The sequence below is a fragment of the Homo sapiens genome, chromosome 17 (genome assembly GCF_000001405.40).
Source record: "Homo sapiens chromosome 17, GRCh38.p14 Primary Assembly".
Lineage (NCBI taxonomy): Eukaryota > Metazoa > Chordata > Mammalia > Primates > Hominidae > Homo > Homo sapiens.
Window position 1 is genome coordinate 27,997,176 of NC_000017.11, and position 426,886 is coordinate 28,424,061.

At 43.5% G+C, this 426,886-nt stretch overlaps 10 protein-coding genes, 8 long non-coding RNA genes, 2 other non-coding genes and 6 pseudogenes across 40 annotated transcripts, besides 42 other annotated features; 14 read left to right on the top strand and 12 right to left on the bottom strand.

The window, feature by feature from the left end:
• Positions 6,015–6,215: a silencer, noted in NCBI's record as "peak2774 fragment used in MPRA reporter construct". NCBI's record gives its function as "represses an SCP1 promoter by STARR-seq MPRAs in K562 erythroleukemia cells {active_cell/tissue: K562}" and the evidence as "EXISTENCE:reporter gene assay evidence [ECO:0000049][PMID:32103011]".
• LOC124900402 (uncharacterized) lies at positions 21,595–21,732 on the top strand (annotated as a pseudogene).
• Positions 21,733–25,154: 3,422 nt separating this feature from the next.
• LOC124900393 (small nucleolar RNA SNORA70) lies at positions 25,155–25,289 on the bottom strand. Its single transcript, XR_007065987.1, has one exon. It is a non-coding gene; the product is annotated as a small nucleolar RNA SNORA70 (small nucleolar RNA).
• Positions 36,440–37,639: an enhancer, noted in NCBI's record as "MED14-independent group 3 enhancer chr17:26360641-26361840 (GRCh37/hg19 assembly coordinates)". NCBI's record gives its function as "activates an origin of replication core promoter dependent on BRD2, BRD4, P300/CBP and CDK7 cofactors, and independent of MED14, by STARR-seq in HCT116 cells {active_cell/tissue: HCT116}" and the evidence as "EXISTENCE:reporter gene assay evidence [ECO:0000049][PMID:35650434]".
• Positions 36,965–44,545, bottom strand: LOC105371709 (uncharacterized). The gene is made up of 3 exons (XR_934637.4): positions 44,422–44,545; positions 44,051–44,229; positions 36,965–37,286 (listed from the first exon to the last, which is right to left on the bottom strand). It is a non-coding gene; the product is annotated as an uncharacterized LOC105371709 (long non-coding RNA).
• Positions 43,948–44,242: an enhancer, noted in NCBI's record as "tiled region #3957; HepG2 Activating DNase unmatched - State 4:PromP, and K562 Activating DNase matched - State 1:Tss". NCBI's record gives its function as "activates a minimal TATA promoter and a strong SV40 promoter by Sharpr-MPRA in HepG2 and K562 cells {active_cell/tissue: HepG2 | K562}" and the evidence as "EXISTENCE:reporter gene assay evidence [ECO:0000049][PMID:27701403]".
• Positions 44,410–44,639: a silencer, noted in NCBI's record as "silent region_8332". NCBI's record gives its function as "represses an Ori minimal core promoter by ATAC-STARR-seq in GM12878 lymphoblastoid cells {active_cell/tissue: GM12878}" and the evidence as "EXISTENCE:reporter gene assay evidence [ECO:0000049][PMID:35858748]".
• Positions 44,660–44,889: a silencer, noted in NCBI's record as "silent region_8333". NCBI's record gives its function as "represses an Ori minimal core promoter by ATAC-STARR-seq in GM12878 lymphoblastoid cells {active_cell/tissue: GM12878}" and the evidence as "EXISTENCE:reporter gene assay evidence [ECO:0000049][PMID:35858748]".
• NLK (nemo like kinase) lies at positions 45,502–208,899 on the top strand. Of its 4 annotated transcripts, XR_934482.2 has the most exons (12): positions 45,502–46,156; positions 125,428–125,557; positions 135,445–135,500; positions 163,985–164,091; positions 166,368–166,453; positions 171,273–171,482; positions 175,342–175,443; positions 188,004–188,090; positions 193,846–194,044; positions 194,945–195,038; positions 197,407–197,533; positions 207,705–208,899. XR_934482.2 is itself a non-coding variant. In NM_016231.5 (11 exons), exons 1-11 carry the CDS (start codon positions 45,699–45,701, stop codon positions 197,459–197,461), a joined length of 1,584 nt encoding a protein of 527 aa, NP_057315.3. In that variant the 5' UTR covers positions 45,502–45,698; the 3' UTR covers positions 197,462–199,206. The 4 variants fall into 4 exon arrangements, 2 of the variants coding, with proteins under 2 accessions (NP_057315.3, XP_005258045.1); NM_016231.5 differs by lacking the exon at positions 207,705–208,899 and having other exon boundaries at positions 197,407–199,206; XM_005257988.3 differs by lacking the exons at positions 188,004–188,090; positions 207,705–208,899 and having other exon boundaries at positions 197,407–199,206.
• Positions 46,163–51,751, top strand: LOC102724517 (uncharacterized). The gene is made up of 2 exons (XR_001752820.2): positions 46,163–49,656; positions 50,742–51,751. It is a non-coding gene; the product is annotated as an uncharacterized LOC102724517 (long non-coding RNA).
• Positions 61,011–61,060: an enhancer, noted in NCBI's record as "active region_11917". NCBI's record gives its function as "activates an Ori minimal core promoter by ATAC-STARR-seq in GM12878 lymphoblastoid cells {active_cell/tissue: GM12878}" and the evidence as "EXISTENCE:reporter gene assay evidence [ECO:0000049][PMID:35858748]".
• Positions 61,121–61,220: an enhancer, noted in NCBI's record as "active region_11918". NCBI's record gives its function as "activates an Ori minimal core promoter by ATAC-STARR-seq in GM12878 lymphoblastoid cells {active_cell/tissue: GM12878}" and the evidence as "EXISTENCE:reporter gene assay evidence [ECO:0000049][PMID:35858748]".
• Positions 116,439–116,940: an enhancer, noted in NCBI's record as "NANOG hESC enhancer chr17:26440640-26441141 (GRCh37/hg19 assembly coordinates)". NCBI's record gives its function as "activates a minimal SCP1, AML or CMV promoter by ChIP-STARR-seq in primed H9 embryonic stem cells {active_cell/tissue: H9 hESC(primed)}" and the evidence as "EXISTENCE:reporter gene assay evidence [ECO:0000049][PMID:30033119]".
• On the bottom strand, positions 119,064–119,231 carry RPS29P22 (ribosomal protein S29 pseudogene 22; annotated as a pseudogene).
• LOC105371711 (uncharacterized) lies at positions 146,117–155,116 on the top strand. Its single transcript, XR_007065686.1, has 2 exons — positions 146,117–146,241; positions 146,865–155,116. It is a non-coding gene; the product is annotated as an uncharacterized LOC105371711 (long non-coding RNA).
• Positions 196,075–196,284: an enhancer, noted in NCBI's record as "active region_11919". NCBI's record gives its function as "activates an Ori minimal core promoter by ATAC-STARR-seq in GM12878 lymphoblastoid cells {active_cell/tissue: GM12878}" and the evidence as "EXISTENCE:reporter gene assay evidence [ECO:0000049][PMID:35858748]".
• On the bottom strand, positions 207,599–230,665 carry LOC105371710 (uncharacterized). 3 transcript variants are annotated; one of them, XR_934638.2, is made up of 4 exons: positions 230,592–230,665; positions 213,057–213,199; positions 212,237–212,300; positions 207,599–207,910 (listed from the first exon to the last, which is right to left on the bottom strand). It is a non-coding gene; the product is annotated as an uncharacterized LOC105371710 (long non-coding RNA). The 3 variants fall into 3 exon arrangements; XR_007065685.1 differs by lacking the exon at positions 213,057–213,199; XR_007065684.1 differs by lacking the exon at positions 207,599–207,910 and having other exon boundaries at positions 211,424–212,300.
• Positions 228,997–229,647: an enhancer, noted in NCBI's record as "H3K4me1 hESC enhancer chr17:26553198-26553848 (GRCh37/hg19 assembly coordinates)". NCBI's record gives its function as "activates a minimal SCP1, AML or CMV promoter by ChIP-STARR-seq in naive H9 embryonic stem cells {active_cell/tissue: H9 hESC(naive)}" and the evidence as "EXISTENCE:reporter gene assay evidence [ECO:0000049][PMID:30033119]".
• Positions 229,388–230,885, top strand: PYY2 (peptide YY 2 (pseudogene); annotated as a pseudogene). Its single transcript, NR_003064.2, has 2 exons — positions 229,388–229,703; positions 230,131–230,885. The product of NR_003064.2 is annotated as a peptide YY 2 (pseudogene) (transcript).
• Positions 230,298–230,947: an enhancer, noted in NCBI's record as "H3K27ac-H3K4me1 hESC enhancer chr17:26554499-26555148 (GRCh37/hg19 assembly coordinates)". NCBI's record gives its function as "activates a minimal SCP1, AML or CMV promoter by ChIP-STARR-seq in naive H9 embryonic stem cells {active_cell/tissue: H9 hESC(naive)}" and the evidence as "EXISTENCE:reporter gene assay evidence [ECO:0000049][PMID:30033119]".
• Positions 230,948–231,597: an enhancer, noted in NCBI's record as "H3K27ac-H3K4me1 hESC enhancer chr17:26555149-26555798 (GRCh37/hg19 assembly coordinates)". NCBI's record gives its function as "activates a minimal SCP1, AML or CMV promoter by ChIP-STARR-seq in primed H9 embryonic stem cells {active_cell/tissue: H9 hESC(primed)}" and the evidence as "EXISTENCE:reporter gene assay evidence [ECO:0000049][PMID:30033119]".
• Positions 241,688–241,982: a silencer, noted in NCBI's record as "tiled region #13006; HepG2 Repressive non-DNase unmatched - State 13:Ctcf". NCBI's record gives its function as "represses a minimal TATA promoter and a strong SV40 promoter by Sharpr-MPRA in HepG2 cells {active_cell/tissue: HepG2}" and the evidence as "EXISTENCE:reporter gene assay evidence [ECO:0000049][PMID:27701403]".
• On the bottom strand, positions 249,279–253,650 carry LOC105371712 (uncharacterized). The gene is made up of 2 exons (XR_934641.2): positions 253,403–253,650; positions 249,279–251,643 (listed from the first exon to the last, which is right to left on the bottom strand). It is a non-coding gene; the product is annotated as an uncharacterized LOC105371712 (long non-coding RNA).
• On the top strand, positions 250,269–251,114 carry PPY2P (pancreatic polypeptide 2, pseudogene; annotated as a pseudogene). The gene is made up of 2 exons (NR_002181.1): positions 250,269–250,775; positions 250,965–251,114. The product of NR_002181.1 is annotated as a pancreatic polypeptide 2, pseudogene (transcript).
• Positions 254,200–254,249: a silencer, noted in NCBI's record as "silent region_8334". NCBI's record gives its function as "represses an Ori minimal core promoter by ATAC-STARR-seq in GM12878 lymphoblastoid cells {active_cell/tissue: GM12878}" and the evidence as "EXISTENCE:reporter gene assay evidence [ECO:0000049][PMID:35858748]".
• Positions 266,459–275,293, bottom strand: LOC101926984 (leucine-rich repeat-containing protein 37A3). The gene has a single exon (XR_001752821.1). It is a non-coding gene; the product is annotated as a leucine-rich repeat-containing protein 37A3 (long non-coding RNA).
• Positions 267,428–268,627: an enhancer, noted in NCBI's record as "CDK7 strongly-dependent group 2 enhancer chr17:26591629-26592828 (GRCh37/hg19 assembly coordinates)". NCBI's record gives its function as "activates an origin of replication core promoter dependent on BRD2, BRD4, P300/CBP, MED14 and CDK7 cofactors, with strong dependence on CDK7, by STARR-seq in HCT116 cells {active_cell/tissue: HCT116}" and the evidence as "EXISTENCE:reporter gene assay evidence [ECO:0000049][PMID:35650434]".
• Positions 270,023–271,222: an enhancer, noted in NCBI's record as "BRD4-independent group 4 enhancer chr17:26594224-26595423 (GRCh37/hg19 assembly coordinates)". NCBI's record gives its function as "activates an origin of replication core promoter dependent on BRD2, P300/CBP, MED14 and CDK7 cofactors, and independent of BRD4, by STARR-seq in HCT116 cells {active_cell/tissue: HCT116}" and the evidence as "EXISTENCE:reporter gene assay evidence [ECO:0000049][PMID:35650434]".
• A 3,517-nt stretch (positions 275,294–278,810) lies between the features above and the next one.
• Positions 278,811–310,207, bottom strand: KRT18P55 (keratin 18 pseudogene 55; annotated as a pseudogene). The gene is made up of 3 exons (NR_028334.1): positions 309,801–310,207; positions 308,919–309,035; positions 278,811–280,236 (listed from the first exon to the last, which is right to left on the bottom strand). The product of NR_028334.1 is annotated as a keratin 18 pseudogene 55 (transcript).
• Positions 284,912–286,111: an enhancer, noted in NCBI's record as "MED14-independent group 3 enhancer chr17:26609113-26610312 (GRCh37/hg19 assembly coordinates)". NCBI's record gives its function as "activates an origin of replication core promoter dependent on BRD2, BRD4, P300/CBP and CDK7 cofactors, and independent of MED14, by STARR-seq in HCT116 cells {active_cell/tissue: HCT116}" and the evidence as "EXISTENCE:reporter gene assay evidence [ECO:0000049][PMID:35650434]".
• Positions 320,304–321,129: an enhancer, noted in NCBI's record as "H3K27ac-H3K4me1 hESC enhancer chr17:26644505-26645330 (GRCh37/hg19 assembly coordinates)". NCBI's record gives its function as "activates a minimal SCP1, AML or CMV promoter by ChIP-STARR-seq in naive H9 embryonic stem cells {active_cell/tissue: H9 hESC(naive)}" and the evidence as "EXISTENCE:reporter gene assay evidence [ECO:0000049][PMID:30033119]".
• Positions 321,349–321,608: an enhancer, noted in NCBI's record as "active region_11920". NCBI's record gives its function as "activates an Ori minimal core promoter by ATAC-STARR-seq in GM12878 lymphoblastoid cells {active_cell/tissue: GM12878}" and the evidence as "EXISTENCE:reporter gene assay evidence [ECO:0000049][PMID:35858748]".
• Positions 322,025–331,510, top strand: TMEM97 (transmembrane protein 97). Its single transcript, NM_014573.3, has 3 exons — positions 322,025–322,190; positions 328,328–328,472; positions 329,359–331,510. The coding sequence occupies exons 1-3, from the start codon at positions 322,065–322,067 to the stop codon at positions 329,616–329,618; spliced, it is 531 nt and encodes a 176-aa protein (NP_055388.2). The 5' UTR covers positions 322,025–322,064; the 3' UTR covers positions 329,619–331,510.
• Positions 322,089–322,148: an enhancer, noted in NCBI's record as "active region_11921". NCBI's record gives its function as "activates an Ori minimal core promoter by ATAC-STARR-seq in GM12878 lymphoblastoid cells {active_cell/tissue: GM12878}" and the evidence as "EXISTENCE:reporter gene assay evidence [ECO:0000049][PMID:35858748]".
• Positions 329,994–330,043: an enhancer, noted in NCBI's record as "active region_11922". NCBI's record gives its function as "activates an Ori minimal core promoter by ATAC-STARR-seq in GM12878 lymphoblastoid cells {active_cell/tissue: GM12878}" and the evidence as "EXISTENCE:reporter gene assay evidence [ECO:0000049][PMID:35858748]".
• IFT20 (intraflagellar transport 20) lies at positions 331,151–338,297 on the bottom strand. Of its 6 annotated transcripts, none has more exons than NM_174887.4 (6): positions 338,165–338,297; positions 334,684–334,812; positions 333,268–333,353; positions 332,936–333,053; positions 331,998–332,101; positions 331,151–331,558 (listed from the first exon to the last, which is right to left on the bottom strand). In NM_174887.4, the coding sequence occupies exons 2-6, from the start codon at positions 334,808–334,810 to the stop codon at positions 331,547–331,549; spliced, it is 447 nt and encodes a 148-aa protein (NP_777547.1). In that variant the 5' UTR covers positions 334,811–334,812; positions 338,165–338,297; the 3' UTR covers positions 331,151–331,546. The 6 variants fall into 6 exon arrangements, with proteins under 6 accessions (NP_777547.1, NP_001254706.1, NP_001254704.1 ...); NM_001267777.2 differs by lacking the exon at positions 332,936–333,053 and adding an exon at positions 334,971–335,006 and having other exon boundaries at positions 331,151–331,482; NM_001267775.2 differs by lacking the exon at positions 332,936–333,053 and adding an exon at positions 334,971–335,006.
• Positions 337,994–338,185: a silencer, noted in NCBI's record as "fragment chr17:26662195-26662386 (GRCh37/hg19 assembly coordinates)". NCBI's record gives its function as "represses an EF-1alpha promoter that drives an FKBP-Casp9 reporter gene in an ReSE screen in K562 erythroleukemia cells {active_cell/tissue: K562}" and the evidence as "EXISTENCE:reporter gene assay evidence [ECO:0000049][PMID:32094911]".
• Positions 337,994–338,638: a biological region, named in NCBI's record as "ReSE screen-validated silencer GRCh37_chr17:26662195-26662386".
• Positions 338,109–338,638: an enhancer, noted in NCBI's record as "active region_11923". NCBI's record gives its function as "activates an Ori minimal core promoter by ATAC-STARR-seq in GM12878 lymphoblastoid cells {active_cell/tissue: GM12878}" and the evidence as "EXISTENCE:reporter gene assay evidence [ECO:0000049][PMID:35858748]".
• TNFAIP1 (TNF alpha induced protein 1) lies at positions 338,586–349,834 on the top strand. Of its 2 annotated transcripts, none has more exons than XM_017024993.3 (7): positions 338,586–338,681; positions 342,233–342,551; positions 343,134–343,303; positions 344,062–344,151; positions 344,229–344,281; positions 345,072–345,389; positions 347,189–349,834. In XM_017024993.3, exons 2-7 carry the CDS (start codon positions 342,347–342,349, stop codon positions 347,526–347,528), a joined length of 1,176 nt encoding a protein of 391 aa, XP_016880482.1. In that variant the 5' UTR covers positions 338,586–338,681; positions 342,233–342,346; the 3' UTR covers positions 347,529–349,834. The 2 variants fall into 2 exon arrangements, with proteins under 2 accessions (XP_016880482.1, NP_066960.1); NM_021137.5 differs by having other exon boundaries at positions 345,072–345,267.
• Positions 338,679–338,728: a silencer, noted in NCBI's record as "silent region_8335". NCBI's record gives its function as "represses an Ori minimal core promoter by ATAC-STARR-seq in GM12878 lymphoblastoid cells {active_cell/tissue: GM12878}" and the evidence as "EXISTENCE:reporter gene assay evidence [ECO:0000049][PMID:35858748]".
• Positions 347,013–347,516: an enhancer, noted in NCBI's record as "H3K4me1 hESC enhancer chr17:26671214-26671717 (GRCh37/hg19 assembly coordinates)". NCBI's record gives its function as "activates a minimal SCP1, AML or CMV promoter by ChIP-STARR-seq in naive H9 embryonic stem cells {active_cell/tissue: H9 hESC(naive)}" and the evidence as "EXISTENCE:reporter gene assay evidence [ECO:0000049][PMID:30033119]".
• Positions 348,020–348,523: an enhancer, noted in NCBI's record as "H3K4me1 hESC enhancer chr17:26672221-26672724 (GRCh37/hg19 assembly coordinates)". NCBI's record gives its function as "activates a minimal SCP1, AML or CMV promoter by ChIP-STARR-seq in primed H9 embryonic stem cells {active_cell/tissue: H9 hESC(primed)}" and the evidence as "EXISTENCE:reporter gene assay evidence [ECO:0000049][PMID:30033119]".
• On the bottom strand, positions 349,458–360,352 carry POLDIP2 (DNA polymerase delta interacting protein 2). Of its 2 annotated transcripts, none has more exons than NM_001290145.2 (11): positions 360,113–360,352; positions 358,620–358,701; positions 357,313–357,356; positions 356,520–356,616; positions 356,066–356,141; positions 355,737–355,844; positions 354,489–354,625; positions 353,591–353,617; positions 353,263–353,388; positions 351,908–351,987; positions 349,458–351,056 (listed from the first exon to the last, which is right to left on the bottom strand). In NM_001290145.2, the coding sequence occupies exons 1-11, from the start codon at positions 360,271–360,273 to the stop codon at positions 350,942–350,944; spliced, it is 1,053 nt and encodes a 350-aa protein (NP_001277074.1). In that variant the 5' UTR covers positions 360,274–360,352; the 3' UTR covers positions 349,458–350,941. The 2 variants fall into 2 exon arrangements, with proteins under 2 accessions (NP_001277074.1, NP_056399.1); NM_015584.5 differs by having other exon boundaries at positions 357,313–357,410.
• Positions 351,055–352,323, top strand: LOC124903963 (uncharacterized). The gene is made up of 2 exons (XR_007065687.1): positions 351,055–351,154; positions 351,858–352,323. It is a non-coding gene; the product is annotated as an uncharacterized LOC124903963 (long non-coding RNA).
• Positions 359,752–360,517: an enhancer, noted in NCBI's record as "H3K27ac hESC enhancer chr17:26683953-26684715 (GRCh37/hg19 assembly coordinates)". NCBI's record gives its function as "activates a minimal SCP1, AML or CMV promoter by ChIP-STARR-seq in naive H9 embryonic stem cells {active_cell/tissue: H9 hESC(naive)}" and the evidence as "EXISTENCE:reporter gene assay evidence [ECO:0000049][PMID:30033119]".
• Positions 360,050–360,439: a silencer, noted in NCBI's record as "silent region_8336". NCBI's record gives its function as "represses an Ori minimal core promoter by ATAC-STARR-seq in GM12878 lymphoblastoid cells {active_cell/tissue: GM12878}" and the evidence as "EXISTENCE:reporter gene assay evidence [ECO:0000049][PMID:35858748]".
• On the top strand, positions 360,472–366,508 carry VMA12 (vacuolar ATPase assembly factor VMA12). The gene is made up of 6 exons (NM_152464.3): positions 360,472–360,706; positions 361,741–361,814; positions 362,140–362,229; positions 363,354–363,396; positions 363,560–363,672; positions 363,982–366,508. The coding sequence occupies exons 1-6, from the start codon at positions 360,496–360,498 to the stop codon at positions 364,075–364,077; spliced, it is 627 nt and encodes a 208-aa protein (NP_689677.1). The 5' UTR covers positions 360,472–360,495; the 3' UTR covers positions 364,078–366,508.
• Positions 360,630–360,729: an enhancer, noted in NCBI's record as "active region_11924". NCBI's record gives its function as "activates an Ori minimal core promoter by ATAC-STARR-seq in GM12878 lymphoblastoid cells {active_cell/tissue: GM12878}" and the evidence as "EXISTENCE:reporter gene assay evidence [ECO:0000049][PMID:35858748]".
• On the top strand, positions 363,479–363,559 carry MIR4723 (microRNA 4723). Its single transcript, NR_039875.2, has one exon. It is a non-coding gene; the product is annotated as a microRNA 4723 (primary transcript).
• On the bottom strand, positions 366,331–368,024 carry SEBOX (SEBOX homeobox). The gene is made up of 3 exons (NM_001080837.4): positions 367,946–368,024; positions 367,620–367,780; positions 366,331–367,473 (listed from the first exon to the last, which is right to left on the bottom strand). Exons 1-3 carry the CDS (start codon positions 367,974–367,976, stop codon positions 367,093–367,095), a joined length of 573 nt encoding a protein of 190 aa, NP_001074306.3. The 5' UTR covers positions 367,977–368,024; the 3' UTR covers positions 366,331–367,092.
• Positions 370,109–373,132, bottom strand: VTN (vitronectin). Its single transcript, NM_000638.4, has 8 exons — positions 372,965–373,132; positions 372,752–372,871; positions 372,332–372,676; positions 372,114–372,253; positions 371,697–371,853; positions 371,346–371,498; positions 370,540–370,884; positions 370,109–370,306 (listed from the first exon to the last, which is right to left on the bottom strand). Exons 1-8 carry the CDS (start codon positions 373,026–373,028, stop codon positions 370,194–370,196), a joined length of 1,437 nt encoding a protein of 478 aa, NP_000629.3. The 5' UTR covers positions 373,029–373,132; the 3' UTR covers positions 370,109–370,193.
• Positions 374,252–374,581: a silencer, noted in NCBI's record as "silent region_8337". NCBI's record gives its function as "represses an Ori minimal core promoter by ATAC-STARR-seq in GM12878 lymphoblastoid cells {active_cell/tissue: GM12878}" and the evidence as "EXISTENCE:reporter gene assay evidence [ECO:0000049][PMID:35858748]".
• Positions 374,519–406,874, top strand: SARM1 (sterile alpha and TIR motif containing 1). The gene is made up of 9 exons (NM_015077.4): positions 374,519–375,327; positions 384,028–384,646; positions 387,182–387,394; positions 387,664–387,755; positions 387,865–388,100; positions 390,999–391,101; positions 391,175–391,364; positions 398,730–398,851; positions 398,982–406,874. The coding sequence occupies exons 1-9, from the start codon at positions 374,858–374,860 to the stop codon at positions 399,109–399,111; spliced, it is 2,175 nt and encodes a 724-aa protein (NP_055892.2). The 5' UTR covers positions 374,519–374,857; the 3' UTR covers positions 399,112–406,874.
• Positions 374,902–375,071: a silencer, noted in NCBI's record as "silent region_8338". NCBI's record gives its function as "represses an Ori minimal core promoter by ATAC-STARR-seq in GM12878 lymphoblastoid cells {active_cell/tissue: GM12878}" and the evidence as "EXISTENCE:reporter gene assay evidence [ECO:0000049][PMID:35858748]".
• Positions 382,881–383,081: a silencer, noted in NCBI's record as "peak2778 fragment used in MPRA reporter construct". NCBI's record gives its function as "represses an SCP1 promoter by STARR-seq MPRAs in K562 erythroleukemia cells {active_cell/tissue: K562}" and the evidence as "EXISTENCE:reporter gene assay evidence [ECO:0000049][PMID:32103011]".
• Positions 387,772–387,841: an enhancer, noted in NCBI's record as "active region_11925". NCBI's record gives its function as "activates an Ori minimal core promoter by ATAC-STARR-seq in GM12878 lymphoblastoid cells {active_cell/tissue: GM12878}" and the evidence as "EXISTENCE:reporter gene assay evidence [ECO:0000049][PMID:35858748]".
• Positions 397,467–409,417, bottom strand: SLC46A1 (solute carrier family 46 member 1). 6 transcript variants are annotated; one of them, XM_017024110.2, is made up of 6 exons: positions 409,282–409,417; positions 408,712–408,822; positions 407,441–408,293; positions 405,063–405,146; positions 403,435–403,591; positions 397,467–402,538 (listed from the first exon to the last, which is right to left on the bottom strand). In XM_017024110.2, the coding sequence occupies exons 2-6, from the start codon at positions 408,715–408,717 to the stop codon at positions 402,481–402,483; spliced, it is 1,158 nt and encodes a 385-aa protein (XP_016879599.1). In that variant the 5' UTR covers positions 408,718–408,822; positions 409,282–409,417; the 3' UTR covers positions 397,467–402,480. The 6 variants fall into 6 exon arrangements, with proteins under 6 accessions (XP_016879599.1, XP_047291235.1, NP_542400.2 ...); XM_047435279.1 differs by lacking the exon at positions 405,063–405,146; NM_080669.6 differs by lacking the exon at positions 409,282–409,417 and having other exon boundaries at positions 408,712–409,037.
• Positions 398,506–399,189: an enhancer, noted in NCBI's record as "H3K4me1 hESC enhancer chr17:26722700-26723383 (GRCh37/hg19 assembly coordinates)". NCBI's record gives its function as "activates a minimal SCP1, AML or CMV promoter by ChIP-STARR-seq in naive H9 embryonic stem cells {active_cell/tissue: H9 hESC(naive)}" and the evidence as "EXISTENCE:reporter gene assay evidence [ECO:0000049][PMID:30033119]".
• Positions 399,873–400,556: an enhancer, noted in NCBI's record as "H3K4me1 hESC enhancer chr17:26724067-26724750 (GRCh37/hg19 assembly coordinates)". NCBI's record gives its function as "activates a minimal SCP1, AML or CMV promoter by ChIP-STARR-seq in primed H9 embryonic stem cells {active_cell/tissue: H9 hESC(primed)}" and the evidence as "EXISTENCE:reporter gene assay evidence [ECO:0000049][PMID:30033119]".
• Positions 401,321–401,410: an enhancer, noted in NCBI's record as "active region_11926". NCBI's record gives its function as "activates an Ori minimal core promoter by ATAC-STARR-seq in GM12878 lymphoblastoid cells {active_cell/tissue: GM12878}" and the evidence as "EXISTENCE:reporter gene assay evidence [ECO:0000049][PMID:35858748]".
• Positions 404,954–405,696: an enhancer, noted in NCBI's record as "OCT4-NANOG hESC enhancer chr17:26729147-26729889 (GRCh37/hg19 assembly coordinates)". NCBI's record gives its function as "activates a minimal SCP1, AML or CMV promoter by ChIP-STARR-seq in naive and primed H9 embryonic stem cells {active_cell/tissue: H9 hESC(naive and primed)}" and the evidence as "EXISTENCE:reporter gene assay evidence [ECO:0000049][PMID:30033119]".
• Positions 407,326–408,051: an enhancer, noted in NCBI's record as "H3K27ac-H3K4me1 hESC enhancer chr17:26731519-26732244 (GRCh37/hg19 assembly coordinates)". NCBI's record gives its function as "activates a minimal SCP1, AML or CMV promoter by ChIP-STARR-seq in naive H9 embryonic stem cells {active_cell/tissue: H9 hESC(naive)}" and the evidence as "EXISTENCE:reporter gene assay evidence [ECO:0000049][PMID:30033119]".
• Positions 408,519–408,678: a silencer, noted in NCBI's record as "silent region_8339". NCBI's record gives its function as "represses an Ori minimal core promoter by ATAC-STARR-seq in GM12878 lymphoblastoid cells {active_cell/tissue: GM12878}" and the evidence as "EXISTENCE:reporter gene assay evidence [ECO:0000049][PMID:35858748]".
• Positions 408,879–409,218: a silencer, noted in NCBI's record as "silent region_8340". NCBI's record gives its function as "represses an Ori minimal core promoter by ATAC-STARR-seq in GM12878 lymphoblastoid cells {active_cell/tissue: GM12878}" and the evidence as "EXISTENCE:reporter gene assay evidence [ECO:0000049][PMID:35858748]".
• Positions 411,192–412,032: an enhancer, noted in NCBI's record as "H3K27ac hESC enhancer chr17:26735385-26736225 (GRCh37/hg19 assembly coordinates)". NCBI's record gives its function as "activates a minimal SCP1, AML or CMV promoter by ChIP-STARR-seq in primed H9 embryonic stem cells {active_cell/tissue: H9 hESC(primed)}" and the evidence as "EXISTENCE:reporter gene assay evidence [ECO:0000049][PMID:30033119]".
• On the top strand, positions 413,527–416,406 carry LOC124903964 (uncharacterized). The gene is made up of 2 exons (XR_007065688.1): positions 413,527–414,136; positions 414,250–416,406. It is a non-coding gene; the product is annotated as an uncharacterized LOC124903964 (long non-coding RNA).
• On the top strand, positions 419,736–420,314 carry H3P41 (H3 histone pseudogene 41; annotated as a pseudogene).

Consider the following 426,886-nt stretch of genomic DNA (forward strand, 5'->3'; position numbering starts at 1 on the left):
AAGCTGAGGCCCAGAGGATTTCAATAACTTGGTAAATGAGTTGTGGGGCTGGGACATGAATGGTTTCTCCTTCATCATTACTCAAGTCTTCTGTAGAAATATGATGAAATATATTGCAGAAAAACAACCTCTGGATCCCTACTGTTTGAATCCATTCCTGAGTTCACATACTAGTTCTGATATTTACTAATGGTGTGACCTTGGCCTCAGTCTTCTCAACTATATAACAGCGAGTCAAATGCCTCCCTAATTTTTTCAGTTGGGTCCTTTCGACTGTGAATTACAGAGTCGTTCAATCAAGTCACCTCATGAAAAGGGGAATTTATTGAAAAGATATATGCTGTACTAATATTTTTTTTAGAACTACAGTATTTGAGTGCAAGTAATAGAAAACCAACTCAAACCAGCTTAATCCTAAAAGGAGATTCCTTGGCTCACATAACTCAGAAGGATGAGATAAGGTGCAGGTGAGAGACAGCTTCAGGCCTCTCTGGATTTGGGGCTCAAATGACGTGCCTGAGCAACTTTGTTACTCTTTCCGCTTCTCAGTTCTGCTTCTCTCTCTGTATTGGCCTCATTCTTTGCTGCTATAGTTGGGCTTCCACTCTTGAGCCTGCAAAGATGACCACAAGCAATCCTAGCTTCCACGAGCCAGGAATAAGCAAGCAAAGAATCTAACCAAAGTCTTAGAGACAGTGCAGCCCTGCTGACACCTTAATTTTGAACTTCCAACCTCCAGAACTGTGAGATAATAAATGCCTGTTGTTTTAAGCCTCGCAGTCTGTGGTACTTTGTTATAGCAGCCCTGGGAAGCTAACACAGTCCCCTTCTCTTTCCTCACCTCGGGAGGTGAGAGCTGGCAGGTGATCCAGCTTCGCTGTGTTGAACTCCATGTATCCGACCATGGCCTCTGCTCTTTTTTATGCCTGGCCACCTCTGCACCCATAAACCTGTCACAGAGGGAGTCCTGAGACTCATGTCCACAGCATGGATGCAACTCAAATAATTCCTCAGCCTGGTATTCCTTAGCACAATTAAGTCCCAACAAGATACAGAAGATTGCAACCCCCACACCATGCTTGATTCTCAGTAGATAAGCAAGCTAAGTGTCCTCCCGGAGTGCAGTTCTGCCTTGCCCAGTCACAGATCTGCTATCAAACTTTGTTCCTCAGGAGTCTTAGGATTTTTGCATTAATGAGACTTTAATGGAGCAAAACACGTGGTGACATCTAATGGTGTCCAAGATAAACTGGGCCAGAAGACAAAAAAAAAAAGCTTGGTAATAACCATGTAAATTATTTTACAAAGCCCTGCTTTAGAAATTCTTAACCCCTTAAACTCTTCCTATGCCTTATTTTCCATATCCAAACAATTACCAAAACCTGGCAATTCTACTTTTCAACGAGGATTTCAACAAATAGTTGTTGAGTGCCCACCGTGTGCTGGAAATTGCTCTAGGAACTGGGGACAAAGAGGTTGAGCAGAACAGATAAAGCACTTGCTTACACAGGGCTTATATTTTAGTGGGGACCTGGCAGGAGAGAAAGTAAGCAAATAAACAAATAGATAAATACTTAATATGTCAGGTGGCTATATGCAATAAAGAAAAATAAAAGGAGATAAAAGGATAGTGAGGGATCAGGGGACTTTTTCACACAGGACAGTCAAGGAAGGACCATATGATGAGATGACATTTGAGCAGAGACCTGAACGAAGTGAGAGAGGGACAGCAAAGTACAAGACCATGCAGATATCTGGAGGAAGAGCATTCCAAGCAGAAGAAGTGTAAGAGCCCTGACGTGGAAACAGGCATGATGTGTTGGAATAATGGCAGGGAGGCCAGTGTGGCTTGAATTTGATGAATGAGGGGGAACGGTAGAGAATGAGATATGAGAGGTAGCTGGGGGCCAAATCATGTAGGGCCTTGGAGACCTCTGTAAGATGGGTCATCCTCTGCATGAGATGGGAAGCCACTGGAAGGTTTAGGCAGAGGAGAAACACGATGTAGCTTATCTTGTAAAGGATCCCTCTGGCTGTCATGCAGAGCAGTGGCAGGATCACAGTTCACTGGAGCCTCAAACTACCAGGCTCAAGCAATCCTCTCACCTCAGCCTCCTGAGTAGCTGGAACTACAGGCACACAACACCACATCTGTCTATTTTTAAAATTTTTTTGTAGAGATGGGGTCTTGCTATGTTGTCCAGGCTATTCTCAAACTCCTGGCCACAAATGATCCTGCCACCTCAGCCTCCCACAGTGCTGGTATTATAGGTGTGAGCCACCATACCCAGCCAGTTTTATCTATAACTTGAGGGGCAGGAAAGCCCCCTGGTTGACATCTGCCTGACATATAGAAAGTGTGCAGGCCAAGCATAATAATCATGCCTGTAATTCCAGTGCTTTGGGAGGCCGAAGCGGGAGGAGAGCTTGAGGCCAAGAATTTGAGACCAGCCTGGGCAACATAGCAAGCCCCTGTCTCTAACAGAAAAAAAAATGAATAAAAGAATTAGCTGGGTGTGGTGCATCCACCTGTGGTCCCAGCTACTAAGGAGACCAGGGCAGGAGGATCACTTGAGCCCTGGAGTTTGAGGATGCAATGAGCCCTAATTATACCATTGCACTCCAGCCTGGGTGACAGAGAGAGAGACTGTCAAAACAAAGCCCCACAAAACAAAAGTGCTCACAATGTTCATTATTAATATGATTCGTCGAATGCTTAAGTCCCTTCTTACAGAGTGCTGTTTAACTTTCAGCTCAACTCCAAAAAGCTGACTATGAGATTAGGTAGGGGCTCTTGACTCTTGGCCCAGGCTCTTCTTATCATCACCGACTGGGTCCTTTATGCAGACCACAATGGATTCACTACCAAGAGAACCCACTCCAGGCCGGCGCAGTGGCTCACTCCTGTAATCCCAACACCTTGCAGAGCTGAGGTGGGCAGATAACTTGAGTCCAAGAATTCGAGACAAGCCTGGGCAACATGGCAAAACTCCATCTCTACAAAAATTAGCTAGGTGTGGTGGTGCATGCCTGTGGTCCCAGCTACTCGGGAGGCTGAGGTGGAAGAATCACCTAAGCATGGGAGGTCAAGGCTACAGGGAGCTGTGGTCGCGCCTCTGCACTACTCCAGCCTGGGTGACAGAGTGAGACCCTGTCTCAAAAAAAAAAAAAAAAAAAAGAGAGAACCCACTCCTTGGATTAAACCATGCCCAGTTAAACCATGCCCAGGCTACTAACAATGACCATCAGGGTAATTTATAGGTTCAAGCAACAGTGAAGAAAGATGAGCAAGTGCTGTGGCAAAGGTAACAATAATTATAATGATCACTCCTAAAGCCTGTGGCTCTGAGCTCCCACAGTAAAATCCTAGGCTCCCTACCCCTTCTCCCTCATCCTAAGACCCTTCTTCTTCCTCTCTTCCTCCACCTTCCCCAGTCCCAGGAGAGTCCCTGAAGGGTTCACCAGCCTCTTCATTACAGAGATGAACATTACAGAGAGGAGTTACACAGAGGACACTGCCTGAGGGACCAAGATCAGAGACTGAGTCCAAGAGCAGGAGCTGGGGTGACCAGCCCACTGTCAGTCATTCTTTTCTTTTCATTGAATTGGTCTGTATTTTGAGCATCATGTAAAAAAAAGTCCTTTGCATTTCCAAAGTGCTTTTACATCCATTATTCCAAAAGATATGTAGAGTGTGTCTATTTTGCAGGTGAAGCAGCTGGGCTTTGAGAGGGTAAGGCATTGCCAGAAGGTCACCCAGCTAATTGCAAACGATCTAGGGCCAGAAGATGGTTTCCCCCACTCGGACCTGAGTCTCCTGTTGGCTGCCATCATCAATGCTTCACCAGCAAGAGTGACTCCCACTCTCTTGGTGGAGGATGGGGGAGCTCAGATTCAGAATATGGAGAATGTTCCAGATGTCAACATTTTAGCCTTAACAAATTTATTGAAAACACATTTCTTCAAAATAATTTATTCCTAAACAGTAAAGCAGTGGGGAAAGGCAGTTGTCAAAGAATGAATTGAACAGACAGGATAACAGACAGGTTAAGGGGAATAATTAGAGGCTTTTTCTCGTTGTTCAACAGCTTCTTTTTCAGGCCTGTCAATCACTGTTTATCACACTTGAACCAAAACAATGATTTTTTTTTCCCTCTCTGAGGCCAGGAGGACCTACTGGGGAGATAGTGACTAACGCTGAGGCAGGACCAGTGTGTCATACAGACTGAGACTAGAGTAGCTCAAAATTGTTTATGTCAGCACAGAAACCAGGAGTACCATGCCAATAGGAAGGGCCCATGCCAGTAGCTACTATTACATCTGGCAGAAGGAGGCGCAAATATTTTTCTGAGATCCTATTTTGTCAGGTATTCTTTATTTAAACTTCTCAACAAACTTGCCAGATGGACACTTTTACTCCCATTTCATAGATAGAGATACCAAAGCTCAAGGTTGTTAAAAAGCATGCACACACAAAAAGAAAATGTGCACAGCTCCAGTGCTAACAGAACAGCACCATTCCAGAAGAACTGTCCATGGACACAACTAGGATGGGTATTAGGATCCCGATAGCAGGCTGAGGTTCAGGCAAGTCCCTGTCTCACTGGGACCCTGGGTACTAAGAGCAATCAATCTGGCTCCAGATAAGGCATGAAGCAGAGGAAGAGCAAATGCTTAACTCAGGGGCACAGGGTTAGGGAGGGAGCTCACCCTTGGCAAAAGAGGTGCCTAAACTGGGTTAGTGGCACAGTCATGTTCCAAAGCCCATCAAATGAAGTTCTGAGACTTTGGATGAAGCTTACCCACCTTGGAAGAAGTAAACCTGACAGAGGGAAAGAATGCAGGGTTTTAAGTGGGTGCAGATGGAGGAGCTGACCCAGGAGGAATAAGAGAAGACTTCCTGGAGGAAGGGGTGGCCACATTGAGTGGTAGCCACGTATGTGAAAGTGGAGGAAAAGAGAAAAGAATTCCCAGCAGAGAAGACAAGAAACAAAGACATGCATGTGTCAAAACATCACAAAATGGGGAGAAAACTATAGTTGGATATAACTTGAGTGTTAAACTTGAAGCAAGAAGTGGCCATTAATAAGCCAATAGCTGATAATAGCTAACTTCTACTGAATGCCTAGCACATTCCAGATTTTCTCAGTTTTACATATAGTATTCATTCATTCATTTCACAAATAGATATTGAGCACTACAGGGATGGCTGCATGATGTGAGGGTGAAAAGTTTCAATGCACATTGAAAATGTGGGGCCTCTAGTTCAAAAGCAGGAAAAAGCTTTTTACCTCCTTCCACGGTCCCTCTCCACTAGTCATGGTATTTTTTATTTGCTATTTAATATTGTATTCCTGAAGCACAGGGATACTGGCAGGGCAAGTACAGACCCTCACAGGCACCCACTGCCCTGCCCTGAGACTTCGATCATAGGCCACACATATGCCCAACTCTGACCCTCCTCATGTCCATGCCCAAGTCCCCTCTGAGGCATAAGGTGGCAGTTGCTGAGAAGGAATGGAAGAGGAGGTAGGTGAGAACCCATCTGGAAGAGGTGAAGGACAACAGAGGCAAAATCACATGCGAATTGGAGCACGAAGCCCGTGAAGCATGCTCCAGTGTCCAGTCGGACTCACTTACAAAACACAGATGTAAAGATCAAATTATTAAGAATTTCAAGATGGCAACCACACAGCATTAAACTCCAAGTGCAGGGCCCCCTCTCTGAGCATGGGCCCCATGCACCTGCACTGGTTGCATGCCCTTGAACCTATCACTGGAGTACCGCCATGTGTTAAGTTCTGCTCTGGACTCTAAGGTACAGCAGTGAACAAGACAAAAACATCCTGCTGTCTTGCAGCTTACATTCAAGTGGGGAGAGAAAACCAACCAAATTAGCAAGGCAAATATATGGTATATTTAAGGGTCATAAGTAAAATGGATGAAAATGATGCAAGAAGAGAGTATAGTGGTACTGGAGAAGGTGCAGTTTTTAAGATAGATGTCTAGAATAGGCTCATTGAGAAGATGACTCTTGAACAAAGATTTGAAGGAAGTGAGAAAATAAGCCAAGAGCATAGGTGGGGAAGACTGTTCCAAGCAGATAAAAGAGCAAATGCGAAGGCCCTGAGTCAAGAGTGTGCTTGCCTTGTTCAAGGAAGGCGGTATAGATAGAATGGGACAAGTGAAGTGCAAGAGATGCAATCAGAGAAGAAGCAGAGGTACAGATCATGTAGGGCCCTAAAGGTCATTTTAGGGACTTGGGCATCTCTGAGTGAGATGAGAACCTGTGGAGAGTTTTAAGGGGGAAGTACTATAACTGGACATATTTTAAAAGAGTTACTCTGGCTGCTATGTGAAGAAGGGATGACTGAGCTGAGTGTCAAATTTTGAATGGTAGCAATGCAAGTGAAAGTGGAGGATGAGGACAGGAGAAATAGCATGCAACTGGAGAGTATTGCAATAATCCTGGTGAGAGATGATAGAGATTTAGACCAGAGTGGCATCAGTGGCAGATGTGAGAAGTGATCTGATCTTTGCATGTACTATATTTTGGGGGGGCCTTTTTTATTTTTGTTTGTTTGTTTTTGAGATGGAGTCTTGCTCTGTCACCCAGGCTGGAGTACAGTGGCATGATCTTGGCTCACTGTAACCTCTGCTGCCTGGCTTCAAGCAATTCTCCTGCCTTAGCCTCCCGAGTAGCTGGGATTACAGGTGTGCACCACCGCACACGGCTAATTTTTGTATTTTTAGTGGAGATGGAATTTCATCATGTTGGCCAGGCTGGTCTCAATCTCCTGACCTTAAGTGACCTCAGCCTCCCAAAGTGCTAGGATTACAGGCCTCAGCTACCACACCCAGCCCCATGTATTGTATTTTGAATCAATACATTTTCCCCAAAATTAGATATGGGATAAGAGAGGAAAAGAGGACTCAAAAGTTACTCCAGAAATTCTGGCCAGAGCAATTGGAAGAATGTTGTCATTAACTAAAATGACGAAGAATGTGGATGAAGCTGGTTTTAGGAGAAAACTGGGAATTAGATTTCAGACAGGTTGGGTTTGAAATGCCTGTTACACTCCAAACACAGATATAAAGTAGACAGTTGCATGTGAGTCTGAAGTTTGGAGGTGAGGCATAGACTGGAGATAGAAATATGTGAGTATTTAGTATAAAAATGGCATTTTTAAAACAATGAGACCGAATGAGATCTCCAAGGATCCAAGTGTATATACAGAGAAGAAGTTTAAAGACAGCCCTGGGGTACTCCAACATAAGAGTTTAAGATAAGGATGAACCAGCAAAGGAGACTGAAATGGTGAGGTCAATGAGATGAGAGAAAACCGAAAGGATGTGGTGTCTTCAAAGCCAAGTAAAGTCAGTGTTTCAAGAAGAGATTGATCCTCAGTGCTAAATGCTGCTGATGCATCATTATGAGGAATGAACCACAGTAGGTTCAGTGGTGTTGTGGGAGTGAAATCCTGGCTAAAGTAGATTTAAAAGAAAGTGAAACTGAACCAATTCATTATTTTGAAAATTAGCAAGTAAATGGGAAAAAAAAACTCCAAATATCTATCCTCTTTTTCCTCAAGGTAACCAGAGTTAATGAGGAGAAGTTTCATGTAGATGTATTCAGCCAGCAAATAATGAAGGAATGAGGGCCTACTGCAGTAGCTCATGCCTGTAATGTCAGCAGCTTGGAAGCCCAGGAATTCAAGACCAGCCTGGGCAACCTGGTGAAACCCCATCTCTACAAAAAATACAAAAATTAGCTGGCGATGGTGGTGCACCCATAGTCCCAGTTACTTAGGAGGCTGAGGTAGGAGGATCACCTGAGCCTAGGAGGGTAAGTCAGCCGTGAGCCATGTTCATGCCACTACACTCCAGCCTGGGCAACAAAGTGAGACCCTGTCTCAAAAAAAAAAAAAGAAGGAATAATAGAATATCATCATTTTTGCAACTCCTGATGAATGAATGGATCTTGACAATGCTCACCAATGGCACTATAAAAAGAAATATGTACTTCCAAATAACAAAGAGCCTGAATCTAATTAAGCCTCTAGTTCTATCAATTTATAAAAACCACAGGGAGAGAGGAACCCATTTAGCAACACCACAGGGATGCAACAGGAAAATCCAGTCTGGGGGAAAATCTACAGGAAAAAATGGTCTTGTTTCTTCAACAAAAACATGGCAAAAATGAAAAAAAGGGTGGAGAGAGAAACCTCTAAATTAAACGAGATTTAAAGGTAAATCAACAAATTACAATGAATGATTCTTATTTATAGCTTGATTCAAACAAACAACACTGAAAAAAATCCTGACATTTGAAATAATTGAAAATTTGGACAATGACTGGATTCTTGATTATATCAAAGAATTACTGAGGCTGGGCACAGTGCCTCCCACCTGTAATCCCAGTACTTTGTGAGACTGAAACAGGAAGATTACTTGAACCCAAGAGTTCGAGACCAGCCCAGGCAACATAGGGAGACCTCCATCTCTACAAAAAAAACATTTTAAAATTAACAGGGCCTGGTGGTGTGTGCCTGTAATCCCAGCTATTTGGGAGGTTGAGGTGGGAGGACTGCTTGAACCCAGGAAGTTAAGATTGCAGTAAGTCATGATCATACCACTGTACTCCAGACTAGGTGACAGAGTAAGATTCCATTACTACAAAAAATAGGGGAAAAAATTACTGTTATTTTTTGGATATGATACAGTGTGAGGTTTTTTTTGTAAAAGAGCTCCTATCTTTTAGAAGTACATATTGAAAATTCTACAGATGAAACTATATGCCTGAGATTTGTTGCAGAATAATCCAGGAGAAGAGGTGAGACATAAAACATTAGCCATAAACTGATAAGTACTGAAAATCTGGTGATGCGTACATGAGAATATACTAAGTCTTTTTCTCTTTGACATATGTTTTTTTGTTTGTTTTTGAGACAGTCTCACTCTGTCACCCAGGCTGGAGTGCAGTGGTGCGATCTCAGCTCACTGCAACCTCCGCCTTCTGAGTTTGAGCAATTCTCCTGCCTCCGCCTCCCAGGTAGCTGGTATTACAGGCACATGCCACCACACCTGACTAATTTTTGTATTTTTAGTAGAGATGGGGTTTCACCATGTTGGCCAGGCTGGTCTCAAACTCCTGACCTCAGATGATCTGCCCGCCTCAGCCTCCCAAAGTGCTGGGATTATAGGCATAAGCCACTGCGCCTGGCCTTCATGTATGTTTGAATCTTTCTATAATAAAAAGTTTTAAAAATCCTTTCAAAGAGTTTTGCTGTAAAGGAGATAAAAGAAATGAGGCAGTAGCTGGTACTATGTAATCCTCAAGAACAACTCTTTGAAGAAGGTATCATTACTATCATTCCCATTCTACAGTTATGAAGTCTAAGTTAAGTGACTTGTGCAGGGATGCACAGTAATGACAGAGCTGGGATAAAAAACCAGGTAGTTTGTCTTTGGAGCTCTCGCTCTTAACCACTGTACTATGCTCAGTACGTTAAATGTGGGGAAATAACATGGTCAGCTTTGCATTTGGGATCACTTTGAAAGACTTGCAGACGACAAAATTGGAGGCAAGGGGACCAGCGAGGAGTCTACTGCAATAGTCTAGGCAGGAGATGATGGTCACCTCCACCAGGGAAGTGGCAGTAGAAATGAGAAAAGTGGAAGAATTGCAAAGATATATGGAGGTAACACCGACGAGGAGAGCTTGGCAAGGCTAGAAGAACAAGAATGCGGAAAGGGTCAGTTATGGATGTCTGATTTACAGCTTGGGTCAGTGAAATAGCTGAGACAGATAGGACAAAAGGAAAACTAGAGTGAGGTAAGAAATGAGTTCATTTGGGACATATTCAGTGCTGCCTGTGCTCCCTATTGGGGAAAATATCAGAATTGAAGTCACCTCCATTTATTGGCAGAGTTAGCTTCACCTTGTTAGTAACTACAAATGATGGGTTCCTGGTTGAGGAAGAAGGTAAGCATGATTTTCACTGATGCCCCTCTCAGGCAGAGCAAAGGCCATGAAGTTAATGTTGTGCCTCCAGATTCTGGCCTAAATACCTCCTTCCTGAGTCGATTTCCTAGGGCCACCCTCCTTTCCAACAAATAGACATGGTTCTACCAAGGTCTTGGCTTCAGCCCTAGGAAAATTGCACATGGTAAAAGGAAAAAGCTTGTAAGTTAGACATATTTCATATACAGAGGTTGCAGTTTAAGGAGGATGATGACCACTTACTAGTTGTGGAACACTGGATAAATTTGCTTAACTTTTCTGAGTTTTGTTTCCCCTAATTATTTATTTATTTATTTATTTATTTGAGATAAGGTCTTGCTCTGTCACCCAGGCTGGAGTGCAGTGGTGCAAACATGGCTCACTGCAGCCTCAACCTCCTGGGCTCAAGTGATCATCCTGCCTCAGCCTCCTGAGTAGCTGGGACTACAGGTGCACACCACCATACCTGGCTAATTTTTAAAAATTTTGTAGAGATGGGAGTCTCACCATGTTGTTTGGCTGATCTCAAACTCCTGGATTCAAGCAGTTCTCCCGCTTCAGCTGCCTAAAGTGCTGGGATTACAGGTGTGAGCCACTGCACCTGGCCAGTTTCCCAGTTTAAGATGAGAATAGTGGCTGGGCACAGTGGCTCATTCCTGTAATTCCAGCACTTTGGGAGGCTGAGGCAGGCAGATCACTTGAGATCAGGAGTTCCAGACCAACCCGGCCAACATGGTGAAACCAAGTCTCTACTAAAAATACAAAAATTAGTTGGGCATGGTGACGGGTGGCTGTAATCCCAGCTGCTCAGTAGGCTAAGGCAGGAGAATCACTTGAACCCAGGAGGTGGAGGTTTCAGTGAGCCGGGATTGCACCACTGCACTCCAGCCTGGGTGACAAAGCAAGACTCATCTCAAAATAAATAAATAAATAAATAAATAAATAAATAAATAAATAAATAAATAAAATTGAGGATAGTGGACTGGGTTTGGTGGCTCATGCCTGTAATCTCAGCACTTTGAGAGGCTGAGGTGGGAGGATCGCTTGAGACCAGAAGTTCAAGGCCACAGTGAGCTATGCGCTCCAGCCTGAGTGGCAGAGTGAGAACCTGTCAAAAAAAAAAAAAGAAGAAGAAAAAGAAGAAGAAGAACCTGTATCTTAAAATTAAAATGAATTATTGGAAGTAAAGAGTCTAACACAGGCAGCTGGGTGCTCAGAAAATGCCAATTTTATACCTCATTCCCTCTGTGAGATTCTTGGGATGTGATATCTGCAATTCCTTGTGGTGTTTGTGAGTCATATTCTACGTCTGGGCAGAGCAAGGACAGCAGGCTTTGATGGCCTTACCTGATTCGAGTGCATTCCATCCTGATCTATGAATACCCTAAACCCCATTTGAAGTACATAAATTCACAAGGTAAGACTCTCCCAGGACTCCAAGATTGCTTGATGCACTGTTGCTCCCTGTAGCCTCACAGTGGCAACCTGCTGGGGTCATCAGCACCACGTGTATGGACAGCTCCTCCTCCAGGACTTCCTTAACTCTTAATTCCAGAACCTGGCCTCTGCCCATGGTTCTGATCAAGATTTCCCTTCCTTTCTTGCCCTTCTTGCCATAGCTTCAAGTACTCAGGCCAGAGTCCATAGGCTTGGCATACCAGAAGGTACCTGAAGGCATCTGATTCCAAAACAAATCAGGTTAGACAAGCCTGCTCAGGTAAATACATTTTCTAAACCTGTATCACCACTTTTTGGGAAAGGCTTCATTGTTATCTATTGAGGCTGGTTCTGACATAAAGCTTATGTTTTGAAAACAGTATAACTTTTTAAAGTTTTTTAATGAGCCCCTTCTGGGTTGAAATTAATGTCTTTTATAGTTGCATTCTCCCTGGCTTTATTTTCCATGTCTTAGGAAAATGCTTATGTAGCTGCCTCAGCTTTTCACAAATTATCAAGGGAATTAGGGCACATTTTGGGGAGCTTGTTCTTTGGCCTTATTTTGAGAACATGTCACTTAAATAATTCTCTCTCTTCTCCCCAAGACAGGCGTGGACTATGGGAGGAGTCCCATAACTGTTGCCATGGGGAGTAGCTTTTGCTTTATTTAAGAGAACTAAACTGAAGCATACTTACATTAGCAAATGGAGCAGATTCTCAAATTTTAACATAAAGCCAAAGTGTGTGTGTGTGTCTGTGTGTGTGTGTGTGTGTGTGTATGTATATACATATATATACATATATATAGAAAGAGAGAGAGAGAATGAGAGAGAGAGTGAGAGAGAGAGAGAGAGAGAGGATCTCACTCTGTCACCCAGGCTGGAGTGTAGTGATGCCATCTTGGCTCACTACAATCTCTGCTTCCCAGGTTCAAGTGATTCTCCTGCCTCAGCCTCCTGAGTAGCTGGGATTACAGGTGTGCACCACCATGCCCGGCTAATTTTTGTATTTTTTTTTTTTTTTTGGTAGAGACGTGGTTTCACCATGTTGGCCAGGCTGGTCTCAAACTCCTGACCTCAAGTGATCTGCCTGCCTCAGTCCCCCAAACTGCTGGCGTTACAGGCATGAGCCATGGTGCCGGGCCATACATTCTTAAATTGGGGTCTTTCTTCTCTAAATTGGGTTGTGGGCTGACATAGGTACTCTGGTATTAGGACACCTGGAGGAAAAGTCCCAATTAAGAGTTCCTGGCTGGGTGCTGTGGCTCACACCAGTAATCCCAGCACTTTGGGAGGCCAAGGCGGGTGGATCATGAGGTCAGGAGATCAAGACCATCCTGGCTAACACGGTGAAACCCCGTCTCTACTAAAAAAAATACAAAAAAATTAGCTGGGTGTGGTGGCGGGCACCTGTAGTCCCAGCTACTTGGGAGGCTGAGGCAGGAGAATGATGTGAACCTGGGAGGTAGAGCTTGCAGTGAGCCGAGATCGCGCCACTGCACTCCAGCCTGGGCAACAGAGTAAGACTCCGTCTCAAAAAAAAAAAAAAAAAAAAGAGTTCCTACGAGTACTGAACTGACCCTACTTCTGGAAGGCAAGAAAATGAGCCAGGATTTACCATATAACAATCATGTACACAAATCTCGAGTTGCAAATCTTTACACATGCTATCTCAAGGAGTTGTCACAGCAACTCTGGGAGGTAGGTGTTACTATCACTGTTTCACAGATGAGAAGCTGAAGTTTGAGGAGGGGTCACAACTTACTTAAGACCACTCAGTTTGCAAGTGGCAGAGGAAAGATTTATGCTCAGGTCAGTTTTGACACCAGACTATAGTGTTAAGCCACTGTCTGTGACATCAGAAACTCCAGTAGGACAAAAGGCTCTGATGGCATGATAGGGATTGAGTGTGGGGCATGAAGTTGCTGATTCCAGAATGAATGTGGGAGGTTCCAGAGAATCCTCCACATCTGTGAACCAATGCCTCTCTAAAGTTGTCTTAGAGGCACAGGCTGGTGCTAGGACAGCTGCATTAGAATCATCTGGTGGGCATGTGAAGAACGCAAAGAGCTGGATTCCATTCCCAAAGAGTATAATCCAGTAGCTGATATGTTTTGGATGTTTGTCCCCTCCTAGTCTCATGTTGAAACGTGATTCCCAATGTTCACAGGGCCTAGTGGGAGGTGATTGGATCATGGAGGCAGATCCCTCATAAATGAAGTATCATCCCCTTGGTGATAAGTGAGTTCTCGCTGAGTTCATGTGAGAGCTGGTTGTTTAAAAGAGTGTGACACCTCTTCCCTCTCTCTTTCTTGCTCCTGCTTTCGCCATGCGATGCACCTGCTTCCCCTTTTTCTTCCATCATAATTGGAAGTTTCCTGAGGCCCTCACCAGAAGCAGATTCTGGCAGTGTGCTTCCTGTAAAGCCTGCAGAACCATGAATCAATGAAACCTCTTTTCTTTATAAATTATCCAGCCTCAGATACTCCTTTATAGCTATACAAATGGACTAACACAGCAGGAGTGTAATCAAGCCCAGGAACATGAACATTAAAAAATGTCTAAGTGATTCTGATGCATAGATAGATTTAGGAACCACCACTGCCCTTGGCAACATTTATAATCCTCAGGGTTCCTCCTTCTCCCTTTAGTTGTAACATAATCCCCAGGGATTCAGAGCCAAGACATAGTTCTGAAGGAGGAGCTATAGTTACCATAGAAGTGATCACACATGCGCCATTGCACTCCAGCCTGGGCAACAAGAGTGAAACTCTGTCTCAAAGCAAAAAAAAAAAGTGATCACACAGACTCAGACTGGTTAGAACAGAGTGATTGTCAATCAGAAGCAGTGGTGGCATGTGTCAGTACCAAGGACACTTTCTCAACCTCAGTGCACTCACCTCAGTGGAGAACAACTGCATTAGGAGTGTTTGGTTATCCTAGAAATGAGCTTATTGGGGCATAAGAGATAACTGTTTGCTCAGGGATCAATGTTAATCACTTCTGCATTATTACAGAGAAGCCACTGCTTTCTTCATCATATGGCACATCTTCCAGGAGGACTATCTACAGGAATGTCTCATGTGTTTTGCCCATTACAACTAAAGGGAGTTTGCACTTGGGGGTTCTCGTTAGACTTTTCTGGTTAGACATCTGATGCTTCCTTCTTTGGGTTTTGAGTGGTCTGGGACATGTCAATAGCTTCCTGCACACCAAAGGAGGTCCGAGATCAAATGGCCTTGGGTATAAAAGTACATCCATGTGCTGTGTGGGTGGTGGGAACTATGGTGAACTGCCCAAGAGAGATGCTACTTCTCAGTTTCAGTCTATCCCTGCCATGCAGAAATGCAGGATCAGTATTACCAGAGCTTCCGATATGAGAGATAGAGAAGGAGACAAGGAGAGGGAGGTGGAGAGAGAGAGAGAGGCATAGACAGAGAAGAGAGAGCAGATACTGGGATTTCTAAATATTGGCTCAGATGAAAGTTAAAAAAATATGTGGGCCACACAAAATATTTCTGTAGGCCACATCTGGCTATGTCTGCCAAAGAAATAAGTTCCATTTTGGAAGCTGCAATTCCAAAGCACCATGCTTAGTCACCATGCTATGTTGATTTGGCCACCTCTCAGGGTGAACCTCTTAGTGTGGTCTTTGCTTTTAGGGAGAGAAACTGAGGGAGAAAGGTGGGACAGAACCATTTCTTACTGTCACCAACAGGCTCTGGTAGATTGCTCTAAAGCAACTTACTGACACACTGACAGATTTAAATTTCCACTGCTGAAAACCACTCATATCTTACTGTTGTCCAAACCCAAAGAATCAAATGGCCAACTCAATGCTGTTAGAATTTTAATAGTAATACTGGTTCCTCTTCCTCTTATCTTCCAAATCTCCCATGGAAAAATGATCATCTCCATTGACAAGCACCGCCATCTGCAATTGGAGTAATCTGAAGCTGGCATTGTACTCTGCTTATCTCATCAACCCAGATTCCAAGGAGTTGAGGGATTTGATCATTTATGAAGGGGATTCGACCTGCATTTCTACCCTCTACCACCACAAAGTAAATTGTGAAATCATTCACCCTTTTCTTCACTTCTAAATCCCTGTAGTGTCCATCTTTCCTGTTGCAAAGAAGTAGTAGAGGGGCAGAATCAGTCTGCAAGTGACAAATATTCTTTTTGCCTTGCAGCTCCTACTTCCACCAGTTCTCTTCTTTCCCACTCTCTGGTGGGTGAGAACTCTGGTGGGTAAATGTCTTTCCTGAGAAAGAAAGCCTCAACTAAGTGGGTGGTTCTGAAACAAAAATAGTGGCAAAGACTTGGCTGATGGAGAAGTATCCAAGGCAGTTTTGTGGGATCTTCCTGTCCCTTCAAAAGCAACTGGGCTCTGGATTCATATGTTAAAGGGACAGTTACCTTGGTAAGCATCTCTGTGTGTCAGATTCCTGCCCAGAGCCAGTAGCCCCTTTGAAGTATATGATAGTTATCACAAGGATGGAAATGGAGAAAGGTTTTCAGAATCACAGCAGAGATAATCTAAAATATTCATGCTTGTCCACTCCACCCACCCCAATCCTCTGGTCTGTCAGAATTAGCTTGGGGTAGGATTTTAATCATATAAAGTTCAGAAAATCTCCGTAGATGATTTTACTTCACTTGATTTAGTCCTAATTGAAAGCTACTGAACAGAGAATTATCCAGCCATTTGAGTTACTTTGGGAGTATTGTGGCTACATGGAGTCTATAAATGAGGTGCCCATTAAAAAACACACACACACACACACACCCCATGGGCCTTAAATAAGATGTGGATGGGATTAGACATATGCTTAGTCACCTGAAGGAGACGGGGCAGCTCCTAGGCATAACTGAAGATATTACCAAACCTAAAGAATGTGCCAAATTGAATGGATGGATAGTGCAGAGGAAAGAGAAGGTTGGTCAGTCAAGAGAACATAGACGAAGGGAAGCCACTGAAGCAAGGACTGGTAGTGCCCATCCCTGAGGGAGCCTCAGCAATTAGACCTTAAGTATCATGAACCATTGGCAAAACCATCACTATCACAAGAAGGATGAGTCAGGCCACCCGAGGCTGATGTCAGTAGGCATCAATCAACCTAATATCCCTGGTGCTAATTCCTTGCTTCTTCAAACAACCTTCTGGCCCCCTCTCTTAAAGGAAGAGAAAACACTCGTCTATATTTCTGGTCCCCAAGAAAGCAGTCTTTCATGGTGAATAGCTTTTGATTAATCATGATTTGGCATCCCATAAAGCTTGATTCCAAGTCCCTGCTTGATATGGCCTAAGCTTACTCTTCAACCTCATCTTAAACCACTAATGGTGAAATGATAGAATCTTCTTAAAAGGACTTTTTGTTTGTTTTGTTTTGTTTTGTATTTGTTTTTGTTTTTGTTTTTGAGAGGGAATCTCACTCTGTCTCCCAGGCTGGAGTGCAGTGGAGTAATCTTGGCTCATTGCAACCTCTGCCCCCTAAGCTCAACGGTTCCTCCTACCTCAGTCTCCAAAGTAGCTGGGACCACAGATGCACGCCACCATGCCCAGCTAAGTTTTTATATTTTTGGTAGAGACAAGGTTTCACCATGTTGCCCGGGCTGGTCTCAAACTTCCGAGCTCAAGCAATCCACCCACCTTGGCCTTCCAAAGGTTACAGGTGTGAGCCACCACCCCAGACCTTCAAGGGCTTTTTTTTTTTAAGGTGAAATTCTCATACATAAAATTAACCATTTTAAAGCGAACAATTTAGTGACATGTATCACATTCACAATGTGGGGCAACCACCACCTCTATCTTCCAAAACATTGTCATCACCCCAAAAGGAAATCCCTTAGCCATTAAGCAGTTGCTCCCTATTCTCTCCTGCCCCCAGCCTCTAGCAAACATCAATCTTCATTCTATCTCTTTGGATTTTCCTATTGTGAATATTTCATGTAAATGGAATCATGCAATAGATGACCTTTTGTGTCTGGCTCCTTTCATTTAGCACAATGTTTTCAAGGGTCATCCACATTGTAGTGTTTATCCGTACTTCATTTCTTTTCATGGCTGAATAACATTCCATTGTATGGATATGCCATAATTTGTTTATACATTCATCCATTGATGGATATTTGGGCTGTTTCCACCTTTCAGCCATTGTAAATAGTGTTGTTGTGAACATGGATGTACATGTCTTTGAGTAGCAGACAAATACAGTCCTCATTTATACACTTCTTGGAATTGCTGGGTCATATGATAATTCTGTATTTAACATTTTAAGGAACCAACAAACTGTTTTCCACCATGGCTGAACCATTTTACATTCCCACCAGCGATATAAGAGGGTTCCAATTACTTCACATCCTGATCAACACTTACTATTATCTATCTTTTCTTAATTATAGCCCTCTTAGTAGGTGTCATGCCCTAATAACTAATGATGCTTAGTATTTTTATGTGCTTGTTGGCCATTTGTACATTCTCTTTGGAGAAATGTCTATTCAAGTTTTTTCCCATTTAAAAAAAATAATTATTTATTCTTAGAGCCTGGATCTTGCAATATTACCTGGTCTACACTTGAACTCCTAGGCTGAAGCAATTCTTCTCCTGAGTAGCTGGGGCTACAAGCACATGCGACCCTGCCCTGCACTTTTTGCCAACTTTAAAGTTGGGTTGTTTGTCTTTTTATTGTTGAGTTGTAAGAGTTCTTTATAGTCCAGATAGTAGACCCTTACCAAATATATAATTTACAAATATTTTTGACCATTCTGTAAGTTGTCATTTTACTTTCTAAAACTATCCTTTGAGGCACAAAATTTATTTGTTTATTGCTCATACTTTTGGTGTTCTATGTAAGAATTCATTGCCAAATCCGAGATCATGAAGATTTATCTTTGTTTTCTTCTAAGAGTTCTGTGGTTTTAACTCTTGTATTTATGTCATTAATGCATTTTAAGGTAATTTTTGCTTATGGTATGAAGTAGGTATCCAACTTAATTTTTTTGTATGTGGTTATCCAATTGTCCCAGCACCATTTGTTGAAGAGATTATTCTTTCTATATTGCATGGACTTGGTGTCCTTGTCAAAAATCAGCACCATAAACGTGTGAGTTTATTTCTGGACTTTCAATTCTCTTCTATATCTCTATCCTTATGCCAGTACCATACAGTTTTAATTAGTGTACCTTTGTAGTAAGTTTTGAAATTGGGAAGTATAACTCTTCCAACATTGTTCTTTTCCTTCAATATCATTTTGACTATTTGAGGTCCTTTGCAATTACATTTTAATCTGAGGATTGGCTTTTCCATTTCTGCAAAAAAGTCTTTAAAATTATGATAGGGATTGCATTGAGTATGTAAATCACTTCGGGCTTTACTGCCATCTAAATAATATTAAGTCTCCAACCTATGAACAAGGAATGTCTTTCCGTTTCTATAGGTCTTCCTTAAATTTTTTCAGCAATGCTTTTATAGTTTTCAGTGTACAAGTCTTTCATCACCTTGGTTAAACTTATTCCTGGGCATTATATATCTGGGGAGAATGCTAAAAAGGATCATTCTTACTGGTGTGCAGAGAAGAGTCCTCACAGGAGAAAGGTTAAAAGCAGCAAGATGCATTGTATATTCCTGGTGAGAGATGATGATGCCTTGGGCAATAGGGTAGTCTCAGGAATGGCAAGAAGAGGTTGAATTCAGGATAACTTTGGAAGGTACAGCCAAAAGACAAGATTGACTGAGATATGGGAAAATTCTGAGTCAAGGATCACTTCAAGGTTTTTGACCTAAGTAATTGGTGAATGATGGTGTCATTTACTGAGATGGAGAACACTGGACAAGGCACAAGGGAAAAAAGAACTTAATTTGGACAAATCGAGTTTGAATTGTCTGTTAGAGATGGTTATTGTTTACCACAATTTATAATTGCATATCCATTTGTTTATTTGTTTATTGTTATTATTTATAGTTTCAATGGCTAGAAATGTTTACTTTATTAACTGTTGTGTCCCTCAGTAGACAGCAAACTCCATGAGGGTAAGAACCAAATCTGTCTATTAACTGTTGTATCCTCATGCCTAACACAATGCCTGGCACATAGTAAGTTATCACTAAATATTTTTTAACAAATCAAAATGCAAGGCCAGCCAGACATAGTGGGTGTGTCTGTAGTCCCAGCTACTCAGGAGGCTGAGATGGGAGGATCATCTGAGCCTGGGAGGTCAAGGCTGCCAAGATTATGCCACTGCAGTCCAGCCTGGGCAACAGAGTGAGAACCTGAAAAAAAAAAAAAAGCCAGGCCAGGTCCAGGTGGTTTTTCCTATATTCCTGATTTATAATATTACCTTCAGGTGTACATCCTTGTTCTTTACTTACTACTGCATTTCCAGTACTTTTTATTTTTGTAAGAAGTGAGGTTCCTTTATTCAAAATTTGACAAATCATGAAATGCCTCTCACCCCATCTCCTTACTCCTTACACTTTACCTTTCCATCCATGTAATCTCTGGCACAATGTCATGACTTAACAAATGCCAAGAAATGTAAGAAGAAAAGACCTAGTACTTCTCAATAACAATAGCTAATATGTATTGAGTGCCAATTATGTGTCAGGCACGGTGTAAAATGCTCTGTATCATCTCATCCAATGTTTCTAACAAATGTATCAGCACAAAGCCTGAAGCGTTGTTGCATCTTTTCAGTTTTAGGGTCATATTCTTTGGAATATGAGTTTGTCCGTGTAGCCAAAGGGAACAGTTGAGATGGGTACATTAATTTACCTAAGTGAGTATATATAAATGTCATTTTTTAAAAAGATGCTGGCTACGCCAGCATAAATAAAGCCTTGGAGAATCTTGCAACTGGGCAAATGAGTAAATTTAAGGTATTCATTTCAAAAAAAATCCATCAGGCACAGCCTGGGCAACATGGCGAAAACTGCCTCTACAAAAAATACAAAAATTAACCAGGTGTGGTGGTGCCCACCTGTGGTCCCAGCTATTCGAGAGGCTGAGGTGGGAGAATCAGCTGAGCCCAGAAAGCCAAGGCTGCAGTGAGCTCTGATTAATCACGCCACTGCACTCCAGCCTGGACAACACAGTGAGACTGTCTTAAGAAAAAAAAAATCTAAGCATGGTGGCTCACACCTACAATCCCAGCACTTTGGAAGTCGATATGAGAGAATCGCTTGAGCCCAGGAGTTGGAGGCTGCAGCGAGCTATGATTGCACCACTGCACTCCAGCCTGGGCAACAGAGTAAAACCCTGCCTCAAAAAAAAAAAAAAATCCCAAATTGAGAGACATTCTACAACATACCAGTACCACTTAAAATCTTTAAGGTCATCAAGGACAGGAAAAGTCTGGGAGTGTCACAGATCAGAGGAGGCTAAAGTGACATAACAACTAAATGTAATGTGATATCCTGCCTGGGATCCTGGAACCAAAAAGGGACACTTTTAAAAACAGTGAAATTGGATAGAGTGTGGAGTTTAGTTAATATTAATATACCAGGGTGCATTGGCTCGTGCCTGTAGTACCAGCTACTTGAGAGGTTGAGGCAGGAGAATCGCTTGAGTCCAGGAGTTTGAAGCCATCCTGGGCAACATAGCAAGACCCTGTTTCTGAAAAAAAAAGAAAAGAAAAGAAAAAAAATATATATATATATATATAACAATGTACCAATGTTGGTTCTTTAGTTGTGACAAAAGTACCTCAGTAATGTAAGATGTTAGCAATAGGGGAAACTTTGTAAGCGGTATATGGGAACTCCATACTGTCTTTACAACGTTTTTGTTAATCTAAAACCATTCTAAAATAAAAAGCTTATGAGTAAAAAAGGGTACAGAGATTGGGGTCAGAGCAGAGATGACACATTTCAGATCTGTCATCCCATGCAGTGCCCCCAGTCGGACTTATCTATGTGGCCTCCCTCCAAGTCTATTCATCCTTTAAAGAGGCATATCCAAGATGTTGCCCTCTGCACAGTGCTGCGTATCCAGGTCTCCATAACAGCTCTGGGGAACTTCACTGCTTCAGCGTCATCCCAAGGAGAAACCTTTGGGAGGGAAGCAGACATGGGTGTGATTTCAGACACAAACACTTGAAACCTGGAGTGGAAGTTCAGTCTCTTAGAATTTTTTATTGGCAAGGACCTTAGGTGTTTGTCTCATTTTTGTAGATCAGGACACTGGGAGGCTCCCTTTTCTCCTTAGCCATGGCTGGAGGCCAAGTCCAGCCCTCAAGGATCATTGTCAGGACCAACACAAGCTGGACAGCCTTGTTTTCCTACCTCAGATGGGAAAAAGAAAAGAAACTTGGACCCAGTAAAAATGAGTAATTTATTTAAAGGCCAGTTAGGGCCAGTCATGGTGACTCAAACCTGTAATCCCAGCACTTCGGGAAGCTGAGGTAAGAGGACTGCTTGAGCCCAGAAGTTCAAAACCAGCCTGGGCAACATAGTGAGACCCTGTCTCTACAAAAAATAAAAAATTAGCCAGGTGTGGTGGTACATGCCTGTACTCCTAGCTGCTCAGGAGGCTGAGGCTGGAGGATCGCTTGGAGCCCAAAAGGCCAAGGCTATAGTAAGCCATGGTCATACCACTGCACTCCAGCCTGGGCAGCAGAGTGAGAACCTGTCTCAAAATAAAATAAAACAGGCCAGTTAGTAGCTTCAGACATATTTCTCAACAATGTTAGTTTTTTTCAATGTTAATGAAATATCCTCCCCTGCCTTTTAATGGATTCTGACTCAAAACCCTAATACATAGAACAGATAGGAAGTGAGCTGTTCTGGCTAAGGAAAGAGGTGGGAGCCTCAGTTCTAGCTACATATTTACGTTTTACTACCTTCCAATAGGTTAGTGAAAGGATTCCATAGGGTTCCGAAGAGTTCTATAGGATTTCTATGGAACCCTTGGAAGCAGAGTTTAAAATCTGTATCACTTTAAGGCTGCATATTATTCCAGTATGGGGTTATTCTGTAATTTACATAACCAGTCCCCTATTGCTGGCCACTTTATTCAGTCAAACTTTCAATTTTATGAACATTCATCTCTGCACTTATTTCTATTTTATCATGATATGGAATTTTTGGGTCAAAGGTATTTTAATGCTTTTAAGACATATTAACAAATCACTCTCCAAAATGGCTATAAGAATTTACAGTCCCAGCCGCAGTATATTCATGAGTGGCTGATTTCCCTATAAAAAAATCAACACCGGATTTTAACAGTATTTTTCATTTGGCCAATCTGATACAGAAAAAATGGAATCTAAGTATTGTTCAAATTTGCATGTCTTTGATCACTACTACGGCTAAACTTTTGGGGTGAATTTTACTGGCTATTTAAATATTTTCATTTGTGTTCTTTGCCCATTTCTTTCTATTTGGATTTTTGTTGTTGTTATTGTTTTATAAAATTTCTTCAAAAATTAAGACTAAACCTTTTTATTGTTTGTTTTTTTTGAGACAGGATCTTGCTCTGTCACCCAGGCTGGAGTGTGGTGGTGTCATCATAGCTCACTGCAGCCTTGAACTCCTGGGCTCAAGCCATCCTCCAGCCTTAGCCTCCTTATTAGCTGGTACTACAGGTATGCACCACTACGCATGGCTATTTTTTTTTTTTTTTTAGACATACAGGGTCTCACTTTATTGTCCAGGCTGGTCTCAAACTGGGGCTAGGCTCAAGCGATCCTCCCACCTTGGCCTCCCAAAGTACTGGGGTTACAAGCATGAGCCATAGTGCCCAGCAACTCCTTATCTATAAGTAAAGATTTCTGAGTGTTAAATTTGCCTTTTGTTTATCATATAATTTTTAAATATTTATTTCAAATCTAGCAGTCTTTTTCTTTACAGTTTCTGCTGTAAGCTAATGTTTTTTAAATTATATTGAGAAATGTCTTCCCTACTCCAAACATTTTCTTTTAGTGGTAATTCCTCAGTTGTGTGAGTGTTAAGACTTCTTTAGTAAAAAATACCATAGTACACTGGTTAAGAGTAAAAGCTGTAGGATACAAAGTTTCAGTTAGACAAGAGGAAGGAGTTTTTGAGATCTATTGCACAGCATGGTGACTATAGTTAATAATACTGTGTTGCATGTTTCAAAATTGCTGAGAAAGTAAATTTCAAATGTTCTCACCCCAAAAAAATGATAAGTATATAAGGTGATGGATATGTTAATTAGCTTAATTTAATCATTCCACATCGAATACATATATCAAAACATCACATTGTACTCCATAAATATATATAATTATATTTTGTCAATTAAAAATAAATTTTTAAAAAGAATAAGCTACACCCACACACAAAAGTAAGTCACAGCTATTGGATTAGTTGGTCCTAGATTTGAGTACAAGTTCCCCTGACTTATTAGTCATGAGCCCTTGATCAACTTAAATTCTTTGAACCTGTTTACACATCTGAAAATAGAAATAAAATTAATAGTACCAACCTCATAGAATTGTCATGATGCTCAGATTAGTTAATGCTTATGACATACTTGGTATCAGGTCTGGCAAATAGTAAACAATAATATGAGTTATTACTTTTTTTTTTTTTTGAGATGGAGTCTTGCTCTGTCGCCAGGCTGGAGTGCAGTGGTGCCATCTCAGCTCACTGCAACCTCTGCCTCCCAGGTTCAAGCAATTCCCCTGCCTCAGCCTCCCGAGTAGCTGAGACTACAGGCTTGTGCCACCACGCCCAGCTAATTTTTTGTGTTTTAGTACAGACAGAGTTTCACCATGTTGGCCAGGATGGTCTCAATCTCCTGACCTCATGATCTGCCTGCCTCGGCCTCCCAAAGTGCTGGGATTACAGGCGTACTGAATTCATCTTTATTTATAATGGCATATGATATGATATAGGAATTTGAGTGTTCTTTTTTACCCCAGATCTTTAACCAATTTGTCTTAGCATTTTCTGAATAACTGGTCATTTCATAATTGATTAGAAAATGTCACTGTCATGAAATATACTTATATATACTTTTTTAAAAATAGGTGGACAGGAAGTAGGATTTACTGGTGGGCATCAGGAGGGGGCAGCACAGTGGAAGCCCTCACTAGAGCAGGGCCGGACACTTGTCCAGAGGACCACGACTGGGGATGTACTTGGCCCCACAGCCATGTAGGAGGAGCCACTTCTCAGCCACCGTATCTTCAAATTCATCCACCTTGGGCCCAGCGTGGTGGCTCACACCTGTAATCCCAGCACTTTGGGAGGCCAAGACGGACGGATTCCCTGAGCTCAGAAGTTCGAGACCAGACTGGGCAATATGGTGAAAACCCGTCTCTACTAAAATACAAAAAAAATTAGCTGGGGGTGGCGGCATACACCTGTAGTCCTAGCTATTTGGGAGGCTGAGGCAGGAGAATTGCTTGAACCTGGGAGGTGGAGGTTGCAGTGAGCTGAGATTGCGCCACTGCACTCCAGCCTGGGCAACAGAGCGAGCTCCATCTCAAAAAAAAAAATTAATCCACCTTGAATTTGGTAAAGCACCACTTCTTTGAGATGCGGATCTTCTGGCAGCCAAGTAACTTGAACTTGGCCCTGCATAGGTCCTCAATCACAAGCTGCTTGTTCTGCAGCTTGGTGCGCATGGACATGATGACTTGGCCTATGTGAACCCTGGCCACAGTGCCCTGGGGCTTTCCCAAGGAATCTGTTTGGAGCCTACACTGGGGGTAGTGCAAGGTCAGAGACATGAACATACATTTGAAAGGCCTGTCTCCAAGGTCCCTTAGAGCAACCCATCCAAGAAACAGTCTGCGTACCCTGACAAGGAAGCTGCTGTTTGCAGCCATGGCACACCAGGTCCCTGTGAGGAAAGAAACTCAGTTGGCTTAATTGGCTTCTACAAACTTTTATTTGTTATGGGATTTCTACTCTATTTCATTGATTTGCCTGTTTGCTTTTGCACATTTAGCACACTATTTTACTTTGTAGCATTGTATAGCGTTGTAACATGTTTTCCTACTTAGTTGTAAAAGTACTCCCCTGATATTACTTTTTATATTTTCATGATTGTATTTATTGAAACAACTTCTGTATGGAGCACTGTCATAGCTTAGTGAAGGGAGTACTGGAATTAGAGGACACAGTCACTACTGTGAGTGGGATGTATGTGTGTTTGTGTAGTGGAGCCGTGGGGGAGAGATCTTCCATTTCACCATTCATTCTCATATCAGGCATAGTGTTTGGTTTGGAAATATAGGCTGAATAAGACATGGACTCTGCTCTCAAGAAGTCTTCAGTGTAGGGCAGAGACAAATAAAACAGTGATTTTTAGCACTGGATGATTGTAGAGGGTGATATGGGAGCACAGAGGTGGGTCATCGCAATGAGGAAGTGACAGCTGATTTGAGTTTTGAAGGATACAATTGAGGTGGCAAAGCAGAAAGGAAGTGAAGGTAGAAGGGGGCACAGGAGAAAGGTCCTCTGGGAAGGGGAACAGAATGCGTGAAGGTATATCAATTTGTAGAAAACAACAACCTGTTCGGTGTGGTTGGAGAGGATGTGGGAGGTGGGGGGATGACTGGAGTGTAAAGGTACATACACCCAAAATAACTCCAGGACATCTAAAGGGCAGCTTCACTACCGGAGTTCTAGCTGATGCCCTTTCTTCTCCCTGAAGCTTTCAGCATACTCCATTGCATGAAGATTTGGTCAGTCCAGATTACTGAGGAAGAATCCTGTGATATTTTGTGACATCTTTTGTTCATTTTTATTTAATTTCCACTCCTGTTCCTTGAACGCAGCTTCTACAAATTTACTTGCCAGACACATCTCTAGATACTAGGATATAAAGTGAACAAAATGAAGACCCTGCCCTCATAGAGTTTATAGTTTGAGTAAAGGAAGACAGAAAATTAAAAAAACAAGGATGTAAATATGTAGTTTGCTAGTTGGCAATAAAGGATGCTTTGGAGAAAAATAAATCTGCATCAGAGGGATAAATATGCAGTACTTCCTACATTATGTTGTAACTCCTCCCCACTAGACTGAGTGCTTTTTGAGGTCCTAGATTTTATTTTATCAATTCCTGTAGTTGACTAGTCCAGTGCCTAGAAAAGAGTACATGTTTAATAAAAATAGAAAAGCAATATAGGTTACACCTGGGTGAGGCTGCCTTGGCCCAATTCAGTCTCTGCCACTAATTAATCATGACCTTGGATAAAGTACTCAGTTCTGTATGCCTCAGTTTCCTTATCTTAAAAATGAAGACTGGCCGGGTGCGGCGGCTCACACCTGTAATCTCAGCACTTTGGGAGGCCGAGGCAGGCGGATCACCTGAGGTCGGGAGTTCAAGACCAGCCTGACCAACATGGTGAAACCCCCATCTCTACTAAAAATACAAAATTAGCCAGGCATGGTGGCTCATGCCTGTAATCCCAGCTACTCGGGAGGCTGAGGCAGGAGAATCACTTGAACCTGGTGGGGGTGTAGGTTGCAGTGAGCTAGATTGTTCCATTGCACTCTAGCCTGGGCAACAAGAGTGAAACTCTGTCTCAAAAAAAAAAAAAAAAAAAAGACAAAGAAGGTACCATCCTCATAGGGTTGCTAAGAGAATTAAATAAGATAATATATTAAAACACTTAAAATTGTCCCTCTGCATAGGTAGCACTCAACAAATGACAACTGTTATTACTCAGTAATGGACTATAATCTGAGTGCATTCCAACAACATGGACCTTAGGGCAATGAAAATAATTTATTGTCAGTTGAAGATATTGCTAGTGCTAGAGTCTGCTTCTGAATTTACACCAGTATATCATGCAGCCCAAATGCTGTCTGAGATATTTACCCAGAACATGGCGGCATGAGCAACTGACACAGCTCCTGGCTGTCCTTTCATGTACTTCAGACCCGACTTTGCATCCCGCAGCCCGCTAGAATGGAGGCTCTCTGCCTCGTTACTAGGTTTGGGAATATGGCATTAAAAATAGGATTGTCGAGCCAGATGCAGTGGTTCACTCCTGTAATCCCAGCATTTCGGGGGCCGAGGCAGGCAGATCACCTGAGGTCAGGAGTTCAGGACCAGCCTGGCCAACATGGCAAAACCCCATCTCTACTAAAAATACAAAAATTAGCCAGGCATGGTGGTGCACACCTGTAGTCCCAGCTACTTGGGAGGCTGAGGCAGGAGAATCGCTTGAGCCTGGGAGGCAGAGGTTGCAGTGAACCGAGATCACGCCACTGTATTCCAGTCTGGGTGACAGAGTGAGACCCTGTCTCAAAAAAAAAAAAATAGAATTGTCCAGATTTATTTGGTGATAACATGTTCTGACAGTATTTAGCCTGCAGGCCATGTACATTTTCATCATCTCTTCTCAGTGAAGGGATTGCCTGGAGCGATGTCACGTGTCTAGAAATATTGCCTTCTAAATTGTCAACAAAGTAAAAGAGAGTCATTTCTTAAATTTGTCTGGGGATGCTGTAGTTTGCAAAGCACTCTCCTATCCATTATCATTCAATCTGCAAGCAAACACTCCAGAGAGGCAAGACAGGGTGATCATTTCCACTTAACGGCGATGAAAACGAGACTTATATGGTTAAGCCTCAGCCACGTTCTTCTCACTCATGATTCTGTCTCTGTGCCCTACATGAGGTTTCTCACAAATCCTGGGTTCCCTCAAACTAGTCAACATGTTGATATGGGCCCTTATCTTGGTATTTATCAATTTTTATATATTTTTCAGCATATCCAAAACTTCCCCATGTTTAGAGACACAAAATATATAACTATATATTTTTTTTTAGGTTAGGTGAAGCTGACCTCAATCCACTGGAGCAGCATGAATCTTCTGCACCCAGTACCTAACAGCTCTCTGTCATGGAGGCCAACAACCCCTGGTTGTAGGATGGAGGCTAGAATTCTGAAGTGACTCCAAACAAGTCCATAGTTTCCCTGAGTAATAATGATGATAGTTGATCTGTTACCATGGCACAAATCAAGGCATACTGGAAAATATACTCTGCTATATACTCAGGTCAGTAGCTTTTAAAAAATTGGTGATGTGTAGCATATTGAAATAAGTTTGCTAACTTATTATACCATGTAAGGATAGTAAATCATCATCATCATCATCATCATCAAATAACAATATAGGGGCATTTCGACACCAAGAAGGTAGGAGAAATAGAATCTCAGAAGAAGGGACAGTACATTTAGCTTTACGAAGAACTCACAAATCATCCTAATATTTCCTGTTCTAACAAGGTTTGTGCAAAACACTTCATCAGGCACTTGCTCTAGGGCTGGCATTTGAAATCACTGCTCTGGGAGTTATAACATCATTTCTACACTTTTTGGCCTGGTATCCTTAACTCCTGCTATGTTCAGAGCTGGAGAATTCCAGGCCTAAGAAGGTAAAATATGGACTAACAATACAGGTTCTCTGCACATCTGAGATGGCCCAAAGACTTGTGAATCATTCTTTCTGGATATGCTATTAAAAGCAGTGGGAGCTGGGCGTGGTGGCTCATGCCTGTAATCCCAGCACTTTGGGAGGCCAAGGCAGGAGGATCATGAGGTCAGGTGTTCGAGACCAGCCTGGCCAGCATGGTGAAACCCTGTCTGTACTAAAGATACAAAAAATTAGCCAGGCATGGTGGCACGCACCTGTAGTCCCAGCTACTTGGGAGGCTGAGGCAGGAGAATTGCTTGAACCCAGCAGGCAGAGGTTGCAGTGAGCCGAGATGGCGCCACTACACTCCAGCCTGGGTGACAGAGCAAGACTCTGTCTCAGAAAAAATAAAAAAATAAAAAAAAGCAGTGAACGTGATATAATTAAGTATCGTTTGGAACAGTACATTTGTTTTTGTAGTGGTTGGAACAACATGTTAATCCCAAGAAGTCTTAGCCTGGGAATAATTATGGAACCTGCAGTTAGCAGAGGGAAGTGCCTGATTGGATGCCACAAGTTATTGCAACCCATGGAGAAGCTGTCATTCATAGATGAGATCCTGACCTTCGTGTGTTACCAATACCCACATTAAAAAGCCCTATTGTGAACATTTGGGCAGACATTATTATTGTTATCATCATTTAGAGAAACAGGGTCTCACTCTGTTGCCCATGCTAGAGAGCAGTGGCATGATCATAGCTCACTGTAAGTTCAAACTTTTAGGCTTAAGTGATCCTCCCACCTTAGCCTTCTGAGTAGCTAGGACAACAGGTTCATGCCACCATGCATTGCTTACTTTTTGGTTTTATTTTTTGGTAGAGTTGGGGGTCTCTTTATGTTGCCCAGGCTGGTCTTGAACTCCTGGCCTCAAGTGATCCTCCCATTCAGCATTCCAAAGTGCTTGGATTACAGGCATGTGCTACTGCACCCAGTCCAGACATTATAAATGTCATTATAAAGTGAAAAGCGTATTACTAAAAAAAAGCAAGAGGAGAGAGAGAATATTTTTTGAGTGTCTAACATGTGTCAGACACATGCAAGCAAACCAAATATCATTCACAATAACCTTCAAAACTAGCTATCCTTATTTTATGAGTGAGGAAATTGATGTAGAAGATAGAGAACCAGAACAAGATCACATAGCTGGAAACTGACAGAGTTCAAGTCTATTTGAATCTGGAACCATGCTTTCTATATAACATCACTACGGAAAAGAGAACAAGACCTAGAGTCACACTGTCTTTTAGCATGGTGAAATATAAACCACTGGAACCAAAAGTACTTGCAGGTTAAAACTAAAGGGGGGCTTCTTAAAGTTGATAAATACCATCTATGAAAAACCTACCAATAACATTATTCTGAATGCTGAAAGACTGAACGGTAGAAGACTGTTTCCTAAGATTGGGAACAAGGCAAGGAAGTTTTGCTCTCATCACTTTTATTCAACTATTCATTGGAGGTCCTAGACAGTGTAATAAGTCAAGAAAAATAAATAAAAGGCCTAAATGTTGGAAAGGAAGACATAAAACTGTTTTTATTTATAGATTAATAAGATTAGAGAATCCTCAAGAACCTAGAAAAAAGCTACTAGAATAAATGGATTTAGCAAGCCTGCAAAAAAAATCAAGTGTGTTTCCATATACCAGCAATGAACTACTGGAAAATAAAATTTAAAAACCAATGCCAGCCTGGTGTGGTGGCTCACACCTATAAATCCAACACTTTGGGAGGCTGCAGCTGGAAGATCAATTGAGCCCAGGAGTTCGAGATCAGCCTGGGTAACATGGCAAGGGAGACCTCGTATCTATAAAGACAAACGAACAAAAAAGAATCCACAGCTCATGGAACTTAAAATATTTATTGGATTAAATTACAGCTCAATAAAGTTGATTTTAAAAATAAAAAATTTTGCATTGAAAATTTTTTAAATAAATTCCTAGTTGTGTCCTTGTACTAGCAACTGTAAAGAAAGACTTGCACAGACCCGGTCTCAGGTTGTGCACATGTGCTCTTTATTTGGAAATGATGGCCTACGCAGGTAAACAGAGGTAAAATGTCTGACCAAATAGAAGAAATGCATTGTTCCAAGATTTGATTTTTATTGCTAGACTACTGCTTAAAATCTGAACATATCAACAACAGGTTTTGAAGGCAGGAGACAAGAGTAAAGTCACAGGGATAGTCAATGGAGAGAATTAATGAGGCCATGAGAATCTCATATAGGGCAGTAGGAAAGTCATTAAATGCTCTCCTATCTTCTATCTTGAAAGGATTCCTGAAAGGGCAAGACTGAAGGCTTTAGCAAGAGAGGATATGCACACTCTGGCAGCCCAGAGTTCTGAGGTTACAGTAGGCATTTCCCAGTCCAGGAGAGTAAAATTAAACAGAAATATTGTGTAATGGATGGACCCATTGTAGGCATGTATCCTAAAGAAATACTGGGCCAGGCATGGTGGCTCATGCCTGCAATCTCAACACTTAGGAAGGCCAAGGCTGGAGGATTGCCTGAGCCCAGGAGTTCAAGACCAGCCTGGACAACACAGTGAGACTCTGTCTCTACAAAAAACTTTTAAAAATTTCCCAGGTGGGCCCAGCGTGATGGCTTATGCCTGTAATCCCAGCACTTTGGGAGGCCGAGGCGGGTGGATCACAAGGTCAGGAGATAGAGACCATCCTGGCTAACACAGTGAAACACCGTCTCTACTAAAAATACAAAAAATTAGCCAGACATGGTGGCATGCACCTGTAGTCCCAGCTACTCAGGAGGCTGAGGCAGGAGAATCACTTGAACCCAGGAGGCGGAGGTTTCAGTGAGCCGAGATCGTTCCACTGCACCCCAGCCTGGGCAACAGAGCGAGACTCCCTCTCAACAAGAAAAAATTACCCAGGTGTGGTGGCATGTGCCCAAAGTCCCAGCTGCTCAGGAGGCTGGGGCTGGAGGATTACTTGAGCCCAGGGAGTTGAGTCTATAGTGAGCAAGGATAGTGCCACTGCACCTCAGCCTGGGCCATAGAGCTAGAGCTGTCTCTTAAAAAAAAAAAAAAATTGTACCCCTGCATAAGGAAACATGGATGGGAATACTTATTGAAGAGTTGCTTGTAAAAAAAAAATGAGAAATGAGAAAGGATTTAATGAAGTAAGGCACAAAGTCACATCTGTTTTGGAGCGGATCCTATCAGTTCCCCACCCATATGACCTAGCACTTACCATGTCTGTGTGTGTCAACTGACTTCCAATTGATAGCACAAGCATCTCCTTGACTGAAGGCTTTTTCTGGCCACCAGAGCCCTCTCTGCCCAGATGCAAGGCAGGCCAAAAGTCCCTGAGTCAATGTGCCTCTGAAGTAGCCCTTGATCAATGGCAGATGGAAGTCAGTGGATAAATACTCCAGCTCTCTTTAGGTAGAAGTGTTGGACAGTTGTGTGCTACATTGGCTCCCAGTTTCCCCATGGAGTTGAGCTCTGGTTTTACATACAGTGATGACTTGCTTTGAAAAACACCCTTTATTGGCTTCCTTCCCTTCCCTGTCTCACTTCCCCATTACCCTATTTTCTGGGATCACCTCCCACATAAAGTAATCACACTTAAATCCTGTCTCAAGGTCACCTTTCAAATTCAGCATTATGAAAAGAACAAAGCACATTAATAAATAGATTATGAAAATATCCTCATAACATATTGTTAAGTGAAAAAGCATTTTATAGAACTATGTGTATAGTATAATAGCATGTATTTTGAAAACACAAAAAATAGAACCATGCTTTTTTTTTTCTTGAGACAGAGTCTTGCTCTGTCATCCAGGCTGGAGTGCAGTGGCATGATCTCAGCTCACTGCAACCTCCGCCTCCTGGGTTCAAGTGATTCTCGTGCCTCAGCCTCCCAAGTAGCTGGGACTACGGATGTGTGCCACCACACCCAGCTAATTTTTGTATTTTTTGTAGAGACAGGGTTTCATTATGTTGACCAGGCTGATATAGAATTCCTGAGCTCCAGCAATCTGCCCACCTCAGCCTCCCAAAGTGCTGGGATTACAGGTGCAAGCCACAGCACCCAGCCGAGAACCATACATTTTAAAATGTGCATGTGTGTGTGCAAATGCCAAGAATCTTTTCATGAATTACTTGTGATTTTATTTTATTTTATTTATTTTGAGACAGGGTCTTGCTCTGTCACACAGGCTGGAGGGCAGTGGTGCAATCACAGCTCACTGCAGCCTTGACCTCCTGGGCTCAAGCTATTCTCTTGCCTCAGCCTCCAGAGTAGCTGAGACTACAGGTGCCCACCACCATGCCCAGCTAATTTTGTTTTTATTATTATTTGTAGAGACGAGGTCTTGCCATGTTGCCTAGGCTGATCTCAAACTCCTGGGCTCAAGCAATCCTCCTGTCCCAAAGTACTGGGATTACAAGCATGAGCCACCTCACTCGGCCTACTTGTGTTTCTAAAAGTAAATTTAAAATACTTTATAATGGATGGAAGAGCTCAGTTTACGTCAGCTTAAACCAACACTGGGCACTGGGGACGCCTAGCAAAATAGGAGCCAAGTCTCTGCCCTTGGGGAGCTTGTAGAGCATTAAAGGCAACAGATGAGTAAACATTTGCAAGGCCAGGTGACAAGTACCATGACAGACAAAAGCAGAGTGACTGCAGTAACCCAGAGGTGGGGCCTGGCCAGCCATCTGCAGAAAAAATTCATTCCTCTCCTACCTGCCCTGCAGCCTTAGGTACACTTCAACCCAAATCACTAGAGCTCAGTCAGCAGAGCTAAAGGTATAACAATTAAGAATTAAGCAAATCAGGTACTTACCACCCAGTCAGAATACAGTTTTAATGGAAGGATAATGACATCCCTGGAGGAATGTCCTGGAGCAGAAATTTATCAGTGTTTCTAGCACCCCCAGGAATTTCTAGTGGACAATTACATTGACACATCGCCCCTAGCTTTTCAGATCTCTCACCAGCCTCCGGACCTCCCACCCCTGCCCCATGCTCTGAGACCAGCCCACTGAGCAACCTTCTGCTGAGGATTTAGCTTTCCATGGAGGCTTGCTAGGGGAAGAAAGTGTATTTGAGGAGGCAAGTGTTACAATCCAGCTGTCACTGGAAGGCAATCAACTGGCCGGTTTCTTGCCTCTGGGACCTTATTACAAGGCCCATTAGCCCAGTGGTTCCCAACTTTGCTGCATATTAGAATCTACTGGGGAGCTTTTAAAAATCCTGATGCCTAGGTCACACCTCATACCTACTAAGTTGTGTGGGAGGCGTGGGGGTGACCAGGCAGTGGTGTGCTAAAGCTGGCTGCTACCTGGTTCTGGAGAACCTATTGTGTACATCTCTTCCCCATTCTGTCTTCAATGATGTCATACTAGCAGCTTGAAATTAACCATGGCTGGACGCGGTGGCTCATGCCTGTAATCTCAGCACTTTGGGAGGCCAAGCTGGGTGGATCACCTGAGGTCAGGAGTTCGAGACCAGGCTAGCCAACAGGGTGAAACCCCGTCTCTACTTACAAAAAAAAAAAAAAATTAGCTGGGCGTGGTGGCACACACCTGTAATCCCAGCTACTTAGAAGGCTGAGGCAGGAGAATTGCTTCAACCCGAGAGGCAGAGGTTGCAGTGAGCCGAGATCGTGCCATTGCACTCCAGCCTAGGCAACAGAGTGTGACTCTGTCTCAAAAAAAAAAAGAAAGAAAGAAAGAAATTAACCATGATAGAAGTTTTTATGCCATGGATATAAATCAGGGCTTTCTTTTCTTTCTAAACAGCCAATTCTTAAAATATTTACCAGCATACCACTGAAACCAGGCATCAGTAGTTTTTGAATATCCTCAGGTGATTCCAATGTGAAGCACAGTCTGGAAACCACCACTGTCTTAGTCTTTTCCAAATAATGCTCATTGTAGTCTTGGATAATTTGGTTTCACCTGCTAACCCTAGCAATCAATATTTAAGGCTGTGGCTCTCTAATCTGGGACCACTGTCTCTGCGGACTTTCAGCGAGGACAACCTTTATTCTGCCATGGAGGCTGAGCTCTGTAACGTGGTATATTGGGGTGGATAGGTGGTAATTTTGTGTATGGTTCATTGCTGCCCTTTTGATGAAAAGTATCTTGTTGTATTTGGATTCTAAGCTGAAAATAGATCCACAGAATATTGTCTGTATAACATTATGAAACATTCCTCATTTTACTGCTGTGTCCAATGCATGTGAGTTATACTTTCATTTACTAAGGCTTAAGAAGCCAAAGTAATAAAGGGCACCTACAAATGTTAAGCATAACAATTTTGTAATCTATTTTAAAATTTTCTTTTTTAATAACTTTAAGATAAAATGTTCACCACTCATCTAGGAAGAAGGAAGTTTGGGACATCGTCTGACTCACATGGCCAAGGACATGGGTCAGGGCTGAGGTTTGGTCCTGGGGTTTGGAGCTGGGATAAATAACCCATCCAGGGACTGAAAAATGGAGAGGGGTAAGATGAGGCCAACATCCTGAGATACATGCAAAGGGAATTCTCCTGGGGCTCAGAGCCTGTGTTGTTAGGATGGGAAGAGGCCCAGTTGTAGGGGAAGAAGGACCAGGTGGTACGTGAACTTAGATTTGTCTGGCCTCACCCAGTCCCCAGCTTGTTGCCATGTCCTGTCTCTATCTTAGTTGCTATTGGCTCCCTGACTGATTCTTCCACTGTCTTGTCTGGCTTCTCTTGTTATACCTTCCAGTAGCTGATCCTGAACATGCACGTTGTCCTTCAGCAATACCAAATGCCTATGAGGTTTGTAGCCTTGCTCCCACTCTCTCTTATCGAGCCTCCACCTTTGCTTTGGCATTGATGACTTTATCCCCTGTCACGAAACTGATGGAGGGACTGTAGGGGCTCAGAAAAATGGATGAAGGAAGATGGGAGAAGCATTTTACAATTTACTAAGATTAAAGTATCACATCTCATCTCCCCAACCAACTCCCCAAACAGAAGAGCACTGGAAATAGAGATACCAGGAAAATAATGACAAGTAAGCAACACACAGAAGTGAGGAAAGAGGCCAGGTATTGTGGCTCATGGTTGTCATCCCAAGACTTTGGAAGGCTGAGGCAGGAGGATTGCTTCAGCACAGAAGTTTGAGAACAGCCTGGGCTGTTTCTCTAAAAAGAAAAAAAAAGTGAGGAAGGGAACTACCTATCCCAAGTGGCCACTCTGTGTCAGGCATTGTGCTAGATATTTCATATAGTAATATATGACCTTAGTTAATTTTCTCAATATTACCTTCTACTGCAAAATAGGTGTTATTATACCCATTGAACAGATGAGGAAGCATGCTCAAGTGTCTAGTGCCCAAGGTCAGACAGCTAGAAAGTTTTTCACGGCATCACATAAATAAGATTATATAAATAAGAGTGTATGTTTCAAATAAATATTGCAGACATTGAATGTCTAAATTCTTCAGGGGAGAGAGAGATCCAGAGGGACTTGTATCAGGAAAAATGCTTCATGAAAGTTCTGAGGCTACAGCCCAGTGCAGTGGCTCATGCCTGTAATCCTGGCACTTTAGGAGGCTGAGGCAGGCAGATTCTAATGAGCAACAAGGCAAAACCCCAGCTCTACAAAATACAAAAAAATTAGTCAGCTGTGGTGGCACATGCCTGTAGACCCAGCTACTCAGGAGGCTGAGGTGAGAGGATCACCTGAGCCCAGGGAGGTCGAGGTTCTCAAAAAAAAAAAAAAAGACAACAAAGAAGAAGATCTGAGGCTCCAAGAGCAAAGCCTTAAAAGTGAGTAGAACTTGGGTAGAAGAAGAGGTAGAAAGATAAGCCAGGCCCGAAGCATGGAGACAGAGAATGGACGTAGTGTGACCCAGAGGAATGTGTGTGCTAAAAGGTCGGAGGTGATCCTCTTGCCTTCTGCTAACAGTTTTGGGTAAGAAATGTTAAAAAAGTATCATGCACCCAGTGAGGGAGGCCCCTGGCTGCCAGGCTTGAAAGGGTAAGAATTCTCTGCCTGTCCTTCCTGGTACTCCATAGCATCACTTCTTTGCCCCTTCCCTCCAGCTGTGGGTTACAGTGGGAAGTGGGCCAGCCCCAGCTTTGTCACTCACGAGATGTGTGAGATTTGATAAGGTACCTTGACTTCCCGAGTCTGTTTCTTCATTTGCAAAATGGGACATATTGACGATTGATCACATGAGATAACAGGTGTTGAGCACCCAGCACTGTTGAATGTGAGTTGCTCCTTTTGTAGTCCTTTAATATTCCTGGGCCTGGCCCAAGTTCTGCAAAGTCTTTGCAGACAACTCATGGGGTGAGCCAGTTCTTGGAAGAAAGGGAAGATCACCTCCCACTTCCTGCACATTATATTCCTGCTTATGCATTCTGATGTCCTGCTTGCTTTTTTAGGCTCTAAGTGCTATCCTGCTGACTCACTTCCGACTTCTCGTTCTTCATGCTCAGCTCCTGAAAATGGAACAAAATGGAAAAGGCCGGAAATTGTACTGTCTGGTGATGTGTTTAAGGGGCCAGCCACTCCACGTGGATGGAATGCTGGGGACATGAACTGAGTGGTGCCCAAGATGATTTCTCCACTGGACACTTGGGACACTTTGCCTTCGATTGTAATACCTGTACTAATAATAACCATCCCACTTACTGCTAGCAAGCCCCAGGCTATGTGCTTTCCATGGATTGTCTCTTTGAATTATCACAACTGCATCTGTCAGGGAACCTCTCTATTTTACAGACAAGGAAATTTTTCACACTAAGATAGGTTAAGGAACTTGCCCAAGGTCACATAGCTGGTAAGGGACAGATTAAGGATTCAAACCCATGATCTAGATTTGGGCTGTCTAATATAGTAGCTACTAGCCACATGTGGCTAGTGAATTTTGTTTTCCTTTTTTTTTTTTTTTTTTTTTAGATAAGGTCTCACTCTGCTGCTCAGGCTAAAGTGCAGTGGCATGATCATGGCTCACTGCAGCCTCAACCTCCCTGGGTTCAGGTGATCCTTCCACTTCAGCCTCTTGAGTTGCAGGGACTACAGGCACATGCCACCATGCCTGGCTAATTTTTTTTTTTTTTTTTTGATAGAGATGAGGTTTCACTATGTTGCCCAGGCTGGTCTTGAACTTTGGGCTCAAGCGATCCTCCCACCTTGGCCTCCCAAATTGCTGGGATTACAGGTGTGAGCCATCACACCTGGCCTCTTTTAACTTTTTAGTGTGACTACTAGAACACAAAATTTCATATGTGGCTCTCACATTTCTCTAGGACAGCACTGATCTAAATCATGAACATTATTTTTTTTTATTATACTTTAAGTTTTAGGGTACATGTACACAATGTGCAGGTTAGTTACATATGTATACATGTGCCATGTTGGTGTGCTGCACCCAGTAACTCATCATTTAACATTAGGTATATCTCCAAATGCTATCCCTCCCCCCTCTCCCCACCCCACAACAGGCCCCTGTGTGTGATGTTCCCCTTCCTGCGTCCATGTGTTCTCATTGTTCAATTCCCACCTATGAGTGAGAACATGAGGTGTTTGGTTTTTTGTCCTTGTGATAGTTTGCTGAGAATGATGGTTTCCAGCTTCATCCATGTCCCTACAAAGGACATGAACTCATCATTTTTTACGGCTGCATAGTATTCCATGGTGTATATGTGCCACATTTTCTTAATCCAGTCTATCACTGTTGGACATCTGGGTTGGTTCCAAGTCTTTGCTATTGTGAATAGTGCCACAATAAACATATGTGTGCATGTGTCTTTATAGCAGCATGATTTATAATCCTTTGGGTATATACCGAGTAATAGGATTGCTGGGTCAAATGGTATTTCGAGTTCTAGATCCCTGAGGAATCGCCACACTGACTTCCACAATGGTTGAACTAGTTTACAGTCCCATCAACAGTGTAAAAGTGTTCCTATTTCCCCACAGCCTCTCCAGAACCTGTTGTTTCCTGACTTTTTAATGATCGCCATTCTAACTGGTGTGAGATGGTATCTCACTGTGGTTTTGATTTGCATTTCTCTGATGGCCAGTGATGATAAGCATTTTTTCATGTGTCTTTTGGCTACATAAATGTCTTCTTTTGAGAAGTGTCTGTTCATATCCTTTGCCCACTTTTTGATGGGGTTGTCTGTTTTTTTTCTTGTAAATTTGTTGGAGTTCATTGTAGAGTCTGGATATTAGCCTTTTGTCAGATGAGTAGATTGCAAAAATTTTCTCCCACTCTGTAGGTTACCTGTTCACGCTGATGGTAGTTTCTTTTGCTGTACAGAAGCTCTTTAGTTTATTTAGATCCCATTTGTCAATTTTGGCTTTTGTTGCCATTGCTTTTGGTGTTTTAGACATGAAGTCCAAAACCTCCTTAAGCTAATAGGCAACTTCAGCAAAGTCTCAGGATACAAAATCAGTGTGCAAAAATCACAAGCATTCTTATACACCAATAACAGACAAACAGAGAGCAAAATCATGAGTGAACTCCCATTCACAATTGCTTCAAAGAGAATAAAATACCTAGGAATCCAACTTACAAGCGACGTGAAGGACCTCTTCAAGGAGAACTACAAACCACTGCTCTATGAAATAAAAGAGGATACAAACAAATGGAAGAACATTCCATGCTCATGGGTAGGAAGAATCAATATCATGAAAATGGCCATACTGCCCAAGGTAATTTATAGATTCAATGCCACCCCCAACAAGCTACCAATGACTTTCTTCACAGAATTGGAAAAAACTATAAAGTTCATATGGAACCAAAAAAGAGCCTGCATTGCCAAGTCAATCCTAAGCCAAAAGAACAAAGCTGGAGGCATCACGCTACCTGACTTCAAACTATATTACAAGGCTACAGTAACCAAAACAGCATGGTATTGGTACCAAAACAGAGATATAGACCAGTGGAACAGAACAGAGCCCTCAGAAGTAATGCCGCATATCTACAACCATCTGATCTTTGACAAACCTGACAAAAACAAGCAATGGGGAAAGGATTCCCTATTTAATAAATGGTGCTGGGAAAACTGGCTAGCTATATGTAGAAAGCTGAAACTGGATCCTTCCTTACAGCTTATACAAAAATTAATTCAAGATGGATTAAAGACTTAAACATTAGACCTAAAACCATAAAAACCCTAGAAGAAAACCTAGGCAATACCATTCAGGACATAGGCATGGGCAAGGACTTCATGTCTAAAACCATGAACATTATTAAATGATCATCAGACCAATGATTTCCCAATGTTTTTGATAAATTTTTGAGCACAACTCCTCAATTGTGTATTCTTATTTATTCATAAATGTTATACATTTGTGCTACTCTGTAATATTATGTACATTATAAAACATTGACAAAATGGATATTTTTAAAAGATGAAATTTAAAAAATGAAATAGAAATTGTACTAATTTCTTCCAGGAGCCTAGTGGGTCACTTTGTGCACCCCCCACCATGGTGTGCACACACCATTTTGGAAATTCTTGCACCAGAGAGACTTAGAGCTCCTGGGGGCAGAGACTTTAATACAGATGATCCCTGACTTAGGATGGTTTGACTTATGATTTTTCTAGTTTACCATGATTTGAAAGTGATGCCCATTCAGTAGAAAGTGTACTTTGAGTCCCCTTTCAATCACTCTGCTTTTTTTTTTTTTTTTTTTTTTTGAGACAGAGTCTGGCTCAGTCGCCCAGGCTGAAGTGCAGTGACGTGATCTCGGCTCACTGCAAGCTCCGCGTCCTGGGTTCACGCCATTCTCCTGCCTCAGCCTCCCAGGCCGGCTAATGTTTTGAATTTTTAGTAGAGACGAGGTTTCACCACATTAGCCAGGATGGTCTCTATCTCCTGACCTCGTGATCTGCCTGCCTCAGCCTCCCAAAGTACTGGGATTACAGGTGTGAGCCACTGCACCCGGCCTCAACCATTCAGCCTTTCATTTTCACTACAGTATTCAATAAATTATGAGATATTCAACATTTTATTATAAAATAGACTGTGCTAGATGATCTTGCAGAACTGTAGGCTAATGTCAGTGTTCTGAGCACGTTAAGGTAGGTTAGGCTACGATGTTCAGTAGGTTAGGGTATTAAATGCATTTTCAACATACGATGGGCTTATCGGGACACAAACTCGGCCAGGCGCGGTAGCTCACGCCTGTAATCCCAGTACTTTGGGAGGTCGAGGCGGGCGGATCACAAGGTCAGGAAATCGAGACCATCCCGGCTAACATGGTGAAACCCCATCTCTACTAAAAATACAAAAAATTAGCTGGGCGTGGTGGCGGGCGCCTGTAGTCCCAGCTACTCAGGAGGCTGAGGCAGGAGAATGGCATGAACCTGGGAGGCGAAGCTTGCAGTGAGCCGAGATTGCGCCACTGCACTCCAGCCTGAGCGACAGAGCGAGACTCCGTCTCAAAAAGAAAAAAAGAAGGGACACAAACTCATCATGAGTCCAGAAGCATCTGTACATCTATCTCCTCTCCCCCACAGTTGAAGTTAGCACCATGCCTAGATATAATTGGTGCTTAATACATGTTTGTGGAAGGAATAAATAACTCTTAATGTACAATTGTTTTCTCGTGGATTAGATTAATTTATTTATTTCACATGTATCAAGCACTTTCTATGTATTATTATAGTACTATACTAAGCGCTGAAAAAGAAAGTTTACAAAGACTAAGCTCCTTTACTCTAGGCCTGTGCTTCTTAAGCTCTAGCGTTTGTAAGAATGACCTGGAGAGCTTGTTAAACAGATTCCTCCTCTCCTCCTCCAATTCTTATTCAGTAGGTCTGAGGTGAAACCAGATAATTTGCTGAACATCTAAGAAGCTTTTAGGAAACTACACTTTGGAGGAGAGTGCTGTGCATTGGAAAATTGGAAACATCTCAAATATTACATGAGGGTGAGTGTTGAAGAGAATTTATATTGCATTTTCACTATTTGCCAAGCACGTTTAAATACATCACCTCATTTAACCCTCATATAGACCTCATGAGTCATGTATTATTTCAGTTGAGGCAACTGAGATTGAGAAAGGTTAGTTAAGTTGCCTAAACTATAGAGTAAGTAAATGGCAGAGCTTGGGTTTGTACCCACTTCTGCACTCAGTAATTCAGGCAAATCTGTAGCAAGTGTCTTCTTTTTTTTCAGGCACTGTCCTAAGGAACTGGGCATACAACATTGAGTGAGACAGACAAGCTCTCTGTCCCCGGTCAAACTCAACAAGCACTTAAAATATCGATATGAGGGAGGCAGTGTCATGGAGATATACAACAGAAACGTATACTCTAGAACAGAGTTAGAACTTTCCAGGAAAAAAAGTAAAATTTACACGAAGACCTGAGGGATGAATTAGAGCAGTGAAGGATGAGCGGGAAATGTTTTGGGCTGAAGATATACATGAAGGCTTGAAAGCATTCAAGGAGCTGCAGGAAGTTCAGAATGTCTGAAGTGTGGAGTGGAAGGGAGAGATAAGACCCTTGAGGTAGGTAGGCAGGAACCAGATCATGCCAGGCTATTTAGGGGTACAGCCAGCCTTTTTTTTTTTTTGACAGGATCTCACTGTCACCCAGGCTGGAGTGCACTGGTGGGATCTCAGCTCACTACAGCATCTACCTCCCTGGCTCAAGCTATCCTCCCACCTCAGCCTCTTCAGTAGCTGGGTCTAGAGACATGTGTACCACTAATTTTTGTATTTTTTGTAGACACGGGGTTTTGCCACATTGCCCAGACTGATCTTCTGAACTCAAGGGATCCACGTACCTTGGCCTCACCAAGTGCTGGGATTACAGGTGTGAGCCACTGCCCCTGGTCTCAGATTTGTATTTTTAAAAATTTACTATGCCCCCAGAGGGGGATGGATCAAAGGAGAGCTAGCTTGCAGGCAGGGAAATGGTTAAAGATGTTAGTGGTGTAAATTTGGGTAAATGCTGTGTGACTGGGAAGTAGCAGAAGTGAGGGGGATTTAAAATTGTTTAAGACTTGATGATTCAGCCTGGGCAACATGGCAAAACCCCATCTCTACAAAAAAATACAAAAATTAGCCAGGTGTGGTGGCATGTGCCTGTAGTCCCACCTACTTGGGAGGCTGAGGTGGGAGGATCATCTGAGCCCAAGAGGTGGAGGCTGCAGTGGGCTGTAATCATGCCACTGCACTCCAGCCTGGGCAACAGAGACCATGTCTCAAAAAAAAAAAAAAAAAAAAGAAGACTTGATGACTGATAGATTGGAAGGGACAATGTGGACAGGCAAAGGAGGGATCGAAGATGACTTCCAAGTTTTTGAGTAAACTATACAGTTTCAGTAGGGATAAGGTTCTGTAAGCTTATTATTTCACATTTTAAAGGAAGGGTAAATTCAGATAAATGAAGTGATGGAAAGATGCTATTTTAGTAAGATTTCAATGACAGAAACTTACTTGATAGAAAATATGGGAGAGGCTGGAGGCGGTGGCTCACGCCTGTAATCTCAGCACTTTGGGAGGCCAAGGTGGGAGGTGGGAGGATCTCTTGAGCCTAGGAATTTGAGACCAACCTGGGCAACATATTAAGACCCTGTTTCTAAAAAATTAAAGAATCAGCCGGGCATGGTGATGCACATCTGTAATCCCAGCTACTCGGGAAGCTGAGGCGGGAAGATTGCTTGAGCCGGGAGTTGGAGGTTGCAGTGAGCTAGGACTGTGCCACTGCAGTCTAGCCTGGGTGACAGAATGTGACCCTGTTAAGAAAGAAAGATAGAGGAAAATTATTATTTTTGTGGTCAAGTTTACTTTTTTTGTTTTAATTTGCACCAACAGCTTTATCATTTGTCGACAGTGGAGTTCTGAATGCCAGAGATTCCTCCTCTTTTTGCCAAGATCAGGATTAACTATGGAGAGGACCGGCCGTAGACTACGAACTGTCAGTCTACTGAGTTTCTGTCAGTCTTTTGAGTTTCCTTTGTCTTCTTGTTGAGTGACCTTGGACCTTGAGTTTCTGAAGCTCAACATTCCCTTTTTCTTCCCCTATTTTTTACCCCACACTTTACATCTTAAGTGGGATATTGGACATCTCGGATCAGTGGACCAGTGATGATTTGGACTCCGCCTTCTTCGTCTAGGTCCCGCCCACTTTAAGACCCCACCCCTTCCCTAAGCCCCGCCCCTTGAAGAGGTTGTCTCGATATGACAGCAAATTCTCCACAATCCTGTCCTATAGGAGATCTAAAGGGTGGGACTTACATCAACCTTTTTTTTCCATTTGTTTTTTCAAGTGTCTATTTGGCCCAGGTTCCATCCCACTTCATTTTCAACCCAAGGATTGGTTACTCTGTTCTTTGTCTCTGGCTCATGATTGGTTCTTTCGTTCCGCCCCTCTCTTCCAGCTTTTGCAGGCGGGATTACCACGCAGCTTCCTGCTCCTGCCAAAAAAAAAAAAATAAATAATAAAAGAAGAAGAAGAAAAGAGGAGAGAGGCGAAAGAAAAATGTCACAAAGATCTTTGCTTTTTAATTGGCTTTAAGCCTTGTCGGTCAAGCCAAACTCTGCCTTTGATTGGTCTTTCTATCTGCCCATCCCGGATCGGGGGCGGGATTTCCCCGGAAGACCCACACCTTGTTGCCACTGGCCGAACAGTGCGCCTGTCTGAAGCTCCTGGCCCAGGATTGGAGGCGGTGGCGGACAGGTGGGCGTGGATTGGCTAGGGCAGCCGGTCCGTGCAAGGCGGGGGCGGGGCCTCGGCGGCTGGTTGCGCGTGTCCGACGCTGGCTCCGCTCTATCCGGCTTTGCTAGGGGAGGTGAGTCCGGCCGCGGCGGAACCGGCGGCTGAGGAGGCGGCGGCTGAGGAGAAGGCGGCCGCGGCGGCTGAGGAGAAAGCGGCCGCGGGGACGGAAGCCGGGTGGGGGGGAGGGGGGGAGACGGAGCAGCCTTGAGCCCTGCGGGGCCGTTGCGCGGGGGACCCACCCGCTCTCCCCCCCAACCCTCCTCAGCAGAAGCAGCCGGCGGCGGGGGCAGGAGTCAGCCCGCTTCCGACCGTACCCCGCCCGCCTCCCGGGGCTCCTGTTCTTTGGCCCCGGGACCCTAACCTTCTCCCGGGGCGGTTCCCTCCGTCTGGGCGTCCGAGCGCTGCCCACATCTTTCATTCCTCCCTGCACCTCCTTCCCTTCACTTTTGCCCCGGCTCTCTTTCTCCTCTCTGTCCTGCTGTCGCCTCCTCTCCTCACTCCAGCCTCCTTCCCTGGCTTATTCTGCCCAGGAAAGTTTGGAACCCCCGCCCCCCCTCCCCAATCAGGTCAACCTGACTAGGAGTAGGGGGAGATGTAGGAAGGCCTGAGAGTTCGGGGGGGGGGAAGCTGGAAGCTGGTTTCCCAGAAAATTTCCCCCCATCTTCTCCATTTAGGGTGGTGGGAATTTTTTTTAATCCTGTTTTTGAGGAGGTGGTAGGTGTTTAGAAAAGGATGTGGGAATGGAAGGGGTAGATGAGTCAACCCTCTTTCAAGATTCCAAGGGTGGTGTGTTACCTGATCCTTTTCGTGTGTGGAGTTCAGGGGGTCGGGAGGTTTGGCCTTTATTCCCACATTCAAAGTTGGAACCTCCCCCAAATTAAGAATGGAGTTTTAGTACCCACTTGTGGCAGGAATCCTGGGGGGAAGGGGTCCTTTTTTCCTTTTTCTTTTCTTTTTTCCCTTTTTTTTCCTTTTGGCAACCCACACCCTTCCACACACGCTCACCCCAAAATTAAACACCAAGATCCTCTAACTTGTTTGGATTGACTGATGAAGACATAAAGCTCTATGTTTTTTGAGGTGGAGTGAGTGGTTTTTCTTCATTTTTAAATGGCCAAATGACAGCTTGACCCAGTTTGCTTTCCAATCAAAGGGCATTTATTTTGAATGTCTCTTTGTGGCGCAAGAGCCAACGCAAAAATGATGGCGGCTTACAATGGCGGTACATCTGCAGCAGCAGCAGGTCACCACCACCACCATCACCACCACCTTCCACACCTCCCTCCTCCTCACCTGCACCACCACCACCACCCTCAACACCATCTTCATCCGGGGTCGGCTGCCGCTGTACACCCTGTACAGCAGCACACCTCTTCGGCAGCTGCGGCAGCCGCAGCAGCGGCTGCAGCTGCAGCCATGTTAAACCCTGGGCAACAACAGCCATATTTCCCATCACCGGCACCGGGGCAGGCTCCTGGACCAGCTGCAGCAGCCCCAGCTCAGGTACAGGCTGCCGCAGCTGCTACAGTTAAGGCGCACCATCATCAGCACTCGCATCATCCACAGCAGCAGCTGGATATTGAGCCGGATAGACCTATTGGATATGGAGCCTTTGGTGTTGTCTGGTGAGTATCCAAAGAAAAACACAACCTCTCATGGTTTCTTCTGTTGGTTGTCATTGGATGAGTCCATCTCTAATGGTTGTCTCCATGTTGACCAAGGTGCAGCAAGCTTCTCAACCCAACTGTAGGAAGCCACCCTCACTTATGTGGTAAAGAGGCCTAATGCATTGGCTGTCTAGGCTCATGGCAAGTTTTGGTGGAGCGCCTTCTCATGAGCAACACACATAAGTGTGCTGTCTACCAAACTTTTCTATTAGAACCTAAGCAAGCCACTGAACACAGGATCAGTAGATGAATGTATGCAATACTAATTCCTACGAAGACCTTGGTCATCTCGTGTGTTTGATTCAGTGGCCCTGTGGCATTAAGTGTTAGCACCTGATCCAGACTGAATTCCTTTATAATACTCTTGTCATTAGGATATACTTTGCATAACTACTTTCCTGTCCTTTCTGTCTTTTCACTTATTTTGTGATCTTGATCTCCAGAAGAAAGATAGGATTCATAGTTGAACCAGTTAAGATCATTGCTTGAGTGGTTTATTTTAAACCATAAAGCTACAGTTGAGAAGTATGTAGCTGTAGCCTTTTGATAAGAATGCATTAAATATAGCATCACACATGAGTACCACAAATGAGGTTAGTAGACTAGCTATGCAGTGGCCCACATTCAGTGTAATGTTTTAGTGTCATTTAGTGCCTCTTAAGTTGCTGTTATCTGTTGGTCAGTTGCTGTAGTAGGAAATAATACTTTTTTAACAAATGACCCTACCTTTGCTAGTGCTAGGATATTTGTAAAAGCCTAAGGGCTTCTTAAATATAACATTTTGGTCTATTTGGTCTAACCTTAGAAAGATTAGTAGTTTATAATAAAATATGTTTGTTCCTATCAAAACTAGAATGAACTGGGTTTTCTCCCAAGGACTAATGATTCCACTTTGGATAGATGAATTGATATTTTCAGTGCATTCAAAAATTGTTACTCCCGAGAAAAGCGCCCATTACCACAGGAAAATGAACTCTTTGGAACTAGCCCGGTAAATATCTCCTTTCGTCATTGTTTTTGAGGCTAAAATTGATGGGTGCATTGTTTATGCATTTTAACTGGCCATCTTATTTATATTTCAGATTTGATAATCTAGGCTGCTAAGTGATCTCATCCATTTTTTAAAAAAACTAGTAGAGTCCAGTGTTTTCTCAGCTAGTCCCCAAGGAAGTTTCTGCTGCAGCGTGGTCCTTTCTTCAAGGTGTGTGGGATTCAAGGTGGAAAAGAGTATAGCTGGTAATGGTGCCTTGGTCATTCTGCTCAGGGACCTGCCTGTTCCTGCCTTCCTCTCTTCCCTTCCACAGACTATCTCAGAGATTTAACTGTGAACTTATCCTTGCCTAACTCTTGAGGATTTCCAAGCTTTGGTTGGGGGATGGAACAGACAGGAAAACGGTTGTTCCTTGGTTTAAATTTTGTCATTGATTTACTAATAACTTTTAGCACTTGTTTGGATCTTCTTAGATCTGGATGCTTACTTTCTTTTTTAGTGCCTTACATACAATGCTAAAAACTAGGGATACTGAAAGGGAAATGGGTTGCAGCATTCTTGAATATATTCAAAAGGCATTTTTCACTTACATTTCTATCAAAAAGTGATGTGACTTGTAGCAGTTTTTATTTTATTTATTTATTTTTTTAAGGAAGGGGGCAATAAAGAACTGGAGTGCTGAAACATCTCACACAGCAAACGTTCTGCTAGTGGGTACTATGAATCTTTGATATCTGAAAGCCCACATATATTTGGTTTGAAGCCATTCTAGAGGTTTTTAATTGATTGACTGCTCTACCACCTATGGAGTTTGTCTCATGTACTTAAAGTACACCTCTGTGCACCATCTTACTTCAGGTTTGTCTTGTGTCACTGACTACATTCGTAAGCCCCTTGAGGGTAAGGATTGTCTACTGTAGTAATCCTTTTCTCCTCAGCGCCTAGCACAGTGCTTTGGCATCTTTGCTGCTTGGTTAATTGATCTAGTCAGGTCCTTCTTTGTTTTGGCTTAAACAACAGAAAATTATTTCTCACAGTTCTGGAGGCTAGAAATCCAATATCAAGGTACAGGTTTGGTTTCTTTTGAGGCCCCTCTGCTTGGCTTGTGGATGGCCGTCCTCCTGTGTTATCACGTGATTCGGGTCTTTGTTTTTTTAACCAAGTTTTTCTAGTTAACTGCATTGAGTGTTTTCATCAGCTGTTACAGGTGAAATACAATTTGGTATGAAAAAGGAAAGAGTTCCAGGTGTATGTTTTAGTATGCAAATGCTTTTCTATTTTTATATTTACATGTCAATGACTTGCTGTCTGAATTCCTTATTATATTTGAAATTTAACTGTTGTATGACCTAAGTAAGACTGTTTAGAGATTTGAAAACCAAACTACCGGGAATTGCACTAATATTCTGAAACCCAAGGTAAAGATATTAGTGAGGTTTTTTACTTTTTAACTGAAACAGAATGTATCTTTTTAATTTAGGAAGCACCTTATGAATTGGAAACAACTTTTTTCTAAAATGATTATAATGGAACATAAAAATGTTCTCCCAGTGATGCATCCTTTGATTGAAACCGCCATGTAACTAACTACCGGGGTATTATAAGATTCACTTAATTCAAACATATATTCATTTAATGCACTTTGCAAGTATTCTTCTGGAATAGCATATGACAAGAAACTGTATTTGCCCACATTTCCTTGGGGACATACACCCAGGGGTACTAACTGATGGCTAAAAAAGTGGCATGCAATTTTGAGAGAGATTGTTGTTTCTCCATGTAGACAAGGAGAGATATTTGTAGAAGTGATGCAGCATTTTACCAGATTTATCACTGAACAATTTAGTCTAGCTGACTTGATTTATCTTTCTGTTGAATTTAACTAGTGGAATAACTTATCAGTATTGGACAGTTGTGTAAAAGTAGTGAATTACTCATTAGCTTGCTGGTAAGGATGGTGCTGTGACAGTTCAATTAAGGTTTCATTAACAACTGTCTGCTGTATTTTATCTCAAAGTAAGAGTTCCAGTTTACCTGGTAATGTGATTGTGGGATAACCTGAGATAACATTTGTTGCCACTGATAGAATGTTGTTTATGGGTTATCAAGATATCATATACAATTTGACCTTCTTTTTGAGACATTACAGCCTCCAAACACCCACATGGACATTTTCATAATGCAAAAACAAAACACAAAGCAACCCACAAATAGTAACTTCAGTCATTTGGTGAGTAATATAAATCTACCTTTTTGTCTGCAGTTCACATTTGCCAGAGGAAAATGCTGTGGTTAAAGATGTAACAACTTTGGGACAAAGAGTTTCAGGGGCTCATAATTTTGAGAGATGGAGGAAGTTGACCGCATGAGAGTGGTTTGAGGATCGCTGTGCCTAGACCGTTTTTGACATTGGCAACTTAACATATCAGAGATGGAATTAATGGCACATATTGCCACCTTGGTAAAAGTGAGTCTGGGAAAAGACTTTTTTATAAAATTAGCATTTTGGTTTGTGACTTGCCTGATTAATTAAAAGATCAAAAATCCTGGGATTCACTTGCTCTGTTGCCTTTGTGTACTCCAAGTAATGTTGGAGGTCTTTGAATTTTATTATTCTAATAACTTCAGCAGGTTACTTTTATCTGTCTTTCAAAACTGTAGTGATAGTTACTAGCTCTGTGATCTCGATAAATTATTTGACTTCTCTGTTCCTCATCTATAAAATGGGGATAATAATAGTACTTATCTCAGGATTGATGTGAAGATTAAGTGAGGTAATTCTTGTAAACCAATGATTACACTGTCTAGCACACAGTAAGCATCAATAAATGTTAGTTGTTTTTATTGTAGTTATTGTTGGTAGAAAAATCAAGCTGTTGTGTTAATGTGCATGGAAGTGTCTTCATAGATTGTCAGATTTATCAGGTGAAATCAGCATGCAGACTATTTTTGGAGGCATGACTCTAAATAACGTAGCGTGTCCCCTCAGTTGTACTGTATGTCAGGGAGATTTGAAAATGGTTGAATTTAAAGCCAAGGGGAAAATACTCTGTGCTGTCCTGTCAACTAATTAAAAACAAATAAAAATAATACACATTTGTATGGACTTTGTAGGTGTTTTAGTCAGATCATCTGCACTGTTTTAGAAAGTATTATGGATTTATATACTGGGAAATTAATTTTTTCTTTTCAGAATGTAACAAATGAAAGACATCCTTATTGTCGAAGTAGAGATTCACTTTGCTTATGTTTGGATGAAAAAGTGTGAATTGCTAAAGATCCCAGTGAGGTGGGAGAAATATAGTGATTTAACAAAAAAATTACTCAGTATAAGCCCTTGTGCATGGTAGAGATTGTCTAGCTTGCTCATCTTGTGAACATGAGAGGCATCTTTTTTTCTTATGTTTTGTCTGGTCCTCTTACTCCACATAACAAACTAATTTGGAAAAATGCAGAATGCTTTTGGGATATGTTTGGGGAAAATCCTGGAGTAAGTTGCATCAGAAAGAGTAGTATACTAAAGGGTATTTTGTTATTAACTGTGTTTTACAGGTTGAGAATCTGTAGTACTGAGAAGTTTCTCCACTATCAGCCGAGATTAACAGCCACAGCTGGATTCTTTGGGGGCTCTGCTTTGTGAAAAGAGCTTTGAAGAAGCAGAGCCTGCACCATAAAAAGGAAACGGTTGCTCTTCTAGACATAACAAAGCATCCGTATGAAACTAGAAATGTGGAAATCTGTATTGTTAATTTTAACTACAAACGAACTTACTTTTGGAAATTACAGGTTCATGATCATAAAGTAGATAAAGAGTAGAGAATAAAAGTAACAATCTGATGATTCTGCACCCACTTCTTGGTGGTTGAAACTCCATAGCCTATAACGTTGCAAGTCATTTTGTACTTAGACTCCTGAAAAGATTATCCAAATTATGTTCAAAAAACCACAGCACAAAAAATAAACTTGTTTTATTCTTGGGGAGAAATTTCATGTTATACTGTCCAATATTAATTTAGAAAAAAAGACAGTTTTTTTTTTTAAGGCATTTCAGAAACATTGCCCTTTCAAGCAAGTTAGAACAATATCCCTCAACATTAAATACCATCTTTTTAGCCATCAGTACCACTGGGCATGTGTCATAAAAGAGAAATGGGGGCAGATATAGCTCCCTTTCATATGCTATACCAGAACAAAAATTTGTAAAATGCATAAGTGCATTAACTGAATATGTTTGAATTTAAATTCTGGGTTTTTACCTTCAAAGCACAGGCAGCTGTAGATACAAAAAGTCCTCTAATGGAGTACTGGAATGTTTCATTGTCTTCACAACTTGGAGTGTCAGAGTTTTCTCTGCCTTCTATATTGTAAAACTGAGTGACTATTCTTGGTCGTTTTTATTAGATTTATTGATGTCCAAGCAATACAAGAATTAACTGTTCATATACTGTATGTTTCCTTAACATGCTTATTTGGTTTCTTTGATGGAGATTGTCAAGGCCAAAGAAACTTTTTCATTTGTCATCCAACCAATAAATGGACAGAAGCTGTTAGAAGCTCTTTAATTATGCGTCTCTTTGGGTTTTAATTCTGAGTCCCTGTGCCTCTGTGCTACTCCAGTGAATTATTTGTTGATTGGGCCATCTAATACAGGTCAACAATAACTAAAATAGCTTGTCAGTGTGATCCTGATATTGCTTGGAAGTAACAGAGTGTCTGAGGCAACAGTTGTAACACTGTCAGTGAGCACATAACAAGTCATGATAGACATAGTCAGTAGTTGTAAGGTACCTAGTGCAGAAACAGAAAAAACTGGTACTCTGGCATTATGGAAAGATGACTTCTAAGTGAACTCTACTGAGATTGAACTTTAACTCTTAGTTGTAATGGTGTGAGTAGAGGGAGTATATATGGGGATGTCTGCCACTCATAATGATTGGTGCTCTTTACCTAAACCCAGTTTTGAAATAATTTGGCTAATTGAGTCATATCTACTATGAGGCAGTGAAAGTTTTTAACACCTTTGGAACTCACTAGTCTATATATTTTTATTGTCACTTCGCTGTGGACCAGCACTTTTGCAAGCACCAAATGGGGATATTTAGTCTTATAAATAATTTTGCGAACCTCTATTAAGCTGCTGCTGCTGTTGTCTGTATTGTGCTTAGTACTGAGGTATAGGGATGTTTAAGTCACCATATTGCTTTGGAGGAGTTGACAGTCAAGTAAACAATATGAACAATGAAACATGCCTACTCTCAGGGTGTCCTCAGCCTTGGTGGAGAGGTGAAACTAAATTTGAAACCATTAAATAAAAACTTAAGAATATATTATTTTCAGGCCAGGCATGGTGTCTCACGCCTGTAATCCCAGCACTTTGGGAGGCCGAGGAGCGGTTCACCTGAGGTCAGGAGTTCAAGACCCTCCTGACCAACATGGTGAAATCCCGTCTCTACTAAAAATGCAAAATTAGCTAGGTGTGGTGGCACATGCCTATAATCCCAGCTACTTGGGAGGCTGAGGCAGGATAATCACTTGAACGCAGGAGGCAGAGGTTGCAGTGAGCCAAGATCGTGCCGTTTCACTCCAGCCTGGACAACAAGAGTGAAACTGTGTCTCAAAAAATATATATATTATTTTCACTTGTTCTTACAATATTCAATTATTGTATGTTACTATTTGCCAGGCACTGTGCTGGAGATAAGGATTAAAGGTGATTATGACCTACTGGGTGAAATAGATTTGTAAATGGATTATTATAATTCATTGCCATAAATGCAGCAATAGAGATAGTCCCTGGACATTAAGGGCGTGTAGAGGAGGGATTTCTATGGAAGGTCAGGATGCTTCCTAAAATAGGTAATTCTTCAATGAGTTTTAAGAATGAGAGTCAACCAATGGGGAAGGGCAGTCTAGGTGGAAGGGCCTATATGCAGGAGACTACAGGGCTGGAGATGCTGAATGTGCAGTGCAGTGGGTGGTAGGAAGTGTAAGCTAGAGCTCAATCATGAAGAGGTTGGAATGTCATGCTTGAGGCACTAAAAACAGCTTTTTATTAATAAAGCATATGTGGACATATAGCACATAAACAGTTAAATAGCATATCTGTGGTATTAAGATTTTACGAGGGGATGATTAGGAAAATAGCCTAAAAAGGCTCCGTAGGCGGGCAATGATGAGAAAAGGTTAAAACTGCGAATGGCAACTACTGAAAGTTTTTAAGTAAGAGAGACTTCGTCAGATTTAATTTTTTTTTTTGGATATGTAAAATAGAAGAGTAGAGAGAACTGAGATCTGTCTGAGTCTTAGGGAATGTTCTCAGTTGTAGGTGGAAGAAGCTACTGGAAGCAGAACTAAAGGGCAGTTAGGAAAATGTGTTCACAATGATTGACAATCTAAGTATGGCAGAAGATTGTTAGGAAAATGGGAGTGATCTTTGGTGCTGATAAAAAGTCAAAGAAGGCCGGCCATGGTGGTTCACACCTGTAAACCCAGCACTTTGGGTAGCTGAGGTGGGCATATCACTTCAGCCCAAGAGTTCGAGACCAGCCTGGACAACATAGTGAAATCTCATCTCCACTAAAAGTACAGAAAAAAAAAATTAGCCTGGTGTGGTGGCACGCACCTGTAGTCCCAGCTACTCAGGAGTCTGAGGTTGCAGTGAGCTGATATCACACCACTGCACTCCAGCCCGGGCGACAGAGTCAGAACCTGTCTCAAAAAAAAAAAAAAAAAAGTCAGAAAATTAAGATGGAGAAAAGGCCAAAAGGCCATTGTATTTAGCCTGATAGTAAATAGATCATTGATGGCATTTGAGAGAGTGATTGTGTTTGATTGATTCTAAAGAATGTCTTAAGTATTCAGTATTACTTTTTACAATTTTTTAAAATTATTAATACAATTCTTCCAAATCTCATTTGTTTGTTTGTTTGTTTGTTTGTTTGTTTTTAGTTTAATAAACCAGAGAACTTGATGTTCAAGGTGCCATTTCCTTGGGAAGGATTTTTTTTTTTTTTTGAGACAGAGTCTTCCGCTGTCACCAGGCTGGAGTGCAGTGGCATGATCTTGGCTCATGCAGCCTCCACCTCCCAGGTTCAAGGGATTCTCCTGCCTCAGCCTCCCGAGTAGCTGGGATTACAGGCACGTGGCACCACACCCGCCTAATTTTTGTATTTTTAGTAGAGACGGGGTTTCACCATGTTGGCCAGGATGGTCTCGATCTCTTGACCTCGTGATCGGCCTGCCTCGGCCTCCCAAAGTGCTGGGATTACAGTTGTGAGCCACTGCGCCCGGCTTTTTTTTTTTTTTTAAACAATGGGGTAATAGATTACTAAACTAAACTTGTTAGGAGACAAGGTTCTGGTCCTAGCCTTGCTGCCAACAACCCTGTGACCTTGGTAAAGTTATTTAAACTTTCTGAGCCTTGGTTTTCTCATTTATAAAATCCTGTGTTTCCTAAGATTCTATTATAAAATGATATTAATATTTGTTGGAGTTTGCTGGTGACCACAAGACAACTTTCTCTCTTCAGGACTACAGTGTTGAATAGCTTCTAAAATTGTTTAAAGGAGGAATGAGATAAATGTCACCCTGTTCCAGAGTGGTGACTTTTATAGAGTTTTCTAATTTGGGATTAGATTTTAAATGTTCATTTTTTTTTCATCAAGAGACTTGTTTTCTTCTATTACTGAGTTATTGGTAAGGATTATACATGTAGTTCAGCTGTGGAGAAGAGCAGGCCTGTTTGCAAATGAGCAATTTCTTCTACATGTCCATTTGATACTACTATTTTCCTGATAATATTTACCTTTTTAGTGTTTTAGACTTTAAAAACTTGCTTAGTTTCTTATAAGTCTTACAATAGTTTTCTTACAATATTTTGAGTGATTTTTAAATTTTTAAATAAAATTTAATGTTCAGTATTTTGTCATCTTTTGTGTGTGAGTAATCAGGTAAGATGATTTGGGAGCCAGTGCTTACATTAATTTGCAAGTTTCTTTAAAACAAATTTCTTTCCAGGAGTCTCTTTTAAATTCTGAATTTGGATAAGAGAGTTACTAGTTTGCATGTGGGCCTCCCAGAAAATGAGCTTTGACACAGCTTTCAGGCTGTAGTAGTTTAGGGCTTACAGTGCCCAAAGAGGGAGAGTGACTTCCTAAAGCTCTTGTCCAAGAGGAAGGGAGCATTTTTGCAGACACCCTCAGCAAACCAGCAGTGCTATCCAGTAAATACATAGTGAAAGTATGCAATCTTAAATTTTCTAGTAGCCACAGTAAAAAACTGAAAAGAAACAGGTGACATTAATTTTAGTAATGTATTTTAACTCTATATCCAAAATATTGTCATTTCAACATGTATTCACTATAAAAATTATTAATGATCTATATTACTTTTTTTTCATACTGAGTCTGCAAAATCACTATGTATCTTCATGCTTAGAATATGTCTCAGTTTGGTCTAACCACATTTTAAGTGTTCTGTAGCCACACATGGCTACTGACCAGCACCAGCATATTGATCTCTGGTGTTTTTTTTTTTTTTTTTTTGAGACAGTCTTGCTCTGTCACCACACCTGGCTATTTTTTTTATTTTTTTGTGGAGATGGGGTCTCACTTTGTTGCCCAGGCTAGTCTCAAACTCCTGGGCTCAAGCAGTTTGCCCACCTTGACCTCCCAAAGTGCTGGGATTACAGGCCTGAGCCACCGCACCTGGCCTCTCTTTGGCTTTTGTTGGATTACATACTCATTTCTGAACCAGTCACTGTCAATGAAGGTAAGATTACTTTTGGAGCAATCAGATCCACTTCTGGACCTGGAGATGGAGTCAGTTTTAAATGGGAGGGATGAATACCAGCAGTAAATGCCAGGAATGCAGTCATTAATGACCAAGATACTGCATTTGTCTGACTTGTGTCAGACTCAGAAGAACTTGAGTGGGTATATTTATGGAACAAACTGGAATAATGATCTCTATAGAGAAGTCCTGTCTGTCCTGAGTTATTTGGAGGCATTTTTCCTTTTCTTTTCTGAAGCTTTGTTTGCCTAAAGTAGCAGAAGGTAAATTTGGTACCTGATCGTTGCCATGTTTGCTTTCCTTCCCAGTTAGAGCAGATATCTCCTATTGATTTCTCTTTTTATCCTCTCCGTATTGTGGTTTTGTTATCTGGATAAGGTTCTCAGTCTTGTTTTCAATTTAAGTAGTATAGAGCTCAGTAGTGTCAGGCAGCAGACTTCTTACAGGGGAATGGACAACACAGAAACTTTTTGTTTATCCATTCTTTGACCTAAAATTCTTGCTCTGAGCTACAGAAAAAAGGTGAAAAGAGACATTTGAACAAATAGATAAAATTAGTCATTTGACCCAGATTGCAGCTTTTCTTCCTGTCTGCATGGATAAAAATGATCCGTCAATTTACATAAGCAGGTGATTTTTCTTACATGCTAATTTTCTTAATGTACCATGGCAGAGAGTTGCAGATTTGCAAATTGTGTAAGTTAATTGAAATAAGCCAGGTGACTTTATTTCACTGTATTATCTTACCAGTACAAAAGTACCCAAAGGGTACAATTATCAGGTGATTGTCTCATTGCACATCTAAATTAACATGCAGCCTGGTGCAGAGGGTTTTTCCCCACTTTCTTCTCCACTTCCCTCTCTTTTCTAATTTTTTAAAATAGGAAACTTGATTTCTATATTTACTTCAATAGAGCTGGAAATTTAGTAATACAGATGCGGAGGAAATTTGAGCTTTATTAAAAGTAATCCAGAAGCTATAAAAATTGGCAAGTAATGTGGTTATTGTGCAGAAGAAGGGGCTTGGTTTGGGTTTGAATTGCCTCAGAGAATTATGTGAGCATCTTCAACCATGTTTAATTGATTGGCTTCCTCTGTGTTCATTTTCCCAGGTTCTGCAGGTTACAGTAATTGGGGTTATCCTGAAGTTAACTGGGTGTATACCATAGCCAGCGTTCAAAGTAAATATTGACAGGCATTCTTTTAAAAACACAAGCTAATTAATTATAACACTGTTTAAAACATTTTAATAAAATTGAAATTTTTGAAAGGTGCAACAGTTGGTTATAGGGATTCTTTGCAGAAGATTTATGAGGACAAATAATGTCGACCAACAAAGCACCTTTCTTTATTAAGACTTTCAATATTAAACTTAATAATTAATGTTACTTAATTTCTCAGATGTTATAATATTCACTTAGTGATATATACAGGGATTAAATTATACTCCTTATAGCTTTGAAATAATGATTTGGAAAAGAATCATAATTTTAAGCTAGTAAAAGTTGGGCCAGTCTTGTTTCAGTTTAAAGAAAAATAATTTACAGGAACTTTTAGAACAAAAGCAGTTAAAGAATGACCTGAGGAGAACATTTAACATTTAAAGGGATAGTATGATTTAGTAGTCAAGGCTGGGCGCATTGGCTCATGCCTGTTACTCCAGCATTTGGGAGGCTGAGACCAGAGGATTGCTTGAGCCCTGGGCTTTGTAGCAAGAGCTCATCTCTACAGAAAATAAAAAATAAAAATTAGCTGGGTGTAGTGGCACACACTTTCAGTCCCAGCTATTTAAGAGGATAACTCTCTTTAAATCCTAGCTCTGCCCCTCATTATCTGTGGGTAAATTATTTTATCTCTATGTACCTCATGGTCTTCATGTATACAGCGGAGATAGTAATAGTATTCCAGTAATTGTAGGGTTGTTGTGGGGATTTTTTTTTCTTTTTTTTTTTTTTTTGAGACGGATTCTCGCTCTGTCACCAGGCTGGAGTGCAGTGGCGTGATCTTGGCTCACTGCAGCCTCTGCCTCTCGGGTTCAAGCAATTCTTCTGCCTCATCTTCCCGAGTAGCTGGGACTACACGCACACGCCACCACTCCCAGCTAATTCTTATATTTTTAGTAGAGACGGAGTTTCACCATGTTGGCCAGGATGGTCTCAATCTCTTGACCTCATGATTTGCCCACCTCGGGCTCCCGAAGTGCTGGGATTACAGGCATGAGCCACCTTGCCAGGTTGGATTTTTTTTTTTTAGTATAGTGGTGCCTTGAACTCCTGGGCTCAAGTGATCCTCCCACCTCAGCCTCCTGAGTAGCTGGGACTGTAGGTGTAACCCACTACACCCAGCTGTTTTTTTATTTTTTAAGAGGTGGTGGTCCTGGGAGTCTTGCCATGTTGTCCAGGCTGGTCTCAAACTCTTGTCCTCAAGCAGTTCTCCCACCTCAGCCTCCCAAGTAGCTGGGATTATAGACATGAGCCACTGTGTCTGGCTGTTGTGAGGATTAAATGAATTATTATATATTTAAAGTCTTAGAGCTATGTTTGGCATTATGTAAATGTTAGCTATCACAATTATTATTACTGGTTTCAGTATGAGTGAAAAAAATAGTACCTCATGAAAACTTACTAATTTAGGGAAAATAAACAGCTTTTGTGTGATGGTTGACAGGTATCAGGTATGTGACTTCACTAGAGATTTTTTTCTGATTAACTCCAACTGTTTTTGAAAAATTCATTCAAATTCTAGAATGCTTTCCAAATGTAAAATTTTCTTTAGCACATAAAAGGAAGGTTTTTTTCTTTGTTTTTCACCCTCCTCCTTATTATCAGAGTAATAGTATGTTTATTGTAGGACCCTTGAAAAACGCAGAAGAGCTGAAAGGAAAAACAGTTGTTTGTAACCTACAACTCAGAGATAACCACTGATAGCATTTTGGTGTATTGTTTACAAGACTTTGACCTGGTATGCGTGGGTGTGTTTGTAGTATTATTTAGAGTTGGGATCATGATCACACTGTATTTACAATTTTGTATCCTGTTTGTTTCACTAACATTGCAGAATGAGATTTCAGTCATTTGTTTTGAGGGCTTTTTCATTCTCACAAGCCTAGAGCTCTGCCTCAAAGAAACTAGAGAGTTGGAAGATACTTTAGAATGCGTCTAGTCTAGCTGCCTCATTTTATAAGTGGGAAAATTGAGACCCAGAGAAGCTAAGAGATTTGTTCAACGTTGCACAGCTGGTTGGGGGCTGAGCCAGAGTTTTTGCTGTTTTGCTGCTTTACCAGTAATACCTGTCCAACTAAATGCCTATTGAAAATGGAGGAAGTGTTCTTACAAAAACAAAACAAATAAAAAATGAAAACTCTATATAAATGAAACCAGGAACGTGCATCTGAGAAAAACCATGGAATATTTAGATTAATCTGTTGGTTATTTTGTGTGGGCCAGTGACTCTGATTAAATGTTTTCTGATTAAATGTCACAGACTACAAGATTTTTGGTGAAGAACAACTCAGTCTTTTCATGTTATATGTAACTAAGTTGTATATCTATTTTGAGCATATCATTCTTCCACCTATTTTTTGAAAACTTTTAAACCTCAGGAAATTTGAAAGAATTGTATGATATATCCAATGTAACTAAGTTGTATATTTATTTTGAGCATATCATTCCCCTACCTATTTTTTGAAAAGTTTTAAACCTCAGGAAATTTGAAAGAATTGTATGATATATCCAGAAACTGCACTCCTAGATTTCTTCTCAATTAACATTTTGTGACTTCTGCATTACCTACCTTTTTTTTTTTTTTTTTTTTTTTTGAGATGAAGTTTTGCCCTTGTTGCCCAGGCTGGAGTGCAATGGCGCGATCTTGGCTCACTGCAACCTCCGCCTCCCGGGTTCAAGCGATTCTCCTGCCTCAGCCTCCTGAGTAGCTGGGATTACAGGCATGCACCACCACGCCCGGCTAATTTTTGTATTTTTAGTAGAGAGGGGGTTTCTCCATGTTGGTCAGCCTGGTCTCGAACTCCTGATGTCAGGTGATCCACCCGCCTCGGCCTCCCAAAGTGGTGGGATTACAGGCGTGAGCCACCACGCCCAACTGCATTACCTACTTTGAGGCTATTTCTACAGAATTTGCGGAGGTTGGGTTATGATTAATTTAAGACTTATACAGTGTTAAGAAATTTGTGGTCACTGCATCAACTCACTGTTCCATGTAATGAATTTTGTAAGCTCTCCAACTAGAGAAGGAACTCGAAGTTTTAAAGCTTGTGACTATTTTGGAATGCTATTCATTCTCTTAATAATTAAAACAAAATTCAGTGTAAATCAAATGTGTAAATCAAACATGTACCAGTCAAAACTGAGCTTCAGGCAGTATAGAAATATTCCATTCTACAAACTTTTTTTTGTTGTTGTGGTTTTTATCTCAGGTTGAGACTTAAGGGAACATTTTCAAAATAGTGTAAGATCTGGTTTCACAATTCTGTGACAGAGGACATGATTTTATTGTTGAAGTTAAATTTTAAGTTATTGTAGCTTTTTTTAAAGTAAATTACCCTAATGCAGTCATATGAGCTGATGATGCTATGATTTGTGTCACTGCTCTGTATTTTTCAGTACCAAATAATTCCTTTGTTAAACTCATTTTCAGTAAATGAGCCATTGTTTCCCCAAGGGTAATGATTATTTCCCCTATATATAGTACAAAGCCTTGAGAAATAGATTTTTAAATCTAAAATATGAGTTAATGATTGGAAAAGGCTGAAATCATCACTGTGTCAACTGTATGTGTGAAAAGGGCAACTGCTGTGTTTGCTGCCTAGGCTACAATATAAGATACTATGTTTACAAGAAATCCAATGACAGCAAGGCTTTAAAAGTGAGGTCTTTCAGTTTAGATGCAAAAAGGGTGGTTCTGTTGAGTCAACCCAGCTATTTCACTACATAGTTTCGTAATGTAAACACCTAGAATGAGGTAGCTGGAGTGCAAATCTAAATGGCTTGTGACAGTTAAGGAAGTACATAGGCAACAGTTACTGGTTTTCTTGATGCAGCTGATATCAGTATCTTCAAATAAATCACTGACTTAAAGTACCTCAGCAGGAAAGACATTAAATAGGGACACCGTAATGTTTAACTGGTATAGGTGCTGAAGGTCTAGTTATCAACATCTATCAGCTTGTCTCTGTAGGTGGGCAAACTTTAAATAACTAGTTTTTGTACCCTGATTTTCTTTTCCTCTTAAAGTAGATACTCATTCTTGAAGACAATCTGTTTCTTTCAATGCTAATGTAAGTGCTTATAACCACTTGTGACATGTTCTCTACCCACCGATCCACTAAAAATGATGAGAGTTTCGAAGATTCGGGTCATGTCTTAGTTGCTTCTTCAGAGCCTAGCCTGGTCCCATGATGGGTGCCTGTTGGTTGCTGAATTGAAAGCTTCTAGGCTGGGCATGGTGGCCCATGTGTGTATTCTCAGCTACTCAGCCTACTTAGGAGGCTATGGCAGGAGGCGCTTTTGAGCCCAGGTGTTTGGGATTTTAGTATGCAATGATTGCTCCTGTGAATAACCACTGCATCTAGCCTGGGTGACATAGCAAGACCCATCTCTATGTAAAAAAGGAAGAAAGTTTCCAATGCTGAGTTTGTATGTGATGGTGACTCTGAAAGAAGAGTACCGTCAGCAGCCAGGCGCCATGGCTTACACCTGTAATCCCAGCACTTTGGGAGGCCAAGGCAGGTGGATTGCTTGAGCTCACGAGATCAAGACCAGCCTGGGCAACATGACAAAACCCCGTCTCTACTGAAAATACAAAAATTAGCTGGACATGGTGGAGTGTGCCTGTAGTCCCAGCTACTTGGGAGGCTGAGGTGGGAGCATGGCTTGAGGCCAGGAGGCAGAGGTTGCAGTGAGCTGAGATTGTGCCACTGTACTCTAGCTTGGTCAACAGAGCCAGATCCTGTCTCAAAAAAAAAAAAATAAAGTACTATAGTTGGTTCTTGCCATTATGTATTAAAAGATCCCGATTTCTTCACACACTGGCGGAATTTTTATGAGAGGACACTTGTTATTATTTATTATTATTATTATTTAGACCCAACCCGATGGTATTGGTTTTGTTTTCTTATGTTTGGATTTTTTATTTTTTTTTAAGAGTGAGAGCTCTAATCTAAAAATAGTATATGGTAACCAACTATGTCCAGAAATAGTCCTTTATTTTGAAAAGAAATAGTCCTTTATTTATACTGTTTTCTATAATCTACATAAAGTTAAGAATGCTATTGAACTGTTTAGGGAAATACCCTTTTCTTTGCAGTACTGTGATCTATGTTAGAAAAATAGAGATCCAGTTAATAGAAACTGTGTCCAAAGTCTTATCTAATATATCAAAACATACCAAAGTAGTCTGCGATGCTAGAGTAGAAAAAAAAGTTCAATTCTAAGCTCTTTATTCTGTTTTATAAACGTATGAATAAATGGCAATTTAGTGTATACTAGAGATCCTTTTTCAAATTAGTGAACAAAGAATGGTTTATTCCAGTGGTATGGTGGCATATGTTTAACAACAGGCTCTCTGAAAAATAAAAAAGCTGTAGTTTAGGGTTTGCTGATCTCTGTGGTGTAAATACTATAATGGCCAATTTCAAACCACTAATGTGAAGTCACTAAATGCTGAATTGGAGAAAGATATGCACTAGCACGCCCTTATATGGTATTTTCATCATACAGATAAAATAGGTGTTAGATAACCTTAAGAGCATAAATCATAATAAAATAACTAGGGAGTGATGATTCCTAAGTATTTGTTACCTTTGTTTTAAATATGATTTATTTTATTCTAAGTTTATATAACATAGTTTTTTATGGTTATGTTTCACAGTCAGCTTACAAAATTCCAGAAAAATGTAACTGTCATGAGCAGCATGCACCAGTCCCAGCACACTGGTTTATTTTGTTGGGATACTTAGCAAGCAGTGGGGAAGAATAAAGTTTATATTCATTATATACAAAAATGAAGTCCAAGTGGATTAAAGATTTTAAGAAACAAAGCCAAAAAATAAGAAAATATAACTTTTTATAATCTTGGAGGGAAAGACACTATTGACTTTAAAGCAAGAAAAGAACATCAGATTTGTCTATGAAGACATCTAAGATGTGTATTTGGTAAAATATACCATAAAAAAATGCCTAAAAGAAAAAGCAAAATCTAGGGAGAGGATATTAGCAATATATGTGAAAAATAAAAGTTAATATCTTTAATATTAAAAGAGCTCTCTTTTTTACTTTTTAAAAATAGAGACAGGGTTTCACTATGTTGCCCAGACTGGTCTCTAACTCCTGAGCTCAGATGATCCTCCTGCCTCCGTCTTCCAAAGTGCCGGGATTACAAGCATGAGCCACCACACCCAGCCTAAAGAGCTCTTAAAATCAACAAGAAATACACTTGAAGAACCCAACAGAGAATGGGCAAAAGCTAGAGAATGGGCACATAGAAGAAATACAAATTGTTAAAAAACATTAAAGGATTTCACTTTCGTTAATAAACATGCAGAAATAGATAACACTTTTAAACTGCTAGATATTTTAAAGTAATAATCCTAGTTGTTGCAGATGTAGTGAAACACACACACACTCAAATTTTTTATGATAGCATGGATGGATGGAGTCTTGATTGGAGAGCAGTTTCGCAAAATTGAATGCACACGCTCTTTGGAGCAATCATTGACCTTAGATACAAAGATATATTTATAAGGATGTTCATTTACTGTTATTTATCATCCTCCCAGATTGAAAGCAACCTAAATGTCTATGAGTAGTAGAGTGGTCATCTTTGAAATATACCCACAATTTATTAAATGAAAATCTGTATCAGTGACCACTTAAGATGGGGTCTGGCTCTGACACCCAGGCTGGAGTTCAGTGGTGCAATCATAGCTCACTGCAGCCTTGAACTCAGGCTCAAGCGATCCTCCACAGCCTCCTGAGGGCCAGTTAGTTTTAAATAGACTCCTGTAGTAATCAAGTTGCTGAGAGTTGGAGGTTGATGTACGAGTTTATCCAGTTTCAGTGTTTTACCATTCTGTAATTCTATGAGCTATTTTTAAAAGGTGTCTATAACCTTAAAGTTAGAAGCAAATTGAAAAAAAGACATTAAAAGAAAAATGGTCTTGAACGAACCCAGAGATGATTTTTCTGCTGCCTTAGTTATGTATGATTCAACAGTGCTAGTGACAAAAGTAGCACCAGCTAATTTGTGTGATATTTCAATGTCACTTGAGTTTCTAACGTGAATTTGAGAGTAATATAAGTTATTACATGGTTTGTGGAGGCCTCAGCTGTAAGACACTTCATGGTATCTGGATGTCTTCTAAATACCACAGAATACGAAAGTGGCTAATGAGAGTCTGTTATTCCTTAAAACTAGAAATGCAATTTTATTTCCTTAGAAGTTTTATTTTGTAACTTGAAGATAGAGGAGACACAAAGAGGTCATTTTGTCTGGTATACTAGATTAATGCCCTAGTAATTGGTGATTTCTACCTCCAGTTTTTCTGTACAAATTTCTCAAATCATTATTTCATATATATATACATATATACACATATACATATATACATATACATATATAATATATACATATATACATATACATATATAATATATACATATATACATATACATATATATAATATATAATATATACATATACATATATATAATATATACATATATACATATACATACATATATACATATATATACATATATATATATATTTTTTTTTTTTTTAAGAAAACAGTGCCATCATGTCAGCTTTAGTTCAAGCAGTTGCTTCCTCTTGCTGGACTTTCCATCCATCTAATCCCTGAGCTGGGGTTCCAGACCTGGAGGTGCCTTCTGACACTTAAAAAAATGCCATGTACTTTAGTGGGGAAAGTTTCGGAAGTGTTGCCCGTTAAAACTGCATAAATAAGACTGGGATATTAAAGTGTCAGAAAGAGAGAGCGAGAGTTATAGATGGAGCAGCCTGTTGGCATTTTTCTGAGGATGTCTAGAATGGTGACTCCATAGTCCTCATTTAGTGGCTTAATTCAGACTTTTATTGCCCTCATGATCAAAAGAGTTCTGTGTCTAATACTAACTTTTTGACCATTTCCTATCATTTGGTTCTCTTTTTCTTAATGTAAATACCATTATTGAACTTCATATAACACTTAGGAAGCTGCTGAAGATGACTGAAGTTTCTTAAAATGACTGTATAGATTTTTAGTCCTTTTAAAAATCAAAACCTGGAATTGTACAGTGTTTTAAGAAAACATTTTTAAAATTTACTATAATGCATGCTGTTCAGATAATGATGAAAAGTTTAATATTAAAGCCATGTGTATTATAATCTGAGTCACACAACAAACCATAGGATAAATAACGTTTTTCTTTTTTGAGACAGTCTCATTCTATTGCCCAGGCTGTAGTACAGTGGTGCAGTCACAGCTCACTGCAACCTCTGCCTCCCGGGTTCAAGCGATTCTCCTGCCTCAGCCTCCTGCATAGCTGGGACTACAGGTGTGTGCCACCACATCCGGCTAATTTTTGTGTTTTTAGTAGAGATGGGGTTTCACCATGTTGGCCAGGCTGGTCTCAAACTCCTGACCTGAAGTGATCCACCCACCTCAGCCTCCCAAAGTGTTGCGATTACAGGCGTGAGCCACTGCACCCTGCCGGGATAAATAACTTTTATCAAAAATTATTAAATTAAGACAGATTGACGATATTTTTATTTTTTATTTTGGTTTTTGAGACAGCTCTGTCGCCCAGGTTGGAGTGCAGTGGCACGATCGTGGCTCACTGTAGCCTCAAGCTGCCCAGGCTCAGGTGATCTTCCCATCTCAGCCTCCCAAGTAGCTGGGACTATAGGCGTACACCACCATGTCTGGCTAATTTTTTTGTATTTTGTAGAGATGGGGTTTTGTTATGTTGTCCAGGCTGTTCTCAAACTCTTGGGATCAAGCTCTCCGCCCACTTTGGCCTCCCAAAGTGCTGGGATTACAGGCATAAGCCATGGCGACTGGCAACATTTTTAGTTTTAAGAAGTCATTTCTTATCTTTTTCTCTTTGTTACATTGTTAGTCTGATAACACAGTGAGAACATCTTAACCTCAAATAAACACTGTTGAGTACTCTCAATGTTGGATACTTCAGTTTATAGTTTAATATGGCATCCAAGAGGAAAAAGAATTTAAAATCGAGGATGATTTATATATATACACTTTTTTCATCAGTCTATTCATTTTCTCATCTCATTTCTCGGGGTTTGGGTTTAAAAAACAATCAATTTTTTGAACTGTTTTGTAAAAAGTATTCACTAAAATTTAGCTCTCCTGAGGGGAGGTAATTTTACCATCTGATAGTTCTTTTATGTTTTGTCTCTGTTTACATAAAGTTCCTAATTCCTGTTCTCCAAAGATACTGCTTATATAGTCAAACTTGTAGAAGTTTTATTCCCTCACCCTCATAAAAATTCAATTAGTAATATGGAACACCTTATTCCTCACTCTTTATTCTCTGGAGCTTTGCGACAAATAGGAGGTTAGCAGAAAAGAATTGTGACAAAATGAGAAAGGCTTAGAAGTGCATTTGGAAGCTAAGAATAATTAAACTGAACGAAATGAGACAAGAGTGTTGATTTACCTGTTGAAAAACTGCAAGCCTTGACAAAAGGTAAAATAATGTTTTATGGAAAACCTACCAAAGTAATGGGTCTGTTCTTTAGCCCTTTGAATAGTTTAAATAGCTGTGATTTCAGTTCAGTAGTTGGGTGAATGTTCAGGTTTGAGATGTCAAAATAATCTACTGAACATAAATATACGAGTTTGCAACACTTTTAGTGATAATTTTTCAGGAACATAGTAGGCTTATCAAATTTGCTGATCAGAGGAAGTCAAGAAGGATGGCTAACATAGTAGTTAACAGGTATTCAGAGAGCTGAATTTAGAGTCATCTTTAAGTTAGCAAACTTTTTTTTTTTTTTTTTTTTTTTTTAAAGAGACAAGGTCTCACTGTCTTGAACTCCTGGACTCAAGTAATCTTCCCATCTTGGTCTCATGAGTAACTAGGGCTATGGGCATGTAACACCAAGCCTGGCTAATTTTTTTATTTTAAAATATTTTGTGTAGAGACGAGATCTCTCTGTATTGCCCAGGCTGCTCTCAGACTTCTGGCCTCAAGTGATCCTCCTGCCTCTTTTCCCAAAGTGTTGGGATTATATAGGCTTGAGCCACTGCACCTGGTAGTTAGCAGACTATTTATTGAAGGCCTGTATACTAGGCTTTGAGTCCTGAGGGTAGACTGGGAACAAAATTAATATCATATGAAGCAGGTAAGACAGACATTTAACACATTATTTTTTAAAAAAAGTTTTTCAGGGATGGGGTCTCATTATGTTGCCTAGGCTGTCCTTGAACTCCTAGGCTCAAGCAGTCCTCTTGACTCAGCCTCCCAAGTAGCTGGGACTACAGGTATATGCCACTGGGCCTGGCTTAAACAAATCATTTTAAATGTGCAGTCTTTTAAGATAGTCTACCTAGATTCACATTCTGCTGTTTTTTATTGGCCATGTGCCTTTCGGCAAATTGCTTTACTGCTTTGTGTCTCAGCTTTCTCTTCTATAACATAGGGGTTATAATGGTACCTATCTTAGGTTCTTATGAAAATTAAATGTGATAATGTGTATAAAATGCTACAGTGGCTTGCCTGTAGTCAACACTCAATAAATATTAGCTGTTTTAATTGTTATCTCTTAGCACTTTCCATCTTTGTTTTATGGAGAAAAACAGTGATTAATTAGAAAATCCTAATTTAACCTAGTCCAAATTATAAGGTCAAGGAAGCTTCCTTGACATAATTCCTACCCGGGAGAAACTTATACTTGAATATTTATAAACAAATTGCAATAAAGATATATAAATACAGATAAGTACAGAATGGTTACTGTGGGAAGATATAGATGGGATACCAAGGGCCTCAGTTTGTACAATTCTGATGTGACAATGTTTACATTATGTTATGAATGGTACCCCCCTGCAGTTGGCAGTGTAGTTTTTTTCTAGGCAGTGTAGGCCTGATTAGGGGAGTGATATTTGAGTTAAATTTTGATGATGACAGGGGATGAGGGAGAAGGGCAGCTCAAGCAGAGGGAATTTCATGTACAAAGTCAGTGAATAAGAGATGGCAGTGTTTGGGGACCTGGAATTGGTTCATTATGGTTAGAATGTAGGATGAATGTGATCGCTAAGAGATGAGAACAAGAGGTTGGATTATGAAGGACCCTTTTTGCTTTATTAATACCTTGAGATTTTATCTGAATCTGGGAAGCTATTGAATGACTTAAATGATTAAAATGATCAGATTTATTTTTAGAAGGTGGCTCAGGCAATACTAAGAAGAATGGTTTGGAGTAGGAACAGGTCTAGAAGCTGGGAGAAGGTAGTTGTAGTAGTCTAGGTGAATGTTCCTCCTAGTGTGGACCCAAACTTTATTACAAATTGGCAGTGATAAATAAAAACATTTCTCCTTATCCCATAACTTGCTTGAGGCTCATTACTAGATATTTAGAAACTTTCATGGCAGTTTGACATGGTTCATGGTATATAACCTTTGTTGGGCCTTCAGTGTTCTCTAGCAAGTCTTAGACTTGTCTCAAGTCAGCTCATTTCTCCACTGCTCACACAGCTATTTCTAACCACTACCACTTTCCTCAAGTTCCTACTCCACCTCTTCCTCAGTTTCTACAGATGACTTCATTCCCCTATTTCACAGAGAAGATAAAGCCAAGGGATGCAGGAACTGGGTAACTTCCTGTTACACCCACAGACGAAGTTATGTCAACGTAGCTTTCCTTTACTTTTCAGTCTCCAGATCCTGTTCTCTTCCAGTTTTTCCAGAGGCTTTACTCCACTATTATCTTCTTTCAGGTGTTCAACCTCTGCCCCTCTCCCTTTCCTCTTACCCTGTAAACTTACTGAAACCTCATCCCTAAATTCAACCCTCATCCTCTAGATTACCAGTCTAACCTCTTTCTTTCCCTTCGCAGCCAAGGTCCTTGAAAATGTAGTTGTCCATCACTGTCTCTGCCTCTTCATCTTTCATTTATTCACAGTCCACTGTGCAGTCATTTCTACATATACCATATACCATACAGCCCAAACTGCTCTGACAAATACATGACCTGTTATTAACTAGCAGTTAAGTACCAAATCCAGTGGGCACATTTCAGTCCTTACGATTTATGTTGCATGTACTAATAGTTTGTTCTTGTTCATTGTATTAATATATCACAACTTTAAAACCCTCTTCACCTGTTGATGGACATTTAGGTTGTTTGCAGTTTTTGGTTATTACAAATAAAATTGGAATGAATATTCATTTACAATATTTCTGTGGACATAGGCTTTCATTTCTCTTGGGTAAATACCTAGGAGTGGAATGACTGGTTCAAATTATATGTTCAAGCTTAAAAGAAACTACCAAACTGTTTTCCAAAGCAATCGCAATTTGCATTCCCACCAACAAGGTATAAAAGTTCCAGTTGCTTGTGAGCATTTGGTGATATCCAATTTTTTCTTCCTAATTTTAGCCATTTTAATAGGTATGTAATACTGTTTATAGTGGTTTTGCATTTCCCTAATAACTCAAGATGTTGAGCATCTTTTCAAGTGCTTATTAGCTGTCTCTGTATCCTTTTTTGTAAAGTATCTATTCAAGCCTTTGCCCATATTTTAATTGGGTGGCTTTCTTAATAGTAGGTTTTGAATGATCTTTACATATTCCGGATATAAATCCTCTTTCAGATACGTGATTTGCAAATATTTTCTCCCAGTCTGTAGTTCCTTTTTAAAAAAATTCTCCTGAGTGTCTTTTGCAATACAAACATTTTAATTTTGGTGAAGTCCAGTTGATCCACTTTTTCTTTTCAGATCATAACTTTTGGTGTTAAATCTAGAAACTCTTTGCCTGACCCAGGTCATGAAGAATTCTGCGTTTTCTTCTAAAAGTTGTATAGTTTAATGGTTTACACTGAAGTCTGTATTTCATGTTTGGGTTAGTTTTTGTACTAGATGTGAAGTTTAGGTAGACCTTTATTTTTATTTTTATGTTTTTTACAAAAAGAACATCTATTCATTTATTGAAGTTTTAACAATTTTTATGTACATGGACAATGCTTGCACACAAAGTCAGCATTCTAATGCACTTTCATGGAGTCAAATTTGCAAAACATGCATAAAACAAATTAGAACTCTCTAACAGTCTCTATGCAATTTATATCTCCAGTATTGGAAATGATGTGAAGATTAAATACATGGCACAGAGAATTGTTTAAAAAAAAAAAAAGGCTGACAATTAAAAGTAGTGGAAAAAAATTTTTAAAAGAAAAAACTAAAAAAATTCAATATATAAAAAAACTGGCATTAGGGATAGATTTGGGCAGTTAGCATGGAGATAGTTCATAAGATCTGGTCAAACATGATGCAACTATCCTGTGATGGTGACTTTTGGGATCTTAGATGTTAGAGATTGAGACTTTGGGGATTTTGCTCTTTTGGGATTTCAACACTGAGGATTATGGCGTTCAAAATTGTGTCTCGGTATTGTGATCCAAACTGTAGGTAGACCTTCTTAAAATATATATATATATATATATGGTCTGGGCATGGTGGCTCACACCTATAATCCCAGCACTTTGGGAGGCCATGGCAGGTGAATCACCTGAGGTCAAGAGTTTGAGACCAGCCTGGCCAACATGGTGAAACCCCACCTCTACTAAAAATACAAAAATTAGCAGGGCATGGTGGTGCACGCCTGTAATCCCAGCTACTCAGGAGGCTGAGGTAGGAGAATTGCTTGAAGCCGAGAGGTGGAGGTTGCAGTAAGCCGAGAGGGAGCCACCACACTCCAGCCTGGGCCACAGAGCGAGACTCCGTCTCAAAAAAAAAAAAAAAAAAATATGGATGTTCGATTGTTCCAATACCATTTGTTGAAAAGTTTGTCCTTTCTCCATTGATTTGCCTTTATACTTTTCTCATAAAATTAATTGGCCATAGTTGTGTGTCTCATTTCTTCTTTAACCTATAGATTGCTTAGAAGTGTGTTTTTAATTTTCTTTTTTTCTTTTTAGTCAAGTGCAGTAGTCAGAAGGGGGAAAGAGTAAAATAAGGAGTTGTATTTGGAACTGACTGAACAATCAAGGGAACTTAATATCTTCAGATGATCCTGTTTTTAATTTTCAAAAATGATATTTGTTTTTAGGTTACTATCTTGTGATATAATTTTGTTGTGATTAGAATATGTGGTTTGCGTGATTGATACCATTTTGGGGGGGAATTTGTTGAGATTTACCTTGTGGCCTTGTATGTGATCACTATTTATAAATATCCTTTTGTTTTTAAAACGTATATTTATTCTGCAGTTGATTAATGTTTTGTATATGTCCACTAAAGTTTGCTAATTGTATTTTAATTTTTAAAATTTTTTCTATTTTTTAGAGACAAGATCTCTTTCTGTTGCCCAAGCTAGAATGCAATGGCATGATCATAGCTCACTGTAACCTCAAACTTGTGAGTTCAAGTGATCCCCTGCTGCAGCCTTCAGAGTAGCTGGGACTATAGGCATGTGCCACCACACCAGGCTAATTTTTAAAATTTTTATAGAGATGGGATCTCACTATGTTGCCCAAGCTGGTCTTGAACTCCTGGGCTCAAGCGATCCTCACGCCTCAGCCTCCCAATGTGCTGGAATTACAGGTGTAAGCCACACACCTAGCCTTTTTTGATGTGTTTCTACTATAGTAAGTACCACCCAATCAAGATACAGAACATTTTATCACCCCAGAAAGTTCACTCAAGTAAATTCTACCATGCATCCCCCTCCCCCTGCCCTAGGCAGCCACTTTTTTGGTTTCTGTCATCTTTGATTAGTTTTGCTTGTTCTTAGATTTTATATAGATAGAATCTTACAATATGTATGTACTCTTATGTGCGAGGCTTCTTTCACTCTACATAATGTTTTTGCAATTCATCTATGTTGCTTGCACATATCAGTGTTTTTTTCTCTTTATTACTGAATCATATGTCAGTGTATGAATATAGCACAGTTTGTTTATCCATCCTTCTGTTCCTTCCAGTTTTAGACTATTCTTACATAAGTCTTTTTATGGATATAAGTTTTTATTTCTCTAAGGATAAATATCTAGGGATGGAATTGCTGGGTTGTAGAGTACATATATATTTAACTTTATTAAGATTGCCAAAGCAGTTTTCCAAAGTGGCTTTACCAGTTTGTACTACTACCAGCAAAGATGAGAGTTCTAACCCACTTGCAAATCCTTGCAAAATTTGATGGTCTTTGAATGTAGCCATTTTAGTGGGTGTGAAGTAGTATCTCATTTTAGTTTTAATTTGCATTACCATGATGGCTAATGATGTTTGCCACATTTTCATGTATTTATTGGCTGTTGGCATGTCTTTTTTTTTCCTGAAAATTCTGTTGAAGTTTTCCACCCATTTAAATGATTGGTTTGTCATTATTATTATTATACTGTAGGAGTCTTATTTCTTTTTCTGAATACCAGCCTTTTGACAGATCAATCTATTGTATTTTCTCCTACTCTGTAACTTACCTTTTCATTTTGTAAATGATGTCTTTTGATGAACAGAAAATTCTATTTTGAGAAGTTAAGTTTATCAACTTTTTCTTTTATTATTAGTACATTTTTTGGTTCAGTATAAGAAATCTTTGTCTAGCTGGGCATGGTGTTTCGTGCCTGTAATCCTAGCATTCTGGGAGGCCGAGGCAGGCAGATCACCTGAGGTCAGGAGTTCGAGATCAGCCTGGCCAACATGGTGAAACCCTGTCTCTACTAAAATTAGAAAAATTAGTGAGGCATAGTGGCCTATGCCTGTAATCCCAGCTACTCAGGAGGCTGAGGCATGAGAATCATTTGAATCCAGGAGGCGGAGGTTGCAGTGAGCCAAGATCGCACCACCGCGCTCCAGCCTGGGCAACAGAGCAAGACTGTGTCTCAAAAAAAAAGAAGAAATCTTTGTCTAGTGCCAAGGTCATGAAACTATTCTCTTTTATTTTTTCTGGAAGTTTTAAGGTTTTAATTTTTATGTTTAGGTAAGTTTTCCATCTGAAATTAATTTTTTTTTTTTTTTTTTTGAGACGGAATCTCGCCCTGTTGCCAGGCTGGAGTGCAGTGGTGCGATCTCGGCTCACTGCAGCCTCCACCTTCCAGGTTCAAGGATTCTCCTACCTCAGCCTCCTGAGGAGCTGGGACTACAGGCACACACCACCATGCCCAGCTAATTTTTATATTTTTAGTAGAGACGGGTTTCACCATGTTGGCCAGGATGGTCTTGATCTCTTGACCTTGTGATCCTCCCACCTCGGCCTCCCAAAGTGCTGGGATTACAGGCATGAGCCACCGTGCCCAGCCTGAAATTAATTTTTGTATATGGACTAAGATAAGGGTTTGAGGCATTTTTGTTGTTTTGTTTTTTAAAATACTAATTTTAAAGTAAAATATTAATTTTAAAGTAAAATACTAATTTTAAAGTAAAACACTATTCTAAAATACTAATTTTACCTATTCTCACAACATCCTTCTTTAAGAAGATTTTTTCACCCTTATTGAATAGCCTTGCTCCACTGTGGAAAATCAATTGACTATATAAATATAGTGAAATTCTAAGCTTTTCTGTTTCATTAGTCTTTTGGTCTAGTCTTATGTTAATGCCACACTGTCTTTATATACTGTAGCTTTAGAGCAGGATTTTTCCATCTCAGCACTATTGACATTTTGGGCCTGATAGTTCTTTGCTGTGGGAGGGTCTCCTATGTATTATAGGATGTTCAGCATCATCCCTTGCCTCCACCACTAAATGCTAGTAGCCACTCAGTAGGTGTGATAATCAAAAAATGTCTACAGACAGTACCAAATGTCCCCTAGGGAACAAAGTCACCCTCAGTTGAGAAACACTATTTTAAAGTAACTCTTGAAGTCAGATAGCGTAAGTCTTCCAACTTACTTGTTTTAATTCAAGATTATTTTGGCTACTCTAGAAGCTTTGTGTTTTCATATCATTACAGAATTAGCTTGTCAGTTTCTTTAAAAATCTGTTGGGATATTTATTGGAAGATGTCAACTCTGTAGATCAAATAGAAGAGAATTTTTAAGAAAGTTGAGTGTTCCATTCCATGAACATGGTATAGCTCTCCACTTTTTTTTTTTTTTTTTTAACAGCCTTTGTCAACCACTCTGATCTCCATTTATTATAGTCTTTAATTTCTCTTGGCAGTGTTTGGGAGCTTGCATTTTAGAGGCCTTGCACATGTTTAGTTTATCACTAAGTATTTAATATTTTTCGATGCCATTGGAAATGGTATTTTTATTTTCAGTTTCACTGTCCAATGTCATTGACTAGTTGTAGGCACTCCTGTCCTGCCTTCAACCTTACATTCACTTAAGGCACCATGTTACTTGAGGGCGATCCCTCTCAGCAATCCTGCTGTATCCTACGTGAAGGCTTCATCAGAAAGAATTGGCAGAACAGGTCTGGAGAGCCTCAGGTTTTAATTAATTAAGTCAAATATCTTCAGCCAATGAAAGGTTGCTAAAAGATTATTTTGGTTTCTCTTGCCCTGCTTTCAGCATGCAGTTTACTCTTCTTTCCACTGTGACCCAGGGATGAAAAGGGCTTGGAGTGTTTTCTCTCTTAGCAAGGGCTTCTCTTTCTCTGGAGTTTAGTTCATTTACGTTCTTTGAGTTCTCAGCTTTCTTGTATACAACCACCCAACTAACCAACCAACCACCCAACAAAAAGTATGATTTCATTGCTTATCTAACCTTTTCTCCTTGTTATGCAAAGTGTCATATTTCTGTGTTCTAACTGGAAGTGGTTAACCAGTTTTCTTTGTTCTGTGTTTTGGTAGATGTTTTAACTTCTTTTTTATTTTTTTATTTTCAGCATTTCTGTTCTTATATTTTATATGTCTCTGATATACAGCATACATTTAAATTCAGCTTTTTAATCTAGTCTGACAATCTTTTAAGGGAAACACTTAATTCATTTCCATCAATTGTGCTTACTGATCTTCTTTCTTCTTCTTTTTCTTTTTTTTTTTTTTTTGAGACAGGGTTTTGCTTGGTCACCCAGGCTGGAGTGCAGATGTGCGGTTACGGCTCACTGCAGCCTCCACCTGCTGTGCTCAAGCAATCCTCCAACTTCAGCCTCCCAAGGGGCTGGGACCACAGTCACATGCCACCACGCCCAACTAATTTTTAAAAACTTTTTGTAGAGACAGGGTCTCACTGTGTTGCCCAGGCTGGTCTCAGACTGCCGAGATGAGTGCGCTGATCTTTTTAAATTTGTCCCTACCACCTTATTTATATATTTCTTATGTTCTGCTTTTCATATTTTTCTCTTTATTTGCCTTCTTTTGAATTGCTTGAGATTTTCCACCCCTTATTTGTAAGTTTCATACCTTATTTTGTTCTTTCAGTTGCCCTTGAAATTTTAGTATGCATGTTTAAATTCCATGGGTAATAAATATTGTTTATTTTCGAATCTGCCTGGTCCGTTTTAATAGTCTCCTATTCTGTCATACTTGTTCCCCCTTTTATATTTTTTCAAATACATTAAAAATATTTTATGTTTGCATCTGATAATACTCTTATCTGCTGTCTTTGTTGGTCTAATACATTGGCTCTTACTTGTAGGTGCTTGTTTCTTTGGTGATTTTGTAAAATTGTGAGCCCATGACATTAGAACTTTATTTTTTGTGATTTTTTTGAAGCAGGGTATTAGATTTTTTTTTTTCCAGAGATGATGTGAGTATCTAGTAGTACCACCTACTTTTAAGTAAATTTTTGACTTGAGTTTTTCAGGCCACACCACTAGTTTGAATTTTAGTCACAAAGGGTGCAGACTTACTAAGAATTCACAGTGGAGACATATTTCTGTTTTACTCTTCTACCAAGAACCAAAGCCAATAAAGACCCTTATTCTCATTATCGCCCTCTGCAGAATGAGCTTTTACCTATTTCACTTACTAAGGATGCAGACTTTTGGGAGGCTTCTAGCATATTTGTAAAGGTATAGTTAATCCAGTCTCCTGGGAAGGGCCCCAGGTGGCCTCCTGTCATCTCAGCAAGTAGCCCATTAAAACCTAGGCTTTTGTCCACCGAGGATTGGCCAGTAACTCCAGGGAAAACTGTCTATAATGTTACTCACCTTTGTGAATGTATATTTCTTTCTTGTTTCTGCTCTCCAGGAATTTCTTTGCTTCCCTCTCAAGGTTAACCATGTATTTTATCCAGCATCTTTAGATGCTTTTCCATCTAATTTACTTTTATTCTATACTCATATCTTTAGGAATTACCTCTAGCTCTTTTTGAAATGTGGCAAGGGGAAAAATAAAGTCCATAATCGGTCCTGTCTCCCAGTTTAGAATGTCTTTTCCTATTTCAACTGTGATAAATTCATCCTCCTCTTCACTCACTTCAGATGTTCTTCTCTTTAGGTATTCTCCCCATCTGGCTCAACTCCTACCCCTATATATACCCCCGGTAGAATGAATTACTCTTTTACGTTTGTTTCTATACTTCTTTATATATATATCTTTCTTAAAGGAGAGGTATCCCTGTAGACACAAAGATAGAGACTGAATTCTATTTATTTCTATGTTCCTAGCATGTAATATGCATTCACTAAAGTTTGTTGAATTGAGTTTTCAAAGTCTTTATAACCAACTCTTGAAATTTTAAGCTTCTAGCTAGGACTGTTATAACTTAATTTGCTAGTTTTAGAAAATAACTTTTAAAGCAATTAAAGCTTATTCAACACGTTGAAGATAAAATAATTTTATTTGGTATTTGGTAAATTCCTTGGGCTAGTCCTATTTAAGGATGGATTAAAATATGATAGAAGTGTTATCTTACAATCTCCAGATGGGCTGGGGTGATGTAATTTTGGAGCAAATGAACATTCACATCCCAATTCTAAATCTGAGCTCATTTTAAAATTATACACTTGCGGGATGATCTGTGCCACAAACCATGACACACATTTGCCTATGTAACAAACCTGCACATCCTGCACATGTACCCCTGAACTTAAAAGTTGGAGAAAAAAATTACGCACTTTGTATCTGTAACATCAAGGGGAATTTTTGCCTTTGGGTTACTATTTTTAAAAAATTTTTTTAAATGGATACAGTGATAGATTTTAGAGCATAACAGTTACAAATGGAGAGGTTTCCTAAATGACCTTGATTACTTTGTGTGTGTTGGGGTAGGGGGTTGAGGAGGTTGTTTTTCTCCTGTTGCCTGAATTTAAATGTTTTTTCTATGGTGAATTACATAATTATTTCGTGGCCATTATATATTTGTCCTGCAGTTTTTTATTATTTTTTTACGAAAAGAGATCTAAGGGCCTTTAGGTGTCCATTGGCAAAGCTGATTTTATAAATATGTGTTTCTTTTGCCTAGCATCTTTTCACATATTTGAAGATATATAGATGGGAAAAGAGCAGTAGGATGAAAAAGGGAGGTGAGAAGAATTCTTCGTAGAGAGCAAAAACAGGTGAGGAAAGCAACTAGTGTAGCGGTTGGGATGACTTAACAATAGAGGGAAGGCACAGGTCAGAGAAGAAGGCAAGAGGAGGTGCCAACACCCGAGGTTGGGAGGTGGACACCAAGCTGGCTCATGATGAAACAAGCTGGCGTATTTCACTTGTAAATGTTTTTATAATATGCACTTTTCATTTTAACATCTCCAAAATTAGGATGTTTCTTACAATTGTTTGCTTTTTATTTTTGTTAGTACATAAAATAATGGCACATTTACCATTAGTGGCATTTTACAGTTAATGAAATATGGTATAATTTTACATTGCTCACAAGGAGTATTGGCTGTGTTAGCCTGCTAGTTTACATTATGTGATCTGGCAGACAAATCAGTTTTTAAAAACATTCAGAAACAGACTCAGCATTCAGGTGATTTGGACAACTGATTGATGTTATTCCAAAAGAAACCTCTCTCTAAGGTGATTCGTGTGAAACTAGCAACTTCTTTTTGTAAAAGGTCTGCCACTGGATAGGCTGTGTTTGCAGTTGCCACAAATTCTGAATCAAAGGCAAGTAATCATTAGGTGGAAATCAAAGTAACCTTTCTCTACCCCTGTGATTTGAGGGGCTATTTCCCTGAAGCATGTGCAAATTATTTGTTAGGCAAGAACAACTTGTATGGCAACTTCTTAGCATTGCTTAGACAACATCTCTGTACAGTTTGTGCCTCAGGTTCATCTCTGTTTTGTATTCTTGAGTCTCTTTGGAATTTTGACACAGCAATTGAGCTCTCAGACTTACTTATTTTACAAAATTGGGCATTTGAGTAAAAAGTGCCTCAACTTAAAAACTGTTCTTAAGTTTTCTTCTTTTGCTTTGGCTACTATAAAGCCCAGAGTCAAATGTGCACCCTCCTCAGTTAAGGGATGTAGAGTTTCTTAGCTTATGTTTTGGGTACAGACCACTTTCTCGGTCCCTTCACCCCCACTTCATAAGCTTCCTACCCATTTTTTCCCCCTTCCTCAAACCCTTATTCCTCCTCTTCCCGCACCCTTTAATCTTACACTGTATGCTTCTGTCTTAGCTACCTCCCGTCTGTTTTGGAATGGGGTGGGATATAGATAAAAGCTAAAAACGTCAACAGATAAAATCTATCTTTAAAAAACATTTACCCATACAGTGAAAAAAGCACATTGAAATGGTGAAGTGAAAAGCCCAGTTTTGTTGTCCTTTTTTTGTATATGTCTTAAATGAGGTGAGTTGTTTTGAGGAAAGGCGAATTTTGCTTTGCCAACATTTGTGATGGCTTTAGTGTGTTGGAGCTAAAAAGGATTGTGAGCTCTTTCAAGTTACTTCTAATTTAGAGACACTAGATTTTTAAAGAAAAGGATAATTAAAAATTTGGATAACTTTAAAAGATGGAGTTACTGTCAAAATACCAAAGACTAGGTAGCTTATAAACAACAAAAGTTTATTTCTCACAATTCTGGAGACTAGGAAGTCCAAGATCAAAGCTTCTGCAGATTTGGTGGCTGGTGAGGGCCCATTTCCTGGTTCATAGATGATACATTCTCAATGTGTTCTCATCTGATGGAAAGCAGAAGGCAGGTCTTTGGGGCCTCTTTTATAAACGGCACTAATCCCATTCATGAGGGCTTCACCTTCATGATATAATCACCTCTCCCAAGGTCCCACTTCCTAATACCATCATATTGGTGATTAGGATTTCAACATACAAATTTTCAGGGGACTCACACATTCAGTCCAAAGCAGTTCCTGTTGATTAGCTGAAATAATGTGACAGAGCTGTACTGTTTTCCAACAGAAAAGGTACTTTTAACTTTTCTGTTAGAAATTTTGATATTTTTCCTGAGACTGGAGAAGGTAAAAGAGTATCCCCATTTTTGTGCATCTGTGTATTAAATTGGTATGTGAATAAAAGAGGACCTATGGTTTATAAAACAGTGAAAAACAAAGAAGTGGAGTAGAGAGGGTTAGTATCATTGGTTCATGCAGTTTTTTAAACATCTGTCCTAATCTAACCAAATTAAGTGCAATGTAGTAATTGGACTTTTGTATTACCATATTTTGCCTCTCTTCCTATTTCTTCTGCCTCTGAAGTAACATTGCAGCTTGTAAGATTGACAATTATATTCAGTCTGATATAAGTAAAATTTGCTAATTTAATGCTGTGTGTCATGCCATGGTTTTTTTAAATTGATGTTTTCTTTAGTTAGTACCCGTGTCCCTTTTACTTTTTCCCTTTCTTTGCTTTGTACTTCTCTTTCTTTCTTTTTTTTTTTTTTTTTTTTTTTTTGGCTTTGTACTTCTCTTTCTTAGACAAGGTACAAACCTCCTTTCCCTGCCTTCTTTCCTTCCCTTGTTTGCCACCTGTATTAGTCCGTTTTCACATTGCTGATAAAGACGTGCTTGAGACTGGGAAGAAAAAGAGGTTTAATTGGACTTGCAGTTCCATGTGGCTTGGAAGGCCTCAGAATCATGGTGGGAGGCGAAAGGCACCTCTTAACATGGTGGCGGCAAGAGAAAATGAGGAAGATAAAAAAGCAGAATCCCCTGATAAAACCATCAGATCTCATGAGACTTATTCACTACCACGAGAACAGTATGGGGGAAACTGCCCTCATGATTCAAATTACCTCCCACCGGGTCCCTCCCACAACATGTAGGAATTATGGGAGTAGAATTCAAGATGAGATTTGGGTGGGGACACAGCCAAACCATATCACCAGCCCTGGAGGATAAAAGTCATTCCTGAGAATTAATTGTCTTGGAATACTTAAATTATAAACAATTTCTAAGGCTATTAGGCATCTGATACTATCAGTTAATGCAAAACATTAATCTGGAGATAAAATTAGGCATCTTGATCAGTTTGATGCCGAGAATGCCATTATATTAAACTTTGCATTAATATGGAGGGAATTAATAAGAAAATGTTTGGAAACTTTAGCTTCTTTTGCCAGTGGTGTGTTATAATTCTTTCATACTGGAAATAATAAACTAACTATAGATTTTCATGTTTTTATAGTATTAACCTTATTTTAAATTCCTATCATAGGTCTCTCTCATAAGTTTCGAAGAAAGAGTAATTCTTTTTAACAAATATATAGATGCACAGAAAGTTCTGCTTCTTTCTCAAGCATGTTATAGTTATAGGAAAATATGAAACAATTCTTAAGAGGTTGTTCTTCCTTAAGGTATGCATTTGTTATTTCACCAATAAAAAGAATTCATAAAAAAAAAAGTGCTATCGATTGAAGCTTATAAATGCCTCTACTCATTCAATCAGCTAAAATTATGAAATGGTATACTGCTTTAATCCAGAAAGTACTGTACATTATTTTTTTCTCCCAGAAAACATATGTGATTATTTTCTGTAATGGCAGCTGAATGGGGGTTTAGATCATTGCATATCCAGTAGGAGGAAATTAAAATTTAATTATCAGAAGGTTTCCTGAAATAACATGCCTTTTTTCAAGCATTGAAGTAAAAATGACTATAAACCTCTTTTGATTATATGATAAATTAGATCTTTTACCATTAAAAAAAATTAACAGATTTTATTTTTTAAGTCAGTTTTAGGTTTACAGCAAAATTTGGGAAGTACGGAGTTCCTGCCTATCTCCCCTGTGCCACACACACAGTCTTCCTCTTGGTAGCAATATTGAACCTGGCCCAGGAAATTGTTGAAGACTTTGTCGGGGGTCATTCCATCTGTGGCACCAGTAAATTCTGTCATTGTTATCTCTTTCTGCCAGGATTACTACACGTGTTCTCATTGTAGTTAGTCACCTTATAGCCAGTTTCACCCACTTTCCATTTTACTTTGTGTTCATTTTCAGCCTTATTGGAAGATTAAATAAGATGATACATGTAGTGTGCCTAGTACAGTGCCAGACTCAGAGTAGTCAGTTTGGTTTATAGCACTCTCTCTGTAAACTACATGGTTTATAAACCATGGTTTATAGCACCCATTCTCTCAATTGTGAATAAAGTTCATCTGTAGTCCTAGCAAGGCATTAAAGGACCCTTAAAAAAAAGACCTTAGCCTCCCTTCTCAGATTTATTGTACTCTTATGGATTCTTTTTATTGTTAAAATAAAATTGACCATTGTAACCATTTAAAAATGTACAGTATAGTTGTGTTAACTATATGCACATTGTTGTGCAACAGATCTCTAGAACTTTTTCATCTTGCAAAACTGAAACTACCCATTGAATAACAACTTCCCATCCTCCCTATCAGCTCCTGGAAACCACAGTCTACTCTCTATTTATATTCATTTGACTACTTTAGATACCTAAATAAGTGGAATCATGCAGTATTTGTCTTTTTGTGACTAGAATATTTCACTTAGCATGACATGCTCAATGTTCATCTATGATGTAGCATATGACAGGATTTCCTTTTTTAAGGCTGAATAATATTTTGTTGTATGTATATACCGTATTTTCTTTATTTATCCATTGATAGACAGATGTTTCCATCTCTTGGCTTTTGTGAATCTTGCTGTAATGAACAGATATGCAAATATCTCTTTGAGATCCTGGCTTCAATTCTTTTGGATATATGTCAATAAGTAGGGTTGCTGAATTATATGGTAATCCTATTTTTAAGTTTTTGAAGAGCCTTCATACTGTTTTCCATAGCAACTGGACCATTTATATTCGCACCAGCAGTATACATGGGTTCCATTATTTTCACATTTTTGCCAGCACATGTTATTTTATTGTATTCTATTTTTGATAGTGGCCATCCTAGCAATACCTCATTGTGGTTTTCATTTGCATTTTCCTGATGATTAGTGAGGTTGAGCATCTTTTCATATGCTTGTTGGCCATTTGTGTATCTTCTCTTTTGCCCATTTTTAAAATCAGGTTATTTTGTTGTTGTTGAGTTGTCAGAGTTCCTTGTATATTCTAGGAAGTAAACATATATGATTTGCAAATATTTTTTCCCATTCTATAGGTTGCCTTATCACTCTGTTGATTGTTTCCTTTGCTGGGCAAAAGTTTTTGAGTCCTGTTCATCTGTTTTTGCTTTTGTTGTCTGTGCTTTTGGTATCATATCCAAGAAATAATTGCCAAATCCAATATCATGAAGCTTTTCCCCAATATTTTCTTCTAGGAACTTTATTGTTTCAGGTCTTATGTTTAGATCGTTAATCCATTTTGAGTTGATTTTTGTATGTGATATAAGCTAAGGATCCAACTTCATTCTTTTCCATGTGGCTATCTAGTTTCCCCAATATTATTATTAACCTGCAGGTCAGCGACTTCAGATCTACAAACTGCTGAAATTATGTGCAGTATTTTGTGCATGTTTGTGTGTGTGTATGTGTCTGTCATTTTTAAAGAAGAGCTTCCAGTCAGGCACCGTCGCTCATGTCTGTAATCCTGGCACTTTGGGAGGCCAAGGCAGGAAGATTGCTTGAGCCCAGGAGTTTGCGACCAGCCTTGGCAACATAGTGAGACCCTATCTCTACAAAAAATTAGGCCAGGCATAGTGGCTCATGCCTGTAATTCCAGCACTTTGGGAGGTTGAAACAGGAAGATTGCTTGAGCCCAGGAGTTCAAGACCAGCCTGGCAACATAGTGAGAACCCCATCTCTACCAAAAAAAAGAAAGATCATTAACTTTCATCAGATTCTGAAAGTGATTCCCAACCCTTACCCCCAAAGACTAGGACTATGACAATCTGAAACAGGTAATTACTTAAATTTACTGTAATGCCTGGCTAGGGGAAATTGTGGTTATTATTGGTACAGAGCACGCTTATGAATGAAGGGTAAGTTCATGCTGCTCATGAAGTGAGAAACAGGATGGGACCAATATCGCGTGTAGCATTTGGAGGCATTGGAGCATTTGGAGTTTGTTTGCAGTTTCTCATGGACAGGGTTAGCAGATCAGCTTAGTGCATAATCATGTCAAATATTTTGAAAATTTGTTGAAAACAGAAGACCAAACATCCAAAATGTTAGAACTAGCTGCTTCTAAAAGATTTATTCGGTGTAAGTTAATGTTTTTAATTGTGTGCCTTTTGTTCAAGGAGCTTAGTTCCTTGAAGTAATCAGTTTAGCTTTCAGATCTGATTGTGTTTTTTTTGAGACAGGGTGTTGCTCTGTCACCCAGGCTGGAGTGCAGTGGCCCATTCATGGCTCACTGCAGCATCAACCTCCTGGGCTCAATCGATCCACCCACTTCAGCCTCCTGAGCAGCTGAGACTACAGGCACATGCCACCACACCTGGCTTTTTTTTTTTTCTTTTGTAAGGACAGAGTTTCACCATGTTGCATAGGGTGGTCTTGAACTCCTGGGCTCAAGTGATCTACCTGCCTCAGGCTCCCAAAGTGCTCAGATTAGAGGCATGGGCCACCATGCCAGGCCTAGACCTGGTTTGTTTTTGTTGTTTTTGAGACAGGGTCTCACTTTGTTGCTTAGGCTGGAGTGCAGCGGCGTGCGTGATCACAGCTCACTTCAGCCTTGACCTTCCAGGCTCAAGTCTCCTGAGTAACTGGGACTACAGGTGTATGCCACATGCCCAGCTAATTTAAAAAAAAAAAATTTAATTTTTTTTAGAGATAGGGTCTCACTGTGTTGCCCAGACTCACTTTTTAATGAATAGGCGATAATGGTTGTATGTTTTTGGTAGGTGTTAGTAATTATAATACAACATTAAATAAATATTAGAAATGACAGTGTGTTCCATCTCCTGCCACCACTCTTTAGGAAAAAAAATAACAAATACAAATAAAAAGAACTGGAAGAAAGTCTCTTTCATTGTGGGGCAAGATTGACTAAAAGCTGACCTTTGAGCTTTATTACCTGAAGCCTCTGTTGTTAACCCTTCACATGGGCCAATGACGTGTACACTGGGGTAACAAAGGAAATCAGGTTTTGTGTTCGTTTTAATGTTACCTGTTACCAGGTTTGCATTTGATATTGACATCTCCAAGCAAATTCCCTGTCCCTAAGAAAATCAACCTGCAGGAGCATGTGTTAGGAATGCTTTTATACCCCTCATCACTGAACACTTGTCAGTTGCCCAAAGGGACACTTCTCCTCTCTGAAATTCATGGATTTTGTTTTGTTTTGTTTTGTTTCCTTTTGAGATAGAGTCTCTCTCTGCCACCCAGGCCAGAGTGCAGTGGAGCGATCTCGGATCACTGTAACCTCTACCTCCCAGGTTCAAGTGATTCTCTTGCCTCATCCTCCCGAGTAGCTCGGATTACAGGGGCCTACCATTATGTCTGGCTAATTTTTTTATTTTTAGTAGAGATGGGGTTTTGCTATGTTGGCCATGCTGGCCATGCTAGTCTCGAACTCCTGACCTCACATGATCCACCCTCCTCGGCCTCCCAAAGTGCTGGGATTACAGGCATGAGCCACTGCGCCCGGCCTGAAATTCACGTTGTTTTTTAAGTAACTCCTTAAATAGAAATGTTCCATCTGCAACTTATTAAGATTGGCTTCTTCTGACAGACCTGGCCAAAGAAAACAGCTTTCTGGGTAATCTTGTGTTTCAAAAACATTATTAGCTGTTAAAAGGGGGGAAAAGGGAGGGATGTGTGTGCTAGCATAACATAAAACTTTCATTTGAGTTACCTGAATTATAAGGAAATACTTTGGCAAAATGCATCTTTATATGTCCCAGCAGCCTGAATGTGAGTTTCTGCTAATATGTTCATCCCCTTTTTATCAGTTCCCTTTGTCTGAAATTGGGGTGCCTCCCTGCCCTTGTGAATAGGAAGCTGGGAAAAAGAGTAGGTGGGGTTAAAAGGGAAGCACAGTCCCCTGTGTTTCCCGCAGATTTTCTTATTGCAGGATCAGTTTGGATTGTGAGCTGAAACTGAAGAGCAGAATTTAATGTTGACCTCTAAAGTTGATGCCCAAAAGGGTTTGTCTTCACTAAAGCCTGTCTTTTTGAATTGAGTAGAGTGCTTTTGGCTGTAAAAGCTTTGAAATGTAAACACTGAGGAAATAACATGTTTGTAATGTCTACGTAATATAACATATGCAGGTGCACATCTTAGAATTTTCTCACTTATCCTAAAAGATACCTAAATAGAAATTTAGGAGGAAATTTTTAGCCTTAAGAATTGGCTATACTATGTAGTCTAATGCCAAGGTTTCCACTGTGGCCCTTCCTAAAAAGTATTTTGGTTGGTCATAAAAACTGTATGCAGAGGACTGTCTATTTGGAATAATAGTCACATGGTTTAGAAATAAGTAGAGTTTAAATTTACCTTTTCCCACACTGTTCTTATGATACCATTCCTTCTGCTGCTTGACATGTGGAAATCAGCTTGTGCATTTGTTTTCAGTTATGAGCACCTGTGAAGCAGCTTGATCTGTAGAATCTAATTTTATTTGTTTAATTATTAGATGAAAAATTCTGGGTATCAGGATGGGTGTCTGTCCCTTTTGTATCTGTGACAGTGCCTAACATAGCACCTTGTAGGTGATTGATAAATATTTGTTGAATGAATAAACATGTATCATCCTTCTTTGAAAAATACATGAATTTGTGGAGACTTTGATTACTTTTTAACCAAGTATGTTTTTGGAACAGAGAAGAGTATTATTTACATTATACTGATAAGATGTTGCTGTTATATCACATTCAGAAAGGCAAAGCTTCCTGTACTAGATTACATAGATTTAAAATATAGTGTCTGAGCCTTTGTAGTGAATGCTACCCAGGAGTTTATATCAGATGTCTAAGTTCCCAGCCCAGAACTCCTAAACCCAAGTCACAGCAGATAGAGACATCCATTTTTAAAAAGTTCTAACAGTAACTCTAATGGATTGAGGGTACATTTTATGATTTTTGTTGTTGTTGTTGGTTTATATGTTTGTTTTTAGTGTCAAAGAAACCATTCTTTGACATGGATTTATAAATATTTGACATTTTGAACATAAGTCTTGTGAACATTGTTTTAAATCTCTGGCCATTCAATAGATGCTGCTTTATTTTTCTTTCAGAGGTGGGATTTTCGTAGTCCCAGCTAACCATGAAAATTCTTTGTATGACCCTTAAATAATATATAGGTATGAAGACACTATACAGAAGTAGCCACAGAGGAGTGGTTTAAGTTATGTTGAGTAGTCCTCAAAATCTCACCCCACTCCCACTAGATAGCAGACTTCCATGAGAACTGCTTGTGCCTACCACAAAACAATTATGAAAGGAATGAGCCATATCATGATACAGCTGTGAGGGCTGTGTGGAAGACCCATTAGCCCAGTATTCAAGAAGACTAAGGCCCACTTGAGTTAAGTATAGTGGGTTTAACGCTGGACTCAGAGGTAGCAACCTAGCTTGCCTCCTAAATTCTGCATTTAATAGTTGCGTGACTATGAACACCTTCTTTTAACTACCTATGAGTATTGTTTCCTCATCTGCAAAGTGAAAGTAAAAGACCCTACGTTACATGGTTATTGTAAAGATTAAATGAGATAGCCTTTGGTGTAAAATGGTTTAACACATGGTAGGTAGTCAAAAAATGTTGCAGCACATACTTATTGATAACCTTCACTGGTTTATTAAGATGAAATAGGTTTCTTGAGTTAGGAAATACTGTTTTGTTAAGTGTCTAACTCAAAGTCTGAAAGCTAGTGAGTGATAGAATCAGGAACAGAAAGAACCCAGCCTCCTAAGTGCCAATCCAAAAAGAGGTGGTAATAGGAGTAAGTCTTCCAGGCTTCTGAATTGCCTGGGCTGTGACTTGTCAACGGGGCTGTACATTCTGTCCCACTACCTTTTCTTTTTTTTTTTCGAGATGGAGTCTTGCTCTGTCACCCAGGCTGGAGTGCGGTGGCGCAATCTCGGCTCACTGCAACCTCCACCTCCCAGGTTCAAGTGATTCTCCTGCCTCAGCCTCCCGAGTAGCTGAGATTTCAGGCACCTGCCACCATGCCCGGCTAATTTTTGTATTTTTAGTAGAGATGGGGTTTCACCACGTTGGCCAGGCTGGTCTTGAACTCCTAACCTCATGATCTGCCCGCTTTGGCCTTCCAAAGTGCTGGGATTACAGGCGTGAGCCACCGCACCCAGCCCCTGTCCCTACCTTTTCTATTTTTTGCAGTATTGTTCCATGCTGCGCAAAAGTTTGTGAAAAAACACAAATCAGTACATCAAGGTTCAGTATATGACTAATCTAATTTTAGCCATTAGAATCAGCTGTACAGTGTAGTCTAATGCCAAGGTTTCTATTGTGGCCCTTCCTAAAAAGTGTTTTGGTTGGTCATAAAAACTGTATGTAGAGGACTGTTTATTTGAAATAATAGTCACATGGTTTAGAAATAAGCAGATGGAACAGTCTATCTTTATTTCAAGTGCCCAAGATTTGTGATTCATCAGGTTAGGTAAAAATTATCACGTTTTATGCCTTTTGTCTCCCCACCCCAGCCCCTGGTGACACTATTCTGTTAGCACATGGAGTGAATAAAGTTTACATCAACCAGCAGAAAGGAAGTTTCCATTATCATCCCCCAACCCAGAGCATTTTTTGGAGCATTCTTCACAAATAAGTAATTAAATTTAAACTTAAACAAGCGAAGAAAGTACATACAGTCATGCACTGCATAATGATGTTTCAGTCAATGACGGACCACATACACAATAGTGATCCGTTAAAATTATAAGAGCTGAAGGCTGGGCATGGTGGCTCACGCTTGTAATCCCAGCACTTTGGGAGGCCGAGGTGGGTGCATCACTTGAGGCCAAGAGTTCAAGACAAGCCTGGCCAACGTGGTGAAACCCCATCTCTACTAAAAATACAAAAAGTAGCCAGGCGTAGTGGTGCGCAGCTGTAATCCCAGCTACTCGGAAAGGCTGAGACAGGAGAACCGCTTGAACCCAGGAGGCAGAGGCTGCAGTGAGCCAAGATGGTGCCACTGCACTCCAGCCTGGATGACAGAGCAAGACCCAGTCTCAAGAAAAAAAAGAAAAAAGTAGAGCTGAAAGATTCCTATTGCCCAGAGACATAGCCATCATAAAGTCATAGTGCAACACCATTACATTTTGGCTGTTTAGATCTGTTAGATACACAAATTTGTCACAGTAACATGCTGTACAGGTTTGTGGCCTAGGAGCAATAGGCTATACCGTATAGCCTAGGTGTGTAGTAGGCTATACCATCTAGGTTTGTGTAAGTACACTCTATGACATCTATGACATCATATGACAAAAATCACCTAATGACGCATTTCTCAGAACATATCCCTGTTGTTAAGTGACACATGATGACTGAAATTGCCACATTTTTCCCCCAAACCAGTAATACTTTTAAAAGGTAACTATAGTTTTTTTAAATCATGTATGTGTGTTTTAATAAATAAGACATTTACATAATTCAGAATTCAAAAGATACGAAAGGATTTACAAGTTTTTTGTTTCATCTATCTCCCAGTTACCAACTGTCACCCAGTTACCCCTCTCAGAGGCAAAGAAAAACAGGTTACTAGTTTCCTTTTAATGATCCTTGCTGGAAATCACATAACAATTCCTTTTATGTTCCATGGGCTAGAATTGAATAATATGGGCATAATAGCTGCAGAAGAAAAGGAAAATACTGTCTTTTAGTTGAATGCATTGCTACTTTGAAAAAAACTGAAGTTCTGTTTCTGAGGAAGCGTGAGAGAACATGCTACTAGATGGCATCTAGAAGTCTTTGCCTAAGATTAAGAGCTGATGTATACTCACCAATGATGTATGAAAATACAGTTTTATAGTATTATTGTTTTGTTATTTTTTAGCAAACCTACATAACTGAATTTTTATAAAGATTTTGTTTTTTGCCTTAACTTTATTTTTTAAAATATTTTTAAATTTTTTTTCAAGATCTCATGAGGTTGCATTTCCTTCACTTTAATATCTAACTCCAGCATAAGTCAGTATAAGTGACTCTGTGATGAGTCACATCTCATTTAAAATTGAGAGTTAAGGCTGAGAGTGGTGGCTCACGCCTATAATCCCAGCACTTTGAGAGGCAGTAGGATCACTTGAGACTAGAATTTCGAGACCAGCCTGGGCAACAAAACGAGACCTCATCTCTTAAAAAAAAATATATACATATATATATATTTTATATTTTAGCTGGTTGTGGTGGCGTGCACCTGTAGTCCCAGCTACTCTGGAGGCTGAGGTAAGAGGATCACTTGAGCTCAGGAGTTCAAGGCTGCAGTGAGCTAAGATCACATCACTGCACTCCAGCCTGGGTGACACCCCATGACCTTGTCGCTCTCAAAAAAAAAAAAAAGTTGATATTGAGTATATGGCAAACAAAATAATTTTTATAAGGATTATGAGTGAATCTTTTGCTGTTAGATGGACAAAATAAATGAGTTTTCAGAGATAGTAAAGTTAACCTTACATTTATGTGAAAATTACTACCACATTTCTAGCATGCTTAGAGTTTGTAATTTCAAATATTATCTGATTTAATTTTTTAACTTTTATATAGGCTGTCTATATGTGCCAAATTAGGGAAAATTTGGGAAATGTGGGTCAGAAATGAGTTAGAGCTATGTGTAGGTATTAACAAGTGGTATTTGAATTGGACTTGGTGAGAAAGATTTGGTTCTAGCTTGGTTCTTTTGAGTGTTTTATACTCAATCCTGAATATCAGAGATACTGTAGAAATGCTAATCATTCACCTTTATTGTATAGAGGGATGTAAATCAGAATAGAAGATCATTATCTCGCCAATGGGAATATTTCAGCTAATGGAAATAGTAGATGGGGCTATGGTATAGAAACAGATTAGGTAAGAGCATACGGGCATATTTGGGGAATAGCTATTGTCTAGTTTGTCAGTGGAGTAGAATATATGTAGAAGAGAAGGAAGATAAAACTAGAAACAGGGATTGGGCTTTGAATGTTAGGAAATTTGGATTTTATTTATTTTCTGTTCAAAATTTTGCTCCAAGTTTTTGAAAGTGACCTTGTTTGTATTGGATCAGTATGTTAGGTAGATGGTTAGCTTGGATGATTTCTAAGATTCCTTTTGGTCCTGTGAATCTGTAACCCATGATGAAGTTGGGCTTTAGACATGTCACCTCTTTGGTGTCATCATGAGAGATTTGATAATCAGTCACAAAGTTTATAGCTTAATATGGTGAATGAGGTCACCAAAGGAGGAAAGGCTAGAGAAATAAAAAGGTTGAACTTTGAGAATGTCAGCATCTAGGGAGTGGTTCCCTCTCTTATTTTTCCCCTTGGAATTTAATTTTGAGGAATTCAGGTGGCTTTGTCTTAGAGTTTATCACAATCTGTATGTTACTGGTTGCATCCATGTAGTATATAGCATGTTATTCTGCTCTCTTTTCTGTTCATTGGTAGTTTAATCTGGAGACTTGATCACATTCATGTTTCTGTTTATTTGCTTGTTTGTTTTTTGATGGGTGGCTATGACTACTTCATTAGATAGTACAAGTGATCTGTACTTAATCAGGAGGCACATAATATTGGATCATCTCTGCTTTTTCATATTATAGACATTGATGATTAATACCTAGATCCATTAATTTGTTAAGGTTTGCAAAATGGTAATAATCTAATTCTACCAGGTCTTCTGTATTTGTTAGCTGAAATAGTTCTATAAAGTGAAACTTCATTTTCTATTTGATTACTTGTTGGTAGGTACGGTTTCTATAAATGATGGGATAAATGCATAATTTGTTTGCTTTATTCATTTTCAAAATAATGAATTGATCCATTAGCATCCTCTAACAGTAACCAGTTAATTAACTTATGGATTTAAGTTATATTTCATATAGAAAAATATTTCTTAGTTTCAAATAGAAAAATATTTGATATTTTTATTTCACTGAAATCATTGTCTTTATTGGTATGCAAGTTGTTATTTTGGTCACTGGGCTCCTGAGTCCTTTTGACATAACCCTAGTTGTCTAGATTTGACAACATGTTCCAGGCTCATCTGTACATTTTCTAACCCAGATCTGGAATCAGCCATTTCTCCAAGGTTCCCTTGGCACTAGAGGTACTCATCGCTTGGGTTTGTCATTGTTTCTAGGCTTTTTTTAGTGGGCATATCTTTAAGATAAAATGATACCAGGAGTTCATACTGATACTTCAAATTCAAATGATTAAAATTCTGGTCTTGAATCTCCTTTTTCCCATACAAAGTATTGGTTCCCTTGGTTTTCAGTGGTGCCAGAAATGATAGAATTAGAACTTCACATAAGTATTCATTTGTTCACCTCACAGTGCATACACAGTACTCAGAATACCAGCACCAACAATATGATTAATGAAAACAGGTTTAGATGATGTAAAGAACTTTGTTAAAATCATATGGTTTGGTAAGTTTGATGTACGTATACACATGAAACTATTGCCTCAGTCAAGATTCTGAACATATTCATCACCACAAATTCCTCTACCCCTTTGTAATATTTTCTTTCCCCACCTTTCTCTTCCCACTGCCATCTGTAGGCTTTTTGTCACTATAGATTAGTTTTCATTTCCTAGATTTTTATGTAAATAGAATCATATAAAATGAACTCTTTTTCATCTGGCTTCTTTCACGCAGCTTATTTATTTTGAGATCTATCCATGTTGTTGCATGAATTAATAGTTCATTCCTTTTTTATTGCTTAGTAGTAATCTATTGTAGAGATATACTATAGTTTTGTTGTTTTTTTTTTTCATTCACTTACTGATGAACATTTGAGTTATTTCTAGTTTAGGGCTATTAGAAACAAAACTCCTTGGACATTCATATATAAGTCTTTGCATGGACATATGCCTTCATTTCACCTGGAATGAAATGGCTGGATAATAAGCTAGGTGTATGCATAATTTTTTTAAGTTAAATTGTTTTCCCAAATGGTTTTACCACCTCACATTTCCACCAATAGTGTGTGAGTTCCAGTACCTCCGTATCACTGCTGTTACTTAGTATGGTTAGTTTTTTAAATTTTAGATATTTTAATGTGTGTGTAGTGTTACTTGTGGTTATAATTTGCATTTTGCTAATGACTAGTGATCTGCCATCCTTATGTCTTCTTTGCTGAATTATCTGTTCAAATCTTCTCTCTACTTTTAAAAAAAATTGTGTGTGTATTTTTTTTATTGAGCTTTGAGGGTTTTCTAATGCTGAATACAAATCCTTTATCAGCAACATCATTTGCAAATAAGTACTCCCAGTTTGTGGCTTGTGTTTTTGTCTTTGTAACAGTGTCTTTTGAAGAGCAGAAGTTTCTAATTTTAATGACTTCCAGTTTATCAGAATTTTAAATGAATCATGCATGTTTATCTTTCTTGTTGGCTTTTTAGTTGTAACTGTTTGCTATATTATTTTAATGATTGGCTTTAAGTATATGGTATACATCTTTAACCTATCACAGTATACCTTCAATTGGTATTATACTATTTTATGCATAGCATAGTAGTCTATATCCATTTCTCACCTTCCAGCCTTTGGGCTACTGCTGTCATACATTTCACTCTTACATATGTTTTAAGCCCCACACTACATTGTTATTTTGCTTTAAACAGTTGTCTTTTAAGGAGATTTAAATAATACCAAAAGTCTTTATATTTACCTGTGTGGTTGTTGTTTCCTGTGCTTGTTATTATTTTCCATGCTCTTCATTTCTTTGTAGATACCCAGTTTTTCATCTGTTAGTCATTTTACTTCCTTTATGACTACTTATAGTGCAAGTCTGCTGGTGATAAATTATTTTAATTTTTTTTTAATGTCTGAAAAAGTCTTTATAGCATCTCCATTTTTGAAAGGTTTTTTTAGCCACGTGGTAGCTCACACCTGTAATCCCAACACTTTGGGAGGCCGAGAGGTGGGAGGATCGCTTGAGGCCAGGAATTTGAGATCTCCTGGTGGGAGCTTGTTAAAAACATAGCGGGAGCTTGTTAAAAAATAATAATAATAATGAAAGTTATTTTTGCTGGGTATGCAATTTTAGGGTGACTTCCTTTAAGTACTTCAAAGATGTTACTCTGTTATTTTCTGGGTTGTATTGTTTTCAATGAGAAATATGCTATAATCCTTATCTTTGTTCCTCTGTGTGTAATATGTCTTTTTTTCCTCTGGCAGCTTTAAAGATTTTTCTCTTTATCAGTGGTTTTGAGCAATTTGATTGTGATGTCTAAATGTAATTTTCTTCATGTTTCTTCTTGGGATTCAGTGAGTTTCTTGGATCTGTGGGCTTATATTCATATAGTGGAATACTATATATATGAAATAAATGTACTAGATCTAGATATATTAACATGGATCAATTTTATTTCATTTTATTTATTTACTCGTCACTGACTTGAAGCACATCAACATGGATAAATTGTAAAAACAAGGCTGATTTGGGAGAAAGCAAGTTATATATAAAAGCTTAGGCCAGTGTGAGCCATTTATGTAAATTTTAAAAACATAAAACAACCATATTTTTATGGCTACAGTCATATGTATCAAAAGTTAAAGTGTGAGTATCAAGGATTCATACCAGAGCCAGAATAATGGTAAACTGGGACAGATTCAGTTAAAGATGCAGTCTTTGGATGCATCTGTAGTAGCATTATGTCTTAATAAAATGTATCTGAAGCAGATGTGGTAAACACTTTTATCTGGGCAATGAGTACACAGCGTTTAATTTCTACATTTACACACATGTCTAAAATATATAATTATATTTATATATATATATATACACACACACATATATAAAATCATTGATATGAAAAAGGTCAATACAGTTCTTATAGCTTCTGTTGCTTCACTTTATTAGATATAAAATAACCCCCTTCCACATAGTTAACATTTCAGTAATCTACCAAATAAAAGTTATTCCCAGAGATGTAAGACCTGTTTCTTTAGAATGTCATGACCAGAATTTCCATAGTAATCTCTAAAACGACACTCCAGTGAGACAGTCTGATCTGTGGGTCATTTCCTTTCCTGTTAAGAGACCTTTGTTAATTCCATTTTGCAGTATCCCAGAAGAAACATTGCAGGTGTGCAACCAATCCAACTGAAACAGATAATACTGGGTAATGTTCCCTTCTTACTCTTCCTTTTTATTAATGCACTTATTACCCATCTTCCAAAATAAAAAGTCTTTGTCATACTGGCATCTGATTTTTTTTTCTTTTGACAACCAGCCTGTCTTCTGTCTCCTGAATTTTATTTTAACATCTTTTAATATGTTGCCAGGTAGGCACCCCTAGTTGAACAAGAAAGACCTGGAAATCATTAGAGCTAACAATATACAGGTTTTTCTTAAATGTGCTGCCAAAGGGCATAACCTCTTTGGATTGGTGACATGTAGCACTTGCACAGCAGCTTTTCTTCCCATTTCTAATGGTAAGAAGTAAAATAGCCTTCTGTCAGGACCAACTTTTCTTTGGACACATGCTTCTAATCTTAATGCATTAAGACTGGTGTGTTGCTCAGAGCTTTTTTTAAAGAAACCAAAGAAAAGGCGGGGGGGTGGGGGGAGAAGGAAAGGTAAGGAAAGCCTACTCAGCATTTTCATTTGTCTTCCAAAAAGAATTTACATTGAAATGTAACAGCAGTTTCAGAAAACTTGTGGATGTACACATTTCTTTACAGCAAATGGAAACAAATTTAGAACATTTACTTAATAGGTGGGAGCTCTTCCATTTTGGTGATACTTATTTTTCTCTTTGGAGGAAGCCATAGTTTGTGAGGGAATTTTTTTGTTCCCATTAACTATATAAATATTTTAGAATGGTCTTTTAGGATTTATCTTTCCTGTCTTAAAGCTGTTCCACCCTCAGGCTCAGTCAACTGTGTAACTGTTTGTTTTCTAACCAGAGTTAAGTTAGTAAAGCCCTCCCCTTCAACAGTCACCTATAGCGTAACAAGTTCGGGGAGATAATAGTCAAACAAAACAGACTGTATCCTGCCTCGAAGTAGAAAGAGCTAAGCAACTAAGTGGCTTGTTTTTATTTTATTTTATTTTATTTTATTTTATTTTATTTTATTTTATTTTATTTTATTTTATTTATTTATTGAGACAGAGTCTCACTTGCCCAGGCTGGAGTGCAGTGGCGCAATCTTGGCTCACTGCAACATCCGCCTCCCGGGTTCAAACAATGCTCCAGTCTCAGCCTCCCGAGTAGCTGGGACTACAGGCATGTGCCACCAAGCCCAGCTAATTTTTGTATTTTAGTAGAGACGGGGTTTCACCACATTAACCAGGATGGTCTCGATCTCCTGACCTCCTGATCCACCCACCTTGGCCCCCCAAAGTGCTGGGATTACAGGCGTGAACCACCGCACCCGGCCTAGTGGCTTGTTTTTTTGTTATATTTTTAAAGTTTTCCTAAACCAGTTTTCTGAGACTAAGAGTAACTTCATTAGTTGGGAGGGGAGTTGCAGGGAGGAGGGGATATGCATTAACAAAACAAAGGGCTTTCCTTTCTTTGAAATATTCTCATGACCAGATGCTGGAAAAATATACAATAGATTTCTTAAATATAATTCTAGCTCTGAAGTATATACATACTTAATGAAACCAAAATTGAATGCTCCTAAAGTAGGCTGATCTATATATAATAGCATTTCCAAAAGTAGACCTTTTGTGGGCGATCTCCATTAACTCTCCCTCGGTATCTTAACTACATATTCCCCTTACTCCATAGGCATTCCAAGAGGAGTAATTTATAATAAAAAAAATTCTGTGAAATGTGATGGTCATCAAAGGGTTCCTTGGAAGGTATGGTGGGAAAGCTTTGTAATTGCTGCTTCACAGAACTTGAGTTGAGGGAGAGCAGTCTGGTATAGTGAAAAGAACATACACTGTAGAGTCCAAAAGACTTTAATCCAATCCCAGTTCTGCCCCTTATTCTTAGGACGGAAGCAATCTGACATCAACTCTCAAACTACTTGGGAGTTGTACGTAACACGTGGCAAGTTCGTTAACTTCTCTGTGCATTAGTTTCCCTGTTTGAAAAATGAAGATAACAATTCTTCCCATGAAAATTGCACACCAAAGACTCACCATATATTTCATTTGTTCACCTCATTTATTTGTGTTTTACTGGACTAATGGTTTCTGCTATTGTTAATAATTAATGAACATTGTGTCAGGACTTATTCTGTTGTCAGACTGCCTTAGGATATGATCTGCATTATAACATTAGAATTTCAATCCAACATCTCTAGAAAGAGTATGACAAAAGATTGCAAAAAAATGACTATTATTTAATAGGGTAGCAGAAAGAAGCTGTAACATTTTTACTAGAATATGATTAATTCACAGATGCTGACAAAAGCCATTATATTCTCATCAGATGATACTTAATAACTTGTGGACAAATAAGATGACTTGTTTTTATTCATGAGAGATTATATTAAGCTCTCTAGAAAAGCTGTAATTCTTCAGAACGTCCTAGAATTTACTGTATAGGGAATGGTTAGATTCTTCAGGTTTCTGAGCAAAAACAACCCCCAAAACAAAACCAAATTACCCACGTAGTTTGAGAGATGATGTCAGATTGCTTTTGTCTTAAGAACCTACAAGCAAGAACACATTTCAATAAGGCTGCCTTTCTCTTTTACACCTTTGAAATTACTGCCATGGATATATTTACTAGTAGTGCATTATTAACCCAGCTATGGCCACTTGCCTTTTGCTGACCGAGTTCAAAGCTTATGTACCAGAGAGGAAGGTAGTATTGGGAGGGGAGTTCTTGACAAAGGAGCTACTGATTTGCATTTATGGTAATACGTAATGTAAAGTCAGTCATCAAAAGATTAAGTATCTGAAAAGGATTATTTCAAACATTGCCATCCCTAGGGGTTTGCTGTTGAGGCAAATTACATTATTTATAGTCTTTGAGGTGGGTGGGTGGTGGGGAGGAGAGACAAAAGCTAATATTTTTATACAGGTGAAAATAAGCATCTGGTAAAGGGAGGTATAAGAGTTGGAATTCTTGGATTACAAAAGTTCAACTTATATTAGCTAAAAAGTGGGTATGTTGCCTCACATAACCAGGCTTCAAGATGGATAGAGTAGAACTAGCCTTTGATAGTGCAAGACTTGAATATTGTCAAGACTCTTGTCTCCTTTCTCTGACTTTCTCTGCAAATTTGTGTTTATTTTTTAAATTGTTTTCTCCACAGGGCAGAGGTAGTTCTCAGTCCACATATTTGCAGCTCTTCTTTAACCAAAGAGGAAAGGGACCTGACCTAGCTCCAGTTTTCATGATATCTAAGTCTTTTTTGGTGGTGGAGAATGTAGTCTCCTTACCAGAATAAAATTAGAAGGAAAAATTGGGAAGATACAAATAATTGCCACCTCAAGTGGAAGTCATTACTGTGAGTGCTAGAAAAGGATTGTCCTCATGGGGAAAGAGACCATGAGTTATACATGGTGCTAGCAAATGTTACATGATACTATTGTTGCTGCCTTTCTGTGCTAGTCCTCCTGCTTTATCCCCATATTTCCCCTCTGTAGTGCAGTACCCCCTCAAGCTGGGAGGGTAGTCAACTTGGACAGCGGCCTGGACCCTAGGGAAGAGTTTGCTGAAAAGTCTACATGGCCATGTTATCAGATTCGTTCCATTCCTAATTCAGATTAACAGCTTCTACATGTGATGGAATTGTATTACTTTCTAAAAAAAATTTCAGACTGTAACTCAACATAGTTGTGGAAGAAATTCAGAGCTTGTGGGAAAAGATGCATCTCTCTATCCAAGTCTCACTTCTAGAGGCAAGGATTCTACTACTCAGGATTGTAGTATGATTGTACACTTTAATCTTCAAGGACTTTATTATAAAGCAAGGTGCCAATATTATTACTGATGCAGATTATCCTATGATTCCAGATTTCTGCAATTACAATATATATATTTGAAATGATTATTCCATTAAGCAACCCACTTGCCCCTTGCTGTGACCCTTGCTATGGTGTAACTTTTAATGTTTCTGGTTTTACAAAAGAAAATCTGCATCAATCCTTAAAGTTACATTTAAAATTTACATTAACAGTACAACCAGATGGCATTCTGACACTCACTGTAAGTATTCTAGGATTTTTCTAAAATAGCTGGCTCAAATAGAAAAGTCATCTTTTTCCCAAGTGTGTTCCTGTCCTTTTCTCTTGTTGTGTGTTCTAACTGTTGCACTTATATTAAAATCATAAAACCAGAATGGAGAATTTATTCCAAAAGTTCCCATGCATTTCTCCAATCTTACTTCCTGTTGCAAGGACCCACCATCACAAATGAAGTGTAATTGTACATTCATGATGACGTCTTGCTTATTAAATGGTGACATTCAAGAAATTGTCAGCACAGGCATTCTTTTATAGGTCAAGGATATACTTATTTTGAAAACGTTGAAAAATAATAGTAATTATTTAACTGATTTCAGAAGAATCTATTTCAGTGGCATCCTGGACTTTCTACTGACTCACTAAAAATAGGGATTTTTGAAGAGGATGACAAAATTCATAAGTCCTTGATTCTACTATGTAAAATTATAATTTTACACAAGAAAAAGTACAATGTGGTTTACTTTTAGCCTAGTTTACCATAGTTAAGCCAAGAAAATGTAAGCTAACCAAAAGCTTGCAGAATTGTCGTTATTGTGACTCAGTGGTATAGACTTGAGTTTTCAAAAATGAAGTGTTCTTGTAATTTTTTTTATCCTCCTACAATATAGTCTCAGATATCTAGTCCTAAGGGGCTATAATTGAAGGAATATTGAAGGAGGAGAAAATGTCTGTCAACAATTTGCATTTGGTTGGAGAAGATTATGGGAACTTTAATATTGGAATCCTGACACCTGGGCATCAAAAGGGAAACTTTCAATGGGTCATTGCTGTAAATTAATCAAAGCCCTTGTGCATATTGAAGACACTTCTCTAGTTTCCCACTCCCCCATCTATTTCCAAACAGCAGAGAGAACAGGAAAAAGAATTTTTCAACATCTTAATTTTCTTCAATAAATAAGTCCCTAATAAAAATCTACTGTTACAAATCACTGGTGTCAGAGAAACAGTTTAAGAAGAAATCCCTTACTACTGGCAGATAGAGAATTGCTTCCTTTCTGCTCGAAAATAAGAGGTGTATTCTTCTTCCAGTAGTTGCCTTGTAGCATGCATAAGTGGGACACTGAAGGGTCTAAACAGTGATAGGATGGAGCCTTTCCCTTGTTTTCATGCTTTGTGTTATCCAGCTGTGTCATTTATGTTACAGTACAACATCCCATCACCACCACCTCTAGCCAGACTTAATGAGAGTAAGTTTTATTCTTTTTCCATCTAATGAAACTTTGCTTGAGCCATTTGCTTATATTTCAGTTTTGTTTGGGATATAACTTAAAAATGAGACACCAAGGTACAAGATGCATATTATAAGTTATTTTTATTGTATAACCTCTGAAGGCAACATTAAAAAATGTTCAAATAACAAAATACTTACTTTTTGATTATAGAAATTTTTAAATTATACTAATGTTATTAAGAATTGGCCATGCTTCTAACTGTAATTGTTACTTTTATTAAGAAGGTTTAATAAATGAGTTTCATTTCTTGTGTGGATATCTGTATTTAACTTGGTTTCTTTGACTTGGCATTATACAAGTAAAATTCAAATTTCCTTTTTCTGCAGTCAAACTTACATATATTTATTCTCTTCTTTGAATTACATAATGCTGAGTTGCAGGAAAAATTGGTTAGGCATGGTCCTTGTGAACCCAAGTTGTATTTCAGTTTTATAAATAAATTATCCTTACTCAGTTTGAATATCTGAACCTAGTTGGATTGGGAAACGTTATTTTAAAGCAGGCACAATAAATTATTTACCCTAAATAATTTAAAGTATATTGCTTTTTTTCTGTTTGAAATTACCTATAGTTGTTATAGTAGTATAAGGCATCTTACCTACTGTTGATATGATTATAATGACAGATACTTGTACATTTTCAGTGTCTTCAATTAAGATGATTGACTCTAAGTTTTAGCAACTAGGAAACCATTGAGGATATATCACTTTTCAGTTGTGATTCCTGCCTTTGTTAGTCTCCTTGACAAATTGAATTTCCATTTTACGTTACAGTGTGGGTTTAAATTCACCAAGCTTTAATAAGGATCCTGTTCCTTTTCATTTTTTTCTTTAAGTGAATGTTTACAGGGTAACCTAGTTGACAAAAGTTTGTTTCTTGGCACTTTGCATTTGCCACTTCTGTAATTTTTTAAGGTGTCGACTGGTTATTAATAGATTAATCTTCCTTAGAACTACAAATAACCAGATCCAGCACTGTGCCCTTTTCTTTTTATAGATAAGGGAACTGAGACCCAGATAATATAAACCTACGAAGTGTACACTAGAACCTTCTGTTACTTCTTTATCTACCACAGGGCAAACTGTAAGTAAACAATTAAAATAACTGATTCAATTTGTGAATCAGCTCTCTTGAAATGATATAGTTGCTCATGTTAGATCTTTTGTGATAACAATGATTGAAGTCCAAAGGTAATTGTTTAAAAAATTGTCATAAGAATTAGGCAGAACGGGTAGCCTCATATACCCAAGGTGGAGTAAAAGAGAGTAGAAATTATGAATTATTTTTCTTCTAATAATAGAAATCTGTTATGATAGTTATTACTCACTTATTTGTACTATAACTCTTCCAAGTAGAAAGTAAACATTTTTGTCAAAGGTACCAGCATAAAATTCAGGAAAGGGGAAGAAAACTGACATTGAGTACGTCTTTATTCATCAATAAGGGTGCATGTATATTATTGGCCACATCATTTTAATTGGATGGATATTTCATTATTTAACCAATCACCTATTGTTGGGCATACAAGTTTTTTCCCAGTTATTTTTCACAACTATGAAAAGTTTTTCATTACCATTCTTTTTTTTTTTTTTTTTTTTTTTTGAGATGGATTTTTGCTCTTGTTGCCCAGGCTGGAGTGCAATGGCGCCATCTCGGCTCACCACACCCTCCGCCTCCCGGGTTCAAGTGATTTTCCTGCCTTAGCCTCCTGAGTAGCTGCGATTACAGACATGCGCCACGACGCTCGGCTAATTTTTTATTTTTAGTAGAGACGGGGTTTCTGCATGTTGGTCAGGCTGGTCTTGAACTCCCGACCTCAGGTGATTCACCTACCTCTGCTTCCCAAAGTGCTGGGATTACAGGTGTGAGCCACCGTGCCTGGCTTTCATTACCATTCTTGTACAGGCTTATTTTGTCTGATTGTTTCTGTAGTAAACATTTCCAGAAGTAGAATTTTGGGACAAAAAGGTCCACCCATTTTTTAAGGGTTTCGATAATACAACGCCAAAATACTCTCCAGAAATGTACTAATTAACACCTTTCATCACTAGTGTAATTCTTGCCAAGTCTATGAGAAAAAAATAATATCTCAGTTTCAATTTTGTTTCTTTTATTAGTGCAGTGGAGTACTATTTCTTTTGTTTTCTGATTTTGTGTTCCTTTTTTAAAATTAAGATTTTGTTTACATACAACAAAATTCACCTATCTGTGAATTTTGTACACAGTACAGTTTTATTTTGGTAATTATATACGATCACGGAACCCCCACCACAATCAGAACGTTGAACAGGTCTTTCACCCTAAAAAGTTTCTTCCTGTTTCTTTGCAACTGGTCCCCTCTCATCTGCAGCCCCAGGCAACCATTGGTCTAGTTTCTGTCACTATAGTTTTGTCTTGACAAAAGTCATTTTGTAGACATTTATATTTTCAAATAAATGGAGTCATATTGTAAATAGTCTTTTGTGTTTGACTTTTTTTTTTTTTTTTTTTTTGAGACGGAGTCTTGCTCTGTCGCCCAGGCCGGACTGCGGACTGCAGTGGCGCAATCTCGGCTCACTGCAAGCTCCGCTTCCCGGGTTCACGCCATTCTCCTGCCTCAGCCTCCCGAGTAGCTGGGACTACAGGCGCCCGCCACCGCGCCCGGCTAATTTTTTGTATTTTTAGTAGAGACGGGGTTTCACCTTGTTAGCCAGGATGGTCTCGATCTCCTGACCTCATGATCCACCCGCCTCGGCCTCCCAAAGTGCTGGGATTACAGGCGTGAGCCACCGCGCCCGGCCTTGACTTTTTTTTACTTAGCATAATGTTTTGAGATCCATCCATGTTTTATTAATATTTCATTTGTTTTATATTATTGAGTTGTGTTCTTTGCTATGGATGTACCAACATTTATTTGTGTGTTCATCACTTGATTAGCATCTGGATTGTGCCAAAGTTTTGGCTTTTATGAATCACACAATTGTGAACATTTGTGTGCAAGTTTTTACATAGCTCTTGGGTAAATACCTCTTTTTTACATTGCTCTTTTACATTGCTCATTTTAGATTTTACATTTTACATTACATAGCTCTTTTTACATTGCTCTTGGGTAAATACTTAGGAATGGAATTTCTAATTCACATGGTAAGTATATATTTAACTTTATAAGATACCACCATACTGCTTTCCAAAGTGTCTGTACACTTTGCATTCATACCAGCAAATGAGGATTTTCTCCAAATCCTCATGACCACTTATTATTTTCAGACTTTTTTAAAACCACGAGCTCATGTTTTATTGGAATAGAGAAACTTGGCCATAATTACAATATAGTATGATTAGTGCTAAATATGTCAGTCTTTTAAAACTTCAGCCATACCAGTGGCTGTGTAGTAGAATCTTACTGTGGTTTTAATTTGCATTTTTCTGACTAGTGATTGTTGAGCATACTTTTATGAGCTTATTAGCCATCTGCATAAAGTGTGGAGACCTTCCCTCAGTTTTAATTGGATTATTTATTCTGGATACAAGCCCTTTGTCATGTAGGTGTTTTAAAATAGTGTCTCCCATTTGGTGGCTTGCCTTTTCATTTTCTTAACAGTGTATTTTGAAGAGCAAAATGTTTTTATCTTATGAAGTTCATTTCATCTATTTTTTTACTTTCATAGTTTTTGCATCTTTGTGTTCTAGAAATCTTTACCTAACCCAAAGTCGCAAACATTTTATCCAAATGACTTTTTTCCCTGAAAGTTTAATCAGTTTTACCTTTTAAATTTAGTCCTGAAAGGGTAGCCTTATATGTCCAAGGTGGGGTAAAAGAGGGTAGAAACGATGAATTATTTTTCTTTTAATAATAGAAATCTGGCCAACGTTGAAGTTGTGTATAGTGTGAGAGTAAAGGTCATGAGTCATTTTTCTCCATGTGGATATCCTATTATTCCATCACCATTGGTTTAAAAAGCTATCTTTTGTTCTGTTGAATTACCTTGGCCTTTGTTGAAAATTACTTGACATATAAGCATAGGTCTGTTTTTGGACTTTGTGTTCTGTTTTATTGACCTCTATGTCTATCATTATGCCAGTACCACCACATATTGATTTCTGTAGCTTTATAATGTTGAAATCAAGTAGTATAAATCATTCAACATTGTTCTTCAAATTTGTTTTACCTATTCTAGGTCCTTTGTCTTTACATACAAATTTTTTAATCAGCTGTTGCTTTCTTCAAAAAAGCCTGCAGGATTTTGATTGGAATTGCATAGAATCTAAAGATAATTTTGGGAGGTTTGCCATTTGAACAGTAAGTCTTTTAAGCCATGAACATGAATCCATGGGCATGGTATATTTCTCTTTATTTAGGTTGTCACCAATTTCTCTTTGCAATGTTTTGTATTTCTCAGTGTACAAGTCTTGCACATCTTTCATTAAATTTATTTGTGAGTATTTTTTTTGTGTGTGCTTCTTTTGTAAACAGAGTTGGGGTTTTTATTCATCTTTATCTTCTAATTATTCAAAGCTAGTATGTAGAGATGCAGTTGAGTTTTGTAGATTGACCTCATACCCTGGAACTTTGCTGCTTTCATTTATTAGTTCTAGTAGCTCTTTGTATGTTTCTTAGGATTTACTGCATGTATGATTTTATCATCTGTCAGTCAGGACGTTTTGAGTTTTTCCTTTCTCATTCATATGCCATTTATTTATTTACTTGTTTACTTATTTTTTTCCCTATTGGCTAGGGACCCAGTGTACATGCACTTTTACAATTGCTATGTTTCCCTGATAAATTGTCCTTATATAGGTATAAAATGTCTCTATTTCTTGTATAAATTTTATCTTGAGATTTATTTTATCTGATTCTAATATAACCATTTTAGCTGCCTTATGCTTACATGCTATATTCTTTTTCATTTATTTACTTTTAACCTATCTGTATCTTTTGTTTAAAGTGTATCACTTATAGACAGCATATGATTGGGTATTGTTTCTTTGTCCATTATGATAGCCTCTGCCTTTTAATTGGAATTTTGGTTTATTAATCTTTAATGTAATTAGTGATGTATAGTGAGGTTTGGGTTTACCATTTTGTTGTTGTTGTTTTCTATTGTTGCCTGCATTTTGTTTTTATGTTCCTCTTTTCCAGCCCTCTCACTTTTGGATTATTTGAGGTATATTTTTATTAAGATAGAAAAGCTTATATTAACTAATCTTTTTAAGTGATCTGCTGACAGTAATTGCTTTAATCAAACATTTTTTGGATATTGTTGACTTATGTTAAAGTAGAAAAAAGTTTTTGGCCAGGTGCGGTGGCTCACACCTGTAATCCCAGCACTTCGGGAGGCTGAGGCAGGTGGATCATGAGGTCAGGAGATCGAGACTATCCTGGGCAACATGGTAAAACTCTGTCTCTACTAAAAATACAAAAATTAGCTGGACATGGTGGTGCATGCCTGTAGTCCCAGCTATGCGGGAGGCTGAGGCAGGAGAATCACTTGAACCCGGGAGGCAGATGTTGCAGTGAGCCGAGATCACACCACTGCACTTCCAGCCTGGCAACAGACTGAGACTCCATCTCAAAAAAAAAAAAAAAAAGTTTTTACCCCCCTCAGCTAGAAATATTTCATGGATTTGGGATATTCAGAGTTCTGAGGGATGTGATGAGGTTGCAAAAGAAATTTGGCAGACTTAGAAAGCCTAATGAATAAAAGTTCATTTATTATAGAGTCTGGCTTGCATTTTTTTCTTTGTAGTTTCTCCCATGGGACAGAAGTTTACTTCAGGGGGGCATCAGCTTTGTCTTATTCCTCTTTATATATGTAGTACCTAGTGATGGCTAGTTAGATGCCCAGTAAAGGTATATGGAAAGAGTAAATGGTTTGCAGGTGGCTCTTATGTCTGTCTTTCTGCTATAAAGCATTCATGTGGAGCAACTCTGCAATTTCTAACAACCTTTTAACAACCTTTTGGTAGTAATTATCCCTTCCTATATATTTCCTTTCATTCTTCTGAGGGAGAAAAATGGCAAAATAAATAAATAAATAAAAATAAAAAGTTGAGGAATGGTGGAGTGGAGGGAAGTTTTGTTATATGTGATTCCTAGTCTGTTTCTTGCAACTTTGTATAGCATAATATGCTATCTGAGAGTAACAAGAATGAGTCCTGTAGATTGTTCTCTGGAAGTATAGCAGAAGTTCCATAAGCCAGCCACCATTGATATTATGCATTACATGCATTTTTACCATGATTTAAAATCTTTTTGCACTCAAACTTTCTAAGATTGTGCTTTACCCTTTTTTCTGAACTTTGGAGCTTTTGCAGTGTGAAAGTTTTTGTTTGAAAGTTGTATTCATCCATATATATTTGTGTGTTTATATATAAATACATGCAAATTTACAAAGAGCTGCTTCACATAGTCAATACATATTTAAGGTCTTAAAGATTCAATTAAGGGAAGTTTTGTGTATGTGTATTTACAAGTGAGATAATGAATTTGGAAATATGCATAGATTTTAAACTTTTTGTAGTTATCACAGTGGTAGGAAATTAATGTGTTAGTGATCAACTTTTGAAGCCAAGTTCTGAATACTTTCAAAAATCTAGTGTCTTCTTAAACTTAGCAGGTGCACTCTCCCTGTCTATAGTAAGGTCTGATTAAGGTTTGTAATTTGAAAACGTAAGAGATAGTGCCCAGTTAGGTTAAAATACCAAGAGAAATAGTTTTAAGACTGATAAGTTCTTTGAAAAATGTATTCTGACCACTTAACCTGCTAATTTTTTGACTCATACATTTATCATTTTGTTGTATACACTCACTCTATTTCTGTTGTTGATTACCATTATTATTTAATAAATGAAACATTCCAGAATTCTTTTTCAACTTGAAAGAAATTTCCCATTGACCTTTGTCTAGTGATAAATGTGTTTATTGCCTGATATTCATTTTATTACATTATTCACTGAAATTCCTATATTCTTTAAGAACAGAGTAGGGATTTTGAGATGTGGTCTTGGAGTAGAAGTATGTAAAATGTTTTTCTAACCAGTTTCTCAACTAGATCTTGGCCATTTCTCACTCTCTAGTTTCTGGTGATTTGTAATCCAGTAAAAATTGCTATATATAAACAATCATTTTTGCTTTATCAAAGTGGGGCCTGGTCAGTGGAAGATAGGGACTGGACTTTAGTTTTGTTTTTGTTTTTTTGAGACCGAGTCTCGCTGTCGCCCAGGCTAGAGTGCAGTGGTGCAATCTCGGCTCACTGCAACATCCGCCTCCCGGGTTCAAGCGAATTCTCCTTCCTTAGCCTCCTGAGTAGCTGGGATTACAGGCACACGCCACTATGCCCAGCTAATTTTTGTTTTTTTAGTAGAGACGAGGTTTCACCATGTTGGTCAGGCTGGTCTCGAACTCCTGACCTCGTGATCTGTCCACCTTGGCCACCTAAAGTGCTGGGATTACAGGCGTGAGCCACTACACCCGGCCGGGTTTTAGTTATTTTTATTGGATGTTGTAAGTGGTAAATTCAGATAGACTTTTTTGGCAAGCACACAACGTTTTTTGCCCATATCACTTTGATGGTTAGTTTCATCCTTCTTACTGGGTGAGATGGACAAGCAGAGCAAGGCTCTCAAGAGATTAAAAAATGAGGATCCATGTGGAAGTAACTTTCAGTTATTTGGTAAAAGGGGATAATAATAGTATTGAAGTGTTCTTACATGGAATGCTGTAGATTCAGGGAAAATTCCCTTTTCACCCCTGGGGTGGTATTTTGGATATTATTAATAATAGCCAAAGAAAGAAACTAAGAACAAGTTGATGCTGTGCTGTCCTAGTTCTAAATCCATTTTATGGTTTTCTTATGGCCACCTTCCCCAAACTCCCACACTGAAACTGTTGCATTATTGAATCCCAGTTTTAGTTCTTTTTGACTCCCGTTTTAGTTTTATTTGACTTAGTAGCCTTCCATTATTTAGGTGGTTTTCTGTTAGATGTTCAATTCCTCAGTAAGATTCCAGGCTGCAGACTATTTTCCTGTTTTCAGCTACATTCTACATGACTGTCTCTGATTACTACCTTGAATCTTCACCTTGGTTCGAGGTTTCTGTCACAGCTAAAGGGAAAGGAAACAGGGACCTTTTTTCACCCAGCACTGTCTTTTAAATTTATGTCCCAAAGGAGGATTAAAAATCCTCCTAACCATGTAATATACACCTGAAATTCTAGCTATGGTATAACAGGTGACTTCTCTAACATGGCTAATGAACTGTAGCAGAAGAAAATGTATCCCTTTTTACCTGAGATTTCATAGTTTGTGTATATTTCTTAGTTTGTATACCAGTTTTTTTTCAATTGGTAGTATAAACTCTTAAAAATTGTTGTTTGATCCAAAGACTGGTATGCTTCAGATATAAACCTCTAAAGGTGTTTTCATCTCCTTCCTCCAGTTAACTGGCTTTTCAAATGGGAGAAAATATGGATTCTTTTTCAAAGGTTGCTGATGTCATTTGTTAGTAAAAAATTGATTTGGGAAAAAGTAAGTTTCATTCATCAGATAAACCCCTGTCAGGTGTTTGAACAGCCAGTTCTTTCCCCCACCCCTTCTTAAGTGAGCTATAAAGAAGACCTGGTGATTCACTCATAGGTTGGCCACAGAAGAAAGCCTTTGTTATCTCTTGCTAGCAGCTTTTGAGCCTACCTCCATTTCTCCAGCTGGATCTGGAGTAGACATTGTTAGCTAATGATGATCACTTTACTCACTTAGAGTCGTTCTCCTCCCTGCATCATGCCAACAGGCTTCAGTGCCCAAAGCCAAAGCCATAGCCCTGTGTCAGACTACCAACATATAAAGAAAATTTCTGTTTGCAATGTTTGATGTTCCTATTGTGGGTGATTTATTTAATTTCCATTATTGCTCTATTTACCATAATTAAAAATCAGGAGTAAATTGCAGTATTTTTCCCATTGCATTTTTTCCAAGTATGTTTCCCAAAAACTTACTCTGTATCTAAAGCATCCAGATTATGGTTGGAGAACCTAACATGAAATATATAGAATAATGATTTGAGTACCTCACTCTACATATTTTATTGAAAACATGCCTCAAGCAACATTAATTTCTTCTTTTTAGCTTTCAGAATAATTTTGCATATTCAGAACTTATCTTCAACTAAATAAATTCTTTTATACAGTGTGCTTTATTTTTATGAACACTATAGCATTTCAATTTATATTACCATTTTATAATAATTTCAATTCGTATATAATGAAAATACATAAAATAGCCTAGAACTTCTTTTGTAAAATTGAGGTATATCTTATATACTGCTTCTTATATGCTAACAGATGTATTCCTTATAACAGGAAGACAAGGAATGCACAAAAACCAATAAATGCAAGAGCTGTATACCAGAACACTTGAATAAGAGATAATATCTCACTATGAGAATTTCAGTTCAAATAAACAAAAATTTAATTGCCCTCAGTAATGTAATAAGATAAATTTTTAAGAGAATGAAATGGAAGTAGTAGGCCTGAGCACTTTGTTTTAAATGCACAGATTTGAATACACACCATTTCGTAGTAAATACTTTTGACGTAAATTTTACATACAGCATCCTCAGATTATGGTGCAATGAAATTGGAAATGAATAAGAAAACAACAGGTTTTCAACCAAATGAAAAAGAGAAACATACTACAATAAAACTATACTACTTGAAAGACATAAAAAATCCCCATCACCAATTATCCAGCTCATGAGGCTAGCATAGCTTAACTCATAATTTTGTTCAACTCTACATGCCAATTTCAACAAGAAAAAATAGAGCATATATAATGTACTGGTTAATCCCAAAAGGACCTAAAAAAGAACAGAGTAAGATAGACAAAATTAAGATGAAAACTACTGAAATGGATAATTAAAACTTTTTTTAACTTTAAAAACTAGATTACAAAAATTAAAAACACTACACAACTAAGTATTTTGAATACACTAGTTGCAATAGGAAGCACAAGAAAATTGGATGGAATCACTGGTGAATATTTTTCAGTACGTAATATATATATCATAGGAATAGCTACTAAGCCGGGCACAGTGGCTCACGCCTGTAATCCTAGCACTTTGGGAGGCTGAGGTGGGTGGATCACCTGAGGTCAGGAGTTCAAGACCAGCCTGGCCAACATGATGAGACCCCCGTCTCTACTAAAAATACAAAAATTAGCTGGGCGTGGTGGCAGGCGCCTGTAATCCCAGCTACTCGGGAGGCTGAGGCAGGAGAATCGCTTGAATCTGGGAGGCGGAGGTTGCAGTGAGCCAAGACCACACCATTGCACTCCAGCTGGGCAACGAGAGCGAAACTCTGTCTCAAAAAAAAAAAAGAAAAGAAATAAATACTAAACACTGAAGTAACTTGAAGGTTACCCAGAGGTTACCCAGTTTATTTTGTGAGGCAGACAGGTATGGTGCCTACTAAGGTCAGAACATAAGATTGAAGGCAGTCTTGTTGATGAATATAGATGAAAAAACTCTAAGAATAATGTAAATAGAACACATATTAAAAGGTATTCAACAATTAAAAATAATATTCACCATGACCAAGTGAGATTTAGTATAGAAATTCAGGATTGGTTCAGTGTAAGTCAAACTATTAATATAATCCATTTCATTACTGGGAAAAATAGTAAAATCAATTAAAACAATGTTCATTGATCTGGGATGGGATACTGTTTTAGGCACTGGAAGGATACAAAGAGACATATATCAGTAGAATCCTTGTGCTCTCAAGGGTTTATAACTTATTAAATTAAAAAAGAAAATTAGTGAAAATCATGGTGTGCCCCAAATATTTGAAAACATCCTAAAAATGTCTTATAAAAATTAACAGACTGGGTGCAGTGGCTCATGTCTGTAATCCCAGCACTTTGGGAGGCCAAGGTAGGTGGTTCACTTGAGGTCAGGAGTTTGAGCCCAGCCTGGCCAACATGGTGAAACCCCATCTCTACTAAAAATATAAAAATTAGCCAGGTGTGGTGGTGCGTGCATGTAGTCCCAGCTACTCAGGAGGCAGGAGAAACACTTGAATCCAGGAGGCAGAGGTTGTAGCCGAGATCACATCACTGTGCTCCAGCCTGGGCAGCAGAGGGATACTCTGTCTTAAAAAAAAATAATTAACATACATTCCTGACAATCCAAAAGTATAAAGGAAATGTAAGGGTTTTTCATATATATTTGTAACTAAGATTTAATGTTAGCCTAAAAGGAAAAGTAAAGGCATCTTCTGTTAAAAAATAATTAAAATAGTGCGGCCTCACATCAAATGTTAGCTATTATATAAAAATTAAAAAAAACAAGGTACAGATATATGCAAGGAGGAAATTAAACTATCAGAATTCAAATGATTGTTATATATCCAGAAAATCTGAAAAATTAAACAGCATAATAATTGAATTTAGGTTGCAAATTTTAAGTTAACAAAAGTAAAGCATGTTACTGTATTTTAACAATAGATGATATAGCAACAAATATATACCTGTTTACAGTGACACACATAAAATACTTTAACATAATGTTCTGTGTATATGTGAATAATAAAACTTTAATAGCAAGTATGAAATTAGTTTGAATAAATGGAAAGTTGTACCCTGGCTGGTGGGAAGGCCAGAAGTATTAAAATTACATGCTTACTATATTAATTACTAGATTTAATATTTAACCAAGATACCAATATAATATCTTTAGAAGCCTTGATTCCAGCATTACCTGAGAATCTCTATTCCCCATCCCAGACATAGGGAATCAATCTACATTTTAAGATTTTAGGCCGGGCGCAGTGGCTCACGCCTGTAATCCCAGCACTTTGGGAGGCTGAGGTGGGCGGATCATGAGGTCAGGAGATCCAGACAATCCTGGTTAACATGGTGAAACCCCATCTCTACTAAAAAAATACAAAAAAAGTAGCCGGGCATGGTGGTGGGCGCCTGTAGTCCCAGCTACTTGGGAGGCTGAGGCAGGAGAATGGCATGAACCTGGGAGGCGGAGCTTGCAGTGAGCCAAGATCGCACCACTGCACTCCAGCCTGGGCAACACAGCGAGACTTCGTCTCACAAAAGAAAAAAAAAAAAAAGATTTTTAAGATTTCCAGGTGATTCCTGTTTGTTTAAATAAGTGGTTAATATGTGACCTATTTGGATGAATGGAAAAACTATATCAAAGGGGATAGAAGGAAACTGTACAGAATAAAATCAGAATAGGGCCTACAATATTGTAAACAGTTGATATTCTATGGTGATGATTTTTGTTCTAACAACTTTATTGAGGCATAATTTATATACCATCAAATTTACCCATCATAAGTATGTAATTCAGTGACTTTTAGTTAATTTATGGTGTTATACAACCATCACTACCACTCAATTTTAGAATATTTTCATCACCCCAAAGACTTGCTCATTAATAGTAACCTACTCCCAACCCCAGGCAATCACTGAAATGTTCTGTCTCTACACATTTGTTTTTTCCAAGAATTTCTTATAAGTGATATATTATGTAGTCTTTTGTGTTTGGCTTCTTTCACTTAGCATAATGTTTTTGAGGTTTATCCATATGTTAATAAATAATAGTTTGTTCTGTTGTATAGATGTATCATAGTTTATGCATTCACTAGGTAATGGATTTGACACTTTCCAGTTTTTGACTATTATGAATAATGCTGCTATGAATATTTACATATGTCTTTGTGTGGACATAAGTTTTCATTTCCCCTGTGTAGACACCTAAAAGTGGAGTTGCAGGGTCATGGTAAGTTTATGTTTAACTTTTTAAGGTGCAGCCAAACTGTTTTCCAAGGTAGATGTGCCATTGTACAGTTTTACCAGTAATGTAAAAGGGTTCCAATTTTGATTGGGATTACATTGAATCTATAAGTCACTAAGAGGAGAATTGTCATCTTAACACCATTGAGTTTTCTAATCCACAAATATGAAGTGTTCCCTTATTTAAATCTTCTCTAATTTATCTCAGCAATGTTTTGTAGTTTGCATTCTATGTGTTACACTTCTTTTTAAAATTTATTCCGTAAGTATTTTATTCTTTATGATTCTGTTGTGAATGAAATTGTTTTCTTAAGTTCATCTTTAGATTATTTATTGCTTATATATATATATCTTGGAATATTTTCATTTGGACTTCATTTTTGAAGGATAGGATCTTCTTAGTCTGATATAGAATTTTTGCTTTCTCCACTAAAATATGGCATTCCACTGCCTTTGACTTCCATTTTTTCTGATGAGAAGTCAGTCATTTATCATATTGTTGTTTTTCTCTTGCTATTTTTAGAGTTTTTCTTTGACTTGAATTGATGTTTGACTATGAATTGTCTAGGCGTGGATCTCTTTGTGTCTATCCTACTTGGGTTTTTTGGGTTTTTTTTTTTTACAACTTTTTGGATCTGTAGATTATTTTTCATCAAATTTGGAAATATTTCAACCATTATTTCTTTTTCTTCAAATACTTGTTCTGCCTCTTTCTTGCTCCTTTCCTCCTGATATTCCCATTGCATGCATGTTGGTACCCTCAGTGTTACTGCATAGGTCTCTGAGGTTTTGTTCATTTTTTCAAACTTTTTTCTTCGTTTCTAATATGTACTTTTCTCTAGAATCTGATTTTGTTCTATTTTTGTAGTTTCTACGTCTGTGTTGATATTCCCTGTTGAGTCATTGTCACCATATTTTTCTTTAATTTGTTAAACAAGTCTCCTTTAATTCTTTTTTTTGTTTGTTTGTTTTTGTTTTTTTTTGAGACGGAGTCTCGCTCTGTCGCCCAGGCTGGAGTGCAGTGGCGGGATCTCGGCTCACTGCAAGCTCCGCCTCCCGGGTTCACGCCATTCTCCTGCCTCAGCCTCCCAAGTAGCTGGGACTACAGGCGCCCGCCACTACGCCCGGCTAATTTTTTGTATTTTTAGTAGAGACGGGGTTTCACCGTTTTAGCCAGGATGGTCTCGATCTCCTGACCTCGTGATCCGCCCGCTCCTTTAATTCTTTGAGCATATTTACGATAGCTAGTTTGGAAGTCTTTTTCTGAATAGGACATCTGGACCCACTCAGAAACAGTTTCTGTTTGTTCGTTTGTTTGTTCGTTTGAGACAGAGTCTCGATCTATTGCCCAGGCTGGAGTGCAGTGGCGCAATCTCAGCTCGCTGCAACCTCTGCCTCCCGGGTTCAAGTGATTCTCCTGCCTCAGCCTCCCAAGTAACTGGGATTACAGATGCATGCCACCATGCCTGGCTAATTTTTTTTTTTTTTTAGTAGACACAGGGTTTCACCATGTTGGCCAGGCTGACCTCAGGAGATCTGCCCACCTTGGCCTCCCAAAGTGCTGGGATTACAGGCATGAGCCATCATGCCTGTCCAGAAACAGTTTTTATTGACTGCTTTTTTCCCCGAGTATGGGCCACATTTTCCTGTTTCTTAACATGTTGTGGAATCTTTTTGCTAAAAACTGGACGTATTAGATAATACAGTGTAACAGCTCTGGTTCTGATTTTCCTCACCTCTGACGGTTGTCATTATTGTTGTTATGTATATTTGCTTATTCTTAAATGACACGTGCAGACTTAATGTGCAGAATCTGTCTCCCCACTGAGGTGTAGCCAACTCGGGTCTCTGCTCAATTTTGTTTTGTTTTTTTTAATTTTTAGCCTAGCTTTCTTGGAGTCCTGCTTGTGTCTGCATAGCTGAGTGGTTGGCTATTGGTTAAAGGTTGTGCTCAGGCATTTTGAGCTAATAAGGCTTATACCGTGTGTGTGTGTGTGTGTGTGTGTGTGTGTGTGTGGTGTGTGTGTGTGTGTGTGTGTGTGTGTGTGTGTGTGTGTGTGTGTGTGTATGTGTAGGGAGAGCATGTAGTTTTCAAATATGCCCAGCTTTTATTTTCTGCTGAGCCCTCAGTTTTTCCTCACATGCAGGAAGCCTCTCAGTCAGCAAGAGATCTATGGAGAGTTCAGGCTATCTCCAGTCTCCTCTGGGCATATATTCAGCCATCAGTTAGCCAGGACTGTGTGGGGGAGTTTAGCCCCCTCTGTGGCTCTCTCATTTCCAGAATCTCCTTGTTAAATTTCTAGATTTCTGATAGTCTGCCCTTCTTCTCAACCAGGACAGCAGCCTTTGAATAACAGAGCTATAGGCTTTCTCTGTTCTTTTCTAGTTGAGTTTAATGCTTTGACCCCACATTGCTACTGGGTGTGGGTTTTTTGCCCTCCCCTTCAAATCATGTTAGCTCCCTGTGACAACGAAGCTGCTGGGTTTTGTAGCCAGCCTTGCCCAGGAACTATTAGATGTACTGGTGCTTGGGTAGGGTGTGGCAGGGGTGGGGTAAGAAGCTGACCCAAGCTGTGACTCCCACTATTCTTACACAAATTTCAGCAGTTTTTTGTAAAAACACTTAAATTTGTCATTTGACTTTGGCCATTTTTCTGGAGTCCCAAAATGGCTGTTTTTGACACTTTTGTCTAGTTTTATAGTTGTTTTGAGGGGAAAGGATTTGCTGACCTCTTCAATTTGCCACAGCTGGAAGTCCTGCCTCCTGTTTTGTTTTGTTTTTGTAATATTTTTGGGTTTGTTTATTTTTAACAGGCTAATTGAAAACCTGAAGCACATCTATATATTGTAGCTGCTTCAGCATTGTGCTTCACAACGGAAGAAGTTAGGAGATTGTGATTAGATTAGGGGTGGGGCTGTAGTCCTAAATTTGCTGACAGCGCTTTCCTGTGGAATGCTTCCTAATAATGTATTCTTGTGTAATGATGAAGGAAATGTTTGTTTTTTTTTAAGCAAGCAGATTCCTTTGGAATTCTACAACATAAAAAAGACATTATAGTATACTCCTCTCTACAGAATGAATTTGGCACAGGGAGAGAAGTGACAAAGTTCTTTGGGCTGGTATAGATGTATATCTATATGAAAAATAATGGAAAGACTCATCCTTTTAAAAAGTTACTCATCCTTTTAAAAATTATACAGGTTTAAGCTAAAATTTTTTGTGTGCTAGAAAATTAAGCTGGGCAGTTTGCCTTTTTAAAAAACCTTTCTAATTATTTAGTAACACACATACACAAAATAAAATGTATAACTCAATGGTGTATCACAAAGTGCACACCTCTATGACCACCATTCAAGTGAGATACAGGACATCACCAGTACCCAGAAGTCCCCTGTGCCCTCTGGATCCATACCCCAAGAGAAGGTTCTTGGATCTCACACAAGAAAAAATTGGGGCAAGTCCATAGAGTAAAGTGAAAGCAAGTTTACTTAAGTAAAGGAATAAAAGAATGACTACTCCATAGGCAGAGCAGCCCTGAGGGCTGCTGGCTGCCCATTTTTATGATTATTTCTTGATTATATGCTAAACAAAGGATGGATTATTTATGCCTCCTCTTTTTAGGCCATATAGGGTAACTTCTTGGTGTTGCCATGGCATTTGTAAACTGTCATGGCACTAGTGGGAGTGTCTCTTAGCATGCTAATGCATTATAATTCCAGAGGTCACTCTCATCACCATCTTGGTTTTGGTGTATTTTAGCTGGCTGCTTTACTGCAACCTGTTTTACCAGCACGGTCTTTATGACCTGTATCTTGTGCTGACCTCCTATCTCATCCTGTGACTTAGAATGCCTTAACTTCCTGGGAATGCAGCCCAGTAGATCTCAGCCTCATTTTACCCAACCCCCATTCAAGATGGAGTTGCTCTAATTCAAACGCCTCTGACACTCTACCACCATTGTCCTCTCCTCCTGAGATAATCACTATCCTAACTTTTATGCTAACTACTTCCTTTCCCGACAGTTTCTATCTCCTAAGTGTGCATCCCTAAACATTATAGTTTAACTTTGCCTTTTTTTTTAATATTATGGAAATGGTATCTTGTAGTGTATATTTATTGTGCCTGGTTTCTTTTGTTCAAAATTATGTTTGTAAGATTTATCTATGTTGTTGCATATAGCAGTAGTTCATTTTAATTGCTGGAGAGTATTCCATTGTTTGAATATACTACAATTTGTATACTGTATATTATATATTGAACATTCTGTTTGTGGATATTTAAGCTATTTCCAGTTTTAAGGGTATTACAAATATTGCTGCTCTGAATACGCTTGCATGTGTCTTAATGTATAGATATGCATATTCCTTTTGGTTATATACCTAGGAGTCAAATTGCCAGGTCATAGTGTGTATATATTTTTGACTTAATAGATAATGTCAACTTGTTTTCCAAAGTGATTATAACAATTTACCCTCCTAAACTATAAGAATTTCCATTGCACTTCATCTCAACAAAACATTTGCTATTGTTAGACTTTTAAAAAATTGATTTGTAGGAGTTCTGTATACATCTGGATAAGAGCCCTTTGTTCCTTATAAGTGTTGCAAGCATCTTCTCCTATGTGACTTGCATTTTTGCCCTCTTAATGTAGATATGAAAAGACGTTCTTGATTTTAAGGTAGTCAAATATATCAATATTTTCCAGTGTAATTAGTGCTTTTTGTGTTCAATTGAAGAAATCTTTCCCTGCCTTAATATCATATTCTTCTATACGTTATCTTCTAAAAGCGATGTGATTTTGCTTTTCATGTTTATATCTACATCCTACCTGGAATTTGTTTTTGTGTATAGTGTGGAGTAGGTTTGGAGGTTCATCTTGTTTTTCCATGTGGATATTTCATGGTTCCAATAACATAGATTGAAAAGATATTGTATCTGGCAGGGTTTGATCAGGAGAAAGAAACCACACCAGTTATTTAAACAGAGTTTAATATGGAAAAAATGTTAATTAGGTATAAAGTTGTCAAGTAGATAACTAAAAATGCAAGAAGAAAACACTAAGATATCACAAAAGTAGCAGTTTCCACCCCACAGCAGGAAGAATAAAGGGAAGAGATTGGAATTATTCAAATTTAGAACCCCATGATGTCTGAGGAGAGGATACTGGCTCACTTGTGCTGGTATCTGGCATGGAAGATGCAGTGAGGCTAGTTCTGCAAGTTTTGGCAGAACTGTAAACTGGATTCAGCTACTGCTATAAGAAGGTACTACTGCTGGGAGTGAAGAAGTATTGCTTGGGTGTCACAGAAACAAGAAACAGACAGGAAGCCCATAGGAGGTGCAAGTCCCTTCTTCCTCCACCACCACCCTTGCAGTCTCTCTCTACAACATTCTGTTGGCAGAGCCTAACATGGAGCCAGTTGGCAAAACCAAAATGTGGTTTGTAGAGTTTAGCCCCAGCATGATAGAGCAGTGTTTAGGCGGATGGGTTTGAAGCTGAGAGACAATAGCTTAATAACTGATACAACCTTCCTGTCTCCACTGCTCTGCAGAGCCAACTTTTTGGTAAGTCAAGTGTTCATATAGGCGACAGTCTCTTTTTAGATTGATTATATTTCTGTTTCATCTGTCTTTGTACCAATATTACACTATGTAAATTACTGTAGCTTTATTATGTCTTCATACCTAGTAGAGCAATTTTTCAAAACCGACCTATCCTTCTTCAAGTGTTTTAGCTGTCCTTAGCACACTTAAATTTATAGAAAAACTTTAAAACTACTTCATCTATCCCCCCCATCAATTTGGGGGGAGTTGACAATTTTACAATGTTGAGTTTTCTAATCTGTGAATATGATACATCTTTCCATTTATTCTTTAATTTTGCTCTGTAATATTTTTTAAACATCTTGTATAGAAGTCTTGAGTAGCATCTGTTAGCTTTAATCCCAGATATTACATATTTTTAATATTATAAATAGTTTTTTATAAATTTCATTTTATTATTTTTATTTTGAAAATTTCAGACTTACATTATTTTCCTTTTGTATAATTAGACCCCATTATACCCACCACCTAGATTCAGTAATTAATAAGATTTGCTTCATTTGCTTCAACTATTTTTTATTGTTGTTGCTGAAGTATTTTAAAACAAATCCTAGATCTCATGTCATTTCACCTATTTATACTTATAAGTATGCATCTCTAGAAAATACGGACATTTTATTTATAACTAATTCTAAGCCATATTGACATTTCCTCATTTATATTTTTAAAATTTTTTATTTTATGTACAAAGAGCTAACATGGTTTCTATCATTGGGTGGATGCCTTGGATAATTCATTCAACAAAGATCATTTGGTCCAACTTAATGAAACCTATATCCTTCATGTACTGATGGAAACACTGGCAGCACCTATTGAGGCCATGTTTCAGGATCAGACCATGCTGGTTTGAGCAGACGCAGCAAGAGTGAGAACCCCGGCCGAATTTTCATGGGTGGCTCTAGTAGAGCTGCTGGTGACCCATCTTGCTTTCAGGAGTGCAACCAGGTGAAGGGCCTCTTTTATTTCAAAAATGTTTTTTACTGTTGATATGTTCAATTTACTTTTAACTTCAAGCATATTGTTCACATTTTGTATTAAGTAATTATTAAAATATTAGCTTAGCCATTAAAATATTAAAGTATGCTCTACGACAATTCAGAACAAAGTTTTCTTTTCTGATGTGAACTTTATTTCTAAATTCATTAAGATTTTTGACGTCTGCAAAGCCACACTGTCACAAACCTACCATGTGAATAAAACTGTCTTTTTCTTTCAAATGTTTTCTATCCTTATAAACCTAATGTGCAACAAAAATTGCCATTTGTTAAATATAAATTTTTTTCTAGTCCTCAATGTTCCTATTACTGAACACATATCTTTCAGGAAGTCACCAGTGGAATTAAAAATAAGTGCATTTTTGTGTGACATATTTTCAGTTTTACTTGCGCTTTGTGACCTCTTCTTGCCTAGACAAAGTTGTTAAAATGCAAGAGGGAGATGTAGTTGTGAATTGTTTTCCTTTGTGGATTTGCATAGAAACCTTTCCCTCATTCTTTCAACTGGTTTTCCTCCCCATGCAATATTCATAGGTCTGTTTCTAAGCAAGGACTGTGGCTAGTAGGCCATGAAAACTTCCTAGACTTGGCAGACTGGGCTGTATCATCTTCACCCTCTAACATGAGAAAATCCAGCATGGCAGTTTTCCTGCAGGCAGTTCAGATTCCTCGTAGACATATTTAACAGTGACTGAGGAGGAAGTCTCTGTATCTCCCCAGCATCTATAGTATAGATGGAACTAATTAATTCATGATCTAAAGAACAATTAAATATTCCCAAGACCACAAGAATTAGCATAAAATGATTTTCAGCTGCATTTTAACTTATCCAGTATTATTGGTGGGGACTGAAAGGGTCTTAAGAGTTAGGTTTCACTCACTAGTACTAAGTACTTGAAAATAAATATGACAGCCTGATACTGGATGGCTTACCTGTTGCTTAGCCTTCCTCCATTATCAGTACTTTCAGGTGTCTCACTACAGATTAGAATGGCCCAGTGCTGTCTTATCTGCTGAGATCTTTGCTATTTTTAGTTCATTAAACACAGAGTTAGAGGATGTTTAAGTTCTTATTTAACTCTTTCAGTCAAATATAGATATTTTGCTGCTCCTAAGGAATAATATTAGGAGGATATGAAGAAAAGAATGAACTGTTTCTCAGCCTTGGTTTAGCTATCATATAAGGCCTTTTTTCTTTGTAATACAAATTAGCAAATTTGGGAATCATTTTATATATCCTGACAAAATGGAAAAGGATCTCTTTCTTATGCATACAGCTAACCCGACAATTAACAAACTTGGATAAACAAATGAGAAAAGAACTCGGCTAATATAATACATTAAATATAGAAGATGAGAATCCGTTTTTTATTTATGTTTTGGATGGGGGAAAGGCCTAGAAAGATTTCTTCTAAATTGTATACAACTCTATAAATATGGTGGAGTGCACACAAATTATAGCCCTTTAAAATTGCAGTTAGAAAGACCAGTGAGAAATAAAAGTAAATTTCTTATTCCATAATTTGTTACATAAATTTCTTGTGTATCCTTGAATATATAACAAGGACCAAGGTAACAAATAGGATACATTTCCTAGACTTGTTTGTTGTCAAAAATTTTGCCTCAGTTTGCTATTGTTTTCTGAAACAGGCAATCTAAATACAAGTAAAAATAAGGAAATGAATTTCAAAATAAATGTGACGGCAATAATCTAAATATTTAGAGTTTAGTTAGGAGGTTCTGTTACTGAGATATGTACTCAGTATAGTTGACATAGTAATTGTAGTATGTATAGCAAGAAATGGAGGATTGCTGATTACAACTTTATGTGAATAGAATTACAAGAACCTGATTTTCTTAAACCAAGTTGAAGCACTCTTTTTATTATATTATGTATTTGCTTTGAATAGCTAAAAACATGTATCAGAAACATGAATTTTAAAACTGCTAACACATGGGGGATTCTTCACATAAAAATGAAAGAGAAACACAATTTCTTGGAGATTCTTGCTGACTAGTTTAAAGATGTTTTAAGTGACATTTTAGTGGCTGAGAAAGTATTCCCAATAATAAGTTTCACTTTTGTTTCATTACAACTTTTCTGCTTGTCAGTAATTTAAGCAGATTTGTGGCAGTGTTCCGTTTTCTGGGATTAAGAAAACTCAACAAAATGACCACAACAGATCTAAAATGCTTCCTGTTTTGTTATTGTACTCTTTTGATCAACTCTGTATCTCTCTGAAAAAGGACTTGTGGATTCTTCTGGCTTTTTAAAAAACAGTTGAATTTATGAGTATAAAGAAGTATTGATAAACTCTGGACAGGTGTAAGTGAGGATTCTTTCTCACGACTCTTAAACATGCTGCTTGAAGTATTAATTTAAAACTTAGGAAGTAAACTCCTGTAAGTAAAACTTCACTGTTTAAGAAGGGAATCAGATGAAATGACAGATGCACTGTCTTATTTAAGGCATCCAGTGTTTAGCAGAGAAAGTAACTGCCCTAGAATTGTAGGTATAAGGATGGCTCCTTTTTTTCTGAAATGAAGAAACTTGTACTAAATGTTGTTCATTATCTCTACAGCTGGAGCTTCATTAGCAAGTGCATTTAGAATAACCAGGGTATGGCAGCAGCAGAGAAACTAAGCGCCTCAAGCCTTTGAGTAACAAAAAATAAAAGAATTCCTGTATAACATGCTTCCACACTTATCTGTGTTCTGTGGTACTGTTTGTGCTGAACCAAAGCATCTGCTACCTCAAGTTAAGAGAGAACAAACTCAACATGGCGTGAAATTACTGCACTGCCATTCACATTCATTAGAGTTATATTGTTGCCAGCCACAGGCATGACTGGCTTTTGCATGAATAATAAAATGCTGCTTTGTGAATTTTACTTTAAAACATTACAAGACATAGTACTCACCTTGAGCCTGTGTCAAGTATTTTCAGGAGTGGGTTTATCTCCTTTATTATGGTGGCTTTTCTCACCATAATAGGGTAACCAGTAAGTAGTAGTCAGAAGTTAGGAAGAAGTATTGTATGAGGCCTTTGGAAAGGGCACTGTGTTAAATCAATTTATCTCATGTTTAAAAACTAATATTTATTGTGCCCGGCTAACTGTTAAAGATATTAAAATTATTGTCATTTGGCAACCATCGTAATAATTGATTCAGGCAAAAATCATGAGGGGATACTAAAGTTAATGGATCAAAGTTCAGTGAGGAATAGGATATTTACACAGTTACAAAGGGAAAAAAATAGTAACTTTATAGTGGAGAAGCCTGGCAGACACCTCATTCAAGTGATTAAAGTTATCAACAGTAATGGGACATACTGACATTATATGCCTCCTGAGATGATGCACTGAGAAGGCATCAGTTCTTTGTTGTTTCTGTCAAAAATGAATAATCTGAATCTAGTTATGAGAAAACAACAAACCCAAATTAAGGGCTAGTCTTCAAAGTAACTGGCCTGGTCTGTATATTTCACAAATGGCAGTCATGAAAGACATGCCAAATAACTTCTAGATTAGAGAATACCAAAGAGACGTGACAGTTGAATACAGTGTGTGATCTGAAGTTTTCCCTTTTTCGTATTTCATTGACATTTTTCTCTTCTAGTAGCTAGATACTGAAGTAGTATATTTAAACAGAAAAAAAGTACTTCTAACTAATAGTCTGAATACAGCAATATATCAATGTCCCCTCCTATTTTCTAGTTTATGTGGATTTTAATCAGTATTGCAGATTTGGCTTGGGGTGTGTGTGTGTGTGTGTGTGTGTGTGTGTGTGTGTGTATGTGTGTGTGTAAAATACAGACAGGGTCTCACTGTGTTGCCTAGACTGGTCTCAAACTCCTGGCCTCAAGTGATCCTCCTGTCTCAGCCTCCCAAAGTGCTGGGTTTAACAGGTGTGAGCCACTGCGCCCTGCCTGGGTTCATATTTTTTAAGCAACAGTCATGAATGTTAGGTCTCCTGGCCTACTTGAGTTACATATGAAGCTATTGAAAACTCAAAATTGCCTGTAGTCCCAGAAGGCTGAGGCAGGAAGACTGCTTGAGCCCAAGAGTTCCAAGCTGCAGTGATCTTTAATTGTGCCACTGCACTCCAGCCTGGGTGACAGTGAGATCCTGTCTCTAAAGAATAATAATAATAGATAATACTTGTTTTATCAAAATATTGGCCAATGGAAGAAAGTGAAGTCATCGTGTTGTTAAAAAATACTAGAATACTCAGTAGAGATAGCACCATGTTAAGGAAAAAAAATACTAGAATACATCATTTCAGAGTTTCATGAGCACTTAGAAAAGGAAGTAGTGATCACTAAAATGAATCCATAAAGAAGTTTGATATGGTTTTTAGACAGATATGTAGACAATAGGAATTTTTATTTTCAGGAAAGCAATTTGATGAGTGTCTGATTTCCTGAGTGATTGTAGTTCATTGAATGAGTAATTGAATATCCATACTCAAGGTTAATGATTGAATGTCAGTCTCGTTGATGATTTCTAGTATTGTATCTGTTGCAGAGATCTAGTCTCAGTCCTGTTCTAAACTTTAATTAATAACTTAGAAAGAGACATTAATGTCACATGGATCAATTCTTTTTTCTTTTTTTTGAATACAGGCAGAGTCTTGCTGTATTACCCAGGCTGGTCTCAAACTCCTGGTCTCAGGCAGTCCTCCTGCCTCAGCCTCCGAAAGTGCTGGGGACAGAGGCATGAGCCACTGAGCCTAGCCTCAAATTTTAAAATGACACAAATTTAGGAGGAATAAATACTCAGAGCATTGGATGATCAGAACAGGGGCTGAACGATAATAGCTGAGAATGTTAGGCAGGAATCTAGCTAAATAAATTGGACAGGAATAAATTCTACCAGAACAACCAATCTTAGTATGATAGGTAGAAGGGGGGAAAAAAAAAAAAAGCTCTAGGTTAATTCATGGAAAGTCAGTTTGCCAAATGACCAATTGGCCGTGTATACTCAATTTATTGGTATTTCTTTTTTCTTTCTTTTCTTTTTTTTTTTTTTTTTTTTTTTTTGAGACAGAGTCTCGTTCTGTTGCCCAGGCTGGAGTGCAGTCAAGAAATCTTGGCTAACTGCAACCTCCGCCTCCAGGTTCAAGCAATTCTTGTGCCTCAGCCTCCCAAGTAGCTGGGATTACAGACATGCACCACGCCCGGCTAAATTTTGTATTTTTGGTAGAGACGGGGTTTCACCATGTTGGCCAGGCTGGTCTCAAACTCCTGGCCTCAGGTGATCCAGTCACCTCGGCCTCCCAAAGTGCTGGGATTACAGGCATGAGCCACTGAGCCTGGCCTGACATTCTTTTACCTATTTAGTTAATATGTATCAACTGGGTTCAGTCAGAAAAACAGAAACCACACTCCTATTTCAAACATAGGGAAATATAATACAGGAAATTGGTTATATAGGTGTTGGAAGGCAAAAAGAGAAAAAAAAGGGAGTGGGGGGACACAGTTATTAAAAAGATAGTAACTGCAAGAAGCAACTACCACACTAAGAGCTGGGAAATAAAAGGGATGAGGTTATCATTACTCGGGAGCTACAGGGATCCCTAAGCTGGCACCCAGACTTCTAAGGAGGGGACAGTGTTCAACTGCTGCTTATATTGAAGTCCATATTACTAAAAGATGTTCATATACATAAGAAATCTAAATATTTAAATTGTGTTTGAACATGTCTTCCCTCTCAAATGTAGTTCTGAAAATAAAGCATAAAGCTAATTTGACTTTTATCAAATTAATGATCTATGCTGCTTCTGTATGTTTTTTCCCATCTTTAAAATGGCTTTACCACTAATACCTCTCCTACCTCAGATGTATAAAGTGACCTCTCTGAAAGAGTAAGTGTTTATAGAAATTTAGACAGGGATTTTTTTTTTTTTAAAGCATGGCAGATGAGTTGGGTGACCAAACATTCTCTTTAATTATAGATATGTACTCTTTTATCTTTCTCACTGACACCTTAAGCTTCATTAAGTGGACTTAATGTTGAGTGTTTTAAGATAAAGATATTGTCATGATCTGAAACATTGGAAAACAAGGTGTGGAACTGATTTCTCTGTCTTTTTTTTCCCCTTCCCCAAATATTGCTTCTTTAGGTCAGTAACAGATCCAAGAGATGGAAAGAGAGTAGCGCTCAAAAAGATGCCCAACGTCTTCCAGAATCTGGTCTCTTGCAAAAGGGTCTTCCGGGAATTGAAGATGTTGTGTTTTTTTAAGCATGATAATGTAAGTGAAATTGGTATTTGGGGGAAACTATTTCCTAAGCCTCCTGCATTGAATTAGTAAAGAGCAGATGAAAGTTTAAAAGGGCACCTATAAGTAAAATTTGGAAATTGGCTATAGTTTTATGCCAAATGTGAAAAGAAATAAGCGCACCAGTGAGGTTATGGGAGAATACCTATTGATAGGCTTTCAATTCATACATTCTTATTGAAAGAGATGCACACACACACACGTTTTCTAAGCTGTAGTCTTTCAGTGCTTTGCTTTCCTTTTATATATACTCTTTATGTCTCTCTATGACTGTCTTAAATTTTCACTATTGAGATTAGTGGTTTTCAACCTTAACATATTAGACTCACCTGGGGAGTCCATTTTATCAGCATTTTATTTGAAGGTTTGAAAATTACACTATGAATTGTATGACATGCACAAGCCCTAAACTCCAAATCAGGAAACGTTGAACCTATTGAGTTTCGCATTGGCTTCTGAAATGTGGTGTGCACTCTCATTTGTCAATCTGAATGTCTTTTTTAATTCTAAGAATACAAGCTATTAAATATGTTTAAAGCCCATAGAAAAGGAGCATATATTTGTAGGGAAATAGGTTATTAATAGAAACCACAACCAAGGTTTTTATTGAGGGGCTTGGAAACCTGAGACAAATTAGACCCTTTTTGTGACTGAACAATGAACAAGTGTAAGTGAATTCAAGTGAATTCTAAGATTGATTGATTGACAGGTAAATATTGATGCAAAGCAAATATTGATATTTAGCCGAGGAATAATACTAATATTCAACACAAAAATAGAGTGTAGTGATTTATATAGTGAGTGATTTAAGTGGAAATAATTGACCCTTGATTTTAAGTGCTTTATTTTTATCTCAATATTTTAAATCAGAGATTAAGTTAGAGATGTGGGAAACAGTTTCTCCTATAAAAACAGTACATCCCTTAAGGTAACATAGGCTACCTTATTTATGGCTATGTTTAGAGATGTGAAGACTTATAGACAAATAGACTCGTGTTTTGACAGAACTTTCCTTCAATTAATCCTGAGTTAAAAATTTGATACATGTAAAATTTACCTGGAGGTCGCCAGCATTAGAATATGTTTTCATTTTCATGTGAAAAGAAAAACTGCCTCAAATTCTTTATATAATACTCAACCTATGCTATTTTAATTGCCATAATAAAAACTTATCAGAAAAAAAATTATGATTTCTCATGAGTCTGAGTGCTTATTTGCACAAAAAACTCGAGAACTTTGGCCAAAGGTTTGGTCTCACTTTAAGAAGCAAATTTTGAAAAGTTTGAGGTATTTGTTAAAACTGGGAGTACTAAACTTACCATATGGTTCACTCGAAGCTCCTTGGTTTGACATATTTCATTTTAATGATTATTCCTCTTGAAATTCTCTTGCCTTAATTTTTTTAAAGGGCATTGCTGTGTTTTAGTCAATTGGAACTGCCTAGCAATATGCTTGTTTTAATACATTTCAAAATACCACTTGAAGCCAGGGACAATGGCTGCATCTGTAATCCTAGCTACTCAGAAGGCTGAAGTGGTAGGATCAGTTGAGTCCAGGAGTTCAAGACCAGCCTGGACAACATAACGAGACCTCATCTCTAAAGAAGAAAGTTTTTTAAATTAGCTGGGTGTGGTGGCACACATCTGTAGTCTCAGCTATTTGGGAGGCTGAGGTGGGAAGATCACTTGAGCCAGGAGTTCAAGGTTGCAGTGAGTTATGATCAACCACTGCACTTCAGTCTGGGTGCAGAGCAGGACTCCATCTCTAAAAAAAAACCACACACACAAAACAAAATACCACTTGAGTTACTATTTTACTACCAGTTCCTCAGATTTTAGAAATAATTTAGAATAATGTCTAGTTCTTTCTTAGTTATTTCTTGACCTTGCCTTAGTGTGTCACCTCAGCATCAAAGAGTGCAGACCTTCTTTCATTGTCAGAGACTCAAGTAAAGGTATCCATGACGAAAAAATATTTCAAGGGTGGCATCAGAAATTTGCTTACTCGGGGCCGGGCGCAGTAGCTCATGCTTGTAATCCCAGCACTTTGGGAGGCCAAGGCAGCTGGATCATTTGAGTCCAGGAGTTCAAGACCAGCTTGGGCAACGCTGCAAAACCCCATCTCTACAAAAAATAAAAAATTAGCTGGGTTTGGTGGCACATGCCTATAGTCCCAGCTACTCAGGAGGCTGAGGTGGGAGATCACTTGAGCCTGGGAGGCAGAGGTTGCAGTGAGCCAAGATCACGACACTGCACTCCAGCCTGGGCACAGAGCAAGATATCACCTCAAAAAAAAAAGACAAAAAAGAAATTTGCTTACTAATGATGTCAATGGCTTACTATATTCCAACCAATCTTGGCCTCTTCTATAAAGGAAGGGTGGTATAATAAGCTGCTGTTTGTCTAGTTGGTATTTTTGCTCATGACTCATTCCTAGTAACTAATTAAGTTACAAAGACAGTGTCAAAGGGAGTAGTGTAAGAAAAATAAACTGAATTTGTGAAAATCACACCAATTAAAACATAGAAGCAATTCTCATACAGTTTCTAAGAGCTGTGCTTTAAAGTCAGAACTAGGTTTGAATTGTGGTTCTACTATTTTGTACTGTTGTGTCTTGGACCTTAACTTCTCCAATCTTTAAGTTTTTTTCATTTTCGAAGCAGGCATGGTAAAAGCAGAAATAACTGTGTATGATTGTTGCAGAAATTAAATTTTTTTAATGCATATAAACCTGCTCAACACACAACCACTATTTGAAACTACTGAGCTCTATCATAGAAGAGTGCCTGTGACATCTGTGAAAGTGTTTAAAAGTGAGGCACATAGTTGAAGATGGCACAGCACCACTATTTTATATATAATAGATCTCTGCTATCTCTGAGATCTATTTCCAAAAGGATCTCAGGGCCAGCATAACTACTATGTGTGGAATGCCAGTCTAAGAGGCAACTGGTATTTGATCTAGTTAAGGCAGCAAATGTTTATTTATTGTGTCCTATGTAAGGAGTGCGGTGCTAGGTCATGTGGAGGATACAATAAAGGCTTAAAACACTTTCTTTTTGAAGGGGTATGTTTAATATTGCTCTGTGTCAGGAGATATGCTAGATACTTTACATATATTAATTAATTTACTCCTTAAAAATCGTGTCAGATAGGGCTTGTTAACCTTACTTTGTAGAGGAGGAACCAACGACTTGGAGTTACGTAACTTGCCCAAGGTTAAGGTGGCACAGATTGGACTGTAAATCTGTCTTGCTGTAGAGCCCATATTCATTAATTCAGTAAACTTTTATTATGCACATCCTGTATGCCTAAACTACATTAGCTCCTGTTGTCTTTACCTTCAAATAGTTGAAATAATTTTCAAAATGTGATAACTACTATGATAAAAGCACTGTGGGAGGGTTGCCTGCATGGTTAAACATTAAGCCAGGACAGCTGTGTGCATAGCAAAGAGCTGGACAACCAAAACCTAGAAATGTATTCAAAGATTCCCTGGAGAGGGGGACCTTAAAACACAGATTCATGGGTCTTACCTTGCACCTACTAAATTGTAATCTCTGGAGTTGAGGCCCAGGTATCTGATTTTTTAAAGCTTCTCAGGTGACAGGCAAGTACCATAATATTAAGAAAAGAGAAAAATTGTTGTGGACTTAGAAATTCAAAGATGCATCAAACACAGAGAAGGAAAATCTTAATATGAGCCTTTTGAGAACAAGATTTGATTGAAGAAGAAAGGAATGTCATGATAAAAATGGCATTTAGAAAGATCTTGGTCATTGTAGGAAGGTTGGATTTTAATTTGGATGGCTTTTTATGTGTCAAAGAATAGTAACAAAGCCTGGGAGGCTTTGGATTTTCTTTTGAAAGGAACCTTCAAAGTCACTGTATCAAATTCATTGATTTCAGGTGACCTGACTGAATTTTTACACACATACACACACACATCTGAGTACCTGCTTCACCATCTTAACACATTCACCTTGATGAAGTAACTTGGGGAAACAGAAATGGGTTTAGCTTTCTAAAAATTGGTGTTTAGGCTTATTACTAGTATCTATCTGAGCTTTTGTAAAATCTGGCAGAATCTTCTCTCTACCCATCTATGCATTTGTGCTTGTATGTATATACATGCATAGTTGTCATATGATCAGCAGGGAAAGTGATGATTTAGGTTTTTTGGATCTTTGAGATGAAAGCTATGAATCCTGTCAGAAAAATGCACATATATACAATTTTAATGTCATTTTAGGCTTTCACTTGTCCTCTAAAGCCCATTTAGAGCCCCCTTAGGGTCTATTGATTCCTGCCAAGAGCCCCTGTAACGCAAGTCTTGGACATTTTTCTTGTCTTTAGACAATAACACTAAGTACACAGTAGGCGGCGATTCTATTTGAAGAGTAAGTGAGTGAATGAAAGTGACAGAAAAAAAGAAATCTAAGGGCCTGGAGTGATAACTTCTGTGATCTCTCTCTTGGGGTTACTTTTTCTTGTCCTAGCTCTGGAGTGCTCCAGAGAGGGCTAGAATGAGACAAAGAAGCTTCATTCATTTTCCTTTGTATAGTCTGACCTAACTCATACAACACCCCTTTGGGTTCATAAGTAGGTTACAGAATCATACAGTATGGGAAAAACAGATATGGCCTATCTTTTAATACAGACATGCTGTTCAGACATTAGTAATACTAAGTGCTAACTAATACTAACTGTTGTGCCGCTAAGGAGTTGGAAAAAGCAAAGGATGATGTAGAGGTAGGTTACTTTTCAAGGAATTTGGTTTTGTTTGCTGTGTGCCTAAAGTTTATAGTTCTAGGCAGATTACTGTCACATTTAAAATAATACAGTCTCCCATGTTAATGGATTGGAAGACTCAATGTGATTGATAGGTCTTTTCTTCCCAAGTATTGCTATACATTTCAGTATAATCTTAATCACAGTCCCAGCAAGGTTTTATGTCTATATGCGTATGGAAATTCACAAACATCCTGAAACTTATGGAAATGCAAAAGATACAAAATAGCCCAGACAATCTTAAAGAAGTTAAATAAAGTTAGAAATTCATACTACCAAGTATTGAGACTGTTGTCCAATATTGAGACTGAATCCCAGGAGCAACAGAAGGTATAAAGCACAAGATATGGAGCCAGAACAAGGATAGACAGATAGATTAATGGAACAGAATAGAAAGTTTGTAAACTGGCATACTATATACATGTTCACCTGATTTGCAAGAGAGGTGCCACTATAATCCAGTCGGGAATGGATGACCATTTCAATAAACAGTTCTGAGTCCGTGAGATATCCATATTAAAAAAATTAACCTTAGCCATGTACCATATACATAAATTAATTCAAAATGGATCATAGACTTAAATGTGAAAGGTAAAATAATAAAACTCCTAGAATAAAACATAGGCAAGTATCTTCATGACTGAGATAAGCAAAGATGTCTTAACTGGACAGATAAAACACCCATAAAAAATTGTTTAATTGGACACTATTAATGTTAATTTCTATTAACATTAATGTTAAGAACTAAATGTTCAATTAAGAGAATGAAAAGACAGACCTCAAACATATATCCAATAAAATACTTGTTCCCATAAAATATTATGGGCTAGAACAATTTTTAAAATATTCAGTGTTTGAGGAAGACAATTAGAAATAAATGTTTTACTTGATATTTTTCAGACTGAGTTATATATCTAAATATCATATGTAAAGACCTTCTATAAATGAAGACGTTTTGCCCAAAGACTTAATGAAAAATTTCACGAAAGAGGATAACATATCAAAGTGTTCAAAGTCATTATTCATCAGAGAAATGTAAATTAAAACGACATTGAGTTAACACTATGTACCCAACAGATTGGCTGAAATTAAAAAGACTGACAATACCAACTGCTGGCAAGGACATAGATCAACTGAAACTCTAATCCATTGCTAGTGAGAGCATAAATTTGTAAAACTACTTCAGAAAACTGGCAATTTGTACTAAAGCTAAATATACACCTACCCAATGACCCAGCAATTCTATTTCGTATACACTCAAGAGAAATGAATGCATATATTTACTAAAAGAGTGTACAAGAATGTTCATAGCAGCATTACACATAATAGGTAGCAATTGGAAACAATATAAATGTCTGCCAACAGCACTCTGAATAAGTACTTTGTGATATAGTCCAGTTCAATAATAGCACAGTACACAACACCAAAAAGGATAAACCACTGATTCACACAGGAACATGAATGAATCTCACAGGCATAACAGTAAATGAAAGAATCTATACACAAAAGACTTCACTCTTTATTATGCAGTTTGTGTAAAGTTCAAGAACACACAAAATGAATCTTTGGTGACAGAAGTAAAAACAGTGCCAGGATGGGTTTTGACTGAAAAAAGGGTAAATGGGCTGGGTGCAGTGTCTCATGCCTGTAATCCCAGCACCTTGGGAGGCCAAGGTGGGTGGATCACGAGGTCAGGAGTTCGATACCAGCCTGGCCAACATGGTGAAACCCCGTCTCTACTAAAAATACAAAAGTTAGCCGGGCATGGTGGCGCATGCCCGTAGTCCCAGCTACTTGGGAGGCTGAGGCAGGAGAATCGCTTGAATCCAGGAGGCAGAGGTTGCAGTGAGCCAAGGTCATGTCACTGCCCTCCAGCCTGGGAGACAGAGCAAGGCTCCCGTCTCAAAAAAAAGCAAAGGGGCTAAAATGTCTAATTTCTTAACCTGGGTGGTATTTACATAGAAATATGTGTGTATATAAAAATGGATCAAGTTATACTCAGGATTTGTATACCTTATGCTACAACTCTATAAAAAAAAATAATAATGATATAGTCTCTACCGTAAAGAACTTAGAATCTATTATGGGGAGAGAGTGGGAAAAGAGTAGCTCCTTTGCTAAATGGGATTTAGCTGTGTTCCTTATATTCTTATTCTTATTCTTATTCTTGTCTTTGAGTCCTTGGCAGAGTAGAAACTCAGTAAATGTTGATTCTATGAATTAACAGATAAATTTCTTGTCTTTATAGTTAGGATTGAGATTATTCACAGGAATTATTTTATTGATAAAGGGCTGACTGAGACTAAGCTATTTTCTTATGTAACCAGTTTATAGTGAATCTTCTAACATCATGGAGGTTAAAATCCTAAAAAGCAGCTAACATAATGAGCTTTTGTGTTTCTTAAAAGATTTGTGACATATGCAGAGACACTGTTAAGAAATGTGTTTGGTAATGACTATCATTTAAAGACATAACTTTAATTCATTTTTTAATTAGACAAGTCTGCTTGTATTTTTTTGTATTTGAAATCCTTTGAAGAGTGTGGTATTTGAGGATACTTCAACTCTTTATAAGCCAAAGTCTTTACAAGCACGTATTTATATCTTAAGGCTAATCTCACATACTTTATTCCCTCAAATAATAGTGGGGCTTATAGAGAATCTCTAGCTATTTAAATGGGGTGTCAGGCATGAAGTCTGGAGTTTCGAACTCTGCCACTATACCTTCTCACTTACTCATTTACATTGCTTTTGAGATTCCTAGATCATTTCTACTGGTCTAAATACTGTTTTTACCACCTAGAAGCACTGTAGAATGCCATCCTCTGATAAACATTTTGGAGTAGAAAGAGCAGGAGGATAAAACAACAGGCGTTTAAAAAATTCCAGGCATAGTTTAAAATATTGTACCTTTTGAACTAACAATCACAGCTAAATGCTGTAGTGCAAATGTCTATCCCTGTTTTATATGGCTTTTTTACAAAAAGCCTCATCAAATATGGAGTAAGAAAGCCTCATTCTTCTCTATCAAGGTTTAATATGTATGGTTGTCACTTTCTTCTAGATAACCTCTAATTATAGCAGATAGATTTGAAGTGTAAAATAGCTTTGTATAATGGACGCTGTCACTCATTGCATTCTGTTTCCCCCTTAGACAGGATGTGTGTTGCTCAGATACAGAGTTGAGAGTCCGAAAGATGTCAAGTAAAACACTAATTTCTAACTGCCTTCCTCAGTTGTCAAATATTCATGTTAAAAATTGTTCTGGCACATAATGAGAAATTTGTGTGAATTTATTGGTTTAAAAAATATAGCTGGCTAATTATAGGTTTAAAAAATATATAGAAATGAAATAATGCATCTGTCATATGAAAAAAATTACTCTTCAAAGAAACTGGAAAATCTCTTATTTTCTGTTTATACCAAAATTCTAAATATAAACATTTTAATTCAAAAGGAAAGATAGATATTCCTTATAAAAACATCTAAACTATTTAAAAGCCTCCAACTGGCTTTAAAGTGAGTGAAGAATTTTTCATTACAGGAGGCTTTAATGCATAAAATAAATTTTTACTTAAAATTTATAGTGAGAAATGCTTGGCTGAAACAAGAATAACCTTTAAAATGAACCGGGTTTCTTCTACACATAAATTGCAAGAGGAAACGGAAAAGAGATGGTGGAGAAACCTTTAGATTATCAGTCATACTATGTAAATCTTATTTAGCTCCTGATTTAGACTAACAAACTTTTTTTTTAATATGAGAAAATAGAAAATTTGAGAACTGGATATTTGATGATATTTTTAAACACTTACATTTTAGATTTGATCATTGCAATTTTTAACCTTTTTTTCATTAGAGATACTGATTATGGCTGAAATAAGTTTGATATATGCTTGAGAATTATATAGGGAGAGTAAAGGGTAGAGATGAAATAAGAATGTTCATGTGTGTGAATAACTGAGGCCAGGTATTGATTACATGGGCATTCTCTATACTATTCTGCCCACTTTTATATGTTTGAAGTTCTCTGTAGTAAAAAAAAAAAAAAAAAAAAAAAAAAAATTTAAGCTACAGATCATAAAATTTGAACTAGTACCACACAATTTATTTCCTGTTAAGTAGTTTCTTCCATGTCCTTTGAGCTTGGTATTTCTCATTAGCTTAGCAAGACAGCTGGGAGGGGATTTGTTTGTTATGTTTTGATGGCGGAAGTTACACGGGTACTATGCTGCTTTTATAAAGGACTTGCGTCGTAAAGTCTTTTTTCCTCACCCTAGTGACTTCTTTTCTTACAAGAATCTTGGAATAAAATCAAAAATGCTTAGTATGATTTAAAGAGACTTTGTGTAGTGTATTTCATGTCTTCCTCTTCTACTTTATGTTAGTCTATTTTCTTCCTACCCTCTATATTCAATAAGCACTGGCTTTTCTGTCTCTAGAATCTGCCTCAGTGTCTTTACACTGCCTGCCCATCGATCAACCAACTGCCACTCAGCCTTCAAATTCTAGAGTAGTGTTACTTTAGGGAAGCTTTTTCTCTCTACCCTTCTTTACATTTTTCCTCCATAGTAATAGATGTTGTAATTACATATCTGTAACTGTTTAGTGCTTACCTCTTCTGTAGTCATGAGAGCAGGGATGATGCCTATTTTGTTCAACAGGATAACCTAAAAGCTTAGTGCTTGCCAGGTAGAATGCACATAGTAAAGATTTGTTGAACAGAGGAATAAAGGAATGAATGATAGATGTGGCTTCTCACGCTCTTAGAGTAACATTGATTGTTTAAAATAGGGTGTTTATTTCAAAAACTCTCTCCTGTGCAGGGATTTTGGTAGCGTGTGGTGTAACCCAATTGCCTCTCTCATTTTGTAAGTCTTTTGGATAGTAAGTGTACGAATCCATCTTAATGTTTAGTACTGTGTTTCTTGACAGACGAATTTAATTTTCAGTGGGCAATTGTAACTAAGCTTTAAAGCATTAAAGAGTTGTTAGTATTTACTTGCATTTATGTCGAATTTTGTTTCCTTTTTTGTTCTCTAAATTTGACTTTTTTTTTCCTTTTCTCAGGTACTCTCTGCCCTTGACATACTCCAACCTCCACACATTGACTATTTTGAAGAAATGTATCCTAACCAGGGAATGTGAAAGAAGGGGACAATTTTTAAAATTAATTTGTTCTTCTAGCACCTTTTGGGGTTCATGCCTTCAAGTATTTTAAATCTCATCCTTGCAGAAGTGATTGAGTACCTGGAACCAGGTAATTTTGAAATCCTGTGTGTCTGGCAGAGCTCAGTATTATCAACATATCCTGTGTGGTGATGCCACAGAACAGAACATCTGAACAGATATTTAATCCCCACACAGCCTTATGAGATAGATTATTACCATCCCCATTTTGCAGATGAAACCAGTGAGGCAGCTGTGTTGTAGTAGAACCCAGGAAAGTGCTTTTACCACTATACAACAGCTGCCTGTCGGTTAAGAGAGTAATACTGCCCTTTATTATAACACTTGGGGTAAGATAGAAATTGTAGAATTAATGTAAGTTAAGTTGTCTTATGTTCCTTAGAATGATGGTGGTGGTAGTGGTGATATTGACATAATAGCCATTACTTATATAGTTTTTATCAGATGCCGGGCACAATTCTAAGCTCTTTACACATGTTTATTTAATCCTACAAACATTCTCTGGGGAAGGTATTGTGATTATTCCCATGTTACAGAAGAGGAAATTGAGGCACAAAAGGTAAGAAAATTGACCAAGATCACAGAGCTAGTAAGTGTGGGGATGGAGATTTGGTTCCAGGTATTCTGACTATGTAGTCTTGCTTTCAGCCCTTACCTATGTGATTCTCAGGCTAGAGCCCTTAACGTTCTCCTGTTACTACTGTTGATGTTTAAAAATAGTATGTTAGACATTGTGAATAATAATGAACTATAAAATAATGTTAAAATAATGCCTGGTGATAGCTCCATGGTAATAATAAAATAATGCATGGTAGTAGCTCCTGGGACTGTGCATGAAAAAAATTGAGACATAAGTTAACCTCCCTGACATTCCTGGGCAAAGTGTCACCAGTTTCCATTCCACATTTAACTTGGTAAAGCTTTAAATAAAAGACAGGAAATCCTAAGTCATTGATTTTGGTAAGCTCATGATAGTGCAGTTTATTCAAACTCTAGGCTTTTTTATTAATACTTTAGGCCTATGACTCAGAATGGAAACCAATGTAATAGTGAGATACTTTTTCTGATTCACCAGTGAGGTAATGAAAATCTCATTCTTACACAGGGGGTTGGTAATTCCATATGAGATTGTTATCTTTGATAACTTCCTAGAAAATAGGAACAATTAAGAGCTTCCCAAGAGAACTAAGCTGGGTAAGGATTTGGGAAACCTTATATGGTAATAGAATTGTCACTGATCAACACTGCTGGGATGTTTTGATCTTTTAAACCAAAAGCTCTTGAATGCTAGTCAGCCCTCCATAGATGTGAAACTGCATCCATGGATGAAAAATATTTGAAAAAAAAATAAAAATAAAAAAATAAAAAGTATAGTGGGCACAGTGGCTCACACCTGTAATCCCAGCACTTTGGGAGGCTCAGGCAGGGTGGGCAGATCACTTGAGCCCAGGAGTTGAAGACCAGCCTGGGCAACATAGCAAGGCCTCGTCTCTACCAAAAATACAAAAAAAATTAGCTGGGTGTAGTGGCACATGCCTGTAGTCCCAGCCACTCAAGAGGCTGAGGCAGAAGGATCAGCTGAGCCCGGGAGGTCGAGGCTGTAGTGAGCTGTGATCACACCACTGCACTATAGCCTGGGCGACAGAGTGAGACCTCGCCCTCCCGCCAAAAAAAAGTGATACAAATTAAAAAGCAATATAATGACTACTTACATAGTATTTATATTTTATTAGGCATTATAAGTAATTTAGAAATGATTTAAAACATACAGAGGATTGGATACAGGCTATATGCAAATACCACACCATTTTATATAAGGGACTTGAGCATCCATAGATTTTGGTATCCTCCAAGGGTCCTGGAACCAATCCCCCTTGGATACTGAGGGGAAACTGTAATCTTTGGTGATATTTTAATCCACAGATCCTTTATGGAGTTAATCCTTTTGTGCAGTGAAGGGTTATTGGACTTGGGGTGCCCCAGCTCTGCACATTCCAAAGAAAAGACTGTCCCTTGACTGGTTCCTGGCTGACAAGAATGTCTTTGTATAGCTGAAACCTTGAACCTGGCCAGATGGTTCTGACAAACTCTTATTTTAAAAGTACAAAATTAACCTAAGGGTAGAAGGATTGAGAAAGTTCTTTTCTCCTCAACTGTAGGTCAGTAGTAGCAACTGAGGAGAAAGCATTAATGATTCCATTTCATAGACTTCCTGAAGATTACCTGGGTCTTCATTGAAGAAAAGGAGAGAGCTGGTGGGAATGGATCACCACTTGTTTCATTCAGCAGAAGTACCTTCTTATACCTGGCCAGGAGCTACCCCTCTTTATTCTTTTTAGTTGGTGGGAAAGAAATCCATATAGTAGCATTCCTATCAGTGTGTAGTACTGTTTCTGTCTCTTTGGAAATGAAGTTGCTGAAACCAAACCTTAAAATTAGAAGAAATTTCCTTTATTAAATATGAATTTTGCTATATTTTAGCATGTGTTGGGGGTTCCCAAGACCACCCTCAGGCTCAGTGATTCGCTAGAAGAACTCACAGGACCCAGAAAAGCTGTTATTCCCTTGGTGTTCAAGGTTTTTATTGTGGGTCAGTCACATAGGCATGGAGCACCCATGTGAGTGACCTTAGCTGCCGAGTCTCCAGCCCTCCTTTTTCCCTTCCCCTCCAGAGGTCAAACTAATATGGCGTAGCCCAAGGCCCCAGACAAAGACAGGTATTCACCGTATATCATATTGTTAGCATAAACTATCTGGCATGCCCAAAGCCCCAGGTATACTAAGATACTATTGTCAGGTGGATATTGCAGTGGCCCAGAGGTTATTTCCTAGAAGTCAGGGGCCAGTCTTGAAGACTTTCGGAATGTGCAGGGTTTGGACAGCCCAGGTCTGCTGAGTTAACCCTTTACTGCACATAGGCCATATGTGAAGAAAGAATGTTTCCATGTAAGATAATTGGTGAATGTGGATATATTGAATAAATGCCAAAGATATTTAGGTTCTCTTCATTGAACACTTAGTTAATTCATTATATCCATTTTCTACCTTATAGTTCAGGCACATATTGTTTATATCAGGCATTAATTTTGGTACTTGGTTTGAAAACTGTGTATGTGCTTCTGTAAGATAAGAGTTCTCAGTCACTTATTATTATTGGCCATAATTTAATTGAGTCTAGGAGATCTTTGATTCATCATTATTTCAAATACTTACAAAACAGAGGGAAAGTTAGCATAGTTATGGTTTAAAACCATGAGTGATATAGGTTAGTAGCTGTTGGTAGCAAATTTCAACCCGTTTCATCAGTTAGAATGTTTCTTTGAAATTTTCCTCCTCAAAATTGTTCGCAGATGTTTAAGTAAAGAGCCTTTGTCAAAAAATATTCATGGAACCCTCTGGTATACCATTTACTTAAATGTTTTATTTTATTTCATCCTATCATATCACTTAATTTTTTAGCTTCAGGTTAAAAAATTGACACATTACTCTCACAGTAATTAGCTGACTACAGATGGAAAAATCAAATCTTTCAAACCTAAACTTCAGTAGTCTTCTGTTTTCTGCCTTATAATTCTTAGCTACATGTAGAAGTATGCATAGAAAAAAGGTAAGCATTTTCCAATAGTGGTGTCAATTGGAAAAAACTGAATCCTTTTAACATAAAAAGGAATCATACCTATAGCAGCCACAGGATTATAAAGACTTTTTAGGAAGGAATGATTTAGCTTGGAGTACAAGATACTGAAAACTTGTATTATAGAACAACTATTAAATGAAAATGTAAGAAATACCTTAGTTACATATATGTTCTGCCTTCACTGCTGATTCTTTTAGTGTCCTAAATGGGAAGTTTTCCATGTCCTTTGTTTTGTTTTGTTTTGAGACAGAATTTCGCTCTTTTTTGCCCAGGCTGGAATACAATGGCATAATCTCGGCTTACTGCAACCTCCACCTCCTAGGTTCAAGAGATTCTCATGCCTCAGCCTCCCAAGTAGCTGGGATTACAGGTGCATGCCACCATGCCCGGCTAATTTTGTATTTTTAGTACAGACGAGGTTTCACCATGTTGACCACGCTGGTCTTGAACTCCTGACCACAGGTGATCTGCCGCTTTGTTGGCCTCCCACAGTACTGGGATTACAGGCATGAGCCACTGTGCCTGGCCATGTGTCCTGTGTTTTTGATACAAATAAATTTGTTGTAGCCAAAGCAAAAAAAAAAAAAAAAAAAATTCCTCAGTTTCCTCTTTTTTTCTCCTTGAAAAATAAAAAACCTATTACCTAAAACATAAAAATATTAAAGATTAATAGGACCTCAAGTTACTATATGAATTCAGCATACTATATTATCTATGTCAGCAGCTCCCTCTGTAGTGTCTCCGAAATATGGCGCACACATTACAAATGGCTTTAGATGTTTTTTAATTTGGAGGATTATTGTGTCTACAGATTTTACAGTAGATAATATTTTGAATTTTAAATAAGTGATCCTGGAATTATGCTTTTAAGAAACTATTTTTGAGGTCTGTATGAAGTGCTATTGTTTTAGGCAAGTTCTTAGTATATCGTTATACATCTAATGGGTTCTTTAATACTTAGTTGAATGGGTCAGTACATCGAGTCAAAAATATATATTTATATTACTTAAGTTGTGAGGGAAAATAAATAATCCTAAGTAATTATCCACTGTACATAAAGTACCACATCATTACACTTTTTCTAAGATTAGAAAAATTGGGATATATATCACATATTCAAGTTTTAATAGACAAACATTTTAAACCAGCAGGCGCTTTTAAACCTAATATAATAGTTAATATAATTTTAGAAAATTTGAGTTCTGTGTGCATTTTGATGTAATCAGATGTAAAGTAAGAGTATCGGTGTATAGTATCATGCAGTTAATCATGTATTTCCTAAAAGAGACTGAAACTGTAATAAAATTATTATGCCAGTGCTCACCAAAAATTTAGTGTGGGTTTTGAAACACCATGCATTTTTAGATAACTCCTTGAAGCAACAAAAAAAAAGTCAATATCTAGACTGTAAGTTTTTATAAATCTGCCTACAGGGTTCAACAGATGTAGGGCAAGTCAGATGTGAAAGGAGCAATAAATTCTATCATGACCTCTGTATCTTTTAACTTTTTGTCTTCATAGTTTTTAATCTATCTAGGAAATATATTATTTAATAATTTTAAAGATTATATATTTTTCTGAGCTGATGTTAGCTTTTAAAGGATTACATTTTTCATTTTGTACTTTGAGTTTCTATTTGGAAATCTGTATGCAAACAGTTTGGTACTTAATTACTTTGAGCCTACTGAAATTTAAATCAAGAGAAACCAGTTCTAATTGTTTATTAGAAAACGGAGTTTATTATGCTTCAGTCAGGATTCTGGATGCTCTACAATGCACATTAACAGGCCCCTTCCCAGAAAGCACTAGTTACCTACAGGGTTGGAAATAAAAATTTGGTCTGCTTTGGGAAAAGCTTATTTTTAACTTGAAGCATAACTTAGCATTCTATGAAGACGAACATGGGTGGTGTGAGTCTTCTATGCTAGAAGCAATTACATTCTAAACTCAGTGGAAATGAGAAGTCTAGTGGAGTGTCCGTACACGCTGGTTTGTTGGGACAGTCTTGGATTTTACTTGATGTTCTGGCGCAATTATTGTGAAGTTCTCACTCTCAGAAGTGTCACTGTTTGGATGATAGGTTTTGCTTGTGCAGGCAGTGTTTTAAATAGGAATCTCTTGTCATAAAGACAGTGAGGAAACCTGTGTGTCCATTTCAGCCAGTAAGAGTCTCTAGTGCTTTGAAGCAGCTCTGTAACCCTCAGGGAATCTTAGGAGTCATTAAAAAACTAAGAACAATGGAAACAAAATGCATATATGCTTATGTAAGTGTACTCTTTCTTCAATAATGGTACTACTAAGGACCAGAAATCTATATCCTGGGAGCTTTGAAGATTCCCATATTGTAAGAACTTCCTATTCATTTATTGCATAAACATAAGCATCAACTGTGTTTCCACATTCAGGAAATTCTGTTTTATTCATTGTTACACTGCCAGTACTTAGAACAGTACCTGACATAAAGTAGGTACAAAATAAATATTTGGTAAATGAACCAATAGATGATTTCTGGTCCAGGTTTATAATCTAGTAGAGGATACAATCACATAAATAATGACAATAGTATAGGTTGGAAAGTATACTGATAGAAAAGAACTGGCCAGGCACAGTGGCCCATGCCTGTAATCCCAGCACTTGGGGAGGCCGAGGTGGGTGGATCACCTGAGGTCAGGAGCTCGAGACCTGTCTGGCCAACATGGCGAAACCCCGTCTCTACTAAAAATACAAAAATTAGCCGGGTTTGGTGGCACGTGCCAGTAATCCCAGCTACTCAAGAGGCTGAGGCGGGAGAATCTCTTGAACCCAGGAGGTGAAGATTGCAGTGATCGTGCCACTGCACTTCAGCCTGGGTGACAGAGAGAGACTCCATCTCCCCACCAAAAAAAACAAAAGAACCAAGGTATCCTGAGAGCACTGAGGGGTTCTGATTTTTACTCTTTCCCATTTTAGTTTCCTACTGAATTACTAGAAAATTCATTTGATGATTTAAAACAAAAACAAAAACTTTCACTTACCCACTATCACTGATCCTTTCTCCTTATCTCTGAAGCCTAGAACAGAAATTTAAAGAAAGGAAAAACCAAAGAAAGGTTGATAGAACAATCCAGGAACAGATAAATTCCTGACTTAACCACCATTTTTGTCAGTATCTGGTTAGCCTTGCTTATTCATTCAGCCAAACCTTTAGCACTACTATGTATATGACATTGTACTAACCTCTGGGATGAATACAAAGATGCATTGTTCATTTATTTAATTTTTTTAAAAATGTAATATGTGAGACCCTATCCTAAATTACTTTATTCATATCTCCAATTTATAGATGAAGAAACTATAGCTCAGAGAGGTAAATAACTTGTCCAACGTCACTTAGAAATAACAGAGCTGTGATTTGAACCCATATTGTATAGTCCAATGGGCCAGGAGTGCTCTCAACCCACCATGCTCTGCTGCCTCTTAATGCTTTCCCTGAAGGAAGATACTACAATCAATGGGGCAGAGATGAGCTGTAAAGGGATAACTAACATGTGGTAGAATGTGCCAAAAGAATATAGTGAGGTAGTGTGGGACTTTAAAAGGAGAGATTACTTCAGGCAGAAAAAAACGATAAGGAAACTGTGTGGAGAAAAGACATTTCAGTTGAGCATTGATGGATGAGAAGGATTTGGACAGGTAGCATTGAAGAGGATAGATATTCCAGATGGTGAGAGTAAGTATCAGGAGCATAATTAGGGAATGGTAAATCATCTAGTTGGCCAGAGTTTGATATGCAGAAATAATGAGAAATTAAGCTAGGTGGGGCCAAGTCATGGGGGATTTTGAATGTTGAACTAAGGAAATTGGTCTTTATTCAGTTGACATTGGGCCCCAATGAAAGATTTTTATGATGAAGAATAACAGAATCAGAAATGTACTTTAAAATCTTAACAAGGAGTTTGTATTTGATAATGAAAAGGTTCTGGAAATGGATAGTGCTGATGGTTGCACAACATTGTGAATGTGCTTAATACCACTGAATTGCACACTGAAGCGTGATTAAATGATAAATTTTGTGTGTATTTTACCACAATTTTTAAAAAACACCATAACAAGGACCTGACTGTTGGAGCTGAGAGGCAGTGACTGTCGTGAAAGAAGAACAGAATGATGCTTGGCATTTTCCCAGATGGTTTTTCATGATGCTCAATGTTTGTTTTATGCCCTTTCTAACTTTACCCTCAGCAAAGATGTACCAGCAGGTAATACAAAATATGGTTGTTGCCATTACCTTTAAGGAGTTCATGGTTTAATAGAGATGATAGACAGTTTTCAAATAATTATAGTACCAGAATAATCAATTTTACAATAGAGACATTAACCAAATTGTCTTATGGATAAAAAAAAAAAACCTGCCCTGGACTCCTTCTCTACTCCCCTACCCCACCCCCCAAAAAAGAGCTGGGAAGACTTACCTGCAACTTAATAATTTTCATAGAATAAAACATGTTCAGTAGTCCTTCCTGTATCAATTCGTGTAAGAACAGTTACATATTAGTAGGATAAGTATATTTTCAATATCTCTAGTAACACTTTCATTTTTCCACAAAATTTTAATCCATGTCTAATTCCTGTTCATGGGTCCGTGTAACCCTTTTTGCATAGCTTTTCTAATTAAATAACAATATGAAACAGTGCTAATAGATGGCACAACTAAGTGCATAATAGAATATTCATTCTGTAAGAATTAGAAAGTGGGTACTGTGAACAAATGTATTAGGCACTATGTTGTATCATCTATCTAGACAGAGGAGGGAGATCCTTTTAAATGGACCACTATTTTATTTCATCTCTTTTCAACTCCCGTAAAAAGTACTCAGAAACAGACTCTTTGATATACTTTTCCTAAATTCTTCTTGTAGATTTTTGTTCTCTGTTTATTTTGAATCTTCTCTGTTCTTCAGAACTGTTTCTTTTAGTAACTTTGTCTTTTAGAATCTCCAACCACAAATGAGCTACACTGGTGATGGGTAACACTGAGTAGGTAAGGACTAGCATCTGTAGATTGATGTGTTTAGAGACTTGCCCTCCATTCAAAATGCTGTTGCGGTTGCTTGTAACACTGGTAGCAGTCTGCTCTCAGGTTTTAATGACATCATTTGTGCAGCTTTACAGTAGATCATACTGGAGTAAATGCTCTCAAATTCTATTGAGCAGAAGGACATTTGACACCAAATTGTCTAGATATGGAAGTAAGTTTTTCAGACGTGTTAAGGAAAGGTTACTTGGGTCTAATTTGAAAGCTCATTGTCTTTTGGAGAAAATGTTAATATTCATTGTATTGGCAGTAAGAAGGACGATGAAGTTTACATGACTGATATGTTCATCCCTTACCTTCTGAATGCATTAAGAGATCATCGAAGAATTTGCCCTTTCTCTTCATGAATGAAGAAATTGATACAGTAAAATGTTCCTAATCTATATAGAGGCTCCTCTTTCAAATTTGGTTTTTTATACTCCAAAAAACAGTGACTATTCCAGTCACTTTGGCTTCTGTTCCTCAGCTCTTAATCTCTGGGTTTATGTACATATGCATTTGCTTTGGAGGGTTATGACGGTGGAAGATTAATCACCAGTCTCTGCCATCTATGTTTGACAGACACAGAGCTTGCCTTGCCTTCTCCAGAGCACTTTGTAAAGGAGAGAGCTGAAGTTTAAAATAACATCATTTTCTCTAGAATGCTCTTCTTGTTTTATTACATACATGGTTATAGCCTTAGTGAAAAATACTCATCTGACAGACCTTATGGACTGTAACAATATGTAGAATGACAGCTTTCCCGCTTTTTTCTTTTTTTTCTGGTGATTGGATTGATTTTTTTTTAGTCAGTTTTAAATTACAACTGAGGTAGTTTTAATTTTTGACATTCTATACAACAAATTTGTTACTTTACAAAGAAAAAGAATCTGCCTTTGCCTGGGAAAGAGATTGTCGTATTCAAACGTTTTAACAACATGACCTTTTATTCCATTGATTTCTATAGAGAAGCACAGGCATGCTTCAGAAAAGGTCAGTGATTCTAATTGAAGCACACCGATTTTTTTCTAGTTGCAAAGGCTCCCATGCTTTTTGTTGCAAAGAAGATGATGAGATTTACGGCTGACCATTTGTTACAAGAGAACACAATGCTCTCTGTGACACATTGCTGTTTTTCTTTCATGTGGAAAGCATTGTTTGAAATCAACCATATCTGTAAACCAGATTGTCATTATCCACGCTATTCAATGCCCTCACTTTTATTTCAGATCAGCCAGTTTCATATCTGAGTACTAGGCTGAAACTTCCTTCCCCTGTGCACCTGATTTTGGAAGAAAAAAAAAACGAGCAGGAGATTTTATTAAGTCTCACACATTTATGGCTGTAGATTCTTTTTTCAGACAGGAATGGCAGGATTTCAGAATTTGTGCTTAAGGTGCCTAAGCATGTTAGTGTTTAAAGTGCTTAACTGTGTTATTGCTTAAGCATGTTTTAACTGTCATTCATATACTTGTCATAAGAGAATCTGTGGCTTGAGGGGGCCAGGCTTGGGCATCTATGTACTACAGTTTATTAAACCAAATTTACTATGTCTTTTGGAAAAGTCACCTGACTCATATTTGTTCCAATATATGTCACATTGAAGATGAAAACTTTTTTTTTTTTTTTTTTGAGACAGATTCTCACTCTGTCACCCAGGGAGAAGTACAATGGCATGATCTTGGCTCACTGCAACCTCCACCTCCTGGGTTCCAGCAATTCTCCTGCCTCAACCTCCTGAGTAACTGGGACTACAGGCACATGCCAGCACACCAGGCTAATTTTTGTATTTTTAATAGATACAGGATTTCACCATGTTGGCCAGGATGGTCTCGCTCTCCTGACCTCATGATCCGCCCGCCTCGGCCTCCCAAAGTGCTGGAATTACAGCCATGAGCCACCATGCCCAGCCAAAGATGAAAACTTTTAAAAAAGGATTGTAGAACCTTTGACCAATATGGGACCTACTTGATAAATATTTAATATTGTAAGATTTCTTTTTTTGTAATCTGGCTTAGCATTAGTTTCTGTCCATATTAAATGAAAAAAGAATGATTAAGTTTCCATTATCTGAAATAGTAAAGAGAGTTTAGGAATTAAAATAGGGTTTTCAAAGCTTTCTGTCCATATTCATTCTGTAGGAAATAATTTGATACAACATGTTGCCATTTTGTTTTCCCAACTCAGATAAACCAATTAAATATCTTTATTTTGCTATCTGAAAGTTTTTAACGCATCATTAGAACGTCATACAGCATCAGTAGCTCATTGCACTTGGAATATTAAATATGTTCTCAGACTTCAGTTGAGCAGGGAAGCCAGCCCACTATCTTTCTGAACTCTAGATGGCAAAAGCTTTTGACCTGATAGTTTTTTACATAAGACAGTATCACAACTTTTCACACATACGCACAACTTGAACTGTCCACAATGGTTAGCTGTCTGTTATTAAAAGCGTTTATTCAGCAGTGCCTTATTATGACATATTTATACAACACCTTGTCATCGGTAAGCATTTATTTGTAATACTTTGTAAATTCTCCCAGTTCTTATTGACTCTCTAAATGCTATGTAATGAATCAACTTTATTTTTCTTCTTTTTTTCTGAAGGGTGTGAAAAATGTAAGTCATAGACTATGTTGGCAGGCCTGAACATGGGAAGATAGAAAATTGACCGCCATCTACATACGACATAATTTTCTGCTTCAGCCTGAGATCCCAAGAACCACTCCCCTTCCTATGCCATGTAGTAAAACTCACATCACCTCTTTTAGTTCATTTAAAAGGCCTTCCTGTCTGCATAAAGATGATTTAGTGTGTAGCAAATCCTGAGATTGTTTTAAAGCACTGTTTAAAGTTCAAACTCAACAGCTGGATTTTTTTTCCCTCTGCTTTGAAGAGAGTCACTATAGTTGGAACAACTTATTCACGCTAGCTCTTTGAAACACCTGTGTTCCAGGTGAAGCCAAAAAAAAAAAAAAAAAAACTAAAGCTTGAATCTAGTCTTTTCACCTCTCCATTAAAAAATAAATATATCTCTAAAACTTCCCAGCTGGTGGGAATGAAATGCTGTCAGTGCTCCCAACTGTTAGAGGGTAATATTGAATAATAACAAAGCCACACTTAATTTGAGCTTCTGAAAAGCCTCATAACCTCATTATCATTCTCCTGAACTGCTTAACCTTCTGGTTAACCTTCTGATTATTAACCTCTTGACATACTTAATTCAGGTGTGAGAGTTTAGCGAAGCTCATGGGACTGTATTTATTTGATCTTTTTTGTCATGTCCCACTGTGTTGACTTTATTTTTTAAGATTGCTAGACACCAGGAGGCATGTGTTAGGTGGAGACCTAGAGGTTTCAGAAGCCACTAAATATATCAGACTTGCCATAATTGGAGGATATGGTGAATCAGTGGGGCTTTTAGGCACTTCATAGACCAGCTGAGTCTCCTGCTATCAACCCAATTTATTTGAGAGCAGTACCTCAGGAAACTTAATAGACCTGTAGCACACTAGCACAAATCTGGATTTTAGCCAGAGTACAGTTTATTTATGTGCTGCTTGTATTATTTTGCTCTCTGCATATTCTATGCCTGTCATTATTAAGTATTAATCAAAAATATTGAATTGTATCTTTGGCAGTGGGTTTAAAAATTACACGTTTAATTGATAGTTTACATCACTTAGAGGTGGCAAGAGAACCAGATGGTAGAAAATAGGATCAGGTTGAAGTGGCATTTTTTTTACCAAAGAAAATATGATTTGCATGAGTAAGCAAAGTTTTGGGGTTTTTAATGTGTGCTTTTGTTTTGGGGGGATATGGGGACTATTAATCAGTTATAGAATATTAATCCTTTTCTGTAATTAGGGTTAAATATGAAGAATACTAATCTGATAGGTAATATTTATCACTCTGAGCTCAAGACTAAGAAACGCTTCAGGTTATTAACCCTTTACCAAAACCAGGAGTTACCTTCTGTAGAGGTTCTCAGAGGTCTCACAGAAACTAGTACTTTTAATTGTTCCCTCAAGTTCCCATCTGTCAAAAATATGTCCTGTAGAAAACCTTTCTTGGTGTAAGTCAAGGGCTTTTTGTCCTTTGAGTGAATGAGTAAACTCTAAAGGAATGTGACTGTCACGGACATGTTTCTTTGATGCCAAAAACCCTGCATGAGACCACATTAATAAAAAGTGAATAAAGTTTTTCTCCTTCTTCATTGATGATATCCTTTTGAGATGGCCTAGTCTTTCCTTTTGAGATCACAGTGGCTTAAAGGAGCATTTTTTTTTTTTAAAGACAGTCTCACTCTGTCACCCAGGCTGGAGTGCAGTGGCATGATCTCAGCTCACTGCAGCCTCCACCTCCAGGGTTCAAGGGATTCTCCTGCCTCAGCCTCCTGAGTAACTGGGATTACAGGTGCCCGCAACCACACCTGGCTAATTTTTATATTTTTTAGTAGAGACAGTGTTTCACTGTGTTGGCCAGGCTGGTCTTGACTCCCGATCTCAGGTGATCCACCCACCTCAGCCTCCCAAAGTGCTGGGATTACAGGCATGAGCCACCGCACCCAGCCAAAAGGAGCTTTTTTGAGTGGTTGCCAGTTTCTTTGTTCCTTATATTCTTTTGCTTTTTTCCCTGGGGAGAATGTTGGAAAGAAATAGGGGCACATTCATACATTTTGAAAAAGGCCATGGACTTTGATATCAGGCAGCTCTGAGTTCAAATCCTGATTTTTTTTCCTCCACTTACTAGCTTTTTGACCTTCAAAAAGTTACTTGATACTCTTCCCTAAGCCTCAGTTTCCTCAATGATAATGGAGATGATATTCTTACTCACAGTTATTTTAAAGGAATAAATGAATTAATGTACGTTGAACATTTGGCATACCACCTAGCATGTATTGATGTTTTAAAAAAAACTCATTTCCCCTCCTCCCTCATATAACGATGTTGATGATGATGATGATGATGATGACGATGATGATGATGATGATAGCAGCTACCACCTAAATCGTTTTCTGTGTGCCAGGCATTTATATGTGATTCTAAATCCTAGCAGTAACTCTGTGTAGTAGGTGTTCCTGTACCTGTTTTATAAATGCAGGAACAGACTCAGAGAAGTTATTTAACTTGCCTAATGTTATCAAGCTACTAAGTGGCAGAGTCAAGATTCTAACCTTGGTCATTTTGATTCCAAAGCCTACAACAAACACACCGCCTCCCACTGCTGAACCTGTTAACTCCTTATTTTAAAAATCAATTTCCAGGCCTTCTCCCTCCTGAAGTAGAATTGTTTTGTTCTTACCTCTTTTTTTAGTTTTCTATTTTTGAAGTTTACTTTATCTTTTGAAGGACAGAGTACAAGAACGAGGGCTGTGATCTAGTGCCACGTCCGCTGCACACTAAGACCTTTGACTAATTTCTTTACCTCTCTAAACCTCTTTGCTCTGTATAATGGGAACCCATAATGGGACTTACTTCTTACAGTAATTAGGAGTAGGTGAGGCAAAATAAATTTAAAGCTGGATGCCTAACACATAGAAAATTGCAGTAAATTTCAGCTGTTTTCAGTCAGGCTTCTTTGTTCATTTACATTAAAATCTTTTTGCACCTTCTTGCCCTCTCTCCTTGATTTTTACATGTCAATGTCAGTCTTTTTCCAACCTCTTGGCTGTTGCCTTGCATTCATCCATCTTTTTTCTCAGTCTTGTCATTGAGTTAACATGTTCTCTACACCCACTTAGTACCCAGTCAGTGTTTATTGATGCTAATGATGATGGTTAAACAAAGATGCTGTTGGCACCAGTCCTGAAGGCTCTGAGACTCCCTGAGTAATCATGACTTCCTAAAAACAGAAAAGTACTCAATCATCTTATTTATAATTGAAGGTCAGAATTTGATGTCAGCATTTGTTTCTGTGGTGACTGTGTAGCTTTTTCTGAGGAATTACCTTTGACAGTTGGGGTAGTCAGTATTTCTGGTGTGAGGCTGATTATTATGCATTCTTAAATTACTTCCTAAAATAGATGCAGCATCGTATAGGTGGGTTAAACAAATATTGATCATGGTACAGATCTGCTTTAATTGGAGCAAGAGGTCAGGAGAGGCTTATCATTGAGGTGTAGATGGCTGCCAGGCTCTAGATTAGTTACCTGGTCTTCTTGCCCATAATCTTTTTTGCGTCAGAGAAAATTGTACAGGCCTATTTTTAATTCTAAGCAACCCTCTCTGTTCTCTCCCTTTTTGATATCTCTAATATGTTCCCACCTAATGTCCTTGATCTTCAGAAGATGTCTCATTTCTTGCTTTTTCTTGCCTCAAATTCTGTCCTCCATGATAACGTTTTCTTCCTCAGCAAATTTTGTGGGAATCTAGCAGGATGTGCTGCTTGTTATATTTGGGCACTGTCCACTAACAATTCAGCTGCTGACACTGGTTGCATTATTCTAAAGAATGTCATGTTGTTAAGGTTGAATTTAAAACCCATTAATGGTGAGAAGCTTCCATAATTTTAATATCCAGGTTTTTTAATAAAAGAAGGAAAGAAATGGAAAAATAAATTTTAAAGATAAACTTTTATGCAAATGAAAAGCAGATTGTAACCAAATGCAAATAAATACCTCAGTGTGGCATATTTCATTTAGTAGAAAGTAGAAATTGTTAATTTTTACTGTATCTAATGATTCCCAAACTTATATTTTTAACTTTGATCTCCCATCAAAGGCCTGTCCTGTATTTCCAGCAATCTCTCATTTAGACTTTAAAAAGAAATCTGTAAAGGGCTACTAGTCCAAGCCCTGTACCCTGCCCCCACCCCCCCACAAAAAGTAGCCAGGAGTTCCTTTTTTTATATACACATGCACATAAACATTTATACACATTTATACATACGTATGCACTAACTTTTTAGTTCTCATGCACTTAAAAAATATGAGGGGATATGAATCTATTTAAGCATATATGATTCATAAGTGCAGGGAAAATGTTTCTTGTATCGTCAAGATTATTTTTATAATTTGACTAAAGAAGGGTAAGAGGTAAAATACTTGAAGGAAGTGAATACTCAGGAGGTTAGAAAGAGACACTGAGACAAAGAGAATGAGGTAGCAAAATTTGCCTCTTGATTTTTTTAACCTTTTTATTTTTCAGTCATTGGCCAAAAGGGTATCATTATTTGTCAGACATTTCTTCACTAGCAGTTTAGACTTGTTACGTGGAAATAGCCACAAGTTGTTATGAGGATTAAATGAGGTGACCTATGTTAAAAGTGGCACATGGTAAGCTCAAAAATACTTTTCAGCAAACAGATAAATCCTCTGCAAATGTGGGATTATTTCTTATTTTGGTTGTGTTCTGCCAGTAACAGAACTAAGACTAAAATTCAGGTGCTGGAAGAAATGAATAAAAGTACTTGGGTGGATTGAGCAGTTACTTCAGGTGTCTTTGGATTCAATTTCTTCTGAAAGGAAAGACTAAACCTCAAAAAGAGAAAAATTAGTTATTTAGCATAACCTGCTACTTGTGTTGTGGGGATTCATGAAATAGTTCATATGAAGTACTTAAAGAAGTGTCTGGCACATAGTGAGCACTCAATAAATGTCCATTTTATTTTTATTACTTTTCATGTTGTTGTTAAAAAACGTTTTTTTGAGACAGGGTCTTGCTCTGTCGCCAACGCTGGAGTGCAGTGGCAATCAGAGCTCACTGCAGCCTCGAACTCCTGGGCTTAAACTTAAAATCCTTTCACTTTAGGCACAAGTAGCTGGGAATACAGGTGCGCACCACCACACCCAGCTAATTTTTAAATTTTTTTGTAGAGACGGGATCTCTTTATGTTGCCCAGGCTGGTCTTGAACTTCTGGCCGTAAGCAATCTTCCTGCCTCGGCCTCCCAAAGTGCCGGGTTTATAGGTGTGAGCCACTGTATCTGGCTTAAAGAAATTTGTTAAGGATGAACCATTTTAGGAAACCAAATATGAGTGTATGTGTTTTTCATACAGTATAGATAAATTGCCAATTAGTTTGCACATCTAATTCAGAAATTTGTAGGTGCTGAAGAAAGCTTTTTTGTTGATGGTTTCTCACTTGTTGAAATCTCTTTAGTTATTGGAAATTAGTAATTCTAATTTAGAGATTTATCTCTTTAGAAGAATATATCTTTGTTGTGCAACTTTGTTGCTCTTATTCCTGGTGGCTCTATGATGGCAAGTCTGGCTTATTCAATTGAAAATCAGAACCTAAGGAGCTTTATGAGATGAATAGCCATAACAGTGTTGTAATCTTTGAGTGAATTGCAGTTGCTTGTTTAATTGTCTGTCTCCCTTGTTAGGCTGTTGAGTTTCTCAGTGAAAGCAGTGGGCTGTCTTGTACACCACTGCATTTCTAGTACCTAGATTGGCATCTTGTACATGCTGCTATTCAAAATTTGTTGAAGATTGAAGACAGTGACTTCTCATTTGGAAAAAACATGGCAAGGGAAGGAATACTACATTATGTAATACAATACTGATTTTCTGATTTTGCTTGAAGCCTGGTTTTTGCAGCATTCGAGTAATGGCAGTCTCATGTATTTCATTTTCTCTTTTAATAGTAAACAAATTGAGGTAATAGAACTTCATGGAAAGGGTCAGACTTCAGAATCATTACAATCTAGATTTAAATGCAAACTCTGTGTGGAGCAGCGTAACCTCTCCCAGCCTCAGTGTGCTTATTTCTTAAATAGAAATACAGCAGCTATAAAGTAGGTGTTATGAGGATTAAATGAGATCATATATGAAGTGGCACATAGTAGCTTCAAGTAAACATTAATATCCTTTCTCCTTTTCTTCTCCTCATAGCCCATAATTAAGAATAATTCAACTATTTTTTGTTTCATAGAAACCTGCTTATGGTGGTGATATTTGGTTAAGAAATTGGATTAGCAGACCTATAAAGGCAAGTTTCCACGGGAAACAGCTTGGTGGGAGTGGAGAGAGCACTAGACTAGGAGTCAGGAAACCTGAGCTAGTCTTGGCTTTTTACTGACTGGGAATGTGACCTTAGGTAAAGAATATAACTTCTCTAGCCCAAGTTTGTGTTTAAGTGATGTTCTCCAGTGACTAACATGAGAAAGCAGTAAAAAAGCTTGTAATATTGTTTTTAAAAATTAACTCTTTAAAACAATACAGAGACATTGTTACTTCTCTTGGGCACCTGAGACATCAGAGCTACCTCCTTCCCCCGCCCCCACTAAAACACTTGCATCATTCAGGTTTTTTTGAAGCAAATCAGTACATTTGAAATCCATATTTCATGGAGCTACTTAACTAATTGCTGCAATCAGCAGCAATTTGTTTTATAGTAGGGCTGTTCAAATCACTTTGAGGTTGGCATACCATGCACAGTGTGTTTTTAACAATCATATTTTTAATGGCACGTTTAAATAGGAGAGATGGTTAATCTGCTCATATTCTTCTGAAAACCTTAACTTTGGTCCTATAGTTTATCTTCATCCAATGGTAACTTAAAGGGCCATAGCAAATTCATTGACCCAGTGGGTACACCAGCTGTTGGAGTGGCTGTCCCATTTAGAAAGACCAGGAGAGGGAAGGAGCACCCTGTTTTCACTCTTGTTTGGAGACCCTCATTAAATTTCTCAGAAACAATAATCAGATAGATGCTGTTCAAGTTAATGGCACCTCTGAGTCCCTGTCAAGAGAGCTTTATTTAATGTGCAACAGACCTGGAGTGATGCAGGTGTCTTTTCAGGCCCTCATTTAATTTAAGCTGCTTTAGTTGGCATGGCAACTAGTTGAGACATCTGGGAGACATTATGCTGGGGATTGAGACTTCAGAGGATTTCTGCTAGAGCAAAGCAAAAACCGTATCATAAGGTGGTGTGTATTGCTTCTGAATTTTTGAAGCTGTATTGTTAGAGCTTCAAATTCAGGAATTATTTTCCAAAGAAAATTTTAAAATGTTGGCCTGGTTGTCTCATTGTTTTCTATAAAGAAAAAAACTGCATTATTCATGGAGTGAAAAATGTTTTTCCCCTAAGAATTTACTTTGCTAAACTAAAGGTTGACAAAACGTATTCTCTGCAAAGTGGCTGTTTTAATCACTTTATAAAAATCCTATATTTAAAATTTTCCAGTCTTTTATGTTTAAAAGATACTAAAGAAAGGGAAAGCATTTCTGCACAAGGGTAAATGGAAAATGGTAGAGGTAGATAGGAGCTCTGTGTGTTTTGCCCTGAACTTTCCAGTTAATTAAAGTTAATTAACCTGTCCCTATTTTTTAACCCAACCTGTCATCTTCTCAAGAAGCAGAGATATAAAAGTAGCATTATTTTAAACTCTCCTTTCTTAAACATTATAATAGATAATAGAAGGTTGAATGAAAGGTTTTTGAAGTTCATGGATCCTGAAGATAGTGACATAAGTGATGTAGTCATTTGTGCTTAGGAGAGGGAATGCCTGCTAGTTTATATTTTGTGAGAAATTATGTACGTGTGTATGTGGTCTTAGTATGAAGGAATTGACTTACCATTTGAAATCATGCTTTATATTCATTTTGAATACCTTTTCAGTTTTTTGATATCTGGTAATACTTTGCTCTGTGTTAGTTGAATTATATGAAAGTGTTACTGTTGATCAAAAATAGTTCAGTTTGTCCATTCAAATCCCACAGGTATAGGGTGAGCAACACCCTGACCTGATAGGTTTCATAATGCTAGATGAAATGTCAGATTTCTTTTTCTGAAACGAGTACTTAGTTATAAAATATCTGCTTAGAACAGTACTCCCTCCAGTCACTTTTCCATTTTCTCCTTTCTTTGAAAATGTAGTCACTGTTAGAATAAAGCATATGACATTATTTCATACTTACTCTGTTTTTGGCTTTTGTATCAGTTTGTTTCGTTTATAAATTTATAAGTCAAAGCAAGATTTTCCAAGTGCCAGCACTATGATTTCAACCTGATAAACTTGAAAATTAAGATGTTTTCTCTCCGCTGCTTACGAGCTACCAACTGTCACTACTAACAGTAAGGATTCTGGCATCACAACTTGGCTGCCAATTTTGTAGATATGTGAAGCAGAATAGAATATAACCTGTTCTTCGCATCCATGCAAGAACTCTTCAATCCTGGCAAAAGCAAAAAAAAAGTCAGTAAACTCAGCAGATCTGGCTGACATCCCATACACATAAATGCTTTATACTTTTTTTTTTTTGAGATGGGGACTCAACTCTGTCACCCAGGTGGGAGTGCGGTGGTGCAATCATGGCTCACCACAGCCTCGACCTCCTGGGCTCAAGTGATCCTTCCACCTCAGCCTCCCTAGTAGCCGGGACTACAGGTGCAGGCCACCATGCCCAGCTAACTTTATTTTTTTTTGTAGAGACAGGGTGTCATTAAGATGCCCAGGCAGGTCTTGAACTGCTGAGCTCAAGTGATCCTCCTGCCTTGATCTCCCAAAATGTTGGGATTACAGGCATGAGCCACCATGCCTGGCCATTGGTACGTCAGGATTTTTTTATTTTTTATTTTTTATTTTTTTTTCCTGTATAAAAGCTCAAGTTTCGGCCAGGCACAGTGGCTCATGCCTGTAATCCCAGCACTTTGGGAGGCCAAGGCGGGCAGATCACCTGAGGTCGGGAGTTCAATACCAGCCTGACCAACATGGAGAAACCCTATCTCTACTAAAAATAGAAAGATTAGCCAGGCGTGGTAGCACATGCCTGTAATCCCAGCTACTCAAGAGGCCGAGGCAGGAGAATAGCTTGAACCTGAGAGGTGGAGGTTGTGGTGAGCCGAGATCATGCCATTGCACTCCAGGCTGTGCAACAAGAGCGAAATTCCCCCTCAAAAAAAAAAAAAAAGCTCAAGTTGACAACTGTCTTAGTCCATTCATTCTGCTATAACAAAATACCATAAACTGGGTGGTTTATAAACAACACTAATTTACTTCTGACAGTTCTGCAGGCTGGGAAGTCCAAAATCAAGACTTGGTGTCTGCCGAGGGCCCATTTCCTAGTTGACATTCTTTAACTATAACCTAACATTGTGGAAAGAACTAACAAACTCCATTAGGTCTCTTTTATAGAGAGGCTCTGACCTCATGACCTAATCACCTCCCAAAGGTCCCACCTCTTAATCACATCTATTTGGGGGTTAGCATTTCAACCTATGAACTTTGGGGAAGACACAGATGTTCAGAACATAACAAAACGCTTAATGCAGGGATGGCAATTGTGAAATTTTTATTTTTGTTTTGTTGTTTGGGTTTTTTCTGTGTAATGGTCCTTTGTTTCCTCTCCCTTGACAATTCTGGAACCAGTGCAACTCAAGAATATTGGGACTTCTGATTAAGACTTAAAGGTGCAAGTAGCAATTTTTTATGTCACCATCCTGTGATTTCCTAGTGGAAAAGAAATTTTTGGTACATACTAGCGGGTTAACATCCTTAATATGAGAAACAGTATTACAAAAAAATTGTCACCCTAGTAGAAAATTGAGCAAAGGACAGGAACAATTTGCTGTCAGTCTTGGTTTTCCTTTTTTTTTCTGTCTCTCATGGTCACACATATGTGTGGCCAATAAACATGTAAAGAGTTTTCAACCTTAAAACACAGTGGATAGAACATAAATCTTTACTACCATTCCTTCCTGTAGTCCCCTTAAATTTCACTAAAGGGTTAAAAATTCAGTCTAGAAAAGGCAGAAATCTAAGCTGGCAGTAATGAGAACCCAGAAACAGGTTGATTCTTGCTACAGAATGTCAGAAAGTCTCAGGAATTGGAGGCATCAAGTATCTCAGAAAGTGGGGATACATGTGGGCCTAAACATCGGATTGGTTGCAAGCCTGTTTAAGAAGTAGTACGATGCTCAGATCTTCTTCCCTCACCCTGCTGGAGACTAAAAGTTTATTCCCTGGACACCCACTAACATAGAATTCTGGCAGCCTGACCTATTCATCCTAAGAAGAAAGATTGGAGGACTCTTCTGAATAAATGATTAACCCAGGAAGGAGGATCTGTACATAATTGAGGGTTCCTCATGAAATAATACCTTAAAGCTCTAAGCACTCCCACAGAGCTACATTATAGTGAAACAATAATATTGTAAACATCCAGTGGCAGGAGATGACTTAACTCCTGACATATTATGTAAAATGGAGTACTATTTAAGCATTTGAAATGATATAAAAGAATATATATAATACCATGGAAAGAGTTTACAGTATTTTAAAACTTTTTTAAAGTATATGTAATATCCTCACATACACATAAAATTCTATATATAGGATGTTTATCTCAAGGTTATTTAAAATAGTTAAAAATAGGCCAGTCTCAGTGGCTCACACCTGTAATCCCATCACTTTGAGATACTGAGGTGGGCAGATCACTTGAGGTCAGGAGTTCAAGACCAGCCTGGCCAACATGGCGAAACCCCATCTACTAACAATACAAAAATTAGTCGGGCATGGTAGCATGTGCCTGTAAGCCTAGTTACTCAGGAGGCTGAGGCATGAGGATCGCTTGAACCTGGGAAATGGAGGTTGCAGAATTATGAGCCAAGATCACAGCACAGCACTCCAGCCTGGGTGACAGAGCAAGACTCCATCTCAAAAAATAAAATAGTAAAAAATAAAATTAGAAATAGCTTTTTAACAATGATCACTTGGTTAAATGAATTATAATATAGCCACACGTTAGAACACTATGCAGTCATTAAAATTCTGCATTATTAAACCATTGAATGGGATAAGCAAGGGATTCCCTTGCTTGTTTTGTTTTTAGAACCTTATATTTTATTAAAAGAACAGGCAACAGCAGAAAAGTTAAAAGGTCATTAAAAAGTCAGGAAACAACAAATGCTGTAGAGGATGTGGAGAAATAGGAACGCTTTTACACTGCTGGTGGGAGTATAAATTAGTTCAACCATTGTGGAAGACAGTGTGGCGATTCCTCAAGGATCTAGAACTAGAAATACCATTTGACCCAGCGATCCCATTACTGGTTATATACCCAAAGGATTATAAATCATGCAGCTATAAAGACATATGCACACGTATGTTTATTGTGGCCCTATTCACAATAGCAAAAGACTTGGAACCAACCCAATGTCCATCAGTGATAGACTGGATTAAGAAAATGTGGCACATATACACCATGGAATACTATGCAGCCATAAAAAAGGATGAGTTCATGTCCTTTGCAGGGCCATGGATGAAGCTGGAAACCATCATTCTCAGCAAACTATCACAAGGGCAGAAAACCAAACACCGCATGTTCTCACTCATAGGTGGGAATTGAACAATGAGAACACTTGAACATAGGGCAGGGAACATCACACATCAGGGCCTGTCGGGGGGTGGAGGGCTGGGGGTGGGATAGCATTAGAAGAAATACCTAATGTGAATGATGATTTGATGGGCGCAGCAAACCAACATGGCTCATGTATACCTATGTAACCTGCATGTTGTGCACATGTACCCTAGAACTTAAAGTATTAAAAGAACAATGTATATAATACCAGTTTTATTTTAAATATACATGTATGTACCCATGCACATTAGTTTCATCAAAATGTTCTAAATTCACCCAAAGAGGTAGAATTCTGGATATTTTTAATATTCTTGCATTTTTTTATAATTTCCATTTTCTACAATGAAGTTTAAGAAAACTATTAAGGAAATTTTCAAAATATACAAAAATATATACAAAATATGCAAAAATATATACAAAAATATAAGAGCCAGTAGTATATAAGTATATAACTTGCGTACCTCATGCTCAGCTTTAACAATATTAATCATTTTGCCAATCTCATTTCCTCTATTCTTTTTTATTGAGGGGAAGGGAAAGGAGGGCTGGAGTATTTTAAAGTAGATAACCAAACATCACATTATTCCACCTATAAATACTTAAATGTGAATTTCTAACAGATAAGTACCTTGAAAACAACAATTATGCCATTATCACACCTAATAAAATTAGCTAATTCCTTAATATCTGTTGTCTGATTGCCTCAAGAGTCACTTTTTGAATAAGGTTCTAAACAAAGTTCACACGTATGTATGGTTATTATGTCTCTTGAGTCTCTTATCCCAAACATTTCTGCCTGCCCTTCACCCCGCAACACACACTTTTTTTGTGGGAGGGGGAGGGGGATGGTCATTGATTTGTTAGATAAATTTTTCCTGAAGAATGATCCACGTTGTGTGTTTAGTAGATTGCTTCTTCATAATGTCTTGTTTTTTAATTCCACATATTTCTAGTTAACTGGTCATTAGAGCTAGATGATTGATTACATTCAAATTAAGTTTTTTGGGACATGAATAATTCTAGGCAGTGGTGTGCATATCACAAACATAATATTCTTGTTCCACATTAAATTATGCTAAGATTGAGTGGTGGATTGAAGTGATGTCAGTCTCACACTCATCCTTTTCAAGTGGTTTTACCAGCCATCGATGGTGCCTAGCTCCAGAGATTGCAAAACCGTGGTTTTTTTTCTAATTCTGTAATTGTTTCTGCATTTATTGGTTGAAATTATTCTATAAAGAACATAGTGAACATTTAGTCTATTTTGTGATAGTTGTGGGGGGTTTTGTTTGTTTTTGAGACAGGGTCTCACTCTGTCACCCAGGCTGGAGTGCAGTGGCAAGATCAGGGCTCACTGCAACCCCTGCCTCCCAGGCTCAAGTGATCCTCCCACCTCAGCCTCCTGAGTAGCTGGGACTACCAGCAAATGCCACAATGCTCACCTATTTCTTAAAAAAAAAATTTTTTTTTTTAAGACAAAGTCTTGCTCTGTCACCCAGGCTGGAGTGCAGTGGTGCGATCTCAGCTCACTGCAACCTCTGCCTCCTGTGTTAAAGTTGTTCTCCTGCCTCAGCCTCCAAGTAACTGGGACTATAGGCACATGCCACCACACCCAGCTAATTTTTGTATTTTTAGTAGAGATGGGGTTTCACCATGTTGGCCAGGCTCGTCTCAAACTTCTGACCTCAAGTGATCCACCTGCCTCTGCCTCCCAAAGTGTTGGGATTACAGATGTGAGCCACCGCACCCGGCCTATTTCTTAAACTTTTTATAGAGATGGGATTTCTCCATGTTGCCCAGGCTGGTCTCAAACTCCTGGGCTCAAGCAGTCCACCCTCCTGGGCCTCCCAAAGTGCTGGGGTTACAGGCATGAGCCACCACACCTGGCCTACTTTATTAGTTTTTAAAAATGTTACTTAAAAAAAAGAATAAGAAGATAAATCCAAAATTGCATAGAACCATTGAAGCAATTTTAGACATGATCAGATCTAAAATCTTCACTACTATGTAACCGTAGGTAGGTTGTCTTCTGTTAACGTCAATTTCTTTATCTAAATTTAGGGTACCACTACATACCTTGTAGAGTTACCATGAAAATTAGATGAGATTATCTATTTAAAATACTTAGTAGAGTACCTATACCTAGCAGGTGCTCAATATACATTCATTCATCAAATATTTATAGGGACCTACTATGTGCACTATATTCTAAGAGTTTAGGATAAATTTGTGAACAAAGCAGACAACCCTTGCCTTTATGGTGCAGGCTTGGCAATACAGACAGAGAATAAACATAAGGAAATTACAGGATAATAACTACTAAGGGAAGAAGAAAAAGTAAAGCTGTGCAAGGTGATAGCAAATGGATAGGGAGTACAGGTTGTTACACAAACCTAGATGGTATAGCCTATTACACACCTAAGCTGTATGGTATAACCTATTCCTCTTAGGCTACAAACCTGTACAACTGTACAACATGTTACCGTACTGAATACTGTAGGCAGCTTTAATACAATAATAAGTATTTGTATATCTAAACGTATCTGAACATAGAAAAGGTACAGTAAAAATATGATATAAAAGATAAAAATGGTACACCTGTATAGGGCACTTAACACGAATGGAGCTTGCAAGACTGGAAGTTGCTCTGGGTGTGTCAGTGAGTGGTGAGTGAATTTGAAAGCCTAGAACATTACTGTGCATTACTATAGACTTTATAAACTCTGTGCTCTTAAGCTACACTGTTTATTTTTTTAAAGTTTCTTTAATATAAATTAACCCTAGCTTACTGTAATTTTTTTACTTTCGAAACTTTTTAATTTTGTTAAATATTTTACTCTTTTGTAATAACACTTAGCGTAAAACACAAGGACATTGTACAGCTGTACAAAAATTTTTTTTTCTTATTTATTTATTTTTTCTCACTCTGTTGCCTAGGCTGGATTGCAGTGGTGCAATCATGGCTCACTGCAACCTTGACCTCCCAGGGTCAAGTAATCCTTCCACCTCAGTGTCCTCAATAACTGCTAGGACTACAGGCACAAGCCACCACACCTGGCTAAGTTTTTTGTAGAGTTGAGGTCTGAGTTGCTTTTTTACTTTTTAAAATAAGACACAAACATATACATTAGCCTAAGCCTACACAGGTTTAGTCACCAAGACACCCCTAGGCAATACAATAGGAATTTTCAGCACTGTTACAGTCTGTGGGACCACCTTTATACATGTGGTCCATCATCAACGAAACATCATTATATAATGTCTGACTGTAGTGTCAGAGTGGTTGAGGTAGGCCTCATTTGAAAGATAAAATTTGAGCAAAACCACAAAGGACGTGAAAGAGTTAACCAAATAGATGTCAGGAAGTACAGTCCATGCAGAGGGAATAGCTAAGGCCTAAGGTTGGAGTGTATCTAGCATGTTCAGAGAATATCCAGGAAGAAAGCAATAGAAGAGGTCAGAGAAGGAAGAAGGCCAAATGATTTATGGCCTGTGAGACCATTTTAAGGACTGGCTTTTACTCTTAAATGAAATGGAAAGCTTTTGCAGAAAAGTGACATAATTTGGCCTTCATCCTAAAAGATCATTCTGTGAAATGCATCCAGTTTTGGATGAATTGATGGATGGAAAGAGCAATGGATAGATGTGTGACAAAGCAAATATAGCAAAATATTCAGTGTAGATTCTAGGTGGTAAGTGTGTATATGGGTCATCTCTGCGTAATTTTCTGTGTTTGAAAAATAAGAAAAAGTTGAATAAAAACTATTAAAAACTATAACCCTGATGTCATTATTTAACTCTTCATCATTTTATAGAATAATTTTAACATGTCACTGAAAACTGTCCTGTAAGTGAATCCCACATGCCAAATATCATTTTCTCATTAACTTTCATTATGAAGTAGAATATATTTCTTTGGAAAGAATCTGAGTGATAAAACCTAAGATTAAAATATCTAAGAATGTAAAAGGCTTAAAAATTATATTTTCTATATAATAAAGTAAATGTCAGTATATAGGCAAAATAAAAAATATAACAGTAAAAAAAATTATCCTGGCTGCTGTTTTAGAAATCTAGCAGTCTTGGGCCAGAGTAGTAACAGTGGATATAAGAAGTGGCCTTAATTCTGACTAAATTTTGAAGGATTTCTGATGAATTGGAGGTATGGTGAAAGAGAAACGGGGAGTAAAGGATAACTCCTTGATGTGGTTTGTGGTGCAAGCAACTAAGAAAGATTTGGACAGTTTTGGACTTGTTAGTTTGAAATGTCAATTAGGTATCCAGGGGAAATAGGTAGGCAGTTTGATATACCAGTCTGCACTTAAGGAAAGATTAACTAGAGAGAGAAATTTGGCAGTCTGCAGCATGGATGTTATTTAAAGGCATGGCACTGGATCCGAGTATCCACGAGTGTGGATAGGGAAGAGGAGTGAGGACCAGCAGCCATGGGGCATTTCAACGTACAATGATTGAAGGAGACTAAAGCGATTTGGAAAAAATGTCTCGAGGAGGAGGGAGTTTGAAAACAATTGAAAAACAATTTTTAGTTGTTTTGTCAAAGGCTGTTATTATCAGTTCTCCTCCCTGTTCCCAAGTTATCCCCTTTCCTACTTGTTTTTGCTAAAACATTAAATTAGAAATTGCCTTAAGAAAACTTAATACTTAAATTATAAGATTTACCATACTTTTGCTTCCCTAATGTATCTAACACGTGCTTCACAAGAGTCTTGAATTGCATATCTCCATGGCTCCCCAGGCTCCAGCCTTTAATCATCGGCCATGTGTCCATTCAGCAAAACCCTAAACATACAACAGAGTACAACGTATAGGAAGCTCGCTCGAAATCTAGTGGTGATGGTGGGGAGGGGTGTTTCATAAATATATACAAAGTTAAATAATAAAGGAACTAAATTACTAAGATTGTGGAGAGACTTAACTAATTATTTTACATGTGTTTAGGAATACCATATTTTATAATGTAACAAGCCACAGCCCTTGGATAGGTTGTGATCTTTTCCATTGGTGTCATGGTGGCCTAAGATGAGATCACCAATCCCCATTTGTTTGGATTCAAAGGACATTCCTGTAATATGTCTAAGTAGAGCTTAAGACTGTTTGGTCGTCATACTTTTCCTGGCCTGGCTGTTATTTAAAATGTTTACCTTTGGTTTTCTCTTTGATAATGCTGATTATAAGGAAATCATTTGGTCGTTTACTTCTGCTGACTTTTAAACATGTAAGTTCTTTTGATTTTAGTAGTGTTTTGTGAGGGCTGGAATTCTCACCTCTGTCACGCTGTCTAGAAGCTTTCTTTCCCCACTTTTCCAGCCTTGAGAATGGAAGTTATTTTTTAGATCTGGTCACCACTTTGAGGGGGTAGGGGACTGAATTCGCCGAACTCTCCTTAACTTAAAACTTCAAGATATGTTGTCACAGAATTGATGCAGAGTGACCTACATAAAATTATCGTCTCTCCTCAACCACTCAGCTCAGATCATGTCAAAGTTTTTCTTTATCAGATTTTGCGAGGTAAGATTTCTTTATGAAGAAAAAGGTGCTGTCACACTGTAAATGAAATGTTTTGCTTCTCATTTAGACTTTAATCCGATCTTCCAAGGTTTTCTTCTTCTCTAAAGACTTTTTTCTTTTGACCAAAGCATATTTTATAATTTCTATATTTAATGTTAAAGAGGAAGCTTTTTAGGGTTGCCAAATAGTTCTTGTTTTCAGTGATGAAAGAGAAAGCCCTGTCAAATTCATTAGGCAGTTGAGTGGGCTAATCTAGGTGAATAAGCAGGATGGTTTGTCACAAGTTCACAAAACAGCCTTTAGTTTTCAACGGAATAGGAATATGTGGCATCAGACGACTAAAGTGAAAAGTGACTATATCCCCTATGGATGACGTCCATCCTGCAAGCCAACAGTAGGTGGGCCTGTCTGAGTATTGGCTGGCATACCTGAAGCCAACTCCAGAGAAACAAAATGACCCTTAAAACCAAAGTAGATTGGGAAGACCAATAAACAGAGCCAGCTAAATTCTAGACAGCTCATTAAAGAGCACAGACTTGACTGAGAAAGGATTTGGGCCAACATTATTGACACTTCTTCTGGCCATCAAGTATGTCCATGAGAATTTTGCCATTACAAGTAGAGAATTGCTTAAACCTGAAACAGCTTTCTTACCTAGTAAGCAAAATACTTTCCCCCTGCCCCAGAATTCATAGAATTAAGAGATTCTTTATAGAGATTGAAAAATAAATGCCAAAAGGATGAAAACACATAAGCAATTTTTTTTTCAGACAGAGTCTTGCTCTGTCGCCTAGGCTAGAGTGCAGTGGTGCGATCTCAGCTCACTGCAAGATTCGCCTCCCAGGTTCACGCCATTCTCCTGCCTCAGCCTCCCAAGTAGCTGGGACTACAGGTGCCCGCCACCACGCCCAGCTAATTTTTTGTATTTTTAGTAGAGGCAGGGTTTCACCGTATTAGCCAGGATGATCTTGATCTCCCGACCTTGTGATCCTCCTGCCTCGGCCTCCCAAAGTGCTGGGATTACAGGCGTGAGCCACTGCGCCCAGCCACATAAGCAATATTAAAACTAAAAAACTCACCTCCAGGCCAGGCATGGTGATTCATGCCTGTAATCCCAGCGCTTTGGGATGCTGAGGCGGGCAGATCATCTGAGGTCAGGAATTCAAGACCAGCCTGGCCAACATGGCAAAACTCCATCTCTACTTTAAAAAAATACAAAACTTAGCTGGGCATGGTGGCACTCGCCTGTAGTCTCAGCTACTTGGGAGGCTGAGGCAGGAGAATCGAGTGAACCCAGGAGGTGGAGGCTGCAGGGAGCCAAGATCGCGTCACTGCACTCCATCCTGGGCAACAGAGTGAGACTCCGTCTCAAAAAAAACAAAAACGTTCACCTCTAAGATTTGTTCATATTCTATGGTAGGGGAAAATGGGGAAGATATTGGCTCTTTTTGTACTTGTGAAAAATGTGATTTGCTACATTTTATCCAAAAAAGACTCAGCCCATTAGCCGGATATGGTGGTACATGCCCGTAGTTCCCACTTCTCAGGAGGCTGAGATGGGAGCATGGCTTGAGCCAGGAAGGTCGAGGCTTCAGTGAGCTGTGATCATACCACCACACTCCTGCCTAGGTTACAGAGCGAGACCCTGTCTCAAAAAAAAAAAAGAAAAGAAAAAAAGAAAAACGCACACAAAAAGGACTCAACCTTGAGGCTGGGACCTTTAGCAGTACTGAATGAAGACACTGGTCTTCTAAGATTTCACAAATATTTTTAAAGTGGTTCATTACCCTCTTGATTCTGAGCGGTAAAGAATACTACTGACAGTGTGGGCAAGTTCCTGAATTTTGTTCTATCAGTGAAACATCTGTCCTGGGAAAGGCTCCCTGTAGTAATGGAAACTGTTTTGTTGGAGCAGGCTCCGAGTTGCAGGTTAAGAGTATCAATAGCAGCAGTCCAATAGCCACACTGACTAGCAATCTAAGGTTATTAGTATGGTCTTAACTCGAGTGCCTAAGAAGCTTATCTGTATTTAAACCTACATAATTGTTTAAATTATAGACATTATCTCTAGACTTTGCAAACCTTTGGTGACATTTTATTTTACTGTAGCAAAATTACGGTATTTTGAGGTGGGACTAGCTTTTAATAATGTTCATTATGCAGTTATTTAGGGAACAATTTTAAATCCTCTACTGTTTTCTTCCAAGGTTTTTTTTAAATTATTGGTTGAGTAAAAGGAATTAAATATCTGCAATTAAATCTGTTTGTTATTTCAGGTTTGAAATATCTCCATTCAGCTGGCATTTTACATCGAGACATTAAGCCAGGGAATCTCCTTGTGAACAGCAACTGTGTTCTAAAGGTAGCTTTTCAGTTTATTTAAATACCTGGGAAAAATCAGAATGTCAGGGCAGGTTTAAGAACAACATATTTTTGTGAAAGAAAGAAGTTCATTTCCATTACTTTACCAAAAGTTAACCCAGTTTTCTCCATATCACTACTCATAGCCATGGTAATAATTTGTAGTCCTGCCTCATGTTCTTTTCATGATATTTGGCCTATGTTTTAGAAACACTGAAATTGGAATTGTAGTGTAACTAGAAAGAAGAATAGACAAGGTGACTCCTTTACAGCTTGTTCCATTATTAAAAGAAGTGCATATCAGAAGAAATATTAGAACAGCAAGCATCTGTTTATATAAGAGAATGAAGTGTGACTTTTAGGAAGACCATTTACATTTTTACACAGCTAACATATCTATATGCTGTTTGACCAAGGTAGCAAAGTAAGAAGTAGAAACATATTTAAAAGGGATAGTGCTGGCCAGACACGGTGGCTCATGCCTGTAATTCCAGCATTTTGGGAGGCTGAGGCGGGCAGATTGCTTGAGCCCAGGAGTTCAAGACCAGCCTGGGCAATGCAGCAAAACCCCATCTCAATAAAAAATTCAAAAATTAGCTAGGTGTGGTTGCACATGCCTGTAGTTCCAGCTACTCAGAAGGCTGAGATGGGAGGATCACCTGAGCCCAGAGCGTGAAGGCTGCAGTGAGCTGTGATCACACCACTGCACTTCCACCTAGGTGACAGAGTGAGACCCTGTCTCAAAAAAAAAAAAAAAAAAAGTGAAAATGCCAAACCAGAAAAGGGTAATATGCATCTATCCAATGTATTTCCATAATGTATAGTAGCCAATTCTTAATTATTCCTCTGAAGAGGAATTGATTACAGAATTATATTTAGTAGTTCCAAAATTTCAAGTCATCAGTTTCAGTTTTACTTCTCTTCCCTAGTACAGCCATTGTCTTTCATTTAAAAAGGGGCTTGCAAATAGCAAAGTCCACATATTTGTATTTCCCTACCTCTAATACAGATGTGTATTGGCAGAACTCTTGAATAGAGAGAGGTCCACTATATTTTTCCTCATAATAGAAATTGGAAATAAGGGCCTTTAACTGCTATATTTGAAAAGAAAAATAAATTTTTAAAATGTTACCCACTTTAAAAGTAATCAAGACTATCATTATTACTTAGGTTGCTGGCGGTTAAACTAAGTAATAAAACCAAGTGTATAAATAAAATTCATTTTTTATTTTAAATGATTTCTCTGAACTGTAGGTCAGTTCTCTTGAAAAGCTGGTGGATTATACTGCTTATGAATGAAAATTCTCCCTTCATTATAGCCTTGAAGAACCCTCACCCTTATTTTAACTCAAGAAAGATGAAAACCTATTTTTCATATTTTCCCTAAAAATAGCTGATGTTGTAATTCAGTCTTTTGTTTCCACAGAGAAGTTAATTGCCACCAAAATCTACTAAAGTATTCCTTCTATAGGTTATTGAGTTTTTCCTGCCACCTTTTCACTTTTTAAAGAGAACTTGCAACCTATCCCCATAATCGTTTTTTAATTAAAAAAAAAATTTAAACCTTATAGTTAGAAATTTTTTTGTCCTATTCATACCTAATCAATCTTACGACAGTTTAAGCCAATTTCTTCTTATTTTGGTTTTTGATTGGAAGACTTCACACAGGATTTTGTGCAGGACCTGTCATGTTTGATGCCATTAACTGCTTGAAGTTCATTTTCCAAATTGTCCGTTATGGTTTTATAACCTTGGACTGTATGAATGGGCAACTAAAGGAAAATGCCATTTGTGAATACACAACACACAAATCAGAACAAACAAATTTTGCTCCACTCCTTTGACTCATCTTATGGGCCTACTTTTAAAAAGCCAGAATAGAGTCTAGGCTATAGACACTAGTTCTTTCTTCTCAAACATACAAATTCATTGAAGATCATTATAACAAAACATTTTTTAAAAATCAGTATCCTTCCATATCGTGAATGTATTTTGTTTCCTATTAAGCACAAGATGGATAATTTTGCTGGAATTTTTTTAGTTATCTGATCATGTAAGCTTCCTATTTTGGACTCAGGTTGTCTTCCAAATAAGTTGCTAAAAATGACGAAATCATACTGATGTTTTTAATAAGGGATTTGCTTTATAACAGAAGGCCTTTTTTTGTTGGATGGGTGGTTGGTTGGTTTTTCTCATATAAATATGAGAAAAAAATTATGTTCTTTCCTTTTGTTGGTTTGGTTTTTAAAAATATCCTCAAGAGTCATGGCCAAGTAATAGAGTTTTTAAAATATTATATGTTATTTTGGCCGGGCGCAGTGGCTCACGCCTGTAATCCCAGCACTGGGAGGCTGAGGTGGGCAGATCACTTGAGGCCAGGAACTTGAGACCAGCCTGGCCAACATGGCAAAACCCTGTCTCTACTAAAAATACAAAAATTAGCCAGGCGTGGTGGCGCATGCCACTAGTCCCAGCTGCTCAGGAGGCAGAGACACGAGAATCACTTGAACCTGAGAGGCAGACGTTGCAGTGAGCCGACATCATGTCAGTGCACTTCAGTCTGGGTGACAGAGTGAGACTGTCTCAAAAAATATATATATATATATGTTATTTGAACATATTTGATGAACTCGGGCTTTTGTTGTTATGTTATATGGTTTATCTGTATAGTATGGAAAATTTTCCTGCTTTCTTAAGTTGTAAAGATGGTGGCTTCATACTGATTCATTCCCACATACACATCTGAATTCATTTGATGTAACCAGACATAGTAGATTCAAATCAGAAAGAGGGGATTGCCAAAAATTGGGGGATAAATTTTGTTTTCTTTAGAACGGGGTTTTCAGATTTTCTTTTTAAGCTGCCGGAACTCTTTTTCAAATAAAATCTTATTTGGGGACTTCAATTTAGAAAACAGATTTAAAATCATATTTTATCACTTGCAATATTGTGACTTGTAAAGTTAATCAGTGAGAACACTGGAGCTTAGATGGCCATTACTATCTGATCTCATCCTCAGTGCTCCTAGTTGTGTTTTGATTGCCCAATATCAAGAAAATTTTAATTCCTAAAGATAAGTAGTAGTTGCTGGTGGTGGCACGGCTGCTGTTTATTAATAGCTCACCTTGTAACCCTCAGCATACTTTTCAGTTGAGCAGAAATAGCAAGAAAAGATTTATTTCTAAGTTTGTATAGAAGTTAACCTGTCTTTATTATTTATTGCTGTATCTCCAGATTCTAACATACAGTCTGTAATATAACAAGTACTAACTTAAATATTTATGGCATGAAGAAATGAATGAACCCCATAGCATTAGTATTCTACCATATACTGCATTTTAACATATTTATACATTTGAGTATGAATTTGTATTTTAAATAGATAGGTACATGTGAAGTTTGGATATAATATTCATGGAATGCCTAAAGTCAGAAGTAGATTCAACTGGAGTCAGTTTGAAACCCATTGCTTTAAAGAAATTCACATATATTTCATAAAGACGACAGACACAGTCTCAGCTAAGGAGACCTTCAAGATACACCCCTTTATCTTATGATATCTTCCTCTCTAAACTAGTCTTGAAAGTAATTGGTTTTGTGGGGGTTTTTAAATTTTTTTTAAAGATAGGGTCTCAATCTCACTCTGTCTCCCAGGCTGGAGTGCAGTGGCACAGTAATAGCTCACTGTAGCCTCAAACTCCTGGGCTCAAGCAGTCCTCCCACCTCAGCCTCCAGAGTAGCCGGGACTACAGGTGCACACCACCACGCCCAGCTTTTTTTTTTTTTAATTGTTTGTAGAGTTGAGATCTTGTTATGTTGTCCAGCCTGGTCTTAAACTCCTGATCTCTCAAGCAGTCCTCTCAATCCCTGGGATTACGGGCATGAGCCACTGTGCCTGGCCAACAGTTGGTCTCTAAATCAAACCTACAAGTATGCATTTGGCCAGGTGCAGTAGCTCACGCCTGTTATCCCAGCACTTTGGGAGGCCAAGGCAAGCAGATTGCTTGAACCCAGGAGTTCAAGACCAGCCTGGGCAACATGGCAAAACCTCATCCCTACAAAAAAAAAAAAAAACCCACAAAAATTAGCCAGGTGTGGTAGCACATGCCTGTAGTCCCAGCTACTCAGGAGACTGAGGTGGGAGGAGCCTCAGATCGATCACGCCACTGCACTCCAGCCAGGGAGACAGAGTGAGACCCTGTCTAAAAAAATAAATAAAGTCGTTTACGTTCACCTAGTTTTTTTTGCTTCGATTATCAACTGAAAACAGACATGTTTTTATTGATAAAGATGAGAAGAATATTTTTAAGAAAATGATGTAAGTTTGAGACTTTTTTCCTCTCTTAACCAAATAAAACCAGATTGTATATTGACATAAATATACTATACCTATATCATTAAAAATGTTCCAGAGTGGCCGGGCGCAGTGGCTCACACCTGTAATCCCAGCACTTTGGGAGGCCAAGGCAGATGGATCACCTGAGGTCAGGAGTTTGAGACCAGCCTGGCCAATATGGTGAAACCCCTTCTCTACTAAATAATACAAAAAAAAAAAAAAATTAGCCAGGCGTGGTGGTAGGCACCTGTAGTCCCAGCTATTCGGGAGGCTGAGGCAGAAGAATCCCTTGAACCCAGGAAGCAGAGGTTGCAGTGAGCTGAGATTGTGCCACTGCACTCCAGCCTGGGTGACAGAGTGAGACTCCATCTCAAAAAAAAAAAAAAAAGTTTCAAAGTTCAGTGCCCTATCAAAATTTTGATGTTTTGTTTTACTCTTTCATTTGTATTTGCTTGATAATGTTTTGATTGCCTTTTCTGTCTAGATTTGTGATTTTGGATTGGCCAGAGTGGAAGAATTAGATGAATCCCGTCATATGACTCAGGAAGTTGTTACTCAGTATTATCGGGCTCCAGAAATCCTGATGGGCAGCCGTCATTACAGCAATGCTATTGACATCTGGTCTGTGGGATGTATCTTTGCAGAACTACTAGGACGAAGAATATTGTTTCAGGCACAGAGTCCCATTCAGCAGGTATGATTTCAATTTAAGGCTTTAGTTGCAATTCTATTGCAGATTTGAAGGAAAATCCATCTTGCACATGTGTCTTGGGCTTATTCATTATACTGTCTAATTTGCTTTTAGGAAATTCAGGTTCACTTAAAATTCAGAAAGTTATAAAGTTGAAGATTACAAAGAGATTCATTTTGTAACTTATGAGCCTTTAGAGGGAGTATTGAGTTTATTTATGTATTTATTTATTATTATTATTATTTTTTGAGACGGAGTTTTGCTCTTGTTGCCCAGGCTGGAGTGCAATGGTGCCATTTTGGCTCACTGCAACCTCCACCTGCCAGGTTCAAGCGATTCTCCTGCCTCAGCCTCCCAAGTAGCTGGGATTACAGGCACGCTCCACCACACCTGGCTAGTTTTTGTATTTTTAGTAGAGACAGGGTTTTGCTGTATTGGCCAGGCTGGTCTCGAACTCCTGACCTCAGGTGATCCACCTGCCTCAGCCTCCCAAAGTGCTGGGATTACAGGCATGAGCCACTGCACCCGGCCAGTTGACTTTATTATATGCACTGATGCATAGCTGTGAGCTCTGCTATGACAATTTGCACAGGTATAATCTTCAGTTGTTAGAAGGCCTCTCTTCCTTCTAAGTGAATGGCTCTGACTTGAAAATGTATTGGTGACTTAATGTACTTACACTTTGTGCTTAGAATATAAATTTTTAGTGTGTTGATTTCTTGAAATCTGAACATTTAGGAAAATTTCTAACCTTTATTATTGGACTAAAATATCTAAATATGGCAGAGAACATCAGGAGATGATTAAAATATAATTTCCTCAGAGAATCCTTTAGAAGCCATTCATGTTACTTGAATTGTCTTTAAAGCTAATTATTCACTAATACACATATTGACATAATTACTGGGTATTTTGTATTAATTTGCTTGCATGAAAATAATGTAGTAACTATGAGCTCAGGCTGTGAAATCAGATTGGTGGGTTCAAATCCTAGCTGCACCACTTATGTTAAATCTTGGGTAAGTTACTTAACCTCTGTGTTCCTTTTTTTTTGCTGCTTCTTCTTCTTTTTTTTTTTTTTTTTTGGCCCCTAAAACTGTTCTGAGGATTGTTGTACAATGAAGTAGGAAAGCTGAAAACGGGGCCTGGCACATAGTAAGCACTCTGTAAATGTTTGCAATTACGATGGTGGTAGTGTGCCAGGACTCTAGGGATACAGCAGTAAATAAGACAGCATTGTTCTTAACCTTTGTGAAACTTTTACATGAGACAAAAATAAATATGCAAATAAATATGATTCCAAGTAATGGAAGTTCCATAAAGAAAAATGTAGCCAGGTTAGGGACAGACAATGGTGGCAGAGCAGAGCAGGCACTAAAGGATTCTCTGAGGATATAACATTTCACCCACATAAAATAAGGCAGTAAGATGCTGGAGAAATGTTCCAAGAAGAGGGACAACCACCATAACAAAGCCCCTGAGGCAGGAACAAGCATGGCATGTTGGAGGGAAGGTATGTGATGGAAGACGCTGTAGGAAATGAGGTCAGAAAGTGAGAAAGAACCTGGCCATGGTGACATGATAAAGCCTTAAGATTTTATTCTAAGTGTGATAGAAAACTTAAATGAAGGTTTTGACCAAAGGAATACTAAGATTTGATTGATGACATTTTAAAAGATCACACTGACTACTGTGTCTTTGTAAATAATTAATGCACTTGACCAGACAGAATTATTTCTTTTATGCTTTTTCTACAAAGAATTTTTACCTAATATGTTAGAAACTATATCTGCTTTTATCAACATTTAAATTTTTCTATGCTATACGTTTTAACTGTCTTTTTTAAAGTTTACATCTTAAAAATTGATTCTGGTGTTAAAAAAATTATGTACATATAATACTTAATCTAATGTTGGGTACTTTTGACAATATTCACTTTTCAATTTCTTCAGAAAGTAAAGTTTAACAGACTTAACCTGTAAGACTATCATATCTGGACATAAGCTGTCATAAAATGGATGTGACTACTACCTTGCATACAGAAAAGCTTAAGTAAAAAATAATAAGGAAGTATTCAAATCCTATATATGGAACAAGAATCTTGAATTGCTGCTGCAAAAAATATGTGAGGGAAAGTGTGAAGCAACTGGACTGGAGTTCAGATATCCCTTTGCTAGAGAAATACATAGATCTTCAGTTTGGCAGTCTGACATAGCCACTGCAGGAGAATTCATGTCTGTCTAATTGTTGGTGTGTGTTGGGGTGAGAAATGAAGATCTAAAATAGGAAAAGGCTCTAACTTCTAATGGAAGTCATTATTTCCTGTTGTATTTTCTCTGTATCTTTGAGATTTAATTACCCTGGTACTAGCAGACATCATAAAAGTGTTTCTCATGTATGGATCTGACCCATTTTAGACAACTTTCTGAATGTTTCAGTTTGTTTTTATAAGCTAGTCATTTCCTTCTGCCTTTAGTGTGGTTGTTAGAGATCCAAAAGTATCACCTACACACTTTTCCCAAAAAGCTTTGTATAGAGATCTTTATTTCTGTGGAAAGCAAGCTTCTCAAGTATCTCCATTAACCTGTAGGGTGTTGATGCTGATGGCTACCCCATGGTTTAGATAAGTGCAGAAAATAGTGCTTTATATTCGGCAAGCCCAGAACCAGGAAAAGAAGTGTTCTCTAGGTAAGAATTTCCCATCCTGGAAGGATCCAAATGAAATGTTATTGCTAATTAGGTTATGAAGTTAGAACAATTGTGACACTACAGAAAATTGGTAAGATAGTTTGCTACCCAAAGACTTGTTTGCAAGAAGACTGTTTTATTGGTCTCTTTTATTGTGTCCAGCTAGCTAAATGTGGTCTTATGTGGTGTCATATTTTTCTAAGTGTCACAGTTTTCTGCCAGCGTAAGAGATTTCTAGCATGACTAGAATGTAAAGGATGTGTACTGGCCCAAGCATGGAGAGCTTAGCTTTCATTTCAGGTGTGAATATTTTCAGTATTTATTAAATCACAGGTGTCTGATTTGTGGATTAGCACCTTGGTGAGCCTGAATCCATTTGAAGCATCAGAATCCATTCATTAACTGTTTGGAAAGAATAGTCATTAGGCATCAACAGAAGAGGAGTTCAACTTTGCAAAGATCTTAGATGCTATGGTATCAAGAAAACAGGACAGACATGCAGACTCCCAAATTGCTATAGCCTTAGAATGTCATGCTTATCAAAACATATTTTCTATATTTCTATCATATAAATAGGAACTTTTAAATAAATAAGTAGGAACTTTTAAATAATAGGATAAATAGGAACTAAATAATAGAATAAATAGGAATAGGATAAATAGAAATAGGATAAATAGGAATGGAATATATAGGATAATCCTATATATAATAAATAATATGTTAAATAGGAATAGGATAGATAGGAACTTTTAAATAATAAATAGGAATAATAACAGGAATTTATTTAAATTCCTTTACATGAGGAATTTATTTAAATTCCTTTACATGAGGAATTTATTTAAATTCCTTTACATGAGGAATTTATTTAAATTCCTTTACATGAGGAATTTATTTAAATTCCTTTACATGAGGAATTTATTTATTTTAAATTCCTTTACATGAGGAATTTATTTATTTTAAATTCCTTTACATGAGGAATTTATTTATTATAAATTCCTAGAAATCTTTTTTAATAGGCCAGAAAGTGAAAGTAGGGGCTCCTGTCAGTTAATCTAGAGCTTGTCTTAAGGTTTTTTCCCCCAGATTTGGTCCACTTCTCTAAGGCTATGATTTAAGAGTAATGAAAAGTTATTTCCATGAGATTACTATCTATCTGTATTTTATTTCCTTGTAGTTGGATTTGATCACGGATCTGTTGGGCACACCATCACTGGAAGCAATGAGGACAGCTTGTGAAGGCGCTAAGGCACATATACTCAGGGGTCCTCATAAACAGGTGAGAGGAGGGGGGAATCTTTTTCTGGTAACCATCTGTTTGGGCAAGATTTCCCTTCCAATAGAGTAATCTATTAAGGATTTTTAAGCAAATGTATTATCTGTAGGATTTTTTTTTTTAACATCAAGGTCCTAAGTAAGAAAATGTTCAATATTTGTCAAACTGAATAAAATCTCATTCCTAATGCCGTAGGAGAAAGTGCGTGTTTGTGTAGCTCCTTTGCTAATAGATGACCCTTGGCTTTGTGTCTCCTGATTTATTGGTGTCTATGGGAAAAATTACTGGAGATGGAGCTTTGACCTCAATGCCATAACCTACTACATGTATATCAAGATGTCCTTTCCAAATACTGAGCCAAAATACCTCGTATTTCTTATTCCAGCCAGGACTGTGAAGCTGTTGCTATTGCACTCTTGCCACTAACACAGAATCAGATGTGAACGTTGTTAGAAAAGAAGTATGAAGATAGATTGCCAGATTTGCACTCATCAGTATTACTTGCAACTAGCCAAGTCACTGCTGAGAAAGACAAAATGGTTTTTTATCTCCACCTGTTGATTTAGCAACAGTTTTTACAAGCACTTCCTTATCTCCTTTGGACAGAACAGCTTAATGATGTGAAGAGTGAATAAGGGGAATACTTTTCCTAGGAGCAACAAATTAAAACAGAACAGATAAGACTTGAACAGGATGACCCAGCAACAAATTTTCCTGAGTTTTGGTTTCTTTTGAATTGGACGTTTAGATTATCTGATTGATGGTACCAAATGACAGAGTGAATTTGACACTCCTCCTCTCAAACTGTCAGCCAGACATTTGCAAAGGGAAGGTGGCAAAGGGAAGACCTCACCTTCCCTTTGCGGTTCTCTCTTTGTAATTCTAGTGTGACTCCAGAGCTTTTGTTGTCACAGGCATAAAGGGCAATGAGGTAAAGTGTGTTCTCTTCTAAAACCAGCCCAGGCTAGTAAATAGAGATGTATGCTTGTATGTTAAATAGCCCTCTGATGGTTACATGTTTCTGTTGCATTTGGTTTAGAACTGTAAAATAATATGAGGCCCTAACACCTTGAGAAGAGCACAGTAAGTCTTAACCTAGAGGAAAGTTCTATATTATAGAAGGAACTAACAAGATCTATTATGTTCCATTTATTGGCCAGCATCAGGAACATAAAACTAATTTACTAATGCCTCTTGGTAAATGTGTCCTTAGAAGTAGCAAAATAATTGTCCTCTTTCACTGACTTCATTAATTAGTAAATCTTGCCTGGTTCAAGGTAAACAATAATGAAGAGTGAAGAAGATCAGACACCCTTATGCTACCCTTCTGTCTCTAGAGGAGTTTTAACTGTTGTTAATGGTTGCTAGTTAATTAATCATCTGTGTCAAAGAGTTGCTAAACAGCAGCCTGAAGAACAAGGTTTCCTGAGGAGTTTCCTGTCTGCTGTCTAGATAGAACGGCTGGAAAATGTAACCTACTGCACCAAAAGTCACTGTGCACTGCTCTGAGCATTCCTGGCAATTGAGTACTTTTTCTGTGAAAATTTTAAAAATCTGTTAGTTGTAAAAACCTAAGACTTTCCATGAAATAAAAAAAGGGTAAATATATTATTTTGTAAAGCAAAAGAAGAGGAAAGGAAAATCCAAAGTTCCACTATTATTTAACTAGTTAAATAGGTTGAGATGTCTAAACAAATCATTTCTTATATATTTTGCTATTAATTGGCCTCTTAACAGTAATCCCTTTGCTTATCACTGAGTTTAGTGATGACCTTAAGGGAGCACTGTGGTAAAAGTTAGGGGCAGCCCTTTCCAGTCTTGGTGTCGGCATATTTTGATTTTGAAGAGAAGACTGGTGGAGTGAAAACTAGTTAGGAGGCCATTTCCGCTTAATGGCTAGATGCACTTTGCAGAGACTTTAAAGTCTTTAAACGGCTTTTATCCACTGCTTGAAGTGGTCTCCTTAGGCAGATGTTCATGGTCTTTTAGCACTAATCCAGCTAGATGTGTATAAAGTTATACCAACAATACATAATTGAATGTAAATAAACCTAGCATATTGCCTGCTTCCACTTTTCCTCCAGTATGGAAATTCAGTTTTTGATCTATGTTTGCTAGTTGATCTTTATCATCGCTACTCTCATGAGATGTCAACAGGTTCTTGAAGCTCTTTACTTAAGCCACCAATCAGATTCTACCTTTTCACTTCCCACTCCCTGCCCACTCACCAACCACATGATGCATATCCTGTGTGCCTCTTGTTGGCCTATTAGCAGCTGCTTGAAGGTATTGCCATTCATGTTATAGCTATTTACAGCTGAGGTTGGAAGACACCTACACACGATTATATTTGGTATGTAGCCACCTGGATTTTTTTTTTTTTTTTTTACTTTAAAAGATTAATTTGGTCTTTGGAATATACAATATAGCTTATGTTTTGGTACATCATGACTTTTCTGCAAAATGTATAGGGTTTAGCTTAGTGCTCTGCACAGGTTATGTACTCAATTTATAACCTCTGGACTGTAGTGATTAAGAGTGTAGTGTCAGCCGGGCGCGGCGGCTCACACCTGTAATCCCAGCACTTTGGGAGGCGGAGGCAGGCGGATCACGAGGTCAGGAGATCGAGATCATCCTGGCTAACATGGTGAAACCCCGTCTCTACTAAAAAAATACAAAAAAAAAAAATTTAGCCAGGCGTGGTGGCAGGCGCCTGTAGTCCCAGCTACTCGGGAGGCGGCAGGAGAATGGCATGAACCCAGGAGGCAGAGCTTGCAGTGAGCCGAGATCACGCCACTGCACTCCAGCCTGGGCGACACAGCAAGACTTCGTCTCAAAAAAAAAAAAAAATAGTGTAGTGTCAATCTCAGTTTCACCATGTTGCACGTGTTTTGAATGGTGAACTGGGAGTTGTACAATACGGTTTTCAGACAGATTGAGTATGAATCCTGGCTTTACTAGTACCTCCCTTTGTGACTTAGGCAGATTATTTAACCTCTGTGTATATCAGTTCATTCATCTGTAAAATGGTGATTAAAAATGGTTTTACCTCATTAAATTGTTACAGTGAGAAAAGAGCTAATGCATGTAAGGAGAACATAGAATAGTGCCTGGCACATACTAAACATTTAATAAATATTAACCATTAAAGTTATGACTCTAAAATAGCAGATAAAGCTTGTGACTTCTAAAAATTATACATTGTGATCAAGTGGGGTTTATCCCAGTAATGCAAGGGTGGTTCACCTACAGAAAATCTATTAATATTTTATAACAGAAAAATCTATTAATATTTTTAACACCTTAAGCAAGAAAAATCATGTTTATCTCAATTGATGCAGAAAAGGCATTTGATAAGCTTCAGTTTTTTTTATGCCTTAACATAAAGGATCTTTACGAAAATCCATAGAAAAATTTGGGGTGAATTTCTTTTAAGCTTACAAACAATACAGTGAACTGTATAACACTTTACATGAAATAAAAATGTGTGCACACAGAAGGAGCCTCTGGCTTTTAGAAAAGACTCCTAGTAATCCTCAGTGATGCTGCTTAGGCCAATTGGGAGGTCTTCATTTGGGGGTCTAACTGGGGCAAGTTCAATCTCACTGTATTTATTTTAAATTACTTAATATAGGAATATTAGATTGATGGTGTTTAAACTCATGAAGAATACTTCTAAAAATTCAATACAAGTTTTTGAGTTTGGACTGAGAAAAACTAAGCTTCTTTCAAGTAGTTTTCATTTAAGTAATTACTCAAAGTTAGACATAAATTATCATTTTTGTTCATAATTTCTAACAATAATTAGAACTTTGCTATGTGCTGAACACTTCTTATATACTAGCTCATTAAATTCTCACAATAACACTATAATGTACCATTACTATTCCTTTTTACAGATGGGAAATGGAAGATTAACAGAAGTTAAATAACATGCCTAATGTCATAAGCCAGATGTTAAAATTAGGTTTCTTTAACTCTAAAATCTATGTTCTTAGCTAGTATACACTGCCTGGCACTTACATATTCACAGCAGACTTATTAAAATTTCATTTGTATATCTGCAGGTAATCTGTGAGAACATATAAAATAAAATTAAAATTTTACAGCAAGTTAGTTATCTGCAACTACCACCCCCAATCCTAGTCTTGTCTGGATTAACTTGAGAATATCTTTCCGGATATATATTCACATATTTATATTCATTTATTTACATATATTTGTATAAATAGAATATGAGACTTTTAAAAACACACAAATACAATGGGCCCTTAAGCAATGCAGGGGCTGGGGTGCCAACTCCACCCCCCTAACCCCCTGCCTACAGTTGAAAATCCATGTATAAGTCGATTAACACATTTTGTATGTTTATATGTATTATATACTGTATTCTTAAAGTAAGCCAGAGAAAATAAAATGTTATTAAGAAAAATTATAAGGAAGAGAAAATAGACTGTTTGTAAGTGGATCATCATAAAGGTCTTCATCCTCATTGTCTTCATATTGAGTAGGCTGAGGAGGAAGAGAAAGGAGGGGTGGCAGAGGCGAAAGTGGTGGAGGAGGTGGAAGGAGAGGCAGGCACACTCAATATAATTTCTATTGAAAAAAATTCACATATAAGTGGACCCATGCAATTCAAACCTGTGTTGTTCAAGGGTCAACTGTATACATATACAGAAGGAGAACCTATTTGACTGTCATCTTAAAGTCACAGATTAATGTGTCAAATTAATGTATTTGTGTTGGTTAATATAAATGCTTCTATGTGGCATGTTTAGTCAAGACTCTTTCCAGTGAAACTTAGTTTAAACTGGCTTAAGCGAAAAAGGGAACTCTTAAAGGCTCATAACTGAAAAATCTTGAGCTACAGCTGACTTCAGGCCCTGTTGGAATTCAGGTTGTGAGATGATCTTCCATGCCAGGAATCTGACTCTCCTCTGCTCCGCTTTCCTGTGTTCTGCCTTCATTTTCAAACAGGATTTCCCCAAGTGTTTGCAAAGATGGAGCCAGCAGTCCAGGCCTACATTCTATTACCATAACAATCCTTCTGGAAAGAGCTTCCTAAATAGCTCCAGAAAAAATCTTTGAAAGACTTTTTATTAGGAATGTGTTTGGCTATAAGTAGTAGAAAATTATAGTGGTTTAAGAAATAAGATACATGTTTTCCTCATATCAAGAGGTTTCCTCCATAGTCTGGAGCAGATAGAGTAGCTTACTTGTGTCAAGGATCCAGCTTTTTCATTTTCTGCCCTGCCATCTTTAGAATGTTGCCTGCATACTATATGGTAACTTGTCACCATATGACTGTAGCTTGTCCAGAAATCACATCGATATTCAAAGCAAGAAAATGGAGGAAAGAAGGTGCATTAGCAGTATCTGTTCCCTTAATCGGGAAAGCAAAAGCTTTCCTAGAAGCCTGCTTAGCAAACTCCTGCTCATATGTCATCATCCAGAACTGTGTCATATGTGACCTCCTAGCTGCAAAACAGGCTAATAAAGTGAGTATTTAGCTTTTCTGTTCTATATAATAAAGTCAGATAAGGAAAAGAGGGTTGAGGGTATATATTGGGTTAGCCATCCCATTGTCTGTCCCTTGCCTATTTCAGACCATGTGTCCATCCTGGAGCTGGTCATGGTGCTCAGGAAGGGTATCATTTGATTGGCCAGGCCTGGGTCAGGTGCCCATCCTTAGGAGTTGGGAGATTGCAATCAAGCCTAATCAAACCACTTGGTTTGGGAGTGAAAGGGGGTGGTTCCCTAAAGGTCAGGGAATCCTGGGCAGAATAAAACACTGTGTGATGTTTCAAGTTTATTATCTCTTTTCTACAACTCAAAATCTTGAATGAAGGGAAGTATAGCTGCCACAGCCCACGTATCTATTAAAGAAGATAGTTCTTCAACTGACCTGTTGATAGGATTGAAAAGTCTATTGTCAGCTCTTAGTCCTCTTGTTCTTCTCTTATAATTAGGTTTAGGTCTTCAGTTTTCCTCAGTTTGTTCCCACCTAATTGTGTCAGAAATAGATAACAATATTTTTGCGAAGTGAAGATAGTCCTGTCTCCTGACAGGAACCATATCTTATATTTAACAGACTTTAAGGATCTTAGAGAGTTCATTCAGTTCAAACTTATTTTATAGGTGGGGATTTATGTCACCCCAGAGTGCTTACTATTGTGTACTCACTGTGCATGCTCACTTAATGTTACTGACTGATCATCACAGCTTCTTTACTGCCAGCTAAGGTCTAAAACTTACATGTAGTTGAATGAAAACTAATAGGAACGTCTGCTCGGGACACTTGCACGGTCTAGCTGACCCTGCTGTAGCAACCAGCATGCTGCAGTTAGCTTATGATGACTCTGGCATATCATTTAGGGCCACTCACCCAAGTCCAGAAGCTCATCTTTGCTTCATTTAATTAATCATAGTCATTAATAGAGAACTCTTTATACCCCTTCCTGTCCTCATGATTCAGCACTGGCACCCACTCACTCCCACATTGCTAAGTTACTTATAAACTTGCAGAACAAACAGAAAATGGAGCAGTTTATTTTAAAGGAGGAAATTTAACATGTGTGAATGTTAGGAGAATTGGCAAAAATATTTCCAAATGAGATGTTTAGGGCATATTTTTTTTTTCTTTTGAGACAGGGTCTCGCTCTGTCACCCAGACTAGAGTGCATAGCTCACTGCAGCCTCAATTTTCCAGGCTCAAGCAATCCTCCCACCTCAGCCTCTCGAATAACTGGGACTACAAGCACATACCACCCTGCCTAGCCTTTTTTATTTTATTTTATTTTTATTTTATTTTATTTTAAGAGAGAGGGTCTCCCGGCTGGGAATGGTGGCTCATGCCTGTAATTCCAGCACTTTGGGAGGCCAAGGCAGGCAAATCACTTGAGGTCAGGAATTCAAGACCAGCCTGGCCAACATGGTGAAAGCCTGTCTCTACTAAAAATACAAAGAAAGTTAGCCAGGCATGGTGGCAGACACCTGTAATCCCAGCTACTCGGGAGGCTGAGGCAGGAGAATTGCTTGAACCTGGGAGGCAGAGGTTGCAGTGAGCCAAGATCGCGCCTCTGCACTCTAGCCTGGGTGACAGAGTGAGACTCAAACAAAGAGACAGGATCTCTCTAAGTTGCCTAGTCTCAACTTCCTGGGCTCAAGCAGTTCTCCCACCTTGGCCTCCCAAAGGGTTATGATTACAGGCATGAGCCACCGTGCCCAGTTCTAGGGCATATTTCTAAGCATTCTTGGTTTTTTTTTTTTTTTTTTTTTTTTTGCTTATTCAGATTGATTCTATTGCACTTAAGAGAAATGTAAACTTCTTGTTTGTTGCTGATATCGTGGTCCAAATGGTTTTAACCTAATGGCTGGTGAGTTAGTGGGAAGAAAGTGAACTTAGAAATGCAGTATCTGTAGCACTTCGTCTTTCCTGTGGAGCCAATGCTAGAAACTAAAATTTTAATCGTTGTCTTTCTGAAGAACCATTGGCATGAATAAACTGACACAGAAAAGGAGAAAGTATGTAATATGGCTGTTCTAGGCTGAAATGATACTTTTATTTTTATTGTATTTGTTGAGGTGTCCTTCTATAAAGAAAGGTGAAATTTGGTGGAGGGAGAAAATTAAAATTTCAGGTAGCCTTAACATCACTCATTTTATTTTCTTCAGCCACTCATTCCATACCCAGTTGTCTTTAAAAATTCTGCCTTTTAATTTGTTCTCTGTCCTCATTCACTGGCATATAGAACTACTTATTTGCCTGTCTTCCTTGCCCACCAGAGAAGTCTTTTTCATCTTCATTACTTCAATAACTAACCCAGGCCCTGACATTGGGTGGTTGCTAAATGAGTAGCAATGATGTTAGGAGGCAGGGGTGTGTGTACTGGTGCAGTTTAACAGATGAGAAAGCCAAAGCTTGAGTGACTTACCTAAGTCTAGTAATGGCAAGGATAGGATTCAAACTCATGTCTTCTAGTACTTCTTCCAGTGTTCCCTTTGCTAAGCTATGACATATCTTCACCACAAAAATAGTTTGAGTAGTTTCACTTTGAGAGTGGAAGGGAAAGAACTGTTTATGGTGAGGCAATTCAATTGTACGAATTGTCTGGAATTTGGCTGCCAACCTGCACAGGCTAGTAAAAAAGAAGACAGCTATTCACAGTAAAAATTTTTCAGGAATATCAAATTACTTCACTTTACACAATAAAAAAAAATTCTTGTGTAAAACACATGTAAATTAAGTTATAAGTTAGAGCCTCTTCCCCATCACTCTCCACCTCTCCTTATTTTGACTAATACAGATAATTTCAGAGCTTTATAGACTCACACATTTTTAAACAAGAAATACTTAGGCTGGGCATGGTGGCTTACACTTGTAATCCTAGCACTTCGGGAGGCCAAGATGGGAGGATCACTTGAGACCAAGGGTTTGAGATCAGCCTGGGCAACACAGGGAGACCCTGTCTCTACAAAAAAATTTTTAAAAAAGTTAGTGAGGGTGGGTGCGGTGGCTCACACCTGTAATCCCAGCACTTGGGGAGTCCGAGGCAGGCAGATTGCCTGAGCTCGGGAGTTCGAAACCAGCCTGGGCAACATGGCAAAACCCCGCTCCACTAAAAATACAAAAAAATTAGCCACGCGTGTGGCAGGTGCCTGTAATCCCAGCTACTCTGGAGGCTGAGGCAGGAGAATCGCTTCAACCTGGGAGGTGGAGGTTGCAGTGAGCCGAGATCAGTCACACCACTGCACTCCAGCCTGGGAGACAGAGCAAGACTTTGCCTCAAAAAAGAAACAAAAAAAAAGCCAGCCGTGGTGGCACATGCCTGTAGTCCCAGCTACTCAGAAGGCTCAGGTAGGAGGATCACTTGAGGCTGGGAGTTCAAGGCTGCAGTGAGCTGTGATCGTGCCACTACACTTCAGCCTGGGCAATAGAGCAAGACTCTGTCTCTTAAAAAAAAAAAAAAAGGAAAAGAAAAATACTTCTCTTTTTATTACCAAGGAATAGCGAGTTGGTCTACAGATACTTGAATGCCAAATATACTGTATGGGTTCTGTGCATATATGTAACTTTTTTATCCAGAGTAATCTTATCAAGACTCACACAAGGCTGGGTGCAGTGGCTCACACCTGTACAAATCCCAGCACTTTGGGAGGCCGAGGAGGGCCAAAGGCTTGAGCTCAGGACTTTGAGATCAGCCTGGGCAATGTCACGAAACCGTGTCTCTAAAAAAATACAAAAATTAGCTGGGTGTGGTGGCGCACGTCTGTAGTCCCAACTACCTGGGAGGCCAAGGTAGCAAGATCGCTTGAGCCTAGTAGGTGGAGGCTGCGGTGAGCTGAGATCGCACCATTGCGCTCCAGCCTGGGGGACAGAGCAAGACCCTGTCTCAAAACAAACAAACAAAAAACAGACATACAATTTTAGAACTAAAGTAAACTTCAGAAATCAGATGGTCCAACCCCCTCATTTTATACTTAAAGATACCAAGGTTAAGACATGTTGGATTTATCTAATTAGTGACAAGACAGAGCTAGAACCTCACCTAATCTTATCTCTATTACTCTTTGATCCTGAAGAAAACTTATATATAATGAATAATTACCTCCTGATGATTCTGAGGTATCTTCTTGGTGTTGTTTTTGTTTGTTTGTTTGTTGTTTGTTTGGTTTTTTTGGATTTTCCTACATGGCTTTTGTTGGAAGGAAGATATATAAAATTCTTGATGTTAATAGTTGTCCTAGCAGGATTCTGAGGCTATGACCAAGGTCCAAGGAAACCTTTTAGTGTTCTGCTTCTCCTGTTTCTGGTGTTGTGGAGAGCTTGACCCACATGAGACCTGTTTATGTTGCTGTTCATGCTGCTGTTTCTGGCCTTCCAGTGCTGAAATGGCAGGAGCTTTCTGTGATATTTTGAATTTTCATCTACTGACAAACCAGAAAATACAAGGCAGACTACCCACAGGAAATTTATTTAAGAGTTTGCAAGTAAAACTTCCTTCCAGTTTGCCTTGAAAGTAATGTAGTGTTGCTGAGATGGTCAAATTCTCCCAAACATAAGCCAGACTGCCTTCCCCCACCACCCCACCCCTGTTTGGAGCTCTGTTCTCTTGTTAGTAGACCATTAATGATGTAGTAACAAAATGTAAATGCCCTGACCCTAAAGTGGTATGATGAAGCAGTGTCTGCAGAAGAGATCAGGACCAGATAAAGATACCACACGGTTCACAGATGGCTTTTTAAATTGTTTTTCAAATGAGAGAAACACATATGTTTTTTAAACTCTCTTTTAAGTTTTTCCCACAAATATAATCATAGTGAAGCAGGCTGGGCATTATATAAAACAAGAAGCCCAGGAACTATGAAAGGCTGCTCTAGTCTGAGATTATATCCTAAAAATTCAAAGTTTTATAGGGAACCCCTGAAGAAACAGAGGATGTAAAAAGGATTTAGAGAAGCTGGGCACAGTGGCGTGTGCCTTTGGTCTCGACTACTCGGGAGGCTGAGGTGGGAGGATCGCTTGAGCCCTGCCTGGGCAACATAGCAAGACTCCATTTCTTTAAGAAAAAGAAGAAGCAGCAGCACTTAGAGCTAATGGGAAGAGATCAGATCCAGATAAAATACAGTTTATGGCACTTGAGCCTCTTCACTTTCCAAAGCATAGTGAAGGTCAGGGGTCATTACTCCTACAGTTAGGTTTTCTTTAGGCTAGGCTTTGACTTTTTTTTGTTTTTAGAATCTCACTCTGTCACCCAGGCTAGAGTGCAGTGGCATAAGCACAGCTTACTACAGCCTGAACCTCCCAGGTTCAAGCAATCCTCTCACATCAGACTCCTGAGTAGCTGGGACTACTGGCATGTACCACCATGCCGGGCTAATTTTTAAGTTTTTTGTAGCAATGGCATCTCACAATGTTTCCCAGGCTGGTCTCAAACTCACAGGCTCAAGCAGTCCTTCTGCCTCGGCCTCCCAAAGTGCTGGGATTACAAACGTAAGCCACCGCACCCAGCCTTAGCCTGTGACTTTATTGTTATTTGAGTTGATTCTCATATGCTTTGACCTACCAAACTTTCTGACCACAGAAAGGTTATAAGTAGACGGCAGGTCTAAAACCCATTAGGAAAATCATTTACCCCACTAAGAGATTAGTTTTTTGTTTTTTTTTAAGTGGTATGAAAGTCAAGCCGATAATAATTTGGCCATAAGTCTAGAACTTTCAAAGCTTGAGGAAAAAATTCTCTGCTAAAGGTTGTATTAAGCATGGGAAGAAAAGGAGTCTCTAAACATTTTTTGTCACCTTCCTTAATTCTGCCTTTTTTATGTTAGAGATAAATAATTTACTTGTGTGAGAGACAGAGCAATGATGCCATTTACCTGCTCTGTCCCCTGACGCTTCTAGCAGTGAAATGGAAGCTTTATAAGCTCTATGGCTTCTCAGGTCATTAAAGCCACCTCCCTGCTTCACAGAAGTCAGATATGGCCATGTGGATATGCCTACCACTTATGAAGGCAATTCTTGAGTGAGAAATCAATGCTAAAGGCCATTCAGATTGAACCATCAAAACCAATGGTGTACTTTCTTACAGGTTCTGTAAGTTCTTGCATGTCCTTTGGCTCCTTTAGGACTAATATCTCAGCACCTTTATGGTAATGTCATAAGACATAGTTCACATTCTTATAGTTTACATGCTTTGCATGTGGCCCAGGTTTTAAAACCTTTCAATCTTTTCTCTCCCACCCCTAGGCATGTTTGATTATCATTCTTGCCAAAGCATTTAAGATGTAAGGCTAACTAAAACCCATTTTTGGCCATGCTCTGATCCCACATTGTTTCTATAAACTCAAGCTTCTGTACCTCATTGGGGGTTTGGGGCTTTATTTGGAAGCCTCCCGTGTACGCACGATAAATAAATGTGTATGCCTTTTCTCCTCTTTAAAAAAAAAGATGGCTAGCAGGAGTGCCATATTTGCAATTCGTTTTCATTTTTTTATAGACTCTTTTGTGCTTTCCCCTACAGTGGGTAATCATGCAATGTAAAAATCTACGGGGATGGACGTGGTGGCTCACGCCTGTAATCCCAGCACTTTGGGAGGCCGAGGCAGGCAGATCACTTGAGGTCAGGGGTTCGAGACCAGCCTGGCCAACATGGCAAAACCCCTTCTCTACTAAAAATACAAAATTACCCAAGCGTGATGGCACATGCCTGTAATCCCAGCTACTCGGGAGGATGACCACAGAAGAATCACTTGAACCTGGAAGGCGGAGGTTGCAGTGAACCAAGATGGCGCCACTGCACCCTAGCCTGGGTGAGAGAGCGAGAATCCATATCAAAAAATAAAAATAAAAATAAGTAAATAAATAAATAAATAAAAATGCTACGGGAAGTTAGTAACAATTGTTGCTTTTGAAGACTGGTTACTGAAGGGAAAACTCATTCTCCTTGAGTTTAGACACACATTGCCTTTTGAACTGAGTACTTACCTTATCATAAATTGGCTGTATTCCATAGCTGTTTACACAAAGACTCACTTAAATATTTGAATTTTTAATTTTTTCACAGCCATCTCTTCCTGTACTCTATACCCTGTCTAGCCAGGCTACACATGAAGCTGTTCATCTCCTTTGCAGGATGTTGGTCTTTGATCCAGTAAGTAGTGTTTTTTTTTATATATTTTTAATGAATTACAAATACATGTGTTCGAGAGAAACATTGTGGTTTTGAATAGATTGGCAATGTAAATAATTACTTTTCAGAATATAAACTTCAATCCCCAGTATCATGTGTATCATGCACGCTCATCACACAGAAGTTTGATTATTAACACATAAGAGTCTAAGGGAAGAGATAAGGAGCTGGATCTTATTTAACTCTTATTTCTTATTTATCTCATTATTTGTAAAAGGAGTTTGACACCAAGTTAAGTCAAGACAAAATGATTTTTTGTTTTGAGACAAGGTCTTGCTCTGTCACCCAGGCTGGAGTGCAGAGGTGTGATCTCAGCTCACTGTACCCTCAACCTCCCAGGCCCAAGCAATCCTCCTACCCGAGCCCCCTGAGTATCTGGGACTACAAGCATGCTCAGCTAATTTCTAAATATTTTGTAGAGAAGAGGTCTCACTATATTGCCCAGGCTGGTTTGAACTCCTGGAGTCAAGTGATCCTTTTGCCTCAGCCCCGCAAAGTGCTGGGATTACAGATGTGAGCCACCGCGCCCGGCCAGGACACAAAGTTTTTTAAGGTTATTTGAAAAAAAAATCTGACCATTATATTGCATAAGGAAATGTTTGCTCTGTGTTGTTGAGATGGAAGCTTTTCCCAATACCCTTTCTGGACTTGACTCTTCTGGAACATACTACAAATTATACTGTAAGTTCAGCTCTTCATTTATTCATTCATCCAAAGAATATTTATTATTCACATCTATGCCAATAACTATTGTCAAAGAAGACTTAAAAATGGAAGCATTTAGTAAAGAAAATTTAACTTGCCAAGAATACAAAGTCACCAAATACGAAAAATACCAGATATTTAAAAGATAAAACAACCACAAAATTACCAAAGTTATTAAGTTTACATTGGTCCATTTGTAGTGAGAAAGCTGCAACTTTCTCAGAAGATATCAAATTCACAAAGCTTCAGACATCAGCACAGCAAAGATTAGGGATAAAAATAATTCTGTTAAGGAGTTCAGGTTTGTGAGAAACAGTCAAGGTTTTTTTATTTGGGGGACCAGAACCAATTAGGGTGACCCAAATTATTTTTGTAATGTCTCAGGGTACAATTTAGATTGCTTATGTGTTTATTTTGGTGTTTTTTGCTGTTGTTTTCTTTTTTGTTTTTTTACTGTGGTGTATTAGTCTGTTTTTACACTGCTGATAAAGACATACCCAAGACTGGGCAATTTACAAAAGAAAGAGGTTTAATTGGACTTAAACCTTAAAGTTCCACATGGCTGGGGAAGCCTCACAATCATGGCGGGAGGTGAGGAGGAGCAAGTCATGTCTATATGGATGGCAGCAGGCAAAGAGAGAGAGCTTGTGCAGGGAAACACCCCTTTTTAATCTGGTCAGATCTCATGAGACTTATTCACTATCACGAGAACAGCACAGGAAAGACCTGCCCCCATCATTCAGTTACCTCCTAGGTCCCTCCCGTAGCATGTGGGAATTCAAGATGAGATTTGGGTGGGGACACAGCCAAACCATACCATGTGGTATGTGAAGTGCTTAGTGATACTATAAGCCTGACAAAGTGGCAGTTCTTGCTCCCACAGTCTCTCTTTGTGATCAAGTTCCCACTATTAAGGACAATTTCAATCATATAACTTGCTTTATTGAGCTAGTGATTTACTATCATTTGATATTTTGTGTTATTTGGTAAGTTTATCTACATAACTAACAGAAGATGTTGATCAATATGTTAAAAAACAAACTCCTTTTATATGGTTAACAAAACTAGAGCTGTGTGAAATTCAGGCTTCAGAGGTAATTTCTGTCTGACCATAGAGGATTTTATAAAGGGTCTAGGATTGAAATTTATGTGTTAGAAATATTTTATTCTCTATTTCTATTTAGATTTGGATCCAAGAACCATGTAACTCACCTCTACCAGGTGTGCATACACTGTTTAGAGCTGTAAGGCATCCTCTTTCTCTGAGATCCCATGTTTTGTTTGGTTTGGTTTGGTTTGGTTTGGTGTTTTTGAGACAGAGTCTCGCTCTGTTGCCCAGGCTGGAGTGCAGCAGCGCAATCTCAGCTCACTGCACCTCCACCTCCCGGGTTCAAGCGATTCTCCTGCCTCAGCCTCCTGAGTAGCTGGGATTACAGGCACGTGCCACCACACCCGGCTAATTTTATATTTTTAGTAGAGATGGGGTTTCACCATGTTGGTCAGGCTGGTCTCAAACTCCTGACCTCATGATCCACCTGCCTTGGCCTCCCAAAATGCTGGGATTACAGGCATGAGCCACCGCACCCAGCCTAGAGATCCCATGTTTATTAATGCTCCCGATCTGCCAGGAAGGTAGTGTTTACAGTCTTTAAGGCTGGAACTTCCTAAGCCATAGAGCAAGTAGTAAGCCCATTTTTCTGGGAGGTCTTTTGTACACAAGTTCTACATGTGACATGTAGTCCTTATTCCTTAACAGTGGGATTATCACACTTAATTAAATGAAATTTGTGGTGTAGTTGTAGTTATAAAGATTTATCTAAGGAGAAAGATTTATCTGGTAAGGAAGAGTATATATTCTTTTGGAACCTATGTAAGTAACTACATAGTCATTTAAAAATAAAGAAATTAGGCTGAGCATAGGGCACAGTGGCTCACACTTGTAATCCCAGCACTTTAGGAGGCTGAGGCAGGAGAATCTCCTGAGCCCAGGAGCTTAAGACCAGCCTGGGCAACTTAGGGATTACAAAATTAAAAATTTTTTAAATTAGCTGGGCGTGGTAGCACATGCCTGTAGTTCCAGCTACTCCAGAAGCTGAGGTGGGAGGATGGCTTGAACCCAGGAGGTTAAGGCCAAGGCCACAGTGAGCCATGAGCTCACCATTGTACTCCATCCTGGCAAGGGAGACAGAGGGAAACCCTGTCTCAAAAAGAAAGAAATTAATTTATTTAATGCACACTACATAATAATTAACCATTTTTATCACTGTGTTATAAACAAAGCCGACAAGTTTGTTACTTTGTTACAGAACTATTTTTAAATTAGCCTGATGCTTTATTAGCTTTTGATCTATATTAAGGATTTTTTTTATTTCCAGTTCTGAGAGTTCAATGAGAACAAGAAACCATTTAAAGAGAGGTTTGTTCTGATTTTAACCTGTTAAATTGAAAGTCAGCAATACATTAAGAAAGAAATGAGGTGTGTTTGTGTGTCAGGGTCTCACTGTGTGACCCAGGCTGGAATGCAGTGGCACGATCTCCGCTCACCACAACCTCCACCTCCTGGGTTCAAGAGATTCTCCTGCCTCAGCCTCCTGAATAGCTGGGATTACAGATGTGCGCCACCACACCCAGCTAATATATTTTTATATTTTTGGTAGAAACAGGATTTCACCGTGTTGACAAAGCTGGTCTCGAACTCCTGACCCACCTTGGCCTCCCAAAGTGCTGGGATTACAGGCGTGAGCCACTTTTTAAATATCCATGAAGAACAGACCATTGACCATAATTAAATCAGTGTATTTATTTAGTCCATTTAGTCTGAGGTAACTAGTTATTCTTGTTTTGTTGATCTTGGGTTAAGCAGTCTACTGCCATCACATGTCTGCTCCTGAACTGAAATGATGACTCAATTACTTGATTCAGTCTAAGAGCAGGTGTCTGTGGTGAGATACACATACACAGACAAACACAGACACACACACACACACACACACACACACACACGCTGAACATCCCTAATTTGGAACTTTGAGTGCCAACATGACACCACAAATGACCTGACCTCAGTGACAGGTCACCATCAAAAAGCAGGCATACAACACACAGTTTGTTCAGTATCCCCAAGGGAAAAAAGACCCCCAGCCTCCTTCAGCTGTGATTCTATCTTCCCCAAGCATATCCAGATTCCCCCATGCAAATGTGCCCACAAAGGGTAATAAAATGGCACATCTGCAGGCCAGATGCACCAATGACAGGTTCCCCACAATGTCCCACATGCTGCCAAGACCTATAGGCATTATTTACTGTATTTTTTGCCTATTCTGTGCTCTTTGGAGTAAAAATATTGTTGAAAATGTCAAAAAGTCCTGCAGATAACCCAGCAGGTAACTGATTTTTTTAAAAAGAGGAAGCATTTCTGTTTATAGCACAGAATGCCAAGCTATTGGAGAAACTGCACAGTGGTGTAAGTGTGAAGCATCTTACAGACAAGTATGTTGTTGGAATGATCACTGTATGTAACCTAAAGGAACAGAAGGATAAACCGTTGAAGTTCTGTCCTGAAACTCATGAACAGAAGTTAAAGAAAAATAGAAGGAAAGGGAAGCCAAGGGCTCAGAGAGGCCTGGGATCAGGCACATACACTGTCAGCCTACTTGTTCCTTTGGGTTCAAACAGTGGAACACTATCCCAGTGGAATCTCTAGGAATCGCTATCAAAGGACTCAGACTTTTTTAGAAAAAAAGAAAAGGAAAAAGTTTACTTGCTAAGAATGCAGGGAAGTCAGACTTCAAAAGAGCTAGATCACCAAATACAAAACATAAACTTATTGAAAGGAAAAAAAAACAAGGTTATCAAGTATACGTTTGCCTGTTCCTGGTAGATAAACACCCGCTTTCTTCTGTGATTATCTTATCTTGAAAGGTCATGACATGCCTTTTTACATCAGCATAGCAAAAATCAGTGATAAAAGTGTTTTTAGGGAATCCGGGCTTATGAGAAACATTTCATTATTATTTGGGAACGAGAACAGTTGTTTTTGGTTTATCTGAGAACAAAAGTGGTTTTCATTTTTAAATTGTGTAATGTGAAGAAGTGCTTGGTCATATTGGAATCAGGGCAAAGTGTGTGTTCTTGTTTTTGTTCTACTGTGTACTAGTGAGTTCATCCTTAAATCTTTAAAATTTACTTTCAGTAATACACGTATGTCTACTGAGCTAAAAGAAGGGACAATTTCTTTAATTTTTTCATGGAGTAATGTTAAAAGTTTAGATTTTCAGGCAAACTTAAAACTCATGCATTCAGTATTCTGATCTAAAGTGACAGAAAATGACTAGGTGCAGTAGCTCATGCCTGCAGTCCCAGCACTTCAGGAGGCCAAGACTGGAGGCCACAAATTCAAGAACACAGTGAGACCCCATCTCTACAAAAAATTTAAAAATAAAGTGCCAGAAAACAAAAAGCTAGACTAGACTTCTGATATTCAGACTGAGCTATATCTCAAAATATGGCAGTCAGACCACTGTCTGCTGCCTAACTCCAGCAGCTTTTGCCATCATCTGTTTGGTATTCTAAGAGAATAAAAATTTCAAGCAACTTTGAAAATTGCCACTGTGAACGCATCTTCAGGATGCTGACACATATTTAGAAAATATAGCCTGTTATTTAAAAGGTAAACGTAACCCCTTCAAAGCACTACATAGTTAAATGTCATGATATTTGTGATTTTTGACCCAGCATACATCTATTTCAATGTAGTAACTTCTTAGAATTTTAGAAGAAAGGCACTTCTAAGTACTTTGTGATGGTAGATAATAACAGTAGTTGTCCTAAATCATACACTCCCTCTGCTGCTATGTTACCCACCTCTAAATTCAATTATCCCTCTTTGGACGGGATGTACTATAAATTATATATATGCTATGTCAAGCAGTTAATGTGTCTTTTGAAAGATCCTATGTGGACAGTCATTTTATCTGTAGTGTTGATGTGCTGGTCTCTAATTTGATTTCAGTCCAAAAGAATATCCGCTAAGGATGCCTTAGCCCACCCCTACCTAGATGAAGGGCGACTACGATATCACACATGTATGTGTAAATGTTGCTTTTCCACCTCCACTGGAAGAGTTTATACCAGTGACTTTGAGCCTGTCACCAATCCCAAATTTGATGACACTTTCGAGAAGAACCTCAGTTCTGTCCGACAGGTTAAAGGTGAGTATCTGTTTTGGCCTTTGGCCAGGCAATATGCCTAGTAACATTTTCCATTAGGTGGCCATGAAGAGCTGAGATCTGGATGGTAACCAAAGCTCCCCTCTATGTTTATTTTACAACCTTGCGTATAGCTGTGTGTCCGGGGCATAACAAAGCATATTTAATATTATATCCAGGGGAAGGTCGGGGAGAGGAATGAATATTTTGTTCTTATTTTCAAAGTTTATTTAGTGAGTATGACTCAAAATATGTTTAATATGTATTCACTCAGTGTCATTTCATTGATTCAAACGTATTGAACTTTATATAACATACAAAGTTCCATAAAGGATAAACATTCACTGAGGGAATTATTCCTTGGACGATGACAAGAGAAGGGAATTTCTGATAGTGTACTCATAAAATTTTGTGGCAGGATCTCCTATTGGAATACAGTGGGAGTAATGACATCCAAAATTCTGAGTGATTTTAGTGTCTACTGTAGGACATTTTACAAGAGAGAGAGTAGTCCCCAAAGTAACCACCTGAAACTATACACCTAGATACCAACTGAGGTCTTTAAGTGATCTTCAAAAAGGCAATAATTGCCAGCAACTTAGAAGAGTTCACCCATAATGCCAAACCTGTGGAGTCTCTCTCAAATTTATAGGCCATTTTACTCTTCCCACTGATGGGGTTGCAGTCTGTGTAATGCCACCAGTAGGTTTCTTATATTTAGCAACAGCTGTCATTTTAGTTTTAGGAAGTTCAGCTGAATTCTGCTTGATAGATGATGTGTGTGTTTGATTTAACTAAACCAGTAGGCAGTGCTTTTCAGATGCTGGCTAGAGTTCGCTGAGAATTCACTGCTCCCGGGCTTGCAAATTGTCATGGATTGTATGATGTTTGTTTTCTCCACAGAAATTATTCATCAGTTCATTTTGGAACAGCAGAAAGGAAACAGAGTGCCTCTCTGCATCAACCCTCAGTCTGCTGCTTTTAAGAGCTTTATTAGGTAACTATATGTATGTAATTCAACATTCTTGTTAGAATTAAAAGGATGCCAGTGTTACTTCATTATTCAGCATATTTGTTTTTATTTAGATAACATAGATAAAAGGTGCAACAGAAAGTTTCTGTTATGAGGTTTGGCTTTAGTCAAAAGTGTATTAAAACTGTAAGCATCTGGGCTGGGCGCGGTAGCTCATGCCTGTAATCCCAGCACTTTGGGAAGCCAAGGCAGACAGATCACCTGAGGTCTGGAGTTCAAGACCAGCCTGACTAACATGGAGAAACCTTGTTTCTTCTAAAAATACAAAATTAGCCAGGCATGGTGGTGCATGCCTGTAACCCCAGCTACTTGGGAGGCTGAGGCAGGAGAATCACTTGAACCCGGGAGGCAGAGGTTGCGGTGAGCCGAGATCGCACCATTGCACTCCAGCCTAGGCAACAAGAGCGAAACTCCATCTCAAAAAAAAAAACAAAAAACTGTAAGCATCACATTTTACACTGGTGCCAGTTCACTGCGGTTGCTTTGGCAATTTTTTCCCCGGATGACCATTGTGCTGCCTCATCACATATATGGCAGTCCTGCTGCAGCATTAGTATGGTGGCCACCTGTCCTGGAGTTAGACGTGGTCATCTCAGTTCCCACTACCATTCTCACTCCCTAGTAATAACTGCAAGCAAGAAAATAATTTTTTTGTGTGTAGGTGGACTGCTGGTGTAGCCTATTTAGAGGAGAAGTCAAAAGGCATATGGTAGAGCTATGAACCTACATTGGAAGTTACCAGGCTTCATTCTCCTTGTCTGTCTGTCCTTTCCTTCTCTTGATTTCTTTTTCCTTAACTCCTTATATATTGATCAGGGTCTAATCGGGAGAAATAAACCACTTCCCTAGAATACAAACGGGGAAAATTCAGTAATAAGAACTGTTAACTAGGAAAGATGATCAACTGCTAAAAGGCATAAAAGAGGATTCTGAAGGCTGCTGAAGTAGCAAATGCAGAAAGCAGCCACTCCCTGTAGACTGAGGGAGAGTAAACAAGAAAGGAATTAAGAATTTAGAAGAGGTTCCTCATGTAAGGACCTCTTTGGAGAGGGTATGGCTGCCACAGGAACTGGAACACACAGCACGAGGGTGGTGCAGAAGAGGAAGTGTGCCAGAAGGTGTGGCCAGAACTGGTCCATCAAAGACTGCCTGCCAGGAGAGTTCGGGTGGACCAAAGCTGAGCCTTCCACATGACCAAAAACAGGCACAACAAACCAAGGAAGGGAGACTGCTTCCTGATGCTACAGCCTTGCAAATGCCCTTCCAGCACCCTCTGTTGACAAAAGCTAACATTAAGCTAGGTGGCAAAGGGGAACCATGAACAGGGTCTGGCTCCAGTATCACAAAGCAGGACAAAGGGTGGATTCGGATATGAGTGGTCACACAGTCTCTATCTTCCCCGCTGCCTTTCTCCTCTCCTTTTTCTCTCTTCCTGCTGCCCTTTCCCTTTAATCATATTAAAGTTGGTTGGATTTGTTGGACCACAGTCAAGATTTTATGCTTAAAATTTGCAAAATCAGGTGACTTTCATTTCTTCCATGTATTTTTCTATTGGAAGAAGGAATTAAGTTGCACTTTTACTTATCTGTGGTTTTAAATTACTTTGTTTTACTATTTTCCCCTAAGAGTCAGTGACCCAGTCAGTTAGGCAGTTTAGCAGCTTAGGTGCAAATGATCCTGGGCCTTGGGGAAACAAGGGGTTACACTTTTCCCTCTCAAGTTTATAATCTAATTAGCAATCTTAGACATAGGAAAAAGCCAATAACAGATCTAGATCACCAATGCTAAATGATTACCTATACTTCTCCATTAATACTTGATAAAAGAATGCTTATAAGGCCCATTCAAAATAGGCCACTGTATTTTGAGAGGCTACTTTTAAATGGATGATTCTACATCCCTTAAGGTTATTTTCCTGATTGATTATTGAAATTATTACTTGTAATACCTACATTTACTTTACACTTTGAAGTAGGCACTGTGGAAAATACTTCACATCTATTATCATTTATTCATCCCAGTATCCTATGAGGTAAACAGCATTATTTCTTTCCAAATGAGAAGAGATTAAGGCACTTGCTCAGGGCCATACAACTAGTAAATGACATGTGGTTTTCAAGCCTACATATTAGCCACTATACCAGATTGCCTCTCCATAGATAACAGGTCCATAAACAAGCAACTTAGAATAAATTCAACTTCAAAGAAACAAATAAAAATCCAGAAGTGGAATTAATTTTTTCAGAGGAAGAGAGGAAAACAGGAAGTAGTGAATTACCCTTTTGTCCATTGTGACATTACAACTAATTTCTCCATCTCTGTTTTCTTCCAGTTCCACTGTTGCTCAGCCATCTGAGATGCCCCCATCTCCTCTGGTGTGGGAGTGATGGTGGAAGATAATGTACTACTGAAGATGTAATGTAGCTTTCCACTGGAGTCTGGGATTTGCAATTCTGGAGGTTAATCATGCTTGTACTGTAATTTTACTAATGAAGTTTTAAATTAACAACCACTACTTGTATGATATGAATAATATTTAGAAATGTTACTAGACTTTTAATCTTGTAAAGTGGTTGTGCTTTTAGAAGAAAAATATTTTACCCAGAGTTGCACATGTTTTATGAATTTAGTGCAGCTGTTATGGCTCACCTCAGAACAAAAGAGAATTGAACCAAATTTGGGAGTTTGGGGTTTTATGTTTTGTTTTTCTTTTCTAAAATGAAGTGAGATTGTTCACACACACACACACACACACACACACACACAAACACAAAGGACAGTCATACATTTTGATATTTGAGCCATTCCTAAAGATTTGGGGTTTTCTAAAACTAAAGAATCTAGGAACCTTGCCTGCGACCAATCATGGAGCCACGTGAGCTGATCGTGGCTGCACCTGGGGGGAGGGTAGGGAGGAGGGGCATGCCACCTAATGATCAAGCCCTATAATTAGCTTCTCATTAGAGCCGTGATGGTGATGTGTGCTGTCTAAAATCCAATGTTGTGGGTAGAGAGAATGAGTTTGTGACTAGGAGAGACTAAACTTTTGTTTTCCTTACCCAGTATAAATATATATATATATATTTAATCTATTTTTATTAGAAGTTTTTCTGCTCTTTCTTACATAAAAGAACCCCAAGCATGCATCTTTCATGTGTGTAAATAATTCATTTCTGGGCTAATTTCAAAAGAATCCCAATATTGCTGTATAGAAAGAGAACTAGCTTGCACATTTTAGGTCTGTGAAATTTTGTGAGACTTTTCCTGCACTGGACAGTAAAAAAATAATAAAAGACAAAAACAAATTTAAAAAAAAATTTAAGCCACAAAAAAAGGCACATAGGGAATTATGTCAAATGTGTTTGTGTCCTTAGGCAAAGCTGTGGGAGTCTTGAAATGTCACAGTAGTAAATAACTTATTACTTTTTGACAAGTTCTTTTTTTCTGTTGGAACACTGAATTCTTCTGTGCATATGTACATATGAATACAAATCGAAGGCCTCTACCTCCTGGAGTTATACAACTTGGCTTGTTTACCTCCACATGCTGATGATGACTATTTTTTTTTTTTGAGTTCAGTGTGGAGACTTGAAACTTGAATGTCCCTTCCAACTTTTATATTAAAAATAAAAAGACAAGAAAATTGAAGATCATTTTTCACCTGTACAAGGAATACTAATGGATCGTCTTAAAATTGGTCTAGGAAAAAACCTTGGTGTGTGTTATGGACAATTAACTGTTAAAGTTATTGTAAGTTATCTGTATTTAGCAGAGTATTTTCAACTTGAGTGATCTGAGCTGAATTTGAAGACTATTAATAAGTTATGTTTGGAAGTTTTAACTTCAATGAAGTAATTATTTGCTGTGAAAGAAACAAACATTGAATTACTAAACAAAGATGGTGCAATATCTTTGTTTTTTTTTTATGAGGCTCCTGAGAATCAACCCAACTGAAGCATTTCAATTCACTTGAATGAGAAACGTGTTTAGTATCAAAAGAGCCCAAGAAGACACTGGTGTGAAAGGTACAATCTCAGAGGTTGGTCAATTACCGTGGCACACTTTCTGGTCACTTTGTACAATGTAGATTTGAAGTACAGTGGTGAAAACATTAAATGTGACATTTGAAAAAGATGTGTCATCTGTTTTATTTCAGTTTCTTTCCTTTGTTTTCTCTTCAGTACAGCTCGTATCCTGACTTTGCAAAGTTTTGAGACACTTCCTATTTATATTTCCACTTTGATCTTTGAGGAAATTGGTTGTTTTTAAAAATCTTCTCAAAAACTTTAGATTGACAAAAACATATTGAAAATTTAGTTAAATCAATATCAAAGATGTGATTTAAATATACACAATAGAGAAGTCTTTTTAGACCTTGGAGTCTCTAATCCAGTGGTTTTCAAACTTTTTTTTCTTTGAAGCAATATCTTGGAGTCCAATATATTAAATACATAAAAGTAGATTGCTCTGTATGAAGCAGACTGGTAAAGGGACTTGACACCTCCCTCCTCTTCACTTCTGCCTCCTGCCTCTAGCAGCCCAAAGGTACTTTCAGCTAAGGAAGAAGTCCCAGCCCAGTGGTGGTGTAATCAAGGCCTGAAACCAGACTGCCTGACTTCAAAATACTTTCCCTGAGGCTAGATAAAGCAACATTACTCTTGAGTTTGTAGGTGGCGTGTACTTCTCCCTATCTTTTTTATTTAGCAAAATGAATGGATTTTTTTTCCTGACATTGAGGCAGTTGACTATTCTAACTCATGTAAATTAATATAAATACATTTATTATTCATTCAACAAAATTTTGAATACTTACTAAGTATAAGAATTACTTGTCAAGAAGCCATATTAATATCACCAATGCTTAGATAAGGAAACCAGTTTTATCACTTACAAGAGAGCATTTTGAGTTAACACATATCATTTTGAAACTAAATTCTGACCGGGCATGGTGGCTTACACCTGTAATCTCAGCACTTTGGGAGGCTGAGGTGGGCAGATCACTTGAGGTCATGAGTTCAAGACCAGCCTGGCCAACATGGTGAAACCCCATCTCTACTAAAAATATAAAAATTAGCCAGGCATGGTGGCGGGCGCCTATAATCCCACCTACTCAGGAGACTACGGCAGGAAAATCGTTTGAACCCAGGAGGTGGAGGTTGCAGTGAGCTGAGATCGTGCCAGTGCACTCCAGACTGGGCAACAGAGTGAGATTCTGTCTCAAAAAAAAAAAAAAAACAGAAACTAAATTCCTTTACAGATAAGTATTTGAGAAAATATATTGACCTGCTCTTACTGGAACCTACTTAGAAAACCAAGGAGATTTGTTCCTTGTTGCTTTATTTTTGGGAATTGCAAAACTGTGGAGTCAGTGTGGACAGGTAAGTTAGGGCTATAATCACCTACAATTTGTGTGCAGTTTAAGAACATGTGGAAGATGCAGATTATCTCTTACGATGACTCATAAGGCTTAGAATTTTTGTTTTTTTTTGTCTCTCTATGGTATGTTATTTAAAATATTACTTTATATTAAAATAAGAATAGAATGCAAAATTTGAATTTTGAAATTAAGACAACTTTTAAGATATTTTCAGAAAACAAATTGAGTTTACTGTTAACAGAGCCTCACCAAAGGCAGTTCTAAAGGGGACTGACTTTACTTCAAGAAGATGACATACTTCAAGAGGAAGAAAAAGAATAACTAAAAGCAGATCTCCAAGAATGGTGAACAAAGAAATCAGTGAACACATGGGGGAAACTAAGCAAACACAGATTGCATATAATAATAATGTCTGGTTGTGGGGATGATAAATTACAGCAGCAATCTTTAAACTGGGGTACAGACACCCCTAAGGATAAATGAAGACTCCAGGAGGTACATGGCACATATGTTTGTTTGGGTCTTTTTGAGACAGAGTCTTGCTCTGTCACCCAGACTGGAGTGCAGTGGCTTGATCATAGCTCACTGCAGGCTCAACCTCCGAGGCTCAAGTGAGCCTCCCACCTCAGCCTCCCAAAATGCTGGGATTACAGATGTGAGCCATTCACCCAGCCGAGCACGTATACTTTTAAGAGAGTCAACTTCACTAACTTTTTTTTTGAGGCAGGTCTCTGTCACCCAGACTGGAGTGTAGTGGCGCAATCTCGGCTCACCACAATCTCCGCCTCCCAGGCTCAAGCGATTCTCCTGCCTCAGCCTCCCAAGTAGCTGGGATTACAGGCACATGCCACTACCACCCAGCTAATTTTTGTCTTTTTAGTAAAGATAGGGTTCCACCATGTTGGCCAGGCTGGTGTCGAACTCCTGACCTCAAATGATCCACCCACCTTGGCCTCCCAAAGTGCTGGGATTACAGGCGTGAGCCACCGTGCCTGGCCATCTTCACTATTTTTTTTTCCTCCATTCTCTTCCGGAGTTTTATTTTCACATCCCTCTTCACAGTTATTCTCCCACTTGAAAGACGAATTTCTTACACATCTTAGATATTAATGTGGTGCAATATACCTAAGTATAAAAACTTCCTGGGTTGCCAACTACAGGGACAATTTGAAACAGGTTTTGCTTATAGAGACCTCACCTCTTGCATCTCACCACTGTCAGGTAATCCATCAATCCTGAGAGAAAACCCCTGGAAAGTAAAGCAAAGAGGACACTAGGAAGAAATACTGGGACTGGTGGTATTTTATTTCATTCAGGCAGCAAATTCGTGGCACAGCTGTGTCTGTCTTAAAATTGAGAAGTCAGAAGGTTTTTGTGGAAACACATATAAAATGAATGTAGACCTTTCCCAATAGAAAGTAAATCGGTTTTGCCCATGTGGTTTGCCAGTTAGGACTTTCCAGTAGTTTATATGGTAGACGTTTTCCGCAATTAGAATGAGCCTGAATCTACAGCTACGAAGTTTTGGGGAAAATATATTTAAAGCAAAAGATTAAAAATTAACCAAAAATATTGTAGAAATACTGGCGAGGATGTGAAGAAATTGGAATCCTTGTGCATTGCTGCTGAGAACGTGAAATGGTGCAACAGCTGTGGAAAATGGTATGCCAGTTCCTCAAAAAAATTAGACACCAGGCACAGTGGTGTGTGCCTGTAATCCCAGCTATTTGGGAGGCTGAGGCAAGAGGATTGCCTGAGGCTGGGTGCAGTGGCTCACACCTATAATCCCAGAACTTTGGGAGGCCAAGGCATGCGGATCACCTGAGGTCAAGAGTTCGAGACCACCCTGGCCAAAATGGTGAAAACCCGTCTCTACTAAAAACACAAAAATTAGCCAGGCGTGGTGATGGGCGCCTATAGTTCCAGCTACTCAGAAGACTGCGGCAGGAGAATCACTTGAACCCAGGAGGTAGAGGTTGCAGTGATCCGAGGTGGTGCCACTGCACTCCAGCCTGGATGACAGAGTGAGACTCTGTCTCAAAAAAAAAAAAAAAAAAACAAAACAAAACAAAAAAAAAAAACAACTAGATAACCAGGAAATATAACAGCCACTAAAAAGAAAAAAAAGTTATTGAGTTCTACTTTGTGTTCAATATCTCTGTGCTGGCCATGGAGATTATCAAAACAATAAAATGTCAAGGAGCCTATGGTTCATGGGGATGGAAATACAAAGAAATCACAACATGATTTCAGCTCTGCTCTGAGACAGGGTTGACTGCCCTGGAGTACTCAGGGGTGGCAGCTAACCCAAAGCAGGTGAAGTGGTCAGGTAAGCTTCCCCGGAGAGCTGAATTGAGGATAAATTAGAGTTAGCCTGGCAAAGAGAGGTGATCCGATCTGTGCTTTCAGTTCTTTATATATTCTGAATACAGGTCTTTTGTTGAGTATGTGATTTGCAACTATTTTCTTTCTGTCTGTAGCTGGTTTTTTCATTTTCTTAACATTGTCTTTTATAGAACAAAAGTTTTTATTTATGATGAAGTCCAGTTTATCAATCGTTTTCTTTTGTAACTCATGGTTTTGGTGTCCAGCCTAAGAACTCTGCCTAAACTGAGGTCATGAAGATTTTCTCCTACTTTTCTCTAAAAGTTTTATCATTTTACATTTCTTTTAGATATATGATCCATTTTGAGCTAATTTTTGTATAAGTTGTGATGTTTAGGTTGAAGTTCTCTTTTTGTATATGAATGTCCACTATTCAGACACCATTGTTGGCTCTAGGAATCTATACATGTGTTAAAACTCATAAAGCTGTACACCAACGAAAGAGTCAATTTTACTTTATGTTACTTTATTATTATTAATTTTTTGTTTTGAGAGGGAGTCTCGTTCTATCACCCAGGCTGGAGTGTAGTGGCGCGATCTCAGCTCACTGCAACCTTCGCATCCCTGGTTCAAGCGATTCTCCTGCCTCAGCCTCCCAAGTAGCTGGGACTACAGGCGTGTGCCACCATGCCTGGATAATTTTTGTATTTTTTGTAAAGGCGGGGTTTCACCATGTTGGCCAGGCTGGCCTCGAACTCCTGACCACAGGTGATCCACCCGCCTTGGCCTCCCAAATTGTTGGGATTACAGGCAAGCCACCACGCCCGGCCAACTTTGTTACTTAAAAAAAATTTTTTTTTTTCAGTTACACTTTTATAACATGCACATCCGTTTTAACGCTTATACTGGCAAGGCTGTTGACCTTTCTCTTTGTGATTTCTTCCAGGGCTTTTACTCTTGTAAAGCTCTCTTTCCACAAGAGGTCTGATGATTCTAGGAATCCTTTCTCCATTCAGTTGCCTTTGCACTTTGGTCAAAAATCAATTTGCCATATTTGCATGGGTCTATTACTGTACTTTCTATTCTGTCCCATTGACCTAGCTGTCTGTAATTCTGTCATTTCACCTGTATCACACTTTGTTTTTTTAGACAGGGTCTCCCTCTGTCGCCCAGACTGGCATGCAGTGGGTGTGATCTTGGCTCACATCAGCCTCCACCTCCCAGGGTCAAGCAATTCTCATGCCTCAGCCTCCCGAGCAGCTGGGATTACAAACATGTGCCACCACACCCAGCTAATTTTTGTATTTTTTTAGTAGAGATGAGATTTTGCCATGTTGCCCAGGCTGGTCTTGAACTCCTGGCCTCAAGTAATACTCCAGCCTCAGCCTCCCAGAGTGCTGGCATTACAGGCATGAGCAACTGCACCTGGTCTTTTTTTTTTTTTTTTTTTAAAGAGACAGGATTGCATGCCTGTAATCACAGCTTCTCGGGAGGCTGAGGAAGAATAGCTTGAACCCAGGAGGTGGAGGTTGCAGTGAGCCAAGATTGCATCACCGCACTTCAGCCCAGGCGACAGTGAGATTCCATGTCAAAAAAAAAGAAAAGAAAAGAAAAAACAAACAAAAACAAAATACTAGCCAATTGAACTCAGGAATATGTATTTTAAAAAATGCTATAGTCAGGTGAGATTTATCCTGGCAATACAGGGCTGGTTCAGTATTCAAAAATCAATCATAGTAATTCACCATATTAACAGCCTAAAGAATTAAAAGCAAATGATCAGGCAGGGCACAGTGGCTCACACCTGTAATCCCAGCACTTTGGGAGGCCGAGGCGGGCAGATCACCTGAGATCAGGAGTTCTAGTCCAGCCTAGCCAACATGGCGAAACCCTATCTCTACTAAAAATACAAAAGTTAGCCGGCCGTGGTGGCTCATGCCTGTAGTCCCAGACACTTAGGAGGCTGAGGCAGGAGAATCACTTGAACCCAGGAGGCAGAAGTTGCAGTGAGCCAAGACTGCGCCACTGCACTCTGGCCTCGGTGACAGAGCGAGACTCTGTCTCAAAAGGAAAAAAAAAGCAAATGATGATATTGATTGATAGAGAAAAACTATGTGACAAAAATTCAAAATTCACTTACAATTTGAAAAATAATACTCTTAGGCCCGACTGGGCCACTCAGACCTGTAATCCCAACACTTTGAGAGGCTAAGGCAAGAGGTATTACTTGAAGCCAGGAGTTCAAGACCAGCCTGAGCAACGTAGTAAGACCCTGTCTCTAAAAAAATTTTTTTAAAAATTAGCTGGACATGGTAGTGCCTGTAGTTTCAGCTACTCAGGAGGCTGAGGTAGGGGAATTGCTTAAGCCCAGGAGTTTGAAGTTACTGTGAGCCATGATCACACCACTGTACTCCTGCCTGGGCGGTCTCAAACTCCTGACCCCAAGTGATCCACTCACCTCAGCCTCCCAAAGTGCTGCACTCACCTCAGCCTCCCAAAGTGCTGGGATTACAGGCATGAGCCACTGCGCCTGGCCAGCTAATATTTTGTTGAAGATTTTTACATCTGTGTTCATGAGAGATATTGATCTGTAGTTTTTTTCCTTAAAATACCTTTGTTTAGTTTTGGTCTCAGGGTAATGTTGACCTCATAAAATGAACTGGGGAGTATTTTCTCTTGTTCTATTTTCTGGAAGAGATTGTGTAAAATCAGTGTCATTTCTTTTTCTTTTTTTTCTTTTTTTTTTTTTTTGAGACAGGCGCGCACTGTCACCCAGGCTAGAGTGCAATGGTGCAATCTCAGCTCACTGCAACCTCTGCCTCCCAGGTTCAAGCGATTTTCCTGCCTCAGCCTCCCGAGTAGCTGGGATTACAGGCACTCACCACCACGCCCAGCTAATTTTTTGTATTTTTAGTAGAGATGGGGTTTCGCCATGTTGGCCAGGCTGGTCTCGAACTCCTGACCTCATAATCTGCCCACCTCAGCCTCCCAAAGTGCCAGGATTACAGGCATAAGCCACTGCGCCCGGCCATTTCTTCTTTAGTTATCCTGCTCTACTGCAGACTTCCTATGATTGTGTCCGTGTTCAGGGCCAGGCAGCAGGAAGACACAGAGAAAAGAAAGCTATGGGGGTTCTCCTTCTTGGGACTACAACTCTTTTGAAAAATAAACACGCAAACACGTATGTGTGTGTATGAATGTATATACATACATACACACACACACACACACACACACACACACACACACAGTCTCAGTCTGTTGTCCAGGCTGGTCTCCTGCTCCTGGCCACAAGTGATCCACCTTGGCCTCCCACAGTACTGGGATTACAGGCATGATCCACTGCCCCTGGCCCACAGCTCTCAATCAGAGGGGGAAAGATTTCCGTTCCTCAAAGTTTTGGGTGTCTGTGGACCCTGCAGCCACTAATGCTACCATCACCACTGTCACTCTCATGGAATTGTCTAGGGGCTGGAGCACGGGAGAATGAAGAAAAGAAAAATTGAGTTCCTCTTCTGTCTCAGTGCTAGACCTTCCCTTTCCACTCCTCGAGGCAGAGCCAGCACTTCCCCTGTTGATCTTTCTTTCTTTTTTTTATTTTTTGAGATGGAGTCTCACCATGTCGCTCAGGCTGGAGTGCAGTGGCACAATCTCGGCTCAATGCAACCTCCGCCTCCTGGGTTCAAGTGACTCTCCTACCTCACTCTCCCACATAGCTGGGACTACAGGCGCCTGCCACCACGCCTGGCTAATTTTTGTATTTTTAGTAGAGATAGGGTTTCGCCATGTTGGCCAGGCTGGTCTTGAACTTCTGACCTCAGGTGATCCACCTGCCTCAGCCTCCCAAAGTGTTGGGATTACAGGCATGAGCCACTGCGCCCGGCCCTGTTGATCTTTCTCGTCGCCCCAGTGCCCATTCTGGATTTGGGGCTGTCTTGTATCCAGGCTGGGGAATATCAGAGAGAAAATGAGAAACTTGCTTCAGCTCAGTGGAACGCTGACTTCTGGCTTTCTTCCCTCGTTTCCCCGCTGTTTTTAGTTTCACACTTCTCAGAGAGCTGCCCTGTGCATGTCTGTCCATGTTTCACAGCAGCATTCAGTGGAAGAGACAGGGTGGAGGGTGCTTACTCCATCTCATCTGGAACCTAATAGCTTTTTAAACTGTCACAATTATATGAAGTAGGTATTTCTTATATTTGACAGATGACAAAACTGAGGTTCCTAGAGGATAAGTAATTTTCCCAAGATCACACAGCTAGTCAGTGGCCAACCCAGTCATCCTAGCCCCAGAGTTTGTGGTCTGAGCCGCTAGTTCTGCAGCTTTAGAGGGAGCTGAACACAACAGTTCTGTGGGGTGAGGTATGGGGCTTATGTGTTGTGGACAGGGCCTGGTATCTCACTCCCTTTAACCTGCATGGTGTATGATGGAAGAGTGCGTAGTGTTTAGGGAACTGCTTTCTTCTTTGATGAAGATCTGGACTGTGGTGGGATAGGAATAGACTTCTGTCTTCAAGACATGTGCATGTGTGTGTATGTGTGTATACATGCTTATATATGCGCCTGTGTGTAAGCCATGCAGCCATTGAAAGTGAGGATGTGGATCCATTCATTCAGCAAGTATTACTTGAACCCCCACCATGTATCACACATTATTCTAGGCACTGGGGATACATCAGTGAAGAAACAGACAAAAACCTCTGCCCTCATGGAGCCCCCATTCTAGTAGACAGACAATAAACATACAAATAAATCAATTACATAGAGTGCTAGAAAGTGGTAAGTCCTAGGGAATAAACAGGGCAGATAAGGAGAATTGGGAGTGTTGGGGTTCAGGGCTGGATATATTTATTAACACGAAATGATGTCTGCCATATACTGTTGAATGCACTTCCTAAACTGTGATTTCATATGACTTCCTGGTATTCCAGGGGAAACTCATCCAGTAAAGTTCAGCCCTTTATGAAGAATTCCCCTGTGGTCACATTCCAATTCCTGGACCTGCTGCCACCCTCAGAGCTGCATGCTCCTTCTTCAGACTTTCTAAGAATGACTCAGGTCATTGGTGGAGTGAAGCCAAGATTTCCAACTCAGTCACCTGAAGAGATGGAGATACCATTCATGGAGCTGGAGATCCCTGAAGATATGGGAATTCAGAAAACAAGCTAAGATAAGGGTGAGCTACTACTTGACCTTTCTGTGTGTCAGTTTGATATCTGTAAAACTGGGCTAATGATGGCACATTATGTGTGGTGAAGACTAAGATAATATGTGAGACGTACCTGGAATAGTACTTGGCACAGTGTAGGCACTTGAGAAACCTTGATTTATTATTTTTGCTATTAGGCTGCATTAACTTTAAGCTGACTGAGAGATATCCATGGGGATATGTCTAGAAACAGTGGACAGTGTGGATCAGGAACTCAGCAGAGGAGCAATGACACAGATTTCAGGGGTGGTTAAAATCTTGGGGGTGGATGACAACTCCATGGTGAAAAAGAGAAACAAGAAGAAACAAGAAAAGAGAGCCAAAGATCTCATCTTGGGGAGCACCAATGTCAAAGGGAAGAAACAGGAAAAGCCAGTAAAAAATCACTTTGTGTTTTGTAGTTACAATGGCTAGAAAGAGAAAGAATTATTTTAGTTGTTTCTTGGTTGTTTTTTGTTTCTTGATGGATACTTTTGTTTAAAACTTTTTATGGTACTGTTGACCTCTATCTCCTCATTCTTCCCCACCATGCCCTGCCCCTGGTAACCACTGTTTTACACTCTGTTTCTTTATATTTAGCTTAAAAAAAAATCCATGTATAAATGAGATCATGCAGTGTTTTTCTCTCTGTGTCTGGCTTATTTCACTTAGCATAATGCCTCCTAGGTTCATCCATGCAAGTAAGTTTAGACATCTCAATGTACAGAGGACTACAGTTAGTAATGTTGTATTGCATGCTGGAAATTTGATAAGAGAGCATTTTAGGTGCTCTTTTAGATACACACACGCACAGAACTATGTGAGGTGATGGATATGTTAATTTGCCTGACCCTAGTAGTCATTTCTGTATGTATATGTATATCAAGATATCATGTTGTATACTTTAAATATATACAATAAAAACAAAACAACAAAAACCTCCATTTTTATTGTAAAACAAAACACTGATATAGAAAACCAGGTAAAACAGGTAGGGCACAATGGCTCATGCCTGTAATCGCATTTTGGGAGGCCGAGGTGGGTGGATCACCTGAGGTCAGGAGTTCGAGACTAGCCCGGCCAACATGGTGAAACCTCGTCTTTACTAAAAATACAAAAATTAACTGGGCATGGTGGCAAGCACCTGTAATCCCAGCTACTCAGGATGCTGAGGTGGGAGAATCACTTGAACCCAGGAGGTGGAGGTTGCAGGGAGCTGAGATCACCCCATTGCAGTCCAGCCTGGGCAACAGAGCAAGACTCTGTCTCAAAAAACAAAAAAAAAAAAGGAAAAAAAAAGAAAAGTATGATGAGGAAGCTGCATTGCTTCTTGTGCTCCTATCCCATTGGCCAGAACATAGTCATGTGGCCATCCCTAGCTAGAAGGCACTTGATCTCTGTTTTGCTCCATTTTCCCCAACCCTCATGTCACCCAGTCTCTGTCTTCTCTGCCTCCAGACTTACCTGTCCCTTACCACAAGCTTGATGAGTTACAAGATGAACACCCCAAACCCCTGGTCAAGAAATAGAACTTTGCCAGGCCCTCCCCACCCAGAAGTCCCTCTGTGTGCATCATCCCAATCACAGCCCCACCCCGGCCCCACTCCAAAAGTGACTGTTACTAACCTGACACTTTCAATAATCACTCCTTGTTTCTTTATGGTTTTATCTCCCATGTGCATTTCTATACACTATAGTTTAGTCTTGCTTATTTTAAAAATTCCGATACTTTTTTTTTTTTTGAGACGGAGCCTCACTCTGTTGCCCAGGCTGGAGTGCAGTGGCACAATCTCGGCTCACTGCAACCTCCACCTCCTGCATTCAAGCGATTCTCCTGCCTCAGCCTCCCGAGTAGCTGGGATTACAGGTGCACATCACCATGCCCGGCTAATCTTTGTATTTTTAGTAGAGATGGGGTTTCACCATGTTGGCCGGGTTGCTCTTGAACTCCTGACCTCAAGCGATCTGCCCACCTCAGTCTTCCAAAATGCTGGAATTACAGGCATGAGCCACCATGCCTGGCCAAAAATCTGATTCATTTTAAGGTTCTTCTTCTTCCTTATCCTTCTTGTCCTCCACCTCCTCCCAGTCCTCCTACTCCTCTTCTTCTCACCTCAACATCATTGGGTATAAGATTTCTTCTAATCTGAAGTTTCCTCTTCTGTCCCTTTCTTTTTCTTACAACTTATCTGTAGAAGAATCTGGGCTGTTTGACCTGTCAAGTTTCCCACAGTCCAGATTTGGATGACTGCATACTCATGATGCAGTTCAGTAAGTTCCTCTGTCCTCTATTTCCGCAAATTGGCAGCTGGATCCAGAGGCATGATCAAATTCAGGGTCAATCCGTTTGGCAAAACTATAGGTGCTGGTGTGTTAACCAGGAGACTCATAATGTCTGGCTGCCTCTCTTTTAATTAATTTATTTATTTATTTTTGGAGATGGAGTCTCATTCTGTTGCCCAGGCTGGAGTGCAGTGGTGCGATCTCAGCTCACTGCAACCTCTGCTTTCTGGGTTCAATCGATCCTCCCACCTCAGCCTCCTGAGTAGTTGAGATTGCAAGTGTGCCCCACAATGCCCAGCTAATTTTTTTGTATTTTTAGTGGAGATGAGATTTTGCCATGTTGGCCAGGCTGGTCTTAAACTTCTGGACTCAAGAAATCTGCCCGCCTCAGCCTCCCAAAGTGCTGGGATTACAGGTGTGAGCCACCGTGCCTGGCTCTCTTTTTATTTTTTATTTATTTTTATTTTCTTGTAGAGATGGGGATCTTGCTGTGTTGCCCAGGCTGGTCTCAAACTCATGGCCTCAAGTGATCCTCCCACCTCTGCCTCCCAAAGTGCTGGGATTACAGGTGTGAGCCACCATGCCCAGCCATCTCTTTCTTTTGATGACAACAGATATTGATACTCAATGAGTAGATCCATTAATATGCTGGGGAGGGCCAGTGGTGATAAATGGTGATGATTTTCTAATTCTATCCTTTATCTTTATTGATTGATGGAATAAGTTTATAAAGAATAACTTGCCCTCGGCCGGGCGCGGTGGCTCACGCCTGTAATCCCAGCACTTTGGGAGGCTGAGGCGGGCGGATCACGAGGTCAGCAGATCGAGACCATCCCGGCTAAAACGGTGAAACCCCGTCTCTACTAAAACTACAAAAAATAGCCGGGCGTAGTGGCGGGCGCCTGTAGTCCTAGCTACTTGGGAGGCTGAGGCAGGAGAATGGCGTGAACCCGGGAGGCGGAGCTTGCAGTGAGCCGAGATCCCGCCACTGCACTCCAGCCTGGGCGACAGAGCGAGACTCCGTCTCAAAAAAAAAAAAAAAAAAGAATAACTTGCCCTCATCTACTGTCTGGCTATCCAGTTCATATAGGACAGTCAAGATAAATGCTTGATTCCTTCTCCTTGTTTATCCAGTTTTCAAGATAATGAAAAATATTAAAATGAACTCAAGCATTTAAATGTGTTTGACAGGTTTCAACCCATTACATTTTATTTATTATTATTATTATTATTATTATTGAGTCAAAATCCTGCTCTCATGCCCAGGCTGGAGTACAGTGCTGCGATCATGGCTCACTGAAGCCTCAACCTCTCAAGCTCAAGCCATCCTCCCACCTCAGCCTCCTGAGTAGCTGGGAGCAGGAATGCACATCAAGCCAGTTCTTTTTTTTTTTTTTTTTTTTTTTTTTTTTGAGACGGAGTTTCACTCTTGTTGCACCCAGGCTGGAGTGCAGTGGCATGATCTCGGCTCACTGCAAACTCCACCTCCCAGGTTCATGCGATTCTCCTGCCTCAGCCTCCCGAGTAGCTGGGATTATAGGCATCCGCCACCATGCCCAGCTGATTTTTGTATTTTTAGTAAAAACGGGATTTCACCATTTTGGCCAGGCTGGTCTCCAACTCCTGACCTCAGGTGATCCACCTGCTTCGGCCTCCCGAAGCGCTGTGATTACAGACTTGAGCCACCACAGCCGGCCCAAGCCAGCTAAATTGTTAAGGTTTTTGTAGAGATGAGGTCTCACTATTTTGCCCAGGGTGGTCTCAAACTCCTGGGCTCAAGTGATCCTTCTGCCTTGCCTCCCAGAGTTCTAGGATTACAGGCATGAGCCACTGCACCTGGCCCTAATCCATTACAATTATTACCATGATGATGCTCATTAAGTCCATCTTTGGCCAGAGGGAGCTTATTCAGGTTGGTTCTTTAGTCCTTTGGACATGCCCACATGCCCGAAGCCTCTTGTTTTCTGATTTGACAACGTGTTCCAGCCTCACCTTGCGTATTTCCGGTTCCAGAGCTTGGCTCTACCACTTCTCCAAGAAATCCCAGTTCATTCAGCTATTAAAAAAAAAAAAAAAGAAGGAAATCCTGCCATTTGTGACAATATTGATGAACATGTTGCGTTTTAATGCTAATTAAAATAAGCCAGACACAGAAAGACAAATACAATTTGATCTCACTTATATGTGGAATATAAAAAAATCACAAACTCAGAAGCAAAGAGAGGAACAGTGGTTGTCAGGGGCTGGATGAGGACGGGGAGATGGGAAGATGTTTGTCAAAGAGTACAAACTTTCAGTTACAAGATGAATAGATTCTGGGAATCATGGTAAAGCATGGGAATTCTGGTAAAGTGTGGTGATTAGAGTTAATACTATTGTACTGTTTACTTGAAATTTGCTAAGAGAGCAGATCGGAAGTGTCCTCACCACACACATACACACAAATAAATGGTAACTTTGTGGTGAAGGATGTGTTCATTTGATTGTGGTAATCATTACATAATCATTAATCATTACATTAAATAATGTATACATTATTTAATATATGTATATTAAATAATAAATTTAATAATAAATTAATAATAATTAAATAATAAATATTCAACCCCCTTGAATATATACAATTTTTTTTGAGACAGAGTCTCGCTCTGTTGCCCAGGCTAGAGTGTGGTGGCACAATCTTGGCTCATTGCAACCTCCACCTCCAGGTTCAAGTGCTTCTCCTGCCTCAGCCTCCCGAGTAGCTGGGACTACAGGCATGCACCACCATGCCTGGCTAATTTTTTGTATTTTTATAGAGATTGAGTCTCACCGTGATGGCCAGGCTGGTCTCAAACTCCTGACCTCAAGCGATCTGCACACCTCAGCCTCCCAAAGTACTGGGATTACAGGTGTTAGCCACTGCACCCAGCTGAATATATGGAATTTTTATTTGTCCATTATTCCTGAATAAAGCTGGAAAAAAAAAAAGAGAAAAGGAAAGGAAAAAAAGACCAGTCTAGATGCTATGGATGTTCATTGCCATTGGTTTCAACATTGTTTCTAGGCCTTTTCAGTAAACAGAGATTTCCAAATCAAATTCAGGACTGATGGGTGTTTATTTAACCTCTTCTGTATTACATCTGTAACCCCTTTCTTCCACATTGTAAATTCTGGTTCTCAAGGACACAGGAGATGAAAGCATTAAATATCCCATTTATTTTAGAATATGCATTTGTTTGATCTATATTATGCAGAAGTCTCAGAAAAACAATACTGACTGCCACCACCAGTTATTACTGAAAACAGTTGTTGTTTTTTTTTCTTTTTTTTTTTGCATATGCTACCCCCTTGCTCCCCCTGCCCACTTTTCTCTGGTTTTACTATATATATTGTTAGAGTATATAACCATTACATAATACACTTTCTTCCTTTTAATCCTTATTTAGTATTAGTTCTATGAAACTAAACTTCATGCTCATCACCAGTCCTTATGACAATGTCTTTCTAGTCATTTTGGTTGTCGGAGGTTTATTCTCTAGTAGATTCCTCAGGAAGGGCTCATGGGCATAATATTCCCTGAGATCTTGCATGCTGATAAAGTTTGGTTATGCATTTGAAGATCAGTAGAGCTAGGTATAAAAATCTTTGGTTCACGTTTTCTTTCCTTGAGCATCTCAAATATACATTCCATTTCCTTCTTGTGTAGAGTATTGCTGTCAAAAAGTCTGATGAGGCTGGGCATGGGGGCTCACACCTTAATCCTACCACTTTAAGAAGTAGAGGTGAGAGGATTGCTTGAGCCCAAGAACTTGAGACCAGCCTGGGCAACATAGTGAGACTCTATCTCTGCAGAAATAAAAGAATAAAACAATATTGTCTGGATGCGGTGGCTCACGCCTGTAATCCCAGCACTTTGGGATGCCAAGGCAGGCGGATCGCCTGAGGTCAGAGTTGAAGACAAGCCTGGCCAACATGGCAAAACCCCATCTCTACTAAAAATAAAAAAAATTAGCTGGGCGCAGTGGCGGGTACCTGTAATTCCAGCTACTCAGGAGGCTGAGGCAGGAGAATCGCTTGATCCTGGGAGGCAGAGGTTGCAGTGAGGCAAGATCACCCTACTGCACTCTAGCCTGGGCAACAAAGTGAGACTCTGTCTCAAAAAATAAAATAAGGTCCCTTCCAAGATTGCCGGATTGAAACAGCTCCCAGTGAGATTGATGCAGAAGATGGGTGATTTCTGCATTTCAAACTGAGGTACCTGATTCATCTCATTGGGACTGGTTGGAGAGTGGGTGCAGCACATGGAAGGCAAGCCGAAGCAGGGTAGGGCATCGCCTCACCTGGGAAGTACAAGGGGTTGGGGGATTTCCCTTTTCTAGCCAAGGGAAGCCATGAGTGACTGTACCTGGAGGAATGGTACGCTTCTGCCCAAATACTGCACTTTTCCCACAGTCTTTGCAACCAGCAGACCAGGAGATTCCCTACCGTGCCTGACTTGGCAGGTCCCACACCCACGGAGCCTTGTTCGCTGCTAGCGCAGCAGTCTGAGATCGACTGGGATGCTGAAGCTTGGCAGGGGGAGGGGCATTCACCTTTGCTAAGGCTTAAGTAGGTGGTTCCATGCTCACAGTGTAAACAAAGGAGCAGGGAAGCTCGAACAGAGCAGAGCCTGCTGCCACTCAACAAGGCCTAATGCCTGTCTAGATTCCACATATGGGGGCAGGGCATATCTGAACAAAAGGCAGCAGACAGCTTCTGCAGACTTAAACATCCCTGCCTGACAGCTCTGAAGAAAGCAGTGGTTCTCCCAGCATGGCATTTGAGCTCCAATAATGGACAGACTGCCTCCTCAAGTGGGTCCCGGACCCCCATGTAGCCTGACTGGGAGACATTTCCCAGTAGGTGCTGACAGACACCCCATACAGGTGGGTGCCCCTCTGGGACAAAGCTTCCAGAGGAAGGATCAGGCAGCAATATGTGCTATTCTGCAGCCTCCGCTGCTGATACCCAGGCAAACAGGGTCTGGAGTGGACCTCCAGCAAACTCCAACAGATCTGCAGCTGAGGGGCCTGTCTGTTAGAAGGGAAACTAACAAACAGAAAGGAATAGCATCAACATCAACAAAAAAGACATCCACACCAAAACCCCATCCATAGGTCACCAACATCAAAGACCAAAGGTAGATAAAACCACAAAGATGGGGAGAAACAAGAGCAGAAAGGCTGAAAATTCCAAACACCAGAACACCTCTTCTCCTCCAAAGGAACACAACTCCTCGCCAGCAAGGGACCAAACTGGACGAAGAATGAGTTTGATGAACTCATTCTGTTTGATGAACAGAAGTAGGCTTCAGAAGGTCGGTAATAACAAACTTCTCTGAGCTAAAGGAGCATGTTCTAACCCATTGCAAGGAAGTAAAAACCTTGAGAAAAGGTTAGACGAAGGGCTAACTAGAATAACCAGTGTAGAGAAGAGCTTAAATGACCTGATGGAGCTGAAAACCACAGTACGAGAACTTCGTGAAGCATACACAAGCTTCAATAGCCAATTCAATCAAACAGAAGAAAGGATATCAGTGATTGAAGATCAAATTAATGAAATAAAGTGAGAAGACAAGTTAGAGAAAAAAGAGGGAAAAGAAACAAACAAAGCCTCCAAGAAATATGGGACAATGTGAAAAGACCAAATCTACATTTGATTGGCATACCTGAAAGTGACGGGGAGAATGGAACCAAATTAGAAAACACCCTTGAGGATATTATCCAGGAGAACTTCCCCAACCTAGCAAGGCAGGCCAACATTCAAATTCAGGAAATACAGAGACCACCACAAAGATACTCCTTGAGAAGAGCAACCCCAAGACACAGAATTGTCAGATTCACCAACGTTGAAATGAAGGAAAAAATGTTAAGGGCAGCCAGACAGAAAGGTCCAGCTACCCACAAAGGGAAGCCAATCAGGCTATCAGGGGATCTCTTGGCAGAAACCCTACAAGCCAGAAGATAGTGGGGGCCAATATTCAACATTCTTAAAGAAAAGAATTTTCAACCGAGAATTTCATATCCAGCCCAACTAAGCTTCATAAGTGAAGGAGAAATAAAATCCTTTACAGACAAGCAAATGCTGAGAGATACTGTCACCACCAGGCCTGCCTTATAAGAGCTCCTGAAGGAAGCACTAAATATGGAAAGGTACAGTCAGTATCAGCCACTGCAAAAACATGCCAAATTGTAAAGACCATCAACGCTATGAAGAAACTGCATCAATTAATGGGCGAAATAACCAGCTAGCATCATAATGACAGAATCAAATTCACACACAGCAATATTAACCTTAAATGTAAATGGGCTAAATGCCCCAATTAAAAGACACAGACTGGCAAATTGGATAAAGAGTAAAGACCCATCAGTGTGCTGTATTCAGGAGACCCATCTCATGTACAAAGACACACATAGGCTCAAAATAAAGGGATGGAGGAAGATCTACCAAGCAAATGGAAAGAAAAAAGAAAGCAGGGGTTGCAATCCTGGTCTCTGATAAAACAGACTTTAAACCAACAAAGATAAAAAGAGAGAAAGAAGGCCATTACATAATGGTAAAGGGATCAATTCAACAAGAAGAGCTAACTATCCTAAATATATATGCACCCAATACAGAAGCACTCAGATTCATAAAGCAAGTCCTTAGAGACCTACAAAGAGACTTAGACTCCCACACAATAATGGAAACTTTAACATCCCACTGTTAATATTAAACAGATCAACGAGACAGAAAATTAACAAGAATATCCAGGACTTGAACTCAGCTCTGGATCAAGCAGACCTAATAGACATCTACAGAACTCTCCACACCTAATCAACAGAATATACATTCTTCTCACCACCACATCGCACTTATTCTAAAACTGACCACATAATTGGAAGTAAAATTCTCCTCAGCAAATGTAAAAGAACAGAAATCACAACAAATGTCTCTCAGACCACAGTGCAATCAAATTAGAACTCAGGATTAAGAAACTCACTCAAAACCGCACAACTACATGGAAACCGAACAACCTGCTCCTGAATGACTACTGGATAAATAACGAAATGAAGGCAGAAATAAAAATGTTCTTTGAAACCAGTGAGAGCAAAGACACAACATACCAGAATCTCTGGGACACATTTAAAGCAGTGTGTAGAGGGAAATTTATAGCACTAAATGCTCACAAGAGAAAGCAGGAAAGATCTAAAATCGACACCCTAACAACACAGTTAAAAGAACTAGAGAAGCAAGAGCAAACAAATTCAAAAGCTAGCAGAAGACAAGAAATAACTAAGATCAGAGCAGAACTGAAGGAGACAGAGACACAAAAAACCCTTCAAAAAAATCAACGAATCCAGGAGCTGGTTTTTTGAAAAGATCAACAAAATACATAGACTGCTAGCAAGACTAATAAAGAAGAAAAGAGAGAAGACTCCAATAGACACAATAAAAAATGATAAAGGGGATGTCACCACAGATCCCACAGAAATACAAACTACCATCAGAGAATACTATAAACACCTCTACACAAATAAACTAGAAAATCTAGAAGAAATGGATAAATTTCTGGACACATACACCCTCCCAAGACTAAACCAGGAAAAAATTGAATCTCTGAATAGACCAATAACGAGTTGATGGGGGCAGCAAACCAACATGGCACATGTATACCTATGTAACAAACCTGCACGTTGTGCACATGTACCCTAGAACTTAAAGTATAATAATAATAATGATTTTTAGAAAACAAAAATAAATAAAACAATATTAAAATTAGCTGGATGTGGTGGTTTGCACCTGTAGTCCCGGCTACTCAGGATGTCCCTGTCCCCTCACACACACCCAAAAAAGAAAATACAGAAAGAAAAGTGATGGTAATATAACTTTCTTTGTAGAGACAGGGTTTCTCTCTGTTGCCAGGCTGGAGTGCAGAGGCACATTCACAGCTCACTGCAACCTTGATCTCCTCCACTCAAGCAATCCTCCCACCACAGCTTTCTGAGTAGTGGGACTACAGGTGCGTGCCATCACATTCAGCTATTTTTTGTATTTTTTTTTCTATTTTGACCATCCATGTCAGAATTTTTTTTTTTTTTTTTTTGTATTTTTGGTAGAAATAGGGTCTTTCTGTGTTGCCCAGGCTAGTTTTGAACTCCTGGGCTCAAGCGGTCCACCTGCCTCGGCCTCCCAAAGTGCTGAGATTACAGGCATAAGCCACTGCACCTGGCCAGGGCTATATTTCTAATAATAGTTTTGTATGGGATTTGATCTTAATACTTTTACTGTGCTGATTTTTACGTGAAATAAATTTTCCTGAATTTTCAGAAGGAGGCTTCATCAGAGAGTTTTTCTAACTTCACAGATCTCTTCCTTTTATTGTTTTCATGAAGTGTGAAAATGACAGTGGCTTTGGTTTGAGCTTTTTCTGGCTCTGTTCCTCTCTCCCCCTTTTATCTGGATCTCTCTCCCCCACTTTTCTTGTCTCTGTGCTGCTTAATTTTGATCCTGCTCTTAGTGGTTTATCCCCAGTGTGGGTTCAGTACCGTAAGGGAGTCCTGGCAGGTCAGTGCTGAGAGCTCAGGGGACAAGAACTTCTCCAGGCCCTTTAGACTTGAATAAGGGCATTGGTGCCCTTGCCCTCGCCTGCTATTGTGATGGCTGTTTCAGCAGCTGTGTGCCGCCCAAAAAATGCCCATCACACTTTCCAGGGAACACCTGTTGGCCACATCTCAAGTCATACAAATCAGAGGCAAACTGAAGTGTGTATACCCCCGCATTCATCAGTCATTGGTTAAAGGTGCCCCTGGGGAATGGGGAAGTCCCAGGCATTTCCAGAGTGATGCAGACAAATTGGTCCTGGCAGTCTGAGGGCACTCCTGTGACTAAAAGATTCCTTCATTCACATGGTCAAGAATGGCTCATTTTTTGTACAGCAGAGTGACTATATTTAATAATACTGTATTGCATACTTGAAATCTGCTTAGAGAGTAGATCTTAAGGGTTCTCACATGAGAAAAGGTAACAATGTGAGGTGATGGATGTGTTAATTTGATTGTAGTAATCATTTAACAATATGTATATATATCAAATCATCATATTGTACACTTTAAGTATATACAATTTTATTGGTTAATGATACCTCAGTAAAGCTCAAAAATGGCTCATTTTTACATTTCCATTTGGCATTGCATTCAGGGTCATGGAACCTGGAAAACAGAGGAGTGAGAGGGTACCCCCATTCCTTCCAGTAGCACATTTTGGGAGTGGCACACCACACTCTTGCTCACATCCGTTGGCCAGAACTTAGTCACAAGAAGCCACTCAGCTGCAAGGGAGATTGGGAAATGTAGTTTTTAGCTGGGAAGCTGCATGCTCAGCTAAATTCTATTATAAGGGAAGAAGGGGAAAATAGATACTGGGGAACAACTGGCAGTCTCTTTCACTAAGAGTGATGGGAAAGAGTGAAAGGAAAAGACTTGTGAGGTAGGGCAAAAGGCTCCCACTTCCAGGCAGGGGGTTGAGGAGGAGGAGGCTGTATGCTGAGGTGAAGCCATACAGCCTTCATTGTGGTAAGGGACAGGTAAGTCTGAAGGCAGAGAAGACAGAGACTGGGTGACATGAGGGTTGGGGAAAATGGAACAAAACAGAGGCCAGGTGCCTTCTAGCTATGGTTGGCCACATGACTACGTTCTGGCCAATGGGATAGGAGCACAAGAAGCAATGCAGCTTCCTCGACAAACTTGTCTTCTTCTTTTTTTTCTTTTTTTTTCTTCTTTTGAGATGGAGTCTCGCTCTGTCACCCAGGCTGCAGTACAGCAGTGCAATCTCGGCTCACTGCAACCTCCGCCTCCCTGGTTCAAGCAATTCTCCTGCCTCAGCCTCCTGAGTAGCTGGGATTACAGGTGTGCACCACCACGCCCGGCTAATTTTTGTATTTTTAGTAGAGACAGGCTTTCACCATGTTGGTCAGACTGGTCTCAAACTCCTGACCTCATGATCTGCCCACCTTGGCCTCCCAAAGTGCTGGAATTACAGGCATGAGTCACCGCACCTGGACTCCTTTTTTTTTTTTCTTTGATTTCCAATTTTTATGTTCAGGGGTACATGTACAGGATGTGCAGGTTTGTTACATGGGTAAATGTGTGCCTTGGTGGTCTGCTGCACAAATCATCCCATCATGTAGGTATTCAGCCCAGCATCCATTAGCTATTCTTCCTGATACGCTCCTTCCTCCCCCACTTCTTTGTTCTGTTTTGTTTTGTTCTGAGATGCGGTTTTGCTCTGTTGCCCAGGCTGGGTGCGGTGGGGCAATCCCAACTCACTGCAGCCCTGACCTCCCAGGCTCAGGTGATCCTCCCACCTCAGCCTCCCAAGTAGCTGTGACTACAGGCACACACCACCATACCAGGCTAATTTATTTTTTGTTTTGGTAGAAACAGGATCTTGCTAGGTTGCCCAGACTGGTCTCAAATTCCTGGGCCCAAGTGGTCCCCCCGTCTCAGCCTCCCAAAGTGCTGAGATTACAGATGTGGGCCAGGAACCTGACCTTCACCACACCACACTCTTAAATGGCAAAATGCTTGCCCTCTACTTCCTTATTTCTCATCTCTGTGGCCTGGAATATGAATGTGGGGTAATGAACATTCTTTTTTTTTTTTTTTTTTTTTTTTTTGAGACAGAGTCTCTCTCTGTCACCCAGGCTGGAGAGCAGTGGCATGAACTCAGCTCACTGCAAACTCCGCCTCCCGGGTTCAAGCGATTCTTCTGCCTCAGCCTCCTGAGTAGCTGGGACTACAGGCAAGCCTCACTCCGCTCGGCTAATTTTTGTATTTTTAGTAGAGACAGCATTTCACCATATTGGCCAGGCTGGTCTCAAACTCCTGACCTCGTGATCCACCCGCCTCAGCCTCCCAAAGTGCTGGGATTACAAGAGTGAGCCACCATGCCAGGCCCGGTAATGTACATTCTTAAACCATGTGGATGGGTGCACAATCTTGGAATAACAAGACAAGACGGTGCTTGGGCTCCTTGTAGATCAGAGGCACCCTACCCCCCAGCTGCCAGCTTGGACCCTTACATGAGAGAGAAATAAATATCTATAGTATTTAAGTTACTGTTATTTGGTCTCTATTAAGGCAGGTGCACCAATATTTTAACTAATATGTTCACTTGTTGACTGATCAATTCAATAACCTAAGAGCCACCATGTGCCAGCACCACATCAGATACCAGGAGCCACAAAGACACAAGTCCACAGGGGCCTGGTGAATCAGGGAGCTGACCGTGTCTGAACCAGGTCAGAACTGTTTCTCCCTGAATCCATGCTTCTTTCAGGACTTGAGCTTCTGCACCAGCAGCACAGGCCTCTTGAGACTGTTGGACCCTAGAAAAAGTTTTGGATTCAGACTGGGAACAGGGGCACTGGTGTGGAGGGGATGTGCACAGAGCTTCCCGGGACTGGAGCCCAGGGCCCCTCACAGTATTTTATTTAAGGCTTCACAACACACACCAGCATTTGGTTTATATTTGGTTTTTAAAAATTCTTTGGTTGTTCTTTAAGACATTAAATAGAAATACCCTGGCCGGGCGCGGTGGCTCACGCCTGTAATCCCAGCACTTTGGGAGGCCAAGGCGGGCAGATCTCCTGAGGTTGGGAGTTTGAGACCATCCTGACCAACATAGAGAAACCTCATCTCTACTAAATATACAAAATTAGCTGGGCGTGTTTGCACATGCCTGTAATCCCAGCTACTCAGGAGGCTGAGGCAGGAGAATCATTTGGGCCCTGGAGGCAGAGGTTGCGGTGAGCCAAGATGGCGCCATTGCACTCCAGCCTGGGCAGCAAGAGCAAAACTCTGTCTCAAAAAGAAAAAAGAAAGAAAGAAAACGAAATACCCCATAAAACATTCAAACTATATTGGAAATATATAAAATACCGGAGAAGCCCTTGTTTTGATATAAGTAGGTCTGAGTCATTGACCAGTCTTTTGGAAACGTCAGTTCAAGTGGGCAATCGTTAAAAACAGACACGTGTAGGTCCTGGTCACTTTGTTTTGACTTCAAACAAAATTCACACTCAGGCACTAGTTTTTCTTTGGGTATCTTGACTCAAATCCCTCTTTGACTTTCTTGCATAAATCACACCCACAATCCTATAATTCATCACCTATTATTTTCAATTTATTTAAACTTAAAGACAGTTGTGAAGCAATCTGATGTAGAACAGTTCTAGATTTTTAGGATTTTCCCTGAATAGTTTATCTTTCACATCTAATTCAACATGTCAGCAAATCTTTTTGTGTATTACTTCCAAAGCATTTAACGTCATTTGCAAGGAAACAATTCTTTATGCACTCACATTTCATCAGTTTATGTAATATTTAATTTAATTATATGATTACAATGACAGTACACCTGGCATAAACAGGCTAGGGACACACCCAATCAACTCTTGGTAAACCGACAACTCAACCCAGAGCAGAGGTAGCTGAGTTCTTGCTTTTCTAGACCAGGGGTCAGCAAACTATGGCCCTGTGGGCCTGTTTTTATACATCCTGTGGGTTAAAAATGCCTTTTAGGGGCTGGGTGTGGTGACTCACACCTGTAATCCGAGCACTTTGGGAAGCCAAGGCAGGCAGATCACTTGAGGTCAGGAGTTCGAGGCCAGCCTGGCCAACATGGTGAAACCCCATCTCCACAAAAAATACAAAAAGTAGCCGGGCATGGTGGCGGGCGCCCGTAGTCCCAGCTACTTAGGAGGTTGAGACAGGAGAATCCCTTGAACCCGGGAAGGGGGACTTGCAGTGAGCTGAGATCACACCACTGTACTCCAGCCTGGGTGACAGAGTGAGACTGTCTCAAAAAAAAAAAAAAAATGCCTTTTATGCCAGGCACAGTGGCTCATGGCTATAATCTCAGCATTTTAGGTGGCTGAGGCCAGAGGATCCCTTGAGCTCAATAATAATAAAAAGAATGGCTTTTTAAAGTGGTTGAATCTGTAAGTGGTTGAAAAAAACTTAAAAAAATATTTATTCCATGAAAATTATATGAAATTCAAACTTTAATGTCTGTAAGCAAAGATTTACTAAAGCACTACTACATCCATTCTTTTTTTTTTTTTTTTTTGGTGTATTCAGTGGCTGCTTTCAAGCTACCATGGCTAAGCCTAACAGTGTCAACAGAGACTGTCTGGAGCACAAAGCCTAAAATATTTACTATCTGGTCCTTTACAGAAAGAGTTTGCCTACCTCTGTTCTAGAGCGAAGCCTGAGCCTTGGGTGCTCACTATGCCACAGGTATCTGTTACTGTGGTTTGCAGAAGCTTCAGGTGAGAGGGAGAGCTTCTAGGAGAATGCCTACCACGAAAAGTGAAAATCCCTTCCTTCTTGGCATCACTGTTTCCCAAACCCACCTCCCACTCTTCCCAAGGTAGCTTCATGGTTTGCTTCGTCACTTCCTTCCTGGGCTCAAGTGAACCTCCCAACTTGGTCTACCAGAGCACTGGGATTACAGACATGAGCCACTATACCCAGCTCTGATTTTTCTCTATAGCACTTATCAGATATATTCCATGCTTATTTATTTATTTATTTTTAATTTGTTTGAGACAGAGTCTCACTTTGTCACCCAGGCTGGTGTGCAGTGGCACCATCTCAGCTCACTGCAACCTCCGCCCCCCAGGTTCAAGCAATTCTCCTGCCTCAGCCTCCCAAGTAGCTGGGATCACAGGCGTGTGCCACCACACTTGGCTAATTTTTGTACTTTTAATAGAGACGAGATTTCACCATGTTGGCCAGGCTGGTCTTGAACTCCTGACCTCAGGTGATCCACCTGCCTCAGCCTCCCAAAGTGCTGGGATTACAGGCATGAGCCACCACGCCCAGCCTCCATGCTTATTGATTTATTTTCTATTTCCTGTCACTAGAATGTGAGCTCTATGAGGGCAAGGGTTTTGCCTGTTTGTTCACTGCCCTATCCCAGTCCCTAGATGAGTGCCTGGCACACAGCAGGGACTTCATAAACGCTTGTTGAATGAGGATCGAATTACTCTTGCTGTATGACCATCTGCTGTCTGCAGGACCCTGGGCATGAGGAAATGCCTGCAGGCGGAAGGGCAGTGGGCCAGTGCTGCACAGTGCACGATGATCAAAGAGAGGGCTTATGTGTGGGGAGTGGGTACGGGCAGGTGGGTGATGGGGTGCAAAATTCTAGACCTCTAAGGATGAATGGCAGAGGCCACACCCCCTTGATGAGTGACCCTTGAGCCCACCGGACAAGGGGAATGGTTGGCTAGGGTCCAGGTCCATGGTCTCCCTGACTTAGGGTGGCCTTGCCCGGGGCTCTGAGAATGGGGCCAAGGAAGCCCTAGTGATTCTGTCCCCTACCCTTCAAGGACAAGTTGGAGGCAGGCCCTGGTCTCAAACATCTACAAAAACAATTGTGTCTGAACTTTCTGCCCTCACAGATGTCAGCCCCCCAACCCCCAGACATGTCTCATGACCACTGAGTCATGCATCAATGATGGGTGTGGGTGTGTGGATGGATGTAGCCAAGCCCATTGACCGAGGACTGAGACATACTCCCCACTAATCAACAAGTTAACAAGCTCTCTGATGAGGAGGCAGTGATTAATGAACCAATCGGCTTGCCCTGTAAGTGGGGAGTGAAATTGGAGGGTGGGAGTATGATGGATAGGGAGGGCTTGGAGGGATGTGTGAGGCTGGCTCCTGGTCCACACTGAGACTATCTGGGTGCCCATTTACTTTGGCTATAAATGAGGAAGTGACTTCTTCAGAGGTTGTAGCCCAAATTCAGGCCATCCCATACCCTTTAGCTTCTATAATGTCTCTCCTGTCTTCCCATCTGTCCTTGGACCCCATATTCCCCAAGACATGACGGGGTTCCAGGGATGTCAGATTCCCTGTGGACATCTCACAGGCTCCATCTCTCTGCCTGGAATCAGTGCACTAGAAACTCCCTATCCCCCCATGGTTAGTGCTGCAGGGTCAGAAGAGCAAACAGGCCCCTACTCTCTGGTATCCTTGCCCCCATTAGCCTGCAGGGTCCTTCTGTAGGCCCTGACCCCTGGGATCACAGATGTACTAACAGGCTCCCACTGCCCCCTCCATCCCAGGGTGAGCACCTGTCTTTTGTCTTTCCATGGAGGAGTGGAATTCTTTGATTTCTGCTGTCACCCCTCCAAACAGGACAACAGCTGTCTCTCTGTTTGTCTCTCTGTATCTGTGTTCTGAGAACGCCTCAGACTGAGGATCCCCCATGATACAGCCATGTCCTTTCTTTGAGACTGGAGTTCTTGAAGGACAGGGCCGTGCCTTGCCCCCTGGATGAGGGGTCCCTAAGAAGAATGATTTTTCTCCTTCCTTCAAAGGTAGGATCTATGTCCCCTTGTCCTGGTGTCCTCTTCCACCTCCATGCTCAGCAGGGCACCCTGGTGTTTCCTGGGATGTGTGGTCCCATGGGGCCTGACTGGCTGATAAGGAGCCATCTGCGGAGAATGCAGGTGATTGAACCCATAAAAGAGTGACTGAGAGTTTCCTGGGGCTGCTGTAACAAATGACCACAAAGGATTCTCACATGTTTAAGAGCTTGTTGCTCTCCCTCTCCCTCTCCCTCTCCCTCTCCCTCTCCGTCTCCCTCTCCGTCTCCCTCTCCGTCTCCCCACGGTCTCCCTCTCATGCGGGGCCGAAGCTGGACTGTACTGCTGCCATCTCGGCTCACTGCAACCTCCCTGCCTGATTCTCCTGCCTCAGCCTGCCGAGTGCCTGCGATTGCAGGCACGCGCCGCCACGCCTGACTGGTTTTGGTGGAGACGGGGTTTCGCTGTGTTGGCCGGGCCGGTCTCCAGCCCCTAACCGCGAGTGATCCGCCAACCTCGGCCTCCCGAGGTGCCGGGATTGCAGACGGAGTCTCGTTCACTCAGTGCTCAATGGTGCCCAGGCTGGAGTGCAGTGGCGTGATCTCGGCTCACTACAACCTACACCTCCCAGCCGCCTGCCTTGGCCTCCCAAAGTGCCGAGATTGCAGCCTCTGCCCGGCCGCCACCCCGTCTGGGAAGTGAGGAGTGTCTCTGCCTGGCCGCCCATCGTCTGGGATGTGAGGAGCCCCTCTGCCTGGCTGCCCAGTCTGGAAAGTGAGGAGCATCTCCGCCCGGCCGCCATCCCATCTAGGAAGTGAGGAGCGCCTCTTCCCAGCCGCCGTCACATCTAGGAAGTGAGGAGCGTCTCTGCCCCGCCGCCCATTGTCTGAGATGTGGGGAGCGCCTCTGCCCCGCCGCCCCATCTGGGATGTGAGGAGCGCCTCTGCCCGGCCGAGACCCCGTCTGGGAGGTGACGAGCGTCTCTGCCCGGCCGCCCCGTCTGAGAAGTGAGGAGACCCTCTGCCTGGCAACCACCCCGTCTGAGAAGTGAGGAGCCCCTCCGCCCGGCAGCTGCCCCGTCTGAGAAGTGAGGAGCCTCTCCGCCCGGCAGCCACCCCATCTGGGAAGTGAGGAGCGTCTCCGCCCAGCAGCCACCCCGTCCGGGAGGGAGGTGGGGGGGGGTCAGCCCCCCGCCCGGCCAGCCGCCCCGTCTGGGAGGTGAGGGGCGCCTCTGCCCGGCCGCCCCTACTGGGAAGTGAGGAGCCCCTCTGCCCGGCCAGCCGCCCCGTCCGGGAGGGAGGTGGGGGGGTCAGCCCCCCGCCCGGCCAGCCGCCCTGTCCGGGAGGGAGGTGGGGGGGTCAGCCCTCCGCCCGGCCAGCCGCCCCGTCTGGGAGGTGAGGGGCGCCTCTGCCCGGCTGCCCCTACTGGGAAGTGAGGAGCCCCTCTGCCCGGCCAGCCGCCCCATCCGGGAGGGAGGTGGGGGGGTCCGCCCCCCGCCCGGCCAGCCGCCCCTTCCGGGAGGGAGGTGGGGGGGTCGGCCCCCCGCCTGGCCAGCCGCCCCGCCCGGGAGGGAGGTGGGGGTGTCGGCCCCCCGCCCGGCCAGCCGCTCCGTCCAGGAGGGAGGTGGGGGGGTCAGCCCCCCGCCCGGCCAGCCGCCCCGTCCGGGAGGGAGTTGGGGGCGGTCAGCCCCCCTGCCCGGCCAGCCGCCCCGTCCGGGAGGTGAGGGGCGCCTCTGCCCGGCCGCCCCTACTGGGAAGTGAGGAGCCCCTCTGCCCGGCCAGCCGCCCCATCCGGGAGGGAGGTGGGGGCGTCAGCCCCCCGCCCGGCCAGCCGCCCCGTCCGGGAGGGAGGTGGGGGGGTCAGCCCCCCTGCCCGGCCAGCCGCCCCATCCGGGAGGTGAGGGGCGCCTCTGCCCGGCCGCCCCTACTGGGAAGTGAGGAGCCCCTCTGCCCGGCCACCACCCCGTCTGGGAGGTGTGCCCAACAGCTCATTGAGAACGGGCCAGGATGACAATGGCGGCTTTGTGGAATGGAAAGGCGGGAAAGGTGGGGAAAAGATTGAGAAATCGGATGGTTGCCCTGTCTGTGTAGAAAGAAGTAGACATGGGAGACTTTTCATTTTGTTCTGCACTAAGAAAAATTCCTCTGCCTTGGGATCCTGTTGATCTGTGACCTTACCCCCAACCCTGTGCTCTCTGAAACATGTGCTGTGTCCACTCAGGGTTAAAAGGATTAAGGGTGGTGCAAGATGTGCTTTGTTAAACAGATGCTTGAAGGCAGCATGCTCGTTAAGAGTCATCACCACTCCCTAATCTCAAGTAATCAGGGACACAAACACTGCGGAAGGCCGCAGGGTCCTCTGCCTAGGAAAACCAGAGACCTTTGTTCACTTGTTTATCTGCTGACCTTCCCTCCACTATTGTCCCATGACCCTGCCAAATCCCCCTCTGTGAGAAACACCCAAGAATTATCAATAAAAAAATAAATTTAAAAAAAAAAAAAAAAAAGAGTGACTGAGAGAGCCCTGAACTCTCCCTCTCAGGAGAGCTCTAAAAATAGCACCCACAGCCATCTGTCCTGGGGCTGGAGGGGCTGGCTCAGAACCAGCGGCCTGGACAAGTTGGCCCCTTCAGCCCCCATGGGTTGATGGGACATCTGGAAGTACTGGAGGTCTGGCCAGGCCAGGGAGAGGAAGCTGGAAGGGCTTTATGGAGAGACCTTCCCACAGCCCTCTCTCCTACTGGGCAGGTGGGTTTGAGGGGGTTGGCATTCTGGAGGCCCTTCCCCTACTCAGCCTCTCATAGTGGGTGGTGGGCCCCAGACTTAGGCTTCCGGTCCCTGCTCCCAGGCCTGCCTCCGGCACCACATGGCTACTCCAGGTGCTGAGGCTTTCTGCCCCTCACAATTGAGAGGTCCTCTTCCTGGGGTCTGCCTCACCCTCCTTTTCCTGTTTGAATCATGGGTGACTTTGGCTGCTTCATCAGGGCTTCAATTTCCTCATCTGGAAAATGGAGATAAACTCAGCTCATTGTTTTGTGATGTCCGAAATTATGTACTACCCGGTGCACAGTAGGTGCTTAATAAACATGAGTCCTTTCCTTCAAAGGATCTGGGCTTCAGAGCCCAGTGGAGACTGCCATGGGCTGGGGACAGTGGCATGTGCTTGGGAAGGCTTGGCATCACTCAGGCCCAGAAGACACCAGTGCCCTGATTGACACCTGCATAGGGGTGGGGACATTGCCTGGGGAGAGGGCTCTATGCCACACATGGCTGGACCAGGGTCTTTGTGTGCCAGGCTGGATACACAGGTAGCTGACTCAGCTGCTTCTGGTTGGGGGACTGGCTTCTGCCTCCTCCTGCCTCTTTTCCCAACTCTTTAATGGAGAGAGAACATAACGGAGTGTTCAGAGAGGCCTCTCCCCCAGGATATCATAAACTGCAGGCCAGGAGCCCAAGGTCAGGTGCTCCCACCCCTGCCTCCAGGAGAAAGACTTTCCCCCAGAGGTCCTGTCACTCCTCAGCCCTTCTCCAAGGTATTACTGAGCAGAGGCTGAAAAGAGTTGTGTTTTGGAAAGAGTGGTCACAGATCCCACAGGCTGGAAGAAATGTGTCTACCCTCCCACCCCCCACTCCCACCATGGACTGGCTAGGGAAGACAGAATCTCATTCCTGGTCCTAGGGGCTGCCCCAGGAGTCTAATCCAACCACTTCACTTCCTCAGGAGGCTGGACCTGCCCCTGCGGGGCTGTGGGCTGAACACAGGGTTCAGGCTAGGTACCCCATCCAGTGGGACCCCAAATCTGAGCATGGCAGCTGCCCCCTGAGCTCCTATGAGGTGGAGACGTCACACAGTGGCTGAGCGTAAGCTCAAGGATCTGGTGCGGGTGGAAGGAGGAAGAAGGGCGCACCCCCTGCTGGCTCCCCCTCCCCGTGGGACTCCCTTTCCTTTCCAGGCGGGGATATAAGCCCCGAAAGGAAAGCCCTGAGCAGAGGAGGCCTCAGCTTGACCTGTCCCAGTGCGCCCTTGAAACTTTCCTCGCCTTCCACCTCCTGCTCATCTGCTTCACAAGCTGTCGCTGTGAGTGGCTGGAGCTCAAGCATGGTCTGGTACTAGGAAATCCAGGCTGTTTTGTGGGGAAACTGAGGCTGGGATGGTGGAAGCTGGGGGTGAGTGGTGGGAAACTGGATTGGAGGGGGCCATTGGAGGTGGGAAGGAGGCCCGGGAGTCCCGTTGCCAGCACAACCCTCTTTAATCTACCTCTCTGGACAGCAGCGGGGGTGGGGGTGGGGTTACGTCAGGCAGGGCTTATGTCCCTCTGACAGATTAGGAAACTGAGGCAGGAGACGGTGCAGTGCCGGAGAACATATGGCAAGCTGGTGGCTGAACCTTGGTCCGCTACCAGCCCCAGGGAGAGCACCGGAGCACGGCCCCGACGGCAGCCGCAGCCTCCCGCCGTGGAGGGTCGAGGCTCGGAATGACCCACACCCCAATGTCGCCTTCCCAGGTGGTGTCGGTTCGCAGGTCGTGGCCTCTCATGGCCACGGTGCTTTTGGCCCTGCTCGTCTACCTGGGGGCGCTGGTCGACGCCTACCCCATCAAACCCGAGGCTCCCGGCGAAGACGCCTTCCTGGGGTAGCTGAGCCGCTGCTACGCCTATCCTCGCCACTACCTCATCCTGGTCACTCAGCCGTCGTGAGCGCAGGCGCGGGGCGGGCGGAGCGGGACCCCTGGGGCTCTCCCCCTGCGGCCCCGCTCCACCGGGGGCGTGGCTAGATCTGACCGCGCCCTTCCAGGCCCCGCCCTCAGGTATGGGAAACTAGGCCGCCCGGTCGCGCGCCTCTCCAAAACGTTCTTCCCAGACTGCGAGGACCGCCTCGGCAGGTGGCGGTAAAAGCGCCCCCATCAAGTCACATAACATCCTGCCTCCGAGAGCGCGGTCTGGCCCCACCCTGGTCCATCACTTACGACGTCTCCCAGGCTTGCCTCCCCGGATCGGATTCCTTTCCCTTCGATCCCGCAGGCCGGAGGCGCAGACCTGTGGTGAGGACACCCGAGGCCTCCTGGGAGACCTGCAGACCACGCCCACCTCATTTACATGTTCACTCCCGACCCTGGAAACCCGGATTTCGCCTCCGGACAGCGGCGTCTGGGCAGGGTTCGGGTACTGCAGTCCCGCGTCTGGATGCCCCCGCCCCCTGAGCTGCAGGGCTGTGTGTGGTCCTTCCCTGGTCCCAAAATAAAGAGCGAATTGCACAGAAACGGAATGTGTGCCTTTGTATTTTCTTTCCTTTCTCCTTCGTGGAGGTGGCGTCTCGTGGAAGTGGAGGGTGGAGGCGTGGGGGCCAGAGGAGAGAAAACCTACTCGGACAGAGGCGCTCCAGGACAAGGCTGGGGCGAGCGCGGGGGTTCCCTCTGCTCGGAGCCCAAGGAAAATTCGACCACCCAGCCTGGGGCTGGACAGCGCCCAGACCAGGGGCTGCTGTGGAAGGAACTCTAGTTGAGTGGGGGCAGGGGTGGATGGGTTTCTGGAAAAAGGGGCAGGGAGCGTGGACAGGAGCCGCGGGAGAGGCAGGTAATTTCTACCGTCCCCCTTTCCCCGAGCAGAGGAGCAATGGGGAGTGTGGAGGCTGCCCGATCGCTAAAAAACCGCCCTCTCTCATCTCGCTGAATCCACACTCAGTGGATAAGTCAGGAATTGTGCTTTCCTAGTGACAAGGCCATAGGGACACCCTCCCATGTACCCCCCTCCCCTGGACTAGATACTGAAGCCTAAGGGCGCTGTGGATGTTTAAACTCACCATTCTGCACCGATTCCAGAGCCTGCCTGTAGGGTGATCTCCCCTGACATGCACCCTTTCCTGCCCCTTTCCTCCAAGAAGCTTGCCTTGATTGCCTAATTGCACTCTTCCTGCCCTCTCTGGCTGCCCAGCTCTCAGGGCCTCTGCTCTATTCACTGAGACTTCTGTCTGTGTCTTTGTGTCTTGTCTCCCTCCTGGGGCCTCAGGAAGGAAAGGCCTATGTCTCCTTCCTCAGCCTCCTGTATCTATGGGATGTCTCCAGATGCAGCCTCCTGTATCTATGGGATGTCTCCTGGGCCTCTAGTTCAGCAAGACCTGCCCAAATCTTGCAGGGGGCTAGGAGATGAGGGGGAGAATCAGGGTTGAGGCCAAAGCCTTTGACCCAGAGAGGGTGAAAAGGACAGGAAGACTGCAGGCATCCCTGTGTGGATCAGGGTTTTGAAGTACTGTTTGCAGTTCCATGGCTCTGGAAGAAGAGAAGACTCTAAAGCTAACTCTGCCATAGCTGCAGAGGAGGTCCCTGCTTGGACACAGGTCCCCAGGGGGCCACAGGGCTCTGACACCCACCCTCCCCTGTGCTGCCCTCCAGCCTCCCTGGAGGTAGAGCTGAAAGGGTGAAGCTGAAGAGGCAGCTGTAGGTCACTGGCTATGTGGATTCTGATGCTCTGTGCCTTTGCCCAGGCCACTGTCCCTGCTTGCAGAGAGCCCTTTCCCTCTCTTCAGCCTGGAAGATACTCTCAGGATAGTGGTCACCTCCTCCCGGAAGCCTTGCCTGATTTCCTGGGGATGGAGTTAGTTTCTCTGGCTCCCTCTCCCCACTCATTATCTTAGACCCACTTTCCATCCCATTTTGCTGCCTGTCTTCTCTCCTGCGATAGGACAGGTGGGATGGGAGCATACAGTGGCTACCCGGAGCTTCAGCTCACTGTGTGGGTGGGGAGTGGGAGGATGTGTCTGTGCGCTGGTGTCTGTGATCCCTTATCTATTGGTCTGCCTGGGAGAGCTGTAGTCAGTTTAAGGTGGATGGAAGAGAGACCTGGTATGAATTAGGCATGACCACAGACAATTTTTGCCCAGCTTGTCATGTCTCATTGACCATCAGTGACATGGGTCCACCTCATGTTCATTTTGAAGAGTGTTGAGCAGTTTAGGGTAATAATATTATTAATAACTATTATTAGTATAATAATTAATATAATAGCAATAATTACCTTTTCCAAAAAGCACTTATTTATGTGCTAGACTCTGAGCTGTTCGTTTTACATATATGATATTACTAGGATATTGATTTGGCTTAAAAAAACAGATAGAATTAACAGTGACTTAAACAGAAAGGAAATTTATTTCTCTTACCTGAAATGCAAGTGACATCTGGGGAGCTGGCCTCTCTGCTCCACGAGGGCATCCAAAAGCCCAGGCTCCTCATTTGTGGCTTCCCCATGCCCTCATCTATGTCATTGACAGGACTGAAGACAGCCTGCCATGACCTCATCTGTGTTCCAGCCAGTGGCAAGTGGGGGAAGGGAGAGGGTAGGTGCTCTGGTTACTATGTTGTATAATAAGTTACCCTAAAACTTGGCAGCCTCAAACAACCATTGTATGTCACTCATGATGTTGTGGGTCAGGACCAGGAAGCGCTCACCTCAGCAGTTCTCGCTTTGAGTCTCACATGCGGATACCATCAGAGGCTGGCAGATCTGCAGTTATCTAAATGATCCACCGGGCTGATGCCTGAGGAGTCTCACTCCCATGCTGGTGCCGGCTGTTGAGTTCAGCCGGGGCTGTTGACTGTCGTACCTACAAATGGGCTCTCCAGCACGATATTCTTGGGGTAGTTGGACTTACATTGTAGCTGGCTTCCCGCTTATTTCCAGAGAATTGGATGAAGATGGCATTGCTATTTAGTTTGCTAGGGCTGCTGTAGCAGGACGAGTCGCAGACAAAACTCCTGAGACACCGGATTAAAGAAGGAAGAGGTTTTTTATTCGGCCGGGAGCATCAGCAGACTCGCATCTTAAGAGCCGAGCTCCCCGAAAAAGAAATTCCTAGCCCTTTGAAGGGCTTACAACTCTAAGGGGTCTACGTGAAAGAGTCATAATAGATCAAGTAAGTGTGAGGAATGTGACTGTGGGCTACCTACATCAGCTAACACTACAAAAAGTTTTACAGTGCTTTCTCACACAATGTCTGGAATTTACAGATAACACCAGTAGTTTTGGTCAGGGGTTAATATTATTATCATTTTAACCACCAGGGCCAGGTGGTGGCGCCAAGGTCGTCTAGCTATTTATCTTTCTTCTGTTTCTTTCCAACTTTTTGCTTTCTCCCTTTTCTCCTGTCTTATAAACTAGGGAAAAGGGGAGGTTGGGGAGAAACTGGGAAGGACAACAGGAGAAGTGGTGGTCTCGTACCATATTCCCCCCCTTTGAGAATTTTCACTTTTTAGTGGGAGTTCTCACTCTCATCCTCACTTTCTGAGTCTCTTTGCGAGATAGAGCGATAGTGATTCATATAATACACGTGTGCTGAAGTTTTTTGATGAACCAAAGTAGCAACAAAACATTTTATCATTTGAAAAAGCAAGGGTAATACACAGGGGAGCAGCAAGCAAGTTCCTATTACTAGCACTACACCTACAATGAGGGTTTTTAATCCTCCTGTAGCTGGAAACCATTTTCCAAAGAAAGACTCAGGATCAAACTCGTGCCAAACCTGTACAGACACATGTGCCACCTTTGTCATGTCCCTGACTATGTTTTCAACCACCTGTCCTTGATCATCTATTTGTAGGCAGCAACTGGTTAAGTTAAATTTTTCACAAACTCCTCCTTCAGCTGCTAGCAAGTAGTCCAAGGCCAGCCTATTCTGAGAGATAGCATTCCTCATTTGGGTTTCCTGCCAAGCTAAAACAGTCAAAGTTTCATTAGTAATTATTTCTAAGATGGCCTGCAACCATATGATCTGATTGAGCATGTAGATGGGGATTCAGTATCCCCATGAGCTGTCTTGTGCCCATGCGGCAGGCCCATAATACTGTATGATCCTTTCAGGGGGCCACTCATTATCTTTCCAGTTTCCTATAACTATGCCTCTCTTGGGAGGCATAGACAGGGAAACCTAGGAGCTCACCCGTTTTTATGGGTAATAAGAAAAAGGACGGCTTAATAGTGCCAATAACACAACTGCCTGCCCATTTATTAGGTAACCGAATGTAGGCTCCGTGCCCACATATCCAGTATAGTCCAGCGGGAGCTGCCCAGTCCTGATGAGATTCTGGATGAGCCCAGGCAGTTTTTAATTTAGAAAATTTACTAAATGGGTTCTTTTCAGTGTGGTTTAGGCCCCACCAAGTAATTGTCTTTGTTGTGCTGTTGTACAACTTCTGTCCTATACAATTAAGCTTTCTTACAGGGATGATAAAGACTTTCCCTTCTCTAGCTATACAGTATTGTCCAATAATTGAGGTTTTTAGGACCCAGAAGTTGCTAGCTTGGGCCTTCTGAACTGGAATTACATCAGGAGCTGGATCAGTAGGCACCAACTCTCGGGCTTCCCAAGGCCATCGGTCTCCGATAGTGGTTCCCCCGCATACATAACAAGAAGTAACATTAAGGGAATGAGCTACATTTTCTGCTGATTGGATAAACAAATTTTTTGTCTTTTTCGGAAGTTCTGGTGCTGGCAGATTCAGCTCCTCATAAAAGGTTTGAAATACTGGCTTGGGAGAGCGCTTGTGGACCTCCCCTCTAATTAAAATGGCAACTTGGGGGTTTAACCCCGTCCCATCGATCCCCAGGGTTACACGTTCTCCCTTTTTCTAATGGGGATCTAGGGGATTGGTAATTATTAGTTCTAGTGGGTTACAGTGACCGGCAGCACAGGAAGGGTTGGCTTCCCCCTTCTGAAGATGAACCGGGTCTTTTTTGTTCTTTTTCCAAGTAGCCCAAATAACACATGGCCAAAAGGCACAATTTTCACAATCCCCTGACTCATGACAAACATATTTATTTTCTACTCTGTAGCTCCTTTCCCAGTTAAGAGAACCACATTCTGTTCCTAGTTTGTTACTATTAATGGCTGCACAAGCATCAAATCTTAAAATTATTTGTTTGGGGATTCCTTTTTCTTCTGTTCTAGTTATTATTTTACTTGTGTCACCTAGGAAAAGGCTAGTTCTTAATCTTGTTTCAAAAATGGTGGTTGCAGGGGGCTCAGATGGGTTATAACACACATCAGGTGGGTCATTTCCCAGGCTACATACCTTGTACTGAGTGGCATTATACAAACAAGTTTCTTTTAACATTCCCATATATTCATAATAACTATAGAACAGAAAGATTGTTTTAATTTGCTGTCCTACCTCAGTGACCTGATGAATACACTGGGAACAGTCCCCAGTTTGAGTAAGGTCAGTTGAAGCCCTTACTGTGTAAGTCCAGAATTTAAGAAAAATGAATCCCACGATGAGCTTCCTCATGCTTCGGCCGTGCGTGGACCAGTCAGCTTCTGGGTGTGACTGGAGCAGGGCTTGTCGTCTTCCTCAGGGTCACTCTGCAAGGGTCGTCTGGGCTTGGTCTTGCCTCCCAGGTTTCAGGTGCTGCAGGTTTTACACGGCTGTGGTGGATCCAGGCTGGGATTCCCTCTACCTTCACAGCGGTGGGAGTGGTCAGGACGACAGACTACGGTCTTTCCACCGTGGGCACAAAGAAGTTACGTTCCAGTCCTTGATCCACACTCGATTACCTGGGGAGAAAGGGTGAACTGGGGAGAATAAGCTAACAGGGCATCTCTCATTTACCCAGGCTGAGATTGTTTGTGTAATTTTTCCTAAAGCCTGTAGTTGTCGCTGTAACTCAATTTCACCTAACTCTCGGGGAGTGCCTGGAAGTCCCTGCAATATGGGAGGGGGCCTATGATACAATATTTCATAAGGGGAATATCCTGTTCTTTTAGAAGGGGTACATCTAATTTTAAATAATACCATAGGGAGAGCCTGTATCCATTTTAATCCTGTTTCCTGACATACTTTCCCTAAGCTATTTTTGATAGTCCAATTCATCGACTCCACCTTTCTGGAACTCTGAGGCCGGTAGGCAGCATGCAGTTTCCATGTGTTCCCCAATACCTTTGCCCTCTTCTGTACCAAGTCAGCCACAAATGCTGGCCCATTATCTGAGCCGATCCGTAAGGGCAGTCCAAATCTAGGAATAGGATCTCGAAGAAGCACACAGGTTACTTCACGAGCTTTCTCAGTTTGTGCTGGATAAGCCTCCACCCACCAGAGTAGGTACACACAAGAACTAGTAAATACTTGTTACCTCCACACTTTGGCATCTCTGTGAAGTCCACCTGGACATCTTCAAAGGGGGCTGCTCCATAAGCTTGTATGACGGGCGGAACAGCTGGACCTTGCTTCGCATTATGCTTTGGGCAGGTAACACACCGCTGCGTCACCGTTTTGGCAAGGGCTGACAAATGCAAGATGTAGAAATACCGGACTAACAACTTTTCAAGTGACTCCTGGCCTAGATGGGTGGTTTTATGCACAGCCAGCACAACTGCGGCTCCTAGCAGCTGTGGCACAGCTTCTCTCCCATCTGGTAACCGAATCCATCCTTCCTCCATCACTTGTCCTCCCTCTGCCTGGAGAAAGTCCTTTTCTTCTTTAGAATAAGTAGGTAAAAGATCAGGCGCTTGAGGGAGCAGGGGTGCTGTGACTGATGCCCGGAAGGGGGCAGATGCTGCTTTTCGAGCCTCTAAGTCAGCGCGGGAATTCCGCAAACCCACCAAGGTGGAAGCTCGCTGGTGTCCTCTGCAATGCATAACGGCCACCTTGTGTGGTTTCCATACTGCTTCTAATAATTGCAAGATTTCTTGTTGATATTTTATGTCCTTTCCCCCAGAGTTCAATAGGCGCTTTTCTTTATATAATGCTCCATGCACTTGAAGGGTTAAAAAGGCATACCGAGAGTCAGTGTAAATGTTGACAGTCTTACCTTCACTGAGTTCTAAGGCCTGAATGAAAGCAATGAGTTCAGCTTTCTGGGCTGAAGTGCCCTGGGGCAACGATCTGGCTTCAACAACAGTGCCCAGGGTTACCACCGCACACCCTGCAAATCTCTCTCCTTGTGGGTTGATGAAGCTGCTCCAATCCACGTATAGTTCCCAGTCTACTGATGCCCAAGGCTGGTCCCAGAGGTCAGGTCTGCTAGAGTAAACTGAGTCCAATACTTCTACACAATCATGCTTGACAGGGCTCTCTGATACCGGGAGCAAGGTAGTGGGGTTCAGGGTGTTACAAACTTCAGTGGTTATACGGGGATTTTCACAGAGCAAACTTTGGTACTTAGTGAGTCTAGCATTCGCTAGCTAATGATGTCCTTTAGTATTCGTTAAAGTCACCACAGCATGGGGGGCCTTTATGTTCAGGTTTTGCCCAAGAGTCAGCTTATCTGCTTCTTGTACTAGCAGGGCAGTTGGTGCCAAGGCCCTCAAACATGGGGGCCATCCTTTAGCAACCCCGTCTAGTTGTTTAGAGAGATAGGCCACCGGCCTCAGCCAGGGCCCCACAGTTTGGGTTAAAACTCCAACTGCCATCTTTTCTCTCTCTGACACATACAATGTAAAAGGCTTTGTCAGATCGGATAGCCCCAGGGCTGGGGCTGACATAAGTTTTTCCTTTAACTCATGAAAGGCTTGCTGTTGCTGGGATCCCCATTCAAAAGGTCCCGGTCCCCCCCACTTTGTGACCTCACACAAAGGCTTAGCTAATACTGCAAAGTTTGGGATCCACAGTCTGCAAAACCCCGCAGCTCCTAAGAATTCTCTCACCTGCCTTCTGGTCTTAGGCTCTGGCAGATTGCAAATGACCTGCTTTCTTCCTGATCCCAGGCTGCGCTCCCCCTGTCGGATAGTAAATCCCAAGTAATGTACGTGCTGTTGGCAGATCTGAGCTTTTTTCTTGGACACCTTATACCCACAGTCCTCCAGGTGCCGGAGTAGTGTGTCTGTTCCCTTGGCGCACCCGACTGCCGTGGGGTGTCCCAGCAAAAGATCAACATACTGGAGCAACACACAGCCTAGGTCTCTGGTGGGAAACTTCTGGTGGTCTCGAGCCAACACCTCCCCAAAGATGGTGGGGGAGTTCTTGAACCCTTGGGGAACCCGGGTCCAAGTGTACTGAGTAGTGACACCTGACTCCGGATCTTCCCACTGAAAGGCAAATAGCTTCTGGCTCTCAGGGGCTAATCTGATGCTAAAGAAAGCGTCTTTCAGGTCCAAGCAGGTGAAGCAGCTGTCCTCAGCTGGCAGCAACCCCAACAATGTGTACGGGTTAGGTACTGTTGGATGTAAAGTCACTGTAGCTTGATTAACCAAGCGCAAATCCTGTACCGGCCTGTAGTCCTTGGTCCCAGGCTTGGGAACAGGCAGGAGGAGAGTGTTCCGTGGAGACTGACAAGGAACTTTAATTCCAAAGGTTCTTAGGCACTTGAGATGGACCTGGATACCTTCAAGAGCTTCTCTGGGGACCGGGTACTGTTTTTGCCTAACCAGCTGGTCCCCAGGCTTAACTTCTATAAGTATGGGGGCTTGGTTGACTGCCAACCCTGGAGGGTTGTCTTCAGGCCACACTCTTGGCCACCACTTAGCCAGAGCTGGTCTTATCTCTTGGCTCAACTCAGTTAAGAAAAGTCTCCATTCCTCCTCTCGGGGGACCGTAAGGGTCATAATGACTCCCGTTCTGGGTAACTTTAGCAGCAAAGAGCCATGCTCTGTAAAAGAGATAGTGGCTCTCAGCTTGCTAAGCAAGTCCCTTCCCAACAAGGGCAAGGGACAGTCAGGCATGTACAAAAACTGATGAATCACTTTATGTCCTCCTACAGTACAAGTCCGGGGCAAGCAGAAAGCTTGTTTTGCTGAAACTCCCGTGGCTCCGATTATGTCAATAGTCTTTTTGGATAAGGGGGCGACCGGGGCGGTTACTACCGAATGTTCAGCACCGGTATCTACAAGAAAATCAATGTCTTTACCCCCAACTGTCATCCTGACCATAGGCTCTTTGGGGGCCCTTGAGCCCAGTCCCCCTCAGTCCAATAACCCTTCTGCCAGGTTGAGCAGGGCCCCTTCCTCCTTGTCTGGTGCCTCCTGCTCCAAGTCACCTTGTTTTCCTTTTAGCTGAGAGCACTTGTTCTTCCAATGTCCTATTTCTTTACAATAAGCACACTGATTACGCTGCAAGCTCTGACAGCCAGGCTGAGTTTCTTTCCCGGGGCCCCCCTTCCCTTGCCTCTTTGGGGGGTCCCCTCTGATTGCTGCAGCTAACAGATCAGCGTTTCGCTGGGCCTGACGTTCATTCTCTTTCTGGTTTTCCTTACGGCTTACTGCATCCCTGTTTACAAACACCTGGTTAGCTATTTCTAATAACTGTGATGTGTTCATCCTTGCAAACCCAGCCTGTTTCTGCAGTTTTCTTCTAATGTCTTCTGTGCTTTGAATAACTAAAGCCATGTTAATCATGCACTGATTTTCAGGGCTATCGGGATCAAAGGGAGTATACATACGATAGGCCTCACACAGTCTCTCGTAGAATTGTGCTGGACTTTCTTCTTTTCTCTGAATGACCTCAGAGACCTTGTTAATGTTTGTGGCCTTCTGGGCTCCCCTCTTTAATCCTTCCAAGAGAGCTTCCCTGTATCGGTTTAGCCTTTGCATATCCTGTCTTTCATTTGGGTCCCACTGGGGGTAGGTTCCCAGTAACTGGGTCCTTACATCCTCTTGGGGGTTTTTGTAATCAGTCGGTGCATGTTCCTCTAGCCACTTAGTTGCTGCTTGGAGCACTCTCCGCCTTTCATCTGTGTTAAAGAGGAACATGAGCAACTGGTGGCAATCAGCCCTAGTGGGGTTATGGGTCTGGATAATAGTTTGGAGCAAATCAATTAGAGCTTGTGGCTTTTCAGTATAGGATGGGGTATTGCTTTTCCAGTTGAGAAGGTGGGCAGAGGTGAAGGGCTGGTACCCAAAAACACACCTCTCCACCACGTGACCATCCTCATCTATACCAGTATACTGCTGCTCTCTCAGGGGCATTTGTATCCCAGTTTTGTGTCTTAAACGAGCTGCCAAGGGAGGGGTTTCTCCCGAGGCTTCACCTCCTCTCTTGTCTACTGTGGGTGGCCTAAGGATATGTTTGTCTTGCGGAGGTACAAGCACTGTGGAATCAAAAGTGGGGAGCCCCTCTCCCTGGTAAGGGGAGGGCACCACTGGGATCACTGGTGCCATCTCCTGCAATGTATCTTCTGATGTTGGGTTGAACAGAACTTTAGGAGTTGGTTTCCCTCAGACGGTGGAGCGGGATCCTTCCTTGGCTATCTGTCCCTTTGCTACTAGCACTGCTGCTGCCTGCCCTCTTAGCCACTGTGGGGGCTCTAGCACCAGCTGTAACCAAGTGTCTATGCATGGGAACTGGTCTGAGTGTCCTGACTTACCAGTTACCTTGTGCCATACCTTAGAAACAAGGGACCTGTCCAGGCTTCCTTCTGATGGCCAACCCACTTCTAATGTTGGCCAATCTATTTCACACAAAGTTCTAAGTTTCCCTGGTGTCATAGTAACCCCATAGTGTCCATTAAATCCCTTCTTAAAATTTTTCAACACAGTTCCTAGCGGAGTAGGCTTACTTTGTGTCTGACCCGTGTTTCCTCAAGACAAAACACCAAGCTTACACCACACACACACCACAGAACAAAGAACAGGTAAAAAGGGCACACACACACTTTTTCAGTTTACACCAAACCAGAATCAAAACCAAAATCCGAGTATCCAGAAGTCCAAGCCAGGTCAAAACCAAAACCAAAATATCAAGCAATTCAAGTCAAGTCAAAAACAAAAACCAAAGTGCCGGTACAGGCACGCCATGGGTGATCAGGCCACGCTTCCACTCAGATGGAGTGGGCAAGTTCCAAAGACCAGTCTTACCAAGTTTCAAATGTCCGGACTCCAAGTGCCCATTCCTTCCCGGTGTTCAGCCACTGCGTTGATCCTCCACAGGGGCCTGCCACGCACTGCTCTGATGAGGCGTTCCACCGGGGCAATTGCCTACCCGGGAGTGGTCTCAGGATCTGCGTCACTCAAGCTGGCCAGAGTCCCCCACAGGGATGCTCCACAGGGCAGGCCTAAGCCACCTAAGGGGCTGCCTCGACCCTCCGTCCATCAATTACCTCGCTTCCCAGGCAGGGAACCAAGAAATGTAGCAGGATGAGTCGCAGACAAAACTCCTCAGACACTGGATTAAAGAAGGAAGAGGTTTTTATTCGGCCAGGAGCATCGGCAGAGTCGCATCTTAAGAGCCGAGCTCCCCGAAAAAGAAATTCCTAGCCCTTTGAAGGGCTTACAACTCTAAGGGGTCTACGTGAAAGAGTCATCACAGATCAAGTAAGTGTGAGGAACGTGACTGGGGGCTACCTACATCAGCTAACAGTACAAAAAGTTTTACAGTGCTTTCTCATATAATGTCTGGAATTTACAGATAACACCAGTAGTTTTGGTCAGGGGTTAATATTATTATCATTTTAACCACCAGGGCCAGGTGGTGGCGCCAAGGTCGTCTAGCTATTTATCTTACTTCTGTTTCTTTCCAACTTTTTGCTTTCTCCCTTTTCTCCTGTCTTATAAACTAGGGAAAAGGGGAGGTTGGGGAGAAACTGGGAAGGACAACAGGAGAAGTGGTGGTCTCCTACCATACTGCCATAGTAAAGAGTCACAGACTGGGTGTTTAAACGACAGTTCTGGAGGCTAGCAGTCTGAAATGAAGGTGTTGGCAGGGTTGATTCCTTCTGATCTGTTCCAGGCCTCTCTCCTTGCCTTGAAGATGGGTGTCTGAGCTGTGTTTCTTCACATCATCTTCCCTCTATGCATGTCTATTTCTGTGCCCAAATTACCCTTTTTATAAGACCAGTCCTACGGGATTAGGGTCTCACACACTGTAGTATGACCTAATCTTAACTAATTAGATCCACGATGATTCTCTTTCTAAATAAGGTCACATTCGGAGGCAGCAGGAATTAAGACTGCATCATATGAATTTGGTGGGGGGCGGGGACATGCAATTTAACTTATAACAATTGCTTTCCGTGACCCAGCCTCAGAAGTCACATGGCATCCTACCCCATACTCTGTTAGTCAAAGCAGTCACAAGTGCACACACATTCAAGAAGAGGGGACATAGACCCCACTGTAGAATCACACATGAGATAGGAGATATTTTTGTGGTCATCTTTGAAAAATATAATCTGCCACAGGCAGACACATCCATTCCTAAAAACAGAATGGCAAAAATCACTTTAACTCTCAGCCCACTGGTTAAAGCCTAGTCTCATGGCCCCACTTAGCTGCAAGGACAACCTATGAGACATCTTTAGCTGAGTGTCTGCGGGCCCATCGCAAGCTCTTTGTTTTTAAAAATATTTTTATTTATAAATGGATTTTTTTGTTGTTATATAACAAACCTACATATGTACCATCTCAAGCTCTTTGATGATGAAAGGAGAATGTGGATATTTGGGCACCTAGAATTATCTGCTAGAAACATGATATCCTTTGGATGTCATTTAGAAATCATTGGGTCCTATCTCTTCATTGAACCAATGGGAATCCCAAGGCCAAGAGGGAGAGAGGCTTGCAGGAACCCATAGAGTGAGGGACAGAGGTAAGAGTTCTCATCCCAAAGCAGTTCTGTTTCTACTAAACACGAAATCTAAACTATTTCCTGGAAACTCCAGGCATTTCATAACACCCCTTCCTCCTCCTCCTGCAATTCCTCAGTGTGTGCCCCTAAAGTGCTCAGCCCCACTGCCACAGCCCCACTTCTGTGAAATAGCATTTCCCCCTGCCCCAACCTTCAAGGCCACTTCAGGCCTCATTCCCTCCAGGAACCTTCCTGCCCTGCCCTCCCTGTTCACCTCCCCAACACTGTATTTTGTAGCTTGGTGTAGTCTCTATTTCAGCAAGAAAGAAGCCGTCCTCTTTGAGAACAATTTGGAGTGGCAATGATAGGATTTGCTGTTGCGGACACTGGAGACAGGAAAGGAGAAATATCTAACTCTCCCTGTGTGTCTTCAGGAGGCCCTGGAGGCACATGGAGTTTCCAGGGCAGAGAGAAGTGGAGGCAGAGCCCAGGCTCCAAATTAGTGGAGTGAGCCCCCACTGGGTCCTGAGTTGGCTCAGAGTGGGTGAGACAAGGTGCTCAAGGTATGCGTGTGGGTGTCACAGCTATCCCCAGAGCAAAGGTTTCTCTAGGGCATAGGTCCTGGCATCTGGGGACAGCTACCCCCCAATTTACCCCCGTCCTCTGCTGCTGCCATTCAATTTTGGAATAAGACATTGGCCTAAGGGCTGGGCCAGGCTCTGGCCAGTGGCAGAGGTCGGGGGCGGAAGGGTGGTGTCTGGAAACAGGGATAAAGCCAGGCTGGAACCATGCAGACCGGGGTTTAGTCTTGACGCTTCCTGACTCCCATGTGACCTTAGACAACCTCAGCTACCTCACTGGGCCTTGGTTTTCTCATCTGATAAGAGCAAAGAGTAATTCCTGCCTCCCTCACAAGGTAGCAAAGAGGCATTTGTAAAATGACCTGTGAGGAAGTTTCTGAAGTGCACCCTTAGGTGAGGGACGGCTGCCAGCTTGCTGGAGGGCCACAGCCAGCTTCTTCCCTTTCTGAACTTTCGTGTCCTTGCTTTCAAAAAAAGCCACCCTGGCCAGATGCAGTGGCTCACGGCTGTAATCCCAGCACTTTGGGAGGCCAAGGTGGGCAGATCACCTGAGGTCAGGAGTTCGAAACCAGCCTGGCCAAAATGGCAAAACCCTGTCTCTACTAAAAATACAAAAGTTAGCCAGGCATGGTGGCGGGCGCCTGTAATCCCAGGTACTCGGGAGGCTGAGACAGGAGAATCACTGGAACCCGGGAGGCAGAGTTTACAGTGAGCTGAGATTGTGCCACTGCACTCCAGCCTGGTTGACAGAGTGAGACTCTATCTCAAAAAAGAAAAAAATCCCAAAACAAAAAACCGTCTTGGCTGGGTGCAGTGGCTCCCTCTTGAATTCCAGCACTTTGGGATGCCGAGGCGGATGGATCACTTGAGCCCATCTCTACACAAAATTAAAAAAAAAATTTGGCTGGCTGTGGTGACACACACCTGTGGTCCCAGCTACTTGGGAAGCTGAGATGGGAGGATCCCTTGAGCCATGAGGCAGAGGCTATAGTGAACATGATCATGCCACTGCACTCCAGCCTGGGTGACAGAGTGAGAGCCTGTCTAAAAAAAAAAAAAGCAAGCCATCCCCCGGCTCCTCATACAGCTTGAACTTCCTTGCAGAACCTTTGCTTCTTCATCTCCTCCCGCTGCCCCCACCAGGCCCAGAACAGATGTGCAATAAATGACCACTCGTTGGTCATTCACTGAAAGCAGCAGAGATTGCAGTTAGACAGCTAAGACCGGGGCTGTGATGGAGGACACAGTGCAGGCCAAACTGCTGCCCTGGGGTCACGTATGTGGGGACCCCATTCCCTTTGCTCCTTTACCTGCCTCGTTCACTCTGTGACCTCAGGTGTTTCTGGGGTGTTCCTCTCCTAGTCTCATAGCACTTACTCCATCCCCATCACTGCCAGTGGCCATCCTCCTTGTGCCAGAGGGCATGGTGTTGGGCAGGGGAAGAGGCACCACTATCATCTTCATTTAGTGCATCTGCAGGCCGTGAATTGGTGATTTCAGATCAGGGCTCTGTGGCAAGCACTATGGGAGTTACTGAAAAGGGGTTCTGATTCAGACCCCAAAAGAGGGTTCTTAGAGCTCCTGCAAGAAAGAATTCAGAGTGAGTCCACAGAGTAGAGTGAAAGTAAGTTTATTAGAGAAGAAAGGAAACAAGGGCCAGGCGCGGTGGCTCATGCCAGTAATCCCAGCACCTTGGGAGGCCGAGGCAGGAGGATAGTTTGAGCCTGGGCAAAAAACTGAGCCCCCATCTCTACAAAATAAATAAATAAAAGGGAAGTAAAGAAACAGAAGAGGGCCGGGCACAGTGGCCCATGCCTATAATCCCAGCACTTTGGGAGGCCGAGGTGGGCGGATCAGCTGAGGTCAGGAGTTCAAAGCCAGCCTGACCAACATAGAGAAACCCCATCTCTACTATAAATACAAAATTAGCCGGGTGTGGTGGCACATGCCTGTAAACCCAGCTACTCGGGAGGCTGAGGCAGGAGAATTACTTGAATCCAGGAGGTAGAGGTTGCAGTCAGCCAGGATTGCACCACTGCATTCCAGCCTGGGCTGCAAGAGCGAAACTCCATCTCAAAAAAAAAAAGAAAGAAACAAAAGAATGGCTACTCCATAGGCAGAGCAGCCCCCATGGCTGCTGGTTGGCTATTTTTACGGTTATGCCTTGATCATATACTAATAAACAAGGGGTGGGTTACTCATGAGTTTTCCAGGAAAAGGGTGCGGATTTCCCAGAACTGAGGGTCCCGTCTCCTTTTAGACCATGTAAGGTAACTTCCAGATATTGCCATGATATTTGTAAACTGTCTGGCACTGGTGGGAGCATCTCTTAGCATGCTAATATATTATAATTAGCATATAATGATCAGTGAGTCCGGGCGTGCTCACACCTGTAATCCCAGAACTTTGGGAGGTCGAGGTGGGCAGATCACTTGAGGTCAGGAGTTCAAGACCAGCCTGGCCAACATGGTGAAACCCCATCTCTCCTAAAAAAAAAAAAAAAAAAAAAGAACAGCAAGGATGATCAGAGGTCACTTTCATCACCCTCTTGTTTTTTGCATGTTTGTACCAGCTTCTTTATCTCATTCTGTTTTATCAGCAGGGTCTTGTGACCTGTATCTTGTGCCAACCTCCTATCTCATCCTGTGACTAAAAATGCCTAACCTCCTGGGAATGCAGCCCAGCAGGTCTCAGCCTCATTTTACCCAGCCCCTGTTCAAGATGGACTCGCTCTGGTTCAAACGCCTCAGACAGGAATACATGAAGATGAGCGAGCATTGCTGTGTTCTAGACATGGTGACATGGTTAGGCTTTGTGTCCCCACCCAAATTTCATCTTGAATTGCAATTCCCATTGTCCCCATGTGTCAAGGGAGAGACCAGGTGGAGGTCATTGAATCATGGGGGCAGTTTTCCCCATGCTGTTCTCGTGATAGTGAGTGAGTTCTCATGAGATCTGATGATATTATAAGATGCTATTCCCCGCTTTGATCAGCACTTCTCCTTCCTGCCACCTTGTGAGGAGGGTGCCTTGCTTCCCCTACGCCTTCTGCGATGGCTGTACATTTCCGGAGGCCTCCGCAGCCATGCCAAACTGTGAGTCAATTAAACCTCTTTCCTTTATAAAATTACCCAAACTCAGGTAGTTCTTTTTGTTTTTCGTTTTGAGATGGAGGCCCAGGCTGGGGTGCAGTGGCACGCTGTCAGCTCACTGCAACCTTTGCCTCCCAGGTTCAAGCAATTCTCCTGCTTCAGCCACCCCAGTAGCTGGGACTACAGGTCCGAGCCACCACATCTGGCTAATTGTTGTATTTTTAGTAGAGATGGGGTTTCACCATGTTGGCCAGGCTGGTCTCAAACTCCTGACCTCAGGTGATCTGCCCACCTCAGCCTCCCAAAGTGCTGGGATTACAGGTGTGAGCCACCGCGCCCAGCCTCAGGCAGTTTTCTATAGCAGTATGAAAAACGGACTAATACACATGGACATGCAGTATAGAAAGCACATCCACTACCACTTCCTCCTAGATTGTCAACACATCTCTGAGAGGACCCAGAAGAGGAATCTGTTGTTTGCAAAGAAGAAAATGAAAGGTGCAGTTTGGCTGACATTTGTGGAGTACCTGTTATTTCTTAGACACTTAGGTTTATCTCTGCGACAGAACAGAACTATAAGTGGCCCAGGCATCTGAGTCAATCCCTAGACCCACGTCTGTCAGGTGGGGCTGGGTCCCGACACGAATAGCAGCCAGAACAGGTCCCTCCAGGCCATGGTCCTGTGGAAGCTTCAACCCTTTTAACTAGGGTTGGAGCCTGGTGCCCCATGATGGTGAGCTGCAGCCTCTACCCACCAAACCCAAGGCCAGCCTGAGACCAGCCACCAGTTCACACCTTGTTTTGCAAGTGGAAAACCTCAGTCCAGAGAAAGACCCAGGTTTGCTGAGACAGAACAACTTTCATATTTGCCTTGTGGAATGTAAGTTGTCTGGTGAAGCATTATTGCTCTTCTTGTTACCAGAAATCAAAATTGAGAGGATCGGCCGGGCACAGTGGCTCATGTCTGTAATCCCAGCACTTTGGGAGGCCGAGGCCGGCAGATCACTTGAGGTCAGGAGTTTGAGACCAGCCTGGCCAACATGGTGAAACCCCATCTCTACCAAAAATATAAAAAATTAGTCGGGTGTGGTGGCACGTGCCTGTAATCCCAGCTACTCAGGAGGCTGATTGGGAGAATTGCTCCAACCCAGGAGGCGGAGGTTGCAGTGAGCCAAGATCGTGCCACTGCACTCCAGCCTGGGTGAGAGTGAGACTTCATCTCAAAAAAAGAAAAGAAAAAAATTGAGAGGATCAAGGCAGAACACTGATGTTCGCTGAGCCTTCCTTTATTCTCCTTACCTTGAGATGGATGTGATGAGCTCATTTTACAGAGAGGAAAAGTGAAACTCAGGGAGGCTAAAGAAATTACTTTCCCAGGCTCATGCAACCAGCCAATGGCGGAGCCAGGATTTGGACCCAGGTCTATCTGACTCTAAGCTCACCCTGCCAGATCCATGGAGTTTCACCTCTGGCCCCCTCTTCCCCAACAGTACCCCCACCAACTTCTTGGTGTCCTGATCTGGGACAGCAGAACGTCAGCACTGAGAAGTCCTTTTCTCCCTACTTGGGTGTCACCGTGTCATTCAGACACAGTTACCACTCCTTGGCCTGAGCAGGGGAGGGAGACTTGGGGTTGGGAAGAGACACTGGGCAGGGGAAACCTGGGGGCTTCTGGTGGGGATGGGTTAGTGGGGTTGAGAATCTAAGCCAGAATTGGAGACCTAGGTAGCTATGAGATCTTGAACAAGCCTCTTTACCTCTGTGAGCCTCAGGTTTCTCAGCAAAAAATTGGGAAATTATACCAATACTTTGACAGTCCCACTTAGAAAAAAAAACAATCCAGGTTTGGAGTTAGACTTTGGAGTTAGATTTTGTTCCAAACCCCGGATCTCCCACTGACTAGCTGTGTGGTCTGGAGTCAGTTACTTGACATTTCTGTGCAGATTTTGGAACCTGAATCTGTAAAGTGGGTTGTTGTGGGGATTTAGTGAGGTGACTGAGCTGGGAGCACTTTGGAAAAGGTGAGGCTTTACAAATGATGCTGGTTTTTAGCACTCCGCTGGAATGGGGGCTCTAGGATGGCTACCAGAAACTGGTACCCCCTCAACCTTTCCCCTGAACCTAGGCACATTAGTTCTCATTCTGCATCCTATGCACCCACCAAACGGCTTTCTCCAAACCTGGCACCCCACTTCTTTCCACCTTGCCTGAGGACCTGAAGCCTCTTCCCTGTTCCCACCTTGTTCTAGTTCCAAACTGCAAAGGATGGCCTGAGTTTCCATTCTTCATCCTGGAGGCTCCAGCTGCAGCCTCAATCTTCTGCCCCGAGAGAATCCATTTGATTTGGTTTGATCCTTGGGAGATGGGAGGGCCAGCTCCAAGGCCTGTGACCAAAACCTTTCAGTCACCCTGAAGTCCCATAACCCCATCTTTCTTGAACCAAGCCTGCTCTGGTGCCCAAAAGGAAGGGGTCTCAGCAATGGGGGCCCACAGGAGACTTTTGCTGTGATCCAGTTTTATTGACTATGCTGCTAGTCTGGCACCCCCAGCACTCCCGTCCCCCTCCCATCTCTGGCCCAGTAGTGGCGTTGCGAGTACCAGGGAGACAGTGGGAGGAGGGAGTAAGGGCTGCGGAGTGGGAGAGGCTGACAGGAGACGGGGACTCTAGGGGACTGAGGACTGAAAAAGCGGCCCAGCTGAGGGCAGGGACACGTCCTTGCTTGGTCCAGTGACCGTTTACTCTGGACTCTGGGTAAGTGGGCTCAGCCTGCTTGGGGATCTGGAGAACTCCCCCAGGCTGGGGTCTGGGATGGAGGGAAGGAGTTCGTGCTTTGCAGGGCCAGGGGCCTTCAAAGCCCTAAGGTCCTGCTTGGGTATTGCTCTGCATCTGGACACACCTGTCACACTAGGAGAGCCATCAGATGACTGCAAGTGTGTGTGCACACTCGTGTGCATGGCTGTGAACTGGAATGTGTCCCTGTGTGAGTGGCTGTGCCGGTCTGTGCAGGATGTCTTCTCCAGAACCCATATCTGTCTCTACTGTTGGGTGGAGGGCCAGACCCACAAGACCATGGATTTCTGTCCTTTGCTTCCCCAGTTCATTCCATGTCCCACACCCTGTGGGTGACCTGGTGTGCCCTTATTTCCCACTAGCTACTGCTGCCTCAGAGCCATGAGGACCTGGATGTCATGAGACATGTGTCTCCAGGACTCATGTCTCCATTTTCTCTGCTACACTTCTCTAACTTGCGAGGCCCTGGCTGCTGGGCTGCTCACAGGACAGGCTGTCCGTGCCTCCAGCACACTGTCTAGGAGGTGGAGTGGTCAGCTCGGAGTGGCCCTTTTCTCTGCCCTCTCGTCCCCAGGCTTGGAGAAATGGATGATGGGCTAAACGGCTGGGTAGATGGGCCCTGCTTCCGGGGCATAGGAAAATCTTCAGCATGGGCTCTTCCACCTCCACCTCCACCTCCCCTCTGCTAGCTCCTCAGATGGCTGCCGCATGCCGCTGCCTCTCCCTCCTGCTCCTGTCCACCTGTGTGGCTCTGTTGCTGTAGCCACTGCTGGGTGCCCGGGGAGCCCCGTTGGAGCCATTGTACCCAGGGGACAATACCACACCGGAGCAGATGGCCCAGTACACAGCTGAGCTCCGTAGATACATCAACATGCTGACCAAGCCTAGGCATGTGCCATGGACAAGGAGAGAGATCCCAGCCCCTGGGACCCTGGGCCCACTCCACATTCCTGGCCACACCCTATCCCCAGCCCAAGCCCCATCTCCAGCCCCAGTCCCAGCCCCTTCCAGGCCACTCTTGGGGAAACAGAGCATCTGTGCTGACCAGGCCTGGGCCCATGTGCCCTGGGCAAGAGGGTGCCTACAGGCGGATATGAAACCGGTGGGCTGGCACCTGGGCACAGTGCTTCCAGGTATGGAGAAAGAGACAAAGAGGACACGCTGGCCTTCTCAGAGTGGGGTCTTCCCATGCTGCTGCCCCCAGGTGAGTTCGACTCCCTACCCTGTCTGTCCAGCTCCCTGGGGGTGAAATGGGGATGGTGGGACTGAATCAGGGTTTGAAAAGGTGTGGTGGGGGGTGGAAGAGGGAGAACAGGAGCCCAGGGCTGGCCTGAGGCCTCCTGACGCACGAGGCCTGCCCCCCACACTGCCATGTTCCACTCTGTCCTCACAGAGAGCTCAGCCCGCTGGACTTGTAACACTACCTCCCGCCCCCTACCACTCCACGGGCAGTGCCAGCCCAGCTCTCCCCTCCACACTGTTGGCTCTGGCCGAAGCTCACTCCCTGTTCCTGCACAGGCTCAATAAAGCAAGTCAAAGCACAGCTTATCTCTGTGTCTCTGTGGACCCCTGGTGGGGGGCAGCAGGAAGAGCCAAATGCATGGAAAGGGGAGGGCAGGGCGGACGCAACAGGGAAAGCAGGCTGTGCTTGTAAATCATCCAGAACGTCCATGAGGTCATCAGTCACTCAGCTCATCCTCTCCACAGAGGGACAAGTTGTGGCCAGAGGAAGGCAGGGACTCCTCTGTGGTCATTCGGCAATCGGTGAAGTGGCAGTCTTGAGCTTGAATCTTCCCAGTTCAGCACCTGTAGACCCTCCCAACCCAGCCCCATGACAACCCTGCCCCAAGTGCACCAGTGCGTTCCTGTGGCTGAGGCAGCAGGAGCACCAAAAGGTATACTAAAGCATCCTTGGCATGGGGGCAGGGGCATCAGCCCAGCATGGAGGCACAATTCTGGTGCTATGGCAGTCATGGCTGCATCCAGGGGCCTGAGCTGCCGTCCAGAAATTTGGAGAGAATGGGCTGTCCGGAGAGGTAGTGAAATCCTGGGCGCAGGAGGTATTCAAGCTGCTGTGGAAAGGGAGGAGGCTAGATTAGCTGAGAGTTCCAGCCACTGCCATGAATCCAATCTGTGGATTCCACACTCCAGCTCTGGGAGGGCAAAGACCTGGATCCTGCCCCAAGGAGGACTGCCCGGAGTCCCAGTGCACCTGTCTCTTCCTGGCCCTTCTCAGTCATCCTGAATAGGTGGGGACAGAGCGCGCATGTGTGCGTATGTGTAAAGGGGAGAAGTGAGGAAACTAGAATGTGTCTGGTTCCTAGAATGGCTTCTCCTGCCTCCCCCACATGCTTGGCCTGAAGGGATGGGGTTATGGGTTTGGAGGATGAGGGGTCCACTTTCCTGAGCTCAGCACCTTGCACAGACCCCATGGAAGTGACTCCACAATTGTGTTTCCCCTCAAGTCCTGACTCAATCTGGTGTGTGCAAATGACCTGGAAGTAGAACCAGGTCCTAAAAGGCAAAGAGCTTTAAGAGGGTGCAGCTGCTTGGCTCAGATTGATTTTTTGTTTTTGGAGACAGGTGTTGCTCTGTCACCCAGGCTGGAGTGCAGTGGCATGAGCACAGCTCACCGTAGCCTTGACCTCCTGGACTCAAGCGATCCTCCTGCCTCAGCCTCTGAAGTAGCTGAAACTACAGGCACATGCCACCATGTCCAGCTAATTTTTTTATTTTTGTACAGACAGGGTCTTGGTATGTTGCCCAGCCTGGTCTCAAACTCCTGAGCTCAAATAATCTGCTCACCTCAGCCTCCCAAAGTGCTCCGGATTACAGGTGTGAGCCACCATGCCCAACCTCAGGTTGATTCTTAAATCCAAGGGGTGTCTGGATAGAGAGATGGCTTCAGCAAGAGAACAGTTTGAGTCTGAATAAGGGAGCCTGAAGTCCCAGCATTTTATCTGGCAGCTTAAGGGGATGGGGTGAGAATGGGGAGAGGTGTGGATACTTCCTAGAGCCAGGAGTTCGCAACCTGGAGACATACCTGGGTCTGAGAGTAGGATCAGGGCAAGGGGCTCTGCCCCCACCAAGCCTCTCTCATGGCCAAGGGAGCCCCCAGAAGAGAGAGAGCCACCCTCACGCCCAGCTTCTCAGGGACAGGCCCTGGCCAGGTCCACCCCTTCCCCCGCTCTGCTCACCCTAGAAGAGCTTAGAAGTTCAGGAGGCAAAGGCGGCCCCCTATACTCTGCACGGTAAGGGGCAAAGGCACCTCTTTTTGTTGCTGTGCCAACTCTGACAGCCCAAGCTGGGCTGTTTGGTAGAAACTTGGGTGAGGTGGGACTGGGGGTGTGTCTAGCTGAAGCTCTCCTTTGAGGTTCCCACTTCTCTCACCTCTGCCCTCCCTCTGCGTTGGAGTCTCCCCTACGCTAGTGGTGGTGTGTGGGGTGAGGTGGGGGAAGGTTGCTGGGGGAGTGAGGGGAGGACCCTTCCACCCAGCAGCTGAGGTTTTTTCTCCCACAGCAGGAACTCCAGGGTTCCCCCTCCCCATCGAAGGACTGGTCCCTCCCCGGCCCACAGAAGTCACTGAATCAACAGAGATTTGTCTTTGTTGTTTTCGCTGAGGGGGATGAGGAAGGGTTGAGGCCCCTCTCAATATAAAAGGGTTGGTGGAGGGCCAGGCGTCTGGAGGCCAAGCCCCAGCCTGGAGAAGGAAGCCCCAGGGCGCCAGTATCTCCCCGCACGCCCACCCCCGAGGGCTTCCTCTCGCTCCCACCCAAGCTGCCCCCAGTCCCGAGGCCCTTAGTTCGGTGCCGACCGTACAGGCTGTCCTACCTGGGGCCCCAGGAGGTTGGTGGTCGGGGTTCCGAGGTGTTCAGCCACTGGGGTTTCGTGGTGGTCCATGGAGGGGGTTTCGTGGCTTTCGGTGGGGAGGTGTTCGTGGCGTTTGCAATTTTCTTGTGGTTTTTAGATTTCTTTGTGCTGAGAACACGTCTTTGCAGCGGTCATGAGGCTGCTCCCAGAGCCCAGCTTGGGCCGCGATGCGCGTGGGGGTGCCCGGCGGCGTCCGTGTCCCCCCGCACCCTCCGTCGTCCTCCCTCCCAACCTCGCGCCCTCCGCCGGATCACCTGCTGTTGAAGAGCCTCCCCACGTACTTCTTTTTTTTTTTTTTTTTTGAGACGGAGTCTCGCTCTGTCGCCCAGGCCGGACTGCGGACTGCAGTGGCGCAATCTCGGCTCACTGCAAGCTCCGCTTCCCGGGTTCACGCCATTCTCCTGCCTCAGCCTCCCGAGTAGCTGGGACTACAGGCGCCCGCCACCGCGCCCGGCTAATTTTTTGTATTTTTAGTAGAGACAGGGTTTCACCTTGTTAGCCAGGATGGTCTCGATCTCCTGACCTCATGATCCACCCGCCTCGGCCTCCTAAAGTGCTGGGATTACAGGCGTGAGCCACCGCGCCCGGCCCCCACGTACTTCTTGATCGAGCCTAAATTCAGCCAGCTGGCGGCCCTGGACTGCTGCGGCACCTGCAGCCCCTCGCCCAGGGCGCCCTCCGGCGGCAGCAGCACCCACACGAGGCCGGCCACGACCAGAGCGCATGAGCAGCGCAGAGCCCGCGTCTGGAGGGGGCAGGGCGGACAGAGCCGCGGGCGGTCACGTGACCCCACGGCTGGGGTCGGCGCGATCCCTGACGGTAGCTTGCGGGTGTTCCGCGCCGTGGGCAGCCTGGCGTGCAGGGGCGCTCAGCCGAGGGACGTGGCTATTTCTGGGACACACACCAGTGCACGGACGCCCTAAGGGACATCCTGGTGCCCAGGGGAATGGTGCACACCTGGACATGCCCGGTGATGCACGCAGAAAGCATCGAGGTAAAAATGAACGGGGAGACACCTCTAAGGTGTACGCACGAGGACGGCATAAAACCATTGGTCAGCTCCCTAATCTCACCGACCTCTCTCCCGCAAATTCCTTATCGCCCTCCTTTCTCCCTGCCCTTCCCTCAAAGTGTCAGTCAGGTTGTCCTCAGCCCAGAAGACTCTTCCTCCAGACATCCTCATGGCCGGCTCTGTCGCCCCCTGGAGGCATTAGCTCAAAATCCACCTTTTAAATGGGTCTTATCCTGACACCCCTGTTTAAAATTGCAACCCGGCAGCGTGCGGTAGATGACGCCTGTAATCCCAGCACTTTGGGAGGCCAAGGCGGGCGGATCACTTGAGCCCATGAGTTCGAGACCAGTGTGGGCAAAAGACAGAGAGCCCTGTCTCAACAATTTAAAAAATAAATTTAAAAAAATTGCAACTCAACCCTTCATCTTGCTTTTTCTTGCTCTATTTTTGCACTTTCTTTTTTCTTCTTCTTCTTTTTTTTTTTTTTTAGACAAGGTCTTGCTTTGTTGCCCAGGCTGCAGTATAGTGTAGGGATCATGGCTCACGGCAGCCTCAAACTCCTGGGCTCAGGCCATCCTCTTGCTTCAGCCTCCCAAGTAGCTAGGTCTACAGGTGCACACAACCATGCCCAGCTAAATTTTAATTTTTTGTAGAAATGGAGTCTTGCTAGGTGGCCCAGGCTGGTCTCAAACTCCTGGCCTCAAGCGATCTTCCTGCCTTGCCTCCCAAAGTGCTGGGATTACAGGTATGAGCTGCCACACCTGGCCTGCACTTTCTAACTTATATATTCTATATTTATTATATTTATGTCCGATCCCTTCCCAGCGGCATCTCCTCCCTCAGTGTAGGCGTCATTAATTGCAGCTGGGCTCTTTGCTTATTTTGTCTATTGATGGATCACAAGCACCTAGAACAGTGCCTGGCACTTAGCAGATACTCAATAATACATATTAAATGAATGACTAACAGTTACACACAGGAACGCCAGCCTGATGATTCACACACCCAATGCACAGAGAATTTTGTGCCTGCAACACACCATGATTCACAGACTACGATGCCCATAAACATGATGCACACCCCCAGAGCTCCTAAGCCCCTCAACCCTCTTTTAACCGGGAACTCCACTCATCCCCACCATCCCAAGCAGGGATAAGAAGCCTTAGTAGCTGTCCTGACCATCAGAATGGCAGACGAGGCTGCCCTGGCCTAACCCCTTCATGCCCTTAGTGAGCCTGAGGAGGGCCCTTGGTGTCAGCCCCCATCCCCAGGCTCCTAGAGAATACAGCTGATAGGGGGCCCAAACATTACCATGGTGCTGGGCAGGTGCAGAGGAGCACAGCAAAGCGTCTCTGGCCAGGACCTGAGTCCCTTTATATTCCTAAGGATCCATGCCCCCTTTCCCGCTAAAGTTCCACTTCCAGCGCAGCCTTCTTTTCCTCCCCCTGTGTCATGACCTGAAAGTCCGGAACAGAGAGAAGGTGGGGGTGGAAGCACATGGGCTACCAGCTGTTCTGACCAGGGCACAGTCCCTGCCAGGGGCCCAGAGGTGTGGGTGGCAGAGGCAGGGAGGCCTGGGGAATAGGGTAATGTTTTGCTCCAAGTATACAGATCCAAGGAGAAACTGGCTCTGGGGTTGAGAGGGGGCTGTGCTTTTCCCAGGGGCTACTGTCAGGGAGTTATGCTGAGACCAGATGCCCCTCCCCATCTGGCTAGATCCAAGGTGCCTCCTTTCCTTACAGGGCTGCTGTGGGGTCCCAGCACCCCTTATTCCCCTTCCCTAGGCCTGCTGCCATGGGGAAGGGGTGGGGTTATGGTTTCTGGTTTCAGGATTGCAGGCCCCACTGCACAGCTTGGAGATTTTCTCAGCCTGCCTGGCCATTTTGGAGCCCCTGAGGCATGACCTGCTAAGCCTTCTGGAGGGTGGTGGGTCTTGACTGCTTGGATGATGAACTTAGGCCTTGGCTGCCTCAGGCCACAGAGCCTCAGCTGTGTGGCCTGTCAGGTCGCCTCTACCCGTTCAATATTGCCACCTTTCTGGGGCAAGGTTGTGAAATGTGCGCCGATTCTTCGTGCCCACCCCAACCCCAGAAGGGGCACACTAGGAAGAGCAAGGGCTTCTGGGTAGGAATCCTAAATTCACTACCTCCTGGCTGTGTGACCTTGATTAAGGGACATCATCTCCCCTGAGCCTCCACATCCTCATCTGTGAAATGGAGCTGGTTAGGACTGTTGTGAAGATGGATTTGGATTATGTAGCTCAGCCTTTGGACAGCTCCTGGCACATGCTAGATGATTAACAGGCGTGAGCCCCTCCATTCATGAAAGAAACGCTTTCTCCCATCTCCACTTCTGAAAGTGTCTCATCTTCTGGCCTCTTCTCCTTATTAAAACCCGCTCCTGGCCAGGCATGGTGGCTCATGCCTGTAATGCCAGCACTTTGGGAGGCTGAGGTAGGAGGATTACTAGAACCCAGGAGTTTGAAACTAGCCTAAGCAACATAGAGAGACCTTGTCTCTACAAAAAATTTTTTAAAAGCTAGGTGTGGCCGGGCATGGTGGCTCACGCCTATAATCCCAGCACTTTGGGAGGCCGAGGTGGGCAGATCACCTGAGGTCAGGAGTTCGAGACCAGCCTGACCAACATGGAGAAACCCAGTCTTTATTAAAAATACAAAATTAGATGGGCGTGGTGGTGCATGCCTCTAATCCCAGCTACTCGGGAGGCTGAGGCAGGAAAATCTCTTGAACTCGGGAGGCAGAGGTTGCGGTGAGCCAAGATCGTGCCATTGCACTCCAGCTTGGGCAACAAGAGCAAAACTCCATCTCAAAAAAAAAAGCTATGTGTGGGTGGCACATGCCTGTAGTCCCAGGTACTGGGGAGGCTGAGGTAGGAGGATTGCTTGAGACTGGGAAATTGAGGCTGCAGTGAACCAGGATTGCGCCACTGCACTTCCAGCCTGGGTGACAGAGCAAGACTCTGTCTCAAAACAACAACAAAAACAAACAAACAAGAAAACCCTGCTTTTGGTGGGGGTGTGAGAAACTCAATGTCAATGTCACTGAAGTTTATGGGATGGCTCAGTAGCCAAGTGAGACCAAGACTGCATTTCTATGGAGCCAATAATCTCTAGAAAAAGAAATGAGATTACCATGAAAAAATTCCATAGTACAGGGTGGGAGGAGATATCTAGGGACCAGTGTACCCTAAATACCAGTAAACAGGCTATTCCTTATTCCCATTAGTCACAGCCCAGTGCTGAACATCCCCCCGCCCCTACAAGAGCTCAAACGATGTGTCCTTTTGCAGTCTCAGCTGTCCTAACAAACCCAGGCTCTTTTGCAGGCACTGAGGGCTCTCAGCCCCTCACTCTTCTGGACTCCCTTACTAATTCCGGGAACTGTGGAGGGTTATGGGGAGGGAGGAAAGGTGGAAGAAAGGAAAGGAGGACGCTCAGAGGCTGCCTGCCAACCTCTGAGGGCAGGAGGCAGTGGTGGCAGCGCTGTGATGGGCAGGACGAGGGAATGCGGCTTGAGGACACAGCTCCAGGTGGGTATCCCTGTCAATCACCCCTTAAACTCTGACTGAAAGCTGCCATTTAAATGGACCTTCCAAATTCACTGTGGAGTATGTGCCCAGGTTCCCAGAGAGCAGCAGGACAGGGGCTCCAAGTTGGTGTGTGACCATTTGGACCGGCCCATTTCCAGGGCCCCTGAGATAAGCCCCGTGGGCTTCCTGTGAGGCATGATGGTTCTCAAATATCATTCTCTGCTACCCACTGTGGAACAGACCCAGTAATAGTGATCTTGAGTCTCCTGGCTGACTTGCCCCAGACTGACCATCCAACCCACTCTGGGACCACCGCTACTCCTCTCTGCTGGGGGTGGCCCAAACCTGGCCTCCCAGGGGCTCACTCCTTCCTACCTGCCCTCCAGTGCATCTGGGGTGCTGGTGACATCCCGAGAGAGACAGAGAGAGAGGCCATTAGCTAGGCTGCAGACCGTGGAGAGCAGCTGGCCTAGGAGGGGCCTGGCTGCCCTGTACAGCATCACTGCATTTTTTTTTTAAAGTCCCATAGAAGCCCTTTCCCCTTGGTGAGGGAGTCTCATGGTGTCCTGTGTTCTGCCCTCTAGACTGCATGCTTCCTGAGGGCAGCTGGGGTCTTGTTCAGCTCTGAACTTTCAGCATCTGGCACAGTGCCCAGCTCACCGTGGGCCTCCTTGGATGCTTAGGGGGTGGGTGGAGGTGGGAGGGAGGCAGGAGGAAGGGAGGGAGGAGCAGAAGGGAAGGAGGGACTCATGGATCAATGGATGTGACCCACAAAGGGACAAAGGGACAGATGAATGAGCGAACAAATACATGGCCTGGCTCACCTCCTCGGGCCTGGAAGCAGCTGCCACCCATGCTCACGTGTCCATGTGCTTAGCTTCACATGTGGATGTGGAAGAGGCAGAGGGAGGAAACCGAGGGACCCCCCATCTCATCTGTGGGCTCCTCCAAAACGGGCTTGTGTCTCCTCCTCTCTTGGATCTTCCTTGCTCCTCTGCTCCCCCAAACCTGAGGCTGGGCCACACCTGGCCTTCAACTGCCCCTTATTACCTCCCAGGACTCTTCTCATCTGGGACTTGCTAGGGCAGGAAGGGCAGTGTGGCCTGGGCACAGGGGCCAGGGAAGAGGAAAAGGTGGCCTCTCCCAGCCTCCTCCTCCCCCCAGCGTTCTTCTCCCAGCCCTCCTCCTCCCTGGCCCTCCTCCCCACCTCTCCTGAGCGGGCCCATCCTGCCCTCTAGGCTACAGTTCCAGCGCTCACGACGGAGCTGGAACTCAGGATGGAACTCAGGATGGGACTGAAACTGGAGCAGGCCCAGGTGTGCAGCGTCCCGCAGGGTCTCAGCCAGGTAGGGGTCCCTCCAGCAGAGCTGCTTCTGCCGCTGGGAAAACTTCAGCATCAGCAGGTCACACTGCTTCAGGTTGGCCCCACCCCGTGTTGGGGCCACCGCAGCGCCCAATCCTGGGAATGGCGTCAAGACCTCCCACCCCGTCAGGCTGGAGAGGGCAAGAAGAGGGAGATGGGTGAGCCTTGGGGATGGTGGCGTGGGGCAGATGAAGGGAAGGGGGCCTTCTCGGGGGCTTCATTTACTGCCCTTCTGGGTGGCAGGCTGACCCCATGGGGGTCCCATCCCCATTTTACAGATTAGGAAACCAAAGTTCCTGGAACAAGGTTTGCTGCAGGACCTTAAACCCAAGTTTTCCAGATTCCGATCTCTGCTCTTCTTATCCACCCTGTTTCCCAAACTTGCCCAGTTAGAAAAATCATCTGGAGTGCTTATTAAAAATACACTTTCCCAGGATCCATGCTGGGCAATTCGGAGTCTACTGGTCTGGAATTGAGCCTGGAAATATGTATATTTACCACATTCCCCGGCTAGCTTTTGTGATCCAAGAAGTTTGGGAAATAGCGCACATAGTATTTGTCGCTGCCTGGCCAGGAGAGCCACATTCCTAAGAGGAGGCCGGCAGAGGGGATGTGCACATTGAGCGGACACCCAGCCAAGGTCCCCTGACATCCCTCTCTCCCTTACATAATGTTGCTGCCCAGGTAATCCCATACCAATCTAACATGTTTCCATACTTCCCAGATAGACCTTCAACCATCTGACCACTTGGTGCCTGCTACAAATAGATGCCTGGGGAGGGAAGGGGAGGAAAAGAAAGGAGGGAAGGGGAGGAAAGGAAAGAAGGGAAGGGAGGAAGGACTGATGGATGGTTGGATGAAGGTGAAGGAGCTGAATTCCCATCAGGCCATCAATCCCAGACTTCTTGTTCTCCTAGATCCAAAGTTCATCGATTCTGGAGCCAAGCTGCCAAATTCTAAGACTGACTTTATAGCTGTGCGGTTTCCTTGGTTTTTCTCTTCTGGAAATTGGGGAGAGTGATCTTCTCTACCTCCTAGGGTTGCTGGGAGGATTATATGAAATGGACTAACCACATGCAGGCCTACCTTCCTGCTAACTGGAGTTTCCGAAATTTCTCTCGTTTTGCAATATGCTTTACTCTCCAACTAAGCAGAGTCTCCCCTTTGTCCAGATATGGAAATGATGGTTTAATGAGGAGGCTGCAACTGGCTTGGTCATTCAACATATTGGCAGCAGGGTGGAAATTGGAATTAGAGCTTGCCTTCCTTCTTCCCAGAAACTGTGAGATAGCTCTGCTGCTTCAAAATGTTTGCTGTCCTATACCCTGGTGGCCCCCAGTGTGGGTGGAATATACATCATTCCAGGACTCCCCCCCACCGAAAGAAGTAACCCCATTCTGGGGCATCCTGACCTCATAGCCATGGTAAAAGAGCAAAAGTGGGTTGGGTGTGGTGGATCACGCCTGTAATCCCAGCACTTTGGGTGGCCAAGGCAGGTGAATTTCTTGAGTCCAGAAGTTTGAGACCATCCTGGGTGACATAATGAAACCCCATCTCTACTAAAAATACAAAAATTAGCAGTGCATGATGGCACAAGCCTGTAGTCCCAGCTACTTGGGAGGCTGAGATGGGAGGATAGCTTGAGCCTGAGAGGCAGAGGCTGCAGTGAGCTGAGATCGCGTCACTGCACTCCAGCCTGAGCAACAAAGTGAGACCCTGTATCCAAAAAAAAAAGAGCAAAGCAAAGGTGGAAGCAGGGGATAGCTCTTAGAGCTCCTGCTTGGATGTGGCACTTGCCACTGTTGCTCAGGTGCCACTGGCCAAGGCAAGTCCTGTGGTCAAGCCAGGAGTGGTTAGAGAGGCCCACATCCCTCTGAGCCAAGGGCACAGCTCTCCTGTTTGAAGCCACCTGCCTTAGCCAGGATGTCTGGCTGGATGCCACACCCTCTCTGTATGCCCCAGAAGTCAGAAGCCTCACCAGAGGTTATGCAGCCTGGCCAGGCCCCAGGTACCCTCAGAAATCACCCGTAGATTCCAGTCCCATCATGGAGCATATCTCCGAAACCCCCAAGCAGAGGTAGGTGCTATTGGGCTCCCCCTGGCCCAGCCTGGAGTTGGGCTCCTCTCCCAGACACGGTGAGGGTAGTAACCTGTTAATCATTAATCTGGGGGCAAATCGGTTCATTTCCAGTCCACCAGTTCTACACCCAAACCCCTCCCTGCAGCCTGGCAGGAAACCCTCAGAGCTTGACCCTTGGCAGGTCCAGAGCAGAACAGGATGTCAAGCCCAGCTGAGGAGGCCACGCCTTGACTGGTTTCCAGTGTGGAGGGCAGCTTGGGGGCTGCAGAGCTACCTCGCCTTCAAACGCCCTCCTCCTCACCCTTCTGCTCACACAGTTCCCGTGTTTCAGAAACTAGACCTCCCTGGTAGCAGCTGATTGACTGACAGAGGGGAGAACAAGCAGGGAGTGATGGAAATTTTGGCCAATGAGGCTGCATATCCTTCAAGACCTGCCTCAAATGCCATTTTAATAGCTATTATTGTCATTATAGCTACATTCATATCATATGACATATGATATATAACACATTATTATTATTTTACTTAAGTTCTGGGATACATGTGCAGAACATGCAGGTTTGTTATATAGGTACACATGTGCCATGATGGTTTGCTGCACCCATCAACCCGTGATCTAGGTTTTAAGCTAAGCTGCATGCATTAGGTATTTGTCCTACTGCTCTCCCTCCCCTTGTCCCCCACCTCCCGACAAGCCCCAGTGTGTGATGTTACCCTCCCTGTGTCCTTGTGTTCTCATTGTTCAACTCCCACTTATGAGAACATGTGGTGTTTGGTTTTCTGTTCTGGTGTTAGTTTGCTGAGAATGATGGTTTCCAGCTTCATCCATGTCCCTGCAAAGGACATGAACTCATTCTTTTTTGTGGCTGCATATTATTATTAATTATTATTATTATTATTATTTTTGAGACAGAGTCTTGCTGTGTGGTCCAGGCTGGAGTGCAGTGGCGTGACCTCAGCTCACTGCAACTTCCGCTTCCCAGGTTCAAGCAATTCTCCTGCCTCAGCCTCCCAAGTAGCTAGGACTACAGGTCCCTGCCACCATGCCCAGCTGATTTTTGTATTTTTAGTAGAGATGGGGTTTCACTTTGTTGGCCAGGCTGGTCTCAAACTCCTGACCTCAAGTGATCTGCCCACCTCGGCCTCCCAAAGTGCTGGGATTACAGGTGTGAGCCACTGTGCCCAGCCCAAGCTGTGTTCTTGTCTGGGACTCCCCTATAGTGTGGAGTGAAGGCTCAAAGTTGGTTTGTCTAACTAAAGGCGTCATCCTTGATTATGACCTCTGACATCTGGAGAGTGCCAGAATTCCCTAGGCTGCCCTTGGGGGGCTTAGGGAACCTCGTCTCTATAAAAAAAATGTAATAATTAACCGGGCGTGGTGGTGTGCACCTGTGATCTTCTTCCTTTGCAGTACAAACTCTTATCGCTGCCTACTGGCCAATTGGCCAGGAACATGCACCCTGGTGTTTCAATCTCCAAACATTAACATTTTGCCTAACAACCAAACTATTCAGGTTCCTTTAGTAGTCCCTGTTTCCTCCTTCTCCACACACACCAGGCGGGCTGTACACTTCATTCTCTTTAGCAGGGGCAAAACATCTCTGCTACACTCAGCACCAGGATAGCTGGTTGGCCCTTTCTTAGGACCCCAAATTTTCCTCCTCATAATACTAACAATTGGCCCATGTGTACTCACTTCCTATCCCACTTTCTCTTCCAAAGGCTGAACTCCCTTGTCCAGGCAACACCCAGAAACACATTAATACCATCATTCTCTTCTGCCAAGTCCAATATCAGTGCCTCAAGGAAAACAGCTCTGGGTAGGGTGTGCTGGCTCACGCCTGTAATCCCAGCACTTTGGGAGGCCAAGGTGGGCAGATCACCTGAGGTCAGGAGTTCAAGACCAGCCTGGCCAACATGGTGAAACCCTGTCTCTACTAAAAATACAAAAATTTGCCAGGCATGGTGGTAGGTGCCTACAGGCTGGAGGCTGGAGAATTGCTTGAACCCAGGAGGCGGATGTTGCAGTGAGCCGAGATTGTGTCATTACATTCCAGCCTGGGCAACAAGGGCAAGACTCCATCTAAAAAAAAAAAAAAAAAAAAAAAGAAAGAAAACAATTGTGAAGTCAAACACCCACTGCTTCAAAACACAAACCTGAGTACAGCGCCCTATTCAGCAAGAAGCAGCCAGACAGTCAACAATGCCCCTCTTCCTTTTAAAGTAAAAGGCAAGAATGTTAGTCCAAACTGCACCATGTTGTAAGCTCCCTGCTATTTTGCAGATCTTGGTCAAAGTGAAACATTTCACAGGGGTTTGTGCTGTGAGAAACATCTTGCCTAACCACCTGACCACAAGGTGGACAAAGGCCCAACTAAAGAAATATCCCTATCATGTCTTGCTGGACAAAGATCCAAGGAACACCATGATGACATCCTGCTGGAACAAGGGCCAGAACAGCCACATCGTGGGAACGAATATCTCATCAATATCCTGCCGGGCAGCAAGCCATACTGCCCAGGCCACTCCCACCCATACCTATAAATTGCCCCAGCCTGTAAGCAGTGTAGGCTCTGGCATTAGGCTGGTCTTTTGTAGGTTTTATGCTGGATGTAAAGCCTGCATTTGCTGTTAAGCTGCCCTCTTTCTGTGTCTTTCTTTAGCCCTCACCTTCCCTTCAAAACCTAACAGCAGTAACATATAGTACAGTTCGTAGCTTAGGAGCTGTAGGCCATACCACATAGCCTAGGTGTGCTGTGGGCTATACCACCTGGGTTTGTGTAAGTATACGCTATGATGTTAGCACAAGGTGACATCACCTAATGACACATTTCTCAAGCTCCTCCTCATATGGCAAGCAATGCATGACTGTATATGAAAGCTCTTAAATAGGGATTAAGTTTCTAAATCTCTAAAAGAAAAAAGTCATTATTTACTGCATATGGACATTTTTTTTTTGAGATGGAGTTTCACTCTTGTTGTCAAAGCTGGAGTGCAATGGCAGGATCTTGGCTCACTGCAACTTCTGCCTCCCGGGTTCAAGCAATTCTTCTGCCTCAGCCTCCCATAGCTGTGATTACAGGCACCTGCCACCATGCTTGTTGTGGGAAGTCAGGGACCCCCCGAATGGAGGGACCTGCTGAAGCCGTGACAGAAGAACATAAATTGTGAAGATTTCATGGACATTTATTAGTTCCCCAAATTAATACTTTTACAATTTCTTATGCCTGTCTTTACTACAGTCTCTGAACATAAATTGTGAAAACTTCATGGACATTTATCACTCCCCCAATCAATACTCTTGTGATTTCCTGTGCCTGTCTTTAATCTCTTAATCCCATCATCTTCATAAGTTGAGGATGCCTGTCGCCTCAGGACCCTGTGATGGTTTCGTTAACTGCATAAATTGTTCGTAAAGCATGTGCATTTAAACAATATGAAGTCTGAGTACCTTGAAGAAAGAACAGGATAACAGCGATGTTCAGGGAACAAGGGAGATAACCATTAGATCTGACTGCCTGGGAGCCAGGCGGAACAGAGTCATATTTCTCTTCTTACAAAAGCAAATAAGAGAAATATTGCTGAATTCTTTTTCTCAGCAAGGAACAGCCCTGAGAAAAGAGAATGCATTCCTAGGGGGAGGTCTCTAAAATGGCCGCTCTGGGAATGTCTGTCTTATACAGTTGTGATAAGGGATGAAATATGCCCCGGTCTCCCCTAGCACCCCCAGGCCTATTAGGATAAGGAAATTCCTGCCTACTAAATTTTAGTCAGACTAGTTGTCTGCTCTCAAACGCTGTCTCCTGATAAGATGTTATCAATGACAATGTGTGCCCAGTGGGACATGAAACTTCATTAGCAATTTTAATTTCACCCTGGTCCTGTGATCTTGCTCTGCCCCCATTTGCCTTGTGATATCTTATTGCCTTGTGAAGCATGTGATTTCTGTGACCCACACCCTATTCATACACTCCCTCCCTTTTGAAATCCATAATAAAAACTCGCTGGTTTTGCAGCTTGGGCGGCATCACAGAACCCGCCGACATGTGATGTCTCCCCCGGACATCCAGCTTTAAAATTTCTCTCTTTTGTACTCCTTCCCTTTATTTCTCAGACCGGCTGACACTTAGGGAAAATAGAAAAGAACCTACGTTGAAATATTGGGGGCTGGTTCCCGCAATATCCACCCAGCTAATTTTTTGTATTTTTAGTAGAAACGGGGTTTCATCATGTTAGCCAGGCTGGTCTCAAACTCCTGACCTCATGTGATCTGCCCACCTCAGTCTCCCAAAGTGCTAGGATTGCAGGAGTGAGCCACCATGCCCGGCCAGAATTTTTTTTAAAACATTCATTTCAGTGGGAACTTAATTTGGGGCTAGCATGTTTTATTTAACTTTCACCCCAAAGTTGCAAAGTGTTTCGAGGTTTTTCTCTGTAAAATAATTATTTTAATTCAATTTAAATAAAACCCATCAAGGAAACTTTAACCTTTAAGAAATCTAGCTTCCCATGAAATGTGAGAGGAAGTCAGCACTGATTTCAGAAATCTGATTATAACAGTAGATCTACCCCTTGATGAAGTGAGTCTTGGAATCCCTTCCATTTAAAACCATTAATCTGCAACATATGCCTATTCTAGGCACTGGAATAAGATGAAGCACCTGCTTGGCGTTCACATGCTATTGATTGTGCCAGACAATGAGCAATAAAATAGGTAAGAATGGCAGTGGGGGAAGTCAGCTGGGTTCTAGTTACAGCCGCATTTCAGGAAATTGTTTAATATGCTGACTTTAACAACCTAAACCTCTTGTCCATGTGTGCACACAGGGTAGACCTCTGAAGAGTGGCGCTGTAATTTCTATGGTAACGGCTGTGTTAAGTCAAGGCAGGAAGACAGTTCAGCCTCCTCGCAGGCTAGTAGTGCAAAGGGCTCTTCACTCGGATTAAAGCCTTCTCTCCCAGACTGAATTGCCCCCCCCACTGTGAACCCCCTAAACTTGAGACAGGTCTCAGTTAATTTAGAAAGTTTATTTTGCCAAGGTTGAGGATGCACCAATGACAGCCTCAGGGAAGTCTTGACAAAATATGTCCAAGGTTGTCAGGCACAGCTTGGTTTCATACATTTAGGGAGACATCATGAGACATCAGTCAATATATGTTAAGAAGTACATTGCTTCATCTGGAAAGACAGGACAACTTGAAGCAAAGGCAGGAAGACTGAAGTGGGAAGGAAGCTTCCAGGTCACAGATGGCTGTTACACAAATGGTTCCATTCTTTTGAGTTTCTGATCAGCCTTTCCAAAGGAGGCAAATCAGATAAGCATCTATCTGATTGGGCAAAGGAGTGACTTTGAATAGAATGGGAGGCAGGTTTGCCCTAAGCAGTTCCCGGCTTGAGTTTTCCTTCGTGATTTTGGGGACCACAGATATTTTCCTTTCACATTTCCCCCCTTTTCTTTTTAAAAATCTGTTGGAGAAAGCATTTTACAAGAAAATGAGTCTCTGGTCTCAGGTTTCATTTGATCTCTCATGGCGAGGACAGTTTATTCCTTGATGGGTAGGTCCCAAAAGCTCATTTTTAGCAGGTTGTTAAGTCTCATGTCCTGCGAAGAGAAAATAGTGGGAGGAAGAGAGAGAAAACAACAACAAACAAAAGAACAATCCGGGAAACATTTGATATAGGCCTCATTACTCTGAAGTCTATGCATCAGTAGGCAGGTATGAAAGTGGTTTATGTATGTAAATAGGTTGCTGTTATTTTCTTCTGAAGTTTAAGTTGTCTGGCTTCAGTTCACAGGATTTTAAGAAAGCACAGCTTAGTTTTCAGTGACTCCAAATTAGGAAAAATGGAAAAAAGAAGGAAAAAAAAATTTAAAAATTATTTTGGAGACTTGTAATAAAAAAAAATTAGAATTTGGTCCAAACTGTAGAAAGTAATCCAAATTGAAAAAAAATTAGGCAAGACTAGAATCTAACACAGATATATAATCATTTGGAAACATAAGTTTTTCTCCAGTTTCCCATTTTACTAAAGACAAATCATGGTAGGAATAGTAAACTTATTATATTGGTCTATATATTTGTATACATTGCATCAATAATAATAATTTTTTTTACATAGGCTTTTAAATTGGCTTTGATGTAACTTTGTTCCATAAGAGAAATCTTGGATAAGACACACCCACCTCTTCTGCCTCAGGAACTGACTGAGACTTTGATGAGACTTTGATTCCATTTGTAGGCACAGATTCAGCTGGAGACCTGCCCCTGGAGCCAGAGAAATCTTGGATAAGACACACCCATCTCTTCTGCCTCAGGAACTGAGACTTTGATGAGACTTTGTTTGCATTGGAGACCTGCCCCTGGAGCCAGAGAAATCTTGGATAAGACACACCCATCTCTTCTGCCTCAGGAACTGAGACTTTGATGAGACTTTGATTGCATTCGTAGGCACAGATTCAGCTGGAGACCTGCCCCTGGAGCCAGAGAAATCTTGGATAAGACACACCCATCTCTTCTGCCTCAGGAACTGACTGAGACTTTGATGAGACTTTGATTCCATTTGTAGGCACAGATTCAGCTGGAGACCTGCCCCTGGAGCCAGAGAAATCTTGGATAAGACACACCCATCTCTTCTGCCTCAGGAACTGACTGAGATTTTGATGAGACTTTGATTCCATTCGTAGGCACACATTCAGCTGGAGACCTGCCCCCGGAGCCAGAGCAATTTGCTGCTGCACATCAGGATCTGTATGACAAGCTGACTCAGCAAGAAACGTTCCTAGAAGTGGTTCCAATGCAAGACTAGGACCAGAACCAGGCCCTAGCTTAGCTTTTCACCTCAAAAGTAGGTTGAAAATGTAGACCAGGATCTGTATGACAAGCTGACTCAGCAAGAAACGTTCCTAGAAGTGGTTCCAATGCTAGACAGGGACCAGAACCAGGCCCTAGCTTAGCTTTTTGTTTGGACTCCGGTGAAGGCCCCAAGATGGCGACAGGCAACCATCTTGGCCACCCTGACTCAGCATTAGCGGGTTCATCTTCCCCCCGTTCCCGCCATCCCGGCAAGAACGTGAGCCCGCTAAGGCGTGTCACACTCAGGAAAATAAAACCTAACTAACTCCGCCCTTGCCCCACCCCGAATCCGCCCCTAACTCACCTAGTGTCCATATAAGCCTGCTGCACCTCCAACACAGTGCGACTTCCCCGGCCCTCCCCTGCGGACCAGTGAACCTCGTCCAAGAGCTTAATAAAGGAACTTTTGCATTCTTTGCCCTGCCTCTCGACCCTTTTTGTCTATGGAACCCTTCCATTGCCTTTCACTTTTCACCTCAAAAGCAAGGTTCTAAATGTAGACCAGAATCTGTATGACAAGCTGACTCAGCAAGAAACGTTCCTAGAAGTGGTTCCAATGCTAGACTGGGACCAGAGCCAGGACCTAGCTGAGCTTTTCACCTCAAAAGTAAGGTTCAAAATGTAGACCAGGATCTGTATGACAAGCTGACTCAGCAAGAAACGTTCCTAGAAGTGGTTCCAATGCTAGACTGGGAGCAGAACCAGGCCCTAGCTTAGCTTTTTGTTTGGACTCTGGTGAAGGCCCCAAGATGGCGACAGGCAACCATCTTGGCCACCCTGACTCAGCATTTCTGGGTTCATCTTCCCCCCGTTCCCACCATCCCGGCTAGCACGTGTGCCCACTAAGGCGCGTCACACTCAGGAAAAGGAAACCTAACTAACTCCGCCCTTGCCCCACCCCGACTCCGCCCTCACCTCACCTAGTGTCCATATAAGCGAGCTGCACCTCCAACACAGTGCGACTTCCCTGGCCCTACCCTGCGGACCAGTGAACCTCGCCCGAGAGCTTAATAAAGGAACTTTTGCCTTCTTTGCCCTGCCTCTCGACCCTTTTTGTCCGCGGCACCCTTCCATTGCCTTTCACTTTTCACCTCAAAAGTAAGGTTCAAAATGTGGACCAGGATCTGTATGACAAGCTGACTCAGCAAGAAACGTTCCTAGAAGTGGTTCCAACGCTAGACTGGGACCAGAACCAGGTCCTAGCTAAGCTTTTCACCTCAAAAGTAGGTTCAAAATGTAGATCAGGATCTGTATGACAAGCTGACTCAGCAAGAAACGTTCCTAGAAGTGGTTCCAATGCTAGAACGGGACCAGAACCAGGCCCTAGCTTAGGTTTTCCCCTCAAAAGTAAAGTTCAAAATGTAGACCAGGATCTGTATGACAAGCTGACTCAGCAAGAAACGTTCCTAGAAGTGGTTCCAAAGCTAGACTGGGAGCAGAACCAGGCCCTAGCTTAGCTTTTTGTTTGGACTCCGGTGAAGGCCCCAAGATGGCGACAGGCAACCATCTTGGCCACCCTGACTCAGCATTTCCGGGTTCATCTTCCCCCCATTCCCGCCATCCCGGCTAGCACGCGTGCCCACTAAGGCGCGTCACTCTCAGGAAAACGAAACCTAACTAACGCCGCCCTTGCCCCACCCCGACTCCGCCCCTACATCACCTAGTGTCCATATAAGCGTGCTGCAACTACAACACAGTGCGACTTCCCTGGCCCTCCCCTGCGGACAAGTGAACCTTGCCCGAGGGCTTAATAAAGGAAACTTTGCCTTCTTTGCCCTGCCTCTCGACCCTTTTTGTCCGAGGCACTCTTCCATTGCCTTTCACTTTTCACCTCAAAAGTAAGGTTCAAAATGTAGATCAGGATCTGTACGACAAGCTGACTCAGCAAGAAACATTCCTAGAAGTGGTTCCAATGCTAGACTGGGACCAGAGCCAGGCCCTACCTCAGCTTTTCACCTCAAAAGTAAGGTTCAAAATGTAGACCAGGATCTGTATGACAAGCTGACTCAGCAAGAAACGTTCCTAGAAGTGGTTCCAATGCTAGACTGGGAGCAGAACCAGGCCCTAGCTTAGCTTTTTGTTTGGACTCCGGTGAAGGCCCCAAGATGGCGACAGGCAACCATCTTGGCCACCCTGACTCAGCATTTCCGGGTTCATCTTCCCCCGGTTCCCGCCATCCGGGCTAGCATGTGTGCCCACTAAGGCGTGTCACACTCAGGAAAACGAAACCTAACTAATTCCGCCCTTGACCCACCCCGACTCTGCCCCTACCTCACCTAGTGTCCATATAAGCGTGCTGCACCTCCAACACAGTGCGACTTCTCTGGCCCTCCCCTGCGGACCAGTGAACCTCGCCCGAGAACTTAATAAAGGAACTTTTGCCTTCTTTGCCCTGCCTCTTGACGCTTTTTGTCCGCGGCACCCTTCCATTGCCTTTCACTTTTCACCTCAAAAGTAAGGTTCAAAATATAGACCAGGATTTGTATGACAGGCTGACTCAGGAAGAAACGTTCCTAGAAGTGGTTCCAATGCTAGACTGGGACCAGAACCATGCCCTAGCTTAGCTTTTCACCTCAAAAGTAGGTTCAAAATGTAGATCAAGATGTATATGACAAGCTGACTCAGCAAGAAACGTTCCTAGAAGTGGTTCTAATGCTAGACTGGGACCAGAACCAGGCCCTAGCTTAGTTTTTCACCTCAAAAGTAAGGTTCAAAATGTAGACCAGGATCTATATGACAAGCTGACTCAGCAAGAAACATTCCTAGAAGTGGTTCCAATGCTAGATTGGGACCAGAACCAGGCCCTAGCTTAGCTTTTTGTTTGGACTCCGTTGAAGGTCCCAAGATGGCGACAGGCAACCATCTAGGCCACCCTGACTCAGCATTTCCGGGTTCATCTTCCCCCGGTTCCTGCCATCCCGGCTAGCACACGTGCCCACTAAGGCGCGTCACACTCAGGAAAACGAAACCTAACTAACTCCTCCCTTGCCCCACCCCAACTCCGCCCCTACCTCACCTAGTGTCCAGATAAGCGTGCTGCACCTCCAACACAATGCGACTTCCCTGGCCCTCCCCTGCGGACCAGTGAACCTCGCCTGAGAGCTTAATAAAGGAACTTTTGCCTTCTTTGCACTGCCTCTCGACCGTTTTTGTCCGTGGCACCCTTCCATTGCCTTTCACTTTTCACCTCAAAAGTAAGGTTCAAAATGTAGACCAGGATCTGTATGACAAGCTGACTCAGCAAGAAACGTTCCTAGAAGTGTTTCCAATGCTAGACTGGGACCAGAACCAGGCCCTACCTGAGCTTTTCACCACAAAAGTAGGTTCAAAATGCAGATCATGATCTGTATGACAAGCTGACTCAGCAAGAAACGTTCCTAGAAGTGGTTCCAATGCTAGACTGGGACCAGAACCAGGCCCTAGCTTAGCTTTTCACCTCAAAAGTAAGGGTCAAAATGTAGATGAAGATCAGACTGCAGATCATCAGGCATATGAGGTCTCCTCCATGGTTGCAGACAGTTTAACCTCTAGTAGGCTCTGTAGTTATGGTAAGGGATGGAATTGTGAGTTGAGTCAGGCTTGAATGCTGAGCCTGACCTTTGTCTGGAGGTGGAAATGTCACCTCACGGCATTTTGGAGCTGGAGCTGTAGTCGTCAGGGCTGTAGAAGGTTCAACCTTTGTAGTGGATTCAGGCGTGATGGTAAGCCCCCGATCTAAAGGTTGAATTGTGAGTTGAGTCTGACCCTTGTCTGAAGGTAGAAGTCTCACCTCAGGATGTTTTGGAGAAGAAAATGTAGTCGTCAGAGCTGTAGAAGGTTCAACCTCTGTAGTGGATTCTGGAGTGATGGTAAGCCCCTGATCCAAAGGTTGAACTGTGGCTTGAGTCAGGTTTGAATGCTGAGTCTGAACATGGCCTGGATGTGGAAGTGTCACCTTAGGGTGGTTTGGAGGAACTATAGTCTTCTTCAAGGGTGTAGGATGTTCAACCTCTGTACTGGATTCTGGGCTTATGGTAACTCCCAGGTGCATAGGTTGAACTGTAATGCTGGGTGACATTGAATGCTGAGCTTGATCCTGACCTGGTGTTGCGGCTGTTACCTCTTGATATGCTGGAAGTTGGGGTACAACTTTCTTAGGAGGCTGAGTTGGGGTCTCCTGCATGGTTGGAGAAAGTTCAACGTCTGTCATGGATTCTGGAGTGATGGTAAGCCCCAGATCCAAAGGTTGAACTGTGAAACTGGCTAATATTGAGTGCTGAGCTTGATCCTGCCCTTGTGTTGGAACTGTCACCTCATAGTGAGCTGGATGTTGAGCTGCAACCTCCTTAAGTGGCTATGGAAGCTGAAGTGGGACCATCTGCTGGCTTGAAAGTTCTATGTCCTTAGGGGGCTCTGGAACCTGAACTGTGGCCTCCTGCTGGGTTGGAGAAGGTTCTGCCTCCATAGAGGGCTCTGGAATCTGAGCTGGAACCTCCTGCTGAGTTAGTTATGGTCCAACCTCCTGAGGGAACTCTGGAGGCAAAGATGGGGCTATCTGCTGGGTCAGAGAGGGTTCTGTCACCATAGGGGGCTCTGAAGACTGAGCAGGGCCTGCCTGCTAGACTGGAGAGGATTCTACCTCTTTAGTTGGCTCTAAAAGCTGAGTTGGGGGCTGCTGTAGGACTGGAGATGGTTCGACCTTCTTAGGTGGCTCTGATGGCTGAGCTGATATCTCCTGCTGCGGTGGAGGAGTGACCTCTTCAGTGGACTTTGGAGGATGACCTGAGGCTTCCTGCTGGGTTGCACATGGTTCAACCTCCTTAGGGGCCTCTGGTGACTCAGCTTGAACTCTTGCTGGACTGGAGAAGGTTCTACCTTCTTAGGGGTATCTGGAGTCTGAGCTGTGGCCTCTTACTGGACTGGAGGTTCAATCTTTTCAGGAGAATGCAGAGGTGGGGAAGGCAGATCAGGCTGGGCTAGAGAAAAGTCAGCCTGCTCAGTGGGAATAGGAGGGTTGTCTTGCTGGACTGGAGAAGGTTCAACCTCCATAGTGACTGCTGAAGGTATGGGAAGCTCCATATCCACATTTTTAACTGTGGTATTAGGCAAAGTTGAATTACTTCTGAATATTGAAGACAGATCTAGAGGTGAAAATATCATCCCATCATTCAATGAACTTTCAAAGTCTGAAGAGAGCTCGACTGGAAGCTGAGTTGTGGGCTCTTGATGGACTGGAGGAAGTTCATCATTTTCGGGATATTTAGCTGCTGAACTATAATCTCTTGCTGGTGTTTCAAATGTTGAAACTGCTCAGGGGACACTAAGGGCTGACCTGGGTCCCCCTGTTGGGTTAAAATTTCAACCTGATTAGTGAAATCTGGAGTCATGGTAACCATGTGATCCACAGGTTTAACAGTGACATTGTACAATGTTGGAGGCTGAACTTGATCATGACTTAGAGGAGAAACTGTTACCTCATGATGCTCTGGAGATTGAGCTACAACTTCATTAAGGAGCTCTGGAGTCTGAGCTGGGGCCTCCTGCTGGGTTAGAGAAGACTCAACCTCCTCAGGGGTCTGTGGATGCTCAGCCTCCTGCTGGGCTGCAGAGGGGTTCTGATCCTTAATAGGTTCTGGAGACTGAACTGAAGTCTCCTGTTGAACTGGTAAAGGCCCAGCCTCTTCCAATGACTCTGGAGGCAGAGGTGGGCCCCCATGCTGGGTGGCAGAAGGTTCTACATCATTAACTGGCCCTGAGAGCTGAGCTGTACCCTCTTGGTAGACTGGAGAAGTTCCCACCTCTGCAGTAGGCTCTGTTGCTATGGTGAGCTGCATATCTGGAGGCTTAACAGTGACATTGGGCAAACCGGAATGCTGAGCTTGATGGTGACCTGGAGGTGAAACTGTAACTTCATAATGTTCTGGAGGCTGAGCTGGGGTCTCCTTCTTGGCTGGAGAAGATTCAACCTCCCCAGAAGACTCAGAGGGCTAAGCTGGCTGTTCCTGCTCACTGCGGGAAGGGTCAGCCTCCACAGGAGGACCTGGAGGATCAGTTGTGGCCTCCTCTTGGGTTGCAGAAGTTTCCACCTCCTCTGGAGACTGGGTTGGGGCCTCCTGCTGGGCTGGAGAAGATTCAGTCTTCTTGGCAGACTCTGAAGTTATGGCAATATCCACATCCGCAGGTTTAACTGTAACATTGGGCAAGTTATAATGAGCTTGATCCTCGCCTGGAAGTTGGACTGTCACCTCATGATTCAGTGGAGTTTGAACTGCACCCTCCATAGACTCTGGAGCTGAGCTGGGGCCTCCTGCTGGGTCTGAGAAGGTTCAACTCCCCTAGGAAACTCACAAGGCTGAACTGGCTGCTCCTGCTCACTGGGGGAAGGTTCAACCTCCACAGGAGGACCTGGAGGCTCAGCTGGAGTCCCTTGCTGAGTTGCAGAAGGTTTCATCTCCTCAGGGAACTCTGTTGTCTGAGCTGGGGCCTTTAATTGGGCTGAGGAAGAGTTGACCTCCTTGGGGTGCTCTGGAGGCAGAGAGGCAGCCTGTTCCTGGCTTGACATTGGGCAAGTGTGAGTGCTGAGCTTCACTCCAACTTTTAAATGGGACATTTACCTCATGATGTATTGATGGCTGAGCTACAATTTCTTCAGAGGGAGGTAGCTGCTGTGCTGGGGACTCCTGCTCTGTTGAAGAAGAGCGACCCCCTCAAGGGACTGTGAAGGCAGAGCTGGGGACTCCTGCTGGGTTAAAGAAGGTTCTACCTCCTCAGGGAGCTGTGGAAGCTGTGCTGGGGCTTCTTGCTGGTGCTAAGAGGACTGGATCTCTTCAAGGGTCTCTGGGTTTTGAGTTTCAGGCTCTAGAAGGAATTGAGAAAGTCCAGCTTGCTCATCTGAGTTCATCTGGACTTCTGAAGGCAGGCTGCCCGGATACAGTTGATGACTAAGCTCTGATTTTTTATTTTGCCCAAATTCCTACCTAAGGGGTCTAGGGAGTCATGCCCTACAAACCATAAATTCTCACGAGATGGGTTTTATTTGACCCTATATATCATGACTTACTTTTCAATGTAATTCTGGCACAAGGAAAAAATATTTAACCCACAATATATTTCCTTGCCATACCTTGAAATTGCCCTGCCAAATCTCAAGTGGGAAAAATCCACATTCTATAGAGAATCAATCCCCTTTCCTCTTTGTTTTCCTTCCTTTTTTTCCAGATCCAGGAGAGAATAAACTATAAGCCAGGCACCCTTTTAGGTCCAATAAGAAACATTTTATAACCTACTTTCCCCCTGAACTCTGCTGAGAGATTCGTCTGCACAACAAAACATGGTCTCCACAATCCTTTATCTTAACCTGAACATTCCTTTCCATTGATCCCAGGTCTTCGGATAAACTCAACCAATTGTCAACCAGAAAATATTTAAATTTAACTATAGCCTGGAAGCCCCCACTTTGAGTTGTCCCGCCTTTCTGAACCAAACCATTGTATTTCTTCATGTATTCGATTGATGCCTCATGCCTCCCTGAAATATATAAAACCAAGCTGTACCCCAACCACCTTGGGCACTGTAAGGCTCTTGTGTTGGTTTGAACCCTGAGAGCACACCAACAAACATGCAGCTAATGCTCAGTGCATCAAAAGATGCTAGTGTTTGAAAGACTCAGAGACTTCTCTCAGGAATTTGCCAAGCACTTACAGAACTCCATTTATATACAAATCTTTCTTACCCTGCCATCTCAAAAGGTATGGCTGATGGTCCATTATCTCTCAGAAAAATGTATTATAGCTCCAGATGGTAGAATGACCAGGAAGAAATTTCATCTTGCAAGTCAGTGTTTATTAAGAACCCACTGTATGCCCAGCATCACACCAGGCTGGCAAGAAACAAAATAATCCTGAGTGATCATCCTTCACAGAAAAAAGACTTGAATCATAATTGTAACAATCTAAAATCCAAACATCATCTTTTAGTGTGTCTTATAGTTCATTAAATTTTTGAATTGTTAAACACTGTGACTTGGCCAGGCGTGGTGGCTCATGCCTGTAATCCCAGTACTTTGGGAGGGCGAGGCGAGCAGATCACCTGAGGTCAGAAGCTTGAGACCAGCCTTGCCAACATGGGGAAATGCTGTCTCTACTAAAAATACAAAAATTATCCGGGCCTGGTGGCAGGCACCTGTAATCCCAGCTACTAGGGAGGCTGAGGCAGGAGAATCACTTGAACCAAGGAGGCAGAGGTTGCAGTGAGCTGAGATCGCACCATTGCACTCCAGCCTGGGTGACAGAGCGAGACTCTGTCTCAAAAAACAAAAACAAACAAACAAAAAACCACTGTGACTTGATTTTTTACTCTGGAGAAGCAAAAACTACATAGGCACATTTTGAAACACTTGGGGAAATGTATTGCAAAGCAAGGATGAAGCACTGAGGATTAAACATCTGCAAAGTGGGAAATGATGTGAATTCTAACAACAGGCTTAGAAAGTTAACATCTCTGGAAAATAAACCTCTAAAAAAAAACACACAAAAAGCCAAAGCACACTACACTTGGTGGAATATATTATGCATGACACAGAAAAGGCCAATATGTTCTACAGCCACGTTCAGGAAATGGTCTGGTTAAGACTAAAAGACGGGGACAATGGGTTCTGAGAAATCAAATGTGGAAACCAACACACTTTCGGACACACTCAGGCAAGCAGTCCATCTAACCCTAAATATCTATTAACAAATTCCTTCAAATCGCTGCTCAGACTAGGGACAAAAACATTTTAATGCACCTGACACCGGAACCACACACAAACTCGGCACAATGGCAACTGCGCAGGCAGCTTTGAAATGCTGCCTTCTCTACAAATGGCCTAAATTCTAACCATCTGTCTCTATCTGATCAGAAAAACGTTTCCACCATGTGAATTTCCACCTTTCTGTCTCAGACCAGTCCAACCAGGTTATTTTCACTTCTGCCTATTCCCCTTCAATTTAACTGCTTCTTCTTCAGGTTTTTGTGTTAGAAAAAGAGATTCTTCTGTCTAGGTCTAGTCTCTGTGGCAATGCACAAAGTCCCTGTCATTTAGGGTTGGTTTCCTCCTCATCAATCTTTTTCAGATACCCCCTAAAAAAGATGACGCTCAGAGATCTGAACTCCAGCCCCCACAATCTGTCAAGTGCAGGCCGACCCCCACCGCAAGCCTGGCTTATGTTAGCAGTGAAGGTTCGAGACAGAAGCTCTTCTCGCTGTCTCTCCTGCTGCTCCCTTGCATAGCACTGGTGCTGGAAGTTTCTGAGAGCAGTCTGCAGTTGATAGACATCATACTTTAACTGCTCAACCTGACTGGAATTGATGGAAAGAGAGATTAAATTTAACTCAGGGCAGCAGAGTCTGAGGGGGCCAGATTTTGTACTGACAAAAGACAGCATTTCCTTACTTCTCCCTACACCACCCCCCCACTATCCCCCACCCACCATGAAATCTGATTTTGATCAGTGATGTTGAAAGTAAAGAAGTAGCCTGTGGTTAAGGTGAGATGGTAGCGCATGAGATTCTGGCAGCTTGACTTCAGAATCTGCTGCTCTCTGATTCTGAATGCATGACAGGGAACAGGGGACAGGAAGCAGGTTCACTGACCTCTTCATTCTCCTGGAGGAAGCCCAAGGGCATCTTTGAGGTAAAGCATCCACGAAGCTTCATAAAACTTTCGGAAACAGGCGCTGGGGGTGGAGGTGGCAAGGGCGGTTTCATTTTAATTTCATGGTGGAGTATCAAACATTAGATCAGTATTTCATTATAGATGGACTGATTGAAGTGATTTTTCTTTTCAATCCAAGAAGAACCCAGCAGCAACCAAAGAGCAGAACAAAGCTTCATGGCAGCATTAGGCTGCAGGTGGCCATGGGTCTTGTCAGAGAAACAGAACTGGAGGCAAAATTTCAAAACGACACAAAGAGGTATGGGGTCACAAGTCTTCTAAGCCACAAACCTCACAGGCTATTTATTTTGAGACGGCATCATCCAGATAGAATTGCACCCGTTGGGGGGAATTTTTCTTTGCATATAGTCTTAGTTTTTCAACAGAAAATTCAGAATATTCTATCACCTCCCCGCTGGGAGAAAAGGCTCTCTTAATGGGCCTGGGGTATCAGAGCCATGTCAGAGGTCAGCACTCAGTTTGGCATTCTGCCTTTTGTTAGGGGGCTTCTTGCTGGACAAAATCTCCAGACTTCCAGACAGCTGAATATCTTGCCGGTCTATGCTTGCTTGGATTTTGTTTTCTACTACTGCACAAAAGAGAAAAAAGAATAATTGCTGGAAAAGAGACAGTGAACTTAAATTACAATGATAAATCAAAGATTGTTTTCAATATCCAATAAACTAGAAAATACACATTTCAAAAGAAGAAAAATGTATATACTAATAAATAGAAAATTCAAGTTATGCTATAAATGTTGTTTTGAAAAAAGTACATATATATAGCTGTTAATGCCATAACAATGCCAATATTTTTTCTTTTTTTTTCTTTTTTTTTAACCTCTGAACTTTTTATTGGCCTCCTGCTCCCCAAAGGGTCCCCTGCTTCTGCTGGCTTAAGGTATCAGAACTTTGGCATCACTGGTCTCAGACACCACTTTGCCATCCAATATCCGGCAGGTGGTAGTCTTTTGGATGGTTTGCATGGAGTTGCTGCTGTCCAGGGCATCACCAAGATTGAAAGATTGAAGTCCTCACTGTCTTCCAGCAGGCGGTGGTAGGTGGCGATCTCAGCCTCCAGCTTGACCTTGATGTTCAGCAGGGCCTCATACTCCTGGGCCTAGTGCTGTCCCTCTGCCCGGGTCTGTGCCAGCTCTGACTCCAAGTGCAGCAGGATCCTGTTGAGCTGCTCCGTCCGCAGGGTGTAACAGGCCTCCACCTCCCTCAGGCTGTTCTCCAAGCTGGCCTTCAGATTGCTCATGGAGTCCAGGTCGATCTCCAAGGACTGGACTGTATGTCTCAGCTCCGTGAGCGTCATCTCAGCAGCTCCAACCTCGGCAGACTGCGTGGTGACAACTGCGGTGCTCTCCTCAATCTGCGGAGACCAGTACTTGCCCAGCTCCTCTAAGTTCTTCGGAGCCAGCTCGTCATATTGGGCCCAATGTCTGCCAAGATTTTGGCAAGGTCATGAGATTTGGGGGCATCTACCTCCACAGTCAACCCAGAGCTGGCAATCTGGGCTTATAGGCCCTTTACTTCCTCTTCATGGTTCTTCTTCATGAAGAGCAGCTTCTCCTTGAGAGCCTTGATCTCTGCTTCCAGCTGCAGCCAAGTGACATTGGTGTCATCAATGACCTTGTGGAGCCCATGGATGTCACTCTCCACAGACTGGCACATGGCCAGCTCTGTCTCATACTTGACCCTAAAGTCATCACCAGCAAGACAGGCATTGTCGATCTGCAGAACAATGTGGGCACTGTCCACAGTATTTGCAAAGATCTGAGCCCTCAGGTTCTCGATGGTCTTGAAGTCATGGCTCCAGTCTCTGACCTGGGGTCCCTTCTTCTCCAGGTGCTCCTGGCTCTCCAGCTTCCAGTTCTTGGTATCCAGGCTCCTAACTCTGTCCAGGTAGGAGGCCAGGTGGTCGTTGAGGCTTTGCATGGTTTCCTTCTCATTCTGGATGACTCCCATTCCTGCCAGACCCCCGGCCATCACTGCGGGCAGGCCCCTGGACCCCATGCTGCCCTGGAAGCTGGTGAAGCAGGACATGGAGATCCGGGAACCAGAGCCCCTGATGCCTGCATAGACACTGGCCACACTGCTGACCAGCTGGGCACATAGCTGGGTGCCTGGACAGTGCCCAGGGACTGGTAGTTGGTGGAGAGGGTGGAGCAAGTGGTGAAGTTCATGCTGTCCGGGGAGGAGAGCAAGAGGACAGGACTCAGGTTTTGACGGCCAATTTTTTGTTAAAGCTGAAGGTAAATCTGTAGAAATAAATGTTCTACCTTTAGAAAATAAACATTTAAAGGCTGTCCAAATAAATACCTTACGCTAAATTTTCTGATACAGTTCTCTTTTCCTTTGAGATTGTTCTCACACATGGATTATAAATACCTAGTAAGAAGACTGCAGATTAATTCCCTATAGTAATGAGGTTTGTTTGTTTGTTTGTTTAGAAACAACAATATAGGCTAGGCACGGTGGCTCACACCTGTAATCCCAGCACTTTGGGAGGCCAAGGTAAATGGATCATGAGGTCAGGAGTTTGAGACAAGCCTGTCCAATATGGTGAAACCCTGTCTCTACTGAAAAATACAAAAATTAGCAGGGCATGGTGGTGCATGCCTGTAGTCTCAGCTACTCAGAAGGTTGAGGCAGGAGAATTGCTTGAACCCGGGAGGCAGAGGTGGCAGTGAGCTGAGATTGTGCCACTGCACTCCAGCCTAAGCAACAGAGTGAGACTCCATCTCAAAAAAAAAAAAAAAAGGACTACAATAAATGCCAACAGCTCTGGTTGTTATCCATACGGCAAAAAGACACCTCAGGTAACACACAAAACAAACTCTAGCTCCCTTAAAACTTAAGTGGAAAAAGCAAAGATTTCAAACTTTCTGAAGAAAATACAGGCATGCAAAAATGACCTCAGGCTAAAGAAGGATAAAACCCAGACCAGGCGCAGTGGCTCACGCCTGTAATCCCAGCACTTTGGGAGGCCGAGGCGGGCGGATCACCTAAGGTCAGGAGTTTGAGGCCACCATGACTAACACGGTAAAATTCTGTCTCTACTCAAAATACAAAAATTAGCCAGGCATGGTGGTGCATGCCTATAATCCCAGCTACTTGGGAGGCTGAGGCAGGAGAATCACTTGAACCCGGGTGGCAGAGGTTGCAGTGAGCCAAGATGGTGCCACTGCACTCCAGCCTGGGCAACAGAGCAAGAATTTGTCTCAAAAAAAAAAAAAAAAAAGACAAAACCCAAAAACTACCCGCCCCCACAAAACCCACAAACCACAAAGGAAAAGACTGATACATCTGACTACATTTAAAAAAAAAAAAACTTCTGTACACCAAAGCCACAAAATAAACAAATAAATGAATAGCACAGACTGGAGGATCTCTGCAGCAGATAACAAAGGACTGATGTGCAGAAAATATATAAAGAATTGTTGCAAGTCAATAGGAATAGTCAAACAGGAAGTTTTTTTTTTTTGGTTTTTTGTTTTGTTTTGTTTTGTTTTGTTTTTAATGGAGAAAGGGCAAATGACAGAAAAGAAAACCCAAATGGTCAATCAATACACAAAATGACACTCAACCAGGAAAACAAATGAGAAGCAATGAGATCACATTTATCCTGTCAAACTGACATATATTTTAAAGTTTGAGGACATAGGGAAACTGAAACTCTCATACCCAGCTGGTGGGATTATAAATTGGTAAAACGGCCGGTCGTGGTGGCTTACGTCTGTAATCCCAGCACTTTGGGAGGCTGAGGTGGGCGGATCACGAGGTCAGGAGATCGAGACCACCCTGGCTAACACGGTGAAACCCCATCTCTACTAAAAATACAAAAAAATTAGCCGGGTGTGGTGGCAGGCGCCTGTAGTCCCATCTACTCTGGAGACTGAGACAGGAGAATGGCATGAACCCGGGAGGCGGAGCTTGCAGTGAGCCGAGATTGCGCCACTGCACTCCAGCCTGAGTGACAGAGTGAGACTCTGTCTCAAAAAAATAAATAAATAAATAAAAAATAAAAATAAATGGGTAAAACACTTTAAATGCTTTCTGCTTTTAAAGTTATTTCTACTAAATAGTAGAAATAACTATTCTACTAAATAGTAGAAATAACTATTCTACTAAATAGTAGAAATAACTATTCTACTAAATAGTAGAAATAACTATTCTACTAGTTATTTTTAAAATAACTAGTAGAATAAAGCATGTGTCCATTCTATGACCCAGTATTTTTAGTATTGAGGAGATGTACATGACATGGATGTTCATCAAAGCACTTTTGTACAGGCCCATAATCCACTGACTTTTCCCATCCAATCTCTATTTGCTTTGAACCAATTAGAGAAGATGTAGCCCATAATGCAATTCCAATCATTACATTTCATGCTATGAAAAGATAAATGTGAAACAACAAAGCAAGTATGAATGGCATGATAGGAACTACTAATATGCCAAGTGGAAAATCTGTTTCAAACTCAACTGGGAATTCCAACAACACAACATGCTGGAAGTCAATACGAAACAGTCGAGGCCAGGCGTGGTGGCTCATGGCTGTAATCCTAGCACGTTGGGAGGCTGAGGTGGGTGGATCATTTGAGGTCAGGAGTTCGAGACCATCCTAGCCAACATACAGTGAAACCCCATCTCGACTAAAAATACAAAATTAGCTGGGTGTGCTGGTGCAAGCCTGTAGTCCCAGCTACTTGGGAAGATGAGGCAGGAGAATCTCTTGAACCCGGGAGGCAAAGGTTGCAGTGAGCCTCGATCATGCCACTGTACTCCAGCCTGGGTGGCAGAGCGAGACTCCATCTCTCAAAAAAAGAAAAGAAAAAAAAAGAAACAGGTGATGCACAAGCATGACTTGTTAGGAGTGTGGCCATTAGAAAAAAGAAGTCTTGCCAGGCACAGTGGCTCATGCCTGTAATCCCAGCACTTTGGGAGGCCAAGGCAGGTGAATCACCTGAGGTCAGGAGTTCATAACCAGCCTGACCAACATGGTGAAACCCTGACTCCACTAAAAATATAAAAATTAGCCAGGCGTGGTGGCGTGTGCCTGTAATCCCAGCTACTTGGGAGGCTGAGGCAGGAGAATTGCTTGAACGCAAGAGACGGAGGTTGCAGTGAGCCGAGATCATGCTACTGCACTCCAGCCTGGGCAACAAGAGTGAGACTCCGTCTCAAAAATAAAAAAAGAAAGAAAAAGAAAAAAGAAGTCTTACCCTCTCTAGCATGGGATAGACTACCCTCTCTAGCATGGGTGGGTAGTCTTACCCACCCGTGGTGGGCTTGGGTGATAATATAACAAAGCAGAGAACTAGTAGCAAATAAGCCAGAGTCACTGTTGCTGTCTTAAAAAGGGTTTATAGAAGCTCTAGGAAGAATTTAAAAATGGAACTGCTTTTTAAAAGTTCATGAAACTATTCACCCCTCCTCAACCTGTAATACACATCAACTTTGCATCCAGGTTGCCTCTTACCACTATGAGCATGAAACAGGGTTTGGGAGTTAAGAGATCTGGGTTGAAGGTCCAGTTCTACAACAAACAAGCTGGGGGACACTGAGCAAGTCATTTAACTCCTTGGTACTTCCCTCTCTTCAACTACAAAATAGGGATATTAATAATAACAATTATTTAAAGGATTATAAAACTAAATGAAATATGAAAATGCTGTGTAACCTATACAGCATCACGTAAGTTTGTTCTTACTTTACTTAAAAGTAGTGGCAACAATCTAGTCATTTTCACTTCACCCACTTTGCCTCTACATTTAGCTCATCAAAGGGCAAAACCTGTATAGGAAAAAAATGTTCTTGAGATAAGGTTCTTAAGCCCAGCTGCTCATCAAAATTACCTGGAGGGCTTGTTAAATGTAGAGCTTCTTAAGACAGAGTCTCACTTTCTAGCCCAGGCTGCAGTGCAGTGGTGCAATCTTGCCTCACTGCAACCTCCACCTCCTGGATTCAAGCAATTCTCTTGCCTCAGCCTCCACCGTAGCTGGGATTACAGGTGCCCACCACCACACCCAGCTAACTTTTGTATTTTTAGTACAGACGGGGTTTCACTGTATTGGTCAGGCTGGTCTCGAACTCCTGACCTCAAATGATCTGCCCACCTTGGCCTCCCAAAGTGCTGGGATTATAGGCATGAGCCACTGAGCCCAGCCCTAAATGTAGAGCTTCTTGTGCCCCAGACATACTGAGGTTCTCTAGAGATAAGGTCCAGGACAGGGGACTGATTTTGGACTACATAGGGGACAAATGTGACCCCCTTTACCATTATGGAGATCTCAAAAATAGAAGCTTGGCTACTAGCTCCTCTATAAAGTTCATCTAAATGAAATATTTAAGTGTAAAATGTTTATTTTTTCATTTTTTTTCATTTATTCATTCATTGTTCAGGTAAGTTCAGAAATTTTCAAATAACCTTAAAATGTTACACTGAGACTATAATCCTAGGTGGCAATAATCAGTCCTCTCTAAACGTGGCACAACTCACACCACTTGCTATTGTCTCACACTCAGTCAATTTCAAATATGTATGCTACCACGAGGCCCCAGCTCCTACCTTCTTTGCTCCCTCCTTCTGAACCAAATGGGAGTTACAAGAAAATCCAGTGGGAGTTCTATCTACTGGTTTGAGAAGATTTAGTGAGAAAGGAAAAACTGGATTTTAAACTAATAAACTACATTTGAAAAGATATTACACTACATGAAAAGATATTACACTTTGTTCTCTTTTCCAGATGTTTAAGCACCATTACTTTGAATTTTGGTGGTAAATTTTAAATGAACTTTCTAAAGATTTTCTTTAATAAAATAGATTTCTTATAAAACACTTTTTACTTTGTATTCTTATTTTCAGGTTTCATCCCACTTTAAAATACCAATGCTTCTCATGGAAGAATAAAGTGATTCCACTAACTCACAGACACCTGTGCTCCACGTATCTATCAGCAAGTATAGCTGCATGTACAGAAAATAGTTGCTTGCTTCTTTATTCTCACAAGCTGAGACTTTTCACTTGTTAATCATTAAAAAAAAAATTGAAATTCTTTTTTTTGTTTTTTGAGATGGAGTTTCACTCTTCTTGCCCTGGATGGAGTGCAATTGCGCTATCTCGGCTCACTGCAACCTCCGCCTCCCATTCTCCTGCCTCAGCCTCCTGAGTAGCTGGGATTATAGGCATGCACCACCAGGCCCAGCTAATTTTGTACTGTAGAGACGGGGTGTCTCCATGTTGGTCAGGCTGGTTTCGAACTCCCGACCTCAGGTAATCCGCCTGCCTCAGCCTCCCAAAGTGCTGGGATTACAGGCATGAGCCAACGCACCTGGCCAACAAATTGAAATTCTAAGTTAAATTGCTCAGTTCTCTATTAAGCCTCCACTGTACCTTTAACTTCATAATTACAACAGTCATTATACTGTATTAAATTTGTTACATTTGTCTCCTTATTAGAAATAAGCCTCTGGAGAGCAGAAGGGCAGACGTTATATTTTACTCACTCTTAAAGACTTAGTACAGATCTGGCTTTTTTTTTTTTTTTTTTTTTGGAGACAGAGTCTCACACTGTTACCCAGATGGCTCACTGCAACCTCCACCTCCTGAGTTCAAGTGATTCTCATGACTCAGCTTTCAAGTAGCTGGGAATACAGGCATGCACCAACATGCCTGGCTAATTTTTGTATTTTTAGGAGAGACAGGATTTCGCCATGTTGGCCAGGCTGGTAATCCGCCCACCTCAGCCTCTCAAAGTGCTGGGATTACAGTCGTGAGCCACGACGCCCGACCCAGATCTGGCATATTCTAAGCATGCAATAAACAAATGCAGAATACAAAACAAGAAAAGCAACAATAGAGAATACATAAATGCACAGTAATTACTATCCTTTAGGAATTTACAGTCTACTGAGGGTAAAAGACACACATCAACAAAAATTATACAAGAGAGAACATTTAAAATGCCACAGGAGAGAAATATAAAGTATAAGAAGAAATCAGGGAGGAAATTACAGTATAAGATATAAGTTACAGTACTTTCTTTTTCCCTGGACACCAATTTCCATCCCTAAATATTTGGCAAAAGTTCTTACCACTCAATTTTAACCTCAGGTTTCTAGTGAATTTATACTCATCATGAAAAATATATATTACGACTTCAAGTGCCCTAAGAAAATATATCATATTCAGAATTATCTCCACTTTTTCCGGCCCAGTATATTTCAATTCTGTAGCACTGGTATTCCTTACCACTATCATATCTCCCCAGGATAGAGAAGTGAACTAGCACCTACAGTTTAGGTATGTTAAGGCATATTGGTTAAAAGCATAGGTTTCAGTACCATGATTCTACCACTTATTTGCTATAAGACCTTGGGCAAATTATTGCTCAGAATGTCAATTTCCTCACCTATAAAATGGGAATGTCTATCTCAAAGAGGATTTAAATTAGATAATTCATGTGCAAGCACTCAGTAAACAATAAATGATAGCTGTTATAAAGGATTAACAATAAATCTAGTGAACAGGGGCTTGCTAGTCAAACACGTGCATAAACTGACTATATACTGTGCTTCATAGTTCACGTGTTTTATCAACCTTCATAGTTATACCTCCCTTTCCATTTCCAGTGCTATTACTTTTTCAAGCCTTTATCTACACTCATACCCAGATAACTTTCTAAATGGTTTTCCATCTCCCTCCTCAGACATACATTGACCAGACTATTATTTTATTTCCACCACAAATGCCAGGCTGGGGTAATGGAAAGAGCTTTAGATTTCAAATAAAAGAATTTGGGTTTGGGTTTCAGCAGTATCACTAAAACATTGTAGAATGCTAAAAATAAATTTCTCAACTGTATAATGAGTTTTAGATTAAATTATCTTCAATCTCTCTTTGTTGTTGTTGTTGTTGTTTTTAAGAAAGGGTCTCTGTCACTCAGGCTGGAGTGCAGTGGCATTATCTCAACTCACTGCAGCCTTGACTTTCTGAACACAAGCGATCCTCCCACCTCAGTCCCCAAGGTAGCTGGGACTATAGGCATACGCCACCATGCCCAGCTAACTTTTTTTTTTTTTTTTGTACTTTTAGTAGAGACAGGGTTTTGCCATGTTGCCCAGGCTGTTCTCAAACTCCTGAGCTCAAACGATCCACCCACCTTGGCCTCCCAAAGTGCTACGATTACAGGCGTGAGCCACCATGTCCAGCCTTCAGTATCTCTTCTTGCTATAAGTCTATACCTCTCTTCTGATCAAAAATTGCCTTTGGCTTACAAAATACAATTCCGCATTGAAGGAGCATTAAAGCCTTCCACATTCAGTGTGGCATGAGTTTTGGAGGCAGAAGGCCTAAGATCTTAATCCTGATTCTATAGTTTACTGGTTGCTTATCCTTGAACTTATTAAACTTCTCTACACAAAAGAGAAGTTTCTTACACGAAATGGGAATAACAGTAATTCTCTCAGGGGCCTATTATAAGATTTTAATGAGATATTTGTTAAGTGCTTAGCACATAGTAAACAATAAATAAGTATGAGATTTGTGCCTATTCTAATATTTCCCATTTCTGCCTTCCAGTTATAAGGGTGTGTGTGTGTGTGTGTGTGTGTGTGTGTGTGTGTGTTGAGACATGGTCTCACTCTGTCACCCAGGCTGGAGCACACTGACATGGACAGGGCTCCCTGCAGCCTCAACTTCCTGGCCTCAAGTGATCCTCCCACCTAAGCTGCCCAAGTAGCTAGGAACAAGGGTGCACACCACCACACCAGGCTAATTTTTTTTTTTTTTTTTGTAAAGACAGGGTCTCACTATTGTAGCCCAGGCTGGTCTCAAACTCCTGAGATCAAGAGATCTTCCCACCTCAGCCTCCCAGTGTGTTGGGGATTATAGGCGTGAGCCACCGCGCCCAGCCTAGTTACAGTTTTTGTTTTTGTTTTTGTTTTAAGATAGTCTTGCTCTGTCGCCCAGGCTGGAGTGCAATGGCACAATCTTGGCTCACTGCAACTTCTGCCTCCAGAGTTCAAGCCATTCTCCTGCCTCAGTCTCCCAAGTAGCTGGGATTACAGGCATGCGCCACCATGCCCAGCTAATTTTTATATTTTTAGTAGAGATGGGGTTTCGCCATGTTGCCAGGCTGGTCTCAAACTCCTGACCTCATGATCCACCTGCCTCGGCCTCCCAAAGTGTTGGGATTACAGGCGTGAGCCACCGCACCCAGCCTATAGCTTTTAAACTGTTCCTGGAGACCTAGAACTCTGCTTCAATCAAAACAACTGAGTGGGCCGGGTGTGGTGGCTCACGCCTGTAATCCCAGCACTTTGGGAGGCTGAGGCGGGTGGATCACCTGAGGTCAGGAGTTCGAGACTAGCCTGGCCAACATGATGAAACCCTGTCTCTACTAAAAAATACAAAAATTAGCTAGGCGTGGTGGCTCATGCCTATAATCCCAGCTACTGGGGAGGCTGAGGCAGAAGAATCGCTTGAACCCAGGAGGCAGAGGTTGCAGTAAGCCAAGGTCACGCCATTGCACTCCAGCCTGGGTGACAAGAGCGAAGCTCCGTCTCAAAAACAAAAACAAAAACAAAAAAAACACTGTGTGGGCTTCCCTTCTCTTTCATATACTGAAGTTCAACATTAAAAAAAAATTTTGAGGTGGTTTCTTCTGTTAAAGAATGCATGAAATCCACTATGCCATAGACACAATCTGCTCCAATTAGCTATGCCTACTCTTTGTCAACTGCAATTACTGTGTATACATCAGTATCTCCTGTCTTTGGTAATACCTATTCCTCTCTCCTCAGGACTTCTTTCCGAAGTCATCCCTAGTCACTCTTCTTTTGAACCCTTATAGCATTTTATTTTTATTATTTAGAGACAAGGTCTTGCTCTGTTGCCCAGGCTGCAGTGCAGTGGCATAATCATAGCTCACGGTAACCTTCAAATCCTAGACACAAGCAATCTTTTTACCTCAGCCCCCCAAGTAGCTAGGACCATAGGTGTGCACTACCTTGCCTGGCTAATTTTTAGATGGGGTCTCACTATGTTGCCCAGGCTCAAACTCCCAGGCTCAACTGATCCTTCTGCTTTAACCTTTTGAGTAGCTAGGACTACAGGCACATGCCACTGGAACTGCAACTTCTTTTCTGATTATTATTTTTTCTTGACTTAACTCACATTTAAGGTCTTTTAATTTATCCTTTAAATGTGATGATCTCTGTACTAGGAAACAAGTAGTCCCTTTATATACAGCATGCAAGTTCCCCATTCTCATTCCCTCTCCTCTCCTGCAATCCCTTTCATCCTCATATTTATTTTAATTTTTGTAGAGACAGGCTCTCGCTATATTGCCTAGGCTACTCTTGAACTCCTGTCCTCAAGCAATCCTCCTGCTTTGGTCCCCCACAGTGCTGGGACTGCAGGTATGAGCCACCACGTCCGGCCCTTTCCTTTTCTATTTTATCCCTAAAACCTAACCTCTTACTGTTGACAGCCAATTCTGACTAATCTTGTTTATTATCTGGGCCTCTTTTCTATTGTTTATATTTATTCCATTAAAAAGGTCAAAGACTCTATAGAGCCCATACCTTATTAAATCTGGTTTGTAAATAACTAAAATTATGCTTGCCTTTGGCAACTGAATAAAGACTCCAAGGCCCATTTAATTAGCAAAAAAACAGAGATTACAGCTATATGCTCCTTCAGCTACGCCAGCTCTCTGTATAACTCAGCCTTTCTGACAATCCATACCTTGCTTTGTGATTTGGGGGAGCTGCATGTTTGCTATCCTACCACCTACCTATTCCTATTTTCAGTATCAGCTTTTCCTGAGAAGGGAAAAGGTATGAATATTGATTTCAAAGTCAGGCTTATGTTTGAATGGCAGAGACTCAGTAGCTGTATAAACTTTCCAAAACTTTCAATTTATAAAATGAGCATACTAATATCTATTTCATTAAATGAGACAATGCAAAACATCTAGACTCTAGATCAATATTTGGCACATAATAAATATTAAGCATTATTTCCTTTTTACAAAGGAAAATATGAATTGAAAAGGAAAAGTAAGGCCAGGCCCGGTGGCTCACGCCTGTAATCCCAGCACTTTGGGAGGCCAAGGCGGGCCAATCACTTGAGGTCAGGAGTTCAAGACCAGCCTGGCAACATGGTGAAACCCTATCTCTACCAAAAATATAATAAATTAGCTGAGTGTGCTGGTGTGTGCTTGTAATCCCAGCTACTTGGGAGACTGAGCCAGGAGAATCACTTGAATCTGGGAGGCAGAGGTTGCAGTGAGCCGAGATGATGCCACAGCACTCCAGCCTGGGCAACAAGAGTGAAACTCCATCTCATAAAAAAATAAAGAAAGAAAAGGAAAAGGAAGATACAAAGACAACTTAGCTTCTGCAAAGTCTATTCAGAAAAATGTATCTATGTCACTATAATATTAATAAAAATATTTTCTCAAAGAATGATGTTTCTTAAGAAATTAGTAAAATATTGATACTGATTGATTGAGACAGGTCTTGCATAATTTATTTATAGAGACAGGTCTAGCTCTGTTGCCCAGGCTGGAATGCAGGAAGTGCAGTGGCCCATCACAGCTCACTACAACCTCCAGTACCAGGGCTCAAACAATTCTCTCCCCTCAGCCTCCCAAGTAGCTAAGACTACAGGCATGTGCCATTGGGCTTGGCTAATTTTTCTATTTCTGTTGAGACAGGGTCTTGTTATGTTGTCCAGGCTGGTCTTGAATTCCAGGCCTCAAGTTACCCTCCTGCCTCAGCCTCCCAAAGTGCTGGGATTACAAGTGTGAGCCACCACACCAGGTCAGAAGTTAGTGCAATATTAATTAGCATTCTAATTTAACCATAAGGCCTAAATTGTAACATTACATGTTTCTATTCTATTGTATTGAATTCAAATCTAGTTTTCTGCCTGTAATCCTAGCACTTTGCAAGGCTGAGGTGGGAATATTGTGTGAGGCCAGGAGCCTGGGCAATATAGCAAGACCTCATTTCTAGTGGAAAAAAAAATCTAATTTTCATTTAGTCATAAAATGTAGACTAAATATTGTTGAGACTTACCTAATGCAGGCCTTACTCTACTGTAGTCACCATTTATTTCCTAACTGAAACAAGACTGGGAAGGAGGTATACATAAGCAAAACCGAAGAAATGCCCCAACCCTACTCTGCTTTCACTCTGCCCACTCTAGGTCTTTTCTAAAACAATTATATTTTTTGAATAGTAATACAAGTACATGATATCAAATTTTTTTTTTTTTTTTTTTTTTTTTTTTTTTTGAGACGGAGTCTCGCTCTGTCACCCAGGCTGGAGTGCAGTGGCGGGATCTCGGCTCACTGCAAGCTCCGCCTCCCGGGTTCACGCCATTCTCCTGCCTCAGCCTCCCAAGTAGCTGGGACTACAGGCGCCCGCCACTACGCCCGGCTAATTTTTTGTATTTTTAGTAGAGACGGGGTTTCACCGTTTTAGCCGGGATGGTCTCGATCTCCTGACCTCGTGATCCGCCCGCCTCGGCCTCCCAAAGTGCTGGGATTACAGGCGTGAGCCACCGCGCCCGGCCGATATCAAATTTTTTAAATACAGGAAAATGCAACTCAGTTTCCCTTCAGAGAGTCTATCGTTACACAAATTTTTATCTTCATCATCAAGCAAATACAAACATAAATTTACAGGCACACTCCTGTATACCCACAGAATGCACCATTTTAATATTTCACAATAAAATGCCTCAGTTTTACTACCCAAGCTGTAGAGAATGTTCATCTCTCTTAACACATTTTTTCAGCTAATGATTTTATAAAGTAAAATTTTTACATTTATTTATTTCAATCCCAAAACATAATACAATGTTCTTTAAAAGATGTGTGAGATGTCTGGAGATATATTCCAAATAAAACTAACAAAACTTTGAAAAATCTGCTTCAATATCAACAAAAGGAATGTACGTGTTATTACACAGGAAGCAACTGTGTGTTATATTAATTATTTAGTAACCAGGAAGAAATGCTTAAGAATTTTATATCCTAAAAATTTTGTTAATTGCATGAATATGGCCAGGCCAGTGGCTCACGCCTGTAATCACAGCACTTTGGGAGGCTGAGGCGGGCGGATCATGAGGTCAGCAGTTCAAGACCAGCCTGACCAACATGGTGAAACCCCGTCTCAACTAAAAATATAAACATTAGCCAGGCGTGGTGGTGGGTGCCTGTAGTCCCAGCTACTCAGGAGGCTGAGGCAGGAGAATTGCTTGAACCCGGGAGGCAGAGGTTGCTGTGAACCAAGATCGCGCCATTGTACTCCAGCCTGGGCGACAGAGCAAGACTCCATCTAAAAAAAAAAAAAAAAATTGCACGACTAGCCCAGGCATGGTGGATCACACCTGTAATCCCAGCACTGTGGGAATCCAAGGTGGGAGGATTGCGTGAGCCCACGAATTTGAGACCAGCCTGGGCAACATAGTGAAACCTTGTCTCTATAAAAAGTTTCTTAAAAATTAGCCAGGCATAGTGGTGTGCACCTGTAGTCCCCACTACTCAGGAGCCTAAGGCAGAAGGATCACTAGAGCCCAGGAGATCAAGGCTGCAGTGAGCTATGATTATGCTACTGCACTCCAGTCTGGGCAACAAAGCAACATGGTCTCAAAAAAAAAAAAAATTGCTGGATTCAAGAATACCTCCATTTTAATTTTTAAGTAATCTAAATTGTTCTCTGTAGTGGCTTTCACCAATTTCTATTCTCATGGCTATGGTGTAAGTACCTATTTTCCCATAATCTTACCAAGCTAACATTTCATAGTTTAATATGCACGTCTCTTACTATGAGAATGGTTGAGAATATTTTCATATATTTGAAGGCCATCTGTGGCCAGGCATGGTGGCTCACGCCTGTAATCCCAGTACTTTGGGAGGCCAAGGTGGGTGGATCACCTGAGGTCAGGAGTTCAAGACCAGCTTGGCCAACATGGTGAAACCCCGTCTCTACTAAAAATACAAAAAAATTAGCCAGGTGTGGTGGCTCTCTCCTGTAATCCCAGCTACTCACAAGGCTGAGGCAGGAGAATCACTTGAACCTGAGAACTGGAGGTTGCAGTGAGCCGAGATTGCACCATTGCACTCCAGCCTGGGCGACAGCGCAAGACTCCATCTCAAAAAAATAAATAATAAAAAGTAAAGGCCATCTATATTGCCTTTCTGTACACAGTGTTCATACCATTTCCCCTTTTCTATTATATTTAGGTCTTTCTTAAACTGATAAATCCCTGAAGCAAAGTTGTTCTTTGCCTATAATGAGATATTACAGATATTTTTCCCAGTCTATTTGTTTGTTGACTTTGTTATGATGAAATATAACCAAATTTATCCTTTCCTTTTTTGAGGCAGGCTTGCTGTGTTGCTCAGGCTGGAGTACAGTGGCGGGATCATAGCTCACTGCAACTTCAAACTCCTGGAGTCAAGCGATCCTCTCACCTCAGCCTTCCAAATAGCTAGGAATACAGGTGCATGCCACCATACCCGGCTAATCTGTTTTTTTTTTAATTTTTTGTAGAGACGAGGTCTTATTGTTGCCCAAGCTGGCCTTGAACTCATGGCCTCAAGTGATCCACCACCTTGGCTTCCCAAAGTCCTGGGATTACAAGTGTGAGCCACTGTGACTGGCCTTATACTTTTCTTAACCCATTTATGCCTGAGGTTGCAATTTTTTAAATTTTTGCAATCAGACCTTGGCAATGACCTTGAACAGTAGGACACGAATAACTCCCAGATGCTTAGCATTCCAATAATGGAATACTAGGCATATTTGTCCATGTCTTATGGCTTCTAAGTTTTGGGTTAAGCTTAGAAAAGTTTTTCTTATTCAAATATTATTTTTAAGATAATTCCACCATTGTTCATCCTAATAATTTTATGATTTCATTTTTTACATTTAAAGCTTTTATTCATCTGGAATCTATCTGGGGTAAGGAATGACAATGGGGATCCAGTTATTTAAATTCTGGGTTGTTATTCAGTTGTCCCAACACCACTACTGAGTAACTGAAGCTCTTTTTAGATGATTTTTTAGAAGTTAGACTCAGAAGTAGAGATGACTAGTGAGCTCAGAATTAGTGAAACCAACACCAAAATTAGGAATTTAGGGGTCCTAAAACACATATAACATTAAAAGCACAGATCCTGAAGTCCAACATCTATCACATACAAAGCATATTAACTAGTACTGTTGTTAGACTTGGAAGACCTAAGGATGGATTATCTCTAATTCAGTTAAAATAACTATGTACTATACAATAGGTATTAATAATAAGCATTTATATGGCACTTTTACAGTTTGTATAATGTGAGTTCACTTACTTTGTCTTCATAACTACTCTTTAAGAAGATGGGTAGAGATTTTAATTTCCATTTATTGCTGAGGAAAATAATTCAGTGGTGGTACCTTGTCCCTTTACTTATAGGAATTGGTAGTGCCAAACTCAAACCCAGATCTCATATTTCCAAATATTAGCACTCTGCTTTTATATCCTGCACCAAGTACTTTTATGCAAAAATTAATGAGACTTCCTACTCACAAGGAGGTTGAAACGATTTTTCAATTAAATATTCAGACCAATCACATACTTAATTCTAAGCATGAAAGGAGTACACAGAAGTAGAAAACATCCTTGGCTTTAAGGAAACTTCAAAGGTCTACAGCAGTTTAAACAAATAAGGCTTGGGAGACTGGAAAATAAACCTGAAGGTCAGGAACCATCTTATCTACTCTCTCCTTGTCATACAGTATTTACAGCTGGTATAACTAGAATGTAGTGTTAGGTCAGTAAATATTTGTTGGTTGTCTAAATGTACTGATCGAAACTTCTAGACAGGGTGAGATATGAAATAATATCAGATCCCACTTATTTTTCCCAGGGGCTAAACTTTTGTCTGTGACCAAAGACTCAGCCAAATCATCAAACAGTTCTTAGACAATGTAAGTCTACACCTACTGGGCTACACCTACTGACTAAATGTATTTCACAGAAAAATAAAAATGTTGAACTACATTTCATTTCAAAACTGCCAAAAGGTTATAAAACAATTTCCAGAACTGAATCTAGTCCAACTGCTACAAAATACAACTATCATTCACTCTTGCTTTACTCTGAATTAAACACATCTTCTGCTTCTACAATAAATAATTGTTCATAATATTTCTCATCAGTTGTGCTTTCTTTGTGTTGTTTCCTTCAGATATCTTGTCAACATATATTTTCTGCAGGTCTTTTATTTTTTAATACTAACAATCACTTATCTGCCACATATGATAATTTTTTTAAAACTTCTGAAATATTTTAGCAAATACTAAGGGAGAACAAAACATGAATATGAAAATAGAAGTACAAAAATAAACTCAGTTTACAAAGTTCAATTTGTATCCTGCCACAGATAACTTCACTTCAGAGTCTGCACGCCCTATTCTCCCATCTATCCAGTGACAAGATATTGGCATTGGAGCCTCAAGGACTGCAACTTTTGTTGGCAAAAGCCTTGCATGGGTCAAGATAATTTTTAAGCCTTTGATAAAGAAAGCCCAAAGAGACCAGGCTTAAAATTTTAGTGGATGGTTGCGTGTTAGATATGTTAGAGTCCTAAACTCAAATAAAAAGGCAAGTTGACAATAAACTAGTCAATGCAAAGAGCTTACAAAAGCATAAGCCCAGAAATTACATGCAATGCCTAGTCTATAAAATACCAAGAAGGCGGCTGGGTGCGGTGGCTCAAGCCTGCAATCCCAGCACTTTGGGAGGCCAAGATGGGCGGATCACGAGGTCAGGAGTTCGGGACCAGCCTGGCCAACATAGTGAAACTCCATCTCTACTAAAAATACAAAAATTAGCCGGATGTGTTAGCACGCCACCTATAGTCCTGGCTACTTGGGAGGCAGAGGTGGGAGAATCGCTTGAACCTGGGAGGCGGAGGCTGCAGTGAGCCGAGATCGCGTCATTGCACTCCAGTCTGGGTGACAGAGTGAGACTCCATCTCAAACAAAACAAACAAAAACAAAAACAAAAAAAACAAGAAGGCATGACTGTTTACACCAGAGTGACAGGGCTTTCTTGAGTGGTTATTTATAGCAAAGGTTTAGTACAGTTAAAGAAATCTGTCATAACTTGTTTCAATATGCCATAAATGTGGATATATTCTAGGTAAAATTATGTGGGTGCTACAGAAGGAGATACGTGAGAGAAACCAGCACAATGCCTGCACACTGTTGAATCTGACACTAGGAAATAAACAGCCAGTTATGAAACAAACTCAATTCTTAATGTTGGAAACAGAATAAGGCTCCATTCTTTTTGGAGAATAAAGACACTAACCATTTAAAACAGATGGACTTCACACCAACATGTGAATATACTTAACATACAGAACTGTACACTTAAAAATGGTTAAGATGGTAAATTTTATGCTATATGTTTTGGAAAGGGGGAATTCTTTTTTTTTTTTAAGCAGAGACAGGGTCTCGCTCTGTCACCCAGGCTGGAGTGCAATGGCCCAATCATAGCTCACTGCATCCCTCAACTCCTGGGCTCAAGTGATCCTCCCACCTCAACCTCCCTAGTAGCTGGGACTTCATGTGTGTGCCACCAAGCCCAGCCAATTTAATTTTTTTTGTAGAGATGGGGTCTTGCTATATTGCCCAGGCTGGTCTCAACTCCTGGCCTCAAGTAATCCTTCTGTCTCAGCTTCCCAAAGTGCTGGGATTACAGGTGCTAGCCACTGCACCTGGCTATGTTACGTATTTTTTAACAATTAAAAAGAAAAAAAAACTTCAAATGAGCTTTAAATTTCCCTTGTATTTTTAAATGAATAGATTTATGTGTTATTGAGTACTTACTATATATACCTGTTACCATGGAGATGGAGGTAAAATATAGAGAAAACCTATTCCTCTTTTCAAGAAGGTCAAAGCTTAAAGAGAACCAAAATTCTAAACTGTTCTTCTTTTTTATTTCCTTTTTTTTGAGACAGGGTCTCACTCTGTCACGCAGGCTGGAGCCCAGTGGTGCAATAATGGCTCACGGCAGCTTCGACCTTCCGGGCTCAAGCAATCCTCCCACCTCAAGCCTCCTGAGTAACTCGGACCACGGGCATGCACCACCATGCCCAACTAATTTTGGGGGGGGGCATAAGAGAAGACAGAGATGGGGTCTCACTATGTTGCCTAGGCTGGTCTCACTGAGCTCAGGTGATCCTCCTGCCTCAGCCTCCCAAAGTGCTGAGATTACAGGCATGAGCCACAGCACCCTGCCTAAAATCTCCTTAAAAACAAAAATTGATAATAATTTTGGATCACTCAAAGTAGATGAGTAGCCATTTACCTATGCTCTCTTAAATACATTATCTATCTCTTCCCCCTCCTTTCCTCTCTGCAGATTCTGATTGTACTTTAAAGTCTCTGATGCTTAAAATGAACATTCTGGGATTCAAACAGATTTGCTAGCTACTATGAAACGGCCCCACCTTGTGTGCCTGAACAAAGAGAGTAACAATCAACAATGCTCCTGGGTGTCCTGGAATAGAAGTGGTATTTCAAATTGGAGGGAAAAGCAAATCTAGTCTTCTGGTCTTCTTCTAAAGCAATCACTTCCATTCAGTTCAACCCAACACTTACAACTATGCAAACCAATGGGACAAATTCTATCAAAAAGCCAACTCTATTTCAGTCTTCATTATCTTCTCTCTCCTGGGCTCTTACAAAATCTGCGGTCTAGCCAGGTGCAGTGGCTCACGCCTATAATCCCACCACTTTGGGAGGCCGAGGCAGGAGGATCATGAGGTCAGGAGTTCGAGACCAGCCTGACCAACATGATGAAACCCCGTCTCTACTAAAAATACAAAAATTAGCCAGGCGTGGTGGCATGCGCCTGTAATCCCAGCTACTCAGGAGGCCGAGGCAGGAGAACTGTTTGAACTGGGAGGCAGAGGTTGCAGTGAGCTGAGATTGCGCCATTGCACTCCAGCCTGGGCAACAGAGTGAGACTCCATCTACAAACAAACAAACAAACAAACAAAAACCAATCTGTGGCCTATACCATACAAATTGCTCTTAATCAGAGTATTCTTTGTAGTGTTTGCAAAGAATTCTTGTGCCACTGGAAAACAAGTTTAAAGGTAATCGCACCTTTCGAACTCCCCAAAAGAATAGGTTAATGCTTAGTGATGAATATTCCATCAAAATATATTTATTGAGCATCTCCCATTTGTCACCACTGAATTTGCAGAAGTAGAATTTAAAAAGTAAAGGTTTTAATAACTGAAATGTCCTATATTTCAAGTCCTATCCTCTTGGTTTCTCTCTCTCTCTTTAATTAATTAATTAATTTTTTCTTTTTTAAAAAAATAGAGATGGGGTCTTGCTATGTCACCCAGGCTGGTCTTGAACACCTGGCCTCAAACAGTCCTCCTGCCTCAGCCTCCCAAATTGCTGGGATTACAGGCATGAGCCACTACACCTGTCCTTGTTCCTCTCAACACACTTGAATTGATCAGACTTCAGCATTCAAACTGTCAAAATCAATTTACAAAATTCAAAGAATTCGTCAACAGTAGCACACTTCTCCCCAAAGATGCTCTTATACAATAAGCTCCCCCATGACCAGATGTACAGGCACAATGATTCCCATAATTTCTGAGGCAGCATTCACATCACATCTGCAAAGAACAAACAGTAGCTCTTGAATCCGAGAGAGCTAAAAAGTGAATGCAGCTGCTTGGTTTCCAACTAGCAAGAACTCAGAAGCTGAAATAATCCAAATGACTGGTATAGTTAAACAGGGTAACAAATGCAATGGAAACTTTGAGCCATACATTTTCCAGACCTTGATAGGAACCTGAGAAATAACCTCTCTGCTTAGAGAGCCCTCAGAAACCCCTGCTTTCATTTTATGTTTCATGGGGGTTAATTTTTCTTTCTACCACTACACAGATCTCTTATTGCAGAGCAAAAGAGCCAGGGCAATCACCAGCTTCAGGGAGAATTTAAAAGGATAAAAATTAAACTCTGCTACTGGATGATTCTCTTTATAATACTGAAGCCACAATACATTACTAAATAGCACAAATAAAGCATACTCTGATATTCTGCATTCCTTTCACTCCACCCACCCATCACCTCCACCAAAAAAAAAAAAAAAATTAAAAACAGGTTGAGCCACACACAGTATATTTGACTTGAAAGTTTCGATGACACAGCAGCTTACTCTTGCAAATTACTGGCAAATTTAACAGTGACTTAAAATACAGTTATAGGAAAAATAGACTAATCTAAGGGTAGAAAGGCAGGGAGGCAGAAAAACCCAAGCACCTTTTTAGAAAGACAACAAATATATTCAGGTACAAGATCTGCATCAGAAACAGTTTTCTTTCTTTTTCTTTGGTAAATGTAAAGACTTATCCTGAAGAGATTTTCTCAATCCCTGGCCCAGCTTCCACCCATGTTTCTGGAGTAAGCAGTGTCCAATATTATCCTGACAGACAAAACATAGAGACAAACCAAAAATATTCCAATAGTATATTCTTCCCTGCCTAGTGACACTTAAACAGATGATGAGCAAGCGATAATTCTACATATATGCATGCAAAAAGGTGCTAATAATAGCGTAAATGTGTCCAATAAGAGGGACACTAATGTAAAAAGAAAAGCTGGCTAGTATTTTATATGGGAAGAACATATAGGATAAAGGTCCTTTCTGATGGTGTGCTGGGCAACTTTCGTACATAACATTTTAAAATGGAGAAAAAGGGGAAAGGGAAAAGGGGAAGAATACATTTATGAAGTTTTAAAGTAACATTAAAAAGCATAAAATAGGCCAGACGCGGTGGCTCACCCTATAATCTCAGCACCTTGGGAGGCCGAGGTGGGCAGATCACCTGAGGTCAGGAGTTCAAGACCAGCCTGACCAACATGGTGAAACTCTGTCTCTACAAAAATACAAAAATTAACCGAGCATGATGGCAGGTGCCTGTAATCCTAGCTACTCAGGAGGCTGAGGCACAAGAATTGCTGGAACCCCAGAGGCGGAGGTTGCAGTGAGCCGAGATCGTGCCATTGCACTCCAGTTTGGGGACAGAGCAAGACTCCGTCTCAAAAAAAACATAAAATCAAAGTACGTATACAGTCATATCTACCACCTAAACAGCACCACTTTAAGATTCTTTTTTAAAGATAATATACATTGTGTTTAGTTGTTTTATGTGTCAGGCTTTCATGATACAAAGTAAGTTGTAAATGTAAGACTGTCCCACCACTAGAAATGAAAAAAACAATCAGAGCAAAATCCAGGCTAGACTTGATTGGTTTTAGAAAAGTGTGTGTATATATATATATATACATATATATATATACACACACATACATATATATACACACACACATATATATACACACACACATATATAAAATATATATGTATATAATCCCAGCTACTTAGGAGGCTGAGGCAGGAGAATTGCTTGGCCCCAGGGGGCAGAGGTTGCAGTGAGGCAAGATGTCGCCACTGCACTCCAGCCTGGGCGACAAAGCGAGACTCCCTCTCAAAAAATAAATAAATAAATAAATAAAAAGAACCATTAGTGCACGTAGTGGGGAGAAACCAACATACATAATGTCTCATCTTCCCAGGAGCACACTGGAAAAGGTATTCCAATGTAAACTACATGAAAAAAAATGCTAAAAACAATGATTAAATGTCAGCTTTTGTTTAAGGGGTCAAGCTATCAGAAACATCTGCAGCTCTTTGTCCAGTTGTTTGCTTTTTACAGTTATTGTGAAGTACGAAGACAAGGCTAAAATAAGCACTAACCGTATCAGAAAAAATGGTGCTATACATTCAAAGGAAAAGATTGAAAAATTCTAAACACAAGGTATTCTATATGTATTAAAATGTAATTTATAGTATTAATCTAGAAAAGATTAAAAGTCTCAATATAAGTAATGTTACCAGAAAACAAAGGTAAACCATTTGAAAATAATCTCATATTTCCTGAAATCAATTTATAAAGCTGACTAAACCACAAATTTCTGCATTAAAACCAAATATTGCACATTAAATTGTTTGTCTTACATCTCCATATTCAATGATAAAATGTTCTTTGGAGTCATTGAGGAAAGAAAAACATTGTTCTACTGTTATCTTCTCTAACTAGAAGTCAGAAGAAAATTAAGCCTTCCAAATGCTCAGTTGTGTTTTGTTTTTAAAGGACAATTTCCTTCTTAAATTTATAATAGCATACAACCTACAAAACTGGGCTAAGCAGCTGATTATTTCTTTGATGGGGGAAAATCAGGACACTTTTTTTTTTTTTTTTGATACAGGTTATTGCTCTCTTGCCCAGGCTGGTGTACAGTGGTACAATTACAGCTAACTGCAGCCTTGACCTTCCGGGCTCAAGCAATCCTCCCACCTCAGCCTCACGAGTAGCTGGAATTACAGGCACACATGGCCTTGGCTGGCTACTTTTTACATTTTTGTAGAGACAAGGTTTCATTATGTTGCCCAGGATGATCTAGAACTCCTGAGCTCAAGTGATCCTCCCTCCTCAGCCTCCCAAAGTCCTGGGATTACAGGCATTAGCCCCGGATACTTCTTAAAAAACAAAAACTGGAGGCAAACTATAATGAAAAATTGTTTCTAAAACAAAACATATATTGTTTTAAATATACATACATATATATATATATATGGTATCATTATGGTACACAAAAGTTTGCTGCAAGTTATTTTTGCTACATATGAACTGAAAGAATTAGAAACACTACTGATGCCAAGTGCTGACTTCCACATTACTATACATCACGAAAACTTAATATAACACTACTGCTGCTGAGGCTTCTTCCCTTCTCCCCTCCCAAATGAACTGCCAGGAAAAGCATTCCCTTACCCAGTGCTCAGCATCTATTTATAACTTTCTTACCCCCCAAAAAAAAAAGATTAAAAGTCTCAATATAAGTAATGTTTGCAGAAAACAAAGGTAAACAGGCCCTTATTTTACTACTATGAAAACAAACTTACCTGTGCAGAAAATCCTTATTTCATATCATAATTCCTACAACTGAATAATTCTAGAAAGGGCAAGGATAGCAGAATGACTCTAAGAGTATATGGTTGATTATTGTTTAATCTCTCTCTCTCTCTCTTTTTTTTTTTTTTTGAGACTGAGTCTCACTCTATCGCCTAGGCTGGAGTGCAGTAACTCACTGCAACCTCCACCTCCTGGGTTCAAGGGACTCTTGTGCCTCAGCCTCCTGAGTAGCTGGGATTACAGGCGCCCACCACTATGCCCAGCTAATTTTTGTATTTTTAGTAGAGAAGACATTTCACCAAGTTGGCCAGGCTGGTCTCGAACTCCTGACCTCAACTGATCCGCCTGCCTCGGCCTCCCAAAGTGCTGGTATTACAGGTGTGAGCCACCTGCCCGGCCTTGTTTAATCTCTTAATAGACTCATGTTGTAACTATATTTGGCACCAAGATTTAGGTATTAAACAATGCTGACAAAAATTGTTCCTCCCTCCCATTTTGTTGTTGTCATTATTTTTTTTTAAAGGAAACTCAATCTTTGGCTAAGTGGAGATGAGACATTATGCTGACTGTGTTATATTATGAATGCACTAAAATAAACATGCAAATGAAGCAGTACACTATTTCCGAAAGCAGTCCAAGTGGAGTGAGAGCATTTCCATACAAACCTGGCTTTCAAAACTGGGCTGTCAAAAGAACAGTTAAATGTAACACAAAGTGGGCCGGGCGCGGTGGCTGACGCCTGTAATCCCAGCACTTTGGGAGGCCGAGGCAGGCAGATCACGAGGCCAGGAAATCGAGACCATCCTGACTAACACGGTGAAAACCCATCTCTACTAAAAATACAAAAAATTAGCCAGGCGCGGTGGCAGGCGCCTGTAGTCCCAGCTACTCAGGAGGCTGAGGCAGGAGAATGGTGTGAACCCGGGAGGCAGAGCTTGCAGTGAGCCGAGATCACGCCTGGGCGACAGAGCGAGACTCTGTCTCAAAATAAATAAATAAATAAATGTAACACAAAGTAAGAAACTGTCCAATCACAGTTGATTGATGGTCTTTTTTTTAAATCTTGTTTTCAATTCACTGCTTGCAAGTAATGTATGTATTAAAGAAGAGTGAAAGCATAAGTAAATTCACAAGTCAAGGCCAGCTGAGAGATTCAAGAGCAGCGTGTTGTGACTGACAACAGTGAAAGGAAAAGCAAATGTTAAAGGGAGAAGGAGAAAACCGAAAAAATTTAAGTTACACACATTAGCGCCATTTTTACAAAACCACTCAAGAGGATGCTGTCACCTTCTCAGAAAAAAAAATGGTAGTGGCATTTTTCTTCAAAAACTTTAGGTTAAAACTGTTATTTAATTAAATCTACTTTCTCAGGGACTATAATAAAATAGTGAATAGGCCACTCTAAGTCTTTCCAATCATAACAAAGGCAACAGAAACAATAGACACTTCTCCCAGTATCCCCTCCCCTCACCAACCTCCCAGGGCAAGTGAATGACCAACACAGAAAACCTGGAACTTTCCTATCATTTCAAACTACCTGCTTTGGGAGGAAAAGAGGCAGCCCTGTGACTCTGCAGGAAGGGCTAGTATTCAGTCTGGTCCCCTTTCCCACCAATAAAAGAAAAACGGTTCTATAAACACTTGTCAAAGTCCAATAGGCTTAGGGTAAGGTTTTATAAACATTCATCAAAAATCCAATAGGCTTAAGGATGATGGGTAACACAAGGAGGCACATCAAAATAACTTATAACAAAGTAAAAACAAACCAGACTTGTCTATCTCTGAAATGATCAAAACTTTCTCTGTGAAAGAACAAGAAATTCAATAACCAGTCTGTGAGAAACAAGCAATCTATTCTCTCTGTTTAGTACTGTGATTTTTTCAATTATTCCCATGGATGCTTTTTTTTTTTTTTTTTTTTGTGAGATTGAGTCTCACTGTCACCCAGGCTGGAGTGCACTGGCACGATCTCAGCTCACTGCAACTTCTGCCTCCTGGGTAGCTGTGACTAGAGGCACGTGCCATCATGCCTGGCCAATCGTTTTTTGTATTTTTAGTAGAGGAGGGTTTCCCCATGTTGGCCAGGCTGATCTTGAACTCCTGACCTCAAGTGATCCGCCCGCTCAGCCTCCCAGTGTTGGGATTACAGGCCTAAGCCACCGCGCCTGGTCCATGGATGCTACTTTTTAATTTTATTTAATTTTATTTTTTGAGACGGAGTCTTGCTCTGTTGCCCAGGCTGGAGTGCAGTGGTGTGATCTCGGCTCACTGCAACCTCTGCTTCCCTAGTTCAAGCGATTATCCTGCCTCAGCCTCCTGAGACCCTGGGATTACAGGCACGTGCCACCACGCCCAGCTAATTTTTGTATTTTTAGTAGAGACAGGGTTTCACCATGTTGGTCAGGCTGGTCTCAAACTCCTGACCTCATGATCTGCCTGCCTCAGCCTCCCAAAGTGCTGGGATTATATTACAGGCCTGAGCCACCACACCCGGCCCATGGATGCTATTTATAACACTAAGTTGGTACAACTAGCTTATGGCTCAAACATGTAATCTAGACAGAACAAGAGCAATGAATACTAAATTTCTTTCTTACCTTTTCTTTTTTTTTTTTTTGAGACAGGGTCTTGCTCTGTCACCCAGGCTGGGGTGCAGTGGCACAGTCACACAGCTCCTGCATCCTTGACCTGCCGGGCTCCCACGCCCAGCCAATTTATTTCTAAACTAGTAATTATTTTGAAAAATAATTTTTTAAAAAGTAACTCTTTACTTAGTTTCAGTTACTATAATAATGACTAAAAATCTTTTGGCTTTTTTTTAAAAAATATATATAATTTGGGGTTTAATTATAATCTCATAGAACCAAAAATAAATTATAGAAACTTTTTAAAAACTGTCGGCCGGGTGCGGTGGCTCACACCTGTAATCCCAGCACTTTGGGAGGCTGAGGTGGGCGGATCACCTGAGGTCAGGAGTTCGAGACCAGCCTGGCCAACATATAGCAAAACCCCGTCTCTACTAAAAATACAATAATGAGCTGGGCATAGTGGCGCACGCCTGTAGTCCCAGCTACTTGGGAAGCTGAGGCAGGAGAATCACTTGAACCCAGAAGAAAGAGGTTGCAGTGAGCTGAAATCATGCCACTGCACTGTAGCCTGGGTGACAGAGCAGGACTCCGTCTCTCAAAAGACACACACACACACACACACACACACACACACACACACACACACAACTGCGTGGTTTACAACAAACAAGCATGATACAAGTAGGCTGCTTATAATTTTTTTTTCTTCTCAAGAGTTAACTTGATATAATTTAAATGGACATGGAAGAATTGCAAAGGAATCCTAACTTTTAATTAATAAGGCAACTGAATTTTGACAAAGGGTAATAAGCAAAAAGCTGGTTTTCTACATAATTCAGAGTTCTCACAAACCACCTATTTGTTTTCTCTCTCTGCTCAAGACCCCAAAATGGTGGCTGTGTGGCCTGTTCTTTGGTTGGAAATTAAGTTCTTCTAATTGGGAGGCTGAGGCACGAGAATCGCTTGAACCTGGGAGGTGGAGGTTGCGGTGAGCTGAGATCGCACCACTGCACTCCAGCCTGGGCAATCGTTTGAGACTCTGGCTCAAGAAAAAAAAAAAAGTTAAAAAAAAAAGAAGAACACTTAAAATTTTACTCCCAAATGATCAGGCAACAGAAATAAGATTCCTCTTATCTTGTGTGTACTACTTCTTTTTCTCGTCTTACATATTTGTTTATTCTCCCATATCCTGTGTCCTACTTCTATCTAACACAATGTAGGCTACGAAGCTCCTCCTCCTCCTCCCTAAACTACCACATCACAAATAATACATATATTTATGTATTTCGGAAGTAAATTTTCATTAGAAGTATAATTATTAATATACATTTCTGAACATGCATTTATTTATTTAAAAAAATTAAATATCCAGCCTGAGTACTATGTACTATTTGCTATTTTAAGTAAAGAAGGTAGCACTATTTAATAAATAAGGCATATATCAATTCTACTCCTATTCATTGAGATTATTCAACAATGATTACTCAATTAGACTGCCTCTGATAGTGTTCTCCCTATGATGTGTGCTAGAAAAAATCCTGGACATTGTGAGAGGTAAAATAGCATCAGTCTCATGTGCCACAGGAATAAATTTTCCAAAAATCTTTTAAGACTTCAGCCTCCAAGAAGGCTTAAAAATGTTAAATATCATTTAATTTAGTGGTTTAAAAAAAATCTTTGTTGTGTGTAGTAATGATGAATACTAGGTTGCAAATTTCATTTAATTAAATTTCCTGCTACTGTTGAGTACCCACAGAATTATAGCTTGTGTAAGGATATTAACCAACCATGCACCTTGTAGAATATGGTACTGGGAGGTTGATTCTGATAGCTCTGATCTGAAACTTTGACCCCCCCCACCCCGAGTTTTAAAATTAAAATGGAAAAATTATTTTTCAAATACAAGATACTGATCTAGCCTACAGATTTCATTATTGTGATAATCCCCAAAATAATACAGAACAAGACACAAACCAGTGATTTTTAGCTTAGCAAAGTGAGCTTGGCATTTTATCCTTATGTCAAAACACAAGACTAGGCTTTCAGTGAAACAGCAGATGAGAATTCTCCCTCTGCAGTATTATCACATGCACCATCAATTACTGCCATGCCTAAGTCTAGCATCATGCCAGCACATTAAGATAGAAGGTACTCTATGCAGTTTTCACTGGACCAGAAGGACAGAAATAAGAAAGGGAGGTGGAGTCCAGGCGTGGTGGCTCATGCCTGTAATCCTGGCACTTTGGGAGGCCCAGGCAGGGGGATCACCCAAGGTCAAGAGTTCGAGACCAGCCTGGCCAACATGGTGAAACCTCATCTCTGTTAAAAATACAAAAATTAGCCGGGGCATGGTGGTGGGTGCCTGTAATCCCAGCTACTCAGGAGGCTGAGGCAGGAGAATCGCTTGAACCCAGGAGGCAGAGGTTGCAGTGAGCCAAGATTGCACCACTGGGTGACAGAGCAAAAGCTGTCTCAAAAACAACAACAACAACAACAACAACAACAACAACAAAAACGGGCGGGGAGCGAGGGAGATGGAGAGAAAGAAGAGAAGAAATTTTAAAAAGGCAGACTGTGCAAAACAAACCAGATCATGGCTGCTTAGCTAATATGGGCCAACTGCTATGGAAGAAAAATGTTGTACACCCCAAGTTGTGTAAGTTTCTATAAACATCTAAACACACACACAAACACACAAAACACCAACCTAATTAGGAACATTAATATATGTTGATCCTTTACTATGTTACAGTTTTGAAAATAAAAGCTAAAGTTAAACTATCTGCACTCTCTAAATTGCCTTATTTTCCTAAGAAGCTAGTGTTTCTTAAGAGGAAGAGGGCTTGTCATGATGGTTATAATGATTAAGATTCCCTCTTTGACCTTTTTTCCCCACTCAAGTTTTACCAATAACTCACTGAAACCCTTATTAAATATGTGCACTTAAGCACAAACAGTAAATGCCAATGATAATGACAATTTCATTTTAACAATGGATGTGTTATTTAAAAATAATGTTTTTCAAAATAAAAATAATGTTAAAAAATTTAGACTTTTTTTTTTTGAGATAGAGTTTCATTCTTGTTGCCCACGTTGGAGTGCAATGGTGTGGTGTCAGCTCACTGCAACCTCCAGCTCCTGGTTTCAAGGGATTCTCCTGCCTCGGCCTCCCAAGTAGCTGGGATTACAGGCGCCCGCCACCATGCTCGGTTAATTTTTTTGTATTTTTAGTAGAGACGGGGTTTCACCATGTTGGCCAGGTTGGTCTTGAACTCGTAACCTCAAGTGATCCACCCACCTCAGCCTCCCAAAGTGTTGGGATTACAGGTGTAAGCTACAGAACCCAGTCAAAGTTTTTTTTTGTTTTGTTTTTAAACTAAGAGCCAGGTAAATAAATCTCCTTGTTCTATTGCTTGATATCATCAGTGTCTAAAACTAAGCAGTGTGAAAAGATAGAAATAATCAACTTTTGACAAAAACTAGACATTTCTTAAGCCACAGAGCCCAAACTTGCCATGTTTCACAAGAGTCTGATAAATAAAACTTATTACTCCTTAACTGTTTCTTCTCTTTTTTTCTTTCTTTTTTTTTCTTTTGAGAGGGAGATTCATTCTGTTGCTCAGGCTGGAGTGCAGTGGAACAATTTCGACTAACTGCAACCTCCACCTCCTGGGTTCAAGCAATTCTCGTTCCTCAGCTTCCAGAGTAGCTAGGATTACAGGGGTGTGCCACCACGCCCAGCTAATTTTTATATTTTTGTAGAGATGGGGTTCACCACGTTGGCCAGGCTGCTCTCAAATTCCCGACCTCAGGTGATCCGCCCACCTCGACCCCCCAAAGTGCTGCAATACAGGCATGAGCCACTGCACCCAGCCCTTAACTGTTTCTAATGGAACTTAAAATTTTTTTTTCCATATTCTACTTATGTAGGAACATTTCATACATAATTATGTTGCTCAGGAAAGGTGAATCTATAAAGGATCAAAATACATTTTACTCCTTTATTCAATTCACAAAATGCTAAACTTTAACTTGTTACCTTCAACAAAATATTAGTATGGGCCAAAAAGATGTTTTTCCCCCATCAAAATTCTAATGTGTTTTTAGATTGTTTTGGACCGATTTCCCAACATATTAAATATTAGATTACATCCCAAACTCTATCTGGTTACTGTATGGCATGGAAGAAAACAACTCTAAACTGTATTGGTTATTAATAAGTTTAACTTCATTCACATTAAGTGTCACACAAACACTACCTACCTAACTGGCTAAGACCCGAAATTAAGCAATGATCCATCTTATGGATTCTGTAGGCTTGTCAAGTGATGCTTGTTCAGTTTCCAAGTGTCCTTCGTCATGTTGATCAAAGTGATTACCCTGAAAAAAGGATGATCACAGCTATTTTTCAAGAGCAATAAATGTCAAATTTATTAACAGCCTAACCAAACTAAGAGTTATTTTTAAGTTTGTTTTTTTGTTGTTGTTGTTTTTTTTTTTTTTTACCTAAAAGGAGACTGCAATCATTCTTTTTCAGTAGACAATCAAAACCACACCACAAATTCCAACTTTAAAAAATTTATAAAAACGTATTAGGGCTGGGCACAGTGGCTCACGCCTGTAATCCCAGCACTTTGGGAGGCCGAGGCAGGAAGATCACTCGAACCCAAGAGTTCAAAACCAGCCTGGGCAACACAGTGAAAACCTGTTTCTGGAAAAAAAAAATTAATTAGCCACACATGGTGGTGTGAGCCTGTAGCCCCAGCTATTCAGGAGGCTGAGGTGGGAGGATCACTTGAACCCAGGAGGTCGAGGCTGCAGTGAGCTGTCATCAAGCCACTGCACTCCAAGCCTGGGTGACAGAACGAGACCCTATTTCAAACAAAACAAAACACAATTTATTAGGAATCTAGGCCCAGTAATCTGAACTTTTCTTCTAACAAATGTTGAAATTGTAAACTAAAACACTATCAACCATTTGGGACACCAATTGTCTTAGACTGACTACATTAGGAAGACTATGGACTCTTATGAGCTGCGGCAGAGCGCGACCCGTTCCCCCAGGGCCCTCCAAGCTCCTCCTGCCCGGGCCGGCAGGTGAGCTGGAGGCTCCGGGACAGGCGGCGCCCTCCGCCCTGCACACACCTAGGGCCCTGCTGTGACTGCCCCCTGGCCAGACCCAGGCCTTGAAGCGTCCCCACCCCATCTCGGTGACTGACGGCGGCATCGGCCTCTCTCAGCCGGGACCCCGCCCGGCCGCTGGATCTCCTGGCCCAAGCCTGCCGGGCCTCGACGAAACTCCACCAAGCCGCCGGCACGCAGCGCCTTTGGGTGGCAGCGGGAGTGGCGGGCCGGGAAGCCTGGCGGCCGCCCGAACACCACCCAACGGAGGACCTGAGGGTGCAGAGGTCCCGGGAAGGCGGCCTCGGGACGCAGGCAGGCTCGGCTGCCTGGTTAGGCCTCGGAGCCGCGCAAACCCGGTCCCCGTGACCGCTCTGTCCCCATTGGCTGAGACCACCTAGTCCTGACCTCAACGGACAAAGGCCTTAACTGGCCTAGAAGGAGAACGGAGTTCCGAACGACGACCGGTAGAACAGTTAGCGGCCATCGGGCGGTTGGTCTTAGTGCTACTAGACCTTGCTGCTGGAAGAGAGAAATAGTAGAATGACAGGCCATGTTTGGCCCGTTGGAAATGCCCACCACCCTTTGGGAAGATTTACTGGCCGTTTATAGAAGGCCTGTGTATATAATATGAAAAAGCTTCTCTCAACTCCACCCCAACCTTTTAATAGAAAATATTTGCCATATTTAGCCCTTCTATAGATGGAAAAAGCCACGCTGTTTTACTTTTATAAGCAATATTGCATTAAATTTTTAATAATGAAGAAAATCCTTCCTGGGTCGAGTGGGGACTTAGAGAACTTTTCTGTCTTACAAGAGGTTTGTAAAATGCACTCCCAGGCTTTTCAAGAAATTAAAAACAATCTCTTGACAGTTTCCAAAGCAACTATTCATCAAGATGATCTGCCTAGAGAGATAAACATACCCATATAATACTGTATTTGATCATAAGCAAGTTGTCACTGCAACTAAAATAAGTAAAAACAGTTTCAACAAATGATAGTTGCAGACAACTAAGAAGTTCTCTCTAATCATAGTTTTCACAGATCTCCCTGCTTCATTAGGAAGGAATAGCTCATAATTTGGTTCTAAATCAAAATGTCAATTTTCTGGTTCCCTTCTTGCAATACAGTATAGGGCATGAGGATTTGTGAGTCCCACAATGACCTAAGTCAAAAGACTAAAGACTTCAGTCTTTTGGTCTAGCCTAAATGAATTCAGTGTGTGGAATGATACGATAACCGGAATATTAACAAAAAGTTACTTTGCTTTCTCAAGGTAAAATTAAAATTCTAATTGAGGAATTGCACATGTACCCCAGAACTTAAAGTATAATAAAAAAAAAAAGGAAAAAAACTGGACTTCCCTGGGGAAAAATCCATTTGATGATGTGGCTTCATCGAGTATTCCTTTGTGAATTCCTGGATGAAATTTTCAAGGCAAACAGGAAAAGCACTGAAATTGCTGAATGGGTGAGCATTGTATGCCTGATTCATTAAATATATGCATTGGTAAATATATAAAAAAATTCTAATTGAATAAATAAAATTCAGTGATGGGGAACTCTAGCATGTAATTTGCCACATTGTATCATAAATGTTAAGTTTCTCTCACTAGACTCTGAAGTCCTCGAGGACAAGAACTAAGTCTTGTTTATCCTTTACAAACCTAATACTTAATATGGCAGCCAAACACTAGGGAACAATTAGGTGCTAACATTAAGTGGCAATGATGAACAAGTTCTAGAACAAGATGGTGGTGGTGATGGTCATACAATATTGTTAATGTACTTAATGCCACTAAACTATATACTTTTGCTTTAAGAGAAGGGGGTCTCGCTATGTTGCCCAGGCTGTCTTCAAACTCCTGGGCTCAAGGATCCCAGGCTCAGCCTCCTGACTAGCCGGAACTACGGGCTCCACTACACGTGGCTTGAATTATATACTTTAAAACAGTTAAAGTGATAAATTTTATTACGTGTATTTTACCACATAAAAATAATAAAAATAAAATTGTATGGCAAAGTCTATCCAAATGAAGAAAGGGGGAAAAAAGGAGAAAAATGGAATAGCAAGGGACAGGAGTATGTTTTCCAAAGACCAAAAAAAAATAAAAATTAAAAATAAAAAAATAAAAAAGGACTTATGAGTAGTTATTTCAGGAATAAGAAAAAGCACTCATCAACAAATGATTTTTAAAAAATTTAAAATAGCTATTAATCCTGAAAGTCTGTCTTAAATTAACCTCAATATTTTGTCCAATGATTTTTTTTAAATAACACCTGCTTCTTGGCATTTTAATTTCTACTACATTTAAAATTTTAAGTTAATTTAAAGGTGTTAATTGCAAAGTACTTCTAAATTACTAAATAATAAATATTCAAATACTGAGATTAGCTCAAACCTTATTATATTATAGAACACCAATGTACAGCCGAATATCAATTCTTTCACTCTACAGGTCTATACAATTTAATGATAAAAGAATAGACGAGGCACAGTGGCTCACGCCTGTAATTCTAGCACTTTGGGAGGCCGAAGTGGGAGCATTCATTGCTGGAGGCCAGGAAGTTGGACTTCAGCTTGGGCAACATAGCGAGACCTTGTCTCTACAAAAAAATTAGCTGGGTGTGGTGGCATGTGCCTGTATTCCTAGTCCTATAGTCCTAGCTACTCGGGAGGCTGAGGCTCCTGCCTCACTTCAGCCCAGGGGTTCAAGACTGCAGTGAGCTGATGAAGCCACTGCACTCAGGCCTAGGTGGCAAACCAAGAGTCTGTCAAAAAAAAAAATCCATCCTAAAAACAATAATTGTGTACTACTTTTTAAAAAGTAATTAAACCTTTAGTTTGTTTAGAGACAGAGTCTCTCTCTGCTACCCAGGCTGGAGTGCAGTGGGGCCATCATAGCTTACTGTAACCTTGAACTCCTGGGCTCAAGCAATCCTTCCACCTCAGCTAGGACAACAGGAATGTACCACCATGCCTGGATATGTTCTTGATTTTTTTTTTTTTTTTTTTTTGAGATGGAGTCTTGCTCCATCACCCAGGCTGGAGTGCAGTGGCGCGATCTCGGCTCACTGCATCCTCCACCAACTGGGTTCAAGCAACTCTCCTGCCTCAGCCTCCTGAGTAACTGGGATCACAGGCATGCGCCACCACAGCCAACTACTTTTTTTTCTTTTCTCTTTTTTTTTTTTTTTTTTTTTGGCCAGGCTTGTCTCAAACTCTTGATCTCAGGTGATCCGCCCACCTCAGCCTCACAGAGTGCTGGGATTACAGGCCTGAGCCACCGCACCCGACCTGTTTTTGATTTTTGTAGAGCGGTCTCACTCTGTTGCCCAGATGGTCTCAAACTCCTGGGCTCAAGTGATCCTCCTGCCTCTGCCTCTCAAAATTCTGGGATTACAGATATAAGCCATCAAGTCTGGCCTAGAATATTTAACTTAGGACAACTACGTGATGGTTTTTAAACAAAAAGAGAACTGCCCCCAAATGTATCACTATCAAAGATGATATAAAGCACAAACAGATTATTAGAGAACTACCAAGTAATTCTACAAAAAAGAAAATGGGCATCTTCTAGGAAAAACCATTTCAGCTCATCCCTACTGCATGAAAAATCACACAAGTTTTTCCAAACAGATAATGAGTCATTAGCAAAATCTTCTTTTAATCTTAGGCTTAAAGTTATTTTAGAAAACCCTTCTGTAGATTACAAACTACTGTCAGCAAATGCCAGGTTCCAAATAAGACACTTAACAAACTTCTAAATTTGTTAGCTAATTAACTTTTCAAATCATTCTGGATCTGTCAGATGCAATACAAATCAGGATTAATAATATAGTTTTAGAGTTTTAGTCCAAAAAAAGACCCACACATCTATGATTAATCTTCAACAAAAGTACAAAGAGAATTCAACAGAGAAATGATAGTGTTTTCAATAAACGACACTAGAACTCGGTGTCCATATGCAAAACAAAAAAAGAGCCTCAATCCATACTTTGAATCATAATAAAAAATTAACTTAAAATGCGCTACAGACCTAAATGTAAAACTGAAAATGAAATATTCTAAAAGAAAAATACAGAAGAAAATCTTTGCGACCACAGGCTAGACAAATATTTTCTTAGAGACAGCCCAAAAGCACAATATATGAAATAAAAAATTCATAAGCTGGACTAGGAGAAAATATTTACAAAGCTTATTCCTTTAAAAAAAAATGTGTTGATTCCTGGCTAACACAGTAAAACCCCGTCTCTACTAAAAATACAAAAAATTAGCCGGGCGTGGTTGCAGGTGCCTGTAGTCCCAGCTACTCGGGAGGCTGAGGCAGGAGAATGGCCTGAACCCGGGAGACGGAGCTTGCAGTGAGCCTAGATTGCACCACTGCACTCCAGCCTGGGCGACAGAGCTAGACTCCATCTCAAAAAAAAAAAAAAAAAGTGTTGATTTAGAGTAACTAAGGCTCACCCAGGCTACAAGGCAGTGGCACAATCACAGCTCACTGCAGCTTCTACTTCCTGGGCTCAATTATTCTTCTGACTCAGCCTCCCAGGTAGCTGTGGGACTACAGGTGTGCACTAGCACATCTGGCTAATTTTTGTTCTTTTTGGTGTGTGCGTGTGTGGCTTTTTTTTGGGGGGGGGGGTGGGGTAGAAACAGGGTTTTGCCATGTTGCCTATGTAAATGAAATGAGAAGAGGCTGGTTCATACAAGACAATTTTTATTTTATTCAAGTTAACCACGGTAAAGACTGAGTTCTTTCACATCCTTGCTCTTGTCCACTCCTCTCTCTCCATTTTTTCCATTTCTTTTCTTTTCTTTTTTCTTTTTTTTTTTTTAACAGCGTGTGTTACCCAGGCTGTTTTCAAACTCTTGGGCCCAAGCAGTCCTGGTGCCTCAGCCTCCAGAGTAGCTGGGATTACAGGCCCACAGTCTTTTAAAGGTAATTAGCACTGTTAAAATTATGCCCATTAAGGACATTTTTTTGTAAGATGCTTTTCTTGAGACATTTTTGTTAGACTGAACACACAGGCAGAACTTAAAAAAAAATTTTTTTTTGTAAGAACTTTAATCTTACCTCTAGATACATTATCTAGTCTGACAGCCTGGTCACAGGTGAGGAAAGGTTGTGCTAGCAATGTCTTTAATTTTTTAGTACATTGTGGCCCCTTTTATTAAAATATACTATTAAACACAAATAATACAAATGTAAAACAGATGTTGTTAAAAGTTCACGCTACACTGTAACAAGTAAAAACTGAAAGAAAGCCCTCCTTTCTCCTCTGTTTCATTTCTTAGAGGTAACCATTGTTTTCAATTTGTTACCAGTTTTTTAGTAAAGTTTTAAAATTTTAAAATACACATGCTGTTTGGAAGATGTGCTTCAGAAATATTGCATATGAGTTTATTGTAATTATTAACTTTTGTTTTGTTTACTTTTATATAAATAGACTTTATTTTTTTCAAGTAGCTTTAGGTTCACAGCAAATTTGAGCTGAAAGTAAAGACATGGCCTCCTACACATTTGTTATAATACATTTGTTACAATAGATGAAAGGTCCACTTCTGGTGTAGTTCTATGCATTTTGGAAAATGTATAGTGACATTTATCTATCATTATAGTATCATAGAGAATAATTTCACTGCTCAAAAAATCCCCAGTGTCACCTGTTCATCCCTTTACTTTCTTCCCTTCAAATTCCTGGCAAGTACTGATCTTTTTACTGTTTCCGTAGTTTTGCCTTTTCTAGGATGCCATATATTTCCAATCGTTATGTAGCCTTTTCAGATTGGCTTCTTTCACATACTGCTGAATATGTATCCAAGATTCCTCCATGTCTCTCCTGGCTTGATAGCTCATTTCTTTTTAGCCATAAATAATACTCCACTGTCTGGCATATCACAGTTTGCTTATCTATTCACCTACCAAAGGACACCTGAATTGCTGCCAAGTTTTGGCAATTATGAATAAAGAATGCTATAAATATTGGTGTTTTGGTTTTTGGGTAGACATAAATTTTCAGCTCCTTTAGTTAAATACTAAGGAGTGTGATTGCTGGATTGAACGGTAAAAATAGGTTTAACTTCGTAAGAAACTGCCAAAGTGTCTTGTCTTCCCTTTGACAGTGTCTTTTGCAGAGTAGAAGTTTTAAATTTTAATAAAGTCTAACTTACCAATTCCTTCTTTCATGGGTGTGCCTTTGGTTTTCCAATTAAAAAGTCATCACTAACCCCAGTGACACCTAGTATTTTGTTTGCTTTTACTTGGTGTTCGTGTCATTGTGATGAGACTACATTTATTTTAGCAGTAGGAGGAAAAAGTTTTGTGCTTCACTACCAGGGATTACTATGATTGTTGTGATACTGTGATTGTTTACTTTTGTGGGAGTTGATGGTGTTTATGTTTTTGCATTAACGTTAAAGAAATCAATTAGCCTTTTTAATAGGGTAACTTTAATTCAGCTTAAATCTGCAAATTTGTGGGATTTTAGACCAAGAAATGGCCTGAAAGAGTGTCTAGTTCAAGTTCATTTTACAAATGAAGGTACAAAGAATGAGGAATATGACATGATTTGCATGAGGTCATACAGTGAATTATTAATGAAGACAGGACTTAGAATTGCTGATAACCATTTTAAAGAACTGAAAGATGTATTGATAATTTTTCTTGTATAATAAATAATTTTGATGATGTGTTTATTTCTTATTCTTTTTGACTTGGTGTTGTGGCTCCTAATTTTTAAAAGGGTAAGTTTTAAAACAGTGAAAAATATAAACAGTTTTTATACTTTTCAAGGAATCTACGATCTAGTGGGAAATATGTCCAGAGACATGGGCTCCAATCAGTGTTGCTCAGTGGAAAGGGACAAACTTTCGGAAACAGGTTCAGAGGATGTAACAGTGCCACCAAATAGAGGCAATTGGGGGCGGGGGTAGGGTGGCCTTCAGCCAAATAGTAAAATACATAGAGATGGGGGAGGTAAGCAGGGGTGGGGTGAGAAGGGTGGGTGCATTTTAAGTAGACAGAAAAGTGAAGCAAAAGTTGAGAGGTGAAGAAAGAGCTTTGTACAGTTGCTGCCAAAGAGGCAAGTGGCCAATTTGGCATGGCCTGCTCCAAGTACCTTTCAGCTGGGGTTACAATGCTAGAATTCGCTTTCTGCCATCATTGGGTCCACTGTTAGGCTAATGGTGTTTGTCTTGTCACAATATAAATACTTTTTTAAAGGCACTAAACATTGTTCTCATAAGGACAGGGTCATTCTTTCCACACTGTTGTCTTCCTCAGTTGACCTCTCTTAGAGCCATTTGCATTCTAAGACTTATCTGACCTCATCAAATTAAGAGCTATGGTCCCCTACTAAAGAAATTTCAAACAGCTGGACAGAATGTTTTTGGACAGAGGAACCATCCACTGAAAGTGCTTGGCCTTGAAAATCTTTATAGGTAACAAATTTGGCTAGGTGACATTTGGGGTTTTTTGTTTTGAGGCAGGGTCTCACTCTGTTACCCAGGCAGGAGTGTAGTAGTGTGATCACTCCTGGGTTCAAACCATCCTCCCACCTCAGCCTCTTGAGTAGCTGGGACTATAGGTGCGTACCACCACATCGGCTAATTTTTGTTATAGAAATGGGGGTCTCACTATGTTGCCAGGGCTGGATGAGATGTTTTCTGAGAAACTGTCACATTGACACCTGTACTTACCACATTTCCTGGACAAATCCTAGCCCACACTCCTCCGGCCCCATTGCCCTCCAGCAAGCAGTTATAATTAAGTTCTACAGGGAACTTAATTATAACTTCCTAAGGGAAGGGGAAGCTGGGTGGAGCGCAGAGCACACACCTAACCCACCCCAAGGTAAATTAAAAGGATATGGTACCACCATATCCTTAAAGCCATAATGGATGGAGGGTGGGAGCAGTGCTGCCAGGCCTCTCCAGCTGTGTAGTGTGCCAACCTAGCCAGACCTCTCCTGGGCCCTGGGTTTGGTCTGAAGACCCTGTGCGGGAAGGCACTGCTCTGCCCTAGGGATAGAAGACTTGGCCTGGGGCTGGGCGTTAGGATACCAGGGTTCCAGTCCCTGCCTTGTCACTCACTTTGTGACCTCGGACAAACACCTCTCTGAGTCTCAGTTTCCTCATGAGGTGTTAGGCCCTAGATATCTACAAAGGCCCTCCCAGCTCTTCATGTTCCATTTTTTTTTTTTTTTTTTTGAGACGGAGTCTCACTCTGTCACTCAGGCTAGAGTGCAGTGGTGCGATCCTGGCTCATTGCAACCTCCACCTCCCAGGTTCAAGTGATTCTCCTGCCTCAGCTTCCCATGTAGCTAGGACTACAGGTGCACGCCACTATGCCTGGCTAATTTTTGTATTTTTAGTAGAGATGGATTTTCACCATGTTGGCCAGGCCAGTCTTGAACTCCTGACCTCAGGTGATCCACCCACCTCAGCCTCCTAAAGTGCTGGGATTACAGTCCTGAGTCACCATGCCCAGCCTTTTTTTTTTTTCTGAGACAGAGTTTTGTTCTGTCGCCCAGGCTGGAGTGCAATGGTGCTATCATGACTCTGCAACCTCTGCCTCCTAGGTTCAAGTGATTCTCCTGCCTCAGTCTCCTGAGTAGCGGGGACTGTAGGTGTGCACCACCATGCCTGGCTAACTTTTGTACTTTTAGTAGAGTTTGGGTTTCACCATGTTGGTGAGGCTGGTCTGGAACTCCTGACCTCAGGTAATCCACCTGCCTTGGCCTCTGCTGGGATTACACGTGTGAACCATTGCGCCCAGCCTTCATGTTCTCATTCAAGTGAATGGTTTGGAGAAGTGAGAGAGGAGCTGTATACAAAAGTCCCCCTTATCCGTGGGGGAACATGTTCCAAGACCCCCAGTGGAGGCCTGAAACCATAGGTAGTACTGAACCATATTGTTTTTTCCTATACATACAAACCTATGATAAAGTTTAATTTATAAATCAAGCACAGTAAGACATTAACAATAAAATAGAACAAGTATAACAATATACTGTAATAAATAGTATGTGAATGTGCTCTCTCTCAAAATATCTTACTGTTCTCTAGATCTTAGCAACCTCAGCATTATTTCCTAAATCAAAAATCTTCACCTTTTCACATAAAGGAACTTTATGGTTTCTCATTGGCATATCCGAATTGTCACATCGCTACCATTGCACTTTAGGGCCTTTGAGAGGGGTCTCACTGTTGTGGAGGCTGGAGTGCAGTGAGGTGATCACAGCTCACTGCTGCCTCAAACTCCTGGGCTCAAGAGATCCTCCCACCTCAGCCTCCTAAGTAGCTGGGACTACAGGCAAGCCACCATGCCCAGCTAATTTTTTTTTAAGAGATGGGGTCTTGCTATGTTGCCCAGGCTGGTCTTAAACTCCTGGCCTCAAGGGGTCCTCCTGCCTCGGCCTCCCAAAGTGATTACAGGTATGAGCCACCACACCTGGCCCACTATTAAATAACATAAGGCTTACTTGAACACAAGCACCGTGATAACTCAATGGTCAATTTGATAACCAAGATGGCTACTAAGTGACTAACAGGAGTAGTTAGTCTGGGAACAGAGTGGAGTCTGAGAAAGAGCAAACTGCCTTTAAAGATTTATGGTGTGAACAAAATGGGCTCTCTCCTCAGGTGACCTAAGGTTTCCCAGGCATTGACTTTTTTTTTTTTTCCTGGAAAAAAAGCAGCAGCTAATTCTGAGTCCTCCCTCCTGAGCCCCTGGTAGAGTGTTCTCTCCATGGAGCCCGGCTCCCCCCTCGGAGCAGGACAAACAGCCCTGAACACCCCTGCCTCCCTGTGGCTGCCGGCTCTGTGGTCCTGGGCAAGGCTGACCTGAGACTTGGGGGACGCCAGAACTGTGTGCCCTCACGATGCTCAGCCACCCATGCTGTTCATCCCCTGCTCCCCACCCAAAGACCTCCACATTTCTCCTACTGTCTCCTTCCAACCTGCTCCTCCTCCTCTCCAGCCAAACCCCTCCACTGTTACCTCCCCCAGTAACTGGCACTTGGCTGAGGACTCAGCTTCCCCACAGCCCTCTCCAGCGCAGGCTATTCACCTTCTCGCACCCTTCAAGGTCAGGATAAGCGGCCTCCTCCCTCCGCAAGGCCATGTCCACACAGTTTCCCCTCCACTCTCATCCCATGCTCACCTTCCTTCTGGTTACTCCCCCGTGTGCAGTGGCATTTTCGCCACCACCACCCTGGGTGGCCTTCCCTTGACCTCATCTCCAAAGACCTTCCCCTCCACTCCATTTCAGCCGCACACTCCCACGGGCAGAACCTCTTCCTGACCCCAGGAATTCAGGTATTGCACGCCCTCCTCATAAGCTCCCACCCTTCCGGCCCAGTGACTCCCATCACGCTGGCACGTGTTCCTCAGCAGGCCTCCACTGTCTCCCTGTCTTACAGCCCCCTTTGGCCTCACCTCTCCCTCTCCCCCTACCTAGCTTGAACTGCAACCTTCTGCACCTCAATCACTCTTCTTCAGCTCTTCAAAGCCACCTTTCGCTTTTCTGAACCCAAACTCTGTAGGGGTCCAACAGCCTTCTTCTGGGTAGACCCCGCACTAGAGAAATGCAAAGCACACAGCCTAAGAGATTGGGGCCTCCGGGTCAGCGGCCCCCCACCTCAGCTGGGCCTTCAACACTGCCATAATCCCTCTGTCCTAGCCCACAGCGCCCCAAGGGAAGGGGAAGCTGGGCGGAGCGCAGTGCACCCACCTAACCCACCCCAATCCTTCCATTCCCTCCGCCTCCTCCAGGGCTTTGAGCCGCATTTCCTGCTCTTCTCGAGTAGGGGTAACCTCTCCCACTGTCAAAACTAAACTAGCTCAAGTCTTTCTCACCTGCAAAATAAACTCTCGAGTGCATCTCTCTCCAGCTACTGCCCCATGTCTTCTCCCCTTCGTGACCAGCTGTCTACACTTCCTGCCTCCATTTCCCCACTTTCTTACTCCCTGGCTCCTGCCCCCACGACACAACTGTTCCCCACAGGGCCACAGGCGGGCATCACTCAGTGTTGACAGGCTGCCCCTCCCTGTGACATAGCCCCCTGCTAGTACGCTCCTATCTCAGTCCCCTCCTCCCATGACCTGAGGCTGGAGCTCCCCCAGGATCTCTCCCAGGCCCTCTGCTCGCCATCAAAGGCGGATGCCTCACAAGCTTACGACTCCAGACAGGCTCACCCAACTGCCTCCTCCACCCAACGCTGCAGCCCACTCAAGGTCCACGTAGTCCAAGCTGCATTCCTTCCTCGCACTCCCTTGCCCTGTGTCCCCTCTTAGCAAATGGCAGCCTCGGCGATCCTGCCCCGAGACAGGCCTGCGCCCAGCGTGGAGATGAACATCAGTATTTGCTGAACGTGTAAACGAATCCTTGACCTTCCCTCATGCTCCACAGCCGGTGAGGATTCCTGTCCATTTTACTGCCTCCTACGTCCCTCGAGTCCTCCCCTCTGCTTCTTTGTTCACCGCGGCCAGCTGCCTCCCCAGACCCGCAACCCCGGCTGGGCCGGGAACCTGCACCGCGGCGCTCGTGCCCCGCTCTGCGACCCCTGCTCCGTGACGGCCGCACTGCACCGGGGTACCGCGGCCCAGCACAGGCGCTGGTCACTAGTACACGAACTAGCTAGGACTACAGGTGCACACCACCACACCTGGCTAATTTTTTATTTTTTGTAGAGATAATGTCTTACTAAGTTACCCAGGCTGGTCTTCTGGGCTCAAGCCATCCTCCTGCCTCGGGCTCCCAAAGTGCAGACATTACAGGCATGACCCACCGTGCACAGCGTCAGCTTTATTTTTTTAATGCTGACTTACTGCAGAAGGCCCAAGGGCCAGTGCAGTTTTCATACTGCTGTTGTAGTGGCGAACGGAGCCACGAGGGAAGGGAGCGCCGCCGGCAGCTGCCGGGACACCAGGATACCACGCGGCCAGCACCGAAACGCTAGGCTCGCGCTCACAACCGCAATCTACACTGAGTAGCCGCGCGCCGAACGGCGTGACTAAGCCCCGCCCACACGGCGCTCCTGGCGGCCAATGGAAATGGCTTACGAGACGCCTTCTCCACGCGCTATACTTATACGGACCAATGGGTGCGCCCTGTGGGGAGTGCCGCCCCCTGTCCACGAGCCTCCTCTTCTCGCCAGCCAATGGAAGCGGTCTGCCTAGCCCTCGCGGGGGCAAGGCGGCGACCGAGGCGCGTGGGTCTGGGAAGGCGCGCGGATTTGGCCCCTCTTCTCACATCAGCGGGTCCAGGCCCAACCGACAGACTATGGGGGCTCCGGCAACCAGGCGCTGCGTGGAGTGGCTGCTGGGCCTCTACTTCCTCAGCCACATCCCCATCACCCTGTTCATGGACCTGCAGGCGGTGCTGCCGCGCGAGCTCTACCCAGTCGAGGTGAGGGGCGCCCCTCTTATCCCGGCCCGCTGAGGCTCTCCCGGCGCTGCGTCCACAGGGCCTTCACCTCCTCCGCGCTCGCGCACTCTGGGTTCCAGTTGCCTCTCTCGGGTCCTGCCCATGCCTCCCCCGCTCCTAACCCAACTTTAGTTCGGTGTTTTCCTCGGGCTTTGTCTCTATCCCAGCCCCTTCTCCCAAGCGGCGGGGGCGAACGCTTTGTTTCCTTTAAAGTCACTTCTTCCCTGGGTTTAAGGTTTCCCGCGATTCCACCTCTGGCCGGTTGTCAGTGTCTGAGGGAAGTAGTCTGGATGAAGTGGTGTCCAAAGTCACATGTTAGGTTTGCTTTAAGCTTCTGGTTTTTTGTTTGTTTGTTTGGAAGGGCTTTAAAATACCAGTCTGATCCCAAAGAAAAAATCCGAGTAGAAATAGACCTGTCTGAAGGTTTAGCACCTTGGTTGGTGCAGCTGGGGCGTTCACAGATCGTCACTGCTTCGAGATCAGGTTCCAGCAACTTCCAGAGCTCAGGAGTAAATTGCCATCTTTTCAGATTGGCTCTTCAATATTGGGTTCGAGTAACAATGATCTCCTGAGTAAAAATAAAGGTGAAAATCCCGATTTCCTGGTTGTTGGAGAGCATTCTTTCAACCCCAAACTCTGCTTTAATGCTTTGTTTTTTTCTTCAAAGCTATAGTTTTAGTTTCCCGGTTCGTTGAGGTTTTTTTCTCGTATCTGGACCCTGTGACCTTCTTCCATGGAATTCCTGTCCTCAGTTTTGTTTCTCCATCTTATCTATAACTGTAGGCAGGACTGACTTGTCTACCCGAAGATTTTATTTTGCGTCTGTTTTTCCTTAAATGCTTTTTATCTGCCGAGGAGGGGTTCTTTACCTGAGGGTCATGAACTCCCAAAAATGGGTGCAAGTGTGTGTGCCTTTTGTTTCCTGCAAGGAGAATATAGCTTCCATCGACTTTTCAAGGGGCCTAACTCTCCCAAAAAGGCCACGGCTCAAGAATGTTCTACCACTCCCATAAGTCACTCTTTTTTGTTTGCTTCTAGAACCAAACACAACTGGAAGACCTCTGACCTCCTTTTGCATGGGAAAAGCGTAGGTAGCGTGTAGCAAGTTGCAGTCTGGGGACTTGGTTCTTCCAAGAACTGGAGGTGACTTGGGCAGGTCAGGGCTCTATATCCTCCTCAACTGTTGAGAGAGTTGAGTTAAATTATAAGCTCAAACATATACAGGGTGGGTTAGTTTTCATATTGCTGTTGTAGTTACCACAAATGTAGTGATTTAACAGATTTATTTGTTTACAGTTCTGGAGGCCAGAAGTTCACAATGAAATCTTACAGTGCTCAAATCAAGGCAGGGCTCACTCCTTCTGAGGGCTCCAGGGGAGAATCTGGTTCTTGCCTCTTCCATTTTCTGGTGGCTGCCAATGTTCCTTGGCTTGTGTTCACGTCACTTCAATCTCTGCTTCGGGTCATCACATTGCCTCCCTTTCTGTAGTCAGAGTTCCCTCTGCTTCGCTTTTATAAAGACACTTGTCATACATTCAGGGCCCACCAGATAACCCAGAAAATCTCCCATTTCAAAATCCTTAATTACATCTGCAAAGTCCCTTTTGCCAAATAAAGTAATAGTCACAGGTTCCAGGGATTAGGATGTGGTTATCTTTGGGGGCCATTATTCAGCCTACTACAGGGCCAGAGAGTACAGACTCTTCCCAAAGACCGAAGAGGTCATCGCAGCTCTGCAGTAACCATTAATTGCCCTGAAGAAAGGAAAATCTACTACAGTGTTGGCCTATCTGTGGTTTTTGAAACCTGTGTGGCCAGCAATACTCAGACAGGCTGCCTGTTTACAATCTCTGGTGTTATAGGACCTTTTAATACTTGGTAATTAGCCTGCTACTCCATGTAGCCATTCCAGACTTCACAGCTGTTGTCTTCTTTATCCTTCCTGGATGTGCCATTCTCACAAGCCCGTCTTGCTCACCCCTAACAAAATACACTTAAAAGGTGCTCAGCATCATATCATAAAGATCCCATTTAAATGTTTACATTTGATAAAATTTTCTCAGTCTTTTTTTTAGAAACAGGGTCCTTTGTCACCCAGGCTTGGCGTGCTGTGATGCAGTCATGGCTTACCACAGCCTTGAACCTGAGCACAAGAGATCCTCCCACCTGTCTCCTGAGTAGCTAGGACTATAGGTGCACACCACCACACCTGGCTAATTTTTTATTTTTTGTAGAGATGATGTCTTACTGTGTTACCCAGGCTGGTCTTCTGGGCTCAAGCCATCCTCCTGCCTCGGGCTCCCAAAGTGCTGAGATTACAGGTGTGACCCACCGTGCCCAGCGTCAGCTTTATTTTTTTAATGCTGACTTACTGCAGAAGGCCCAAGGGCCAGTGCAGGCAGCATCTGGCCAGAACCTGTGTGTGTGTGTGTGTGTGTGTGTGTGTGTGTGTGTGTGTGTTTGTGTGAGATTTAGGCATTAGCACGGGCATCCTGGGTGTGTGTGTATCTGTGTGTGTGATGATGTTTGAAGGCATTAGCTCGGTGGCATCCTGGCATGGAAGGTCTGTGCCTCCATTCTTGTTGCTTTGGTGTAGGAAATGCTGATTTTGTTGCTTCTCTATGGGGCAAATAATAATAAACGCCTTGAGTTATTCTCATATTCTCTTTGAAAAATGCCAAAATTTAACATCTGTCATTTTCTTCCTGAAATAGAAGGAATGTTTCCCTAGAGTTAAAAAACCTGTAGGAGATCACCTAGTGGTTGGGCTGAAACATGCACAATAAATTTTTTTTCTTGGATTGCACCAAATCACTGCTTGGAAAAACTCATTTTTTTATTTACTTTTTGTTTTTCTTTCTTTTTTTTTTTTGATTTTGTTTTTGAGACAGTCTCTTGTCGCCCAGGCTGTAGTGCAGTGGTGCAATCTCGGCTCACTGCAACCTCTGCCTCTCGGGTTCAAGCAATTCTCCTGCCTCAGCATCCCAAATAGCTGGGATTACAGGTGCTTGCCACAACGCCTGGCTAATTTTTATATTTTGTTATAGATGGTGTTTCACCATGTTGGCCAGGCTGGTCTCAAACTCCTGACCTCAAGCGATCTGCATGCCTCAGCCTCCCAAAGTGCTGGGATTACAGGTGTGAACCACCACGCCTGGCCTGGAAAAACTCTTATTTTATTATGAAACAGTAAGAATTTAGTTTGGATAAGAACATGGTAAGGAGAGGATGGGAAGCATTTTGTAGTATCATTTGCAGCTGGGTAACATTGCTTCTGGTAAAAATAAGGAAAAACAAGTGAGCATCTGGCTCTGAAATCAGTCTGTGTTCCCATTCTAAATTATAGAAGTACAAGATTGGTGAGTAGCAACCACTGGTTTAGAGATCGTGCGTGCAGGCCAGGTGAATCTTTTATGTATAACAAGGGTGGGTTGAGTCAAATAGAGTCAGGTATAAGTGGAAACAGTTTCATTACCTTTGGTAGGGAGGCCATAACTAATAATTTTTAATGACCAGTCGTGAGCTGCGATTTTAATGGGATTAAACTTGAATATCTCCAAATATGTATTAATTACATTCAATTAATCATTATGTGCTAGCCATTATTTTAAAGACTACATGTATTAAGTCACTCTCTTACCAATAGTGAAGTAGGCACTATTACTGGCTCTATTTTATTGATGGGGACACAAGTGTAGGGAGATTAAAGGCCTTGCCTAAAGCCAGGCACTCTACCCCAGGTCCTACACGCCTCACCCATCTGCCAGGTGCCTGGGCTTTCTACTCTCCTACTCACAATTAGTCCCAGCCTCATTCTGGCATCAGGTGGCAGGTATATGACTGTGGGCAGATGGTTGGTTACGATTATGATAATTCATTATTACGACATCTGGGTGATTGTTTTTTAAATTTTGCTGATCTCATCTTGTAGGCCTTAGAAATTAAAGTGCTGTACAAGTCTGCCTCAGTTTATGAAATAGTTGGATCAGAGAGGTTGTAAACAAATTGAATAGAAAGTGAAGTTCAAATGGCCAGAATGCCTTTTTTTTTTTTTAATTTTTTTTTGAGATGGAGTCTCGCTCTGTCACCCAGGCCGGAGTGCAGTGGCTCGATCTCGGCTCACTGCAACCTCAGCCTCCAGAGTTGCTAGGATTACAGGCGTGAGCCACCACACCCAGCTAATTTTTGTATTTTTAGTAGAGACGAGGTTTCACCATGTTGGCCAGGCTGGTCTCAAACTCCTGACCTCAGGTGATCCACCCGCCTTGACCTCCCAAAGTGCTGGGATTATAGGCATGAGCCACCGGGCCTGGCCCAGAATGCCTCTTAAATTTTGCAGTCAGGCCGGGTGCAGTGGCTCACACCTGTAATCCCAGCACTTTGGGAGGCTGAAGCGAGGATCGCTTGTGCCCAGGAGTTCGAAACCAGCCTGGGCAATGTGGCAAAACCCCGTCTCTACAGAAAATTAGCTGGGCTTGGTGGCGCATACCTGTAGTCCCAGCTACTGGGGAAGCTGAGGTGACAGAATCATCTGAGCCCGGGATGTTGAGGCTGCAGTGGGCCGAGATCAAATCACCACACTCCACCAGCCTGGGCAACAGAGACTGTCTCAAAAAAAATAATAATAATTTTATAGTCAATCTTTTAAAGCAGGTAGTGTCATCCAGTATTTTTAAAAATCTAAAAAGCAAAAAAGGGATCTTAAGAAAACATCTAGTCCAAGTTGCTCATTTTACAGATGAGGAAGTAGAACCCTGGAGAGGGACAGTGACTTAGCCTTTGTGTTTCTTATCAATTCAATCCTATTCAAACCACATTCCCATCCAGAAAAGTGCTTAGAAGGAAGCGAAGGGCATTGCTATGAATTTCAATTTCAAATTAAGTACAAATTTGGATATCCTTTGGTCAATAAATTGGTTATCTAGCCAAAGCCTTTCTGAAATTAATAATATGCTAACAGGATATTTGTTTCTGGATGTTTGCTTAAAGTGCTCTTGCAGCAGTGGGGCTTCTATTTCACAATAGCGAGGCTTTATCTTTTGATTAAAAATTAACAGGAAAAATATTCTTGGATTTTCCATTGTAAGTAAGATAAATTCTTACCCTGGAGTTGCCTTTATTAATCATAATATCAAGACTTATTTGTCTTTGAAGGCCTGTGTGTCAGGGCAGCGCCACATCTAGGAGGTTAAATGTGACAAACGTTTAGTAGTCCACATAGAGCCAAGAGCACTAGGCTTTGGGCTCCTATAAAAGCCCAAGATGGGAAGCCTTAAACTCTGCTTCTTTTCTCTGCCTGTAGCCAGGTCAGCATGGATCCGCATCCTTTTTATTTGACAAGGTAATTACAAGCGTGGGGCCCAAGCTAGAACTGAGACGCTAAAACCCTGCATAACCAAGAAGCTACTAGGTAGTTTGTAGTTTGGGGCAGAGTTTGTTCTTCCACTAAAATCCTGTCTCCTAAAATAAACCAAAAATTAGAATTAGGGGAGTTAAGGAACTTGTTTGTCATATTGGAATTAAAGTGTCCAAAATTACATCGCCACAGAGGTTAGATTTACTTCCCCTTTCACTCCCACCCCCACCCCGCAAAAAGAAGAGGGAAATTCAATTCATTTCTGCATTTGAGGGAATCTGGCCTTTGGAGGAGTTTGGTGTGTAGTTGCCATTACAAAAGGGAAAGTGTCAGGATGGTTTTCATGTGTATTTGTTTTTTTAAACAAAGAATGATATTGTTGACAGAAATGTCACATTTGTTCATTCAGCGAACACCCTGAGTGCCTACCAAGTGCCAGATACTTATTGTTGCTCCTGACAGTGGCCAACACACCTGGATGTGTTATCTTGGAATTATGAACAGATTCTGGGTAACACAAAGAAGGGGCTGGAAGAGTTGAGAAAATTTCAGAGAAGGGAACATTTGAGTTAGGGATAGTAAGTTTTTATTAAATGACCACCTAGGCTGTGTCACAAAAGCCAGCTGGACATGCCATCTGCTGCCGGGGTAGTGGGGGGTGGCTAATTAATGACAGGCTCCTCCAGTGTATTTTCAAATGAGCTAGCGCCGAGCCTGTTGAGGGCAAGTGGCTGTAATTCATCATGATCGTTTTCTTTTTCAGTTTAGAAACCTGCTGAAGTGGTATGCTAAGGAGTTCAAAGACCCACTGCTACAGGAGCCCCCAGCCTGGTTTAAGTCCTTTCTGTTTTGCGAGCTTGTGTTTCAGCTGCCTTTCTTTCCCATTGCAACGTATGCCTTCCTCAAAGGTTGGTAAATGGTGGGAAAATCCCATTTTTACTCAGAAATCAGGTCCCAGAAATCTTTTGGGAAAGTATCTCCAAAGGGAAGGGGATGGTCCCCATAGTTTGTGGGAGAATGCTACAGGATCTGGGGTAAATAGCCAGGGTAGATCTTGTAAAGGGACATTAGTGTGGCTCAGGCTCATGTCTGTGGTCAGCAGGCCTGCACGGCTGCCTCAGTCGTCTGGAAATCCCTTGCATACACATGAAGCCTGAGACCACTTAAACAATGAGCTTGTTCCCTTTTGTTTTGTTCCCCAACAGAATTAATTTCTCTTTTTGTTGGCTTTTATTTCTCTGCGTTGGATAGTATCATACTGACTTATAAGCTGTAGCATCAGGCTAATCCCTAATGTGCTTCTCATTTTAAAATTATTCTTAGTGTTCTCATATAATCAATGCTTTTTTAAAAAGGTGACCATACACGTGTACTTGATAAGCTAAAACCACTGAAAATGCTCGTTTCCCATTGGCACCCCCTGGGGTCACTGAATCTGCCTTCTGATCCTCTCACCTATATATAATTACTGAACAAACAGATGCCATGGGGCAGGGATTTCCCTCCCCTTGGATTTTGTACCACACAGGTTTAACCGGTAATGGCAGTTTTATTGCCCTAGAGCTTTTCCGAGTTATGTTCTGACCCCCATTCTTGGTTCTTTGGCGAGCTGTCGGTGAGCTGTCACGTAAGTCTGCATGTTGGGCAGTGTGGCACATCCAGGTTTCCAGTTCCGAGTTTCCACTTGGAGAAGGGAGTAGAAGAAAGCAGGCAGGCAGAGACAGTGGGAAGGTCATGGACACCTTTGAGTCATGAACAGACCTAACCATTTTTCTTTTCCCCTGACTACCTCAGGAAGCTGCAAGTGGATTCGAACTCCTGCAATCATCTACTCTGTTCACACCATGACAACCTTAATTCCGATACTCTCCACATTTCTGTTTGAGGATTTCTCCAAAGCCAGTGGTTTCAAGGGACAAAGACCTGAGACTTTGCATGAACGGTTAACCCTTGTGTCTGTCTATGCCCCCTACTTACTCATCCCATTCATACTTTTAATTTTCATGTTGCGGAGCCCCTACTACAAGTATGAAGAGAAAAGAAAAAAAAAATGAAGGAAACAACCACTGGCCCAGGGTAGAGATGCCTACAGGGTGGTTGCTTGTTGGATACAATACAAGGAACACTGCTCAGAACCCACGTCTTCAGCAGCATTTGAAACACTGGCAGCAATGCACAAGAGCAAGATGGTGTCAGGAACCATGTCAAACCCTCACCTTCTTCCATTTTTTTTTTTTTTTTAAGACAGTCTCACTCTGTTGCCCAGGCTGGAGTAAAGGGCAGTGGCATGATCTCGGCTCACTGCAACCTCCGCCTCCTGGGCTCAAGCCATCTTCCTTAGCCTCCCAAGTAGCTAGAACTACAGGTGTGTACCAACACGTATGGCTAATTTGTTTTGTTTTTTTTGTGTGTGTGGAGACAGGGTTTTGCCATGTTGCCCAGGTTGGTCTCGAACGCCTAGGCTCAAGTGATCTGCCCACCTCAGTCTCCCTAAGTGCTGGGATTACAGACGTGAACCACTGGGCCCAGCCCAAACCTTCACCTTCTAAGGGCACTGGGATGAACAGACCGATCGGCTTGAGGGTGGGCAAAGGGGTGTGGGCTAGGTTATAAGGAAGTGGTACCAAATAACTGTGTGCCTGAGTTCCACCGCAAGATTACTAAAAGCAGGACCAGACCAGAAACTGCTAAAGAACATGGCCTGTTTGACATGTTCATGAGTCACCTGACCCACAGCATATATGCTTATGACTAAACCCTCCACTCCTGATTCTCAAGAGTGTATCACCTGTCAGCAAAATGAATAGTGGGATATTTTGGGCCATTTTAAATGTGAAATTTTGCCTCTTTAATGTTAATTCAAAACTATATCAATGTTTTCTTGTTCCCACCTCTAACCCAAGGAAAAAAGAGAAAACATACTATGCAAAGGAAGTTTAAACTTAAGTTTTCCTTAAGGGTCAGCCCAACAATGACTTTCAGTCAAATGGATTAAACTGGAAAATGTTTTTGTTTCTGTTGTAAACAGATCATCCTAGGCGAAAGTTTTTTTTGTTTGTTTGCTTTTAAATTAGTTTATTTCTAAATCTTAGTCTTCCACATTTCTAGAGGCCACCTGACACAAGTCCCTGTATCTGAAGTCTAGCATCTCAAGGCTGATCTGGAAGTGTGCTAGTATGCTCCCTAGTGGATAACTTAATCTTTTAATACAGTTCCGTCATTCCCATCTTGTTTTCAGAAGAGAAGGTGGCTACAGCCAGGCATAACATATCCACTGTGTGCATAGAGGGTCTCTTCACGTTGATGCTTGGCATTCCATCAGCTTTCTCTAAGTCTTTGCTCAAGTTCAACCTTAAAATGATGTTAGACAACAGGTCCCAGTCAGTTCCCTCTATTTTCACCCATTTTGCTCACAAGCCATATTGGCCCGATTAGTGGTACTGTCTGACTCACGTGTGTGATCCAAATAAAGGTAGCTGCTGACCACTGCCTGGTTTGTTTTGTGGACTAGGGGATAGAGAATCCAGGGTTCTCTCATGAGGAGTTAAACATATTTCAAGAGCAACAGGAAAAAAGGTACATCAAGCCATTTGAAAACAAAAATTTATTGCTTCTCCTTCCAAAGCTTTGTGAATTTACAAAAAAAAGGATGAAAGTTTACAAACTGCTTAGTTCCAACTAAGCATAAGAGGTGAGAACGTACACTGCAGGGCCACCAGCAGCAGCTGTGCACTGATGTTAAAACTGGCTCCCCCAGACTTGTAGTGCTGTCTTCAGGGGGCTGCATTCCTTACACGCCACCTCTTGTGACATAGGTCATTGGTCAAGCCGCTGGAATGCTACAGAGGTTTTTTTGGTTTTGAGAGGCTTTTTTTTGTTTTGCCTTCCTACTATAAAAGCGAAATTTTCAGTTCATTTCTGAAAAATAAATTGGTCAATAAATTCATTTTGTTCTGCTTCTACTTTACACAAAGCTTCATATTCAACCCGATACCTGAAAAACAAAATTGTTAGAGGCCCTGAAAAAAAGATGAAGTAAACCACAGACCTAATTCTTCTAGAGAAGGATATAGAGGTTTAAATGATTTCAAGAAATGGTGTGAGTTCAGAATGAAGAAAGAAAGAGGCAAAGCCCTACCCAGAGCCACCCATGAGAAATCTCCAGCCCTAGGAAAGTCTTCTTTCAGAGAGCCAGCCAACTTCGTGGACCCTTTCATGCTCAAACTACTAGAGGTGGTTTGATATTAACAAGTTTTCTATTTCCTTCCCATCAAATGTAATTTTATTTTTTAAAATCTTCAAATCAGGATGACAAGTGAGATGCTATTCCTGGGAAAACAATGATGAAGAATAAGGACAAGAAGTGATCATTCCAGAAGGAAGAGTGGAAATTCAGCTGTGTAAAGAACTTGCTTTACATCATGACTTCTTACCTTTCTAGCTGCATTTTCTTTTCTGCTATTAGGGCTTGAAGTTGCTGCTGTTGAGCTTCTCTCTGCTTTGCTATAGATTTGAGCAAGTTCCGAGCACCGATGGCCTACAGTATTGCCAGAGAAGGCCATGGCTTCATTAAAACCATCTACAGCATCAAGTCCTCAAAGTGGGGAGGGGTTATCTGGGAGCTGTGTCAGTCTTCAGAGAGGAAAAGAAAGTGGAGCCCCAAAGCTTTTGGGTTAAGTCAGAAGGATTAACCTACTGATCACAAAGTGCCTCAAGAACTAGACGGCAGCTTTGAGGCAGGTCTAGGAGTATTCCTAGAGCCAGGGACACAGGCACAATAGCACATTTGGTGGTGCCATTCAGCCTTGTGCCTTTCACCAATCATACTATGTAAGCCTTCATTTCTTCATTTATAAAATGAGGATAAGACCATCTACATCAGTGCTGATATGAAGATGAAACGAGGCCAGGTGTGGTGGCTCACACCTGCAATCCCAGCACTTTGGGAGGCCAAGGTAGGCAGTTCACTTGAGGCCAGGAGTTTGCAACCAGCCTGGCCAACATGGTGAAACCCCATCTTTACTAAAAATACAAAAAAATGGCCGGGCGCAGTCACTCACGCCTTAATCCCAGCACTTTGGGAGGCTGAGGCGGGCGGATCACCTAAGGTTGGGAGTTTGAGACCAGCCTGACCAACATGGAGAAACCCTGTCTCTACTAAAAATACAAAATTAGCCAGGCATGGTGGCACATGCCTGTAATCCCAGCTACTCGGGAGGCTGAGGCAGGAGAATCGCTTGAACCCAGGAGGCGGAGGTTGCAGTGAGCCAAGATCGCACCATTGCACTCCAGCCTGGGCAACGAGAGAAAACTCCGTCTCAAAAAAAAAAAAAAAAATACAAAAACCTCAGCTGGGTGTGGTGGCACACACCTGTAGTCCCACCTACTCGGGAGGGTGAGGTGGGAGAATCGCTTGAATCTGAGAGGCAGAGCTTGCAGTGAGCCGAGATTGCACCAGTGCACTCCAGCCTGGGTGACACAGCAAGACTCTGTCTCAAAAAAAAAAAAAAAATAAAGATTAAAGGAAATAAAGATTGGCAAAAGTTCAGTAGGTTAAGTGGACCAGAAGTTATTAAAATCTTAAATAAAAATTCACCCACCCAGCCCTCTACCCCTCTAAATAAATCAAGAGGGAAGAGGGATGAGAGGGTAGTGAACTAGGGTCCCAGGCCAAGATGTAGGCGGAAGACATGCTGATCTTACCTTCATCTTTTCATTTTCTGCTTCTTTTGCAAGTTGATCAACAAGCTCAATTAAACCACCAACTATTTTCTGAAACTGGCCAATTTCTTTTAGGAAAAGAACAAAAAATAAAATATTTCCTTAGTATCATCACTCCCCTTCGGTAGAGTGCTAAGGCAGTGAGAGGGCAGAGCGGACTGCCCCTTCTAATTTGTGTTAAAATAGTTCGGTGTGGGCCAGGCGTGGTGGAGAGCAACTGTAGTCCCAGCTACTCAGGGGGCTGAGGTGGGAGGATCACTTGAACCCAGGAGTTAGAGGATGTGTGATCATGCCTGTGAACTGCCACTGCATTCCAGCCTGGGGAACATAGCAAGACCCTGTCGCTTAAACACTTTGGTGCCTGTTGGCCTGTCTCCTACCCTTGGTCTGAACCTAGAGAAGGGTGGCCAGCTGGACCAGGGCATACTCGGACCTTGCATCCCCACTGAGCCAGCCAGCCGCTATGACCTCCGGCTATGAAAGCACTAGGCCCTTGCTGGGCTCATTCTCCAGACAGACCCCAACCCTGCTTCCCCAGGAGTGACAGGAAGCACTGTTGTTCACAAAAGGGCAGCCTCAGGACACAAGCGCTGCCTCTGGACTAGCTACAGGTATGACACCAGATTTCAATTAACAGTGGGGATGGGGGCTTCCCACTTGTAACCACAAAAAAGCAAGCTCACAGCATTAAGTGCCTAATCTCCCACTCACTTTCTCCAATGTCCTGGATGTGACAATTTACTGAGGGGAAACTAAGGCCCAGAGAGGTGTGTGCATGGCACAGCAATCACAGGTTAGTGACAGAACCCAAGCTACCTTTCACTAACCAAGCTCTCTCCACAACCTAGGAAACCCCCCAGAAAGCTCAGAAGTCCCTTGTTCTAGCTAGATCTGGCTCTGTACGGGCATTGGGCTTGCTTGGCTGCTGGGACAGGAGGCTTCCTGAAGATTTCCAGCCAAAAGATGACTTCAGTAAGTCTGTTGAGCTGCTTCTAGAAACTTCACCTATCACTTCTAACTCCAAATAACAGAGAACCTGCCCCTGAGAAGACTTTCTCTGAAGAAATCAAATCATGAGTACATAATTCTATTTCCCACACCCAAGCCATGGTTGTGTTCCCAGAAAGTTTAAGGTTTCTAAGAGCAAGAAATGAAAGATGGCATATCTAAAGACACCCTCCCCTCCCCATCCCGGTGTTTGGTTTGACTGGTGCCCTGTTGGGGACACATGAGAGCACAAGAGGGCAGACAGAAAAGGGTGGCACGTGGGAACTCACAGACGCCAGATTCAACCTCCAGGGAGCCAGCAGCTCCACTGTGGCAGGGCCAAGATGAGCCTGGGGTACAGTTGAAATGGCAGCTCAAAGCTGAGTGGCACTGTATCTCCCCAATACTCACTGTCCACAAAGTCTTTGCACTCTTCCTTCAGCTCTATGGTCTGCTGGGTAACCTCTGGGTCCAACACCCTCAGCTTGTTCAGTTCATCAAAGTGTAGCCCTGCTTCACCCAGGATGTCCTTGGCCATGGCTGTAAAGAAACAGGCCCAATTCCTCATCACTTCCCAGCCACCCAAGGAAATGCCTGCTGCCAAGCCAGCCCCACTCCTGCCCTTGGACACCAATGCCAAAAACCCAGGTGTTCCAAAGGATCCCCGTTCCCTCTGCCACCACCTCTCTGAGCCTCACCTGTTTCCCATCCAGGTTCCCTAGAGGAGTTCTGCTCTGAAGGAGTGACAGTGGCAGTCAGGAGGAGGTGTGTCATAGGAGCAAGGGTCAGGAAAGAATAAAGTCCGCTTGCTTGTCACAGGCATCGTTCATTCAACACACATTTCTTGAGTGCCTACTACATGCCAACACTGCTAGATGCTGGGGGTACAAAGATGAATGCAACACGGTGCCCGCCCTGAAGAGCACATAGTTCAGCTGGAAGAAGACAGACACGGAAACTGAAAAACCACACTGCGTTAAATGCTTGTTTAGAAACATCAGTAAAGAGCCAGAGGAGGACAGAGCCATTAATGAAGGAGTGACATGTGAACTAAGTTGTAAGCCATCAGTGTATTTACTTTATATATCACCAGTTATGTACTGAAAAGCACATGAAAAGGCTTCTCAAATACATATACTGGAACAACACAAAAACCAAATAAAGGAAATCCGAGTAAATTAAAAATTATGGTTAAAAAATAAAAAGTCAGGAGTAAGAATATTACTCAAAACGTATGCTTGCCTGAATTGGGAATCAAAGTTGGGTCATTCTCTTCCTAGCAGAAAACACAAAAAGGAATGAAGTATCAGCAAGAACATATCAAGGCAGGAGAACAGGGATAGGTATTCCAAGCAGAGAAAACAGCATGGACAAAGGCCTGAAGTCACTGAAAGGACCTATCTCACCTAAGGACGAGAGGAAAAAGAATGGAGCTGGAAAGGTGAGCTGGAGCCAGACCAGGAAGACCCTGCATGCCAAGCTAAGGAGTTTGGATTTTTTCTGTAGGCAACAGAGAACTAACAGAGATATCTTCTCCCTTACCAAGCCACCTTGCATTCCTGTTCCAAAGGATGCCTCAATTCTAGGAAGGAAATACTGAAAACTCACTCTTGTTCTGGCTCAAAACACACACACACACACACACACACACACACACACAATTAAACATAGACATCTTTATGACCTGTTTAAAAAGGGAGGCAATGCTACTTACATCTAGCAATTGGCTGCTATGCCAATTCTAAAACCCAGGTGCTCCAAAGTCTACCATCACCTGGACTTGCACCAGCCCCTTCCCTCTGCCCCCACTGCCCCCAGCCTCAGCTGTTTCCCTTCTGGCTTCCTTAGAGAAGTCCTGTTCTGAATGGGGTGATTCTGGGGTTGGCTGTCCAGGGCAGGTGTGCCAAGGAGGAGCAATGGCTGGAAAATAATCAAGTCTCACTGTTTCCAGAACTTCTGGTTTTTAAGATGACCAGAAATCCAGTACCTCAATGTTGGTATGTAATCCAAAAATTTTAAGTAAGGGGGAAAACCCACATCCAACACTGCATGGGCCAACTAATACATGTCTATGAGCTGTCTGTAGACGACTCTGGCCTTTGGCCTCACTGGAATCCACTGATGTAAGTGAGCTAGCATCATCCTTTTGAAGCATTTTGTTCATCTGTAGCTTCCTTAAAATAGGGCTTTTTAAAAAGATCTGGCCAGTGCAGTAGCTCATGCCTGTAATCCCAGCACTTTGGGAGACTGAGGTGGGAGGATCACTTGGGCACAGGAGTCTGAAACCAGCCTGGGCAATGTGGCAAAATACCGTCTCTACAAAAGATTTCTAAGATAGCCAGACCTGGTGACAGGTGCCTGTAGTCCCAGCTACTTGGGAGGGTAAGCTGGGAGGATCGCTTAAGCCCAGGAGGTGGAGGCTGCAGTGAGCCGTGTTCACACCACTGCACTCCAGCCTGGGCAACAGAGTGAGACCCTGTCTCAAAAAAAAAACCAAAAAATCTGTCTTTCGCAGCTACAGGTCATTAATCTGACCAGCTGCTCCAGAAAGATTGAAGTAACATGAGGGAGCAAATATCTGCTTCAACTTCCACCCCCTTCCCTGAGAGCATGCATTTATTCAGAAACATCCACTCAGTCCCTGCTCTGGGGACAGACTAGTGAAAACAATGCCTCTGGACAGATGGTAAAGAAATAATCACAAATCGTGATATTACTATAAGGAAAAGTACATGGTGCTGTGTGAAGTGCTGCAGGAGGACACAGTTCATGGGGGGCGGACTTGGAGGGGAGGGCCAACAGAGGCCTTCTGAAAAAAATGACACTTAAACAGACCTAAAGACTGTCCAAAAGTATGTCAAGTGAAAGGGGAAGCAAGGCATTGCAGGCAGAAGGAAACACGTATGTGAAGATCCTGAGGCAACAGGAAATTTGATGCATTCCGAGAACAGAGACTGAGCAAGAGAAGGGAACAGAATGAGGCTAGACAGGGAGACAACAGCTGGATCACCGAAGGCTCTGAAAGACGCAGTCATGAGCTTGGATTTTATCAGAAGGGTAATGGGACAGCCAGCGGGTTCTCAGCAGACCAACAAAATCAGACTTAGAAAGATCACTCTTGCTCAGCCTGAGAGAACCGATTGGAGGGAACAAGAGAGGGCAAAGCCCCAAGTACCTTCTTGTTCATCACTCTAACCCTAGCACCTAGCATGGTGCCCACACATAACTGGCACTCAGTAAATGTTTGTGGAATGAATGACCGTGGAAACAGGAGACTATTGCAGTAACCAAGGCTGGCAGCCGAACACAAGTGTTCCGAGTTGAGATGTTTTGTAAGTCGAGGTGATGGGGCTTAGCAATGGACTGACTGAATGTGGGGGTTTGGGGATAAGAGAAAAACAAGTCAGGCATGACTCCCATGAATCTGGCTTGGCCCACCTATCTGATTGGAAGGGCTGGCTTAAAGAGATAGGTAAGATGGAAGAAGAGGTGCAGGGAAAGAGTTCACAGATTATCTACCAACTCCCATCACACGCGTGTCTGAGCATCTGAGCAACACCTGGCCCAAGAGCTGGGACTAAGCTCCCTGAGCATGAGGCGGTGGCATACTTTCTGCGCCCCGGCTCTCCCAGATGCATGCGAGGCACTGCGAGCCGACTCTTTACTATGTAAACTCCCCGAACTTATCCGAGCCGCAGTTTCCTCGTAAGATCGTGGCAAGCATCAACGCATCAAACTCCAGGCCTAAGCTGGGTGTGAAAGCGCCCCCCTGAGAGTGGGGCGGAATTCCCACGTCTCTCCCCGCCCGGTACTGCCTTTCCTCAGGACGCGGGCCTGTCAGGCTCCTCTCGCCCCTGGTCCGCCCGCGTCCCCCGACCCGAGGTCAGCCTACCTGCCGGCCCCGCGGCGGCAGCGCGCTGCAGCCCAGGCTGATGTAGACAGGCAGCTTCTCCTGGGTCAGCGACAGCCGGTACCCAGCCAGCCTGCCACGGCCGCTGCCACGGATACAGAGCCTGTTTACCTATGACGTCACTACCTTCCTGACTCCGGAAGCACTTACAGCCCCCATTCCACAGAGCCTGCTGGGAAACAGAGGCCCGAGGGGAGGCCCGGCCTACAAGACCCAGAAGCCTTAGCGCCGGCAAGGCGGCCAGAAGTAGCTCTGCTCTCTCCGCGAAGACCCTCGGGGGATTCCGCCTCCACCCTTTCCCGGATAGAGCGCTATGCATGCAGGGACTTGTAGTCTCAGGCTCCCCAGCCGGCTGGGCTGGGCAGCACTCCGGGCGGAGTCGACGAGCGCAGGATGTGAGCTCACAGCTTGGGACTGCTGAGGGGCAGGCGGCTGCAGGCTAGGGGCGGCTCGGAGTCCGCTGGCCACCCAGCTGAGAGGAGAGGCGCCCCCGGGGACGGTGAGAGCCGGGCCCGCCGATGCCCTCGGGGAAGGGATGGACGGCCCCTGCTGGAGTAGAGCGAGCCCGGCCGGGTCCTGGGGGAAAAGGCGCGGGCGGCGTAGGGGAGATGGAGAGCTCCGATCTCCCACGGAGGGTGGGCGTGAGAACCGGTGTGGGTTTCTCGGTAGTGAGGAGTGGTCCGGGCTAGAGAAGAGCCCACACCGGCCACATTTCCCAGGACTTTTTGGGTGACGCTTAACCTTTACACCTAGGGTTTCTGCTAGATCCGCCACTCTAGCCCTCAGCTTTCCTCCCGCCGTCCTCCGTGTCTGACGGATTTCTGGGTCCTTCTTCCTTTTAGACCCCTCCTCTTTCCACCTCCGCGGCTGTTTGCCCTTTGTTGTGCTTGGGTTCCCATTAGCTTCGTTGCGTGAGCCACGGATCCGCCCTTAGCCCCGGGCATCCCCAAATATCCACACACAAAGTGCGGAAGGAAGAGCACTGTGGCTATCAGTGGAAACTTCATTCTCACTGGAATTACTTTCTGGGGCGTCACCTGCCACAGAATTCCTGGAACCCATTGGTCTGGGCGGAATGTGATTGACGTCATCCAGGGGCTCAAAGCAATTGCTTTGTAGGAAAGGAAGAGATTAGCTCTGGATCCGCCGACCTCTCTTGGCAGGCCTATCCTTTGAGCTCCTTTGCATTGGCAGAACATGTATGTGTGCTTTCTCTGATCCTGGGAAAACTAGGACTAGACACAAAATACACAGGGAACTTGCTAATACCTGTTAGAGAGGTGGATTTATTCCTTTGAGGTGGGCGGGAAAAGGGAAGGTGATCTCATACCATTCTAGTGTTTCTTAGTCATTGGCAACCTCCTGGTGAGGGCTCACCTCCCATACCCAACCCCTGTGGCAAATGAAAGAGTCTCCCAGACAAGCCGCCAAAGGAATTCACTGCTTCACACAGCACCCACGCTGGCTGTCCACTTCCTTGGACATTCTTCCCAGGGACTTACCTAAATCTTTTCAGGGACAATTTCAGTCTAACAAACTGACGTATGTTAAATACTTAAAATGTGCATGGCATTGTGCTGAGCACCATTAGGGGAACACAGCGGTAAACTTGGGAAACCAGTGCCCTGCTTCTGGGTTGCACTTACAAGGCATGAGCAACTGTAAACTCCTGCATGTGATGAGCATTCGGTGAAATCATTCCACTTTTTTTCTGTCTCCATTATTACCAATGTGGTCCAGGCTGCCATCATCTCTTCTTGCCTAGACTACTGCTTCCTCTGGTCTTCCCACTTTCTCTCTTGCACCTTTACAATTCATTCTCTACCCAGCAGCAAGTTATCTTTTCAAAATACACTACAAGCAAGTCAGATCATATCACTCCCCTGCTTGCAACCCTCCAATTGATTCATATACTATATAGCAATTAGTATGAAATCCACCTTTGTTATCATCTAACGCCTGCCTTCCCTGACTTGACATCAAACCAACTTCCCCCTACTGTCTGTGCACCAGCCATTATGACCGTATTTCTGATCCTCAAACTTGTTTTAATTTTGTCATTGTTGAGATGAGATTTCCCTATGTCACCCAGGCTGACTTTCCCAGGCTCAAGCAGTCATCCCACCTCAGCCTCCCGAGCAGCTGGGACCACAGGCATGAGCCACCATATCTGGCTAATTTTTTTTTATTTGTAGAAACAAACTCTCACTATGTTGCCCAGACTGGTCTTGAACTCCTGGGCTCAAGCAATCCACCCACTTCGGCCTCCTAAAGTGCTAGGATTACAGGTGTGAGCCACCACACCCGCCCCCTAAAACTTGTTTCTAACAGGAACTTTGCACTTACTCTTCCATCTGTCTACAATGCTCTCTTCAAACCTCAGCTGAAATGTCACCATCCCAAAGATGCTTTTCCTGTCCCTTTGTCTAAATTAGTGCCTCTCCCTAATCACTCTCATATCACTGTTTTATTATCTTTATTGCATTTATCAGGTTCTGGAATTATCTGCTTATTTATTTAAGTCCTTGTTGCTAGTCTGTTTCCTTCCACTAGAATGTAAGCTCCATGTGGACATGACTTTCTATATGTGTTCTCTTCTGAGTACCCAATGCCTGGCACGTAGGGGTACAATAAATGCTAGCTTTCTCTCTTTTTAAAAATTCCTGTTATGATGCTTCTTTGAACTGTTTGAAGGCAAAGACAATATTTTTTCATTGTTCCCTACTGCTTAACATAGTAGGCACTCAGTAGTTTAATTGCTGAATGAGTTAAATGAGCTAGTACATATTAAATGCCAAGAGATGGGGTCTTGCTATGTTGCCAAGGCTGGTCTTGACTCCTGGGCTCAAGAGATCCTCCCACCTCGGCCTACTGAGTAGCCAGGAGTACAGGCAGGTGGCAGCACACATCTCACCTCATTGTTTTTAGATTTATCCTCTGATCTTTTCTAGTCCTTTCTTCTCCCATTCTTATTGGGAGGGAAGAGGAGAGTAGGGCTGGGCTCCCTCTCAGGAAAAAGAAAGGAAAACAGCCATCCTATAGCTGTTCTTCCCTGAAAAATGGTGACAATTTCAGGAACTTGGGACAAGGCTGGTGCCAAGAAAGGGGAAGGTCAGGAAGCCCCAGCCGAAGCCCAGGTAACCTGCACCAAGAACACTGGCCGGCACCCCCGACCCTGGCTTACTGCATTCTCTCCTGAAGCTGCTTTTACTTTCCTTCCTGAAGCCAGACTCTCGGTGGTGCTCAAAATAAACACTGGCACAGACTGCTCTGGAGGCTGGAATCTTTAGAAAGGAAGTGCATCCTGTCCCTCTGGCTCCTGGGAAACTCCTAGACTGGCTGGATTCCCAGTAGGTTTGGTTGGAAGTCTGGGATCCTGGGAACCTTGACAAGAAAGTAACTGGAATCTGACTGGTAGATCTCTAGGGTGATCTGTTCCTCTGGCCCTCTCTAACTGGTTCCATGGGTTTGCTTGTCTTCCTCGCTGCCCTGAGTGGAGCTGAGTCTCAGGGAGGCTGATGAGGTGACCAGGGCAGGAGTCTGGGAGACTGCCTCCAGCCCTGGTTCCTGCTATAGTAAAAATGGCAGGGAGGCCAGACGCGGTGATTCATACTTATAATCCCAGCACTTTGGGAGACTGAGGTGGGCGGATCGCCTGCGCTCAGGAATTCGAGACCAGCCTGGGCAGCATGGTAAAACCCTGTCTCTACCAAAAAAAAAAAAAAAAAAAATTAGCTGGGTGTGGTGGTGTGCACCTGTGGTCCCAGCTACTCAGGAGGCTGAGGTGGGAGGATCACTTGAGCCTGGGAGGCAAAGGCTGCAGTGAGCCGAGATGGCACCACTGCACTCCAGCCTGGGTGACAGAGTGAGACCCTGTCTCTAAGAAAAAAAAAAAAAAAAAAGAAAGCAAAATGGCAGGGACTTAGCCTCTGCCAGGGAGCAGTGCTTGGGCTTGTCAGGGAGAGAATGAGTACGGTCGTGTTTCTGCTATTGTCTCCTCCTGGGCTGTCTCAGCTGGTTCGTGTCTTCTCTTCCCTCTCCCATGTACAGCACTGAGATTATGAGGCTCTGGCCTCCACTGGCCACTCACTCGTGACCCTTTCCACCACGGCGGAGCCTTCCAAGCCTACCTCCTGCCGTGTGGTGATCTACCTGCAGCGGGAGATGTCGGGGGACACCTGCCTGTGCCCAGCCTCAGGGGCCAAGCCCAAGCTCAGTGGCTTCAAGGGAGGAGGGTTGGGCAACAAGTATGTCCAGCTCAACGTGGGCGGCTCTCTGTACTACACCACTGTGCGGGCCCTGACCCGCCACGACACCATGCTCAAGGCCATGTTCAGTGGGCGCATGGAGGTGCTGACCGACAAAGAAGGTGAGGCACTGGGGCTGCCGCTCGGGGTGGGGAGGGCAGGAGGAGTTCCCAAGGAAATGACCAGATCTAGAATTCAGTCACTTTTCCTCTTCACTTTATGTAGGGTGTCTTCACCTGGAGTCCCTAGTAGAGCTTCAGAATTCTGTGAAATTGTATATGGAATGCTGTGTTTATGCATTTTCCAGGAAGAAGAGCCATACTTTTAAAATATTTAAATAGGACAAGATTCTCATAGGAGCCGTCACCTTAAGACTGGGCAGCGGGCAGAAGGCCGGCAGTGGCTGGTGGTTTCTGTGTTGGGCTGGGCCTGGTACCCTGAGCCTAGGCCCCTGTGGCTTCTACAGCCTGGAGGGCTGTATCCCCCGTGGGATGTGCCAGTTCTGGGTTTCAGAGAGGAAGGGTGAAGAGCAGCCATGGGCCTGAGTGCTAGAACCTCCATCCCCGCCTCTGTCACCCTGCGTAAGGGCTTTGTGCTCGTGGACCCCCTTCCCTGCCACCTGCCGCCAGCTTGTCAGGTGGCCTTTGCCTGCCTCGGAGGTACCTGGCGGCAAACTAACCCTGTAGGGCCTTCTGCACCCCTAGGCTGGATCCTCATAGACCGTTGTGGAAAGCACTTTGGCACCATTTTGAATTACCTCCGAGATGACACCATCACCCTCCCTCAGAACCGGCAAGAAATCAAGGAATTGATGGCTGAAGCAAAGTATTACCTCATCCAGGGGCTGGTGAATATGTGCCAGAGTGCCCTGCAGGTACATGGGTGGGGCGGAGCAGGGCGGGCAGATGAGGTCAGGAGTTGCCCCCTTCTTGTGGGATGGAGGACTCTGGTTCCTGGCAGGTTGTGTGGGAGGCGTGGTTGATGAGTGCAAACCTAATGAGACAAGTGAGATGCCACCCAGGCCCACCAACCTGGCAGCCAGGTGTTCACACTTGGCAGCGTGAGTAGGCCCTGCTTCTGGTTTCTATGCTTTGCTACCCGGATTTTAGGGGGTTTTTCTGTTTTTGCTTTTGTTTCTGTTTTTGTTTTTGTTTTTTGAGACAGGGTTTCACTCCTGTCACCCAGGCTGGAGTGCAGTGGTGCGATGTCAGCTCACTGCAACTTCTGCCTCCTGGGTTCAAGTGATTCTCGTGATTTGGCCTTCAGAGTAGCTGGGAATGCCAGCATGCGCCATGGCACCCAGCTAATCTTTGTATTTTTTGTAGAGATGAGGTTTCACCATGTTTTCCAGGCTAGTCTCGAACTGCTGGGCTCAAGTGATCTGCCTGCCTCAGCCTCCCAAAGTGCTGGGATTGCAGGTGTGAGCTACCGCACCCGGCCTGGATCTTGGGTTTTCTAACTGGGGGTCTGCTTTCCAGCTGGCAGTTTCTATTGTCAGGGGCCTCATGATCTGTATCTGACACTTCCTCACCAAGCAGCGGGTGGCCATGGCAGAGGGGCTCCAGAGGTATACCTCGATAAGCCTGGGAAGCAGAAGATCCTAAAGAGGGTTCTCTGTTCTGTGTCGCACAGGACAAGAAGGACTCCTACCAGCCTGTGTGCAACATCCCCATCATCACATCCCTAAAGGAGGAGGAGCGGCTCATCGAATCCTCCACCAAGGTACCAGGACCTCTGAGGGGTGCGGGCCGGGGATGCCAGTCCCCTGGCCTGGCCCCTCACTCTGAACTCCTTCACAGCCCGTGGTGAAGCTGCTGTACAACAGAAGCAACAACAAGTATTCCTACACCAGGTAGGGTGCGTCACAGGGCTCAACAGACACTGGGCAGCAGACCCAAGGAGTACTGCCTGTACTCCCAGCACGGTCGGCGTGGGTCTGGGCCTGGGTCTTGGAACTGGCTGTGCCAAGTTGGGGAAAAACAGAAAGTAGAAGGGAAATTGGGACAGAGGCCTTTGGAACTCAGCAGGGTGCCCTGGCTGGGATATAAATGATTGAAGGTGAAATGCGCCCTCAACGTGTATCACGAAGGCAGCATGGCAGGTGTTTTCACACGTGTCATCCTACCGGGTGGAGGGGATGCTAGGAGGCCGGTGAGCTGGGAGTCCCCCAAGCCAGCCTGTGCAGTTCACACTGGGCCGATTCCCTCCCCACACCCTCCAGGCCATGTCCTCTCCATAGGCCACAGTTAGGTAGACGCAGGTGGCTGCAGGTTCAGAGTCCCAAACCCTCCCTATGATTCCCTGTGGCCAGGCATATTGCCACTGTCACCCCCACAGTAAGGGAAGGAATGCCTCCCACTGACATAGCAGCCTTGTCTCCTTCCTTCCAGGGTTAGTGAGGGGAGACCTCCTTCCTCAGCTGTCCCTACTTTGACTTAAAACCAACTGAGTTCCTTTTCCTCACAGGCCCCCCAACCCAGAGGGTACCCTATGATCCTTTCTCTCCTGGCCCCCTGGCATCTTGCTTTCATTTCGGCAGGACAGGATGGGGGAAGGGAGGGAGGGGAGGGCCCCACTTGTCTAGCACCCTCCCTTGGACTGGAACCTCACTCCCAGCCGCTTGGCCCTCATGTTTTTTTCAGCAACTCTGACGACCACCTGCTGAAAAACATCGAGCTGTTTGACAAGCTCTCCCTGCGCTTCAACGGCCGCGTGCTCTTCATCAAGGATGTCATTGGTGACGAGATCTGCTGCTGGTCCTTTTATGGCCAGGGCCGTAAGCTGGCAGAGGTGTGCTGTACCTCCATCGTGTATGCCACGGAGAAGAAGCAGACCAAGGTGTGGGGGATTGCCCCTGCCTGGGTAGGGGAGGACACACACCCACTGTGCGGGGGACGTGGTCGGGCTGTGACCAGCACGGAGCAAAAGGGGCATGGACTTGGCTCTTTTTTCCAAACACGGTAATGGTGCTGGGCAAGGACAAGGCCAGAACAAGGGGTGTGGGGAATGGACGGGAACTGCTTTGTTCCTGACAGCGCAGGGCAGGGGCCGTTGACCACCAGGAAGTAGCCTAGTACAGTGGGAAGGACTGGGTCTTTGAAGTTGGCCCAATTCAGGTTTGAACGCTGGCTCACACCACTTGCCAGTTTTCTGACTTTGGATAAGCCACTTAAGCCATCTGGGCCTCAGGTTCCTCATTTGCAGACATGGGGATGATAGTATGAATTTAACGAGATATGAAAATGATACAACTCTTTGGAGCAGCAGTGTGGTGTAGAAACAGCTTGGGCTTTCGTGTTAGAATGCTGTTCAGATCTCCTGTCTGAGCCAGGGACACAGGTGGGCACAGCACTTGAGCCCAGGAGTTCAAGACCACCCTGGACAACATGGTGAAACCCCGTCTTTACAAAAAATAGAAAAATTAGCCAGGCATCGTGGCACATGCCTGTAGTCCCAAGTACTCAGGAGGCTGCTGTGGGAAGATCCCTTGAGCCCAGGAGTTTGAGGCCAGCCTAAGCAAAATAGCAAGATTCCACTTCCAAACACTTTTAATAATAATAAAATAAAATCTCCTTACTGGCCCCAACCAGCTGGGGGTTTCTGGCTAATCAACTTAGTGCCAGGTACACAGGAGGCATTTGATAGGTGACAGTCATCACAAACTCAGGTGGCCCCTCTCCCCCAGGCTGCAGTCAGTTACCCCAGAGAGTAGCTGCCTCCTGTGAGTGCAGGTCCTGGAGATGATACGCTGGGGTGGATGGCAGGTCATCCAGGAAGGGCCATGTGGGTGTGAAGAGCTCAAAGTAGCCAGACTTGCCAAGCAACTTGTCGACCCCCAAACTACTCCAGGTGCCTCCAGCTGGGAGATCTGCAGAGGGTTTGGGGAAGGCCAACTTACAGGTGGCCCTGCTTCCTTCTGCGGTTTTTGGTGTAGGGGTGGGAGGGAGGGCGACAGGTGGTTCCTGACCCTATCGGTGGTGAAAGGGTTCAGGGGCAGGTCTCCAGTGGCTGGTGATGCTGCGACGGAAGTGGCAGCGCACCTGGCATCTTCTTAAGTGTGTTGTCTTTCATGAACTCGTGTGACCCCTCACAACATGCCTGTGAGACACGCAGGGCTAGAGCCACTCTCCCCATGTGACAGATGAGTGAACAGAAGCTCAGTCCAACAGAGCAGGTCTGGCTAGAATTCAGGTGCTTGACTGCCTTCCCTTTCTCCTTCCTCCAGGCAGGTCATGCCGGTGACACACTGCGTCAGGCAGGCAGAGAAAGGCAGCATAACCACTCAGCATAGCAGCTGCTCTGTGTATGCCTCTGCTTGGTGGTTTGCTGTGTGCCAATCTTCTGCTAAGCAATCACATCTTTCCCGTAATGTTGACAGCAACTCTCAGGGGTTGAGCTGAACCAACCTTTTGTACATATGGGAGCTGCAGCCCAGAAGGGTTCAGCCCAAGGCTCCACAGCTAGCAAGTGGTAGAGCTGTGTTGGGACCTAGCTCTGGCCCACCCTCTATGCCCACTAGTCCCTTGGTCTCAGGCTGGGGCAGGGGTGTGGAGGATGTTGGTCTTCCCTGTCCTCATGTCTGTAGAGTACATCCCCTCACCCCGCCTTCGGAGGGAGGCTGGCTTTCCCTGGAGACGGACCGCCACCTGTTTTATGAGAGGTAGCGGAGGCCTTATGGAGCCTCAGGGCCAGCCGCTCTGACGCATGGCTTCCTCTTGAAGATGAAACCTTGCTCCACCTTCTTCCTCCCTAACCCCAGGTGGAATTCCCAGAGGCCCGAATCTATGAGGAGACACTCAACGTCCTACTCTATGAGACTCCCCGCGTCCCCGACAACTCCTTGTTGGAGGCCACAAGCCGTAGCCGCAGCCAGGCTTCCCCCAGTGAAGATGAGGAGACCTTTGAACTGCGGGACCGTGTCCGCCGCATCCACGTCAAGCGCTACAGCACTTACGATGACCGGCAGCTCGGCCACCAGTCTACCCATCGCGACTGACCAGACCCTCAGGGAGTCAGGGCACGGGAGGCCCTATCTCCCATCCTGTGGAACCCGCCCCATTGGCCACCCCATGCTGCTGCTGCCTGGGTCTCTGCTCTAGCACCCAGAGGCATGACAGGCCCTGCTCAGAGGTCAGAGGGTCTGGGCAGAGGAGGGACCACATTCCCCTGCCTTGCCCCTGAGCACTTCTGGAGACTGCGTCCTGTCCTATCTGCTCACCATCACCCTTCCTGCCCGACGGAGCTGCTTCTGCTCCCTGGGGCATATGGACTGACCCACCTCCTGCTGAGAACCTTCCCCTAGGCCCTGTGCAGAAGGCTACTGCCCCTTAGGCCTCAGCTGGGGGAAAGGCAGTTCTGGTGCTGTAGAGGCCCTGGTGCAGAAAGTGGGACGTCTTTTTTCCTAAGGTGTTTAAGCACAGGCTTGATAAGTTTGGTTTTTAAAAAATAATCTAGGAAATGAATAATTCTAAATCTAGTAATGAGGAAACTGAGCATTTCTTTTGCCCTCCAGGGTGCCAAGACCCTACATATGACAGAACCCTTGGCCCTTCTCCATGCCTGTGGGATCTGTTTCTTTAAAGCACTTTGTACTGTTATTCAGGAGGTTGATAATCTCCTTGACCCATGTCTTTCTACCCTAATCCCCACTTCCCTGCAGAATCAATCTGAGGGAGGGGATAAAGAGGAAGCAATAAAAAAAAAACATCCGACAGAGCAGCTCTGGCTTTGCAGCCTGGCCAGCAGCTCAGAGTGCACCGAGGAGGGAAGGATGGCTAAGCTGGGACCGGCAGTCCTCACAGGGTGCCTGTGAGAAAGGACATTTTACCCCCACATCATAGTCACATCACTGACTCCTAGGTCTAGCACGACTGCTCTTTGTGATTCTCTTGAGTACCCTTGGCTTCCAGCCATGCTGTCCTCACATACGGTAAAGCCAAAGAGCTGTCACATGGGCCAGAAACATGAGCCACGGCAGGAAGACCGTGGAGCCCGTGGGCACTGCATGGTGTTGGCTGGCATGCCCATCAGCTGAGGACAGCAAACTCCCAGCAGCCCCTACAGAGGTGGCACATGCTTGGCCACACATCTACTCCCTGCCCACACCATCTATGCTCTTGGTTGGTGCTGGCTGGGATGGCGGTTCTGCCCAGTGGTGTCTCTGAGCGCGGGATGACAGGAGCAACCGAAGCACCCTGAAGGCCTTCACTCCTTGTTGGGTAACTCAGCCATGGAGATGCCAAGCACTAGCCAGGAGGTGAGTTCCTCTTTAGGGCTTTGGTTTTCATTCCTTTTTGTTTGGCTTGGCCAAACCAGAATTCAGCTTATCTGAATTATTTTCCAAAGGAATGCTGTCAGGGAGGGACTGTTCTGCCAGCCTAACAAAGCAACGTAGCCACGTATAGTACCCACTTTCTGCTCTTTGGAGAGAACACAGGTTATCAAGTTCATCTCTCTTGACTACTCTTATGATAGCTGATGCCACAGAGCCTATGGGCAAATGCCAGACCCAGGGTTAGACACAAGGACCTGAAGTGACATGACGGCGGGACAGGGGAAATGTGACTTTCTAATTAGGCATTTTATGTTAGTCACAGTCTTGAATGTATAAACAGCACTAAGACTCTCAGGTCAGGTACCTTGGTGATCAGCTACTAGTTCTTCCAGCCCTCATTGAGGTAACAAGATAAAGACAAATCCACTTCTTTGGCCAAATTCAGGCTTTGGCTTTATGACTTTCCCACAGAGACTGGAATGCGTCAGCCTGAGACCACTGGCCTATTTTCTCAGCTGCCCTCTTGAGGTCCTTTAACACTCAAATTCCCAGCTCCCCACTGAGGTGTTGTGATGCTTGCCTTTTGACCTCCCCATCCCCTTTAGTCCCTGCTTACTACTTTGACATTCACATCCTCAGTGTCTCAGTCTTTTTTGCCGAGAAAGCACAGTAGTCTGGGACTGGGCATTTATCTTCTCTGACTGAAAATCTCTCCTTGGTCTTAAGGAAAATACTAACATTGAACTCACTGACATGATCTTAGCTTCTTTAATCAGACTTTGTGACTTAAAAGTTTGGGGGTTTTCTTTGAAAGTTTCCAGCCCTATTCAGAAAGCAACTCTTGGCTGTGTGCATTTTTCAACTCCAAGCAGCCCAGGGGTAAGTAAACAAAGTATGGATGAAGGTCAGATTTTCTTGTCAGTTTCTGAGAAACCTGGCAGCCTGCTGTTAACAACACAGGCCAGTATTGGGTTTTATTGAATTTGGTATGTGACCAAGGTCGGCCTAAAGGATGGCGCAGGTCCTGGGCAGGAAAGAATTTTTCCTTTATCACATAACTGTAATATTTGGTTGCTCAGCATAAGTGATGGAAGCAAACACTAATTTCTAATAAAATTGTGTTAAACTCAATGGTACAGAGCCATGTTTACAGTGAGCAGGCCTTGACCAGCTTGCGGCCATGGGCTGAGTTCCTGTGCTTCTGTTTATCATCTGACCTTGTGTTCTAGCCAGGTCGTAAGCGCGACTGTACTGTTGCCCTGCAACCCCAGCTCCCCCTGGAGGACTAAGGACAAGAATAACAAGGGCTGGAACTGTGATTTAATATTAATTCAAGAAAACTACCTCTAACAATCACTGCAGTGGCGGAGGAAAAGAAATCCTAAGAATTGGGGCAAGATGCAGCACAATTCATCTCTGGCTCTTGGAAATCTGAGAGAAGCTCAGGAAGTAGCTTGACTTAGTCATCAATCCATACCTAAAGCTGCTCCTCAGCCAAATTCCTGCATTTGTGGTCTGGATGCTTGGCAGAGTCATGCTGAGGGCTGGCACACCCATTGCTCCAGGAAACCCGACTGGCTTGCCTCCCTCCTCTCCTGGGCCTAGCGAGGCCAGAAATGGCAATGGTCGGTCAGTGCTAAGAGCCAGGCCACTCCGACCCTGACACTGGCCTCCCTCTCTGCATTTGGCAGAAGGTAAAGTGAACAAGAGTCCAGTCCAGCACCCCCGCCAACTAGCTGAGAGGCACAGTGACCCTAGGAGATGTCCAGCCAGCCTCCAGGCTGAGAGGGAAACAGGCACATGCCCTACCAGGGGGGCAGCTCCCTGGAAGGGCAGCAAAGAAAGCAGTCAAGGGCGCACACTGGGTCAGAAGGGGAGCCTGAGACTCTGGGAGCAGAAATGGCAAGGGTGGCCAAGCGTGCACTGGTTTACTGATCAAACCTCACGTGACAGGCCAGGAAACTCCTCCAGGCCTGTGGCAGCTGAACACAGTTCCTTGGTGGAGAGGTTTACTGGAACATGGTGTAGGCAGGGCTTATGAGGAGGCCAGCCTTGGAGGTGTCCCACATGGGTCTTCTGAAGAAAAGTTATACCACCCCTCCCCACAAAAAGAACCCCACAATCAAATTAAGAGACCCACTGTGGCCCATGATGGGGAGAGAAGAGTTCTGCAGCAATTGTGGGATGAGAGTTGTTCTTCCCGGTGACCAAGCCTGGGCACTTGGGGCCTCAGCTGGCCTACCAGTGAAGGCCTGAGGGTGGTGTCTTCTCATCTTTATTGCTTTCCAGGGAGAAGGGAGGAATCCGAACATCAAAGTGGGAGCCATCAGGTCTTTCAAAGCGGAACGTGCCCCTACAGTCAGAAAGAAGCTGGTTTAGAAGGAGCCAGGGCTGAGGCCTCCTAAGGATCTGGATGGCCCCATGCCCTCAGCTGCCAGCCACAGAGGACATGTGAGCCTGAGCTCTCTTCTATCTCTAGCTCATGACAGGATGACTGGTCCAGAGACCCAAGAGCCCCTCATGGTTATCCATGAAAAGAAAAACACAGCTGCAGTGGCTCACGCCTGAAATCCCAGCATTTTGGGAGGCTGATGCCAGCAGATCACCTGAGGTCACCTGAGGTGGGGAGTTTGAGACCAGCCTGACCAACATGGAGAAACCCCGTCTCCACTAAAAATACAAAATTAGCCGGGCGTGGTGGCGCATGCCTGTAATCCCAGCTACTCGGGAGGCTGAGGCAAGAGAATGGCTTGAACCTGGGAGGCGGAGGTTGCAGTGAGCCAAGATTGTGCCATTGCACTCCAGCCTGGGCAATAAGTGAAACTCCATCTCACAAAAGAAAAAAGGAAAACACAGCTGTCCAGATTCTGGCCTTTAGATACATACTGCATAAGCTAGCCAACTGCATTTTCAGGTAAAGGAGTGAAACACCAAGGGAAAAAACCCAACTATACAAGCAATTCTGCAGCATCAAATCACCAGACCTCTTTAGCCTAAGTCCTCAGTCCACAAATCACAGGGTACTGGGAAACAGGCGGTAATAGAAAATCAGACAAGTCCCACACAACAATATAGCAGATAAGGCTCCCTCTAAGAATGTAACTTGGCCCAGAGTTAATGGCAAGCTCTAAGCTCTCACTTTTCTGACCTACAGCTTCTGTTTGTGGAGCTGGGTGGCCCCTACTGCTGTGCACACTCACTCACCACATGTGCCCACTGGAAGCCTGCAGCGAGACGTGGCTGCTATACTGGAACGCAGGCTGCTCCTTGGATAACACTGGTTCCTGTAAAGGTTTAGGCAAAATGGGTCAGGCCAAGCCCCAGGGACATGTTTCCTGCACCCCAGGGTTACATGCTGACTGCCAGTTCATCAAGACTGGATGTCCCCTACCCAGCCACCACCACAGCAGGCACTCCCATAGCATGATACACTTCCTGCCAGTACCTCCTCCCATAGATGGCCATTTGGCTGGGCCTTTTATGCTGGCTCTGGGAAAGATAATCTCAGACTGAATGTCCGAAGGCACTGGGCAAAGGACCTCCTCTGCAGCCCGGGGAACACAGTGAGACCCCATCTCCACAAAAAAAAAAAAAAAAAAAAAAAAAATTTAAACTAACCAGGCATAGTGGTGTGTGCCTGTAGTCCTGCTACTCAGAAAGCTGAGGCGGAGGATTGCTTGAGCCCAGAAAAGTAAACTATGGTCGCACCACTGCACTCCAGCCTGGGTGACACAGCGAGACCCTGTCTCTAAAAACAAAGGACCTCCTGTGGAGATATCCCCTCCAGTGTCCATTCACACATGCTGGCGGGGACCACGGCAGGTACTCTGCAAACCTCTGCTGCTTTAATTCTCCTAATGATCATAAGATAACTGGTGTGATCCACATTTTAGGAGTAAGGAACTAAGATTTTGGTTAAATAACTTGCCGAAAGTTATGCTAATATATAACTCAGCTGGAATTTGAAGTGACTACCTAAATCCAAAGCCTTGTTCTTATTCACTTGCCCAACTGCCTCCCCAGTCCTCGCTGACTTTGATAAATGCTTGTTGAATGTGGCCCCTGACACCAGTACTGCTTGTGACTTTATTTCTCAGGAGACAGGGTTGGGTAGGCAGGGATTATAAAATCAGATCTCTTCAAGGACCAGCAGAGGATGTAAACATGTAAAGGGGCAAAGAGGCAAGACCACAGGGATTGGTGGGGGTGTGTGCCCCACCTAACGACATTCAAATTTTAGTTTTTAAAAGACACTATACCAGTTTTAAAAACTACACAAGTTTTGACTTCAGACTCACTTGGGTTTAAATTGAGGCCCTGCCACTACTAGCTATGGGACCATGGGCTGGTTATTTAACTTCTCAGTCTCACTCTTTTCATCTATGAAATGGGTTTCAAGAAACATATCTCATGTAGTTGTTTTAAGATTTCTAACCCAAAACAACACAATGTATTCACAAAGTGAGCCTCTGTCTATAACAACAAAGGAGAAGGAAGCCATGCGCTAAGCCCCCAGGCTTGCCACACAGGACCAGAATTACTAGACCAAGGATGCTCACCCTGCCCACTACCCCTCGGCCTCGCACTGTCTCCAAGGTGCCAGAGAGACTGAATATCCTCCAGTGCCGCTCCCGGAGCTGTACCACATCACTGTCAAGGTTCTCCAAACGGATACAGTAGCGCCACTGAGGTGGGTGTGGGAGAGAGAGTTTAAAAAAAATAAAATTTGGGTAACCCTCCTCAGAATTCTGTGCAAAGCAAAAGTCAACAAAGCTGACACATGCACTGCACAGGTTCCGCTCTCGTCAGAAGGTGGGCTCCCCCACCTCCACCCTGACCCCCAGGCACACCCCACAAGCTCCCCTTCTCCCAGACAGTGACACTCACCCAGTACACGTGGGAATTCTGGGCTTCCTAGGGAGAAAACAAAAAGAATTTAAGTCCCACAGGGCAAGACCAAGTGTGTTCCAATCAACATCTCTCCAGTGCAGTTGATGTATTCCAGGAAGGTTGCAGACAGACCAAGCTGAGAGTATCTGTGGGATAAGGGTGATAGCTGAACCATGGCCTACACACCCACAGGGAGGCAACATCCCTGTATCCACTCCTGGCCTCCCCACTCCTCATCCCTTCAAGATCACCAACAGAGCTGGATGCCAACAGAAATCAGTTACAGGGCTCTTACCTTTTTCACTGCCCTCCTCACCAGCCCTGCCCCCTATCCTTGCTGCCCTGAGCCCCTGTCCTCCTCCTGTCTCCCATTACTGTCCCTTGCTATAATACTTTAAGTTGGCCTCCTCCACTACTATAAGGTCCTGGAAGACAGGGACGGTGTTTCATTTATATTTGTATCCAAGCATGCACTGACTATACGTACTTTTCTGACCTATAGCTTCTGTCTGTGGAGTTGGGCGGCCCCTACCACTGCACATGCTTACAGCCAGGCGATGTGTAAGTGTCTATAATGTGTAAAAAGTGTTATGCCTACACTGCTTTAAATAATTATGTGTATATTCTTCATAAACATGGCTCCCTTTGAGCAAGAGGGAAGAGACAGGATAAAGGATTCCTTCCTGGGACCTATGAGTTTTCCTGCCCGCTCTAGGTCTTGGTGTCAGCCACTGTCTAGAGGCTACTCAACCCCACCCAACACATGCCACCACTTGGAAGCAGAACCACAGGGACATGGTTTATATTTAGACTCCCTTCCCCCGGCAGTCACCTTAAGGACACCATACACCTTGGGGCCTACCCCTGCTAGAAGGGGTCCAGGCTGGCCACATACCCTCATGCCCATGTAGAAGGGGATGACAGTGACACGTATGTTCTCAGTTGTTTCCCGATGAACATCGGAGAGCTCCAGCCAGGGGTGATTCTTCTCTTGCCAGGCCCTTAGCGTCTCCCGAGCCACAAAAGGAGGTGCTGGGGCAAGATACAATTGGTTAGTCCAATTGTGTGTTGTGGATACAATTGTATCTAGTCCAATCACACAATAGTCCAGTGCGATTGCCCCTCCTAGAAAACCCTCCCTAGTGGTGGCCCAGGCAAACAAGGTGCTCATACATGAAGCAAAAGTTCAGGCTGGAAGAAGGCACAGGACTGCTACCAAGAATAAGCCCTGAGGAGCTAGTGTGATACAATGGGAAAACAATCGGACTGGCAGTTAAGAGCCCTGGTTTTCAGCCCTCACTCTGCTACTAGCAACCTTGAGTCCCTTGTCATCATCCCTGATCCTCAGTTTCCATATCTGTAAGGAAATAACTGCCATCTGTCATCTGTCAGGTATGACACCTATGAGGCATGACAGCTCTAACAGGAGGTTGAAAAGGGTTGTGGAAATAGAGCGTTGGAATTATTTCTTTTTTTTTTTTTTTTTTGGAGACGGAGTCTTGATCTGTTGCCGGGATGGAGTGCGGTGGCATGATCTCAGCTCACTACAACCTGTGCCTCCCGGGTTCAAGCAATTCTTCAGCCTCAGCCTCCCAAGTAGCTGAGACTACAGGTGCACGCCACCACACCCAGCTAATTTTTATATTTTTAGTAGAAACAGGGTTTCACCACATTGGCCACGATGGTCTTGATCTCTTGACCTAGTGATCTGCCCGTGTCAGCCTCCCAAAGTGCTGGAGTTATAGGCGTGAGCCACAAGCACCCGGGCCTTTTTTTTTTTTTTTCCTGAGATGGAGTCTCGCTCTGTTGCCCAGGCTGGAATGCAATGGTGCAATCTCGGCTCACTGCAACCTCCACCCTCCTGGGTTCAAGTGATTCTCCTGCCTCAGCCTCCCAGGTAGCTGGGATTACAGGCGCCCACCACCACGCCCAGCTAATTTTTGTATTTTTAGTAGAGACAGGGTTTCACCAGGTTGGCCAGGCCAGTCTTGAACTCCTGACCTCAGATGATCCACCTGCCTGGGCCTCCCAAAGTGCTGGGATTACAGGCGTGAGCCACCGTGCCCGGCCCTGGAATTATTTCTATGATATTCTTTGATGAAAAGGCCCTCCCATTCCACCTCCCCTTCTTGAGAGAGATTACCTTTTGTCTGGTCATACAGAAGAAATCTTTCAAAGAGTTCATGTTGGATGGGAACCTGATCAGTGGAGGTGTAGGGGAGGATGTCTTCATGGCTGACATAGTCCAAGCCTGGCACAGAGATGCAAAAGACAGTGGTGAAACTCACAGGAGAGGAGAGAGATGGGGTTGAGAAGAAACATTAACTGGCCTTGTTCCAGTATGGGATAACCCTGATATCATACCTCTCAGCATCATAATCCCTCCCAGTGGATGACAGGACATCAGAATCCTCTCCCTGAGACACACCAGACTCCTTCTTGACGGGCACCATTCAAATGCTAACTACTCACCTGGGATGGCATAGAGGGCCCGACTGTCATCATGGTTAGCCAAGAAGGTCACAGCTTCTGTCTGAGATCTCTGAGACTAAGGCAAGAAGTGAATCAGTGGTGAAACCATGTCTCTGCTAAAAAGTACAAAAATTAGGCTGGTGTGGTGGCAGATGCCTGTAATCCCAGCTACTCGGGTGGCTGAGGCAGGAGAATCACTTGAACCCGGGAGGCAGAGGTTGCAGTGAGCTGAGATCTCACCACTGCACTCCAGCCTGGCGACAGAGTGAGACTCCATATCAAAAAAAAAAAAAAAGACGTGAATCAGGGCTTTGTTGGCCACTGTGCAGTCCAAGGCCTTGGGGACCAAGACTGACCTGGGCTCTGTTTGACCCCCTTCCCTCCCTTTGTCCCCATTGGGATGCAGGACTTTCCATGGAGAGGACCCCCAAGCCCAGCCATCTTGCTTACTTACTATATGTGGGCAGTCACGAGCATCAATCAGCACCTGATAGTAAGTGTGAGTTTTGCCTTTCACCTCCTTGGAGCCATGGCCAGCAGGGTTCTCTGCTCTATGGGGTGGGAGAAGGAGGCCAAGATCACCCCAGGAGAAATGGAAGCTGTGGCTGACTCAGCTCCCTACTCCTCCTCACCTAAACAGGCTGGTCTCTGATCTAAAGGGGCTTTAGCACCAGCTGGACACCTGCTCTGCAGCACCTCAGCTCAGCTGCTCCTCAGTTGGGGCAAATAATAGAGCATGGAAGACCATGGTATGGAGCCATCATCTGACCGTGTGGATACCTCTTAAAAGAAGGGGGCCATGTTGAGAAAATCAAATTGCCACCTCAGTCCCCAGGGCCCAGAGTACTCTTGTCTTCTTATATCCCAGGGACTGTCTGTGATCACTTAATGGGGCTGAACCTTTTCTGTTTTAATGTATTCTAGGGATGATGTGAGATTGAGGGAAAGACTCCAGCTGAACATCAAGAAATCAAGAAGACTTGTCCCCCAAATGCCCTCTGGGATACTCATAATGAAAATTAGGAATGGCTTAGGAAAGCATTCTGAGGAGGCCTAAAGGGACTCTCTGACTTAGACTATCCCTGGCACTCAGCACTTTTGTCTCCATGGGTCTTAGTCCCAGAGAAGTACTCTGGGGATGTTTCCAAGGCCTAGGAGGACGCTGTCTTCACCCCTAGTACCCCAATTACATATGTCTGCCATCTCCTCCTGAGGATACTGTGAGGCACAACCACAGGGAAACTTACTTTTCTGGAGCTGCAGAAGCCACATCCCGGTCATACAGTCTGGCCTGCCAGGGAAACAGGACGACACCTCGGTAGCCAAAAATGCTATGAAGGAAAAGCTGGAAGGAAAGAGGGGCCTCAGTGAGTCTGCAGTCCAGCAAATCCATCCAGGTGGGCCCCAGACCACAAAGCAACACAGGTGGAGGCAACTCCAGCACAAGGTCTTGCTACCTCTTCCCTTGAAGTCTGTGATCAACCAGACCAATGCTGGAACACTCTTATTTCTTCTTTACCTGGCTGACTCTACTCATCCTTTAGGTAAAAGCTTAGGCCTCCAGGAAGCCTTCCCTGACCTCCCTTCCACTTAGCACAATGTACAGCTATTGGCCATTTGCAAATCGTTCTTTTCTAGACTAGAAACTCCACAATAGCAGGAATCATGTCTACTTTGCTTTCTGATTTAACCCTAATGCACAATGCCTAGTCCATTGTAGGCACACAGAAAAATAAAATGTTGAACAAACAAAAAGTCTTCCTTACCTACAATATCCTAGAAGGGCCTAAATCTATCCCAGTGGACCCAGAACAAAGCTGATATAGAAAAAGAACCACACATCCAGAGTTTACCACACTGAAGTCAATTTTATTACGGCAAAGCATCAAAGGTATACTTTTCTGAAAGCTCCCTCCACGGCTTCCCACCATCCACTATGTTAGAGAAATCTTCAGCAACTTGGCTAAACCTCACTATAGTCCACACCATCCCTGTCCACATTAACTTGGAAAGAGAACCCACTGACACATTAAGTGCATTCAAATCCAGGAGAACAGAAACCCTATCTATAAAAATTTGATTCTGGGCTGGGTGCGGTGGCTCACGCCAGTAATCCCAGGACTTTGGGAGGCCAAGGCAGGTGGATCACCTGAGGTCGGGAGCTCGAGACCAGCCTGACCAACATGGAGAAACCGCATCTCCACTAAAAGTACAAAATTAGCCAAGTGTGGTGGCGCATGCTTGTAATCCCAGCTACTAGGGAGGCTGAGGTAGGAGAACTGCTTAAACCCAGGAGGTGGAGCTTGCAGTGAGCCGAGACCATGCCATTGCACTCCAGCCTGGGCAACAAGACTGAAACTCCGTCTCACAAAAAATAAATAAATAAAATAAATAAATAAAATAAAAAATGAATACAAATTTGATTCTGGAATGGCACCAAACATCAAGGTGGAATGAATGGAACACCATACCATGCAGGCCTGTGACCTAATCTGACTTTTTTCAGAAGCAGAGCACTCTATGAAAATGAAAGATGACCCAGCCCAATACTCACCTGCCCGGTCTCATATTTTCCATTCTGTTTTGGCACCTCAAACACACCAACTGTCTCCAACACTTTGCCCTCTGGTCGGTTTCTGAGTAGGAAGGAAAAGAACAAGCAACAGAAAAGCTGAGAAGGTAATGGTAGTTATCCATAAGAAAAAGCTCCTAGGATACTGAGGGGCCAGGGCGATGACAGCAGAGAAGGGTTTGGGGTAGTGGGACCAGCTGGAGCAGGAAAGGCTTTCCTCCTCCTTGGTGAAAACCTCCACAGTCTCCCAGTGTTAGATGTGACCGCTCCCATACTACTGTCTTCTCTCTTCACTGGGCATTCTTCATATCATGCCCTCACACTCTGCTCAAATGTACCCCTGCCCTTGTTTCTTCCCTAACCCACCCTCCTGACCTCCCACAGCACTTTAACTGTCTTGCTCACTTTTTCAATTTTTTTAGAAGGGGAGTATCTTTTTTTCTTCTTTTCTTACATTTTCTATATCACAAGTCATCAAACAATATCCTGCTCCCTTTACATTTCAGTTGTGTCCATGTCTTATCTTTATTAAATACTGTAAATTCCCTGGGAGCAATGCCTGAGTCTGATTAGCTGGTACTGCCCCCTCAGAGCCTAGTGTACAAGAGGTGCTCAAAAAATATTTGTCCTGTATTATAATTCCATGTCCATCTCCCCCTCTAACCTGTAGCCCTTACATTGCCCTTGAAAAGCTTAAACATCTCTAGATTTCCTACGGCACATCGCTCTCTCAATACCGTTTTTGTTCATATTCTCACAGGGGTCTTAAATTGCAAATAGCTATCATCTCTCCCCAATGTTCAGTGTCTAATATCAGCCACTAAAATGTCAGTCACCACTCTGAACAGGGCTGCTCTTTCTAGGGGCCCTTCAAATAAAGGCTGTTTTTACTGTTTTGAAGATGTGAACTTTATGCTTCCTCCCACTGATCCACCAGCCCATTTGATCCGCCTGTCCCATCCGTGGAAACAGTTTCCACACCATCCCCATGGCCTCAAACCCCCTTCCCCAAGTCACAGATAGAAAATCGATCTCCCCAAAGTCACTTGGAAACCTGGGGCCTACGAGGGTCCACACCCAAGAGTCTCGTTTCCCACCTCTAGCATCTTTCTGAGGCAGACCTTCACCAAATCCAAAGGCTGAGGGTTCAAGCCAATGCCCTAGGGCTGAATTAAAAAGCTTCCCTCTGACATCGGTGCTGGGGACCCCAGCCGGGGAAGTAGGATTCACTTGGGGAGGGTAACCTGTTCCCCCCCAGGGCCAGCCCTGTACAACCAGGGCTCTGGGCCGCGCTGGCTTCCCTGCTCCTGGCACATGTCCCAGACAGCGCAGGTCGGCTCCCTGCTCGGGACCCTCTCCCGGGTCAAACTCCAGTCACCCTCAGCAGGCCCGGGCCCCTGGCCTCCGCACTGGCTAGGAACACGCTCTCTGGGCTCCAGGCCCAGTTCCTCGCGCCCCCTGGCTCCGTCCCTCACCGGGACGAGAGGTGCCTCCGCGTCGTCGTGGTCGACGCTGGCGAGAAGGCTCCAGCTCCGGCCGCCGCACAGAGCGGCCTTGGCCACCGGGCCCCAGTCAGCGACCGGGACCACCAGCGGCTGCCCACGGCCAGGGCCCGCCGGGCTGTACAGGCTGCCATGTCCCGCCCGAGCGCCCGCCCGGCTGCTGACACAGAGCCCGACCCGCGGCCGGGCGGCGTTCCGCCCCAGTCCCACACTGCCCCGCGCGGCGTCCCGGCCCTCTTGGCCCGCCTGGTCCCACCCCGGAGCTCAGAGCAACTTCCGGTGCGCTTAGCGTTACTTCCGGCGCGCGGCGGGCGGAAGTCCGGGTTGGGGTCACCTGACCGGAGAGCCGGCTAGATATGGCGTCCTCTTTGCTTGCGGGCGAGCGATTGGTGCGTGCTTTGGGCCCCGGCGGGGAGCTGGAGCCAGAGCGGCTACCCCGAAAGCTGCGGGCCGAGCTTGAGGCCGCGCTGGGGAAGAAGCACAAGGGCGGTGATAGCTCCAGTGGCCCCCAACGCTTGGTTTCTTTCCGTCTCATCCGGGATCTGCACCAGCATCTGAGAGAAAGGGGTGAGCCCCAGTCTCCAGTCCGGGGTCCCCTCCTTGTGTCCAGATCGATTCCCTCCTGAGGTCTTTTCCCATCATTCCCCTTCTTCTACGGAGCACTCATCTAGACAAGTCAAGAGTCACTCCATAAATCCCAGGGCCACCCACTTTCTTAACTCCCATGGGAATTTCTCGTGGATGACAAATTTGCTTGTGCAGTTTCTGCTCTTTTGAGAGCCCCCTCTTCACTTCCAGGCACACCTAGGCCCAATTCACCCTTGAGAAAGTCTAGGTTTTTACCAAATACAAATATCACAGGTTTTGTCTCTTCTTTTTCTCCACTTTAGGAATCAGCTTAGCATAGTGAGCTTGTAGGAATCCGGATTTCTTTCCACCTCAAAAGCAAGAGTGGTGAAATCTGATACTTTGTTTTGTTTGTTTGTTTTTTTAATATAGGATGGCAAAAGCTGTGTTGAAAGATCTGGCCTGAGAGTAGCATGTGAGTTCCAGTCCTAGCTCTGTCACTAATCCTTTGAAGGAGTCATTTCTCCTCGCTGGGCCTCAGTTCCCTTATGTGTAAAGGGAAGGAACAGGACAAACTAGCACATAAGGTATTTTGCCAGAAGTAACATAGACCAGCCAGAAGTGCAAAGGGTAGACTGCTCAATTATTAGAACTAGAAAGGACCTTAGAAAGAGATTGCCTAGTATTAGTGTCCTCTGAGCATTTAGCATCACTATGACCTAAACTTATTTAGGGAAGAGCTGTTGTGGCCACAGAACTGATCTAACCCAAAGGCACAAGTAAATGGCTTACTTGTTAGTTATAACACTGGCAGGATAATTGAGAGCTGACAGCTAAAGTCACCTGCGCAGCACTGGGAGATACCTACATGGAATTATCCAAAATTCTTTTCAATTGAAAATGATCCTGGAAATGGATTAATGTAGAGATGGCCCTGTTTTATTTTGGTAGAAAGAAGGGCTACACCCCTCTTGATCTTAACCCTTCAACCTCAGCTCGTGGATCATTGTGTTTGTGAAACCTTTTCTTCTCAGATTCCAAACTATACCTCCATGAGCTCCTAGAAGGCAGTGAAATCTATCTCCCAGAGGTTGTGAAGCCTCCACGGGTATGTAAGGGATATGTTTGTGAGAGTGGTTATTGACTGAGTTGGGCTTATCCATGATACACTGAACTTATAAATCAACTTTTAGGCTTGAAAAATTGTTTTTGAAATCTTTGGGATCTGGGGGAGCCAGATATTGTCCTCCCCATCAGCTGTTTGGAAAATTGAGATCAAAAAAAAAAAAAACAGTTTCAAAGCACTGGAGTTACGACTAGTATGTGGGTCTCCTGATACCTTTAGCAGTGCTTTACCCCTGGAACCAATGATTGTGATGTGCTTTCTAACAAGCTGGGAATATCATTCTTCTCATTTGATTTTTCTGCTTCAGAACCCAGAACTAGTTGCCCGGCTGGAGAAGATTAAGATACAGCTGGCCAATGAGGAATATAAACGGATCACCCGCAACGTCACTTGTCAGGTAAGGACATGCTCTTCAGTACGTGGTCTAGGTAGCCCCTCAGAGTAGGGCCCTGCAGTGGAAGAAGATACAGAGTTTAGAAAAAACATGGAAACTTGGTTTCTATACTGTTCAGGGACCATAGGAAGTCTGCATACAAACAACACAGTTCCCATCTCATTCACTGAGACTCTGGGCTGAGATGGTGACCAAGTTTTAAACGTCATAGAAGTGGGAGTTAGCCGGGCACGGCGCTCATGCCTGTAATCCTAGCACTTTGGGAGGCTGAGGTAGGTGGATCACTTGAGGTCGGGAGTTCGTGACCAGCCTGGCCAACATGGTGAAACCCCGTCTTTACAAAAAATACAAAACTTAGCCTGGCGTGGTGGCGGGCACCTGTAATCCCAGCTACTCGAGAGGCTGAGGCAGGAGAATCACTTGAACCCAGGAGGCGGAGGCAGAGGCTGCTGTGAGCCAACACTGCACCATTGCACTCCAGCCTGAGCAACAAGAGCAAGACTCCATCTCAAAATAAATAAATAAATAAATAAATAAGTGGGAATGAATCTTGGAGGCTTTTTTTCTTCTTCTTTTTTTTTTTTGAGATGGAGTCTCACTCTGTCACCCAGGCTGGAGGGCAGTGGCAGGATCTCTGCTCACTGCGGCCTCCGCCTTCCAGGTTTAAGTGATTCTTATGCCTCAGCCTCCCAAGTAGCTGGGATTACAGGCATGCACCACCACGCCAGGCTAATTTTTTGTATTTTTAGTAGAGACCACGTTGGCCAGGCTGGTCTTGAACTCCCAGCCTCAAGGTGATCCTCCTGCCTCGGCCTCCCAAAGTGCTGGGATTACAAGGTGAGCCACTGTGCCCAGCCATTCGAGCATTTCTTCTGACAGGGCTCCCTACTACTCTATGGCATGCTCCTACCCTGGAACAGGAGAGTAGATGGGTACTGGCAGCCTATGTCCTCTCTCCGAAATGCCTGCTCTGTAGTCCAGAAAAGAGTCAAAATGGTTCCAGACAAAAGAATCCATGGGGAGGGCAGAGTTAATATGTTGGGGAATAGAGAGGGCTGAGCCAGACTGTCAATGGATGCTCTCTGAGCTGCTTCTATTCTGAATCATCTTCTTTTTCTTTTTCCCAGGATACAAGACATGGTGGGACTCTCAGCGACCTGGGAAAGCAAGGTGAGGTACTAGGAGATCAGGCTTCTAAAACCTTTTCCTGAGATGGGTCATGACACTCAGGCTTGTTGTTTGACTGAAACCCAGTTGGTGGGGGAGCCATGAGATAAGAGCACCTCCTAGAGAATGTTGAACTAAAGGTGCCCTCTCTGGCTCCTCCCCAAAGTGAGATCATTGAAGGCTCTGGTCATCACCATCTTCAATTTCATTGTCACGGTGGTTGCTGCCTTCGTCTGCACTTACCTTGGAAGCCAATATATCTTCACAGAAATGGCCTCGGTGAGTAGGCACTGGGCAGGGCAGGGTGCCCCTGGTGGGGGTGTTAGTGGGTAAGGGAGGACGTATGTGAAAGTGCCTTGCACAGGTTAGGTATTGAACAGATATTTATGCCATTAATAAGGGGAGCATTAGAGCTTTCCAGCAGTCACGGGAGGTTAGGTAATAACCCCAGGAGAAGCCACATTCTCTTTTCTTCCCCTCCCCCAACTTAGAGGGTGGTTGGGGGGCTCTCCATCCTCATTAAAGTTGCTGGGGTACAGAGCTGGTTGTTGGCCTGCATCCCTTAAGCCTGGTTCTCCCCATCTCCAGCGGGTGCTAGCTGCATTGATCGTCGCCTCTGTGGTGGGTCTGGCCGAGCTGTATGTCATGGTGCGGGCAATGGAAGGCGAGCTGGGAGAACTGTAACTGGTGCTTCATCATCAAGTCTAGAGAAGACTTTGGGGGCTTCAGGCTCCAATTGGCAGTCACCGACTCAGTCAACCCATCAGACTTTTTGTATTCAGCTCCAGTTAGTCAGAAGACCAGCCCAGGCCAGCTGCTGTTTCTGTGGGGAGCCCTAATCTTCTGTGAATTTCCAAAGGGAGCATTGGAGGAGATTGAGATAACACATCTTTAAAACAGAAAGAACTGGTCTTGGTCTATCAGTACCTCTTCCTGAATCTGGTACCCATCTGCCTTCTCCAGTTCATTCTAAACACTGCTGGGACTAGGGTTTTTCCATCAGGAGCAAATGGAATCCAGGCCTTCCCAGAAGTAGACCATACTGCCTTGAACTTGTCCATATGTACAAACTGATCACCAGCTTTCTCCATACATTTTTAATGCAGACCTGTAATTGAGTTCAGAAGCCTCCAAGAAAACAGAAAGGATCCCCTTTCTCCAGTTTGTGCTGGAAGAGGAGCTGATCAGAGACATCAAATAAGAGAAAGATGGGTTGCTAGAGGATGGTAGAACTGGAAGCAAGGCAGCTACCTTTTTGCAAAAGGAAATGGTGTTAGGCCCCTTTTCCAGAAGATAAGACAGACTCATAGAGATTAAATGATCACTATGGTCCTTCTTCTGTTAAATGGAGCCAAAGACGCCTATGTTGTTCTGAAGTCTTGTAATGTTTAACTTCTGAGAACTTAGATTAGTGGTGTGATGATAGAGTCTGTATAACGCATTGAAAAGGGTATCAGGCTTAGTTATTTATCCAATAAATATTTATTGTATGCAGGGTATTCCTATTTTAACTCCTGTGACAACACAAAGCATAGCGATTTCCATAGTTCTAACTGTTCAGGGTCTGCTCCTCCTGGTACACTCTTTTTGGTTCACTGTATGTACTCCTGTTGTCTTTTTTTTTTTTTCCAAAGCACTTTTCTGTTTTCATAAATTATATACTCATTCACTCAGTGGACACTTCCTCTACAATGTTTGCCAGTTTCTGTTAGTTGGGAGAAGTGTCAGCTGTGAAAAGAAAAAGTAGGTGGCATTTTACAGTGTTTCCAGTAACCTGAGCTATATAAAATTTGTGTTAAAAAGCTACACTGGGCCAGGTGAGGTGGCTCACACCTGTAATCGTAGCATTTTGGGAGGCTGAGGCAGGCGGATCACTTGAGGTTGGGAGTTTAAGACCAGCATGGCCAATATAGCGAAACCCCATCTTTACTAAAAATACAAAAAAATTAGCCAGGCGTGGTGGTACATGCCTGTAATCCCAGCACTTTGGGAGACCAAGGTGGGAGGATGCTTGAGTTCAGGAGTTTGAGACCAGCCTGGGCAACATGGCAAAAGCCCATCTCTACAAAAAAACGCAGAAATTAGCTGACATGGTAGCGCACGCCTGTAGTCCCAGCTACTCAGGAGGCTAAGGTGGGAGGATCACTTGAGCCTGGGAGGCAGAGGTTGCAGTAAGCTGAGTAAGCCAAGATCATGCTATTGCACTCTAGCCTGGATGACAGAGTGAGACCTTGTCTCAATGAAAAAGCAGGGGGCACTGGGAGGGGAGAACCAAATGCCCTATCCTCCAGTTCTCAGCATATAGAAGGGAGCTCTCTCATCTGCTAGCCACTCCTGCCTCACTGTGCCATGCTTTCTGTAATGCACTCTGGGTCCAGGGACTGCTTGGCAGGAGGTGGGAAGAACAAGAAGTTTAGGGCCTTCCCAGTTTCTTAGGGCCTGTCTGGAGAGGGAACTAGCGTTTACTGAGTTTTTACGATGTGTTACACACCATGTAAAGCCCTTTACCTACATTATTTCTTATACCCCAAACAGAGAGCAAATAAGTATCCCCATTTTTTAGTCACATAGAGTTCCAGAGTTGCCACAGTTACATCGCAAAGTCAGGATTTGAATCCAGTGCAGACCGCAAACACCATGGTTTTCTCTCCAAAGCAGAGCAGCTCCAGAGGTGGAGGTGACTGGAATGTCCTAGATTCAGTGGGACCAGGAGCTGGGGGTGCTAGCAGAGGCTCTCATCTCCCCAGGGTCTTGTCAGTCAGAGTCCTAAACCCTTCAATTAACTATCCCTCTAATCCCAGCTGAAGCCTGGGTAATACCTCCCACCAAGAGGTATCTGTGTGGAACCTGGCCCTATTTAGGGATTAGGTGATGGAGATAAATTTCCATGGCAAACGGCCCTCGTCCCCGTTCGTTTGCAGAGCACAACAATCCAGATTAAGGTACAGAGTTTGGGTTTTATTTGGAGATTAGTTGGTATTACAGGTGATGGTGATACCAAAACCCAATGCTGCTATACCTGCCTCCATCCCAGATCTGTCAGGTTGTCTCCACAGCCCCACATCAGAGGGCATCCAATCTGATCTTTGTGAAAATTAAATCAACATAAGCCCCAGCTTCCTATCTTTGCTTCATTACTTTAATGCCACTCCCTCTTCACATCCGTAGTTCTGATTAATTTGTCCAGGTGGTCGATGGTCAAGAGAGGGGGCCCTGACCCATAAAGAAGTTGGCTCTCCAGCAGTCTAGATGAGGAGCAGCACTCTCCTCTCCTACCTCACTTAGCAGTTAGCAAGGTAATGGCCTGGAGAGACCTCAGGAGACAGGAGCCTGCCCCTTCAGAAGGAGGAGGCCATCAGCTGGTGAGAACTGGGGACCAGGCCTGGCAAGAGTGGAGGAAAACATGACCCTCATCTCATCCTTCTGAAGGTACCACCTGCCACAACAATGAGCATATGCCCCAAAGGGGTCAGGGTGTGGGGTGGCAGGAGCCAGGCCCCAGTCTGCTTAGGACCTGCATCTAGGCTGGCCTGGAGGCCAGTGGAAGGGAGGGATGCCTGAGCTAAACTCCTTTCCCGTAGGGAATCCCTTTGCATAAAAAGTGGGGCCAGGGAATCCACTTCTGATGTGTTCAATCCCAGGAGGGGCAGGGTGGGCCACAGGAGTCAGAGGAGGGGCCTTGCAAGTTCTGGACAAAGACTAGGAGTGGTCCACATTGACGACAATGGCCAAGGCATAGATGAGGTCAGACAGGCTGCCTAGTGAAGTCTGGGGAGTAGCTCGCTCTAAAGAAGGGTGGACCTCTGAAGCCCCAGCTGATCCCCATGGGGCTACAGCTTTAGCCCCTTCCCAGCCCTGCCGTGGACTCAAGCCAGGAGCTGGACAGGAGCTATGTCGACACACTGAGGTGCGCTGAGGTGTGCCGCTGGAGGGTGGAGGTTGGCCTGGCATTTGGGGATCCCAGGGCTGCTGGAGGGTGTCTGGAAGAGAACAGGAGCTCTGGGGGCACTCAGACCCAGGGCTTAGAATTCCTGACTTCCTGTTCTTGATTATTTTGGCCCAGCGCTTCTGGAACCACACCTGCTAGGAAAGAAGAAGGGGTCTGTTCTGGCCCCAGCATCCCCTCCACCCAGGGACAGGGGAAACAACCTGAAGGCAGGCTACCCAGCGAAGGGGCTGTGGGCCAAGCCTAGATGTTGGCTGTGTGAGAAGGGGTCACAGCTCACCTGTACCTTGGCCTCAGGAAGGCAAGTGACCCAGGCCAGGTGCTCATGGGTGCTGATGTTGGGGTAGGGCCATGCTGCAAACGCCCTCTCCAGCTCCAGTAGCTGCCCTTTGCTGAAGGTGGTCCGCTTTCTCCGGTGGGAACCCAACCCGCTGCCACCGTCTGCAGGCCATGGTGGGGGTCAAGCTGGGACTCCCTGCAAGAGCCTCCACCCAGCCTCAAAGCCCTCAATCAACCCCGAAGTCCCTACTCCCACCCCTCTCCAACCGTCCTCATCCTACCATGGCCTGCGTTCTCACCCTGCCCACACTTCCCCCATCAGATCACCTGCTGAGGATGCATCCACAGGGCTGGGCATGGAGCTGGCAAAGGGTAAGGTGCCAGAGGGCCGTGCCAGAGGGCCATGCCAGGGCTGTGCCCACACCAGACCCCCCCATTTGGGTTTTATCATGCTCAGGGTGGCTGGCCCCGCCTTCAGGAGTGGAGAGGTTTAGAGTCCAGCTCAAGCAAGGCAGAGAAGTCTCGGTGGGGAAGAAGGGAGGCTGGAGGCCGGGTTGGGCTTATGAGGGTATGGGTGGGGCAAATTGTATACCCCCTGCCCCTCCAAGGCCTCGCAAAGGAAGCTGGACCCAGCATCCCTTCTCAAACCTCAAACTGGCAGTCTGTGCCTGAAATCCTATACTTCATGAAAATCCTCCCAGGGGTCCTTCCAGGCAGCCAAAGAAAACCATCTCTCCAGTGCTCCCAGGCACTGGCTGCCCCTTCTGGAGCCCTTAGTGCTCTGAACCTGGCTACCTTCAGGGGAGAGGGAGTGGAGTCCTCTCCCACAACTGGGGACTGGGCTGGTGAAGTGGGACAGGATGAGAAGGATGGTAGGGTGTCAACGGGATGAATGGGAGCCAGCCGCTGTCAGCAGGACTGGGGAACAGATGTCACCACCAGATTGCCCTCAGGTCTGCTTTAGAGCTTTGCCTCATCTAACCCTTTCTCTCTCTGGCCCCTCAAGAGCCAGATGGACTTCCTGGGGTTCGGAACCTGGAACCAGAGGAGGTTCCACAGGTGCAGTTGAGGGGTTCTAAGAAAGATGATAAAGATGTTTATGTGTACAGTATTCTCTTCCTTGGATATATTCTGAGCCACTTTTTCTTAAATTTTGAAAATTTTTTTCTTTTTTCTTTTTTTTTCAAGATGGAGTCTTGCTTTGTCACCCAGGCTGGAGTGCAGTGGCGTGATCTTGGCTCACTGCAACCTCCACCTCCCGAGTTCAAGCAACTCCACCTCCTGCCTCTTCCTCCGGAGTAGCTGGGGTTACAGGCGCCTGCCACCACACCCGGCTAATTTTTTGTATTTTTAGTAGAGACGGGGTTTCACCATGTTGGCCAGGCTGGTCTCGAACTCCTAACCTCATGATCCACGGGCCTTGGTTTCCCAAAGTGCTGGGACCACAGGCATGAACCACCGTGCCTGGCCTAAATTTTCTTTTTCTCACTCTGTTGCCCAGGCTGGAGTACAGTGGTGTGATTTCTGCTCACTGCAGCCTCAACCTCCCAAGCTCAAGCAATCCTCCCACCTCAGCCTCCTAAATAGCTGGGACTACAGGCACACACCACCCATAAGTTGCCCAGCTAACTTATTTATTTTTGTAGAGATGGTGTCTTGCTATATTGCCTAGGCTGGTCTCAAACTTCGGGATTCCAGCAATCCTCCCACCTTGGCTTCCCAAAGTGCTGGAATTACAGGCATGAGCCACCATGCCCAGACAAAAATTCCCCCCCTTTTTTATTTTGTTCTGTTTTTAGAGATAGAGTCTCACTCTATTCCCCAGGTTGGAGTGCAGTGGTACAATAATAGCTCACTGCAGCTTCAAACTCCTGGGCTCCTGGGCCACTTTTCCACAAGAAGTGTGTGCTTTTGAATTTCCTTTCAGTTTCTGCCCTTCACTATCTCTCCTGGTCTTGCTGCTCCCCATCCTAGACCCTAGACAGAGACCTCAAGAAAGGCTCACCCTAGGGGTGGGTTTGGGGAAGCACAGTGACTGGTTCCCCAAGTGCTCAGGAGTCAGAGCTACTAGGATTTCAGATCAGGATGGACAAAAAAGCTGAGCCAGAACCCCACCAACTCTTGCCCCTTCTCTCTCCTCCAAGACCCTAGTCAACTCCAAGGGGCAAAGCAAGCCTCACCCACGGAGGCTGGCCTGGTAACTTTGTCATCATCAGAGGAGTTCAAGTGTCTGCTTAGCTGCTGGTGGGTTGCTGGGGGCTGCTTAGCTCAAGAGGAAGGGTAGCTCTCAGGAGGCCTTCCCCAGCCCCAAACCGGTTCACAGAGAGGTCCTGAGCACAGAGAGGTCCTGAGCCCAACATGGGTTGGACACGGCGAGGCCCTTCTCTGTCCCTTCTCTGTCCCCCTCACCAACCCATTCTGACAGTCCAGCTTCCTCTCCTTTACCCAGACAGGGATGTGTCTACCCCAGTCAGAACAATAATTTTAAACTCGGGGCTAAGGGACCTTTATTGGGCTGGGGGAAGGAGATGGGAGGAGGGAGCTACAGAGGGCCCGGCCATGTGGGCTCTGACTCCTACAGATGGCCAGGAGCTGGGCAGCCCAGCCAGTACTGAGCGATGGAGCGTGGGTAGGGAGGGTCCACAGTGTCCACTCGCCGTGTGCGAAGATTGACTCGGTAGTACTTGTCTGGAAGAGAGGAAAGCAGAGGATGCGTGAGGCCCAGCCTGGCCCTGCCCACTCTTCCCTTGAGAAGTCTAGGGTCTCTCCCAGAAGGGAAAGTGAACATCCATGATGCAGCTAAGGACTTCTGGCCTGGCTTTCTGTGGTCACTACTTGCAGGCTGCGTTCAGCCCTTGTGCACCAGGGACAGCAAGGAAAACCCAAGCTAGACCAGCTTCAGGGGTGGCAGCGGCTCCTACCTCCAGAGAAGAAGAAGACACTCTGGATGGGTTCACAGGTGGCAGGCACAAGCCAGTCCATCCTGTAGTCATCATAGTTGTTGGCTCCCAAGTTGCTCTCCTCACTGGAGAACAAGGACAGCCACGTGGCGCGGGATGGCCGGCGGGAGTTCTGGTTGCGGCCACGGCTGTGGCCTCGTTGTGAACGGTAGCCTTTGCGGTTGCGATGCCTAAACCTTTGTTTCTTGGCCAAGGAGGGGCGGGGTGCCATGCCTGAGATGTAGATGCGGCCAGCCATGGCTGCGTCCACTTGCCCTGGCACACCGTGCCAGTCCCGGCTAATGAACTGGGGCTGTCTGGTACCAGCTGTGGCAGGGAAGGGGTGAATGAGAGGTCTTGGGGGTCCGAATCTTGCCCCTTCCAGCGGGGCCATTAGAGTTCATCTGCTGCACCTTGCCCAAAGACACACAGCAGCGAATGGCAGAGCCAGGCCTTTGACTCTCAGTCCAATTCCCTTCCCCCTGTGCTTTCCCTCCACCATATCACTGGTGTCTCGACCCCACCCCCCCAGGCCCCCTAAACTCCTCAGCCACAGCCCCTCCCTCTGCTGGCTGTGCTCTCAGCTGTGCTAGGCAAAGTCCAAGGTGTGGGGTCCAGGTAGAGCTGAGCTTTCCCCAAAAGGTCAACAGAAGCAAAGTCTGGCCTGAGCAAACAGACTTTGATCGATAGCTCCACAACCACAGCCCCCTCCAGCCGGCCTGGCTCTACCAATACCAAGGGGTTTCAGCCCTTTTGAGGGAGAAGCAAGACTTGCCCTCTCTCCATACCAGAGGTTCTGCCCCAGAAGAGAAGCTCGAAGATGTCCTCCCAGCTGTCCCGCTGCATCATGGCAAAGTGTTCAAACACAGCCGACAGGGAGCTGCCTTCACACTCCTCCTGACTGGGCTGGTGCTGGAACTGGTACTCCCAGTACTGTTTCCCTGAGGAGCAGGGTGGTGGGCATTAGGAGGGCTGGGCCAGGGCAAGACTGGAGATCCCAGAGGCTGTTGAAGTTAGGATCTCCCAGCATGAGGTGGGGGTCAGGGGTGGGCACATGCTGAGGCCTGTCCCCAGTGAAATGTGAAAGGAATCCAAGACTGCTCCACTGCCTGCTCAGTCTCCCACCACCCCCTGAGTACCCTTGAAGAAGTAGACCCGCTCCCGGCCACTGTAGCTATGGGCAGGGAGGGCCAAGGCTGCATCCACGTTGTCCGGGATGCCATCGAAGCCGTCAGAGATATTTCGGGGGTAATCAGGGTCCAGGACACCATCCTCAAAGCGCCAGTACTGACTACCCTAAGAGGTGGGGAAAGTGAAAAGGGGTATGGAGGCCGCTGGCTGGGCACAGAGGCAGAGTCCCTTGCCCTAAGGCAGCCGTTCCCAGGTCCAGGTTCACTGCCCAGGACCTGGAGTCTTGGGGCTGCCCTGTGCTCACAGAGCTCCCACCAGGTCCTGCAGGGCCCTGGGTCCAGCTTCCCTGTCCACCCTGTCCCTGGGAGCAATAGCTCTCAAACCCTCCCTAGATGCTTTCTACCCTGGCCCACAGCCCCTGGCACCTTGAAGAGGTAGGTCTTCCCCTGACAGTTGATGCGGGTGAAGGCGGCATCGATGGGGCCCTCGATGCCCCAGACATCTCGGATGAGCTTGGGGTACCCAGGCCTCACTGCCTTTTCGTCCAGTTCATAGCAGTACTGCCCTAGAGTGGAGGAGATGGTGTGAGAGCAGGGACGCTCCTGGGGCAGACCCGCATCCCCAGTACCTGCCCTGGATTCACCTCGGAAGGCAAAGAGGGAACCGTTCTTGAGGTCGGTGAAGGCGTCGAAGGGCTTCCCACTGCACAGCTCCTCCTCTGCTGGGGGCTGAGGTCTCCCTGGATGAAGGGTCTCAGGCCTTGAGTCTATCCCCTCAGGCTTAGAGGCGCCCACCTCAGGCGCAGGGGCCTCTTCCTCAGGTTTCAGAACAGGTGTCTGCTCAGGATTCCCTTTGGACTGGGCCTGGAGGTCAGAGGTCAGGGAGGGGCCCCCCACCTGTTCATGGACAGTGGCATTGTTTTTCTCCTCGCCATCGTCATAGACCGTGTACTCATCCTCCGGCATAGTGAACACATCCCCGCGAGTCACTGCAGAGAGTGGATGGTAGTGAGTCTCCAGCAGCAGGGGGCACCCCAGCCCACCCACCTGGGCTCTGAACACACCTTGGGGCTTGCACTCAGCCGTATAGTCTGTGCAGCAGCTCTGGTAGTAAGAGCAGAGCTCGTCACACTGGCACTTCTTGTCCACGTTGAAGCCCTCAGTGCAGCGGCCCTTGCATGACTCTATGAGGAAGGAGTGTCAGTCGGTGCCACCAAGCCCAGACCACCCTCGCCCTCCCTACATTGACCCAGATGGCCACCAACACTCCCCTGTACCTTGGTCAGCCAGAGCAACCCATGCCAGCAGGGCCAGTATGAGAAGGGGTCTCAGGGGTGCCATGGCAGGGCTTCTAGCTCAGTGCCTGGCAAGCTGGGCTCTGGTCTCCCTGAAGTCTCCGCTCTGATGCCTGAGGAAGGGAGGGAGAGGCAGAGACAGGGAAGGAGGGCACTGGAGAAGAGGAACTGCCTTTTCTGCTGCTCTGTTTGCTCAACCTCCAGCCCATCCCCTCTGCCCCCTCCAGCGGCTGCTGCAGCAAAGGTCACATTCCTGGAACACTGGGCCTGGGCGAGCTGGGAGATAAGACCTTTGCCAAGCTCAGAATCATTAGGTCATCGGAAGGGGAATTAGCACCGTGGATCTGGAGGGCAGAAAGAAGGCTCATTGGGCAACAGCTTTATCTCTCTGAGTCTTAGTTCATTTTCAGTAAAATAGGATTAACAAAGCCTTGCTTCATGGGGTGTTGGGAGATTACATGAACTGGACCAGACAAAATGCCCAGTAGCTGGAGCAGCCACAAATTCCTTCTCCAAACATAGCTATTGATCCATGATTGTTTGATCAGACACATCCCTGGCTGGGTGCTCATTCGCCATTATTTATTTAGGGCAGGAAAAAGGGAGTGGGAGGAGAGATTGTAAGCACTCTGGGGAATTTTATTTTTTAGCATAAAAGAACAAAGTTTCATTTCTGGGTTCTTCTCTTGGGTGCATCAATCTCCCCAGGCTGGAAATTTGGGTAAATATCAACCCACTGGACTGGATTTAATTTCTGAGTCTTTTCTGAGCAGGCCACTCCCTGTCCCCAGGCTCAGTCTCCCCATCTGTAAAGAGTGGGCTTGTTCAACACACTTTTAGACTCTCGAGAGAAATATGATCCCTCTACCTGGAAAATGCCCACTGGCATGAAACACCTGATTTTGTGCCCAATTTCAGGTGTCCACAGAACTTCTGAAATCCTCCCATCACCTGAAAAAAGTGATCCTGAGATTTTAGCTGACTTTTTCTGTTCTGTAATCAGAGGGGACTGTGATTTGGGCCAATTTCTTCCTCATGGGCTTCAGTGGAGTCAGCTGTGGAATGGAACATCAATTCCCACCCCATAGGCATGTTGTGAGGTTTCGCTAAGAAACAGCCATAAAAGGGCCTTAAGAGTTATGATGATTGTTTTAACCATTTAGTAGGGAGGGGGCATCCAGCGGTGTTGCTCCCACGTACCGATGTCACGTGGGGCGGGGAGGCGGGGCGGAGAACGGAGAGCGTCCTCTCATTCTCCACCCCCTTCCTCCAAGTCCAGCGCAGGGGGAGGTGGCTGCGACTGACTGAGGGGCTAGGGAAGGCTGGCCAGGGGCGTGGGCGTGGCTGGGGACGGCTTGGGGGTGGGGCTGCGCAGGAGGCTGGAGGAGCCCCGCGGGACCCAGAGGCGGGGCGTCGGCCCGGGGACCACTGCTCCTCCGGGGCGTGGCTGCAGGAGGCTGGAGGAGCCCCGCGGGACCCAGAGGCGGGGCGTCGGCCGGGGACCGCTGCTCCTCCGGGGCGTGGCTGCTGCCGAGCATCTCCCAGCTCAGCCGAGCCCGTGCCCAGGCCACGCTTTGTTCCAGCCGCCGCCTCCTCTACCCTACGGCGTCCGGAGCCATCCCTCGCCTGCTCGCTCTCTCCTTTCGCCCACTCCCTGCATCTGGGCCTGCATCACCTTTGCCAACCGCTCCCCCGATCCTGCCGACACTCCTCCCCCAAACTTCTGACCGGCACCCTTGCCTGGTACCCTTCTCTCCATTCCTCCCCCTCCATCTTCTTTCCCCGACCCCTCTCGGGTCCCTCTTTTCCCAAAACCCGGGTCTCTCCGCGTGGCCCCGCCTCCAGGCCGGGGATGTCCCCCGCGGCCCCGCGCCCATGGTCCTGACGCTGCTTCTCTCCGCCTACAAGCTGTGTCGCTTCTTCGCCATGTCGGGCCCACGGCCGGGCGCCGAGCGGCTGGCGGTGCCTGGGCCAGATGGGGGCGGTGGCACGGGCCCATGGTGGGCTGCGGGTGGCCGCGGGCCCCGCGAAGTGTCGCCGGGGGCAGGCACCGAGGTGCAGGACGCCCTGGAGCGCGCGCTGCCGGAGCTGCAGCAGGCCTTGTCCGCGCTGAAGCAGGCGGGCGGCGCGCGGGCCGTGGGCGCCGGCCTGGCCGAGGTCTTCCAACTGGTGGAGGAGGCCTGGCTGCTGCCGGCCGTGGGCCGCGAGGTAGCCCAGGGTCTGTGCGACGCCATCCGCCTCGATGGCGGCCTCGACCTGCTGTTGCGGCTGCTGCAGGCGCCGGAGTTGGAGACGCGTGTGCAGGCCGCGCGCCTGCTGGAGCAGATCCTGGTGGCTGAGAACCGGTGAGCGCGCCAGGCCGGGGTTGGGAGAGCGCCGCGTGGTGTGGACAGTTAAGCGCCTGCGTTCCCGTGTGCCTTGCGCCGTGCCTTTGCCTCCCTCACCTCTCTGACTGCCTGCACTACATCTCTGTTAGGGGTCAGCCTGTCTGTTTCACAGATAAGGAAACTGAGCCTTGGGAAAGTTTAGTGACTTGCTCAGTGGATCACAGTGAACTAAGATTTGCTCCCAGGGCTAGTGGGGTGAGGAATGGAGTTACAGGACAGGAGTCCGTCCCTGGCTCTATGGATGGAGATGGCATCCTATTGCCAATTCTCCCTCTCCCCCGCCCCCCAAGCCCACAGCTCTCCTTCCCACCGGCTTGGGTTCCCGTCTATGACACCTTCTCTCGCCATCATCCCATCCCTCTCCCAATGAGAGAAGAAGGGAAACACAACGCTCAGAAAAGAGGGAGGGAGACCTCTCCTTTCCCTCCTCCCCAGGCTGTAAGGCGTGCTGGCCTGAGGCTGCTTACTCCCTTCTTGCCGCCCCAATCCAACTTCTGCTCCATCCTTCATTCTGGTTCTTGCAACAGGCCAGACATGATCTCATTCTGCAGCTGCTGATGGGAAACAGTTTTCTGCTGGGAGGCATGGGTGGGGGAAGAGGACACCGGGGTGCAGAGCCCGGCGGGGACCAGGCAGAGTGTGTGTTCTCTCCCTTCACCCCACTTAGCACCAAGATGCCGCAAGAGGGTCAAACAGAGGCCTGGTTGCCACTCTTGCATGTCTCTTGGGATCTCTCCTGGAGTATGAAGACCTCCAAGGACTCACTTTCCCTCCCTTCTGATGCCAGAGCAGACCAAGCTGTCACACTCCAGTCTCATGCTGAAGTCTCCAGCTTCTCAAGCTTAGAAGAGTTTTTGGAAGAGTCACTTTCAGCTCATGCAGCTCTCACAAGTGTGAAGGGAGTGGGTTGGGGGTGTTTTCCTTGCCATTTTCGAAAAGAAAAAAATTACCTGGTGATTGGTGGAAAGATACAACTGTCAAAAATGCATGAATGAAGCAATTTAGGTTGGGAGACCAAGATAGGGTTCTGCTTATTTGGCAAGCCATTAACCTCCCATCTGACATCCGTTGCCATGATGGGGATAGGCCATGAATTTGGAGGGGGTAGCAAATAAAATATGTGCTCACTGGGTGTGGTGGGGTCAAGGCTGGTAGGTGTGCCCTGCAGGCTTGCTATGTGGAGTCAGGAGCTATAACTACAATCCCTGGAGAGTGAGTACAGCCAGCAGCCCAAGGAGAGGAGGGTTGCAAGATGCAAACAGTACTGCTATATCTCAAGGTTAAAAATGGCAATTCTCACCTGGTTCAGAGTTACCGAGAGAAGAGTCACTAACCAGTGTCCCTGGTCTCAAGAAACGCACGCTGGTCTCTTCAGGACCAAGGACAGAGCACAACGTGCGTGGTTGCTATCACAATACTTCCAAAGAAAGGCAGGATCCCCGCCAGGCGCCGTGGCTCACGCCTGTAATCCCAGCACTTTGGGAGGCCCAGGCGGGTGGATCACCTGAGGTCAGGGGTTCGAGACCAGCCTGGCCAACATGGTGAAACCCTGTCTCTACTAAAAAAAAAAAAAAATACAAAAATTAGCTGGGCATGGTGGCGGGCATCTGTAATCCCAGCTACTGGGGAGACTGAGGTGGAAGAATCGCACAGAACCCGGGAGGTGGAGGTTGCAGGGAGCCGAGATTGTGCCATTGCACTCCACCCCACGCTGGATGACAGAGCAAGACTCGTCTCAAAAAAAAAAAAAAAAAAAAAAGGCACTGTCTATAATCCTAGCACTTTGGGAGGCCAAGGCAGGCAGATCACCTGAGGTCAAGTGAAACACAAAAATTAGCCAGGCATGGTGGTGGTGCGTGGTGTGTGCCTGTAACCCCAGCTACTCTGGAGGCTGAGGCAGGAGAATTGCTGGAACTCGGCAGGCAGAGGCTGCAGTGAGCTGAGAGCGCGCCACTGCACTCCAGCCTTGGCAACAGAGTGAGACTCCATCTCAAAAGAAAAAAGAAGGGGAGGGTCCCTGCACCCCTTGTAGGCTGCATGAGAATGGGGCTGGAAAGAAGAGAAGGGGAGTGACACACTGCGAATTTATGAAATGTTTTTCTCCTTCACCAACCAAGCCCCCACTGCCTCATCTCAAAGAAGGCTCTTCTGGGCAAGCATGGTGGTTCATGCCTGTAATTCCAGCACTTTGGGAAGCTGAGGTGGGTGGATCACTTGAGGCCAGGAGTTCAAGACCAGCCTGGGCAACATGGCAAAAACCCATCTCTACAAAAAATATACAGATTAGCCGGGCGTGATGGCATGCACAGTCCCAGCTACTCAGGAGGCTGAGGTGGGAGGATGGCTTGAGCCCAGGAGGCGGAGGTCACAATGAGCTGAGATCATGCCACTGCTTTCCAGCCTCAGTGACAGAGCCAGACCTTGTCAAAAAAAAAAAAAAAAAAAAAAAAACAATTCCATCAGTGTGCCTACCCCTTTTTGCCACTTCCCTCTTGCTTTCTTCTTCTCAGGATGCTATTGCACCCATTGTCAAGGAGCCTAGGTCACAGTTTTCCTGACTTCCAACTACCAGAAGTCCAACAGAATATGGCTCTTCAAATCTGGCCCCACAACACCCAGTGAGGTCCCCATATGACTGCTAGCCCTCTATATTCACAGTCCACCCCCTTCAGGGGATCTTAATGAAGCTATCCTCAGAGTAGTTAAATGGCTTTCCCAGGAATATTCAATGAATAAATGGAGGAGACAGGTTTTTGAAATCACAGAAAGGCGGCCAGGAGCAGTGTCTCATGCCTGTAATCCCAGCACTTTGGGAGGCCCAGGCGGGAGATTGCCTGAGGTCAGGAGTTCGAGACCACTCTGGCCAACATGGTGAAACCCCGTCTCTACTAAAAATACAAAAAATTAGCCGGGCTTGATGACGTGTGCCTGTAATCCCAGCTACTCTGGAGGCTGAGGCAGGGGAATTGTTTGAACCAGGGAGGTGGAGGTTGCAGTGAGCCGAGATCGTGCCGCTGCACTCCAGCCTGGGCAAGAGTGAGACTCCATCTAAAAAAAAAAAAAAAAAAAATCACGAAAGCCATTGCACATAAATTCAAAAAAGTGGAAAAGCACACAAAAGGTATACAGTTAAAAGTTATTCTCAGCCAGGCATGGTGGCTCATGCCTGTAATCTCAGAACTTTAGGAGGCTGAGACAGAAGGATTACTTGAGCCCAGGAGTTTGATTGAGACCAGCCTGGGCAGCATAGTGAGAGCCCTGTCTCAATTTTTTAAAATTAAATTAAAAATTTTTTAAAAGTTCTTCTCAACCAGACCCCCTCTCTGGAGATAAACCACTATAACAAGTTTCTTGTATATCCTTCCAGAGAGAGTCTCTGCATATACAGGCATTTGCATGTATATTATATAGACATGTTTGCAATATATATACAATCTTCCCCTCCTTTGGAGCTGGGATTTGAATCCAGACCTGTGTAATTCTAAAATATCTGCCCATTTCACCAGACCCACAGCCTCTCAGACCACAGAAGAACTGGGAGCTGGGTGAGTAGTTATCACAAGAGTGCAGCACAGTTCCACTCTGTAAAGGTGCCAGGTGCATAGGGAAAAGTGAGGGCTGGGGCATCAGGAGACTCAAAATAAAGTCCTAGGTCTGAATTGATATGTTCCTGAGCAAGTCCTTCCCTTCGCTGGGCCTCAGGTAAGTCCTCTGAAAATGAGAGTGTTGGCTGGCCAGGGGCGGTGGCTCACGCCTGTAATCTCAGCACTTTGGGAGGCCAAGGCAGGCGAATCGTTTGAGGTCAGGAGTTCAAGACCGCCTGGCCAACATGGTAAAACTCTGTCTCTACTAAAAATACAAAAAAAAAAAAAAAAAAAAAGAGCCAGGTGTGGTTGTACATGTCTGTAATCCCAGCTACTTGGGAGGCTGAGACATGAGAATCAGTTGAACCCAGGAGGTGGAGGTTGCAGCGAGCTGAGATTGCGCCACTGCACTCCAGCCTGGGTGACAGAGTGAGATCCTGTCAAGAAAAAAAAGAAAAGAAAAAGTAAGGGTGTTGGATTAGATAATTTCCTTCTTATCTTTTGTTTTTGTTTTTGTTTTTGGTAGAGACAGGGTCTTTCTATGTTGCCCAGGCTGGTCTCAAACTCCTGGACTCAAGCAATCCTACTGCCTTGGCCTCCCAAAGTACTGGAATTACAGACATGAGCCACTGCATTCAGCCAGATTAAATAATTTTCTTATTTTATTTTTCATTTTTTGAGATGGAGTCTCCCTCTATCACCCAGGCTGGAGTGCAGTGGCACGATCTTGGGCTCACTGCAACCTCTGCCTCCCAGGCTCAAGTGATTCTCATGCCTCAGCCTCCCAAGTAGCTGGGATTACAGGCACCTGCTACCACGCCCAGTTAGTTTTTGCATTTTTAATAGAGATGGAGTTTCACCATGTTGGCCAGGCTGGTCTCGAACTCCTGACCTCAAGTGATCTGCCCACCTCAGCCTCCCAAAGTGTTGGGATTACAGGCGTGAGCTACCGCACCTGGCCACATTAGATATTTCTTAAACATATCCTGGCTCTTACATTCTAGGCATTTATGCAGTCAGATGTCTAGAAACGCAAAATGAAGGTGAAGGATCTTGAACTCTGGAGACAGGCAGATCTGGGTTCAAATCTCAGCTGTGCCTCTCAGAAACTGTGTGACTCTGGGCATGTCATGTACCCTCTCTGAGTTTTGGTTTTCTCATTGGTAAAAGGAATAACTGGGCCAGGTGAGGTGGTTCATGCCTGTATTCCCAGCGCTTTGGGAGGCCGAAGTGGGAGGATTGTTTGAGCCCAGGAGTTTGAGACCAGCCTGGGCAATATAATGGGATCCTGTCTCTACAAAGTAAAAGAAAACAAAACAAAAAAAATCAGCCAGACATGGTGGTACATGCCTGTAGTCCCAGCTACTCAGGTGGCTGAGTTGGGAGGATGAATTTAACCTAGGTGGCCAAGGCTGCAGTGAGCTGTGAGCTTATGGCATGTTCCGGACTCAGGTAGGTTCTGCAGTGGACACAAAATCACATGCACTATGGTCACTGTGGTGCCCTTTGGGCAAGGACTCCATTGCTGGCTAGGCCTCTACCTCTTTGGCAGTAATGTCACCTGTGGAGGACATCACTTTTTTTTTTTAGACGGAGTCTCACTGTGTCACCCAGGCTGGAGAGCAGTGGTATAACCTCGGCTCACTGCAACCTCTGCCTCCTGGGTTCAAGTGTTTCTCCTATCTCAGCCTCCTGAGTAGCTGGGATTACAAGCGCACACCACTACACCTGGCTAATTTTTGTAATTTTAGTAGAGATGGGGTTTCACCATGTTGGCCAGGCTGGTCTTGAACTCCTGACCTCAAGTGATCCTCCTGCCTCAGCCTCCCAAAGTGCTGGGATTACAGGCATGAGCCACTGCGCCCGGCCATCTGTGGAAGACATCATTTGTGGAGGTCAGTAAGGCAGGAAGCCTGAACCTCTACCAGGATGTGGCAACTCTCCCACCTGCTCAGCAGGCCTCCAAGTTCTCTCTGTTGGATCTGTCCTCTCCACCACAGCCAGAGTGAATTTTCTAAAACCCAAATATGGCCAGGCCACTCCCCTCCCTGAGAGTTTTCAGTGGCTTCTCTTTGACATCAAGATAAACTACAAATGCCTTGAGGTGCCTCAAAAGGTCCCCAGGTCCGATCTCTTTTCACACTCTCCCCTTGAATCTTCTGCCTCAGCCATGGAAGTGTGGGCAGCTCCCCAAGTGCACCAGCTCTCCAACACCTCCAACTCTTTGCATATACCTGTGCCTGAAATGCAACTGAAATGCAATCTCTCCTTCTCCTCCTGACTAATGCCCACACTATTCTCTTGCCCTAACTCCATAAGGAACCATTCAGTATATCTAATGTGTATCTTTCTATCTGTGTTCTGCTAAAATCTTTAAATCTTTATTCTTGGTCTTGTGTGCATGTATTTTTAATGTATATTAATAGTGCTGTGTCATATAGCACATTCTATTTCTTACTTTTTCCCACTCAGTGTTGGGTTTTATTGGTTTTTTTGTTTTTGTTTTTGTTTTTTGTTTTTTGGGTTTTTTGTTTGTTTGTTTGTTTTGAGACAGGGTCTTGCTCTGATGCCCAGGCTGGAGTGCAGTGGCCCAATCATGACTCGCTGTAGCCTCAACCTACTGGGCTCAAACTATCATCCTGCCTCAGCCTCTCAGGTAGCTGGGACTACAGGCCTGTGCCACCATACATGGCTAATTTTTTTGATTTTGTAGAGACAGGGTTTTGCTATGTTGCCCAGGCTATGTTGTCCAGGTTCGTGTTGCTGTGTTATCACCTGCTCAGTCACTTGGACCTCCCTGCAAATCCTACAGAGTAGGCACCTGCCCATGTTACCTGACTCTCCCCAAGCTTGATACTGATTGCCTCCAACTTCCTCACACTACAAATGACACTGCAGTGAACATCCTTGTCTAAGTGCTTTTCTCTATCTATATGACAATCTCTTTGGGAGAGGTTGCCTGTATTGTTCAGCTTCTGATTTTGCCCATCTAACAGGTGTAAAGTGGTAGCTGGTTTTCTGTTTGCTTGTTTTCTGCCAGTGAACATTTTATTCAAGGTATGTGTGTGGAGAGTGGTCAGGGACAAAGGAGAGTGGGAATGGCCTTTGAAATAAAATAAAATGATTTAGGTGAAGAAACTCTAGGAAAGGGTAATTTTCTCCATTTAGATCTTTTTTTTTTTTTTTTTTTTTTTTTTTTTGAGACGGAGTCTCGCTCTGTTGCCCAGGCTGGAGTGCAGTGGTGCCATCTTGGCTCACTGCAAGCTCCGCCTCCTGGGTTCACACCAGTTTCCTGCCTCAGCCTCCTGAGCAGCTAGGACTACAGGCACCCGCCACCACGCCCGGCTAATTTTTTGTATTTTTAGTAGGGACAGGGTTTCACCATGTTAGCCAGGATGGTCTCGAGCTCCTGACCTTGTCATCCACCCGCCTCGGCCTCCCAAAGTGCTGGGATTACAGGCGTGAGCCACCGCACCCGGCCTAGATCATTTTAAGAAAGAAAATGACAGATAAGGTTTCTGGTCTATGGAACTAACAAACAAGTAGACTATTAATATAATATCAGATATTAAATGCCCTGAAGACAATAAAATAAGGTAATGAGTTAGAAAGTGATGGGGAAAAGCCTTTAGATTGGATGATTGGAAGGAAGTAACATTTGAGCAGACATTGGAATGACGAACCATGAAGCGGATTTTGTTGAAGAACATTTCAGGTAGCGATAGCTATTGTTTTAATTTTCATTTCTCTGATTACTAATGAGTTAGAGCATCTCTTTATCTGGTTTTTCAAATTTTGGATTTCCTCTTGTCAATTGCCTGTTTATGTCCTTTGCCCATTTTCTTTTGAATTTGTTGCCTTTTTCTTCTTGATTTGAATATTTGCTGATATATTCTACATATAAACCCCTCATTGATTTTTTTCTTTTCTTTTTTTTTTTTTTCTGTCTCTCTCTCTCTTTTTTTTTTTTTTCTTTTGACACAGGGTCTCACTTTGTTGTCCAGGATGGTCTCAAGTGAGCCTCCCACCTTGGCCTCCATGTGCCAGGCATTGTGCCAAGCATTCTACAGGCATGAGCCACCTTGCCCAGCCTGGTTTTATATTTTCCCTTTTTGGTTTTAGACATCGCAATACCTCTGGCATTCTTTCTATTCCTCAAACACGTCAGCTCCTCTGCCCTCAGGCCTTCATCCTTGCTCCTCTCTCTGCCTGTTATGCTCCTCCCAGATATTTGCACACAGGGATTTCTTCACATTAAGCTTAGATGTCACCTCTTCCCACATACCCCTCCTCCAGGCACACGCCATTACATCATCCTGTTTTGCTAGCGCCAAGGCCCTATCACTACGATCTGGTTCACTCATTGTTTTCTTGTCTATGTCTTCCTCCATCGCCCTGAGGATAAGCTCTGGCCAGTCTCTGTTAAACCTCAGCCCCTAGTGCAGTGGCTGGCACAGGGGACGTCCTCAGGAAGCATCTGTTGAATGAATGAATAGATATGCCCCGGTCATGGGCCATGGAGTGAGGAAAAGGCAAGGCTAAGAGTGGTGTGCTTCAAGTGACACTTCAAATTAGGACAAGTTAATATTTGTTGAGTTTTTACCATGTGCCAGGCATTGTGCCAAGCACTCTATAAGGCTTATCTCATTAGTCCTGATAATAATCCTATGAGGCAGGTATTTCTATTTTCTATTTATGAGATAAGGAAAGCAAGGTAGAGAGATAAAGGAAGCTGCCCAAAGGTCTCCTTTATCCCAGTTAGAAAACGGGCTGAGAAGAAACCAGGACCCAGGGGATCTGCTCCTGAGCTGAGGCTCTTAGCCACCACACATACTGCCTCTCAAGGGGAGGAGGGAGGGGGAGAACGGCTATGGCCAGAATAGAGCACCCTTAGAATCCGAGAAGTGGGGTCCTCCCAGGGGAGGAGATGAGGGTGGGGAGCAGGGAGGGGAATGCTCTCCCCTATATGAGGCCGGTGAGGCCCAGAGAGGGTTAGTGACCAGGCCCCAAACGGGCAAGCCAAGCTCCCCAAGCTGCGGCAATTCCACTGTCCCCTTCCACTTTCACTGGGCAGAGACCGCGTGGCGCGCATTGGGCTGGGCGTGATCCTGAACCTGGCGAAGGAACGCGAACCCGTAGAGCTGGCGCGGAGCGTGGCAGGCATCTTGGAGCACATGTTCAAGCATTCGGAGGAGACATGCCAGAGGCTGGTGGCGGCCGGCGGCCTGGACGCGGTGCTGTATTGGTGCCGCCGCACGGACCCCGCGCTGCTGCGCCACTGCGCGCTGGCGCTGGGCAACTGCGCGCTGCACGGGGGCCAGGCGGTGCAGCGACGCATGGTAGAGAAGCGCGCAGCCGAGTGGCTCTTCCCGCTCGCCTTCTCCAAGGAGGACGAGCTGCTTCGGCTGCACGCCTGCCTCGCAGTAGCGGTGTTGGCGACTAACAAGGAGGTGGAGCGCGAGGTGGAGCGCTCGGGCACGCTGGCGCTCGTGGAGCCGCTTGTGGCCTCGCTGGACCCTGGCCGCTTCGCCCGCTGTCTGGTGGACGCCAGCGACACAAGCCAGGGCCGCGGGCCCGACGACCTGCAGCGCCTCGTGCCGTTGCTCGACTCTAACCGCTTGGAGGCGCAGTGCATCGGGGCTTTCTACCTCTGCGCCGAGGCTGCCATCAAGAGCCTGCAAGGCAAGACCAAGGTGGGTGCAGATGTGGGGTTGGGTGGATCAGGGGTTAGAGAGCCTTTGGGAAGGTTTCCCAGAGGAAGTCACATTCAACCGGGTCTTGAAATACACATCAGAATTAGATGAAGCAAGACAAAGGAGGAGCGGGCCAGTCATTTTGGCGTTGAAGGCAAACCCGAAGTTTGGACTTGGTTTTGGGGGCAAGAGGAAGACACTAAGAAGCTTTTAAGCAAGGGGACACTTGTGTTTTACAAAGATCATCCTAGCTGCTGTGTGGAAAGGGGCTTGGCAAGGGTGAGGACGGAGGCAAGGCAACCCAATAAAAAACTATGACTTGCAGGGGTGGGCGTTGGGGGAAGGGGGAGACAGCGATGCCAGTGGCAGAGAGCAGATTCAAGAGATGTTTAAGAGATGGAGTTAGCACTTGGTGGCTGGGAGAAGGAGAAAGAGGAGCTGAGGATGACTCCTGGCCCTGAACATAGGCAATGAATAAAGTGAACTGGGTGAGAGACAAGTGGAAGTGGGGAAGGGGAAGAAAGTGACTTCTGCAGGACATATGGAGTTTGAGATGCCTGAGAGATGCCCAGCTGGGGAGCTTCAGTGGGTAGTGTAGCCTTTTGAGTCTGGAGTCAAGATGGCTGTTAGAGACAGAGGCTTGCGGCTTGGGACAGGACATCAGTGTGTCAGCCAGATAACCCCCATCGGAGTCCCAAGGGGTCCTCATGTCCAGGGCCTAATCCACCAGTGACCTTTGCCCACTGCTTTAACTTGCTGTGTGACCTTGAGCACCTGGCTTCCCCTCTCTAGGCCTCTATCTGGGCCTCATTTTTATCTTCTGGAAAATTCAGTAAATTGGACCACAGCAGCAGTTCTTACCCTAGATGTGGGATAGTTTTAGCACCACAAGTTTGTGGATTGTACTTTTTGGAAACAGAGATCTACTATATTGCCTAGGCTGGCATCAAACTCTCAGGCTCCAAGCGATCCTCTCTGCCTCAGCCTCCCAAGTAGCTGGGACTACAAGCACGCACCACAATCCCCCAGCTGGGCTTTGTTTTTAAAATGTTACAGGTTGAAGATTCTCCCTACAATATCACTCTCTCTTCTTTGCATTTTTTTGTGGAGGCTTGGAGGTTGGTGATAGCTGGTGCACAGAGATGTGGTGCATACCCCATGACCCACCTTGTCTGTACCCCAGCTGTCATCTGGGGGTGCTCAAAGGAGTGTGTCTTACAGATGATTGTCACCCATCATGTATGTCCCTGCAGATCAAAAAGAGACTGCTGGCTGGGTGAGGTGGTTCATGCCTGTAATCCCAGCACTTTGGGAGGCCGAGGCAGGTGGATCACTTGAGGTCAGGAGTTCAAGACCAGCCTGGACAACATGGTGAAACTCTGTCCCTACTAAAAATACAAAAATTAGCTGGGCATGGTGGCAGGTGCCTGTAATCCCAGCTACTCGGGAGGCTGAGGCAGAAGAATCACAGGAACCTGGGAGGCAGAGGTTACAGTGAGCTGGAATCGCACCACTGCACTCCAGCCTGGGCTACAAAGTGAGGCTCCATCTCAAAAAAGAAAAAGAAAAAGGAGACTGCTATGTTAGGGGGGTCTCTGGGGCCTCTTTCAACATCCAGTGTTCTAGGAACTTCTGATTCTTCTCTCTGCACTCCAGAGCTGGGTCAGGGAGGACCTGCTCTACAAGGCAGGTCATTTTGCTTAGGGAAAAGGGTCTTAAAGGAAGTAGGGAGTGAGGACCCCAAGGATTGGATCTGGGCCGCAACCATGATCACCAGCCTGTCACCCCTTTCCCATCGAGGCCAAGTGAGTGTAGTTCAACAAAGACATCTCGAGTCCCACTCTGTGTCCTTCATCGTGCCAGATGCAGGTTTCCAGTAGTGACTAAGACATGTCCTCAGCTTATACTCCAGTGGAAGTTGCATCGTCAACCAGTGACAGTGGCATTCAGAGTGTGGTATAAGACCTCATTGGAGGTGTGGGCCAGGATGTGGGGGAATCAAAGCAGGCTGCATGAAGGAGGTGCTAATCAATTTGGATTCTGGTGGATGAGTAGGATTTCCGTGGAGTGGGAGGATTCCCATGAGCAGACTGGAAGAACTAAGGGTTTGGAAACATAGTGGGCCAAGACCCAGAGGTGTGAAAGCCTTGGAATGTGTGCATGTGCGTGTGTGTGTGAAGTGTAAGTTAGTGGAAGGTGAGGTGAACTGGGAGTGATGGGCAGCTGCACTGTGCCCTGCCTGGCGCTATGCTGAGAGCTCAACTTTATTCCAGGGCCGGTGGATGCTGTAGAAGGGATATAAAGGAGGGATAGGCCCCTCCGCCCCCAACCCATCCGAGTCAGGACCTGGTCAAGAATTGAGAGAACTTCAGGAGGGGGAATCCGCAGGACCCCATGACTTAGTGGCTGAAGGTGGGGCCAGGGCAGATGGAGAGACTTTGGGTTGTGAGAAGAGACAAGGAGAGGGACTGGGCACGTGTGGGAGCACCTGGAGAGCTGGTGGGACCTACAGCCCTCTCCCCACTCCCTCCCTAGGTGTTCAGCGACATCGGCGCCATCCAGAGCCTGAAACGCCTGGTTTCCTACTCTACCAATGGCACTAAGTCGGCGCTGGCCAAGCGCGCGCTGCGCCTGCTGGGCGAGGAGGTGCCACGGCCCATCCTGCCCTCCGTGCCCAGCTGGAAGGAGGCCGAGGTTCAGACGTGGCTGCAGCAGATCGGTTTCTCCAAGTACTGCGAGAGCTTCCGGGTAGAGTCGCGTGGGATACGCCTCCCCCGAGTCAGAGCGGGCGCCCTGTGCACAGGGACTGCGTTCCCTCCCCGCCTCGCAATCCCGCGGCGCCAGGGTCGCTTTTGGGGGCGGGGAGCCTGTACGCAGCCACCGTTAGGGTCACTCGGCTCTGATCTAGGTCCCATCCGCCTCCTCCACGCCATCTCCAGTTCCTTCCCTTGCATCTTGTGCTCGAGGTCCAAGGGCGGAGTAGCGAAGCCCTTCCTGACACCCGACTCCTCCCCCAGGAGCAGCAGGTGGATGGCGACCTGCTTCTGCGGCTCACGGAGGAGGAACTCCAGACCGACCTGGGCATGAAATCGGGCATCACCCGCAAGAGGTACGGAGCCTCCTGCCCGCCGGACCCCAGCTAGGTCTAAATAAGCTCCCCCTCCGCCCACAGCCCGTCCGAGTCTGGACCTCAGCGTCTTCTCCTCCGTGGGGTGCAGGTTCTTTAGGGAGCTCACGGAGCTCAAGACCTTCGCCAACTATTCTACGTGCGACCGCAGCAACCTGGCGGACTGGCTGGGCAGCCTGGACCCGCGCTTCCGCCAGTACACCTACGGCCTGGTCAGCTGCGGCCTGGACCGCTCCCTGCTGCACCGCGTGTCTGAGCAGCAGCTGCTGGAAGACTGCGGCATCCACCTGGGCGTGCACCGCGCCCGCATCCTCACGGCGGCCAGAGGTCAGCCCGCTCACCCGGGACCCCGCCCCAGCCCCAGCCCCAGCCACGGCCCTGGAATGGTGAGGGGAGACACGGGGTGGAGCCTTCCAGCCTCGCCGTGGATTGATTGAGCACAAACGTGGGTCACACTGGGCTCTGAGGATGTAAAGATGAATACGTTGCACTTTACCTCAAGAAGTTCCCAGTCTGAGGTGGGTAGGCGGTGGGAGGAAGGAGGCTATTAAACAGGCAAGCGGCCCCGGCAGGAAGCTACCCAGGTCTCCAGTGGGAGCACAGAGGAAGCCCAGCCCACCCCATCCACCCAGGTCTAGATTTCAGAGAGGACAGGATGCCTGACCATGTCTTGAGAGGTGCACTGGCGGGGAGGGGTGGCAACAGGAAGGGCAGCCCAGGCAGAGGCAGCGGCCTATGGAGAGTCCATGCAGTGGGGTGTAGGCGGGAAGGGTGTGCGTATGTGTGTTATCCTATTGGCCAACAGCTTACAAAATTTGGGTCTAGAGGTGGTTTAGAGTGAATTCTAGGCCTCTAGCCACCCTCCTTATTTACTAATTTATTTTTACTTACTAATTTACTACTTAGCTAATCTTTATTGTCAATTACAAGGTACTCTGTTTGGTTTTTAAGATATTATCCCATCAGTCTCTATATTGATTCTATGCAATGAGTGTTCAGTTTTTAAAATCAACCTTAAAGAACTCTTGAAAGAATAAAAAGAGGAGTAAGTGTCCAGTTTGAGGGCCGGGCACCGTGGCTCATGCCTGTAATTCTAGGACTTTGGGAGGCCAAGGCAGGCGGATCGCTCAAGTCCAGGAGTTTGAGACCAACCTGGGCAACATGGTGAAAGCCCATCTCCACTAAAAGCACAAAAAAATACAAAAAATTAGCTAGGTGTGGTGGCGCATACCTGTAGTCCCAGCTACTTGGGAGGCTGAGGTGGGAGGATCACCTGAGCCCAGGAAGTTAAGGCCGCAGTGAACTGTGATCAGGTCACTACACTCCATCCAGCCTAGGCAGCAGGAGTGAGACCCTATCTCAAAAAAGAAAAAAAGTATCAGTTTGAGGAGTTTTGAAAGACATCTGTGTGACCCCCCACCCCCACCATCATCATTAAAGATATAGAATATTTCCATCATGGGTGTTCCTTTTAAAGATAATGAAACTAACATTTAAAGAATTCAAATACATTTCCCACAGTCATAAAAGTCATTAGATGGCAAAACTGGGACTTGAGCCCTTGTCTTTCTGCTTCATAAACAAACAAATGTTGTCTATGAGGGTTATGTCTAAATATTATAAGAAGATGAATTCTTTTCATTTTATCCTTTCATTCAGCAATTACAGACTAAGCACCCACAAGACACAAGGGACTGAGCTTTGGCTGCATTCTTATGCTTCAACCAAAGCAGGTTGGCTTTTATTATTTTTACATTGCAGCTCCCATTAAAACTTCAAGATTTCATTTTTATTATAATTAATTAATTTGAGACAAGGTCTCATTCTGTCACCTAGGCTGGAGTGCAGTGGCGCAATCACAACCCACTGAAGCCTCAACCTCCCGGGCTCAAGTGATTCTCCCACCTCACCTCCCAAGTAGCTGGGACCACAGGTGCGCAACACCACACCCAGCTAATTTTTTTATTTTTTGTGGAGACAGGGTTTCACTATGTTGCCCAGGCTGTTCTCAAACTCCTGGCCTCAAGCAATCTTCCCAACTTAGCCTCCCAAAGTGTTGAGATTACGGGCGTGGGCCACCGCACCCAGCGCAAGATTTCATTTTTAAACAACAGGAAAATCCTAGGGCAAAAATAGCTTACAAAAAATAGTTTGTATAGTGAGTAGGGAGCCATGCATAGTTTTTAAGTGGGAGGAATGACATGCTCAGATTTGGATTTTAGAAAGATGTTCTGGTAGCTGTGGCAAATGGACTACACTGGGCAATTCTTTTCTTTTCTTTTCTTTTCTTTTTTTTTTTTTTTAGTCAGAGTCTCACTCTGTCGCCCAGGCTAGAGTGCGGTGGTGCATTCTTGGCTCACTGCAACCTCTGCCTCCTGGGTTCAAGTGATTCTCGTGCCTCAGCCTCCCAAGTAGCTAGATTACAGACATGTGCCACCATGCCTGGATAATTTTTTGTAAAGACAGGGTTTCACCATATTGGCCAGGCTGGTCTCGAACTCCTGGCCTCAAGTGATCCACCCACCTTGGCCCCCCACAGTGCTGGGATTACAGGTGTGGGCCACTGCCCTGGCCTAGACTGGGCAATTCTAGCTGGGTTTGGGGAGGCCATTGAGGAGGCTGGCATTGGAAACCTGAGCCAGGGAAGGGCCCGGAGGCTGGAGTCCAGTATGTTTAGTAGGTAGAATCCTCAGAATGCGGTGCCTGGCGCTTAGTACTGAGCGTGGCTCCAGAGGAGCAGAGTGCTGTCTGTTTTACTCACTGCTGAATCTCAAGCACTGAAGACAGTCCTGGCACACAGCAAGTGCTTAGGATGTATTTGTTGAATAAATTAAATGGGAGGCAGGAGTTGAGGCTGATACCCAGGTGTCTGGCTTTGGTGGGAAATAGGGAAGAAGGAATGAGGGGGAGATTTGGGGTGTGTTGAATTTGGAGTGATTGTGGGCAGCTGGCTGTTCAGGTCTGGAGTTCCAGAGAGAGGTCAGGGCTGGAAGTGCATGCATATCAATGTCCCTAGAACACAGTGCCTGCCTCCTAAGAGGAACCCAACAATAACATGACCTTCCTCCTGGAGGCCCCATTTCTCCTTTTTGGGGCAGGCCACCCTCCCCAGGCTGGGCTGAGAGGGCTTGGTGGACTGGGGACTAAGTCCACAAGGGATGATATACCTGACAGTGAGTGATGCGGAGGGGCCACCTTCACCATGCTGCCTATTGCCCACTTCAGAAATGCTACACTCCCCGCTGCCCTGTACTGGTGGCAAACCCAGTGGGGACACTCCAGATGTCTTCATCAGCTACCGCCGGAACTCAGGTTCCCAGCTGGCCAGGTGAGGAGGGGCGGGCGGGCAGCGACGGGGCGTGGGGACAAGGCTGTGGCACTGACACAGGACTTACTTGCAGTCTCCTGAAGGTGCACCTGCAGCTGCATGGCTTCAGTGTCTTCATTGATGTGGAGAAGCTGGAAGCAGGCAAGTTCGAGGACAAACTCATCCAGAGTGTCATGGGTGCCCGCAACTTTGTGTTGGTGCTATCACCTGGAGCACTGGACAAGTGCATGCAAGACCATGACTGCAAGGATTGGGTGCATAAGGTAGGTGCCTGCCTATGCTTCTGCGGTCCCAGCATTGGCCTGTGGTCCAGAAGATAGGGTCGTCTTCTATTCCTTCTTGTCTGCACATCCCGGCACACTTAGCCCTGAAGCACCTCCTTGGCCCAGCTGGAAGTCAGGAACCACAGCTCTGACTGTAATAGGACTTTAGCAAACCACAAGGGACAAGAGACTAGGCTTTGGCTCTCTGAGCCTCAGTTTTCTTTTTCTTTTTTTTTTTTTTTTGTTTTTGAGGTAGAGTCTCGCTCTGTCACTCAGGCTGGAGTGCAATGGCGTGATCTTGGCTCACTGCAAGCTCCACCTCCCGGGTTCACACCATTCTCCTCCCTCAGCCTCCCGAGTAGCTGGGACTACAGGTGCCCGCCACCACGGCTGGCTAATTTTTTTGTATTTTTAGTAGAGACAGGGTTTCACCGTGTTAGCCAGGATGTGAGCCTCAGTTTTCTTTTCTGCAAAATGGGGTAACTTACCTGTTCCACTCACCTTATAGAACTGTTGTGAGGATCAGAGAGACATAAAAATGCTTTGAAAAATAAATTCCATGAGAGACAGGAGAGCATAGCGACAGGCAGAATGGAATAGTTGTTGAGAGCTCAAAACTGAGAGTTTGAATCCTGGCTCTGGCCTTGGGCAAGTTACTTAACCCCGATAAGCTTCATATTTATTTCTGGAAAGAGGGTATAATAATAGTATCTAACTCCCTAGAACATTGTTATAAGGACTAAAAAAGCCAAAATTTGTGAAGTGCTTAGCAGAATGGCTGGCACATAGTAACTGCTCAATAATGGTAGCAATTATTATTATTAATATAATTATTATAACTACTATATCTGTTTAATTCATCATTGTATTTTCAGTGCCTGACGCATTGTAGGAACTTATTGAATACTAACAGAATGCATTGATGGATAGCTCCATATTGCATCTTCAGGTTATTAATCATTAATCGGTCAGTAGGAATTGGAGTTGGGGCTGAGGGATGCAGTAGTCATCTAAGAGACAGGATGAGACAAGCAGTCAGCTCAGAGACAAGAATATGCCCAGAGGGCTGGGCACAGTGGTTCACACCCGTAATCCCAGCACTTTGGGAGGCTGAGGCAGGAGGATCACTTGAGGTCAGGAGTTCGAGACCAGCCTGGGCAACATGGTGAAACCTTGTCTCTACTAAAAAAATACAAAAATTAGCCAGGCATGGTGGCGCACACCTGTAATCCCAGCTACTCAGGAGACTGAGGCAGGGGAATCGCTTGGGCCCAGAAGACGGAGATCACACCACTGCACTCCAGCTTGGGCAACAGAGTGGGACCCTGTCTCAAAATGACTAGATCGCATACAAGTTGGTGTAAATGCTGAGCCAGGTAAGCAAACATCTTGCTTGCCACAGGGGTTTGGAGAAGGGAGAGAGCATCAAGGTGTCAACGAAAAGAGTCAGACTCTATGAGCGACCATGGCCTGTGACACAGCCCTCAGGAGACCCTGAGAACACGTGCCCAAGGTGATCAGGGCACAGTTTGGTTTTATACATTTTTGGGAGACACGAGACATCAATCAATACATTTAAGATGTACATTGGTTTGGTTCAGAAAGGCAGGACAGCTCAAAGCAGGGGCTTCCAGGCTATAGGTAAATTTTAAATTTTTCCAGTTGATAATTAATTGAGTTTATCTGAAGACCTGGGATCAATAGAAAGGGAATGTTTAGGTTAAGATAAAGGGTTGTGGAGACCAAGTTTTATTGTGCAGAGGAAGTTCTCAGGGCAGACTTCAGAGGGAGTAGGTTATAAAATGTTTCTTATCAGACTTATAAGGGTGCCTGGCTCTTTGTTGATTATCTCCTGAGTCCGGAAAGAAAAAGAAAAAAATGGGGGGAAGGGGATTCTCTATAGAATGTGGCCTTTTCCCACAAGAGACAAACTTGTGGAGCAATTTCAAGATATGGCAGGGAAATATATTTGGGGTTAAAATATTTTTATTTCCTCCCTTATTATGTGATGTTATGCTAGAGTCAGGTTAGAAAGCAGACCACGCTATATAGGGTTAAAATTAAAACCTCCTCCGATAAGACTTTATGGTTTGTAGGGCATGACTCCCTAGGCTCCTTAGGTAGGAATTTGGGCAAGATAAAAAAAAAAAAAATCAGAGTTTAGTCCTCAAAGGACTGGAATAATCAGGGAAGACTTCATGGAGGAAGCAGGTCTTGAGAAGAATCTTAAGAATCTGGGTAAGTGGAATAGAAGGCATCCCAGGCCAGGGTAACAGCATGAGCAAAGGAATAAAGGTAGGGAGGAGAACAGTGCTGAAAGCCCACATACATCTTGGTACTGCTTTCTCCATATCACAGATGAAGAAACTGAGGCTCAGAAAAGTAGAATAATGTTCCCCTGGCTGCACTACTAGTGTAGAAATCAGAAAAGCTAGGCTTCAAATTCCATCTATCTGACTCCAAAGCTCATCACTTTCCCAAGATCCACACTGCATTCTATGGCACAGCTCTGAGGGGGTGTGAGGGGAGGTGATGGGGTAGGGCTGGATTCGGTTGACACCAGAGATGATTGTATCTCTTCACAACTCCACATCCAGTGATGTCATGTTGGTAGCTTGTCATCAGCCATGGTGGGAGTATTTACACCAAGGAAATTGGCAACCACTACAAATCAAAGTTTTGTTAGTTTGGTTGATTGGCTGGTTGGGTTTTCTTCCCCCATGAATAGCTAGTTACTATAAAGTTAGCAGCACACCACTGGCTGGATAAGAACCATGGAAACCAGGTAAAGCAGTGTCTAAAGGCAGGAGAAGACCTGTGCTTAAAGCACTGGAAATCAAGGAGCCCATGAAGGAGAAGATGCCAGGGCGGTGGGTCTTAGGATGAAGGCTCTGACACTGGAATGCAGTCCACATGGAGTGTGGAGTCAAGCCCCAGAGGCCATGTAGGAGGGGCTGAGTACTAGGCCTGGTTTGGGGAGGGGCACTGGGGCAGTTGAGCATCCAGGAAGAACATGGCTGATAACCCAGAGCACGTGGCAGGCAGCCTTTTGAGAGAAAGAAAAGAGTGTCTGTGAGCTCCATGAGACTTCAGACCTTGCCTCATTCATCTGTGTCCCTGGTGCCTAAAACCATGCATGGTACAAAGGAGGCTCTATGCAATTGCACCAAAAAAAAAAAAAAAAAAAAAGAGAGAGAGAGAGAGGCTGAGGCTGTAGAGGAGTTTATAGAACAATTGAATCAATGATTAAGCAGACAAGTGATACTGATGAAGCTGAGATGCCATGCCTGGGAGAGCCATACATATCTAGTAGATTTACCAGGTTAGAGGACTTGACTCCGTTTTTTTTTTTTTTTTTCCAGTAGAGATAGGGTTTCGCTATGTCACCCAGGCTGGTCCCGAACTCCTGAGCTCAAGCCTGGAGTTCAGTGCCTGCCTCGGCTCCCCAAAGTTCTGGGATTAGAGGCATGAGCCACCGTGCCCAGCCAGAGGACTTGACTCTAATTGTTTTCGTTCTCAACCAGCTAGGTGATCCTGAACAAACCATTATCCCTTTCTTTTATTTATTTAATTATTTTTTTTTTTTTGAGGCACAGTCTTGCTCTATCACCAGGTTGGAGTGCAGTGGTGAGATCTTGGTCGGCTCACTGCAACCTCCGCCTCCCGGGTTCAAGTGATTCCCCTGCCTCAGCCTCCTGAGTAGCTGGGACTACAGGCACACGCCACCATATCCAGCTAATTTATATATATATATTTTTAGTAGAGACGGGGTTTCACCATCTTGGCCAAGATGGTCTCGATCTCCTGACCTCGTGATCCGCCCGCCTTGGCCTCCCAAAGTGCTGGGATTACAGACATGAGCCACCACACACGGCCGCCATTATCCCTTTCTTGGCCAGCCTCTGAATCTGTGCGATGAATAATTTGTACTGTCTTTGGTTTTGTATAATTCTGGATGAAACAAATTTCTAAAAATTTCCAAATAAATTGCTGCAGGCTCAGGATTCATTCCAATGCTCAGCAGAAAGGCAGCAGGGCTTGGCTGAAACAGCCTGGACTTGGACTCTCGAGGCTTGAGTCAGAGGACCGGCCCCTCGTGGGCTGGGCGTGTGTGTGGCTTAGGAGGAAATCCCTTCCTCTCTGGGCTTTTTTCTCTCCATCTGTAAAATGGAGCGGCTCCCCAGGAAGCCAGTCAAGGACGAAGTTACGCATGTTCTTTCCCCAGGAAGGCTCCACTTCCCAAGAATGCTTGGCACCCCTTGTCGTCCCAGCAGATGGCAAAGAGGTGAGAGGAGCCTTTGTCTTGGACCGGCCCCAGAGGCTCCGTCATCCCTCTTTGGTTGTTTCTGGTGCTTAATTGCCTCTGGTTTTAAAACTCCTTTCCCTGAAGCCACATTAGTGGGTAATCAATAGGGAAAAACCACAAGTGAACTGCACTCAAAAAAGTAAAATCCCTTTGGTTCCCTCTTGAGAGGAAGAAAAACATTCAATAAGCACTTAATGGAACCCGATTACTAGCAAATAATTCCTCAGAACAACGCTTTGAGGTAGGTTTTATTATCCCCACTTTACAGAAGAGGAAATAATAACACCTATTACGTATTAAGCATACACTGCATGCAAAGCACTGTTCTAATTACTTGCCATGGAATGTTGCGCTTATTCCATGGAACAATCCTGAAGACAGGGACTATCATTAATCCTGCTTTATATATTAGAAAACAGAGGAACGAGTGTGGTAGTGCAGGCCTGTGATCCCAACACTTTGGGATGCTAAGGTGGGAGGATCACTTGAGGCCAGGAGTTTGAGACCAGCCTGGGCAACATGGTGAAACCCCATCTCTACTAAAAAATACAAAAAATTAGCCGGACATGGTGGCACACGCCTGTGGTCCCAGCTACTTGGGAGGCTGAGGTGGGAGGATGGCTTGAGCCCAGGAGGTTGAGGCTGCAGTGAGCCTTGATGGTGCCACTGCCCTCCAGCCTGGGCAAAAAGTGAGATCCTGTTCCCCTGCCCCCCGCCAAAAAAAAAAAAGAAAGAAAGAAAAGAGAAAACAGAGACTTTGAGAACCTATTATTTTTGCCTCAGGTCGTAGAGCCTGTGTCAGAGACTCAGTGCAAACCCCGATTTGATGATTCCAGAGTGCAGCCCTAACTGCTGTGCTATGTTTTCTCATTCATTCATTCATCCATCTATTAAATATTTAGCAAGGGCTAACTATAAGGGCTTTGTGAAAGATGCTGAGATATAAGGTCAGTGAAAAATAGATATGATCCCTCCTCATGTCTGGCAGAGAAGACAAATACTGAGTAATTTACCCATTAATTAATTAAAATTTGCAACTATAATATGTTCTGCAGAGCCTATAATAGGGGAACTGACTTGGTCAGGGCAGTGGGAGACAACTGCCCTGTGTAAGAGTTGATTGAGCTCAGATCAGAAAAATGAATGGGCATTATCAAGGGGGAAGGACAAGGAAGCTTATTTTGTGTGTCTGGGAGGACAGGGCAGGGGTAGAGTTTGAGAAGTGGACTGTGGCCAACCACATAGGGTCTCACAGGCCACATGAAGGAGTTTGGACTTTATTCTAAGACCATGCAAAGTCTTGAAGAATTTTAAGTAGGGGGTGACAGGACCTAATTTGTCAGATGTGCATTTTGCAAATATTAGCTACATGAAAGGGCAATGTGGAGAGTGAATTAGAGAAGACAAGCGTGGATGAGGAAAGACCTGGTGGGGGCTTAAAGATAATGGGGATTGGAAGAGGGTGGTAGTGGGGTGGAGGTAGGGAAAAATAGTGGATTTGAGAAATAAGTAAGGAGTACAATTGGCAGGGCGCATGATGGATCAACCTGTACGCAGGAGTGTGATGTTTTTCTTCTGACACCAAATTGTTTGGGGTTTTTCCCACACTAACCACTAATTCTCCAGCTTGCCAACACCAACTGGGTATCCCGCAATTCAATTCAATTCTGAAATGTCAGTCACGAGGCCCAGGCCCCCAGGCTGCCACATTTCTGTTTGATTTGGCTACAAATTCGGGGGTGCCCATGACACCCCGAGATTCAATTTGCCAGAATGACTCACAGAACTCAGGAAAGCACTTTACTTACTATTAGTTGTTTATTATGTCAACCTTAAATAATGAGATTCAGAAAATAAGACTAAGTATAGAGTTTCTTTGAGTGCAAAGTTTGAGAATAGCCACCCAGTAAGCATTGACTCCAAAGGCATGGGGTGAGCATTCCAAACTGGAGAAGTTAAGGTTTCACTTCCACAGGCAAAGAGAGAGGAATTTTAGCAGGATTACAACATTTTCCATACAAGACCAGTGCGTATGTTACAGTGCTTTGATTGGTTATAGATTGCTACATTCCAAGGAAGATGACTTTATTACCCCCTGAGAAAGGGTGGTGATCTAAGTGGGGATCTAAGGGAGTCTTATCTCTGGTGCCATTTGGTCTTCCTAAGTAATTACAGAAAAAAAAAAAATAGGTGGAAGTTGCAGCTGCATGCCCCATGACTCAGGCTGCAGAGACCAATTCCTGTCAAGGCTCAGAATAACTTAAAGTTCCAAGAGCTTTAGGTTTGATTTAACAAAGCTTGAATAATAGTAATAAATAATATTATTAATCTCAAAATCCTGGGCTCAAGTGATCCTCCTGCCTCAGCCTCCCAAAGTGTTGGGATTACAGGCGTGACCCACCATGCCCAGCTGAATTATTTAATTTCACAGTTATAAAGGACACAGCTCAAGAATAGCCAAATGGAAGAGATACATAGGATCTCTACGTATGGAGGGTGGAGGTGTGGATGCCATGCCTTCTACCACCTTCCCAGCACCTACACCTGTTTATCAACCTGGAGGCTCTTCAAAACCCCTTGTTTGGGGGTTTTTATGGAGGTTCCATTATGTAGGCATGATTGATTAAATCATTGGCCATTGGTGATTGAACTCAATCTCCAGCACCTCTCTGGAGGCTGGGAGGTGGGGCTGAAAGTTCCAATCCTCTAGTCATGCCCTGGTCTCCCTGGTGACCAGCCCTCTTCCTGAAACTATCTAGGCTACCCCCATAGCACCCCCCGGGCCCCCAGTGGGGAATCATCTCTTTAGCATACAAAGACACTCATCACTCAAGAGATTCCAAGGGTTTTAGCAGCTCTGTGCCAGGAACTCTGGGCAAAGGAAAAATATTTATTTTTTATTACACTACAAGGGTTAAGGTAGACATCAAGGTGGACATCAGGACTGGTGTCCTGCCCTGGGCCCAGCCTCGGGCCAGTGGGCCTCCCAGCACCTGCCTGGCTACAAGGGTCCCTAGATGGGTACAGGGGTATCTTCCTCCTTTCCTTTCTTTCTCCAGGAGATTGTGACTGCTTTAAGCTGCGGCAAGAACATTGTGCCCATCATTGATGGCTTCGAGTGGCCTGAGCCCCAGGTCCTGCCTGAGGACATGCAGGCTGTGCTTACTTTCAACGGTATCAAGTGAGCCCCAGGGCCCTGGGACCAGGGGGGTAGGGTACAAATCACCATGACAGGCAGAGTGTGGGCAAACAGCTGACTAGCAGCTCCCTCTGCCCAGCTGTCTGAACCACATTGGCTCCTGTGCCCACAGGTGGTCCCACGAATACCAGGAGGCCACCATTGAGAAGATCATCCGCTTCCTGCAGGGCCGCTCCTCCCGGGACTCATCTGCAGGCTCTGACACCAGTTTGGAGGGTGCTGCACCCATGGGTCCAACCTAACCAGTCCCCAGTTCCCCAGCCCTGCTGTGACTTCCATTTCCATCGTCCTTTCTGAAGGAACAGCTCCTGAAACCAGTCTCCCTGGGCTGAGACAACCTGGGCTCTTCTTAGGAAATGGCTCTCCCTCCCCCTGTCCCCCACCCTCATGGCCCACCTCCAACCCACTTTCCTCAGTATCTGGAGAGGGAAGGGAAGTCAGGCTTGGGCACGGGAGGTTAGAACTCCCCCAGGCCCTGCCATTGGGTTGTCTGTCTCCGTCATGGGGAGGGTCCCTGCTCAGTTCTGGAGACACTGGAGTTGGGGTGGGGGTGGTTCTGCATTCCCTTCTCCTGCTGATAGCAGTCAGCTTGAGGAGGATGACGGAAGGCAGCCTCAGACAGGAATTAAGGCAATGCCCAGGCGGGCCTGGGCACTGTATTCTGAGCAAGGGCCTGGGCCCAGGAGCCAGCCAGGGATGAGTGCCATCATGGCTCTCCACTCAGACTGTGCCTGGCCCCTGCACTTACAACTTCCTGCCGCTCTGTGGCCTTGCCCTGTAATCACTCAGTGCCCTTAGCTAGCCTGACTAAGTCCCAGATCCCCTACAGCTTCCTTCGGTGTGGTATCTTTTGCCACATCCAGGGCGAGGGTTGAGGCAAACCAGCCCTCCCTCTGACTTCCTTGTCACTGCAGCCAGCTTTGCTGCACTTGCTGGTGCACAGGAGCCTCCTGTTTGGGCCTGGGTCTGGGCATGGGGAGGCCGTGCCTCAAAGCCCACCCTACCCCATGCCTTGGTGCTGTGCCTCAGGCTCCTTCCTGGTCTGGCCCAGCTGGCTTCCCCAGCCCCTCAGCCATCCAGGGCTACCCACTGCTTACTCAGGGACCAGGCAGCCCCCATGGCAGTAAAAGCAGCCTAGACAGAACCTGCAGCTCTGTGGAAAGAGGCAAAGTCCTGAAAAGGCAAAGGGTTGTCACTTAGGGCAGCTTCTCCAACTTTAACATGCATCCAAGTCACCTGGGAATGTTGTTAAAATCAGGAGATCTGGGGTGGGGCCTAGGACTCTGCATTTCTTACAGATTCCCAGGTGAGCTGATGCTGGTGGTTAAGGGTAGCAAATCTCTAAAGCACGAAGCCCTCACAAATCTTTGCCATTTCCCAAACACTCCGCTCCATGGTCTCCAGTCATCAGAGCAACTCTACCTGGTATTATCATCCCCATTTTACAGATAATGACACTGAGGCTCAGAAAGGTTGAGGATAAGCCCACTTTCCTGTCATTAGTGGCAGCCCCAGATCCAGACCTAGGCCTCCTGGCACCCAGTCCACTGGCAGTGGAATTGCTTTCCTGAGAATCATTCTGAGGCTGGGCTATTGCTTCTCCCTTGCTTCAAAGAATCTAGCAGCGGGGGATAGGATTTTGCAACAAAAAGCTGACCCAGAGGCCATACAGAGCAGGAATATCCCATTGCCCCCTCCTCCACTGGGTTCAGAGGGTAAGAAAGCACCCTCCAATAAACCCAGGCTCCAGGCCGTGGGGGCTGCTGAAGGCTCTTTCCCCGCAAGGGCCAGGTGTTGACACCTTAAAGCTGGCTGCGCCCCCAGCCCCACTCTTGGCTGTGCTGGCCAGGTGACTCCTAGTTCTTGGCCACATCATCAGAAAGTCAAAGGTCTCACTCCAGGTTTGGGGCTCCTTCCTTCCACTCCCCTCCCTGCCAGAGTCTGTCTTGGCCAGTGCCAGCCTCGATGCTTTGGTTTTGACCCCACCTGATCCTCCTTTCCTCATGCAGCACAAGTGCTCACCGGGGCCAGAGCCAGGGCATGGATATGACAAGCAGGGCAGCCTGGACACTGCCCTCACAGGACAGCGCCAATAACAATACAGTGTCTGAGTATCTCCAGGGGATGATTTCTGGCTCTTTGTCTCCAATCAGTCCCACTCCCTCCTGAGGTCCCCAAGGGCAGTATTCAGAGAGGTTTCCTGCGTTTTATTTCTATTTGGTATACCCTCCACTGTTGTCCACTGCCCTGTGTGGCCTTCTGGTTGACCTCTGCCCGATCTTCTGTCTCTCTGAGGGAATCAGAGTCCAGCATCCAGCCCCAGCTGGAACAGCTGAAGTCACAAGCCTCCTCTAAGCCAAGGCCAGTGTGTTCAGAGGTGACTGCCACCCATACTAGGACAAACACAGCTCAGATCACCAGGTCAAGCACCTAGGCCTGGCTTCTCCTGAGACAGAGGACTCAGAAGTGGCCTTTCCTCCAAAGCCTGCTCAGACACAGGTCTGTAGGGCCAGGGTGTTCTGCTTGGCTGGGCTGCAGCTGCTACCCCTCGGTTGGGGCTGAGTCAGCCAGATCCTCCCCCTACTTCTCCCCAAGGGCCAAGAACTGCTCAGGGACATTAAAGGTCAAAAGTCCAGCCACACTCATTCATCCTTTCCCCAGGCCCATGAAGAGAGGCATCTCATTGTAGAATGTATGAGGAAGTGGGAAGTATCTCAGAGAATCAGCTAAGTTTCCTAACTTGTCCATCCAAATGTGATCACCACGATTCAACAATTTGGGGCATTGCTGATCTAGCCGTTCCTAGTGGGGCTTGCTCAAGGTTGCACAGCGAGTCAGTAGAAGCCCTGGCTGGCCCCACTTGGTACCAATCCACCAGGCAGCTCAGGGCTCCTGCCCAGCCCAGCAGCTTCTGTTGTCTAACGTATGGCAGGCAGACTGGGAGCAGGAAAACAGAGGGCCCCAAAGCCCAAGGCACCAGAAGGTTTGTTTCAGTTTGCTGAAGCTGATTTGTAATGATTGGCACTCTTCAGCCAGGGGAGTGGGTAGGCCATAGCCAAGGATCGATTCCCCAACCACAGCAAAGGCAACACTCTTCCTCCAGAGATCACCAAGCCCCTCTTACCTCCCTCCCTCCTTCCCAAGGCTGGCACTAACCAGGTACCACATTCATTGTTAAGGAATGGCTGATGACTGCTACACGTGTTGGGAACCTGGTTGGGGCTGTGCAGTTTGGGCTGGAAGGAGAGATGCCAGCCCTCGTGCTGCCTCTGGTCCCTGAAGTGTCACCTCTCTCAGGACCTCTCCTCTGGCCTGTGGGGTTATAAGTGATGGATAGCAGAAAGGGAGAACTGACTCCTGTCCCAAATAGCTCCTCTGCCACCTGTCCTGCAGTGGGCCTGTGTGGGTTATGATTCTAGATCCTAGACAGAGGCTGGGTCAGCTGTGGATGGGGTGGTGCCTTGGTCTCTCTTGACTACCTCGTCCAAAGAGAGCACTGCCCTTAGACAAGAGTTGCTTGTCCTGCTGTGGGCTGGGCTTCCAGCTGCAGACCTCCAGTTGCTTGGTGTTCACTTTGCTCCTCTTGCCCTCTGTCTTCTGGTCCAGGCAGATCAGGGGCTCTGGGGAAACTGCTGGAACTCGAGGTGAGGATCAGCCTTTTCCAGCATCCTGTGAGAGACCAGAGAGAGAGTTTGGATTTCATGTGGGGAACCCTCAAGGCCTGTCTGGAGAAGTGACACAGGATTTACTGGGGTGGGCTGGTCCAGGTAGCTCTCCTGAACCTCCTCCTTCCCCAAGCTGAGAAGCTGAGAGCTGGAGGACAATATCCAGGGACATGGCTCTGGAAAATAACTTTTTTTTTTTTAAGAGACAGGGTCTTGCTCTGTTGTCCAGGCTGGAGGGCAGTGACATAATCATAGCTCACTGTACCCTTGAACTCCTGGGCTCAAGTGATCCTCCTGCCTCAGCCTCCTTAGTAGCTGGGACTACCAGTGCATACCACCATGCCTGGGTGATTTTTTAAATTTTTTATACAGACAAGGTCTTGCTATGTTGCCCAGGCTGATCTTGAATTCCCGGGCTCAAGTGGTCCTCCTGCCTCAGCCTCCCACAGGATCGGGATTACAGGCAAGAGCCTCCACGCCCGGCCATGAAATATAATTCTTAATATCATACAGGAAAAAGTCAGCGGGTCAAGCTAGCCTGTGGCCCAGCCACAACTAGCTGACAAAGCTTCCTGGCCTTCCCTTTAACACAGTTCTGCTGCCATAGTTCCATCTATAAAATGGGAATGGAGGGAAATAGGGGAACTGGGAGAGAGAACACAGCCTTGCCAAGCAGCAATGTTAGCCTGATCCTTCCTCCACCTAGCTCGCCATCTCGCCCTTGGAAAATGGCTCCTGGAGGATTAGGCAGCCATCTGCAAGGAGAGGGGCAACCTGGGACAAGACACCCAGAGGGTAAGGATTCCAGGAATGAAGCTGCCATTTCTGGTTGGGAGGAGAAGAGGAAACTTTTAAGAGAAAGGGCTCCATTATGAGCATGGGTTCAGGGCCCTGCATTACCCAATCAGAACAGCCGGGATGAGCAGGAGGCCAGCTCCCAGGAGGAAGGGGAACCCCTTCATAAAGTTCAGAGTGGCTGGGTAGAGTGAGTTGAAGATGCCGGAGGCCGTCAGCATGGCCAGGCTATTCACACAGGCCACAGCAGAAAAGAGAGCACCTGTGAAGAAATAAATACCATACTCTGGAGTCCGAAAGGGCCATATTCCAACTCTGGCACCACCACCTCACAGCTGTGTGACCGGGAGTAGTCACTTAACCTATGTCTCCCCTTCCTCACCAGTAAATCCTGCTACATCATGTACTGTGACAAGGATTCAGTAAGGTCATATGTGGACAGTAGCTGGCACAGAGGGGCTACTAAACAAATGGCTGCTATTAAATCCACATTAAAAGTACATGTGATCTGACAGAACCCAGCACATAAAAGAAAAAAAAAGTACATGTGATATTGTCTGATGAAAGCTTGATGGAAATGGCTTTTTTCTGGTTTATCCTCTTTGGAATCATCTCCTGTTTGGGATTAACTGCTGGTCTGATCAGTTCCAATATTCATAGCGGTGTCACCACTGAATAGCTTCTTATCCTTTGGGTTCCTGTTCCTCCTTCTGCTAAATAAGGATAATACCTATTTCCTAGATTGTGAGCAACATTAAGTTCACATGGAAATCACCCATCACTGGGCCTGGTCCCCTGGAAGTAGCTAGTTAGTAAGGGCTGTTCTTTTCTCCTGTTTCTCTTGACATCTCTGGGCACAGAGAAAGTGCTGGGAAAAAAAGTTTAGGTGAATGAATGAAGACACATGGATTCTGGGGACACCAGAACCCACAGTGGGCTCTGTATGGCACCAGAGTCTCTGTCATCATCAGATCCTCATTCCAGGACAGATGGAAAAAGATGAATGTTTCCAGACTGGGGCATAAAGACCCAGAGGCTGGAGAAGCTGTTCTTTATAGATATACCAGGAGAACCCACAGTTTACAAAATGTGCAACAACCCAACAGAAGTTGAGATTAAATTCTGTCACATCTAGAGGGGTCTGTGATGTCATCAAAAGCAAACCACCCACATCACAGATGAAGAAACAGGCCTGTGGCAGGGCTCGGACTAAAACCCAGATCCTGAGACCAGCTGCTTTTAAACACAGACGTAGGTTTGCATCCTAGCTCCACCATTTACTGAGTAACCTTGGGTGAGCCAATGTAACCCCCTGGGTCTCTGTTTCTTTATCTGTCAACTGTGGAAAATGAAACCCATGTCACAAGGTTGTTCACTTCTGGGCTTGTACACGCTGACCCCAGAGAAACAGGGAACTCTGGCATCACCACACCCATCTTACAGACGGAAAAGCTGAGGTCTGCAGAGAGTAAATCCTCTGCTCTGGTTATCTAGAAAGAACATAATTGTGCTCTGCTGACTGCAAATCCCAACTCTGCGGTTTGAAAATCCAAGGTGGCATGATCCTCTGCCCATTGTGGGCAATTTCACAGAAATGTGTTTGTTTTGGCCACTTACTTCTCCAGGGTGAGAGGGGGGAAGGCAAGCTGTTCCCCCAGCCATGGCTGCCCATCAGCCCGTTTCGGGCAGCACTGGACATGAGGAACCAGACACAGGTGGGTTCTGACACTCACCCTGCTCTGTCTCTCTCACCAGCTTGGAGAGTTTAGCCCGGATGACAGGTGTGATGACTAATGACAGGAAAAGCAACCCATATCCTGTGGAGAAACAAACACTCATCAGGAAAATGGGGCTGGGGAGAGGGGCGTCCAAGGGAAAGGCAGCAGAGCTCCTATCCATACCCCACGTGGGGCTTAGGTTAGACCCAGGAAGAACTTCCTTGATGGTGAGGGTGGGAAGACAGTAGTCAAGGAGGAATGGAGACTGCCCTTGTCTGGGCTTGGCCACCTGCTAGCTCTCATGAATGAATGCTAATTCCCATTGATTGCTTTCTTGTCTGAACCTCTTGTGGTCACAGCAGGCATCACCCACCCACTTGGCACTTAGTAGGGATATGGCAGGGCACAGAAAACAAGCATGGGCTTTGGAGTCAGCCCTGAGTTCAAAACCTGATGCCATTACATATTATCTGTGTGGCCTGGGGTACTTACCCTCTCTGATCCTGACTCCCTGTATGAGGAAGATAATAAGGCCTTCATCACAGGATGGTTCTGAGGCATAGGAGGCTGAATAATGGTGCCCAATGGCATCAGATTCATAGCCCTGGAACCTGTAAATACTACCTTATTTGGAAAATGAGTCTATGCAGGTGTGCAGTTAAGCCTCCTGAGAGAGCAGAGTTATCCTGGATTAGGTTGGGCCCTAAATGCCGTCACACATATCTTTATAAGAGGAAAGCAGACGGAGATTTGGCACCGACAGAATTGAGAAGGCACAAAGAGGAGGAGAGTCAATGTGAGCACAGAGGCAGAGACTGGTGATGGCCGCCCCAAGCCAAGGAATGCCAGCAGCCCCAGAAGCTGGAAGAAATGAGAAACACGTTCTCTCCTGGAGGCTTGCAAGGGAGCACTGCCTGCTGACTGCTTCCATTCAGCCCGGTGGTACTGACTTTGGACTTCTGGCCTCCAGAACTGTGAGAGAATATGTTTCTGTTGTGTTAAGCCCCCAAGTTTGTGGTATGTCATTACAGCAATCTCAGGGAACCAATACATGAGGTAAAAAGGTAACATCTATGAAGAGCATGGCATAGGGACACAGCAAATGGGAGTTCCTTTTCCCTTTGCATTCAGTTACTTACAGGCTTCCTGTTTTCTTCATAACCATTTCTCTCCCTGTGCGACTGCTGACTCCTCAGCAAAACTGCAAACTCCTACAGGACAGTGGATCCTCCAAAGAAGGTATACGATGAGGCATCCAGGGACCCTAGCAGTGTCAGGCCCCTCAAATCCCACTCTGTTGAGACCTCCCCCCGACCCAGAGCAATGACAGCATCTTTATCATCTCTGCATCCCCCAGGGCCATCAGCAGGAGGGAAAGGTTCCCTTCTGCTTAATTGTCAGACAAGCAGTTGAGTTAAGAAATCTGTGATTATTGTATTGTTGACTATACACAGCACATTTTAGGGCTCTATCAAAATAAATCTGTCCCTTTAAAAAAAGTTAACTAAAGCCGGGCACGGTGGCTCATGCCTGTAATCCCAACACTTTGGGAGGCTGAGGCAGGCGGATCCTTGAGCTCAGGAGTTAGAGACCTGGACTGGGCAAAATGGTGAGGACCCCATCTCTATAAAAAATACAAAAATTAGCAAGGTGTGGTAATGTGCACCAGTGGTCCCAGCTACTAGAGAGGCCAAGGTGGGAGGATCATCTGGGCCCGGGGGATGAGGCTGCAGTGAGCCATGATCGTGCCACTGCACTCTAGCCTGGGTAACAAAGCGAGACCCTGTCTCTAAATACATCAATCAAATAAAAATTTTAAAAAGTTAACTTCCTCATTTACTGGCCTGTTGACCCTCTCCCATCAAAAAAAGAAGGGGAGGAAGTGAGGAGGGAAAGGAGAAGGAGAAAGAGGAGAAGAGGAACTGAAGCAGGAATTTCATATCTGTGGTCCGAGAAGACTGGTTTTTAAAAAACCCAAAGAAGCTGACTAAGGGTATTTGAGGTAGGTCCTGTGATTCTTATCAGAGAAGTGAGTACCAGGCATTAATGGCATGGACTTTGTTTAAGAACATATGAATAGGCGGTGGGAGGCCAAGGGGTAAAGCAATTAGTGTATGAGCCACACTTTTGTCTTTTGCTCTATATTACTAACAATATTAATGGTTGATAACAGTGGGTTAATTACTTTAGCTACTGAAGGTCTATATTTTCCATGTATCAAAGATGGCATTTTTGAGGGATTTCTTAGTTGTCTGTTCTCCAGTGCAGGCTGGGGGCATAACTATGTTTCCAAAGACACAGGAATGAACCACATCTGGGGGCAGTGAGTGGCCGGCCCCCAGTTCTTACCCAGTGCCTCTGGGACAAGCTGTCCCTGAGCCCACACACTTTACCTGTGAACATGAGAGGCGTGATAGTGGCAAAGGCAAAGACCACCATCCCCAGGATGTTGAAGGCCAGGCCGATCTCAGCTACCCAGGCATCGGCCAGGCAGTACTGCAGGAGCTTCAGGGCCAGCAGGCTGGTGAGGTAGGGGAGATGCTGAGCTGCAGAACCATAGCCGATTAGTTTGGAGTCCCAGCAGAGGGGTGTGCTTAGTTCATAAAGGGTTAAGATGTCCTGGGCCCCAAAGTGCACAGTGATCACCACGAAGATGGCCAGTGAGTAGAGGGCTAAATGTTTCCTGGACTTCTCTGGGGCGGGAGCCACATAGAGCTGGACAATGGATCGGTGGTGACGGAACGTGAAGAGCCGGGTGGACTTTGGCTCCTTTAAGGTCTCACCAAAGCAGAAAGCTGCATAGAGAGTCATGGCTATCAGCAAGGCCAAGGCCAGCCAGAAGGGGTTGGCATAACCCTGGGCCCGGAGCCAGTGGCCCCCGAGGAGGCTTGCCAGCATCCCAGCCACCCCGATGCTGGCTTCCAGCAGGGCCATCCGGAAGGTGCGGCTGCGACTGGAGCTGACATCTGCCACGGACGCAAAGCTAGCAGCCAGAAGGCCACCGAAGTCGCCGAGGAGGGCACAAAGGATGCGACCCAGCACGAAGTAGCCGACGTGGAGCTGCAGCTGCACCACAAAAACGGACACTAGGGCCTGGAGCAGCAGGCCCAGCGAGGCCAGCACTAGCAGCGGGCGGCGGCCCACACTGTCGCTCCAAGCTCCCAGCAGGGTGGACGAGAAGAGCCCCACCAGGAAGCCGCCCACGTTCATGTAGAGGGTCCAGTGGGAGGTAAGGGTCTCCACTTCCTGTAGGGGCACAATGACCAGGGTGCGGTTCCTCACTCTGGGTTCCACAATCCCCAAATCCTCGCCATCCCGGGAGCTACAGGGATGAGGACTTCCTTTGGAGCCCTAAACCTCAGAGAATCTTAGCACAGCTTTCAAAATCTGCCAGTGGAGAGGGGGAAGGACATGGACCAAGGCCCCATTCCCTTTCCTTTCCCCCCCCTTTTGTTAACCTGCAAGGCCAGACTTTAGCTCAGCTTTTCGCATCCCACCCGCTGAGGTTCTCGGTCAGGCCCCTTTGCTCTGGTCCCGCCCACCATCCAAAATGCACCCTCCCTCCAGTTACCCGCCACTACCATTACGCAGGCCCCGCCCCTCCGCTGCCCCCACGCTCCAGACCAGGGCCCTCCACCTGCCAGGCTCCTCGCCGCCCCGCTACCTGCATGGTGGGGTCCGCGCTGCGGTTGCTGCAGCCCCCCCTTTGGCGGGTGCCATTGTAGCCGAGGTCGGCGCTGAAGCGGTGCCACAGATACTGCGTGGTGAGCGGGCCCTGCAGGACCAAGGCAAAGTTGGCCAGGAAGACCAGCGGCTCTACCGGGCCCCGGCACAGCACGGCAGCCGCAGGGCGGGCGCGGGGCTTTTCCGGGGGGCTCGCGCTCCCCTCCATGTGCGTGCGCGGCGGAGCTGTCGCCAGGCGGGCGGCGGGGCGCGCGAGCGACTCGCTGCCTGGGACCAGCGACGCGTGGCGTGGGGCTTGCGCTGTCTGCGCCTGCGCCCGGCGTCCCTCCTTAAATGTCCGGCGGGGAGGGGCCTGTGACCTGAGGCCACCGGACTCTCGCCGCGGGTGCACCTGGCTGGGCGTGGGCCAGCGAGGGGCCCGGCACCCCCAGCCCGCGGGATGACCTCACCTGTAAAGTGTGCGTAGACACCGCCCTGCAGCCCTCCCTCCCGGCCCAGACACACCACAGATAACAAGAATATCAACAATTAACATGTATTGACCACTTACTATGTGCTGGGCACGGTATTAAACCCTTTTTGTGCGTTGGTCTCCCGATAACTCTACAGGCTAGCCAATATTAACCATCGCTATCTACCGCTGAGGAAACGAGGTCATCGGGTACTCAAGGCAGAGCTGGAAGAGCACATGACTCCTGATGCTGCTGATGTTCTGCGCTGTAACAGAGAGGCAGCTGGAGAGGATCGGAGTGGGCTGAGCCCAGCTGCCTGGGTTGGAGCACCTAGGCTCTGCCACTACCTTCGGCATGCCACTTACCACCCTGAGCCTCTGTTTTTTCATCTGTAAAATGGAGTTGCTAACAAAACATGTCTCAAAAAGTTGTGGAAAAGCAGTGTCTGGTATATTCAAAGTGCTATTATTGCTATTAACAGGCTGTCACGTCTGGGAGTGGTGGCTCACACCTGTAATCCCAGCACTTTTGGAGGCTGAGGCGCATGGATCGCTTGAACCCAGGAGTTCGAGACCAATCTGGGCAACATGGTAAAACCCTGTCTCTACAAAAAATACACAAAAATTAGCCAGGCGTAGTAGCAGATACCTGTAGTCCCAGGTACTCGGGTGGCTGAGGTGGGAGGATCAATTGAGCCCAGGAGGCAGAGGTTGCAGTGGGCTGAGATCGCACCACTGCACTCCAGCCTGGGTGACAGAGCAAGACCCTGTCTCAAAAAATATAAAATAAAAATAAAATAAAAAACAAGCTGTCACTTGCTCCACTCCTGCCCTAGGATCTTTTCCTGGGAAACTAGTCTTGTTTCTGGGGTCAGGCAGGGCCTGGCTCTGCAGTTCCCTTAGAGAAGATGGGGGAGGGCCTGGGAGGTCCTTGGGTGTGAACCTATGCTCCTGGGTGGCTCCCATTATAGGAATTAGGCCAGAAGGCAGTCACCTGCTCTGCTGCTGAGGAGGTCAGACCCTGTCTGGGCCTCTGTTTTATTGCCTGTAAAAAGGAACAGCATTACCTTCCTTACTCCCCTATCTTTCATTCATTCAGCTCATTTACTGAGTGCCCCTTACGTGCCAGGCACTGTGCTGGGGGACTCCGGGACCACAACAGGAAAGGAAATAGACAAAGCCCTCACCAGGCCCGTTAGTTTCTAGAATGGTGGGAGAGGAAAAATAGTCAAAGAATCCTACTAATTGATACAAAATTCCAACCGTGGAAAATAGTTTTGAACTCCAAGGGTGCTAATTCAGGGGCTGGAGGTAGGGGGAGCAGAATCAGGAAAGGCCACCTTCCCTGAGAACAGAGCAGCTGAGTGGGTTTCTGGAGGCAGGTCCTGACAGGCCTGATTCTTGGGAGGATGGATGGCTCCAATTCTGGCCACTGTGACTGTGCCTGGGCCTGTTGGAGCTTGTTAGCTACCCCACCTCCCCTGAGCCAGGAGTCCGAGACTCAGGATGGGTAGGTGCTGGCTAGATACTAGTGAACTGAATAACCTCCCCCTGCAAGCTGCCCCCACCTGTGGTCCCCTAGAGAGAGGAAATTCCACATTAAACATTCAAGCCTCTGGATTGGCTCCACTCTCCTCCCTCCCCTTCCAACTCCTCCCTACCACTTACACAAAAGCTTGGCCCAGTTAGGTCAGCTGCAGTGAGGGAGGGGTACTTGGCTAAATCCTTGGAATTATTTCTTAGATAAAGAACTAAGGCTAGGAGAGGCCAAGGTCCCTCATCAGGAATGGGACAGGGTGTGGCTCATCCCAGAGCCAGAGCCTGCAGTACCCACTAGGGTAGAGGTCTTTTCTAACTCCTTGAAAACAGCTGCAATCAGGTCACTGGCCTGCTCAAAACCATCCTGGGCTTTCCATTTCGCTCAGTGAGAGCCAAGTCCTTATGAGAGCCCTAAGGCCACCTACCTCTTCTCTGTCCCTCTCCCCTGCTTTGTCCCCCTCAATCCTTGTGCTCAAGCCATGCTGGCCTCCTGCTTTAGGGCCTTTACACTTGCGGTAACTACTACCTAGAATGCTCTTCTGGATATCTGCCTGGCCGGCTCCCTCACTTCCTTCAAGTCTCCACTAAAATGTCACCTGACCCTCCTATATAAGCAACTTCCCTCCTTCCTTGCTTCCTGGCACTCCCTAATCCTTTACCCTGTTTCATTTTTTTCCATAGTGTTTATCACCATCTGAATTATAACTTTCTGGTTTCTTTGTTGTCCATCTCCCTTTACTAGAGGTCATGATGGCAGGGACTTTGTTTTTTCATCACTACCATATCCCCAGCATCTAGAATAGTGCCTGGCGTGTGGTAGATGCTCAAAAGACGATCGCTGAATGAACTCTCAGTCTCAAGGAGAGGAGATTCCGCAGCTGGAGTCCCAGAGCATGTGGAGAGGGTTGCCAATGTTGAGCTGCACTGTGGAGTCCAGAGCCCAAGAATCTCCACCTAGAAGGAAGCTGAGAAATCACATCTCCACCCATCCAACCATTTAAAAGACAGGGAAACTGAGGTCCAGAGGGAAAGGTGACTTACCCAGAGAGAGCTAAAAAGTCCTGCCTGTCAAATTTCTACAGGAAAGGAGAAGCTATTGCAAAGGAAAAGATCTGTAGACTTATTTCCATCAGAACATAAAGCCTTAATTCAAAGGCAAATGACAAACAAAGTCATTTGTTTGTCATTAAAAGAAAGAAAAATCTTTCTTTTAAAATATGGCCGGGCGCAGTGACTCATGCCTGTAATCCCAGTACTTTGGGAGGCCGAGGCGGGTGGATCACCTGAGGTCAGGAGTTCAAGACCAGCCTCAACATGGAGAAACCCCATCTCTACTAAAAATACAAAATTAGCCGGGCGTGGTGGTACATGCCTGTAATCCCAGCTACTCGGGAGGCTAAGGCAGGAGAATTGCTTGAACCCGGGAGGTGGAGGTTACGGTGAGCCGAGATCATGCCATTGCACTCCAGCTTGGGCAACAAGAGCGAAACTCCATCTCAAAAAAATAAAATAAAATAAAATAAAATATGACAAAGGGTTACTATTTTAACTATATGTGATAATAACCTGAAGATCCCTCCCTCAGTAAACAGATAAAAACCAAGCACTGAGAGGTTGTAACACAGAACATGCATGTGAGACACACAAATGAGCTCTTCTCCAGCTTCTGAATAGTGAGAAAAACACTGTGCCTTTGATCTTGTTCTTTGCAGCCAACACATTAGCAATGATTTTGTTTAAAATGAGAATGCTCAAAGCTGGTAAGGCTACAGTGAAACAAATACTGCTGAAGGAGTGTAAATACACCCTTTCAGGAAAAAATTTGGTAGCCTTTAATCAAGACCCTTGAAGCCTCTAATTCTACATGTAGGTCTCTATCTAAAGGAAATAGTCTCAAGTACAGAAAAAAGCCTTATGTGCTAAGATATTCTCCCATAACATTATATTGACAAGAGTAAAAAAAAAAAAAAAAAGATAAACAACCTATGTGTCCAACAGTAGCGAAATGGCTGAGTAAATTATAGTCTATCCACTCCATGAATATGAGTCATTAAAATGATATGTTCAAAGAGATTATAATAATATGGAAAACTGCTTACATAATAATTTGTATGTAGAAAAAACAGAGAGCTTGTTTATGTGGTATGGTCATAGGCATAGAAAAGAATTGCACTGAGTAAAGACTGGAAACCATGGCACCAATATATTAACAGAAGTCCTCTCTGCGTGGTAGTAGGGTTAGGTAAGATTCTCTTTTCTTCTATTTAAAATGTTTTCAACCCTTCTGATATAAACAGATATAAACATATGTTTTAATCATGGAAAACATAAACATTTTAAAAATCTGATGATACTCCTCTCCTTCAAATGTATTCTGGCTCAATTGCCAAATATCAGCTTCATGCTCCTTGATGTTCTGGAGACATCACTAGGAGCTGACTTTTATTGAAGCAGGCAGCACCATACTGAGGGCATTACATACATTATCTTACTGAATCCTGACTACAGCCTTATGAGATAGGTATTACAATTTTTTTTTCTTTGAGATGGAGTTTCACTCTTGTTGCCCAGTCTGGAGTGCAATGGCGTGATCTCGGCTCACTGCAATCTCTGCCTCCCAGGTTCAAGCGATTCTCCTGCCTTGGCTTCCCAAGTAGCTGGGATTACAGGCATGTGCCGGGACACCTGGCTAATTTTGTATTTTTAGTAGAGACAGGGTTTCACCATGTTGGTCACGCTGGTGTCAAACTGCTGACCTCAAGTGATCCGCCCACCTCGGCCTCCCAAAGTGCTGGGATTACAGGTGTGAGCTACCGCGCCCGGCCAGGTATTATTATTTTTACAGATGATGTAACTACAGCATAGAGGGATGAAGGGAAATGGTTTTTCTCACTCTGGGTACAGGTTTTCTTTTCCTTACACCTACCTGTTCTAGTGCTTTCTGTTATTCTAAGCCTTAGTATATGTTAGTCTCTTTGCCAGTAATACCCTTCCTACTTTGCTTGGCCTATTCAGCTCCTTTTCATCCTTCAAAACCCACCTCTGTGTCTCACTTCTAGGCGGAATTAGTCATTGGCTAATATGTACTTCCACAATACTGGGTTCATACATTTAACCCTGGTTTTAAACTTAACCTGGTTATAAATATGTGTTCCCAGGTTTGTCTCCTCTTAACCCCTACCTATGTCCTGCCTCCAGATTTGAGGGCAGAGAAAATTTTTTTCACCTCTGTATTCCCTATCCCTGGGCTTGACATGCAATAAGATAAAATGTTAAATAACTTTGATGACATGCATCAACTCCAGTCAATTGATTGAATCTGTCTGGATTGCTACATTGAGATGGGCTATTTTTCCAGCTTTGTGGGAAGGAGTCCTGCGATTCATTCTTGATGTCTGCCATGGGCTTGGGAATGGTAAGTACTGGCACTAAAAACTGTGTTGTCCAACCCCAGGATATGTACTCAGTAAATTTTGAGAGGCTTTGGGGAAGTGCCTGGAAGTCATAAGGGTTTCTCTTTGCTTCCAGTTGGATAATGCCTACGAGAGGCTGTCTATACAACCACTGTGACAGAGAAGATTGCAACAGGGATTCTTCATCCAAACAGCAGTCTTATCACAGCCTCCACCCAAAACCTATGCCTCCTTTTTGCAAGAGGCCACTTACAGCTTCCAAAGAGCTCTTCATGATTTTAGACACTGAGAGGAAGGAAGGAGACAGCATGAGAGAAAAGCTATTTTCCTTTTTGAGATGTTGCTTCTCACATAGCAACCCTAAAAGTCAAAGCAGCATCCTTGTCACAACTAAGGGTGTTCCCAGCACTGAGTAGAAGCTGCAACTATGCCCCCATCGCTGTGAGACTTTGACCAAGTCCCTTTCTGGCTTCAATTTTCTCATCAATGAAATAATTTCTGGGCCTCTATTTCCTTGTCTGTGAAAAATGAAGTAATAATATCTACCTATGGGGTGGATGTTTGGGTCAAATGAGAAAATATGTATGGCTGTGAACTTTATGTGGCTGTGTCCAGGTGCCAGAGATGATGATTGCTGTTGAACTGGGCTTGAAGGTAGGAGGGATTTCACCAGAAAGAAGTGAGGCTGTCCCAAGTGAGAGGAAAAGTTGGGCCTTACAGAGGGATGCTACCCAGAATTCAGAGAAGTACAGGGCTAGAGGTGCATTAAGTGCATAAAGATGTCATTACCGCATGGGGGAGATTTCACAAAACACTTTCTGTCTTTGGCCTCCTGCCCTTGGTTTCATTTTAAACACTTTCCTTTTGCTAGAGCCTTTGCATCTATCCATCTATTCATTTAGCATCTACCGCCTGCCAGGCCCACTGCTAGGTGCTGAGGTTACAGACAAGAATTTACATAATTCCTTCCTTCTATGAGTCCTCAGGCTAGTGGGAAGCAGCACAACAAATCTCAAATAACAATAACAAAAGCATGCCGTAGGATGAATAATTTCAGAGAGAAGGTGTGTGTGTGTCATCAAGAGAAAGTCAAAGGATTCACAGAGGAGCTGAATTTTGAAGCATGAGATGGTAAAAAGGAGTCTCCAGGACAACAGAGAGAAGACATGATAAAGGGCTTTCTGTACAGTGGGAAAGGCAAGTTCTGAGAGACAGCAAGGACACCTATTTTGTTGGGGGTACTGAAGTCATCATAGGACACCCTGAAGGAAAATGAGCCAAGGCCTCATGTTCACAAAGCGTTTCAATTTTAGACATTCAGTCCCAGAGACTCACTCCCTAAATTGGTCTTTTAGTTGGAGTGTTTAGTCCAGTTACATTTAATGTAATTACTGATGTAGTTGTGGTTAAGTCTACCATCTTGCTAAATCTTTCCTTTAATTTAAAAATCTTTTTTTTGAGATAGTGTCTCACTATGTTTCCCAGGGTGGTCTTGACCTCCTGGCCTCAAGGAATCATCCCACCTCAGCCTCTCAAAGTGCTAGGATTATAGGCATGAGCCACAACACCCAGCCTTGCCAAATCTTTTCTTCTTTTCCTACCTGTTTTGTTTCTTTACTTCTCCTCTCTTATCTTTTGGGTGAATTATATTATTTCATTTCTGCCTTCTTCCCTTATGTCAAGGATTATAACCCCTTAAGTCCTGCCTGTATTAACTCCCCACCAATGCTTTCAAAGAAAGAAGAGCATACTTTACACAGTTTTGGCCGGAGGTGGTGGTTCACACCTGTAATTCCAGCAATTTGGGAGGCGGAGGCAGGCAGATCACTTGAGGCCAGGAGTTTGAGACCAGCCTGGCCAATATGGTGAAACATTGTCTGTACTAAAAATACAAAAATTAACCAGGCTTGGTGGCACGTGCCTGTAGACCCAGCTATTTGGGAGGCTGAGGCAGGAGAATTGCTTGAACCCAGGAGGCAGACATTGCAGTGAGCCGAGATCATGCCACTGCACTCCAATCTGGGCAACAGAGAGAGACTCTGTCTCAAAAAAAAAAAGTCACACAGTTTTAACTGGTGTCCCAATTTCTATAGTTCTCTATGAATATATTTACTCATGGGGACCCATGGGGCAAGAAAATATATGTGTGTATGTATAAATATATATGTATATATTAATTCTGTAATTATGCTGTGACTAATACAGCTAAGTAGCATTATATTGTGTGTTACAACGTGTTAATTTATTAAACATAAATATTTAAAATATGCTATGAAAGCCTGTCTTGGCAAGTCTTTATTTTTAGTTTCTCTGGATTCTCAAATAAGAAAAATGGCCCAGGTCTCTTGATCTCTGGGAGACCCTGCAGGAGCGCCTCCTGGCTGACACAGTTTGGGGGTGACATAGAGGGTAATGTCTAGGGATTCCATTTGGTCTCAGGAAGGATATCTTCTGGTCAGGCCCTCCCTCCAGTCCCAGGCTCAGAAGCCCAGCTGTGAAGCCCTGGAGCACCTGACTTTTTTTTAGTGCACCAGAGAACTAAACTCAAGCAAGACGGGGGTGCAAATCAGAAGGCTCTTTTCTAACACGGGGTTTCTATTCGTAGGCTGTAATGGCCACATCACTTATCTAGGGCTGCCTATTCCCAGTGCCAGGGAAATAGAAGATGGAAGCAGGGATCGGGAAGGTGCTAGGTGAGCCGCAAATCAGAGCCAAGGGACGGAGGATGATTTGCAGTAGGGAGAGCAGGCACAAGGAAAGCCACCGCTGAGAACTGCCCTCTAGGGACTGAAGTGTTGTGGCACTTCCTTGGTGGTGTTCCTGTACCATACTTTCCTATGCTGACCATGTACATACATTCTTTTTGTAGGTCTGTCAATAGTGCTGATCAGTAATAGTTAGTTTTTAGTTAGAGAACTGCTGTGTGCCAGCCACTTTACATATATGATCTCTTATCCTCATTATAATTCAGTGAGGTAAGTATTGTGATCCCTGCTTTATAGATGAGGAATTAGGTTATGTGGCTTGCCCAAAGACACACAGCTAAAGGGTAACAGAGCTGATATTCAGCCCATGTCTGTCTGACTCCAAAGCCTCCACACTTTGTACTCTCAATAGTTCACAGACATGTGACCCAGGGGTTGGATATGGCCCACAGATGTGTTTTGTTTGATTCACACTTGTTTTCAAAAAAATAATCGGCTCACATCGTGTATTTTAAATTTTGAATTAGTTGCCAACATCTAACAATTGGAAGATTCATATGAAAAATCCAGGTTTTTGCATTCCCTTGAAAATTCAGAAATGATGGCAACATTCACATCAGGCAATACCTTGCTGAAGTTGGGAAGGGACTGTCCCCTCCCTTTAGCTGTGGGATATGTTCTCCACTTCACCACTCCCCCACTACCCACCTCCACTCATAGAGGATGCCTGGTCCTATAGGTTTTCGAGCTTGCAGCCCCTTTCCTGTGCTGTGCTGCTGCCTGGGAAGAGGATCCCAGGTTTCTTAAAGGGCGTGGACCAAGGCTTTCTGAACATAAAGCGATGGAATCACTGTGACACAACACCAAGCTACTATTCCAAGCATCTGAAAAGCATTCTGTTTTCTCCCATTTTAGGCCGATTTAATTAGCGATAAGGAACACCTTAGTGGCCAGCCCACTACAATCTGGTACTGCTATACTTTATAGCCATGCGGAGACAGTGTGAGGCTGAAGAAGTCAAGAAGTCGGCAGGGGCCAGGTGATGCCTCTAAGGAATTCAGTTTGTTGGGTGTTTTTTGTTTTTGTTTTGGTTTTGTTTTTGTTTTTGTTTTGAGATGGAGTCTCTCTCTTTCGCCCAGGCTGGAGTGCAGTGGTGTGATCTCAGCTCACTGCAACGTCTGCCTCCCAGATTCAAGCGATTTTCCTGCCTCAGCCTCCCAAGTAGCTGGGACTATGGGCGCACACCACCACACCCAGCTAATTTTTGTATTTTTAGTAAAGGCAGGGTTTCACCATGTTGGCCAGGCTGGTCTCGAACTCCTGACCTCAAGTGATCCACCCGCCTTGGCCTCCCAAAGTGCCAGGATTACAGGTGTGAGCCACCGCGCCTCACCTTCAGGAGTTCAATTTGGATCTTACTGAGATTGAGGTGCCTGTGTGATGTCCTGGTGGAGGGGGCTCCAAAGGGCAGCTCTACCCAGAGCTAACAAGGATGGGCAGCGCTAGGAGCCATCGGCATATGTGTGATAGAGCCTGGGAGTAGCAGACCACCCTGAGAGGATATGACAAGGGACAGAGAGCCTAGGCAGGGGTCAGTAAGGAGCACAACCGTTTCGGGATGAAGGGAGGAAGATGGAGCAGGCAGAGAGGAAGAAGAGAAGCAGCAGAAGGGAGCATTAAACCAAAAGGAGAGAATTGCAGATGAGAGTGGTGACATGCCAGGTACTACAGAAAGAGGTCTAGGGAAACGTTGGCAATTGAAACTCAACAGTGGTCACCCCAGAAGTTTCAGCAGGTGAGATCTTTTTTTAAAAAAAGGAAAAAAATAGAAGTCAGATCACAATGGGTTAAGTCAGGATCAATTGTACATTTAATACTGAGGAATGAAGCAAAGGTGCCTCTTGATAAGGTAATCCTTAGAGACTCCAACAAGCAAGATGCAACACATTCTGGGATGAGAGTAGCTCTTCTCTCAAAGGTGGAACTGGGGTGCACTAGGGACAGGCAGGCCTAATCTTTATGGCCAGTGCAATCTCAGGGAAGCATATCTGAGGCTGAAACCCAGTCAGGGGTAGTGAGAAGGCAAAAGGTGCAACCCCGCCCAGGCCTAGCTGGTTAGGTGGATGACAGCAGCAGACGCACTCCCCAGGTGTTAACCTGTCCAGGTAGCCAGCTACCCTCCATGGGCCCAGAATTGATTTTTTCATGTTTAACTCCGATGCTCCTAAGCCCCCTGTGGTAGGCTAAACTGGCACAGCCTCACAGCCCTGCCTCACTTGAGGCTGTCCTGTGGTGCCTTCTCCGTTTTAGCTTTTCTTTTTGTCTTTTTTTTTTTTCCCCGAGACGGAGTCTTGCTCTGTCACCCAGGCTGGAGTGCAATAGCATGATCTCAGCTCACTGCAACCTCCACCTCCTGGGTTCAAGCGATTCTCCTGCCTCAGCCTCCCGAGTAGCCGGGATTACAGGCGCTTACCACCACGCCCAGCTAATTTTTTGTATTTTTAGTAGAGACAGGGTTTCACCATGTTGGCCAGGCTGGTCTCAAACTCCTGACCTTGTGATCCGCCCGCCTCAGCCTCCCAAAGTGCTGGGATTACAGGCATGAGCCACCACACCCGGCTCACTTTAGCTTTTTTTACGCAGTTATTTTGACATTTGGCTGACATTTGCCCTTATTTCATGAGAGTGAGTGGAAAAACGGAGAACACTGGGGCCGACTCTAGTGCTGATATCTTTCAGGTAAGGATAGGAAGTCAATTATGTTTGCAGCTGCAGCCATGCCACTGTTGCTCTCTAACCCTGAGCTTCCTCTAGCTCGCCGAGCTACAGCCCAAGGAGAAGGATAAAGGAGGACTCTATACAAGGAGAAGCGAGTGAGTAAGGAGGTCTCTATACCATGGCTGATACAAAGCCAATTGCCTGAAATTGACCTGTGGTAAAGCACCCAGGGAGCTACTGACTACAAAAGCCGCTTGCAAGAGTGCGCCCTCTACTGCAGAGATGAAGAAACCCTATCCTTACAGGCTTGCCACTGTGGCACTCCGGGAACGTAGACATGCTCAGAAGTCCACCAAACCTCTGATTGCAAACTTCCCTTCCAATGTCTGGTGTGAAAAGTTGCTCAGAACTTTAAAACAGATCTGTGTTGGCCGGGCACGGTGGGCTCACGTGCCCAGAGGCACATGCACCATTACAGGTGGCTGGTGCCTGTAATCCCAGCAGTTTGGGTGGATCACTTGAGGCCAGGAGTTTGAGACCAGCCTGGCCAACATGGTGAAAGCACGTCACAACAAACAAACAAACAAAAAACAGATCTGTGCTTCCAGAGCGCAGCTATTGGTGTTTTGCAGGAGGGAAGTGAGGCCTGTCTGTTTGGCCTTTTGAAGACACCGAGTTGTGTGCAACCCATGCCAAACGTGTAACAACTATGCCAAAAGACATCCAGCTAACACACTGCCTACGTAGAGAACGTGCTTAAGAATTAACTATGATGGGAAACACTTCATTCCCAAAATATTTTTCTCTTCTTCCTATTACTGGTAATTCTGAATGTCAGGTTTTTTTTCCCATAGGGTCTTAAGTATATGATTGAGAGTAGAAAAATAAGGGAGAGAAATCAATTGGCCGTTTTCCCATTTTCATCTGTGTATGAGTTTTTAGTATAAATGCAGGGAGGTAAAGCATCAATGCAAGTCAGAATGTTTCAGTGAACAAGTTTTAGCAGTACAACTTTATAATAATTATAAATAAACCTGTTGGCCAGGCACAGTGACTCATGCCTATAATCTTAACTCTTTGGGAGGCCGGGATGGGAGGATAGCTTGAGCCCAGGAGTTCGAGAGCAGCCTGGGCAACATGGTGAAACTCTGTCTCTACAAAAATTACAAAATTAGCTGGGCATGGTGGTTTATGCCTGTAGTCCCAGCTACTCGGGAGGCCAAGGCAAGAGAATTGCTTGAGCCCACGAGGTGGAGGTTGCAGTGAGCCAAGATCACACCACTGCACTCCAGCCTGGGCAACAGAGTGAGATTCCATCTCAAAAATAAAAATAAATAATAAAAATAAATTAAAACTAATTAATTAAATACGAAGAAATGGGAATGTGAAATCTCTAACATGGTGAATTAAGGATTTTTTGAAAGTCCACCTCAGGACTACTGGTGTGAACTAGAACACAGATGAACACCAACATAGGATTCTTCTAGGAGCCCTAATTCTCGACCTTGTTTGCAGTGGTAGTTTGCTGCTGCCAGTGTCTGGTCTTCCTTTCCAAGCCTTGTACCTTGTCCCTCTCCCTCCAGAGTATTTTTTTGTTTTTTGTTTTTTTCCCAGGCTGGAGTACAGTGGTGCAATCTCAGCTCACTGCAAGCTCCGCCTCCCAGGTTCATGCCATTCTCCTGCCTCAGCCTCCCCAGTAGCTGGGACTACAGGCACCCACCATCACGCCCAGCTAATTTTTTTGTATTTTTAGTAGAGATGGGGTTTCACCATGTTAGCCAGGATGGTCTCGATCTCCTGACCTCGTGATCCACCCCCCCTTGGCCTCCCGAAGTGCTGGGATTACAGGCGTGAGCCACAGCGCCTGGCCCAGAGTCTCTTTTTTTTGGAGACGGAGTCTGGCTCTGTCGCCCAGGCTGGAGTACGGTGGCTCGATCTCTGCTCACTGCAACCTCCACCTCCCAGGTTCAAGTGATTCTCCTGCCTCAGCCTCCCAAGTAGCTGGGATTACAGGTGCCCGTCACCACGCCCGGCTAATTTTTGTACTTTTAGTAGAGACGGGGTTTCACCATATTGGTTAGGCTGGTCTCAAACTCCTGACCTTGTGATCTGCCCGCCTCAGCCTCCCTAAGTGCTGGGATTACAAGCGTGAGCCACTGCTCCCAGTCCCAGAGTCTCTTACAGTGCTTTTTTTTTCCTTTTTTCTTTTCTTTTTTTTCTTTCTTTCTTTTTTTTTTTTGAGACGGAGCCTTGCTCTGTCACCCAGGCTTGAGTACAGTGGTGCCACCTTGGCTCACTGCAACCTCCGCCTTCCAGGTTCAAACAATTCTCCTGCCTCAGCCTCCCAAGTAGCTGGGATTACAGGCGCCTGCCACCACACCCAGCTAATTTTTGTATTTTTAGGAGAGACAGGGTTTCACCATGTTGGCCAGGCTAGTCTCGAACTCCTGACCTCAAGTGATCCGCCTGCCTCGGCCTCCCAAAGTGCTGGAATTACAGGCATGAGTCACTGCGCCTGGCCTCTTACAGTGTCTTTATGGCCTAATGAAGTATAAACGTGTGGATTGTGCATCCTCAGAGAGAGGAAGATGGACCTCTCATAAAAGCACATTATGGCCAGGTGCAGTGGCTCACACCTGTAGTCCCAGCTAATTGGGAGGCCAAGGTGGAAGGATCACTTGAGGCCAAGAGTTCAAGACCAGCCCGGGCAACACAGCAAGACCTCATCTTTAACTTAAGAAAAAGTTAGCCGAGCATAGTGGTTTGTGCCTGTAGTCCCAGCTACTCAGGAGGCTGAGATGAGAGGACCACTTGAGCCTGGGGAAGTGAAGTCGAGGCCACAGTGAGCCATGATCACACCACTGCGCTCCAGCCCGAGTGACAGAGAGACCCTGTTTCCAAAAAAAAAAAAAAAAAAGCGAGGAGCGCCTCTGCCCGGCCAGCCACCACATAGTCTGGGAAGTGAGGAGCGCCTCTCCCCGGCGGCCCAACAGCTTGGGAAGTGAGGAGTGCCTCTGCCTGGCCACCCCACCATCTGGGAAGTGAGGAGCGCCTCTGCGTGCAACCCTCCAAGTGTGAAGTGGCAGCCTTGTGTGTGGTCTTTCTGCCCTCCCCAAGTTTGCATTTTCGACATTAAAGTTTACTTTTAAATTAAAAAAAAAGTTCACTATGTCAGACGCTCTAAAAATGAACAACAGTGAACAAATACTCTGTCCTCGTTTTTCTTTTTGAATGTGTGTATCTGAATCTCCATTCAAATATATACTTTACCTGTTTGCTATTATAGACTTGAATCACTCTCCAGATGTGTAAGAATGTTAGTTGTGAGTGCAAGGATCACTCACAATCTGCCCTGGGGATCCTACAGGTTATGTGGCGAGAGCGGGCTGATCCCTATGAAATAAAGAGAACCGTAAAAACGGATGTGAGCAGTTATCCAGCTTCTGGATAGTGGAATATCCTCTCACTTTTCCCTGTATACATATTTTAGGAAACTGCAAGTCATATTACAAAAAAGAATTAACAACAAAGAAATATAAGTGACCCAAATGCAGCAAGAATAATAGCAGTAGCTAATGGTTAATGAGTATTTATGGAGTAAACATTGAAATATCTCAACTTATCCTTATAAAACCTTACATTCCCTATTTATAGAGGGGATACAGAGGCTTACAGAGATTGAGGGACTTATCAAGGGTACTGTGGCTAATTAAGAGTCAAAGACAGGACTGGAACCCCAGTCAGTCTGCATGGAAAGCCAGACTTCTCGCTCCTGCCCTCTGCTGCCTCCCAGGCGCGGAGAGCTGTTGGACAGCCAGCCCATTACCGAATCCTTTCTCAAGCAAAGAAAGCTGCGTTCACTTTCCTCTTGAAAATTTTCAAGTCACTAAAACTCATCAACACCCACATCACAATCTCCTACTCATCAATTGTCTACAAAATTCCTGCTGAAAAATCAGCATCAGGGTCTGAGCGCAGTGGCTCACACCTGTAATCCCAGGGTTTTGGGAGGCCGAGGTGGGAGGATCCCTTGAGCCCAAGAGTCCAAGGCTGCAATGATCATGCCACTGCACTGTAGCCTGGGTGACAGAGTGAGACCCTGTCTCTAAAAAAATGTTTTTAAATCAACATCAGCAAGTCCTTGTTCCCAACCTGAAAATAAATTTCTTCTGTCTCCTAAGATGAGAAAATGAGAATTGAGTGATAAGAAACTGCCCTAGAAACTTAAACTTTTATTGTTGCTACTGTTTACTCCATCTTTAACTTTTATTTATTTGTTTTGTTTTGTTTTGTTTTGTTTTGAGAGAGTCTCACTCTGTTGCCTAGGCTGAAGTGCAGTGGCACGATCTCGGCTCACTGCAACCTCCGCCTCCTGAGTTCAAGCAGTTCTCCTGCCTTAGCCTCCCCAGTAGCTGGGACTACAGGTGCATGCCACCACGCCTGGCTAATTTCTTTTAATATTTTTAGTAGAGACGGGGTTTCACCATGTTGGCCAGGCCGATCTCAAACTCCTGACCTCAAGTGATTCACCCGCCTCAGCCTCCCAAAGTGCTGGGATTACAGATGTGAACCACCAAGCCTGGCCTAACTTTTATGATTATTAAAAATTTTAGGCCAGGCTCAATGGTTCAAATCTGTAATCCCAGCACTTTGGGAGGCTGAGGTGGGCAGATCTCTTGAGCCCTGGAGTTCGAGACCAGCCTGGGCAACATGGTGAAACCTTGTCTCTACAAAAAAATACAAAAAAATTATCTGGGTGTAGTGGCGCACACCTGTAGTCCCAGCTACTTGGGAGGCTGATGTGGGAGCATTGTTTGAACCCAAGAGTTCTAGGTTGCAGTGAGCCGTGATTGTGCCACTGCACTCCAGCCTGAGCAACAGATCTAGACTCTGCCTCAAAAAAAGAAAAAAAAAATTCTAGCATACGCAAAATAGAGTCATGCAATGAGCCGTCATATATCATCACTTATGTTCAACAGTTATTATCAAAATATTGCTACAGATTAATCTATTTTTCCCTTTGCTCAAGTATTTTAAGACATGCCAAATGTCATGGTGTAGTGTCATTTCACTGCTACATACTTTAGCATGCATCTCTAAAATATTAATATATAGACATTTTCTTCCATAAACACAGTGCTGTTACCACACCTTAAAATTTAACAATTCTTTGACACGATCTGATACTGGGTACTCAATAACTGTTTCAACAAAACATCTTTTTATGACTGGTGTGTTTGAATTAGACTTCAAACAAGCCCACGTGTTGCATTCTAAGAGCACTTTAAGGCTCTTCAATCTCGCTCTCTCTCTTTTTTTTTTTTTCTTTTTGAGATGGAGTTTTGCTCCATTGCCCAGGCTGGAGTGAAGTGGCATGATCTCAGCTCACTGCAACCTCTGCCTCCCGGGTTCAAGTGATTCTCTTGCCACAGCCTCCCGAGTAGCTGGGATTATAGGTGTGTGCCACTATGCCCAGCTAATTTTTGTATTTTTTTTAATTTAATTTAATTTTTTTTCCTAGACGGAATCTCACTCTGTTGCCCAGGCTGGAGTGCAGTGGCGGATCTTGGTTCCTACAACCTCTGCCTCCTGGATTCAAGCAATTCTCCTGCCTCAACCTCCTGAGTAGCTGGGATTATAGGTGTGTGCCACCATGCCCAGCTGATTTTTTTGTATTTTCAGTAGAGACAGGGTTTTGCTGTGTTGGCCTGGCTGGTCTCGGACTCCTGGCCTCACTCAAGTGACCCGCCTGCCTCGGCCTCCCAAAGTGCTGGGATTACAGGCATAAGCTACTGCACCTGGCCCCTGTTTGCTTTTTAAAATAACATTGGCTTGTTATAGAAATAATCTGAAGATTTACTAAAAAATCATGTGCACACTGAATAATACTCAGTGTAAAAATTACTCATGAAATTTATATTATAAATAGGGATTTTATAGCATTTTTTGAGCTCTAAGAGTGGATTCCATCATATGATATGTAAATCTATTGCTCAACTTTTATATCCTTGACTTCCACAGTATATAAAAATAAAAGCACTGCCCATAGTAGAAAAATGTATCCACCAGAGTGGCCCGAAATAGGAGGCATCTGGGAAATGGAGATCAAAGGGAAAGAAAGAACTTGGTAGTTCATCCATTCCAGGGTAAATTACCTGGAATGGAATTTACCATTCTGGGTGATTTGCATGCAGTCAGGCAGGCACAAGCTTTCACTTCTACAGGCACCTCGGATTCAACAGCAGACAAGACAGTCCCTTGTGAGCAAGTTGCTCAAAGTTTTCATAAATATCCTTACAGATTCCCCGGCCACCCACCTGCACATCTTCATCTTTCTTCTCCTTTGGTGACCTCTGATGACCTTCTGGCCTCCAGGGCGCTTGATGGACTGGCACATGCATGCAGGTCCCTGGGAAGATCTATTCAGGCTTTTTAAAGTTTGATTCCCACTGAGAGTTAACACGTTGGTGTTTGGACCTGTCAGGCAGTCCCTTATGAGTTTGATTACTGTGTCTCAGCCTCTGAAAACCAAACACAGTCTAGCTGTCCTGACAAAGTAGCATTTGGGAGCCTAGACCTGGGTGTCCAAGGTTCTGCTGCCATAGACAGAATGGCTTTTTTACAAGACTAGTCACTCCCTCCACCCTCCAAACTCCACCAAAACATCTTATCCTGGTGAATGAGGCCTTCTGTGACCTCTTCTCTGCCTCCCCTCACCCTTATTCCACCACCTCAGTAGCTTTTTCATTGTCCTCATCCCTGTCCCCACTGTCACTTCACCATCCCAGACCCTCCTTGGACTATTCCAACTAACCCCTAACTTGTCTCATATATTCTACTCTATTTTATTTTTTTAACAGAGTCTTGCTCTGTTGCCCAGGCGTGCACTGGCAGGATCTTGATGTGCCCAGGCGTGCACTGACGTGATATGCAATGGCATGATCTTGGCTCCCTGCAACCTTTGCCTCCCAGGTTTAAGTGATTCTCATGCCTCAGCCTCCTGAGTAGCTGGGATTACAGGCATGTGCCACCACGCCCAGCTAATTTTTTGTATTTTTGGTAGAGATGGGGTTTCACCATGTTGGCCAGGCTGGTCTCAAACTCCTGACCTCAAGTGATCCACCCACACGGGCCTCCCAAAATGCTGAGATTACAGACATGAGCCACTGTGCCTGGTCTTGTCTCATATATTCCAGACTTGCTCTGCTTCCAAATCTTTCTCCATGGTAATCTATTAAAATGCATCTCGTTTTCTTACTCCGCTACTTAAAAACCTTCGATCGTTCCCTTGGCATGATATCTGAGGCCCTTTCCGGTCTGGTGCCAGCT

Coding starts and splice junctions, on each gene's coding strand:
- TNFAIP1 (XM_017024993.3), top strand. CDS start 342,347: ATGTCGGGGGACACCTGCCTGTGCCCAGCCTCAGGGGCCAAGCCCAAG. Junction 344,152..344,228: donor TCATCGAATCCTCCACCAAG/GTACCAGGACCT, acceptor ACTCCTTCACAG/CCCGTGGTGAAGCTGCTGTA. Junction 345,390..347,188: donor GGCTCTTTTTTCCAAACACG/GTAATGGTGCTG, acceptor CCCTAACCCCAG/GTGGAATTCCCAGAGGCCCG.
- SEBOX (NM_001080837.4), bottom strand. CDS start 367,976: ATGCCCAGCCCTGTGGATGCATCCTCAGCAG. Junction 367,781..367,945: donor TGTGGATGCATCCTCAGCAG/GTGATCTGATGG, acceptor CATGGCCTGCAG/ACGGTGGCAGCGGGTTGGGT. Junction 367,474..367,619: donor TTCCTGAGGCCAAGGTACAG/GTGAGCTGTGAC, acceptor CTTTCCTAGCAG/GTGTGGTTCCAGAAGCGCTG.
- VTN (NM_000638.4), bottom strand. CDS start 373,028: ATGGCACCCCTGAGACCCCTTCTCATACTGGCCCTGCTGGCATGGGTT. Junction 372,254..372,331: donor TTCCCTCTTTGCCTTCCGAG/GTGAATCCAGGG, acceptor CCTCCACTCTAG/GGCAGTACTGCTATGAACTG. Junction 370,885..371,345: donor CTTCTGGGGCAGAACCTCTG/GTATGGAGAGAG, acceptor TCCCTGCCACAG/CTGGTACCAGACAGCCCCAG.
- TMEM97 (NM_014573.3), top strand. CDS start 322,065: ATGGGGGCTCCGGCAACCAGGCGCTGCGTGGAGTGGCTGCTGGGCCTC. Junction 322,191..328,327: donor GCGAGCTCTACCCAGTCGAG/GTGAGGGGCGCC, acceptor TTTCTTTTTCAG/TTTAGAAACCTGCTGAAGTG. Junction 328,473..329,358: donor AACGTATGCCTTCCTCAAAG/GTTGGTAAATGG, acceptor TGACTACCTCAG/GAAGCTGCAAGTGGATTCGA.
- IFT20 (NM_001267774.2), bottom strand. CDS start 335,046: ATGACACACCTCCTCCTGACTGCCACTGTCACTCCTTCAGAGCAGAAC. Junction 334,813..334,970: donor GGAACCTGGATGGGAAACAG/GTGAGGCTCAGA, acceptor GTTTCTTTACAG/CCATGGCCAAGGACATCCTG. Junction 331,559..331,997: donor AAGAAAATGCAGCTAGAAAG/GTAAGAAGTCAT, acceptor TTTGTTTTTCAG/GTATCGGGTTGAATATGAAG.
- SARM1 (NM_015077.4), top strand. CDS start 374,858: ATGGTCCTGACGCTGCTTCTCTCCGCCTACAAGCTGTGTCGCTTCTTC. Junction 375,328..384,027: donor ATCCTGGTGGCTGAGAACCG/GTGAGCGCGCCA, acceptor TTCACTGGGCAG/AGACCGCGTGGCGCGCATTG. Junction 384,647..387,181: donor GCCTGCAAGGCAAGACCAAG/GTGGGTGCAGAT, acceptor CTCCCTCCCTAG/GTGTTCAGCGACATCGGCGC.
- SLC46A1 (NM_080669.6), bottom strand. CDS start 408,939: ATGGAGGGGAGCGCGAGCCCCCCGGAAAAGCCCCGCGCCCGCCCTGCG. Junction 403,592..405,062: donor GGTGAGAGAGACAGAGCAGG/GTGAGTGTCAGA, acceptor ATTTCTTCACAG/GTGCTCTCTTTTCTGCTGTG. Junction 402,539..403,434: donor ATCCCGGCTGTTCTGATTGG/GTAATGCAGGGC, acceptor GGTCTCTCACAG/GATGCTGGAAAAGGCTGATC.
- POLDIP2 (NM_015584.5), bottom strand. CDS start 360,273: ATGGCAGCCTGTACAGCCCGGCGGGCCCTGGCCGTGGGCAGCCGCTGG. Junction 357,411..358,619: donor GAAAATATGAGACCGGGCAG/GTGAGTATTGGG, acceptor CTTTCCTTCCAG/CTTTTCCTTCATAGCATTTT. Junction 351,057..351,907: donor GCTTCCAGTGGGCACATGTG/GTGAGTGAGTGT, acceptor TTCTGACTGTAG/GGGCACGTTCCGCTTTGAAA.
- NLK (NM_016231.5), top strand. CDS start 45,699: ATGTCTCTTTGTGGCGCAAGAGCCAACGCAAAAATGATGGCGGCTTAC. Junction 135,501..163,984: donor ATTGACTATTTTGAAGAAAT/GTATCCTAACCA, acceptor TAAAACTTCAAG/ATATGTTGTCACAGAATTGA. Junction 166,454..171,272: donor ACAGCAACTGTGTTCTAAAG/GTAGCTTTTCAG, acceptor TTTTCTGTCTAG/ATTTGTGATTTTGGATTGGC.
- VMA12 (NM_152464.3), top strand. CDS start 360,496: ATGGCGTCCTCTTTGCTTGCGGGCGAGCGATTGGTGCGTGCTTTGGGC. Junction 361,815..362,139: donor AGGTTGTGAAGCCTCCACGG/GTATGTAAGGGA, acceptor TTTCTGCTTCAG/AACCCAGAACTAGTTGCCCG. Junction 363,397..363,559: donor CAGCGACCTGGGAAAGCAAG/GTGAGGTACTAG, acceptor TCCTCCCCAAAG/TGAGATCATTGAAGGCTCTG.